Genomic DNA, 576,716 nt, shown 5'->3' with positions numbered 1-576,716 from the left:
TTCGAGATGCGCAATAAGTGTTGAAAATGCACCCAGATCTTCCGATTTAACACCGTTCTGGAGAACTGCGATGAACGTTGTGTACGGCCAATGAATGCCTTTGAGACTACCGTCTCGTACAAACCATATCCGCTGTTTGTCGAGCGTTGTGGATCATGTATTGCTGCTAATGGCAGTCATTTTGAGCACCTAGAACTTTAAGGTATGTGACACACAAAAAAGTTTATTCTTGCTGTTATTAGTGTACCTGTTATTAACGTTCAAACAGTGTAAACACTATTTTGGGACACTCTGTACTGTATGCATGGCGAAGTTAAGGCTACAATGCCATTTCTTCCACTTAACCATTTGCTTCGACATTATCTCACATCTTGTTTACTAATAAAATATAAAAGAAAACTAATGAAAAAATAATAATTTTAAAAGTATATACCCTTACACACAAAATAAAATGCAGTACAGTTCATATTACACATATACGTACATTCCCATCCTTACACACACGCGTTTATAAGCAAAAGCAGAGCCTTACACTTGAACGTACGTAGTCCAAAACGGTATAATTCGCCATAAATATTACATGTAGGGCTAATCATTATTTTTTCCTGTACCGTACTATCTTCTGTCATTCTCTGCATCTGCTAGTTTGTGAAGCCAAATCTTTAATTTTCATTATTTAATAGATGTAATTTTAATAATTTTTTGAACGTCACAATTGAAGAGACACGAATTTCAGGTTGCAACTTGTTGTTAAACAAATCATGAATTTGTTTATTCACTAAGTGCAATGCAATAAAATTGATATGTGCAGTTTTTGATCCCAGTGACGTCTGTTTTTTTTTTTTTATTTCAATTTTTGTTGAGAATTTTTAACATCGGGAAGCTCATAAACTAAAATACTCATCTGTAATCAATCCGACCTCCGTGACGAAGTGATTAGCGCAGCGCCCTACGACGCCAGAGGTTCCGGGTTCGAACCCTGACCTGGGCATTTTTGTGTGTCCCTTCATAAATTTCATCCTCATCGTCGAGATTACCTAAAAGTGGCAGAAATGGGACGCTAAATGAAGGGATCGGGTGTAAAACATGGTAAGTGACATTTTGGTCATGAGTTCATGAAGAAAAGAGGTTATTAGAAGCTATAATAACCTTTGGCTCTACAGCCCCTCGAAGGGCCTTGGCTATTGTCCCGACTGCCAGTCTCCCTTCCACAATCCTACCTAGAGGTGTGGAGTTTTTCAATCGGTAATTGGGTGACGTGGGGCCAGCACGTCGAACCCCCAGCCGTTATAGTGTATTTTTATGACCGGGTTACGCTACTCACTCGTATCTCCCCAATTTCTTCACGATGGTGGGTTGTCACTGGTCCTATACACAGGCCGAAAACCCAGGCGGACTCAAACCCATGCCGCACGACCACGGAGGAGGACTATTAGAAGCTATACTGTAGATAAATTGTTTTCGTGTTGTGTTTACCAATTTCCCAAGGCTTCACCAAGTCCAATGCAAATTGTATGACATGGCAATTTCACTTGAAGGATGGCACATTTTACTTTGCAACTCAAAAATAACCAAAATGTTACTTACCATGTTTTACACTCGAGCCCTTCAAATAACAAAAATTAAATCAAATTATCTGAAACCTTCTTGTGTTTGGAATTGTCCACTTGAACCAGACGCGTCTTCCGTGATCGTACATTAGAAATCTTTGGGTTATGTACGCGTGTTTGTAATTGTTGTTTGTTTGATATTATTATTCAATATTACTCTATTGTGGTGCAGCAGAGAGAGGTCCCTGCCTCGTTAATTTACACCCGTGTACAAACTACCTGTAGGTTGCTGAGATCAGAATTTCCTTTGACAGAGTGGAGTGAAAGGGGAAGGGTGTGAATTAACGGGGGGATACCTGCGATTCCCCACACACGAAAATGTTATCCCCGGCAAAATAAAATTATTTTCCCCCCGATAGGGATGTTTTTATCCCCCTCAAAAGAAATGAAATTGAAATCATTCGTGTTCATTAATAGTTCAGTCATCAGATTTCCCTGCCGAAAAGTAAGCAGCCTTGTGGATTAAAGAAGGACACGATTCTGAAACTGATCAACCTCACCGAGCCGAGACAACAGGAGGCTGTTTTCAGCTTTTAAAGTTTTCGAGGCGTAGTGCTCATATTTTACGTGTATTAAAGTGTTTACAAGAAACTTGTAGATAGGTTACATGGACGTTAAGTTTAGGTTAGATGAACGTTAAGTTTAGGTTAGATGGACATTAAGTTTAGGTTAGATGGACGTTAAGTTTAGGTTAGATGAAAGTTAAGTTTAGGTTAGATGGACGTTAAGTTTAGGTTAGATGAACGTTAAGTTTAGGTTAGATGGACGTTAAGTTTAGGTTAGATGGACGTTAAGTTTAGGTTAGATGAAAGTTAAGTTTAGGTTAGATGGACGTTAAGTTTAGGTTAGATGAAAGTTAAGTTTAGGTTAGATGGACGTTACGTTAAGTTAGATGGACGTTAAGTTTAGGTTAGATGGACGTTAAGTTTAGGTTAGATGAACGTTAAGTTTAGGTTAGATGAAAGTTAAGTTTAGGTTAGATGGACGTTAAGTTTAGGTTAGATGGGCGTTAAGTTTAGGTTAGATGAAAGTTAAGTTTAGGTTAGATGGACGTTAAGTTTAGGTTAGATGAAAGTTAAGTTTAGGTTAAATGGACTTTAAGTTTAGGTTAGATGGACGTTAAGTTTATGTTAGATGGACGTTAAGTTTAGTTTAGATGGACGTTAAGTTTAAGTTAGATGAAAGTTAAGTTTAGGTTAGATGGACGTTAAGTTTAGGTTAGATGAAAGTTAAGTTTAGGTTAGATGGACGTTAAGTTTAGGTTAGATGAAAGTTAAGTTTAGGTTAGATGGACTTTAAGTTTAGGTTAGATGGACGTTAAGTTTAGGTTAGATGGACGTTAAGTTTAGTTTAGATGGACGTTAAGTTTAGGTTAGATGAACGTTAAGTTTAGGTTAGATGGACGTTAAGTTTAGGTTAGATGGACTTTAAGTTTAGGTTAGATGGACTTTAAGTTTAGGTTAGATGAAAGTTAAGTTTAGGTTAGATGAACGTTAAGTTTAGGTTAGATGGACCTTAAGTTTAGGTTAGATGAACGTTAAGTTTAGGTTAGATGGACGTTAAGTTTGAACTTGGAAATAGACATTTGATCACATTTTCGGTGTTACTAGTTCGATAGCTCTTTTTGTGTACGAGTTTGGGTTTTCTTAGAATGTAAATATATAGTAAGTGTTCCTAAATTATACCCCAAGACTTAATGGTCTCACTCTAAAAAAAATTCAACTGAGTTGCCACCAAAAGTGGTGTTCACAGAACACTCCTTTTGTTGTTAATGCGGAATTTGTTTTTGTTGTTGAGTTGGTGTTTTAAGTCCACGTTATGCACAGTAAGGCTAATCGGGACTGGACCTACAGTTTAAAGTGGAATCCGAACCACTTGTGCCTCTACCGGGAATTTCCGTTGTGTAACAACATTTTTGGTGCCCTGTTGCACCATTTCACGTCACACCACACCAAGTATAGAGGCATTTAACACCCGATTAGGTGTAGTGCTACACAAATTTTGGTATTGTAATACACCAATTAGCTTACGGTGTTACACCACTTTTGGTAGCAACTCAGTTGCATATTTCTTAGAGTGTAGGTTACAACCAATATTCTAAGGTGTACTTAGAGCCGCAAGACAATAGTTTAGTTTACTAACTGGTAACATACATACAAATATGGTTACTGCATTTTACAGACAGACTAACGAAGCTCTGGCGTCTGGATTCGCAGCCAGTATTATCCTGTGTGTTGTATCCTGTACGTGTGTGTGATTGCCCTTTGACCAATTTCCTCTTACCACATTTCATCCTTATCTTCTCGATCAGACAAAAGTGGCAGAAGAGGGAAGTAAAGGAAATCAACCAACCAAACGCTTCCACAGCTTGAAGCAGTGTAATTTCTTTTCTTCATCCTGCGCCTTGAAGAAGAATACAATCCAAACCAGTGCAGCAGAAGAGAAGCCGAAATCTTGTCTCATTCGATAGACGATGCCTGGCCTTCCATTCGAAACTAACACATCTTCGTATGGGATGTCGTCGTCTGTAGACTGGCTCCAGCACAGTGCTGCCACACCGCGCTGAATCCCTCCAACAGGCTAATTATTCCCCATTTGTCCCGTTCGTTTCTAAAACCCTGTACTCAACTCATGAGCGAGCCACAAATTTTTGTGGCGGGTTGAGCAATTGTTAAAACTCGAATAGTAGAAACAATAATAATTATTATTATGCTTATGTTTATTATTATAAAATAATGACTATTATAAACTAATAAAACAGACACATTTAATTTCTAGTGTATTATTATTATTATTATTACAAATGAGAGAATACCCTGCACAACTCTTTTTTATTTGTTTATTACATTTCACACACTTAATAATAATGATAACCCGTGGCCCTTCAGCCCGTAAGGGCCTTGGCCTATCTCCCGACTGCCAGTTCCCTCCCACGTTCTTACCTAGAGGAGTGGAGATCTTCAACCAGTAATGGGGTGAAGTGGGGTCAGCACGCCGAACCCTCAGCCGTTATAGGAGTTCTTTATGACCGTGTTACGCTACTCACTCGTTGCTCCCCAATTGCCTCACTATGGCGGGTGGCCACCGGTCCTATACACAGGCCGAGAACCTGGAGACTGAACCCAGGTGGACTCGAACCCATGCCGTCCCGCAGTCGGAGCCCAAAACTTAGTGTACCGAAATGCATAGATATTCTTTATTAACTGTTACACACACCGTTTTTTTTGTTTTTTTTTAAAAAAAAAAGTTTCAAAAGTTAGGATAACATTTTAGCCGTAGTGGCTTTTTGTGCCATCTCGCATAAAAGGCTAATTTTTGTAATTTTGAAAACTGTAAAACCATTTATTTACAATTAATTAAATGGCAGAATGAGCCTCCCTGATGGTGCAGTTGTAGCGTCGTCGCCTTGTAATCAAGGGGTCCCGGGTTCGATACCCGATGTAGGCACATAGTTGTTCGGATCCCACTTTAAATTGTAGGTCCAATCCCAATTAGCCTTACTGTGCATAAAATGGACTTAAAACACTAACTCAATCATTTAAACTCAATTTAAATGGCAGAATATTGAAGAATACACTCGTTCCTGTATTATACTCTCAATTTTTTCGATTTAACACATTTTTAATTCCTTATTCTATTCGAAAAAAATAACTAACTGAACTATATTTCTCTTAACAATAACAGTAACAAGCTTTCTTTGATTCTATTTTTTTAAAATGAAATGAACGATACCAATTTCCAGGGGGTTCGTCGCCCCTCCCGACGCCCATGCCTGTACCAGAACCCTAACGTGACATAAGTTGATTTGTTAACTCATGTAACGGAAGGCAGTATATTTTTAAAAGAGAAAAAAATGATTCTTAATGAGGTTGTATTGCAATACCGTCCTCCTTCAATGCCAACATAGAAGCCAAATTCTGTGAGTTATTATACCATACATTTTTCATTTAATCAGATAGAAATAGACGGCTTGAACAGTAAATAGACTGTGATGAGTAGAGCCCGGATTTGCATGTAAAAACATATTCTATTTCTTTCTAGATACAAACCTTGAACAGGAAAATGTCAACGAATTATGCAAGTGACATGATTTTGCATAATTGCCACGATATTACATATTTTACATATTTGCTAATTTACTTTACATCTATATTTTCGATCTCTGAAACATGTAGCTCATGTGATGTCATATTTTCTAATCATTGAGATGCATAGTGCTTACGGTCACGTAAAATTGACTGCTAAGTCGAGAGACAGGCTACAGAAGACTAAAAAAAAAAAAAATACGGGAACTGTTACTTATCGAAAGATGCTTGCTGGAGTTTCTCCCCCCCCCCCCCTCCTCCTTGTGGTTATACATATTTTCATTTCGCTTTTAGATTTAGGCAAAACACCTAGAAACTTAGCATCGGTGGACAAGAAAGCTACTTTCCTGTACGTAGCGAGTTACACAATATGTTCCCTTGTACAAAAAGTACAAAAGTAGCCATGTATTTTCATTCGATTGTTCTTTCTGTAGACGCTTACAAGAACATTTTAACGGATCGACGGAAGTGTATGACAGCTGAAAACGTGGAAAAGTACCTAATGGTTGGTTCACTCTGTAACAAATCATAAGCAAGTCCTGTGCGCATTAATTCTCCTTGAATCAGCCCGTACATTTACATATTCTACACTAATTTGCGATGTAAAAAGTAATTAATAGTTGACAAAAAGGGAGGTTATTTCAGTCGTTCACCGCCAGCGTGTCGGCCGTTCAGCGGACTCTTCATGCAACAGGTCCCGGCAAATTGCGTTCAGGAAGTCCGTAACAGAAACAGCTTGTTTTGTAATGTTTCCACTTTTCACAATTACAGTTACAATTACAATTGAAATAAGCACGTACCTTGTCGCAAGGATGCTGTGTGTGTGTGGAAAAGGTGTCCTCCCAAATACAAATATTTCTGGCACCTTATTTCTGACAGAAAATCTTAGATTAGACATCGTTACTTTATCGTCAGTTGTCAGAAAGGGAAGACAGCATCCCGGCGCATAAAGCAAACCGAAAGCGTAAAATTATATTTAAAAGTAATAATAATGATGATCACTAACCTCCTGTGTTATAAGAGATGTTGAAAATGACCTCCTTTAACAGCAATACAACACGTTTCTTAGGTTCAAGAGATCCTGTCTATCGTAATTCCCTGACCACTTTTCTGCAAGAATTCGTTTTTACGTAATTATCGTACATAAAAACTCTCTGTTCAAGACTATATTTGTTTAACGACATAACTAATGAATGAATAACAATTAACACACAATAAAGCACTGGCCATGAGTAGCACATTACAATAACACAGTATAAGCAACACGTGTACTGATAAACGCAAACAGAAGTGAACATGAACGTACACTGACGTCTGGTAGCCGACAGTGTTGATAACCATTTTTCGGCAATGTCCCTACAGACGTAGTCAAAATGTCCCTACAACTGACCAAATGTCCCTACGCCAAGTAAAGCGACTAAAAAAATTATCACCTCATGAGCATGCAAAACAGAAGATAAAATATACACATTTACTTACCAAATCTTTCTGCTCGGTGCTTCCACAATTAATGAAGGAGCGAATTTACATTTGCCTATCCTAACTTAACCTAACCGTACCTGGAAGCGGCCCCGGCGCCTACCCAGCGTCGAATAACATGGGTACCTGGGGGAAACCCTGGGGGGTAAAGGCGGTCAGGGGCGTGATGCTGATCACATCACCCCCACTCACGACCGGATCAAGAAAGTGTGGGGCGTTACCCTCACACCCCCTATACGCCTTCATGGCGTGGTGCTATGCACAGGGGAACACTTTACCTTTTTTGTACCTGAATGGTTCGTGGAGCTATCCGTCAATGGTTTGTTGGGCTACCCGTTTTTCGAGCCCAAATTTTAACTATGTTTGCCTTGCCTAACCTAACTTAACCTAACCTTACCGAGAATGCTCAGTGGGGCTATTCCTGAATGGTTTTGCGGTAATTGTGATTACGAACCGATAAAAAATATTTTTTTCGTAGCACTTTAACATCATCGAAGACGCCATTTTAGTATCCTGCAATTTTATGATTGATGTAATGTTGCCAAATTTACCTGTAATCAAATCAGTTCTTCTACATCGTGATTGTCGCTGTCACATGTAAGCACGTTCTCTGGGCAATATACTGAAATGAATAAGTTTATTAATTAGCCCTCCTGCACACTCCACCTAACAATCTGTATAACATTAACAACTTTTTTACTGTTCTCTTCCGCTATTCTTACACAATCCATGCTCTCCAAGTATGAAATCAACAGTGTGGCAACACTGTAGGCAGCGTAACTAATTGTAATTTGTTCATATCAACAAATATGGCTACCATACTTGTATACGGAGAATCATTGCGAGAATTGAAATGCTTATTTTACAACTTCTACACGTTAATTAACATTTTTTTCCCCTCACCCCAACATGTTAACTTGAGATAAATCATCACGAATAATTATTTCGTGGGAACTTTTCTAACGATGGAAGCGGCCCCGGCGCCCACCCAGCGTCGAATAACATGGGTACCTGGGGGAAACCCTGGGGGGTAAAGGCGGTCAGGGGCGTCATGCTGATCACATCACCCCCAATCACGACCGGATCAAGAAAGTGTGGGGCGTTACCCCCACACCCCCTATACGCCTTCATGGCGTGGTGCTAAGCACAGGGGAGCACTTTACCTTTTTTGAGTATAAGACGTAGCATAGAAATTACAGAAGGGTCCGGTATTGTAAATTCTTGCCTTAATGAATAATAGGGGTGTGCGGGACAGAATTTTTTGGGTCGGGACGGGATCGGGACGGTAATTTTTTTAAATCCCGACATTCGGGACTGAAAAATTTGCAATTTCCCGACCAAGTCGGAAAATTTTCGGGACGGGAAATGTTCGAAATTTCCCGAAGCACTGGAAATCTCGAATTTTACAAGTCATTTTCACTTTAAGTGATTGTTTTTGCATTTCTAGAATAAAAACTTACAATTTTCGATAAGTTCCAGAAACTTACAAGGCAGAAAACGTCGAGAATTAACGACTTTTTAAAGTAAAGGATCCCGCACACCCCTAATGAATAACGTTGAGTCGTTTACTGTTGATTATGTTATTTGAAGTCATACATGCTGCTGCTGTGCAGAGATAGATGTTGGTTGGTGATATATGCTGTATTTCCTGCAGTCTTTAACGATTCTGGTCCCATTTTATTTCCCTTTTTTGTTTTTGTATCACTTAACATTGAAAATATTCTTTCCGTTTCCGCTTTAGAATGTGGCAATGTTAGCACTATTTTCGCGAGAGTGGAAATGTTTTCAAAAAGGAACTTGCCTTGAAAGTTTTTGGTAACCGATAACATGTTCCAAAATTCTGATGGAGATTTGTTAGTTAGTTCTTTTTTCTCCTCTTCGCTAAAGTATCCAGATAAACTAATTCATAAAATGTCATTTACCGAGATTGAAAAAAGTACCTACGTTTTCCCTCATTTGGCAAAATCTGTCCCTACGTTCCTACGAGGGCGAAATTTAGTGAAAAGTCCCTATGCTTAGGGACATGTCCCTACGGTTGGCATCACTGCCGACACGTGCAGTATGAAGCGCCCTCTCGCGGCTGACAACTCACCCAACCCCCGATAAGCTGCCGGCGCTGTCGCGACAACTGAGGATAAAGTAGCGATGACTAATCTAAGATTAGATGTCAGAAATATGGTGCCAGAAATATTTGTATTTGAGAGGACACCTTTTCCAGCATACTTGCGACAAGGTACGTGCTTATTTCAATTGTAATTGTAACTGTAATTGTGAAAAGTGGAAACATTAGAAAACAAGCGGTTTCTGTTACGGACTTCCTGAACGCAATTTGCCGGGACCTGTTGCATGAAGAGTCCGCCGAACGGCCGTCACTCTGGCGGTGAACGACTGAAATAACCTCCCTGTACTTGCTGGGCTTTTTGAGTTTATAAATTTGATACAAATTTTAATTTGAACAACGTATGTCCTTAAAATTATGTTGAATATGTTCAAATAAAATAGATATCTAGCAGAATTCTTGATTACTTGATAATTAATAATATTACATATTCTTTGAAAGCTACTACATATTCAGCTACCTATCCTTTTGATAGTACATATTTAGGTACATATTTTAACAAATTTTGTTACATATTTATGTACATATTTTGCACTATCATATTACATAAAATCCGGGGTCTAATGATGACTGTTGTACAAGGAGAATTTTCATCAGAATAGGGAATGCAATCCCGAGTAAATTGAATAATCCCGGGTCTAGGGGCCGGGATCATAATTGAAAAATAGGAATCTCATGTTTGTTTTTTATTGTACACGTTTCTGCATGTGTGTAGTTATTTAAAAATTATATATTTGTGCCACAACTTGTCACCTCAGCTTAAAACTTGTGGTTGTTATGGAATATGTGACGTTGTATATAATGCAGTAGGAGAAGAGTTGGAATAAAGATAAGAACGCGGAAGACAGAATTAGACGTTTTCGTTTTATCCACGATTCGAACCCAAACCCGTTAGCGGATAGGGAACCACTTGTCACAAATGCTGTCTAACATTCCACAATTTTGGTTTCATTAAAAATGAGCCATGCGATACCATTCTTCCGTTCAAAATGCGTAAATATTGTGTAAAAAACTTAATTAATTAGCATTTCCTTGTATTCTTAGATCTTTGTTAAATAATTTATTTTAGTGTTATTAAATCTATTTTACATGTCTTGTTCTGGTGTAGTCACGGTTTCAAAACGGTAGAGGCGTTTCAAGATGGCAGACGAATGTTCGATTTTTCCTGTTTTGGAGCTCTCCACATTCCTCTGATAGTTTCAAATCTATTGTCTGGATAGCAGTTGCCAGAGCTTGTCAAACGTACCTATTTAATAGAAAGTTATGCGGCCATAAACACATTGAAATATCGTGCGTGGCTAAGGTGGGGTGGAATGCCTTTCGATCTTATAATCTAGTCTTAGGGAGCTTTCAGACCGAAACGACACGGGGATTTCACGCCGAAGTGATAACTGACACGTGCCCCAGTCTGTAGAAAAACATTCACGGCGCATGCGCTACCAACAAACCAAAGCGACACGAAGCACGATATTGAGAAAACGACCCAGTCCGATTGAGGCGTGTCCCTGTTGCTTCGGTCTGAAAGCTGGCTTATAGTATAACTAGGTCTATATGTATTTTCTACTGTTACGGCGGCCGCTCTATATGCTGTCAAGGGAAGTGGGGAGCGGGGAAGCGTGATAAGAAACGTAGCAGCCTGTAGAACGAGGTGCACGTAGTAGTTCCTCCACTCCACGTCGTAACTCTCATATGCTGTTGTCTGGTTGGTCTGCTGCGTAATCCCCGCTCCCCACTTCACTTGCCAGCATATAGAGCGCCCGCCGTAAGAGTAGATAATACCTACAGGGGATGGACAAAAATATGGAAACACCACGACATCGGAACGGGTGATATCGACGCAATTTTTCCACTTGAAATCGGACGCGGTGCGACATTCTTTTGTTTTGTGCCGTGAGATAGGACCCTGTCGGACTGGTCAACAGTTGCACTGTAGATAGCGTGCAGTGCAATTGGTACTGAATCGTCGGAGCTGACAGTTTTTCAAAGAGGGCAAATTGTTGGTGCCCGCCTTGCAGGCGCCTCTGTTACCACAGTAGCCATGTTTCAGGTAACAGTGCAAGTATAGGGAAAGATTTGAAATGAAATAGTGTTTGTGAACTCCCAAGCAGTGGTGAAGGTGGAAGCAGACTAAAAAGGAGGAAGGGTGTAGGAAAAGTGCACGAAAATTTTTCACTTGTATGGTATATCCATGACAGGGAGTTGGACACACCACATAAGGGCAAGAAAAACTAAAACAACATTTGAAATAGAACAAGTCATAAGGACAATAAATAAATGCCTTTCCCGGTCATTCAAAACCTCTATTCATCAATAGTGTTAGGTACATTAAACTATGGAATAGAACTGTGGGGGTTAAGGGGGGACAACACAATAATTGGCATACAAACAGAATTTTATAAGAGAGTAATCGGCGTAAGCAGAGGCACGGCCAACTGTGGGATTCTTAAGGAATTGGGCCTGAACAGAGACGCGGTACAAGCACGGATGAGGGTTGTTAAATATTGAATGCGATTATCACAAGAGGCCCAAACTACGCTGAGGGGACAATGTTTGGAAATACAGACAAGAGAGGATAACGTTTACAGCTCGGGCCTGGAAGTGAAAAATCTCTTATATAATAGCGGAATGGGTTGGGTATGGGAAGAGGAAGGAAGGGGGGGCATCTCAACAGAAAATCAAATCAGGGACAGGTTACTCGACATAGACAGACAAGAAATAATAGCAGACTGCCAAACAAAGACCTCAATCAGGGAACAGCTAAGAGTAAGATAATGGGGGAAAGCGAAATATATCCAGGTTGTGGGGAAAAATGAAAGAGGCGCGCTGGCATGGTTCACATTAGGGGGATGGAAACAACTAAGAAAGAGAAACGAAGCAGGGGAAACGATATGTTCTTTGTGCGATGGGGAGGAGACGGACAAGCATATCCTACTGAACTGCCCTTCTACACGTGACCTAAGGGACAAATGGATGACAAACTTAACAGGCAGGGAGATGATAGAAGTGGTAGACGACAGAATAAAGATAAAGGAAAAGGGGCAGCAAGTGGGGAAATACCTGGGGGAAGTAAGAGAACGGCGGGGGAAAGCTATTAGAGAAGGCAACGAAATGAGTGATCATGCTCCAGACGAGCCATCTTTATAGTGTAAGTGTGTGTAAAGTAAAATGTATTCGTGTTTTGGGGGAGTGCAGGAAAAGAGAAGTGAGGAGAAAGACTGGAAGAAGAACTGCCGAGGGAGGGGAAGAATGTGTATGGTATGTATAGCTGTAAAGGCTCATACTGGAAATAAATTCTATTCTATTGTATTCTATTCTATTCTATTTGGCGTACCGAGAGGGGCTCGATCCAAGATCATGATGACGTAATAATGTGTCCGGAAAGACATCATCAGATAAATACCTGCGTGGACGAAAATGTACACTGCGTGACAGAGACAGGACACTGAGAAGTTTTGTGACCACGTTTTGCATGAAGAATGGTGCAAGATCCCATTATCCACATCCAGGACTTGTATTTGTCCATTCCTCGGAGACTGCAGCCGTTTGGAAGTTAAAGGCGGTCCTGCACCTCATTAGGTACAGCATTCCAGCTTTTTTTCGCAGGTGTTTCCATATTTTTGTCCATCCCCATTATAAGATGATCGGACTTTTTCATTGCATTTGAACGAAAACATTCGTACTTAAAGAAGGCGAATTCTGTCCGTACAAGACCTGAAAATGGCCCCTTGTTATTCTGCCGGAATACTAGTTATCTACTATCAAAATAATAATAATAAGCTTCGTTCTTTTCCTAATTTTAAATGAAGAAAGCCAATTTCCGAGGGGGGGGGGGCGATATGTTCAAACACCCCTTGCAATACCCATGTTTGTGGGCTCTATCTTGTGCATTAATCGAATATTGTTCTCACCATCGTGATTAAAGTAGAAGGAAAGGATTACGCCAGAAGATAACCAATGATAATAATTCAAAACTTAAATACAAATCACTTCGCTAAACAAGGGTAAATTGCGAATGATCAAATTATCTGAAATTAATAAATATTTCGTGTACACTCCTGTTCACATAAAGTGGTACATTTTACAGTGTTGCCACTTTATGTGAGCAGGAGTGTACCTTCTTCGAAAATATGGACAATGTAAAATTTCTATGAAGTAGTTATGTAACCATAAGAGAGAGGAGGACAAGGTGCCAAAACTAGATGAGCAAGGACAATTTACTTTCCCTTGATAGATATGGTTTAGCATAGTGCGGGGAGAAAAGTGGCAAAAAAATAGGGGAGGGGGGCAACTGCATCTCACGCCCCTTTAATCGCTGACACTGAGTCCTACAAACGATATAAACATAAATGGTCTGTCCTGGAAGCATAATGTATTGCATAGCTATGTAAGTACGTATTTATGTAGGAAGCTGAAATCGGTTATATCATGCATCATGGCATGTAGACTCGAAATATTCAGTTTTTATTTTCCATATTTGTACATATATGAGGTTTTGGCTCATATTTTACATATTATTTCATATTTCAGAACATTTCTTAAAATATACTCCATATTCGCGCAATAACTACATGTCCCCATGTGACCGAAAGAGTTGGGTGAATTCTTGTGAATATCTGGCAAAGTTCGAAGTGACGTTAAAGAAACAAAAGGTTACGACCAAGTTTTCTGTCGCTCCTCCAAACTGTTTCCTTTTGCTATTGTAAAACACTTTAAATTCCTCTATCATTTACAATTGTCGCCAACAATAGAGATTCAGGGCTGAAGCATCGGCTCCTGGTTGTTGCAAACGTTTATTTGTCAAAGTCCAGCAGACATTGCGAATTTGAAATACACTCCCAGTGCGATCTTTAACGCAGTTTTAAGAGACAAAAGAATGAAATTCAAGTTCAGATACAACAAAATTTTGTTTTGTTTTGGAAACATTCTGTGGTTTTACTATTACTGTCAATGTAAGCGTGCTGTATTTTATGTAGCTCAGGTATGCCCCGCGACAGGTTCACTTTGCAGCAGATGTTATGTATTAATCCACGCGAGAACGGAGCTCAGCATCTCCCGTGCCAGTCTTGCCTTATCCGCCGAGCTGTTCATATAACAGGCAGTGAGGAAATCGGCAGTATTGCAGCAGAACTATATTTTGCGCGCACGTTTGGGTCTATATATGTGAAAAGTTGCTGCAAACTTAACCTGTCGCGGGGATGAGTGTCTTATATTATTAAAAAGGTAAATTTTTACAGTTTTAAGTCTACATTTAAATCCATATTTTGGTGAAAATAACTAAATATGTATTTCCATATTTAGCCCATTTTTGCTACATATAAATCCGTTCTCAGGTAATGATCCAAAGTTTGATCAGTAGGAGATGTTTAGTGGGGCTGGTAGCTCTACTAAGGCGTTATTTGTTATTTTAATTAAGGGGTGATTTAAGACAAAAATATCCATGCAGGGAAAATCTTGTCGCAGTTGGAAAATTTACTTATGGAAACACTGCCGCTCCTGCCCCCAATGCAATTGAACGGCGGTGCCCAAAGAACCCATTTCAGTCCGAGCGGCGCATCTTTGGACCAAATGGAAATGGCCCGCGGGGACCGGCCCCCCCGCCTGCGTCGGCAATGAATAATCCATTAAGGGTTTGGAAATTATTTAATTATCGGAAGTAACCCCCGCTGCGGCGGTCGGTGCCGATAGTTGGCTCGGACGACGGACGGGAAAGTCTCCTCCCGTGGTGAACTGCAACTCGATATTCAAGAGAGTGGAGCGTTGTCAGGAGTTGCGCCGTCAAAACATCGACGTTCATTTATCTTTCGGGAGAAGTGATGAAGGGACATCTACGAGGGGTGTTGATTCTTTTCTCAGCAGATAAGACGAACAATGTCGGTCACTCATTTAGCAAGGCGTCAACAGAACTGGACTTATTGAAAAAATACTCTTCCAGCTTTTATTTTTTAAAAGAAATTTTTCTGGCAGAAAACTGCTTTTCGCGGAAAACAGTACTTTTCCCTTTCCATGATCATTTCCCCATCGTATTTTTATAAATATTTGTGTAACATTTGTATAGGCTATTCACAATGAATATACTTTCCAAAGATTTATTTAAAGTTTTTACACTACAGCCCATTTATAGTGTTGTGCATGTAATGATAATTGACACATAAACATGCATGTCTCTGTAACCCACGCATTGTGCAAGAAACCAAAAACATTAAAAAGTAAATAACAACACGTATAATTACATAATTTTGCCAACCTTTTGTAGTTTTCATCTTTATTTTTATGTAATCACCACCATCTTCATCTTCTCTTATTCACCTTTCATGTCTCAAGTGATACCTAAATTAGACGCTACACACACATTTATGTAACTGTTTATCCGAATAACATAGGAATTAGAAAAATCAAAGTGTCCAGAACATGCGAAACAAACCAACTCTCGCAACACACAAAACGGAGTAAACTGAAAGGTGGTGCGAATATTGTACGCGTAACTTTTTACTGTCATTTTTTTATCACCACACCTTAATTTAGTGCATAGTCCTATATACTGTGTCCTTCTCCGATAACGTAGTGGTAAGGTCATCGGCTTGTAATCATGGGATACCGGGTTCGATACCCGCTGGAGGTGCATGGTAAGTCGCATCACTTCTAAACTATAGAATCAGATCTAAAGTGTAAATCACCAACCCTGAGACCTTCTGTAAACAAACCGTCTCACCGATTCGATGTATCACTGAACACGGAGACCTTCCCGCACGCAAAAGTGGCACTACTTCCTTGCTGTTCACATGATTATTTTTAGAAAATAACCAATGATATGAAATATCATTATCTACACATTTCATTATGTACACAATTCCTACAAAATGTTCACACTTTATCTTGCCTTGCCATGTCACCAAATTATTTTACGAAGTGCACTATATTTGGCGGAACAAAAATAGTTATTAGGATGCTTGTCAAAGTTTCCAACCGCAATAAATTTACCAACTTTCTTTGTCTTGTTTTGATCATCATCATCAATATATTTATTGGACTTACAGCAATGCATATGGCTGTTTATGCCCAAAAAATACATAAAATCTACAAACAAATTTCAAATACACTCCTATCTATATCAAACCTTAGAAATATACATTACCATGTTATATCATTTTGTCTAAAAAAAATGCAAGTAAAAATATATTCAATTCGCATGCAAGAAAGAAGCCAAATTTATGGGAAATGATTACTGGTGCAAAGAGTTAACCATAAGGGTGAAGCAATAAGTAAAAAAGAAAGAGCATTAAGTTTAAAGTGAGACGTCATTTGCGGCAGCGTATCCCATACTACAAATTGGCCGTTGTTTTACCTTACATAATGAATCCTGTAACAACGCTGGATTTTCGTGTGGATTATTTTACTTCTATGAGTTTGCAATGCTTTCTTCATGCACGTGGTTTTGTTTACAGAAGGTCTCATGGTTGGTGATTTGAACTTTAGTCAGATCATTTGTGCCTAAAGTGGACGCAAAACTCAGAACATGCAATAATGTTTAAATTAAATGTTAAAATTATCTTTGAGGAAGAAATTGTGAATCTTTACTTGTTATTTTACGGAAGGCAAAATTATTCTTGAGCTAGTTTGCCATTTGAAACTCATAAACGAGTAATTTTATTTCAATGGAGAGAAAAATAGTTCAAACAACTGTCTAAATAACAAGAAAATTATTAAGGGAAGGTTAGGTAAATAGAAATGAAACTGGTTGTGGACCAGTAGCGTAGTGTGTGCAGGTGTCGGTGTTGTAAAAAGTGAAAAGAAAGAAGAAGTTTAGGGGTCGTCCTCTCCGCACCACCATCGAGTGGTGTCAAAAAAGATTTTCTAGTGATCATGGCTTCTAAAGTCCATTTTTTTTCCACTACGAAGTAGATGTAAACAAAAGCACGTGTTCTAGAGAAAGCCAGTGCACAAAACATCTACATTTGAAACCTTGAACAAGTGGCGATACCAAAATTGCGGTGAATCCAGAGTATTGTGTTTAATCGTTGACTTCTGAACAAGTGTCTTAAAAACAAGCATTTATGCGGTCCGCAAGGAAATTCAGCCGAACAAAAACGCGGATGGCACATTTTAGCCGATTTTGGACTTGCTGCCGTTAGCAGGAAAGTGGATTTTTTTTTCATGGATATGAGTTTGTCTACGCTGGTTAAATTATTGCATGATTCATTTGGTTTATTTTACTTCGCATTTCTGCCACACTTGGCTAATCTCGAGGATGAGGATGAAATTGATGAAATAACACTCACAAAGAACATCCATGCCCAGGCCAAGTTTCAAACTCGGGACTCCTGGCGTCGTAGCGCACAGTGATAACCACTCCGCTACAACGGCCAGCTGTGTGAATTCTTCTTACATGGCATATTACCATTGACGAGAACTGACCTCGTTGGTAAGTTTTGTATTATATTTTCCTCATCTCTCGTATTTACAACAGTGTTCATTTTAAAAACTAATATTTGCACATTTTTAAAAGTCACTCTGGTTTCGAAACGTTGTGGAAAATACTGACACTGAAGCTAACACGTGCGCTGGGAGGGAGGGGCAAGTGCTGGCGAATAGAAAGTGGGCACCGCGCGCATTAATACAAATTTCGGTAACTTATTGGCCACACCTACTTCGTTTTAAAGCTGGCTCTTACGTCGCCAGGGTTCCAGTTTTGAATCCCGGCCTGGAGATTCGAACCTGGGACTCGTTGTTCGTCCTTCATCAATTTCATCATATCATTACTCGTCCTCATCGTTGTGATTTGCCAAAAGTTGCAGAAGAAACGACGCTAATTAACACAAATTAAATCAACACTTGCGCTCTCTATCCTTCTTCCTATCTTTCCTTCTCTGTCTTTTCTAATTTTGCTTCTCTGCCTCTCTTTCCTTTTACTCACATTGTTTCTTTGTTCTTCTCTCTTTCTGTAGTATTCTTGTATCTTTCTTCCTGTTTTCGTATCTTTTTTTAGTCTTGTTTTCTTCCTCCTCTATTTTATCTTTCTTTCTTATTCTGATTCTCTTTTTCTATTTCTGTTTCTGTCCTTTATCTCTGTCTTTGTTCCTTTTCTTTAGTCATCCGTTTATCTCTCTCCCTTCTCTCTCTCTCTCTCTCTCTCTCTCTCTCTCTCTCTCTCTCTCTCTCTCTCTCTCTCTTACTTCCTCTACACTTCTATCTCCTTCTTGCATCTCCCTCTTTTTCCTTACCATTTTCTTTATTCTCCTTTTCATGTTCTTTCCTTTCTTTGTTACATTATACCTGACTTTCTCTTCTGTGTCTTTCTATTTCTTTGTGTTTTCATTCAATTTCTATTTCTTTTTATGCCTGTTTCTTCCTTTCTGCGTCTTCTTCTCCCTTCGTCTTTCATTTTTCTCTTTTTAACCCTCTACATGTGCGAGTAAATGTAGATAAATGATTTTGGAAATTTCACGTGTGGATGGGCTGGAGGGTGAGCGAAGGTGACCATACACTTATAGTGAGACTTGCCAACAAATTGTCATGCAATTTGTTGCCTTGTTGGAACCTGATGAACGTCGATGCTGGTTTCAACAAGACAGTGCAACTTGAGGGATTTCTTTGACGACAGGATTATTTCTAACGGACTATGGCCCGCCATGTCCCCAGATCTCACCAGTCTTGATTTCTTCTTGTGGGGTTACTTGAAACAAACCGTGTACATCCCTAGAAGAGATGAAGAATCACATTACAGAATGTAACTGTAGAAGTGCTCCATAAGGTTGCTAGGAACATGGTGAACCGTCTGGATATGTGCATCGGAAAGCAAGGACGTCACTTCCAGCATTTGCTGTAGTAGTTCAGATATCTGTTACACCACTCCTGTACCTCGGGGCCGGTTTTAAATTGAACGCACTGTATATGCGTCAAAATAATGCCACAGAAGAAAAGTAAAATAATGTGTGTTAGTGAAACACGACAGGCAATAGAATTCTTGCCTGTCGTGCAGCGCCGACCAAGTGGTGGTACTTCCCAGTCGCCATCCATAGCCGTGGTGAGGTCTCTGGGTATTCTTGTCTTCGATGTTGCAGAGAAAACTACGTCTTCGCGTGCGAGCAGGACTGCAACTTCCCAATCTCGGCGCCGCTACGTCACGGCCCTCATCTTGTGCGGTTAATTGGCTTTCGTCAGAACAGACAATTAATTTGTGTTCCTGCCTCGTTCCTAATAGGGAGCTTCTCTCTCCGAGGCCCTGCCAATATCCTGCGAAGGCTCTTGTAAACAGCAGCAATTAACAACGGAACATTCTGTTGTCAGGTTTTATAGCGCCGTGGCTGCTGCTTCCATTGTTGTTGTGTTGTTGGCGTCCACTCCGTGCACGGGAGTCCGGGTTTTATGGACTTCGGTTCCGCTACTGATTCTTGTTTTGACGTAAGTGATTCTGTCCTTTTGTGGCGGGTAGGACCCCCCTTGACCTCGGCACCCTGTCTTCATCGTAACATCTTGGCGCAGATGGGGAAGTTGCTAAATAAAAAGAAATAACATGTTCTCTAAGGGAGATTACAGACCGAAGCGACAGGCGACACATGTTGCTTGGGAACGAGCCAATCAACAGCAACGTTTCACACAGTAGCGTCATTCAGAGGTGCCCATCCCCCCCCCCCCAAGACCTATGACGCACTCTCCCCAAAAGGTATACTATTTTCCTAGCGCCCCCCCCCCCTCTCTCTCTAGGCCGAATTATTTACTTAAATTATTTTGATGAGACAAAATTTGCGGAACAATATAATACAGACATATTGAAGCAATATAAAACGTACAAAACTGCTGAGGCTCACTGCCATTGTTAGTGTACTGAACCTTATTCTTAACAGTTTGTCTGCTCGACTAACCTTGTATTAATGCAAACAGCCCCCCCCCCCCCCCTCACAAACCTATTACAAAAGCATAAGAGGTGGTGTTTCATTTCAAACCCATCGCAGCGATCACCCACAGGTAAGTAGAAAAACTGTACATAATGACCATAACTAAAAATCAATAACAAGTCTATCAATTTTTGTATCAAGATATATAGAATTGGTATAAAATTTTGTCTCCTCCAAAAATTTCCATGACGCAGGCGCGTCATGAATCCTCCCTGTGGGCACCCCTGGCGGCATTAACAGTTTCTCGCTCACTGGAGGACCAAAACATTCCATATAACGAGCGACTTGTTCCGAACTGCCGTGTAGAAGTGCATTGGTGTTGTCAGAAGGCAGAACCAGTCGTGTCCCACATCTGGCTATGTAATTCAATCAATGCCCAGATGAAATAAAAGAGTTTACATTTACCGTACAAAACATTAACCTACTGAACATTCATGTAAACTCTGTTTCCTGTGTCTCTGTAGCAAGCGAACTAAACAAAAAAACATCGTATCATTATATTTTGGAATAGGTCTAACAGGTGCAAAAAGAATTATGAGTAGAGCCATGTTCAACATTTATAGTACCGTCAAGTTTATTTTCTGTTTGTTAGTTCCTCATTAGAGTACCGACAATTGCATTATCGTTAGCGATATTTTGTCATTGGTTTCATCGTTATATCTTTCTTTATTGTTGGAAATATCCGAGAGAGAGAAATACGACGTGAGGAATCAAAGAGTACAGAAATGCTAAGAATAAGGAAGATTAGAGTTGGGTGTCCCCGCCCGAGCAGTCTAGCGGTCTAAAGAAGGGGAGATGGGGAGGGTACTTGAGGGGAATCAATACAATTATTTTCATTAACACGTGTTGAAGGGTGTTGTTGTTTAGTTGATAATATATCAATATCATCATGATATTGATATGAAAGCCATTTGGCAAGAAAAATTTACCTCTATTATTACTTGTATAAAAGGAAATTACATACATGTTTCTTTATGGCAATTAGAAATTAAACTCTGATATCTTCCTACATGTGGTTTATCGTCTCAATTTCAAATAAAGTTCTAAATTCTGTAAAAAAGATCAAGAAATTAACTCATTTCCATCACAGTAAAACATTCAGAAACAATAAAGAAAAATGTTAGAAAATACTCATAAGTCCAGAGCCATCTATTGTTCACCATAGCAAACCATATCCCAACATAGTAGTGATTTCTTTTTAAAACCTATTTTATTTCAAATCATTCAATAATAAGTTATTATCAGAAAATATTGTAAAAAACTATTCAAATTGGTTAATATAAAACTTTGTAGAAATTATGTCAATTTGTATTCAATTCTGGAAAGAAAAATATCAATAAAGAATGAGGTAAAAAAAGGATCATGAGCACTACGAAAAAAAAAAAGATGGTTGAAGCTGAAATCAAATAATTGTAAGTATCTTATTTCTTTATCCCAGGTTGTGTTTTACCGAAGCAAAGTGACGTGTATTATTGCTGTATTACGCCTAGAGTGCTTAAAAACGTCATAATAAGTTAGTGCTGACTTTCTGATACACGGAAAGCTACAATCTTTAGCCGCTTCCTATTGTTGTGATCTGGGCAGTTTAGAATCCGAATCAAAACTGATGCCAAACGTTATGACACGACTATGAGGCAGAAAGCGAAACTTAACATAAGGACTCTGCAGCAGCTGCTTGCAATGGTTGGAGCATTCAAAATTCCCTTTCACGAACTTTACTAGTTTGTATTGTGTGACTGAATGTGCATACCCTCATCAGTAGACCCTGGTTTATATGCAATATTAAAGTACAAAATATATACATAAATATGTATATAATTATGTATTATCAAAAGGATGAGTAATTAACTAGCTAAATATGTAGTATCAAGGAAAGTGTAATATTATTTATAATCGAGTATCCAAGCAATTTCAAGAATTCTGCTAGATATTTATTTTATTTGAACATATTCAACATAATTTTAAAAACATAAGTTGTTCAAATTTAAATTTGTATCAAATTTATAAACTCAAAAAAGCACAGCAACAAGTACGGACATTTATAATTGTCTTCATGTAAATATGAAATATATTTGTTTTAAAATATCTAGAAACATTTGCACATTATATTTCCAATATTACATCTCATATGCTTACGTACCAGAAACAAAATTCTAGATCCACACTGTAGTAATGTCCGAATTAAATCTACAAATCCGTCCACCCTGCCACTTTGATTCTATCAAGCTCACGGAAACACACTGTATATTCTCACAAGCAAGATTCCTGCACGGCTGCCATTGGAACAACCGATAAGATTTCTCAGAAATCACGTGTAATTGTTTACTAACTTCGTTCTTACCGCGGACAAAGAATAGAAAAAAACTTTTCCATTTGCAGTCTGTTATTTCTTCTTCAGGAAGATGGCGGGGGAGGTAAGCTCCCGCTCGCTGCGTTGCGCCGACCTCTTCCATGTCGTGTGTCGACCTCTCGCGAGGGAGCGCTGTTGCGAGGCACGGAACTACATCGCACGTCACACCTTCCTATTGTTGCCGAAGGAAGCGGAGAGGAGGGGGTCTTTGTTTCTTGTTATTTACGGCTCCCCGCTTCCTTCGTGGATTGTTTACAGGCCATCTCCGCGATTTGGCACCTCAGAAAGAAAACCTGAAATGCATGAATCCAGGATTTTGCATTACTCTTCCTATTTCTGGCGATTTTTTTTTCGAGAGGGGATGGAATTGCAAAGGTGAACAACGCATAACTGCTTTCTATGGGGGGGGGGGGCATACACAATAATAAAATAATTAAAAACTTTCCACTTTAATGGCAGTTGAGAGTCACGAGATTGCATTTACCACTCTGGTTTTTACTGAGCTCTTCACTGCCTTTATTTAACAATCTTGTTCTTCTCAAAATTTCGGTTTGGCTGTAGCCCTTCAGCCCCTATCTGCGTGCGCCCTTGCACCTCTTGGTTTAGTCGCCACGTTGAGGATGAATGTTGGGACAACAATGATACATTCATCCCTTATCGATGGTTTGCACCCTCGTATTGCGTTACTCTTAAGTTAGAACAACTCTTTATTATAATTGTAGATTAATCTTGTAATCTCTCTTACTACTCCACCATGGAGAAGGCAAATGTTGATTGATTGAAATTAAATTCATAGGTGCAGCAACAATTGGGTTGCACCACGGCCATCTTTAATCCGAGGGAGGCCGGAGCCTTCAATTTGGCAACCCTGTAAACCGTGACGTCAGCCGGCCGATGTCACTAGGAAAATACATTAGAGAATGAACGTCCAAAAGGTAAAAATTTTCTGTAACCTATTCATCCCGTAATCACTTCACTCGTCCAAATTGTATTCGATAGTGTATTCAATGTTATTTTTCGTAAGTACAAGCAGTATGTTATTAAATTGAATTATGAAATTTAATAAACTTTCAATATTGATGTCATTAAGATTCTTAATTATAATATGCAAAATAAATCAGCGACGTCAAAGAGCTATAACCATCACATGGAGGCAGACTAATTTAAACCTGTTTACGCAAAAAGCAAATTCCACGCTGAGAAAAGTTGTGTGAATGAGGCACCACACGCTAAGCTTTAATGTTACTCATATTAAGTACAAGGCCGAAACTACAACACCCATAGAAAACAATTCGTATAATCTCTAGGAGCATAAAACTTAACAGGCCTAACCTAACGAAAACAGTAGAACACAACACTCATTCCTTCACTGTAACATATTTCCGCAAGAGAGAAACAACGGAAATGTAATACTAATTTATAACCCACCCAAATTATCCACTTTCTCTCAGGGAGTATATTGCCACATGGCCACCGAGACCCGAAATGCCACTTGTTTGGAAAGATTTATTTTAAGATATTCAATTTCGTGGAAGGCATTATTTTAACCTTTATGCACACAAAACAAATATTTGCTCATATGCGCATCGTAATTACAATATATTCTCTGTTGAATAAAATCTTAGCCAATTATGTCGCAGACTACTAAAACGAAGAGGCTGTACAGAAATATTATGTACATAAGATAGATTTTACACTGTGTAATACCCATGCTGGTTTATCGTACCCATAACTATAACTTGACAAGTTTAAAAACAAGACGCTGCAAATAGCTGTTGCGCAGCTCACATTACATTTCCCCACTCCATTCTCCGCAGCGCCGTTGGTTCGCAGTGTTGCAACCTGGAGGGAGCGGAATGGTCTGAGGATTTTCAACGAAATTCGTATTCTCTTTTTCCTGGGCTGTTTTCTACCTGTCGGAGTACAGAACTTCAGCTCACCTTTCGCCAACGACTCTTTTCCTTCTTTTAAAACTTTTACGACTTACTTTTAAAACTTTAAAGCCAATGTGTTAGATCTTCCATCACTTAAATATATAGTTTACAGATATTATATATCCATTAGTAAACTTGCCGGTGTGGTTGGCATGCACAGAGATATTGAATTTTCATATGCCGAGAAATTTCTGTAAGTTTTAGGCTGACAGAAGGCAAAAATCACTCCTCTTCACTGGTGAAAGTGTGTATAGGAGGCAAAAATGGCGTTTTGAACCTAAAAGGGATGAGGAGGCAGGTGAGTTGAGTAAATCAACACGTGGTAAGGCGGCTGGAGCGTGATGCTGATCACGTCACCTCCACAAACGGCCGCGATCTTGATTGTGTGGGACCCAAACTCCGCACCCCCTCCCGTAAGCCTCATTGCGGCACCCTATCCCCCCTCCCTTTTAATCAACCTGTTATATTTCTACAATTTAATCTTTTTCTCCTAAACGAATAGACGCTTTAGAAAAAGGAACATTTACAGTGGTTTTGATGTGAAATCTCTCTATCCATGTAAAATAATAATTGTTCGTTTTCTTTCTTCCTAGGGAGAATCTAGCAAAGATGATAGAATCGGCGCATCCTACATTAAAACTGTACACTGCCGAATAATATGTAACATACAGTACAGTACAATAGTCATTGGTAATACGAGTAAAAGCAACAGTAATGTGTAGCGGGGTGAACTTTTAAATTATGTTATTTGTTTCTTAGTAGGACTATGGCACCTCGCACGTGAAAAGCATACGATGGGTACAAGCAATCAAGTCAGTGGAAGATCGTAAAAATACATTCGCAATTATCTCGCAAACGATTCATTTGCGACCGCATGCTTACTGGGACTACTTTCCTTCTACTATTGTGTACTTTTCACCCTTTCCGTTTGCGCCATCACTTCTGATACATATATGGGTAATATATACTGTGTAATATAATGTAGGGTTACGGGAACTTCTGGAATACCCTGTATTGTTCTCCCCGTTTTCAAGCTTTGCCGTCAACTCCGGGGTGCTGGTTCAAGAATGTTAGAATGGATCTAGTCTGAGAATTCCTCATATACAGTCATTTGACATAACGAATCCTTAATTACAATCGTTTCCATTCGTCGACTCGGAGGAGACCCCTTTTCATTTATTCGCTCGTCCTTTGCTTACTCCAAGTTGGGTGGCCTGCACAGAATCATCGCTCCACTCCGTCATCATTTCGGAGCGTTTCGTCTTCTTTTTCGGGACTCCCCACCCCCCTCCTCGCCCGGGCTGCGTCCGGTTCGCCACACGGAGCGCAATTTAACATCCAGCCGAGCTTTTTTCCACCCTCGACGCAGCAGTAAGTACCTCATATTCACCAATTTGTCACGAGTTCGGGCCAATTTGAGGTGATTAGCTCCGCATAATAGCTCGTCTTAATGACATCACAAAAGAAACGGCTGCCTGTGCAGGTGGACGATCGAGGTACGCACCCTAATGAACTCTCCGTGATATGTCTCAATTACAGAGGGCAGCACCGAGGTTGGCGAGACGAGATATCCCGTGATGGTTATTTGGCATGAAATAGATTCGCCAGTTAGCTTCGGCTATTAATATTTCACTTCCTCGGGGCTGTCGCATGTTAAATTCATTGAGTTGAGAACTTTGCAGTTAATTAGCATTATTAAAACGGGTATACCCGCGGGTAAATTGCAATAAATTGTAATCGTTGCGTCTTTTCGAAGATTTTGCTACCTTTCAAATTTCCCAGCAGATGGCAGACTGGGTTTCGAAGCATGTGTCACGTCTGTTTTGCGACGATTTCTGGATAGATTAGCTTCATCCTGGATTGCATGGCTGCTTTCTAATTGATGTACGTACAATTTGGCGGAAATTTTGAAGGAAACGTTCGTGGATACGGTGGTAGTTTCTAGCGAATCTTTCTCCCAAATTTATATTCTGAAATTACTACCATTCATGTTATTTTTTTGTTAAGTTAGGTTCCAGAGGTTTCTAAACAGATTAACTGCAACTAATACGTGGAACACGTACACCATCTAGTGGTAGGAGCTGAATTCAGGATGAGTGGAGATTAATTTACATGTTTTGTAATCAGATACTTGAACTGATTATTGCGAATATAATTGCAGTTATGATTCATATTCTATAAGTACTACTCTTACGCATCTATGGACTATCGCTTCCTTGTGTTTCCTTGCAACAATGCAAGGATATCAAATAGTATAAACAGTTTTTTTTTATTTACGTGGTAACAACAATTACCTCATTTAAGTTCCTTTCGACATCGGCTGTCTATAATTCTTTGAGATTGTAATTTTGGAGATTTAGTTCAGACTATATGTTATATTAGTTAGTTATAACATATCAAATTTATACTCCCATCCGTGCATTATTATTTGTACTTATACACTGTTTTAACATGGTTTAATTTTGAAGTATTTACGTATGTATATGTAGCCATATGTGTAATGTATATGATTGAGTACGAAAGATATGTGTGTGCCTTTAAGATTCACGTTAACAATAAGGCAATAATAATTATGATGATAATTTCAGTGTACATAGATTAAGGAAACAAAAGAAGGTGTAGATTTTTAACTTTTTGTTGTGAAAATATCGCTCGGGAAAATAAGCCATGACAATAGCAGTAATTCCATGCAATGGTTCTCAGTAAAACGTTTGTGCTAATTTTATGTTCGTTTACAACTAGCATCAGAACACTCGTTTTAGGCCAATTTTGGGGTTAGTTAATATCCACTTTTTACCTGATAATGTTTCTCTGTTACAAGGCTTGGCAACATCGAATCGGCGGCCAGAGACGAAAAGAAAAGCTATTACGACGGCTTGTCAACGCCCAAGTCACCGAGGGTGATGTATCGACGCTTTTGGATGTTGTCTGACTGAAGATGGCCCCGCTGAGCGACCTAGCAGCAACCAGCGGCCGCCCACAGCCCTATTTGCTACCAACCCTCCCCCTCGACCCTTGTAATTGACCATGTTTGTGTTCGTCTCCTATGAATTTCTCGGTCGGGGGGCCGAATGGTGGGAAATTTTCCGAATCCCCTCCGACCCATCTCGTTATGTTTGAACTTTACCTGGCTCGGTTGCCCTAACGACAGTTTCGGAAAATTTATCTCCTGACATATTCCCCCCCGGTACCGAAACCCTTCCCTCAGGTCCGATGCCTAATTGTCTTTTGTGTTTTCATCTATTTTATCAGTAATTGCTTTTCAGTATAGAATGGAGGGCATTAGAAAGCAAAACGTTTCGACGGAATGTGGCAAAAAAGGCATCTTTAACTTGAACATCAGCAATAATTGTGGTTAAGTATTATGATTGGGGAAAGAAGAACTGTGAGTTAATTGTAGATCTGGGTTGGCCTGGTTCAGACTGGGGAAATAAACACATCAAATGCAAAAGGGAGGACCTAGAATGTCCGACATGTGGGTGAGAAGAAAGGGTAAAGATGATCAGAGACTTGTAGTATACAAGAGGAGGAAGAAGGCAAATTACCGGCATCCGTGGCGGAGTGATTAGCACGGGGTCCTGGGTTCGATTCCCGCCGTGGGTGTTCTTCGTGAGTGTCCCTTCATCACTTTGATCATATCATCAATCTCTTCATCTTCGCGATTAGTCAAAAGTGTCTGAAATGTGAAGTAAAATAAACCAAATCGATGAAGAAGGCAAAGAGAGATGGAGGAGGCACTGTAAAACGCACTGTTATTGTAATACTGGGAATGAACTCTATGCTGTTCAATTTTATGGAACAGTCAGGAAATCTGAAATATTGTGGCATTACATAACGGTCATGTTCGTTCTTATACATGCACACGTCCATGGCTTTTTAACATTTGGTCGTATCACTACGCAATCCTTACGTTTCCTTGCAACAAAACAACTTTGAAGCTGATTTGACCTTTCTTAGGTTGTGTTGGATTCCCATTTGTCTGCAGCGTGTGATAATAAAAATAGACAAATCTTTTTAACACGTGTATGTAATATGGAACAGAGGCGCCAATAATACAACAGACATCTGGAAAAGCATTGCAACTTAACATTAAAACGAACAAGGCTAAATATCAGTGGCGTATACTGGGTTAAGAACCTGGGCTATCGCACCATATAATAGTGTTCGAATGGACAAAAAATTGCTGGTGGGGGTGATTTTGTTTCTTTAACTCATTTGGGGTGCGGGTTGAAGAGATGTGGCTCTGTGATTAAAAATATATACCTCATAAATAAAACATGGAAATATACACTGTCAGTAAGGAAAGGATTTCAAGAATTTCATTCTTATTTGTATTAATGTATAAATTGTGAAATATTATGCAGGCCTATATACGAGAATAAAAATAATTTCAACCTACCTATTTTCACGATTTTAAATTCGGGTACTCCTTGTTGGCGCAGTAATAACGTCGTTGCCTTGAAAATAAGGGGTCCCGGGTTCGATGCATGGTGGTTTAGATACCACTTTAACTGTAGGTCCGATCCCCTTTAGCTTATCTGTTCATAAAGTTGACATACAAGAAAAATCCACAACGATTTGGAGCTCATCGTCATTCGTAAGCCGAAAAGACAGCTTGTTAATTATGTCCCTCATTTCAGTTCACTACACAACACACAGCACATATCATTCACAAAAATACAATCCACTCACTACTGTATTCACACGCAGCCTCTAAATAAATTCCACGCACCAAGACCACTCGACGCGATCTAGACTAGAACTGCTCCTTGTCATTTCGGTAAACCATTCCCGCTCAGCCAACAATTTTTTACTCTCCACTGTATCTAGTTGTTTGAAGGTCAACGACCTCTTTTTCAACTCCTCTGCAAGCGTTCAATTATGTTCTTGTCCCTGCCACATGACACTTTCCCCTTTGGTCGCGATAATTTGGCTTCAAAATTCCCCATTCCTGGCAAGATTACATGCTGGGAAAAATTGGTTTGCAACGTTGACCCAGACAGTTGAGGAAGTTCAGAGGGTTTTTTCCCCGCCATATGCAACCCTGTTCTCTCTCCTGTAACAGTTTGACTCCACAATTCCCCGATCTTGGGGAAATTATGGTGGAAAAAATTGGTTTACAACATTGATCGGAGCCCTGTCTAGCTTACCCGTCACCCCCGTGGAGTTGCCCGCCAGTTGGGCCAGCAGTCTAGCGAATTCAAAGAAAGCGGGCAATGTTTCCAACTTCTAAGAAATCAGGTTCATCTTCTTATTGAAATGAACAATTTTATGCACACTTTCTGATAGATATTTTTTCTGTATTTTATTCCCTGAGTCTGGGCTTCGCAGATAGCCTTGATAGCCCCGAATATACGCCTCTGCTAAATATGCTATGTCAACACTTGAAGAAGTTACAAAATAACTTAGAATGAAGTGTGTCATTCTAGTCACTTGTAAATCATCAAAAGCTGCAGACAAACGAGGTTGTACATGACCATCCTGAGGCTTGAAATTCGACGAAAGACAAAGGTGCTTTCCAAACATTCGCCATTACACAAATGGCGACTGTAGCGGTCCTGCGACCTTCAGAGCAAACTAATAAACAAGTTACAAATTTCATCACTAGAGGGCAGCTGCGTATTCTTCAGATATTGAGGTGTTCCATGTTATCAGCAAGGTTCTATATTACCACCTTTCCCTCTATACGAGTTAGTTTCATTTAGCTATGCTGTAGTTAGAACATTTCTGGTTCTTCGAAATAGGTGAAGTAGTTCGCACCTGACACTCGGATTGTTCCTCTTAAATAGTTTAAACATGACCACGTAAACTACTTCCAGATATCAACGCCTTGTAGTTGAAGCTAAGCTTCCTTAACACTCAAAACCACAACTTGCTTCGGCTGTTCTTCTCACCTAGCATTTATGTCAACACCACATTGTTTAAGCAAATTAAAAGTGTGCAACTTTCAAAATACCCATTATAATTTCTTTGCCAGATTTACAAGTAGCGTGCAGCTCGGCAGTTGTCATATTTGTCACGATCACGTTAGAATGCACAGGCTATTTCGTCTCCCTTCCTCTTCTTTTAAAGAAGCACTCCCCGTTGTCCAGGAGCCATTTGTAGTCTTGTCTTCGTTTGTATATTTCTGACAGAACGGACCGAAATGGCATCGTATCTTATTAGCGTACGGACATTATCCTGTCTCGGACCATAATGTTGCCAGGACTTATGCGTGCAGTAAAAAGTAAACAAATGGGATTCGTTCAGCGTCGTCATAACCACGCAACCAACCACGGCCCTTTCGCTTAATTTATGTGCGAATTGAAAACCCAGACGACGTAGAAACGGACGAGGGAGTTGCTTGTTTTTCCTGCGCGGACAGTTATCGTAAAAGTCTGGAAAATGGGAAGCGAAGGTGATGCACAGCAGGGTAAGGTTGTCCATATCCCATCTTATTAAGCAAACGAGAACATAAAGACGGGGGAGCTTCGTGCCCTCCGGGTGCCACATCGCTGTGAATGATGTCCAGTTGGAGTTGTTATGCATGATCCGATGCTTGGATCGATGTTGCGATTCGAAATCTTGGTTTCTGTCGACGCAGGGGGTAAACTCAGTTGGACTGGCTCAACACACTTGCTGCTGGCCATTACTGGTGCGATAAACCTGATGCTCCAACATGGAACGCCAAGGTTGCCAGGTACAAGGGCATTACGTTTTCCTCACATTAATAGTAACTTACTGTAATTCCTTCCTTCAAACTGCGGAGGAGAAAATCGTTAGAAAAATTGGCAGCACACTTTTCTACGATTTATTGTGACCACTTTCAGCGACATATTGATTGAGTCCACATTTTCTCTCGGCCATAGCTGCAGTGATCAGCGTCATCAATCTTAGGAGTGTTCATTGCCCCTTTCATGTGTTCTGATTTACGTTTTATAAGATAAAACAAAACTCTACATACGCTGTTCAGCTCGCTACCGACTGGTGTGGTAGTTCATTTCTTCACGAACTCTAGAAATTCAATTTGTGTCATAAATGAGTTAGGGCGAAAATGAGGTCAGTCGCCATGTTGTAACAATATTCATTACTAGGGCTGCGATTTTCATGACCTAAAAATAACCAAAATATGCAAAACAAAAATGATCTTATGACCTAAAAGTTTTAAAAATATGCACTACAATTCGAAAACTATGCCCTTACAACTGAACCGTTTCAAGCATCAACGCTTGACATATACCGAGATAATTTTAGCGCACTATTTTTAGTTCACTTTATGAACCCTGTGTTGCAATGTACAATTAATACATTCTGTAAATTTTCAAATAAAAATGATTGCCTTTTGTCAGTCAGTAAAGCCTTGTACTGAGAAAAGCGTCTTTCTACTTCGGCTGACAGGAGAGGAGCATATTTGAAGAAAGCAAATGTCATTCGACTCAAGTTCTTTAGTAGGCTATCGAGAGAATTTTTTTTTTGCTTGTGGCGAAACAATTGAAAGTGTTTGTATTGCGTGCGCGGCATTGCAGCAGGGGAGGAAGGTAGTTCTCATAATGTTGCAGAAAGTTAACAGTGACCTACACTTCGAAAAAAATCAACAATAAGCAACATTTGCTCAGAGTTATTTTGGGCCAAAATCCATTTTAGGATTTCAATCCATTAGAAAAGAAAAGCAGTTTTCACCAATTTCAGGAAATAAACTAGGACTTATAATCGTAAAAAAATTCAACAACTTGAGTGATCATGAGAGTAAGAAGAAGTCCACTTTGAAAATATCTGTAGGCTATATTCCTTGAAAAAGCAAAAATATGCTGAATATGACCGAAAATCGATCAAAATATAATCTATCCCGCAGAAATGGCCGAATATACCTAAATATACCCTTAAAAAGTGCCTCAATATAATTAGCCTCTTCATAATATGGATTTCTATATGTTTGGGGAACACATCACCCTTACCATAAAAAAAAACTATGCTAAGTCATGAAAATTCTAGACCTACTGATTACCAGGATTGGACTGAGGTCATAATAGGGCTATTGAATGTCATTGGTATATCCCTATATAGAGAACAAACACCCGGTAAATTTATTATCTCCGGAAAACGGAGATAAGAATGGTGTGTCAATGGTTCGTGGGGGTATGCGAGAATGGTGTGTGGGGCTACGCATATTTTTTTAAAACCTATTTTTAACTATTGTAACCTAAACGTGACCCTACCTAATCTAACCTTACCGGAAATGGTTCGTGGGGTTATGTATGAATGGTTCGTGGCGCTATGCGTCAATGGTTTATGGGACTACGCAGGTATTTTTGGGTGCAGTGGGGTGGAAACACTGCATGCCGAGTACGGTAGTGAAACTGTGACCGCCATTTTGCCTATTACCGAAGGAAAAAAGAAACGAAGAAAACTTACTCGATATGTAGCAAATAGAGCTTATTTCCGTGAAATAAGCGAAATGCCACCTTCAGCAATGTTTTTCAATGCAGAATACGTAAGTACGAATATTGAAATTAAATGAACTAGCAAATTTCAGCCGTTTTCCGGAGATAAGAAATTTACCCAAACATCCTGCCTCTCCAAAATAAGGATTGCAATGGAAATTAAGGCTGAAATTGGAACAAACTGCTAGTAATAAGGTCATGGAAGACACAATTCGATTAGAGAGTTGATTCTTAATATTAACCATTATCTCTGGGCAAGCGCAAGTACATAGAAATTATTTTGAAACTTGCTGTTTAACTGATGTCGAACTTTGTTTTAGTAAATTCCTTGCCATAGAACTTTCCTTATCAACTCGTGGAGAAAATATTCATCCAGAAATTCTTATTAATACTGTCAAATTAATTAAGCATTACATTTTACAAGATGTTTTAGACATCAATTGCCGTGTATCGAAATTGTGTAAAGTAATTATACACGCTACAGTATTTTCTCATTTCTGTAACCATCAAAATTTATTATCTTATGCTGCCATCTATGAACGAACAATAGAAGCAAGCTTGGTATTTTTGGAGTGTAATTTCATTGTCAATCTAACGTGAATTAATGGACAGAGAGCATCGAAATTTGACACATGTTTAAAGTTTATGACAATATTGTCAATGTGTGCACGTAGATTCTCGTAAATTTCCAACTTTTTAAGACGAAATTCCTGCGGCTGAAATCAGGGCTGTAGTGGAGGGTATACGGCGGTATACGGTGGTTAATCTTACTCATTAGCAGTAGCGGCGATTAGAGGGGGCGAGTGGGGGCTGCTCCCCTACTTTTCGCCACTTTTGCACCTGCACTATGCTAAATCTTATATACAAAGGGAAATATACTGTCTTTGCCTCCCCAGTTTTGCCACCTTGCTTCCCCCGATTTTGGAACCCAATCGCCGCCACTGCTCATTAGGGTATACCTTCTGCTACAATGCGTACAACTTCTACTTTCGCCTCGTTTATATTTAGGCTATTTATGTAATTTGGCCATTGCTTCAGTGAGCTGATAATCCTCAAGCTACAGACACGTGTCGTTTCAGTGTGCAACCTCCCTCAATAACATTCATCTTAATATTTCCAGAAACAACTGACAACGGACTATAAAGGCAGTTATCGTCTGTTGTATTTCAGTTTTATACACCGACAGAACGAAAAGAAAGAGTTTTCTTGCTTTTTCTTCTAATTTTTTAACATAAGTATTTTCTATGATTTCACTTTTATTGTAGTTAGCACTATTATTAAAATTGTTAACAGTATGGAAACTGATAATGCACGAAAGCAATATCAACAAGAAAATAAAATACAATGATTTGTTGTGCTGTAGCCTATAAAATACTACTCTACACTTTATGCTTAAATGCAGCCAATAAAAACGCGTTTATATTTTTATTATTTTAAAAATGCCTTTTCTATTGCAATATGCCTTTTTATGTCAATTATGGGTATATCTCATCAGTATTCTACCCTGAATGATATTTTTTGTAGAAGTTAATTGACTTCATACATATATTTCATGGAAACATAATCCAAAGATAATGAAAACATGATCCAAAGTTAATCAAAACATAATCCACGTTAATGCAAACATAATCCAAAGTTAATGGAAACATGGTCCCATCAAGGTCGTATTTAGGGGAAGGGTCCAGAGGGTCAGGACCCCCCTTCCCCGAAAGACTTATCAGGTACTAAAATTAAATAATGAAAATAACTTGTTTAGCATTTGCTGCATAATCTAGGATTATTTATTTCGGCCGAACTTTGAATGACAGTACCAAGGGATATTTATGCACACTACTACTTAAATATAAAGACTTAAGGTATTAGTGTGGAACTTTACTTCTCGTCAACTGGATCTGATATCCCGAAAAATCACCAAAATATGACCTAAAATTTTACAAAATATACACTATAATTTTAAAAATATGCCCTTGTAACTGGACTGTTTCAAACATGAATATCTAACATGTGCTGAAATATTTTCATGTACTACTTTTAATTCACTTTATGGGCCCTGAATTGCAATGCACAATGAATACTTTCTCCAAATTTTCAAATAAAAATTAAAAATATTCTTCTGCAGTCCAAAGAAAGAAACCTGGAGTCAACATGGGAGTAATAACACATTCACTTCGAAAATGACTGTATATTTCTTGAAAAAGCGAAAATATACTGAATATGAACGAAAAGCCATCAAAATATTCTCTATCACGTAGAAACGGCCACATATGCCAAAATATGTCCTTAAAAAGCACATTAATTCAATTAGTTTCTTCAGAATACGAATTTATATTCTTTAGGCGCCCAAGATAGTGTGCGACCGTCAAAACGACGTTGGTGACTTTATCTCGTGTAGGGAGAGATTTTTGTTTTTGGTCAATTTCAATACATACTTTTGTTTGTCTGGGCATAGTACTATATTATTCGTACCTGATGGATGAGTAATATTTCATAGTTTTATCACATTATTGTAGACAGAAAAATGATTCCGAATAGGCTATACGTATTTCTTTTAGTTGTGAAGATGTAACGTTTGTAGAATTTTGAGGTTATTGTTATTGATGGTGTCGTTTCCTAAACCGACATACGTCAATAATTGGGTTTCCCTAAACCATTGCGCCAGATCAATATGCCATAGATGCTGAATGTATTTTTTGAGAAGGCCTTTTTTCTGAAGATGCCAACGTTGAATGTGTGTCATGTGCAATCTTTGGGCTCGATGTTCAATGTACAGATGCAGAACATGACCTGTACGTCTCTGATTACTGAAGCTGGTTTTATTTGTGTTGCCATTGGGGGGATTAAATAGTCAAAAGAAACTATATATTCTTTCATGTTTATTAAAGGAATTGCTTTATTCTTTATACAGAGTGGCTCAATAAGTCCCTTAACACCCCCGGTACAAGGCCACTGCAGCGTGCAATGTGGAAATGGTGACGACCAATCGTTGCCAGGCCAAGGGAGAACCACATTGACGCCACCCGCGTGGTCGGCGGCCATCTTGATGTCCGCCATCTTGAATTCAACTTCAGAATTTTAAATGGGAAGGGGGTGATATGATAAATCAAATCAGGCTAGAATTTAACTAGAAATGCAATGGTGAAGGTTTTTGCGACGTATCTTTAACCAGTAAAAAGTTATGACTGAATTCTTGTACCAATTTGCTCCTTTTCGAGGTGTTTGAAAAATGCCTTAAAATTTGTTTAGCGCGTCGGTAACGCATCGAGATGAAAGTGACGTCTTGGAAGAGAAGTTCGCATGCCACTGCACACGATTTTAATCGAATACATCCACGAAGAGCTGCACATTTTAAATGGTTGTCGCGAACAATTGCAATGTGACGCTTCCATTGAAGGAAATGTTATTCAGTGACAAGGCTAATGTTTATGTTCATAAGAAAGTTCATAAACAGAATATGCGACCCTTGTCATCCGATAAGTAACTTTGGAACTGCTTCACATCGTTCCGATAGTGTTCTTGTGTTCCTCCCTACTGAAAAAAAAACCTCTGTAAAAAATACATTCTTCCGTAAGCAAGGATGAGAAAACCTGTTCATTTCACAAATCCAAGCCCTAAGCCCTAAGCATTTAAGGTTCCGTCGATGGAAAATGGACTAACCAATCGTGTTCCACACAGCACGCCACACCATCTGTCCAAAATGGGTTATCAGATAAAAAGCATCTAATATTCTGTTTATGAACTTCCTTATGAACATAAACATTAGCCTTGTCACTGTCAATGGCTTTTCATTCAATGGAAGCGTCACATTGTAAATGTTCGCGACAACCATTTATAATGCTCAGCTCTTCGTGGATGTATCCGATTAAAATCGTGTGCAAAATCTCTCAAGACGTCACTTTCATCTCGATGCGTTACCGACGCGCTGGTTAAAGATACGTCGCAAAATCCTTCACCATTGCATTTCTCGTGAAATTCTAGCCTGATTTCATATATCATATTACCCCCTTCCTATTTAAAATTCTGAAGTTGAATTCAAGATGGCGGACATCAAGATGGCCGCCGACAACACGGGTGGTGTCAATTTTGTTCCCCCTTGGCCTGGCAACGATTTGTCACCATTTCCACGTTGCGCGCTGCAGTGGCCTTGTGCCGGGGGTGTTAAGGGACTTTTTGAGCCACCCATTGAAATATTATTACATATACTTGCTTCTGTTGCTTTGTAACGTAATTCCTTAAACAGGTATGTCGGTTTAGGAACCCTTCTCCACAGATGGCTAAATTGCACATTTTGTGAAGAAAATATTTAGTGAAAGAAAATGTTGCTGTAATAGACACTGTTACACAGATTATACTTGGGCATGGAATTGATGTGTATATTGATGTATTCGACTTCCGAGTATTCTTCCTCTGCTCCGAGTTAAGGGTAAAAAACAAAATGGTATGTCGTTTTTGGTAACTTTCCTCTACTTTTTAATAATATAAGACTCTACACGAGCTACATAAAATAGAGTCTGGGCATAGTAACCATTACCGTGACTGTCTTAAAGAGAAACCAGATGCGAATCCCGTACGGGTGCCACAAAATCGTTGCTTCTGTCGCTGCTGTCGGGCGCGCAACTAGTAACGCGGAAGGGGGAGTTTAGCAATGGGCTGCTCGACTTGGGACTCTCTTCCAATAATTTTTGTAACAACCAGGAGCAGATGCTTGAGCCTGAGCCCTCATTCTCTGTTGTTGACAACAATTAAAAATAAACAGGAATTTCAACTGTTTTACCTACATAGCAACAGCAAGCAGTTGGGAGTTGTAAAAAAATAATTGTTGTTTGCATGGCAGAAAACTTGCAATTAACTCTATTGGAGTGTATAAAAAAATGTCGTAAACTTTTGTTTGTTTAACGTCGCTTCGGATTTTGTCAGTTATTCGCAAAAAAATCACCCTACTCTTTGGGGACATATAGTTATTGCGCTAATATGGAGTATATGTTGAGAAATGTTCTGAAATATGGAAATAATGTTTAAAATAACTAAAATATGTAAAATATGAGCCAAAACCTAATATATGTAAAAATATGGAAAGTAAAAACTGATTTTTTTGAGTCTGCATGCAATGATGTGCAAGGACATAATACAAAATATAACTGATTTCAGCTTCATACATAAATATGCATTTACATATAAATCCGTTCCCTGATGATAAGCCAAAGATGTCAGTTGCAGTCTCTAATTATTCTGAAGCCACACAAGGCAAACAGTTTCCTGAGCCGAGGTCCTCTTAATTCCAGGAGACATGGTTCTTGCAGGAGGCGTGCCTGCCTTCGGTTCATTTTCCTACGGCGCGCAAATGAAAGCCTTCCGCCGAAAACGCGCTGTTGCCATTGGCTGTTTCTTTTTTTACGTCGCGTTTTAATCAGAGCATGATTTCCGTGTCTCGGCTGATTGTTTAATGGTTTGCAATTTGTTGCGAACAAGTCGGCAATTTATTCGCTTAGCAATTTTGTAATGTCCTCTGCGAAAAATAGCGGCTACTAATTAGCGGAAGGACTCCTCTGATTGGAGTCGCACCAGAAAAACGATCTTGCCAGTGCGTTTGCTCTGTAACATCGGTCGTTTTTACTACCGTTACGGGTTCATGTATGCAGATATAATTAACGTGAATTGAGCAGGTCAATGGGTGAAGATGGTTCCTCGTTCATTTTTCATAACCCTCCATCACCACACTATATAAATCGACACACGGTATGGACCCCAATTTTTATTTGTATTTTAACATCTAATTTTTCGTAAAATTAATTTTTACACTGTGACGGTCCTATGGGTTTTGGCAATATGATTACAGTTTATTAAAGATTTTAATTCATAAAAGACAATTCTCTTTCTATTAAAATTTGAAAATTTGTATTATAATTGCATTTATACAACTATAATTATGTTCTATATATTATTAATTTCCTCGAAGTGCTAAATAAATTGTGTAATATTTGGAATTTTGATCTTGGTGACGAAAATCAACTATCATACAATGTTAGGTGATAAAAAACGAATAATCAAGAGTGAATCGCATCTTGCATTGTTTTATTTCTTAAATCTTATATGTAAACCCACAGAAGTAATATCTTTGCCTTCCACACTAACGTTGACAGTAGGTTAATTTCATCCATTAAAGTTTATTATGGCCAAACTTTAACCGGCGGCTGCGCGAAGGTGGTTAGTGCTTTCTCATAGATTGAAGATACCAGTGTTGCTCGGCACTTTGACCTGAAACCTCGTGTCGCCTGTCGCTTCGGCCTCCCCAATAACGTAGTGGTAACATCGTCGCCTTGTAATCAAGGATCTACGAGCCGCAGTGCGAAGGGGGTACAAGTAAGCCTTTAGGGGGTCCTTAGCCATTGACATAGTAGAGGGTTTGCGATTGTAAAAATAAACTCAGTTACTCAGGGGTACAGAAACTAATACAATACATACAGGTAAAGGAAAAGTTCCCTCTGCAGGCACGTGCTATGAAGGCACATTTAGGGTGTGTGGGGGGTAAGGCCCCATATATTTTCGATGACGGACATCTTGGAGATGATGTGATCAGTACCATACTCCATCGCCTTTACCCCCACCGGGTACCATTTTATTTGTGGCTGGATGGGTCCTGAAGCCGCTTTATGCGGGGCCAAAACCGGAAAAATTCCGACCTTAGATCTCCCGCGTGGCAGCCAGACTAAAATCAAATCAGGATAGAATTTCACGACAAATGCAGTGGTCACGTTTTCTTCTTCTTTAATCAGGAAAAAGTTACGGCTGCATGATTGTAACAAATGTATCATTTACCAGGTGTAAGAAATCAACCACCCCCTCCCCATTTAAAAATATGGGTTGAATTCAATATGGCGACTACCAATATGGCGACTACCAATATGGCGGACATGGAACACAACAATGTGGTTCCTCCCTAAGCCTTACCTGTTTCTATCATGACCAATTGTACCCAGTCTAACTCCTTTAATTTTTATGTGGGACGTTAATGGCCCACATATTAATGTAGGCCCAAGTATGTGACTTTGTCAACATCAGATCCAGAATTACATACACACACACATTATATATATAACAGTTGGGCTGAAAAGTTCGTAGGCTGACTCATAGATGGCGTTACTAGAATTAAATCCATGTGATTTTTACTTAGTACTAACCTTCAAAAGATACGTGTATAAATTTCACAGCTGACGGATAATTAGTTCGTGAGATATAGCATTGTGAGTGAAGCAGCTTTTGTTATTGTGAAAAAATGGATAAAAAAGATTTTGTGTGTTAATAAAGCATTGCTTTTTGGCGAAAAAAAATACTGTTGAAGCCAAGGCTTGGCTTGATAAACATTATTCGGACTCTGCACCAGGAAAATCAACCGTTGAGAAGTGGTTTGCTAAATTTAAACGAGGCGAAATGAGCATCGAAGACGATGCACGCAGTGGACGTCCCAAAGAGGCTGTTACCGACGAAAACATAAAAAAAGTCCACAAAATAATTTTAAATGATCGTAAAGTGAAGTTGATCGAGATAGCTGAGATTATTACATACCGTTGTTGGAGCGTTTAAAGGATGAAATCACGAAAAAACGGCCCCATTTGAAGAAGAAAAAAGTGCTGTTTCATCAAGACAATGCACCGTGTCACAAATCAATGAAAACGATGGCAAAATTATATGAATTAGACTACGAATTGCTTCCCCATCCACCATATTCTCCAGATCTGGCCCCCAGTGACTTTTTCCTGTTTGCAGACCTTAAAAGAATGCTCGCTCAAAAGAAATTTAGCACTGATGAAGAGGTAATCGCCGAAACTGAGGCCTATTTTGAGGCTAAAGAGAAATCGTACTATAAAAATGGCATCGAAAAATTGTATGACCGCTATAATCGTTGTATCGCCCTCAAAGGCAACTATATTGAATAATAAAATCGAATTTTGTCCAAAAAATATTTTTTACTATGTTAGCCTACGAACTTTTCAGCCCAACTGTTATATATATATATATATATATAGATAGATAGATAGAAAGATAGATAGATAGATAGATAGATAGATAGATAGATAGATAGATAGATAATATGTGTGTGTGTGTGTGTGTGTGTGAAGGTAGGGAGGTAGAGGGGGCCTTTGGTAATATATTGCGGGGGGGGGAGCAAGATTTGTGGATCCGGCACTGGATCCCCGGTTTGATATCTGGTGAAGCCACATAGTGGTTTGGATCGCACTTTAAACTGTAGGTTCAGTCACGATTAGCCCTTTCTGTGGATGAAGTGGAGTTAAAAATAAATCAAGACTGTCGCTTCGGCCTGTAAACTCGCGTCGCTTGGAAGCGAACCCTCTGTAATCAATGCAACTTTTCGAATCGAAGTAGAACGACAAGCTGCACATGTTGCTTGTCGCTTCCGTTTCGCTCGGTCTGGGCCGTTCTTTTCGTGTATCGTGTCCCCTCGGTCTGCGGTACATTGGTTTACACTGAAGGTCTCACTCATAACACAATCAACAACCAACATTCTGTTCTGACGGTTTAGTTCTATTAGCATAAATAATATATTTTTTGGTGAAGCATAGATAAGAAGGCCATGTATTTATGCTAAGAAAACTAAACCTAAGAAGCTTAACCTAACAACGAAGGCATTCTTCGCTTACATTGGAACATTGCTTGTGTTATGAGTGAGATCCTTAGACATAGGCTGTGTCCGAAAGGTACAAAGTACAGTCTTGAAGTATGATCTTGACGGAAGTGACGTCAGTTAGTTCAGTTCGAAAGCGCCAAGTACACAAGCAATCGAGAGTCGAGACCACCGCTCGTTGCACGGTTCGTTGCAGACTTGATCACGTGATTTGTGCAATCGTTGTTCATTTGTTTGAAATCACGGAAGTATAAAGCCAGCAACAGACCCGTACCCAGGATTTTTTTGAGGGATGGGCCAGACCCGTATGCGTGCGTGTGTGTGTGTACACACACACACACACACACACACACACACACACACATATATATATAGCGAGAGAGAGAGAGAGAGAGAGAGAGAGAGAGAGAGAGAGAGAGATATTACAAAATAGTTCTGTGTTCCGCAAATTAACAATATTTTAAAATTTCCTTCAATTTTCTTATGCGAACGCCATTCAAAAGACATGTTAATTCTATGTTTAGAAAATAAAATATTCATAAAATAAATGTTGCGTACTAGCAATTATTATTACAATAAATAACATGTCTAAATGTGAGTTAACAAAAACAATTAATAAAGATACATTTTCGCATCAAAAGTCGGGACAGGGATTAAGAGTAACGCACTGTTCTGACTAAATCGATGAATGGGAAGTCTGGTAACCTTGCTTCAATGATTTTAAACTGAAACTACCAACTATTGCAAACTGGAGACTTCTACACAAGAAACACATTCATTTATGCAAGAAAAAAATTGAAATTTTTACAATTTTGAAAAATCGACAATGTTATTTTCGTAGTTTTTTATAGGTTCGCATTTAAATATTTCAGGGTTCGAGGGGGGGGGGCATGCCCCCCCAGGCTCCTCCCCTGGGTACGGGCCTGGCCAGCAACACAGGTTTTGGTCAGCAAGTTTTTGGTTGAAGTTCTTTTATGTGTGGAAATGTATATGTAAGAACATTCGAAAATGCTATGTGATTTCTATGGTGAAAAACGCGGGGAAAACAACGTGTCTTCAGTTTTATCTACTGATCGTATTTGGCGCTGCAGTCGAAGTGCAATTCCAAATGCTTTCACTCCTAGTCAGTGATGTGCCGTAGACTATAAGTTTACGTCTACATGCGTTGTCTACACGTAATCTACGCGTAGATTACATTGGGTTGTAGTTTACATAGACTACGTAGACAATCTAAAGTGCATTAAAATTAATTTTCAAGGATTTCATGAAAGGAAAGTGACATTTTCAACTATATTGGTTCCTAACGAAATAAAAATAATCCTATTTACAACAAATTTCTCTTCTCTTCTATTATCAACTATGGAAGAATATAAGTAGTATGCAAAAAACAACAACAGATGGCAGTCGTGAGGCAAAAGTGGTCTCTTCCCCATAAAACACTAGAATATTTCCCATATTAGGTTTCTTCCTAGGTGAGAAATTGTTCGAAATTGGAAGAAAGAGTATGGAAAGCTCTCTTCACACATCAGCAACTGATACGCAGTATAATTTTCTTTTAATTCCAAGGCGCCCTTTGCCCTTTCGTCAAGTTGTCTACATAGATTACGTAATCTACGTGTATAAAATAGTCTACGTGTAGAATGTAGATTGTCGTTGTTTACGCGTAGACGCACATCACTGATCCCAGTCCACGACTTGAAGACCGCACTCCAAGACCATACTCGGAGGATGCTCGCTTCAAGTACGGTCTTGCACGTTTCGAACACGTCCTGAAGGATCTCGTGTCGTTTGTTGCTTGCCGCTTCGCTGTGAATTCCCCGTGTCGCTTGGGCCTGAAAGCTCCCTAAAAACAAGATGTGCGTACAGTTTGTGGAACGAACAGATTTCCATTCGTAGCCGAACTGTTTGCCAGATACATTCACGCGAAGACCGCGCGTGAAGTTTCATCGCTGGGTGTTTGTGAATAATTACACGTTGTAACTCTCTCCCGTGGAGCTTCCTCCAGGTAACGGACAACGCTGCCCGCCATTTCATCGACCGTGTAATTGGGGAAACGTCGCTTCGGTCGCGAACGCGGATGAACGACGTAGCTTATGGCAAGTGACAGCCTAATGGTAGGTTCCGCTGATTAGATTTGCCGGCCAAAAAAGTCATTCGGTGCGAGGGGAAGGCCTCGGGAAAATGTGAAAGAGTGATAAAACTTTGCAGCAGAAGCCTGTAATTACCCAGTCAGGGTGCGAGGAGCTGGCCTCCTCTCGGGACTGACGGAGGCGTTTGCAGTGACGGTCGGCTCTCTGCATCGGCTAATTTCTCCCTTCTTTTGCATTTTCGTGCGCTAACCACCCTCGGCGCTTCGAAGATATAGGGGGAACAGATTACACACTGATTTATTTATCCGTGATTAGATTTGAAGCGACAGCTCGGTAAAATTTGAGTTATTCAATGACATGCGATCTATGTTGTGCCACCCTAAGTATATAACTTTGAATTTCTTGGCTTCACTTATACGATAGCCCGCTTTACACGAAAGCATTTTCCTTAACATTTATGCCATGACCAAAATTCTACGGTGCAAAGTGAGAACTCTTACGGCATTTCTCAAGCATAGAATAGGTCCTATTTCCGAAGCATAACCAGTCAGAAGCGACTGCTAGGTCACGAGTGCAGATGTAATGGCAGCCGAGTGAGATGCAGGCAGTGAATCACTGCACATTTTTTAAAGAGGCCTAGCAGATGGTGCAGTGGTAGCGTCGTCACCTTGTAATCAAGGGGTCCCGGATTCGATTCCCGATGGAGGGGGTTAGCATCCCACTTTAAACTGTAGGTTCAGTCCCGATTAGCCTTACTGTGCATAAAGTGGACTTAAAACAGCAATTCAATCAATCACATTTTCAAAAGCCGATAACTATTCAACCGAGAGGAATAACGTTTACTATAAAACGGTAGACTTACTGGGGGATGATGTGAATACAGTTAAGAATAATGCTAAAATATTTTTCAAAACTGCTAAAGAGATAGGTTTGGAAGTTAACAAAGAGAAAACTAAATATATGCTTACAGGCCGAAACCAAGTGTTAGGTAATAATCAAAATCTAATTATTGATAACAACTCGCCAGTTTCCAAAGTCAAATACTTTTTAGGAGTAATATTAACAAATGAAAATTATATTAAAGAGGAAATAAAAAGTAGGCTTAATTCAGGAAATGCATGTTACTTCTGTCTATAAACTTTTGTCTTCTCGTTTAATATCTAAAAAAACTAAAAGTTAAAATATACAAAACAGTAATTTTGCCTGTAGCATTATATGGATGTGAAACTTGCTCCCTTACATTATAAGAGAAACATAAATTGAGAGTATTTGAAAATAAGATCCTTAGGAAAATCTTTGGACCTAAAAGGGATGAGGAGACAGGTGAGTGGAGAAAGTTACATAATTTAGAACTACATAATTTGTATTCATGTCCAGATATTATTAGAATAATTAAATCAAGAAGACTTAGGTGGGCAGGCCATGTGGCACGAATGGGAGAGGAAAGAGGAGTTTACAGGATTCTTGTTGGGAAACCTGATGGTAAGAGACCTGTAGGAAGGCCAAGACGAAGATGGAGGGACAACGTTGAGATGGACCATAAGGGAAATCGGTAGGGATGGAAAAGAGTATATAGATCTTGCTCAAGATAGGGAAAGATGGAAGACCTGTGTTGCTGCAGCCATGAACCTTCGGGTTTAAGAAGGCTAGAGAGTTAGTTAGTTAGTTATAAAACGGTTTGAGGTACAAATCAATGGCGCTGCTTAAATGCAAACTTTATTGCGTACACAGTACACGTATGGAAGAATTAGTTAGTTGTTTCAATTGTAACACGGGGCACTGGCTCGTCTCGTATGTGATGAGTGATGAAATTGATGAAAGGACACTCACGAAGAATACCTATGTCCAGTTCGGGATTCGGGCCCGGGACCCCTGGGTAGTAGCGCGATGTGCTAACCACTGCGCCACCGAGGCTTGCTTTCAGTAGATTGAAAACAGATGTTAATTGGATATTATTCATTGTGTAGTTCCTTGAAGTATACTTATTCTAACACTACGAGAGAGAACACCTCTTCTCTCGCCTTCAAGTGAACAAATTTATTTTGGCCGTTGTTAAGCTGCTCGACAAACAGTACTACACAAAGAACCAAATTAGACACTAAGGGAAATCAAAGAGGCAGCCTTCATAGCAATGGTCCAATACCCTATAAAGTCATCCAAGTGCACTGAATTTCTAGAAAAATCTCAGTTCTATCGTATCATTCGGCCCCCACCACCGGCGAAAGAAATGTCACCTGAAGTCGAGAGAAGAGGTGCTTCAAAGAACTAGACAATGAATAATATCCTATTAACATTGCATGCTCATATACAGGGTGTTGCAAAATACCTGTTACAACGCTTGGGAGGTGGTTCGACAAGTAAAAACGAGGAAAAAATGTCATGTGAAAAAATGTCGAAATCGGCACCGTTTGCGAGTGACAGGCGTGCGAAAATCGCCTCACACCATGCGTAAAGTACAATAACTCAAGAAGGAAGAAAGATATCAATGTCGGAATAAAAGAATACAAACAAAATCGTGCCTGACGAATACAATGGTGCAGCAATTGAGGCCCAGTGTAAATTGCGCAAGGTGACTCTCAAAGAAAGTGGGGAATCCCGATGGAAAATATAGGAAATTTACTACTATTTTCTACATAATGTTGAGATCGGAATGTAGGCAGTAAAAAATGACGACGTATGTCCACATGTCCCACTACTGCTGGGACACCGTCCCACACTCGGGAAATAGGAAATTCACTCGAAAATGACGCTATGCCGTCAAATTACGCTCAGATTGATTTCAGCTAATTGGTACAGAAAGCTCCACTAGAGGCGCTGTGAGTGTAGGTCACCTGTTACGTATTAGTGTTGGTGGATACTACGTAGAGACTGTAGTCGACCGTTGTTTTTCCTGTCTTGTTCTGCGTCTCGCAGCGTGGAGTTTAGTCTGGCGCGTGTGTATGGTTGAATTGCGCTAAGGAATACTGTACGTAGAGTACGTATTCCCGTGTTCTTTCTCGGTTTGCAACAACTGCGTGGACACCTGTGTGACATTACGTGGGTGCTAATCACGGTAGTTGTGATCCGTCACTCGGAGGGAAAGTGCCCCTGTTTCTGGGCAGTTCTCGAACAAGACAATGGTGGAGTACTCTACCCACGAGCTTGCTGATATGCATCTCGTTTATGGAGAGGCAAACCGAAACAGCCGTTAAGCACGTCGTTTGTATCACGAACGTTTTCCCAATAGGCGATTACCAGCACATGCACTCTTTCAAAGACTTGATGCTCGACTGCGTGAAACTGGATCTCTACTACCCCGTAGGTGGGATTGTGGAAGACCCCGCACTGTGCGCACTGTGCAATTTGAAGAGGACGTGTTGGACGCGATACGAGACCGTCCTGACACCAGCACACGTGTCATTGCTCGTACTCAACAAACCCACCATAGCAATGTGTTCCGCGTTCTTCGAGAGGAGGGATTGCACCCATACAAATTGCATAAGGTGTACCACATACTGCCCACGGACTTTCCCCTACGCATGGATTTCTGCCAATGGTACGTGCAACAAACTCTTTCCATTCCAGAGTTCCCAACAATAGTTTTGTGGACCGATGAGGCAATGTTCACCAGGGACGGCATGTTCAATAGCCACAACAGCCACGTCTGGGATATGGACAATCCGCATGCAATCATTGTGCGCCATCATCAACATAGGTTCGCAGTGAATGTGTGGTGTGGCGTAGTATGTGACCACTTGATAGGCTAGGCCCGTACATTTTGCCATCTACTTTGTGTGGTGGGAATTATCGGGTGTTTCTACATGACGTATTACCTGAACTTTTGGAAAACGTGCCACTGGCAGGTAGACAACGTATCTGGTTTCAACACGACGGCGCCCCCGCACATTTCGACCGGGGAGCCAGAGCCTTACTCAACGATATTTTCGGCGATCGTTGGATTGGCAGGGGTGGACCTTTACCGTGGCCACCTCGTTCCCCCGACCTCACACCACTGGATTTCTTTGTGTGGGGAGAAATGAAAAGGCTCGTGTATGAAACCCCTGTGGAAAGTGCTGAGGATCTCGTTGCTCGTGTTAGTGCCGCTGCTGGGACAATTGGTGACATGCCAGAGGTATTTGCACGTACCAGACAATCAGTGCTTCGCCGATGCCATCTTTGTCTTGAAGTCAATGGCGGACATTTTCAACAACGTCTCTGAGTATACCGGTGTTCGTGTGAGCCCCTATCAGCACCACATAGTGTCCTTTAGTGAAAGGTACGAGTGAAGATGCTGGATATCGCTGTACTTCATACCGTCGATCTGCATGTGCGGAGGTTGTGCGCTTCTCAGTGGAATCCCTTCCAGATGTGCTGTGCCTGGAAATGTTACATGCCATTGTGTGCGTTTTCTCGCCATTCTCCGTCTTCATTCCTTAGAGGATTACCCACTTTCTTTGGGGAGCTCTCTTGTAGTATATGTACAGCCTAACGACATGTGGCCATTGTTTAACTTTTGTTTTTCGTACTGCAAAGTAGTGTGTCAACATTAAGGGATTGAAAACTTTTTTTTATGATTTTCCAGTATTTTTTTCCATTTGGGATGGTGTCCCAGCAGTAGTGAGACATGCGACAAATTGGTTTCTTTTCTTCGAACCGCAATGTGAACCGTGTACAACAGGAGATTTGCAGTTATTTTCCTATTTCCCGGGTGTGGGACGGTGTCCCAGCAGTAGTGGGACATGTGGACATACGTCGCCATTTTTTACTGGCTACATTCCGATCTCAACATTATGTAGAAGATAGTAGTAAATTTCTTGTATTTTCCATCAGGGGATTCCCCACTTTCTTTGAGAGTCCCCTTGCGCAATTTACACTGGGCCTCAATTGATGCACCACTGTATTCACCAGGTACGATTTTGTTTGTATTATTTTATTCCGACATTGATATATTTCTTCCTTCTTGAGTTATTGTACTTTACACATGGTGTGAGGCGATTTTCGCACGCCTGTCACTCGAAAACGGTGCCGATTTCGACATTTTTTCACATGACATTTTTTCCTTGTTTTTACTTGTAGAATCACCTCCCAAGCGTTGTAACAGGTATTTTGCAACACCCTGTATAAGCACTGTCAGTGTAACAGTCAGAGAATTATGAGTGCATTTTTTTACATATTCCCGTCACAAGCCGAGACCGGGTGCTGGAATCAAAACGAACGTTTCGATCATATATACTAAAGAATGCTACTGGTTTCAATTAGCGCAGAAAATTTCAGGTTTACCAACTGCATTTATTTTTTTTTTATGTAAAAATGTAAGAATTGCCACTATTTGGAGACTTAACTTATGGCTAAGTTGTTCAAGTTTTGCGAGAATGGGATTGTAATGTGTTCATGCATTTGCGTTTTTTGATATTTTATTGTCATTACAGGTTGAGAAATGTCTAGGCTCATGTGTTGTCCGGAAGAATACAGTATGGCACCTTCGCTTCCGATCCGGTCACGATCAAGACATCCGGAACACTTCAGCCCCCACTCCTTACTACGCCGAAAGTTCTCCTTGGAAATCAGTAGATGATATTCTGCGAACAACTTCCTCCACAACTCATTGCACGAAAGCACGCCCGCTGTCAATATTCCGGCAAATGTTTTGGAGCGTGTTGGAAACACGTTTGACAAGTATTGCGATCACAACTTTTATGGCATTAATTCAAGTTACAAATATAACGATTACATGCCAAATGTAGTCTTTCAAATTTGTTAAGACTCGTAACAATGACCAGAGTATCTAAAAAGATGCTATTTGCCTCAAAACTATGTAAAACCTACGTAATATACGAAAGAAATACAGGACTATGGAGCCTGTTTCTCATGGAATCAATCTGGCCTATCCGATAGTGGAGTGGCTAATGCTATCGCTTTGTAATCGAAAGATCCAAAATTCGATTCCCAGTGGAGGGGAACTGGATTTTTTTTCTTTTTTTAAAGAAGTGAATTAAAGTCAAACTTTGTCCCGTGAAAATAATAATTTATAGAAATGTTCCGAAGTACAAAATTGTGTACTATATTTTTTTTAAGGCCGTAACGTATCATTATCACTTTTCGTATGTAGCCTATATTCAGACAGCCATAGAAGATATGCTGAAAAGTATATACGCATGCTGCGAACGCATTCGCTGATTGATAAGCAGCATTTCGTTCTTTCGTGAACGTTTTGTTATTATAGATCAGCGGTGGCCAACCTTTTTTGGTTTGAGGGCTAATTTGCATTTCAAGAATCAATGGCGGTCTACTTATCTTATTAGACCTAACAACGAGAGCCTAAAAAAGGAAGCACATGGCCAATACCATAAAATTGACATTGATTATTTTATTTTATGTATTTGTTTATTAAATAAGTTTTGGCTTCAGTACTGTGGGTCTGGCACCTGTTTTAGGTATCTCCCCCAGTTCATCATTAGCATCTTTTCATCCTTTTAAAGAGAAGGTAATTTTTTCTTTACATAATCATAATTCTTTCATAAACACTCATTTTAACAAAAGTTTTTCACTTGTTGCTGGTCATCAGTAAAAAAAAAAAAAATACAGAACTATTTTGTACTTTTCAGCAGTCAGTTCACTTGTTTATAGACACTTGACACTGCATTCCGCCAATGAGTTTATCATGTTGCAAGTCATATGACGTTACTGCTACTCTCAAGCAGGAAATCAAGTCATCATCAGTTAATCGTTTATGGTTAATTATTATGTGATTCAACAAAGAAAGAAATTAACTGTTACAACAAAACTCTGTGGTTCTGCCAGTCGGCCCTTTTAACACACAAGATGCCTACCGGGAAAAGTAGATAAGCAAATCTTCTTTTAATCAATCGATATTCTTATTTTTTTTATGAAATTTAAAGACAAATAATAATAATAATAAATGAACTCATATGCAACGGGTGGAAAGCTAGTACTAGAGTATAAAAAAACTATGATACTTGCCTTAGAGAACATATTCACCATATCACAAAGTCAGCCAATGCCGTACCCACTCGGAAAATGTGTAGGTTGTAGAAATTGCAAAATCATCTTCATCTTCATAAGCTTACGAAAGTTCAAAAGAGAAATTGAAACTTAATACTCTCAAAGCAAAATTTATTTAGCAGTTCAGTCATTTTCTATGTACAGTACATACCTGATTTGTTCAGATGAGAGAATCAATGCTTAGGATCAGTTCTTTGCAGTTACTATCATTATTTCTATACCTCATCATTTAGCCTATATGTAATACGTGGCTCATATGTTTGTTTCTTTGGTTGTTCTGCATTTCCCTGTTACTATTCTTGTCATATCCTGTGTAAGATCTAACCTCACTTGACAGGTTGCAACTTTCTATTCCTTTTTCAAATTAATTGTTATATTACTTTATTGTACCTTATCGATTCTATTGATGCATATTCTATGTAACAAACAATGTGATAATACAAGACACTGTGAATGGGCATCTGCCTATAGTGTCATGTATAGGGCTCGGAAGTTGAGGAAAAATCCTTCTTTTTCTAGTGTCCGAAGACGAGGCCCAACATAATATATGTTCATTTTGGGTCATTTTAGGCCAGAAAAAGGTGGGTTTATTTGTCCTTTTTTGCCTTTTTCGACGTTTTTTGGTTTATTGGTCCTTTTTTTACCCTTTTTTAGGTCTTAACGGCTTTTTTTTGCAACTTCACCTTCTTTCGACTACATTTTAACTGACCATTCTCAATTCGAATCATCATCAGTTCATCACCTCTTAAACATACTTTCTGTAGTAAAGAGTAAAGAAATTATATATATATATATATATATATATATATATATATATATATATATATATATATATATTTGAACCATCCCTGAAACGAGAGAAAAACATTTTTGACTGAAAGAAGATGCATTTCATTCATAGTTTTTTCGCACTGTTTTCCATACCACCAGGATTTCGTATTTTTTTTATTAATTAAATATGTAAAAAAAACTGGTTAATAATTAAATCGGATCACATTTATAAGTCCTTTTTTCCGTTTTTAGTTCCTTTTATTCATATTTTTAGGTGTTTTTATAGATCTTTTTTTTGGCAATTTATAGGTCTTCAACTTCCGAGCCCTAGTCATGTATTTAAATAAATAAATAAATAAAGTGTAAAAAAATATTTTTTAATAAGTTATGGCAAGTGTAGCAATATTACAAATTCTGTTTCACTGATTGCTCTGTCATGGAATATGCATCTGCAATATGGACAAAAAATTGTAAGTTAAATAGAAATGACGCAGTCCGAATTATTGAGATCTCCGCCTTTTTCTTTTTGTTAATAACTTGTAGGTGAAATGTAATTGAAATATGAGAATGAAATGTAAAAAGTACAAAAATTAGTAGTTATTAGTATGCATTATTAATAAACTGTGGGTAGTTGTGTCATGCAAGAATCTGAATAGACCACGCACAGAAATCTTGCACTATTTTTGTAAACTTATCAGAATTTGGAGAAAATTTATAAGTTATAATGCATTAGATGGTAAATGGCCCGGTGGGAGATATGTAAATAGCATGCCATTATATGTATTCAAGAAAGTCATATTGGATCAGTGTAGAAAAGAGCAGGAAATTTGTCTCCATAACGTCTTCTGTAATACAAGAGAGATAGATTGATATTCATGGTAACCAAAACGTTAACGAAAAGTATTAAGCAGACGGTATTTCGCTTACCTTTTTTGGACCACCATCTATATTCCGTACCCATCCATTTCTTAATGCAACAATGTTTTGCGGCATCACTTAACCAATAAATAAATCAAAATTTTAAGACCGCCTCCCTCCAAGAATATTCTCGACCACCTCCCATCTCTGCTACTTTTTTTTAGTTCAGCATGAATATGCGAATGAGTGGATAGTTTGAAAAGTAAATAAGAATCCGTTATTAACATCTACACGCAGAAACAGTCAACTGCGTTGCGGAATAGTTTTGTGCGTGACGCACATGAAGGAGAGTCACACATGTTATTGGTTAATTTTGCGTTCAAGAGAAAGCCAGAGTAATGACAGTGAACTATGGTATAGGACGACGAAGCACTTCTCCGCGGGCAGTCAGTCACTTCTTGCATTCCAGGGATCATTGAGACGCGGGTCTTCCCACAGTCGCATCCACCTCTAAGGCATCCTCTCCCTATACTCATGATCATTTTGTTGTTTCCCGTGAAATTTACTGACGACATTTTCCTCCTGATTGCTACCGCGTTACTCTACTTCGAAGAATTCGTTTTAGCCAAAGATTCCGAAGTTCGGTATCACGTTGGACACCAACAAAGTGAACAGTGGCGGATCTAGTCCTGGGGACTGGGGTGATTTTGCTAATGCAGCCAATGTTTGAAAAAAAATATTTAAAACTTGTTTGAAGTGTTGTTTATTTTAATCAAACAATGCAGCTAGAACGTGGTGCTGATTACATCACTATCGCCATAATTTCTGGGGACACCTGTCTCACAACTCTTACTCCATTGAACATTTTGTTCCTTTTATAGAATGTCTTCATAAAGGAGCTAAAATACTCAAAACAAGGAAGAAAATGTTTACAATGTATTGACGGTTGTTAGTGAATATTTTAATAATTATATGAAACATGTTGAAAATTATACGATATGTACAGTTGTCGGCAGTGGCGGCTCGTGGTGATCCAAAGTGGAGGGGCGATAGCTCACAAATTTGCTCTATTGCTTTATTTTACTTCGCCTTTTGTGCCACTTTTGGCTAATTTGCGAAGATGGGGATGAGTGATATGATGAAATTGATGAATGGACACTCACAAAATCCATGCCCAGGCTGGGATTCGAACACGGGACCCCTGGCATTGTAGCGCGATGTGCTAACCACTCTTTTTTTTTATTATTGTCTCATTCTGATATACAAGTTATGGAATTACATTGTTTTTTACATAAGTGTATTATTGCTATTACAATTTATATTTCTATCTGGTTAACCTTTACATTTTTGTTTGACCTAAATTAAGTATAAAGCACTAATAAGAAATTTGCATACCATTTCTTCCTTGCTTGGAGAGGAATTTTTTCGTATTGTTCTTGCAAGAAGATACTGAATTGTTTCTGAAAACTGCTCCCGTCATTGTGAAATATATATAATAAGTATTCTGTAATCAACCATTGTACTGCTCGTTGTTTTGTTGGTGGAAAAAGATTGAAATCAGGAAAAACTATATCTGTATCCGTAAACTTTGTTGATGAGGTGCGGCATATACGACTGAGCATTGTTCGCAATTTGTTCCACGCCGTGGAGGAGTTGCGACACTTCGTTATCCTGTGGGCTAAAGAGTCAGGCACGTTGCATGATATACAGTTAGGAGAGTCACTGATTCCATATTGGTATGTCCTATCTCTTGTCACTATAACACGATGAACCACTTTGTACCATATTGATTGGGCAGCTTTTGAAAGGTGTTTGGCGGAGACATTTTCCCATATTTGTGGCCAATTATGTGTATTGAAATCCTTGACTATTCGTGGTACTGTGTGCTTGAAACTATTGATTTCACTATATAACTTTTTAACAGATGGTGTAATTGTCTCATGTCGTAATAACTGGTAGCATACCTGTAAAGCGATGTCCTTATAAAACAAAAACCGTTTGGGGATACTTTGGATATCGATGGGAGCTTCTAATGGAATGTTCCGTATTATCGTCTGTATACATGCTTGGGTCGTTGACTCGTGCAGTGAGAAAGCTGTTTGAAGGCCAGTCTGTACAAACAATGCTCTTGCCTGTGTGTTCACGTGTATTAGTTCCAACCCACCTGTCTTCTCTGATAACGTGACCTCATTTATTGCCACCCGGAAAATTGTATCGTGCCACAAAAAGCAGCCAACAGCTTTGTTGACCTTGGCTAAGTGCTGTGTTTTGAAGGGCAGGATTTTTGCTACATACCAAAGTTTAGAGAGAGCAGAAACGTTGATAAATCTTACTCGTGCTTTTAAACTTAAAGAGCGCATCTTGTTCACTCTGAGGACGTAGATTGCCCTCTCACACGTGAGTTGACTGTTGGTTTCGATCGTTTCATCGATATTTGCATAGAAGTTTATACCTAAAACTTTTATTTTTTTGTCTACAGGGATCTCCGTATTGTTTGTGAAAGGATTCTCCTTGCCAAGGGGCATCAGAAATGAATTTCGATTGTTTAGTTTTGCTCCTGATGTGAGCTCAAAAGTATGTATTTGGCTTTTAACACTGTACAGATCTCTTTCATCCTTGAGAAAAATCGTGACGTCGTCCATGAAACTGCCAACTTGTATTGTGGTGGAAGCCATAGAAATGCCCTGTAAATGATGCTGGATACTAAACAAAAAGGGGGCTATTGTGAGAACGTACAATGTGCTACTCAAGGGACTACCTTGTAGTACACCTCGTCGCATTTTAAAACTTGTTGTCAAGAAACCATTTATTTTGAGTTTTAGCAGCATATGATTATATAATGTTTTTATCCAATTAATAAAAGTGTCTCCGAAGCCATATGCTTTTAAGACTTTGTACAGATATTCGTGGCTCACTCTGTCATATGCTTGAGAAAAGTCTAAAGATAGAATTGCCTCTGATGCATTCTTATTTTGTTTGGTAATAATTACGTCTCTTATCGTTTGCAGCAAGTGATGGATACTTTGAGACGTATTACAAGCGAACTGTAAATTGCCAATAAGTTTAACCATATATTTTTTTAAACGCTGATTTATGCACCTACTTATAAGTTTAATGTCGCTACTCAATATGGAAATTGGCCTAAAATCTGTGACGAACTTTGGATTTGCCTTTTTGGGAACTAACACTATAACTCCCGTGCTACTGGTCTTCCCTATTGTCCCTGTTGTCAACACTTCGTTGACCCATTCCGTTAATTCGTCTCCTATTAGATCCCAGAAACATTGACATAATTCTGATGGTAATCCATCTTCGGCTGTAGTTTTATTCCTCGGAGCTTTGAATATTGCATCATGAACCTTCTTTTTACTAAACGGTTGTGAGAGCTCAGTTCTTTCATTTTCTGTCAGTGACGCAGGGAGGTAGTTCAAAAAATTGCATTGCGTTTCTGTTGGATTAAAGGCTTGACCAAGAAGATTTTTATAGTATTGCAAAAACCTGTCGTGTATACTATGAGGGCTGGTGACAACTTCACCGGAATCTAAAGTTAATTTATGAATAACGTGACTCCTGGCGTGTTTATGTTCTTGAAGAATGTGACTTAGTGTGGCTTGCTCGTCTGGGTCTATAGGAAGAATCTTGCTCTTTATTATTGCTGCAGATTTTCGTTTCCTATGTATAGCAAGTAATTGCGCTTTTATTTCATTTGCATAGGGACGATCGAAATTACCTTGCAGTGCTAAACGATGGAGATCATTCAAAAGTGCATACAAAAAATTATATTTGTTTCTTTGATCTCTACTAACCTCTGCACTGAAGAATTTACTGACCTGATGAAATTTAGGCTTAACTCGAGTTTCCCACCACTCGATTAGGGTCTTTTGCACTGGCCGAGAGGCCTTGAGTTCGTTCCACGTTTCCCTGATTAGCTGGACATAACTACCATTGCGTAATAATGTGCTATTTAAAAGCCAGTATCCGCTACCTTGTCGGGGTTTGATCAAACCTAAATTTATTTTGAGAATTGGAACACTATGGTCACTAAAGCATACTGGAAAATTCTGAACACTAATTATATATTCCTGAAATCTGGGTGCGACATAAAACCTATCGATCCTTGACTCACTATTGGAGGTGATATGTGTGTAACCTTGACTTTCGCCATTGGTGTGTATCCAAGCGTCACGCAGTTGTAACCCCTGCGTTAATTCATAGAGCGCACGTGAGAAGTTGTATCCTGGATTTTGATCTTGTGAACAAATTACGCAGTTAAAATCTCTCACTAGAATAGTGTCTATACCGCGTTTGTTACAACCTGTCCCCTTTCCCGCGCTAGGGAGCGCTCGACAGTTTCGGTGCCAATGAGAAACGAGGAAAAAATCGTCTGCTGGGCAGCGAGGAGCGAATGGAAGCCAGAAGAGAGGCGCTTACATAGACGCTCTTGCGACGTTGCGTATTTTAATTGGCTTCCTGGCTTTGACTTTCCCCAGCACCGAGAAAAGCCAGGGAGCAACTAACGCGGGAACCGGGACAGGTTGTAACAAACGCGGTATAGTGTGTGGGATGTCAACTCGGGCCCTACAACTGTTGAAAAAAATCCTTCTCTTTCCCGTCTGTTTTGGCTTCCTGACGGAGCATACACATTACAGAGAAACACTGAGCCTAATTTGGCACTTATTTGTCTGCCCGTGGGATGGGGCACTACATTACGTAAATCCAAGTGTCGTCTACATGCTATGGCAGTCCCTTGTGCAAAGGGAGTAAAATTGTTGTATACTTTAAACATGCTCAGTACAGAAAAATCGTCTATGGCTACCTCTTGTAAGAGGGCCACATCAATAGACGATTTAATGAGAAAGTCATTGAGAGCAATTAGTTTGGTCTTACTTCGTATTTGATTCAAATTTATAGATGCCAAGGTAAATGTTTGCATGATTATAACTGTCCACAAAAGAAAACTAAACTTACTTACTTTCTTCAACATTACTAAACTCTAATTTCTGCCTAGAATGCATTAACTATGCTTTCCACTAAATAAATCTGGGGTAAGTTTGTTACTCGTCGAAGGTTTCTCTTTAGTTTCATTTGCTGAATTACTTGTTAAACTAACCTTTGAAACATCTTGTTTTGGGGTACCAGGTTCTACTCTAAATTCGTTATGAACTATTGTGGAACTTACGCATTCATTATTTTTCTTCTTCTTTCTACGTAGCACCATGGACTCTTCCGCCACTGACCGTAACCTGGATACAGATCTTGACCGTGATTTCCTAGGAGAGGTAACGACGGAGAATTCTGCCTCCGCGAACAAAACACTTGGGGGTGGGGGCGGGGGTATGTGATGCATCTCCTCCGAAGTGGTCAATGTTGGCTGCTCCATCTCTTCCCTTCCTGTTGGTGCATTCTTCACACTAACTTCGTGTCTGGTACCTGTCTCCTCGTCGGTGATTCTGGGGCTATCCGTGTTCCCTCCATTGTTATCTCCTGACGCAGGGACGTCTGCAACTGGTGGAGCTGAATCTCTTGGTTTAGTCCGTACGGGTAGCACAGTTGGTTCATATACCATTGGGACATTGTCAGCGGGTATATTAACCGGCCCCCGGCGGGGCTGGTTTCCAGAGGATCGACGCTTAGGACACTGTGCGATTACGTGACCCTCTTCGGAGCACGCTATGCAGGTACGAACTTGCCCAGGGTATGTTACCCAATAGGAGTCTCCATTCATGTTTACATATGAGGGTATGGGTTTACGTAGTACCATTTTTATCAAGACACGTCCAGTTCGAGTGGGGTAAATGTGATCTGCAGAGTATGTCTCGTCTTCGATTTTCAACACTTCCCCATAAGACCTCATGACACGACTTATCACTTCTGCACTTAATTCAGTTGGGACTACATGGATTCTAACAATTACATGTCGCTGGTGGGCCCATTCTACTTCAACCTTATGGTCACCATCTACGTCACTATAAATTACCTCAGCACCAAAATCATTTAGTAACCGTTCTCCTACCACTTTTGACGCAAATTTCACGTACAAACACTTACGAAAGTAATTCATTTCATTGATCGTGAAAATTTCTAGTAAAAAAGTTACACAGAAAATGTCTCCTGTCCAAGATGACTAATTGATATGTGAAATAGGGCACCAAAATAAATATCTCACTGGAAAGGTGATATCTGCGTTACCAGAAGCTCTAAAGTAGAAACTTCAAACTTACCAGAAATCTTCAGACATGCTTGTATTCATCCTTCTGTCCTTCAACGCGAAATTTGCGAGTGAACTTACGACCTCCCTGCTTTGACACTTGTTCTAGATTCAAATTCGGACTAGATGTTTTATGTTTATTTTTTCATCCAGACTTCTGGTAGAAAAACTTGCACCAACAATTTCTCCACACTGTTCATGGCGACAAATGCACAACTACAGCACACAACTACCGAAAAAGCTTCACTTTTCCATGGAAAACGAAGAAACAACAAGTGTCAATACTATGGTCTTCCCATCCGTCGTTTATTTGCTTCGGAGTTGCCAGACAATTTTGCCAAATTTTAAGAAATTTGTAGTTCACAGGTTCCTGTAGCGGAACTTCGTGAGATTAGATGACGAGTTTCTAATTTATTTAACATCCGCTTTGAAATGAAATTGGACAACTTTGTCACATTATCAGGATTTTTTCGAACGTGCTAATCAAAACATGTAATTAAATCTACATGATGTACTCTACATCATTGTAATCCAAATGTACTTGTCACTAAACTCAGAAAAAATACAACGCATATATACGATAATTTTGCGTGTAACAAGAATCTATAGCCGACTTCCGTGGCTAGCATACTGCATAACAATGCCAGGGCTCCTGGGTTCGAATCCTGGCATGGGTATGTGTGTGTTCTTTGTGAGTGCCCCTCCATCAATTTCATTATATCATCACTCATCCTCATCGTCGTGATTACCGAAAAGTAGCAGAAAGCGACGGTAAATAACAAAAATCATGCAAGAGTCTGTACTTTTTCAGTTATCGACATTTTCATATGTCATAACCGAATAAGATTATGGAATACAGAATATTTTTTTTCAACGGTTTGTAATTTTCTTTCTTATGTTAACTTCATTGCTTCTGGCAACTCTTCATTGTTTACCGTTCTCCTGAGAGAGGTCCAGTTTCGCCTAGGGGGTGGGTTTCGGACGACAAACCCTCCGTCCTCCCAGCCAGAGATTATTCCCCCAGTTCCCTCGCCTCTAACCCCTCGCGACCGCACCTGAGAATGCTCTACGTCTCCTAAAGTGGGAGGACGGCGCCCCGCCAGATTTCTTTCGAAGTTCCGTATTCCCCGCATGGTGGCGTGCAAACTTTGCAATTGTCGCGGAAGAATGAATACAGAACCGACTAATCAACGATCTATAAGCAATGACATATTTGCAATTCAGACAATGTAAAAGCTAATATATAAATGTTAATGTAATGTTTGTTCACTTGTGGTTGGACACGTCAGTGCGGCGTTCGTATCGTCCTTATGATCGACCGCCCCTGGTTGTCGGCAATAAACACCTAGAACCTAAAACACTTGCTTCTCAGCAATGTGTTGTGTGTGTTCCCTAGCTGTACGCCGATGGCTCTTTTGATGTATGCAAAGTATAAAGTGGACTTAAAGTATTGTAGAATATTTCGCAGAATAAACTTTGCCATGGAAAATAAGATGATATAAATACCTGGTAAATAAATTTTTGAGATTAAGTTTGTATTTTTAATAATTTCAATTTTTTTCATAAATTTGAGAAAAAAGTGCATGCGATGTTGACACATTTTATATATATATTTTCTAGCCTGATGTTCAAGGCTAGTCAGAGTCTGTAGTAATGAGTTCATTGGCTCTTGAAAAGAAGTCACTTTTTATCACGCTTAGATCATTGCATTTACGCACTGTCGTACATCAGCATCTCCAACACAGTCTATGAAACGCTGTTTTGGTAAATGCAATGATATAAGCGTGATGAAAAGTAACGTATTTTCAGGAGCCAATAAACTCACTTCTACAGACTCTGACTAACCTTAAACTTCAGAGGTACAAAATCACAGATAACCAGTACAAAAATAACACGATGGAAATGCGAACTCCCCCTTCGTTTCTAGATATAAAAGTGTGCAAGGGCAAACTGTGGATGTTCAAGAAAGCTCGAACCTTAATTGTAACCGTCCACGCGGTGATTGACTGGCTTCCCCATCCAAGGACACCTGTTAGAAGGTCAAGGTTGCGACGTGGATCTCGCACACGGCTGAAATGTGTAGCCATCGGTATCTGCGTGGATGTGTTTGTGTTATTACAAGACCTTCCCTCCTAAGTATCTGATCATGACGGAGAACGAGGCGGGAGACGGGCTTGTTTCTTTCTTTTTATCTCCTTGTCTTTTTAAGCTAACCCTTTTACTTCTGCTAACAATACAACTACTAATTAGACTGATAATTGAGAGAATGATTGCCCTGTGCAAGGGCGCTTCGTTAATCAGGGTGGGTTTGACAGGAGCTTCTGTTGCCGAGGCTACGTTAGTCATTAGAAGGAGGAGCAAAAACGCCGGTCATCAATCTCCCTAACGCACAGCTTAACCCGAAAATTCCTGAACGCGGATTGGTGCGGCCGGTCTTATCTCGCTTCGCTCAGGACTGCAACCTCACCAAGAAGAAAAAGCTCCGGGCTCGGATGCACACTTTTTGTTTTTCGTTTCTTCATCAATTAATTGTACCGTTAGGAGTGAGATGATGTAGAATGGGAGGAAATGTGCAAGACCTTCCTCAAAGGTACCTTCCCAGCATACACTTGGGAAGACTGAGAAATACTGTAAGAAAGCCTCGGTAACAACGGAAACGTTTATATCAGATCCTACATACCAAGTAACTGCTGAGCTGGATTTTCAGTAGGGCCTCACACGATAATTGTTCCCATAAAACATTGCGCAGAGCAGACAATCTCTGTAAAGATGGACGAGCAATTTGAAGAATGTTGTTGGGGAATTACTGCTTTGTGCTTTTATTAAAAAAATAAAAGAGAAAAGCATGGACTATAGATAGTCTCGAAAAATAATATGGTAGTCAATGCGTACGGAAGAAGCTTTTTAATTAACTCGGGTATGCATAGCTATTCATACATGAGATTTGTATTCATTCACACATTAAAAAAAAATCAAAACATTTAATTTAATACACTTGTAATAATAAGGATTTTCATTTTCGGCTAATCATATTTGTCATGTACACATCTCATCGCTTTGCATAAATACCTAAATATTAACGAACTGAACACAAATGCACTGCACGTCATCTTTTTCCGTTTTCTTTAAATCGAGAAACTAACAAAAGCAGCCAACACTCGGAAACCACAGACAAAAACTCTCCTTTGCAAACTCACAGATTATCTTCACATGCCCAAACTTTGCTCTGATTGGCTTTCTACAGAACCCAGTCGAGGAAAGCCAGTAGCAATTAGAACATGTCCTATTCCTCCAAACCAGTCAGCCAAGCAGCTATCACATCCGGGCACGTAGCCAGTTCAGCGCCAACTAAATGGATATCCAGTTCCGTATGATTCGGCTGGCTGGCTTCTATACTGGTTTTGAGGACATCTGTTTGATTAAAAATTATAGATACTCGAGTTTGGACTCAAATTAAAAATTAACCAGTAGACCTACATTAAAAATTTACATCAAAATTTAGCTTATTCAATTCAGCGTTAACCTATGCTAACCAACTTTTTTCTCGACGATGCCTTGTATTTTTTATCGTTGTGAGAACAAAAGAGTGCTTTTTTTAGTTTTGGAAACGATCGCTTTCTTTGAAATTCTGTAAATAAGAAACGGGTGGTCAGACCATAATAACATTTTAGAACGGTGCAGTCAGAAAGGATCTAAACACAATTCTTAATTTTCAGATTTTTTAAATTTGTCAAAAAACCGTTCTTATCAATTTTGCGTAACAATTTTTTCATTGTAGTATATATAATATTCTCTCCGTTGAATTAAAATTTTCTGCCACTTTATGCTAATTGCGACGATGACGATGAGTGATGATGGTGAAATTGATGAAGGGACACTCACAAAGAGAGTGTCCAGATCGGGATTTCAACCCAGTAACCCTAGAGGCGTACTGCATACGGAGTCAGCTGTTCTTAGATGGCAACAATGCTGACCATGCTACCATGCTATATTTTATATTGTCATGTGTTTGCATGACAACGAAAATGTCAAAGTTTGCTTTATGTTCCCGTTAGGCTAATGGGACTGCAACAGCTCAAATTCTGATCTGAACCAATGCGCAGCACCAGGGATCCCATAACCTCTTAGCCCCGTCTAGTTCGCTGCACTTTTTGACTCCATTTAGATTCTCGAATCTATAGTTGGTAGCATGATGCAACACTGATTTTTCTGCTTCGTTGATTTGGTGTCCACCGTTTGCACTAAATTCTGGAGCGGTGTACAGTCACGTGGTTCGTTCTAACCAATCAAATGAACCATGAATGCAGAAAACGGTCATTTGTTGAATCTTTTGGACTTGAACCGCTTATCGTATATTTGGTTGAGTACAATGGTGCAACAACAGGGGGCAGGGGGGGCATTGCCTCCAACCAACCTTCGACGGAAGTCAATTCTAGGGGGGCAATGGGGGCAAACATTGACGGCCAAGGGCACCTGTACGGGCATACAGAGGAGCAATTACCCCTTTCGATTTAAAATTTTATGCAAATAAAAATACATTTCGTAAAATTTTCTTGCTCGCTTCGCACGCAATACCTGCTTCTCTCAGTCTTGTCATGTTCAAAGCCGTCGCCAGGGGTGCCAACAGGGGACGATTATGGCGCAGGTTGCGCCATTGAGATTTTTTGGGAGGATCTTTTATCTTAAAATAAAAAAAATCAGCATTTATATATTTTTCCAAAATATATGTAAAAATTGTACACCTTAAATGCACCATATTTAATCCATTAGATGAAGAAACGAAACTGTTCAAGGATATTATCGAATGGATGGGGGGGGGAGAAATATCGAACTCTTACATATTAGGCCTTAATTGACATGTGGGTTCTGGGGGGGGGGGTTGTAAATTAAACGTCGTTGGGGTGGGGGACAGTATCCAATTATAGGTCTTAGATTATGGCGGGTATTTTAGTTAGAGGGGATTGAGCATTAAATTGAGGTGGGGTATCCAATTCTTGTGTATTACTGTTGTCTTATATTGTTGCGAAAATTCTGGTGTGGAGACTGAGAATTAATTTTTTGGAGGAGGCAATATCCACTCTTCAATATCAACAATAAGTCTAAAATTGGCATGGAAATTTTTGTGGGAGGCAGTGGCGTCTCGTGGCCTCAAATTTGGCCGGGGCTTATTTTTTAAAGAATTTAAAATATAATGACAATTCACATGATTACAAAAGAAACAGGTATTGTTGTGAAACATACCTTTCTACGAACGTTGACTCCTGTTCTTCTGCTCAGCAAATTTTGTTATTACTTTTTCGTTGAAGCCCTGTATGTTTGAAATGTATTCTTTCTCTATTGTAAGCAAGTGCCAAGGCATTTGGTCTGTCTTGTCCCATTGCATTTCTTAAGCAGGTTTTAATACGCTTCAATGTGCTGAAACATCGTTCAGATTCAGCAGTTGCCACTGGAGTTATTAAAACTATGTTTGTCATTTTTACTGTTTCTGAAAAGGTACCCTCTAAATAATTTTAAATAAAAAATGAATGCAATCTACTGATAGAGTTTGTTTTCAACTCCTCACTACAATAAAGAACACGAATTTCCCTCTTTAGTTTTCCCTCTTCTATGAAGGGATAATAAATCTGGGAAGATGCCTCTGTTCAAAGATTGTTCTCTTTCATTATGTCCTCGTAGAGCAAGTTCTTGTCGACCACAGAATTTTAAGCAATCGATAATTCTATTTAATATATGCCTATTTTTCCGGACAAATTCATTGTGTCTTGTAATTGACAGCCTATGTCCTTCATCAATTTGTGTTCGAACATCAACCCTGCCAAACTCACTCAAACATAGCGAATGAAAGCCACCAAAACACTACAGAACAACACGCGAGATCGAACGCGACGCGAAGGAATTAGCCCCGAATCAGCACTCAGGACTCTACCCCTCTCTCTGTGCTAGAACGTGACCTTCCCTGTAACGTAGGTGGGTGTAGGCCACGCCTTCCTTTGCGATGTGCCCCGGAAAACGATAATTGACATCAATGCCGCTAGGAGCGCTGTCGTATCCATTGCTACAGACGATGAATTTAAAAATTGCCTTTTAAAAGACTGTGTGATAGTTATGCGTTATGGTGATTGATAATTACGTCAATACGTCCGTTTCTCTTTAGGGGCTAAGCCCCGGAAGCCCCAAGGGTCGAGACGCCACTAGGATTGAGTATTAAATTTAAAGGGGGAGTTAGCAAGGTCTTGATAAAGTGTTAAATATTAGATACCAGGAAATTTCTGCAACGGAGAGAGAGTGCGAATATTATATTTTAGAGACTGTATTTAGCGATAAGGTATCCACATGTTTTCGACCCGGAACGTGCCAAGAGAGAACCTGGAAAAAACTAAATATCTCGGGATCCTAAGAAAGTATTGACACCCCATTAAATTAATATTCTTGAAAGCCTGCAAAGAAATGGATGTACAAATTTTCTTGCTCGCTTCGCTCACAATTATGTCTTGCGTGAATGTGAAGCTGTCCCGGCCTGTGTACATTTGTTCTTCGTGAGTGACCCTTCATGAATTTCATCTAATCATCACTCCTCTTCATCGTCGTGATTAGCCAAAAGTGTCAGAAATGGCACACTAAATAACGAAGATTTTTTTTAAGAAAGTCGCCAAACTTGGTCAAAATTAATATCGGCTTGCAACACTGCGTTGGCTACGCTTCACGATCTCAGCGGGCCAATCCTCCGTCTCGACTTGCGTAACCAGTCCTAATGATGCGTATGACAGATGTGTTTACCGTTTGCTAATTAGCGAGTTTTGTTTCGCTACTGATTAATTATTGGCAGAAGACGTCCCACGTTGTTGGTGCGGAGTGATCTTTTTCCTTGTGATATGGAAAGAAAATATTGGACAGCTTCATGTTGTACATCGTAACAGTTCTGTAGGAAACCGAACAGTGGCAAAATCATGGATAAGTGTGCCACTTCAGAGTCAAAAGACAAGTTTGTAATATTACATACAGTACTATAATGAGATGCAAACATGAAATGTATATTGAATTATTGATTTGTTGTTTTAAGTCCACTTTATGCACAGAAAGGCTAATTGGGACTGGGCGTACAGTTTTAAGTACGATCCGAACCACTCGTTATCGAACCCGTAACCACTACGCATTTGAATGGTGATGATATATTAGTCTTCTATTAATAATAATAATAAGAGAGCTATTTTTTTTCAACCTCCGATAGGGCATGGAATCATAACCACAGTGAATAGCGAAATGTGTTTATTGAGAAGAGTTACGTACACGTATAATCTACTTTTCAACGTAATCAATAAAGAAGATTCAGACATTTACAGTAGAGGAGATGGTCTAAATATGGGCGAAGGTTTAAATATGGGTTTTGGAGTTATCAGCGCTCCCGGGTGCTGCAGCCTGGCAGAGGACATGGGAACTGGTTATCTGTCAAGGACAAAGGTTGCGACGCCAATTCGCAAGAGAAAGTGGTGGTTAGTTTCGGCTTTGGACGCTGTTATAGAAAAAGCGACCTCCGAAAACGTTTTGCAGGTATGTTTTAACTCAGCGTTTTCTGAATTCTCATCTGCTTTGTATAGCTTATGATATTAGCGGTACATAAAACAAATGTGGGCTTTTATAATGCCATGATTTGTTTGTGAAATATGTACCACAGAGAGTGAAAATAAATTGAAGAAGAAAAATAGCGTGATGTTCTAAATATGGGCTATGACATGAGGTCTAATGTTGAGATCAGATTTTCAACAAATATTTGGATGTTTTTCTTAATTTCGATTCCTCCCATTCCGTGAGATTTTCAAAACAACAGATTATTCATAAATATGAATTTTATAATGTTTTAGCGATAAATGACTGTTTTTTAAAATTTTAATTGCTTTTTGTGATATTGCCACTAGTTGTCCATATTTAGACCACAATTTTGAAATACATCATTTTACCATTTTTTTGGAAATTGCTTTTCTTCTTTAAAAAAATGGAGACCTTCTATACTTAAGCATGTTATTACATTTAAGTATATATTTCATAGATAGCCTATGCATTTTAAAGGCACGAGCTTTATATATTAATTTTTTCCTCCGAAAATGACAATATAAAAAGGGGGACCCATATTTAGAACTTTTCCTCTACCGATGCACCAGCTTTCCAATACCCTCTGTAAAGAAAGGTGCCACCTGTCTGTTGAACCACGTCTGCCGAAGCTCCGAATTGATGTGGAAGCACCGTCCTCCCAAACACTTCATCATCGCCGGGAAAAGGAGGGAAGTCACTCGGCGCCAGGTCTGGGTTGTAGGAAGGGTGATCAAACACTTCCCAGTGGATTCGTTGAAGAAGGTCTTGGGTTGATGCACCAACATGCGGTCGTGCATTCTCATGAAGCAAGACAATGCCCGAAGACAGCTCATTCGACGGTGAATTTGCGCTGCATTGTGCCCTTCTGCTTGTAGAAATCGTATCACACTACGCACCTCGCACTTGGCGGGAGAGTCGATTGTAGCAGACATCTCTACGCGCCCGTCGCTCAGCTTCAACTGAAGCGCTGGCCTTGGCAGTGGTGGTGTTATAGGCAGGGGGGACGCCAATCACGCTGCGTGACGCCCCACTTCCTAGCGCTTCATGGACCTCCTGGCAGCACCATCAGAGGTTGACAAAAATAGCCCTTGTAATAATAATAAGTGTATTGTTGCTGGTGCTGAGTACAGTAATTACCAAATACAGTACCACGTCAAATTTGTCTACAGTTACATTCTGTCCCGGGAATCTTTGTAGCAAGCGAACGAAAACAAGTCCTCTGCGCAAGTAGGCCTCGACAGGGCTCGATCGATGAACGCGTTAGAGGCGATGTGAGTGCATGTTGGGGCAACGCGGCTGCAGCTACCAGCTGTGTGCAGCAGTGTGCACTTTGCTCCGCCTACTCGCATCCTTCCCTTCACAGTTAGTCGCGCCTTTGCTCCACAGATTCCCGAGACAGAGTATAGATTACATCTAACGCCAGAGTGGCAATATGGTTATTTTGATAAACACGAGAAGAATCGTCGTTTCCCCGATGGCGCAATGGTAGCGTCGTCGCCTTGTACTCAAGGTGTAACGGGTTCGATAGCGGATGGAGGCAAATGGTGGTTCGGATCCGACTTTAAACTGTAGGTCCAGTCCTGATTAGTTTTACTGTGCATAAAGTGGACTTAAAACACCAAATCAAGCAACCAACCCACCAGAAGAGTCGGTCTTCCATAGGTAGTTTTGTCTCGAAATAGTCTGTGTAAGCAACATACACACGTGTCATCTCATGAACTTTCAGAGTCATAACAGTATAGATGTCATCAAAAGAAACACTTTTCTCGATAACGTTTTCTCTATTTGTCTCTATCATATCGTCCGTGACTATATTTTCTTGACGATATATCGCCATATCAAATTTCCGATATCGTAGATCCCAAATCGAGACTTGTCTTCGTTCCACACATAAATTGGAATATCACGCGTAGTATATGAAAGGGTAAGGGTATAAGGGCTAACTCCTTCTGAAGACACTCAAATGCCAACCTCTCTTCCACATAGTACACTTTGGACAGCATTCTTGGAGACTAACGAGGCTCTGGCGTGTGGTCTCTTAGCCAGTAAAATCCTCTGTGTGGCTGCTTGGTTTGTGTCCTGTGTTTGTGCATCATGTCTCATCTATTTCATAGGAATAACGAGTGACCTTCCACGTAGTACACCCTGTACTGCATTTTGCAGACTAACGAGGCTCTGGCGTCTGGCTCTATGGCCAGTATAATTCTGTATGTTGCCCTGTTCTCTGTCCTTACCTGTTCTGAGTGCCCCTTTGCAGCCTCAGCTTTTAACCGAAGTCAGAAAATTTTAATTCTTTAGTTATACGACATTTTCTGAGTGTACAGAGCTCTATCTGTGTGTGCCTCGATGAGAGTCAACAACCTCAGTTCCGAAGTAAAAGCTATTGGGATAACATCACTCTCCCGTTACAATGTTGCCAAGCTTATGTCAGTTGTTTTTATGAGCTTGTTTGTACAGCGTTTGGGTGTTTTGTGTGCTAATTCTCCGTGCTTTGTTGTACAACTTTTATCCAGTACAGCGCTGATCAACTCTCTTTCTCTGACCTCCCCGATGGCGCAGTGGTAGCGTCGCCGGCTTGTAATCAAGGGGTCCCGGGTTCGATACCCGGTGGAGGCAAAAGTGGTTCGGATCCCACTTTAAACTGTAGGTCCAGTCCCGATTAGCCTTACCGTGCATAAAGTGGACTTAAAACAACTCAACTCTCTCTCTCTCTCTCTCTCTCTCTCTCCCCACGTTTTACAGTACGTTTGGCAACATGCTGTGTATCCGACGCTCATTTGTTTCGTCGCGCCAGGGGCGTTCGGTGCCTTGTGACACGAAAATCCCCGATGTCAGTCGAAGAGAATTCAAACTGGAAATGCGACCAGCATAATGTCGCGAAGGCGGTACACGGTGAAACGAGAGCAGTGCCACAGCAAGCAGGTCAATTCGAAGAAGGAAAACCCTCACAAAAGCAAGTAGCAGTGACGTCACTTTGCGTGCATGAAAGGTTTCGTGCCAGGCGTGCATTACGTGTCAATGTAATGCGTATTGTACTCAATGTTTCAAATTGTTGCTAAGGGGAAAGTATATGTTAGGGAATCGCGACATATTATTTGGACTTGCAGGATTTCTGAGTGAGAACATTAGCGAATCTTTCGTTCTCTCGCCCTCTGCTCGAAACTGGGAAATGGAAGAAAGGATGAATTGAAAGGTGGTTTGTCTTGTCGAGACGAGGCCAAAAAATGAGACAGGCCTCCGTAAAATCGAGACGAGTCCGAGACTTTCAGTCTCGTTCGAGAGTCTTGCATGTATTTTAAAAGTATACCTAAACTAAATTTACTATATTTGGCTATTGTGCGCTTGTGCTGTGTGGTTGCATACATTCATAATAAAATTTTGTTATCCTATAGTTCGTTGCGTCCAAGCGAGGCGACAAACAGGAAAACGTGATGAAGAACAATTGTTTGCCTAATGGAGCTTTCAGACAATCTACACGTGTCGCTTGTCGCTTGTCGCTTGTCGCTTGTCGCTTGCGTATCACTCGGGCTGGTGTTGTTTCCTGAGTACCGTGCATCGCATCGCCTAGGTCTGTTGTCCGCGCATTCGCAATGAATGTTTTTCTTTAGAGAGATTTCAAGACCCAAGCAACAGCGGTGGTTCACGACGAAGAGACAAAGGACTCCGACATGCGCCCGTCCAGTCTACAAGCAAGCATTCACCGATGGAGCAACAGACCGAGGCAGACACCTTCAAGAAAAGAGCCGAGTTAGAGCTACGCTCAAGCGACAAACAACACGTCCAACTTGTCGTGTCGCTTCTGTTCGAAATGCATTGATTTCTGAGGGTTCGCTTACAGGAGACACATGTCGCTTGGTCGCCTGTCACGTGTCACTTTTCGCTTCGGCGTGAAAGTTTGTGCGGTGTCGCGCTGTATATCTTGTTGGTACGATACGGGGGCTATTCACCGGATGTTTACATTTCTGTGCTTCCTTCTGTGCGGGAACTTTACTTCCGGTTTTCAATAGAATAACATGTAGTTCAAAGGTGTGAAGGCAGTGTCTTAAGAAAAGGCGACAATCATTGTGTGGCTTTTGGTTACAACATGACGTTGGGAACAAATATTTTTTCTCTGGTATATATGCATAGTTTCAGTCAGATCCTATACGAAAAAATCAGTGGATTCAGGCGGTGAAGCGAAAAGACTGGACACAAACAGGAGGGAATAGGCTCTATAGTCGACACTACATCACTGGAGTAACCCAAATGAAAATATTTTACGTGTTTCGAAGATCATTATTGACTAACGCACATGTGTTTAATGGGGCTGTGTTTGAGTACACAATGTCGAAAAATATACATTGCACTGTTGTGAAATTGAAGTATTTCAATGTTTATAATTTATGTAAACTTTATTTCAACCTGCAGAAGTCTTAACACGAAACTGCTGGTGGAAGATCAACATTCTCTCGGAAAAGACTACTATTTTTCCGTAAATCTTCATCCAAAGGATCCGGGAAATTGCCAAGACGATCTGTATTCCACTAGTTTACATTGGAAAATTGACCAAACCGGAAGTTCTTTCCCCGCCATCGATAATCGAATTGTCTGATCGATTATTTCTTGTTTACTCAGGAATAACCCCCATAGAAGACTTGCGTTTTCGTTCTAAACTACTATGTGCCTCCACTGGGATTAGAACCCGCGACCCCTTCATTACTGCGCTCTGAAATTTGGTGAATCCACTATGCAGACCATGGGGAAGATGATGGCGATAAAAAAATAGTTCTATTTTCCGCCACCAGGTTGAAATGTGGCGCTGTACTTCCAGGATGTACTACATGAAAGTGAGGTTGACATTTGGGATACTTCTAATCGAGACGAGACCAGGAACGAGACATACGTTTACCGATCGAGACGAGATCAATTCTCGACCAAGACTCGACTCGACACCATTCTCGCCAGTTCGAGTATAATACCCGAGATGACAAATTGCAGGAGCACGACTTCCCTTCCTGTCCCAGAGAAGAAGATAATAGAAGGCAGTTCATTAATTAAAGCCTTGATAAAGGTCTCGTGAAACCTGAAATGATGTAGGGTAATTGCTTCGGTTTCTTATATTGTTAGACACGCATTGTTCCAGTTTAGCTGAGGGAACTGCGATGCAGAGATACAGGAATTAACTGTTAAAGTCTATGATATTCAACGCTGTTTGTAACATCAGTCGTAATTAATCCTTTCCTAACGGGTAATATCTTCGCAGTTTTAACCGTGTGAGTTGAAAGGGCCTGTGTTAGGAGTAAAACGAGGAGGGAAGAAGTTCCGACCATTATTGCAGATGGGGAATAAAGATAGCCGTTTAATAAGTGTTCTCTCCAGGCTTTTAGCTAGCTCCCCTAAGAACGTGTCCGCATGGCGTACAGTATCAAGAAGCGTCGTTGCCAGAAAGTGGATGTAATTATATGGTGAACACCTTTTTTGTGATTTTGGATTTTTGTAATTTTAGTGACTTTGTCGGTTTCCTGCCACTTTTTGGCGAATCACGTCGATTCAGTCCAATTCAATTATTCTTTATTTAAGGTCGACGTTTAGCCGGGGGTCTGTTCTGCCAGTGGGGTTCTGCCTAACCCCAATGAATACATACAAAAAGACACACACACACATAGAAAAATTCACAATCGCCTTATGCAAGCACTCGTTCTATCTACACCATACTATTGCGCTCCAGTGTACAGTAATATCTCCCAGGGCCTAAACTATAAACTTCAAAAAATTCAGAACTGTTGTATATGTTTCATATTTAACCTAAAAAGAAAAGAACATGTATCCCCCTTCTTAAAGAAACTTTCTTGGCTAAACATTAACAATAAATACTTAACACTCACCTTGATGCACAAAATACTTAAGAGTGGCCCCCCAAATACTAATTCGATAAGATATGCTCTCGTAGAACTTCGGTAGAACATAATATCCGCAAGAAACATAATCTAAAAATCCCCAAACATAAAACCGCCAGCTATAACAAGCCCTTCATTGTTACAGAGAAAAGGGAATGGAACAAATTGCCTGCACCATTGACTAATATTATTTGCCATCAAAGTTTTAAGAAACAACTAAAGAACTTACTATTGTCCCAACATTAACCTTCATATTTAAACAATTGCACCTGCACTTACACATCACACAATGCCACACACAATGAACTACTGAAGACTTATTACTTATCTTTTATACTTATCAATTCAATGTATCATTTTATTATTGTATAATATTTTTATTATCTTTATTGTATTATCATGATCAATGTGTTTTTTTTCTATGTTTTTATTAATTTATTGTATCTTTGATAAGGGTTGGTTGTAAGAACGCGCACGAGGCCGAAACACGCCTGCTTAAATAAAGACCATTCTATTCTATTCTACACACCAATAGACACGATTGTGCTTGGTATCATTTAGGTGCGTTTGTGTGTGAGTGTGTGTGTGAGGACGACAAAATATGGTCAAGGATTGGCAACGTGTGAGGGGGGTGGGGGGTAAAGAGGAAAATTAATAATAGTTGTTTCTATCAAGTTAATTCATGGGACACTCGCAAATAACATCCATGCCCATTCCAGAATTCGCACCCCGGACCCCTGAAACACATTTTATGCATAGTAAGTCGCGAAATATGATATTTTGTGTGTTTTCATCGTTTCTAGCGAATTTCGCCAATTTTTAACGCAAGAAACTCTGTAAGGTTTGCTTCAAGTTTAATTTGTCCTCGTCTAACCGTGAATACGATTGATACCAATTACCGAGTTCTTGGAAACGCACATATTAATAAGAAGAACAGCTTGAATTCTACTTATTCTTATTCATAGAAAACATTTTTCCGCTGTCGGTTGAATAATTATTAGCTTTCAATAGTGTGAATGTCTATATCGCGCGTAACAGCCATTACGTCTGCATCTATGACGAGATCTCACTTCTCATTGTTTAGGATACAGGAAATGCTAGGAGAATTATAACCGAATCTCCGAAATAATACCATTAGAATATACTATGGCGTGGTACTTAACGCGATACCATTTTGAACCAACACACCTCTCCCTGTTAGTTTCCATTTAAAATACAAGTACTGATTTAATGTTATTAGTTCGTATCGTCCGTTTGTTTAAATTTATATTTTTTAAGCACATAAATATAAAAGTTGTATGTTACGCCCTCCCTTGCCCGGGAAAACAAATGCTACCACTACCTAGATAGAGGCGGCAAAATCTCCCTCGGGCAAGCGAAATAGCGTTACGGTCCAGGTTAAGTTCGTGTGTAGGAACCGGTGACCAACAGTGCATAGTAATATGCCATATCGAATAAAAACAAAGACATATGTACTTTCAAATTACCACCTCTTTACCTATAGCCGGGAAGCGGCTAGCTGCATACCTGAAAATCACGGGTAGCGACATGTATACGAAAATGATATAGCCCAAAATTAACATGAAAATAAAAAGTATATTCTATTCATAACCAACAAAAATGGAATTATTACAGGTCCCCACACTTGCACTCTCACATTCTCTCTCAGATTCAATCCTCATGGGGTCATCGACACAAGAAATTATACATGACATGTACAGGTTTTATGACGACAAGTCCTAATTATTGCATTCTCAATTAATTTTATCTTACTTTTTGTCTAATCAGGTCATTTGTGATTTTGCTCCAGTGCTACTTAAATCCTAGCCAGCCCTTACTTAAGTTCACCTTTTGTTTTTAAAAAAGAAACTAGTCGGCGCGGTGACCATACATTACTTGACCAGTATAAACAAAGGCGTCTCAACGGCAATTACATTCACGTGGGCGGACGTTTTCCTTTTACCATACCTCACGTGGTTCCAAACATAACAAATAACCTCCGTTGAGTGGCGCAAACATATACTCTCTAGCAGGCGGGACTTAAACACTTCGCCGCGACGAGCAATTCACATTACCAGGCAAATACTTTAACAAATAATCACATATGCGACCGGACATAGCTAGCAGCGACACAGCGCTGACACATAAAAATGAACAAACCTCAAGTAGAATATGCAATTAAGCGGGCGGCGCTTTACTCTAATAGTACGCACTTTAAACAAATACAAAGGAGCACAAACAACAATGAATTTAAGATCATAAAAAAATATCACAAGGAATAAGAAAAATTGACCTGAGACGAATAGATTACAAATGACAAGCGCGACGGGAGTTTGGTATGAAGTTCGAGTTGAGTGGGCGTTTTCAAAATGTCGACGAATTTCAAGGGCGTTCTCTAAATCAATCGGGCCGTCACGTGTTAAGGTTCACACAGATGAATACTTTACCATCTCTCAGCTCCCGGGGTGCATCCTGGCGTCTTTATGGGCGATTGAAAACACATAGTATCCACGCGAAAGGTTTCCTTGGTCGTGACGATGAAGATGCAAAAAGGGTTCAAACACCTAGTTCCCCGGCTCCTCTTCCTCTCGGGATCGGTGGATCTCCGTGGTATGGCGCGGTTCGGACGTCGCATCTGAGCGGTCATTGTAGGCGTCGTCGGCGTCGTCGGGGCGTCAACATCTCTCTCTACGTCTCTCTGTCGCGGCTGGTAGGCGTCGTCGGCGTCGTCGGGGCGTCAACGTGGCGGATGGCAGGCGTCGTCGGCGTCGTCGGGGCGTCAACGTGGCGGATGGTAGGCATCGTCGGCGTATCAATAGGGCGGCGTTCGACGTTCTCTCTCTCTCCATGGCGGCGGATAGGCATCATCGGCGTAGTTTCTTCTGACATCGGGCGAATCGACGTAACGCCCTCATCTCTCTTCTCCCTCTAGCCCGCCATAGTTTCCGGTGTTCCTCGTTTCTCAAAAATTATAAATGGCGTAAGGTAATCACGGAAACGCGGTTTCGCTTCAACTTCCCCCAGCGGTTGAGGTAGGCGCACTCGTGTAGACTTACTGCCTATCACACACACTGGTGTTCGCACAACACAACAAAGTCCACTGTACACGAAAGGTAGCACGAAGGTGCTCTCGTTCCAAGAATCGCGGCAAAACTGTATATGCAGAGGTAGCACGGAGCTGCTCTCGCTACAAGGATCGCGGTAAGACTGTGTAACGAAAAACCATGTCCTTCGTTTTATTTGGATTTTGAAAAAGGACGCTAGGCGCACGTTGGAGTGACGCTTCCGGAGAGGTTATTCCACCACGCTCTATTGTCTCCAAACTAGGACGGACCGTGTCCGAAGTTTACTTGTGAGGATTAAGCTTCCGCCTGGCTGTCGCCCATAGCTCAATTGCAATCGCTGTCCACAAACTGATCAATTAGAACCGATTTGATCTGGCGTCCGTAATTGTCGCTTGATCGTGACGAAACTCCACACATCCGTCCTTGCACACATGCCGCTGCGCTGGTATAAGTTTCACATGAATCTGACCGTTGGAAACCGAGATATTTAAATGTTTGTCATTACGGTCGAATTTCCTAAGCTTTAGACGCATAGCGTGACCCTTCAGGTGCTCGCCCTTAACACACGCGAACGTCTCGTTCCTCCCGTCGGCTTGGCAAAAATCAAATATGTAATCTTACAAATTAAAACACTCAACACTTTGAATCAACACGTCTTTTTACCGCTACATACATGAATAATAATGATAATAATAATAATGACGGTAAATCTGACTGTCACAAAGTAATGGCTGATTCAAATATTAAATATGTCTTGAAACTTGAATTTCCTTTCAATGTTTATTTCGTAATAGGTAGAAAATCTTCAATTAACCATTAATAGATTTTCGATGTGGAAAGAAGCAATTATAAAGCAGAGGTGAAAATCAGTCATAACAACTATGACGTACAGTCGAATGCATAATTTTTACCAACCAAATTTTCCATGACCATGTATATTCTCTTTGTGTTACCCAAGGATAGCTTCATTAACTGAAACAAACTGCCAAACAAACAGCTGACAATCTATGTACCAGATACGCAAAACTCTGTTACCTAAAAATACGTGAGATGCAAGTTAAAAATTAATGTAAATAGTCATGGACAATTTGCAGAGCAATACTTCTACATCCCACTGTACAATTCTATTTTTCTTTCAAGATTAATCTGAAAACACTAAAGCAAAGCATTCAATAAATTACACGTTCGTAAGTTATATTTCCCAAAGGTATTAGGGATAACTGAGTTGCGAATTCAGCGCCAACTGGTGATTTAAGCTAAACTACGATCAAGAATGAGTGTCTGGTATAGCCTCATCTTGTGCTGCAGACATAGATCCAAATCATCCATCCAAACCAATCCAACCAGAGGAAACGTTCTTCAAAACGATTATGCTTTTCATGCAGATTAGGGAAGAGAACCCATCACCAGCTTCAGATTCTAGAATCTCGCGTGTTTTGATCCTGTCGACTCTCTTTTGTTTCAGATTCTCATCCGACTAAATTTATTTTTAATTAGGTCTCGTTAGCCTCACAAGATCAGACCCGCACTGGAGGCATAAGCCAATTAGCAGGCGTCGTGTGATCCACGAAGATTCTGCAGTTTTTTACCTCCTGACAAACGCAAAGCGGAAGCGAGAAATTAGCACGCAACTCTGCATACGATCTCTGCGAACAAAAGTCGCGAGGAGACTCATTCATCACGGTGGCTTTATCCCATTTGGAAATCTAGAGGAATGAAAACTGATAACCGACTCGCGATTGCAGCGCCAACTGGCGATAAGCTCCAAACCGCGATCGAGACGAATGAATGTCTCGCTGAGTGCACAATCCTTGTTTCTTTCCTTCGTCGTCAAATGTGTAACGCTTGGTAGATGCAGTGAAAAATCGCCTGGTGAATTTATGCAAAGAATGTCGACAAGACGCTAACAATTTTGCCAACCGTCACGGTGTTGTTGTCAGCTAATGAAAACAGAAACGGCTTGGTTCACGTGTGCTTATCTTGTGTACAAGGGATTAGCCTAATGGTGCACGGGATTGAATGAACAGAATGTGTTTGTTCCAAGCTTCATACAAACAACACTTAATTCTCGCCTCGCTCTAGAAAACTGGGGAAAACGTTACCCAAATCTGGTCTCAATGAAAATAAACTGTTATGCATGATCTAAGTTGCAACGGTCCAAGGGAAGGAAATACACGTTTCCTAAATCCCTCTATCTAGTTGAAGAAACTCGTCCTTTTAGGGATGAGTTTTTTTGTGACAAGTAAAATTCGTTCTAAAAGAAGAGTTTGCTATTATATTTGTCTTTTTTATTTGTTGCATTTAAGGAGATCTAATATTTCGGAATTCAAAATATTAGTATCTGTACAGTCACAGATAAAAGTAAACCAAATACTGACTAACAAAACAAATTCACATAATGAGTCAATTTGTCTTGTACAGTGGGATCCATGAGTAATACCGCGCACATTGTCCATCATCATGTTCGTGCACTTTATTTGACCCAATAAGAGCTTCAAGAATTAAAAGAACACTCAAAACAAGCTGTTGACAACTTCTGCACCAGCATACATTAAAAAAATCCATCGCTTAAAAACACATAGAATGCAAGAGAAAAATGAATGAAAATAGTCATGGACAATTTGCACGGTAATACTCATAGTAATACTCATCCCACTGTACATTATTTGACCCAATAAGAGCTTCAAGAATTAAAAGAACACTCAAAACAAGCTGTTGACAACTTCTGCACCAGCATACATTAAAAAAATCCATCGCTTAAAAACACATAGAATGCAAGAGAAAAATGAATGAAAATAGTCATGGACAATTTGCACGGTAATACTCATGGTAATACTCATTCCACTGTACAGTATGAAGTTCAGAAAGCGAAAGGAAGTTGTGTAAATAATGTTGTGATTTGAAAAACGTGAATAGAAATAGTGGACATTTTGCGTCCACATAGGCCTATCTTCTTCCACCAAATATTACCAAACACTTAACAAGTGTTAGTAAGATAAACGTTACGCCATGTTACATTATAAATTACGAATTAACCCCATTGTTTACAAGTCTAATATATTCATTAGATAGGACGAGTTGTCTAATCGTAGAGTTATTTAAAGTAGTGTTTTACTGTGAGAGTAAGTACCTCACGAAGAAAGAAGGTCTAAGGTCATATTCTCATGTGAGCTGTGTAAATGTATTCTCCAAGAACGCGACCGAATAAAACAATCAATTGTGAATCACATTTTCCGTGACGCAAGCAACCAAGAACTGACTTTCCATACTTGGAATGGACATGTAACACTTTCTCCGTGACAGTTTGCGAATACCTTTTTGACCTGCAGAACCTCCTTGTGTGGGGAAGGTAGTCCAGTCGACAAATGAACAAGTATCACTTGTATCGATATTTTAGTTCGATAATTGTGAAGCAGTATACATTTTACCCTTTAGCAGGAATTTTGAAAATAACTCGTTGAGCAAATACAAATACATGTGTAAATTATTAGGAATTATACAAGTTTGTCTGCCAGCACATACAGCTTAACCAAAATAAGAAAACCGCTGCGGCTCTCTTATTTTGGTAAGCTGTATGTGCTGGCAGACAAACTTGTACACAGCGCAAGCAGAGATGCAACATTTAACGTTGTTGTAGTTTTTAGCAACCAAGCAGGGAAAATAAACTATAGGTACATATGGCAACACGGGGGCACTCGGCCACAAGTGAAGAGGAAGCGAGAGAAAAGAAACAAATGACTATCAACTTTAGTTCACGGGTTTGCCGGTGTTGTTCTCATTCTGTTTAATCTGCAGGCTTTATATTCTGTGATCAGTTGGCAACATGCACTTAATGAATTATAATTTAAGAGTTATGTCCAAGTTTTTTTGTAAGGGTTCATTCTCTAAAGAAATATATTATGAATACAAATTATCTAACGGTTGAGTTGGTGTTTGACTGTAAGAAAAAGTAACCCACGAAGAATGTCGAAAGGTCAAATTATGCTGTACTAATGCTAAACAAAGGTTATCTCTTATTTCGTTGGCATTTGGTTTCATGTTTTGAATATCGCATTGCGTAAAACAAAGTAAATGGACATTTTGTCTAACAATTTTTATGCCTCGCAATCCACTAATGCCTTCTTATAATAAAGCCTGTGCAGAGACTTCGTATAAATGCAGCGTCATCATTGGTAGGTCATGGCAGTCGCAAGTGTTGTGTCTTAAACAGGCAGAAAATTGACATTGTCTTAACGTAGTGTTTCTTGTGTGTGTGGATAAAGAAAGATAATTGCAATATGGTGTGTTGACTGTCATGCTAATTAATATCGTATTGCAAGCAATGACCTACCAATGATAATGCTGCAAGCGAATAATTGCTCTTGCCGTTCCACTCGTTTGGCGGCGCTGCATTCGCCTCTCCCTTTCGGGCGCGCCATCTTTACGACAATGCTCTAAGAAATCATCTTCAACTCTCGTCACATCCATAAGAAAACACAATGCCTCCATTTGTGATTGTGATAACGGAAATCTAAGGGTTTTATTAATGGGCAGAAATTTCAATCCATTGCTGGGTGACAATTTTTTTCCTCTCCATTCTTTGAGGCGCCAATTTAGACCTCGGCCACCTCCGGGACGTTTGTAATCTCGCGAGGGTAATTGGCTCTCTCTGGTGTCGAGATTAAAAGGCAAAGGCCGAACACTGAAAGGCGTCTAATGCCACGCCATTGTCGGGAAATTACAGGGAATGCAATTGTCAAGGTTTCGCTTTGCAATGACTCAATGAGATATGAACGCGAGAAATGTCGATTCTCAAGATATCCAGGATCTTAACTGCCTTTCCTATGTTCGGCCGACGTGCGATTGCCAGTGGACCAAAGGGCGTTAATTGGCATTTGTGGTTAGGTCTCTTTTATTGTCGAGTTTCTATTGCTGTTTTCACTTCGCAAATCTGCATCCACAGAACAAAATATTATTTTTACGGCTGAGTAATGTGCATCGCAATTTATGAACGAGAAGGTTGGTCATTGGTTGGCGTTCGTCACCAATTCATTTCTTAAATGGACGAAAACCAAAACAATGCGAATTAAACTTGTTCGCTTAGTGGAGGGGATGGTGAGATCCATCACCGAGTATAGATGAAACCCGGAAATACATATGCTACATGTTGCATTGATTTGAACATCGCGCAGTGCACAGGGAAAAATATTTGTTTGGAATAACCAAAAAATATCTTCCGACAACCAAACATTTGTTTAAACAGGAGACAAATAAATAATAGTTTACCATAACCAAATTGTATTAGTAACGGTACACATTTATCTAGAGTTTCCAACAAATTTGATCAGTTTTAGTAAATTTAGTCAAGGCTACCAAAATTCAAAGAAATCTGTTGTTTTTTTCGTGTGATTCGGATCCCATTTTACACTAGGTTCAGTCTGACTTAAAAGAATCTTCCCCAAAACTTTCGCCTTTGCAGTGATTTTCCTGTATTTACTGTAGAAAGTCATAAAAGAGCAAAGCCGACTTTACAAGGCGCTATTCAGACACGTGACTCAGTTCAATTCAGGTGACATTGGAGGGGGAGGGCAGTAAGACTACTCAGTTGACCTCAAGGAGCATACGTACAGCCGACGGCAGAAGTATTGTTCGTCACCGTGATCATCGCTCTGTTTTCCGCGGAGTGAGGATAATGAATTGAAATTAAATGGCCAGTAAGCAGAGGACAACCTCCCCTGCGGCATCAACACAATTCCATTCCTTAAAACAATAGATGTAGAATAAAAAAATAACGGGAATAGATATGTACAATTTGCCTATTGTTATATTAGCCACTGGTTGTATGTTCCTGGTAGTTTAGAAACACCCCATTTATCAGCAAGGCGTCTTCTTGTATATTAAAACTCTCAGTCATATACCTCACACGCATCCATGCTCGCCATCTTGACAACTATCAAACGAATAGCTGACCAGGTAAATACTGGTCCTTTCCTTTCCGACATTCAAGTAGCAAGTGATCTTGCCACAAGTAGCGGATCCAGAAGTTACAGTTGGGAGGGGCGATTTTCAGTAGGGGCACCTCATCTCACCGAGAATCAATCCCAAACTACAGTTGCACTTTTTAACGTAAACAGGAACCAAGCAGACTTCCATGTTCAAGAAATGAGTGTATTATTTTGCAAAAGTAGGGCTCCAGAGCAGTTTGAGTTTTAAGTCCGCTTATTGCACAGATAGGCTAATCAGGACTGAAGCTACTGTTTAAAGTGGTAGCTCCACTGGGTATCAAACCCGGGATCCCTTGATTACAAGGCGACGGCGTTACCATTACGCTATCAGGGAAGGCTCGAATAAGGGTATATATATTATTATTGTATATCTGTTATTATTCTTGTAAGTCGTCATCATAATTCCTCCCATTTACACGGTAAACTAAACTTTAAGGTATGAGGCGTAAAGTCAATAGGCAAAGAAAACGAGCACCTAATGAGGCATATTGCGTAATTAGCTTATGAGCATGAAGTACTAGGCTTAAATCAATATTTATAAAATATTCTCCATCCTGTTAAATTGTGATAAAAGGCAAGAATATTAGGAATACATCCAATAAACCTGACAGTTGGGAGGGGCATGGATCCCTGCCCGATTGCCACTCAGTCCTGTTCCCAACGTTGAGTGTTTCTGGAAGCGTCGAGTGGCTTTGAATGTCAGTGACATCTTGTGCAGTTGTGGTAACTAGTGTCAGATTATTGTGTTGTCATCAGTCAGTTAAGGCAAGTTCACCTGGCAGGAAATATAAATTTCAATCCCTGTGGCAAAATAAATCATATTTAATACTGTATTAATAAATATTTTCCATTCCAGATTTTCAAATCTAAATTTGTCCATGCTACAATTATTGTTTAATACTTTCAAATGTCATCACTGCAATTTGTTAACACCTACTACTTTATTGCCCAGAATTTGTTAGCATAATTACGTATACCTATTAATATATCTTTCCTTCAGAATTTCATAGTATAGGAAAACATAAACCATTCCATTGCTTAGGTGTGCTTTCTTTATTTTCACAGTGAATTCATGGACAAAGAGACGGAACTGATGAACTGTTTTCGGAAGTTCACATATTTTTCCATTTATTCATCCTGCAAATCGCGAGCTGAAATCTGTTTCGTAGTGTATCAACCTCTCGGCCTATGTTATCCGTACATAATGAGTCACATTCCGAAGCGACGTATCGGGATGCCAAGTGGTGTAAATTATCAACAATAATAAAATGTTTGCACAAATCTTGTAGCTTATTCAAAATACGTCAAACTTCAATCAGCTGTCCTGGAAAGTTATTGCAGATGGACATACAACATATGACAACATACGCGAAATGTTATTGTGAGTGTTACTTCTGTCAAAATTCAATAGCGTCAACAGTGTAACGCTATATGCTGAAGGAAGATAATTATGCGAAGAAATGAGTATGTACGAGGGGCATACTGAAAGTAATGAGCAATAATTTTTCATGAATTGTGTTTTGGTTTTATTAAAGAAAGACTTGCTACATCATAATCTACAGACTTTTATTTACTTTTCAACAAAGTCTCCGTTCCTTTGCACGCATTTTCTGGAAGCTTGAAAATACCCATACGGTACAACTATCTACGTTCCAGTAGCTCGCAGACTACTGACGCAGTGCTTTCTGTATGATCTCCGTCGTCTGGTAGCGTTGGTCTCGTAAGTGTTCCTTCACAAAACCAAACAGATGATAGTCGGAGGGTGCAATGTCGGGACTGTAGGGAGGGTGAGGCAGAAGATCCCACCCCATTTCCCAATTTCCTTCCTGGTGAGGAATTGCGGGGTTGCATTATCGTGTTGAAGGATAATTTTCTTTCCATGTCGTTTATCCCGCAATGCACGACGGAGCTTATAAAGTGTTTGGATACAACGGCGAGCATTTATCGTTACCCGAAGTTCAAGATATTCAACCAAGAATGCATCCCTCTGCATCCCAGAAGACTGTGCTCATAACTTTGCCAGCAGACGTCACTCTCTTTGCTTTCTTTTTTGCAGGCGACGTGGAATGGTGCCATTCCATAATGATGGAAACTGCTTCACCGGTCACAATACTCAATAAAAAATCATCGACTTGATTGCGATATCTCTGAAGAAGTTCTTGAGTGGTGTTTTTTTGCTGCACTTTGTGGTCTGCCGTCAATAAACGTGGGACCCAGCGGCCAGCGGGAACAAATTTTTTCTGTCTTCCTTAAAGATGTTGTCAACTCTTTCCATGTTCCGTTCCGTGGAGGCAATTCGTGGGCAACCGCTCCGAGGCTGATCTTTGATGCTTGTATTTACATCTTTAAAATATTTTACCCATCATTTAACACTGCCATCACCCATGCATACATCTTCATACGCATGCTGAAGTCTATTCTGAATTTCAGCAACAGCAATTCCCTCTTTAACAAGAAATTCAATCACAGCACGTAGTCGAAACGAAACATCACTGTCAGCCACTTTGAAATAACTGCCTGCGCTCACGCGATCGAAGCTAATGACGTCACACTACCTCGACGCGTTCAGTAATTTTGCGTGTATTGCTGGTTTCTGATTTTTGAAAATTGAAGACTAAAATTGGTAAACGCTGGAAGTGCCACAATAATTCAAACACCGTTTTCCACGTTAAACTGTGAAATGTGGCATGCTTCATAATGTGGTAAACGTGAAATGTGGCTGGTAGCCCTCTAAGTAGTTCAAAGAGCGTGTAAAGAGGTCACTAGTGTCCACGTTCTTACGGGCTGATGTGCGGAAGGATGCGATTTCCCAACACTTTCAGTACGCCCCTCGTAGATCTTAGTTTTTATTAATAATAATGTGCACTGTCTACCTCCGAAAGACAGTGGAAATATATCCGGTACAGTTGAACGTTTAATTCGGCGATCGATATAATTGCACACTGAACTAAGTTTGCCGAACTATAATATATGTGACAGTCAGATTTACCGACGTCATTATTATTATTATTATTCATATCCATAGCGGTAAAAAAATGTGTTGAATCAAAGTGTTGAGTGTTTTAATTTGTAAGAATATATAGTTGATTTGCCAAGCCGACGGGAGGACGGACACGTTCGCGTGTCTTAAGGGTGAGCACCTGAAAGGTCACGGTGTGCGTCTAAAGCTTAGGAAATTCGACCGTAATGACAACTATTTAAATATCTCGGTTTCCAGCGGTCAGATTCATGTGAAACTTATACCAGCGCAGCAGCATGTGTGCAAGGACGGATGTGTGGAGTTTCGTCGCGATCAAGCAACAATTACGGACGCCAGATCAAATCGGTTGTAATTGATCAGTTTGTGGGCACCGATAGCAATTGAGCTATGGGCGACAGCGAGGCGGAGGCTTAATCCGCAGAAACTGAACTTCGAGCACGGCCCGTCCAAGTTGGGAGACAATAGAGCGAAGTGGAATGACCTTTCCGGAAGCGTCCCTTCAACGAGCGCCTAGCGTCATTTTTCAAAATCCAAATAAAACGAAGGACATGGTTTTTCGATACACAGTCTTACCGCGATCCTTGTAGCGAGAGCACCTCCGTGCTACCTCTCCGTATACAGTCTTACCGCGATTCTTGTAGCGACAGCGCCTTCGTGCTACCTCTTCGTATTCAGTGGACTTTGTTGTGTTTTGCGAACACCAGTGTGTGATCAACCGCTGGGGGAAGTTGAAGCGACACCGTGTTTCCGTGATTACCTTACGCCGTTTATAGTTTTTGTGAAACGAGGAACACCGGAAATTATGGCGGGCTAGAGGAAGAAGAGAGATGAGGGCGTTACCGTCGATTCGCCCGATGTCAGACGAGACTACGCCGATGATGCCTACCAGCCGCCACGGAGAGAGAGAGATGCGACGAACGCCGCCCTGTTGATGCCCCGACGACGCCTACCAGCCGCCACGGAGAGAGAGAGAGAGACGACGAACGCCGCCCTGTTGACGCCCCGACGACGCCTACCAGCCGCCACAGAGAGAGAGAGATGTTGAACGCCGCCCTGTCGACGCCCCGACGACGCCTACCAGCCCACGGAGATGTTCACCGATCCCGAGAGGAAGAGAAACCGAGGAACCAGACGTATGAACGCTCTTCGCATCTTCATCGTCGCGACCAAGGAAACCTTTCGTGTTAATACTATGTGTTTTCAATCGCCCATAAAGACGCCAGGACGCACCTCGGAAGCTGAGAGATGGTAATGTATTCATCTGTGTGATTGTCAGCACGTGACGGCCCGATTGATTTAGAGAACGCCCTTAAAATTCGTCAACATTTTGAAAACGCCCACACAACTCGAAACTTCATACCAAACTCCCGTCGCGCTTGTCATTTGTAATTTGTTCGTCTCAGGTCAATTTTTCTTATTCCTTGTGATATTTTTTAATGATCTTAAATTCATTGTTGTTGTGCTCCTTTGTATTTGTTTAAAGTGCGTACTATTAGAGTAAAGCGCCGCCCACTTAATTGTCTAATCTACCTGAGGTTTGTTCATTTTTATGTGTCAGTGCTGTGTCGCTGCTAGCTACGTCAGGTCGCTTATGTGATTATTTGTTAAAGTATTTGCCTGGTAATATGAATTGCTCGTCGCGGCGAAGTGTTTAAGTCCCGCCTGCTAGAGAGTATATGTTTGCGTCACTCAACAGAGGTTATTTGTTATGTTTGGAACCACGTGAGGTCTTGTAGAAGGAAAACGTCCGCCCACGTGAATGTAATTGCCGTTGAGACGCCTTTGTTTATGCCGGACACATGATGTATTGTCACCGCGCCGACCTAGTTTCTTTTTAAAAAGGTGAACTTAAGAGGGAGGTGGAGTTTGGCGAAGGTCGCCGTGGAAAGTGCTTAAATTTAACATGGGCTTTTTTGCATTTTGTTGAATATAACGTTTTAGGACAAAAATTTGCCGGAAAACACGCAGTAGATGTGAACTTACTTTATGAAACTTTGAGTACATGACACATTTATGCAATTTCAGTCCGATAAATGTGCACAAATTCCATTATTGTTTTTCAATTTCCCATAAGGAAATACGTAAATAAGCACAGAATGGTTATAGGATTTGTGGGTAGCACCAACGAAAATGGCCATTATGATGCATACTAACGTAATCCTCAATCCTTTTATGACTAAGCTAGGGAGGGCTTTTCTTTTAAAAATCACTTGCACAGCCCAAAATGATTGTTTAAAAATGTCATGTATTATCAGCCGAATTTCATTCATCATAGTTCGACACTTGGCCACTAGATGCCTCTGTTGCAAAATTGCCCCAGGCTGACGGTGAGGGCTAGTACGCGCGGGTGTTTGAATCCTCTGCACAGCTGGGTTCCGTCCCCTCGTCAGAAGGTCCCGTAGCTGTCACAGCTTGATTTATTGCCTCTTCCCAGGCAAGAAACCAAGAAAGCAGGAAGGCCATGAGTTTGTGTATGTTTGATTGTAGAGAAGCAGAGCATATTTACCATGAATTGGAACCAGTGACACAGTAACTTTATCTCGATCTTACCGCGAAGGACGTATTTAGGGGGGTCCAGGTGTCCCAACGTCCCCCCGAAAGACTTACCAAGTACAAAAAAATTAAATAATGAGATCATAAAACTTCAATTAAGTAATGAAAATAAGGTGGTTGTTTAATCGCAAATTGTTTATTTCCGCAAAAATATTGGAAAGTAATACGACTTTGAATGACAGTACCAAAGAAGATTTATGCAAGAATTATTACTACTTATAATAACATCCAAATATTACCAGGAATTTTACTTTCGTCAACTGATTCTAACATCATTTTTTCATACTCAATAAATATTATATTCTTTATCTATTTGACATTAATTTCCTTGCCAGGGCAGTTTCTATTTTTTTAAAATTTTGCCGACCTTAACTACACGTAAGCTAGATAATGAATACGTGATGTTATACTGTATCACTGTTGTTATACCGCCTTCTTACCTATTCATCTTATAAAAATATATTAATTAATTTAATATAATTATACTTATTTTAATTTAACATTATTAATATTATTATTTTGAGACATTACGTTAGGACGCCGCTCCGAAATATATATCTAGATACGTGCCTCGTGTTCGATTTGAATAAAATGTAGAAAAGGCGGGGAGGGTGGTGACGCTTCTTCTTTTTACATTTCGATAGTTTTACCTCACATGTAGTACTTTGTGAGTCAACGGTGGGACGCGCGCAGGTTCGAGTCTCGTGGATGAGCGTGACAACTTTTCTCCTGATATTTCGGCCAGTCAATCTCGCGGGCCGCATGTGAGCCCCAGCATTCGTTAATGCGGCCCGCCTTGGCCCCACTTAACACTTCATGCTTGAAATTATCTATACATTTGTAGTTATCCCGTTTTCTCTTTTCTTGTGATAGAAGACCAGACTCATCCAAACTTCAACACATTGACCAATTTTCCCTACACAGGTATACATTCCCTTATAGAGTAGGTGTTGTGTCAACTAAGCAAGCTGATTGACAGGTTACTTCTGAAGTACGAAAATATCTTGCCAGCTGGGGGAGGGCAGCGTGCATACTTTCTGTCGCCTATGAGTCTGTTTCTTGATTTTTAAGGATTTACCTGGAAGAAATGCCAGTTTCTGTAAAAGTTTCAGAGAACCATATCGCTGCCCAAACTTCGTGGGAGTAAGAAAAGGACTATAGAAGAGGAATGCAGATTTTTCAAGTGAAATGCTTACTTTTGTTGTGACGTGAATACTGAAAAGCGTAGAAATTTTGTACCCTGATAAAGTAAATTCATTCAGAAATATTTCTTTATCACGAAATAAATTTGCCATAATCTGTGGCGGAGTGGTTAGCACAACCCGTCGCGACACCAGAGGTTGCGGGTTCGAATCCTGGCCTGAGCATGGGTTTTCTTTGTATGTGTCCCTTCATCAATTTCATCATATCATTACTCATCCTCATCGTCGCCATTAGCCAAACGTTGCAGAAAAGAAACGCTAATAAAAAAATCAGAGGAGAGGATTTATTACTTAGTCAACGAACAATTGAAAGCGAAAATTGTTCGTGTTGTTGCCTTTTCGCTCACAATATGCGATATTACGGACGTCTGTGAGCTAGCTCGGTTTGCTCCCTTCACTCGTGGATGCGATTCTTATCTCGATATGACAGTAAAAGTGGAGGCCATTTTGCAAAGTTACAGTCTTCCGTTATATTAAAACTTTTTAATAAAGTTATAATTTGTCCAAAGTAAAAATACTACGTGATGAAGTTGGAAACAGGTTTCAAGACTTCATAGGGTGCGAAGGGCAATAATCTTGTTCTGCTCTGCTCCCTTTTCTTTAAGATGGTGCGTGTGAAAGTCCTGACTTCGAATGGAACTTATTTAATTGCAGTGCAACTCGTATTGAAAAATAAATATTGCGAGGTGGGCTATCCTTGATTTTTGTTATATCTCCAATAGCAGTACCCTCGAATAAGCTATTTTGCTGTAGAAATTTTATTAATTTTGGTTGCACTTGCCTTGGTGAAAAGTTGTTTTCCATAATGAAGATTAATGAAACAGCCGAATGATCAAGAATGACTGACAAAACATTTGTTGTCTGCATTAAGAGTTTCATGCTAACAAAAAACTTATTGCAGACTTATGAGAAGCTTGTTAAAAAAAAAAACAGTGAAATCTGTGCGAAACGAAACTTTAATTGCACACAAACAGTTACAATTGTAACCAATTTATACTCGAAACTAACATGTAAAATACTATAACCATGAAAAAATATGGGTGGAGGTCTATATAATTTACATATCGATGCTGCAATAATAATGACTGGAATCCCCCCTCCCCGACCCCATTGGGTCGAACCACTTAGTTCTGGATTTTAAGGTGTTGGGATTCTAGATATGTGGCCCGGATAGTTTTGACATTATCGTTATGCGGCCCTACTCACGAATTGAGTTTGACATTGCTGGTCTATAGTACCTGTTGAGGAGATATATGCGTGTGTGTGTGTGTGTCATAGAACATCACTACTTCCAAACAAACTTGATGTGGCTCTTACAGAAACATCTGTTTTGGAGTGGAACAATGACGAAAAGTTTACACTGGCCTCCCCGATGGTGCAGTGGTAGCGTCGTAGCCTTGTTATCAAGGGGTTCCAGGTTCGATACCCGGTGGAGGCACATAGTGGTTCGGATTCAACTTTAAACTGTAGGTCCAGTCCCGCTTAGCCTTACTGTGCATAAAGTGGGCTTAAAACACTAAATCAATCAACCAACAAAACGGTTTACCGTTTCTTTGCAAATCTTCAATTAATGTAAAATTTAGTATAAAAACATAATTTTTGCTGACTTTCTAACTTGAGATTTAAAGACAAATTATTACTTCGAATTCTTCATTAAAAATAACAAAAGTGATATAAAATATTGGATAAAATTCTTGCCTTCGCTGAGAATCAAATTAGAGATGTACAGGTTAGGAAAGTGGAGGGAGGATTTCCTGGCGTCTTCCCCTTCAATGTGAACGGTGCCTCCTTCGTTCTACATTGCATTCAAAATTTCTTCTTAGTTTCAGATATATTTTGCATCCCCTATAGCATAATGGTAAAGGTGACCCTTGTAATTTAAAATATCCTGAGTTTGGTATCCGGTGGACGCCTAATAGTTAGTTCAATCCCACTATAAATATAGATCCAGTCCCGATTAGTCTATCTGTATATAAAGTAGACTTAAAACAGAAACTCAAGATACTCAAACGATTATCATAGGGTTGACGGCGATTGGTGCAGTTAGAGAGACCCCTCTGCTCAATCAAAATTATGAAACATAAACTTTTCAGTCAGTAAAACCATCGTGGTACGAACATTAAAATTTTTGTTTCAATTACATATTCGACGTTGATCTTGTCCAGCAGATTACCAATTGTGATAACTTTTCTCTTCTTTAAAAACTACACAAGGAAACAAGTTGAAAACGTAAATTGGACAAGGTTTCTTCTCTAGAACTGATTTTTAAAAGACCATGTCTTAGAGAAGCTCTGAAGGATATTCTATTCTTAAAACGCCAATCAGAATAAGGGATCAGCACTTATGTATATTTTCTCCCGCAGGCACGTGACCGGGGGGGGGGGAGGGTGAAGCTGAAGACCGTTCCGAAATCCTACAAATATGTAATTAAAATAAGGTATAGCGGTGATTAATTTTACTTACATTAAACATCCTGTACAATAACTTGTAATATACTGAGAAATTCATTTTCAGGGGTTCTATTCCCCACTTTTTCGCCCTTAGATGGCAGCTGCTGATAAGGGATGAGCCTTCCCCCCGAAATAAAATTCTGGCTACGGCCCTGCTGTTCTGCATCGTGACTGTATGGTCCGATGCATCATGGTTTGAGCTCCGTCTACGGGACGCGCGCAGGTTCGAGTCTCTTAGGGGAAACGTATCAACTTTTCTCCTGAGATTTCGGCCTGCGTATAGGGCCGGTTGCCACCCACCATCGTGAGGAGATTGGGAAGCTATGAATGAGTCACGGAAACCTACAACAAAGATTAGGGGTTCGTCGTGCTGACCGCACATAACTGGTTGGACTGGAAGTGAGGCCTACAGTCGGTAGGTGGGCTCTGGCCCTCAGGGGCTCTAGCACCACGGGTTTACTTACGTATATTGGCGTAACCAAGTATGGGTCCACAGAGGCTCGGCCTCTCCTCGAAATTCTGTCACTTTATTTTTGCCAATTCACTGGGATTTTTTTAAGAGTACTTTGTAACACGTATAGTGCTGATCTTGAAGATCATACTATAATTAGTTGGACTGAAATTTCACTTGGGAAGCAATCAATTAACATTGGGAAAAATCACAATAGGAGAGAGCAACTAATGTGATGGAGGAACTGGTCATATGTTTCCACAGGGGATTCCCATCATCACCGAGAGTTTGTCCCCATCCTTGGCCTATTAGCCGGCCCCGTGGCGGAGTATTTATCTCATTTCGCTACGACGCCAGTGGTTCCGGGTTCGAACCTTCGTGCATACGTGTCCTTCGTGAGCGTCTCTTCATCGATTACATCATATCATCATTAGCCAAGAGTGGCAGAAAGGCGAAGTAAAATAAACAAAATCAATCAATGTTGGCCGATTAAAGCTGCTGTGAACTCCAACGATGAGAACTGTGCAAAGGGACTTAATTCAGATCATAACAAAGAAAACTACTTCATCAAAGTGTATGTTCAATATTATACTATTGTTTCCTGACATCTTTGTTACTACTGTCAGTGACGTGCACTGAGGAGTAGCTAGTCTAGCAGAGATAGATCAATCAATCTCACATCTCTAATTATTTTCAAATCAGAATATGTATTGTTTTGTTGAAGCCACAGTTCATATGCAACACTTTTTTTCACGCCCTTCTCGTCCCTCGGTGCGTTCAGCGGCCTAGCTCGCTCTTTCTCCGCCTTAGCAGTTCCAGGTAGAAACGGGTTTTCGAAGGGAAAGGGAAGATTTCTGCCTCTTTTCTGCCTCTACCTCCCTTGCCACCTCGCCCCCACTGCAATGGTTGAAAGCCCGTGCTTTCAGGTCCTCCAGTCTATCTCCTATAGGACAGATAGGGGATTGGTTTCTCATAGATTTTTTTGTAAATCCTGTAAAGAACTAAGGGGAAATTTTTCTGCAGTACTTCTGTCCTCTGTATTTACACTACTTTTTACACGTTGTACAATATGTATGTATAATATGGGATGTGCTTTTATCATTTATGCCATTGGAACGTCTTATGTGCAGACAAAATGTTATGCTTTTTTAAAAAATATGGAATATATAATAGTTAAATAACAAATATGTGCTCGCGCTCTCTCTTGTTCTCGTTTTAGTAGTGTTTTATTTAAATATACTAATCTCTTGGCCTCCAATAAAAAAATGGATAAGCTAAACAGTCATAAATACGGATGTACTTATTTGGGCAAGAGAACGCGCTTTCCAATTCTTGTTGCTGGTTTAGTTTATTTTACTTCGCTTTTCTGCCACATTTGGTTATCTCGAAAATGAGGATGAGTGATGATATGATGAAAGTGATGAACGGACCTCACAAAAAACAATTCAGGCCGGAATTCGTGACGAGGATGCATTCTTGTTCTTATGTGTTGTACTCTGCCTGCAGTGAATAATGACAAAATTAGAAATGAAAAAATGTATCCCAGAACTCAAAAAGCCAAATGAATATCATTGAAGAAAGTAGAAAATGGTTTGTTTAAAGTTGTGTTTTGTTACCCATCGCTTTTTCTAGCTGTATAGGTTTAATCGGAATAAGTAGCTAAGAGCTTGGAAAGTCGTGAGGGACAATCATAAACAGAGAATTCTAGGCTCCTGATTTCACAGTGCCCTGCAGATGCACTGGGAGGAAATTATTTGTATTTTCTTCTCTCTTCCACCGCTTTACCTAATTTCTGCCATGACGATGAACGTTGATTAAATTAAACGGCGAAGAGTGGTTGCAAAGAAACACTCATGCAAAGGCCAGGGCTCGAGTCCGGATCCTTCAGTAACGAGATCGTGAGATGGGGAAATTATGGAAATCAAGCAATGCAAAATTTTTGAAAAAACGAAAGATGGTATTTCAAAAATTCAACTGAAAATTACTACTCAGGAAAAATGCAGTTTGCTTTACCGATACCCACGTATCCGAACGGTTAGCGCCTTCCTCACACGTTTGTTGTCGGCCGACCTCCGTGGGGGAGTGCAAGTGGTCCCGGATCTGTACCCGATGGAGGCATATAGTGGTTCGGATCCCACATTAAACTATAGGTCTAGTCCCGATTAGCCTTTCTGTGTATAAAGTGGACTTAAAACGTCAAATCAACCAACCGTGGGGGAGTGGTTACCACAGCGCGCTACAACACCAAGAGTTCCTGGTTCGAACCCCTACCTGGACATGGGTGTTCTTTGTGTTTGTCCCTTCATTAATTTTGTCGTATCATCTTCGCGATTAAACAAATGTATAAAAAAAGCGAATCAAATCAAATCATTCATTGATTGATTGTTTGATTTGGTTTATTTTACTTCGCTTTCCGCCATATTTGGCTAATCGCGAAGACGATATGATAAAATTAATGAAGGGCAAGGGACACACAAAGATCACCCATTGCCAAGCCGAGATTGAAACCCGGCATCTCTGGCTCAGTAGTCAAATCAAAGCGTTTTTGATTTTCGAAAGTGGGTGGAAGTTATGTGTACAATTTTTTGTAGTCATTCCTAACTTTGCAATTTTTCCTGTATTTGACGTTCTTCTTTTAAAAATACTGCGCCCTACAAAAAGGGGGGGGGGATTATGACCCGTTGAGCACGCCACTCATTGCTACCCCACGTGTCGACGTCACCGCACGTCACTGACTACTGTACATTTTGTTACATTGTTTTGTCCGTCTTTCTCCTTTTCAGTTTTTCCATATGTTATTACGCATGTCCACGTTTCCCCTTTTTAAATTCCAGGTAGTTTCGCTCCTGCCCATCTCTAATAGGGACTTGATTCGTTAATAGTTGAAATAATAATTGTTACTAATTCTTGCCTTATTATTATCATTATTATTATATATCGATTTTGTATAAAAGAACACCCCCTTAAAAAAATACTTTCTTTCAACTGATATTCTCTACCTCCTTCTTTACTCTCAATTGATAATTCTAACCTCAACAAGAAAATTCAACATAATTATAGTAGCCACTGTAATCAACCAAATTTATTCAATCAAAACTTCAGCGATGAAGGTTCTGTCTCGGGAGCCTGCCACTCTTCTCGTTCCATGCAAGAGTCAGCCAGCAAGCAGTGAAATGCGAATTGCTTTGCCAGTGGAGAAATTTTAGCCTCCGAAACCAGAATGAAAAGAAACAGGTGGGTGTCCTTTTCCTGGAAACCTCGCTGCGGGAGTCACGCGGAGGGGAGGGGGTGGTGAAGGAAGGAAGGTTCTCTGGCCTCAGGCTTAGGACAGCCGAAAAGAATTCCTAGTCCTCTGATATGTCGCTAGGTGTCTCTGTATCGCATCGGGCCAGGAAACTACTTTCATGCCAACCTCCAGCCCACTCTTAAGTAAGGGCTGGCTAGGATTTGAGTAGCACTGGAGCAAAATCACAAAGGACCCGGTTAGACAAAAATTAAGGAAAAATTAATTGAGAATGCAATAATTAGGGCTTGTCGTCATAAAACCTGTACATGTCATGTATCATTTTTTGTGTTGATGACCCCGAGAGGATTGATTCTGTGAGTGAAAGTGAGAGTGAAAGAGGGGGAGATGTAGTAATTTGATTTTTGTTGGTTATGAATAGAATATACTTTTTATTTTCATGTTAATTTTGGGCTATATCATTTCATACGCATGTCGCTACCCGTGATTTTCAGGTATGCAGCTAGCCGATTCCCGGCTACAGGTAAAGGGAGTGGTAATTTGAAAGTATATATGTGTTTTTTTATTCGATATGGCTAATTACTATGCACTGTTGGTCACCGGTTCCTACACACGAACTCAACCTGGACCGTAACGCTATTTCGCTTGTCCGAAGGAGATTTTGCCGCCTCTATCTAGGTAGTGGTAGCATTTGTTTTCCCGGGCAATTGAGGGCGTTTCTTTCAGTACGCCCCTCGTAGATCTTAGTTTTTATTAATAATAATGTGCACTGTCTACCTCCGAAAGACAGTGGAAATATATCCGGTACAGTTGAACGTTTAATTCGGCAATCGATATAATTGCACACTGAACTAAGTTTGCCGAACTATAATATGTAGATGTTTCACGGAACGGAACTTTGGTGCTTCTCTGAATTATAGTATCGGATAGCCGATATGCTGTTGATTCGTTCGTACAGGCCACTGGTGGGTGGTGGAGATTCTTATCTCTTCGGAGCTGATCGTGGCCCTGGACGTCCATCGGTCTAATTGAAATCGTGACGAGCTGCTCCCAACGGTCTTGTATCAGGTGGCATCGTAAGCTGCTTCTTGTGCGTCTACTTGATAGCAGAAGCTCTCACTGTTTATCCTCATCGAAAGTGCCGGGAAAGTGGTGGATGGCGGAGACAGGTCCTCAGTGAAGCCAAGTTGTAAATTGTCTCTATACAATTTCGTACACGAAATTGTTTACATCTGAAGTCTAACGTTGTGGATACTGACTCGCACGTAAGGGTCTTTATGTAGGATCTATGAATTTTGGTATTTTGTATAACTCCGCTTAATCGGACTTACCTGATTGTATAGACGAGGTGCTGCAATAGTTCCCCTTGTATCTAATATTACCTTTTATGCAGTGGTGCAAACTTTTGAAGAACATAGGATGGGCTCAAGTTGGAGATTTGTTTTATAATTTTATGCAATATGTCATAAGTAGGCAGATAATTTGCCCTAAAATTCCTTTTTTGTTCCTTGGCCCTAAAAATGTAGGTTTTTACATTTAAAACCGTTTTAGGCCATGAGAGGAATACACGAATTTTATAGTTGCTTTTGTTGCTTCTTTTAGTCTTAGGTGCTTATTTCGCAGACACCTGCTTTTTGAGTGCTTTAATCCTCAAATATTATGAAAAAATTGTCGATTTTTATCAATTTTAGTGTTTATTTTGTATTTTTCTATGCTTTTTCCCTGCCTATTTTGAGTGTCTTTTTTAGTCCTATCGATTCTCATTCCTGTTATAATCCCATTCCCTCCCTTACTTTCTTAATGACGATGTGACCACGGATATTGTAAATAATAAAGGGCACTGATAAGTATCATATTGAAGATGTAACAATTTTTTTATGAAATACTTTGATAACAGTCAGTAGTTAAGTTGTGAGAATTATTTAAGTCTGTAATGATGAAACCTTTTATTTTCTTAAACACAGGGACTTTATTTCTAAAAGAAAACAAAATAACTGGCAAATTATTGGGTGGGCTTGAGCCCTACGGCCCCATAAGCTGGCGCCACTGCTTTCATGCGTGCAGAAAAACTATATGATTGATGTTAATATTAATGTGCTCGTGTTGAGTTCTCATGTAGTGGGATCCACGAATATTACCGTGCAAATTGTCCATGGCTATTTTCATTAATTTTTCTCTCACATCCAATGTGTTTTTAAGCGATGGATTTCTATTTATGCTGGTGCAGAAGTTGTCAACAGCTTCTTTTGAGTTTTCTTTAATTCTTGAAGCTCTTATTGGTTCAAATAAAGTGCACGAACATGGTGATGGACAATTTACACTGTGATACTCATGAATCCACTGTACACATAATGTAACAATGTAGTTCCGAAACAATATACTGGGAGCACGACGCATATTTTAATCTTCCACTTGTAAAAATAACATCAGCACATTAATCAATACAAATAACCCTAATAACTTTAAGCACAGGAAATAGGAGTAACATAAACTTACATTTTTGTTACTTACAACTTCATGTCAAAACCAAAAAAACATTTCAGATTTTTTTAGGATTCAAAATGTAGGTTAGTCGTTAACAACGAGTTCCTTAAAATACGTCATATCATTGACGTATCTCTGCTACTGTCGTTAAAATAGGAGTGGTACCGAGGCAACATCGTTCGAAAATCGGAATGATCATATGTGTGTATGTGTGTGTTCACATGCTCAAACAATGAAGTGTGTTTCAATAAAGCGGGAATTATGTCTTGCATTTTGTAAATAGAGTGATTGTGTTTTTACTTGTAAGTCTCGTCTGATTTGTTGTTTTTTATTATTTCTTGTGTGGAGCACCTGAAAGACAAGGTGTTGGGAAAGGTACGTTTTCTTGGAACTGTCGCCTGCTTTGGGCAACGGTTCTAGGGAAACGTACCTTTAGTCAGCCACAAACCATTGAGAAGCACAAAATTAATACCCATATTCCTTCAATAAGATTCCTATTGACATGATGGAACTTTTACGGTTGATCTCTTTTCCAGCCTTTTGAGAACCCGACTCCTGAAGGTTACGGACAGGTACCCATTAAAGGGGTGAGCAAGCTCCGGAGCCACTTTGTGCAAGGACATTGCCCGAAAATTTCTATGAGAGATACCCCAACCCGGGTGTCCCACGTGGCAGTCAGACGCCTACCGACTATACCAAAGTGGAGGATTTCAAACTAGATGCATTTTTTCGTAATTTAGAATTTGAGCGTATTTTTTAAAAAAACTAGCCACGTTTTCCTCAGATGCACCTACTATTGTAAATGCCACGGGTGGACACCGGTCTCCTAGCTATCGCGCAGAGACAAAGGAAGTTGATAAATCATCTGAGATGGCAACCATGCCTCCAGCGCCGTCCGCTGACGGATGCTCCGTGGCGCCCTCTCGGTAATTGCTGTGGAAATTGGCCTCCATTGATCTCGGTACCAAGCTTCCTAATTATTTCCTAATTCATTGCTCACGCGAAAAGCCATCAGCCTCCGTAAGCATCCCGAGCGCCACATTTGTCTTTGCGGACAACTTGGGAAGCTCGGGTTGCTGGCGGTCAAATCCACAGAGATAGCTCAACTAGAAGCTCATACCACCTACAACGCCCAATTTGCTGTAAACTCTATCGTATAATGAGGTTCCTTCACCATGAAAACGAACCGTTAGTAACTGCAACCAAGCTTTGGTGCGAGTTTATGTTACTGTTAGCAAAATGATGTACGTATACATCTGACTTTACTGTAGAGAAATTTTGGCTGTGAAATACATTCATTACATATTTCCAAACAATGGTCTAGATAGCTACACTTTTTGACACCAGGTGTAGTGCAGGTTGGTGCAAGAAAATGGCGTTCAACCAAGTAGGCGAATAGCGGTGTTCAAGTTCAGAAGATTCAACAAATGCCTCTCTGCTGCTAGCATGTAGTACCAAATCTGCGAAGTAGAAGACTCGGTATTGCACTTTGTAATCAACTGGACGAGAGAGTGCAAAGAGAGTCAAAAGGTGAAGCGAACTAGACGGGGCTAGTATAAAACTGAAAGTATAATAATAGTAATATTTTTAACTTGCGAAAATAACAGCAATGAATCACTTGGGCAGAGTCACGGCCTGCTTCATTACAGGCCGGAATCATTAAATTTGGCAACGCTGTCTCGCCGGCCTAAACTTCAAGCTACATAGCAAGGGCGCGAATAGCAAAATTCATGTTGACTCTTAAAGAAATAAGGGAATCTGTGTAAAATGTTTTTCTGTTCCAAATCTGGACAGAAGATTGACATTACGATGTAAGTGGAAATCATACATTAACAATAGAAATATACATTTGCCGTTAAATAACTGCAAATAAGAAGAAAGTTAGAAGGTGTTACATTTCCGTTGTTTTTCTCTTACGGAGATATGTTACATTGAAGGAATTAGTGTTTTTATGTTCTACTGTTTATGTTAGGTTAGGCAGTTTTATGCTCTAGAGGTTTGTTTGAGTTTGTAGGTTTCCCGAATTCTTATTTGAGTGTTGTTTAACCCTTGTACTTAATACAAGTAGTGTTGCCCACGGGACGAGACGGGACAGGCTTTTAAAAATTCGAGACGAGACGAGATTGACCATGTGTCATAAGACAAACGAATATTTTCGAGACGAGACAGCATTTCCACGAGACTCCACGAGACGAGACAGGCCAAAGTCTCGTCTCGTGGGCAACACTAAATACAAGTAAAAGCTTAGCGTTTGGTGCCTCATGCAATCAACTTTTCTCAGCGTGGAATTTAATTTTTGCGTAGACAAATAATTAAGAATATTAATGACATAAATATTAGATATTTATTATATTTGATGATTCACCACATGTGAAACGTACGGAATACTCCGTGAAATGCTAGTATGCGACTCAAAATATGTAATGTTATCAACTTAATAAGATACTGCTTTACTTATGAAAAATAACGTTGAATACACTAGCGAATACAATTTGAGCGAATGAAGTGATTACTGGATGAATAGACTACATAAAATTATTACTTTGTTACGTCTGTACAGTCACGGACATTTATGGATTGTAGCGATTATATTGAAAGTAAATGTTGTGGTTTCAACCCAGAAGTGTCCACGACTGTACGTACATACATAATTTATGTCAGTATAATCGAGAAAAATAAATGATTGTAAGAACAATGTTGGTTATTAAAAGGGTTGAAATCAAATGGAAGAGTTACGATAAAAAAATACTCTTTGCCGTCTTTCTTGGACACAATGTTTACGAGATATATTTTATGTCAAGTTCATACTCAGGTCATGATTAAAATATTTACATAATTGAAGTTGTATCAGTGAATTCAACTATCGCTGAACTACGGTGGTAAACATTGCTCACTTTTAGTGCATAAGTGCAGTATCTAAACTGCAACATGCACTAAGGGGAAACAAGTAAGTAGACATATCATGAATGCTGTATGTGTTTCGTACTCTGCTAATTCTATGGGTAATTGAAATATTTAAGGTGGAATGTTGCTCCCTATAACGTTTAAATTGTGTATAGTGTACTGTGCACAGCCTGCGGAAAGTCACAGCTTGCTTTCTTATCATTGGCCCATTTGTGCAACACCGTTCAGCTTGTGTGTCAATTAGTAAACAAAAGACGACAAGAAAAACAAGTTCATGAGGTGTTTGAGCCTTGTTCCTATGTGTTGCGTAACTGAGACGATAGCGCTTGAGTAAGAAATCACGAACAGTTAGCATGTTCCTTGTTACAAAAGTTTAAAAAGTTCTCGGCGAATTAGCTATCTGTAGCAATGTCGGACATACAGGTAGCTCAATCGTTGAGAGAGATCGGTAATTGGTTGATAAAGAAGCGGCATAAAGTGGAGGTGGTGCTTTGAGGAACGTTGATCCGTTGGTGCATATACTTTTTCGTGGAACAAGGAAAAGTCAGAAATAGTCAATTGCTTCGGACCAAAACGAAGAAACACGAGAGTTGCAGAACATTCACTTAAGACCTAGAACATATTTGTAATTAATTTTACATTTCAGTAATGTAAGAGAACGTGCCAGAATGTCAATGTTCTCCTCATGTCAACCTAATCATTGATTTGCTTCATTTTACCACTTTTCTGTCACTTTTGGCTAATCGCGAAGATGAGGATGAGTGATGATATGATGAAATTGATGATAAGACAGACACTCACAGAGAACACCTATGTTCAGACCAGGATTTGACCTCGCGACGCCCGGCGTTCATGTCAACATAAGCTTTTTTTTAATATAAAATACACATACGTAACTGTTTTTTATTTTCTGTAAATACCGGCGCTTCGTTTCCTGTAGATAAACGTTACTATAATAGAAACTGTAACTTTCCAATTTTCCTCTGCCGTTTGCGACATCGGTCGTAGTTGAATATGCACTGGTATATATACCTCATCGACATTCTGTTAATCTTTAATATAGTTAATAAAACACTAAAAGTAAAAGTTATCAATAGCATATATGTGTATTCTATTTTGATTTTATTATTATTATTATTATTATTATTATTTATTATTATTATTATTATTATTATTATTATTATTATTATTATTATTATTATTCCCGCAGGTAGCAAAGTGCCTCAAATAGGTGCCCAGGGGTCCCGAAGCTCAAACGTTGCAATCCCGGCAAATTTCTTTCCCAAGAACAAGATCTGTCAGAGGATTTTCAGTGGGAAAGTTTGTACATGTTGCATCATTGAGGTTCGTAAGGTTTTAACGTCGGATATTCACTCACCCTACGGTGGGGAAGAGAAACTCTCCTCAAAGAGTGAGAATTCCGAGTACTTTGTCTTGTACTGTACTTGAAAAACAAATTATCAAAGAACATACATTTTTCTCACACTAAAAATCTGGCCATTCCACAAATCTGAGTCGTTACATATTATCAAGCAAACAGAAAGTTGATGAAGTCCTTGTGCACTTGTGTTAGACAACATTTCCACATGCGAGTTTAGACATTCGTCGGTATTTGAGTAACGCGTTTCCAAACCGATGGATTAGAATAAATGGTACAACGTCTTGGCCTCCCCGTTCTCCCGATATAACACCTCTAGACTTTTTCTGTGGGGATTTACTAAGGGCAAAGCGCACAGTTCACCAATTTCAGATATTGAAACGTTGAAGGCGATGATGAAAATAGTGTTAGCGATGGGGACTTGGTAGAGTCTAACACACGGAGGGAAATTGAGAATCGTTTGGACATTCCCCATGCAACAAATTACGCACATGTTTATGAATCAAACAACAAACTTGTGAATTTGGTAACATTTCGTAACAAGACATTTTGAGTTTTGGTTTCATTTCCAATAAACCACGTAGTCTCAACCTAACGTACTTTTTGTGTAATAAATGTTTGACATCAGGGAAAGACTTTATGTACACTCTGTAGATCTTCATTAGTTTTGAAATATCGTAACAATATCGTAACAAGTTTTGTGTTGTCGGTGGTGGTGCTGTGAATGCAGCATATAATCTAGGATTCGGTTTAGGGATTGGTATAGGTCCTCATGCAGATCTAAATGTGAGCAATTCATTCGCTGTTTTTAGGCGAAAGATACCAAGAGGGACAGGGGTAATTATGCCAACGGTATACATTTACGATATAAGAAAAAGCTATTTCACTAAACACGTTCAAGTAGTTACTCTTTGTAATTGTTCTTTCTGCCAATTTACTTAATTGGTCGAAAATTTAATCTAGTTCATCCTCACACTCGACACTCGACATCTATCATTGTTTACTGTACCTACTTTCCCCCACCAATGATAATTAAGAAATATATTCGCGCACAACTCTACAGATTCTTTACTTCAAGTGCATGAAAATTTTGGTGCATCCAACGCACGATATCTAAATTCTTAATTTTCATTTACTTTGAGTTAAAATAAATGAAAATTCCGGTACTAACACTAAGTAATGACTCTTCTCATTTCCTAAAAATGAAAATAAACCTCATGTCCATCCACGTAACATTCTGCATTAGGCGTTACGAGAAATGATAACGTGCTAACACCCGCATCTATCACCACGTCACATACCCTTCGGTATATGGGGTCGAACTGGATTGATGTAGCTCACTGATCCTTCATCCTCGATTATGGAGCAAACTCGCTGTTCATGGTGAGCTTGATGGTAAGGTGCGAGAGGTACTAATTATACAACAAAAAACACAACACTTGAGTTTCAAACCCCCAAATATTGGATCAGCGTGGCAAATGGAAATGTATATAGTGGAACCACAAGGAAAGAAACCTTCGCAGAACCTCATCGCGCTGGCGGGTGGGGGAAAGGAGAGGGGGAAGGAGCCTTCAGAGCGGCACACGTCAGTGTTGCCAGACCTTTTGATTTCTCGGGAGAATTCCTTAATAAACTATTGCTATGGAATCTCCATCGGCCAGCTCAAAAACACGTTTCCTGCTCATCTAACTTGAGCATGGAGGGGAGAGGTAGAGTGGAACTCCACTCAGCCATGAAAAGTGCTGTTTGAACTGTGAAATTATGCCAAATGATACTCCATTGTGCTAGGATATTATTATTAGTTATTTTACGTCGCTTTTGCGCCTCTATGGGTAGGTACGACAATATGGATGAATGAAAAACTGATGAAATGGATGAAGTGACACAAACACAGTGTAACGTCCATGGCTTGCTAGGTAGAACCTCTGACTTCGTAGTGTGGGCAAATTTCTTTATACATGTGTGTGTGTGTGTGTGTGTGTGTGTGTGTGTGTGTGTGTGTGTGTGTGTATTTCCAGCAGATAAGGAGGATAGGTGGCACCCTAGCATAACGTTGCTATCTTGAATTATTGAGGAAGACATACTGTCTAATTCACCAAATATATTTCACATACGTAATGCACTTTCTCATTATGATGCAGGACGCGTGCCCACCCCTAACGATAGCTGTACACCGAACACCAGCAGAAGGCAAATTAATTTGTTATTGTTAGCATTCGACTTGAAAGATTATGGAAAATGAATGTTGACATAAAAGTACCTATTGTTTCAGACGTATGAGTTGATTTCAGGCACAGTAATTAATATCCATTATTATAATAGGGATGTAGGAACGTGATAATTTCAAACTCAAGTGGTGTTTTCTGAGAGAGCAACACTATTACGGGGTAATATGCCTCGTTTACCCGCCTGATAAAAATACATTGTTTCCCCCTCGCTGGAAAAAAATCCGTTGACGTCCCCTTGCCACCAGTGCGCACGCCTATTCCGCCGTCCCCCGCCCCCGAGAACGTCGTTCATCCGCTACTATTAGATCATCGGATTTTGTAGCAGATCTTCTGGTTTCCCAAGGAACAATCTCCCGATTTTTTCAAGTCTGACCTGGCAACACTGCCCCGAGCTCCGATAACGGCAGGGAAGATGCGCGAACGCTTTTTGACGGAAGGTTTTTTCCTTGTGGTCGCGCATCAGCACGTTCTTCCTCCAATCGTACTTCTCCCTCTCCCCATCTAATGCTCGTAACTCTCCTCTCAATCTTCGTTCTAAAACTGACCCCTGACTCCCGTCCCCCCAGACATTTATTACAATCGAATTTACTCAATAATGCCGATTCATTTACCTGTGGTCTCTTCCTTGATTGCGATTGTTTACACCTGTTTACAACGATGGCGATCAAGGAAGCTCGGCAATGTCTGACAAGGCATTCCTCAGATGTTTCTAACTATTTCCTGTCTGGAAAGGCGATGGCTAAATATCTGTGGTTCGGAGTTCTTTGTATACTTTACTTTTTCAAAGATTCTACAGATCATTACGATATAGCTCAAAACAGTGTGTGGCGTCTCGTATTCAGGTTTTCGTTTTGGTGGCATCTATGTTAACATTTTCAGCATTGCCAATTACGCATACATTTTGCAGTTGTACGATGTTGTAGTCAAGAGAAAATTATCGTTGTTAAGCAGTCATTAAAACACCCCATTAAATTACTATGATTTATGTTTTGGACAGGAAGTCAGATAATGGTAAAAACCAAGAGGCAATAGGTGATACAACATTTTTTTTTCAGCTATGGTTTAAATGATAGGAATTTCAACGAGTTTTTAAACAAGTCCCTAACAACGCTACTCCTGGCTATGCCTTATTAAGAACTCCATAATGAGGTGTAGTTCTGTACAGAATTTGTTAGAACAAAAAAGAAAATCAGTTATTGTCGTTTCTTGCAAATTTGTAATTATCTCCATTCGAATAACCTTCGTAGAAAATTCCAGACTCCAAAAAAAGATCTTGATGTAAGGTGATAAAGTAAAACAGTGCTGCAAATCTGAAGTTATACTTCATGACCGATAAATAATTATAAACAGATCTGTTTTTTCTTTAAAGTAGGCACACGCAGAAGATGTACTACGTAGAATTTTCAGCGAGAAATGCAAGCTCGACCAGGATTCGAACACGGGTCTCTGGCATATCGCGCAATTGCTCTAACACTTTTTTTTTTTAAGAATACCCCTAAGCGGTAGTATCAAGTTTTCTGTTTTTTCACATTTGTCAATTTTTACGAAATTCTGTCTTTTTTCATTTGGGACAAACACATACATCCATGCCTTACCCGAGATTCGAACCCGGGACCCCTGGTGTCGTACCGCGCTGCGCTGACCACTCCGCCACTGAGCTACCGAGCCGGCCTGATTTTTAGCTGCCGCTGTTGTACTTGTGTGGAATCGTATCGCTTTTCGCTGAAAATTATACGTAGATCTGGTTTAGCATAGCAAGTCCGTGCTGCTAAGAGGCATGTTCACTTTCTATTGGACAGCTATCCACCAATTGGGAAAGGAAGTGAACAGGACATGCAGGAGAATAGATAAATGCACGATACGCAATGGAGATGTAGTCTCATTCATGCACTAATTCCTTCGCATGTCGGTTCTGATAACTATTTGTGTAGGTAAGTGCACATACATTGCAGTGTACATGGCGTGCGGCACGTTTATAGAAAAGTAAAACAAGTAGAAATGAGCAGCCCGTGCTGAATTAACAGCGTGTCCGCTTGCGATTGGAAATGTAGAAACGAGATAATCAATGAGAGAGAAGTTCTAGAGTGGCTAGTGCCCGAAGCGAATGAATATGTAAAGCCTGCGCGATGAAAGAACCAACATAGAATTTTCGTCTTCAGATGTGGAAGTTTTCAAGTGCATAAACTGGTGTTGCCGCATGGTTGATGTATGTTCACTCGTAAATGACACCCTCTGCCGCCAACACGCACCCTTCGCTTAGGCTTAACCACGCCTTGGACACCGCTATGGATCATTAGTTTGGCAATGCAGTACGACAAGAATTTCCCGTCGCTATGGCAACTGGACCAACCTGATTGGTTCAAGAGTTTGTATGCCCCTCTCTGGCTCCCTCTCTGCAAAAGGCAAAAATAGAATTCCAACTTGATTTGTTCATGCTGTATCTAGTAGCACTATCGGCCGTAAAGGAACCACGTGATCTGCTCATATAACTGGAACTTGAAGTTGCCTCTCTCTCATTGGACGACGCTGAGCGATATCAGAATTAGTAAGGCAAGGCTTCGCTCTATCCGTTCTACACTTGTTGGTGGAAATAGATTTCTTCTTCGTGCTGCAGTCTACACTAAATGTAGCCAAGCTATTTGCGATGTTACACATTCCTATATGCAGATTGTCTAGTTGCTATGCAATAAATGTAATACTTTCGTTTGACCTTACTTCCACAAAGCTTTCGTCAAACTTGGATAAACATTAATCTTACCTTCTTTATTTATATATATATTACTAATCGATTCAGGAGCAGGGTTTGTATCCTTCCGCCATCAGTGGACCCGCAGTGGCGCCAATTTATGTGGCCTGTGGGGCTCTAGCCCACTCAATAATTTGTCGTGTTATAATACGAGCAATAGCATAATTATCGCAATTAGTTGTGGATTGCTTATTTAAATCAATAAATAACATATTATAAGATAAGTTAGAATGCATTGTTTGTGTGCGTGGCTATTAGTGTTGCCCACGAGACGAGACGAGACGAGATTTTGGTCTGTCCCGTCCCGTCTCGTGAAAATGCTGTCTCGTCTCGTGTCTCGTCTCGAAAATATTCGTTTGTCCCGTCTCGTGTCCCGTCTCGAAGGGTTCTGTCCCGTCTCGTCTCGTCCCGTCTCGTTTTGTCTCGTCTCGTCTCGTAAAAGTGATCCGGGATATCATGCCAACAAAAGTCAAAAGTAGCAGAAACACGAAATATTTTTCCGGAAAGTGGGATAGGGAGGGTGTCCGAGCCAAGTGTTTCAGAAAAAAATGATAATAATAACATTAACGACAACAATTAAGCAAATGTTTAAATTAATACATTAATATAATTCATAGGTCTATTCATTTGAATATGTAAATTAATCAATTCTATTATTATTATTACATGAAATATTACAAAGATTGTAGAAGAATAGTAATATAACAGAACGAATATTAGCTAATATCTAGCTTAAGTGTAGTTAAGATCGCCAAAATTTGCATAAGAACAGCTGTCCTGGCAAGAAGTTTAATGTCAAAAAAGGTGATGAACTGAATATTTGCTGAATAACAAAAAAGGATGTTACATCCAGTTGACGAAAAATAAAGTTCCTGATTAATATTTTATGCTCATTATTATAAGTAGTAGTGTACATAAATCTTCATGATACTGTCATTCAAAGCCGTATTATCGCAATAAAATCCTTGTTCGGCAGGAAAAAGTAACCCTCGATTATGCTAAACAAATATATATTTTTTGTTTAGCTAGAGCAAGGCCCCAGGAGGATGCAAGAAGCCGTTCCTGCAAAAGTTCATGTTGTACGAAGCGAAGAAACGTGACAAAACCATCACCATGGAAGGCAAACATGCATTTAGTTCATATCGCATATTTACAGAGCCGTGCCTCCTGAAGTTATAAAAATCATAACTTCAATGATTCTTTTAGACATGCTATAGTTGCAAAAAATATGTTTAGATGCACCAAAAGTGCATCATTATCAGAGTATGCATATAACGTGTTATTGGAATCAAAAAATTGTGTAAATGGATGCCTCCCCATGGCGTTGTAATAACGTCGAGGTCTTGTAATCAAGGGTCCCCGTGTTCGATATCCAATGGAGGCACAAAGTGGATCGGATCGCACTTTAAACTATAGGTAGGTTCGCGATTTAGCCTATTTGTGAATCAAGTGGACTTAAAAAACCAATATCTACCTTAAGAATATTAGAATCCACTAATTCACCAACAGCTAAGTCAAATTTCACATATCCCTTTTCATCCTCGTTCATAGACTTCCTGCAATACTATTGTGTTGCATCCCACCAGGTGCGAGAAATGTGAAGTTATTCTTTCCCTGTACTGCGTTATTTCTTTTCATAACAGTAAGGCTAAATTCTCGTTTTATCTGAACTTTTAAAAAATGTGCAAAATACGTCTCTATCTTTAAACAACCACCCTTTCTCATGTACGTGTAAAATAATCCCACTCTGTCTCAGGAAACCTCTTCCTACGATCAAATGAAGGAACCAACTCTCAAGTCTCAACAATTATAATTTTTTGCTTAAATTTCCTATAATTTATACAAACAGTAGCACACATCACGTCCTTTGGTGCAACACTGTCAACAGCTAATGTTACTTTCCTCGTCCTAATCAATTTACTTCCAACCAGTGACGGCGCCAGGGAAATGTGACGGGGGGGCGGAAGGGGGCAACAAAATATTGTAAGGGGTCAGTCACATTAAAACGCCCGAAAACACTGCACACACACACACACACACACACACACACACACACACACACACACACACACATATATATATATATATATATATATATATATATATATATATATATATATTAATACTTATAATAATAATTATTATTATAATTATAATAATAATAATTATTATTATTATTATATTCATCTATGGTGTTTTGTGTTTGTCTTTTATTTAGAGTGGACGTTTACTGCCTAAATTTACTTCTTGATTACGAGTTATCTCCACATGATTCGTTTTAATAAAGACATTAATTCCTTTTTATTGATAAGTTGCGTTGTCTCTAGTGGCCTATTTCAGTATTGAAATACATTCATAATTTTATAATTCATCGTCTTTCTTGAGATGAAACTACTGATATAAATATTTAAGTTATAAGATAATAATATAAATGATGAAAATAATGCTTCTAAGAGTTTAATTTTCTTGCAAAATAAACGTGACGTTGGAAGAAATGAATCTTCTTGAGTATTAGAAACAATGTGAGGCACTTAGTGAAGTGCAATTCTCCTGTAGGAGAATTCTGCTCTGTGTGCTTTGGAGAACACATTGCCCACCTTTGGTACGTCCAGGACTTGACATTTCTTCTCAATGGCAAGAACAGCCAAATGAGGCAGTTTGCATCCAGCATCCTGTTTCGAGCAAGCCTTTTCAAAGATTTTAAGGACAACCATCTTCGTAATGCTGAAGAGTTTTGGGCAAAATTTGTGTTTCACCTTTCAAGGAAATGTTATCACAGGATAAAAAATCAGACAAAGGTTACAGTTATCTCATAATTCAAGAAATATTCTGACCCTGGCATTGCTTACTCTTACTCTATCACTCCAACGTATGTCTGTGCCACACAATTACAGGCACCTATGGAGTTCGTGGGAAGTTGTTCTTCGATTTTGATATGTACGAGAAAGAGCGAACCTGCATCCAATGATTGAAGAGTGGCAAATCCTAATAAACATTCTTTTACCTGCCCGCGATATGTTTTGAATCGAATTTAAGTGTAATTTGCATTTTAAGGTTCACGTTCAATACATTTCCAAATAATATCCCCTCATTAGCTTCAAGAGTATCGAAGAAATTCCCTTTGTTAAGGTTTCCTCACACTCATCATCTCGAAATTCAAGTCCCTGAATAGTAAGAAACCGCGATGAATCCACAACAACTGACATGTAGTGTCGGGTTTTCTTTGATCACCTTTGGTCCTGGTTCGATACCCAGTTGAGCCACTTTAAACTATTAGTTCAATCCCGATTGGCTTTTCTGTGCATAAAGTGGACTTAAAACATCAAATCAACCAACCAACCAAATCTTGAATCAACTTTGAATGTCTTTTAATAATTAGCGTTGTCACTAACGACCACGATTAGAATAACTTGCGCGTACTACAGATGATGTCTTGTGGTCCTCAAAATATTCGTGATGTTTTAAAACCATCCACACTCAACACTTTTCCCCCGTTCTTAAGTCTGGGTAAAACTTATGTTAATCTCGGCTATTACAGGACATAAATGAATGAGAAATAACTTACGCCCGGGTCGGCGCTCGAATCTTGAACGAAAGTCACATACACATAGCTCTATATATATACACTAAACAAATTAATATTTGTTAATCAAGTTGGTATTATAAGCAGAAAAGTGATATCATGCAGAATACACCACTTTGAAAAGGTGAAAATCGTCATACTCTTATAAATGAACTCTCTTATTACTCGATATTTAATTAACTTCAGTTGGAGGGCCGGGGGGGGGGGGCGAAGTGTCCGACATGGGGCTTCACCCTGCCTCCTCTGGCGTCGTCACTGCTTCCAACCCTCTAATAACTTCGCTGCTGATAGCCTCACCTTCGAAATGGAAGCTTGTATGTCGGCGAATAATACAAAGAACTTGTGTTCACTGTCCCTCTTTCATTCAAAGTCTGCCGTTTTCCTTTTCAGCTTTTCCTGCAAAACTTCCTGTCAGCAAGCAAAGCAAATTACAGAATTTTTATTGCCCCTCCCTTGCATCAACCTTCATTCCTAGGCCTGGATTTATGGCACTTACCCGCTACTGCAGGTCAACCTCGCCCCTATGTTTGGTGTTTGCCCCCAGAAGCAACGGTGTCCATTGTTCAAAGCGAAACCTCTGTCAGTGGGGAACGGCGAAATATAGTCTCGGAATACACCCTGGTCGTAAACAGGCTCCCGCCACCCTGACATTGGTGTCAGCTTCCCTCTGAAGTTTGATAAAACTACTTTGTGAAATTTGTTTAGTTACGATTGAAAATGTAGACAGTAGATACTATATGTATTTTGCTCATAAACTTGAAGGCTAAATTCACAAAATAAGAAGAACAGCTACAACATCCCTTCATCTAATTCACAGAAAGGCTAATCGGGACTGGACCCACACTTTAAAGTGGGATTCAAATCACTATGTTCCTTCACCGGGTATCGAACCCGGCACCCCTTGATTACAAGGTGACGACGCTACCACTGTACCATCGGGGAGTCCCCATAGAACAAAGTTTCCTTCTACGACGATTATGCAGAACATAGTGCACTTCCTTCATTTGAAATCTATTCTATATCAGGCTCAGTATTTCATTATTACAATCCAAGGAATAGTATTCTCCTTAAATAAGAAATACATAAATAAAAAAAAGCATTGGAAATAATCTTCAAACGGACGTAAAAAAATCGAATCCAACCACCTGTAGAATGCCTGAGGGAAACAACAAGAATTTTCTCAACAAAGACATATCCGAAATTTCCATAACATTCTAATAATTTCGCAACCCGTGCAAATAATTATGTGGTAAAATCTTGTCGTGGTTCCCTGTAAACACTAAAATCACCAAATTACTTATTTCCACATTTCTCGTATTTTCTCCTCCTCTTTAGCTCTCAACTGTTCGGAGTGGAATAATGCAAGATTATTTGTCCCTAATTATCTCCTTCTCTTAGTCTTGCTAATATCTTGGACTCCTTAATAACTTTCCCAACAACTCCTTATCAATTTGTACTGCCATGTTTCCCACAATGTTTTTCCTACTTCCTAATAACATTCACTTCTGTACACCCTTCGAAAGAGTATTGAAAATAAGTTTAAGTATTCATTCATTCCTCTCTTTTGACTTAATACACGTTTATCAACGTTTCTAATTGAAATACTTTATTCCAAGCAAACAAGTATTTGCAACTGATTAAATATTTTGCTTTTATTTTTTCGAGACATTCGAGACGAGACGAGACTTTTCAAAAGCCGTCCCGTCCCGTCTCGTGTCTCGTCTCGAAAATGAGACGAGAAAGGCATTCCGTTCGTCCCGTCTCGAATTTCAAAAGGCTTGTCCCGTCCCGTGAGCAACACTAGTGGCTATCATGATACATGGAAGTGAAGGTTTATGAGATTTTCTTGTGAAGTTATAACTAGGGAAAGGAACATTAGGTAAATAAATGTTTTTTTTCTGCGATAAGATAGAGGCCCTCATTTTTGCCAAAATTCTGATCATAGCCTTATATGTCAACACAGCAAATTTTATTTTACATAAAAACACATATTTTCCAGTTTTCCGTATGTAAATATATATTTTGCGAATTTTCATTTTAAATACATAAAATCGCTCATTGACTTCATCTACCTCGAAATCCTCGAAGGAAAAATGTTTATTCTCCACACCTCTTTCATATCGAGAGTGCTAGGTTTGTTTTGTCTTTGAACACCCTCGCTGGCAGACTTCTGGCGCCTCGCCTATGATCCTATTGGGAGAAAATAGCTGTAAGTAGCTGGGGCTGGCTACACGTAACGATAGGAAGGCTTTTTAATGAAGCAATGCAGCTATTGTGGCTAGAAGGCATAAAATTTGACAATGTTCTTCTCTTGACAGATGCTGCAGCTTACATGCAGTGGTCTTGCCGTTAGCTACCCCAAAATGGTGCACATTACATGTGTGGCGCATGCATTGCATAGAATATGTGAAAAGATAAGAGCTCTTTATCCCGATGTTGATAAACTGGTTTCAAATGGGAAGAAAGTTTTTATCAAGTCGCCTAGAGGAATAGACATTTTTAAACAAAAATGTCCTGAGGTTCCCCTTCCCCCTACACCTGTAGTTACGCGATGCAGATGTTATACCCAGAACTTTGAAAAAAATTGTATCTGTTGTAAATGATCTCGACAAAGAAGAATTCTGCAAGAACTGTTGATGGAGCCCTCCTTAAAAGTCGAATTGGCATACATCTCAACAAACCTGTCCATTCTCTCTAATTCCATATGAAAGCTTGAATCGTCCACGAACACTTTGGAAGCTTCCATTGGTGAAGTCCGTATAGTAGAAACGAAACAGAAATAACTCACTGGATCTAAATGTCTAAATGTACAGAATTTTTGGGGAAAAACCAAGGTTTTCAAACATTGTGCCAAATTGCATATGTTTTGGAAGGAGGTGAAGTAGAGGAAGAGGAAGCTTTGTAAAGCTTCGGCGTTAGTGACATTTCGTGCTTCAAATATGCAAGAATTGTTTCTTGTGACGTGGAGCGATCTTTCTCACAATATAAGATGCTTTTCAGAGATAATCGTCACAGATTTACAATGATCCACTGCAACTCTTCCAAAAAATAGCTCGCTAAGAGGTAATCATTTAGAAACTAATTTCAGATGTTTAAAATGCATGTTATAGTTTGTTTTTGTTACCAAATTTTTTTATTTTTTGTCACATATTTTCCTGTTTTTATCACATATTTTCAACATTTATGACACATAAAAAATAAATATTTCTGAGTTTTTTAGCACATAAAGTTCCGTTCCCTAGTTATAACTCAAGTGTTCGAGCTCACCCAATGTTTTTCAAAAGTTGGCTCCCCTGCAGAACCATTTCCGTGGTATTACGTGGCTTACGAAACATTTGGTAGCTGTATTTCTGAGAACACTCACAAATATGAATACAATTATACTGTAACTATCACAAAATGATGAATCTGATTTGTTTTTCTAAACTACCCATGCTGTTTTGAATTATAAACTTCATCAGATTTAAAAAAAAGAAAAAACGTGCCTCTGGTTATTTACGTGTAAAGTATAGAGTATATCAATAGTCGCGCAACCTTCCCTTTGACGCTTTCAACATGAAAACTGTAAGATATATTTAAGCAGGTTTTGCTGATTGGTTGTTTTGGTTTAACTGCGCTTTTCTGCCACTTTTGACTAATAGATGAAGTGACATGCCCGAAGAATACCCATGCTCAGGCTGGGATAGAACCCAGGGCCACTAGCTTCGTAGCGTATGAAGTAAGTTTTACTGCCATTGGACTTGGACACATGTTGCCTCCATCTGTGAACTCGGTGATTCATCCACACGCCCCTAATATTTTCAACGAAACCCTAATTTATGGTCATTTTAGCTCTAAATTTATCCTCACATCCCCTAAATACAGCGTTATTCAAAAAGAATGGTACAAAAGTAAGGTTAATTTATTTTTAAGTGAAAAGAGATATAAAAGCAATTCTGGTGGGAAAGAAGATAGGAAGGTTGTAAATTTATAGCCTGTGGTTGTCGTTGACGTAAAATCCGCTAGAGGCGCTACTTGTTGATAGCTAAAATGGCATCAGCGAAGGTAGAGCAAGCAGTTGTTACAGTTCAGAGACACTTTCGTGTGTGTACTGTGTACGTTCCTCCATTACTACAGGACCTGAATAATTTAAAGCAGCGCATCTCTTATGCAGTGGAGCTGATAACTGAGGATATGAAACCCATTAAGTTGCCCAAATGAACTACATGTAGTTCATTTGGGAAGAGGGTGAACAAATACACGTTCTTTAATGTAACCCCAGATAGAGAAATCCCTGGGTACCAATCAGGCGAACGAGGTGGGCACGGAATCATTCCACCACGACCAATCCAAGTTGGTACTTGTGTAAGATAAACAAACGCTCAAGCCTCCAGTGGCGGCGTCTGAAACTAACAACGTGCGACAATAAACTTGAAGATATGCTGTATTCACATACACTTTCTTCACAATTAATTTATAGAAACCCTGTATATTAACCAAACACACACCAGACTAACGTGACAGCAGTCGCAAAATTTTTGAAGTTTGATCCTGTGGTACTTCTTTTCACATGTTTTTACTCAATCAGCGTTCTGGAAAAAATCACCCTGATTTGAGTGATTAACCAGTTTCGACGGGTAGTATTTCCTCTATACAGAGTGTCCCAGAAGTTCCCGTACCCATAGATTATATTTCATACACCCATGGCCGACCTCCGTGGCGGGGTGGTTAGCTTATCGCGCGACGACGCCAGGGGTTTTGGGTTTGAATCCTGACCTGACCATGGATGCTTGAGGGTGTCCATTCATCAATTTTCTCATATCATTACTCATCCCCCACCTTAGCGATTATCAAAAAGTGACAGAAAAGCGAAGTAAAATAAGCCAAATCAATAAATCAATATTACCCCTATGATATATCAATTTATAACATAATTGCAAACTTTACATTACTTTACAGTACATCGTTTGCCCCGTGCGTTGTCATTCGTGTACCCCACACACACGTCGCTAGCCGTTCCTCAGCACTGTAACTAAAGTCCGCCCGGCCAAAGAATGGACTTGAGGAAACCCAGACTTTCCGCCTCCAGTTCAAGGTGGAAAAACGGTGTTGCTACCGGTTGTCCAGTCGTACATGACACCTCTTCCTGCAAACATGCAAACTTATTCCCAACCAACCGAATCCCGGCCAATTGTCAACATGATCGCAACAGGATACATGCAAGTAGGGGCACGGAGACTTCTCGCACATACTGTAGAGTATAGTAGCAATCAAAATTATTAACGATATTTATCTCAATGCGCTTGAAAATGCAGGAACCCCAGTGCGAATATATGTTTTCATGTTTTATGTTATCAAAATTAGGATAGCAACTTTCGAGTCACTCTGTACTTGTGGGCAAATATTCATAACTGACACCCAGTAAAATTCAATTTTCAAGAAAAGAAACACCTGAGCGTGCTTCGAGGCATTTATCAATGTGTTCTTGAACAATGCTACAAGTAAAAAACACCAACCACCATGATTTTTCATACCAACTTGGGGTTTAGGACGCTATGAATAACTTTTCCCCAAGATCTAACTGTTCGATAATGCATTGAAGATCCGTTTATTGCTGCAGAAAAAAGTTACAAGTCCTTAGTCTTTGTGTTTCGCGTTTCTTTTTCGTCTTATCGCATTTCCTTAACCGGATTTCAAAAGAACACGTGTGTCCCGTCAGTGCTAATTACAGTTTGAAGAAAAACAAAGGCAAAAAGTAATGGCCGGTTAGATAACGGCTATCTCCCCCTGCTTTCATTTATCTTTCGGCCTTAAAACGTCGTTTCAAGTCCTTAATAACGCATTGCGAAGCTTAATTAAGCTTATCTGCCTTTTGTTATGGCCTGGAAAGCTTTTCACTATTCTCGTATAAAATATGTCTGTGATGGTTCGGCGCTACAGGTTCTCTAAAGATGGAAACTAGAATGAACTGGATCCTTACCTAGCATGAGACGTTGACTAGAGCCATCTAGCGAATCGTTCCTAAACTACGCTGTTACGTAAGTCGCCCGTTGGTCAAACACGTTTAATCTAATAATAACTCGTCACGCAAATTATTTTCTCATGTTATCGAGTGTAAATACGAGGGTCACTATTTATATTTTGAGCCTAACAATGAAAAAAGAGGAATTTGGCATTGAAAACTGCTTTATTGTTTTTCGAAGTATTCTCCTTTATGGTCAATACACTTTTGCATTCGTTCGAACCATTTGTCAAAGCAGTTTTTCCAATCTTCTTGAGACACCTCCATAATATGGTTTTTGAACGCATCAACGGCGTCTTCCGCCGACGAAAATCGTTGTCCACGCAATTTATTCTTGACATTCGGGAACAAGAAGTCGTCATTGGGTGCCAAATCAGGACTGTACGGCGGATGACCCATCAATTCGATTTTTTGACTGTTCATAAAGTCGGTTGTTAGACGAGATGTGTGACAGCTGGCATTGTCTTGATGAAGAATGATCCGACGGCGTTTGTTTCTTTTCCGTATTTGACCGAAGACCTCTGGCAAACAAATTGTTGTGTACCATTCAGAGTTGACCGTTCTACGTTCCTCTAAAGGCACAGTTGCCACATGACCAGTTTTCCCGAAAAAACAGACAACCATTTGTTTCGAAGTGCTTCGAGCGCGAACAACTTTTGTTGGATTGGGTTCATCTTGAAACACCCATACAGTCGACTGCTGTTTACGTTCCGGCTCATATGCATATATCCATGACTCATAAACAACACAAATGAAGCTATTGATAAAACATTTGAAGTACGTTATGGTCAATAATGCCAGACGATTCCGTGCAAACGTCAAATCGCGCCTAACTTCAATCAGTGTTGCCAAGGCTCAAAATATAAATAGTGACCCTCGTATAGGCACAGCAAATTATAATTCAATATATAGAACTGGAATCTTATAAATTATTTTTGAAGTCGTTACAAATATTAGAAGTACATAATTATTATTTGGAAGTAACTAATTATTTGTAACTCAGTTAGAAGTTAGCCTCCCCCGTGGGGCAGTGATCACCTTGTAATAAAGGGGTCCCGGGTTCGATACCCGGTGGAGGCACGTAGTGGTTCGGATTCCATTTTAAAGTGTAGAACCAGTCCCGATTAGCCTTACTGTGCATAAAGTGGACTTAAAACACTAAATCAACAACAAATCAATAACAAGTAAGTTAGTTTTGTGCATTCATTTGGAGTATTGTTGAGCTTGGGATGAAATTACCTTTAAGCATTGAATATAATATTTACTATTCTAACAAAAAAAATGTAAATTTATAAGCAGGAAACGGGTTTATATGTTTACATATTTATGTATGAAGCTGAAATCAGTTATAGTTTGTATTATGTCTTTGCGCATCATGGCATGTAAACTCAAAAAATTCAGTTTTCATTTTCAGTATTTGTACATATATTAGGTTTAGGGTCATATTTTACATATTGAAGTTATATATACATATTATATAAATATTTCAGAACATTTCTCAACATATACTCCACATTTGATCAATAACTACATGTCCCCGTGTGACCGAGAGAGTTGGGTGAAATTCTTGCGAATTACTAAGTCCGAAGTGACTTTAAACGAACGAAAGATTCACCTTCTCAATACCCTCCAATTGCGTTAATTACAAGTTTTCTGTCATCCGAACAATGACGTTTATTTTTCTTATTCCAATTTTACATTTCCCAACTGCTTGCTGTTGCTATGTAGGCAAAACACTTGAAATTCCTGTTTATTTTTAATTGTTGTCAACAATAGAGAATGAGGGCTCAGGCTCAAGCATCTGCTCCTGGTTGTTACAAAAGTTATTGGAAGAGAGTCCCAAGTCGAGCAGCCCAATGCTAGCCCCACCCGCGCCCGACAGCAGCGCCAGAAGCAACGATTTTGTGGCACACGTACGGGATTCGTTTCTGGTTTATCTTCAAGTCGGTAATAGTTACAATGTCAAGACTGTATTTTATGTAGCTGGTGTAGTGGCTTATATTATACATTTATACAATTTTAAGTCCATATTTAACTGCATATATTTTGGTAAAAATAAATATGTATTTACATATTTTGCACATTTTTACTACAAATTAAACCGTTCCCTGTTTATAACTGAATGAACTATCTTCTTTAAAAAGAGAAAGTGTTTGAGGTGCATGCATGTATAGAGGGATTAAAATATAATAATTTGTCATTCAAGAAAAGGAGACTCCTTGTTCGAAACTATATGAATATATGATGACTTATATTACGTACCCTAAACATATATAGCCTAAAACACGTGTAAGTCATAGGCTTTGTGTAATTTGTTTGCAAGAAAATCTACAGCTGAAAGTAACTTACAGTTAAGTTGTAGCGGTCAATTGCTTCCGAGTTGCAGGAACATCGCTGTAATAATTGAAGGCCATATATAAAAGAAAAACGTCATGTAGTTTTACAGAATTGCTTGCACTTTATGCCAGTATATGTCGTTGATATTTAAACTGTGCAAGAACTGAATATCGCAGCTGTCAGTGTTTCTCCATGTGGAGGAGTGGTTAGCACAGGACGCTACGATGCCACAGGTTCTGGTCCTGGGCATGTGTGTCCTTTGTGAGTGTCCCTTAATCAATTTCATACCATCACTCATCCTCATCTTCGCGATCAGTCAAAAGTGGCAGAAAAGCGAGGTACACCAAATGAATCAATCACTCTTTCTTTAACGTGCAGTTGATAGTTTGATCGCCCTCGCATCTGTTGTACAGTGGGATACATTAGTATTACCGTGCAATTGTCCATCACTATGTTCGTGCACTTTGTTTGACCCAATAAGAGCTTAAAGAATTAAAAGAAAACTCAAAACAAGCTGTTGACAACTTCTGCACCAGCATACATAAAAATCCATCGCTTAAAAACACACAGGATGGAAGAGAAAAATTAATGAAAATAGTCATGGACAATTTGCACGGTAATACTCATGGATCCCACTGTTCAGTGCGAACAAGTATTACTCTGCAAATTGTCCATGACTATTTTCATTAATTTTTCCCTTGCATCCTACGTGTTTGTAAGGAATGGATTTTAACGTATGCTGGTGCAGGGGTTATCTGCAGCATGTTTGGCGTTTGGTTTTAGTTCCTGAAGCTCTCATTGCATAAAACAAAGGAAATAAACATGGTGATGGACAATTAGCTTGGTAATACTTATGCATCCCACTCTACGCTAGGTAGCTAGAACTGTAAAAAGTCAGAAGGGTAACTTTGGTAACATATTTATAAAGAATACTGATGTAATAATTGCCGTTAAGGATTAGCCATACGGCCAATCTTTAAATATTAAGGAATTCTTCATTATTGTGTTAGTTTAGTACAAAATGAGTCTTTTGACTTCCGTTCTAATAAGCAGTTTTTGTTTCCTGTTGATAGGGGTAGGATTACAAATTTCAAATCTTAAATTTCACTTTAAATGAAAATGCAGGTATATTTGGAATGGTTTATTTTGCAAAATCAATGTAAACTCTTCATCATAAAGTACTTTTATACATCATATACTTCAGAAACATATCAAAATAACACACAAACAGAAACAAGTGTAGAAGAAAAACTTTCAATAGAATGCACAGGCATGGAGATTCAATTGTTACAGGATTATCAGTCAATTTCTTTTCTAACTGTAAGATCAGCACATACACGTTAAATGCTTAGGAACAGACGTCCACTACCAGAACGCCGAAATAAATAATACTCATCACACATATGACGTAACAGTGGCACACTTCTCAACCAACATCGTTGTCATGTCAGTGTACGTTGGTGCAGTTATTGTACAGTATCAACGACACAGTTTTATGAATACTATGCACTCACTCACTATTGTTTTGTTCACGATACAATGTCGTAGTTTTTTCTTTAGTCATAACCCGAAGTCAGTCCCAGTCCAATCGCAGCATACATTGTATAACCACATGAAGTTTTATGAAAATTCATTTTGATTAATGTTTGAAGGAAATCGTATGAGAATAAATATCTTAATTACATTTCTAGTTCACAGGCATATACGAGGCACTAGTAACTCCAATGATTTGGAAGGGAGATCTGGTTGTTTGGCAGTTAAGTGTAATGTACCTCAACAACATGACTTTGAAGGTATTTTCTTGTTTTACAAAATCACAAGTTATTTGCAATAGGTTTTATGTTTATACCTAGAATAGTTAATTAGAATAACCATAAAAATAAAGTAACAAACGACTGGTTATCACAACAATCTTTTAAAGTTATTCTCATCAAATCTAGCCTACTTTTTTAATTTTTAGAATTACCAAATAATTTAGTCAAATTTAGTAAATAAAGCTCAACCAAACTATTTTGGTAATACTTCGAAACAATAAAATCATATATGTTACATAAAGACACACTATATTTCTTGAATTTGAATCAAAAAATATTACGATTGAAATCTGAACTTTGATAATAAGAAAGGATACATGGAAGCTAATTCAATAAGCTATACATTAACTTTCTTTTACTTTCCAATTTTCAAATCCTAAAAATCAACATTTTTGTTGTTTTATTTTATTTTTATTTTAATATTGCTACTAGTATGTTTTGTTAATGTGTAAAAGTTACGAATTGTTCTTTGTAGCAAATGTTAGTAGCATGTCTTGACTAAAATACCTTGCGTGAATTGAAACGTTGGCAATTCAAGAAATATGGTGATTTTATACATAACGTATATACTGTTGTTATTTTGAGGTATAATAAGCGTAAGCACCATTAAAAAGAATCGAAGACTAAAATTGGTAAACGCAGTAAGTGCCACAATAATTCAAACACCGTTTCCACGTTAAACTGTGAAATGTGCCATGCTTTATAATGTGGTAAACGTGAAATGTGGCTGGTAGCCCTCTAAGTAGTTCAAAGAGCGAGTAAAGAGGTCACTAGTGTGAATGTTCTTACGCCCTGATGTGCGGAACGATGCGATTTCCCAACACTTTCGCTTTTGGCACTTACAACGTTTACCACTTTTAGTCCTCAATTATAGTTTTGGTGTAATTGAAAGGTTTCAGTTTTTTTCTGTGCAATCAGCCTTGTATCGAATAACGTGAATTGATTGATTGAACGTGAATTTGTTCCAGCAAGTATTACGCTCGATAGTCTAAAAAAATATGCAACTGAGCTACCATGAAAAATGGTGCAACACCCTCATTGGTGTAAAGGAATACGTAATCGAGTTTTAAGGCCTCTATAGTTGGTGTTGTCCAGCGACGTGCCCAAGGGCGGCTTGGCTGGGCTTACAATCCTCGCCTTTGGTTCAGCTGGTTGATTTGGTTAATTTTACTTCGCTTCTCTCCCACTTTTGACTAATCGCGAAGATGAGGATGAGTGATATGATGAAACTTATGAATGGGCACATAAATAATACCCATGGCCTGCCGGGATTCTCGGCGCTAACCACTCATTCACGGGATTAGGCATCACTTTTGGTGGCAAGTCAGTTGCATATTTTTTGGCGTATGATCCACTGTTAAAAACCTCAAGTCTTTTTGCACGTTTTCTTGACTTTTGCAGCGTGAGGACTGGGTACTGTTTGCCGTTACGACACACACACACTTAAAAAAGGGGGCGGCAATTGCACTTAATTGGCAGATCAACTGCCTAGGACGGTTCGTGACGAAAAGACTGATCGGTTCAGCTGATGAGGTCTCCGTTCTTCCTAAGCATTTCCAGCCTCAACTCGTGCTCCCTGGCTTTCAACCTGAGGGCCGCGATGCTCGACGTCCGCCTGTCGAACTCCGGGCTGGGGATGGCCGCGGTCGCAGGGGGGCTGATGGCTCCGGCCAGCGTGACCGCAGGGGGGGCCAGCGAGGACATGGTGGTGAGCAGCGTCTGGTAGTCGGCCGCCGACGCCTCCGTCAGCTTGGGCCTGTGCGCCGAGATGTTGGCCAGCATGGACTGGAACGAGCCAGGCGGGTACGTGGCGCCCAGCGGGGGCATGGTGGGCGGCAGCAGCGCCCCCCTGTAGTCCCTCAGCGGGGTGAGCGGGGGCGCCAGGTAGCTGGCCGCGGGGAGGAGGTTCGCCGCCGGAAGGTACGATCCGGGGAGCCTGGCGCTCAGGAAGGCACCGGAGTCGAACGGCTTCCGGACGAAGCCCAGGTGGGCGAAGGGGTTTGGCAGCGACGGCGCCACCGTGGGGGCCGCGGGGGACGAGCCCATGGCCAGGCCGGTCGAGTAGGGATTGTAGGGATGTCCCTGGGGACCCACTTTCTCCTGCTTCCTCCACTTCGCTCTCCTGTTCTGGAACCACACCTGAAAAAACACAAAAGGGATCCTGCATTAGATAAAATCATCACACAAAGCAACATTTTGTAATAATTACAGTAACAGTACATTCTTTTGTGTGTACCAAAGCATTAAGTCAGGGGTTTCCAAACTTTTTCGTTTCACGGCGCCCTTATTGTTTCAAGATTTTTCCGTGACGCCCAAGTCAGAATGTAGGCCTATCTAACACTTGCAACGCTCAGTTAGTTTGGTTAGGTTGCTTGCCTTAAGGTAAATAATAAACACATATTTCAAATTCAGAATTATTTTACGTGTAAAAACTACTAAATAAGCACATATTTGGAACAAACATATCTAAAACCATGTGAAGACTAACAAGTAAGTGTCATTTCAGTGAAAATATTGGAACATTTCGCGGTGCTTCTGTAAGCCAACCACAGGGCGCAGCGGCACACACTTTGGGAACCACTGCATTAAGTAATTAAAGTGAAGTCGTAACAATCCGTAGCGTACAACGAACTCTAAAATCCCAGACATTTAGCCATCATGTGTCCAAACATAAAATTGCTAGAACCATCTAAAGGAATGGTCTTGTCAGACATTGCCGAGCTTCCTTGATCGTCATCGTTGCAAACAGATGTAAACAGTCGCAATCAAGGAAGAGACTACAGGTCTGACTCTTCATTTGTTTAGTAAAAGCAATCTGAATAAAGATCTAGGGAGAGAAAGGTCAGTGGCCAGTTCTAAACTATCAGTCAGAGGGTGCAGAAGTACGAGCTAAAAGTCTGGGAGAAGGGAGTGAAGTCTGGGCTTCCAGACTTGCGCCACAAACGGATACCTCGTTTTAAACAGTCCGTGGTTCAACATTTCGAGGGAGCACCTCCACACAGTGAGGGACCATGCTGATCCAATCTGTAGGGGTTTAATACTCAAGTGTTGTGTTTTGCCATTAAGTGTATAATTGTTACCTCTCGCACCTTACCATCCAGCCTACCATTCGAACTTGAAATACATTAGATACCTCGAATGCCTAAGTAATGCCATTCATCATCTACCGTCACTAGTGTAATGATAGTGGCAATTTTTTATTCGGGTAGATACCTTAATTAGCATTTACGGTCGTGTATAGGGCAAAATGTTACTTTTTCTCCTCAGTTTAAGGTCGTTCTGACGATTTCAAAACATTGAGAGAAATTGGCACACGATTAAGGTTTCAGCATGTGACCGAGTAATTTTGGACAAATTTTCTGAGGTACTCCCAACTAATCTCTTAAAAACTTCTCGTCTTAGATACTTTAAGCTAATGCCTTAAGGCTCGGCTGGACTTTTGGTTTTGGTTGAGATACATACACTCAATAGTTTAGTGGACTTATGTAACCAAGAAACTATTGAGAATCTAGACAAAACGAAAGCAGACCATACGAAAATTGACGTCAATGCTCTACAAGTAATTCGATGCATTTTCAGATTTTGGAATATCAGATTTCGAAAGGAAAGGAAGATTCGGAAAAAAAACTGCACTGGCGTCGGCCAAAGGAAGGTACAGCCGAGCCTTAAATAATTGCTCCAACCATGAAGCTCCCTGTTCAAATTTCCAAAGGAGGAACTTTCATAGGCTCGACCAGGACTCGAACCCAGGCCTCTGGTATATTGTACCATTTCTCTACCAACTGAGCTACAGAGCCAGCCATGCTTGAGCCTGATTTTTTCACTTCCGCTGTTTTACTTATGTGGAAATTGTCCCAGTCAGTGATACTGAAACACTGATGACGTCGATGGTGCTACGTACCAAATCCTTCATGAGGGGCTTTCAGAGTATCCAATCCTATTTTAACTCATGTGCATGGAGTGGACTTGACATTTCATTCTGAAAAAACACTGGAAGTTTTTCCATACTGTGGCACTTGCACCAGCACATGAGGGGGAATTTGAGAATGGGCTGAAGCTGGTTCTCTCAACACGGCCCATTCTCTGTACTGGGTCAGATCATGAAATATTATCTCAGCGCGGATTTCAACAGTTCTGAGCTTGATCAGAATACACAGTTGCTTTAGAAGTTGGTTTACTGATAAAATTAAACGAACCCGATGACTTTTCTTCGTTATGGCAACCACCGTTATTTAGTAAAGCATCATGTTCATTATTTCCTCCAAGGTGATTAACTGAAATACATTTCTTTGGGTGCGTCAACACTCGGGTTATGTGCACCTGTTACGTTATATGGGCCCAGTCCCTTACCGTAAAATCAACACCTGTTTCTGAGGACTAAATCCTCCTTACCGAATTAAAAGCTGAGGCTTTAAAGAGGCACTCAGCAAACAGAAAACAAATAGGGTCCAGACGCCAGAGCTTGCAAAAAGCAGTTACCGGGATGTACTACGCGGAAGCGAGGTTGATTTGGCTGCTTAAGAAAAAATCACCCCTTACGCCCTTCCTCCAAGATGAAAGCATTAATACAATGCGAGGATCAACGTTTGTTACTCCCCCGTAATGGTAGTCGTCGCCTCGTAATTAAAGTGTTCAGAGTTCGATCCCCGGTGCAGGGACAACACAGTGGTTCGGACCATAAAGTGGACCTAAGCTTTCGTTACCCAAATTCCACTTTGGTTGGCAACCTTGCTAGCTCTTGCATGCGATAGTTGCAAGCGAGCTTCGATATGAGATCGTGACGTCATTTTTAATGCGAGTCCTTGTTTCTTGGACCTCTTCACGTGACTTTCTTTCTTTATCGTGCGACAACTCCGGTAAGAGCTTCAGGCGGGGAGGGGGGTATATTAAGGCCTGCATGTGGGTCGCCCTCGTGTGACCATTTTCATTAGTCACTAATGTAAAATGCGTGTTTCCATTTAGATCTGGGAAGAATTTGAGTGGCTGGCGATAGATGGCGGTACGTTCGATTGCCTTACGAAACTCCACGGGAAGTGTGTAAGAGGCATGCTGCCAGAGGTATCATGGCCTCCCAGTAGGCAATATATTGTGGAAAAGGGGAAACAAGGTAACATGATAGCAAACGTATACCTTTCCTCTGGTACGACTCTTTCCAGTTGCCTCCCACATCTGGTATGTAGAAAACTGACATATTTTTTTTAAAAAAAATATACAGGGTGGGACAGAAAACCCTGGTGATTTTTAAAATTATAAAACACAGTAAATAAAAAGAGTTCATCTGTATTCATGTGCTAGTCATATGTATGCCATTATCATTGAAAATGAAAAATTATGATTTACATCAACATTAAGTGTGGAAAATAATTTTGCAAACCAATATGTAGAACATTAAAACCAGCTTCTTTGCTGTTTACAGTACGATATATTGTTTATGTAAAACAGTGCAAGTGTAGGTTAGAATTGATTCTTCGTGAGGTGATATACCCGACTGAAATTCGCCCCTCCCTGAATCCGCCACTGACGAATCTGAACACTGGTTGCTGTTCGTATTACCTCGTGAATCACCGTAACTTATAAAACTCGTTTCCTATTTTATCTTATTAGGAGTTCCCGAAAATCAATGGCCTCACGAAGAATCCAGAATGTGGAAAACGTTTCTCGGAAAGTGTCGCATCACCTCCCCGTGACCATCGACCTCGGGAGCGATTCGTGACCATCCAGGCTCGCTGGCCAGAACGAGAGAAACAAAAGACAAAGCGAGAAGAAGAGAGCGCCGTGGTCATTCTCCGAAGCGCTTCGGTGTCACTGCCGAGTGTCGTAACCTTGGTTCGGGGCAAACCATAGTAATTTCATAATGCCGCAGTCTGGTACGGCCCCGCCAACATGTAATTTATTTAATTAAAGTAAATTAACGTGATGTTTCTCGTTCTCGATCGGGGGAGTGGGGGGCTAAGTGGCGGCAGACCGGAGGGTTTACTCAGGGTGGAGTAAGGTGGGGTGGGTAATTTTCGTGGAGGGAACGGGGACTTGCAGGGTTGCCAGTGGGCCAGCCAAAAATGTACCATTTGTCGATTTGGAGAAAATGCTCGGGAGACTTCAACGGGCGGATAGAACGGTTTTTAACATTTTTGGCCGCCAGGGGTCCCGGGTTCGAATCTCGGCCTGGGCATGGATGTTGGTGAGTGTCAATTCATCAATTTCATCACATCATCACTCATCTCTATCTTCGCACAAAAAGCGCAGTAAAATAAAAGAATTAAATCATTCTTGGCGCCCACAAACCACACTAAAAAATACAGTCTTCGAATTTTAAGTATTTTTTGTGTAGTGTTTTATTTTATTTTTTTTAATTATTGACAATAACTCGTTTGAATCAGTTTCGAAATTGAAGTACTTAGAATCTGGCCGTCGTACCAACCGGTGTCCATTCACAGTGCAGAACGTTTAGTTTGACAAAGTCCGGTTTCCCAATTGCTCCTTCGGGGAGAAGGGGTTTTATAGTTGACGCTTTCTTCCAAAGCAATAGGACTTCGTAGGTAAACGCGGCAACAGAGGGTTACTGCCATAAAGGCTGTCTCCGCGCCGTATCCTAGTCCGTTACGGCTATAGTAGTAATAATAAGAAATGAAAATGATTTTAAAGAGGAAATAAAAAGCAGCATTATTTCAGGAAATGCATGTTACTTTTCTCTTAACTTTTATCTTCTCGTATATTATCTACGAAACTAAAAGTTAAAATATACAAATCAGTAATTTACCTGTAGTATTATATGGATGCAGTCCCTTACATCAAAAGTGGAACATAAATTAAGAGTATTTGAAAATAAAATCCTTAGAGAAATATTTAGACCTAAAAGGGATAAGGGTACATGTGAGAGGAGAAGGTTACATAATTTAAAACTACATAATCTCCAGATATTATTAGAATGATTAAATCAAGAAGGCTTAGATGGGCAGGCCATGTGGCACGAATGGGAGAGGATGAAGAGTTTACAGGATTCTTGATGGGAAAGCTGAAGGCCAAGACCAAGATGGAGGGATAACGTTGAGATGGACCTAAAGGGAATCGGTAGGGATACGAAAGAGCGGTTAAATTTTGCCCAGGATAGGGACAGATGGTTTGTGTAGCTGCAGTCATAAACCTTCGGATTTGAGAAGGCTAGAGAGTTAGTCAGAATTTCTCAGGCTTAGCGTAATTGAACACTCTTTCTGGCATTCAACACCATCTTTGGTGCTTGTTCGACCCTTGTCTTTCAAGCAACACAAAGTTTGAGAGGGCCTGTCACACTAGAATTAGGTGCTACCTTGCTGTACTGTTACCAAACTTGGTAGTAACCTAGTAACTTGTTTTATAGACTACTTTCCCTTATTCAGAAACCTGTAATTTTATATATAATTTTACTTGAAAAAACAATACTTTATGTATGTAAATATACATAAAATATGTCCTTCTACGTGGGGGGGCAGAAACTGCCTTGATCCACCTCCCCCCCCCCCCAAAGCGCCTATGACTTGGATCATTTCGGATTTTCAAATTGTCACTATTCGATTCTCCCGTATGTTTTCATGTTATGACCTTTTTTCGTTTTATTGTCATTTTGAAAACAACAAATTCCAGAATTGTGAACAAAACCAACAAAGGTTGATTGAATTGCGGACGTTTGCTAAAAAGATATATTTATCACTGGCCTCGTCTTCAATTTAAAATTCCTGAAGTACCTCGTCCCTCACGTTTCCGTAAAGTGCAATTTATGATCACTGTCGAAAGTATACGTCAGTTACGAAGGTACAAACTCATCTCGTGCGCACGACAAATCATTAGCGCTCATGCCTTTGGTGCCAGCGGTCCCGGGTTCGAGTCTCGGTGGGAGTCCCCAAAATTTCGGTGTTCGCCCAGCATCGTGGGGACATTTGGGGAGCTGCTTGAAAACATGTAGCGGGATCCGGTCTGAAAAGCCAGAAAACAGCGGCGATGGGACTCTGTGAGTTCACTACGCGTCACCCGGGGGAAAGCCGGCTGGAGAGCCTGGCCTGGAATTATATTATTTATTGTGATGCTCTGAAGTAGCCGCATCTGTGACCCTCATGAATATTCCCTCATCGATTTCATTTAATTGCCAAAAGTAACTGAAAATCAAGAATACATGCGCTTGTCGTGAATTCACTAGGACGTCGTCCTAGATTCAAATATTTAAACAGCCCTCGTAAGACGCAACAGCGCCAAAATCTTAATATTGATTATATTAATATGGTTACAGCCGGATTGCGCACACTTTTCCGGTTTTATCAGTGGTATCTGATAAGCCGTTGACAAGCTGTCACAATTACAGGATTGCGCACAAAAAATGAGGCGATGTTGTCAGATGTAAAATGTTCTCAAGTCGTTCTCACTTCTGTTGTGTTTATTTGTGTGTGTGTGTGTGTGTGTGTGTGTGTGTGTGGATTTACACGTGTGTTTGCAGTCATTAACCTAACCTAACTTAACTATTGAGTTTGAGTAAATTGGTATGATTTACTATTTTATTTCTAATTTCTCTCTCTCTCTTCTTGTCTAAAGAAAAAAACAGTTTTGCGCACAGACTTTAAAGCTATCAAAGTGGCAACGTTGAATCAAAATTTGTGCACAAAACAGGTCAGTGAGATTTGTGCGCAATCCTGGATCTAAAATGTGCGCAATTCGGTTGCGACGATTAATAGATGCGTGGGACGTGGCTGGCTATTTATGTTATAAACCAAATATATCATTAACACGAGATGGAAAGAAAGATGTTTCGAGAAAGAAACAGAGATGGCACCACACGAGGAAATAATATAAATAAATTGTTAAAGGATAAATATCGATTTAGTGAAAGTAGACATATGACAAAAAGATGTATTAAAAATGAAAACAATATACAAATACAGATAAAAAAAAAAAAAAGTGGTTTTCATCATTCAACAAGTTAAAGTACTCTTTACTCAGTCAATTGTTTGGTACATATAAAGACGTACTCAACGAAGTGAACATTTAGGGAATTGAGAAGCACGATATAATATAGCTTTTATTCGACTTGGTTCTTCGGGAGATCAAGGTGAAGAATTAGAGAATCTACTACAATAAACGTATTAATTACCGGTAATACCTAATGTATTTAAAAATAAGACTATTATTTTCTTATTTAGAACAGTAAATATGTAAGATGATCAGGTTTTAATGGGAGTGGAAATTATGGGGAACAGGGTGGAAAGTGCGGGGGGGGGGGCAAAAATCCACCTCGCAGGATTAAAATTTTATCTTGTGCCACCTCTGCCAAGAGATCCCAGTTTCGAACCATGGGCAGTGGCGGCGATTAGGGGTGTCAGGGGCGCAGTTCCCCCAACTTTTGTCCACTTTTACCGCAGCACTATGCTAAACCTTATCTAAAAACGGAAATATACTCTGTCCCCCCCCCCCACTTTTGCACCTTGCTCCACCGGTTTTGGAACCCAATCGCAGCCACTGGCCATGCCATGGGCGTATATGAATGTTTATCCCATCATCACTTTCATTCATTATTCATTCTCGACGTTGCGATCAATCAGAGGCAAAAAAAATCTTTGAAAAATAACCAAAATAGTAAGAAACAGAGAAGGGAATGTTTCGAACAACACGACTCGCTGAGGAGAAACTAAAGATTACTGTAATTCGTGCATCGACGGCAACCCTGCGCCCTGATCGCCCGAGGGGAGGGGTTTTGTGAAATAACACACTTCCTGACTCCCACACCCGGAAAAGAAAAACAAAAGAAGCCCACGTCATCATCTGTTGCATTTTGCTCCTTCCAAATTGATCTCGCCGACGCATTACCCGAAGGTTATCATTTCCTAAACCAAGATATCACCGTCCGCCATTCCCCGAACTTCTTCAACCACCGTTATTAATATCCTTCCCGATTTTCACTTGATTATCCCTTAGTCACGACCAGGGAGGAAGTAGAAACGTCTGGGCTCTTGCGTTCGGGATGGGGGAGGAAATCGCATCTATCACAACCCTCTCAAGTAGGGATGGTGCTGAGAGCTAGACGAGACCAAAGCCAAGTCTTAGTGTCAGGAACCCTCAGTCTCTTTCGAGACTGGTATGATGTCTGAAAATGTTACATAAACGAACTTTACAATGGTGCAATATCGATATCATTATGTAGGTATTAAATAAATGCATAGCTACAATAAACTTACTTTAACAATGCTTAAAAATATTTGGTACGGTCAATAAATAACCGGATTAATACAGTGAAAAAGCGAATTAAAGTGTAAGCGATGAAACTTACGAAATATGTAGACCAGTACGCCACATGTCTGCGAGACGAGTTCCAGACCGCGTCGCTAGGTGGCAGCACTGGCAGGGAGGGATGATGTGTATGTGTAATTTGCCTCCAAGGTGCAGTGAGGTGAGTCATGGCGTGAGTGTAAGGTGAAACAAAGGAGGCTGAGCGATCCGTGATACAGTTTTCTGGAGCGCATTGTGGCAATGGACGAGATCTTGCTCAGCCGGTATACGCCAAAGAGTAAACGCGACAGCAAGGAGTGAGCAAGATCTCACTGAATGACTGACTGGCGCCTTGGAGGCAAATTACACATACACAACCTCCCTTCCCTGCCAGTGCTGCCACCTAACGACGCCGTCTGGAACTCGTCTCGCAGACATGTGGCGTACCCCAGCCTGGCCTACATATTTCGTAAGTTTCATCGCTCTGTCACTATATTTCGCTTTTTCACGGCATTAATCTGGTTATTTATTGACCGTACCAAATATTTGCAAGTAAAGCTAATATTTTTCGTATTTAAAACAGTAAATATGTAACATGGTCAAGATTTTAATTGGAGTGGAAAGTGCGAGGGCACAAAAAGGAACATTTTAAATATGCATATACAAAATAAAAAATTAACTTGTATTACAGGCTACAGCTTCAACGGTGCACTTTAGACTGAAACCCACATATTTTCCAATACATTTCCCTCTTTATATTTTTTGCACTAATAACCGAGTTGTCGCATGGGACCGGACTTTTGAATCACCCTGTGTATATGTGGAAGTAAATTTAGTGTAGTACATTTTGCCAGAAAGTGATCTGCTTCTGTGGTGATTTACATGTCCAATGTGTAATCCAGTCTCCATCTTTATTGCAAAACGAGAAATAATACGAGGGTGGGTCAAATGAAAACAATTTGCATTTATTTTTTAACTAGGTTTCTGCATGTAGGGTTGCATAAGTTTACTGCAATTTAGGATAGACCCATTGCTAATGCACATCTATTTTCAAGTCTGAATTAGTGCCTGTGTACCTCAAGAAGAAGAATATTTGGAATCTATGTGCAGTTACTTATGAGCCACCGCGAAGGTCTTTTCACCCATGCGAATGCGGACTGAGGCCATTGTCGAACTTACTCCTCTGTAAACTTGCTGGTGTCGTAAACATGCATTGAATATTTATTTGCCGTAAAATATCTGTAGGTTTCAGGCTTCCAGAGGGCAAGAAACCACTGATCTTCGCTGGTGCAAGTGTATGCAGGAGGCGCCATCTTTAAAATGATCAGTGTTGCAGCCTTGAGGTCACTTTATAAATTACAGTCGATAACTGATATAAATTTGAGGTGTTTACAGCCTGTCCTGGAATTTTTGTCTACATTTTAAGGTTTCATTTGACTTTCCTTTGAACAAAAGAAGTTGAGTCACTGTAAGTATATCAATCATGGTGTAAGGGGAAATTTATAGTTTGGAAATGTTTGGATAAATCACTTCCTTGTAGAGTTCTTGTAATCTCTGTGATTTGTGTAAAAAAAAAAAAGATGTTATGTTTAATTTATTCATACTACCATGCAAGAGACCCGGGTTCGATCCCCGGCGGGGGAGAACCGGAATTTTTCCCACCTGTTCAAGCGGTTCAGTAGCCCAGTTTGGACAGTTCTGCAACATCAAGTGAGGAGCTGAGTGAGGAGCTCGCCTTAATGGATTTCTCTCGTAAGGCATGAGCTCTATTTGATGGCGCAGTGTTGCTAGCTTCTTACTCGAAAAAATCACCAAGGTTTTTGGGGTAACCTAACCTAAAACAAGGAGCTGGCAACCTTTTTCTCGCAGTGTTGCCAGCTTCTCACTCGAAAAAATCACCAAGGTTTTTGGTTTAACCTAACCTAAAGCAAGGGGCTGGCAATTTTTTTCTCGCAGTGTTGGCAACACTACACCCGAAAGTAAAGCTCGGTGGGGCTTGCTTTGATGGTTTGCTCTTGTAAGGCATAAACCCCCCCCTCCCCCCCTCTCTTTTTTCTATTTTCGGACACAGTATTACCAACATCTTACTCGAAAAAAATCACCAAGGTTTTTTTTTCTTGACCTAACGTAACCTAAAGCAAGAAGCTGGCAACCTTGCTTGAGGCTTGTTTTACAGTGCATAAAGCAAGGTTGCCAACCTACTGGTACTTTTGCCATAGCCTTTTACAAAAAAAGAGAGAGAGGAGAGAGAGGGAAGAGTTAAACAGCCGACAGCCTACCTACAGCTTTTTTTTGTCTAACCCAACCTAAAGCAAGGGGCTGGCAACCTTACTTAAGGTTTGCTTTACAGTGCATAAAGCAATTTTTGCCAACCTACATATACTAAACAAGGAAAGCCGGCACTGCCGTAAAAGAGAGAGATGGATGGATGGGAACACTACACGGGTTCAACGTCATCAAATAGAAATCATGCCTTACAAGAAAACCATTAAGGCATGATTTCTATTTTCTCGCAGTGCTGCCAACTCCTACCTACACTTTTTTTTTTAGTTGGCAAGGGCTAGAGAGAGAGAAAAACTTATAGCTGGGAACGGTAATGAGCGAATGTGCCATATTGTAATTTTCCAACTCCCGGGGGCCAATGTTTGTATATCGCGACTTTGTAAACCTCTCTCGGGGGAACGACGTGCCGCGCACACACACACACACACACGCACACGCACACACACGCACACACGCACACGCACGCCCGCGCGCATATGTATTGTAACACAAACAAACAAACAAAATAATAATTGTTGTTTTTAGGATGCCTGGCCCCTATAACCTCGCCAGGGTGCGTGGTGCCCAACCAAAAATGTAAAAGTTTTCTAATGGCTGCGGTTATAGATTACCGCACCTCTGTAGAGTTTCACGTGTTTTTTTTTTCCCCCAAACTTCCATGAAACCCTACAGAGGACCTCCGTAATGCATGCAACGTGTACTAACGACTCTAGTGTTATTTGATGTTGTGATATTTTTGGATATAGAGTTTTATTGTGAGTTATAGATAAAAATAATTATGTTTATTATAATATTTTCTTGATGAAGATGGAGAATGTATGTGTGTGTTACAAATAAAGTTGCATGCTTTTTTCTAGTGTGTGTGTATGTGTTTTTGATGTTTCGACAGCATCTGAAACAATAAAAAAGAAATTTTATTGTTAATTTTCACGTGTAAAAAACAACAACAAATTTTTTTGTGCAAATTTTCTGATTGTCTCGTGCTATAGTGCAAAAAGATATTGTAACTGATAACTAATGAAATTGACATTTGTAACTGATCTGAACTAGTGAAATTCGTATTGTGCTATTGTAACTGATTGTGCTAGTACAAAAAATTACTTATTGTGCAAGAAAAGATGTTAAAAAACTTGTTAAAACTGCTCTGTGACCCTCTCGTTCTTCACGTCGTAGGCGAAGGACTTCTCTGCAATTAGGATGACACTGCATAGGGTATCCTCGGGCAAGGCATCGTGGAACTCGCAGACGACCTTGATGTTGGTTCGATCGTTGACCACAACCTTTTTTCTCTTAGATGTGTTGATGACGGTCATGGGTCTCCGTGCTTTGAACTCGCTGGGCGTGTAGTACATGTCAACGCTTCCCTCGGTCACGCGTTTGTAAGCTGTGTAAGCTTCGTAAAGTTTGAGGTAATCGTCTTTGGTCACGTCGAGGTTGTAATTCTCGCGCGGGAACACTTCGTTGCGTCCATTCTTGAGATAAACGTTCTTGATCTTGCAGTCGTCGAACTTGCTGGAATCTTTTTCCTGATCGTTATCGCGTCCGGTCTGAAAGAGCACTACGACGAAATCTGGCATGTCGAACTGTATGTTGTTGAACTGCGTCGTCACGTCGAATTCCATGTGACTCCCCGACGCCATCTTCTGCACGCACTGGTAACCGTGAAAGTGAATCGGCACCTGCGGACTTTTCAAGATCTCCGCTTTGTACTTGAGGGCGTAGTTGGTTTCGTATTCCACCACCGGCATTCTCAATTCCATGCTCCGGATGACGCACTTGGCTGCTTCGGGTAGAGTGTTGGCTATCGGCGTGGTGGCGTCCGGACCCAAAGTAGCGTATCGCATCAGTGCGTTGTTGTCGTTGGCCGCTCTTCGAAACGTAACGCGCAGTCCTCCCTTCCACATGATCTCCTTGTAGTCCGAGAAGAAACCAGGCAGCAGACGCATGGGAAAGAGCACTGTGTGACTTCTCGTCGATATTTTGGTCCCGGCTTCGAATCCCCCGGCCTGGTAGTATGCTGCGTCCGTTTTGGATAATTTCAACGTTCCCACTGCCGTCGACGTGATGCCTGGATAATCTATTCTGTCGATGACGGTGTTGTGTTTCCTCACCTCCACCTGCGAGAACAGGTGAGGCACGAAGTTGTCCACGAGTATCAAGTTTGCTGCTGCGGGAAACGCGTCTCCGCTTTCCTTCTTTACCACGTCGAATTGAAGGTATAGGTCCGCTCTGTGAGGATGAACAAACCCGTCGCCTACGTCCACGTCGTATTCGATCTCCCTGTTCGCTTCGTTCAGATTGGCGAACGTGCGACGGTTGGGAGGGAAAGATTGCAATTCGTAACTTTCGATTTGCTCCATTTTACATGTATGGTTATTTATTATATGTTGATCTCCACGATGGCCGTCGTAGTGGCACCTGCGAAATCCACCACGTCTCCTTTCTCGTTCGTCACCACCAACTCTATGTCGTCTATGCGGTTGCGACATACTGGAAAATAGATCGGTGAAGAGGGCGTGTAGATGATCGGTTCCATGAACTCGGAACTTGGTTTGAAAGTGGCTATGATTCCCGTCTGCTTGTGACTTCCTAACAATCCGTCCGAAGATTTCGTGATCATGCCTTCCGCCACGTTACAGTGTACGTTCAGAGTTTCTATGGCCAAGAATTTAGGAATGTTGGTTGCCACGTGCTTGATGCCAGCTTCGAGTTTGGTGTCGTTCTCGAAACCTAAAAGTTCTCCCATGGTGCCCAGGTCCACGGTCTCCGTCGCGGATAGGATTTCCACTCTGTGCGTGACCGAATTTTGAGAAAGGTATGTGCCTTTGGGTAATTGAGCTTGCAAAGTGGAAAGATTGTATTGTCCTGGCGTGACGACGATGTGTTCGCTTCCGACGCTAATTTTGTTGTTGTGATGCGTAACATTGGGTATGAGGTACATGCTGTAGAATGCACGCAGAGCCACGGATTTAGGATAGACGATGTCGTCGTGCAGCGTGAGTTTCAAGATTGAAGATTCGCTCGTGAGATGGAACACGCCCATCCTAGTGATGCTGTTTGAGGTTCCACAATACTTTCTGGAAATCTTCGACCGTAGGGTTATTTATTTTAGAGAGAAACGCGAGCACGGAGAGGCAGAGATGACCGCAGTTCACGTCTCCGAAATCTTGAATGCGTTCGTCGTTGTAGTATATGGAGGTTTTGCTCCTTTTCAGATAATGAATTAAATTTGTAGGTGGAACACCTCCGAAAGAATCGAAAACGAATGCTTTATCATCGTTTTTGTGGTAACATATCCAATGCGTGCCTGGATTTTCTTGACCGTCCAAGTTGACTACTCCGCATTCTCTTTTTTTGACGCTTGAAGGTAACGAGTCGGACATGAAAACTCCTCTGAAGTGTTTGATTTGTAACGGTTCGATCAGAGATTCAATGTCTCGGTTGGTGAGTGCTTCTGTTTCTTTTTTTTAAACTTTTTCATCACGCCCTTCCCTTTCTTCTCCATGGCCAGGTTGTGACGTTTCTGTTCTTCCAATTCCGCCTTGTTCTTCTTCGAGTCGATGACGGTTTTCGCGATGGCGGCACTTCCGCCGGCCAAACTTCCAACGGCCCCCAATGCTGCCAGGATGGCCGGGATGCTGAATATGAAACCTCCGATCTTTTGCTGTTTCCGCGAACGCTGCAATCTTTTCAATTGAGGTGTGCTGAGCAGCAATTTCATTCCGTGTCCTTTCGACAAGCAAGAACGTTTCTTCTCGCGTTGTTTCTTGGTGAGTAACCCATCGAGGGTACCTAGATTTTTTAGATTGGAGTATGGTATCTGGTACACGACACCCTTGGGCTTCATGTTGATGCTCTATGTGTTATTTTCACGGTATGTTATTTATATATATATTCTGAGATTTTTTCTTGTGTAGTTTTTTTACGGTATGTTATTTATATATTTTCAAGGCCTCGCAGTCGTTACACAAATTCTATTACGTGCTTTGTTTTCTTGCCAAGAAGTTCCTTTGTCCCCTTGTACACAATTCGAGTTTTGTTCTCGATTAAAATAGATAGCTTCTCGTCAGATAACATGTTAGCGTATCGATCTGGTAAAAATAGACTGTATTGTGCGTTGAGCAACAGGCGTACCTTGGGACCATACTGGGTAGAAACGATTGAACCAGAAGTTATCGTGTAAGGTTTGTCGACTTCCAATTCCTGAATTTTTACATACTCGACTGACAAATTTAGCATTTGTTTTAATGCTTGGAGATCACTTATTTTTTCAGTCGTCATATCAAAAAAAAATTTCAAAGTGTTAGAGAGAAATTTAATTGTTTTTTCACGATGTGTGTTATTTATATATACCGAAGATTATTTATTTATATATCAAGTTTTTTTGACACGTATATATATTATTATTTTTAACAGAGGAAGAAAGTCCGTGCTTCGGAAAACGCGATGATGTGCGTAATGATATCTTCCGTCTCCTGCATAGACTTGTACCAATCTACTGTGTACCATCTTCTTCCCTGCCTTGCCTCGTGCAATTCATCGAACCTATCGTTTAATTTCTCCCCTGCAGCCGAAAGCAGAATGTTGAGATCACCGCACCTCAGGCCGCTGATCTCCCGAAGACGGTCCTTGAGAACTATTTCACACGGAATTCGAAATGCCGGCGTCGTTCTTGCTATGATTACAAGTTTTCCTACATCTCCGTTTACTACTTTTTTGAATATTTTAGATAGTAGTTCGTGCGGCAAATCAGTTATGCGAGACATGTTGTTATTATTATTATTTTTTACTCTATGTTATTTATATACCCCACCCCAATTTTTGTTTCGTGTTCATGGCGATGGTGGTGCCTAGTGCGGCGACCCGTTCACCCAGCGATGCGTCTCTGCTCACGAACCTTTCGAAAGCTACATGTTCTAACTTTCTGTCTGCTTCGTGACGTGCATCCAGATCCGTCTGCGTGGTGTTGTAAGCGATGTCGTGATCTTTGCATGCTGCGTCCAACGGATTCACACCCTTGTCTCCTCTCTCCAATCTTTTCTCGAGTTTGGTACCCGGTCCGCAGTACTGATAGCCAGGTAGATGCATCTCGAAAGGTAACTTGTTGATGATGTCGTTCACGAGTCCCTTTCCTTCGGCCACGTTCCAAAATTTCGGAGGTAGCGTGTTGATGATTTTGATCAGGTAACCTATGCCCTTGTCGTCGTTCACGATGAAGTTGGAAAGTTTCGTGCTGATCATGTCCACGATGCCAACCTTCTCGTTGTAGAAATTACGATTGCCTGCATTCTCCTCGCCGGCTATCACCAACAATCGGTCCACGAGCTTCCTCACGTCGTCCACCCAAACGAATTCTTTGGGTAACGTGTTGTAGCGTTTGACGCCGCTGCCCGTTTTGACCTGGTTCCAAATCGGTTTGATGAGATTCCTGTACTTCTCGCCGCTGCTCGATTTCACCCTATTCTGCGAGGCGTCGTTGTTCTGGTACAAGGCATCCGTCATGATCAGAATTTCCTTGTAACTTTGGTAATCTTCGTCGGTGTAATCTTTCGGCTGCTTTTTGGCGACGAGTTCCCACAGTCCCACCGTACCCGGATACCTGTTCCAACTATCCTTGTCGCCTAAATTAATTTTAATGTCGTTGCCTTCGAAGGTCACCTTCGATTTCCCAATCTTCCACACCACACCGCCGCCTTCGCTGGTTTCCATGCTGGGATACAATCCGAACACTTCATCCTTGTCGAATTTCCCCGTGCTCAGGTAGTCTCGTGCCAAAGGTCCCAACTCGATTTTATCCGAAGACGACGTGCTACCAATGGCTCGACGTCGTGCCGGTGCATCCTTCAGTTCGAACGGCGTCGAAGGAATGCTCGAAATAGGCGTGGGTACGGCGTAACTTTTAGCTGCGAGCGGTACGAGTTCATTAATCAAATTTTTATTTTGTTCCGTGACACTTTTAATTTCTTTACCTAGACTGCTGATGGCATCGATCACAGGTTGATCCTGACGTTTCTTCTCTTCGTAGAATCCGCGATTCTCGGATTTCCAACCTTTGAAGCGTTTCGCGAGGTAATCGCGAAGCTTGAGATTTTCGTCTTCGATTTTTCGTTTCGTCATGACGTTATTTATATACGTCGTTTCTCACAACGTTGCAACGTTTAGAAAGTTGTTGATTTTGTTTCTGTATTTTCCGTCGTTGGGTTTCCTCGTCATGTCGATCGTCGCGAATCCGAAATCGTCACCGTTCCAGCAAGTAGAGCAGCAGCGTTCCGAAAATTGATTGTAGTTCATGTCTCCGCCTACGTAGTCATCGTACGCGTGCTTGAGGTTGGTGTGATCTTGACGAAACAAACATATGAAATTAGCGTTGTCGCGTACTAACTGTTTTGGAATTTTGGAAAACGTTTGAGCTAGGTAGAAACAATCCATTCCTTTGTGACGACCTTGCGTGAAAAAGTTGCGAATTTCATTTTGATTTTCCAGGATGGCGTCGTCGAACACGACAACTGAATTTTCACGACAATCGTCGAGTGGTTTTATTTCCGAAGCGAACGTTGCAATGTCCAGACCATCGTACAGTTTCATCAGTTGCTGGTATTTAGATTGCTCCAAACTTTTCGAGAACACGTACAGGTGCCTGTTCTTCCAATCTAACCAATTCGGTGCGAGGAGAAAATTGTCCACGAGCAGTGTCGTTTTCCCACACCCCGAAGGACCTACGATCAGACAGCGGATGCTGTCGGGAAGCAACTCACCGTTCTTTTTCTTCGTTTGACTTTCCGGATCCGGTAGACGCTTCACCACGTTCCACGTACTCACAAGATCACTTCGTTCGCGTCGATCCAACTCTTTTCCGGAAGTCCCAGCCATTTGACAAACAGTTTGTCACCTTTCCTACGCAATACTTTCTCGATGAGGTACGTGTCGGGGTGTTTCGTTTTAGAGAGTTCCTCTTCGTAAAATCTTCCTTTCAAAATCTCGCCGCTACTATCTTTTATTATATACGTGTGTCGGTTTCCGGGTAGAACTCGAACCACGGTAAAAAGTTCCGTGCTCCAATTTTTTGTGAATCCCTTCTCGAAGGTGCGTTTGAATTTGCTAATCCTCACCCGGTCTCCAATTTTGTATTTAGCTTTTTTTGTCGTGGGTGTGTACTTTGGACAGTAAACTGTAGAAATTAAACGCTGCTCGTCGGACTTGGTAATGTCGGCTGGCTTCATGCCTATCGTTCTGTGTACCGTGTGATTATAGGTGTCGACGAGTTCCGGCAGGATGTCGACCCATTTGTAATTTCCCCGAAGCGTGAATCGTTTCCACATGTGTGTTTTCAAGGTTCGATTGAATCTTTCCACGATGCTGGCTTTGATGTGACTGAAGGTCGAATAATGTCGAATCTTGTGTTTTTGAATAAACTTTTGGAATACGGCGTTGTAAAATTCCTTACCGTTGTCCGTTTGCAGAAACCGTGGTCGTCTGCCACCGCTTTCGCGAAAAATTAATTTGAATGCTTCCGTGACGCACGTTCCCGTTTTCGTCTTCAAAGGTAGAGCCCATGCGAATTTCGAAAACGTGTCTATGACGGTGAGAAGGTACTTGTTGCTCTTGTTCAATTTATGCACGTTTTTCAAATTGCCACTGCTCATCTCCACGAGGTCGCTTTGCCAGAGGTCGTCGATGCCCTTGGTTACCACAGCCAAACGTTCGTAGTTGCGGCGTGCAGGTTTATGCAATTCTTCGACGATGGCTTGCCTAGACATTTTTTTTAGAGATTACGTTTCAAGAGAAGCACAAGCGTGATGGGATTCAAAGAAGGTGGCACTTCGCTCGTGTTTTGTACGATCAGCTTATCGCCGGCACTCACGTCGAAAACGGTGAGATCTTCGTCTTCGTGTATTTCATATATGTTGCGCGTTTCGTTCCAACGTGCCAGAGGAATGTTTCCTGCTTTCTGGACACCACGATTCGATATCAAAGTCATGGTAGGAACGCTAGCTTTTCTGCCGTGAGACCAGTACGAAAATTCGTTTATCTGAATCGTGCCATCGAGGAGAAACTTGTAGTACGGATGATAAGGATGCAACATGTACAGTTTGTTACCTTCGACGAACGTGGAGATTCTCTGTTGATTGGGAACGCTGTTGATTTCGATGGCTTGCAGAGAATGCAGTTTAGCGAATTTAGTGTCGACGCCGAGCAGATTACTGTGAACTTGTCCGAGTTTATTTTCGATGGGCAGCAAATGCTCGATTATGGTATCCGCTACGGCAGAAAACGACGGTTTGATTTTCACTTCCACGTTCAACTGCTTGTAGTTTTCGTTGAGTTCTTGCAACTTGGCACCGAAAGAGGTCAGCGTCGATTCCTGCGTTGATTCCAGCACTCCGACTTGATCTCTGATGTTGACGACGATGTTCTGAAGGTTCTCGACTTGATTCAATTTCGAGCTCTTCTCGGTAAGATCGTTCACAATGCTTCGCATCTCTGTAAACTGCGTGTGAAGGTCGGCGACGCTCTGCGAAGTGGGCAGCGTCGACACCAGCGAACTAATTTCGTCCCGAATCTCTTCCACGTTCGCCGTTTCCGTTTCCAGTCGTTTCAGCATTCGAGATATGTTTCTTTTCAAAGCGTGCAATTCTTTGGAGGTGGGGAGATTGGCCACCCTACTCTCGAGATCGCTCAATGAACTTTTGATGTCGCTCGATTCGGATAGTGCCGTCACCGCCGTTTTCAATTTTTCCAAATCTTCGCTCGAAGGCACGCTCGTCCGTAATGATTCCAAGTCACCCTGTATGTTGTCGAGTACGTGATGAAAATGAGCGAGATTCGTTTCGACGTTCAAATTTTCTAAATATTCGATCTTCTGCTGAACCGTGCTCAACGTGTCTTGAATGCTCGTCAACGCTCTCGCTTCAGCGTGAATATTTTTAATTTCTTCGTTGATCAATTCCAAGGACGCCTGAAGCGTAGCGATGGTGGTTTGAATGTGTTCGAAATCTTGATAGGCCTCCAATTGAATTTTTATGTTCGCGACGCTTTTACCGATGACCTGCAGTTCGTCCGACGATGGTAGGTTCGTCATTGTATCTTCCAAAGTCTGCAACTTGGATTTAATTTCTTCCAACGTGCTGGTGAATTCTTCTTGTAATTTGGAAACGACGACATGCAAGCGTTCTGCGTCTATATCGCTCACGACGGTTTGAAGTTCAGAGAAATTCTTTTCTATTGCGGAAGTTCGTTCTTCGATTTCGAGTTTCAATTTTTCCAAATCTTCATTTTTCGATTGAAATTGCTGTAATTTGGCCAAATCATTTTGAAGCGAATCCACGCTCAACTGTATATTTTGAACGCTGTCGTAAGAAGGTACGTCGACATAATTTTTTATCAGCGTTTTCAGTTCGGAATCGATTTTCAGAATGGGGTCGAGACATTGCGTTTGGAGCGTAGCGATTTCCGACTCTAAACTTTTGTTTAAGGTTTCCTGCAAAGCGATCAAATCGGTCCTCAACTTCTTAACTCGAATGTCCAACATGAGAATCTCTTCTGCGTGGTCTACACGCTTGGTGTTGCCGAAAATGTCGTTAGGCATTTTTGGTTAACGGTTATTTATAATAGGATAGACGATTCGTAATTCTACGAAGAGAGGAATAAGTTTGTCGTAATCTCCGAGGAGTTCCACGTAAAAATAATCTCCTGCAGAAACATCGTACGTAATGTTAGAAAGCATCTTGTCGTGCTTGATTCGAAAAATGTTCTTGCCGGTAGAAATTTTGATTTCGCCTGCGTTTTCCGGATTCACGGTGATTTGAAGTTTCCCGTCGATCGGAATTTCGTAGAAATGTAAATTGTTATTAAAAACATAAAACATCTTGCCCACATCGTCATTCAGTTTCGTCCAAATGCTGTTGAGGTGAATGATCAACAGACCGTTGAGTTTAGGTAACACGGAAGGTAAGACTTCATGATCTGGTATGGTTTCCATAATGATCTGTTTTTTGAAACCGAACAAATTCATAGGCATGCTGGTTATTTAAGAATACAGTCAAAGTTTCTTGTAATGACAGTCAAAGTGTTTGTTTTTTTTTTGTTTTTTTTGTTTTGTTTTGTTTTTATGAATCTTCTGTTGAAGATGGACATATGTTGCAGGTTTTGCTTTCTGCTAAGCGATAGTGCCCCCACGGCAATGTGTGAATACCACACTCGAGAACGCACCTCTTATCGTCGTTGGGATCCAGGGCAATTTTTCTAACTTTGTTTGTGGTCAACACATGGTCGACGCTCTGGATGCGCTGTTCTTCTCTTAGAACCGACGACCTGGTCTTGAGGCAATCGACAAAGTCCTCGAATGCGAGATGCTCCCGAACCACCTGTCTGCCGACACCCTTGGCCTTCTTGGTAACGCTGCCCTCGGCTTTGATGGCATAGGCCTTGGCGCGAAGACCCGCAAACTCGAGAATTACATCACCGTCCTTCTCGTCTTTGAGTTTGCCAGGCACTTTTTTGTTTCGGGGCAGGATGCCGTACTGGTTCGGCTGGGGATAGCCCGAGGTGTCGAAGAGGTTGACCAAAGATGGTACCGTGACTATATCCCCGTATGCATCGGCTGAGTGGACTTGGTACACCAAGCTGTCCGTGTCCGTGTAGAGAAGCGAGATGTTGTGGCTATAATGTGGACGTAATATGCCGTAGTACGTCTCGAACATGTGCAGCTTGCTCAGGTCTAATACTGAGGCACCAACATAAATTGGCTTGTCGAGCATCACCTCACTCTTCCTCATATGCACCAGAGCAAGCTGCTCATTATAAATGGTCCTCGATTTAAATAATGGGTTTGCTACGAGCCTGCGACATTGTGCTTTCCTCGTTACCAATTTTATGTCCATGTGATTCCGTACATTCTCCATAGTTTTGCCAAACACCGCATTATTCATTAACTTGAAGAAATCGCGATCAAAATCAGAAGTGGCGACTGTGCGATGTTCGGTGTTGAGCTCGATGTATGGCTTCAACCATGGAGAATGCTCGAACTTGAGGATGTGGTGAACTGCGTGGACGGTAACCCCTTGCTTCATCAACCACCGGAGATTCTGGTAGTGCAGGACATAACGCTCTTTGGACTCGAAATCCATGACGAGCTTCTTCTGGTTGGAATCGGGTGGACACTTGAACTCGGGTGCAGGGGGAAGATCGCTGAACAAATCCTGCAGCTTCTCGGAGAACTCAAGGTCCACCTCGGCGAAGAACCCATGTTCCGAATCGTCAAAGCTTTCGACGTCGAAGTTGGAAGGGTCAGCCCACTCGAAGCCTCTAAAGGGGAGTGGCTGCATCATGGAGTGTCCGTAGAGGTTATTGACGTTAGTGTACATGATGTAGCTGGACGGTTGTGAGGGGTCGTAACCGGTGGACATGTGGTGATTGTTGGCGCGCGAGTGTCGCTGCGACACCTGGACCATTCCACCCCGCACGGCACGTTCCACAAACAGCATCATGTCCACGTCCGAAAGAAGCTCCAGCTCGATCTTCGTCACCAGAAACATGGCTGACCACGCCAGTCCGGGGAGACTATAGAAGTAGGCAGGGTCCAGCTGGTAGATAGTCTTGGCGGTCGCACGGAACGTCTGGAACACGTCGGCGAGGAGCGTCACATCAAGTCTGAGGTAGGCGTCGTGGTAGTCCCCGAGAGTTCGACAGCCCAGCTCGCGCCACATGGACTGGGCATGGTGATATTCCTCGTCGGTGATGTTCGAGCCTCGCAGCTTGCTGTAGAAGTTTGCTCGAGGAGGTAGCGACGTCTCCGCAAACTTGGTAGCGTCTGTGACGTATTCGTAGGGGTAGACCCCCTTACGCCTGAAGAGACCGGCGTCCAAGTTCGGAAAATGCGCAGAGGTGATGAGCATTTGCTCGTCGCTAAGCTTCCCCGCGAGAGCATCGAGGCTGGCCGGGAGGAACCTCAGGGAGTCGAGGAAGCGAAGCTCGACGGTAGAGCGTGATCCTGGGATTCGCACCCACTTGCTCAAGCTAATGTAACGCTCCTCGTTCTGCGCCAGGACGTTGATTCGCATGTCGTCGTACCCAAGATGCTTGACGAGGTGGTGGAAGTCGTATCCCGAGCCATTATGAAAAAACACAGGGATGAAGCGCGGGTCCCGGGCCATGAGGTTGCATCCGTTGCACCAAGGACCAACATACCTACCGTTAAAGTGATCGTGGTGTTGGACTTTACGGTTGTTGGCGGTGTACTCCTTGACGCAGACAGGGCAAGCGATGGCCTCGTCGTGTCTACGTTGATCGTCGGGGGACAGTGGGAGCATAGACTTGGGGGCCAACAGTACCTTCCCTATCTCGTTGGCCTCGACAACCATCCTCTCGAGGAAGTGTTTGGCGGCGTCGGGACGACGGTACACGTAGGGCTCGGGGGCGATGTGCTGGTCACGTCGCACCACAACGTATGCGAAACTGGATGCCTCGTGGAGTTGGTAAGGGGTGGTGGAGGAAACTTCGGGATCGGGATCGCAAGTGGACAGGGGTTTGAGGAAGGCCTCGAAATCCGCGATGATGATAGCGGGGTGCTCCACCATGGCACCGTGCATGCGGAAACGCTCCACGACGCCAGATTCGGGTAAGACTGCCACACCCGGCTCGTTGTTACTACAGTAGAACTTGTGGCGAGCGAGCTTCTCTGCAGCGATGTTGGAGCCTCGAACATGTTGGTAGTCCTGCTGTTTTCGATTATCAAAAGTTGACAAGCACCTTCGACAAACTTCTATGCTACCATCATGCTTGCTTTTTTGGCTCGACACCAACCGGGAGAGCGAACGGATGAGGGTGTAGTGGTGATGGGTCTCGTCCTTGATGAGCAGAAGGTGAATTTCCTGCGCACCATCAACATTTACGTCGCTCACGCGAATAGGGTACACCGCATTTTCGTCAGTGAGACCGTAAACGTTGATAGCCAACCGCGCACGAACCTCGAACTTTCGAATGTCCGAAAGCGCCACCGGGTAGTCGATCCCAGCCATCGCATCTTCCAGCTCTGCCTCATAGGGTAGGTAGTGGTTAACTCGGTGTGGTTGGTTTTTCCGGTCGACAGGGTGCAATGCTGCAAGCACCGACCATACGAAGCACTTGGCGTCACTGTTCTGAATGTTCAGGACGGCCTTCTTTTCCACAATGGTAGGTGGTAAGGGGACGTAGCTGGAGGCGGAGAGAGGCACGAACTTACAAAGTTTGACGCACAGTTCGTGAGGCTCGCCACACAGCGAACCCCCCGAGCCTTTAGCTTGATGTTCCTCCTGTTTTGCCACCAGCTCATCGGCAAACTGGTTGTAGATAACCTCGAGGTTGTCGACATCCGCCAGATGCAGCGTTTTCGCCTTGGTGTTGTGGCAGAAGCTGTAAATTTCATCGGACGGCTTCTTGTACTGGCAACGTAGCGATGCGTAGAATTTGGTGGAGTGCGTAGCCAGTGCATCACCGAGGATGGAAATAATTTCGGCTCGCACGTTCTCCAAAAAGCTACGCACGTCGCATGAGCCCTCCGAAGTGATGACAAAATCCTCTAACAACTGCTGGAAAGCAGACTGGTTCGCTTTCGCCACAGGCTTGACGCGTTTGGCGGATGGTGGCGAGTCGGCTTCCGCTTTCCTCTTGGTCGAGCTGGTCGACGGTTGTGGAACAGGTGCTCCGACGACAACTTTGCATGATGTTATATGCCTCTTCAAATTATTAATGGTAATATGTATACCGCACCTAGGACATGATTTTTTAGCGGTTACACGCTTACCAGGTGCGCAGGTACGACAGTGTCTTGCAAAATTTTGGCTTGATATGCTTCTTTTGCACACAGGGCAACTTTTCTCAGATTGCATTTTGTTGAAAATATTTGTGGGGTATGTTATTATATATATATAGTGGAGTGCCACAAAATAAATACTGTGCAATAATTCACAATGGTGTTGGGTTTGGTTGGAGTGTGCTATTTATGCTACTTCTTGCTTCTTAATGAATCCTGTAAATAATTGAAAAAAATAATTAAGCTTGTGTATAGAAAACACAAAAATATTATGTGTGCATAATTCTACCAAACAATCTTTTTTTTCTAGCCCTCTTGGCATATGAAGTATAAATCATAATTTCAGAAAACATGGTTATTTTCCGCTCGCCATTTTAAAAATCAAACCATAAGCATTATTTATGTTTATAGTATTCGTCGAGCGATAGCAGATAGAGCAAGAATCGTTTTCCTACAACCCATAGTTGATGAATTACAAAACATCTTAGAAATTACATCTTGAAATTTTAATCCAAAATAACTCGAAAACAGCAGGCAGTAGTCATCATCCCTCCAATAAGTTGTAGAGTACTTCTAATTTTGTATCGAATGCTATTAAAATTTTCGAATTAGGGCAAAAACTAAGCCTGCAAATCAAGTTTCTCAAAAAAAATAAAAAATTGTCTGTATTTCCGAAACTTCGAGGGGGTGGAATCGATTTTATTTGCTAGTCGAATAGTTCACGTCGAATCCTATCCAACAAACCTAAAATCATCATCCTAGCTCAATTAGGAGCCGAGAAAATCAATGTCTTGGAAAACGTCTTAAGATTTTTGTCTTAAGAAAGTTTTCTTGACAGACCGGAAGTAACATCTTGAGATACCGGAAGTCGACTTTCTTAAAGATTAAGATATTTGTCTTAAGACGTTTTCCAAGACATTGATTTTCTCGGCTCCTATGGGGCCTAGAACCATGTAACTTTGATCTATGTATATACCAGCACTTGCCCGACCCTGTGGCCGAGTGGTTAGCACATCGCGCTGCGACGCCAAGGGTCCTGGGTTCGAATCCTGGTCGGGCTTGGTTGTTTGTGAATGTCCATTTCATCACTCATCCCCAATCTTCGCAAATTAGCCAAGAGGTACAAAACGTAAAATAAAATAAACTAAATCAATCATTAAGTTCCGTGTTGCAATCATGAAATTAAATTTTAATTAACTTTTTTTTATCCATCTTTCTCTCAAATCTATATAGCCTGTTCATATTTGGCATGTCAGCCATTTTGTTTACGTAGCAAAAAAAATCTCAATGCTCGTTGTAGCCATAAGTATAATTGGATATAATTGCCGGATTTTATTTAATTTTAGGTTTAAAATCAATAAGCGTGCATAAAAAAAAACTAAATATTTTAAATAAATAAGATTCGAATAACTATGTACTTCCACTAGCCTCTGCGTTAGCACAGCGGTAGGCTTGTAATCAAGGGTTCGATACCCGTACAAGTGGTTCTTGAAACTGTAGGTCCAGTCCCGATTAGTTTTACTGTGCATAAAATAGACTTAAAACATCAAATCAATCAGTACTTCCACTAGCCTCTGCGTTAGCACAGCGATAGCCTTGTATTCAAGGGTTCGATACCCGTACAAGTGGTTCTTGAAACTGTAGGTCCAGTCCCGATTAGTTTTACTGTGCATAAAATAGACTTAAAACATCAAATCAATCAGTACTTCCACTAGCCTCTGCGATGACGTAGCGATAACCTTGTATTCAAGGGTTCGATACCCGTACAAGTGGTTCTTGAAACTGTAGGTCCAGTCCCGATTAGTTTTACTGTGCATAAAATAGACTTAAAACATCAAATCAATCAGTACTTCCACTAGCCTCTGTGATGACGTAGCGATAACGTCGTTGTCTTGTAATCAGGGGTTCGATACCCGTACAAGTGCTTCTTGAAACTGTAGGTCCAGTCCCGATTAGTTTTACTGTGCATAAAATAGACTTAAAACATCAAATTAATCAGTACTTCCACTAGCCTCTGCGATGACGTAGCGATAACGTCGTTGTCTTGTAATCAGGGGTTCGATACCCGGTGGGGGCATAAGTGGTTCTTGAAACTGTAGGTCCAGTCCAGATTAGCCTTACTGTGCATAAAATAGACTTAAAAAAACGCCAACTCAATCAATCAATCAGTACTTCCATTAGATATCAAAAACACGCAACTCTCCTCTATTTTTCCTGTCTTCCTCTAACAATTTAACACATTTATTTTTTTGAAATATGCCCCGCACACATATTTCCTACCTACCAACAACGGCACACGGAAGAAAAAAGATATTCCAGCTACCAAGATGCATGCTTCAAATATATAAAAGCAGAGAGAGACATGAAACACCTTCTATATTCTCTCTCTTTTTGCATGTTTTGTGAGTATATTTTCTTCCACAAAAAACCAACTCATGCGAGCTAAGAAACAAAGTTACTTACTTTTAGAAATTCTGCAGAAATGCTCTTCACTAACGTTGAAAATAAAACAGAACTTTATACACCAGCGCTTTAAGTTTTATACGGTTTTCTAATAACGTCAAAAATGATATGTTAGCCAACGCAACGTGGACCAATAGAGATCCAAGATTTCAGCCACATGCACTTCGCAACTATGCCTGGTGGCGGGGAGAGGGAACGAAAAATGCAAGCAACAAACAGAAAGTACATCCGCCACTGTGAATAGCCAGAAATGCCGCCCCGCCCAATCATCCATCTCTCTTACAATAGTGTGCGTGTGTTGGCAACTCTTTCTAGTTGACGGGAAATGCTTTCCGTGTAAAATACAGAGAGGGAGAGGGAACGAAATTGTCGTTTTTCTAGATATCCACAGGCAAAAGCATAATATTTTTTCAAATACAATATGACAGTCGCTTTTCGATACCGAAAAACTAAATACAATATATATATTTACAATATTAATATTTATTTAACAATATCTACCTACGAATTTGCCTCGAACGAAAACATGTCATAGAAAAACATTTTTCCAGCCGTAAATTCAAAAATTTTGGCTGCGCGTGCGTGCGTGTGCGTGTGTGTGCGTGTGCGTGTGTGTGTGTGCGCGGCACGTCGTTCCCCCGAGAGAGGTTTACAAAGGTCGCGATATACAAACATTGGCCCCCGGGAGTTGGAAAATTACAATATGGCACATTCGCTCATTACCGTTCCCAGCTATAAGTTTTTCTCTCTCTCTAGCCCTTGCCAACTAAAAAAAAAAGTGTAGGTAGGAGTTGGCAGCACTGCGAGAAAATAGAAATCATGCCTTAATGGTTTTCTTGTAAGGCATGATTTCTATTTGATGACGTTGAACCCGTGTAGTGTTCCCATCCATCCATCTCTCTCTTTTACGGCAGTGCCGGCTTTCCTTGTTTAGTATATGTAGGTTGGCAAAAATTGCTTTATGCACTGTAAAGCAAACCTTAAGTAAGGTTGCCAGCCCCTTGCTTTAGGTTGGGTTAGACAAAAAAAAGCTGTAGGTAGGCTGTCGGCTGTTTAACTCTTCCCTCTCTCTCCTCTCTCTCTTTTTTTTGTAAAAGGCTATGGCAAAAGTACCAGTAGGTTGGCAACCTTGCTTTATGCACTGTAAAACAAGCCTCAAGCAAGGTTGCCAGCTTCTTGCTTTAGGTTACGTTAGGTCAAGAAAAAAAAAACCTTGGTGATTTTTTTCGAGTAAGATGTTGGTAATACTGTGTCCGAAAATAGAAAAAAGAGAGGGGGGAGGGGGGGGTTTATGCCTTACAAGAGCAAACCATCAAAGCAAGCCCCACCGAGCTTTACTTTCGGGTGTAGTGTTGCCAACACTGCGAGAAAAAAATTGCCAGCCCCTTGCTTTAGGTTAGGTTAAACCAAAAACCTTGGTGATTTTTTCGAGTGAGAAGCTGGCAACACTGCGAGAAAAAGGTTGCCAGCTCCTTGTTTTAGGTTAGGTTACCCCAAAAACCTTGGTGATTTTTTCGAGTAAGAAGCTAGCAACACTGCGCCATCAAATAGAGCTCATGCCTTACGAGAGAAATCCATTAAGGCGAGCTCCTCACTCAGCTCCTCACTTGATGTTGCAGAACTGTCCAATCTGCACTACTCGGTTCCGGCGCCCACCCAGCGTTGTAATATAGCGGGTAGCTGGATGAAACTCTGGGTGATAAATGCAGCCAGGGGTGTGGTGCTGAACACATCACCCTCACGGCCGTGATCAAGAAAGTGTGGGGCCTTAACTCCACACCCCTATACGCCTTCATGGCGTGATTCAAAGCACAGGGGAGCACTTTACTTTTACTTTTTTTTAAATATATTCATTGCTTTTCATGATGAAGTTGTGGCAATTCTGCGAGAAACCTATACAGTACCCTGAAGTAGCCCCCTCCTCCCCGCCCCCGTCACCGAACAAGTGTGAGGACAAGAATCCCACACGGCCAAGTTTACGCCTCTTTGAATGGGGAAAAAAACAAAGCTCTCGTTATTTCGCCAGCAACTGGGGGAGGAGGCCCCCCGCCTTATTCCCTGTCCTGCGTTGTCCCAGACAAATTAAGCGCTTGTTTCTGTCTGTCTGCGGGATCAGGTGAGGTGCTTTATGATGGCCCGTCGTGGCCGGAGGGGAAAACGGCATCGCCTTATTACGGATCCTTTTGAAGGGTCGCCGCGCCGCCACCAGCCACACACGCAGCTGTCGGCAATCACACAGGCGATCGGCGGAAAACAAGGAAGACGCTGTCATTAAGTTTCGTTTGTGTTTGCTCTCTGTTGTAGTCGAGAGCCGGATGGTGGTTTGCAAGGCAACCGCAAATGCGGCGTCTGGAGTGGGCGCATCCATCAACTTCGGGCAGAAGGTAACTGAAGCAGTGTTGCTAGAACCAATCTGCACAATTTCCCTTACGTGGGAACTCCTTTCAGCATATACATTTCTCCTTCATCTTAGAAAATTGATATCGGTTTCCTATTCCTTCCCATGAGCCAACTTAACCGTAGAAATCAATTCTCACAAAATACTAGGATTAAATAATATAAAAAAATATGGATTTGATTGATTCATTGAGTTGGTGTTTTAAGTCCACTTGATGCACAGAAGTCAAATTGGGGCTTGACCTACAGTTTAAAGTGGAATCAGAACTACTATGTGCCTCCACCAGGTATCGAACGCGGGACTCCGCCAAAAGAAATATGGAAGGAAGAAGATTGTCTGATTTGCTTTATTTTACTTCGTTTTTATGCCACTTTTGGCTAATTTGCGAAGATGAGGATGAGTAATGATATGATGAGTGCACAATCACAAACATCCATGCCCAGGCCGGGATTCGAACCCGGGTCCCTGGCGTCGTAGCGCGATGTGCTAACCACTCCGTCACGGGGGTCGGCAGAAAGAAAGAAGAGAACAACGAGAATAATTATCTTATACAGTAGAACCTCGTTAGTCCGGACCCCGATAAGCGGGACTTAACTTAATTCGGACAGGTAAAAAAAAAGCAGAATGCAAGGTTTTAAATATGGCTAGAAGTCAACAAGAGAACTTCCCAAAGAAAAGGCAGTCAACCACTGATGAAATTCTGTTTCCCGCAGACTATGTACTGTACTGCATAGTGTATTAGGCCTATGCCGTTTATAATAAACGTGTCTTGTTGCTATAAACGGAGTTTTAATGCACATTCTACTGTTCTTTTACGATATTTCAGTTAATCCGGACTTTCATTAAACCGGTCAATTAAACCCCCACATTAGTCCGGATTAACGAGGTTTTACTGTAATTTGACAATATACTACAAGCGATTGATTCAGTTTATTTAACGTCGCATCTTTTCCACTTGTAGGTAATCGCGGCGATGGGCATTAATGTGATAAGATGAAGTGACAAACACCGTCGCTTTTCTTCCACTTCTGGCTAATCACGACGATGAGGATGATTGATGAAATTGATGAAGGGACACTCGAAAGGAACACCCATGCCCAGATTGAGATTCGAACCCTGGACTCCTGGTTCGTAGCGGGCTGTGCTAACCACTCCGCCGCGTAGATCGGCACAAACGCATATGGACAACGCAACTCAAGCCACACAGAGTATTATACTGGCTGTGAGTTCAGGCGCCAGAGCGTCGTCAGCCTGCAACATTGCAATTACTGGGGTGTACTGCGTGGAAGCGACAAGGGCTCGAACCCGGGTATTCCTACACCAGCTGATCTATACTGAGCCAGTACAGTAATGATTTCGCTTGGTTTTACGCTTCTGCTGGGGAGGGAAATTTCCTTGCATTTGGCAACACTGAACTGAGGAGACACTATCTCGCCTCCTGCAAGGTTACGTTTAAACAAACTGCTGAATTAAACTCACGCTGGTCGCCGACAAGCTCCACAGTTGAAATTTCGCCCGAATCGTAATGAAGCGAGATACTTATCAGTCAGTAAGTTCTAAGATGGCGGAGGTTACTTCAGGACGGCAGTAAAGAAATTGGCACCGAAGCAAATACCACAAAAATTATATCAAAGCTAGCAATTTATTCAAGGTGCGGTGATGTCACATGTGAGTCTTATTCCCCTGAATCACTGAGCGAGGTCCCGTAGAAAGGTCCAAGTTCACTTGTACGCACGGACGTCCTGGAGTCCGTGTCGCTTGCGCAGTCATTTGCGCCGAGGCTTCTTATCGGTTCATTTCCGCCGCGACATATGTCAAGACCTTCCTTGGTGGGTTTTCCCACAATCCGGAGTGTCATTACCGCCGTGCGCACCTATGTTTATGACGTTTATCTTCGATTGAAAAGGAAGGTGATTGGTAAATGAATGTAAGATGAAAGTACATATGATGGATCTATATTGGGAAATTAGTACCCATTTGTGTAAAACTGAGACTTGTAAGAGACGACAAGATGGATGAGAATATGAAAATATCAATACATGGATAATAGTTTTTCTTGTATGTACGCATTGAAAGGAGCGTGTGTTCTCCTGAAACGTAACAAAGAAAAAACTGTTTTCTTATGCTTGTAATAACCGTAAACTACAGGAAAATAATTCAATACATGGAAATGGACAAATGTGTTGAGTGTGTTATTTCGAAGTACAGAAGCTTAGGCGATCTTCGAGGATGCCTTCGAGCATTTGCATACCTACAAGAATTCAAATAACGTTTGTACTGTTCTTGTGGAAGTGTATCGAAATATTGTGTTTATACATACGTAGCTATTACTTATATAATGTTTCCCAAAAATAACATAACAAGTGTACATTTACGTAGTACTTGTAGAATGATTGCAATATTTTAACAATAATGTATTTACAATGCTTTTTTGACGATTAACGATAAATGATTAATAGTTAATAGACTGATACTGATTTATGTATTTTCTGTTGTGGAATAAAATTCATACAAGTAATCCTGTGTAACGTCTTTTGAAATAAGTAAATAAAAGTCATATTTGACTATGTGGATAGGTTTAACATTTCAGTGTAAATACAGCTGTGCAACGTCATAAACATATGTTTGATTTTATATTTTAAGTCCACTTTATGCACTATGCACCATGTGCCCATAAACACACGTGCGGGCGGCGGTGATGACACTCTGGATTGTGGGAAAACCCACCAAGGAAGGTATTTACATATGTCACAGCGGAAATGAACCGATAAGAAGCCTCGGCGCAAACGAGCCCCCCCCCCCCTCCCTCCCTGCTGGAAAATGAATGTCCACCTCAAAATTATTTCACACATAATTTAATTTCAGCCACACCAATTTATGTTAATTATTATAAATACGTTGAAGGAACATGATAATTTCAGACTGAAATAGTGTTTTTTTGAGGGGCAGCATAATTATTATGTCGAAAATTGCCCCCCCCTGAAAAAATTACCTTGCTTCCCCCTCCATGAAAAAATCCTGCGGACGTCCATGCTTGTACACCTTGTAGTCCCCACACCTCTGCAAGAGTAACAACTCGAGTGGACATAACGAAGCAGGATGAGGAAAGTGACGCGCTGTATTGCAATTAATAATAAAAAATATAAAATACATTGGACACGAGTCCTCTGGGATTTTCTTCCCTTTTTAAATTTAAACAGACTGAATTCGTGAGTAGTCAGCTCGCTCAACCGGGATATTTTAAATTCAATGTATTATCCTCAATACTTTGTCTTAAATGCTTATTAATAGAATCAATTTGTGCAAGTGAAATATATTTTCATATTGTTATTTTGCGTATGATAGAGCATTGGATTCATTCTTCAGAACGTCAACAATACAGAGTGTTTTCGTGACCTTGATTCCAACTTGCAGGGTGGATGGAGATTGACCCAAGTACCAATAAGAGATAAGGAGCCCCGGTCCGGAAACGGACATTAAAGTTATAGGTCAAAGCTTGTTGTGGCTGTGGCTGTGGTTTCATACGGCCATTACTAGAGTTCATCATAGCACTCTAGGACGAAAATGTTACAGTAGGTTCTTTTTTTATTTATTTGTATTTCCCTTGTACGAGCTGTACGCACTACCTAAATTTTTCTTTACACACACTTACTTTTTCCTTACAGTCATGTATTAATATTTTACCCTCTTTACGTTAATGTACAGATACTCTTGGTAGTTGTTCAAATATAAGAAAATTAGAAATTAAAAAAATAGAGAATAAGAAAATTAGATATAATAAGTATAGTTTAGCAATCAAATAAAGTTATGTGTCTGGTTCCTTTGGTGTCCAGTCTCTATATATGTCTATTCCAATCTTTCTCTTCCCACACAAACTTCCCCCCCCTTCCACTATTTCTCGGGCTGCCTTACGCACTTCCATTCTCCCCTCTTCTTTATGTCGTAACAGGTTCCCCTGATTAGAGAAAAGTAGCAAGCCAAAAGCAATAACCTCCTTCGTCGGCCGTTACTCTCTGAAGCATTCAAAGAATGCTAAGTCAGTACCAAATCTATCTTCCTGGTTGATTGAAAGGAAGTTGCTGATCAACGGGTATCGGAGAGCAATAACCAGGTGGTGGAAGAAAGAATAAGTTAGAGTGTAACGGGCGACTTGGGGTCTTTTGCATTGGTACGAGGAAGGAGAAAGATCGGGGAGCTTGAGCGAGTCGGGATAGAGCATTTCTAGGAGTCTTCTCCGACGATTTCTTCAGCAAAGAATAGACAGGTAATATCCTTCTCTTTAACCATGTTGATCTGAGCTGGAAGACATAAACCCAAATTCTTAGTGTTGTGCCATTTCGTGTGAAAGTAACCTCTCGCCTATTACCATCGAGTTATCTGCCAAAGGGCGAGTGCTCACCAGTGAGGATGAATGATTAAGCAAGCTACATCACCCAAGCATAATGGTTAGGATTATGTTAAGATCCCAACGAACAACAGTTCGTTACGTGGATGGAGGTGCTGGAATTTTCATTCATTTCAATCTGAAATAAATGAAAATTAAGAATCTAGTACCAGGATTTCATCCATAGAATTTTTTCAAAATTTAGTTACCCTTAATCAGGATAAGAAAGGATGCAACTCATGAAGAAAATGTTAAAATCATTAACGGTTTACGTACACATTTAAAATAGAGAATTCATAAGGCGACACGCGTTTTTTTTTATGCTAAAGGTCAGGGAAAATTATTCTTACTATGATAAATGTCGAGTTCTAGCTCAGAGGATGAACTGAATGAAACTCTTAACGAAATAATTAGATTGGACGAAAGAACCGTAAATTTTAATTTAGATCAAACCGGTCCTAGCGCAAGCTCCACGCCAATAAGTAAACGCAGCCCAATAAATACCAGACAACGCACCAAGCTTTTAGAACAGCAATTTCATAAGAACAAAGATAACTCAACCTCAATTGCGTCTCCCGGAATTAGCCCTATTCCAGGAACATTAGATCGTAATTTATCCCCAAACCCAATTAGGAACATGGCTCTTTCACACTTTGTTCACCCCATGATGCTAGAAAGTATGCAATTTCAGGGTGTAGCAGGGGAAGATGTTTCTAAATTTTTGGACAAATTTGATAGCCTAGCCATTTTAAGTGGCTGGGACAATTCAAAGAAATTAGAGATGCTACCAGCTTTGTTGGGGGGACCAGCTTTAAGATGGTATGAAGAAGTTTGGTCTCAAATACAGGAGAATCAAAATAGGACGTATGACATTGTAAAGACAAAACTTCGCGAAGAGTTCACGGGGTCGTTAGACAAGCTCCAATTAGAGGAGCAAATTAGATACAGATTGCATCGTGAGAACGAGCCAGTTTCCAATTACGTTAGAGACAAACAACTATTACTTGTAAAACTAGATCCTAATATGCCAATGCATAAGCAAATAAAACACATAAGTCAGGGTTTATTACCTGATTACATAAGGGAAACATACAATAAGGGTTATGGATCAGTGCCCGAATTGCTCACAGATTTAAAAGCGTTCGAAAAGGCTCAGTACTTAATGAGGCAACGCAAACTGCAAGAAATTGCATGCGAAGCTCAGAAGGAGAGTTTATTTTTTCCTTCCGGCGGAACATGCATGCCCCAGCAGTATCTCAACTTTCAAGGCATGAGTGCTGGAAATCGCGACTCAGCATACGCACAGGCTAATCTCGATTTGAATGCAAAAGACCCCAAGTCGCCCGTTACACTCTAACTTATTCTTTCTTCCACCAGCTGGTTATTGCTCTCCGATACCCGTTGATCAGCAACTTCCTTTCAATCAACCAGGAAGATAGATTTGGTACTGACTTAGCATTCTTTGAATGCTTCAGAGAGTAACGGCCGACGAAGGAGGTTATTGCTTTTGGCTTGCTACTTTTCTCTAATCAGGTGAACCTGTTACGATACCTCCCTCGGGAAAAAATTTCCCAAATTGAAATTTATATTTGAAATAACCATGTTGATCTAAACTTAGAAGTTGGAGTTTATGTCTAGATAAGGGGTGTTTACACTTTACGTTACAATATATAGATGGCTCGGTTTGATCATGATCAATAATTTCGCTGTCTTCTCTATAGCTTTCCCCCGCCGTTCTCTTACTTCTCCCAGGTATTTCCCCACTTGTTGTCACGCTTCTTTTGTCTATATTCTATCGTTTACCACTTCTATCACATCCCTCGCTGTTAAGTTTTTCAGAAACTTGTCCCTTAGGTCACGTGTAGAAGGGCAGTTCAGGAGGATATGCTCGTCCGTCTCCTCTCCATCGCACATAGAACAAAAATATCGTTTCTCTTCCTTAATTATTTCCATCCCCCTAGTCTGAACCATGCCAGCCAACCTCTTTCCCAAAACATTAATATATTTCGCTTTCCCCCATTTTCTTACTCTTAACTGTTCCCTGATTGAGAACTTCGTTTGGCAGTCTGCTGTTATTTCTTGTCTGTCTATGTCCAGTACAGTAGTTGCTCAAAATAGCGGCCCCCAGCGTCGATGCAGGTACGCAAGAAGCTCTTTCGTCTGTAGCATCCCTCGGGTCGTTCTGGCGATATCACGAGCAGCAAAGATTTTTGCCTGGAGGGGATGCAAGGGGTGTGTCTCGTCTCAGCGCCCAATCATCAACCGTTTAAGTGAGGACCTGCTTGTGATATCGCCAGAACGACTCTAGGGATGTTACAGACGACAGAGTTTCTTGCGTACCTGCATCGACGCTTAGGGCCGCTATTTTGAGCAACCGCTGTAACATTTTCGTCCTAGAGTGCCATGATGCACTGTAGTAATGGCCGTATGAAACCTACAAGCCGCATCTTTCAGTTGTCTCATTCAACTGTCATAGGCACAACAAGCATTGGCCTATAAAATTTTAATGTCCGTTTCCGCACCGGGGTTCCTTATCTCTTATTGGTACTTGGGTCAATCTCCATCCACCCTGCAAGTTGGAATCAAGGTCACGGAAACGCCCTGTATATCTGCTCAGATTAAGAAAAATTAGTAACCATAAAAAGTTGTGTAAAGCTCTTGAGCAGTCAAATCCACAGAACACGACAAATAATAATAATAATTAACAAATAAAAAGCACAAAAGATGAAGACAACATAGACGCCATGATACTCTCCTAAGTCCTCTCGTAGAAGGGAAGCTTATTTATAGTAAAGAATATTACCAATTTAGTTAACACCGAAAAGCAAAATGTAGTGAAATATGAAATAATAATAATAATAAAAAGAACCGGTCCGCTTCGGTCCATTTCGAGCCTTGTAACGAAGAATGCGATTTTGCGTTCTTTTTAAATGACACGTATGCTGAAGCCCCAACTTAAGATACATTTGAGTGAGGAAGGGGGCACGATCGGCATAAAGAATACTTTATATATGTAAATATACATAAAATTATTGTCATTCTACGTGAATTGGGGGGAGGAGGGCAGGAGTGCCTTGCCCCCAAAAATGTCGGTGCCTATGAGCGCATGCTTCATGGTTAGAGCAATGGCATGGTGAGTATACAGAGTCTGCCTTGTGGAGGTGTTGCACGCCAACTCGACAAACCATATAATCAGTATTACAAAAATCGGCTTTCACAGGCGGAATTTGTATGGTGGTTGAGGGGGGGGGGGATCTGTTACTGCTACTGTTTGATGAAAGATTTTCTTTGCGAAACTGATATCTCAATTTGCAGCGGCAGAACACAATCTACCTCTGATCTCTCTGCGGAAAAAACAAACAATTCGTGGCTTCAACAAAGCCCGAGTTTCTTTTCAGTTTCAGAATAGTTTGTACCATTCGTGTGCTGCATATTTTTCCCTTTGAGGAACTGATTCGCTGGAATTTCCGACGACAGCTTCTCGGAACGCTAATCCAGTGTTCCAAACCTTGCTTAAATGCCACCAATCGCTCATGAAGTCATTTTCCCATTCGTACATAGAGTTCCCGCATAGCCAAATGGTTAGACCAGTGGCTGCGGTTAGGAGGGGCATGGGGGGCAGTTGCCCCCACTTTTTGCAACTTTTGCCCCCTTACCTTATGTATAGATGGAAAGTAAACTGTCCTTCCCCCCCCCCCCACCAGTTTCGGCACCTTGCCCCCGCAGTTTTGGAACCCATTCGCCGCCACTAGGTTAGACACACACCACCCTAAAGCCACTTAGTGTCACACTTAGAGTGTATTTGGATCCCTCGAAATATATTCGATTAAAAAGAAATGTCATAGTTACTATCAAAGTGCAACACACAAAACTGCACTGTGAACCACAATAATCCCCAAATAATTACCTTAGTACGCCACTGATTGCATATACTGTATCTGTCTGCACGGGCGTGTATGTTTCTTGGTGAACCCTTACTTCCATCAATTTCAATTACACATGCTATAACAACAGTTAGTGGCATTTTATCTTTCTAGTTGGTAACACTGTTCATTAGATGCTTCATTCCTTTGCCGCACGGTACGCTTTTTGTTTGGTGTTTGAGATTGTTAAAAAAGAAGCAAGCAAGTACAAAGTGTAACTTCAACCATGTCGCCATTGTGATCTTGCCGTCAGCCGCACAGTTCCGCCACCAGACGGCTCAACGGTCGCTGGTTTTCTTGTCTTTCGGCGCGTCCACTGTTTTGTTAGGTTAACACGTGACCGACGGCGCTTCGGTCTCGAATCGGCGCCCTTCAATTGCGAGACTGTTCTCATCTCGCCCTCTACGACCCACGGTCACGTGCTGCGAAGGGACGGAAGCGGTCAGTCCGGGACCTTTTTGTTCGCGTCACGGGATAAAATCGCCAATCATCGCGAGATAATTACTAAAAGATAAATGGCCGCGGCGTTTGGCAGATTTCTTATTGTTTTTTTTTTCCTGGACACAGAAGAAATTAAGGCTCGATTCGGTTTCAAGGAATGGGAAGCAGGGGAGGGGGAGGAGGATTGTCTCAGCGGGGGGCACCTGTGCGTATCGAAGGGTCGCCCTTGGCTGGGGCAGGTACACCGAATGAAAGAGAAGTTTCCCACTGAAGGTTTGGGCCGTAGCAGTGAAATTGCTTCACGAGTATGTTACGTAGGAGTCAGTTTAGGAATTTTCCCTTTGCTTCTGGAGTCGTTAGCAAAACACCCCAGTAATCACCAGTCGTGGTAAAAAAAAAAATCCTGTTTTATTTAAAATAAAAAGATTAACTCTTTCTGAATGCACTTAACAACATTTAGAAACATAAACACACACACCGATATTGTTCTAGATATTTCCATATTACCAGCCCCGGCCCGCATCCAAGGTTACGCTGCACGTTTTTGTGTGGAATGACGTGTTAGCGGTAAAGTGAATGTATCGCTTGAGTGTGAAGCCACGTGAAGGACGGAACGATAGTGTTGCAATATGCAGATATTAAACACCGGAACAAGAACAACCTCTAGGTAAGAATGTTTACGATAGCCTGTGGAAAAGGAAATGCTGTAACCAATAGCACCCTCAAACGGTGGGACGAGAACTTGAAGTTACAAAGCCAAGCACCGCGGCTGAAGAAACTTATGGAGCGATTTACTAAACTTCATCAAAGTACATTGCAGGGCAGGGGTCTTCAAAAAAAGCTGAAAAAAGAACAAATATCTTTTTTACGTGTAGGATTTTTGCGGTAGTAACCTTTAAACAAGTTAAGGTGCTTTTCTAAAGTGCATATTTTCATATCTTGCACAGTTTATTGCATATTTGCATGCATATTTTAAGTTTTATAAGTGCATAACTATCTGGTACTCATCAGCGTTCATTTGTCTTGTTTATTGTTTTATTCTAAGTTTACAATGAGTTATTTATTGTGCATGTAGTATTATCACAAGAAATGAGGTCGCCATTTTGAAGATTGTGAAAACCTGCGAACTGAAACGATATCTATTTTTTATTGGTTAATAGTACTGTCAGACAGATAGTTTACTTTTAGGTCACCCTGTTGCGGTTTTGCTGGCTAAGCACAGGCTGATATCTTCTTGCGCTACAGATAAAAATAAATTGCATTTGTTGATTTTTTAAGTCGCAACACGTACAAGCGTGGCGTCTTTTTATCATACACTGCTTTGTCACGCTATGCTTCTTATAGTGGCAGTTCCTTTCGCCAACGGTGACCGGAAAATGTGAGGCTCTACCAAGAGAAGAAAAAACCCCGTAAACTAGCGAACTAAAGTGAACATTCATTTGTTTTCTCTCGCTTCCTCTTTGCTCGTTGTTCTGCGTTGTCATATTCATTACACTTGATTGTGTCGAGTGTGTAATAATCTTTCTTTCAGATAAAACATTGCGGTTAAAAATGAGACCCGTTTCATTAAAATCCGTTAAGTAGTTTCGGAGATATTAAACTTTAAGGAATCTGCTGGGCGGCCATATTGATGACGTCATTGCGCGTGACGTAATCATTATCTCCCGGCTGATTTACAGTCTTCGCTGCTGGTATCCGGAAGTGAAATATTGTACACTTGTTCATCGCTCTATACTGGGTTCAGCTTATTTCTGCTGATCGGAAGCAGAGTTGCCAAGTAAATAGTATTGTTAATAATTATTATTTATTATAATTTATTGTCTGTTTCGGATGATTGAAGTTTTAAGTTCAAACAGTGCATCTACTTTTTTAGTAGTTTTGAGTTTGCGTTGAATATCTCTGTAAAATTAATAACAACAGTTCCACCATTGCAATGGGGTCAGTATTCTGCTTAAAATAAACTTGAGAAGAGTGAACGACTGCGAACAGCGGTTCACTTGTATTTGTGACCCCCAACTTTCTACCGATATCCTGCCGATTTTTCTGCAGGGCTAAATTGGGAATTTAAGCTATTTGCACCCGTTACATTATACGGTACCACCCTTTACCATAACTAAAACAGAACGTGTCTATGTGGATTATATTATCCTTACCAAGATTTAAAGTTGAGGTTGTGATGTGGCGCTCAGCACACATATGGTCAAAACAAAGGACAAAACAGCCGTACAGAGAATGTTTCTGACTGTATGTCCAGACGCTGGAACCTCGTTAGCCCGCAATATTGATGTTACCAGGGTGTACTACGTGGAAGCGAGGTTAACTATTGGAAGCCTTGTCAAAGTGTCACCCCTTACACCCTCATCCCCGGCCGCGCTATCTTCCGGCCCCCATTCACAGCGCAAAACGGGTTATTTTGACAAAATTCTGTTTCCCTGCTGGCCGCTTCGTGTAGGAGGGATTCTAAGGTTGCCGCTTCTTGCCGAAGCAGTAGGCCTAATTGGTTGTTTGATCGCAAGTTTCTTCGTAGGTAAACTCGACAACTGCGGCTCACTGCCACAACCGCGCCGGTTGTCTGACTTCAGATTTTACCCAGAGCTTGAAGTGGAAATTACTAGCTGGGGGTGGTTTGGACTAGCCTTTGATCTGAGGGGATACTCCTATGTTTTAACATGGTACCAATGAGACTCCTGGCGGGGGGCGGGTAGTTTGCCTGATTGATTGATTTTGTTTGTTTTTACTTCGCTTTTCCACTTCTGACTATTCCCGAAGATGAGGATGAGTGATGATATGATGAAATTGATGAATGCACCTGACAAAGAGCACCCAGGCAGGGATTCGAATCCGGGACACCTGGCATCGTAGCACGCGCGCTGTGCTAACTATCCCATCACGGAGGCCCGCAGAGGAAGGTTTGCGAAAATTATGCTACCGTCGGGGGGTGGGGGTAAAATCCCCCGCATCCCCCTCAGCACTGATTTTACCATTAGAACTCTGTAGGAAGTGTGGTAACTGCAGTCGCTTTCCCCTCCATGCAATCCCGTTCCCTCTCACGTGTTCATTGGCGGAACCGTCTCGAGTCACTACTACTTGTTTTCGTTCGCTTTCTCCAGAGATGGGTGGGACAGAGTATACGTGCCAACGAAGTTCAAATTGTGCCAGGTTATTCCCAGTGATCACCGCTTCGATACCTGACGCTCCCCAGGGTTGCCAGCTTAGTATCATGGTTTCCAGCACACAAAAATTATCGGACACCGCAGTACCAAGCCTCCCGACCGTACTTGAGTCTCGACGAACGTCTTCCGGTGCAAATCCCGAGGCATCTCGTCACCGCCCGAGGGAGCTGCTAATTACACGCCGCCTGGGCTCCGAGGGCGGAAGGGCGAGTTTCCATCTCCGCTGCCTGACAGGCTTCCTGCGCGCGTGATGCAGGCGGCCACAGCAGGTCTTCATTACGGCTTCAGCTCCTTCTGAAGGACAGGCTCCCTAATGGAACTGATCGATTTAATTACCGTAATTACAGCGCTCGGAGAAATGGGGAATTTCTAATTAAAAGAAGGGTTGACTCCGCTTGCAAGGCGGAGCGATGAGGACTTCCCAACCGCGGCGATGGAAACTGCCAACAAGCAAGAGTAAGAAGAAAGGAAGGTGACGTAATGGTGACGTCGTCGTATTGTAATTGAGGGGTCCCGGGTTCGAATCCCGGTTGAGGCACATGGTGGTTCGGATCCTGCTTTAAACTCTAGCTCCAGTCTGATTAACCTATCTATGCATAAAGTGGACTTGAAGCAAGGACCCATTCCCGGTTAAATTGCTCAACATAATTTTTACAGTCGGCCTTCGTTAGCACAGCGAACTGCGACGCCAAGGGTCCCGGGTACTGATCTCGGTCTGGGCATATGTGTTCATTGTGTCACTTCATCATATCATCACTCATCCTCATCTTCGCTATTAGCCAAAAGTGACAGAAATGCGAAGTAAAATAAACCAAATCTATCAAATCAACAACTTTTACACAATTCAACAGTTAGGATTTTTATAAAATTTTGTGAGTGTTGTACACAGTACCATTCCAGAATTAAAATTTCCCAAATTTCAGTTGATATGTCAACTGGTCTCCAAGTTGTAGACTCTTCAAATTGCCAAATTTCAACAAAAAAAAATCCCCAAATTCTAGACCAAATTTCAAATGACACTTTGGCATTTTAACTTCCGGTGAAACTGATCAAACGTATTACGGACGGTACATTCTAACATCCGTGACACACGTTTAAACAATTTCAAATAAAACGCGCAAGTAACGTGTTACCTAAATTACACAAGTAATTGTAATTTGTAAGTGTAGGTCGTTGCTTTGCATCACCTTAGTAAATTCACAATAGGAGGATTTATTTATTTATAGTTACACAGGGAAAACTTGCAATACAAAGAACACAATGTGGTACTTCTGTAAGCAGTTCAATGTCCTAAGTGAATGACAAAGTAACGGGTTACTTCTGGAAACAAGGTAACAGTAACTATAACAGGTTACTGATTTTAGTAATCTTGTCAACTCTACCAACAGTGAATAGCTAGTGTTGCCACATCTTGTGCAGGAACAAGTCAATCTTGGTTTTGGCCAACACCTTCTTTAACTAAGGCCTGTACTGAGACTACACGTAACGTTATCAGTGGTAGGTTATGGATCAGAACACATATCACCAATACAGTTGCAAATGTGTGTACTTTCTCCACGCCCGTTAGAAATACAGAGGACTCTTTCTAATTAGAATCCAAGGGGACACGAAAAATGTTAGAATTATCCGAAATTCGACTTAACAAAAGCTTTACATAATTAAAGATGGTTTCAAAGGGAATATAGTTCTGTTCGAATTACAGATTAATTCGAATGATCCAAGTTCGAATTAAACAGACTCCGCTGTACTTTGCTCAAACTGTCAATTTTACGCTAATTTCACCTTAATGGCCTACCATCGATGACGTAAGCTAAGGATCTCTGCGCTGGCATTGTATGTGAGAAGGCGTCGCCTTGGCTCGATTTACCGTGCGTTTCTGCTCTGCCTGACCTGAACGTTGCGTTGTTACCGTGCTACGGAATCATCTTGCGTGGAGGGGGAGGAGACGAGTGGTTCCTAGAGCTGCGGAAGTGGGGTCCTCTTCCACGGGTGGTCCCGCGTCTGGAAGGATCCACCGCGCAGGACAGCTTAATTCGACTCCTTCCCACGCGTCGCATCCGCTTCCCTACGATGGCGAGGCCCGCAATTTCCAGATCAGGGCGAGCTCGTGAGGCGGAACCGTCAGCTGCGCACTGGAAGTCCCCCCCACCCCCCACCCGCTCATTAACGAGTGCGCCTCATCCCCTGCATAATGCTGCTTCGGTTATGCATGTGCGCTAAACCAGGGATTCCTAACATTTCTATCTTGCATTCACTGAAATAATAAAGTCACGTGAAGAAAATCACGTGACTTACGAAAAGTAGTTGTATGCAAACTGGCTAATTCTCAACTCATCTCTTCTATAGATACATTGCCCGCATGTTTATAATTCATACAATTAGGGATCCCAGATTCGAATCCCGGTCTGGGCATGGGAGTTCTTTGTGAATGTCCCTTCATTAATCCTTCATCCCTATTCATCCTCACCGTCGCGATTACTCAAAGTGACAGAAAGGCGACGCTAAAATCACAAACCATAAAATTAGGTCACACAATTTTGCTCTATAGTTGATTGGTGTTGCTTTATCAAGACTAAAGTCAGGAGTTACAAAATTATTATTATTATATTTCTGTTGATCCATGCTCATAAAGGTAAAATTTCAATCAAATAAAGGAATACGCATGTTTAATAGAATAAGTAAATAAGAAGGCAATATGAAAAATAGGGTTATTGATAATTTTTGTTGTCTTGTTGTACTTCGTAAATTCTTTATGATACCCGCACAGGTTGCCAACTCCTAAGAAGAAGGGTTGCCAACTCCTAAGAAGTAAGGTTGATGATCAGGCGCCATCTTTGCCGTTGACTGTACAAATTATACATGCATATATGCGACATAGGAATTTCCGAGGAGGTCAATTGTAGTTAGAGGGTCCGGATCCCCCCTCCCCACACACGTGGATGGCTGTATCAGTATTCATACATAAGTGTTTGTTTAATTAGCAAACGCACAAAAAAATCGTTTTCCAGTATCAATTTTTTCGACTGTCAAGACAAGAATAAACGGAGGTCACATAATAAGCATTTTCAAGTGATCTGCACGCGACAAAATAAACTAACATATCTGTGATCCAAGTAGACAATTTACGTAGCACTGGCAACCCTGCGTGGCGCAATGATAGCCGCCTTCCGTGACGATCCGGAGTTCTTCTGCGCCTTTGTTAGGAAGGGAGAGGAGAGGATATGTAATAAAACTTGAAATTGAGTTTCTGGGCCTGGCCGCTAGAGTGCGTGCCGCTCGAGAGGGCCGCAGATACCATCTTAATTAACGATAAGGCCAGGCCCCCCTCTCCCCTCCTCGACTTTCGCATTCAAACAATTTTATTGGCGAAGCAATTTTGGCAATAAATCACAATTATTGGGGACGCGAGCGGGAACAGAGAAATGGGAACCTCACGATTTTTTCCCCTTTTCTCTTCTACCTAAAGATCAACGTTCCACTAGTTTGTTTTTATGCACATGACGACTGTTCACGCGAAGATTGGTACAGAGTACTACGACGTCAAAGATCCGTGTTCTAATCCTGGCCTGGGTATTTTTTGATTTGATTTGATTTTTTATTTTTAGCGTCGTTTTTCTGCCATTTGTGGCTAATCGCGACGATGGGGAGGAGTAATGATATGATAATGCAACACGCAAATAACACTCATGCCTAGGTCGGGAGGGATTCGACCCCGAGACCCTTGGAGTCAAGAACGTATTTAGTGGAGGGGGTCCGGACCCCCCCCCCCAGAAAGATTTACCAAGTAATTGAATTAAGTAATCAAAACATACTTTTTTAGCATTTGTTACATAATCGGTGGGTATTTATTCCCGCTGAACTTATTGACCATTGGCAAAACTTTAATAGTAAAAATAATTACAATAATACCTCATTTGGTTAATTTACTTCGTTTTTCTGCCACTTTTGGCTAATCGTAAAAATCAATACCATGCTTATGATTATAATTATAAAATAATAACTAATATAAAGTAATAAAACAAACAAATTTATTATTATTGTATCCTTGGGGAGAATAATCTAGTCGATCCGCCAGATGAGTTAATATCCAGCACAACTGTTTATTTATTATTACTGTATTATGTTTCGTAAAGTTAGTTCACTGAAATTTTCTTTCTATCACTAAAATATATTCAGTCTTAAAGCGGTAATTAGGGTGGATAAAAAATCATGATTTTTATAGAAAAAAATATTTTTTGAGGATTTTTTTATTTAAACCGATATTTTTATTTTTTTTAACGAAACCACGCTTAAAATAGCTTGTATGGTGTTTGACATCATACACATAGATCTATGTTTTCTGTAGACAGGATTTTTCTAGTAAACGGCTCTGTAAAATTTTTGAACAGTTAGATTAAAGCACAGAAAAGCAAATGTAAATATACATTTTTCTATTCCTGATACTGCATATGAACTTACTATGGAAATGTTTGTTGAGATTGTTAATGAAACTTCAATAATTTCAGTAACTTTTCTTCCAGTGAAACTAAAACATTCTGAAGTGGATGTATAATTGTAACTTAAAATAATTTTATGGTCTTTGTAGTTGAATTTTAGCAATTTTTCTAAGATGGTTTGCAACATATCAGCTGTCATGTTTATTTACAGTTTAATGATGATGACACTATTTATGGCTTAACGTAATAGGTATTTGGTATATTTTTCTACACAAAATGTTTGCAAATTTTGCCCATAAAAATTATTGAATTATAAAGCAAGAGAAATGTAAGTGTGTTAACAGTTTACATATTACATTTAATTTCGTATGAGCTTCACCGCATCAGTACATATATTATATTTCCTTTCTTCTTCTTTGTTAGAGCGTAATAAACGCCATAAAATGATTACAAGTTTAATGTACATTCACGTAAAGTGTTTTTGACTTTATTTAAAGTGATTTTAATCAGTGATTTAAAAAAAAATTACCTGATTTTAGTCTTGATGTAAATCGCGATTTGAATCAACCTAATTTAAATCAATTCACCTTGTCTGCAATGCAATACAATGACTCGAACGACGTCAAAATTAGATATCTTGCAAACATTCAATGCGACTTTCCATCACCACATGCCTCCCCGATGGCGTAGTGGTTGCGTCGTCACCTTGTAATCAAGGGGACCCGGGTTCGATGCCCGCTGAAGGTGCATAGTGGTTCGGATCCCACTTTAAATTGTAGGTCCAGTTTCGTTTAGTCTATTTGTGCACAAGGTGGATCTAAAACACAAACTCGATTTTCATTACCACGGCCTGGGAGTGTTCAGGGTAACCCCTTATACTTACCCGTAGTAGCGATGGTAGTTCCCGAGTGACGTCACAGCATGGTTCGAAAAACGTCTTGATTTCGAGAAAAAGTTCCAGGAAATTCAGTCCCCCAACCGTGGATTCCTTGGAAAGTAACGGGTTTTAATTCTACACGCAGTTATTAAAGCTACACCTGAGTGCGTAAGCTTGCGTTATTACGTGAGGCAGAGCTAATTCCCGAGCACGGGACGTCATCAGAGGAGCCATTTTGTCAAAAGCGTATCGGTTAGTTTCCTCATTGACGTCACTTAGGACTCTCCTTAAACGGACCCTCCACTTTCCTTTCCAGCGCGGGGCAATTTTCGGACGATTACACGTGAAAATCTCCGATGGCAGTCCCTGTGGGGTCGCTCCGAAGAGACGAAAATTGAATCAAATTACCCGCGGAAGGGGTGGCGTGTAGTCTGGGGAGTCCGGCGCTTCACCTGGGGGGACGAGGGGGCGCTGTTTAATTTGATCTGTTTGACCCATTTTCCGATTCTCGCCATGGGTGGGATCACAGCAAGATCCTGGGAAACAGGCGGACAGATTCGTGGGGTAGCAGGAGAGCCAGGAAGCAGTGTTGCCAACCGCCTGATCCGCAATTATGAGAACCGGACGACTTCTCACGACACTGCCAACCCTATTTTACCCTGAAGGCCAACTTTAGGTCATGATCAGCTGATTGCGTCAATCGGTACACGAAATCTTCACAGTTACATGACTACACAGAATAAGTGCTACTACCCACCAGATGAAAACGAGCTTATACCCTGTCCCAGCTAACTGTGGAGCAAGGCCGCGCATAGCGGCAGAGAAGGGGAAGAAATCGAGTGGGCAGAGCGAAGCAGTACACGCTGCTGGGAAGGCTGGTAACTGCAGTCGCTTCCCCCTCCACGCAATCCCGTTTCTCTCACTTGCTCATTGGTGGAGCCGTCTCGCGTCACTACTTGCGCAGTGACTTGTTTTCGTTCGCCTGCTCCAGAGAGAACTGAGACAGAGTGTAGTTCCGGACATGTCATCCCAGGATAGGAGACTATATTGTACAGTCCCATGCAAAAGAGGCCGACCTTTGGCCGACGTCAGCGAAGCCGTTTCAAAATTAAAAATCCATTAGGATTTTCCAAATTCCAAAAAAATGCAAGGGCTGTTCAAAAAGAAATCGAACTTTTACAAAATTGACAAAATGGTAATATCCACCGGCTATTTCGATCTGTCTCCATCAAAGTACTCTCTTCCATTGTGCACACACCACTCCCAGTGTTTCTTCCAGTCCTGGAATGTCTGCTGGAACTCAAGTTTTGGAATGGCCTGTAGACTCTGTAGCGAATTCCTCTTGATCTCTTGTAGGGCCTCCCGGTGACGCAGTGGTAGCGTCGTCGCCTTGTAATCAAGGGGTCCCGGGTTCGATACCCGGTGGAAGCACATAGTGGTTCGGATCCCACTTTAAGCTGTAGGCCCAGTCCCGATTAGCCTTACGTTGCATACAGTGGACTTAAAACACCAAATCAATCAATCAATTAATCTCTTGTATTGTCCTCAATCTGTGACTTTTGAGGGTTGATTTCAACTTGGGGAAGAGGAAGAAGTCTGCTGGTGCTAAATCAGTGGAGTAGGCCGGTTGCGGGACAACAAGTGTCTGGTGCTTTCCCAAAAACTCCCAGGTAACGAGTGAGGAATGAGCACATCCATTATCGTGATGAACCATCCAGCACTCGTTCTACCACATCTGTGGCCTATTGCGCTGCACCTTGTCTTGTAATTGGTGCACAATGGGTTCGGGTTCATTTTGAATAGGCCTTGTACATCTGCTTAGAATTTCTTCTAGAGCATTCACGTGCATTTTCCTGTGGCTTGTTGTAGTTGTCTAGATATTATGGAAAATAGGTTTACGTAACGCCGAAACTATTGAGGATATCTTGACAACAGCGAAAGCGAACCTCGCGAAGGTTCATGTGAATGCTCTGGAAGGAATTCTTAGCAGGTGGAATTTTCAGTTTGGAATATCATTGCGGTTTTTCGGAAGGATACAAAAATTTCGAAAACTGCTTCGCTGGTGTCGGTCAATGGTACCCGAGCCCAAACTGTTCACGATATTTTCCGTCGCATTTCTGACACTTTTAACTAATCGTGACGATGATGGGTCATGATTAGATTACATTGACTAAGGGATATAAAATATGGGTGTAAGGAGTGACCTTCCACGTAGTACACCCTGGACAGCTTTTGCAGTGTGCGGGGGCTGTGTGGAGGAAGATCCGCACACGTTCTCGATCTCAGCCATAATGTAGGCGATGTGGTCAGCACCACGCTTCGTCCGCCTTTACCCCCTCATCGGTACCCACTAATCAGAAGCTGGGTAAGCTCCAGAATCGTTTTAAGTAGCGACAGCGTTCGAAAAATTTTCACCTTGGATCTCTCATGCCGGGATTCGAACCCAGCTCCCAACAAAAATGTCAAGAAATATATAGAAATAAAAATTCCCTGTACACACCTGCATTTGTTACGAGCAAGTGTTTTTCCTGACGTAAATTTTTGAAGTTGAAATATTTTCGTATTGATTGATTGAGTTGGTGTTTTTAAGTCCACTTTATGCACCGTAAGGCTAATTGGGACAGGACCTACAGTTTAAAGTGGGATCCGAACCACTAGCGTGCCTCAACTGGGTATCGAACCCAGGATTACAAGGCGACGACGGGGAGGCCTGAATTTCGTATTGAAACACAAGAGATGTGATCTAATTTAAGGTAAATTAATGTTAATTTTAAAGTAGCTTACAGTAAATTATAAAGTTACGTTAATCAAAATGATTAACTCAAAATGATTAATTTCCTTGTGGAGCTATGTAACTCGTAGCTAAGTTTCTTTTGAAAACTAATTTAACAAACATTGTGAATGCTGTTGTTGACCTGTAAAGCCAAGGAGACAGATTTTATTTTTACCTAACTCTGGAGGTATTTTTGTAGTCTTAGATTGCAACACTAGGACGAGAGATGAAAATTCGCGCTGACCCGCCCAAGAACAAGTTCATTATAGTTGATACGTGAGTGGGTGGATGCTTGCAAGACTTCTCTTGGTTTCTTTTGTTCTGGTAATGCGAGTTCTTTCGAAATCGTATGAGTCTTTTTTTTCTTGTCAGGTGGACCTATCTTGTGAACCACAAGGACGAAAATGGCGGGAATTATTGCAGACTGGCAGATTAATTTGCTCACTTTTGTGCAAAAAGTTGCTACTCTCTGTCCAGAGCAAGAACAAAGTCAGTGTAAACAAAAGCTCGTTGCTTGATTCTCAGCTCAGCTCGTCTTTAGACGATTTTCAAAGGCCCACAATAAAAATAAAAAATGAGATATTAACATCTAACGCAAGTTAGTTTAAAAGTTGAAATCAAATTGTATATGTGGGAAACGGGTGGAGGGCCTCTACATATACAGGGTGTTTCAAAAGTCGCGCTGCCCTAAGTTTCGTTGAAATAACTCGAAAATCAAACATGATATTTACACTCAGTATTCCTGTTTTTTGAAGCCTCGTCCTTTGGCATATTTTATGACAATTTATTCTATACAAGAAGCTTCAGAAATCTTCATGAATATTCATTTCAGGGGGTAAGAGAGATGAAAAGTTTCTCGCAGGCTCCTAATTTGAAGTTTCATGACTGATGCCATGAGAATCTGTGCTTTGCAATCAGTGTATGTGACATGAGTTCGGAGTTGAGTAATATGAGTGAAACAGTTCATATAATCGGACCTGTGCAGTTGTCTACTCGTTATAGATAAACTCTCCTTCCTAGGGAGACGAATGATTTTCTTGTGGTTGGTTATTAGAGTCTGTACTCTGATGTCTTGCTATACTGATCGCGTGCCCCCAACTGGCGGCTGACTTACTTTCTGCTACATAACACTGTCCGCCAATAGTCTTCGGGTGTGTGCGCCTCGATGAATTTAAAGAACCTCAGTTGCGAAGGAACAGATGTAGGGGTAACATCGCCATCCCGTTGCAACGTTGCCAAGCGTATATCTGTTTATGTCAGTTGTTTCTATGGATCGCCAGAACTACCGGAATAAGCGCGAAAGTGAAATTTTCGCGGTTGTTCCTTTCGCGCTTATTTCCTCGCGGTTATTCCGTTCGCGTTTAATCCGTTTCGCGCATAAACTTTTCGCTCTTATTCCTTTCGCGCTTAATCAGTTTCGCGGTTGTTCCTTTCGCGCTTGTTCCAGGTCTCGATTTTGGTTTCGCTTTTAATCCATTTCACGCTTAATCTTTTCGCTCTTATTCCTTCGCTCTTATTCCTTTCGCGCTTAATCCGTTTCGCGGTTGTTCCTTTCGCGCTTATTCCAGGTTTCAATTTTGGTTTCGCGTTTAATCCATTTCGCGCTTAATATTTTCGCTCTTATTCCTTTCGCGCTTAATCTATTTCGCGACTGTTCCTTTCGCGGTAATTCCGGTATTCAATTTTCGTTTCGCGATTAATCCCTTTCCCGGTTGTTCCTTTCGCGTTTATTCCATTTCGCGTTTATTCCGCTCCCGCTTATTCCGTTTCGTGGTTAAACGTTTCGCGCTTGTTCAGTTTCGATTTATTAATTTCGCGTTTAATCCTGTGTTACGTTTCGCTGTTGTGCTCTTTCGCGCTTAGACCGTTTCGCGCTTAATCCCTTTCGCGGTTATTCCACCGCTACGTTTCTATTACCTTGTTTGTGCATTGTTTGGGTGTTTTGTGTACTAATTTTACGTGCTTTGTGCACTATTGTACAACTTTTAACCAGTCACGACGCTGATCAACTCTCTCTCTCTCTCTCTCTCTCTCCCTTTTTACAGTACGTTTGGCAACATGCTGTGTATCCGACGCTCATTTGTTTTGTCCTGCCAGCAACATTCGGAGCCTTGTGACACGAAAATGCCCGATGCCAGTCGAAGAGAATTCAACTGATCGCTGATTCGTTGTTTCCCAGGCACCAGCTGGAAATGCGAGCAGTATAATGTGTATGACAATGTGTCTGGGTAGCAACCTTTCTTGCGTGCAAACAAATCTAAACAAATGTTTATATGTAACTAAACACCCGTTATCTCCTGCCTACCGTGCTCTGAAACCAGCTCATTACTTCTGATTAACTCTTAATCATCTTTCATCGTGCATTAATATTTTCGACTAAGTGCCTCAGCGTACCCTTTCCTTATCAGTCCGGGGGAACCTGCCCCCTTCTCCCCCACAGGAATCTCGCGTTAATCATACGGGAGAACGTCCCGGACTCCAGAGGCTCCATTCCCCCTCAATCTTGATGAATATGAAAATAATTGCCGCAATTAGTGAAGAAGTAATGTTGTCAGACGAGCTCCTTCGGACATGGTTTGTTGACCAATTTCCTCGGCTTCGCTGCAACGGGGTCTTGCGCCAGGCGCGCTGTGTACAGTAGGATGCATAAGTATTATTAAGGAAATTGTCCATCACCACGTTTATTCTCTTTGTTTTATGCCATGAGAGCTTCAACAATTGAAACAAAATGGCAAACAAGCTGCTGACATCTTCTGCATCAGCATACGTAAAAATCTCACTCCTTGAAAACATGTAGGATGCAAGAGAAATATAATTAAAATAGCCATGGACATTTTGACGAACAATACTTGTACATCTCACCGTACCAACTTCTTCTAGACAAACTGACCACAGTAGTACAGTGGAATCCATGAGTATTACCGTGCAAATTTGGTTTGCTTTGGTGTTTTAAGTCCACTTTTTTCACAGTAAGGCTAATCGGGACTGGACCTACAGTTTATAGTGGGATCCGAACCACTTTGTGCCTCTACCGGGTATCGAACCTTACCGTGCAAATTGTCCATGACTATTTTCATTAATCTTTCTCTTACATCTTACGTGTTTTTAAGCGATGATTTTTAATGTATACTGGTGCAGAAGTTGTCAACAGCTTGTTTTGAGTTTTCTTTTAATTCTTGAAGCTCTTATTGGGTCAAGCAAAGTGCACGAACATGGTGATGGACAATTTGCACGGTATACTTATACATTATACTTTGTTGTCCAAGTTGCTGTTCGACCGTCATTGTTCGATTTCTTTCAAGTAGAATTTTGTATGACTTATCACATTCGCGTAATTATTCTTTAATTATTCTTGGTGAAAGTGAACTATTTTCTAATTAATTTTACAAAACGTTAAATTCATTGCTTCAAAATTACACACCATTACTAAATTCTTTGTACACTCCCCTCACTTAATAATGCGGATTTTTTTTCTTTTTAACACAGTACATTTGCAGAGAATGGAATTCAATCGATATTATTCAGCTATTTTTAAGACCAATTCCCTTTCATTTCATGCAATGTGTATTTCTTCTTGTTTGTAAAAGTAAAAAGTTTTCTGACTACAGTAAAACCTCGTTAATCCCGACCCCGATAAGCCGGACTTCGCTTAATCCGGACAGGCAAAGGGCAAAAGGAAAAAAAAAAAAGAGAAACTCCGCCGAATCCAAGGTTTTAATGTGGCTAGAAGTCAACAAGAGATCTTCCCACAGAAAAGGCAGTCAACCACTGATGAAATTCTGATTCCCGCAGACTTTGTACTGTACTGTAAAGTGTACTTAGGCCTATGCCCTTTAAATACACCATAATAAACGTGTTTTGTTGCTATAAACGGAGTTTTAATGCACTTTCTATTGTTCTTTAAGTTATTTTAGTTAATCCGGACTTTCGTTAAACCAGCCAACTTATCCCCCCCCCATTAGTCCGGATTAACGAGGTTTTACTGTAGTTTACTAAGGGTGAAAATGGATGCATCAGTACTACGTTATATAAATGATAAAGTGCTATTAAATTCGTTTATGCTGTACATGTAATGTGCGGCTCTGAAAAATATGCTCAGTCGAATCGCTGTTCCAAATCTTGAGAGTAATCTGTGGAGAATATTTCATGACGTAGTTTCATCATAGACGGCCTTACAAATATTCCACTGCTATGATCATTTATTTTGTTTTTGTTCATTTGCATTATATTATATTCTAAACGCATTATAATATACATTACGACGGTGTTGGGTAACCATTTGTGTCCAATCTTCGAACAAAGCTTTGAGATCGAAGGCACTTCGCGATAGAGTGCGTACAGAGTGCTGTAAAGCAAAAGTAGTTCCCAGAGCTGCCACATGAGGGTGTGATAGGCCCTTGACATAATTAGTACCTCCTAGTGGCCGATTCGCTGTTCACCACTTTTCTCGCTTATTCACTTTCTGGCGTTACATAAAACTTCCTAAACAACTGCGAATTCAAGATATCCACTCCTTTTTGGAGCAAGTATGTAAAGGCACATTATTGTTATCATTATAATTTATAGTAGTTTTACTGTTGTTATTCCTAACGATGACAAAAGGGAAATATTAAATAATAACTTTAAAAAATAATTCACAATACTAATTTTTCCCAGTATTCACTGTATCATTGGTGTTTTAATTTTTCATCCATTATTGTATTTGAAAAACTTATTAGTCTAGAAGTCTCGTTATGCAAGAACATTACTTGTAATAATGATAAGCTGGGTAAGCTACACATTTTCAGTTGAATTAAAGTTCGACGTAATCTCAGTGATTTTACTTATAACGTTTAAAAGCACGAATTTTTGCCTAATTCACGAACAAGTATGGAAATATTTGAGTTAGAAATGTAATATATTGTTATGGGGGTCTCTGGCACCCACCCCCTCCTTTAATTCCAACTCTGCCCCACAGGACAGACTGCCACACCTCTGCAGCTTGTACATTCCATGCGTGTGGATAATTCAGTCTTCAGTTACATTTCTCTTCCGCAGGCGGCAGATTAGGGAATGTTTACGTAAAGAACTGTTGAATCAGAAGAGCCAAGTCATGTTCACTCCCGACCCCAGATGGCAGCACTGTGCGTAATCAGTTCGCTCCTCAATTTTTCCAGCATTTTACAGCCACCGACGTTTCGTGCACTCCACATTTATTGTAATTACGACGGAGCAATAAACAAACGAGTCATGGAAGAACTAATTTCTTCGGCGTCAGAAAAGTAGGCGCCGCGACATCTAATTCCCTTGTCCACCGCTTGTAGCAGCACCCACGCTCCCGGTGCTTTCGGGAGTCTAGTTAGTGGCATTGTTAGCAATACCTGATTCTTAGAAGTTACGTGCTGCGTGGTAATTTTCCACAACACCAGCTCCCTCTTTGCTGTATCTTGTTTTCTCCCAAATTGCCCTTCCGTAGCTTCCTGCTTCTGTCTTGATTTGTGCTGCGCAACACGTTACGAAGTTACTTTGTTAATCCATTGTTACTTTTCATGATTAAGGCTACTGGCTTTGCGTGCCTTTGGGGTAGCCTGAGGGCGATCTTTAACTTGTCTTCCGAGCTTTCCAAAGCAATCGTTACGCGTTATGTAAACACGTGAAAAAACAGTGACGTGCGGTGACGTCGACACTTGGGGTAGCAATGAGTGGCGTGCCCAAGGGGGGTTGATGGGGTCAACACACCCCTTTTTCCTAAAAAAAAATAACGTTAAAGGCGGGACAAGATTGCAAATTAAGGAATGACTACTAAAAAGGGTACATGTAACTCCTCCTCTTTCGAAAATAAAAAAAATAAAAAAAGAATTGATTTGACTACTAAGCCAGAAACCCCAGGTTCGAATCCCGGCCTGTCCACGAGTTTTCTTTGTCATATCATCTTCGTGATTAGCCAAACTGGCAAAAAAGCGAAGTAAAATAAACCAAATCAATGAATGAATTGATTTGATATTTCTTACTTAGCGTCGCTTTTTGCCACATTTGATTAATCGCGATGATGATAAGATAAAATTGATGAAGGGTCACACACAAAGAACCCGATGCCCAGAACCCGGAACCCGTGCTGTCGTAGCGCGCTGTGGTAACCACTCCCCCACGGACGTCTGCCAACAACAAAGACCAGACAAAAGCGCTACCCATTCGGATACGTGGGTCTCTGTAAAGCAAACTGCATTTTTCCTCAGTGGTATTTTTCAATTCGATTTTTGAAACGCCATCTCTGTACGTACATGAAAAAAGAAATGCATTGCTTGATTTCACTAATTCCTCCTCACGATTTCGTTACTGAGGGATCCGGGTTCGAGCCCTGGCCTGTGCATGAGTGTTTCTGTTGTATCCCCCCTTCACCCGTTTAATTGAATCTACGTTCATCGTCATGGTAGAAATTAGGTAAAGTGACGGAAGAGCAACGTTAGAAAAATACACACTGTATATTGCTGGCATAATTGTAAAAGATATTCCCAAGCATCGTCACGCGAGTAAAGTAGATTAATCTGTGTTTGTGAAATTCCACAGACTATATAATTCTTGTTATTCAAAGCAGATTCAACTGATTATACTTTCTATAGTCGTCTTCTAGGATGTTAGGGAAACTTGGTGCCCTTGTACACAGAAAACGCATGTCCGAAAGCCATCTACAACTGGCTTATCTCGCGCGAGGGAATTTGTGTGAGAGAATGTATTCATGATAGCTCATTAGAGTGAGCCTGCATAACTTAATTGGGGAAACAATAAACAGCGCCTGCACGAGCTAATAAAACAGAATGTGTATCGTGTAGCACGCAACGAAACAACTACCTGCCACGCATGCGCATATGTGTGTGTGTGTGTATGCCTCCGCGAGCAACAGTGTTTCCAACTCGTCTCGTTTGGAAATCTTTTGTTTCAAAAAGGTTCGTAGCAGGAAAGAAAATCAATTTAGTGCCTCTGCTGGTGGTATTTGGTATTTCACTGTTCACTGGAGCCGTAAGAAGACAGGAGCAGCCGAGGGCCTCAAAAAAACATTACTTTTCTTTCTGACGCCGTCATTGTTTTAGACACACCATTCTATTTTGTTCCTGTTTGCGTATTATTGTAGCTTTGTCTATAAAACAGGAATGGAACCTTTTCTATCATGTTTTCTAGGACACAAATACTTTACACTTATCTAATGGCATCAACTTTTATAGGCCCTGAGGCTCGAGCCAAACTATTATTTTTATTTATTTATTATTTTATTTATTTATACTGTTATAGTGGTGGACTGCTTATTGAAATCTCCGATTTATATGCTTTCTGTCCAACGCAACTACAAACGAAATAATGGCATTTCCGAAAACACTTTCACAATCATTGTGTCGTAAGTCTGAAATTTGATAATGGATGTAATTAGTACTTTTAAATGGATAATAAACCTTTTTTCGAGCAAGGCCTCATCTCCAGGAAAATATTAACTATGGCAAGCCCCGGCACCTAGCGACCTGTTGGGTGAGATTAGTCAAGGCAAAAATGGTTAATAAACCTTTTCCTGGTGCCACAAAAATAGGCAATAGTTAGGCTGGAGAGTTCAATGAACTAACCGATCTCCAACTACGCACGGGTTAATTTTAAATTGCTTATATATTTTATTATAATTGTTGTACATTCATCGCAGTATAGTAAGGCCAACCAACAATGCTGGTCTACAGCATTTCAGTTGCAAAGGGCAAATATATATTTTTAAAACCTCAAAATGTTCCTGTTCTTTTCTTGTTCAACGCAACAAAATCCTCCTGGTGTATCAGTTTCCGAGATAGAATTTATTAGCACCATCTAGTGGCCACTTGACAAAACATTTGTGTATTGCGCCCTTCACTCTGGGCCCGGGTGAAGCAGGACATAGTCTGTAGTTTGGCAATTACAGCATCATCAGCATCTAGTGTTGCAAACTGTAGCATTAAGTATCCATATACAGTTTTTTTTTAAGTATATCGTATTACCAGAGTTGTGGCGGATGAACAAAACACTTAAAAAAATACAACGAAAGCAAGAAAAAAAAAAATTGCTAGCATTATTTGCAAACCTTTCCAAACGAAATTTTGACCAATCTTTAAACACACGATATTTCTCTTCGCCTGCCAGTCTCCGTGGCGGAGGGGTTAGCACAGCGCCCTACGACGCCAGGTGTATTGGATTCGAATCCCGGCCTGGGCATTGGTGTTCTCTGTGAGTGCCCCTTGCTTCATCGTATCATCATCACATCCTCATCTTCGCGATTAGCCAAAAGTGGCAGAAAAGCGAAGTAAAATAAATCAAATGTATCAAATCAATCTTTCTCTTCGCCGTCAAGTTTCAGATTTGAACTTTCGTTTATGAGCTCTTGGTCACTTTTTCCGTAGCACTTACCACCAGAAAATGGCACCTGCAATTTCGTTTGTACAAAAACTTCAAGATTGTTCTTAGAACAAAGGACACTTCATTGTAGGTACAAACCGTCTAGAGTTCATTAAATAATACAGGCTCTCATATCTCCAAACTTTCAAAACGGCATGCATCAAGAAGCTGAATAATAATAATACTGCTTTTATTGTCGTTGTTATTGTTGTTGATAGTGTTGTTACATGTGTGCGTGAGAAAGCATTTTTAACTTTATTTTTATTATTGAAAATGCATTGTTGTGTATTAAGAATTTTTCAAATAAAAAAAAGGAGTATAATTTATGTTGAGAGTGATCGACTGGAAACGAACATTTGCCCATGCTAAAGGCAAAGGACACCTTTTATCGGGATAACTGAAGAGCTTATAAAGACACCTTCAAGTGACCACAGGCTAATTTAAATAGAGACAATAAGGTGCTTTATAATTCAGTGCAGTGGCCGCGATTAGAGGGGGCTGCTGGGGGGTTGCTCCCCACTTTTGCCACTTGTGCCCCCGCACTATGCTAAACCTTATTTACAATGGAAATGTCACTGTCCTTGCGCCCCGTCCCCCAAGATTTGGCACCTTTCAGTGTAACCTAGCATGAAGAAACTATGAATTCTTCATTTAATTTTTCTGGACATCTTTCCCCAAGGATAAGTGTTCCCACATGCCACTGACGTGTATGGGAAGGGCCCCCCACAATATCCTCCAGCAGATGCGGCGTAACGGAAGGAGAATATTTTCCATACTGACTTCTGCAGCGACTTCGAAATACCATCGCTTTCTTTTGAATAAATAGCCATTTTTCAAGCACATTATCACTGCCAGCTAAAGCTCTTTGAGTTGCCCGTTCATGATCTGCAGTGTGCTTCATTCCTTTCTTTTAGTTGGAAAGTTCTTGATTTTAGGGGGCACTGGCCCAACCAACAAAAGTTTCAGGCTTATTAATATATACAAGTTTGTTAACCTCCTGGTACCTAACGATCAACGTACTAAAGAGCGTATCAATCCATAAGATTATATTTTATTTTAAAAGCCTCTCTGGATGCTTCATGTTGACCAGGGCATTCACTTGTTTATCTCAGTTGTCTCAACCTCTGAGGCAAGTAAACAATGCACAGTGTTGTGCTATGCAAACCTCCTGATCCTGAGGTATTCAGGATAGCCTATAGGAAGTTCCATCAGCCTATGGAGTCAGCTGTTTGCAAGAGGTAGTAAAAATTACGATTCGTCATGGAGGAAGGTCTCCATGGCCTGGGCGATATAGAGGTGAGGCTGACTGAGAAGGGACTGACTTCTGATTTGGATTGAGGAGAGAGAGGAGCTTAGAGAAAGGAGTTGAGGAAAAGTGAGGCGAGTCCTGGTCAACCTGCAACGAAGCCTAGAGAGGACTTAGTTTATTTTATTCTTCGAAATTATCATCACTCTTCAGATACAGGTAATTATCCTAACCCAGCCATGATTCAGGTTCAAAGGTTCATAAAACCCAATGAGTGACCATTGTCTTTTCTAGATGTTAAGCTATTTAGTTTTAGTTGTGCCTTTCGCACTGCCAAGCAGTTGATTTGTCATGTCAATGACGAGTGCTCTCATCATTGAGGATGAATGATGAATAAGTTACATCACCCAGTGATTTATTGTGGGGGTGGTAGCTACAACACCCACCTCAATCGTTAACGTTCTTGGTAAGATCCCCCGAACCACAGGGTAAGTTACTAGAGCACTATTTGTGATTTTGCAAATATCACACTTATGTAGCAAATAATCATCGACACTATTGTTATGAGATGGAAAACTTTTCAAGTCTGCCTCCCCAGAGTAAAGCCCCAAGTTCCATTCTGCCCCATCATGAGGCCCCAAGTTACCCCAATATTGTTGGTTACGAAAATCTCCAAGAAAGTTTTGAGCACATGAAATTACCAACATCTTTAATAGCGACAAAAATATTTTGCTTTATCATGGTATGCAATCCCATGGTGATTTGTGAACATGCTACTACCAGCACTTTTCAGTATATGGGAATAGGTTGCAATGCATTCGTAAATAGTTCCTTGACAAGGGTTTTTATCTTTCCAGGTGATTTTTTTATATTATATCGGAGTTGGCAACACTGCTCACATAAGCTGCAGCTAAAGTGATTCCAGTTGGATAGAAGCCGAGCACGACATCGGAAATTTCCGTCCTTTTTTTTTCCCTCTAAACGCAAGACTGTCGCAACGCCAACAGTCCACAAAATGAAATTAACGCGTGACGCTTTCAGCCGTAATTCATAAATAACCAAACGGAATTCCGTGCAAGCCTAGTCATGTTCAGAGCCAATGGCACGCGTTATGGAGTTTCTACAGTGGTAGTGAACACATTCAATATAGAGATTGTGTTGTTTATTAAATATCAATTCTGGCTGTGTGGCCGGTTGATTGACAAACCATGCAAGGGAGGGCTGGTAAACACTGTTTCATGCATTACGTAAACATGCGTACAGTAACTCCTACAAAATTCAATATGTAAGTTTTCTTGAGCGCACGAACATTCCACAATCCATTATGATTTACGCTATTGACAAACTGAATGTTTGATTGATTAATTTGGTTATTTTACGTCCCTTTTCTGCCACTTTTGGCTAATCGCGACGATGAGTATGAGTGTTGATATGGTAAAATTGACGAAGGGACATTCACAAAGAACACACATACCCAGATCGGGATTCGAACCAGGCACCCCTCTCGTCGTAGCGCGGTGTGCTAGTGAATAAGTTATTGTTATTGCTCTTAGATAATAATGTGTATTAATTGCAATAAAAGATTTATGAGACTAATAAAAGAAAGATGAAGTTTTACGTATTATATGCATTACAGACGGTTTTATGGAGTTAATTATGAACATTCATGAAACGCATTACTTTTGGAAAGTATGAGGTGAATTGGTAACATTATACAGAGTGTCCGAAAAGTCACGCAACCCGGTGTTTACGACCGTATAACGGAATAGCAAAACGAAATGAGAAGAAACGCTTTCTGCCAAGAGAATGCCCTGTATATTGGGAAAATTTAGAGAGACAAACATATGTAAGAACATGCATGTTTTAATAACAAATAAGCTAAGTGTTGCCAAAGGCGGAAAAAAAATATTTGCAAATCGTGTGTATTGATGCACAGAACTCACCGAGGTAAATTATTGCAACATTTCACAATACCAACGAACAATTTGGATGGCCATCTATTGAATTTGACAGAAAAATAACTTTGACGAAGTTTCAAAAACATTGCAGAAGGGAATAAATGGGCTTTTCCAAAAATCGATGTTTTCACAATATTACGAGGGACACTGGCAACACTGTTGGTGTCACGTGTCACTAACAGACGTGTTTCACCTCAGGCTATCACACTAAGGCACTTTTAACGACAAAGGAGAAATTTGGTTATTCTCGAACATATGCAATAAATTACATACACCTTGCAACCCTGAAATGTGGGTATCCCTAAATGCTTCTCTTACGCAAGAATATGACGATGTTCGGATATATTCGTCAACAATAAACACTCTTTCCTGTGTAGAATATGGCATTTTAAAAACACACACACGACGTCAGCATAAGTAGACACAACCTTGAATGCCGTTCGCGGCAAACAGCAACCACCTAAGGCACAGAAAACATAACAATTGATACACGTTCTTCTGTACCCACCTTTCAGGGTTGCAAGGTGTATGTAATTTATTGCATATGTTCGAGAATAACCAACTTTCTCCTTTGTCCTTAAAAGTGCCTTAGTGTGATAGCCTGAGGTGAAACACGTCTGTTAGTGACACGTGACACCAACAGTGTTGCCAGTGTCTCTCGTAATATTGTGAAAACATCGATTTTTGGAACAGCCCATTTATTCCCTTCTGCAATGTTTTTGAAACTTCGTCAAAGTTCTTTTTCTGTCAAATTCAATAGATGGCCATCCAAATTGTTCGTTGGTATTGTGAAATGTTGCAATAATTTACCTCAGTGAGTTCTGTGCATCAATACACGCGATTTGAAAATATTTTTTTTCCGCCTTTGGCAACACTCTGCTTATTTGTTATTAAAACATGCATGTTCTTACATATGTTTGTCTCTCTAAATTTTCCCAATATAAAGGGCATTCTCTTGGCAGAAAGCGTTTCTTCTCATTCCGTTTCGCTATTCCGTTACACGGTCGTAAACACCGGGTTGCGTGACTTTTCGGACACACTGTAGTATGAGAGGGTAGTACCACAGATATGGGTATCGACATCTGCTTATGTTATTCAAGCAATGTCCAGATAGGGCCTCCCCGATGGCGTAGTGGTAACGTCATCGCCTTGTAATCAACGAGTTCCGTGTTCGATAGCCGGTGGAGGGACAATTGTTTCGAATCTCACTTTAAAAGTGTAGGTCCGGTCCCGATTAGCCTAACTGCGTATAAAGTGGACTTAAAACTAAAACTCATTGTCCAGGTGAAGGAAAATAGTTGAAATTAATCGTGGGATTCACGAGTATTATCGCGCAAATTGTCCATCACCATGTTCGTGCACTTTATTTGACCCAATAAGAGTTTTAAGAATTAAAAAAATAACTCAAAAAAGCTTTTGGCAACTTCTGCACGAGCATACATAAATATCCATCCCTTAAAAACACATAGGATGTAAGAGAAAAATTAATTAATACATCCATGGGTAATTTGCACGGTAATACTCACGGATCTCACTGTACAAGAAGACTAACTCACCTAATCTACCTAAATTGTCGACGACCCTCTATTACATGCATGGCAAGTGCCCCCTAAAGGCTCCCCCCCCCGTCCGGTTTATAGATCCGGCACTGTACATACCCCAGGGCCCGCATCAATCTAGCGCCTGGGTTCAATAAGTGATAAATCAGGATCCTGACACAATCATGTTCCTTAATGTGGGATAAAGTAAAGATAACTTGTTACAATTTGGAAGCCAAGTAACGGCAATTGTAACGCGTTCCTTTTCTTGAGTAGGTAATGTTGCATCACAAGTGTTAGCGGGAAACGGACCACGCGAAGAACTGAAAACACGAGCGCGTCATTGACACCAAAGAAGGACTTTCCATTTTGGATTCTCGGAACGCGTGGCTGGCCTACAAAGGCCCCCGGAACTCTCACGAGTATCTCCGTTAGCGGCAATTACCCGAGTGCTTCATTATCTTCATTCTCACCCCGGGTGTAATTCTTTAAGAATCCTCCCACACCTCAAGTGACGCATTCATTAGGCTATGGCCGAATTACGTCCCTTCTCAGCTAAACGCTTTAAACGTCGCTTAAGCTGCAGTTTCGTAAATAACTGCGTGATCGTGAACAGATAATTTCATATAGGGTGAGCTCAAAGGCCGACGATGCACTTTTACAATTGTCACTCTGTTTATACTTTCTTTCTCCTATTTCGTTTTTTCACTTTCTCAATCTCTATACGCTCATTTTTAACATGTGCATGTCTTATTTCTTGGTTATTTTACCATTAATATGTTTTATTTGTTTGTTTTAATTTTGCACTTTGTGCTCCTATTAAACATAGTTTTTGGCTGTGTTGATTACACGCAATACCGGAAGCTGAGAAAACTAGAACTGTCCCATCTTTTGTTAAATCCTTTGACAGGATAAGTTACCTTGATGACAACAGTGTGTGAGAAAACTGAACGTTGGTTGAGTTGCGTGTGATGATGCAAAATCTGTAAAAGACACTGTTTTAAAATAAAAGAAGCAACTTATAGTATTGTGATAGCCTAAGTGAGTATAGTGGTGTATATTGCAAAGAAACTTGAAAGTGATACGACTTTAATAAACCTTGTAGAACGGCCAGAAGTTAGTTATTCTTTCTAACTACACGTCCTGAGAATGCTCAGTGTAGCCTCAACATAAAGGAGAGTCTCATAACTCTACCGGACACGAGGATTGGGCAACTATTGTGACGTGATAATCCTGTGGCTCACAACAAAAGAAACGTCACGGTCTTTTCCTTTTCACTCTTACTCTTATCATTCTGTCTTCTTTCTCTCTTTTTTGCTTCTCTCTATCTTTCCTAGGGTTGCTATACGTCCCGGAATGTATAATTTGTCCCGAAAAGTTTCTTCGGGACGCACAAATTCCCCGGAATCAGGTGAGAAAGAAGAAACGATTAAGACTTCATTTTCATGAACATTATTCCTATTTAAATGTGTGGACGTAATTTTAAAATGCTGATTTTACAAAACAATGTAATACATTGATCCGTGCTCCCTCTCGATAATACAAGAGTTATCGAGTTACAAGAAAGTGCTGCACAGATCTTTGACTTTCAATGAGCTCAATGCACTTGCCAGCAACAATTGTTAATAATAATAATACTTTTATTTCCGTATGCTCGCTGAATTTCATTAAAGTTTCCCTTCCATTGCATAGTAAGCTGCTTACTGTAAACAGTCAGTGCTTGTGTGGCTAACAGTTCAGTCCGCAGTTTTCAAATAAAGTTTCGACATTGTGAGATAACATATTAGTTCATTCAGCACCGAAAAGGAATTACAAGTTTAAAGATAGACTTCGAAGTGGATATCTGTTTTTTTTTGTTGTTTTTTTTAAATTAAGAACTGTAAAGAATATGATAATGGGACAACACATACTATGTCGGGTCCAGTGACGTATACTGAGTCCAAAATCTGGGCTATCTCACAATGTCACGTGGTCGTAAGCTATGAATAGAAATAAATTTACCAACTCATAAAAAATCAGGTTGCAAACTCATAAGAAATCAGGTTGCCAACTCAAAAGAAATCAGGTTGCCAACTCATAAGAAATCAGGTTGCCAACTCATAAGAAATCAGGTTGCCAACTCATAAGAAATCAGGTTGCCAACTCATATTAAATTATGGTAGTTGAAATTATATTTATCATAAGAAATCAGGTTGCCAACTCATAAGAAATAAGGTTGCCAACTCATAAGAAATCAGGTTGCCAACTCATAAGAAATCAGGTTGCCAGCTCATAAGAAATCAGGTTGCCAACTCCAGAATCAGCATCATCATCTCACTGATATGAATAATATTATTTACAATTTCTGATCGATTTTTCTCCTGTATTTTATTCCCTAGACTTCAGGCTTCGCAGGTAGCCTATGTAGCCTAGAATATACGCTCCTGGTCGGGTCCACCCCCACTTCCCAACAAACTTCCGATCAGCATCGTCCCGGATTTTCACTTACCAAATATAACTACCCTGCTCTTTCCTTTACACTCTTTTCCTATTTCCTTTTCCACCCTCTTTTTCCCTTTCTGTTTCTTACCATTTTTTATTTTCCCTTTTCACCTTTACACTTTAAAATGTTTTCCCCTTCTGAAAATCTCTTCCATTATCATTATTCACTTTTACTCTTTCCATTTTTTCTATACCTTTCTCTTTTACCCTTCTTTATCTCTTTCCTTTTAACTTTCTCTCTCTTTTATACTTTCTCTCTCTCTCTCTCTCTCTCTCTCTCTCTCTCTCCCTTTCTCGCCCATTTCTCTTTCTCTGTCTCCCTTATCCTTCTCATTCTTTCTATCTCTTTTTACACGCCACGGAAACCTGGTTCGAATTCCGGCCTGAGCATTGCCGTCCTCTACTTTCATTTGTTGTTTAAGTCCACTTTATGCACAGAAAGGCTAATCAGTACAGTTTAAAATGGGATCCAAACCACCGTGCCATGTGCCTCCACCGGATATCGAACCCGGGATCCCTTAATTACAAGGCCACGACGTAACCACTATCGGCAAGGCTCTGTACCATTTGTGTACGTGGTGTAATCAGCACCATATGCCAGCCATCTTTATCCCTTGGGTATCGAGACACTCTTTTAATGTTATTATCATAACAACGCAGTGTATTTTACTTATGAGGTATTATACACTTTTAAAATGTTTTCCTCTTCTGAAAATCTATGTAGGACGATTTTGAGCACAGATAGGGTAATCGGGACTGGACCTACAGTTTACAGGAATCCGAAACACCATGCCTCCACCAATTATGGGTTATTAAAGGTCCTGGAACCCATAAATTCTATTGGGTTACGCAACAGGACCGGAATCTATTTTGTCGCAGAATTTAAATTCGGTCCAAATTGTGTATTGTTTAATTGAAAAAAGGTTCCTGGACCGAATTGAATACTTTACAGATAAAAAGGTTCTTTCTTTACAGTTCAGAACCCATTTACGCTTGTTGATTTTCTCTCCTGGACCGGAATTAAATTTATTTCATATTCCTGGACCTTTAAAAACCCTGCACCAAGATTTGACCCCTTTCATTATAAACAGTTAACAATATTGGGTGAATATACCAAACGACATATATTTTGGAAAGAAGAAAATTGTTAACTGGGCAACCTAACCTGACCAAGTCTGACCATAAAGACAGATTGACTGCCGCGAGCTGATGCGTACCTTGTTAGCGGCCCCCCCTCCCGCGCAAACCCCCTTTTGACCTCTCAATATTCGCTCTCGGAAGCCGACATGAGCAGGCCGAATCAACTGCCATTCCGGTTAATTATTCATTACATCATACCCGGCAATTTTCGTTTCACCCTCCTGACAGGCGTAGCGTGCGTGCAATCAGCGGCGCAGGCACGGCAAGACAAAGAACTTTACGACAGTGTTGCTAGATAAGCCTCGCAGAAACCACTCCGCAGCTTTGGTTTTTATCTTCGTCCAAGACGAAGAAGGAAAGAAGGCAATTAGGGGAGTTCGCGTCGTTGAAGATTCGAATTTTGGTTCCTGGATCGCCTACGAAACGTTACGTGTTCCTCCCCTCATCCTTTTCACTACAGTTGCTGCACGTGTAGCTCATGTTCTTGTGAATTTGTTATTTAGCGTCGAATTTTGACCATTTTATGGCTGATCGCCAGTGCTTTAAACCCAAAATGTTCAGGAAGTAAGTTTCGTGGAACGTTAAGTGAAGATCATGTTTCCATTACATACATAGATGAAATCAATAAACTTCTACAAAACATGTCTTTCGTGGCAGAATACTGATAATCCCATAATTGGCATAAAATATTCATTACAACGGAAAAGGCATTTTAAAAATAAAAACATGAAACGCGATCTTTTATGATTGTCTTTAAACATAAACTACAACATGGCATTTTATTTTTATTTTCTTGTTGATTTTGCTTTCGTTAATTAGGCTTATCAGTTTGCATTCTGCTAATAACTTTAATAATAAAATACTGCTAAATACACTAAAAATTAACTTGGGGAAAATATTTGTATAAGAAGAAAAAATAGAATAAGCACCAAATCTTTTTTTTTCTTCTCTCCATGTTTGTAACTGATCTCAATCGTCACAGTTAACAATAATAGTCTTTATAGTCCGCAACCAATTGTTGCGGGACTTACTGTTATCATCTCCAATAGGGTCTATGATACTTGTGAGTGTCTTTTATTATTTACACTATCTGTAGACACATCGTCATTAAGAAAGCAAGGGAAAATAAAGGCTTATGAACAGGATAAGGATTGATAAGCACAAAAAACTTCCAAAAAAGCAAGGGAAAATACGCAATAGGCAGTAAAATTGAGGAACATCGACAATTTTTTCATTTTCCCGGATTAGGCAAACAAACAGCGGTTATCTTCGAAACAGGCACTTGAGTGAAATAGGCAACAACAATCACTATACAATTGTATAGTATCCCTCTTAGAAATGATCTGAAATGGGTTTCAAACGAAATATCTACATTATATAGCTAAGGAGCAAAAAAAGGAACTCAGGCGTACTTATGGCATAAGTTATTGCATAAAATTATGCCACAAATCCAGTTGGGTCCACTCGAGTCGGCAGTTCAAGCGACATGTGCAGCTTGTGTCGCTTCGGTTCGAAAAGTTGTATTTACTTCTGAAGGTTGGTTTCCAAAACACACGTGTCGCTTTGGTCTGAAATCTCTCTTACGGAGAGAACAATTTAACTGGACCATGAAATAACCTGCACCAGGCTTCTTGGAGACAAACCAGTGCAATCACACCTTATCAGAGAAGGCACACTAGGTCATCATTTATGCATTACACCAAAATAAGTATAAAGTGAGACAAGACTAAAAAGTATCACCCTGACCTGGTTCTGTGTGAACCCTGCTTAAGTGTAAGAGAAAGGCAAATCACTTACCTGAATGCGAGCTTCCGTCAATCCTATCTTCATTGCCAGCTCCTCCCTGGAAGAAAGAAGACGAAAAGTTAAAATATGATGTTGTCAGGGCATTACTCGTATCTCACTATTTCAGATCTTCCATCTGAGCTTTCTTGTGCTACTTTTGGCTAATTTTCGAAGATGAGGATGAGTGATGATATGATGAAATTGATGAATGAATGTTTGTGACATCCATGCCCAGTCCAGGATTCGAACCTGGGGCCCCTGACGCCGTAGCGCGATGTGATCACTCTGCCACGGGGGCCGACTCTTTGTACAAATAAATTTGCATGTTTCATTACTTTTTGACCATACTTGATAAAGATACGATAAGCCTTTGTACGGTTTTGTGAGATCAAGCATTTGAGAAATGTACGTACATACATATGGTTTCCTGGTCAATATATTAACATTTATGAATGACTAGCTGATTGACCGGCGTTGCCCGGGTATTTATTTATCCCAATCTTCTATTAGACAGGAAAATAATGAATTCTAACTAGAGTGTAAAATCTAACTAATTTTATTTACAGATTCACTATAATATTAATTTAACTCAAAACTTGATTATAAACAACATTTTTAGTTTCACCTCCAGGAGCAAGAATAAATAAATTGAACGGCATTGGGAGTGTCACTGTTCATCTTAGCGACCCCGAAAACTATATATTGAACACTAATAGGCCTATCGGTAGTTTTCGATTATGTTTACATGTCACCCCCAGTCTACCACCTCTAGGGGTGCCAGGGGTGTCTTACCCCAACAGATTTATTTCCATGTTGCAAGTGATATGTGTACCAAGTTTGGGTGAAATTGCTCCAGGCGTTCGAGAGTTATGCCGGAAGAAACACACACACACACACACACACACACACACACATAGGCGTAGCTAGAACTTTTATATTTGGGTGTGCACAAAGAAAAAAATTGCGGTCTTGTACCTTTTTAATAGCATATTTTGCAATACAATCACTTGGCTATTTGACTGCACTGATGTTTCTAAAGGAATATAAATTCACTAAATGACAGTGTTGAAAATTTCTGAATATATGTAGTAGAAGAAAATCAAATTGCATAGAAATTACACACACACAAAATGTTTATAAATGTTACATACAAATACATCAAAATACACGTCATCTATAACAAGAGACGTCTGTCAAAAGGTACAATGTTCTTAAACTCATCAATAACTTCATTTACATCAATAGACTAAGCTTTTTCCTGTTCCACAAATAGCAAGAGCTGGGCTTCCAATCTATCCTGCTTCTGAGTTGCTCTTAATTTAGTTTTAACTTGGGAAAGCTTGGAGAAAGCTCTCTCTCACACGTGCAGCTTGTGACAGGTATAGAAGCAAGGCGCTGCAGTACAGAGTAGAATGCAGTAAATATCTTCTTTCTCCAATGACATCAAATAATCGAAAAACTACAGACACTCGTTTCATCAGCGATAATGCACACGTTTGTACCAAGTAATGACATTTTCAACTTCTTACAAACTGCCGCTTATTTTCTCTCTTATTGAAATATCTGTCTTTAATTCTCTTTGATATAGCAGCCCATTAGAGTGTGCCTAGGCACACCCCGTAGCTACGTCTATGCACACACATAGCTTATAGATTATGCTATTTTCACAAATTTTCTAGTATTGCTCATACGATGTGTCTCCAGTAGCCTATCGTGATAGCGAAACAGACATTCTTCTAAAAAATAAAACACAGTGTGCACACTTTCACAACAGTGCCACCAATTTTTCGTGCATAAGTTTTAAATCGTCAGCAAGTATAAAATCGTACTCTTTTTAAACAATAATCTACCATTTAGGAATGCACCCAAATATCAACGTCACTTCCTCGTAGTACAACCTTGACTGCATTATTATGCACACCAACTACTGAACCTACGGCCTGTGGGTTGTGTGCTATCCATGTGTGTTTGTGACTGTCGCTTCATCTATTTCATCTTATTACCATTCATCCTCATCTTCGCAATTAGCCAAATGTTAGCCAAATGTGACGAAAACGCGAAGTAAAATAAATCCATTCATTCAATACTTTACCAACAAATGATATTGTATTACAAAAGTGTTCAAAGGCCTATTATAAAAGTGTACTGGCTTACTTAATAAAGAAAGTGTGAAGGTATCTTTGAAAAAAGTGTACATAAGATCAAATGTGTACTGAAAGTGTATAAACTTTACTTCCAGATCACAGAAAATGTACAAACTTATATCTAGATCACACATATTTAGTTCACATTACTTTCATAATATGGAAAAAGGCTTACCAAACGTGTACTGGCTCAACGCCACCTTACAACAAGGCCTGCGCCGATTCTATTTGCTTACTTGCAACGTCATCATTGGTAGGTCATAGATTCCAACCCAAAACCAGCATCACAGTCTTGAATGTGTACAAGAAATGTGTTTCTTACAGTGTAGCTTGTGACCATGTTTCCGATATCGCCCACCCCTGAACCAAAATATCACGCGACGAGATATGGGCCGTTCTTTGTGGGAGGTTGGGGGCAAAGAAGCCTATTTGTCACTCCTCGCATCGCTCCCAGCCACATTATCACGCGAACCTGAGAAAAAAAGCACAGTTCCCTTCCACCTGTAGATAGGAACGGACCGTATTATTGATACTCACGATTTCCCCGCCAGATAGCGCTGGTGTATTACAGGCTTTCAGGAGGTGGCTACCAGGACACACTGACACGTTAACAGGTGGCAATTAGCGCGGGCGACTCATTAATAACGGAGCAGGGTGTTCATTCCGTATGGTAATGTGGCGTTGTAATTGGCCCCCACTGTGGAATTGTAAATAGCCGGCGTCCCCCCTGCGCCACCTCGCGGACGTATTTTGAATTAAATTTCATTAGGGATTGTTTACATGGGAGCCTAGAGGCTCGTTTCTACTGCCTTCTGCTGCATCTTCAATGAATTACTGCGTTACGTTCTGGGATGTGACTTTCTGAGACCACTGAGCAACAGAGCGAAGTCGTACTGGCTCACCGCCATCTTACAACAAGGCCTGCGCAGACTATGTTTACTTGCACCGTCATCATCATTGGTAGGTTATAGATTCCAACACAGTCTTAAATGTGTATCGAATAGGCGGAAAATTGATTTAGTTTGAACGTAGAATTCCTAGTGTGTGTAGATCAATACAAGAAATGCAATGTGATAATATCGTGTTGAGATACTTGACAGTGGCGCAGGAACGGGGGGTAGGGTATAGGGGTACATCGTACCCCCCAAATTTTTGAAGGGGGTAATGTAACCCGTAAGTCCGTAAATCAAGTTGTACCCCCTGTACCCCCTTCCTTTTCGTAAAGTGACAGCAGACGGAAGGTGCTACTGTTAAAAGAACCTATTTTGATTCTGCCCAATAAAAAATGCGTATATTGTTTATAACTTATAAGCATTATCTTCCTTACCACAGAAATTCAAACCATTCAATTGTAAACTTATTCTACTACACTGTGCTTGCTACTAGTTAGTTCATTGACCTATGTTCTTAGAAACATCTTTAAGGAGATAAAAATTGCTTAAAAGGTGTGTGGAACGATGGAATCAGATTTGCTCTCATAAAATCACGCCGCAGACGAATGCTCTTTTGCGTTAGGGGGGGTACACTTTTCTAAAGAAGTGGTCGCGTCGATTCGAAGATATGATACAAATATTCATCAGAAGAGTATATGACTGACCCCATTTTCTTTTGAATATTTAAAATGGAATTTTTCGAAACTAAATACTTACACGAACGAGACGCGACACGACAGACCAACTTGGGGGTACAATGTACTCCTGTACCTCACCCATGTTTTTCATAACTTTGTAAGAGGGTGTTCGGAAAACTATACTTAAACCCACATATTAAGACATTTTTTTGAAAATAGAGTCCCGATCTATTGGTAGATTTTGGATTGGATTCACAAGGTCTTTGGGATGGGAATGTTTGATTTATTTGGTTTATTTTACTTCGCATTTCTGCCACTTTTGGCTAATTGCGAAGATGAGGATGAGTGATGATATGATTAAATTGATGGATACTCACAAATAACACCCATGCGAGGTCTGGATTCGAACCCGGGACGCATCGTAGCACACTCGTGTCCTCCTGTTAGCGGACAGTCCATAAAGAGAACAGGGCATGGAGCGGACACAACTTGATTGATATGTTATGTAGTGAACTAATCAGTTAGAAAATCTAAACCTCCCGCCCCCACGCGCTGCTGGCAGGCAGCAACCAGTTCATGCAGCGGACACGTGTTGTGTGCAGCACTCGCTTTTCTGAAACCGGACGACGTAGAGGAAGGGTGGCTTCATGTCTCCGGACAGGCTCCAGCAGACGAAAAATTAACGAAATTTTTCGATTACTTCGTGGATAAGTGGCTCAAAAACGAATTTGTGCCGATAGATATGTGGAGTTGTTACCAGCGGCGCTACAGAACCAACGACTCGCTCGAGGGATGGAACTACAAAATAAACAGCCGCATGGGTACACCACATCCCAGAATAAACAAGCTTATAATTTTTTTGAAGCTGGAAGCCGAGGAATCAAATGAGAAAATTATTAGAATGGAGCTCAACTTGGAGGGAGTGAAGAGAATGAAGAAATATGAATAGTTGGACGAACGAGTTGCAAGAAACACGAGAAAATATGAAGAAGATGGTGATAGCTATGGGACATTAAAATTAGAATGAACTGAACTGAAATGGAAGTGTATATCCGGTGGCTCAGTCGGTAACGCGTCTGACTACCATGCTCAAGGTCCCGGGTTCGATCCCCGGCCGGTTCAAATTCGGGAACTTTTCTAACGGTGGAAGCGGCCCCGGCGCCTACCCAGCGTCGAATAACATGGGTACCTGGGGGAAACCCTGGGGGGGTAAAGGCGGTCAGGGGCGTGATGCTGATCACATCACCCCCACTCACGACCGGATCAAGAAAGTGTGGGGCGTTACCCCCACACCCCCTATACGCCTTCATGGTGTGGTGCTATGCACAGGGGAACACTTTACCTTTACCTTTATAAGTATGATATATTCAACAATGTGGTTTCTATATCCAGTGGGTGGGAGATGATTATTCCTGTTTGGCTCAAGGTCCTCCTCACCCCCTTTAATCTCAACCTGCATTCAAATGAATAGATGTATCTTTGTTCGCAATTTTTACATTCCGAACTCCTGATTTTCCGTTCCTTTAAATCGAAATAAACCCAGAACGAAGTCTAGAGCTTTATATGTTTCAGAATAGTTATCTGGTTTTAAAACCCGTTAAAAAAAAGACAAATTCTAAGAAAGACAAAAAAAAATATTTATTCAAATTTAGCAATAAGTAACAGGACATTCATGTGTGCTGTTCTAAAATATGTAACCTGATGGTTGCGTGCGTAACGAAGTAGACAAAATTTTGAAGGAAAGCGTAGAGGTCCGTGGAAATTCAATTACTCGCACGATAAACAAGAAAAAACAAACCAATCAGTTACAATAGTCAGGGATCTTGTTGAGGCTAATGACAGTATTTTGGACTGTCACCTCAGTCTCTACTAGTCTAGAATATTTCCTTGGCTTCACATTACACCTAGATATCAAGGACGTATTTACGGGGTCCAGGGGTCCGGACCCCCCTGAAAGACTTACCAAGTAGTAAAAGTAAATAATTAAAATATAATTCTTATATAATCGATGATTATTTCCGCTGAATTGAAATTTGACTCATACGGCTTCGAAGGGTTACAAAGATTTATGCACACTACTAATGATAACATCAATAAAATATTAATCAGGAACTTGACTTTTCGTTAATTGGATGTTACTCCTTTTTCGCTATTCAATAAATGTTCAATCCTTTTTCTATATAACATTAAATTCCTTGCCAGGGCAGTTGTTTTATGCAAATCTTGGTGATCTTAACTACACGTAGGCTAGATAATGAATACGTCCTGTTATATCTCTATTCCTTTACTAATCTTTTACCTATTCATGTAATAATAACAATACAATATTAATTAATTTACATATTTAATTAATATTTTAATTTAATTAAATATAATTATTCATTATTATTATTATTATTATTATTGATACACTTGGTTTGACCCCCACCCGAAATGTATTTCTAGATAAGTGCCTGCTAGCTATAGGTACCTGTTAATTAGTATGTGTATATATATATATATGGGAGACTGAATTTTCTACCCCCCCAAGTGACAAACGTTCCTGCGCCACAGCTCGACCTACCAATGATGGCGTTGCATGTAAACAAGGAGTCCGCACACGCCTCGTTATAAGAAGGCACTGACTAACAGACTCTTCTGTAGGGTAGAGCCGCCGTGCCATGGCACTACCCTGAGAAGAAACGCATACCTCGCCAAGTATTGTTAAATGAATACATTCATAGTTTACAGACAAGGAGATTCGAATCTTGCAATCGGTCAAGCTGACGTGATGACCGCCGCAACCTCCTCACTGCATCGCCAGATGTTTCGTTCGTACCCTCGTGAGGCAACAGTCCGTGCCGCCCAAGAGCTGGCCTACCACATTATGAGTTTCAGATGGCGCGTTTGTGGAGCGATTCTTGTGTATATTCTACGTCACTTCTCTCTGTAAAGTTAAAGCGGAAGATACTATCGCCGCCAGACGGATGGTTTGAACAAGTCAATTGCGAAGCCGAGGGAAAATTACGCACAACTACTCTGAATATGAGTCCATTAATACCCGTTCTAATGTGGCTTACATGACAGTACGAGTTCTTAGTCTAGAGTGCGCGTCAAATCTCCTGCATATGGCGATAGCCAATAGCAGCGCACTGCAGCGGTGCCATGTCGAAATCTCACACGGAGAAGAGAGCGTGGTTGAGCGAAACGCCTTGCCAGGTAACTAGGCAACGCCGCACGTCTGTGATTCGCTGGTGCTGTTCCGCCGTTCAAGGCCATATGCAGGAGATTTGACGCGCACTCTAGTGAAGATTAAGTATCTGCTTGTTACGTGTTTCTCATGCACCTCCAAAGTGATAACAACAACAAATGATAAATTCACTGCCTTGCACCTTAAGAATTTCTGTATTAGAAGCCGATCAAAATTTATAAATAGTCAAATGTAAATCTACAAGTCAAAAAAATATAATGATGCTGATGGTTACTAGAAGCAGTGGCTACACCGAATGGCTCGTTTATGGATCCGTTCGAGTGTGGCACAAATGCATCACTGTGGAGCCACCGTCGCGCATTAAGAGACCAGTATGAAGAAGCTTTAAGCCGATTTCTATTAGCTTTTCATCAATAAATTTAAAAGTTGTAGTCATTACGTATCGATTCTGTTGCCTCTTAATTTAGTGCAACATGGCGTTTGTCAGTGTACTGCTTTCTACAATGAGCATCTATCTTAACTCTCGACTCTCTGAAGGTTATGCGCATGCGTCGCTTACAGCTGAACATCCAATGTTCAAACCACTAGCGCCGCCAAGCGGAAGGTGCGAACAGGTTTACTGCGAAATTTTCCTCTGGATGTATGCTAGTGAATGCGCAGAGTGCGATTTCCGTACTCTGTACATATTGTATGATATTTAGTGCGTCGTTATGCGGATTATTTCACAGAGGAGACAAGATGAGACTGCTAAATGTCCACGATCGCCGCCGTTCACTGACTGATTGACTCACCTGAACGAATCAGCCTTGGAGCAGCGATAAATAAAGAATTGACAAAATGCAAAACCGCTGTTGTTGGACGTCATTGTCTTCTGTTAACAATCAGACAAGTAATAACATTCGTGTTTCTCTTCCTCATGCATGTCCTACAAGATTGCTGTGTAATTTAATGTGACCCTAGAATAAGTGGATAATCAAGGAGACAATGAAGACCATGAGAAGCGTCTCACACGGTTGAAAAGAAATCCCGTGCATGGGGAAGAAACGCCCACGCCGAGCTATATTACTATTCTACAATTTCGGTGAATGAAATATAAGAGTTTAAACGAAACGGTGCTGATATATATTAATTTGCTGGTTGTCTACTACAGTTCCCGTGCTGCCTCGAACAAAACAATGTCCAATTTTGCCTTAATCGCTTCCTGGATGTGCGAGAACTCCAAAGTCAGTGTTTACAAACGCGTTGAAGTTAATGAACAAAAAAGGCGGCACAGTGTCGAAGTATACCACACACTTCAATTCCATATGCTGATGCGTGGGATTGTTGAAGGAAGCAGTGTTCCAACAAGGCATGCTGTGCTTTATGAACCTTACAGAATGCTACATACTACTTCGTATTACGTTTGTCGTGTTTGGAGATACCGCAAATAAAGTTCCATGAAGAGGGTCTCACTTAAATCAATCCTTAAATCAGGATAAAAGTATAGATTCCTTACTTCAGAATTTTGTGAAAACTTATGTGTTCACAGAACAAAGTATTCATTTTTACGGACATCTGAAGCCAGTGTTCGGAGAGTTAGTTTGTAAAAGTAACCGAGTTATAGCTACAGTTATAGCTCAGCGTTACTGGTACTTGAAAACTACTGTAAGTTGCTTTACAGTTATTTTCTGCTGTAGATTATCTTGAAAACAAATTACCCAATATCAATTATCATTAATTGTAATAACTAGAGCTAGGATTTTTATTACCTAAAAATCACCAAAATATGCCAAATAAAATATGGTCTAATGACCTAAAATTTTACAAAACATGCACTAGAATTTGAAAAATATGCCCTTATAACTCGACTGTTTCAAACATCAATAGCTAACATATGCTGAAATATTTTCACATACGAACTATTTTAGTTCACTTTATGGGCCCTGAGCTGAAATGCACAATGAATACTTTCTGTATTTTAAAATAAAAATGAAAAAGTTTTGCTGCAGTCCAAAAAAAAAAAAGGAAAAAAAGAAAACACCTCGAGTGAAGATGGAAGTTAGAACAAATTCACTCCGAAAATGATTGTCCTATATTTCTTGGAAAAGCTAAAGTATGCTGAATATGACTGAAAATCCATCAAAATGTGCTCTATCACGTATAAATATGTCAAAATATGCCCTTAAAAAGCACCTTAATTCAGTTAGTTTCTTCACAATATGAATTTCATCAGCCTTACCAAAAAAAAAGAAATGCTAAGTCATGGAAATCCTAGCCCTAGTAATACGTAAGATAACCATATAAGACTTTATTTGTGTTTCTGGTACATATAATATGTATTCGAGTCATTCCATGCCAAATCAACACAGATATGTGCAATTTTTAACCTGACCATCTCCGATTTTCATGAAATTTGGGGAATTGAAACTATGCATAGAACTTAGTAACTATGAAGATTTTTAGTCTCGTGCGTCTTGTCATTGTTAAATTATTCAAGGTCAAAGTTTGCAGAAATTGCCTTTTTTGAGCCCGCTTAGCTATACTAAATGTGCTGTAACTCCGCCCCTATTTCGCCTAGTAAGCTCAAATAAAGCTTATTGTACAGGGAATTGAACAAGCTTTCCAGTGATATGTAGCAAGCCTACCTTTGCATAAAAATATAATTTTGTCACGTGACCTTGACTTTTGACCTTGAATATCTCAAAACATGTCATCACCAAAAGTCGTGAAAAAAATATATTTGGTCCCTCATACCATACTCTAAAACATATCAAAAAATCATTCTGGGACTGCAATGGGATCAGAAGATACAAAATAATATGTGTAACTATGTGACTGATAAAAGCCCCATTACATGAACTATGAAGAGTCAAATGTCCCTTAACACCCCCTACAAAATGTGAAGGAGTTATCCTGGGTATAATTGGTCATGAAAGAAATAGGTTAGGCACAGGGAGATCCCTAGCCGTGTGTGTCAAGCGCAGATCCGGCATATTGTTGACCGCCATATTGAATTCAACGCAAAAATTTCAAAGGAAAGGGGGTGATGTGATATATCAAATGAGGCTAGAATTTCACGAGAAATGAAGTGACGAAGGTTTATCCAACATATATTTAACCAGCAAAAATTTATTACTGCATGCTTGTAACCATTTTCTCCTTTTCGAGGTGTTAAAAACAAAGCAATGCTCCTAACGTGTTAGGAACTCATCGAGATCCCGCTGACATCTTGGGAGAGAAAGAAGTATACGCACCATTGCATATGATTTTAATCAGCTACATTCACCAAATAGTTGAATAGTGAAGAATATTGGGAAAAGTATCTCAAACAATTACGTGACACTTCCTTTGGAATGAAAAATTCTTCACGGACGAGGCAAATTTTATGTTCACGGTTAAATTAATAAAAATAATATGCAATACCTGTGATTTGCTCAGTCGAATGGTTGTTGCTGGTAAGCTAATTATGTGGTATAATGTATGGGCGAACGGAAATGGTTGGTCCATATTCAACAACGGAACCTTAAATGGTGAGGGCTTCTTGGATTTGTTAAGTGAACAGGTTTTTTTCACCCTTGCTTACGGGATATGGCACTTTTCGAGAGTTTTGAAACAGGACAGAGTGTGTCTACACTATGTAGACATTTTTCGCAATTTCTTCATGGTAATTTTCTAGGTAGATTGATGGGCACACGGGGATCTATTAAAAGGCCTGCACATTCCCCAGATCTAACATCTTAGGAGGACTTTTACCTTCAGAAACATTTGAAGAGAATGGTGCATGCACTAAAAGTCCCTGATATTGACCATCTGAGAGAAGGCATAGTTGCTGCTTGCGATGTTGTTGCACATGATACATTGCCAAATGTTCTATCGAGTGTGAGAGACGTCAACGAGTGTGCTCACAGGAACAGTGACAACATTACAATGTGCATATATCGTAAGTGAAAGATATGTGTATAACTTTTTGCTGGCGTAAGATACGTTGGAAAATCCTTCGTCACTTCATTTCTCGTGAAATTCTAGCCTCATTTGATATATCACATCACCCCCTTTCCTTTGAAATTTTTGCGTTGAATTCAATATGGCGGTCAACAATATGCCGGATCTGCGCTTGACACACACGGCTAGGGATCTCCCTGTGCCTAACCTATTTCTTTCATGACCAATTATACCCAGGATAACTCCTTCACATTTTGTAGGGGGTGTTAAGGGACATTTGACTCTTCATAGTTCATGTAATGGGGCTTTTATCAGTCACATAGTTACACATATTATTTTGTATCTTCTGATCCCATTGCAGTCCCAGAATGATTTTTTGATATGTTTTAGAGTATGGTATGAGGGACCAAATATATTTTTTTCACGACTTTTGGTGATGACATGTTTTGAGATATTCAAGGTCAAAAGTCAAGGTCACGTGACAAAATTATATTTTTATGCAAAGGTAGGCTTGTTATATATCACTGGAAAGCTTGTTCAATTCCCTGTACAATAAGCTTTATTTGAGCTTCCTAGGCGAAATAGGGGCGGAGTTACAGCACATTTAGTATAGCTAAGCGGGCTCAAAAAAGGCAATTTCTGCAAACTTTGACCTTGAATAATTTAACAATTACAAGACGCACGAAACTAAAAATTTCCATAGTTACTAAGTTCCATGCATAGTTTCAATTCCCCAAATTTCATGAAAATCGGAGATGGTCAGGTCAAAGGCTGTGTTGATTTCGCATGGAATGACTCATTCATATATATGTATTATTACAACAAGTATACGTAAATAATAGAACAACTAAACGCACGGCAATGAAATTAGGCGGGTGGCAGAACTTCGCACTGTTGCCACGTCGGAGCACAACCCCATGGATTTTTGGATAAAACTTGGAGGCGAAGAAACAATGAAAATCTCGTCTTATCCACAAACAGGATGGAAGTCCTATGTACTCTCAAACTCGAAATACACTTTTTTATTAATATGACATAATTATTATGTAATATAATAGCTAATATATGTATGCATGTGTCACAGGAGTAAATTATCTCAATTATCACATTTCGGGTCCTGTGTGTGAACGCTGCCCACTTTCGTATTTTTCATATTCTGCCCAAGTTTGATTTATTCGGTTAATTCGGATTCAGGAATCATTTTCAAAGCCATATGGAGGAGGGATTCATTATAAAATGTAGCATATTATAGTGTGTCCGTAAAGTGAGATTCAGCTTGAAATGTATTGTATACTCATATTCACTGCTACCAGCACACGTGCTGTATTTTCTAACAATGCCAATATTATTCTTTGTTGGTGAAAGCATTATTTCTCCCTGTCTAAAACAGCCATTAACGTCTATATTCTTGAAGCGATACATCATCGTTTTGCAGTCGACTTTATTAAGGATGCAATTTTAAGCATCGTGTGAGACCTCTCCTTCTTCCTTCCTGAACTGAGGATGCAAAAAATCTGGAAGTTTCAACAAGCAGATATTCCCTCCTGAATTAAAGCTTGAATTAACATTAAGTATGGTTTGAAACTACCCTAAGCAAGAAGCCACGCGGAGCACAGTAGACCCTAAGAGTAGACGTTCGTTATTGTATTACTATATTTACTTATTAACGATAAAAATGTCTTTGAGACTAAACGGTTTACTTTCTTAACGTTTCGACACAATTCACACGTGCCTATACATTCAATGAAATGTAATGTCAGCTTCAAACTTATAATTACTAACAATTAATTAAACAACAGATACATTTTTAAAAGCAACCAGTTAACATAATCTTTTAACAATAATCACATTTGAATTTATATGTATTAATTGTTTCTTATTTCCTTAACTCGTAATTGTACTATATCTGGAAATTGCAGAGTGAACATAAACACATTCATAAATAAGAATGGTTTGTATTAGCCAAGTACAATATATTTAAAAACTTTAGAATGTAGATTTTCGTAATCAATTATGTCCCTAGGGACATTGTGAAAAATTGGTCGGCAAACTCTGGTTCATACACCACTTTTCGCATTCCTCTTTTGTTTCAAAGTTATCAGGAACGCACGTAAATGGAGCTTTCGATACTTGTGGCGCCACCTATTGCAAAATAAACAAGGAAATTAGCATTTACACATTGTTCATCGCAAAACTAATTAATCTGTTTTATGGCGCTGTCTTGAGACAATTGGAGCAAAAATGGCGGATCTCCTTGGCCAAACGTCTTCGTCCGTGAAACAAAAGACACGAGCTCTTTTTATTATCCGTTTAGAAGCTCGTTTCGAGAGATTTACAGTCTGCTTTAAGATTCCATAGCGCTCGCAACGTATCCTCGTAGGCTTTGCTTTGCATGCTGACTTGTGATGAGAGAAAAGATTCTCTTATAGCGAGTGACGCTGTTCCAGTTCGAAATCGCTTTGAGTGGTGATCGGCGGTTTTTATATACAGGGTGAATCAGAAGTGATATCGCAAACTGAAAAGGTGAAAAGTACGCGATAATAGAAGCAAATAAGTCTCAGTAAACATGGGGTCGGAAACGAACAGTTGGCGAGATAATCGAGAATGTATGGTTACCATCCGCCACTGACTCGATTGTTTGTACACTTGCGCACTTCGAAGTTTCTTCGTTTCAAACTGAACACAGCCTAAAGAGGGAGTTGTTAATAGGACGGAAGGCATAACAGGCACGTCACTTGTTCCCGGAAAAAAGTAACATCACAGAGAAATTAAATATATTTATTGAACTTTGTAGGCAACTTTTACATCGTATCTCTACCCGACGATATAATTAGAACAATTTTTAATTCATATTTTAGGATCGCGTAAAATTAAAAATAGAATCAATGTCAAAAACGTGGTAAATCAACGAACTCGCGACATAAAATTGAATTCTCATTCAAAGCTACCGCCTTTATCCACTACACCAACTTGCCACTTCGAAATTGCCTTTACGATGTATGTCTTCGGTTCGTGTACACAAATGAAAGTCTAGCGACCATTTCCCTTGTTCTATCTGTTACTACGCACTTCATTTGAACTCTGCCAAGCATAACAAGTTTATTTTTGCACCAATGTAACTTTTTATTGAATTATTTCTTGTTCAATGTGCCAGAGAAATCGTCTGGTGGAGATAGATCTTCCGATGAGGTAGCCATGTTTTTTCGAAACTACCAGTCATCTCGCTGACCTCCGGATGAAGCACGGATCAAGTTCACAGCCAGTTAACCTCCAGTTTAGAAGTTGACCGCTGATGAAAAACCAAAAATTGCAGTAACCCCTAGTTATTTGCCCAACCAGAACTTTGATCGCACATTGAAAACCATAAATTCAAAAAATTGAAGAATAAAAATTTATGTATGTAAACTTTCCGTTTATGTACTCTTTCCTGGTAATCTCTGGAGCAAGAGAACGAAAACAAGTCTCTGCGCATGCGCAAGTAGTGACTCGAGAGTGCTCGACCAGTGAACGCCCGAGAGGGGAAATGAATGCACGAAGAGGGAAATGCGGCTGCAGTTGCCAGCTGTTAGGAGAATTCACACCAAAACTACATGCTGACATGGGGACGAGCCAATCAGCAGCAACGTTTCATACCGTGCCGTCATGACAGGCCGCACAAGCCTGCGTTCAATTGGTAAAATCCTCAAGTGACGCGTGTAGTTTGGGTGTGAATTCTCCCTGAGGATTTCACCATTCGAACGCTGGCTTGTGCAGCCTGATTGGCTTGTTTCGAAGCGACATGTGTCGCTTCGGTGTGAAAGCTTCCTTACTGTGGTGCTTATTTGAAAACTCTTTGAGATAAACTCTCAGTCCGATTCAACGTAAAAAGAGAATTGATAATAAATGCACTCCTGGCAACCCTGCCTTCCACCTCGTTCCGCACCCGCCGTCCCACCCACCCCTTACCAGAAACAGGCTCCCGCGTCTTATCTTGCAACCGAAAATGAAAATTACCGGTTCGAGAGTCTCCCAGTGACGTTCCAGCTGCAATTTCCCGTAATTACACATTGTCCCTTCGAAGGAAGCCCTGAGCTGCCCCGTCATTACCCATAGTGCATTAAATTAATAAAGTGAGAAAATGGACCCATCCGGCCCTTTTAATTGGCCCGGTAGGTAGACGGGCGAACAAGATGGATCCCCCAGATAAGCCCTCCATGTGATAGGATTTGCGTACTTTCGGTCAGCGTTGGCACAAAAAGGGCAGTTTTAATCTTTAATCTTGTAACGATTTTTTGTGTTCGGAAGTTTAATGGCGGTTCGGTAAGAGAGCGTAATAGAACTTCATTCTTGAGAAGGGTTTTCGGCAAGTGTTTTGCACGATTACAAACTGTAACAAGACTCTTCAGTATGTAAATCCTGAGTGAACTAACAAGTGAGAAATGCTCATTATCAGACGAAGAACGCCATGTTCTTACTCTGGTTTCTAAACGATTAAGCCAACAAAAAAAGCTGACTGAATTCCTGTAAAGTTTAGCAATGTCTATTAAAGCGTCTGTTACCAATTAACCAAATCTTGAGGGCGATACAAATTATCTTCCTTCACTAGTAGGGCCTCCCCGATGGCGCAGTGGTAGCGTCGTTGCCTTGTAATCAAGGGATCCCGGTTCGACGACCGGTGGAGGCACATAGTAGCCCCGTCTAGTTCGCTGGACTTTTTCACACTCGGTGTAGTGCAGGTGTATCCCCGTTAGTGTTGCCCACGGGACGAGACGGGACAGGCTTTTAAAAATTCGAGACGAGACGAGATTGACCATGTGTCATAAGACAAACGAATATTTTCGAGACGAGACAGCATTTCCAGGAGACTCCACGAGACGAGACAGGCCAAAGTCTCGTCTCGTGGGCAACACTAATCCCGGTGTCAGTCTGGTGCAAGGAAATGACGTTCAACCAATTAGACGGAAAGCGGTTTTCAAGTTCAGAAGATTCAACAAATGCCTGTCTGCTGCTTTAAATGGTCATTTGATTAGTTAGCATGCAGTGGCGAAGCGTAACATTTTTACGTAGTCATCGCAAGACTTGCCAAACGTCAGGGTCAATCTTTCAACCCGGGAAGGGTTTTTATGCTTTTGTTTACTTATATTTTATTCTATGCACCATTCCTTTCATGCATTCTGTGTAAGTTGCGTTGCGATGCTCTTCAATATTTTTTTTTCTCTTACAAAACAAGAGCGTTGCATGCTTTACAGTGTTGGACATTCTGAGAAGTTTCATCTTGATGTCACAGAAACCCTGCCGTGTTTGTAAACAAGGAGGCTGAAAAGAAGGTCTCTTATGACCAGACCTTCAAGAGCGGGGGAGAAGCGGTCGAAGGACCTTGGATTCGCAGACTTGCTGCGATGAGCTGGCCCGCCTGACACCATTGCAGTCAACAGGAAACGTACCGGGACGGTTGGACACGGGGAAAGGGGGGGGGGGGTTGAACTGGGCTCTCCTTTCGATGCGCTAAACTTAGCGAATCTCTTGCTTATTTCTAGCTGTTTCATGGTGTTACCTAACTAATTTCGTTGAAATATGTAAATATTCTGATTTATTTTTTCTTCTTCTCTAAAATATTTAAAAAGCAATATTTTTATTATTTTGCTTTGTCATCGCCGCATCTCCCGATGACCGGACGCCTCGCCTCTGTTAGCATGCACCACGTGATCATATACCACACATTGTTCTCCTTCGCCTGGTCTACAGTTAGCTGGTACGGAGTTTACTTCACACCAAATGAACGAGTAGAAGAATCGGTGTTGCACCGTGTAACCAACCAGACGGTGAGTAAAAAAGTGCAGCGAACTAGAAGGGCATAGTGCTTCGGATCCCATTTTAAACTGTAGGTCCAGTCCCCATTAACCTTACTGTGCATAAAGTGTACTTAAAACACCAACTCAATCAATCAATCAATTTCTTCACTATTTAATGACAGAGTAAAAACTAACATTTGCTTGAAGTAGCGTCAGCACGATTAAAATTTACTTCAATTCTTTTATATAAATAATAAACATTAAATCCGTGTTACAGAATTGCGAGGACTCAAATTATATTATGTACATAAAGATTGCTTACAGCTTTACAATTTAATAAGATTTAAATTGGGATACGTGAACTCAAAGAAGTTTTTATTGTGTTCGGTTAGTTTTAGATGTGCATCCATACTCTATCCATATTCTACATAATTTGGAAAGTGACTTTTTTCGCACAAACGTTAATCAGTTAATTTTACTTTATTCAACGTCTCACTTTCATTGTTTCCTCTTTTTTTTTGGTAATAAATTTCATGTACGAAAAGTCAAAGTAATCCTTATACTTAAAATATTAAGTTGCCTTAACTATTTGCTCGTAATAAATATATGTGTATTGACGATTATACATTGAAATGTAAAAAAAAGTAGACCAGCAAACAGTAAAAGTAACTATGAGTTTGTTAATCGTTACCTGAAGAATCCATTCACACGCCATTGCATTCACGTTCAAAGCAAGTAGTCACAGCTTCCGTTACTCAAGAAATGAAACTTGTGACTGTCTTCTACATTCACAATTTACTTTATTAATATTGTACGCATCTTTACATAATTAACAGGGAGCCATTGAGATTAAGAACGCTGTCTCAATGTCAGTATTTTTGAAGTTGTTGATTTCGATTCGTTTTTGTTCTGTACGAAGAGTTGTGTTAAAAAGTTGGAAATGAGTTTGTGCTCCTTTAATTCTTGCAACGTAAATTACATAATATTATGGAAACCCATTTGAGCTCTGAGGAGTGTAATGTACAATTGCAATCTTATTTGAAACAACGTTACTTCCAAGACCTGCTCTACATAGCATACCCTGTAGTATTGATTATTGTGGTATTGAAATTATCGATATATTTAATACGACTTTGATACACTTGGTCTTTGAAGAAACCGGGGGTGTAATGTCAGTGGACCTAGGAGGCCAGGCAACCTGGTCCTCTCAATGTGGTGTTGGGTCAATGGCAGAAAGAAGTTGGAATTTCCCTGCACCGGAAATAGGTAAACAGCATTGCACTTACCGCGTGAAGACGTCAGGGTAGTGAGTCCTGGCAAACGCCTTCTCCAGTTCCTCCAGCTGGAAGCTGGTGAAAGTGGTCCTGTACCTCCTCTGCTTCCTCTTTGGGGCGAAGTCGTCCAGCTCTCCCTCGGAGTTGTTCTCGGAGACGCTCACGCCGTCGCCCACGGAGCTTACGGAGCCGTCGTACTTCTTGTCGTCGACGGAGATCGTCAGGGCACCCTCCTTGTCGGAGTCCAGGGCCTCCGTCGAGAGGACATCCTTGGGGCTCATGGCGGGCGCCTCGCGGGGGACGTATATCAACCCCGGCGGGGAGTCCACCACGCTGATGGTCGCCGATTCCTCGACGCACGTCACTTCCGGTTTTTCGGAAACGCCCATGACGTCAGAGCCGGCAACCGGAAGTTGACCTGCAGAGCCTTCGGGACGATCCGTCGTCCCTTTCCGGATTCCTTCGGGACTTTTCTTTTCTTTCTCGGGACACCCTTTTACGGTATCCGAGGGGGTGCAGGGTGGCTGGGGTACTCCTGAGGCATCTGCGAAGACAGAAAGACAGGGGGATTAGAAGCAGATTCCAGCATTTCCATTATTATATTACAACTACGGCTACAATTTTCATTCCACAAAAACAATATTTTTCTTCATCTTTTTAGCTGGTTTTCTACATCCACAGCAGGCTAAATTTTACAATTTAGACTTTGAGAATAGCATGAACACAAAAGCAACAAGTTCACTACCCAGAAACAGTGGTGTGCCTAGGATTTTTGAAAGGGGGGTTGGTATGTATAGCTGTGTTTCACCTACGTCACAAACTGTTGCCTTGTGACCTCGAGCGGCCATGATTGAGGTCAGTTCTTGTAAGCATACGGAATTCAAGCGGGCGGGAAGGAGATACTAACAGAGACATTCGTGATTTAAAACAGACGTGCAGATGCAACGAGGACTACGTGGTGGATATTTCCTTGCAAACTACAAATAGAATTGGCCGCAAAAATGGCGGCCATGCGCATCCTGACGTCACATGAAACCTACCTATATCTTCTTTAATAGTGAGCCCTTATTTTGCCAACTTCTCCTGTCTGTGGCCTTCATTTTTCTTAAAGGAATAGGCTTCCCCGATGGCGCAGTGGTAGCGTCCTCGCCTTGTAATCAAGGGGTCCCGGGTTCGATACCCGGTGGAGGCACTATAGTGGTTCCCACATTAAACTGTAGGTGCAGTCCCGATTATCCTTACTGTGCATAAAGTGGACTTAAAACACCAAATCAATCCAAATCCAATCTTAAAGGAATAATTGGCCAAAATGAGCTGATGAACCCCTCCCCCTATTGGACACCCCACTGGCCAGAAGTGGCCGTGACTGTGCATAAAGATTGTTTACAGTTTTTCAATTTAATAACAGGACTTTGAATTGTATATTTCCTGGCACATACGAGAACTAATCGACATTCAAACTCTATGAATATTTGGAAAGAGACTTTTTAAAAAATGACCAAGTTACTTTCTTTGCTCAAAAGCGGATACATGTGTCCAAACTGTCCATCACCACACTCATGTATATTGTCTTGTGCAATGTGAAGTTCATAAATATACCTAAAATTAGCAGAAAATATCTTCTCTAACGAAATCAGCACAAAAACTATCCTGTGAAAGTCGATAGAATGCAAGGGAAAATGGATGGAAATTGCAATTGGAGGTGTTGAGATAGTGCCAAAAACATTCTCGATCTTAGCCATAGTGGACCGCTTTAACCCCCTCCCCGCACCCACCCACACACACACCCTTGGATTAGAGGGTGGACGAGCCTCAGGGTCGTTTAATGCAGAGATATTGTCGGGGAAAGTCCCAAATGACATCCTACCACAGCGATCGAACCAGTGTTTCATCATGTCTCTTTCAAGGAAATCGTGGCTGAAGATTTCTTACCGCGAAGCCAAACGTATTCTAACGATTCAGTTTAAGTTTGTACCTTCAGAGTTCTGTCCACGCAGCCAATATAAAACTTACTGATCTACTAAAGTAAAAATGCACCAAAATTGTAAGAGCGTGGAAATAAACAGTGAGCATGAACACTGATAAGCTGAAGAATTGTACATTCAGTTGTTTCTGCTATGAGATCCGAAAGTTAATTTATCAGCAGAAAGGTAAGGAACAATAATGTTACGAAGGGCAGGTTAATGTAACCGGGAAGAAAATTAGAACAAATGGTATAAAATTCTTAGTCAAAAACCACTTGCACCTACCTACCAACCAGACGTTTTGACTAAGTTTGTTGTAATGAGAATTAAGATTGGAACAATCAAAGTCATCTCTTAGTATCATGAAACCTAAACTGTTATATTAATATACTTAAAAGAAGAAAAAAAGGAAAATTCAAGTAACCTGCTTTCAAAATATCGCACCAATGTGAAAGTTCAGCGTTGACTGGATCATTTTTGCTGTACCAACGTGACGCAATGTTTTGAACACTAGCGCCACGAACGGTTACCGAATTAATTAAGACTCGTTAGCCAGTCCCAGTCGATAAGGACTTCTCTAGCCAGCGATTTCAAAATACGAACACGACGTCACCTTTGGAAATGGCCCATCCTTTCAATAACTATAAACAGATAAAAACCTATTCGTTAACGGAAAATTTACAACTTGCAATTCACGACTTGAACGTGTGGATTGTAATTGAAACACCGGCATGCCAATTTTATGCATTACTAACATGTAAACCGGGAAGACTGCCGTCAATTAAGAAATCAATTCGGCACGGCCGAGTTTTCGTCGCTTGTGCCTTTCTGCACGAAGGACGAAAAAAACGCTTTCACACTCAGATTTTCGACAAAGAAAGGCTTTTAGTTAGAGGATAGTACTACTTACAGTTTACCTAACTCGATTGTCCAGTCCCATAAACAAAGAACTAGAAAAGAACTTGGAGGGGAAAAAAAGAACATCAGGCGCCGTCATGTAGACGAGACGCGTGTTTTACTAATGGAAAGCTTATCACGACTCGAAGCCCCGCACATTGCACACTGCCATGCAACCATGTCTGCCCACGATAACACGTGCATTAAGGCAGAGTTAGGGAAAACTCCAGGGAAAGAATGGCCGATAAGGTGCAAGCCACAGGAACCAAAGGTCAATTAGGAATCTTTGTCAAGTGGTTCTCGGCCAGAACACGGGGTTATCGCGCGACAAGGCGACTAGAATTGCTGCGGACACTGGCGCTGCAGTCGGTCTGTGTCGTCATTCCTTCTGGGAAGGGCTCTGTCTCATCTGAACCGAGCTTTATTGCAGAGCTACGTTATTGATACATTAATCTCTTTTACGGTCCTGTTCAATGGACGACGAATGCAGCTAAATTCCAATTACAACCTTTCAACCTTGTCTTCTTGTATTGCGTGGCTTAAAGAACGTGACACTTTGTAATATTTTAACAAATTTAATAATTAATTTGCATCGTCCTACAAGTTTGCGAATTATCAATCAAGACGATATCCGTGGCGAAGTGGTTAGCACAGACTGGTCATGGGTGTTCTTTGTGAGTGCCCCTTCATCAATTTCATCGTATCATCACTCATCCTCATCTTCGCGATTATCTAAAAGTAGAAGAAAAGTGAAGTAAAATAAACCAACCCAATCAATCAATCTATAAAATCAACATTCAATAGCCTAGAACACTACTTCTATTGGTGAAAGAAAAATAGTTATGTCCTTATCAGCACTTGTTCTTTTGATCGATTGGTGGATTTATTTAATCAGCGTTGCTTGTTTGTATTATTATGTTAATTGAGACAAAGAAGTGGAAAAATTGTCTGTAGCCTTTACCAAAGTACCATCCCAACATTTATCTCTAGTAACTGACGAAAATTAAAGATAAAAGTGCACAGTCTGATATGATCCCCTGTACGTTTCAATGTACGTTAACGTAAACATTTAGTTACATTAAGGTAAAGAGTGATTAATGTTTGACCAGGGTAGGGTAAACACATTTTACCAGGCAAATTGACCACGGCCATGTTCCTTTACGTTATGAGAGGGTGAAGAACTGAGGCATAACACCATCGAAGTAGTTAACAACCTCATCAATATAGTTTCATAAAGTTGACATCCGTAGCGGAGTGGTTATCACAGTGCACTGCGACGCCAGGGGTCCCGGGTTGGAATCCCGGCCTGGGCGTGAGTGTTCCTTGTGAGTGTCCATCAATATCATCACATTATCCCCATCTTCGTGATGGGCCAAATATAGCAGGAAAGCGAAGTAAAATCAATCAAAATTAACAATTCCGTAATGACACAGAATGTATGAGGAACATTGATAACTTATTGTCTTCCAAAATTGTTGAATCCCGCTGTACAGTGGGATCTACTAGTATTACTCGGCAAATTGTCCATGACTATTTTCATTAATTTTTTCTCTTTTCTCCTATGTGTTTTTAAGCAATGGATTTTTATGTATGCTGATGCAGAAGTTGTCAACAGCTTGTTTTGAGTTTTCTTTTAATTCTTGAAGCTCTTATTTGGTAAAATAAAGTGCACGAACATGGTGATGGACAATTTGCACGGTAATACTCATGGATCCCACTGTACCAGTTGATTTTACACATTAAGGCTATTTTGTGGAAAATAACAAATGCACACCAGCACTACACGCCGCATTGTAAACATTGCACTTTTGAACTCAGTTTAGGCAGGCACGCACTCAAAACCAATTCTCGCCACCGCGAGCGCTGGAGTAGCACACTTCGTGTCAAGACCTTGAAGCAGCATATACTCCAAGTCACTGTCGCTTTCTGACAAGTCTCTCATGACAAACGCCAAAAGAAATATCTCAACATCAATTTTCTTGCTAGAACTAGGAAAGGGAAAGTCTAAGCGATCCCCTTCAACAGAATCGTGTTGCGTGCTGCATCGCCTGTAGCGTGCCGTATGCAAGTTTGAGAGGCGCGTGTCCACAGTATCAGCAAACACGAGATCGATTACTTAACAATCGATAAATGTAGTCCCAATTAATCTTTAGGCTGCTCTACGCTTCCGCTTAACAATCACGCTCGAGAAGAAATGGGGGACCTGCCAGCGTTCGAAATAGGTTTATCACACGCTGTTAAACCATGTTAAACTCTTCAATTTTGTTATTTCTCAAGTAAGAAAACCAAAAGTTGAAGAACATTGATATATTAGTTGCAGGTTACAGGGTACGATGGAAAATAGTTTTAAGATATGTTGTTGGAAATGTGCAATGGTTCACCAATGCAGGTGAATCAATAAAGAGCAGCTAACGGGCATTGGTTGGCAGAGATGACGCACGTAAAAGCATTACCTAAGAAAAAAGTGAAATCACAGTCACGTAGTTGACTTGCATGACATTTTGAGCAGATATTATTAGTAACCAATGAAAGTATTATATCAGTTCATATGAATTCAGAGGTCCAGTGTAGGTTTTTACTAGTCGTTCTACTATTTTGATAGCAAGAATATAGGGAAATCGAAACTATAGGAAGCACGAAACTGACCAAGTAAATATTGAGTGAAGCTGGATGTGGAGTCAATTTGAAGAAACTGCGCTTATCCTTACTGCGTAAATATAATTCTATTTCAACGCTATTGCATAAGTTTCATATAGTCTGAAATCCAGCAACCATAAGACCCACGAAGACTTGGCAGGGTCGCAATCAATTACAGACGAGAATACTTAATGGACTTACCTTGACGGTATGAGCAATTATCACGATAATTCAACCAGTTTCAGTAATTTCTAAATGCTTGTATTCGACACATCAAATTATACACTCCTGTTCAGATAAAGTGGCACATAGGTACATCAACTGTTCAACCTTATAAAGTGAGCTACTTTATGAGAGGAGGAGTGTACTTACACTCACAAGATCATATTGCACCATTTGTAAATAGGGAGCAACAAGTTTCAGAAATTGTATAGACCCTACGATACGGTGTAGAGAAATGCAATGTTTTTCTTTTGTTTGCACACGTTACAACTCGTGTATTTTTTTCATAACTATGTTAGCTGTGTGCTTAGACGTGCTAAACTTTTGTTTTCAAGTTTCGAGTGCCATAGTGTTTTTGAGACAGTAGCAAGACAAGTCTCGTTTTCGTGTGAAATCGAGACAAGATCGTGATTTAATCTCATGAAGTTTCGTCTTGTTCTAGACTTTATTAGATTAGAATGCAAATGACAGGACATTTCGGTTAAATCAAAACGGCTTTACCGTATGATTTATTCAAGGATATCCGATGGCGTAGTCGTAATGTTGTCGCATTGTAATCAAGAAACCCATATTAAACTATAGCTCCAGTCCCGATTAGTGTTTCTGTGCATAAAGTAGACTTAAAAGGAAATCAAACAAGTAAATATAAAGCGGACTTAAATCAACTTTGAGACAGAAAGTGTGGTTCAAATAGCTTGATGAGACCAACGGGGGGACAAGCCGTTAACAGGCTCGACTGCTTTCGATCTGGTCATCGAAGTTTCCGGGTTCGAGTCCTGCCCTGTGTGCTTTGTGAGTGCCCCTTCGTTAATACTCATCATCGTCGCGTTTAGCCAAAAAGTGGCAGAAAAGCGGCGGTAAATAACGAAAATACAGATACAGAGAGAGATAGTAGGAACTCGAGACTATGTCAAATCAACTTCCCTCTTCGTACTATACCGAGTGTGTGTGTGTGTGTGAAAATCTTCCTTTCAAAAGTATCTTCCAATCGCCCTGTGTATGAATACATTCTGTAAACTACCTTCGGGAAAATACTTAGAAACAAATCTCATTTCTCAGAAAAAAAAATCAAAAGTCTGCAACGCGTGCTGCGAAATAATGAGTGCATTATCTTCCCTGCAGGTTTATCCACTTTCGTCCGTTGCGAAAACGTCAACTCGTGGCGCCGCCCCCTTCCCTAGAGCGAGCGTAAGATCTAGTGGTTAATCCCCGGCAGTAGCGTAATGTACTATTCATGTCGTTGCTCGCCTTGATTAATTATTATGCCTTCCACCAGAGGCGCTCTTCCTCCGTGGGTGGGGGAGGAACGAGCTTCAATCGGCCGGCTTATGCATTCACCTTCTCGGTCCACAATCACTTCACACTGGATACTTCTTTCCTCCACAGAATCAGCTGTTTTACCTCGCCAAAGGGCTAAGAACTTTCATCGAGTGTTGCCAACCTCGCGCTCTGAACACTAAGGGTTCTTTTACACAAAGGCTGGACCAAACATCCCCACCCAGAATTTTCCACTTCAAGCGTCGATTCTGTCTAGCATCCCTCAACCAGAAAGATTATTGCCACAGCAACGCATCCTTACTGGTTTGATTTCCTTGAGGAAATCTCTTACCACTATGTTTCCAAATAAATAGCCTGTAAACGTTTCTCTTCTCTTGATTTGATTATTCTAATAATATCAGGGGGTGTATATAGATTATGCACTTCACTGTTACGTGTCTTTTAGGCACAAATGTCCTAAGTTCTTTTTAAAAATGATTGTAATTTAAGTTCCTCTTTTAGTGTAAAAGGACAAAATTTCACATCCATCCGTTTTTTCTTTTTTGCATATTCGACCCTAACGTTTCACATGATATGTTCTTGGATGTCTAAACTGGTGACAAAGCTGTTCCTACGTGGTACTCCCATTGCCGTCTATAAGGGGAGAGATCAACGGGCCCAAACCCCTCCTAAACATTTTGCACAAATTGTGCAGTAATAAAATAAGCAAACATCTCCAAATTGATCAAAACACTACATTGGTAGTTTATGATGGTGGCTTTGCAACGAAATGTATGGCAACACTGGAATTTCAGTTTTTGTTGCGCGTCACAATTCCTGAATCTGGCAAGTTAATGGACTAACACGTTGTTAGTCACCAGTTAACATAAGATTAAAAAGAGAATGAAACGCCTTTACTTCTTAATACGTTTAATAGGATATTCATGGAGCTTGAAGTAAGGATTATTGGCTCCTTGCTGAAATAGGGGGTCCAAAATTAGAAACTGGCCTCCCGATGGCGTAGTGGCGACGTTGTCGTCTTGTAATCAAGGTGTCTCGGGTTCCCACTTTAAGCTAGGTCCAGCCCCGATTTGCATATCTGTGCATAAAATTGACTTAAACAAACTCCAATATGAGATTATTGCACCTCTGCGATACATTACTCACGTTTAACTTGTTAAGCTATGGAAGATGAAATGCAATGCTGTTGTCCGAATAATAGCTAAAGCTGTTGTATAAATAGAAAGTAGTAGAAAGTGGTTGGAGATGGGGAAAAGAGGAAAAATAAATGTAAGCAGAGGAAAAGGTGAGAGGAAACAGGAAGAAATGAAGGTACAAAACAGAGTGAGGTGCTAAATTATGGTGGGGAAAGGGGGGAAAAGTTCTGAAAATGTTTTCAAAAAGATGCAAACAAGGTGCTGATAAAATGCCTTTATTGAATGCTCTCTTTTTCTGCGCCTTCTGTATATAATGCGCGCGGACCGCAGAGAGAACTGTGGTTCTGTCGAAAAGGTTTTATTGAAGTTTGTTGGTTTTGCTACATTATCTTGGGAACTATTGGGGCTGCAATGATTATATTATACCATTTGATAGCTCTCGTTCTGCTCTACAAAATGAGGCTATAGGATTTTATGTAGCTGCTTAAGAAGAGTGAAATACATTCATTTTTCTGTCCAATTTTTTAACAAAACATGAATGAAAAGAGGAAAAAAGGTGCTGAAGCATTAAAGAGGGGATAAATGTTCTAATCTCACGAAAGATGCAAATAGGTGCAACAAAGTGTGTTCATTTTACTTGATATCTTGTCCTAAAATACACACCTCAAACGATCGGTGTGAAAAGAGCTATATCTTTGGATAGGTGCTGCACCTTTTAATATGCATTCACTCAGCATAACCATCAAAGCAGAGCGCCTCTCCCATAAAAAAATATCTGGCTACGACTGGGCTATGATCGGTGACATTGCACAAAGTCAAAAGAGAGAGGACCTGAATGTTCGTGGGGGTCCTGAAAGGATCCTTGAGGCAAAAATACTTGCGAATCGCTGGACTGAAGATGTCTTTGTGATGTCATTTACGCACGAGCAGAACACGCATCTTCCCACGGGTGAAACCTGACTAAACGATGCTTCTGTACCTCCCGAAGGCTGAACAAAAACGACAACAAACATTAATGGTTTTTTTTAGCTTCGAGAACAACTGTTGCTCTGTGTCCGCCTTCTTTTGTTCCAGGCAACAACGATTATCACAACCAAATTAAGCTGGTGTCATGTTACATTCGCGTAGTAATTTATCGGTCAGACGAACCTTACGCAAACCGAACATGAAGTCTGATTATGTTTTCTGTTCCACGAAAAGAAACATCACCACGTCACAACGATTTCCTGCTAACTCCCGGTGTCGAAATCTTCAGGTTCCGTACGTCGACTCACGGATTCCTGAAGGATATTTTTCAGTTCGACGCTCCCCTCCTTGTTTTTCGGAGCTGCTTCGTAGAAAACACACACAGCTCTACCTCTAATTGGGTTTTCGTCTAATTATCCTCATTATCCACACCGTCCTAGCTTTCCTGGTTGCTGTACGTACACCCAAAAGGCACCATAAACCTTTGTCTTCTCTCTTTCGTAATTTTCCGCAAGCGACGAAGTGGCGCCACGTACTGTTAGTTCATCTGAAGGATAGCACGGAACCTCTTTATCTACATTAGGGGCGATTCTTGTCAATGTTGGTTTCTTTGTATGTGTCTTTGTAGAAACCCTACTTCAAAATCAGCTAGATTGCTCCGTCACACGTTTCTACTCTGAGCCGATACCACTTTGAACTGACACCCTTGACGATTACCGATAGAAATGCTTGAAAATTGTAGCAATTAAAAGTATTTCAAAATATTGATTAATATTAGTGGGTGAGAATTCCACTCCAATGATTGATTTTTCTTCTAATATCCGAAACACATCATGTTTATATCAATTATTGGATATTCCTAACTGGATATCTAGTGGATGTCCAACGGATATCCAGCATTGGATATCCCTAACTGGATATCTAGTGGATGTCCAACGGATACCCATAGATCTGATCTGGACATTGTGCATATCCAATGGATATTCCTTGGAGACTTGTGCTGTATGGGACTTCACCTCGGAGATTATAGCTATTTCACTCCAGTTATATTACATCAATTTACCAGAGTTTTGCTTTAAAATATTCAATAATTACATTAGAATTAAAAATTCCTGTTACGGAATCACGAAATACAGTTTCTTTCACATAATATTGGTACAAAATCAATGGCAACTTCTAATTGTGCGTAACATTCAGGATAATTAGATTTCGCCAAAGTGTCGCGCGGCACCTTTGCGGAAGCCGTAAAAAAGCGCAGGAAAAGTATCGGCCGGTACTGGCTAATAAAATCCAACCGATGCTTTCCGATTGATTCGAACCACTGTACTTGCACAGCCCCCGGGAAATTAACTAGAACCCCATGATTACAAAGCGACAACGTTAGCCACTACGCTATCGGGGAGGTCCAGTGCCTATATTGCAGCTTCTTCACCAGCAACTCTGTGTCTGATTAATGATGCAATATGTCAGCAAGGAACTAACCATGCGTACATACCACTAACCGAAAATAAATTACGCCATTCTTTCAAAAACGGAAAGTCCAAAGGTTTAAAAATATATTTTTATCTAATTTAACTGTCGCTTGCTATATTGACAGAATAATATGTGATGCTTACAAACTTGTTGGATTTATTATTAGAACGGGTAGAGGCTTCAGAAATATCCAAACACTGAATATTATATTATTACTTAGTGCGTACTAAATTTGAATTTGATTCTGTCTAATGGAACATCGATATTCCAAAACTGACTCTTTTATTAAAAAATGTTTGCGATATGTGAAATACCAACTGGAAGGCTTATACCCCAGATTCGATTCGAATAGTAATTTAATAGTTTCGTATGGACAGCAGTGGCGTACGCAAGGAGGGGGTTGCCGGGTTTAAACCCACCCCCCCTTGAACTTTTGAAAAATTATGGAAATTGCTGTAGATAAAAATTAAAAATGGCTAATTTATTACAGTCAAAGATCTGCGACAGTAATAATAATAATAATAATAATAATTTGAATTATTATTCCCATGCAGCATGAATAAAAACACAACATTTCAAACACAATGTAAGGGGGCGCAAAGTTCAATTTGGAATTTTCTTGCAAAAAGTCGCGCAGTGACTCTCGCGAGAATTGTGAAAATTCCTTGCTTCGTCGCAGTGTGCCGACCTTATTGTAAAACTTTCTTCCCGGTACTGATTTCACATCCCCTTGTGAACTCTCAAGTGATGCTGAGTCTACATCCACATCATTAAATACTGTTGAAGAAGTGCTTTGTGAATCACCTAGAAGTGATAAATGTGTTGGAATGTCTATAAAATTACTTTTGAACGAAAACATAGACTCAGTGGAATTTAGCAACATGTATTCTCGCGCCTCATCATCATCCTGGGCTAGATCCATAAATGTAAATTTCCCCGTGCATATAGCACCGTGCCATGAAGGCACACGTAGTGGTGTGGTGGGCCCCACACATTCTCGATCTCGGCCATTTTGCACGTGATGTGATCAGCACCATGCTCCGGCAGCCTTTATCCCCCAGGGTTGCTCTCAGGTACCTATTGATATGAGACTGGGTGCGGAGACAAGGCTGGATAAATTCTAACCAATTCCGGGAATCGAACCCGGATCTCCCGCGAGGTTGTCAGACTAGACCACCGCGGCTCCTTGGATGAGTTTCATATTTTGATTATTTCAATAAATTTAATATAACTTGCTTGTTTTATGGATTTTCTTCACACTTAAAATGTCTCGCCTATTATATACAAATAACCGTTGACTAGACAATTATTTCGTAACATAGAAACAAACAAAAAATGTAATTTTGTTCTATTGCTTTCATAAATATATTTATGTAGATCTCTACTACTTAATAATAGTAGTGATATAAGTAGTTATAACGATAAAATCTTGCTAATTAGCAGGTAAATCAATTAATCATCGTAATAAGCAATAACATGCATTGGATTGTTGCTGTTCACCGGGACTTGGACGGCAGAGTGCGAAGGACTAGCCTGTTTCCCGAGAGAAGAGGCCGAGCCTCGGGTAAAGAAATATAAAAATACAACTTTGTTACCAATGGTCAGATTCAACTGAAATTAAATACAGCCCAGCAGCAGATTATCATCGACGAAATCCCCAAAGCAGAATTTGATAGGAGATAAATTAAGCCCGATATTAAAGGTTAAACAGCTAGACTGGATAACAATAGCTACAGACTACCTGGCACTGTCTTCGGAACGAACGTGCAGGTTACAATAGGCCCGAGCTTTGGCTAACCTCTACTCGAGGTGCTGCTCGAGAGGGGTCAAAGAACTCCAAATATACGGGCGAAGATAGCAGGACAAGAGCCTACGATTTGATGACAATTTAGCAACGCTTGGACAGAGAGGGTACCGTAACAGACCTTTTGAATAACAAATAAATAGACGCGCAGAGAAGGGAAACCACCAGTTTTACTCAGATTTTCTTCGACGTGTTATCATCGTCAATCTCTCGAGAACCACCCGCGAAAGTATCCGCTTTGTGTCGCACCGTTCCGTGTTGTGTTATTTCGCACGTGTCTGTGTACTATCAATATGGAGTAGAGACAGAGAAAGGCCCTGCTGGGGGGCGTCCGACCCAGTTGCCACCTTGAAGATGCGGAGATCCTATCTTATCGCCCGGAAGCCATCTATTGACCACGCCGCAAACATCCACGACTTCACCACGAGGACTTCAGTCAGAGCCGACAAAGGTAAGCCGGAATGGACGTGAAAATGGATAAGCTTCGTTCGCCCCGTCGTGACATCCAATGAACTCGCTTTAATTACATAAAAAATCTCGAACAGACATTGCTTATTACGGTGATTAAATTGCATCAACTATAATTTTAACATGTAAAACCGTACAGCGTTCAATTATCCATTCATCCAAAGTATTTAATATTCAGATTGTACGACGCTATAAATTGTCAACATAATTATATATCAGTGATCCTCGTTAACCTCAAAATTAACAATATATAGATTAACATTCATTCAACAACAACATGTCAAATTAAGAACTGTTTAAATTAATGTAGCTAACTGTAACATGCCGCCGAACTATTATTGTATTAATTACTAATGTATTTTGGATTGCCGAGAAATGAATGCGAGAGTGAAAGTATGAGTGAAAGGGGCAATGATGTAATGTTTATGCATGTGCTCTTTTATAGAAATTACAGTATATATATAGAACTAACCCTGTAGTGTGATTCGTTCTACCCTATGTAATCTCTTGGGCTCCAACTGATGGCACTTACCCTGGGACAAAAGGTAAATAGGTTCTTAATGATTGCCTTTTGTTTATCCGTTTAATTGTTTTTTGTGGGTTTGACATTACCAATGTAATGTAGATCCAGACTGACGTCAGGCACGTTAAATAAGTAGCCGTAGCCGAGGCGTACAGTCAAAAGATGGCGCCCGAACATGCGACAAGTAGGTTCGACGAGTAATCCCGAACATGCGACATGTAGGTTCGACGAGTAATTCCGAACAATAGACATGTAGGTTCGATGAGTAATCCCGAACAAAGCGACATGTAGGTTCGATGAGTAATTCCGAACATGTGACATGTAGGTTCGACGAGTAATTCCGAACATTCGACGTGTAGGTCCGAGTAGGCCCGAATATGCGATAATTAGGCCCGAGTAGGCCCGAAGTTTAAATAAGTGTCGATAGTTGGAAGGAAGTTATTAATAGTCGCAAAAATGAGTTTATTGTGCCATAATTATTCAGTTATAGAGCTATGTGCCTACATGCCTTCGACAGGAACCAAGAGATTGATAGAGGTAGAAAATCAAATATTAATCACTTATTGCAGTTAAAAAAAATACCACGCAGGACACCTAGAGTATGAAGCGTTTAGTTCTTTGTGTTGCTATAATCAGTAATTTTCTAGTTTAGAGTATTTAAGTGTATTTACGCATAGTTAGCATGTGAATTGAGTATTTAATTGTTTGTGCAATATATATAGTGGGCGTGAAGTAACAATGGTTAAAGTAATTTACATAGCGAGAGATTTTGGATTGTTATGCGGCGATAAGGATAAAGCATCGATCGAGGATGGTAAGGGGGGAGACGCAAAACCCCGTAGGGTCTGTTTATGAAAAAGAAAAGAGAAATTTATATCTCGCTGCGAGAACGCATCGAATCCAAGGAAGAAGAGAGAGAGAATAACGACCGAGGAGAAGGGTGATGGAGAGAATAACTCGACAAAGGAAGAAGATTGAAGAAATGGACAATCCAAAGGAAGGAGAGGAAGTGACGTTACTGGAAGGCGACCAGGGAGGAGAAAGCAACCGTGCTCCGGAGAATACAGTTATCCCCGAAAGTGAGCAGCCAACGGCAGTGTTACCAACCCAAGGCACCATGGATGTTCAAGCGATAATGGCGCTCTTCACTACGATGATGAAGCAACAAGAAGAAGAGAAAGAGGAGAAGAGAAAATTGGAAGAACAAGAGAAAGAACGTCGAAAAGAGGAGAAAGAAAGGAAGAGAAAATTGGAAGAAGAGGAGAAAGAGGAGAAGAGAAAATTGGAAGAACAAGAGAAAGAACGTCGAAAAGAGGAGAAAGAAAGGAAGAGAAAATTGGAAGAAGAAGAGAAAGAGGAGAAGAGAAAATTGGAAGAACAAGAGAAAGAACGTCGAAAAGAGGAGAAAGAAAGGAAGAGAAAATTGGAAGAAGAAGAGAAAGAGGAGAAGAGAAAATTGGAAGAACAAGAGAAAGAGGAGAAGAGAAAATTGGAAGAACTAGAGAAAGAACGTCGAAAAGAGGAGAAAGAAAGGAAGAGGAAATTGGAAGAAGAAGAGAAAGAAAAGCAAAAAGAATTGCGAAGAAGAGAGAAAGAACAACAACACCGAGAGATGATGGATCAGTTTCTACAAGCATTAAAAAAGAATGATGAGAAAATAGAAAAAGCCCAAGAAGAGTGTGTTGAAAGACATCGTGATAACTCGAAAGACATTGAGAACCTGGAAAAAACGGTGGAAACTGAAGTCAGGCAGATCCATGAACACCTGGCACACCTGGGAGAGAAGATAGAAGAAAAGAAGAATGACGTAGAAAAGAGAATAGAAGAGGAATTCCGAATGGTGGATCGTCGACTTGCAGCGGATTCCAGAATGGTGGAAGAAAGATTTGGACAAATCGAAACAAAGATGACCTCGGAAGAACAGCAATGGAGGAAGATAAAAAACATGACGCAAGACTTACGCCAAGACGTCACACGAATCAAAGAAACGATGCAGAGAGAGACTTCTTCAATCGTTATTACGTCACCACGAACGAGGAACGAGGAAGACCAGCGAGAAACAACGCCCCTGGCGACATTAGCGCAGCAGCCATCTCGATCGGGGAGTCAAGCCACAGGCGATGACGTCATGGAGCAGGATAGCAGTTGCTCGCGAGTCCACTCCGTGGTACAGACCAGTGTAGCCACCTCGGAAATAGGCAGGCGTGCCATCTTCTCGAAGTTTTCACTGGACAACTTTATGATTTTCGACCAAGAGAAGACAGAAACTTTGCCATCCACGTTTCTTCAAGAATTCAAAAGAGATTGCATTTTATATGGGATTCACGAAGAGGATCACCTGAAGCTCATCCAGAAACTTCTTCGCGGTTCCGCACGCATTTGGTTAGACCACCAGGTACCAGCGTTCAAGACCTTTAGCACCTTCGAAAAAGCTTTCATTGAACAATTTCAGTGCAGATCATTGGTAGAGAGGAAGGTTACCCAGTTAAGAAACAAGCGGTACGACGTCAACGGAAAGCTCACATACAAACAGTTTTTCTGGCAGAGGGTGAATGAATTCCGTACGCTTAAGCCCGGAACCGAAGTGATAGAAATCCTCACAGCCATCAGAGCTATGTACCCGAGCTACGTACAGAGACAGCTTACAGGAGATGTGTTAGAAAATTTTGACCGAATGTCGCTTATCCTTGAAGACATGGATTTGCTGAAGGAGAACGAAAAACATCGATGGGAAGATCAATCAAGCAGAAGAGGGAATAATAATTTTTATAGGAAGAGAGGAGAAAATTTTCCACGAGTGCAAATGGCGACTACACGCAATACATACAATGGACGTCGACAACAATTCAATCGACAAGAACAATCGCAGTACAGTCCTCCAAGACAGCGAGACAGCGATGCCAAACGCTCGAATCGAGGAAACTACCGTGGAGGCGGACAGAACACAAACGCAGGTTACCGAGGGCGTGGCGACATACGATTTTCACGCGGGGAGGAAGACAATCGTATGGAAGAAGGCAGAACACAAGCTATTCATTTAGTAAGAACCGCATACAACAATGAGAAGCAAGAGACTGACGAGCAATGGCCTCAACCATCAACGAGTAGGGGACTCAATCCCAACGCGCCAGATTACCAGTCAGGTACTCGTTGGGATAACAGCCACGGCGCAAGAGCGGAAAACTAACACCCTCCGACGACAGCTCGGCTCGTGTCGGCGGAGAGAGTATTGAACATCTAAAGAGCCTTTAAACTTGTAAATTATTCCTCATACTAGTGTAAATAATTTAACACAATTATGATATTATTATTATTATTAATATTCAAAAAACTGAGAACTTATATATATATATATATATATATATATATATATATATACATATCAATATCTGAGCATATATCATGTTATGTTTATGCCAACATTAATAACGTATTATTTATATTCTTATTACCCAGAATAGATATTATTTAGTAAAGAAACATGTATTTTAAATGGTTTGAATTGATGATAAGAAATATTTTATGTATTAACTCAATAATTCTGAACTATATCTCAAAGAGTGAATTTTCATCATAACTTAGAGTGTGAATGTAGTAAGTTTACATATGTATATGCATACATAATAGTATAATTCTCATAAGTGTTAGCAAGGTGTTTGTTTAAATAATCAATGTTACAGAGTCAAGAACTGCAAATGAATGTTGAGTAATCCTGCAATTTTATGTTTGGTTAATATTAAAGGTAATGATGTAAAATTAATTGAAAAGTGCAATTTAGTCTATAGAGAAAGAGACAACTATATATTCCAGGGTTCGAGTCCCTATTCGAGCGCCTATGTGTAATAATTAGGCAAGATTTAACGTTAATTATTAATTGTGTTTTGATGAATTTCTCCTTCGCGTATAGTCTTAAGCTCAGAAAAAATTCATGTGTAAGGAGAGGGGAATGTTATAACGATAAAATCTTGCTAATTAGCAGGTAAATCAATTAATCATCGTAATAAGCAATAACATGCATTGGATTGTTGCTGTTCACCGGGACTTGGACGGCAGAGTGCGAAGGACTAGCCTGTTTCCCGAGAGAAGAGGCCGAGCCTCGGGTAAAGAAATATAAAAATACAACTTTGTTACCAATGGTCAGATTCAACTGAAATTAAATACAGCCCAGCAGCAGATTATCATCGACGAAATCCCCAAAGCAGAATTTGATAGGAGATAAATTAAGCCCGATATTAAAGGTTAAACAGCTAGACTGGATAACAATAGCTACAGACTACCTGGCACTGTCTTCGGAACGAACGTGCAGGTTACAATAGGCCCGAGCTTTGGCTAACCTCTACTCGAGGTGCTGCTCGAGAGGGGTCAAAGAACTCCAAATATACGGGCGAAGATAGCAGGACAAGAGCCTACGATTTGATGACAATTTAGCAACGCTTGGACAGAGAGGGTACCGTAACAGACCTTTTGAATAACAAATAAATAGACGCGCAGAGAAGGGAAACCACCAGTTTTACTCAGATTTTCTTCGACGTGTTATCATCGTCAATCTCTCGAGAACCACCCGCGAAAGTATCCGCTTTGTGTCGCACCGTTCCGTGTTGTGTTATTTCGCACGTGTCTGTGTACTATCAATATGGAGTAGAGACAGAGAAAGGCCCTGCTGGGGGGCGTCCGACCCAGTTGCCACCTTGAAGATGCGGAGATCCTATCTTATCGCCCGGAAGCCATCTATTGACCACGCCGCAAACATCCACGACTTCACCACGAGGACTTCAGTCAGAGCCGACAAAGGTAAGCCGGAATGGACGTGAAAATGGATAAGCTTCGTTCGCCCCGTCGTGACATCCAATGAACTCGCTTTAATTACATAAAAAATCTCGAACAGACATTGCTTATTACGGTGATTAAATTGCATCAACTATAATTTTAACATGTAAAACCGTACAGCGTTCAATTATCCATTCATCCAAAGTATTTAATATTCAGATTGTACGACGCTATAAATTGTCAACATAATTATATATCAGTGATCCTCGTTAACCTCAAAATTAACAATATATAGATTAACATTCATTCAACAACAACATGTCAAATTAAGAACTGTTTAAATTAATGTAGCTAACTGTAAACATGCCGCCGAACTATTATTGTATTAATTACTAATGTATTTTGGATTGCCGAGAAATGAATGCGAGAGTGAAAGTATGAGTGAAAGGGGCAATGATGTAATGTTTATGCATGTGCTCTTTTATAGAAATTACAGTATATATATATAGAACTAACCCTGTAGTGTGATTCGTTCTACCCTATGTAATCTCTTGGGCTCCAACTGATGGCACTTACCCTGGGACAAAAGGTAAATAGGTTCTTAATGATTGCCTTTTGTTTATCCGTTTAATTGTTTTTTGTGGGTTTGACATTACCAATGTAATGTAGATCCAGACTGACGTCAGGCACGTTAAATAAGTAGCCGTAGCCGAGGCGTACAGTCAAATAGTAACAGCAGCTGCATTAGTAGTAATTAAACTAATTAATTAATTATAAATATTATTAATTAATTAATTAAAGTATAATAAAACGATGGTAATGTGAATTTGTAGAAAGTTTTCGAAATAACACCCCCCTTGATGAAATCCTGCGTACGCTACTGATGGACAGGCTTGATTATCGACAGGCTGCTGCTTTGGAAGATATTTAATGAGAAGCTTAGATCCCTTGTGGATCAAAATAAGTGTTCGAAAATAACAAGACACGATATAAACATTTTATGTAAATATAGTGCAAAGAACTGGTGTGATTAGATCACATTTGTGAAAAATGAGTGTGGCAGAATAATGAGAAAAGCGTAATACAAACATCAATATATTATAGTCGTTTATGAAAAGTCAATAATGAAAATACTGTTGAATGACACTTATAAAAGCATGTTGCATTACATTTGTGGATTTTGTGTCACTATTTGTAACACGGATCTTTTAACTTACGTTAGTATAAACTTGTTGGGTTCATCAGTAATAAATAAATGAACTGAACGCTGATAAATTACTTAACAATTTATTTTACTTATTTGTGTGATGAAATGAATATCCACTGATATAGTAGTGCATTTTATGTTACTTGAATGTATTTATCCATATAATACATTAATGTAAATCCATAACGTCGTTCATTTATCCCCACTCTTAAAAGGAAAACAACTAAATTCATCCTCTGTTTACAAGTGATTCCAGCAGTCATTTCTAACCCGTTCTCCTTAGTAAGCACAAAGGTTAAAGGTAAAAAAAGGTAAAGTGCTCCCCTGTGCTTAGCACCACGCCCTGAAGGCGTATAGGGTGTGTGTGTGTGTGGGGTGGGGTGACGCCCCACACTTTCTTGATCCGGTCGTGAGTGGAGATGATGTGATCAGCATCACGCCCCTAACCGTCTTTACCCCCCCCCCCCCAGGGTTTCCCCCAGGTACCCATGTCATTCGACGTTGGGTGGGCACCGGGGCCGCTTCCAACGTTAGAAAAGTTCCCGGATTTGAACCGGCCGGGGATCAAACCCGGGACCTTTAGCATGGTAGTCAGACGCGTTACCGACTTTTTTTTTCTCATATCATTTAATTCATATTTCAATTTCAGGACTTTTCAGGACAGACAATCACAAACATCCATGTCCGAGCCAGGATTCGAACCCGGGACCCCCGGCGTCGCAGCGCGATGTGCTAACCACTCCGCCACGTGGGCCGACATCTGAGTCACCGCGGCCAGTAAGCACAAAGGTTCAATATGTATATTTCATTAACATGGGTTTTAGGCTTCCTACGAAAGAAAAAAAAAGTTTTATGGGATGCAGTTTGTTACAAGACTTATACATGCAGGTTAGTAGATATTAGTAGGTCAGACGGGAGATTCGGCGTGGAGGTAGGAGAGTTGTTGGTTTATGAAACTAAAAAGCATTCTTTTTCAATTTAGTTACAGAGTATTAGTAACACTGTGTTAATGTAAAATGTCACTGATTGAGAGTATTTAGACACCGTTGGGAAAGCAAATCGCAGAGTTCGTGCCGATAAAAGTTAAAGTCAAAATTAGAGGTAAACGAAAATCCCATTGATAGTGAAACAATAATCTCTTGAAAAGTACAAGGGCAACTTCCTACATACTCCTGCCTCATCAAAACCAAGCACCTCTCCCACAGTCACGAATGCTGGGCGTTTTACCACTGACATCGCATGTCTAAGCTGGTGGCTCCTAATCAATACAATGTTGCCAGGCCCTCTGAGCTTTCCTTCATCAAACCGAGTGCAAAATAACACGGTAGGGTTATGAGTGAATCATGAAAACAGGATGCTTTATAGCCAACAGTAGGAGCCTCTGAGAACTTCCCATAATTATTGATCATGTGAGGATCGCTTTTTGTTACCTGTCTCAGAGGAAGGCTGTGTAATTTATTAATTGTCTGTTAGCACCCGAGTTGCTACAATCAGTTGAAGCTCGAGTTTCCCTTGCACGCAATCTTCTGCATTGCGTAAGTTGTTATTTTTACCTCGTCTCAATGACCTCTTAAAGATTTATAATGCGAGGATAACTAATCATATGAAGGTTCTGGTTCAAGTGCAAGAAAGGTGTTCATGCACGAACATCTCTCTGAACGAATTAGCTAGTTGGAAGATTTCCTTCTCAACGAACCCGAAGTTGCATACACTGCTATTCTCTTCATGAATCTTAAACCATAGACATTAGTATTAGAATGTGCATATAAAAGGTATGATCCCAAAGTTAGTGGTGATGCGCATTTCAGAATAGTATGCAATTTGTTGACATACATGTTTGTATGTAACCATGAGAAACACAACCATAATGTCATTTGACATAAGGAATAAAGAGTAACATTTTGTATACATAATCTTCAAATTTCAACACTCTGGCTTACAAAATGAATGTGAAAAATATGACCTACGCAACGTTTTCTTTTCTTTTTCACAAAGTAACTGTCACAAGGATGAAAGTGCTGCAACATGAAGAATATTGGTTATTAAAGTCTATACATTTAAACTTCAATATTAACAATTTTCATAATTTCCCTTAGGATACAGGCCAAGAGTTTAAATTTTACACTAATTAGAACTTACGTCATAAGTATACAATACCATTTCACCGTGGGCAGCAGTTTTAGTAACTCACTGATGTAGTATTGTTTTTCATTCGAAAAACCTTTGCCTGAATGCCAATTCGTACTGTTTGTGTGTATTAAACACCACTCGAAAAACTACCATAGAAATGATTTCATTTCTATTTTCAAACTTCGATACACAAATGATTTAATGTTAATGGAGTCAAGACAAAGTTGGGAACTTTTAGATCGAGTAGATAACCTTGAGATAGAACCGATCTATACTATTTGAAGTCATTGCTATGCTCATGTTAATGTGACATTTCTGTTTTACACAACGATAAGGTTGAAACAAATTATTAACAGGTATACGATGAACGATAGTGTTCATAAATTTAAAAGGTAAAACAGATTGAAATGAGCATTACGTACATTACAGGATCTACTTACTGATCGTGGGTAACAACAAGTGATAAACTCCCGCTTACGTGATTAGGAACTCCATTCCGTGACGAAAGTATGTTACGAATATTGCGATAGAAATCTAGTTAATGTTCGTTATTTCAGTTCACTTGAAACAGTTAGTTGCTAAGCGCGCACTTTATCTGGTATTATTCATCCATTAAATGGGATCGCAATATCTAAGCACTATACGTTTCGTCAGCAAATATTGAACTTTTACATACCGACGTCACAATTCAGACTTTCTGGCTTCTGCGTGCTTTTTAAGTTTATTGTTTATTCTGAAAATAGGAGCACAATAAGCTTTGGCGTGACTCACTAATGTATTGTTCGTTCTGCATATAACGTAACAAGCTTCACCTTTGGTTAATGATTTTTGTCAAAGGAGAAGGAGAAAGCTCTTTCCTGAGGTTTTCATCGGTCGATTAGTCATTCATAGAAATGATTTAAGCTATCCCATTGGCTCAGATTCAATGTAAAATATACCTTCCACGCAACTGAGCCAAGTGTATTTTCCAAAGTTTTGTTACGATAGTTTCCAAGTTCGCCATCTTGAAACTCATTCACCGATTTCTTTGAAATGCAGTATCAGACCAGTCGTGTAACAATTTCAGGTGAAGAGCTCTAAATTTACGGAAGTTATCTTCTGCCTAGGGCACACCTAGTCTAAGTGTGCAAAAGAAATAAAAAACAATTTTGAAGTTGGTCTTCTTATGTGGTTATTGGTGATTAATTTGTCTGTGTGTGTATTGAGACCTTATACAATACAGGGTTAGTCAAAAAGAAGGAGCAGATTTCAAAATGTTATTTCAAACAAACCATACAAGACAGAAACATAATCCGCACATCCCTGAACAGATTAAGGTTCAAAGCTTTGTTGTAGGACAATTGGTTTCGTTCGTGCACTATCAATGACGTTCTGTGTGCTACAATTTGCCAAGTGTGAATCTATTGTGCAAGTGCAACGCAAAATCCGAACCTTCTGTCATGGTCGCTAGGGCGCATCCACGACACAGGCAAACCTAGAACTGTTGAAGAGTAGCAGGCATCTTGAGAATTACCCAGATTTTCTAGCGCTCTCGGATTCGCTCGACATTTCCATCGGACGTGGGCGATCAGTGATTTTCCCTTTGCATACGCAACCATCCTCGACGAAAATCTTATGCCACTCGTAACACTTGTACAATGGATTCACACTACGCAAATTGTAGCACATAAAACGACTTCTCCTGTGGTGTCGTCATTTACTTGCAACGAAAGGAATGTCATTGTTACTGCACGAATGTTGTCCTACAACAAAACTTTGAACCTTAATCTGTTCAGTGATGTACAAATTATGTTTATGTCGTGTATTGTTTGTTTGATATAATATTTTGAAATCTGCTCCTTTTTGACTAACCCTGAATTGTATAAGGTCTCAATACATACACACACACACACACACACACAAATGAATCACCAATCACCACTTGAGAAGACGAACTTAATCTTTTTTTATTAGTTTTTGCACACTTAAACTAGGTGTGCCCTTCGCATAGGCTATCAATACTGAAGAGCACTTGTAGCACAGACTATTCACTTTTATCAGGGCGGGTGGCGTTGCGAGAGTGAAAAGAAGGAGGGGGTATTTATGAGAAAGGGGGAAAAAAGTAAGAACTTGGATCGTACAGCTCTAAAAGCAAACCTCAATCCCGATAGTGGACATTCCACAGAAAGACAGCAGGGAAAAAAATCGACTGTCTACCAGAGTGAAGGTGACGTTGTGTTCAAAATCCATCTTTGTCAGATTTGTTTCTTTTTCTTCTTCTTCAGCGTAATGTGTATATTCTGTGCACTTAATGAGCTAAGAATGCACCGTCCTTTCAACGGAATTAGTGTACAAGAATTTCCAACTGCACACTACGCGGATGCGATCTTATTTTGACCGGTTTCGGAGCTTTCCGTTTCAGTCCCGGCACCAGACGTCGCCACCAGTTATCTGTTGACAGAGAAAGGATGTTAAGTGTGCCATGCGGCTTCTAAGCTTCCCGTGGGTGATGGATCTTTTTACTCACCTGCAGTAAAACTGTATAATGGACAGATTACGAGTTCACGAAACACAAACGAGAGTGCAGAACTAATGCGAATATTGCTAGTTTTCTTTAGGAAGGAACTTTGAGCCGTTCTTATTTTTTTCTACAGTCACAGAATTGATCTTCTTTCTTGTAGAGCAGTGTTAAAGCTAACGGGCTCAGTTGTGCGCAGGTTTTGAACTCCATAGTGTCAGTGAGAATGATCTATGTAAAATTATATCCAATAGTGATTATTTATCTTGGGTTTTCCCGTTTGTCTAACACAATGACTGCATAATTTTAGTTAATTTCAACTCTTGTAATTCGATACATTATGTCCAATGGTGGTTAGATTACATATACCCTGCCAAAATACCTAGTTTTGTTGTTGATGATAGGCATTTTTTTAGATATTTGCTGAAGACTTGACGGATTAGAGTTGGAGGAGAAACAATTTAATCTCTCTCTCTAAACTCCCCCTTGTTTAATTCTTCCTCCTCCGTGACGGTGCGGTCTAAGGCACTGTGTTTTGGGATCCGACTGCGGGTTTGAGTCCGCCTGAGTTCAGTCTCTGGGTGTTCGGCCTGTGTATAGGACCAGTGGCAACCCCCCATCGTGAGGAAATTGGGGAGCTACGAGTGAGTAGCGTAATCCGGTCTCGGAAATCTCCTATAACGGCTGAGGGTTCGACGTGCTGACCCCACGTCACTTTATTACTCGTTGAAGATCTCTACACCTCTAGGTAGGATTGTGGGAGGGAGACTGGCAAGGGTGTAGAGCCACGGGTTATTGTTATTTCTTTCATTCACATTCAGAAAACTCTTGAATGCTTCTGAATCGTAATAAATTGTTGGTAGTACGTACATCATATGAACTACATGCGAGGTAACTAACTACAAGTAAGGGTGGGAGACGTGGGAAAAGTACATCCCATTCAGAGGTTCGGTTATCCAATACGAAAGCATGTATACTGCAGATGTACTGCTTCTAGCTTGGCGTTTGACTGAAAAAAATATTGTGACGACTATGATCTAAGAATATAAAATTTAAATATACAAAACAGAAATTTTGCCTGTAGTATATATTATGTATTATGTATGTGAAACTTGGTCCATTACATTAAAAGAGGAACATAAATGAAAAGTATTTTTTTAAAAAAAATCCTTAAAAAATTTTAAAAAAATATTTGGGCCTGAGAGGTAGTGTTGTCCACGGGACGAGACGAGACAGGCTTTTCAAAATTCGAGACGAGACGAGATTGACCATGTGTCATGAGAGAAACGAATATTTTCGAGACGAGACAGCATTTCCACGAGACTTCCACGAGACGAGATAGGCCAAAGTCTCGTCTCGTGGGCAACACTACTGTGAGGGATGAGGAAATTGAAATTGAATTTAAAATTATGGGTGCGTCAGCACTAAGGCTATTTTGCACCCGTCATGTTATACGGGGTCCAGCCCCTTACCATCGTTGCATAACTAAAATCTGAAAACATTCTAACTTATGTTAAAAGCTGAGGCTGTAAAAGGGCACTCAACACACGTAAGGACAATACGCAGGACAACATACAGAATTATACTGGCCGTAGGGCGAGTTGAGTGAGGGATGAGGAGACAGGCGAGTGGAAAAGGTTACATAATTTAGAACTGCATAATATGTATTCATGTCCATGAAATCAAGAAGACTTAGGTGGGCAGGCCATGTGGCACGAATGGGAGAGGAAAGAAGAGTTTACAGGATTGTTGTTGGGAAACCTGATGGTAAGAGACCTGCAGGAAGGCCTCGACGAAGATGGAGGGATATTGTTGAGATGGACGTAAATGAAATCGGTAAGGATGGAAAAGATTGGATTGATCTTGCCCAGGATAGGGACAGATGGAAGGCTTGTGTTGCTGCAGCCATAAAGTTTCGGATTTAAGAATGCAACTTATGACGAGAGAACAACAAACATCCATGCCGTACTAGGGGTTCGAACCCAGGACCACTGGCGTGTTTCACTAACGTTTATACCACGGAAGCCAGGTCGTTTCGCGAGAACAAATAGGGCTTAAAGTTGCCAAGGGGTCTTATCGGACTTTTGAAAATCTATAGATTTCCCCGTCGTCCTTGTCAGTCCTTGTTGCCGGGCCAGTGGCTGCCCACATCGTGTACGACACGATTTGTGCACCGATTTTTCCTGCAATGCAGAATGGAGCTGTAGGTGGCGTGTCGCACGACACGCGGCTGGGTCTCGCTTTCCATTCCAACGCACGACAGGCCAATTGCACTTAGCGGTCTCTTTGCAGAGGGAACGGAGATGGGAGGAGGGGTCACTCGGGTCAGTAGAACATTGGGTGAACCGAAATACTAACGATGGGAGCAAATCGTTGCCATCGTAACTTCATTACTTAAACCTTTAGAGCATACAGTTACGCACATTTTAGTACAGTTGAGGTCCTGATTCGAACACCCGTTCGGTATCTTTGACGCTGCTCGAGAGGAAACCGACCGGGTACAAATTTGGTTTTGAGCCAGCAACTGTTTTTCTGAAAAGTGCTGTTTTCAAGCGTTTATTCACTGCGACGATATACTCTCAAGGTCTCCACATTGCATTTTTAAAAAAATAGGACAACAGAATAACACAACCTATCAAAGATAATCGCAACGTCACGTTAAGAAATCTCTAAAGAAACTGAGTTGGCAACATCTCATTTACTCCACATGGACTTGACAAGAGGTGTCGCTGCCTAAAACGGACGCTATTGGTGGGAAAGGTTTGGGGGGAGGATATACTGGTTGGTCTCCACGCGGACTTGACATATAGTTGTCAGAAGGGAAATTTATCTTACGCAACTTTCTTTGAAGTAAAGTGGCGTTAGAATCAGAACTTCAACTATACAACGCCGAACGCGTTGAATGATCGTCTAAAGCAGTGGTTTCCAACTTCAAAAGGTCCGAGGGCCAAAATTATATGCAGCAGTTGATAGGCGGGCCGCATTTTTTTTTTGGGGGGGGGGGATTAAAAATTACAAAATTGGTAAGTACTGAACTGAAAATGTAGTACTTTCGCATGACCTAAATTTCTAAAATGAGGCAATAAAACAATGGATATACAAATCAAAATTGTATAATTACAATTTATTTCACAAAAACCCAATACTTATTGATGAATTGAAAGAAATTAAAGACACACCATACAAATAAGAATCCTTCATAGTAAGTGTTCAATGTGAAAATTGAGCCCGATCTGCTTCTTTTATTAAAGTTGTATTTGAATTTCTGTATTTGAAAGTCTCAGAAGGTGAAGCAGTGAAGAATCTGCCAGTCTGCTTCTGTAGCGGTTTTTGATTAATTTCATTTAAGAAAAAACACTTTCACACGTGTATGTGCTGCCGAACATCGATGTCATTCTTTGCCTAAAACTACGAAGGTTTGGAAAGCGTTCTTTTGAAAGGTATTTGAAAAACTCTGGCCTAGTTTGAAGGAACACATCGCCTGCATATCACGCAATTCAAGTTGGAGAGAAGCTATTTTAATTTTCAATTTTACGTTTTTTTGGAGATATTGCTCATTTCGATATTTGCACAAACTTTAACATTAAGTCACAGTACAATCCGAGTTGGAACACTGGAAATCTCTTCGTACTTCGTGCGTAGTAAAACAGATCTCTATAGCGACTCTCTGCAGTTTGTTTCTGAACACAAAGAGTGAAGCCTTCGCTGAAGCAGGCGAGTTCATTCCACATAGCGAAGGAATGGAATGCATGGTGTGAAGAGAAAGTTACGTCACTTTAGATTCTTCTGATTATCATTATTGACTGCAAAATCAATTCTACCTGTGATATTGTCTTTCTTCACAGAGCATCCGTTCCTTCCGTAAAAAAAGAACGTATTTTAATAAAAATAAATAAAATTAATGTATTTTGCAAACTGGCTTCGCGGGCCGCAGAAAAAGGCAACGGGGGCCGCATGCGGCCCGCGGGACGCCAGTTGGAAACCCCTGGTCTAAAGGATTCGAGTCTCGGCATTGTTACCTGTTCTTGTCAAGGACGTATTTAGGGGGGGTCCAGGGGATCCGGACCCCCCCCCCCGAAAGATTTATCAAGTACTAAAATTAAATAATGAAAATTTTATTCGTTTAGCTGTTGTTATATAATTTCCTCTGAACTTATTGGAAGACAAGAATTATATTGGGATCATATAACTTTGAAGAACAGAAAGGACGTATTTAGGGGGGGGGTACAGGGGTCCGGACTCCCCGAAAGACTGACCAAGTACTAAAATTAAGTAATGAAAATATTAGCATTGTTTGCATAATCGATGGTTATTAATTTCCTCTGAACTTTTTACAAGGCAAGGATTACATTGGGATCATACGGCTTCGAATGACATTACAAAGATGATTTTTGTACACTACTACTCAAAATAATATGCATAAAGTTATAATCAGAAACTGACTTTTGTTCAACTACATTTAACATCATTTTTGTTATTCGATAAATATTCAAGTTTTTATCTATTTGACATTAATTTCATTCCCAGGGCAGTAGGGCACTTATTTTTATGCAAGGTATTCCAATCTTAACTACAGGTAAGCTACGTAATGAATATGCGATGTTGTATCCCTATTCTTATACAGTCTTTTCACCTAATCGTGCAATAATAATATAATATTAATTTATGTATTGTAATAAGTATTAATTTGATTTAATATAATTATTTTAATATAAACATTATTATTATTATTCCTGAGACACACAATTCGGACCCCCCCCCCAACATATTTCTAGATACGTGCCTGGTTCTTGTTTGTGAGTGTCCCGTCATCAATTGCAGGTGGAGTTTAAGGGTGACACCACACGGCACCCTCTCTTCCGCTTAGTACACCCTGGACTACATTTTGGAGACTAGCGAGGCTCTGGCGTCTGGACTTACAGCCAATATAATCCTCTGGAGGGCTTATGTTGTGTCCATCTTATCATCACTCATCCTCATCATTGCGATTACCCAAAGTGGCAGAAAAGCGAAGTAAAATAAACCAATTCAATCAACATAACAAGTATATTGCAAAATCATGCAGCAATTTAAGCTAAGAGATTACAGGCTACTGTTATTTTTGATGTCATTGTGTAGGTATTAACACGTTCCTACAATAAACGCGTTATTTAACAGTAACGTTTAAAGTATTTTTAAAATAAGGTGCCAAAATCCACCTCGTCCTGGTGAAAATTTTATCTTCAGCCGCCTCTGGCCTCCACTGGCAACCCTGAATTACAACTACGCTATCGAGGAGACCCAATATTCTACTTTGGCATGAGCATGTTTAATTTATTTCGGTTTTTGAAGTTCCTCAGTCTAATGCCAACCACTGGCCTTGGTTTAGAACAGGGTGGCCAACTCGCCGTACCCCCATGTGCCACTTTCGGAAATAAGCAGCAAAAAGAGAAGTTTTCCTCAAAAAAAGCAGAGGGAAGGGGTACGTCTCCCTTAAATTGAATGCAAACAGCAAATTTCTTAAGTTTAGTATAGTTTCAGTACCAACATATTTCATTCATTGCTTTAGTATTACATTTTTATATGTAACGACTTTGCATGTGCCACATGTGGCACGCGTGCCGTGGGTTCAGAACCAGACCCGTATTTTTATATGTGAAGGCCCGGGTCAACGAACATCGGAAACCCCAATTTCAGTTATAACTTTTAGGCAGATCGTTTGGTGTATATTTTTACCACATTTCAAATATCTAAAACCGTGGCGGAGTGGTTAGCAAAGCGCGTTATGACGCCAGGGATGCTGGGTTCGAATCCCGGCCTGTGTATCTGTTTCATCTCATCACTCATCCTCATTGTCGCGATTAGCCAAAGTGACAGAAAAGCGAAGTAAAATAAACTAAATCAAATAAATATCTAAACGTTTTGTGGTTCATTTCAAAACATTTTTTTTCTCCATTGCCGGCCCAGTGCTTCTTTCTCCTCTAAATCCCGGCCTGAGTGGGATCTGAATGTAAACTACGCAGCAGAATTTCATTATTTTAACCCCTCCCTTTTCTCGTTGGTTAACGAAATTGCCCTCCGGATTCACTCACTTTCCAGAAAAAGACGAAAAAATTTATTACGGCAACAAAAACTTACACTGAACAAATTGTTGTCATCCGAGCTATTCACTCCTCGGAGCTGAATACTTCACTTCCGATCCCATTCGATATGCCATTAGCAGTAATTCTAAAGTACGCGGGGCATGTCGAGTCGAACAGCGTGAAATTGGATTCCTATTCCGAGCTTTCACCATGGCCAGCAAATTGACTATTTATTGCCAGTTACTGCAATAAAAGCTTAATGTGATTACAATTCACTTTGTTGCCCAATTTGCTCGGACGCGGGTGGAGGGGCACAGAAAGGAAGCCAGGTTGGGCGCGGTGAAAGGTGCGTTTTTACTGCCTCTGCTGTTGTGGACACCATCTGACGGCCATAATCGTAACTAGGAGGTTTTTTTCATGAAGGGCCCAAGTTGATCGATTCATATGAACAAATCTGTATGTTAACTGAGAAATTCCAAAACAAGTAAATTTAAAATGTGCCCCCACCCTCCAAACCCTATATGTTATTTTCAGGCACGTATCTGTGGGGTGGGGGGGGGGGCGAAAATAATGTCTAAAAAATATACGATAATATAATTTAATTTACATGTTATAATAATATGTAAATTAATATAATATTGGATGAATAGGTAAAGATGCGATGCAAGAATAGAGATAAAACAACACGCAGGCCTATTCATTATGTCGCCAAAATTTGAAGAATAATTTTCCTGCCAAGGTTATTAATGTAAAAAAGATAAGGAAACAAAAAAAGGATATTAGATCCAGTTGACGAAATGTAAAGCTTATGATTAATATTTTATACATATTATTATAAGCAAGTGTGCATAATTCTTCTTTGGTACTGTCATTCAAAACCATATGATTCCAATTTCCTTGCCTTTCAATAAGTTCAGCGGTAAAAAATAACCCTTGATTATACAGCACATTTTCATTATTTAATTTTTGTAAGTCTTTCGGGGAGGGTCCGGGCCCCCTGGATCCCACACTAAATACGCCATTGTTTCTTTCACATAAATCTATATTAATCATGAGGACTAACCTATGTACTGTTGGAACGACTGATAAAAAATAACCTCCCCACCCTATCCAAACTCGAAGACAAGACGCTCACTAAGAGTTGATAAACTTGATTCTGGTGTAATATTCAGAACAACTTGCAAATTTGCGCTACAACTTCTAAACTGATTTTTTTTCATCCCAACGATATTAAATATTTGTTTATGATTTCTGTTATAGACCCTTCTACAAGCGCATGAACATTTTTTATTGTTCTATTGTAGTAGCAATAATTGAAGCAGTATGCCATTACAAGAATACTTACGTACGAAGAAACTTGAGTGGTGACTTCTGTTGCAATGTATTACTAAAAAATACACATTTCTTTACAAGCAACATTTACGTATTATACAAATTAACATCTTTCCAGAACCGATATGTACATTTTCTCAATGAATATAGAAACATAACACTAAAAAATGTTAGTACTGATATGTCAATTTTCAATTCGACCAAATCACAAGAAAATGCTACCTAAAGCATGAATATTAATGAGTTTGTGAACGTTCATAATATCATCCAGTGGTAGCAGATGTGTACGACGGGAATACGCATTATTATAGTGATTTTGAACGTGTTTCGCAGTTTTCTCGGCTGAAGACTTGTCAACACTGCAGGTACGGTTCATTAGGGCTGGAAGCAGCTTCGCTTGTGAAGGTAATTGCAGGGGAATAGGGAAGCCGGGGCAATTCACGAACAAATTACGCAACGATGATTTGCCTCAATAAATATAAATTAGTTTCCATCACGGCGTCTGGCAGGAAAAGATAGAATAATGATGCGGCTCCCGCCCGGTGAGGTTTCACAGCGACCTCGTCGGGAAGAACAGACACAAACCACATTTCCTGTTTCTATAAACCAATCTCAATGACTCGCTTCGTGTTTGCAGAGGTATACAATCTTTCAGTATGCTTTTACCAAACTGCAGGGTGTCGAAAAGAGAAGGTTATTTTGTCCTTCCACGTGGTACTACGGCTGGACGTCCGCTGAGGGCCTGAGAAGAAGCGTGTGGAAGCTGTGCTAACCACTACACCCCGAAGGTCGGGAAACAAACGACCAGGTTCTGTCGAATTATTGAAAAACTGATGACTCCTTCATGTGGCGTATATTAAACTCAGAACACAAAACGTGTGAATTGATAGAAATATGTTGACTCCACATTAACGTGCATAAACTGTAAGTGATGCACTTTTTGGTGTCAAAATACACACAGAAATGCATAAAAGGACAATAAAAATGCATCAATTTGGAAGATCAGACAAGATCATTTTCAAGATAACCAAATTTTAGTTCATCAATTGACACAGATAGATGTGTAATTTTCTAATTTTTGAAATTATATTGTCCGATCTTCCAAATTGATGTATGTTTTAGTGCATCACACGGAACACCAGCTGATAAAAGTGTATTTTATGCATTTCTGTGTATTTTGACACCCAAAAGTTCATCATTTGCAGTTTATGCACGTTAATGTATTATTGGGGTCAACATATACGTATGTGTGCCATTTGACACGTTTTGGGTTATTTATGTATCTAGGAGGGGGTGGGGAAATTGTTTCATATGAAATAATACTTCTCTTCATGATTCCATCCTATTTTTAAACGAATAGTGCATATTAATTATTTTTGATCGAAATATTGAAAAACTATTTTTAATGTCGCAATTATGTTCTCAAGTACAGTGCTACACCACCCCGACGTTCCATAAACTGGACACCGAAAACGGTGCGTATGCAATATCTAGATAACAAATTGACGAAAATAGTCATTAAGAATACTGTTCCATTAATTTCGAGTTGTTAACGATATCACTCCCCAGATATCTAGCAAATAACATAATTTAACCTACATCTCTAATCACAAGCCACACGGGTTCCTGTATGCGCCTTTTTTATGCCATAAAACACAAATAAACTCGTACTGTACCTTGGTTATGGTCATATACAGCTTTAGAAATCGAAAATATTCGATAAGCAGCTACTGCTTATATATTGAGGCTATAAAACAGCAATAGCTGGTGGCGATAATTTTTCTGCTGTCGTAAAATTTCTTTATCAAACGTACGGAATATCTGACCTTTTAAGTACAATAAACGAAATGAGTATACATACATGCGTGAGGTAACTGAAGTTAATGATAAAGAAAAGTTGTGTTTTAATTTTTAAGAAATTCCCTGAGTTGGCAAAACGAATATGCCAATTTGAACATCATATGAGATTAGTGAATTATAAAGAACATTTCAGACATAATTGACTTTTCTTATTAGCCCAGAGCAAGATATAGACAGTTTGTAAACTTTTTACAAGCAGCTTGTAAACTGTGTGCTACTTTTGCAATACAATTTAGCTTTTTCTTATTTTCCAAATGCGGTGAAAGGAAATAAAAACTTAAATTTAACCAATGTGTTTGTCTGTTATTACACAAATATGGTGTATTTGTTACATTCCTGCATTTTGTTTTATGAAGACTGATTATCTGCTTTGTAGATAACTGGAAGGGTGGATATGTATATGCAAAATAATAAGTGGGAAGCTACAACGAGTAGTTAATAGGGAATATGACTTAGAGCGCGGAAACTGGAAATAGGTCGTCTTTTTTTTAGTCAAATTCAGTGGGCAGTCATCCTCAAAAAGAGCGCATGCGCAGCTAGAACGAGCTGAAAATCCAACACTTTTATCACCGTCACAGTGTCGCAAGCGATGTAGGAAGTAGACTTATTTACGCCAATGCACTATTTGAAATCCTATTTACCTAAAGCATCAGCATTGAGCTCTTAACGCACAGTTGTTGAACACATCTCCTTTGTTGTTGCCAAGGATTTCTGCTATAATTTACAAGTGTTCTTATGGAGCTTTTGCCTATTTATTTCTGCAAGTTCCTTAACGCGGAAACTGCTTCGGCCACTCTAATGACATCTATATTCTTTGGAAACTTATCAGATTCGTGCGCTCGTCACAATGTCACTGTCAAGGAATGGAGTTTCCAGTCTGGTACTAGGCCCCTCCCTCTGCTTTTCACAATGAGTCTAATGGAATTATTTGACACAATTTAAAACTTCAATACACACCTGATAGATATTAACACTCAGGCACGTATCTAGAACATATCGGGAGGGGTTCGTACCAAGTGTCTTACATGTAATAATAACAAATTTTATAATTAATAATTTAATACGATTCATATGTCCAGTAATAACATCATTATAAAAAATAGGCCAATTAATAATAATTACTGTTATTAATACATGAACAGGTAAAAAGATATGAGAGTAGAGGTAGACAGTACATATTCATTATCTATAGCTTATGCCTAGTTAAGATCACTAAATTTGTATAGAAACAGCTAACACACGTCCTAACAAAAAAGTTTAAATGGATCATGTATTGCATTCCAAAAAGTTTCATGTATTGAATTCCAAAAAGTTTGTTTAAGTCCTACTGATGAGAAGGTAAAGTCTCTGATTATTATTTGTATATGTATTGTTAGTGATGGTACGTATAAATTTTACCAGGCACTGTAAACGCAAAGCTGTACAATTATAATCAAATTCTTACCTTTAGGTAGAGTGAGGACAAATCAACATGTTATGCAACAAGAAACAGGTATTTTGCTTTGTAATTACCAGTTATGAACGCTGAAGCACTTTCTAGAAACTATTTTGACCATCTCTGAACATTGTATATGTATTGACGTGCACAAAACATGAAAGTGTTCAAAAGGTGTTCAAAACGTATTCTGAGAGTAGGCAAAACCATCAGATTAGAGCTTCGGCAAGTAAACAACACTTTCGGACTCACATGCTCTAAAACGTGCACCAAAAATATTTTACACTAGATGAAGCTGCAACACTTTCTTTGCACATTATTACAAAACACATTTGGAATCTTTAAAAAAATATATGACAAGTTACAGTGAGATGCACAAGTATTACACCTCAAATTGTCCATAGCTATATCCATTTTCTAAATTTTCTCTTGCATCCTACATGTTTATAAGGAATAGATTGTTGCGTATGTTCAATGTTGGTATAGTGAGATGCATAAGTATTACCTAGCAACTTGCTCAGCACCATGCTTATTCTCTTTGTTGTATGCAATGAGATTTTCAGGAATTGAAACAAAATGCCAAACATGCTGCCGAAAACTCCTACACCAGCATATATAAAAATCTATTCCTTAAATCCACGTAGGATTCAAGAGAAAATTTTATGGAAATGATCTTGGCTAATTTGCTGAGGAATACTTGTGCAGCCCATGGTACAAAAGTGCAGCTTGTTAGGCATTTTGTTTCAATTCTTGAAACTTTGAGCCAACTAAAGTGCATGAACATGGTGATGGACAAATTGCTTGGCAATACTTGTGCACCCCACTGTACGTGCAGAGGGCCGAAGAAAAATGAAACCGAAAAAGTATTTCCACTTTAAACTTGTGCCAAAAAGCAACTAATTTTCCTGTGATAGATGGAGGAAACGCTAACCGTAGTAGACACTGGCGTACGCAGTGGGGGGCTGATAGGGAGGGCTACAGCCGCTCCCGAAATTTTGAGAAAATCAAAATTTTCAAATGAAAGCAGTAAAGAACTCGGGGAAACCAAAGTGATAACTGAAACCCAGATTTAAAATGGTCCCCGATTACATTTTTCTTCTTTGAACAACATTTAGGCCTAATACGAAGGTTAACAATGGTAATTTGAAATATTTTATGGGTTGTTCGGCCCCCTCCGATAAAAAAAAATCCTGCGTACGCCAGTGGTAGCAGATCGTAGAGCACACGATGTGACTGACACTAGGAACAGCTACCAAAAAGACCAGAGTTGAATTAATTCAGAAATAATTGTATGCGATAAACCAATTACAGCGACGCTGGAAGCTAACGGTTTGAAAGATGGTACGTTAAAATAAATTCATATAAAAAACTAATGCCCGACGCAGACTTCTTAATAACAATACAGCCGCTGCCTTGCGTCGAGTCAGACGATAATACATTTAAATTGCTTGTTGATTCTATCTGCTAAGGCCTTGGGGAGTTTTCAAGATGCAGCGTAGAGCTGCGTTCTGCTGTGGAAGTCAGATTCCTACGAAACCTATACTTAACTGTAATCTTCCATCCATAAGTTAGGTGTGGCTGTAAACGACGTGTTTTCAGGTAGCCGGTGTCTACTGGCCCCAGCAGGTTTCACTCGACAGTTAAACAGTCCCAGCTCTCCCCTGCGGGAAGATTTGCACAACACTGCGAAAGACGGTAGCTCCCGAACCACGCGTTAGTTAATGGTTAGCAAGAGGGATTTGTTTTTAGTAGTGTGTAAGGGCACACAACCTTAACTCAGTCGAGCGAGATTCATATTCCATGACTCTCCCAAATACCCCTATAAACGGCGGTCAGAAGTGGACTAAAGAGATCACACAGTTTCCTGAAGCCAAGCGCCATTCATTTGTTTCTGAGAGGCGTGCCTAATCGCCGCATAGCAGTAGCGCCTACCACCTCATTTCGTAGATTCTAGCCAGGGGCGATTTTTATGCTGCTGTAATAACTCCAGCCCTTGCACGCTACGGGTATTGACTTTACCGTAAAAGTCGATTACTGTTATTACCTTTACACTTACGGGTTTCCTATGTGCCGTAAAAGGAAGCTTCTAGTGGCATTTGACTGATGAATTGCGTACCGACAATTCGTCCACTATCACAGGATGTTATGAAACCAACCTTACAGCGATAGTGACCGACAGGTTCTAACGGCACACTGCTACTCAATTAGCAATGATTCAGAATGTGAACATTTGCGCATACTCTTGTGTATTTATGAAAGCCTCACGCTTTGCTACTATAATAAAACACTAGACTTCTTCTTTTCTTGGCTTACACCATCTTTTAGCGATTTCTAGCCAGAGGTGCCGAATACTGATTCTATTACCCGTTGTTTAAAACCCTAGACATAAATATCATCACAAACAGCAGGTGAGCTTATGTGATAGTTTTAAAACATGTTTTAAACTATAACACATATTTTGTAAACATGATGAATTTTTGGCTAGTTTACATCAAAGTGAAATTTCAATATATTTTATACTCTATCATAACCGGTTAAATTTTACTTCACTGTTTGAGCTATTCAAATTGCAATTTATGAATACAAAAATGTCAACTTGCTCTTTAGATTATTATACACGTGTATTCCGTAACAAATATTCATAAAAGAACATGCGATTTTGTGGCATTCGCTTCCTACTGCCAGTCTTAAAACGCAGAAAACTTAAGGTTACGTTTTCAACTGGGGCATCAAGTTTTCAGCTTGAATCACAAGTGGAAAGTGCTTATATATAAATATAAGACTCCGTCACCATACTCTTAATTGTAGACAAACCTGAAGTAAGAACGTTAATAAAACTCAGTTCAAATCAATCAAGGGATATTTATAGCCAAAATATTTTCTCGGGAGGGGGTTGGGGGAGACTGCAGCATGCAATTCAGAAGATTACAGAAACACAAGAGCTACAACGGTTGACTGAAGAGTTTCTCTTCTGCTTTCATAACAGGAGAGGAGAGATATTATTCAGGAAATTATCGCGGTTACGAAACCCAAGTTCCCCATACAACTAAAGACTGTAGTTAGTTTAATTAAAGGAAATTGGGTTTTCCCGAATGTTTAGGAAATTTCACGCTTGGATCAGCGCTCACATACGTGCTTCGACTGGGAATGGCCTCCATTATCTACAGCCCTAACTTCATAAGTGGTGTTATTTGGCGGCAGGGGAAGAAGCAAGCTCCTGTTTCGCCAACAGAGAAGGAAGGGAATTATATTTAAGCACTCTATCAGGGTTTCTTAAACAGGCCTTCGTGAAAATCAAGTACCTCACTAAGTTACATCGATTATTATCTGTGGTAAAAGTAACATGGAAATCTTTTATTGTTACTGATGCTACTTTCACTTTCTCCGTATGCAAAATAAACTCCACTCTGAAATCAATTGAAACTCATTTTCCTACATATGCTTTCAATTGTTAAAAAACATAAAAAAGTACGCAGTCACAAGTAACAGTTCTTTTTTCGAGGAACTTTTACATTTAAAAGTAAGTAGCTGTAATTGCAACAGAGTAACTTTCTGGCACTAGAAGTAAAGTTATTAATAGTTACTTTAAAAAGTAAAGATAAAGTTCGCTGTGCCTTGAAGGCAAATTTAGGGGATGTGGGGGTAGGATCCCTCACATTCTCGATCTCGGCCAATTTGGAGGTGATGTGATCAGCATCACGCTTCGGCCGCCTTTAGCCTACAGTATTGCACCCATTGATTTGAGGCTGGGTGAACCCCAAAGCCGCTTTATGCGTGGACAAGGTCAGAAAAATTCCGACATTAGATCACGCACCCCGGGAATCGAACCCGAGTCTCCCGCATGGCAGTCAGACGCCCTACTGACCAGACCAGTTACTTTACGACACTTAAATTGTTTACTGAAAATTTGCAGCGTGAGTGGGGACTACATTTGCCAATTCTGTTTCCAACTATGAACTATGTGTCGTCTCTGGAGCGGACCTTCGAGGCGGAGTGGTTAGCACAGCGCGCTACGATGCCAGGGGTCCCGGGATCGAATCCTGGCCTTGGCATGGGTGTCATACGATCACTCGTTCTCATCATACTTGGTAATCTTTACCAAACTTGGTAGTTTTGTATAAATTATTTGATACTCTAAATAAAATGCCCGATTTAGTCAAAATTACTAAAATAAATTGAGCTGGTGCATTTGTTTGTCGCTTAAGCAAATGTTTAAATCAGCGGCAACAATCTGTAGATTCATGGGGAAAATTTTTCCCCAGTTTAGCCAATTAATACCAGAACATCAGAGTACGATAGAGTACTGGTTAATGATTTCGCTTTGCAATTAAGGGATCCAAAGTTCGATTCCCGATGAACACACAATGCACAATTATTCTGATCTCAGCTGCAGTTCCGATTAGACCACATGAGCATAAAGTGAAATGTTGAAAGATCTTAGAAGATTAAGATTAATATCATGAAGTAATAAGAATTTAGAGATCGTAACAGTATATTATACTGATAAATTGCTCGTGTTTTCGTGCTATCCGAAATAGATTTACTGCAAGCATATCGTTCAGTAAGCTTTATTAAAACCTAATATAAATAACACATTTTTAAATAGCTGGACTATGGTGAACATAACTACATGTATTTTTTAGATTCTATTTTCCCATTTGTAATGCACTTAGTTTTAATTTTACTTCGGTTAGGAGTAACTGTGTACTTACATTATAGTGCTGTGTTTTGATTTTATTCTGTGAACAAAGTTTCCAGTACGACGCACACATATTGCTCGGCAAATTGTCCAAGACCATTTTCATTAATTTTTATCTTGCATATGCTACGTGTCTTTAAGGACTGGATTTTTGCGTAGGCTGGTTGGCAGCACTGCAGAGGTTGCCAGAAGCTTGTTTGGCCTCTTGTTCCAATTCTTGAAGCTCACATTGAGTAGAAAAAGAAGAGGATAAACACGGATATGGGCAATCTACTTGGTAATACTTATGCACCTCCACTGTACCGGGACATACGTCTGTGAAGCAGATGGAAAGAAGGTTGACCAAAGGCGACTACCCACCGGGTATTCCTTGAATTCCGGAAATTATGCGTGAATTCTGCTTGAATTTGTCTCCGTAGACGTGAAAAGTTGCAACTTTTATTAATCCAAATCCCTTTGAATCTTTCTATTTATAAATGCTCTGAGGCAAGTTTTTCACAGTTTAGTTTTCTCAATCCGTTTACTTTGTAAGCGTCCTTTGCAAACGGACGGAAGATTATGCAAGATAAGATATCTTGAAGTTGATTAGGTAAATTGGACTTTGAAATTCTCATACAATTAACAGTTTTTCGTAGATTAGTATATCCCGTAACATTTCACTTGTGTCTGTAGTTGTATTTTGAGTGAGTATATGAAATGACAAACGTAAACTCCACACCTTAAATTAAATATTTTAAATATAGCCTCGTTTAATTGAATTGAATTAGAATTTTTGGGTACATCGGAATCACACAGATCCTTAATATTATTAGTATATTTGAGCATGCAGGCCTTATGTATGTGGGTGGTGAGTGGCTGAAATAGAGAAAACATCTGCTTGTAATTTCTTAAAAACCGGGAATTATACTTGAATTTTATCATATCCTAGAGTGGCCACCCTGTTGACTCTTCTGAAATTGAGTTGGAAACACTGCTCAGGAAATTTAAATGATATCGAGCTCCCTGTACGACTCTCCGTGTTTCAGTAAAGCTCTCTGTTTCAGGTGAAGGAGAACACGTGTGAAGGTCCATTATCTGGCGGCGGATGCGGGCTAATCGAGGGGGGAGGCAGGAAGCAACCAAATATCCACGGTTACTGACGTGTAACGGTAGCGTTGCTTTGTTGGGAAAGATAGAAAGCAATTATTTATACATCGCGTTTGGCGTCAGGTGCTTCCAATGCTCCTCAGCGCGTGTAAACAACTGAATTCAGTTATCAAAGCAAACAACTGCTTTAAAAATTACAGTTCCTGCTTTATTGCTCGCTGTTACCAGTACACAATAGCGAAAGAACTACTTCACAAGTAAAGACAATGGTGTGCACAGAAAGTCAATAAAGGGAAATCTAAGAAAAACTCCTTATTTTCCCTTCGTTACCGCCGTATTATTATGGGATATACTTATGAAAGTGACTATAACTTGTAAACTGCTGCATCTTTTTCAAAGAAAAAAATCTAGAAGCAATAATGAGTAAAAGGCAACATTTTAAACAACGTCCGACAATTATGGATTCAGATGGACGCGGGTGCAAAGGCCGATTGTCGGAATTTGCCCCGACCACGTGTTAGCACACGGCAGCATTTAACGCTGCATTTCTTGCAAAATCATAGTGGAAATGTAAAGGTTATACGTGTTCTCCGTTGAATTAACAAACCACGTTTGGCTAAGCTTTCTATGTAGTAACTAAACGAAAAGTAGCACCATTTAGTAAACTTGGTAAGTTTGAACAAATTCTTTGGCAACCATGAGCAATTGTGCACGATTACTAAAGAACATTTACCTACAGGAGAATAATAGTGTAATTTGTTCATTGCCATAAACTATTTTTTTGGTTATTCAAAACTTTTTCTTTGTGACGAGTTAACAGTATTTTCGACTGAAAATAGGTTATGAAAAAGGGGTGCAGAAGGGGTGCGTAATAAAATTGAAGGGTGCAGAAGCACCCCTTCGCATCACCCTGGCGGCCCCCCTGGTTCAGGTGTTGACGGCAGCTTATTTGGCGCTTTAAAAGAATAAACATGAGGATGGACAATTTGCTTTGGAATACTTGTGCACACCAGTGTATTTACATAAATTCATATGATTCTCTTTGGAACATAAAACGAGCGTGCAAGGGGGCAGAATTTTACGCAAGTGTGCAAGGGCAATCAATTTAACTGTAAAGAAGACAAGGGATAATAATAATAATGCAACAAAGCACATGTGAAATGCAACAATGCTATCGTTAAACACTTACCGCGTGTTCACTTTCCGTATCATGCACGAAACTCGACACCACACTCTGTTAATTGGACATTACCCGTCCATACAGGTAAAGAGCCAAGGCTTTCTGTGATTGTTTCATTGCCTTTAATAACCCCATTCGACGCACTCTGGCGGGTTTCCCAACGTCGGTAGCTGTCGCATTGTTGCCTCAGTTGCAATTACGACGCGCTGCACTCTCAACGCTGCATTTATTGTGCTGCTGTCTCTAGTCTGGGACACGGAGACTCCCAAGAATTTAACCACAAATCCACACGCCTTGTCGTTCGTCTTAATTTGTATTGATGCATGTGCCATGACATTCGCACGCGGCATTTTAAGTTAATGAGCAATATGGTAGGGTTTATTAACGTAATTTGCGTTAATTTTGAACACGATATCACAACGTGACAAGCTCCAAGCACGGAATGTAGGTTGGGTTCTTAACGTTTCTTGCGCTACAGATACGTTTGGTAGCATAGTAAGGTTGTCGAGTGATATCGCAGTAGGTTTGAAGCTGAGTGTGAACGACGTTAATCGAGGCAAGGAGGACGAGTGGCGATTAGATGAAAAGTCAAAGCAAGCACAAATGATTTTTTTTTTTAAATTTTAGGGTAGGCCTACTGAAAAAAAACGACGTCCGTGCAACTCAGTGCCTTAGAAACAGCCTGTGCTATTATAACCCGAGTCCATTGTTCCTCTAGGGCTTGCGACTGGTCACCCGGGGTTACCCCAAATCGGACTAACAGGGTAACAGATGACCAGGCCCTATGACTGGTCACTGGTGTCGGATTTATACCTTTCGTTAGTTGGAAATGAAAGGTCATGGAAATTTCTGTCAATAAAATCGTATTCATTACCCTCTGGCACAATTACAATAACACTTAATCACTGGCAATCCTGAATCGACTTGACTGATGCAGATGTGCTTGAAAATCTGTAACAGGCAACCCTTCCAAGATTAATCAACTATTTGTTGGTATTCCAGGGACAGTAGCTCGAAAGCGTAGATTTGTAAGCAACTACCTCAAGGAAAAAGTCAAATCTGCCCGAAGGGAAAGGTAGTTCTCCCTAGAGAGTTAACCTGCATACCAGCCTTACGGCAACCGAATAAAGATGGCCGAAAAGTAAATAATTTGGTCACTTTTTATACAGAACGATTGTTTACAAAATATGAGGGTTATTTTTCTCTTCAACCTCCGATAGGGCATGAAATCAAAACCACAGTGAATAGCAAAATGGGTTTATTGACAAAAGTTACGTACAGGTATAATCTACATTTCAATGTAATCACCGAGAAGATTCAGACATTTATCGTACCGATGCACCAGCTTTCTAATACCCTCTGAAAAGAAAAGGTGCCGCCTGTCTGTTGAGTCAGGTCTGCACGGTGTTCCGAAGCTCCTCATTGGTGTGGAAGGGCCGTCCTCCCAACACTTCTTCATCGCCGGGAAAAGATGGAAGTCACTCGGCGTCAGGTCTGGGTTGTAGGGAAAGTCTTCGGACAGTTCCGAAATCGTGAACCGACGCCTCGTCCGAACCACTTGATCCACACACTGCACGAGTTCATCTGAGCTCGCCACAGGCTTCATCATGAACGTCCGTTCGGCCATTTTGAAATTTCCTGCACCATTCGCGAAAGCTTTCACCGCACACACGGCTCATTCGACGGCGAGTCCCCGCTGCATTGTGTCCCTCTGCCTGTAGAAATCGTATCACACTCCGCACCTCGCACTTGGCGGGAGAGTCGATTGTAGCAGACATCTCTACGTGCCCGTCGTTCAGTGGCAGTGGCAGGGGGAACTCCAATCACGCTGCTTGACGCCCCGCTTCCTAGCGCTTCACGGGCCACCTGGCGGCGCCATCGGAGGTTGAAAAAAAAATAGCACTTGTAGCAAGGTATCTTGGTCGATATTTACAGGTATCCATGGACTTGCATAATTACATCAAGTAATTTAGGCTTTTACAAGATTTACATAAAAAAAATTAAAGTTGGAAATTACGTACATACTTTTTTAACAAATATTTTTCAAATGTCAAGAGAGTTTACAAAATCATTAATTTTGAAATCAATTGCAGATTCATTCCAGAATGTTTGAATTTCGTACATGGCACAGATTAATGCATGCCCAGATGCTGCAGTGCAGGGGTGCCCATCCCCCCAAATCACATCATGCGTCCCCCTCCCGAAATCATATCATTAGCGCCCTCAAACTATATCGTAATCCATACACAGTATTTAATTACGACAGCGTGTCTACCGAAAGTAACTCTTTTTCTTAGCATTACTGAACTGAACACTATACTTGATCTGCCCATCCTCCCTAAACAGGGGTGCCGATCACTCAAGACCGCCCCTAAAATCGTTCATCAGTCCTCCCAAAATAGTTTGGATGAATACGTAATAATTTATGTATAATAGAATGAAGTACCATGTTAAACTGTCCATATTTTATAATTGTTCGATTTTCGAGAAACCTTAGGCTATAGCTAGCACATTGATTGGTTAAATGTAGTAAATTAAATTAGGTAAATATGCATATAAATAATGTTTGTGAGTGTGTTTAACATAAATTGTTACACAACTTAAGATGAAGATAGAAAATTCCACCTTGGCAAACCAAATAAAATTTTCCAGCCGTATGACCGATTCAATTATTGTTTCACAAGACATTGCAGAACCCTATCTAGAAATTCTTAAGCCCAGGACGATAATATAATACGGCGATGAATAAAATAGAAATGCTGCAGTCTAAATTCGTAAGGTACGCCACTTATAAAGAAACAGGCATATATCCCCGATATGAATCATACACTTCCCTCTGTAAACACCACAACCTGCCTTCTCTCAGCAAAAGAAGGAAGATGCAATTGCTCTGTTTCTTATACAAAATCATGAACAATAATATTGAGGTGCATCATCTACTAGAACAAATACACATACGTGTTCCTATCTCCAAGACACAATCCAAAGGGGGCCTCTTTTACTGTAGTAACAGAAGATCGAACATTATAAATAAATCACCTATCAGGAGAATGTGTGAACTGTACAACAGATGTTCCGAAAGGGAACCAAAATTAGACATATTTCACATGCCTATTGGGACATTCAAAAATGTTATTCAAGGAATGGAAGAATAAATGTCAACAATGTAAACATAAACGCAATATTTGTAAATATATATTTCTTTCGTAGTTTATACTCAATTACATATATGTACGTACTTTCTAGTGTGTCAATTACTTACAGGTAATTTATTACACACATAATTAATATATTTCTTTAATGTAAATAACTTCTATCCTTGATTTATCCTTGTTTATTTTATTTCCATATTTTATGTAATTTATAATATATTATATCTGTATCTTATATATATTGTACATGGTGGTAAAGATCTGATATACTGAGTGTAAAGATAAGTAAGAAATGTAGAACACTGTAATTGGGCATTCGCCTGTTGTGTTTAGTAATAAATAAATAAATAAATAAATAAATAGAATATCGCTTATATCTTGCACTGCAGGTATAGCATAAAACTTCACATTCACCTCAGGAAGGCCCCAAACACGCATTCTCGCAAGACATTATTGCGAGCAAAGCGAGCAAAAAATTTTTACATCCATTTGTTTGCAGGCTTTCAAGAATATTAATTTAATGGGGTGCCCATACTTTCTTAGAATCCCGAAACATTTAGTCTTTTCCAGCTTCTCTTTTGGCACGTTCGGGGTTGAAACGTGTGGATACCGTATTGCTAAATACAATCTCCAAAATTTAATGTTCGAGCTCTCTCTCCACTACAGAAATCCCTTCACAATCTAAGATTTAACATTTAATCAAGAGCTTCAAATCTCACACCTTAAATTTAATCCTCAATCTTACCACCAAAATTTCCATGCCAATTTTATATTTACTGTTGATATTGAAGAGTGGATATTGCCTCCTCCAAAAAATTAATTCTCAGTCTCCACACCAGAATTTCCGCAACAGTATAAGAACAATAGTAATACACAAGAATTGGATACCTCCTAAATTTAATGCTGAATCCCCCTCTAACTAAAATACTCCCATAATCAAAGACCTAGAGTTGGATACAGCCCCCCCAAAAACGTTTAATTCAGAATTCCCCCAAAAAACCACGTGTCAATCAAGGCCTAATATGTAAGAGTTGGATATTTCTCCCACCCCCTTTTGGTAATACCCTGAAACACTTTCTTTTCTTCATCTAACGGATTAATTATGGTGTATACAATGTTTACATATATATTAGAAAAATATATAAATGTTGAATTTTATATTATTTGAAGGTAACCCCCCCCCCAAATCTCAACGGCGCAACCTGCGCCATAATCCCCCCCTGTGGGCACCCCTGTGCTGTTTTACAATGTGAGAAAGACCAGATTCGACTCGGGCGACACAGCAAAACGGTTATTTCGACAAAATCCTGTTTCCGTGCTGGCCGCTTCGGAAAGGAAGGATTCTAAGGTTGCCGCTTGTTGTCCAAACAAGTAGGCAGCGGTAGGCCTAATTGACTGTTTGACTGCAAGTTTCGTCGTAGGTAATTGCGGCAAACAGTGAGTCTCGCGGCGAGAGTTAGCTTGGCTCAACTCGAAAAAAATGTTGTGGAATGGTAGACATCAATATTTCATCGCAACATATCATCTCTGATACTCATCTTCGCGATTAGCTAAAAGTGGTAGAAAAGCGAAGTAAAATAAACCAAATCGTTCAAAATTGACTATCGATATATCGCAAATTGCCGACGTCCGTGATAGAGTTGTTAGCACAGTTCAGTTCGACGCTAGGTGTCCCGGGTTCGAATCCCGTTTTGGGTATGGGTGTTATTTGTGAGTGTCGCTTCATCAATTTAATCATATCATCACTCATCATCATCGTCGCGATTAGCCAAAAGTGGAAGCAAAGCGACAGTAAATATCAAAAATCAAATCTACCAATCAAAACAGTGGATTGTTTTCAAACTATTTCAAATATATAAATCACTGTACTGAAATAAATCGATGATGCTAGTGCAGTGTATAATGTATTTAATATCTCGTTCGACATGTTCGCCTGTCTGTCAATGAGAATAAAAAAAAATTATGGCGATCTATCCGTAGCAAATAAAAGTATAAATGTATTTTGTGGGTAACACGGAGATAATGTAGTAATTTTGATAAATTATTCGTTATCGCAGTTTGGTTATTTAGGAAACTACAAACTGTGTGTAACGAAATCTGATTGAAATGTTAATTAATTATGATATAAATCATTATCATCAGCAGTTCATTAAAAAAGTTATATTGAATTAACCGAGATATCCCAATGTTCTGATGAATACACGTGGAGCATATTTTGGTCACACAGCAAATGTAACTACAACTTGTTTTTTAAATAATACATTTGAGGCGCTCAGTTGGCTTATTAACTAAATGAAAAACAGGATTCTCACGTCACAGTACGACATGCACTCGTCACCACCAAATGTACAAAAGTTAATAACACCCATTCCATGACGAAGCAGAACAGGGTTAATATGCATTAATCACAGACTTCAAAAATGAAGCTCTGAAGAAAGAAAAAAAAGCTCGTTGTCTTGTTTATTCCCACGTCCTAAATGTTTCAACATCACACCAACCGAACAACCAGCATGACTTTACAATTTTTTATCGAACCTTTGTAATTAGGGACACTTCTCTGCCCAAGGAAGTGTAAAGCAAAAGCAGCTCCAAACAATTAATACAATTACTGGTTTTAATTAGCAGCCTGCATTTACATCGCAGGCTTAATTAAATTCTGTTAAGCAACGCAGGATATTTGCAATTAACAGTTCAAGAGACACGACAGAAGTCAGCGTGCACTTCAACTACACGGCTGTAGGGGAAGTAACCCCCTCTGCCCCTTCCGACAGCTGCAGTAACGACGACTTAGAATATAAACAAACACAGGCTGAAGCGCCATTCAGCTGACGGAACTTTCATCTGCCATGTTTTCAATGGTCAGAAGAAAACAGCCAGTGCTGCTATGGCGGGAGTTCTCAGAAATAACCATCAGAATTTGGTAAGCGGCTAGCGATAGCTTTAGCTAGCAACTTGGGAGATAATATGCTAACAGCACCAAACCTGACCTGCCTAACTCATCCACGTAGGCATATAATAGCAGAAATAAGTATGTAAATTGGTTAGCCAGGTCAAGTTTTCTTTTTTTAAGCTATTATATGCATACATGGATAGGTTAGGTAGGTCACGGTCGTGCTGTTAGCATGTATTTCAAAGTTGCTAGCCGTTCGTCCAAATTTACTGATGGCACAGACGATCTAAGACGAATAAAGTTTGTTCTTTATGTATTCCAACGTACCGAGGGCCTACCCGATGGTACAGTAGTAGCGTCGTCGCCTTGTAAACAAGGGGTCCAGGGTTCGATACGCGGTGGAGGCACATTAGTGGTTCGGATCCCACTTTAAACTCTAGGTCCAGTCCCGATTAACCTTACTGTGCATAAAGTGGACTTAGAACACCAACAACCAATCCATTGTACTGACGAAATCATTATTAGCCATTACCAGAAGCACCGCATTGAGCATTAAAATGAGAAGCAGCAATGAAGTACATTTATAAAACTCTTTCTCTTCAAAACATTGTTTCGAAGGATTTGGCAAGGTTTTTGAATTGCGATAAAAAGTGAAATTTAACATAACATACAAAAGATTGTCTTAACGACAATAAAATATTTCTTGTGGAGATTAGAGCAAAACTTCAACTTTATAATGTCCCGGCATCTCTACATATTTATATTCTAACTTGGCCATAACTCTTGTGGTGCCTACAGTCAAGTTCAAAACTGCCAAACTCGATTTGAGTTGAGAAATATAACAAAAATGATGGTTAGATTCTTATTTTAAATAGAAGAACTGGAGTGTGACAACGTAAGGCCATTCTTTGTCTAGGTTGTTGTGTATTGAAAGATAAAAGAAAACAACCCTATGGAGAGGGATTTTTATACGGGTGCTTAGCTTTGTATTTAATTTGGACATTGTTCTGAATTTAACAACACTGCTTGTACTTTAGAAATATGTAAACGTTAATTTGCAAAACTAAAGAGCTTGGTAATCATACTTCACTCTTAATTAACCTTAATATGAAGTAATGGAGGATACACAACAGATACAATGTATGCATTCAAAAACAATTGTGCACATGAGCTTTTGACAACACCATGAACGTCACCGCATCTATTTGATGGTTAACGGCATTTGTATAATGCACCTAAAATATGATAATAGAACCCCAATTTACAGTCTCAGCCAATTGGAGGTGGCTACTGAAGCACTTTTTTAGAATAAAAAGAAGTTTCTTTCCACTTGCCTTTTTGCATATGTTTGTACGGACACGCCCAACATGAAACAAAAAATGTTCATGTAATTGCAATATTGGCAGGAAGTGTCTCGTTACGTCAACTGCAGCTTCTTAACTTGACACCTGCTTTCCTAATTAGATCATTTATTATACCTTCAACCTAATAAGTTTCTTTCTCAAACTGACATAATTATTATTTTTCAGGTGCGGTACAGAGACAAGCCACGTTCTTGTCTCGAAATTCGAGAGGGCCTTTTAGAAATCGAGATGAAAACAAGACCAGACAATTTCGAGACTTATCGAGGCGAGGCAGAAACCTTTGTGAAATCGATATAGGACCGAGACTTTGGTAAGTTTAATGTGGATTTTTTTTTTTCAGAATTCATATTATGCAAAAAAAAATCAGCACGTAATATTTATCAAGTTAAAAATGAATGTATTTTATCGTATTTTGGAATCAACATACCAGTCTTCTTTCACGTTTTCATAGAGTTTCACAAGACTGATCCTCAATGTTATCTACCGTAATAGCAGTTTTCACGAAGGAAGCAGGAGCAAAGAATGTGTCGCGAAATATATCAGTGGAAAGTTGTTTAATTATCTGTAACTATTCGTCAAAAATAAATAAATAAATAGATAAACCAATTAAATACGTATCTGTAAGGCTTCCACGTTCTGGCGATGTTACTTTTTCGTACGTGAGGTTTGCTGCCCCGCCTTGTTGTCACATCGTGCAGATTTGGAAATTGAAATTTTCGAGGGTGGGCGGTTTTTTCGCTCACGGTGTACTATTTCAAGACTCGATACGAGCATCATCCATAATTATGCAAATAATTTGAACAAAAGTGTGAAATATCACTTCAGAAAGCCAAAAAATATGCTTTAGCTACGCATAAGTATTGCAAGCCTCAGGAGTGTGTTTTGTAGCCAAGCATTCATGCTTTATCACCTTGCTTGGAAGGAACAGCAATTGTTTCCGCTGTGCTATCGTCGAACTTGTGCAGCGGCTCAGCAAGCACAATAAACCTAACCTTGTGTTATCTTGCATTTTCCATACGACTGAGATCAGTGCGGTTGAGTGCTGGGCGCTGAAAAATATGAATACAAGCAGATCCAAGTTTTCCCTTCAACGCAAACATATATTTCAATTTCTTTGTGGCTAGATACAGGAAACATAAAAAGGTTCAAACAAAAGTACACAAAATAATAAAATAAGACACAATTTAATGAAAAGCTCAAACTCGGTGGTGCAATAGTCTTTGAGGGCCAAGTCTGTAAACGTATCGCCGCTGTTTTGTGGCTTTCGTGACCATATTCGGTTATTATGCTTTCGAGTGGCTTTCCAACTGTGTTCATAACACCGCGTCAACACCGAAAGTACACACTCAAAACTAAATGCACCGTCTCGATGTGATGCACTAAAACGTGTTTAATGGTTTCTGCAAAGAATCAAATTCACATTTGATGCATTTGGGTGAATTTTTGTGTCTTGAAACAAACACCAAAGTGCATCATTTGATTCAATGAGGATTTCTTTCAGTCTAGATGCACTTCAATGCATCAGTTGATGTTCCTTGATGCACCTTCCTGCATCATCAAAAAATATGCATGCTGGTGCATCAAAACGCATCAAGGTGCATAAAAACGCATCAACTGATGCATTGTGATAGAAATCCTCACTTGAATCAAATGATGCACTTTGGTGTTTCTTTCAAGACATACAAAAATGCACCCAAATGCATCAAATGTGAATCTGATTCTTTGAAGAAGCCTTTTTACACTTTAGTGCATCAATCGATGCATTATGGTGCATCAATCGATATGATGCATTTAGTTCTCTGAGTGATGGACCTCCCATCGAGGATCGAACCTGGAACCGTTCAAACCGAAGGTGAGCCCGCAAACCATTCGGCTTCACGGGAGCTCTTGTTGAGAAACAAGACGCTAATATGCATATTTTGTACTTTTATTTTACGTCGCTTTTCTGCCACTTTTGGCTAATCGCGACGATGAGGATGAGTGATGATTAAATGAAATTGAGAACACACACGCTCAGGCCAAGATAACACAACGTGCCTGGAGAACGAGCCGATCAAAATTCCATTTGCAGATGACTTAAGCATTGCTTATAAAATGATGCACATGCAAGACTCGTTCGGTGTCACCGACATATGGAGGCAGTTGGATGAATAACGAAGATCGTTGATTAAACACGTCAGAACATTTACAAAAGTGAAATATCCATGTTTCCCTCAGTTTTCATCAGGGATTGTTGTATTTGATCGTTGAGGTTGTCACAGCAGTTACAACAATTAACAAATGCACAATAATCTTAGCTAAATTTTGTAATGATTCAATAATATGGCATTCAAAGTTAATCGACCCGAATTGGTTAGACCTACAAATCAAAACAGGTCGCTTACACTTACGAAAAGAAAGTAATTTGTTAGTCACCCATTGAAACAAATCTTTGCTACTTTCATTTTTTCAAGCATTTCTTTTGTGATAAATAATAAAGTTACCACACACGTCATTATTCATTGAAATCTTAACAAATCGATGTCTTAGGCTGGTGAAGAGAATTTTCTCTTCAAAACTGTAAAAATCAATGTTATCAAGTGACTTATGGCCTTCCCGTCCAATCTGTCGGTTATGGGCTCTTGCGCAGGATTGGGGGACAAGCGAAGGGTGTCACGGAAATTCACGAATATCTCCGAAGTAAGTTTTATCGTTTCCTAAGAGACATTTCGCTATAGCCACTTTTTTTAATGTTCCGATTAAACGTTTCATATTTTTTTACGTAGAATTTGATTCTGCAATAAAAAAAGGAGGGGGTCCCATTTGAAAAATGAAGTTCGTATCCGTTTCATCTACAGTAACGCCATCTACGACGTAGCCGATTGCGGCAGCATTTATGTATTCATATAGAACATTTTTGTACGATCTGTATTTTTCAATGATGACATTGTTTTATCCAATGTTTTTAAATTTTTGAGAAGAGCAGATCTCTTCCATTGTTTCTGAGGTGTGTTCTAAAAAAATATTTTATCTTTTTTAATGTGTTGTGTTTGTCCCATGCAGGTATATTTACAACCTGCATTTTTAACCATTTTTCAATGGGCTTTTTACACCCCTCGAATATTTTTTTTTTAATTTTGAGGTAAGGGTTTAAGATAAGGGAATCTTCTCCGCATACATTGAAGGGTGCAATATGGCCTAATGTGCCGACACACCCAATAAAAAATAATTCAATCAATCGATCATTATAAATGGATGACCCTGTATAATACAGTGTATCCTATCACTCAATTCGCTATAATTATGTCTCACCTTTAATTTTAGAATAAAGTTTCGTTTTTCGAAATGAAACAAATATTTTTTTACATGTAGCAAAACCTATTTAAGTGCCTGTAATTTTCAACACACTGTTTGAGAAAATATTTTACAGAACTTCTGCAAGAAATTAACAAGAGTAAAAATACATGCTTTATCAGTTTGGTTTTCCAAAAATTTCGAGTGAGGGAAAATTCCAGTAACTAATCTTGAAGCATAGGGATATTATATAAATTGTACATAGAGCTTCTTCCTCCCTTCCCCAAACAGTTAAAACTTAGAAACTAGAGGGGATAATTCCCCATCATCCCCCTTCAAATACCACTCTGATTAATATTAAAGTAAACGAGTAAGTTAATGATCCAATCAAATGCAAATGCAAGAAAATACATTAACATTTTGATTGAAACACATTTATTAAAGTATGACCACCGTAACAAAACTGGTCCCCATTCACAGCGCAAAACGGTTATTTTGACAAAATCCTGTTCCCCTGCTGGTTGCGGAGGACGGATTCTAAGGTTGCCGATTGTTGCCCAAACAGGGGGGCAGCGGTAGGCCTAATTGGCTGTTTGACCGCAAGTTTTTTCGTAAGTAAACGCGGCAACAGAGGGTCACTGCCATACAGGCGGTCCCCACGCCGGAATTTAACGTGGCGGCAGTATAGTGCGTCTATTTCTCTGGATGCAATAAAAATGCACCAGCTAACAAATTCCGAAGTGGGGGAACGTGGGGGATGCTAACCCCCATAGGAAAATTTTCATAAAGCAGCCCCCTGCAGCTGCATAATCATCCACCCCAAACTTGACCAAGCACCACCCTAGGAATTTCCACTTCGAGCCGTGAACAAAATAATAATTACCCAAACAATCCTAGCAATTGTTACATAAATTTGATTGAGTTACATTTTGTTTTCTGCGGGTGTAATAGTCGGTTTGAATCTTTGAGGATTGAGATATCGAAAATCCTAATACATTCGGATAAAGAAGATTTAGATGTCGCATCGGAATCCATAAACAAAGCAAAAAATGGAATTGAATTGTATTTTTGCTGCCTTAATAGAAAAAAAAGTGTTCTGCTAAAAAATTGTCTTTTCAACCTGGTTCTTTCCTCTCCCTTGCTATGTTCCGCCTCTACTAATATTAGGATACTTTTAACAGAGTTTGAGTATTATTCTCAATTGCATTTAGGCAAAGATAACGGTAGGTAAATTCTCCACAACTATTTTCATTACTTTTATATTCTACATCCTGTGTTGTTTTAAGAAATGAAACTATGTTGGTTCGAAGCAGGCATTGTTCTCTGCTTATTGACGTCATTATTTCAATTCATTGTCATCACATTGTGCAATACAAACCGAATGAAAATGGTGATGGACAATTAGCCTACTGTTTCTTTCGCCGTTGGGTGTACTTGATTCCACAGTAAGTCTACATCATCTGCATATAGGCTATTAACAATTGTCTTCTACAGCTAAGATTCAAAAAGCAAAAGGAACAAATCTTTTATTTCTCATTAATTGTACGTTAATCGACATCTAGCACAGATTCTATCTTCCATTTTTAATCAATGCTCTTACCACTGAGGGAGGGGGGATGGATTTCCCTCCAACAATCGTGTCCTAAAAAATTAGCGGGAAAGAGTTTTTGTTGTAACAACGAAGATAAGCAATTAAGTTTGACCTCATATACTTTACAAGGATAATATCGAGAACACACAAAGAATGAACTATAATTAATGTCTATCCCCGTGTGTGTGTGAGTGTTGCACGCTTTCTTTCTCTCTCTCTCTCTCTCTCTCTCGTTTTCTTTCAAGAGACCATTAACAGATCAACACCAATAACAATATAGAGATAATAATGGTAAAACAACAATGCAAGACTAATATGAGTATGAAATCTAATCGATTTATATTAAGAGAAAATAAATATTTATACATAATAAAACCATATTATCTATTTTGTAATTTATTGACATTTTTAATCAGTTGGTAAATGAATTGGTTTGCTACTTTATACATATTTGTACATTCCTTTGTATAATTAAATAATTCTATGTATTTAGTGATTCACTTTTATATGTAATAACATAGTAAATATGTACACCAGAAAATAATTCATATACAAGCAGGGCTTTTTTTTTCATATAACAGGTGGCGCAAAAGTCATCATCCTATTGAACTAACTTTTATTTTGACATCTTGTTGTTTATATCAGTAGTGTTTTGTCAGTTAAATAGAAGATACTGACGAAATTTATTGTGTGCGAGAATGAATACGTATGCGACATACAGCCCGCGAAACATTAGCTCTCTTGCGTGACACTTTTCCGGGCAGAGTAATATCCCGTTCTGCTGATTTGCCATGGCCGGCCAGGTCCCCCGATTTGAACGCTCCAAAATTTTACCTTTGGGGATATTTGAAGTCATTGGTTTATGTGAACAAGCCAGAGACGTTACAGCAACTAAAGGACAATATTCAGCATGAAATTGAAAACATTTCCCCGCAGATTCCTTTCAACATCACCAACGCAATAAAAAGAGCCCAAATTTGCATCAATTCAAATGGTGGTCATTTATTGGATGTTATCTTTAAAAATTGAGGACATAAAACTTACAAGTATCAATAAGAGTTTAACACAAAAAAACCTACTTTGCTTAATTTAATTTAATTTGCTTAAACCCAAGCTATAGGCTAAGAAAATCAGGGGATGACATTTGCGCCACCTTGTATAGCTAAGCAGTGTAACGGTGCACCGTTCCGGCACCTTTCTATTGGTGATCATTAATGGACATGATACAATATTTCGGGTCCCGGGTTCGATACTTAGTGGAGGCACATTGCACAGTGGTTCGGATCCCACTTTAAACTGTAGGTCCAGTTCCGATTAGCCTATCTGTGCATAAAGTGGAGTTAAAACATCAATTCAAACTACCATGTTTTGAGTAGATCTTATGATGATCAGAATAACGAACCAACTTAAGAGTACCGGAACCTTTCATCCCAGGAAAATATATATATATATATATATATATATATATATATATATATATATATATATATATATATATATATATATATATATATATATATCTGTGTGTAAATGTAGATCTCCCCCACCCCACCAGTTTTCAATGATTTCGCACCCTTGCTCTGAGGTAACACTTAGCTGGAGGTCGGAGCGTCCTGTTGCGATGCATATCTAACCGTCGATCTCTCGACACGAGATTGCCCTCAGATGCTTTCAATTCCCGCCAAACGCCGCTGTTCCGTTTCGCCTTCCTGCTCGGAACTTTTCCCGGAGATTTTAACAATATTCTCTGCTTCACACTTTTTGCCAGTGAGTACGTGACGATTGATTCCACGATTACTGGAGAATGAACTACAGTACTGCGTCGGTTGACTCAATTTAGTGCGTGCATTTGCACCTCAACGTCGAACCAATAACAATGCAATCGCCACCAAAATTGGGCTACACATATGTTTATATCATTGTCGGCCACGAAGCCGTATTTGTGAGAGAGATAAGAACTACAGGCATTCTTCTTTTGTATGAAATGAGAGAATCAAAATGACAAATTTTGAATTTGTCTAAGCAGTTTGAATGAAGTATCTGCATTGCTTTTAATGTTACATCTCTTTTCTACCACTTTTGCAAATCGCTATGGCGGAGAATGGTGATCAGAAAAAAATGGTGACGGGACAAACACACTTGGACAGAGGATTTGTGAATCAGCGCTACAGCCTCATTATCCCTTTTCTTGAGTCTGTCCCGAATTTTGTTTAACCCTTATCCGGGCAACCAGTGTCTATCAGACACTGTTGATTATATTTTTTGTCACATACTTCAAACGATACTTCCTACGAACTTGATATTTTTTGTCTTTGGTTGTTCCTCTCTTTTTTTTCCTTTAACAATACTTGACTTTGTTTGATAGAGTAGGTCAGGCGTAAAAAAATATTTTCCATTTCACTTACGTAAACGGGCAAGCAGTGTCTGTCGGACACAGTGTACAAACAAAAGTTGTAATATTACTTGAATATGTATTAACAAATGTTTAATCAAAAATAAAGTATTTAATAAGACATCACATAAAAATATTATTAGCGATAAAATAGAAAAAATGAAAAATATATGAGCAAATAAAACAATTTCCTCACACTACCTTCCGGCCTAACATGTTTCATATACTATGCTGCAAAAATTACAACAACATGCAATTACGATGATGATGATGATGATGAATACAAGAATTATGGACATAGCAATGATGATTAGGTTAAATATCATATTACTCGGTTGTTTCCACATCGATGAAACATAAAAATCTCGCATTACAAGGGCAAGAGTTAACTTAAACCGGTACGCCATAATGTTTCTGTTTTGTTACAGTGACATATCGACATAGAATTACTGCAACAATACACTTTCTCTACTATAAATATGACTATGGCATTGTTGGGTACACATTTCAATGTCAAGAATGTGCCATATTCCAATTCTCCTAATAGATTGGAGTTTCCTCTCTGTTTACCAAGAACTAATGCCCCACTGAACGAGTGTGGTTTGTGGACAAGTGACGAACGCTCTTTCAGTACAAACTTTGAAAGCTATGTTGAATAATAAAGTGAACTTCAATCACACGTGTCTAAACTTTTACAAAATGTTATTTGAAAAGAAGGAAGTACTGGAGAAGATCCAATCATCGGCAAAATATCAATCAATGTCAACTAATTCTAAAGGACTGTAGTTGAATGTATATCACAATATCGTATTATATAAGTTATTTACACAGTATTTACACAATTAATTATAGTTTTCAAACATTAGTATTTATGACGAATAAGTTTTCGTGTTAAAATGCTTTGCCGTTCTAATTTGTCCAGTTTTCCTTCAGGAAAATATGAAAAATGTCCCATTTTGTTGTTTAAAAAAATGCTCACCTTGGCACCACATTTGGTCAATGGTGTTAAGGTACATCACATAGAGCAATGGTTGTACAGTCACGGACAATTCTACACTTTAACGATACCACTGAAAATCAATGGTGTCGTTACAAGCCAGAACTGTTCGTGACTGTACTTGTAATCATACTGCATTTTAAGACCACCGAGGTTAAATGTTGGCCAAAATATAGTGTGGACCTCCTGGAAGTACCGTCATTGTTGCTATAACTTCAGTATTGTTTCAGTGTGGTCCAGAGGTTGAGTGCCTTTTGAAAAACCTAATCTCCCTACCGTTACATTTAAACAGTTATGTAGCTTCAGCAAAGCGATAGTTGTTTTATGTTACTTCGATTTTCTGACACTTTTGACTAATCGCGAGGACGTGATGAAGTTGACGAAGGGACCCTCACAAAGAATACCCATGCCGGGATTCGAACTTGGGACCTCTGGAGTCGTAGCGCGTTGTGCGGTGAAGCGGTAGTAACGCAACATGAAAAACTAACGCATTACTTGCGGTGTTACTTCGTTCTGTAGGCTAATCCCATAAAAATTCACAGGGTATGCGCTAAGTTTCGTGAAAGTTAAGTGAGAGCATATTTCCATTGACATTCGATTTTGTTGCCATTAAATATATGGATGAAATCATTTAACTTAAACAAAAATGTCACTGTGATGATAAAATTTTATACCCGTATATTACAATAGTACTTTTAAAATAAAAAGGAGTATGGAACGGGCATTTAAGGCTAAGTTGTATTTTATATACGATAAAGTACTCACAGAACCCGAGATGTGTCAATTGACACATATACTATGTTGACTCCTAACACATTAACGTGCATAAACCATGCAAATGATGCATTTTTTGGTGAGTCAAAATACAAACAGACATGCATAAAAGAGCACTTCTAACAGCTGATATTTTTGTGATGCACTAAAATGCATCAATTGGGAAGATCAGACAAGATCATTTCAAAGATAACTAAACTACACATTTAGCTGTCAATTGACAGAGTGACATTTTCTTATTTATGAAATGATATTCTCTGATCTTCCCAATTGATGCTTTTTGAGTGCATCAAACGGAACACCAGCTGATAAAAGTGCCCTCTTATGCATTTCCGTGTCTATTTTGACACAATAAAAAGTGCATCATTTGCAGTTTATGCACGTTAATGTGTTACTGGAGTCAACATAGTATATGTGTCAATTGACACGTTTCGGGATCTTTGTGTATACACATGTTATTGCATTTTGTTTTCTTGTTGATATTGCCATTGTGAATTGTCACTGATGGCTTATGGGTAATATATAACAGAAACGAAAGTGGAAGGTTTAAGCAAGTAGTCAACCTCCGTGGTGGAGTGGTTAACACAGCGAGCCACGACACCAGAGATCTCGGGTTCGATCCCGGACATGGGTATTCTTTGTGAGTGTCCCTTCATCGATATTCGCGATTAGCCAAAAGTGGCGTAAAAGCGACGCGAAATAAATTTTAGCAGAAAGGTATACTGCAATGAGTAAGGTTAACCAAATGATATACGTCTCATTTTCTCGATTATACCCTTGTTTACTTCCCAACTTTATTTTATGCATGTCTTATTTCCTCGGTGCAGTCAGCTCAGAGGGAAATTAACGTTGTTGGCGAGTCTTTGAAAACAGGCTGAAATTTCTGCAACTTAACATATCCCGATAAACAATTGTTAATTGTTTCTTGATATTTAACCATTGTTTGGCTTTAGGGTAGATTTTGAGGATTCTGTAAGGACGAGCTGTACAAGCAATGTGCATTTAGGGGGGGGGGGGGGCACAAAGAAAATTATGTTTATCCCTGCCAGGGATGGTCTTATCTCTCTCAAAGACAATAGAATTGAAAGCTATTTAAACTATTTAACAAATACAATTGAAAAATCATTCTTATTCATCAAAGATTTAGCTATCGACAAGTTGCTGCCTTGTACAATAAGGAAAAATAAAGCCATTCTGCAACTGGCCAACAGCCGAGATAACAGTGGGCTGTTTTCCAGAAGTTCTCATGGCATATTGATGATATTTTACATGTATGAAAGTGTCCACAAGAAACTTGTTGGCAAGTTAGATGATACGCCATCCCTCCCCCCTCCCCTCAAATGCAAAAGGCTTAATCCGCACAGTGTGTACAAGGAAATTTAACTTCAATAACGCGTCTGTCAGTTCAGCGGAGCCGCTACGCAAACTTACGCCGGCGTAGCACTCGGTATCAACGGCACACGGGGAAAGCACGTTAGGCCTAAAAAGACATGCCGAGAAATCCAAGAAGCAGTCGTGAAGTCTCTCGTTTCTTCACCAAATCTCTCGAACCAGCACGGAATAATTCCTCGGCGGATAAGAATACGAACAAAACAGAACGAGTACTCACCCAAACAATCAGCTGGCAAAAACGGGTAGTCGAAAACTTTGCCGTCAACTCAAGCACAGACCGCGAATCATAACCAACTTCCTTCTCGCACCTGAATGCGACGTTTTCCCCTGCACCTCACGCGTAGTTCGACACCTGCACGACAGATGGCGGGGATGTCTACCAATCACGCTCGCCTTCCCGCCCTTGCGTGCGCTCGGCGGCCAATCGGCGCCCTCGGCGGTGGAGGCCACGCCCTTTTATGGCGTTGACGTGAAGTCCTTGAAGGCTCCACTGCCATCGCGGCTTCTCGGAAACGTGGTAGTACCTTTTTTTCTCGGAAGAGCGCGCGTAGGTCGAATTTCTACGTTTGGAATCGAGTAAAATGGGTGATTGCTTTGTAATTGTCGTAACTAATTGCAAAGGCATCCACAAATTGTTCACAGCGACGTGATAACCAACTTACCCGATGGTTTTTATGTATATTTATTGCACTTAATTCGCCTTATTTTTAATTTTGTTACTGCTGTGTCTTTTTGCACCACTTAATCGTGATTATGCTTTCGACGCATGTATCAAAGATGACAAACGATCACAGAAACATAAATACAAGGAAATTTCATACAATACTGAAATAAAGTCTATGCTGTAGGGGTGAGTCTCTCTCCCAACATAGGCTACAAATATAAGTTCATTTAAAAAATAAAAATGATAATAAACTTTAAAAATAATAAATCCCGACAAAGGATTGGGTCTTCCCCACACATGTTAACACCCATTATCTGATTTTGTATTCAGCATATTAGCCTATCGCAGAAGTAAGTGCTTGTTTGAAGTGCCTGCCACCACAAAAAAAAAAAAAAAATCATCACAATTTTTGTTTATAGTAATTCTGCCCAAATTGGACCAATTGGTTTAGTCCAAATTGCCAAATATAGTAAAAGCTACCATAATTATATTTTTGATTACACTTACATAAAATGATTTTGGTTAATTGAAATAAATCAGTTATGTTCCGATGTTTCCGGTTTGGAACAACAACAACAAAGTTTCTGGCAACCAAACATTTGTTGAACTGGGTGAGAAACAAATGATTTTTCATCAGAACAAATACAATTTTCTTGTTTGTAGCTACTAATAGGTACGTGTTTAGAAATTTATTTCGGGGGGGTGAATCAAGTGTCTGAGAAATAAAAATAATAAAAATATATAAACATTCAAATTGAAATAAGTATATTCAATTAAAATAATAACATAACCCACAGCTCTACAGCACCTTGGAGGGCCTACCGACTGCTGGTTTCCCTCCCACACTGTTCCGCCGTCACCTGTTATAGCGTGGAGGTCTCAGACCAGTGTTGGGGTGACGGGTGATCAGCCCGACGAACCCCCAGCCGTTATTGTAGGTCTTCTCGACCAGGTTACGCTCACTCACTCGGAGCTCCCCAATTTTCTCACGATGGTGGGTTGCCACCGGCCCTATACGTAGGCCGAATAAATTCCGACCAGAGCCGGATTCGAACCTACGCCGTCCCGCAGCGAACGATCTCAAGACGAGTGAACGCCTTAACCCGCTCGACTACGGAGGAGGACCAATTAAAATAATACTAATTAAAATATATAAATTGATATTGCACAGCTATTGTTATATGATTAGGTAAAAGGACTGTATACGAATAGAGATTAGAGATGTAAAAGCATGTGTTCATTATCTAGCGTACGTGTAGTTAAGATCGATAAAATTTGTATAAAAGCAATTGTCCTGACAAGGAAATCAGTGCCAAATAGATAAGTTGAATATTTATTATAAGTATAACAAGAAATAATGTTAGATCTGGTTGACGAAAATTAAAGATTCAGATTAATATCTTTGGCACTGTCATTCAAAGTTCGGTCGAAAGAAATAACCTTGCTTATGCAACAAATGCTAAACAAGAATGTTTTCATTATTTAATATTAGTACTTGGTAAGCCTTCGGGATGGGGGGGGGGTCCGGGCCCTTGAGCCTCGCCCTTAAATATGTCCTTGCCAGTCCGGTAGAATAGTTTTGTCTCGAATCTCCCAATAAAATAATTATGCAACAAAGGAGTCATTGTGCTACGTTAGCTTTTGTTTAGACAGACACACATCAATTTAATGTTTAATAAAGCAATTACAAAAACTAAATATTTACTGCCTTCAAATAAGTTCGGTGGAAATAAATATCTCTCGGTTATAGAACAAATGTTAAAACAATGTTTATTATTAATTCTTTTGGTATGTCTTTCGGGGGCGGGGGTCCTTGGCTACAAAGAAGCTTAATGAAATGTGTTTTAATTCCACTAGTCCACAGTATCCCTGGACATTTTCATTTCTGCTACGGAGGATTTTATCCCCCCCCCAAATGCAATAGCAGAATTTGCAACACAAATATTTAACAAATGTAATTACCCATGTCCCTAAAAAAAGGACATTGGTAGTGAATTATTGGCTCCGGGAAATATGCGTGTATTCTGCCTCAATTTTCTCCGTAGATGTGAAAAATTGCAACTTTTATTAATACAAATTCCGTTGAATTTATACATATTTGTGAATGCCCTGACGCAAGTTTTTCACAGTTTAGCTTTTATTTTATCAAGGAGGGAAAATAAAACAGAATTCTCTCAATCCTTGTTACGTCTGGCTGTACCCTTCAATTTTTGGAAAGTTCGCCTTGAAAATCGGGAATTATTACTTGAATTTTATCAATGGTCACCCAAAAAATGTATTAAGTTTATTCGTTATTCACACATTAAACGCTTGCACAAAAAGTGTTTTCGGAAAAACTCTCGTACCCAGTCTTGGCACGTGACCAAAATATGTAGACAAATGCACTATACCTCGCCGATGACGTCGTGGTAGCATCATCACCCACCGGGTGAAGGCACATAGTGATTTAAGTGAAAGGGCTTCCCGATTTGCGTTTTGCCCATAAAGTGGACTTAAGCCAAACATTGACAAGTGTTCTCATTTCTGTTGCACTTGAGTTTAAGGTCCAATTTATGCACAGAAAGGCTAATGGGGCCTGGACCTACAGTTTAAAATGGGATCCGAACTACTAGTATGTGCCTCCACCAGGTAACGAATACGGGACCCTTTCATTACAAGACAACGACGTCACCACTACGCCATCGGGGAGGTCCTTGTAATCGTGATACGGAAGACGTACGTAAGTCGAACCTCTTCCGTTCCTGAATCGTCCCTGAAACGTGTGACTCAACCACAACTCATCACTTTTGGTTAGGTCGGAAAGAAACAGCATGAAAAAATATAAAAAATAAAAAAATAAAAATTGAAAAAATAAATAAATAAATAAAAAAGTAAAACTGAGACTTTGGACAATGCTGGTCTACTTTTGTCACACAGAACTTGTACTACCTTTGCAATATTCTTTCTCAAGTGAAACTTCTTCACCACTCCAAAAAGTAGAGCGTAAAGGAATTTTCTTTCTTCCCAAAGTATTTTGCATTGACAGCAAAGTAGTGTACACTAACTTCATTTTTTCATTAATATCATAGGCACACTGATATTCGCTGTAGAGCTTCGCGCACCTTTATTTCCGTTGAAACCGGCGCCTTTTCAAACACGCGCATTTCAAACTTGCCGCGAAATAGAACAAAATCGTAGCTCAGGAACTAATTGTCGTAAAGAGATGAAATCGGTTATCTTTTCTTTCTTAAAGACAGGACTTTTAGGGAAGGTAAAATTTATACATTCCCAATAATTAGTGCTAAAAGAAGAAGAAGAAAATTTTGACTTTTTAAAAATTTGGCACGCCTCTGTGTCCTCAAAAAAAACTGGGTGGCCGCGGTGGCTCAGTCGGTAACGCGTCTGACTACCATGCTCAAGGTCCCGGGTTCGATCCCCGGCCGGTTCAAATCCGGGAACTTTTCTAACGTTGGAAGCGGCCCCGGCGCCCACCCAGCGTCGAATAACATGGGTACCTGGGGGGAAACCATGGGGGGTAAAGGCGGTCAGGGGCGTGATGCTGATCACATCTCCCCCACTCACGACCGGATGAAGAAAGTGTAGGGCGTTACCCCCACACCCCCTATACGCCTTCACGGCGTGGTGCTAAGCACAGGGGAGCACTTTACCTTTTTATCTGTGTCCCTCTCCGAAGTGAATGAAAAAATGTAGTATGTAGCGGTGGTACATTCCTACAATAATGCAAAGTTTCGTCGAAATCAGAGTGATACTTCTTGAGAGAGAAAAATAATAACATTATATAAAACGGCAGAGTTGCCAGCTTCCGGAACTTCGCTGGCTCTATGGACGCTGGATGGACCAAACATGGAGGGAAGCACGACAAAAGAACACTCTGTGAGGATATGTAATGCTCGTGGCATGACTATAAAAAAAACACGGAAATTACGGTGTTCGGAAATTTTGCGTAACTACGGAAAATTTCGAACTTTGGACCTTTGCCCCCGCTTCTCCTCTGGAGCCTTAAATGTCCGATGTTACTTAAAATGTTTCTATTTACTCATTCTTACATTTAGAATTTAAATTTCTCAAAAAAGATGAAGTGGTTGACCAGTTATAGCCTTTATCTTCAGTTTAGTTATCCCATAGTAACAAAAGGCTTTTTCAAACGGCGCTTGTTAATAACAATAGACATTTGTTTGTAATTCTAGTAAATAAGCCAATTTGAACGTGAAGCGTTAGTGACTGGCTTAAAGAAATTTCATAAATATCTTTATGGAAAACATTTCACAGTTTGTAGTGATTCATTACCTGTGATATATATTTTTGGCGAGACAGCGGCTATTCCATATTTAGCATGTTCACGTTTACAGAGATGGGCTTTGCTGTTATCTCAATACTCAAACACAATTGTTTATACGAAATGTGTAGACGTTGCAGATTTCTTATCGAGATTGACGGTGAAGCAATACACAGAATATGCTGATGAATCTTTAAATTACATTGAGACCTTCTTTACATATTCTTTATCTTCATCTCAACCTCTGTCAACTCTCCCCCTCTTACCAAAAAAATCATTGATACGTCTTCTTACCAAAAGTCACTTTCAGTATCAGGTTCTTCTTTGGATCGACAATTGGGCCCTTGCCCCCGTGTCTCCCCATAATCCTTAATTGTCGGACGTTGCTTAAAAGGTTGCTTTTTACTCATTCTTGCTTGTAGATTTTTTTTCTTCAAAAAGATGCAGTAGTTTAGAAGTTGAGCCATTTATATAAATCTATCCCATAATAATAAGGGGTAACGAAGGGAAAATAAAGGCTTTTTCAAGCTTCGTTTGTTAATAATAACAATGGATATATTGTTTTCTATTGGGTTGGTGCGAATGAAATGTCCGCTTTGACGTCTGGTGAGAAACTCACCTAAACAACACAACACAGGGATTGACTGAGGTCACAGGTCTAACGTCATAAACTCTGTATACGTCCAGCAAACAGGCTGGAGCACATAGACAGTCAGGAGGCAGTGTGTTGCTGAACAGGGTCATCTGAAAGTGCACCCTGGAGAACACACAATTGCGAGTGATTTGTCTTTACGAATTCAAACTGGGACATTCTGCTCAGCAAGCCGCCAAAAACACTAACAGTGCATTTGGGCCAGGAATGGTAAATGAACGCACCATTCGCCGCTGGTTTGTAAAATTTCGTTCCGGTGACACAGCATTGCAAAATGAACCCAGTGGCCATCGACCAACATCATGTTCGGATGAGCTCCTCAGGAACCCCGTGGAAGCGGACCCTCGGAAAAGTGTTCGTGCCATTGCAGACGAGTTAGGCATACACCATACCACTGTCGTTTGGCGGCTCCGTGAGATCAGTAAAGTGAAAAAGTTGGACTCATGGGTACCACATGATTTGACACCGGTCAAGAAGACTCGCCGTCTGGAGGTGTGCAGTTCTCTGAGTGTCAGGAATAACTGGGATGGTTTTCTGCATCGGATTGTCACTTCAGATGAAAAATGGATCTGCTATGACAATCATAAACGATCAGGACAATGGTTGGATCGTGATCAACGTCCAGGGCGGTTTCTGAAACCACCTCTCCACCCACGGAAGGTGTTGTTGCTGTGGTCTATGGTGGGTGTGATCCATCATGTCTTTCTCAGGCGAGGTGAAACCATCAGTGCAAATTGTTACAGTGCTGAACTCCATGAAATGCACCACAAACTTCTCCACAAGCATCCAGCAATGGTCCACAGACATGGTGTCCTCGTGTTGCACGACAATGCTCGCCCACATGTTGCACAAAGGACGGTGCAGGCTCTCCATGAGTTGCAATATGAAGCCCTTCCTCATCCAGCATATTCTCCCGACCTCTCTTCCATTGACTACCATCACTTCCGGCATCTCGAGCACTTCCTGACAGGGAAGACCTTCGCTGATGATCGGGCGGTGCAACATGCCGTTCAGGAGATCTTTGCGTCGCAGACTCCAGACTTCTTTCGCCATGGAATCCAATTGTTGGCTGAGCGATGACAAAAGTGTGTGGCTGCAGACGGCGACTATTTTGATTAACCAGGTATTGTAGTTTTGATTTTTTTGGCCTTTGGCAATGACGCACCTGGGCCGGACATTTCATTCGCACCAACCCAATAATTCGAGCATGTCATACCTTCATATGTAGGTATACTGAAGATAAAAAAAGACAACTGGAATATCATGTGTAGTTTTCAGGAAATGGCGCTTCAGTTGCTGCCGTGCGTTGCTGGTGGAAATATCGAGCATCCGTCCTCAACAGGCGTCGTTCCAAATTCTACCATCCGGACGCTAAAGGTGTATTAATGTCTGCTTATTCTTGTCACTCCTGTCTCCACTCAGGGTCGGACTGAAAATGTTGCATCAGTGTAAAATGTCCCCCTTAGCCCGCCACACAAATCTTACATCACAATTTCTATAAACTTTAGAATTTAATATGGCATAAAGTTCAAATGAAGTATGAAAAATCAAGGGCTTCTCTGCAATTTTATACATCACATCCACTTCCACCACCTGATTCTACAATTTTCTATTTCGTTTCTATGATGTTACTTTTAAGAAAACCGCATTTATTTTATGTTTGTGCTTAATTTACGAATTTCTTTTATTTTTCATACAAATTTCGATTCAATTGACTTTATTGCCTCACGAGGTTGCTGCTCTGGACCCCAAAAGTACAAATTAATAACAGTAATTAGTTGATTTGATTTAGTTTATTTAACGTCGCATTTCTGCAACTTTTTGGTTAATCGCGACAAAATAATAAAATTTAAAATCACAAAAAATAGAGAAGAAGATAATACTATAAAAGGATAGGACGAAAACAATAAGTGCAGAAAATTTTGAAACTGAATAAAGTTGAAACTGATGTGAAAGTAATTCTGGCAGCTCAGAAAATTTTGATTAGCAATTCATATACGTGAATTCACTTTGCTTCTGTTCGTTGGCCAGTGATACACAGAGCATGTCGTGAAAATATTTGAAGTTTTGTTGTTTTTTAATTTTGGGAGTGCATTCCAGACTTTGTATTGCGTAACTGATGTCAAGGTTCTGCAAGGAAGCCGAGTGAGTCTGACAAAGTTTCTTGTTGAATGTGAGCGAGTTTTACTTCTGACGTTTAATTTCGAAACCCAGATAGTTTGGGTATTAATGATGTTGCAGAGTGTACATACCATGGTGAGAAATACGTGCTCATTAAGCAAAGAAACACGTATTCGTAATTTCTGAATCTACACACCTGATACGTGCATATTGAACATTTTGTATTTTTATTGCAAGATTTTCTGTTGTCCGCTCAATTGCACATGAATCACATCAAGAGAGGACAATTTTGTCTTATATAATTCGTGCGCTTCTTTGCCCGGACCTAGACCTAAATGTGACCCTTCTGTCTCCACTGATTACATTTGACATGTTTCAGGAATTCTCCAACGGAGGGCGTAAGAGTCGCATTTTCACTCGCTTCAAAGACCTTTAATGAATCCCTTGTTCGCCAATACAGGTATTTTATTTTTTCAAATAGCGTCGTAAATTGTGGAGCCTTGTCGCCGGGCAAAGATCGGACCTTGTAATTTTGTTATTGAATGCAAAGCAGAGAAACCAACGCGGCCTAATAGCATCTGTCACGCAGGTAAGAGTTTCTTTTCCCAGCCGCTAATGTCGCCACTGGTGGGACACGGCAAAAAAAAGTGAACAAAACACTGTCGTCGTGGTGTAATGTGGCGTCGCGTTGCGTGCGGCTTGAAGCTGGGTAATATTCACGGATAGAGAGGTGACGATATAACAAAGAACTTCTGGTAGATTTTTTCGTAATGGCCTTACACACCAAACGCGAAAAAGAAAGTTGTTCGTGGCAAAAGTAAACAAGGTATACATCACAATTCAATTTCCTTCTTCTCTCGCCTGCTTCGTGTCATTTTCCCCCCAACGAGGTGGTTATTAAACGAGGCGGACTAAGTAGCTCTAACCATGCAAAATTGTCATCTGCGGGAGATGGACTAAACTGGCGAAAGTGCTGCATTATCCTTCTTAAATTGTTCCAGAAAAGAAGAAACGCGAAGCATTAGCCCTTAACAAGGTTTTGAGAAATGCGATTGTTGACTTATTACTAAAAGCTCTCTCTCCGTTGTCATTTCCTGGACATAGCTATTTAGAACAAAAGGAAAAAATAACAACGATATTCGCGGAAACCTGTTGAGAGTTTAGCCTCGTGCCCAGCGATGATTGCTTGGGGACCGTTCTCTTTAAAAAAGAAAAAGAAAAAACAGCTTGCTTGCATGAGAAAGTATATTTCTTAATGACTTGTACTCGGTGTTGAATTTGGACTGGACAACAAAGACTACGTCTAGTCATTAGGTGTTTAATGTACATTGCCACAGTAAACTCCTATGGCCTCCCCGATGGCGCAGTGGTATCATCGTCGCCTTGTAATGAAGGGGTCCTGGGTTCGATACCCGGTGGAGACACATAGTGGTTCGGATCCTACTTTAAACTGTAGGTCCAGTCCCGATTAGCCTTACTGTGCATAAAGTGGACTTAAAACACCAAATCAATCAAAGTAAACTCCAGTGACGTGTTTCACGTTGTTGGTTTTAATTGTCTTTATAGACTGTGAAGGTTACCGTTCTGTTCTTCAACACTAACACAAAGTCAATGTTTTATACGTAATAATAATAATGAAAATAGTGTAAATCAAACACAAGTAACTTCATCACACATCACAATTAAGTGGAATGTGAGATTATAAAATCACCCACCTGCCTCACAGCTTTCATTTTTGATCATGATCACACAGTTTCAACTATGAGCCCATAGACTACTGTATTTTCCAATCTGGAACTAGATGTCTGTGAAATTGCAAAGTCTGTCTAGTATGTAGTAGAATTCAAGGTTTTTAGAATTATATGGTAAAATTAATATTTGGTTTTCATCTGTATGGGATATTTTTGCTTCTACATGCCTCTGCCTTCATTTTTTTTGACGAACTAACTAGAGGCAGTCTACGTCCGGCTCTGTAGTGTAGCTCGCTACGAAACAGGTTCGTTTCCCGGGTGAAGCATGGGTACATTGTGTTTGTTCCAGGGTTCGAAAATTAGGCACAATTTAGAGACTAACGCGGACAAAACTGACACTTAGTCGCTAAAATGTGATTCAACAACAAAAGTCAAATATCGAATTCGAAACGTACAATTCTACGATTTTTAAGGCCGCACAGAAAGAAAGAAATGAACATAATCATAATTTATTTCTTTTTTATCTCACTGAAACTACAGTATCTTGCAAGCATAACGTTTCGAAATTTGTAATTACAGGGAGGCTTTAAAAAAAATCTTTGCATGCGGAGATTTCATTTCCAGATGACGTGCTTATCGTAGTCCCAGAGGTGAATAAATGTGATAATGCTAAAACAAATTGTTCTTAACCCACGCTGGCATAGATAATAACATGTCTGGACACGAGACACTCGGAACAAATTTCTCTTCCAAACATGCAAACAACCTTTCGAATCCGCCGAAATGTGGCGCTGGTGTAGCGTGGCCTGACATCATGAACAATGCGACAGCAATGGAGCTAAAAACACGACCCTCTGTGGCCAACACAATTAGGACGTGATTCAGGCATCAGACTGTAGCAGACCCTTGACAATTGAAAAGCGTGTTCTTTTCTTGGTTCTCAAAAGACAGGGTCTGCAATCGCTTAAGGCTGTACAAATAGCGTCTAATTGACTTTGTATTATTGGGTCTTGGAAGAATCTCAGAGTTGTTCTTTTTCTTTTTGTCTGTGTAGGTGCACAGGATAGCACCAGATAGCATCAGAGCGCGGGACAATAAATGCAAAGCTACAGCACGACGGGACATAGGGGAATCAAACAAATGAAAGGATAATTAAAGAGAGCATCAACCATTATTTTTTCAAGATGATGTTTAAAAACATTTTAATGGCTACACTTTTGTTTTGTAAGCTTACAGTAAGTAATGTTCTGTTGGATAGTGTACTACGTGTCTTTATCATACAAAATGAAAAACTTATGAGTTCATTCTTTTATGTTTGTCTCATATAATCTCCATTATTATGATGATCATCATCAAGTTAACTTGTAGTGGTTACATGAGACACACAGAGACACTCCGTGGCGGAGTGGTTAGCACGCGCATTACGACCCAAGTTCGAATTTCGGCTTGGGCATGGGTGTTCTTTGTGTGTCCCTTCACCAATTTCATCATTTCATCCTCATCCTTATCTTTGCGATTAGCCAAAAGTGGCAGAACAGCGAAGTGAAATAAATCAATCAATGAGAGTGAGATACACAGAACTTGAATGCATCAAGTCAAAATTTGAGGGAGGCAGAGTATGATATCGTATCTTGCAGTTCAGTCATAGAAACTTACATTTTACTTTCATTTTCGTCGTTGCTATTCGTATTATTTCAAAGATGATAAAATTGTAATTGACTTGAAAACGTTTTGGCATTGACAAGTTCAGGCTCGAGTCCACTATTTAAATAGAAACTGGATTCGGCTTGCTTCCTTTCCATAAACACGTTTCATATTTTACTTGTACACATTCAATGTTTATTATCGATCGCTTTTTTGTGTTCGATCTGCTATCACTATTGGAACCTGGTCTTCCATTTGAGTTCCACTTTGAGTCATCATCCCTATTTGGTCGGTGCACTCGTTCAGTTAGCGCATGCGCAGTTGTGTCGATAGTCGCGATAAACGTAGACGAACTGTATTATGCAGCGTAATATTTTTAAAAAACGCATTTCCACTCTGAATAAAATTGATTAAAGTTTAGTAATGTAATTATAAAGAGACTAATTCGTACGAGTATTATCATATAATTTATATCCTGTGAAATATGCATAGCTACATCCTATAATTTCCTTTACAGTTGGTTTTACGTCATAATATAGTCTCGAAGAAGCTTGTGTAAGTTCCAAGTTTTATGACACAATAAAAATTAAACGCAAGTTGCCATGTCGAATTTTTACACGTATACGTTTATTTATTTATTTTAAAATCCGTATTTACATGATAATATCTTTGAGAAAACTTGTTTTCATTTTAGAGCTCGTGAGAGCACTCTTGGAACTGTAAAGTTAGTTAGAAATGCTTATTTACATACATTAATATTTCAGTTCCACTCTTATAAACAACTTTACCAGTATACACTAAAGATCCGATGTGTTTGCAATGAGTACGTACAGACAACGAAGTTAGTAATACGATGTTTACAGCGTATATTGATACACTTGCAGGTTTAATTGTATCTTCTGCAAATATGCTGTACAAAGAAACAAACTGCCGGAGTGTTAAGTGAGGTGAGTGTACATACAGAGACTAATTCGTTTCGATAAAATGTAATATTGACCAAATATTTGTATTAATAAACGGCAAGCAAATAATTGCTCACTAGTACATTTTCAGTAATTTCGACAAACCAAACCAATAATTGAGGTAAAATTAACACGTTCCGTAGTCATTAATTTCTGTTCTTGGTTTTAAAGTCCATTTTATGCACAGATTGGCTAATCGGGAATTGATTTACAGTTTAAAGTGGGATCCGAACCACTATGTGCCTCCACCGGGTTTCTATTATAAGGCGACGACGAGTTCATGACAAACTATTGTCGAATTAGAATTTAGGGTTAATTACTAAAATTAGTTTTCTGTGTGTGATTTTTCAGTTATCCTGACCTGACAATAGCTATCAATTGATCAAACAGAAATTTTTGGAGAAAATGAAGGTGTTTAGATTCTAAATTATAAACATTATAGCTATATTTGCCCTCGCTGAGAGCATAGTGGTGACTAACCCTGTCACTTTGTAATCAAGGGATGGCGGGATAGATTTCCAGAAAGGTTTGGTTTGTTTAAGTACCTGGATGTATGACTTTGACGTCATCCAGAGACTCTAGCGACATCGTTACAACAACGCCATCATGAAGCCCAAATTGCAATCCCGGTGGAGGTATTGCACATTGGTCTGGATTCCATTTTGATTAGCCTAACTGAGCATAACGTGGACAAATATAAGTTTTGACCATCTATGGCATTGGTAAAAGGTTATATATATATATCTGCCACTAAATTATTTTGTAACAATGATACTAACGCTGGCTACTCCTACAACCCATTCATAAGTTTTGTATATTCACGTATCGTATTTATTTTAACCGTAATAATTGTTTATAATTTATGAATATTTTAAAAGTATTTTCCGCTGAATTGAAAGATATTTAATATTTTCATGTTTCTAATGGCAAAAAAAGTGACGAAGTTGTTTTTCACAATTTTGCCTTCAATAAAATAACCAAACGGCATCATATGCTTTATTTTGTTAAAAGATAATTTAACATCAAACACAGGCTGCCTTCCATTTCCTTGATACTTGATTGGTTCTCGTTGGTGTGATTAGCCTCGCAGTATGAAGAAAAGCGACGTTCAACTTAACAGTAATAACACCTACCTACACAGACACATCTACGGCTTGCAAACAAACAGCGATTCTTCTTCAAACGAACCAGACGTCTAGGGCACGACCCAAAACGTCCCTTACCGTGGACACCATCTAAATGGCCCGTCTCGATTTTTCATTACGGTCAAGATCTTCCTTTGAAGGTAATTAATATCACGCGAAATGTCCACCACTGTGGCTATTACTTAAGTAATGGATAGCATGTCGCATGCGAAAGCTCCTATCTCCCCTCACGATCTATCCCGGACACAAATTACCCAATAATTTGCCCTCTTAATCACAGACATTACAGAGTGGAGGTTAAACAAATAAATTGTTATGGTTTGCATTGACCAGATGCACACAGGCTACTTAATCATGATCGTATGACTTTCTAGGACTCTAATTAAAGCGAATTCCGTACAGAACGAAATAACACGCTCGCACCGTGAACGGAACATTAATTCGTGCTTTCAGAAATGTCGATTCTGCTTTTATGGCTAGTTTCATCGATCGATGATAACTACTGGTTGAAGCGTCTGAGCTATTTGGACGAATTACTCAGACGAGTGAATTCAGGTGCAATGACTGATAATGTTGTTTGTACAACGTTCAAATTGATCCGTTAGAGTTCTGTTAAATAATAAAAATGACACTATGAGTAATGTCCGTTTAATCTCTTATTTAAAAGTAGGGAAAACAGAAAGAATCGCATAGCTACATGATACGGCAACACTGTGTGACCTTAACAGTAACGTTGAGTTCTTCACGCCGATAAAGATTGCCTTGTTCATTGGTGTGAGGTGAATCTGTTTTTCTGTACGGGCTTTTTTTTACTGAATTGTGACTCAAATACTTTCGTACACCCAGAGGTAAAAGTAATAGTAGACGAATTGTCCATCACCATTTTCATTCAGTCTGTTTTTCGCAACGTGATGATCATGAAATGGTAAAAATATCAATATGTAAATATTGGGGGAACAAGGTTGGCATAAATAATATTTCATATATCCTACTTGTCCTCTACGTGAATTTCGGGGGGGGAGGGGAGGGGGGCATGAAGTGTTTTGCAAAAGCAACTTTTCAATGGCAAGTTCTGCTATAGCCACAGAGTTAGGTAACACACATAAAGGACCGCAGGGAAGCCACTTCAGGACCTATGTGTGCCATTTTTATTGGTGGTGAGTGTACGTGGAAATTCATAGACGTTTATAGTGTTTTTCATTCATTTAAGTGCCTTTGAACTTATTATTTTTTTAGTAAAGAGAAATTATTATTTCCGAGTTTTAAGGTAAGTTTCAGATCGAAGTGGCGGGCGATAAGCGACACTGTCTTTTGGGAACCAACCTTCAGAAAAAAATGGTCCATATCGAACCGAAGTGAAAAGACAAACTGCACGTGTCGCTCGGACTGGGCCGTTTTGTAAATGATATGCATTGTGTTGCTTCGCTCTGTTGGTAGCGCACGCACAGTGAATGGTTTCCTACAGACTGGATTGGGCCTGTTTCGTTTGTTGCTTGTGAAGGAGCTTTCAGACCGAAGGAACACTGGTTCCTTCAGTCTATAAGCAAGCATTCACCTTGCATGCACGAACAACAGACCAAGGCGACACCATGCAAACGATTGAGAAGACGGCCTTGTCGGTTCGAAATGTTGCATGTGCCACTTGTCTCTTCGGTCTGAAAGCTCCTACATTTTAATGATATTTACAATTGAAAATGAGTATGATAATTAATTTAACTAATTCTATTTTCCACCAACAAAACTACTGATATCATGTACAGTGGGTTCCATGAGTATTACCGTGCATTGTCCTTGTATTTTCGTTAATTTCTCTCTTACATCCTATTTGTTTTTAAGCTATGGATTTTTATGTACGCTGGTATAGAAGTTGTCAACAGCTTGTTTTGAGTTATCTTTTAATTCGTGAAGCTCTTATTGGTGCACGAACGTAGTGATGGACAATTTTCACGACAACACTCATGGATCCCACTGTACGATATGAAAAATCAAATGAAACTGATTAAAACGTGAGTGTTTCATCTTCTTCTTCTTATAAGGCGCTACAGCTCTTTATGGGCTTTGGCCTGCTCAATTACATCCTTCCACTCTTCTCTACTCAACACACATTTCTTCCAGTTCTGTATCTTCAGTTTTCTTATGTCATTTCTGACATTGTCTATCCATCTGGTTTTGGGCCTTCCTTGTGATCTTGTAGAAATAGGTTTCCAATTGTAAATTTGTTTCACAATTCTTTCTTCGGGCATTCTTTCAATATGGCCCAATCAGCTCAATCTTTGTGTTTTGATAAATCTTCTTGTATCCTTACTCTTTATTAATGTTTCAAGCTCTTCGTTTGTTTTTATTCGCCATATATTATTAGATTGTCTCGTTGGGCCATATATTTTCCTTAATATCTTTCTTTCAAATATCATTAGTTTGCATCATTGGTGCACGAACGTAGTGATGGAGAATTTTCACGACAACACTCATGGATCCCACTGTACGATATGAAAAATCAAATGAAACTGATTAAAACGTGAGTGTTTCATAGTGGAATCAAACACACGGAACCTGTTCTTCTCTTTATTAATTCATTCTGTTGGACGAAAGCTTAGAGACAGAGGTGTTATTCACATTCCTAGATTGTGCACTTCCAAGATCGTGGAGCACAAACGCGCAATTATTGCCATCTGGTGGAGGGAGAGAAAATACAGCCAAAGCGACGTCAATCTAGGTAGCAATGGCCGGGTAATTATACGCCGAAAATTCCGAGGATTTTGTGAGGAAATTATTCGAGGTAGGAGGCAATGCAGAAATTAAGTCTTCTCTTGTGCCGTTTCTTCCTATAACGACCGGAGAATTTAATTGTTGCCAATTAAGAGATTTTCTCAGAAAAGGTTTTAACCTGGGAACGCGGAAACGTGTGACAGTGGATTGTTCGTGAAATCGTTTGTTCACTGTTTAACCCCAGTTGAATGTACACAGGTAGCTTATATTTTGGACTCTTCGTAATACTTTGTGTGGGATGCGTAAGTATTACGAAGCAAATTGTCCATAAGCATGTTATTCTCTTCAAGAAGTGAAACAAAACGCCATAAAATCTGCTGATAACCTGTGCACCAGGCAAGAGAAACATTAATGAAAATGGAAGTTGACAGAAAAATCTTCTGCAGCCCACTTACTATTAGCGCCATAGTTAGACATTTTGGCGCCCTAGGCAGGTTTGTTGACCCCCTCCCCCACCAACGCTGCGATCCCACTGACATCTTCTGTGCGTCTTTCGATATTTTCTTCTTATGACATGGTTTGTGATATTTACTCGTACATCCTACAAATTCTGAAATGAATGAAAAATAATATAGGTATTTTTAAAGATTCGTAGTTGGAAAGTTTAGCATATTTTAGGATATTTCAGTTATGTCTTAGTGTCTGAAGAAAATCTTTCAAAACGTTCTTTACTTCTACTTTGGGAAACAGAAAATTCCAGCAATGTTACTATTTTGATGGAATACACCTCTGCCAAAGACAAGTTTGTTGTCTCTTTTGTTTAAAAAAATAAACAACAGGTGTGAATGTCGCCATAGACTTCAGTCCCCTAGCCTACCCCTAACTGCTACTATTCTTATATAGAAGCTACTTCCATGGAAAAAGAAAAATGAGCATGGCGAGATGTGATTCCATTGATTTATTGATTTACTTTATTTTACTTCGAATTTTGTGCCACTTTTGGCTAATTTCCGAAGATGAGGATGAGTGATGATATGATGAAATTGATGAATGAACACTCGCAAACATGCATGCCCAGGCCGGGATTCGAACCCTGGACCCCTGGAGATGTGATTGCATAAATGATTTTGTGGTCAAGAATATTCTATGTTGTCGCGTCCGTATTTAAAGAGGTGGGGTTTGGGAGCTCCCCTTCCCCCCTAAAACATCTGGCATGTTATAATAATCCAAGTTGAGAAACCAAAATCGGTAACTCATTTGAAATACTTAATCAAAGCTTTGCAAAAACACAATGGGGAAACAATGTCAACGGAATTCAGTCAGAATATTCAAACGTTTCGAATTCCCGAAACCTGTGCCCCTCCCCCACCCCCGCCTCAATCGACGAGTACTTATATACGGTCCCATAGAACACATGCTTGTGTAGTGCAGTGACTATTATAAGCTGTTAAATATAGAATCAATTATGGGTGACAACTCCCCAGAAAGTCGTTTATGTACCTACATGGTAATATGTGTTGAGAGTTTCAATTTAAGACTTTATAGTTGATGTGTGATCCTATATTATCTGTTCGGTGATGTGAGTATTATATGATGAGAAAATCTAAAGGCCACAATGACAAAATAGCTGTTACAAAACTAGCTAAATCCAACGTGGACGCGGACATTAATTACCATGTAATCCTTATCTGTGATGGAACTTTGCAGTAATGTGGAAATTATAACTTCAATAGAAGTTAACAACTTTAGTTATGCGAGTGCAAGAAAAGAGATAGTGCTCAACAAATAAGTGAATCGAATTCAAGATCTGGTAATGAACAGGCGGTATTAAAATACAGAAGCAATCGCATAGGCACACGTGAAATATTTGTGAAATCTTGCCATTAGAATTCCTCAGGTGGAAGAAAAGGCAAAGGAAACATAGGCCAATTGCACATCTTAAAATTAGGCCAATGTAAGGGGTTTAAAAGAGATAGATAGTCTTGGTAAAAATGTATCTAGATTTACATTTACGACAGCAAATTCTGCAAATGACTTTCTTTCGAATCCCATACTATCTCAGAATCTTTGGAAAGCTTTTATTCCATCGCACCGAGTAAGAAGTGTTGATTTTTTCAACAACTGATGTAGAAATTCTTGAAAATTAAATTAAATCGTCACCAGCTAAACTAATTTAATTTCGATGCATTGTGAAGTTCAAATAAGAGGAACGTACTCATGTTGATGTTCCAACTCTAACAGTAATTGTGGCATTCGACTCACAAACATAAAAACACAAAATGTCATGTTGTTTTTTACCTAAAGTTTGACATTGAACGATACATGCCCTTGATATAACAATGCACAGGGTCAACGAAGTTTGTAATATATAGTGTGTGTTTTATACAGCGTATATTGATACACCTGTAGATTGAATTATATCTTCTGCAAATATGCTGTACAAAGAAACAATCTGCCGGAGTACTAATTGAGATGAGTGTACTAATTGTTTTTACAGGGCTAACTACGCGTAGTATAAAAGTAAAGTAAAATTCAAACGGTGGGGTTGTAATCAAGGGGTTCCGGGTTCGATACCCGGTGGAGGCACATAGTGGACTTAAAACATCAACTCAATCAATCAAGCAAGCAAGCAAACGGAGTGGCGAGAATTATGATTCGTCCTCTTCCACAAATAAGATCAAGTGTTTTCATTAAAATCAAGAGCACACGGTAAATGACAAAAAATTAATAATAAAATTAATGGCAGTACAAAATCTGACGTTAAATGAAGCTTTATGGAAGTTGAAATACCAATAATAAACATGGATCTGGAAGAGACATATTTGGTCATGTTCAGCAATAGAGAAAACAGTAATATCCTTTTCATATGCTTCGATATTGAACAATTCGGGTAGTAAATCATATCATAATAAAGTAATACAACATATTCACAAAAGGACCAAAATAGTGTACCTCATAAAATACCTTTGAACAGCTCTAAGAAAGTTAGCTGCTCAAAAAAAATAAAGAACTGGTGTAACAGAACACCTAATCGAGTGTTAACGGCTTCCGTACTTTGAGGAAATGGTGTAAGAGTACACCAAAGATGGTGCTAAACAACGCCAATTCCTCATTAACACCAAAAGGCGTGTCCTGGTACCACCACTTTTGGTGGCAACTCAAATACATATTTTTTAGGGTGGAGAACATGTGGAAGAGATTGAGTCTATATTCAAGTGAAGCCCTCTGAAATTTTCCCAAGCTTTCAAATCAGTTGGAAAAAATGAATACAAAAAAACAACACATAACCTAATTACTCTGTGTCAGGATCTCGAAAGGACAATGCTCCGGATTTATCAATAACGAGCCAACAAAATGAATTATTTGTTTTTGCAGAGGAGGCTCAAAAAACTTCCACAAACTTCCTAAATACTTTTTTCAGAATTCATAGAACTTCGACAGTGAACATTAAGCAGAACTGGATATGCATTGCATTGCAATACTTACATCAATAACCAGTATGCCAGATATAGCCTTGAAAATATTGCAATGGAATAAGAAACTTATTTCCTCATAGATACAATTTTGTACTACTTATCTGCGGACGTCCTCCTTTTACAAGAAAAGTGGTTGAAAACTGACTCAGCACTGAAGTTTAAAGGTTACAGTTGGATAAGATGATTCATTAGATGGCTATGGTGCGTCAAGGTGTTAAAATAAATATTATACAGAATGACAATATTTCGTTTGAAAATATTCACAGTCCAATTCAAATTACAGGTATTCAGATTGCCAATGCGTCTTGTGTGTCTTATTATTATTGCCCTCCAACAGTGCATATCCCTCCTGTTACAGCATGGCAAAATATTGTCGAACAACATCCATGCCCATGCCGGGACCTCTGACGTCATAGCGTGCTTTGCTAGCACTCGGCCAAGGAGATCGGTTAGTACATAGAAGCATGAGGATTAGTTCTATTCCCCACACTCTTATGGTTACGATTCCTATTAAAACAAGACCTATATGTGCCACAGAGGAATATGCAACCAAGGCCCTTAAATCAATTTGACGTATACCAACAACTCTGATCCCAAATCAAGAAAATATTATACTTAATAGCTAACCCCTCAATGCAAGAAATAATCCGCAAAATACCATACCCCCAAGCTTTAATAGAATTCCAGCCAAAATTATAGAGCCACTCACTGGAGCCTCAACATGGGCCCTAGGTAATCACAAATGAACCAAAAATATCGGTATTTTTACCAAAAAAGCAAGCACCATACTAATATAAAGGTAAAGGTAAAGTGTTCCCCTGTGCATAGCACCACGCCATGAAGGCGTATAGGGGGTGTGGGGGTAACGCCCCACACTTTCTTGATCCGGTCGTGAGTGGGGATGATGTGATCAGCATCACGCCCCTGACCGCCTTTACCCCCCAGGGTTTCCCCCAGGTACCCATGTTATTCGACGCTGGGTGTGCGCCGGGGCCGCTTCCACCGTTAGAAAAGTTCCCGGATTTGAACCGGCCGGGGATCGAACCCGGGACCTTGAGCATGGTAGTCAGACGCGTTACCGACTGAGCCACCGCGGCGACATACTAATATATCAAATAAAATAATTTATACTAACATTAATATAGTTAATATATATATATATATATATATATATATATATATATATATATATATATACATACAAACCTCCCACCTTACAATTTAGTATAAAAATACCAACCAAAAGAGATAAAGAAGCAAGTAATGTATAAAAAAGCAAATATACCCCTGCCTGTACTCGCTCTGGTTGATACCCTCACCCTAACTAACTAACTAACTAACTCTCTAGCCTTCTTAAACCCGAAGGTTCATGGCTGCAGTAACACAGGCCTTCCATCTGTCCCTATCTTGAGCAAGATCTATATACTCTTTTCCATCCCTACCGATTTCCCTTAGGTCCATCTCGACGTTGTCCCTCCATCTTCGTCTTGGCCTTCCTACTGGTCTCTTACCATCAGGTTTCCCAACAAGAATCCTGAAAACTCCTCTTTCCTCTCCCATTCGTGCCACATGGCCTGCCCACCTAAGTCTTCTTGATTTAATTATTCTAATAATGTCTGGACATGAATACAAATTATGTAGTTCTAAATTATGTAACCTTCTCCACTCACCTGTCTCCTCATCCCTTTTAGGTCCAAAGATTTTCCTAAGGATCCTATTTTCAAATACTCTCAATTTATGTTCCTCTTTCAATGTAAGGGACCAAGTTTCACACCCATATAATACTACAGGCAAAATTACTGTTTTGTATATTTTAACTTTTAGATTCTTAGATATTAAACGAGAAGACAAAAGTTTATGAAGAGAGAAGTAACATGCATTTGCTGAATTAAGCCTACTTTTTATTTCCTCTTTAATATAATTTTCATTTGTTAATATTACTCCTAAGTATTTGAATTTGGAAACTGGTTCAAACGAGTTGTTATCAATAATTAGATTTTGATTATTACCTAACACTTGGTTTCGGCCTGTAAGCATATATTTAGTTTTCTCTTTGTTAACTTCCAAACCTATCTCTTTAGCAGTTTTGAAAAATATTTTAGCATTATTCTTAATTGTATTCACATCATCCCCCAGTAAGTCTACATCATCTGCATATGCTAACAACTGAGTCACACCATTTAATTTTAGTCCTTCTTTAGTTTCGTTTACCTTCCTAACAGCATATTCTAAGGCAAAATTAAAGAGCAATGGAGATAATGCATCTCCTTGTTTTAACCCATCATGAATTGTAAATTTGTCAGACATATTAATACCCACACGAATTTTACTTTCTGTTTCACTGGTGCATATTTTTATCATACTAACAAGCTTCTTAGGTATTCCAAACTCTAATAATATATTATATAATTTATCTCTTTTGACCGAATCATATGCTTTTTTGAAATCAATGAATAGCTGATGGACATTTTGATTATATTCCCACTTTTTTTCAAGTGTCTGTCTGATGTGAAAAATTTGATCTGTAGTTGATCTGTTGCGTTTAAATCCACATTGATAATCACCTATAATTTCATTAGCATATGGGGTTAGTCTTGTTAAAAGAATGTTAGATAATATTTTATATGTTGTTGAGAGTAGAGAAATTCCACGGTAATTATTGCAGTTCATTTTATCACCTTTTTTAAACACAGGAACAATTATGGATTCTTTCCACTGTTGAGGGATTTCTTCTTTATTCCATATTAAACAAATTAATTTATGAATTTGACAAATTAATGAATTTCCACCATATTTAATTAACTCAGCTGGTATTAAATCAATGCCAGGTGCTTTGTTATTCTTTAGCCTTTTAATAGCATCTTTAACTTCAGTCAAGTTAGGTTCTGGGACTAAAGGTTCTGCTGTGTGTACTTCATTCACTTCTGATTTATCTCCTACATGGACATTTAAAAGGTCATTAAAGTAGTTCTTCCATCTATTTAGAATATCGCTTGGGTCAGCTAGAATATCACCGTCTTTATCTTTTATCAAGTTTACTTTAGGTTGCCACCCCTTTCTAAACTCATTTACACCTTTATATAAATCTCTGATATTTTTATTTTTGCTGTTTGTTTCAATTTCGTTAATTTTGCTTTTCAAGTAATCTCTTTTTTTACTTCTAAACGTGCGGTTAACTTCTCGCTTTATTCTATTATAATTGTTTAGATTTGTATCATCAGAGTTATTTAACCACCTAAGTCTAGCCTGATTTCTTATTTCTATTAGATTATGACATTCATTATCAAACCATGGCTTACTTTTTCTCGGTTTATGGTATCCTATACTTTCTTTAGCTGCTGATTCTATTGCATTACGTATGTGCTCCCAATTCTTATTTACGTCTGTTTCATTTATATTTTCATCATCATTTAAATCCTGCAAAACATCAAATCTATTTGACAGTTTAATTTGGTAATCTTTCTTAATTCTTTCATCAGTAAACTTTCCTGTATCAAATTTTAGAACTTTTAGATTTTGTTGCTTATGATTTATCACTGAGAGTCTTTCTCTTAATTTAGCAATTACTAAATAATGGTCACTGGAACAGTCAGCACCTCTATGTGTACGAACGTCAATTATACTAGTATGCCTTCTCTTATCAATGAGAATATGATCTATCTGATTATGAGTTTTACCATCTGGAGAAGACCAGGTATATTTATGGATATCTTTATGTTTAAAAGTGGTACTTTTCACAATTAAATTCTTTGAGGTTGCAAAAGTAATCAATCTTATACCATTATCATTACTTAATTCATGAAGACTTTCTTTACCAATCGTGGGTTTAAATGTCTCTTCTTTCCCAATCTGTGCATTACAGTCACCTAACAGAATTTTCATATCATACTGAGAAAATTTATCAAAGACCTGTTCTAACTCTGTATAAAAATCATCTTTAGTATTATCATCTTTATCTTCCGTTGGTGCATATATGTTTATTAAAATAATTTTACACCACCTACCCTGTAAAACTGCATATGATATCCTATCATTAATAAATTCTATTGTTTTAAGAGCCGAGATAATTCTATTATTTATGAAAAAGCCTGTTCCAAAATTATGATTTTCAGTACCACCATAGAAAAAAGTATAATTTTTAGTTTTACAATTCCCTTCTCCTGGCCACCTAACTTCCTGGACAGCTACTACATCTAATTTATACTTGACTATCTCATTAACTGTACACTGAAATGCCCCAGGCCGGTAAAGGCTCAGAACATTCCAGGTGCCTAATTTAATATTTTTCTTATTCCTAACGTAGATCTTATCCTTAGTCCAGGGACCTCCCAAAGTAGTCCCCACCCGGAGATCCGAACGGGGGACTATTTTACCTCCGGAATATTTTACCTTGGGAACATCCATGGCCTTATATTGCTGATTCTTGACATGGCTTTTTACAGTGCAGAGTTGTCAGTTCTACGCCTAACCCCCAATATGAATGGAGGAACTACTACACAAGACAAACACAAACACATTAGACAGCACAACTACTATACAAGACACACACAAACATTTCACAACTATAACACAATATAAACACAAACACACCACAACTACTACACAAGACAAACACAAACAAATTAGACAGCACAACTACTATGCAAAACAAACCTACTAGACAGCACAACTACTACACAAACATACTAGACAGCACAACTACAACACAAGACACATACATACACACCACCGATACTACACAAGACAAATACAGGGTGGGAAATAACCCCTTGCCAGGGGTCCACAGTAAAAAGCAACAACAATCAAAAAATCACGGAAACACCAAATGCTCCCCACGACAACTGCGGCCACAAAAACAAAATTAAAAAACCAAATAGCATCCGATCTACAGTCATTTTTATAAAACTCTGCATTTTGCTGAAAATCTGCTTCGGCGGCAAGGGGGTTATATGATATTTATCAATTTTATCTTCTTAACAGCGTTTACAACCTCACATACAAATATGAAGGTCCTAAAAGCACGTGAATGTTGTAATCGTCACCATGGGTCATATATGACCCATTGGCTGTTTTCGCCTATACTTAGGTAATATATGACCCATTGGCTGTTAGGTTAATGGTGAGCACTCTTGCCTTATATGCAACTGGTTCAAAGTTCAATCCAATGCAAGCCTCAAAATTTCAGTATTCACTCAATCGGTGAGTTGCTTGAAAAGAAGTAGCAACTCACGCACAGACCAGAAAACATCTGTGATGGGACTTACTTCACTGTGCGCTTTCCAGATTTGGTGGCCACCAAAGGTTTCATCAGGTTAAACTATGACATCATCATTTTTCATCGGCCTCTAGAACTGGTGCGGCTGGTAATCAAAATGGCATTGTCTGCTTTGAAGCTTGTTCTTATTCATCATATCTGTTCTGTAGGGAATGGTATGAAATGTCATGCTGATTTTGTAGTACTGAGGGTGTATAAACTGAATGCAGTCATAAACTGTCAACATTTTTAATAGTACTGCTCCTTCACTTGCATAAAATGTGAAATAAAATATATTGATGCATCTAAGCATGTACCCGTGCATAACATGCATCAATGTTGGGATAGATCTCTTTAGCATCATCTAGAAATCCACCTCACAGAAAACAGATTGACACTAATATCAAAGAAGCATGCACAATAATCCACATGAATTTAACATTAGTAATGGACAAGCATGCCATATTTCGATACAGTTACTGCACTACCGAACAGTCCAGCAGGCAACTCAACCAGCACCAGAAGTCAGCAAAGTAGTGGAGTAACAAGTTTTTAGGTGGCAGAGGAGTTAACATTGTCCTCTCATAGTCTGGGACTAAAGGTTCTGCTGTGTGTACTTCATTCACTTCTGATTTATCTCCTAAGAACTCCTTTTTACCCTCACCCTAAAATCAAAAATAAAGTAGGAACCAATGACCCCTCAAAAAACAAACAAAACAAAATAAAATTTATTCTCATAAAAGTTAATATCAGGTTCAAATAGTAGGAAGAGCTGTCACACGCACACATGAACACACATGAATCATACGTGAATAATTGCGCGATAATGACCCAGCTTTGGACAGGGATGTGGTTGATAAAATATAGGTATTGACGTCTGTTTCAGAATACGATAAGGGAGATCTTATATTGACTTACACCCTTCCCCTCTCAATCCCCTCTCCTTCATAGCCTGATTTGTCTCTCGAGTACTGCAGAAAATAATAATAATAATTAGAATTATATTAATAAAAGGGAGCTGCAGCAGAAGTTTATCAAGAATTTTCCACATGAGGGGACGTAAGTTCTTATTTAGAGCATGTAAGGGTAAATTTAGTGCCAAAATTACTATAAGTTGTGCCCCTGTGAAAATATTTTGGAGGTTTTGAGGAAATTTTGGATGTTCGTAGGGGGTGTTGGGGCCTGTGGATCAATCGCCAGGGAAGTAAGTATGTGTTGGCCATGTGCATATTGGAGGTTGTATAGGGATACTATTCCTACACCCTGCAATCGCATACGGCTTTCCCGGTGTCCCGAATGGTGCACTCAGATATGAAACAATGGCGTACAAATTACTTTGCATGCTTGTAACTATATTACCTCCCGCGTAACCTTCTGGTAAGCGCTCTTGCCTCTGGTACGAGCGTTTTCACTTCGATCCCCGATGGGAGTTAGAGAAATTCAGTCTTGGTCCAGCATCATGAACATAATCAGGGAGTCAGTCATTTGAAAAGAAGTAGCGCTTTCCGGTCTAGAATATTCGATTCCCCAATCCTGGGAACGATATCCAAATCGTGAATCCTGGAAACGATGTCCGAATCCAGAATCCCTGAAATGTTGTCTGAGTCATGAGACCGAGGTCCGAATCGTGGAAACGATGTCCGAATTCAGATACCCCAAAACGATGCCCGAATCCTGGGAACTACGCCCGAATCCAGAATCTTTGAAACCATGTACAGTCAACGGCAAAGATAATGGTAGGCAAATTGTCCACCACTATTTTAATTACTCTTTTATTCTACATCCTGTGTTGTTTTAAGGAATGACACTATGTTGGTTCGAAGCAGGCATTGTTCTCTGCTTATTGACGTCATTATTTCAATTCATTGTCATCACATTGTGTAATACAGGCCGAATTAAAATGGTGGTGGACAATTCGTCTATTGTTTCTTTCGCCGTTGGGTGTACGAATCATAGAACAGAACCGATGTCCGACACCAGTATCTCCAACACGATGTCCGAATCCTGGAAAGTATGTCCGAATCCAGAACCCCTGAAACGATGTCCGAATCGTGAGACCGAGGTCCGAATTAGGAAAAAGATGCCTGAATCGCGAATCCTGGAAACGATGTCCAAATCATTACCCTAGCCTAACTAAGCATGATGTGGACTTGGAAACAAACTTTCGAAATCCGATTCTCCAATCCTGGATCAGAATCTCCACTTACGAGTAAAAGAAAAAAGATCAGCTCGGTTCGGGTTCGAGAAGAGCTAAGATGGCAACATCGCCACACGAGCAAAGAGACCGGTGCTGCCTCTAGCAGCCGGACAGCCTCACGAAATGGCGGCAATGGCGACAGGTAGCGCGACCATTAAACAAACGCAGGAGGATAAATTATCGAGCCTTCCCCAGACTGGGCGTGGGCTGACAACTGCAGAAACCTCATTGATATTCTATCTGCGAGTTCGGGGGGGGGGGGGGGACACACTCCGAACACAGAGTGGATACATTTGCCTCCATTTATTTACACAACATATCCACCTCAGAAACAACAGAATTAGGCCTAATCTATCTTTACTTAACCTTTTGCTCTGCGGAATATAAATAATGGGAAGTGAACAGTTGAGTAACGTGTTTATGCATCTGAGAGCTCTCGAGGGTTTTTCGAACGCGCCTAATCAACTCGCAACCTCAAGGCACGAGCAGGGCAATAAACAAAAAAGAAAAGGGTGTGCTTAGTCTTCGTTTCTTCAGGGTGATGTCCCTCTCCTTTCCACATTCGAGGATTAACAACTAACGGAACAAGAATTCCGTATTCTCTTTTTTTGCCCCCGAAAAGCAAAGAATGGCCTGCCGAACACATAAACCATTTGTTATAGGAAGCAGATAGAATATACGATTCTTTTGTGCCTTTACCTTTTTTCTTGTTTGTTAAAAAAGAAAAGAAATGATAATTCTACTCAGAATGTGGCCACAGTCTACAAATTTCCATAAACCGAGAGCCTAAGAGATCTTTTGTTTTTCCACCGAATAAAAACTCCTATATTTCGGTCAGTTTTACCAATGCAATGAATGTATGCATATCAATCACTGCGTGGCAGTCAGCGTTGCCAACCCTACGGTAAATACATGCCCAAATTCTGCACTGGAATATTTAAGTTTTGATTATTGCACGCTGTTGATGTTTGGCAGCACTTGATTGATTGATTGATTGATTTAGTTTACTTTACTTCGCGTTTTGTGCCTCTTGGCTAATTTGCGAAGATGAGGATGAGTGATGAAAGGATGAAATTGATGGATGAATATTCACAAACAACCAAGCCCGACCGGGATTCGAACCCGGGACCCTTGGCGTCGCAGCGCGATGTGCTAACCGCTCGGCCACAGGGTCGGGCGGCAGCACTTGAGAATAGCACAGTGAGAATAAAGTTAGTGAAATCAAACCCACGTGAATTGTTGCCAACCATACTTGTTAATTCTGGTGGCAACTGTTTAAAAAGAGCATAAAGCGGCTCAAGGACTCATCCAGCCTCAAATCAATGTATACCTAGGGCAACCCTGAGGAGTAGAGGCGACCGGAGCGTGGTGCTGATCACATCACCTCCAAAATGACCGCGATCGAGAATATGTGGGGCCCTACCTCTGCATCCCGTAAATGTGCCTTATGCAATTATGCATGGGGAACTTTATCTTTTCCGATAACCACTTAACTTAGTTGCTGAAGTAAAGTAGCGGAACCTTATTTTATGTACGACGAACCGAGATAAGAATTCGTATCAATCCCTAAGATTATATGTTTATTTTATAAAGTCTCTCTGAATGAGTCACGTTGACCAGGGCATTCACTTGATTTTCTCAGTTGTCTCAGCCTCTGAGGCATGTAAACAATGCACAGTGTTGTGCTATGCAAACCTCCTGAGCTATTCAGGAAACAGGTAGTTTCTTCTGCCTATGGAGTCAGCGGTTTGCATAGTGGCAATTAAAAACACGATTCGGCATGGAGGAAGAGCTCCATGGCCTAGGGAATATAGAGGTGAGACAAGCTGAGAGGGGACTGACTTTTGGATTGGAGTTGAGAAGAGAGAAGTGGTTAGGAGAGCAGTAGGGCAGAAGTGAGACGACGCTCTGGTCAACAAATTGAGAAGCCAACCGAGGACTTCGTATTTTCTATTCATCCTAATTCATCAGATAGACAGGTAATTATCCTAACACCCAGCCATGATTCAGGTTCAAAGGTCCACAAAACCCAACGAGTGACCATTGTCTTTTCTGCAGTTTAGTTCCTTAATTTTATTTGTACCTTTCGTATTGCCAAGCGTTAACTCGTCATGCCAATGACGAGTGCTCTCATCAGAGGATGAATGATGAGTAACTTACATCACCCAGCAATTAATTGCACAATGACTGGTTCAGATACCATCATTCTTTAGAATGACACGAATTAATCACATTGAAACTTCAAGCCATGTGCATTTGTTTACTCTAACTTCATAATTTTGGTGGACAGAGTAGAAATCTCCACTGCATCGGAAAATATGACACCATGGCGTTCTCCACTTAAACAGCAAACATAAAAACGTTTGCACGAGAACATTCCTAGATTTTGAAATAATTATTGACTCTTACATAAAGAAAATATTCCCAACCCTACGGTAAATACATGCCCAAATTCTGCACTGGAATATTTAAGTTTTGATTTTTGCACTCTGTTGATGTTTGGCAGCACTTGATTGATTGATTGATTGATTTAGTTTATTTTACTTCGCGTTTTGTGCCTCTTGGCTAATTTGCGAAGATGAGGATGAGTGATGAAAGGATGAAAGGTGGTGGACATCCCTTTAGCAGGGAACAAAAATTTGTTTTAAAAAATTGGAAATACAGCCTGATTTTAAAAGTTGTTTTTCTTCTAATTTTGATTTCATTTGATTTGGTGTTATAAGTCCACTTTATGCACAGTAAGACTAATCGGGACTGGACCTACAGTTTAAAGTGGGATCCGAACCACTTGTGCCTCAACCGGGTATCGAACCCGGGGCGTCTTGATTACAAGGCGACGACGCTACCACTGCGCCATGGGAGAAACCTGTTTTTCTTCTGACAAGAGTAATTGAATAATGAAAGAAGTAGCTTGACCAGAACATGTTAGATAATGTACACAAAGTTTTCGAAGAAATCTCGCAATTAAATCGGATATAGGACTTATATTGGTTGACATTATCATGAAATCAGATAAATATAATCAATTACATAAACATAGAACCCAAAATGTGTCAAATGATACAAGTAGATTGACTCCAGTCCGTGAGTAACTGGGGCCTATTTATTTATTTATTTATTTATTGAGAACACAACAGGTAGATGCCCAATTACAGCGCACTATAAATCTGGCATTGTACTCATTGATAATAATTATAATAAACTTAACTGACACAATTATACAATTCAATACATTCAATAAAGATACACAATACAATATAATATAAAATAATGAAGATATAAAAAAAGTACAAGGATATAAATTGATTATTAACTTATTACGTCTACTGTCTTAAATCTTGAAATGTATTCATGATATTTAATCGAAATTCTTTAAGGTTTATAGAACATATGTCGATGTTTTTGTTCCTAGCTACTAGACTGTTAGGCCTATAACTTTTGCACATTCTAAATATTGGTGATTTTTTTAGGATGTCAGTTCTAGCCCGCTTCGTTAAAAATATATCATTTTTGTGTCTTGTTCTCAGTGAGTGAACTCGATGTCTGACTTTTGACTCGTTGCGTCAGTGTCGTTATTTATTAATTTCCACAGGAGTATATTTTCATGACGTGTTCTTCGTTGTTGTATCTTTGTAAAGTGAAACTCTAAAACAAGATTGTCATAGTGCTCAAATGTAGGATATACTTTCTCTATTTTGAATTTTATGTACCGAAGACATTTCTTCTGAACTCTCTTGATCCCCTTTACATGCTTTATTGTGTCTGTATTCCATATCACGAATGCATACTCGAACGTTGGTCTTACATACGAAAAATACAGTGCCTCGAGTGCTTCGAAATTCCCTTCCCTGTCTATAAACCCTAGGTCCCTCAGCGAGTTGCTAATTATATGATTTATTGAAACTAAGATTAAATTCTAAAATGACCCCCAGATCCTTTACTGCGTCATGTTTAGTAAGAGTATGGTCATGTTGATTGATTGGTTGAAATAAAACTCGGCCATTTTGCACCATTCTATGGATACGGGGAAATATCCCCTTGTCTAAAATTCTGACTTCAAAAATTAAAATAAGGGGTGTAAAAAGCCCCCTTGGGATTATTAAAAGTGCAAGGTTGTAAAATGACCTGCACAAAACAAACTCAACACATTAAAAAGTCAGAATGTTTTAAAAGCTTCCACACAGACGGTGGAGGAGACCAGCTCGTCGCAAAAATCTGAAAACGGTGGATAAAAATATTGTAGTCATCGGCCAACAAGGATGATAAACAGCCTGGAAGATTAAAAGTCTGTCTGAGGATAGCAAAGTCGGCACATTTAATAAGAATATGCCGAACACTTAAAACAACACGACACAACGGAGGTTCCAGCCCTTGCGACAAGTAACCATGCGTTAGACGGCTGTGTCCTATACGCATCCGTGTTAGAAGAACTTCTTCTCGACGAGAGGGACGGGACGAGGAACGCCATACACATGTGGTGGGCTTTATAGCGTGAAGTTTGTTCCCCGCTTCCGCATCCCACTCGGACTGCCAAGTGTCAAAAAGGCAAGAACGAAACGCATTCTGCAGGTCGCTAGCTGGTGGACGAGAACGTCGCCGTCAGCATCAGCAGACTTGGCGTCAGCATCGGCTGCTTCGTTCCCCTTTATGCCCACGTGGCTAAGGACCCAAGAGAAGCGGACATCGGCACTAGATACGCTGCACTACAGGATGTCTGGAATTCGATAATTCCAGACTCTGCAGCACACTGGTGGACTCTGTGCATGAAAGGACTTTCTTTAGAACTTGAATATCTGCGAATTTGTACATATTCTACAGGGTGCTTCTTACGTGTGTATGTTATGTAATGACATTTATTTATATTTAGTGCTAAGTCATTGTCGTTTGTCCACCTTTCTATTTTTTTAATGTCATTCTGTAGTTGGATGCTGTCATCTGTCGTATTTGTTGCCTTGTAAAATTTTAGTTCGTGCAGCAAAGAGTAATTTGTTACTGTTTTCTAGTCAGGTAAGACATAGCAGTGGGCTAAACAAAATTGTTTATTATATTTTTGTTATTATGTTTAATAAGTAGCAGAACATGAACCTCGGGTCACAGGATACTAACAAAATACTCGTAACTTGTAAATTTTGATGGACCTGAAAATTGTGTACGGTGAGTGACCTCCTTGCTCCCTATATTACGCCTGTGACACTTTAAAGTGCTTGAATTGCTAAAGAGGCACTTTTGGTACATCAAAATACTTTTATCAGCTTGTTTGATGCATTTTCAGTTCTGTGTGTACATGAATCCATCATACTTACAAGCATGCGGTCAGTAAAAAAATATGTTGTTCTTTCACATACCTGTGCAGTTTTAGCGTGTTGAGGAGTTGGCAACTCTGGTGGCAGTCTAGTGGTGTAAGTTACAAGTTCGTCATGTGAGGGTGTTGATCTCATTAAATATAAGATACTTCGATAGGCAAAAATGCAATTTCTATCCGGTATCTAGGCAACCACGCTGCACAGATTTAGTTGTTCAATAACGTACTGAAACGGTTTGGGTTTGATTTTTTTTTTAAGTCCACTTTATGCACAGGATGCCTGGGACTGGACTTACCGTTTAAAGTGGGATCCGAACAACTTGTGCCTCCACCGGGTGAAACATTTTTAAATACCCACATAAGGACAAACACCGACAGACTGAAATGGCTGCGTCTACTGCATTCTGTCAACATACACATATTCCTACATGTCCCTTATCCAAATGTTGTTCGTCGCATTGGATGCCTTTGCATTAGAGATATGCTTTGTAAGTTTTCTGAGGTAAGACAGTATGTCCATCCGTCACTAAAACGTTTGTCACTCTCTGACAGAAAAAAATGTGTGCGTGGCAACCGTGAACTTATGTCACATGGCTGCATACATTCAGGATAGAAAATACTGTTTTTCGAGGGCTCGTGATGTGGAAACGGAGTCTCAGCAAGTAAAACATTACAGAAAAGTTTGATATCCTCTACGTACTGTTAAAACTGTTGGATGTGTGGCAACACCCTTCCTACATGCCATACATGGTATGGAAGGCGAAAGAAAAAACTACCCATTAAGTGTAATTATTACTAAGATTAAGTTTGTTATTTTCAAGTCCACTACCTGGGCAGAAATAGCAGTCGGTACTGCATCTGCATCTACAGTTTAAAGTGGAATCCGAATCACTATGTGCCTCCACCGCAGGGTGGGAAATCATTGAAAACTGGTGGGGGGGAAGTTCTTAATCTACAAACCCCCTCCCCCACATATGTGTATTATTTAAAGTAGAAATAAATTACTCAATTAAAATATATTATTATTATTATTACTACTATTATTACTACTATTATTAATAATTACATAAAGGAAGTTAATTTGTTACTTTTATACATATCAGATATTGCAAAGCAGCTAATTATTCCCTTTACTAACCGGTTAAACATGTTAATAAATTATGAAATAGTTCAAGTGGTTTCATTATGTTTAAGTTCTTGTTTAGTTTGTGTTTATGTTAATATAAATCAATTAGATTTCATAGTTGTTATTGTTTTGCATTCTTGTTTTACTTTAATTGTGCGTATTGATGTAGATTTGTTAATGATCTCTTGAGAGAGAATGAATTCAATACTCACAACTACACTAATTTGTGTGTGTGTTTTCGATATTATTCTTAGTAAAGTATATTTCAAATTAAAAGTAATTGCTTATCTTTTGTTTGTTACAACAAAAACTTCCCGCCCCCCGGAAATTTTTGGTGGAGGGGATTTTTGAGGACAAGATTGTTGGTGGTGGTGGGGAAATTCTCCCTGTTCCCCCAGGATTTCGCACTCTGCTCCACCGGGATCGACCCCGGAACTGCTTGATTACAAGGCGGCGACTTCATCGGGCCATTAAGTGTTTACTTAAGCTAAGAAATCTGACGCAGTGTGAATAAAGTGTAATAGTGGAAAGTATAGTAGAAATGGAAGAAATTCCTCAAGGGAATACATAATAATAACAATAATAAAGTCAGCCTTTTAATCGCAAATCTCTCGAACATCATACTCTCAGATTCACGAAAGGCGTGAACTTTCGACAGGAAATAGCGATTACAGTCAGTTTGTTATAAAAAATCAAAGTTGGAAACACTTAGTGTACCGACAGGTTTCGCCAAGAGAACCAAAATCGACCAGTCCTTCCAACAGCAAGTTGTTTTGACTTTCATAAACGCATGTAGCTGAAAGAGATTTGCCCCATGATAATAATCCAGCTGTCTTTCTTCAACATCTTTATTATATCATTCTTTCCACGTTGACGGAAAACATGTCTACATCTTCTCCATTATTCCTGTTCGGATTCCCCATTCTGTAGCAGTGTTGCCTCCGGCCACCAACAGGTGGCTCTGTATTTCAATTTAGCCAAACTGACGCGGCTTTTTAGCCGTCTGCACACAACCCAATTGCCATTGAAACAACAATTTACGACCCACAAAATCTACAATTGAAATCCATTGAATAACGTTGATAATGGAATCTACAATTGAAATCCATTGAATAACGTTGATAATGGAATGGATAATGGAATGGAATGGATAATGGTAAGTGTGAACTTACAGCAGCAAAATGTTCTGGTTATTTTTGTTTTTATCAAAGAAAAGAGGTGTGATGTATTTTCTCGACCGCATAGCCTGTGGTCTAGCTAAGTGAAGTCTCATACACTAGAGAAATTGTGTGATCATAATGGCTTAAAGTAATTTAGTAAAACATTTCCACAGTTCTCTTCATTTTGTTTATCTAAACCAGTGGTTTCCAACTTCAAGAGGTCCGAGGGCCAAAATTATATCCAGCAGTTTTTTTTTTTTTTTTTTGGGGGGGGGGGAATTAAAAATTACAAAAATTATAAGTGCTGAACAGAAAATTGAGGCCGATCTGCTTCTTTTATTAAAGTTGGAATGTCCATTTCAATTTCTGTATTTGAAAGTCTCAGAAGGTGAAGCAGTGAAGAATCTGCCAGTCGGCTTCTGTAGCGGTTCTTGATGAACTTCCTTGAAGAAAAAACACTTTCACACGTGTATGTGCTGCCGAACATCGATGTCATTCTTTGTCCAAAACTACGAAGGTTTGGAAAGCGTTCCTTTGAAAGGTATTTGAAAAACTCTGGCCCCTTTTCTTGCCTAGTTTGAAGGAACACATCGTCTTGCAAATCACATAATTGAAGTTGGAGAGAAAAGATTCTTGTTCTTCGATGTTAACGCCAAGAGGATTGCTAAATAGCTGGATGCTGCTTTTAAGTTCTTCAAAATCTTTAAATCTGGAGTCAAACACATCCATTATTTATTTAATATTTGCACTGAATTCAGAAAAGTCCAGTGTTTCTTCATCTTCTGCTAGCCGCCAACAGCTTGGAAAATGGACCAGGTTATTCCTCTCCAAAGTAACGTTGAAAATCTTCAGTTTATTACGAAACCCATTTGTGTTTCCCATTAAATCTGACACCAGCTGGTTTCTTACCTGCAATCATAGCGAAGAGGTGGGAAGCGGGCAAGTTCATTCCGCATAGCGAAGGGATGGAATGCATGGTATGAAGAGAACGTTACGTCACTTTAGATTCTTCTGATGATCATTATTGACTGCAAAATCAATTCTACCTGTGGTATTGTCTTTCCTCAAAAAGTTTCCTTCCCTTCAGTAAAAATAGAACTTATTTTAATAAAAATACATAAAATTAATGTATTTTGCAAACTGGCTTCGCGGGCAACAAAAAAAAGGCATCGCAGGCCGCATACGGCCCGCGGGCCGCCAGTTGGAAACCCCTGATCTAAACCATAATTTAATATCAACACAAAAATATTATATCTTACGTTTGACTTACGTTTTTTCTAACGGTGGAAGCGGCCCCGGCGCCCACCCAGCGTCGAATAACATGGGTACCTGGGGAAACCCTGGGGGGGTAAAGGCGGTCAGGGGCTTGATGCTGATCACATCACCCCCACTCACGACCGGATCAAGAAAGTGTGGGGCGTTACCCCCACACCCCCTATACGCCTTCATGGCGTGGTGCTATGCACAGGGGAACACTTTACCTTTTTTACCTTTTAAGTTTGACTGTTGAATGTAGGACATTCTCTCATAATGTATTACCACATCACTTACGTTTTTAGAAATATAAATTGTTCTTTGTTGTGTTCTCACAACCAAGTATTTACGGTGTCTCTTCACCACAGAATAGAAATAAATAGCCTTCTGTACCTTGATGCTTTGATTTCGATAATCGATTTCAAGAGCATGTGCTCTGATTGGTCAACATTCTCCCACGAAAGGCTCTATTTAGAAAAGTTCATAATTAGAAATTATTGGTCGTTAACCACGAATTTGAGAAGAAACATGACGTGTGCTGTGACGTCACTTCCTTTACGAGTGGAATTCAATCGTTTATTGACTTGCTTTATTTTACTTCGCTTTTTGTGCTAATTTGAGAAGATACGGAAGCTTTAGATCCGAAGGTGTTTCTACCGTCTAACAATCAGCTTGCAGAGATGAGAGGGGAATTTAAGCTTTAAAAGTATTATTTCACCTTATGAAGTCCAATATTCTGGCTTCAAATTCTCTTTTAGACGTTAAAAGAAAATTTTATATTATACTTAGATTTGATTCATATGCACAGAGTAGGAACACTAAGAATATACTACGGGGGAGTGAAAGTGGCTGGTAAGGACCAGTGGCGAGGGTGGAGTGCACAGTTGTGATAGGGGCAATCTTTAGGACACATGTGCAGGGGTAGAAAAATACAGGGTTATGGCGGATGTTACTGGGATTTCTATTAGAATGATGTCACAGCCCATGAAAAATGTTCAGCTATTTAATTGTGAGTAGGCGTAGTGCTTAGCACAGTGAGCTTAGATGCCAGGAGTCGCGGGTTCGAATCTCGGCCTGGGCATGGATGTTCTTTTTGAGTGACCCTTTATCAACTTCATGTTACACACAGAACCCAAAACGTGTCAATTGACACATAATGTTGGCTTCAATAACACATTAACGTGCATAAACTTCAAATCATACACTTTTTGGTGCGTCAAAATACACGCAGAAATGCATGAAAGAGCACTTTTATCAGCCGGTGTTCCGTTTGAAGCACTAAAAATGCATCAATTGACACAGCTAAATGTGTAATTTTGTTATCTTTGAAATTGATAATTCCAAATTGATGCATTTATAATGCAACACACGGAACACCAGCTGATAAAATTGTTCTTTCATGCATTTCAGTGTGTACTTTGATGCACCAAAAAGTGCATCACTTGCAGTTTGTGCACGTTACAGTCAACACATATGTCAATTTACACGTTTTGGGTTCTGTGTGTATCATCCTCATCCTCGCCTTCGCGATTAGACAAACGTGGCAGAATTTAGACGTAAAGAATGCCAAATTAATTAATCAAACATATATTCTACACTCAGTATAACATGTTCTTAATTACTCGTAATATGAAACTACAAGAGTTAATAATGTTTTCGTTGAAAATAGCTTTGAAAAAGGGGTAAAAAAAAAAGTAAAGTGCTCCCCTGTGCATAGTAGGGATGGCCAAACGGATCCGGATCCGGATCCGAAAGTTCTGGATCCGAAAATTCCGGATCCGGATCCGGGTCCGAAAGTTTTGGATCTGGATCCGGATCCGGATCCGGATCCGAAAGTGTCGTACCTCAATCCCATTATAATATTACCACACATTAAAAGGTATTATGATCTTCGATTACAAAGAAATTTTTCATTAGTTAGTCCTACAAGAATTTTTTCAAGTGTTGTTCCTAAAATACTTTGCTACGCATCGGCTAACACACTCGTGGACAAAAGTAATCTTACTTGTTTAACATAAAATGTCAGAGCTGATTTTGTATATGCCATTGAAACGAATATGTATTCATTCGAATGTATTGGAAATGGAAACACACATAAATGTGAGACATTCCATTCCAGGATGAAACCTTTAACACATATAACAAGATAGAAATGTTATACAAAAATTATACAATTTTTCTACAGTTACAGATTTACAAATTAAAATAAAACATTATAATATATGCAGTGTTATATAATTACAAAGTGTAAGACTAACAGGGGAGGTTATCTAAGTGTCCCCCTCCGATTTCCATGAAACTTGGCAGATTTATAGAGGGGCCCAAAGGAAGAAATACGTATTTTTTTTTGTTTCGGTTAAAAAACTGTTTTAGGGGGCAACCCCCCTCAAATGTCAAGATGAGGACAAATTTAAGTGGGCATTTGACCCCTGTGTCCCCCTCCGATTTCAATGAAACTTGGCAGATTTATAGAGGGGCCCAAAGGAAGAAATACGTGTTTTTTTGTTTCGGCTAAAAAACTTAGACCTCCCTTGTAAGTGTATTAATTAATTACAAATCGCGCACGCGCGCACACACACTATATTCATATATATATATTCATTCATTCATTCATTCATTGTTTTCTGCCTAATTAGCAGGTTTTTCACTGCAATCTCCAGCTTTCCCTGTTCTCTGCCTTACGCTTCGTAATAGCATACGACCCAGTTAATTTAATATCATCCATAAGCTGATATCTCTTTCTTCCACGGACTTTTCTTCCTTCAACCATTCCCTCCAAGGCATCTCTTAGCAGGCAGTTTCTTCTTAGACAGTGTCCTAACCAGTTTCTTTTCCTCTTCTTGATGGTCTCCAGTATTGATCTTTTTTCACCAACTCTTTTCAGTACGGCTTCGTTTCTTACCTTGTCCGTCCATTTTACACGCTCCATTTTTCGCCATGTCCACATTTCAAAAGCTTCGAGTCGTTTCTCTTCATTTCTTCTCAATGTCCAGGTTTCTGCACCATATAGTGCTACACTCCACACAAAATATTTCACTAATCTCTTCCTTAGACCTATGTCCATGGGTCCACAAAAAACATTTTTTCTTCTATTGAAAGCTTCTTTTGCTATTGCGATTCTCATTTTCACTTCTTGGTTGCAGCTCATGTCACTGCTTATAGTGCATCCGAGGTACTTGAAGCTATCCACTTGCTGGATTATTTCACTGTTTGCTCTCACATTAATATTCCTTGGTTTCCGTCCTATAACCATTGCCTTTGTCTTCTTTACATTAATCTTCATTCCATACTGCTCACAGCTGCTGTTTAACTCTTCTAACATACTATTTATGGTTATTTCATCCTCAGCGAATAATGCCATGTCATCAGCAAATCTTATGCAGTTTATTCTTCTTCCTCCCAATTTGACACCTTCTGTACCCTGGAAGCAAGTTTTCACTATATCTTCTAAATAGATATTAAACAAAGTAGGCGATAGGCAGCATCCTTGTCGTACTCCTCTTCCAATTTCACAGCCTTCTGTCATTTCGTCTCCTGTTCTCACTTTAACTCGTTGATTCATGTATAAGTTGCTTAGAAGTCTTCTCTCTTTCCAATCTACACCAATTTTCTTCAGAATTTCTAAAAGTTTAACCCAATTCACTCTATCAAAGGCTTTCTCCAGGTCTACAAATACTACAAACACATCCTTTCCTTTCTCTAAATATCTTTCCCCAATGGTCCTCAGTAAACCAATTGCATCCCTTGTACCTCTTCCTTTCCTGAAACCAAACTGTTCTTCCTCTAACTCGCCACTGACCTTCGAGTATAGGCGTCTGTTCAGAATTCTTAGAAGAATTTTTGCCGAGTGAGATATCAAGCTGATTGTCCTGTACTCAGAACATTTTCTGGCATTGCTTTTCTTCTGCAGAGGTATCAAAACAGTCTCCGTGAAATCTTGTGGCCAATCCCCTTTCTCATAGATTTCATTGCATAAGTGCAGTATTTCTCTTTTTCCATCTCCCAGGCATTTGATAAGTTCAACAGGAATTTCATCAGTGCCCGTTGCTTTCCCATTCCTCATTTCTTTGAGTGCTTGCTCAAATTCTTCATTCAGGATATAGTATCCTTTCTCATCATCAGGCACGTCGTCTTCATTTTCTACATTCAGACTGTCTGGGCGATTCTCTTTCTGGTAGAGCTCTTCAACGTACTTTCCCCACACACTCGATATTCCTTTTTTGTCTGTGATTTCACATCCTTCCTCGTCTTCTATCATCCACATTGTTTTCCATTTCTTCTTTTGGAAGCCCAAGCAGTTTACTTCACGATACATCAAGTCATACCTTCCTCTTTTTTCCAGTTCTTCAATTTCTTCACATTTTTGTTTCATCCATTGTTCTTTTGCCCTGTCAGTTTCTCTTCTTAGCTGGTTATTCAGTATCTTGTAATTATGTCTTCCCTCTTCTGTATTTACATTCTTCCATTTTCTCCGTTCCTCCATTTTTTCCAGCATACTTTCAGTAATCCATGGTTTCTTTGCACTTTTCCTTTCCCTGTAGCCTATTGTTTCATCCACTGCCTTCTGTAAGCAGCTTTTTATTCCATCCCACATCTCATCCTTATTGTTACAACTAGCTTTAAACTTATTATAGTTTCCTTGGAAATGTTCTGCAAATTTTTGTCTTTCGTCTTCTTCCCTTAGCTTCTCTAAGTGGGGTTTCTTGCTCACCTGGTTTTGGGTTATCTTCTTCAATGTAAGATTGAAGAATAACATGGGTACCTGGGGGAAACCCTGGGGGGTAAAGGCGGTCAGGGGCGTGATGCTGATCACATCACCCCCACTCACGACCGGATCAAGGAAGTGTGGGGCGTTACCCTCACACCCCCTTTACGCCTTCATGGCGTGGTGCTAAGCACAGGGGAACACTTTACCTTTTACTTTTTTTTTATGTAAGATTGATTTCTCCTATTAGCAAGATGTGGTCTGAATTAATGTCAGCTCCTGGCAATGTCTTCGCATTTTTCAAACAATTTCGAAATCTTTCTTGTACCAGTATGTAATCTATCTGGTATCTTTTACAATCTCTTGGACATATCCAGGTGTACCTCCTTCTCTTATGTTGCTGGAACAGTGTGTTTCCAACAATTAGGGAGTTTCTTTTACAGAAATTTACCAGGTTTTCCCTTCTCTCATTTCTCTCGCCTAATCCATATCTTCCTACTGTACTTCCATCCTGCCTTTCTCCTACTACAGCATTCCAATCACCCATTACGATAATGCACGATCCCTTTCTCTCTTTTTCCATCAATTCCTCTATCTTCTCATAGTTTTCCTCCACTTCTTCTTCTGACAACCCACTATGTGGCATATACACTTGAATTAACACTAAGTCTTTCTTCTTTCCTTGAAGTTTCACCATTATAATCCTGTCATCCACATAACGCACTGCTATAACTTTATGTTTCACACGTGGTCCTAGCACTATTCCCACACCACGGTTTCCTTGTTGATCACCTCCAGAATAAAACATCTTGAACTCATCACTCACTATTTCACCATTCTGTTCCCACCTCACTTCTGATATTCCGTGTGTATATATATATATATATATATATATATATATATATATATATATTACATATATATGTATATTAGCATGTAACAATATGTTATAAACACATTCTTACTTTCCAAAGAAGCGCATGTGGGATGGTAAACCGGATCCGGATCCGAAAGTACCGGATCCGAAAAATTTTAGGATCCGGAACCAACCTAGTGCATAGCACCACGCCATGAAGGCGTATAGGGGTTGTGGGGGTAACGCCCCACACTTTCTTGATCCGGTCGTGAGTGAGGGTGATGTGATCAGCATCACGGCCCTGACCACCTTTACCCCCCAGGGTTTCCCCCAGGTACCCATGTTATTCGACGCTGGGTGGGCGCCGGGGCTGCTTCCAACGTTAGAAAGGTTCCCGGATTTGAACCGGCCGGGGATCGAACCCGGGACCTTTAGCATGGTGTGCGAAAGATAAATAAGGGGTGCGAAAGTACAGTAAAACCTCGTTAATCCGAACTAATGGGGGATAAGTCGACCGGTTTAACGAAAGTCTGGATTAACTTAAATAACCTAAAAAGAACAGTAAAAAGTGCATTAAAACTCCGTTTTTAGCAATAAAATACGTTTATTATGGTGTATTGAAAAGGCATAGGCCTAAATACACTATACAGTACAGTACAAAGTCTGCGGGAATCAGAATTTCATCAGGGGTTGACTACCTTTTCTGTGGGAAGTTCTCTTGTTGACTTCGAGGCACATTTAAAACCTTGGATTCGGCGGGTTTTTTTTTTTTTTTTTTTTTTGCCTGTCCGGATTAAGCAAAGTCCGAGTTATCGGGGTTCGGATTAACGAGGTTTTACTGTACCTCTTCGTACCCCTGGCGCCGCCCTGCATTTCTTGCACCATAGCTAAACGTTACGCATGGAAAAGCAACCACGCAGCCATTGTCCCCGTTCTTGGCGCTAACAACTGGCAACATGGCTGCTTTTTGCCACCCGAGGACAGTGGTTACAGAGCTCGAATGGCCAAAAGTTGCTGATTCACTTTGGCACAATGCATCCGAAGATCGGATCCCTTCATGATACCGACCTTTGTGCTGAGCTCTAAATTAACATTCCTCTCAACAATGGACAGCGATTGTGGTGCAACAATAACCGAATCTCTTCCTTTCTTTCGTCGGCTGAAATTTCTCTTCGTTCTCCGTATCTTTGGACACAGATCGCTGCGAAAGCTTAGTGAAAGGAGAGATGTAAAAATGTTATAGGTTTATTTCAATGACGGTAGCACACTTTAATTTATTAACTTAGCGACCGGCCATTGAAGTAAACAAAACCTCCATTGAAAGAACAAATTGAGGTATTGTCCGGGCCATTGTGAGCTTCCATGATTAATAGCTCGGATGACAAATGACTCTCAATCGCTTTCAAGCTGTTAACAATACGCTTTCCTCGCTTCTTCTTTGTCTAGTCTGGTTCATTTTCTTTTCCTTTTAACCGTTTTGTTTATAGCAGGCGAAAAGTATTTCGTCATGATCTTGTAAAAGCAAGGCCAACGTGTATCGTCTGCGCATGCGCGGGATAAATTACGTAATAATTCTTTATCTTTCTTTTATGTCCATCGCTCTCTTGTTACTGTTATACAACGTAATAGGCCCGCTGTTCCATGCGCCCGGAGGTGTATTTACAAAACCCACATGAGAATCGCAACTGTGGGCGTGGCTAATGGCGGCGGCCAATAGTAACACGTTTCTTACATGGCATAACGGCAGATAAGCTACGTCGGCTGACACATGAGCGCCATCTGAATGCTGGGAAATCATTTACCCTCAGGAAAGTCGAAACTACACGAAGAGAGCCGGAATGACGCGAGGTGGAAGTAAACTTTTCGTTGTCTCCTTCTCCTGAAAGTAAACGGAGACTACACAATGGAAGAATAAATTAAAGAGACAATTATTTTGTGCAATAGAATATTTTTCGCTAATTTATCTTTATTCAATGTTAATTTAATGTTTTATTTTTTTAATATAATTTTAATTCTTAACACCGTAATTGCCGTGTGTATCAGATTAATACACAACTTGCAGGCAGCATATGTACAGTTCTTATATACAACTCCTTTGATAACAAGTGTGTAATTACTTCAGGGGTATATAATTTTTATACACATGGCGTAGGAAAGAAAAAAAAATACACAGTGTATTACACACGCCACGTGCATAATAATTGCACACACTATTCCAACCTCTCACAAGAAAATGTAAAATTCGGCCTGGAAGTTAAAGTGTTAAAATATTATGAAGGGATTTTCCGAGAGACCCCGACTGCCTCTCGGACAGGGGGGAGCCTATAGTGAAGAGACCGCTGTTGGAGGGAGAGCCTTGTAGCGGAAATCTGAAAGAGCTTTACGTTGCGGGTTGGCCGTGCTGTTACTCGTAGATGAAATTGGTTGACAAGGAATTCGGTTTCAATTTTGTCATTAATGATTTTATGCAAATATTTCATGTCAGCTAGTTCGTCATGTGTGTGTGGTGACTGGATGTTCAAAATAGACATAATATCTGTTTTATGGAGGTGTCTGAGGTATTCTATGGCGAGCAATGGCGAGGAAAAAGCTGAGGACAGAATCAAGCCTGGAAAGATGAGTTTTAGAAGCCATAGTTCAGATGGGAGAGCAGTATTGTTTTCTCGGGAATATCAGACCTCTGATGGTGTAGAAAAACACATGAACGGATAGAGGACTGGTTGAAGATTTTGTTTGCGGTGTGAAAAGTAGAAACTTACATTTTATTAGACCTAACTTGAAGTTGCTTCTCCATAAAGAATACGTGGGATTCTGTAAATAATTTCATCGTAGTATTTACAGTTTGAACTTTAAAAACCGCTTCTACTTGCAGTATGGGGAGAAATTCATACTCCCTTTACATTTCTTTTTTCAGTAACATTACACATTCCGACGACGACGATAATGAAATAAATGCCCACCTGGTACTAAACTGTCACTCTTCACCTTAAGGGAGAATGGACCTAGAAACTTGCAATGTGTGTCGGCAGGCGTGTCCCTATTTAGTCTCAGAAATATTTTCGTTTTTGAATCCGCCCTCTGGGGCAATTCGCACATTACGGTGAAATGAGATTGATCGCAAACGCTTGGCAACATTGTTAATATTTAGTTGCCACGGAGCGCTTTACGGGGCAGCAACGTGCTTTTTGTTTTCGTGCGTTTTATAAAAATAATGATTCTTATGTTGTGCGTCGTTTGTACCGGCATCATTATAACCTGGCAGGAATGAGAGACGTCCCAAGCGCAAATTTAATTAAATATTGGGTGAGAAAGTTTGAAAACACTGGAAGCACTATGACGAGTAAACCATCAAGATCGAACAGGAACGTTGACCGTGTGCGCCAGTCTGTGAGGATCCTCGTCAATCGTTAATAATTGAATGGGAAAACATGAACGGTCACCATTTATACAATACTCATTTCCACAAATAAGAATTTAATGTTTAAGCTTTCTTTTGGTAATAAATCTTTATACAAAAAGTTAAATACTTATTTTAATAGTTTTATAAAGGAAAATATTTCTGAGACACCCTTTACAACATAAAATACATAAATGTACATTTCTCAATAATGTGCATATATTGTATAACATGTCTGTGATTTTCCTAGAAATTAAAGCGCGGGAATTATTCTGCAAAAGGGATATTTTTAGTGTAAGACGGAAATTATACGAAAGCCAGATATCATCTTGTGGAAAATCCAAGCAGTGTTGCAAACTGTTATTTTCATTTCTTAGAATTGAAATGAACAGAGAGGCACATGCAGATAACTGTTGTGATCGGTGTAACTTGCAAACACTTTACGAGTAAACAATGTATGGGGAAAATCATTTTATCTCAGGCTTCGTCATTGTCCCAGACTTTGCTAGGGCATTGTTACACACAAGTTATTTTCTTGGTTACACTCCCTCCCCCCGCGCGCACCTGATTTTTACTTTACACCACCTTTCCCCTTGATCACAAAGAACAACACTGACCTGTGATTTACCCGACTCCTGAACACGGAGGAGCTCTTTTCGAAACCGGGCCCGAAAATTGTAAGTAGCCCTGATGAGGCAAGATTAGCCACTTTTCGCCCGTCCTCTCGAAAACGTGGCGGTTGCAAAGCGGGAGGTAATTCCCCCCCTCCCCCCTTCGGCAGGGCAATTTCTGAGTTTCGGTAAACGCGTCGTATCTCAAGCACCTTGTTATTTAATGCGGTGTTTATCCACCGTTTTGCACGACGTCTCAACTCTCAATCGCCACGACACGTAATTGCGTAACGCGTACGTGAGCGACGGGGGCAGTAATAGCGTTTTTATCCTCTTTCTTTTCTTCGCCTTCTTGTGAGCTCTCCTTCTCTCTCGGCTTGCCATCGATAGATTTCAGTCTGAGGCGATCTCGCTGATCAAGATTTCCGCTCGTTGAGCAGAAAGCTGCGTGCTCATTGATCAAAATACCAGTGCCTTTGAATCAAAGCATTTTAAGGTGCAAAATTATGCCTTTATTCAATGCTCTCTTTTTCTGTATATAACGAGCGCGGACCGCATAGAGAACTGTAGTCCTGTCTAATAGGTTTTGTTAAGTTTGTGTTTTCTCTCGCAGGTTTTGCTACATTATTTTGGGAACTCTTGTGGCTGCAATGATCATATTACACCATTATAACTCTTGTTCTGCTCTACAAAGTGAGACTATAGGATTTTATGTAGCTGCTCAAGAAGGATGAAAATCATTTATATTTCTGTCTAATTTTTTTAACAAAACATGAAAGAAAAGGAAGAGAAAAGGTGCTGAGTATCAAAGAGGAGGTAAAAAGGGGATAAATGTGCTAATCTCACGAAAAGGTGTATAAGAAACAGCTTTATTTTTGAAAGGTATTACACCTTAAAATCCGTTCCGTAGTGATCAGCATAGGCTAAGCCGAATAGACAAGAATTCAGTGATTTTGAAAAGCTATTAATTCACTGGGGAACACAGTGTTCTAATGAAAATTTATTTAAAAGCGTTGTATATAACTGTTACAGTCATACAAAGATATGGAGTGTAATATGTCCCTCATAATACATTTCTTGGACTCTCACCTGGATTTCTTCCCTGACAATCTCGGTGCTGTCAAGTGACGAACACAGGGAGGGTTTCCGCCAAGACATCTCTCTCATGGAATAGAGGTACTGATTACTGTTGGATGCTGAAGAGGGATATTCCAGGTGTACTCAGAATTTTTTCTATCATCCACAGTTTTTGTACAATGTTATTTTTTTAAGTATTGATTTTTCGGAATTTTAGCTATTTTTAAGGCGATGGAAAAAATGGTGCTGGGTTTCATCATACGAAGGAAAAATTTCCTCGTGCTAGGATGCTAAAATCAAGGAAAGAATTTTTGTGTGATACCAAATTAGAGTTTTTAATAACGAATAAAAAATTTGAAGGCCTGTCAATTAAGTTAGAAGGGAGAATGTATTTAACAGATTGTACGTTTATTTTAACTTTTTGATTTGCTTGTGTTTCTTGTTGTGTCCCACCTGTTACACAAAAAGACAATTAATTTCTCCTTTAACTGTTACATTACCTCCCTGAACTCCACTCCCTTTATCTTAAATAATTTATTTGTCATTATTTGACAATTCACAGAAATTAAAATAAATTTCTTATTAACTGAAGAGGCAGTGTTTTGTCTCTCATCGTGACACGAAATTGTTCACTTTTAGCTACAAATCTGGGAAAGTGCTTTAAGTGTAGTTATGTTTAATCAACAGTGTTATGTTTCGTATTTCATTACACAGAAACTGTAAAATAATTGTTGCTTAATTATGAGTAGAATAGTTACATTAATATCAAAAATGTAGTCCGTTTGTCCCACCCGTGACAATGGAATGCGCCTCACACAGAAAACTAAATGCATGACATCGATTGATGTACCAGAATGCATAGATTGATGCACTAAAGTGTGTTTTATGGCTTCTTCAAAGAATTAGATTCACATTTGATGCATTTGGGTGCATTGTTGTATGTAGTGAAAGAAACACCAAAGTGCATCATTTGATTCAAGTGAGGATTTATTTCAGTCGAGATGCACTTCAATGCATCAGACCAAACGTTTAAGTGCATCATCCAAAGAGACACAGGAAGGTGCATCAAGGAACATAAACTGATGCATTAAAGTGCATCTCGACTGAAATAAATCCTCACTTGAATGAAATGATGCACTTTGGTGTTTCCTTCACGACATACAAAAATGTACCCAAATGCATCAAATGTGAATCTGATTCTTTGAAGAAGCCATAAAACGCACTTTAGTGCATCAATCGATGCATTCTGGTGCATCAATGCATATGACGCATTTAGTTCTCTGAGTGCTTGAATATAAGATGTATAATTTTTAATGAGTTTTTCTTGGTTTCCTCATTTAAAAGTTTGTAGGATGTAAATATCACAAACTATGGCAAACGAAGAAGGTAATATGGAAGGACGCATGTAAAATATCATGTGGGCGCGCACGGGGGAATCACAATTCTTCTCTACCTCAGAAGCGCCACAGCGGACAGCACATGAACCAACGCCTCCGTGATTCATGACACATACAAGAAGTGTAACAAGAGGGAAAAGAGTGATCGAATTATTTTGTACACTTTTTACATTATCCTCGAAGGCAATTTCCAACTTTGTAATTAAACTCAACACAAAGAGAGTAAGAAGGAGAAGCTGACAATCGCTACCCCCTTTCATTTTCTTCGGGAAAAGAAGACATGACTGCAATAATCGGGCCACTCGATAATACCTTCGAATTAACGGTGCGAGAAGCTTTCCCGAAAGGCCACATGTGAACATGCAGCCAGTACACAGCATGTAATTTCCGCTCATTCGCACGGTGCAGTGCAACGTGAGGATAAACACCGGCCGAAGACGTATCATTAGATCTTATTAACTGCGTGGTTATTTCGGAGGGGCATCGCCCAGCCAGCCTTATTAGAATAGGTTTCGGAGATGCTGCTAATAGGCGCCCCATTAAGATACGCTTCTGCTGAGCGTAATTTAGGGCGCTACTTAACTGAGGCGGAATCGCTGAACGTCTTAATAAGCGAGTTCCCTCCGAGCAAAACGAAAACTGAGTACATGCTGCGTTATCCGTATAAGATAATACAAGCCCTGGCTTTATCCAACTTTGATGATAAAGTAAATGGTATTTGCACAGTCATGGACACTTGGACACTTTTGCCTTGTAGTAAACCCTCTAACTTTCAATGGGATCATACAACCCAGAAGTGTCCGTGACTGTACACACAACTCCAAATGCATAAGGGGCCTCCCCGATGGCGCAGTGGTAGCGTCGTCGTCTTATAATCAAGGGGTTCCGGGTTCGATACTCGGTGGAGGCACATAGTGGTTCGAATCCACCTTTAAGCTGTAGGTCCAGTCCCGATTAGCCTTACTGTCCATAAAGTGGACTTAAAACACTAACTCAATCAATCAAAACCAAATGCATAAGATCAAGATTGATGCATTTTCAGTGATCATTGAGTTTGAGCTTATTTTCTTTTGCCATAGTCAGTCAAGTCTATGTCAGGTGTTCGTTTGTTTTTATGTTTTGTTTTTTGTGCCTCTGACTTGTTAATACGCTTCTCTCTGTTGAGTTGTTGTTGTTGTTGAGTTTAAGTCAACCATTATGCACAGATAGGCTAATTGGGACTGGAGCTACAGTTTAAAGTGGAATCCGAACCACTACGTGCTTCCACCGGGTGTCGAACCCGGGAGCTCTTGATTACAAGGAGATGACGTTACCACTACGCCATCGGGGAAGCCCGGCGCATTAATTGTCACAGTTTCTATCAAATGGGCTTCCGTGACGCAGTGGTTAGCACAGTGCGCTACGACGCGAGAAGTCACGGGTTCGAATCCTGACCTGGACATGGACGTTCTTTCTGAGTGTTCCTTCCTCAATGTCATCATATCATCACTCATCCTCATGTTGCGATGAGCCGAAAGTGGCAGAAAAGCGGCGATAAATAACAGGCAGTCTTCCATGTAGTACACCCAAAACTACATTTTGCAGACTAACGAAGCTCTGGCGCCTAGACCTGCAGTCAGGATAATCCATTGTACGAATTGTGTTGTTCTCATGTGTTCGTGATTGTCCCTTCACCCATCTCATCATATCATCATGCATCCCCATCGTCGCGATTAACAGAAAACGAATAAAGTAACCTGATTCAATCAATCAATCAAAATGCACCAAACAAGGTTGGTGCACGATTTTGGTGCATCAATTGACACAGTTAAATGTTCATTCTAATCTTCTCAACTGATAGCTATATTTTAGTGCATCACGCAGAACAGTGGCTAATATAAGTACCCTTTGATACATTTCACTGTTGTTTTTGATGCATTAAAATGCATCACTTGCAGTTTAATATGATACTGGGGTCAGCATATTTGTGTTAGTTGGCATACCCTGGGTTCTGTGCGTATCCTTCTTATTAAAAGCCGTATTCTGTCTCTTAAGACAACCGTGAAGATAAACCATGGTTAGATGAAAATGATGAAGGGATGCTCACAAATGGAAGCCGGGCAATTGCGATGGCGGACAATTGCGATGAACACAGAAGTGAAATGGCGGGTGGACAATTGCGATGACATTTTAAATCTTCTATCAAATTGAAGGTTGACTTAACACCCCGTGCAATACATCTTACAAGAGAATTATGTGAAATATTGATATTTTCGGCTGGGAATTTGGTTCAATCAAGATTTTGAACATGGGCTAAAACCAACAGACACCTTTTGAAGTCACCCTTTCCTCTAAATTAAGTTCCATCCACGTGCACTTGATGTTGGTGCCTTCTGCTTGGCTCTTAAGGCAGGCCCGAACGTCATGAATTTTTGGATGCGGTCTTCAAAGCCACCTATTTATTTTGTTGTTCCAACCTTCTACAGCATTATTAGTTCTGTGACTCCTTGGTTAGGTTAAGTTGGGTCCTGATCGTCGCAATTGTTCTACCATTAATTTGTAAAATGACCTTCACCGTCAAAATAAGTTGTCCGTGATTTTGTCTTAATCGCAATTGTCCAAGATTCCTCACAAATAAACCCACGGCAGGACTCGAACCTTGAATCGTCGGAGGCGATATCCTGAGTCCAGCAATCAACGCGCTCAGCCACCCACCGTGTCATATATGTGATGACGTTCTTACTTGATTCTTTTAAAAGGCTTAAAATACTTTAAAATGTATTTGATTACACACTGGTGTGCATGGATGCAAATGTCGAACTATTTTGAACGGAAGTTGCCACAAAATGTCCTTAAATATTTGTTCATCTTTCCCATAAATTTGTAAAAAGATTCTTAAGTGATCGGACAAGACATTAATGTATTTTAAGTTGAAATGTCTTTGTTAATAAAATTCACCTATCGAATCAAAAATAAATTGAAGTCGGTGCTAATACGTGGACCAGTGTTTTTTATTATCGGTCTGACATTTGCAAAAGTCACCGACAAATGTGCATGTAAAAGAATGTTTATTATAATCTATACTATCTTGTTAGAAACTCATAGGAGAATGATCTAAAAAAAATCTACCAAGTTAATTTATATAATGAAACGTGAAGATGATTTTTTCAAAAATGATAAAAGAGTAATGGATACTGGCGGATTTAGAGGGATGTCCCTTGTTCCCACCAAAATGGAAGACTAAGTATTTTTAATAAGTTGATAGAATTGTATTACAACGAACAATGTTCGAGACAGTAAATAATGGTTTCGCACAATAAAAGAGTAAAGATAAGTTTAGCACAAATGCATTAATCGGGACTATATTTACTAGCCACTTAGGTAAGTTGACACAGGATATCAAATCCGGGGTTACAAAGAGAGTAAGTATTCTATTCAGAGGCACCAACTTAAGATATTTGGGGGGGAAGGTAAATTTTCTGGGAGCAAGATCAGCATAAACAATACTTTATATATGTAAATATACATAAAATGTGTCATTCTACGTGAATTTTGGGGACAGAAAGTGCCTTGCCCCCCCCCCAAAAGTCGGCTCCTATGATTCTATTCAAATGCTTGCCCATGTTTTTTTACCAGTTTCGCTTGAGGAAATTAATTCTTTATGTGATCATTGTTACTAAAATAGTAGAGTACTTTTATTACCTACTATTGTTATAATCAAGGGTCTTGGATGTATTTCCTGGTGGAAGTTTCCACTTTGAAGATGAAGTCCCGATTATACAAATTGGGCCTAAAACAAGCCCTTGTAATATTTGAGACTGTGTTTCACTCTGCGAATTAAGCTTTTTGCTTGGACGGGGATGCCCACTCATGGCGTATTTGTGACTTCATTTCTGGAGGCAGGTTTTTCTTGAGTATACGAATTTGTATGTAAAGTCAGTAAACTAATCTACTGCCTTGCGGTTCTATGTACTATACAATATGCTTTAGAGTTCTAACCTAGTTTACTAAATCTTAAAATACAGTATTTACACATAATTTACAAACACTTACTATATTTTCATTCTAAGAAAACCTAAATTAATACACAAAAATAGCTATTGAACTAATAACACCGAAAACTTGACCAAATTTCTATTCCAAGTTCAAATTTAATGTCCATCAAACCTACTTACAAGTTTCATGTGAACATATTAATACATGTAAAATATCAGCACTATGGCATGAAAACTATAGTGCAAACCGTCTGCTGTTTCTTGGCTCGGTTGCAGAATGGTCTCCTTTAATTCACAAGGCTGCATACTTTTCGGCAGGGAAATATTGGATGACTGGACCATTAATGGACACGAATGATATCTCAGTTGTGTTCGCTTCAGTTAAAAAATGGTTTACTATATGATTTCAATTCAATTTTCTTCTAGGGGGATAAGGACATCCCTGGCAGGGATCAAAATAATTTTCTTTGGCCGAGGATAAAACTTTTTGTGGAGGGGGAATCCCCGACCCCCCCCCATCCCCCGTTAATTCGCACACTGGACTGTTAATGTGTTAGAAAACTTGCAAATTACACGTATATATTCCAGTGTTACGAAATGTATCATGTGCTTACAGCATAACCTGTGCCCCTCGTAGAAAAAGATTCTACAACCGCCTATGAGCAGACGAAATTGGGCCTGATACTTGAAATCTTCGGTGAACAATAAACACAACGACGTTAGTTACGTCACAGCGCAAAGAATAATAGTAACTGTATAATATGTAACGCTGTGTCTAGGCGTCCGAAATTGGGGCTCGAAATTTCATTCTAAGATTTATTTTCAGGTTAATATAGCAAAAGAAAACTGTTCAGCTTTCGGAAAATTCTCGTCTGTTTAAATCTGTACCTATTTCTGGAATGGGCATAATGCTGCAGCATCAATAGCACCCACCTTAATCGGTCCTGCCTATGAGGGCACCTCTCAAAGAATTTCAATAATTCGATTCAATCGGATGCGTAGTGGTTAAACTTTTGTGTTCTCTCTCTCTCTAACATTTCTTTCTTCACCCAGATTACTATTCTTCTGCCTCTCCCCCTCCCTTACCTCTTCAAATTCCTTACACTAGGATGTTCAATTATTCCTTCAGTAGCCGGGTTCCTTTTTCGCGCTAGATGTTCGCTCATTCACTCGTTCGTTCATCCAGCATACATTAGCGACCCCTGTTGACAAGGACGCTCACAGGGAGGGGCCAGGGGGGAACTTGCTTCCCTTCGGAGATTTCTGGAAAGATTTAATGTAATTCGAATGGGGAAATTGTAGCGATATTTTATAACCAAAAATGTTGTTTTCTGTGCCGTAAGTTACAGCAGCAACTATTATTATTATTATTTAAAGTAGGTATACATTTAAGCAAATTGTATATAGATACACAGAATATAGAAATAATGAATGTATGTAATTTTAAAAAGAACATTAGTAGTAGTGGTAGTAGTAGTAATAATAATAACAAAAATAATAGTAACAATAAAAGCAGTAATAATTGCAATAATAATAATAATAAAAAATATCTATGACCCTGCCCCCACCCCCTGAGAAAAAATCCTGCGGACGCACTTGCCTATTTATCCAGTGTTTAAGTTATTTGCCCGAGACTCAGATCCATGGAGGTACAAGATGTAACATTGTCTTCCACCACCCGATTGCGAAGACAAGTGACTTCACAGTCCCAGAAGGACCAGAATCAACCGAGTTGTTTTTCCGACTCAGTTTTGGCCTAATTTCGTCGGGGGCTGAAGACCACGAGCTGTCACGGCATAGCCTCATTTTGTTTACTGCTAACACTTCGGTTGCGTGTCGTTTCCACCGCAGTTTGGTTTTTGTCGTCCAGATGAGACAATACGAAAGAAAAGAAACTGACACTTATGTTCGCTCCCGTCCCCCTGTTCCGGACCACCCTTAAACAATGAACTCTGTCCATACCTTCCGCTTGCAATTAGTAAACCACAAACAGTGTTGCCAAGTGGGTTGTAATGATTGTGAAAAATGCATGAAAAGTCGTTGTCTGATAATTCTGAGTGCTCAAATCTCTATCTCTTCACAGAACGTTTCTAGTTCGAGTCGTGCTCTAGGCATGGTTGAATCTTAACGAATGTTCCTTTATCAATTTCGTAATCATCATTCGTCTACATCGTCAGTAAACAAACAAAAAAAAACAGCTGATAATCTCAGCAATGTCCAATTGTATTCCTTAAAAACACGTAGGTGGGTGTGAAAGAAAAAAAAACGAAGATAATGAGGAAGTGAGAAGCAAAATATAACTCACGTCTTTAGAGAACGAATCAATCAAATGCAGATATTCAACTCAACTCAACTAAGATTTTTTGGACTTAGAGCTTTACAGGTGGCTGTTTATGCCCAGCATACATTAAAAGTACATAAGATAAATTTTTAATATAAATTTTACACACAAAGTTCATAAACGCTCTTAAATACAATTTTATATAACTACATTAACTCATTCAGTAACAAAAATATATTATAATTTTATATCAGCTTTTCTCAAAAAAGCAAGTATAACATATCCAATTCTAACATCTGGAGCATACAACATTGAAGTCATATTAATGGGAAAAGGAACATTAATTTTTGACAAAGTTTTGTATAAGGTCTTTCTTTTCTCTGAGTGAATTGGACATTCCAAAATAATATGATGAGCATCACCCCTTAAATCACCACAGTCACAATTCGGAGATTTTAAAATGTGTATTTTAAATAAATGATGATATGTTCTCGCGTGACCACTTCTTAGTCTATTTATTAAAACAATTGCATTTCTTGAACCTTTACAATTATAAAACCAAGGTTTTTTCCTAGTGTAATGAACATAAAGACGATAACTTTCACCAACACTTTCTAATGAATTACTACACCATAAGTTCCATTCTTCAAAAATTTTCTTCTTAACTCTGGGCAAAAGATCTGTGTAATGCAATGGTAACTGGATTGTTTCATTCATCTGCGCAGCTTGTTTTGCATATCTGTCTGCTTGTTCATTTACGTAAATATTAAGGTGTGATTTTACCCACACATAATGAACTATTTTTCCATTGCTAATTAAGCTATTAGTTGCACGAATACAATTGATGACATATGGTGATATTTTATAAATTTTTATAATTAGATTGTATTGCTTGTAAAACACTGTGAATCAACTAGTATAAGAAATTTCTGTTCAGGAACTGTACCAATATAAATCAAAGCTTGATATACCACATATATTTGCAGATATTCAAGATATTCTTATAGGTGGAATGTAGGTGCGTACAGGCAAGTCAATTAAAGGCAGGGCACTGTCATTGGTTGATGAAATAACCTCATTTTGGATGTGCGTGAGAAAAACAAACACAAACTTACTGCAATGCAACCAAATAGCATTAAACGTACATTAATGCAAATTTTGGACTCGTTTTTGGAGTTAATCCGTTACATTATCCCACGGCTTGACGGCTGACTTGTTCAAACCAAACGCTTGGCGGCGCTAGCATCTTCCGTACTAAGCTTTCAGAGGTAAGCGGCGCATCCTCTTTCAGAATTTTGCTTGCACATTAAACTCACCACTCGATGACCCCGTTTCAAGGGAACTTTATAACAACTTAATTTCAGACACAAGTATTGAAAAGTAGCAAAAAATATTTCATGCCGTTCTTTTTAAGAAAACTTAGGTAGAATTTAAATCATGATGGCAAAAATTGCATGCTAAAATACAGTATAAAGAAACTTGCCAGTGAATATCGTGAATGGACAAGGAATTTTTACAGCAAGTTCTCGGTAACACTGCTGCGCTTAATACGCCTTTCTCTTGTTCTATTTACTGCCTCCCCCCTAATTGATCGTCCAAGCTTCTTCTATTCCCTTCCCTACGCGAAGAGAACTCGGAGGTCCTGACCCCAAAGAAGCGAAACCCATTATCACCCTCCACGACTAATGACTTCCGAAGGGACATAATTCCTCGGCTGATTTGGGAAATAACAGATGACGGAGCACACCACACACGAGAAGAAGAGACAAATGACTGTCATTGACTTCACATAGTGCTTGGGTGTTACGTATCTCAGGTGCTTTACAAATTTGCCTGGGTGCACTGCAACGCCGGAAAAACCAACGGAGTCCAGCCATGTTGTCGGCAGTGCTTTTCACCCGTGGCAAATATGAACGAATGCAACAAGTATGGCTTCCGATCTATCTCGAAATGTCTTAGATAACTTTGGTGCAAGCGATTATCGATATTTCTAACATCGATATGTATTCTCGACTCCCATTTTCTAACGAAACTCCTGAAAGAGAATTTTCACCAAACTATGGTCTGTTCACAGATTACTAAGGGTGGTCCGTTTTAAAATTTCAGGCAGAGATCCAGATGACCCTTTAAAAATTAAGAGAAGAGACCACACACTTCGGGACTTGTCGAAGTAGAACGGGACAGACAGGCACAAGAACTAGAGGCCCGAGCCAAGTGTCTCACGTGTAATAATAATGATAACGTTTATAATAATAGGTTCATAAGATTTATATGTCTACTAATGATAATATTAAAATAGAACGGTTAATAATAATAATTGATGTTGTTATAAGTGAAAAGCTAGAAAGATTAGTTTTAATAAGGGATATATAACCGATTGCATATATTCGTTTAGAGGGAGCTGTCCTACCAGGGAAATTAGTGTCAATTTTTATATGGATTATTTATTGAATATCAAAAAAGTAGTTAGATCCAGCTCGCGAAAATTCAATTACATGATCATTATTTTTAAGCGTATAATTAGGTACGCATAAATTTTCACAGGCACTGTCAACACAAAGCTAATCCACACCATTCTGTGAGTTCTATATTTTGCTGAGTTAATTTTGGAACTGGCAAGTCTTTCGGAGGATTCGGACCCCCCGAACTACCTCTAAATAAGCCCTTGCATTTGACATCATACTAAACTAATTTGCTTTTCAATGGAACTTATTCAGTGAGCAAACTGCATATCTTCCTGATTACATGTAGCTAAGTCATATACATACACATATGTATTTTGTTTATCGTAATTGTAGAACTACTTCTTTAGGAGGAGCTGTGAACCTGTGCACCGTGCTTGCATACATACATTACATGCAAGATTATTTTAATGCTTTCTGTACACTGTGACCTTATACAGTATGATAGAGCACTTCACGTGTTGTAATCGGCTGACTTAAAACCGTATTGCGCGACATTGAATGACATGCTCGGAAAGTGTACTCATCCACATTTTCCTTCTGTTCTGTTTTGATTGAGAGGAGTGTTGGAGAAGTCGAGACAAGACCGATATAGAGAGAGGCTTCGTTCATAAGACGAGACGAGACTGTACCAAAATTTATCTTGTCATATCTTCCCGAAACAATATCTGCAACCAAGCTTGTGTTCATTTATGAAAAAATGTGAATTCGAGATTCTAAGGAGTATAAAAAGTCCGAATCTAAAAATTCATGAGTTCACTTAACGAATGTATTACATTAAGTTTTTAACCACGAGAGATGCGATAGTACGTAGTAAAAGATTGATTGATTGAATTAAATTTTTTGGGTGCGTCGGCACATGAGGTCATTTTGCACTCTTCAGTGCAGCGAGGAAGGTCCCCTTATCTAAAACCCTTACCTCAAATTTAAGAAGATAGGAAAGGGGTGTAAAAAGCCCCTCAAGAAATGTAAAAAAATGCAAGTTGTAAAGGATCATGCATGGGACAAACACGACACATTAAAAAAAAGAAAAGGATAGTTTCAAAATTACCTTAGTTTAAGAACTACCTTAAAATCTAAAAACGTTGGCAAAGTTAGAACTCTGTCTGAGGGGATTGAAATAGGCACATTCGAGGAGAAAGTGTCGAACACTTAAAACAACATTGCAGGTACACACAGAAAACTAAATGCATCATATCGATTGATGCACCAGAATACACTAAAGTGTGTTTTATGGCTTCTTCAGAGAAGCCATAAAATTTATGCGTATTGATGCACCTTGATGTGTTTTGATGCACCAGAATGCATCTTTTTTGATGATGCACTTAAATGTTTTGTCTGAGTTACATAAACTCTGTAGCTCAGACGAAACGTTTAAGTGCATCATCCAAAAAGGTGCAGGAAGATGCATTAAGGAACATCAACTGATGCATTGAAGTGCATCTCGACTGAAAGAAATCCTCACTTGAATCAAATGATGCATTTTGGTGTTTGTTTCACGACATACAAAAATGCACCCAAATGCATCAAATGTGAATCTGATTCTTTGAAGAAGCCATAAAACACACTTTAGTGCATCAATCGATGCATTCCGGTGCATCAATGCATATGATGCATTTAGTTTTCCATGTGTACGACACAACGGAGGGTCAAGTCCTTTCAGAAAATGACGATATGTGAGACGGCTGCGTGCGATTAAGACGCGATGGTTTAGCAACAATAATAAGTCAGTGACTGCAACACTTACGTCGAGATTCAGAGAACCATCATCGTTGAAAATCCGATCTTCACGGCTTCTAAAAAGGTCATTCAGAGCTCTTACCTGAAAAGAGAAAAAGAAAAACTTTTAAAATTTCGCTAACGAGCAAAATTGAAAACAGTTCACACAGATGCATACAGAAGCTATCTAAAGCACTGGTTCTATCAGGCCAATCTCCAGGATATATTTGTTAGCATATCACACTGTGAGAGCAGGAGTCCAAAACATATCTGTTATTTTAACTACACGCAAAAAAGCCTGCCAAGTACACTGTTAGAAGTTACCGTTAAAATTTAACACTCTGCCTTGTGTCGCCCTAGTCGGCTACGCGTTTTTCAAGCACTAACTATTCCATCTGTGTAAGAATTATCTGCGGTCACTCCGTTTTCTTTAAAACAGTATAATTTCCTCTTTTCCCCCAGCTTTTGCTGTATTAATGTTTGTAACAGAAGTATATTGCCAATGGTCTGAAAATTTTTCCTGAATTCTGCATGCAGGGGTGAAAGAACATAAAAAATTTCACACCAGAATTTGGCAGCATACTTTGCTCATTACCGACACCAATGATGCCCCCCTGTAGCTGTTTGGATTCTCTTCATCCCCTTTTCCTTTGTAATTTGGGCAGACTATTGTCTTCGCCCATTTGTCCGGGAAGAGTCCCTTCTGGAATAGCCCGTTCGTTATTTCCCTGCCTATTTTTGCCATTTGTGGGTTCTTGTTCACGTCCTTTATGATCTCCGGGCTTAAACCGCCCCCTCCCGCAGCTTTTTCGTTTCTTAGTGTGCTTACTGTCGATGCGTATTCATTCTGTTATATCCCCGTCTAAAACTGGGACAAATGTGCCCAGATAATTGCCACTTCCCTCGAGTAAGTTCCTCGTTCCGTTTTCCCCTCTCATAATTTCCTTCAAAATGTTCGCACGCTCTAGGCGAGATTCTTGCATCGTCATATTCTCTACCCTGCAGGTTACGAATTATTTCCTATAGTAGTCCTGTTTTGTTCCTGTACGGCCTCTTCTATCACATTCACCCTTTCTTGCCCCATGTTTCCCTCTCTCTTTGTAGTGTTGCAGCGTATAGCTTGCGTTCTGCCACGTACGCTAGTCTATTTGCTAAGTTGCTGCTTGCTTTCAATTTTTTCAGCGCTTGAGCCATTTTCTTCTTCTGCAGTTTACATGCTTCGTTGTACCACTCTTTGGTTTTTGTTCTCCCCCCTCCCTTCCCGTCAACTATCATGCGTCGAGCCTCCCTCTCCGTATAGTGATAGTATAATTTTACAGCCCCGTGTAATAGTTCAAGCATTTCACTTTTCATCAAATCCGATATTCCGTCTGATAAAATCTCGGAAAATTGTTGCGAGCATTCATCCTTCCATCTGTACCTGCGGAATGATTGCGAGGGCAGTTGTCCCCCCCCCCCCTCCTCCGTTACTCCACTAAGATTCATTCTAGCCACCAGAGGAAGGTGTTTACTCTCCGCCCTAATATCTACCTGAAAATCCGTTATACCTATTTTGGGTAATATCCCTGGATACTAGAAAGTAATCTATAATACTTAGGCCATTTTCAGCAACGTAAGTGAAATTTCCCTCTCTGTCCCCCGTACATTTCCCATTTAGGAGAACCAGGTTAAATGCCTCCCCAAAATCCAGCAATTTCCTCCCCTCGGCGTTTACAAAAGAGTCTTTACTTTGCCTGGTGTTATGCAACCACTCATTGCTGAAGATTCCCCCCTCCTCCTCCCCCCTATCCTCGTTTCCTGCAACTATGTCGTCTGCCCCTGTTCTTGCGTTGAAACCGCTTATCAACAATGCAAAAAAGATAAATAAATAAATAATTAAATAAATGAAATAATTCACACTGAGCTATGGGCAATTATCGAAAACCCCAAACAGACCACTTGAAGAAACAATTCTTAACATAACAATATTGCAGTGGCGGGGAATGTGCCCCCTCCACTTTTTTCCACTTTTTGCCACTTTTGCCCCGGCACCGTGCTAACCTTATGTACCAAGGGAAATTAAACTGTCCTTGCCCCCCCACACTTTTTTCACCTTGCCCCCTCCTAGTTTTGGTACCCAATCGCCGCCACTGCCGACTATAGAAAGACAACGGCCGCTGATTTTGTAGAGACTGCCGCTGGGAAGTAAATGTGGCTTCTCTTTCAGAGTATAGGATCAATGCTTGCTTGCCTGTTGTACACAATAACATTGGTCTCACTTCAATACCTAACATTCTACTCTCAATATGACGACATGACATAATATGAGACTGTAAGAGTTAGTGTTATGTGTTATATATAAGTTTTGAAGATGGGACCCAAAATAAAATCAACACCCCTTCGGCCTTCGCACCCCTATGGTGCCGCCCCTGCTATAAACCAAAACAAAAAACGATGAACACGAAACGTAAACAGTTCCGGTGGGGACAACCAATAAGAATGGTTCTGCAACACTGTAGGATTTGTAAATAAGCTACGGAAAGTAGCGCAGTCAAAAAGGAAGCAAGAAAACATGTTTACCAAGCCCATTTTGCCAGGTAAGCTCCTTGTCTACCGGGCCAATTTTAAGCAAAATGCAGAGCTTCATTTAGATTACTGTAGATCGGAGGCTAATTGCCCTCGACAGACGAATGATATATCGTTATACTCGGAATGAACCATACATTAGGACTACATACAATTTATGTACATTGAGTGTATATATGGATTCGGGGGGAGGGGAGGAACCGGAAAATTCCAAAAATTATGAAGAAAAATTCGCCTTCCCCCCTCCGCCCCTGGACAACCAAGTACAGGACATTGTCAAAATACACATGGAAATGATCGCAGGCATGTTTGGAACAAGAAAAAAATTGCACTATTATCATATGAGCAAGAGAACACGACTTGTAGCCCCCCCCCACGACGTCTGTGCGCCACTGACTCAAGCCTCGGATTGCAGAGATACCTTTAAACGACTGTATATTGTAGGCTAATTACCCTAGACGGATGATTCTAGTACCGTTATACGCGGAATGACCCACACATTCGGACTACATACAATTTATGCACATTGAGTTCCTGATCTCCAACCGGGCGCCTCCTCAGGTGGCGGATAGAGGAAAGCTCACTAGATATAGTGGGTACTGGGCAATTAAAATACCCAGGGCGGACCAAAACCAGGACTACTGCCTTGTAGTTTGTAGAGGGATCTACAAAGGCTAGGGGAAGAAAACCCTGAAAACAAATTACCTGGCCCTCCAGGTTGGGGGTTGAGCGTAAGGCCGACACCCTTACCTTGTAAAAGAACAACCCGTTGAGAAGCCAATAGACGAGCCTCGGAAGGATGGATTTTTAAGAAGACGACCAGGGCAGACCAGGAATATGAGAACGGTCAATAAAGAAAGGACAATTAGTATCGCAACATGGAATGTACGCACCTTAAAGAAACCAGGGGCACTGAGAGTAGTTAAAGAAATTGCTGAGAAATATGGGATCAATATAATGGCAGTGCAAGAGACAAGATGGAAAGGACAGTCTACTTTCAAGTCAGAAAACCACATAGTGTTCAACAGTGGTGGAAACGGAAAGAAATATGGAACAGGGTTTATCGTAGATAAGAAAACGAAGAATGCTATAATAGACTTCACACCAATAAATGAGAGAATATGCAACATGAGGGTCAAGAGAAGACTGTTTAACATCACAGCAATCTGTGTTTATGCACCAACTGAAGAGACTGATGATGAGATCAAAGATGAGTTTTATGATAAATTGGAGTACGTATACGATACAGCACCACAACATGATGTAAAATTAATAATTGGAGATGTAAATGCCAAAATAGGAAAAGGAGACATTTTCAGAAAAACAATTGGCAAAGAAAGTTTACATAATGAAAATAACGATAATGGACTACGTATAATAGACTTTGCCGTAAGTAAAAGAATGGTGGTTAAAAGTACTCAGCTACAAAGAAAGAACATAAAGAAGGAAACCTGGATTTCACCAGATGGGGAGACAAAAAACCAGATAGATCATGTGATAATAGATGACAGACACGCATCAGATATAACAGATATCAGCAGCTGCAGAGGAGCAGACTGTGGATCTGACCACTTTCTAGTCAGAATCAAATATAGACAAAGAATTGCCTGTTATAGAAATAGTAAAGGAAAGAAACAAGAAAAATATGATACAACGAAGGTAATAAAAGACAAAAGGTACAGAGTAAGATATAAAGAGACATTAAAGAAGGGATTGGAAGAGAAGGAAGAGGAATGGCAAGATTCTGATATAGAGGGAAAATGGAAAGCAATATGAGACAGCATTCAACAAGCTGCAGAAAAGGTACTGGGTAAGAAGAAACCAACGAGAAGAAACGAATGGTGGGATGAGGAGTGTGATAAAGCTATAAAAGAAAGAAATGACGCAAGGTTAAAGACTATAAAGAGAAATACAAAAGGAAATAGAGAAGTGTTCAAGGAGAAGAGAAGAGTGGCCGATAAATTGTGCAGAAGAAAGAAAAGAGAGTACGACAAGCAAAAATTAATAGAGATAGAAACGACATGGAAAGTTAAGGAAAAGAGAGATTACTTCTTGAAACTGAAAGAAGAGAAGAAAGGATTCCAACCCAGAGTCGCATTTTGCAAAGATAAGGAGGGTAATCTGATAGGAGATAAGGAAGGTATTTTGAACAGATGGGCAAAATACTTTAGTGAACTTTTGAATGGAGATAAGAATGAACAAGAGAAGGATATGGGAGACAGAGTGGAAGAAAGACCCTTGAGAATGGAAGAGGAAGATGAAACTGACATGGAAATGGAAGAGACTAACAAAGATTTGATTAAGCCCCCTTCAAGGCAAGAGGTTAAAGAAGCAATTAGAGAACTAGCAAACAATAAAGCCCCAGGTGACGATAATATAAATGCAGAATTATTGAAGGTAGGAGGGAACATTATAGTGGATAAATTGGAAGAGCTATACAAACAAATATGGGAAGAAGAAAGAATGCCAGAACAATGGGGAAGAGGAATAATATGTCCAATACATAAAAGTAAAGACAAAACCGAATGTGAAAACTTTAGAGGTATCACACTCCTCAATATGGCATATAAAGCATTTGCTAAGATACTAGTCAGGAGACTTACACCACTAGCTGAAAAGATGATTGGAGAATACCAATGTGGTTTTAGGAGAAGTAGGTCAACTACAGATCAAATTTACTCAATCAGAATGATAATGGAAAAATGCTATGAATACAATATAGACCTGCATCATCTTTTCATAGACTTCAGACAGGCATATGATAGCGTCAAGAGAAACAGACTCCTAAAAATCATGAAAGAAATGAAAATACCAACGAAATTAGTTAAATTAACAGGAATGACATTAAGCAATACAACAAGTAAAGTAAAGATTGAAGGAGAACTTTCAAGAGAATTTCAAATAGAGAGAGGAGTAAGACAAGGAGATGTCATGTCAACCCTGTTATTCAATATAGCATTGGAAAAGGCAATTAGGCATTTAAGTATAAATCCAGGAGGTACAATCTTTAACAGGATGAGTCAGTGCCTAGCTTATGCAGATGATATTGATCTTATATCACGAAACAAAACAGAACTAAATAACGAATTTAAAAAAATAGAAGAGAGTGCAGAGAATATAGGATTACAAATCAATGTACAAAAGACTAAATACATGCTCGCATCAAGAAAAGAGTCCACAGCTAATGAAAGAACGAAAAAGGTAGGAGACAAAGAATTTGAAAAATGTGATAATTTTAAATACCTAGGATCGATAATAAATAAAACAAACAATGTATCTGAGGAAATTAAGGCAAGAATAGTTGCAGTAATAGATGTTCACTGGGGCTCAAGAAAGTTTTCTCTTTCAAAGACATAAGCAGAAAAACAAGATTAATATATACAAAACAATTGTACGCCCAGTAGTGACATATGGGTCAGAAACTTGGACGTTGGTGGAAAAGGACGAAGAGTTACTAAGAAGATGGGAGCTGAAGATTTTGAGAAGAATTTTTGGGCCAGTGAGAGAGGAGGAGTTTTGGAGGATGAGAACAAACGTCGAAATACAAGAACTATATAATAATTCAGATATTGTAACAGAGATCAAGTGTGGACGAATTAGATGGCTGGGACATGTATGGCGAATGGAAGATGGTAGAGTGCCAAAGAAGGTGTTAACAGGAGGACCAGGTGGAAGAAGAAGAATAGGAAGACCTAGAAAAGATGGCTCGATTATGTAGAGGGAGACCTGAGAAGACTGGGAGTCCGGAGATGGAGGAGGAAGGCGATGGATCGAGACGACTGGAGGCTCGTCGTGAAGGAGGCCAAGGCCCTGCAAGGGCTGTAGCGCCAAGGAGTAAGTAAGTAAGAGTGTATATATGGATGTGGGGGGAGGGGAGGAACCGGAAAATTCCAAAATTTCTGAAGAAAAATGACTTTTCCCCCCTCCGCCCTTGGACAACAAAGTACAGGACATTGTCAAAATACACATGTAAATGATCGCAGCCATATTTTGAACAAGAAAATAATTGCATTATTATCATACGAGTAATAGAACATAATTTGTTCCCCTCGAAAGACATGTCTATGCGCCACTGACTCAGTTTCAAAGGAAGCCGCCATTTTCCCGACATTTTCCTCCCCTTTTTAAGGGGGGAAGAGTCTTTACGGTGCAGTATATGTGTTAACAATAATATAAAAGAAGAAAATCGCAATTCCAGCGAAAAATAGGGACATTATGACGTAAAAACTACGACCTTGTCGAGGTATCTATAGGCTATATAGTTGGTAAACAAGGGGTATACCTAGAGGTATCTATTTATAGATAGCTGGTAAACAAAAGTTAAGTGAGGCGGAATTGTGGCTTCAGATTTGAAAACAGTGCCTTTCTTAGAACATGTAGCTATGAAGTAGCAAATACTCTTTGACAACTTCTGAAAATCTATGCAAATCTATGGCGCTTACCCCGCCCCTCCTTAGCGCACGCTCCTGCGAAATGTGTTGTCTTTTCATTCAAGATGGCAAGCTAAACAAAATATATGCATCTTGAATACATTCCCTTTCAAACTCTTGAACTGAAGAATAGTCGTTAAAAGTTAAATTGAGTAACTTGAATGTAAGCTGCGAAATGAATTTGTTTCCCGCTCTTTTAACGAGACAGAAAGGTGTGTGTTTGAGCAAACACAAAATAAAACAAAAGAACAGGAAGTTGTGTGAGCAAATTGCCTTTCGCCAAATGACACGCCGTCCTTATTGTCTTTGAAGGGCTTTAACCACCTTCAAAACCGTTCTTTATTTGAGGTAATCGAAGACTTAATGAGATTTCTCTGAAAAATAAACAGCAATTTCATTCGTTCTGTGGCGAGGAGTTACTTTACTCAGCTAACAAACCAACGTAAATTGAAGATCTCGCTTCCTTCCTTGTGTTTCAATGCAGCTGTCATGGTAAACTGTTCAAAGCAACATGGAACAATCACGTTCGTTCTGCTTCACTTTTCAATTCTTTCACGACAATCAAACCAAAGAGGTTTACAGTTCAAATTATAGCCAGGGTGGTATTTGTAAGGGGGATGGGGGGATTTCCCCCCTCTGGGTACTTGTGCCCCCCCTCTGCTTGCTAAATTTTATCCATGGGGGATATGTTATATGGTATGAAGTCATAATCTCATGTTGTCCCTGGACAGTCAGGAGAATTTCCTCCCCACTGGAAATTTCTTAAATACCACACTCATTTTCTTCTTGCGTTAGGTTCTCTTCAGTGTTACGAAATGGCTAGTGACCAGTAGAAGGTGTTGTGTGTTGGAGCTATCAAGAACTGATTCACTCACAATGATGCAAAGACATTTCCACATACGTTTTCGTACTAATTCACATTTTTCACCCTTCCGAAAGATTTGTCAAGATTACAACTGTGACTTGTTAGTGTCTTCGAAACCATGGACAATGACTTCCTGTCTCGTGCATAGCAAATACTTGATTATCGTTTGGACGTTTACCGCATTACACGTGGTTCCAATGTTGAATCTTTGTAATGCGCGTCATGTGAGTAAAACTTCCACAATTTTTCTTCATGTTGATGCCTTGTGTGATTTTCTATCATACATAGTAACGTCATAATAACTGTGTAAAGTTGCACTATTCATTTTCATTTACCCTGTAGTTTAATTTCCCTTACATGTAGGGTACAATGACAAAACTTATATGGGAGTGAACAACAACTCAACAAGTATACATAATAATATATAATGACCCGTGGCTCTACAGCTCTGGAACGACCTTGGCCGATCTCCCGACTGCCAGTCTCCCTCCCACAATCCTACCTAGAGGTGTGGAGTTCTTCAACCGGTAATGGAGTGATGTGGGGTCAGCACGTCGAACCCCCAGCCGTTATAGGAAATTTACGAGACCGGGTTACGCCACTCACTCGTAGCTTCCCAATTTCCTCACGATGGTGGGTTGCCACCGGTCCTATACACAGGCCGAGAACCCAGAGACTGAACTCAGGCGGACTCGAACCCATGCCGTCCCGCAGTCGGAGGCCAAAGCACAACGCCTTACACCGCACGGACACGGAGGAGGACACACGTTTACATAGTGTACTTTATAAATGTTCAATGTGAGCACTTTTCGTGACACGGCACGAGCCGGTAGTTCAATTCTTCCTAAACTCGGGTCAGCATGTCTGGCTGGAGTCATAGATTTAACAGCTGCAACAATCCTGTTTCTCAAGTGTGGCAAGTTTTCAGGTAGCGGTGGTACGTACACTTTACTTCCAAATCGCTGTCGAGAAGCTCGCTGAACTGAAACAACAGAACCACACCTTGCAAATTCAATGACACAGAAGGACTTCTGCACGGGAGTCGCCATCTTGTAATACACCTACGCCGCTAGGACTGATGGGGAAACAAATGATAAGCGCTCAGAGTAGCAAACTTCCACATCCGTTCTTATCGAACACGATATAAACATTCCGTCTGTTACAATATACCAACTACTTGAAACCCCGATAATCATTTTGGGACACGTTGTATTTAACGATGTTGATTTTTTTAGCCAAGGAAGTACATTTATTGCAACGTGGGGAAAGAAGCGAAGTTTAGTTTGAGAGTTTGTCGCGGTCTTACTATTCTTGGTACAACTGTAACTCGATTTCAAGAGTGTTAAGAAGGTCTGGAGTTGTAATTGGTTGCGAAGTACTCATTCAGTGTACATTCACCTCAATCAGTACTCCGGCACTTTGTTTCTTTATACAGCATATTTGCAGAAGAAACAATTCAATCTACAGGTGTATCAATATACGCCGTATAAAACACACTGACCCAGTACTAGATTCTTACATGATCTTTGCCACCACTAAGAAGAAAACAAAGCAGAGGAGACCGGAACCATTGTTGCATTTTAAAAACATTTGATTTGTAACTTCTGTCTTGAAACTGATCAGGGGGAGGCTGGTGGCTGGCTACCTGCGGGGTCGAACGATACCCGTGTCGAAATAAGACTAACACAGCAAGGGTCTTCTCCCCACCCATCCAAGTGTGAAGGTGACATGAAGCGGAGAGCTCTTAATGCTGTGGTCTGGACTCGATGCACCGAGGGGGTTTTCCACAGTTGCCAGGTTACGCCATCAGAGCCTGCAATCATAACGGACGTGTGGGTTGGTCTGCGCAGAGGTACGTGAGCCTTGCCGCAGCCAGAAATTGTCATCAGGCTGTTTGCAGAGCCTGTTATTGTTTCACGATGCATTACTAAAGCTTCGACTTGTGTGGAATCAGGGTTCCCAACCCTTACCGAGATTGGAAAGGAGCTCAATTCGCTTTTGGACATCACTTCAGCAACTGGCGGGAAAACAAACTGCTGGTAAGCTCGTTCAAGGTATTTGGTAACCTAGGTTACGGGAGGGTTGCCAGAACATATACACCGAAGAGAATGTGAACATCGGCTTTATACAGAATGGTCACAAAGTGGGCGTAGTACCACCCTTTATTACCGACACACTATGGTTATTGTTGAATGCTTGTTGTGAACACATGCCTGCTGTGCATAACTGCCCCAGCTGCTTCTGCCTCCTTAGAGTCTTCTATATACACGCCATTCTCTCCAAGAATAATCGGCGTGGGACACAGATTGGTTAAAATAAAAGAAGACATATCCATGTGATGTGCACATGGGCGGCCCGCAGACACTTTCTAAGGGGCGGGGGGCGAATGTGTTCTGAAGTTAGCCTATGCGTAGATATAAGGTGGCGCATATTGTATCTAATACTTCAAATGACAACGGAAAGACGGTGAGTACTTAGAGTAAATTTATATGGTTATTAAATAAAAATATACACATACGCATTTAATACAGTGTATAATATGAACAATATAGACATCAGTGCATCTTGAAAATAACGTCATCTAACTGTCCTCCTTCTGCTTGGTTGCACTGTTCGAGGCGATGCGGGAAAACTTTCATGACGCACGTCTCAACATGTTCTGCAGAATAGCGCGTATTTCACGGCGACTGACGGTTCACAACATTACCCGTGGATCTCCACTGTCTAACCCACCTCAGAATGCTGTGTGTCTCTGGAACAGGTGCATGGCAATCTTCATTGTTCCCCCGCAGTGCCTGTTTGGATGAAGGCTTCCACCGCCACAATCCGCGTCTCCACCGGCCAAAGCTCCACCACGGTAACGGTGGACTCCCACCCAACTGTCCACGGATGTAGGTATGCCACACATGCGCAAGCGTATTCTGGCAGGGTTGCCAACTCAAATTGGTAGATACAATATGAGCCACCCTGTATGTACACTGCTGTTGTAAAAATTGCAACACCAAGAAGGATACATATGATTGAAATGAACTTTATACCGCAGATTAGGTACATGCCAATACACAAATGATTAGGATTACAGAACTGTACATAATCTCTGACCTTGAGAATTAAGTATGGTGTGAAGCCCCCACGTGCTGCACACAGAGCCTCTACACGTTGTGGCATGGAATCAAAGAGGGCCTGGATATGTTCCTGGGGAATCTCCCTCCACACGGTTTGGATGCGAGTCCACAAATCATCAACAGTGGTTGCTAGAGGACCGTGACAAACAAGTACCGACCAACCACATCCCAGACATGTTCGATGGGTGACATGTCAGGCGAACGTGCAGGCCAGGGAAGCAGTAGTACCCGTCGTTCTTCGAAGAACATTGCACATTCTTCGCCACATGTGGCAGGCATTGTCCTGCTGAAATATGGCATGTGGAGTTGCTTGAAGAAGGGGCAGTGCCTCGGGCTCTAAAACCTCCCTGACGTAGCGGTTGCTGTTCAGATTGCCTTCAATACGTAGGAGGCGAGATCGCATGTTGTATCCAATGGCGCCCCAAACCATCACACTTGGCGTTCGTCCGCTATGCTGCTCAACAATGCAGGCTACCAGATTGCGTTCACCACGGTAGCGTCTAACACGTATGCGGCCATCACTGTAGGAAAAGTTGAAGCGGGACTCATCCGAAAACACTACATTTTGCCAATCAGCACGCCAGCGACGGCTTTCACGTGCCCATTGCAGTCTGAGGCGTTTGTGGTTTCTTGACAATGGAAGCCGACGCACTGGCATGCATACCACCAGCCCAGCCTGCAGCAGACGGCGTCGAACCGTTGACGCAGACAGGTCCACAACCGTTGCAGTGGTCCAGCGTCGAGCCAAGACTGTGGACGAAGCTGCACGGTCCACTTCAGCCATGCGAACAAGATGGTGGTCATCCGGTGATGTGTTCACATTGCGTGGTCCAGTACTTGCCCGTCGCTGCGTACGACCCTCTTCAATCCACTGTTTACACACACGCATCACTGTCGTAGCAGCATGCCCTGTACGAGCCGAAATGTCGCGGTATGAGAAACTCGCTTCCTGGAGATCATTCTGCCCCGTTCGAACACACTCACATGCTGATATTGCACCTTTTTACGTTGACGAGGCATACCGGCACTTGCTTTCACGTTTCCACTTCGTTTGACGGCTCTTCACTGACTGAGCTTGGCGTAACACTGACTTTTCTGGTCACACAAGAGAGGGCGCTGCTAGGCCTACATGCACGCCATCTCTCTGCAATCCTAATCACTTATTGCTGGTACACTGTTCTACACATCCTCCGAGTTTGGGGCCATTATTTGTGGGTGTTGCAATTTTCACAAACAGCAGTGTATGTATGTACTATATATATATATATATATATATATATATATATATATATATATATATATATATATATATATATATATATATATATATAGATATATACATACACACACACACACACACACACACACATACCAGGTGGCCACAATGAAAGTTGCAAATATGTGGTGCTGCAATCTGGTGCACAGTGAACAACATACAGGGAAACTTGGTGCACCCATTGATCACACTGTCTGCTTCCAAAGGGTCGGACGCGTTGACAGGGCGCATATTGAACACTGCTCCACCGACATAAACTCAAATACAACTCAAATAACAGGTTCGTGTTACTTCAGCGCCACATTTGCATCTGGTGGTGAAAATTTGAACTACTTTTTTTCATCAGCATTCGCTTTCCATGGTCTCCACAGTCTCTATACCAAGTTTCACCAAAATCTATTGCTTCCAAAGGGCTCTAGAGGGCTCTGAGTACGGTAACTTTAATTTTGGGCACCCGGTACATGTTAAAAATTGTGTGATGTCATATTTACGGGCAACAATAAAACAGAAATCTTTCCAGGGAAGCAAGGTGAGAGGAAGAGAAATAAGAGAATGAAACAAAGAAAAATAGAGAGAAAATAACAAAAAATGTCAATGAGAGAGAGAGAGAGAGAGAGAGAGAGAGAAGTAAAAAGCTAAAGAAATAAGACAAACGAGAAAAATAGAAATATAAGAAAGTCGAGAGAAATATAGAGCGTCATTTATTTGTCCTTTTTACTTAGTCTTACTCTAATAATATCGCCTTTCGTTCTTCTTTTTACGATATAATAGATCTAATATTATATTTTTCGTTACGTATTTTCGAGCTTTCGTAAAAATAAATTCAATGTGGTTCAATCATTTAACTCAAAGCTTTATTAATTCATTCTCAGTACAAGTACTAGACAATTATGTTCATGTAATTAACTATCTTCGTGGAGCAACAGCCCCTCGAAAGCCAAGGGACTTTCTCTACGGGCGACGCAATTGGTTCTATTGGGTTGAGTAACAGGACCGGAACTTTTTTTCTCACACAATTTGAATTTAGTCCAAGTTCTGTATTGTTTCATTTCATTAAGGAACTTGGACTCTATTTAAACTGATCCGCAAAAAAGGTTCCTGGACCGAATTGGCATACTTTACAGATAAAAAGGTTCTTTACGGTCCATAAACCTACGATTCCTGATTTTCTCTCCTGGACCGGAATACAATTAATTAAAAATTCCTGGACCTTTAACAACCCTGATTAAAAGTAAAAATATGAAATTCGTTGAACTGAAAACGTTGTAAAGTAGAAAGCTGATGTGATGTAGTCTCTATTGGCTCGCTATTTCCTCAGTATAGTCATTCAATGGGACAATATTCGTACAAATATATGTGTAAAAATTCGTCCTGGTAGTTTCAGCCCATAATCATCTATTCATTTTCATATATTGCTATGTATTGGTAAGATAGACTAAATTACATGTTATCAGAATAACATTTAGTGTACTGAAAGGCTTGTTTGGTACTATCTAATTACACCAGAAATCATTCTAATTTGTGCGTCTATGGGAAGACAAGTCATAAAAAGTAAAAAAAAATTATAACATAGATGCAATTAAAAGTGCAAATAGATGTAACCTATAAAATTTGGCGCAACAAAAGATTTATAAATTACCAACTATAATTGTTAAACATATTACTGATTGACTCGTAATTCTCTGTTGCTTACTCAGCAACCACTAGAGATGCAAATATAAAATTTTGTGTGCTGGTTTAATACAATAAATTCACACGATCTGTCCTTATTTGGATCCATTGGAATATCGATTTACAGTTTATGATTAGTAAATATGGAGGATATTGCGGTTACACTATGTAAACTCACCTCTAACGTTTTTTTGTTAAACCGCAATTGTGGATAATCATTCCTACATAACGCAGTGAACGGAACTTTTCATTTTTGCGTCCGCTAGCGCCATATTTGATTATCATCTTCCTGTTCACGTCGAAGCCATTTCCTCCACAGCTTCCAGCGGGGGAGGAGGAGAAATCGACGCTTGGCAAGTGTTTTTTTGGAAGTCAACAGCACCGTGATTATATCAACGAGTGTGATCAATATAGGTTCACATTCAATGTTGCCAGGCGACGTTGGCAGAAAATTGCCATCTCGGAAAGTTTCGCACTGAGCGACAAATCGTCAATTTTGCTGTTCTTTTTCTTTCAAGACGTTTCACATGTTTAGTAAAATGGGTGAGATAGCAAAATTTCACCTCTACGAGGGGCAGTAATAAGTAATAACAAAGAAAATAACAATAATATATGTACATAACAGTCAGTGGCGTATACTGGTTTAAGAACTTTTGCTATCGCACCATATCATAGTGTTCGAATGGACAAAAATTTGCTGGTGGGAGTGTTTTTGTTTCTTTAACTCATTTGGAGTGGCGGGTTGAAGTCATGTGACTCTGTGATTAAAAATATATATACCTCATAAATAAAACATGGAAATGTACACTGTCACTAAGGAAAGGATTTAAAGAATTTCATTCTTATTTGCATAAATAAGAGGCCCATATTGTGAAATATTATGTAGGCCTACGAGAATAAAATTAAATTTCAACCTACCTATTTTCACGATTTTAAGTTCGGGTACTCCTTGTTGGCGCAGTGGTAACGTCGTTGCCTTGAAACTAAGGAGTCCCGGGTTCGATACATGGTGGTTTAGAATTCACTTTAACTGTAGGTCCGATCCCCATTAGCTTATCTGTTCATAAAGTGGACATAAAAGAAAAATCCACAACGATTTGGAGCTTATCGTCATTCGTAAGCCGAATAGACAGCTTGTTAATTATGTCCCTCATTTTAGTTCACTACACAACACACAGCACATATCATTCACAAAAATACTATCCACTCACTACTGTATTCACACGCCGCCTCTAAATAAATTCCACGCACCAAGACCACTCGACGCGATCTAGACTAGAACTGCTCCTTGTCATTTCGGTAATTTTTAGATGCACTCATATACCATTCTCGCTCAGCCAACAATTTTCTACTCCTCACTGTATCTCTAGTTGCTTGAAGGTCAACGACCTCTTTTTCAACTCTTCTGCACGCGTTCAATGATGTTCTTGTGCCTGCCATGTGACACACTTTCCGCTTGCCTGCGATATTTTGGCTTCAAAATTCCCTATTCCTTGGAAAATTACATGCAGGGAAAAATTGGTTCCAACATTGACCCAGACTGTTGAGGAAGTTCAGAGGGTTTTCCCCCGCCATATGCAACCCTGTTCTCTCTCCTGTAACAGTTTCGCTCCACAATTCCCCGATTCCGGGGAAATAACATGCTGGGAAAAATTGGTTTGCAACATTGATCGGGTGCTCTTTGTGGTAGCCCTGTCCATTACCCCCGTGTAGTTGCCCGCTCGCGAATTCAAAGAAAGCCGGCAATGTTTCCAACTCCTCTAAGAAATCAGGTTCATTTTCTTATTGAAATGAACAATTTTATGCACATTTTCTGATAGATATTTTTTCTGTATTTTATTCACTGAGGCTGGGCTTCGCAGATAGCCTAGGTAGCCCCTAATATACGCCTCTGATAGCAGTATAGAAAAGTAAACTTGTAAATAGCAGAAATGAATCACTACGAAATCTCAAGCACAAGTAATATTATAATAAAGACTTGTTTCTTTAATGGCTATTTTTTATTTGCTCAACATTTCGATCATTTCATTTTATATCCTTAACTCCTCAAAAGGATGCATGCTTCATCGGATGTTAAAGAATTGTGGCCACTAAACAAACGAAAGTTCTTATTTATATTACTTGTTAGACGACTGGTTCCACGCATAATTTGTAAAAATGTGAAGCACAGTTTGTTTATTCCTGCAATCGTTTCAGCTCTTACACATACAATCATGCGAAATGGAATGAGTAATACAAGACAGAACAGTGTAGTGTTTTTTATCTAATAATAATTACAACACGACTGCACAGAAACCTTATAGCCAGGGCTCGAAAAATCCCGGTCGCCAGGTCGCCATGGTGACTAAAAATTTCAACCTGGCGACTGTGATCTTATGTTGTATATGTACGAAATTTTGAAGATTATAAGTTCAAATTGCAGTACAGCGTAACTTAGCAATTTTTTTTTATCAAGGTTGTGAACATTCCATAGAATCAGTAACAATTTCTTACTCTTTGTCCCCCATTTCCTGCTTTCTCAAATGATTTAGCGATGTTTTGAATACCGTGATGCTCAGCTTCTTATACATAATGTTTCAAAAGTCTTACAACCCAAATTTTGAAAATGTATATCATGAAAACCGTAAGAGATATTTACACCGGGTTTTCTGCATTATATAGCCTCATCCATTGAGATATTTTTCAATGTTTAAAATTCAGTTCACTCCGTACAAAAAATTATATAAATTAATAACTGCCAGAAGGCAGCGTTATCATTTTTCCAGAAATGCACTTCTGAGTGACAAAAATATGTAAGAAATTATCGAAGGGTCATAATTAGATGTCTGATGCCATGTCAATCTGTCATTTACGACCAATATTGCTCATGTGCAACATTTGATGGATTTTTGACTGACGAATATATGTGAAAAAGTTACATTTTTTGGGACATATGTCCGTAGATGGCAACACTAGCAGATCGAAATATTGTCAACAGACGCACGCAACATTGGCCATACATTTACATGAAAAATCATAAATCAAGATTTTGTGTCGAAATTGAAGCATATACTACTTCATACAGGAACGATTTCCAAAATAATGCTGGTTCCAACATATTCGACTCTTCCGGAGTTTCCTCACAACTATCTTGAGCTGCTGCAGGTTAAATCACGCTCCTGTTCACCTTTACAAGAACTTAGTGCCTTCTCCAGTTTGTACGTGTGGTGAATGAATATACTATAGCACCGAGCCATATATTCCAATGCAAAAATTATGAACTTTACATAGAATAACTTATCAATCAATCACCGCTGACATTGCTTTCTCTACTGACTTCTCCTTCGTCCTGAGTTGTCAAAATTCCTACAAAAATATATCACTAAGTGAAAATTAATGTTTATGAAATAACTTAATAGTTGATTGAGAAAGTAATGGACAAAACATATTGTAACTTGATAAATTTGTAAAACTTATTCATAGATAATATCTATACAACCAATAAGCTAAAACAAATTACCAGTAATAAACAATCTGTGCTTGGGATTTCGTAGTGATTCAGTGAATACAGTAGTTGTTATTTCTTTTGATATTTTGGTGAATATTATTAAAGAACTAGCGAGTGAATTACCAAATAATGCGGAAGATTAAGAAACAATATAGAAATGTACGTATTTCCCTAATATCGGGCGATTCCCTCGCTAGAGGCCCCAAACTTTTGTGTATAAAACTGCCATTTACTTAAAGTTTGTCTTGAAATTTTCTATGCACATACCTTCAACAATGTAAAACAGGATCTAACCCCTCGGAATAGTTTTGGACTCTTCCAGTGATCTTCATTTGTTTTGTTCCGCGACAATGTATCTCGGTTGGCTCGAATGTATAGGGATTACAATATACACAATCGAAGAGCGTGTGTTCCTCGTTCGTAAATACTGGCAAACTGGTATAATGCTATGTTTATGATCGGAAAATTGTGTTTTGTTTATCGATCATAAATATCGCATTGCACACTTAAAAAAATGTTGTGCAAAGTAACACAAAGTGGTCTTACAAATACTGAGAGTAACAGAACATTCTTCCTTATCTTAATTCGGAATTGGTGTTGTTCAGATCCAACTTTCTTTCTTTTTGCACCATTGGCTGTCAAACAACATCAAGAAGAAGGACCATTAACACTCGATTAGTTGTTGTGTGATGTCGATTGTTCATTGATTGAATTAAAATTGTTGAGGGTCGGCACATATCGCCATTTTCAATTTTTCACCCTTTAATGTACACCGTGAAATATGTAGAAATGGTATAAGTGCGAGGTTGTAAAGGGGCAAAAACAACACATTAAAAAGTAAGAATGAACTAAAAACTTCCTCACAGACAATGGAAGAGGAGAGCTCTTCGTAAAAAGCTAAATACATTTATTGAAACACTGTCAAACAGTTGGGAAGATGAAAAGTCTGCATGAGGAATGCAAAATTGGCACCTCTAAGAAGAATATGCCGAATACTTAAAAGAACATCACAGACATAAATTGCCATCACTTTTGGAGGCAAAGCTGCAGCATTTATATACAAAAAAGAATAAGAGAATTTTGGTCCGTTCAAAGCCAGTTTCCTAATAAATATTTTTTTCAGAAGACAGTTTCGGGTTAGAAGATAAACAAATTATCAACATGGGAGTGGAAAGTAAATTCCTCTAAAAAATAAAAATTTTAATCTGTGAAAATGAAAAGTGCAAATAAAGTGTTCAAAGACTTGCTTCATATTGATTAATACTTCATATTAATGTGTGTGATGAACACATATCCAAAACAAAAATATTTGATCATTTCTCACAGAGGTTAGCCTAAAATGTATTTCGTTGTAAAATTTGGAAACATTACAGTAACAATAACAAGCGATTCTACGTTAATTATACCGATGTTGCACCAATCGCGTAATGTGACATCAATTTGCTCTACAATTTTGAAAGGGAATGACAATAAATTCACGTCGAAATAAGGAACGTAAAATACAGAAAAATAGCAAACGTAAGTTTATTTGTACCTGGCAACAGTGCCATAATATTCTACAGAACTCTGAACTGCTCTGCTTCCAAATCGACACAATAAAAAGTTTCGCTGGAAAAAAACATCTACTGCTGAGGTGATATAAGAATTGGTGTATTCTGTGCTCAGTGCGGTTTCTCGGTGCTAACCCTAATCGTATCCGGATGGGCATTCACGTCAAACAACGGCTGAAGCGAGGAAAAACAAAACGAAAACGTATTAGACTCAGGGCAAAGAAAAGAGACATGGAGTTTGTAGACGGTGCTAAACGGCGTAATGTATCGCCGCGTGCATCAATCGTGTTTTTTGCTTAGCGAGTCCACAATTTGGGCGGGTAAAAACGGGTTCGAAAACTGTGAGGCCATTAGCCACAATTTCTTGCGCTCCATTTCTGACTGTATTGTCTGCAGCCACAGCGACCGAATCTGAACGTGATGGCCGAGAAGAATATCATTTCTCAAACGCACCAAACTGTTGTCACTGCCACCTGGTGGTGGGATCGAAAAAAAGAAGTGACAATTAGGTTTATAAGCGTTCGACCGAACGATTCGTCTGGTTTGTTCTGGATTTTTTTTTCTGTTTGAACACGGAAAACTTTAGCTACGCCCAATGACACAGACTATTGTCTTTTTTCTTTCTTTCTTCCCCTGCATTTCGTGTGGCTTCCGTGATTTAGATTTTCCAACCGTAGCTTGCACTGGAGATTCGCCTTCAGTTTGTTTTATGCATTTCAAGGTTCAGGAAATAAATTAAAACAACGATGAATTAGTTCACAATCTTTGGAACGGAATCAGTACAATTGAAATCCTTGCTGCTTGGGTATCTGGCCACATTGAATGACAGATTCACAATCTCACTACCGAGGTTCCGGTTTGGAGCTCTGGCTTGGAGATGGGTGTTTCTTCGTGAGTGACTCCTTCCTCAATTTTAGTTAAGCATCCTCATAGTCACGATTAGCCTCAAAGGCAGAAGGTCATGTAAAATAAAAAAAATTCAAAAATAAATACACAGAGAAAGTAATTTGTTCCTATTGACGAAACACATTTCGTTAAGCTTTTGATACGCACAAACACACACATTTGTAGCCTGTACTAAATTTGATGATTTGATCAAATTATCTGATGACTGCAAACAAATGAGGTTGATTACTAAAGAAATTTGTTACTGGAAAGCAATCATTTGTTTGTCGCATATTTTTATAAAAAATGTTTGCTCACCGGAAACTTTCTTTGTTTATCGAAACGAACTTTTTTTTGGATTACCTTCAGAAGGCGTGGCTTTCGTACACGGATCGATTTTATTGATTTGCTTTATTTTACTTCGCTTATTGTGCCACTTTTGGCTAATTGCGAAGATGGGGATGGGTGATGATGTGATCAAATTGATGAATGGACACTCACAAATATCCATGCCCAGGCCGGGATTCGAACCCGGGACCCCTGGCCTCGTGGCGCGATGTGCTAACCACCGGCACACATAGAACTCGAAATCAAAATGTCTCAAATCAATGTTGATGTGGGGCAGCAATTGACACAGTCAGGTGTCTATTTTTGGTTTCTTTAAACGAACCTAATGCTATGCACTTTTAATGCATAACCTGAGGTGGGGGGGTGTGATTTGCCACTAAGCTATCATATGCTATAGCGTAGAGACCGCGACTGCGGGGGGGGGCACAAAAATGAGGGGCAAAAGTGACAAACACCATCGACTATTAAAATTCCTTGATATCGTAATAATAGCAAAATAAAACAACATATCAGGTCCTTTAAATTGCTTTCTTCATGATAGAAGGCAGAAGGAAGGGGTTTGTAGAGTTTAAATAGCTTATTACATCAGAACCCTATTTTCAGAGGCAACCCTCGAATATAAACAACTGTTCCTCGAAGAAACGAATGTAAACATTTTTGATGCCAATAATTGAAAGTCAAGTGGAGGATGTTGCTTTTTAATCAGATGTGTTTATATATTAAAGTTATCAAGCGTTATTAATACAGAGCATGCAATTAGTGGAAGTCAAGTACCATGATAACAAAATTAATAATAATAATAATAATGTCGACAGGGCCCCAAAACAATGGATAGCATAGGAGCCCAAATTTTTGACTGGAGTCAAAAAATTATGCAATTTGTGTCAATTGACATATTTTGGTATCTCTGTGAAGATATGGAAAGAGATAGCGGGGGTGTTCAACTTTGAAATCGAAGACTGCGCGTGTGTCACTGCAGTCATTTATTCACGAGAACCAATAGAAAGTCGCTGCGTTCTTATTGTGAGAACTTTCTTCACGGGCAGTACCCAAAAGCACGATCCCTTTTGTTGCTTGCGTGCCAAATCTCACACATATTCAATAAAGAACTACCACGCTCTCCCCAGAAAACGCTGTACTGTAAATACCCTGCTCCTTTTTTCCAGCCCTATCCCTCCCCTAATCTTGTGTTGTGTGTCATGAATATGCACGCCCCTTCTCTCCAACGGATTAAGCAAGATATATGGCCAGCACGCGTGGACAAGCGATAAGGGAGGACAGGGCAACAGAAAAAGAGAATTTCCCACTGATTATTTACTCTGAAGGGCCCCCTGGTAGCGAATCAACATGCAACGCCTTTACCGCTTCTTCCCCTGCCCCTGCTAGCAAAGGGTTTCAGCGGCTTTCTTCTAATTTACAAAGCTCGAATAATTCGACTGCAGTTTAAAAACCTCTGGACAATCTATCTGGATAATTGGCCCCTTCTGATAAACAGCACGTCCTCATTGGCTGGCAAGAGCGGGCGGTAATTGGACGCCATGAAATATGGGCCCTTCTCATTGGTTGACGACTTTATATAGTTTCTCCTTCCTTTTCCCTGCTATCGGTTTCGAAAAATTAGATGTTTGAAGATTAATGAACCGTGTCAAAAATATACTAAGTCAGTGTATAACGACAAAGAGTTCCTCGATGCCCCCCCCCTTTTCCCTCTTTGGTAGCAGAGCTTATTAATGAGGGTTCGCGTGTATCTATGACAACGCTTTCCTGCAGCAATGAGCCGCTGGGCATGACGCAATATCTTCCAGCATTAGCGCTTGTCGACTGCTACGCCATCTGACGGAGCAATATACAATCCTCCTGTTGGGCGATGTAATAAGAGGCATAAAAACCACTCAACGTGAAGTCTGAGTTTGTGTAATTTGAGCTAAAGCAGTTCTAGCACGCATTCTTAATAAATAAAACACGTAAAATTTGCTGCTAATTCCAAGATTTTATATCAGGATACGTCGCTTAACTCTAAAAGCTTAATACGGTACATACTAGCGCCGCCAAGCGGATGGTTTGAACAAGCCACTTCCGAAACATGGAATAATGGTGAGCAGCAACTCGAGAATGAGCGCATATTTTCCATTAATGTACGTTTTAATGCTATTTGACTTACATTAAAGGATGGTGCTCATTACACGTGTGCCACAGATAAACTTATCATAGGCCTAATACGTTCACTTGTCCTTTTCCAAAGTCATGTAAAGAATGAAATGTCAATTGCGGCAAATAAACAGACATAATTATTAATAGTTACATTTACAAGTTGACAATTTAACAATAAATATTCAAAAAATGTTACGTTGTTATATTTGAATTTACTATTACTGAGAACTAAAATCACATTCCATTTCATTCTTCGAATAACTCTTGATGAATAATAAAAAAATATAGTTACTTCAAGGAAAAAGTATAATCTCAATTAGTGATATATAGACCGTCTTAAAAATGTAAACATAGACATTGGTTCCCCCGGAACTTCCGGTTTATGTCAATCCTGTTGTTTGCAGTACAGTTCACAAGTATACGAAGTAAGAAATGAGCATTTGTTTTCATCAGTTGTGCGACGATAGCGCCACAGTCAAGAAAAGTATTTGTTCAAGTTTCAAAAACAACTTTTCTTCTTTAAAAATAACAAAAGTGCTGTGATACGTTTGCAGTGTTCAAAGATAGTTCGACTTGCATTGTACATTTTCAAAGCCGAGGGTAGATGGCAGCACTGATTAGTCTAATTAGACGCCTATCTTTTCCACAACCTTACATAATCTCATACGCTTCATCATACGGAAGTAGGCTATACAAACGAAATATAATATCGTTGTTCTGATTGCTTCACAATAATACCACATATATTGGTTTTGTGAAGAGAAGGTTTTCATCAATTAATATTTAAAGGTATGTTGTATGAGTTATTTGTTCAGGTATATTCAGACATACTAGTTCTCGCGTATTTATTCTCTCTATGTCCTTCGGAAACCTATGAAGTGATATACTTGACTCAATAAATGTATTCCTTATCGCACTGTGCAACTATATGCTGCACAGCTGGCACACTTTTTCCTTGTAAAAAAATCTTCACTTCGCCGTTTCATATTAACGTCCATAGAACCGTCAGCGTAACCGGATGTTCGAGGGGAACCAGATGAGTGCGCATGCTCAGCAGTAGCTCCGCCTTTAACACCGTCTATAATGCACGGCACAACTTGTGAATCTGTCTCTGAATTGTTTGTTTAAACCTTTATGTATAGTGGCAATTCATAGGCGTGCGCAGACCCTCTGATTAGGAGGGGCAAAAGCCTTGATGAAATTTCAGTCGGGAAAGAAAAACCAGTTTTAGTTTAATTCACCAACATAGAGGCAGCATAACGAATAAATAAATTGTACAGCGTTCCTTTTCCTCCAAACAATTGTGTTCATAGAATTAAGACAAGACTGTTTGACAGCAAGAGTCTGAGGTGCTTAGCAGTAATAACTTCTCTCTTTGGTAATTTACAATGCTTTACAGAAAACAATAAAATTGAGGGGCGAAGCGAGCAAGAAAATTTTTAGATCCAAATTTTTGCAAACTGAAAACAATATTGATTTAATACGGCACCAAAAAATTAATGGAGTGCCATAGCATTGTCTTCTATAATTTTTTTTTCATTTAGATCGTTCGGCGCCCAGGGCCAACTCCCGCCGCCTCCTAACTACGGCTCTGAACTTGACAAAAGCAGAAATTGCGAGCGAAGCGAGCAAGAAAATTTTACGGAATGTATTTTCATTTGTATAAAATTTGATATCGAGGGGGCAATTGCCACTCTGTGCCCCCCAGCAGGTGTTCTTGGCCGTCTGGAAGAAATAATGCAAGAAAGATGTGAAAACTAATTTCATCTTAAGAATCCTTTTGTCCTGATACTCCTAGATTCTTCTAGTCTTGCTTTCTTTTACCTCAATGTTTTTCCCCATTGCCCCTGGTGATTGCACCCCGTAGTCTTTGAACTTCAATCGGCTTAAAAATATTTAATCGTTTAATAAAGGCGACAAGATTCCTCTCCACTAAATTTCTAGGTAAAAGTACAATAATGTAGAACGTCTGGAAGGGGTGGCAAGGATGCCCCCCCCCCCTTAGAAATCGAATGTCAACCTAAAAGTATATATTTCACACGTATAATTTGATTTATATTTATGCGATAATTTCAAATTCAAGTGGTGTTTTTTGAGGGGGCAACACTATTATCGGGGTAATATGTCCCATGGAAAAATACTCTGCTTGTCCCTCCTTGGAAAAATATGCGAACGCCCATGATTAGGGGGCGGCATGCCTATGAGTGGCATCCATGAGTATTACTGTGCAAATTGTCCATCACTATGTTCGTGCACTTTGTTTGACCCAAGAAGAGCTTAAAGAATTAAAAGAAAACTCAAAACAAGCTGTTAACAACTTCAGCACCAGTATACATAAAAATCCATCGCTTAAAAACACATAGGATGTAAGAGAAAAATTAATGAAAATAGTCATGGACAATTTGCACGATAATACTCATGTATCCCACTGTACAATGACATCACTAGCAATAAAATTGCTCCGTTCCTTGTGACGTAATTACGTTAAAATTTTGTAAAGTCGAAATTCTAAAAGTAGGTCGACCTGTTTGAAATACCACATTTTACTTCATTGTAATATTTCCCGTACTTTTTTGTTTTAAGTAACACATTTAAAAAAAATGAGGCAGTATTTCAATTGACAAAGAGATATGAACGCGAGTTATGATACGTTTAATACCTCTATAGACTAAATCTGCCAGATCATTTTCTTCCGACATTAAAGCTACGTTAAGGCCTAATCGCTGCGCAAACTCGTCACGTGAGTTAAAACAATTAGTTGTATGAAAGAGCAGGCCTTAATTCTCCTCAGAGTAAATTAAACCTGTTATTCGTGTGTGTGTGAGTGGCCGTAATTAGAAATTGTCAAGCAGGAGAAGGTATGAGTGTAATGAGGGCTCGTTCGAGGATGTATCGTATTAGAGCTCATTAACATACTCGGGAAACGATGCCACAAAAAATGATCGTTTCGTGTGTAATTTGGGTAAATTAGCGAGGAAGTTAACGAAAGGAAATTAGAACTTGCTTCTCATAGCGGAAGTTGATATATTAGTCTACTTATAAGAAAAGAAGAAGAGAAAGAAAGAGTATCACAGATGAAGATGCAAAGAAACTGACTTTACGCTCGTTGTTACGCAAAACACGCATCGTGAAAAAGCGATGCGTTCGGGAGCTTTCACATCGAAGCGACACGCGACACATGTCGCTTGAGGATTTCATAAATTGAACGCAGGCTTGTGCGGCCTGTCATGCCGCTAGGGTATGGAAAGTTACTGTTGGCTGGCTTGTTGCTAAGCGAATGTGTCGCGTGTCGCTTCTGTTTGAAAGCTCTCTCAGGGAGATTTCAGACCGAATGAACCCGAGACAGACGACAAGCAACAAGCGACGTGTATCGCTTGGAAGCGAACCCATGCTAATCATTGCAACCTTTCGGCAAGGAGAGACACGACAAGCTTCACGAGTCGCTTGTCGTTTGCGTGTCGCTCGGACTAGGCCGTTTGCGACAAGCGGCACGCGTCGTTTGGGAACGGGATGTGCTTCCTCACGGAAATTTCCGAAAGACACCAATGGTTGATTGACTGCAGAACACAAATAATGTTGACTCCAGAAACACGTGTACATTAGAGCCCATAAAGTGGATTCACTTTTGGTGTATCAAAATATACAGAGAAATACATCAAAGGCTATTTTCACCAGCTGCTGTTTTGTGTGGTGCACAAAAAATGCATCAACTGGGGAAACACAGGGAGGATGTCGAAGCTAACATGAGATGCTTTCAGTTCTGGGTGAAGCTGGAACAAGGGACTGGAGACTCACTGAAAGAAGAGTATCTACGAGTTCAGATTGAGGGAGGGTTCGCAGGGGCGTGGGTGGAATGGGGGAGAAAACTATACATTGATACGTGTACATACCAGCAAAGAAGTGGATTTGCCTGGTTCCTGCTAGGGGGTGGAAGCAACACAAACACAAGGGGTCGGACGGTCGTGCCATCTGCACGTTATGCGGCGAAGAGGAGACGAGGGCTCACATCCTACATGAGTGTGTTGGGTCGGCACCCCTCAGACAACGCAAATGGGGGGACAGTGCAAGGGACAGACCATCCAGGCTATATGTAGGGAGGAGAGGAATGGTATAACGAATGTAAATATCAAAGCCCTGGGCTCCTATTTACATGCAGTTTGGAGGGAGCGCAGGAAAATGCTGCAAGGAGTCGGTGAAAGTGAAGGGTACGGAACAGCAGTGGCTCAGGCATAGATGGAGCGTGTAGTGCAGTGTTGTGAAGGTAGGGATAATGAACAATCTCAAATGTTAGAAGAGGGACAGGTTGCCATTTACACATGTACATAATGTATCTTAGGGCCTCCCCGATGGCCCAGTGGTAGCGTCGTCGCCTTGTAATCAAGGGATCCCGGGTTCGATACCCGGTGGAGTCACATAGTGGTTCGGATTCCACTTTAAACTGTAGGTCCAGTCCCGATTAGCCTTACTGTGCACAAAGTGGACTTAAAACATCAACTCAAACCAAACATAATGTATCTTTTTCTAAATGTATCTGTTTCTACGACAATTCTTGACAAAAAATGGTATGACCCCTGTTCCTCACCCCCCATACTCACCCCCCATATTCACCCGACCTTGCCCCGTGCGACTTTTTTTTGTTTCCTAGAATGAAATGAGACATGAAATGAAAGCGTTTTGCTGATGTTGCTGAGGTGAAGAGAAAAACGATGGAGACGCTGTCCCGCATCACATAAGATGACTTTAAAATATGTTTTGAAAAATGAAATCAAAGATTGGACAAGTGTTTTAATGCAAGTGGAGAGTATACTTTGAAGGGGATTGAAGGTTTGTACTTAAATTGTGAATAAATAAGTTCACAAAAAAATGAGTTCGGTTTCTTTTGGGTATGCCCACGTATTTTACCTCTGTACGTTTGGATAATGATCAAGGATGAGAATTTTCCCATTATAAAATTGTGGAAAGAAGTAATTTTCTGAATAAGGTGATGGCCCAAGGTGAGGGGGGAGCTGGCCCCCATAACCACCTTCCCTTCGCCAACGTTGCGTACCCTAGTCTAAATGACACCGCACGCCACTGCATTCCGGGACGTATAGCATCCTTAACCAAAGCTGATCTACCTAACCTACTTGCATAAGAAGGAAATGGGATACAAAAATTGTTCTGTGCAAAAGATAAACTGAGAGCCTGTTTGGTATGTTAAAGAGCTCTCCGATCAACAATCGGCAGAAGTGGGGTATGGTTGGTGGACTACAATGTGATCCTCCCAGCTAGATCCGAGGGATCCGCTGACCAACGACAGGTGCGGTCCTCCATTCATATTGGGGGTTAGGCGTAGAGCTGACAACTCTGCACTGTCAAAAAAAATGTCAAGAAACAGCAATACAGAAGGTCGTTTCACGTCCATGGTAACAAAGTTAAAACCCACCTCACCTTAAGAAAAACCGTGACGCCACGAGCGGTGGTGCTCCAAGTGTTACCCCTGTCTTGCAGCAATAGCCCTGCAGTGGAGTTTCCATTGGAGGAGACTGCGTTAAAGAACACATTGGTCCAAATGATCATATTCCTCCTGACAAGCTTTCCAAATACCCTCAATTGTGCGGGGCCGTCTGCTTCCCAAAGCTCGTTTCAACAACGGAAACCACAAAAATCCATGGAAGAGGCATCGGGGGATTTCACAGGGATGTCTGTAAAGGGGATTGCATGAATGCCCATTTCACGTGCCATCCGATCCATGTATGCCTGCGTGGGCTTTGCCGTATGACTGGATGCCTTGTCCTGGTGGATGACAAAGTTAGATGTGTCGCTGCCATAGAGAGAAGGAATATCATGTCTGTAAAGTGGCTCCAAAATATTCGTCTGGTAATAGGCTGCATTTATTTTAGCCTTTTTTTCCACTCTGTGCAGTGGAAGTTTGCCGTTATAGCAGTAACCAGCAACAAACATGAACCCATGTGGAAAACTTTCAGCACATTCACGTACCCACTCAGATCGACCTCTTGCGTCACGTGGACGATAGTAGATGGACCTTTTTTTTTTATCACATCCCGACAGATACACCCATGCTTCATCCAGGGACACCACATACTTCCAGCGGTCCCCTGCCAGATGGCGTTCGTAGAGCTTCCGACTGTTGGTCTTCCTCTCCTGGACATATGAGGCACGCAACTTATGAACTTGAGCCTTGTGCTTCCGCACAAGTTGTAACTCTTGGGCTATGATGCGATTTACAGTTGCAGGGAAACATTGCACTGCCTGTGCAATCACTCTTTGCGTTGCAGGGTTTTCACATCGCACCAAGAATCTCACTTTCCGCACAACATCGGAGGAACGCTTGGGCTTCCAATATGTCGGAGGCCCACTTTGACTGGTTCCAGCAACAGGTACGGTGCAAGCTTTATGGCGATTCAACACTGCATTGATGACCTTCTTTGACACATGGAATGCTTTCATGTGGCACTGTTTAATTATCTGGCTGTAACTATAACCAACGTCGGAAAGGGCACAGATGTACCCCTCCCAAAAGACTGGAATTTTTGGTGCCATATAAACACTCACTCACACACCAACCATCGTCTTTGCAAGTCAACACACAGTACTTTCGTTCTACTGTCTCTGGCTGCTCTGTGCTGTGCCTACGTGCTGCTCCCTGGTGATCGAAATCGTTACCATCAACGTGAAACAACCTTCTGTATAAGGCCATGGATGTTTCCAAGGTAAAATATTCCGGAGGTAAAATAGTCTTCCGTTCTGATCTCCGGGTGGGGACTACTTTGGGAGGTCCCTGGACTAAGGATAAGATCTACGTTAGGAATAAGGATATTAAATTAGGCACCTGGAATATTCTGAGCCTTTACCAGGCTGGGGCATTTCAGTGTACAGTTAATGAGATAGTTAAGTGTAAATTAGATGTAGTAGCTGTCCAGGAAGTTAGGTGGCCAGGAGAAGGGAATTGTAAAACTAAAAATTATACTTTTCTCTATGGTGGTACTGAAAATCATAATTTTGGAACAGGCTTTTTCATAAATAATAGAATTATCTCGGCTCTTAAAACAGTAGAATTTATTAATGATAGGATATCATATGCAGTTTTACAGGGTAGGTGGTGTAAAATTATTTTAATAAACATACATGCACTAACGGAAGATGAAGAAGATAATACTAAAGATGATTTTTATACAGTTAGAACAGGTCTTTGATAAATTTTCTCAGTATGATATGAAAATTCTGTTAGGTGACTGTAATGCACAGATTGGCAAAGAAGGGAAGTTTAAACCCACGATTGGTAAAGAAAGTCTTCATGAATTAAGTAATGATAATGGTATAAGATTGATTACTTTTGCAACCTCAAAGAATTTAATTGTGAAAAGTACCACTTTTAAACATAAAGAAATCCATAAATATACCTGGTCTTCTCCAGATGGTAAAACTCATAATCAGATAGATCATATTCTCATTGATAAGAGAAGGCATACTACTAGTATAATTGACGTTCGTACACATAGAGGTGCTGACTGTGCCAGTGACCATTATTTAGTAATTGCTAAATTAAGAGAAAGACTCTCAGTGATAAATCATAAGCAACAAAATCTAAAAGTTCTAAAATTTCATACAGAAAAATTTGCTGATGAAAGAATTAAGAAAGATTACCAAATTAAACTGTCAAATAGATTCGATGTTTTGCAGGATTTTAAATGATGATGAAAATATAAATGAAACAGACGTAAATAAGAATTAGGAGCACATACGTAATGCAATAGAATCAGCAGCTAAAGAAAGTATAGGATACCATAAACCAAGAAAAATTGAGCCATGGTTTGATAATGAATGTCATAATCTAATAGAAATAAGAAATCAGGCTAGACTTAGGTGGTTAAATAACTCTGATGATACAAATCTAAGCAATTATAATAGAATAAAGCAAGAAGTTAACCGCACGTTTAGAAGTAAAAAAAGAGATTACTTGAAAAGCAAAATTAACGAAATTGAAACAAACAGCAAAAACAAAAATATCAGAGATTTATATAAAGGTGTAAATGAATTTAGAAAGGGGTGGCAACCTAAAGTAAACTTGATAAAAGATAAAGACGGTGATTTTCTAGCTGACCCAAGCGATATTCTAAATAGATGGAAGAACTACTTTAATGACCTTTTAAATGTTCATGTAGGAGATAAATCAGAAGTAAATGAAGTGCACACAGCAGAACCTTTAGTTCCAGAACCTAACTTGACTGAAGTTAAAGATGCTATTAAAAGGCTAAAAATAACAAAGCACCTGGGATAGATTTAATACCAGCTGAGTTAATTAAATATTACCGTGGAATTTCTCTACTCTCAACAACATATAAAATATTATCTTACATTCTTTTAACAAGACTGACGGCATATGCTAATAAAATTATAGGTGATTATCAATGTGGATTTAAACGTAACAGATCAACTACAGATCATTTTTTTCACATCAGACAGACACTTGAAAAAAAGTGGGAATGTAATTAAAATGTCCATCAGCTATTCATTGATTTAAAAAAAGCATATGATTCGGTCAAAAGAGATAAATTATATAATATATTTGTAGAGTTTGGAATACCTAAGAAGCTTGTTAGTATGATAAAAATATGCACCAGTGAAACAGAAAGTAAAATTCGTGTGGGTATTAATATGTCTGACAAATTTACAATTCATGATGGGTTAAAACAAGGAGATGCATTATCTCCATTGTTCTTTAATTTTGCCTTAGAATATGTTGTTAGGAAGGTAAAAGAAACTAAAGAAGGACTAAAATCAAATGGTGTGACTCAGTTGTTAGCATATGCAGATGATGTAGACTTACTGGGGGATGATGTGAATACAATTAAGAATAATGCTAAAATATTTTTCAAAGCTGCTAAAGAGATAGGTTTTGAAGTTAACAAAGAGAAAACTAAATATATGCTTACAGGCCGAAACCAAGTGTTAAGTTATAATCAAAATCTAAATATTGATAACAACTCGTTTGAACGAGTTTCCAAATTCAAATACTTAGGAGTAATATTAACAAATGGAAATTATATTAAAGAGGAAATAAAAAGTAGTCTTAATTCAGGAAATGCGTGTTACTTCTCTCTTCATAAACTATTGTCTTCTCGCTTATTATCTAAGAAACTAAAAGTTAAAATATACAAAACAGTAATATTGCCTGTACTATTATATGGATGCAAAACTTGGTCCCTTACTTTGAAAGAGGAACATAAATTGAGAGTATTTGAAAATAAGATCCTTAGGAAAATCTTTGGACCTAAAAGGGATGAGGAGACAGGTGATTGGAGAAGGTTACATAATTTAGAACTACATAATGTGTTTTCATGTCGAAATAATATTAGAATAATTAAATCAAGAAGTCTTAGGTGGGCAGGCCATGTGGCACGAATGGGAGAGGAAAGAGTAGTTTACAGGATTCTTGTTGGGAAACCTGATGGTAAGAGACCCGTAGGAAGGCCAAGACGAAGATGGAGGGACAACGTTGAGATTGACCTAAAGGAAATCGATAGGGATGGAAAAGAGTATATAGAACTTGCTCAAGATAGGGAAAGATGGAAGGCCTGTGTTGCTGCAGCCATGAACCTTCGGGATTAAGAAGGCTAGAGAGTTAGTTAGTTAGTTATCTGTTTCTAAATGCATGATCAATGGGGTGTATGTTTAAGGCGGGGTGTTTATATAACAATATTGTAAGATACACACAGAACCCAAATCGTGTCAATTGACACATATATTTTGATTTCAATAACACGTTAACGTGCTAAACTGAAAATGATCACCTTTTAGTGTGTCAAAATACACATAGGAATGTATGAAAGGGTATTTTTATGAGATGCAGTTCCGTATGATGCACTAAAATGCATCAATTTGGAAGATCAGACAAGATCATTTCGAAGATAACAAACTTTCACTTTAATGCATCAACTGACACAGGTAAATGTGTAATTTTGTTATATTTTAAATTATCTTGTCTGATCTTCCCAATTGATGCATTTTAGTGCATCACATGGAACTTCATCTCATAAATACATTTCTATGTGTATTTTGACACACTAAAAGGTGCATCATTTGCAGTTTACTCACGTTAACGTGTTATTGAAATTAATATATATATATATATATATATATATATATATATATATATATATATATATATATATATATATATATATATATATATATATATATATATGTATCAGTTCACACGATTTGGGTTCTGTGTGTAAGCAAAGCCCAAGGGCTTGTATCAATATCAATATCATAAAGTGGACTTAAAAACTCAAAGCCTTGCGCTGATTCTCTATATCCCTCTTGAGAAATCTACCTCTAGTGTAAAAATTCTGAAAGATTATCAGGTAGTCAGTCAATTTGGTGTATGAGGGTGGGTTGGAGACCATTTTTATCCCGGTATGGCGACGCCCCATTTCTCTCTTGACACAATATGCGTAGTGATAAAGCTGCCATTTTGTAATCAAGACTGGCCTGGCTATTCTGCGAGGGCATTGGATTAATTTAAAAGATTTGGGCATATCTTTTAAAAAAAATGTTGATATTCATATTGTTATTATGTGATCCAAACCAGGAGTTATTATGTAATAATAGGAAGTTTCAATAGTGGAGTAAAAATTATACACATTCATGCAACATGGATTATTACAGAGCGCTTCGAAACCAGAAGTCGTAGGTTTGAGTCTTCTAAGGTTCTTCCATTATATTCATCGTTATCTTTACACTTTCATTATTGTCACGCCGGCATCCGTGACGGAGTGGTTAGCACAGCGTCCCCCGCTGTTTAATGCATCAATTGACACAACTAAATGTGTAATTTCACTTTATTATCTTTGAAATGATGTTGTCTGATCTTCCCAATTGATGCATTTCAGTGCATCACACGAAACACCGGATGATAAAAGTGGCCTTTTATGCATTTCTGTGAATTTTGACACACCAAACAGTGCATCAGGGGCTCCCGCGTAGCCAAGTGGTTAGCGCTCTTGCCTTTGGTGCGAGCGGTTCAGAGTTCGATTCGGAGTTTAGATTAAACAATGCATCATTTGCAGTTTATGCACGTTAATGTGTTATTGGAGTCAACATAGCTATAGGGTAAAAGGGATGCTCGCCATGCTGGGAATTTCGCCGTACTTGTGGTTTTTGTAATCGTAGATAGAAACTATAGGTTGGAAATACTCACTGATGCCTGTAAAAATAAAGTAACATGTTCCTTGTTTCCACTGAAAACTACAGTGTGGTGAGCGAACTATCAAGCAAGCAGTACAGTTTGGAATGCGCAGTTGCATCTACATGGAAGACAAAGAAAGGTGCCGAATTTCAATACTACGTTGGAAATTGTCATTTCGTGGCAGATAAGAATTATTTTTCTTCCTTTTAATTATTGATATCGTAACCTCAAACTGTAAGAATGTCGTGAAAAGGTTTGCTTTGGAAAGCGTGCATGTACAGGTAAACATAAGTTGTTTTCTTTCGACCATGCATTTGCTGGTAAATTCGCCAGAGTAACAGAAAATGTGTCGAATTCCCCTTCTTACAGGCGATCTTTCACACACAACTTGTTCACAATGCATATGAACATTTAGGCCTATGTTTCTTAAACATGTTTGTATTGTATCTTTTTAAGCAGTTTTGTATTGTCATTTGTAGGTCTTTTACACTTTGTTGTCCGACTTATTGGCAACAACTTCGTATTTTATACACTTAAACTGACGATAAAATTAAAAAATAAGTTATATAGCGAATTTCCCAGCATGTGGCGGGAATTTCGCCACTTTTTCTCATTTTAGATTTTTTAATATTACGTCATAAGTATAAGTAACACAGTATTTATGTTATATTCCTCATAATCCACAATGACTACTTTTTCTATCGTATAAATGTTGTCCTTCTGCCCCAATTCGTTTTGAAGAAAAAAAATGAAAAGCATTTTGGTTGCGAACTTCCCCTCCTTTACCCTCTGTGTCAATTGACACGATTTGGGTTCTGTGTGTGGTCCATGGCCACAGGTTCTATTCCCGGAAGAGGCGGATGCCGCTCTCGCAGATACAATAACGTTCTGTGAGGTCGAAGCTTTAGGAAATAGCGATCGGTTCACATGTCGACCTAAAATGCCCAATCTTCCTTACCCGCAGGGTCCAACGATGGATGCCCGGAAAGCATCATAAACTGAGCTCCAACAAGATTGTAAAAAAGGAAAATGTCGATGCGTGGCGTAGCGGCAATACAAGGGACAATAACTGACTTCGGAGAAAAATCGCGTGCTTTGATTGTAAAACCCTTATCAACCAACATGGCTTCTCGTTACACACTTATCACGCGAGCGAACTTTGCATTCGTGCATTTGGGATCTTTGGCAACTCTTCACTTCCGGACTCTTTGTTGCCTACACGTTGCGTGTACCGCATTTTCGCGAATAGCTTGCAATGATAATTGGTAATTTTCTTTCCCTCTCCAGGGATAATTGAGGTATCATTTCTGCTTGACGGGTGTAACAAGATGAAGTCGCCTTCGGGATTGGCCCAAGAGGCAGGTAAACACGTTGGGGCAATTGTTTTATTGGTCGAGTGGCCCTGAAAAGTTTTGTTCGTTCTTCTGAACCGAACGGGAACATTAGGGAAAAAGAAGTTTTGTGTATTTGTATGAATCGTTACTTACGTACACAATTGGAAAATGTGACGTACATTAGATTACTCTCAAGTTGTCAAATTGCCCGACAAATTTCTAAGAAGGACAGACTGTCACTTCTATCTCATTCAACCTGTGCTGTTATCGTCGATGATTAATTATGCGTGAATTGTTATTACACTATAGAATATTTTCCAGGATTTGCGAAGGTGAAGCTAAACCTCAGTGGGCTGATTATATACCAAAATTTACAGTTTCCTTCTGATATGAGAAACTTTTATCGCAATCTTCCACAACTGTTATTTTGGTTACTATAGGACAATGTTGCCAAGCACATAAACGTTATACAATTTAACATAGATAGGAAACAAACGTTATTGAACAGCAACTTGAACATTAACATTTGAAGTTTAAAATAGGTACATAGTAATTATAATTGTACATTTAAACATGAATATGAGGGGAAAATGAACTTTGTAATATAGAACAGTCACAAATCTTTCATCTATCAAGAAGACAAAAACCAGAGCGCGCTACGACGCTAGAGGTCCCGGGTTCGAATCCCGAACTGGGCAGTGTCCCTTCATCAATTTCAGCATTTCATCACTCATGCTAATCGTCGCGATTAGCCAAAAGTGATATAAAAGCGACACCAAGTAACAAAAATCAAATCAAAATAACCCCCATCCTGCACAGTCGTCAAATTTTCAACCCTAAGGGTATGGTCACCTTTGGCCCGGTTTCAGGTGAACGTTTACGCTGGTGCACATCACAGAAAACTACAAAAAAGAAGCAAGGTAAATGAGTGTGGGCGATCACATGGGAACTGGAAGTACATCGTGCACATCGAATGGAAAGAAGTCATTTTGTTCTTTTCGGTCGAAATCGCCAGAAGTGCAATGCCGTGCGCTATTTAAACATGACTTCTTTCGGTGTTTGGGTGACAATAGTGAACGATGAGAGTTGGTTTACGAATGTAAACTGGACACTATATGTCAGGGGTCCCAGATTCTAGTTCGTTTCGGATATGAATGTTTGTGTTTGTTCCAATGAGAATACAGAAAACATGAAAATTGACATTCGTAAAAATTGAGAAGATGTGAATAACGGGGAATACTACCGCATAGGGTATTTCTTAAAAAAAAGAAGAAGAAGTCGTTTGGGTGCCTGACTACCATGCGAAAGACCCCGGGTTCGATCCTTGGTGGGGGAGAATCAAGATTTTTTTCCACCTGTAGAAGCGGCTCCAGCGCCCACCCAGAGTCGTATAAAGTACGTATCTGGAGGAAATTCTGGAGGGTGAAAGATGCCAGGGACGTGGTGCTGATCACATCATCCCCACCTTCGACCATGATCAAAAAAGTGTGGGGCTCTAACTCCACACCCCCTATACGCCATCATGGTGTCGCGCAAATCACAGGAGAGCACTTTATTTTGTAATAAATATAAATATATGAAGACTTATATTATGTACCAGTAACATAAGTAAAAGACATGTTAGTCTTCACAAAATATGTTATTACAATTAATGATCGGTTTGTCTAATTTGGTCGCAAGAAAATTTTCGACAGAAAGTAACTGTAGAAGTAACTTGCAGTTACTTTTGAAGTACAGGTAACTGTAACTGAGTTACTTTTTAAAATGAGTAACTGTAACTGTTACTTTTTTAAGCAAGTAACTGTAACTGAAACTAGTTAACTTTTTAAAAATAACTTTCCGAACACTGCAAATTTACTACAACTACTTTCTCTTTTCCTCTTCATCTAGGTATTGTTTGCAAGAATTAATGTATCAAAGATGGGCTTTTATATCACAGCAGAAACTGAATTCCAGCTCACTTTGAGTCCTAAATCGCCAATAATTTATGACACTTATATAGCAATTTAAGTGTTGCAAAGTCACTGTAAAAGTAACTGTACAAGTATAAATGTTGAAACGTTACTTCTATCGTAAAAAAGTAACTCAGTTACAGTTACATTTTCTCAAAAAAGTAGTAACTGTTACTTGTAACTTAGTTACTTGTACCTAGTTACTTCCAAACACTGTCTGATTCTCATATATATATGGCATGGATGAAATTTGCTTTAGATGAATAGAAATACCCTACCGTAACGCAACTCCCATGCTGCGTTTGGGATCGAACCAAGAACCTCTAGATTGAATTGGGTGATGTAGCTATTCCTCATTCATCACTCGCTTGGCCTAAATGTGATAAATGCAAGAGGTTACCTTTTAAAGGAATGGCGATAGAAATTAGCTTAGATTAGATATGGGTTTCATACTCTCCATGACTGAATCGATATGGATTGGTTAAGGAAAGGATATTACTTGCCTTACAAATATATGGAGATTGTTCCTAGCTTGTCCTCTCAACTATCACTTGTCTCTTGTCACACACCATCGTCCAATAGTCGTTCCCCACTTTTCTCCTCTCTCACAATCCGTAGTCCTTACTCTCTCTCCTATTCTCGCCAACTGATCACACCTCCTGACAATTCCAACACTCATGCCACATACGACTTCCAAGTCAATCACCCGACCTTTGCCTGATTACTTATTCAGCATTCCTTTCTCTGATACCTGCTATGCTAAGACTTTATACATCCTACCCAATACCTTGGGTACGATACGCTCCTCTACCCCCTAAAGAAAATCTTTTGATTTTCACTTAAATATGAAAGATTTAAAGTTGCATTCCATATCGATCCTTTCTATGGAGAGATTTTTTTTTATTATAAAATATAGTCCCAAAATTATTGGATTAACATACCATAACCAAAAATATGTAATTTGATTAATATAGTTCTTTAAAAAGAAAAAAAAAGGAATGGAGAAAAATAACCAATAAACAAACAAAATAAATAAACAAAACTTGTCAGCATATGAAAGGTAAACACTGACATGTGAGTTTGTTATGCTAACTTGACAATCTGCTCGTGCGCGTATTCATTGAGAGGCTTACGCTACACATCTGAGTTCCAATACTACATGATGACGTAGCGAAGTCCGTGCATAAGCATGCAACACTCTGACACCACGTGAGAAAATTATAAAAGCATTGTTCCACAAGAATGGATCTTGTCAAAATTTATATCTCAATGACACACTAGCGAAGTAGTGTAATCGATCCTGCAAGCACTGACACTGTACAACACTGTTGTGTATTTGGAAGTTAATAGTTACAAAATCAGCAACGTTTGTGATACTCATCCTAGTTGCACTTGCACACATATGTCATTATCGATGTAAATTTCACCGTCTCTTATTTTATTGTATCATTTAAATATCGCTGTCGTTTTTATTTATAATATATGTCAACTATCACAATAAATATTTAGTTAGAAAATTTGAAGTTAATCAAAATATATACACTATATCAATAACTGTCCTTGAATAATAATATATGTACATGAATTTATGTATTTGAAAATAAGAATATAATAGTGTTCGATAGATAAAATCACAGCACTAACATTTGTCCATAAAATAATCCTTGAGTTATCCTGATTCTCATAAAGAGTTCAAGTAAAATACCATAATTTTACTCGTGTTAACATCACTTAATAGTCTCTGCGTATAGCAATGAAGTTTCTTCTTGAACCAAACCACGTATATATGTATATAGTAGTTCCTTGAGGCCGTGAAAAATGTTTTTCACTTTGATGCATTAACTTTGCAGCTACAAATATTGTCATTGAAGAAAAACGTACAGTAGAGAACTACATATCGTCGAATTGTGAATGTGAAGTATTTAGTTGTATGTAAATATTCCTTCAAATCGATGTATGTATTATCAGCGTTGAATATCAGGTCTCACTACTACTTGACTTTAGTAGGAGTTAATTAGAATAGAATGAAGGAGATCCATGTTAAACGATTTGGTGCTTATCAACTGATTTTGCTGAACTGCGTAATTAAAATGGATGAAAGGTCTAATTGTAATTCATGTTTCCACGTGTCGAAAAATTAAAAGAAAAATCTCGGAAATAAAAATCTTGAGAAATTCTTAAGAAAGTTCGTAGATCAAAATAATTTATCTGCGTCCTTCAGGTGTAAATCGTGTTCATTTCTTATTTCTCCAAGGTTTTAGCTGGTGACCATCTCTAGACGTTGACATCTGTGAAAAAGTTGAACTGAGGACTGTTAACATGGTTTCATAATATTGTTAAAATGTTCATTTCACCGTTAAAATTTGAATTATCTGTGAGGCAATTCAGGTAGGTTTTGGAAAGGAAATTTGCATCATATACCGAACAGGCATTTCCTCCTGATCGTTAGTGTAATGTTGTTCGTGAGAGAACTTAATATGTCGGTATGTGTAGAGGTTTTGTTGAGACAAGGGCGCCTCTAAGTCACCCTTATTTTTAAAAAAATAGTGCTTGTAAATATTACAAGTATGAAAAATCTTGTAGTTGAGGGTTGTTACATTTTAGGAAATGGAATTTGAAAAGGAGTACCGATTCAGTCATAACATTTACTCTTACTATAAATTACCCAAATTCTAATTAATGCCATCCTTTACACACCAAATATAATTAGAATCTTGAAAAGAGAAAAATAAATAAATAAATATAACTACTAATAATTACTAAAAGCAATTGAACTTTATATATGAAGTGAACGTAATATTGTAAATACTCTTGAGAGTGTTATGAGTGTATACTGTAGACTACTGCAAAATTTAAATTACGTATAATTGATTTCTGAAAATATATGAATACTTAAATTAACTGAAAATATTTATAAATAACAATTGAATTGAATGAAGTACTTTAAATATTACTCAAAAATAATGTGTTGATCAATCGTCCTTCTGTTTGTATAATATTAATAAAATATCGTCATTAATAAAGATTAATTGTAAAATATCCTGTGCACTTGCTAATATTGTCCACATAAATTGAAATACGTAAAATAATATTCTGAGAATTCGAAATCTCGTTGTCCATTATTGACTCTTTCTCCCTTAATGATATTGCAATTAGCCTAAGAATATTCAAGGAAAATAATATACAATTGTGTATACAAAAAAATATGGAGAGAAAAAAAAATGAAAGTTGACAATTGGTAGTGTGTAACTATATGTATATGCACCTAACATTAAATGATATAAAAATGAAAAGTTAATTCCAATATAGATTCCAAATGTTGTCTCACAAAGAAATAGCGTTCTGAACAGACATAAAATTCCATGTTCCCTCGTATCTTTCGAGCTGATAACCTGAGTTGAAAGAATGCTCTGCCGGCAGTTTATTCAGTTCCCCGGCTAATGTGGAATGTGAGATATCTGCGGTTTAATTTGCAACGTGTTGGTTACTTCATGTCAAGAGAGAATGTTGCTCCTGCCGATGTAGGTAGATATCGTTGCCGCAAGAAACGAATAGAATGCCTAACTTGCATATTTCGTTAGTTGTTCTGTCTTTCTGAATGTAACTCAAGTTTCCCCATTGCTTAAAGAGGAAGGACATTTCCGTTGCACCCTGGTTGAACTTTATCCTTTTGCTGACGACAGATAATTTACCATGAAGACGTTCGAAGCTGATTTTCGATATCGTTTTCAGAATGTGAAATACATGTGAGGGAAATTTTAAGTGGGAATTTTACAAGATGGGAAATTTCTACCATGCGGAAAAAAATTAGGAAGTACTCTAAGTAACTTGATTATAACATTCAATAAATTAATTGAGTCATATTTGGAATGAAGTGTTCCAAATTAGATGGATCAATGTAATGTATATGTTTAATGAAAGATATTTTACTTCTTCAAGACTGTCTTAATTCATCTCATGACTGTGTCGTGAAATTGTTAATAAAATCTGACAAGTGGCTGCTGATAACTCATGATCGTAACTGTATTTGTAAAATACTACTTATTTCTTCTATGCTCTTAATTGACTTATTACTCTTCATATTAGATTTGAAATCTAGCTTTTATGTAAAGTTATGTAAGAAAAATATACAAAATAATTAAATCTCAATGTAAAATGCGTATAATTATAAAGGTAATCTTAATATTTATATTATTTCCATGTGATACATTTTATTTAAGCTTTATAAATATCAAAGAACTCAATATGTTCACTATTCTCTTCGTTATTATTATTATCTATATTAGAATTCTTATTATCGCAATACTTATTTAGTTATTATTGATCTGTAGCTCATTTAATTGAATAATTTACTGGCTGTATGCCTAGTCAGCTCTTATTATAACTGTTCTCTTTATTTAACGTTATTTAAAACTTATAAAACTGATAATCTCATATTTCTGTCATTTATTTAGTTATTAAAATTATAAATGTAATTAACTTAAATTTAACAATTGAAATATTAAAATGTATACTTGTTTAAACCCTATTTTGACTAACCACGCTAAATCATAGAGAATTTTAATTCTCATTTTCCTTACCGAATGTGTTTAACACATTTTATTCATAAAAAATACTAAAGTCTATTATTGACTTACACTATTTATCTTTTGTAGTTCACAAAAGATTATTTCCATCAGTTCTCTGCAGGCCTACAAAAATCTGAGGAAAATTCCTTGCGCGCAATTTATATTCATCACCATTCCCTTTGTTCACTATCCGTGAATACAATAATATTAATTATTATTATTTTTGCGCGTTACTGTACTTGTTGTTCATTATTATGAAACCTCGAAGTCTACGTGTTATAACTAATGATTTTAGTGTGGTAATAACTAGTTTTACACTTCCGTGCAATTATTAAGGGCTAAACAATAATATTTCACATAATTTTAGTGTTTGTTAGTTTAAAAAAAAATTGCAAAATGTAAAATTTATTTAGTGCATCAGAGTACTGAAAAGGAAGTTACGTACAGGGTAAAAGGTATGTTCTCACTCATTCACTCCTGACTGTTCCTGTTCTTCAGTCTCATCATCACCATTTACATTCTCATCGCCGCTACCGTGTTCCGAAGCGTAGTACTTCTTCAATCTCTGGACCGAAATTGAGTCGACGACTGTCTGTCCCCGTTTTGTCTTATATTCCACTTTGTAAACATTGGGATTTTCTTTTGCTATAATTTTACAAGGTCCTTTATATACTCCCGAAAAGCATTTAGCGGTGTGTACACGATGACTGCCATCGTATACTAGAACCAATTCTCCTGGCGTAAATTCAATGGACTGATGACGTTTATCGTAGTACTTTTTTGCTTGTCGGTGGCGTTTCTGTAGACTCTCATAAGCTGCTGCTCGTGCTTTTTCGAGAATCTTGAATCTCATCTCGTTGTTTACATTCACACTGGGCGTTAAATGTAGTCCGCTCTCCCAGACTAATCTAGGCGTAAATCCATGAAGAAGAAAAAATGGACTGTTCTTCAAATTCTCCTGGTAATTAACATTGTATGACCACACGGCCGATTGCAAGTATAAAAGCCAGTCTGTGTGTTTTGAGTTCACGAAGTTTTTCATAAGTCCCTGTAAAATAGCATGTGATCGTTCCAATAATCCAATTAAATTGTGATTAGCTGCTGGAGCGAATTTAAGATGGATTCCACATTTCTCCGATAGTTCTTTAAATAAACTTGCTGTGAATGAAGTACCTCTGTCCGTATCTATACGAGAAGGACAACCAAAGCGTAGAATTACATTTTCAAAAAGGAAGTTAGCTGCTGTCTCACTTGAAGTATCTGCTACTGATTGAGCAATTAAAAATCGAGTACCATGATCGATTGCACTTAGTATATATTTATGGCGGAGCAAACCACTTGGTGGATACGGTCCGCTAAAATCTAAAGCGATTCTATCGAATGGTTTCTGTGAGTTGAACGTTAAAAGTTCTCCATATGGCGCTCCTTTTATGCGCTTATTCTGCTGACAAATTACACACTCCTTGACCATTTTCTGAATATGGTTCTTCATAAATGGAAAGTAAATCCTATCTAGTGCATTTTTGTATGTTTTAGTGAAGCCGTAATGCGCTCCTCCAGCTGGTAAACTATGCAATGTCTCAATGACAGTGTTGCGAAGTGACTTCGGTATGCATAATAATTTCTTAGTCGTAGCTCCCAGTTTATGTTGTCTATAAAGAAGTCCATTTTCCATAACATAATAGCAAGCTTGCCTCTGCAGGGAGGGGTTGGATGGGTTGTTGCCCCCCTCGTCTTCTTTTCCTTCCAAAATATTAATTATATTTCCAAAAAAAGAATCCTCTCGTTGGTGTATAGCAACATCAATTGTCTCATCTAACAATAACAATGTACGTGGCTCTGGAAGCTCCTCGTCTTCTCCCTGTGGATCATGTTCTGTTTCTCTGCTGATAGCATCCGCCATATTTTGTGTAGTCTTACAGTGAATTGGCGTAAAATCGAACTCGGCCATCAACGTGTACCATCTAAATAATTTGTTTGAAAGTTGCGTTGAGGAGCGAATGAATGTGATTGCTTGATTGTCGGTAAATAATTCGAAATGTCTCCCAAGTAAAAAGAATCTGAATGACTTAAATGCGTATACGATTGCCAACAATTCTTGCTCGATGGTTGAAAGTCGAGTTTCATGGTCTTTTAAAACTCTACTGCAATAGGAAATAGGCTGAAAATCACCGTTCGCATTCGGTTGTAAAATCACTGCGCCAATAGCCTTACTGCTTGCATCCGTGTATACCCTTACTTCTTTTGATGGATCATATGCCATTAATACAGGAGCTGTAAGTAAAGCCTCTTTCAACCTCTCAAACGCAGTTTGCTGTTCTTCCCCCCAGAGAAATTTCTTCTTTTTTCCTATCAATTTTTGCAAGGGAAGTGCCATCTCGGAATATGATTTTAAAAACTTCCTGACATAAGATGTTAATCCGAGAAATGTGCGAACTTGTTTCACAGTTGTCGGTGTCTTATATTTCTTGATAGAATCAATGATTTTGTCATTGATCCGATAGCCAAATTTTGAAATTTTATGTCCTAAAGCAATAATCTCAGTATAGCCGAAGTGACATTTTTCTATTGCAAGTTTCAATCCCGCGACCTGTAAACATTGTAACATTTTCTCCAGAGTTACGAGCATTTCTTCAAAGGTATTTCCGAAGCAAAATAAATCGTCCACATAATGCGCAAAGTGATTGGGATCTAAATTTGAGCAAGCAAGGTGAATGCAACGGGTCATCGCACTTGATGAACTGACGTGGCCCTGTGGCACGACGTTCATTTGATACTGTGACATTCCTGGTATTGTAAATGCTGTATATTTCTTACTGTCCTCGGTGAGAGGAATATTAAAGAATCCGCTCTTCAAGTCCGCCGTACAGTAGTATTTCTTGCCCCCCATATTGTATAATATTTCATTGATGTTATTCACACCCAGAGCGTCAAATACAGACGATACATTCAATCTGCGATAATCCTGGCATAATCTATAACCCCCCTTTGCCTTCTTTACAAGGATAACTGGAGAGTTAAAGGGTGATTTTGTAGGAGAAATAACACCTTGCTTTAATAAAGTCTCAATCTGATCTTTAATTTCATCACGAAGGTGAACTGGAATCGGGTAGGATTTTAAGTGAAATTCTGTGTCATCTTTTAGTTGAATTCTATGTTTATAATTCGTGGCTCTACCTATATCATCCTTTGACCACGCAAAAACATGTGGATATTTCATTAAAACAGCCAAAAGTTGCTCCTTTTGCTGGGGTTCTAAATTCGGATTCACATCAAACCGACTAGGGTCCGCCCGTGCGTCACTGACGTTCCCTGACTCTTCCGTCGCAAAAACCTGTGCCTGTTCACCAATTTCATCCTTATCCTCATCATTATTGTTACTCATGATTGGCCTATCCCATGTTTCAGCTTTCCCGATAATAGTGCCTTTCTTAATTGTAACATTATAATTTAAAGGATTTGTGATCCAAATGAGATTCGAATCCGGATTAATAATTGCTCTGGCAACCATCAATCCCGTTTTCTCTTGAAACTGTAGGTCCGGTTCCAAGAGGGTTCTATCCTTGTCATATGAATTAGCCAATTTCAATGGAATGCACAAATGCGTCCTGGGTTTCACTTTTATCTTTTTAGCAGCTACAAATTCTGGTTGCAAAACATGCTGTAATAAATGGGAAACTTTGATTGACACGTCAAAAGCTTTCTTATTCTCATTTTTAATTTGGTTTCTTGGAGGTGTGCCGAATCTATGCAATGTAAGCTTATTTTCCTCAAAATCTAACTTAGCCTTTTGTCCCTTCAAGAAATCATTTCCTAATATAGTAATTTGATTAAAATCCTTAACGATTCTAAATGGATGAACAAATGTTTGGTTATGTATAGAAAATGGTAGCAACACAATTTCCTTAACTGTCAGTTGACTATTAGTGACCCCTCTAATCGCAGTATTTATATTAAATCGCTTGGCATTGACTGGTATGTTCTTATCTCCAGTTACCGAAATTTGACTTCCACTATCCAGGATGAACTGTCGAATTTCCCCATCTACTTTCACATTGATGTAAATAAGATCTTCAGAAGGAAAAGTAGAGACCGTTAGAGTTTTTCCAGAAGGCCTTGCACCTAGGTCCCCGTCATATGCAGGTCTTACTCGTTTAAAATTGCTTCTGTTCTGACGAAAATGAGAATGATTTGTATTTACAACCTGATTAGTATGGTTATTTGGATCTTCGCGTCCCTGTTGTTGCTCCAAAAATGTTCGCGGCGATGAAGATGAAAAATGCAAACGCTGAAATCGAGGGTTACCGCCATTGCGCCATCGCCCCCTATGCGAGCTTTGCGACTGTGTGTCGAGATTATTATTGTGGTTGTTATGCCAAGTATTTCTATTCTGAGCTCTATGATTACTATTATTATAATAGGTTCTCCTATTGTTTCTATCCCTATGTTCATATTCTGTAACTGGATATGAGAATGATGACTCAGTGAATGAATGTTTTTTCCGATGTTCTGCAAGTGCATTTACTTTAGCCTCAAGATTCTGAAATTGCGAAACTAAATCTGATTCATGAGACTGGAGTCCCGCGTTCGACTGTAATTGATCAAGGTCTTGTTGCAGTGCATTTAATCTTTCCTCGATCTCCCGATTAGCCTGAGAATAACTTATGTCAACATGACCATTGACCGTGCGCTGCAACGTGATAGCTTGCTGAGTCGGCATGTAGGCTCGACTCGATTCAGAAAATGACAGAGCTTTCATTGTCTCGCATTCAGTTTCTAGAATTTTACGTTTTTGCACGAGATATTTGAATTGTTCAACATGTTTCAGGTCTCTTAACATTTCATGCACTGAATCATATTCCCTGTTATAAACTTCTTTCATAAAGTTAGGTTGTAAACCCCCGCTTATTTGCTTAATTTGTTCACTAATGTCCATGGCAGGATCTAATTTTAATAACAATAACTGTTTTTCTCTCACATATTTTGAAACAGGTTCATTTTCCTGATGGAAGCGTAATCTGATTTGTTCTTCTAATTGAAAAGTATCCCCCGGTTCCGTAAATTCTTCCACAATTTTAGTTTTTAAAGTTACAAAATCTATATCCTGTGCTTCCTGAGTTCGACTCCAAGTATTGAACCATTCCAATGCTGAATCAGCCAAAAATGCCGGTAGCAATTGCCTTTTCTTTAAGTCATTCCACTCATTAAGAATAGCTAAACTTTCAAATTTGTCAATGAATTTTAATACATCCTCATGAATGTTACCTTGAAACTGGATAGTTTCGAGAATGTTGGGGTGGATAAATCTAGATTGCGCCATGATTCTATGATTAGCCTATGCGCAGGAAAAATGCTTGATTAGCTTAAAATTAGCACTAAGTTGCTTGTTTTCTTTTCTCATCCCCCCGTGGCTTTGACAGGACATTATCAGCAATTCAATTGTTTACTCTCCCAAAAATTTGATAAGTTAGGTTCAACAATCGCGTAACAGAGTGACGACAGTACCGAACACATCTTTAAAATATTTAACCAACCTTTATGCAACATCCTAATGTTAATTCTCATCTTTTCACAAGCCAATCGCCGAATAACCAAGTTAAAACTCTACTCTTATTTATTTGCGCCTTACCGCGTAGCATATTGCTAGGCCTACCTTTTGCTTTCTTTTCTTGATCTTTGGTAACAATTGATAATTAACACAACGTGAAGCGCTAACAAGTGAAAATTCCGGCGCCATATCGCACGTACGTAATTTGAAAAGCTAGAAGGCTCTATTATTTTCATCATATTTCGGGATGAAATAGATGAAAATCGCAGTATTTCACGTACTGCAGTGTTTTCTCATCGCATTTGCAAAAAATGGATGAGAAGCCCTAAGCAGCCTCCACCACGTAACGCAACTCCCATGCTGCGTTTGGGATCGAACCAAGAACCTCTAGATTGAATTGGGTGATGTAGCTATTCCTCATTCATCACTCGCTTGGCCTAAATGTGATAAATGCAAGAGGTTACCTTTTAAAGGAATGGCGATAGAAATTAGCTTAGATTAGATATGGGTTTCATACTCTCCATGACTGAATCGATATGGATTGGTTAAGGAAAGGATATTACTTGCCTTACAAATATATGGAGATTGTTCCTAGCTTGTCCTCTCAACTATCACTTGTCTCTTGTCACACACCATCGTCCAATAGTCGTTCCCCACTTTTCTCCTCTCTCACAATCCGTAGTCCTTACTCTCTCTCCTATTCTCGCCAACTGATCACACCTCCTGACAATTCCAACACTCATGCCACATACGACTTCCAAGTCAATCACCCGACCTTTGCCTGATTACTTATTCAGCATTCCTTTCTCTGATACCTGCTATGCTAAGACTTTATACATCCTACCCAATACCTTGGGTACGATACGCTACCAACAACAGTGTCTCAAATCGTTAAATAAATACGACTGACTTCAGGACTACTAGTTATTTTTTTTAAATAAAAAAATATGAATTGCATATCTATTCTAAAACAGAAACATCATTAGATCAGAAATATTTAATTGAATATGGCATTTCATACAGTTCTTCAATGTGAAAATTGTAAAGCAACGTACCGTGAAGAGTGAGATGCGGTAACGGGGAACAAGCTTCACGCTATGAAGCCCATCATAGGTGCATGGCGTTCCTCGTCCTGTCCCTCTCGTCGAGAAGTTCTTACTCGCCTGCGTATTGGACACAGCCGTCTAACTCATGGTCACTTGCTGCAAGGACTGAAACCTCCGATGTGTTGTGTTTGTAATGTCGATTTAAGTGTTCGGTAGACTTTTAATCTTCCGAACTGTTTGTCATCCCTGTTGGGCGATGACAACGGTGTTTTATTAAATGTTTTTTTTTTTTTATCTTCTTGAAAAGATCTGGTCTCTTCCAGTGTCTGTGAGGAAACTTTTAGTATGTTCTTACTTTTAATGTGTTGTGTTTGTCTTGTGTAGGTCCCTTTACAATGATGCTGTTTTAATTTCTCCCAAGGGGCTTTTTACACTCCTTGTTTTAAGTTTTTGAAGTCAGAATTTTAGGTAAGGTGATATTTCCCCGCATACATTGAACGGTGCAAAATGACCCAAAAGTGCTGACGCACCCAAAACTTTTAATTCAATCAATCAAACATACCGTGAAGTCATGTGGTGAGTGAACGCGTTTCCTTCCTAGGTTCGTATATAGAGATTAATTTGCAGGTAATTATTAGAACAAGACAAAAGCAGACGAAGAGAACATTTCATTAAAGTTTAACGTAAGCCCGAAACATTGACATCCATTGTAACAGGTGTAACGAACCTGAGAGTTTAAGGTTTTATATTCGTAAGAAGTTAAGATTTATAAAATGTTCGTTACTTCAAATAATGTGCAAGCTGTCACAGACAACTATAGTTAGATTGATACAGTTCTGTTTGGAACTTGTATATATGTTTATAAATACGTCATAATCTGTTCTTATATAAGTGATTATAAAACTGCGTTTAACTTGGAATACTGTGATGTGTTTCTTTTCTACCCAGCAAGCCCTGATGATTTGCAAACATTCTCATGTTCCCGACTAGAGGAGTAGCGGACTAACTTTCTGAGGACTGGTGTACAACCGGGGGGACGTTGCACACGACACAGAAAGACATTAACAGAATATATCTGTCTATGGTTTCTCTTCTGCTAGCCAAGAAAGCCAAACCCAGCAGACATACACTAATACCTGGGCAGTATCAAGGATGTAGATAGGTAGAACAGACACATTCCCAGTCGCAGTCATTTGTGGATGTAATGTGATCAGCGCAACGGTCCAGTCGCCTATACTCCCCGCCTCCCCCCTCCAAATCCCAACGGTTGTCCCCGGTTATTCATTGTAACCACTGTCCTACCCACATCGGGAATCGAACCTGGGTCTATCTAATTTAAATCTGAAAAAAAAAACTTGCTGTGATTCACAAGTCTGGGTTTTTGATTGATGCTTAAAACTTCTTGTTGATTTTTCTCAGTACTTGAAAACATTTATCACCCACAGGTTAGACAATACTACGCGGTAAGAAATTGCATTGCACTTATTACAAAGCAGGACTTGTCGTCATCCCATTAGCACTCTTGATGAAGCGTTTCGTCCGCAACATGAACGTACAGCAGTTAGTTATTATCGGGAATATCAGGCGACGGTGCTGCCATCTCTCCCCCAACTTACTGAACAAAAGACTACCGGTGACAAAAAACAGGTTGTTACACGCTATCCCCCATTTCATCGTCCTCCTTCAAATGTCAATTAGGGACAGGGATAAGAAAACTAAATGTTTTCCTTAGGTGTTGCTCTGAAGGGTTTGTTCAGACGCCGCACGGACAATCAACGTTCGGCTTGTTACATTCGAGACGCTCGGTGCCATATTAGAAGCTGCTTTCCTTCCCGTCCGTTCGACCGGAACAGTTTGCTTTTTGCCGTTGTTTGTTCCCGATGGAAAAATTTTCCCTCAAAGTTCAAAACCAACCGTGAACATTTCTCTTTCTTCGACTTTTTTCTTTTTACATGAATTCGCTTTTGTCCGTGCACTTCCCTCTTTGTCCCCTTGGAATGGGATTTTTCCATAACGACTCCTCCGATAAATCTATTGTGTCCTTGCTCCCACGGTAGTCGCCATTTTGTCATCATCATTTCATCATTCTTTTGTCGGCGACGGGATGTGATTTCACAATTGGCTACACGCCAGTCTCACTTGTGGCAACAGACTACACGGCAAAGCTAATAAACACAATTCACCAAGCCTTTCGATCCAGAAACTCTTTTTAATAAGGTATCTAACTTGCTTTTCTGCCTCCTTATGATAATCGCGATGATGAGAATTTGATGAAATTGATGAAGGAACACTCACAAAGCTACCCCCAAGCCCAGACGTTCATGGATATAGGAATAGCTTATGCACAATCCATCATTTACTGCAGTCAATAGCACAATGGAAGATACTTATTCAATTTGTAACGTCCACCACAATTCATTGCGCGAAATCACGTCCTCCGCCATGTTTCCGGCAAAGGTTTCGGAGCGTGTTGTAAACTCAGATGATAAGCATTGCGCTTACAGCATTCGTCGTGGTGATTTAAGGTACAAATACGATAATGATTAACTACAGGGTGTCCCACTCGTAAAGGGCCCCGGAAAAGTGTTATAAAAATCTTAATAAAAGAGGATATGAAACCAAATTTGTACATGACACACCTTTATGGTTGAGAAATGAAGGTACATTACAAGAAGTGCTGGAAGTGACCTCCCCCCACCTGTATACACAGTTCAACACGGCGCTGCATGTTCGTGAATGTTGCTGCCAGAGTATTCGGCGTGACTGGCTGGATTTCATGGCAGATGTTCTCACGTAACTCGTCGATGGTGCGTGGTTTGTTCTTGTACACACTATCTTTAAGGTGTGTGTGTACAAGAGTTACGAGTTACGTGAGAACATCCGCCGTGAAATCCAGGCAGTCACACGACTTTTCCGGGGCTCCTTACGAGTAGGACACCCTGTATTATATACTAAATGTAGTCCTTCTGTATACTGCCTACTCCCTTCACACTGACTAGAGTATCTAAAAGGATGCTATTTGTCACAAAGCAACGTTGTATAATTAAGGTAACCAGCAGTGGCGGCGTTTAGGGGGCGAGGAGGGGGGCAGTTGCCCCCACATTTTGACACTTTTGCCCCTGCACTATGCTAAACCTTATGTACCAAGGGAAGTAAATTGTCCTTGACCCCCAACATTTTGCACCTTGCTCCCCTAGTTTTGGAACACAATCGCCGCCACTGGTGACCAGACGTCCCGTATTATCCGGGACAATCCCTTTTTTTGAGTCTCTGTCCCGATTTTTGTTAGGGCTTCACAGTGGTATCGTCGTCGCCTTGCAATCAAGGGGTCCCGGGTTCGATAACCGGTGGAGGCACATGGTGGTTCGGATCTCACTTTAAACTGTAGGTCCAGTTCCGATTAGCCTTACTGTGCATAAAGTGGTAATTATAGGTGATTATCAATGTGGATTTAAACGTAACAGATCAACTACAGATCAAAAGTTATGTTAGATTGGGGTGACCTTACGTCCCATTTCAGAGGCATGTCCCAATCATCAAGATGATATTATTTAAAAACCATCCCGTTTTATGAAAATGTAGGATTTAGCTTGGAAACCAAGTCTAAATGTGAGAGACACTGCATGCATAAAAAAAATGTTGATGGAATTTTTAAACTAGCATCATGGCAACACCGTGGTAAAACAACTGGACTGCATTTCAAGCACTTCATAAAAATCAAAATGTTCCATTGTCGTTGAGAACATTCAATCAGACAGCAGTATACTTTTTTAGTTAGCTTGCATCCTGAGTTGTATTGTTTTGTGTGTGTTTCATTATTGCATCTGGAAAACCTGGAAAACAAGGAAATGTCAGGGAATTTGGCTTATCAGGGAAAAATGAGGGAAATGTCAGAGACTTTTGCAGATCGTCTGGAATTGACGTGCATTTTGAGTCTGCAAGAGAAAAAGTTGCAAAATGAACAAGCAGTTCACTTCCACTTCTGGATTCGGTTCTTCTGATTCCACTCCCCAAAAAGATTCAGTTTAGAAACTTGTTTCTTTTGTTCTTGTGCAAAATTATGTTTGTCTTGTGTAGTATCGGTGGTATGTATGTATGTGTCTTGTGTTGTATGTTTTTGTAGTAGTTCTGCTGTCTAGTATGTTTGTTTTGTCTTGCGTAGTAATTGTGCTGTCTAATTTGTTTGTGTTTGTCCTGTGTAGTACTAGTGGTGTGTAGTTTATTTATGTTTATATTGTGTAGTAGTTGTGGTGTGTTTGTGTTTATATTGTGTTATAGTTGTGATGTGTTTGTGTGTGTCTTGTGTAGTAGTTGTGCTGTCTAATGTGTTTATGTTCGTCTTGTGTAGTAGTTCCTCCATTCGTATTGGGGGTTAGGCGTAGAGCTGACAACTCTGCACTGTAAAAAAAAATGTCAAGAAACAGCAACATAAGGCCATGGATGTTCCCAAGGTAAAATATTCCGGAGGTAAAATAGTCCCCCATTCGGATCTCGGGGTGGGGACTACTTTGGGAGGTCCCTGGACTAAGGATAAGATCAACATTAGGAATAAGGATATTAAATTAGGCACCTGGAATGTTCTGAGCCTTTACCGGCCTGGGGCATTTCAGTGTACAGTTAATGAGATAGTTAAGTATAAATTAGATGTTGTAGCTGTCCGGGAAGCTAGGTGGCCAGGAGAAGGGAATTGTAAAACTAAAAATTATACTTTTTTCTATGGTGGTACTGAAAATCATAATTTTGGAACAGGCTTTTTCATAAATAATAGAATTATCTTGGCTCTTAAAACAGTAGAATTTATTAATGATAGGATATCATATGCAGTTTTACAGGGTAGGTGGTGTAAAATTATTTTAATAAACATACATGCACCAACGGAAGATAAAGATGATAACACTAAAGATGATTTTTATACAGAGTTAGAACAGGTCTTTGATAAGTTTTCTCAGCATGATATGAAAATTCTGTTAAGTGACTGTAATGGACAGATTGGCAAAGACGAGACATTTAAACCCACGATTGGTAAAGAAAGTCTTCATGAATTAAGTAATGATAATGGTATAAGATTGATTACTTTTGCAACCTCAAAGAATTTAATTGTGAAAAGTACCACTTTTAAACATAAAGATATCCATAAATATACCTGGTCTTCTCTAGATGGTAAAACTCATAATCAGATAGATCAAATTCTCATTGATAAGAGAAGGCATACTAGTATAATTGACGATCGTACACATAGAGGTGCTGACTGTGCCAGTGACCATTATTTAGTAATTGCTAAATTAAGAGAAAGACTCTCAGTGATAAATCATAAGCAACAAAATCTAAAAGTTATAAAATTTGACACAGGAAAGTTCCATGTAGGAGATAAATCAGAAATAAATGAAGTACACACAGCAGAACCTTTAGTTCCAGAACCTAACTTGACTGAAGTTAAAGATGATATTAAAAGGCTAAAGAATAACAAAGCTCCTGGCATTGATTTAATACCAGCTGAGTTAATTAAAAAAAGGTAAAGGTAAAGGTAAAGTGCTCCCCTGTGCATAGCACCACGCCATGAAGGCGTATAGGGGGTGTGGGGGTAACGCCCCACACTTTCTTGATCCGGTCGTGAGTGGGGGTGATGTGATCAGCACCACGCCCCTGACCGCCTTTACCCCCCAGGGTTTCCCCCAGGTACCCATGTTATTCGACGCTGGGTGGGCGCCGGGGCCGCTTCCAACGTTAGAAAAGTTCCCGGATTTGAACCGGCCGGGGATCGAACCCGGGACCTTGAGCATGGTAGTCAGACGCGTTACCGACTGAGCCACCGCGGCCACATTAAATATGGTGGAAATTCATTAATATGTCAAATTCATAAATTAATTTGTTTAATATGGAATAAAGAAGAAATCCCTCAACAGTGGAAAGAATCCATAATTGTTCCTGTGTTTAAGAAAGGTGATAAAATGAACTGCAATAATTACCGTGGAATTTCTATACTCTCAACAACATACAAAATATTGTCTAACATTCTTTTAACAAGACTAACACCATATGCTAATGAAATTATAGATGATTATCAATGTTGATTTAAACGTAACAGATCAACTACAGATCAAATTTTTCACATCAGACAGACACTTGAAAAAAAGTGGGAATATAATCAAAATGTCTATCAGCTATTCATTGATTTCAAAAAAGCATATGATTCGGTGAAAAGAGATAAATTATATAATATATTAGTAGAGTTTGGAATACCTAAGAAGCTTGTTAGTATGATAAAAATATGCACCAGTGAAACAGAAAGTAAAGTGCGTGTGGGTATTAATATGTCTGACAAATTTACAATTCATGATGGGTTAAAACAAGGAGATGCATTATCTCCATTGCTCTTTAATTTTGCCTTAGAATATGCTGTTAGGAAGGTGAAAGAAACTAAAGAAGGACTAAAATTAAATGGTGTGACTCAGTTGTTAGCATATGCAGATGATGTAGACTTACTGGGGGATGTTGTGAATACAATTAAGAATAATGCTAAAATATTTTTCAAAACTGCTAAAGAGATAGGTTTGGAAGTTAACAAAGAGAAAACTAAATATATGCTTACAGGCCGAAACCAAGTGTTAGGTAATAATCAAAATCTAATTATTGATAACAACTCGTTTGAACCAGTTTCCAAATTCAAATACTTAGGAGTAATATTAACAAATGAAAATTATATTAAAGAGAAAATAAAAAGTAGACTTAATTCAGGAAATGCATGTTACTTCTCTCTTCATAAACTTTTGTCTTCTCGATTAATATCTAAGAAACTAAAAGTTAAAATATACAAAACAGTAATTTTGCCTGTGAAACTTGGTCCCTTACATTGAAAGAGGAAGAGAAATTGAGAGTATTTGAAAATAAGATCCTTAGGAAAATCTTTGGACCTAAAAGTGATGAGGAGACAGGTGAGTGGAGAAGGTTACATAATTTAGAACTACATAATTTGTATTCATGTCCAGATATTATTAGAATAATTAAATCAAGAAGACTTAGGTGGGCAGGTCATGTGGCACGAATGGGAGAGGAAAGAGGAGTTTACAGGATTCTTGTTGGGAAACCTGATGGTAAGAAACCTGTAGGAAGGCCAAGACGTAGATGGAGGGACAACGTTGAGATGGACGTAAGGGAAATCGTTAGGGATGGAAAAGAGTATATAGAACTTGCTCAAGATAGGGAAAGATGGAAGGCCTGTGTTGCTGCAGCAATGAACCTTCGGGTTTAAGAAGGCTAGAGAGCTAGTTAGTTAGTTAGTGCATAAAGTTTTGATTTGATTTTGAATTTAAAATTTTGGGAGCGTCAGCACTTAGGCTATTTTGCTCCCGTCACATTATACGGGGGCCAGCCCCTTATCATTACAAATAACAACTCTAGCGTTGCATAAATAAAAATGTTAAAATGTTCTGACTTCTGTTAAAAGCTGAGGCCGTAAACGGGCACTCAGCACACACAAGGACAACAAACAGGACAACACACACAAAATTATACTGGCCATAGTGCCAGTCGCCAGAGCCTCGTTAGTCATTAGTCCAGGGTGCACTACGTGGAAGTGAGGTTGACTTTTGGGCGCCTACGTGGAAGGTCACCCCTTACACCCCAGTTAGTGCATAAAGTGGACTTAAAACACCAAGTCAATCAATCAAAACAAACGATTTTTATTAACGTAAAACGGAACGCCATAATGTCCCTTTGCGACAATCACTTATCGGCATAGAATTACTGCATTAATACACCTTCTCTACTATTACTATGAACTATGACATTGTTGGGTAGAAATTATTTCATATTGAATATCAACAATGTGCCATATTCGAATTTTCTTAAAATATTGGGAGTTTCCTCTCTGTTTACCTAAACTAATTCCCCCCAGTGAACGAGCGTTTTCGCACGTACATTAATGGTTTGTGGATGAGTGACAAGAACGCTCTCAGTACAATTTTTGAAAGCTATGTTGATTAACAAGGTGAACTTTTATCACACGTGTGTAAACCTTTACTGAAGAAGATCCATTCCTCTGCAAAATATCAATCAATGGCTTCTAATTCTAAAGGACTGCTTGATTGGAGTGCAGTACATATATCACCATATTATGCAAGTTATTTGAACAGTATTTATTTATTTATATATTTAATTGGTTTTCAAATATAAGTATTTATAAGGAACAAGTTTTATATTAAAATGTGTGCATATTTTGCAGCCCCGTTTTGTTCCCTTTTCCTCCATGAATGTATGAAAAATGTTTTGTTGTTTTATAAATCTTGTCACCTTAATAATGGTTGATTGCATCCGCAAGAAACTCAGTTTTAACTTAACTAACTTAACTAAGCATAAAGTGAATATAAAACAAGCGTTGTCGCTAATATTATGTAGTTTTTGAAAAGGCAGTAACATATCATTGTCACTTTTTGTGTGTGCACGTGAACGAGCTCCAGGACCTAAGAAAGCTGGATAAAGCCGTGGTTTACCTGACGCGCATGCCCTTTTCTTGTCAAAGCATCAATGCAATTGTCTTCGACTATTAGCAGCTCTTAGAGATAACATAAAAAGCCACTTAACGTCCACAAAAGTTAGAAATTGAATATCTATAGGTTCACGACTTGTCTTCAATTTTCTCCTTTCATTGCTACACCGTTATTTATTTCTTCATTCTCTGGCCTCTTGCGCATTACAGCCACAAATGTCATGGCGTCTTATCTGCAGAAAGAAACCACGTTTGTGTATTCACTTGGACGCTTTTAATGCCTCTGCCATTTACCAGTTTCGAAACGGCTTTCAATGTATCTCCAGCTATCCATTAGCCACATTTAAGAAACAGCAGAAGCGATATGACCTGAGCGCGCTTATTAGGGGTCATGTAGAGACTGTCTTTTGTCTTTACGACAGTGTGGCCAGAAATGTCCAAGGTGGAGTCATATAGGTGGAATCTCGGGGGTAGTGAACGGTCATTGGGTTGCACGAAATGACGTCAACGTGGCAATGGCTTACCAACTTTTCCGATAGAGGCGCCAAGGTAGTTGTCCGATCGTCATTTGTTTGCTGTATGTTTTACTTTGTGGTACGATGTTGCGTGTTTTTGAGGTGTTGTTTTCATTCAAAATGAAAAGATTTGCAGGGAAATCGTTAATCAAGATGTGCTTTGCGATAATGCAACAAGTCTTAAATCTATGGAAATGCCATTTAGGAAGCTACAGAACAAAATATTTGAAATGTAACGGCAGGTAAAAATCACAACGGGCAATGTAGTGTGTGGTTCTGTGAAAATAGCATAAAACTTGGTGTCGCTTGGGTCGTCCCCAGCTTCGCAGACGGACGGTACATACATTCTGCTTCTGTTCTCTATATTCGCAATTCAACCACAGACGTTGGTATCGGGTGCACGCATCAAACAATCCATAAATATATTGTGCATTTACGTATACAATGCACATGATATTGACTATTACGGAGAATGTCCTCCTTTTCAAACTCTATGTTACAAGACCATCTTTGTCTCCTCCCTATTAAGAACTGCCCAGACGACAGAGTTGTTTCAGACTAACCTGTGCTAACGGTGAAGTAATTGATGTATAGCGTTGAAAAAAGCAATACGATACGGCGACTAATCAAAGGAAAGACCTGAGAACTTTTTTGCTTTCCTCTAAAATGCTGTGTCATAGCGTTCTAACGGGCAGCTCCCCTATAAACCCACAGAAGAAAAGTTCAATAATAGATTGATTTTGTTGTTCTAATTAAACTTTTCTTGTTCTTGTTTTTTTTCGGTTGGCCGGCGTGCGATTCCTGGTATTAAAAACAAAGGTGTACACGTGACAAAGGCTTGTTCATTATTTTATTGGATGTAGGCCTTCAACACTCAGGCAGTGTAGCCAACCGTAGTAATATGTTACTGACGCATTTACAAACGCGTCTGACAAGTGGATAGACTAGCCTGTAGATGTAAATCGGGCAACGACATTTGCAAATAAATGACACAGGCTACAGAACGAAATCCGACATAATCACTTATTTTAAAATACTTTGTTTTCCCACCGCTTCACTAGTTTACTTTCCGTTGGGTTACTGAACGAGCTCCTCGCTTTGTTTTACAGAACAGGTTGTAGCTACGTCATTTTTCACAGAATATGAGTGTTCCTTGCAACCCTAGCACGTATCGCTTCACGACAGGAAACTGCGTCACAGATGCGAACAAATATTGTGTTGGGTTGCAAGCATACAGGCTGCAAAAGAGGCTTTTTTCGAATGTCTGTACCGTCGAAACTATAGGAACCAACGACAAAAATGTTACTGAGAAAAAAGTAGTTTGTTTTGATGTCCTCTATGCGTTTCTGTGGTCCGTGGGCGCCATTAAATAGTAATAAAGATTATGTTACGTAACAGACAATAAATACAGTAATTCCTATTTTCAAAACAGCAAACATAAATTTTACTGGTCTAATTCACCACTTTCTAGAATGCAATTGCGGATAAAGTTTAATGTAAAAAAGAGAACATATTTCTGTACGAATCTGTACAGTAAACTTATCATTTAGTATTTACAACTTTCTTTATCTACAGACACTCTTATGTAACACACGCATTCCACAACAAGTTACATTAATTAGGTGCAATTTACGTGGGCGCTGAAAGGTGTGCTTTGTGTAAAATCACTTTTTTTTTCGGTGTCGAAATGACGAGACATTTTGTTGCCATCTCAACTTCCACTGATCTTCGACAAACAGTTTACATCATTTCCAACAGATGCCACTCTTTACCCTAGCCAGAATCGTACTGTTCCATATTACCCAACCTATTCCACAATACCCGCACGTCCTTAAGAAATTACGCTACCAGCTGTTCCACAAGAACTTTACGTCTTCAAATACAGTCCGTGTCTTCATTCCTAATTGTCTTCATTCCTGCTGGCGGATCTAGAGGTTGGGCAAGATAATAGGTTTACACACACATAACCCAAAAAGGGTGAATTGACATATAGGCTATATGGTGACTCCAATAACACCTTAACGTGCACAAACTGCAAAGGATGCACTGTTTGGTGTGTCAAAATACGCACAGAAATGCATAAATGAGCACTTCCATGAGCTGATGTTTGTGTGGTGCACTAAATGTGTTATTTGAGTCAATATTGTGTCAATTATCTTGTTGTAGCATATCTATAGTATTTACTATTATTCAAGAATCTGATTTCAGTAAGTGCATAATTTATGTGATTCAAAAAGCTCATGAGAGAGAGAAAGACAGTTTCTCAGCTGCACATGCATGGTGTTTCGTCAACCAATTAAAATCTTCTTGTGACGTAGTGTTGTAGATTACTCTTGTATTTTCACAAAAGAGAAAAAAATATTTACCAATATGATCGAAAGGTTATAAGAAACGATGTCGCAACTCACAACGTCAAAATTCAGGAATTATGACGAAAATTCCAAACTGATATTGAAGTGGAATGTTCTCAATTCGCCTCGGGAGGGAAAGAGGAGAGGCAAGGACTGGTTTTGAGAAGTTGTTCTTATCATTACTGCACGTTACCCTGAATTACTATACGTACATATACAGAAGGTGTCGTCCTAATTGCGAACAGTCCTGGTTGCGAACAGTCCTAATTGCGAACACTTTCTGCCTGAAGAGGAATATACTCGAAGGACTATGTCCTAATTGCGAACACATTTTTCTGCCTGGGACCTGCAACTTCCTCTCACACTTCGCGAGTCTATTTAACGATTTTCTTTTAAAGGGACTCAGTTCCAGACTTGAGGCTGGTCAGTGTTTTGTTGGATCATAGAAAATTCGACATGATTAAAGTAGTAGCCAAAATATAATTTATTAATAGAAGTGTGACCTATTGTTTATACGTACTACACACTTTTTAACTGAAAAGAGCTTCGTCATATTAACTTTACCTAAGTTTCAAATTCAAATTTCAAAACATATGACACTGTTCTTAAAAATTTAGGAATACCACCAATCTCCTTATACTTGTTAGTGTTCCTCGCCAAAAAACAAAAACACATTTTTTTCTTCCGTTTTACATCTTCCAGGCTCATTTCCATCCTAAGAATTATGCCATTAGACTTTTCTGCCTCAGCCCTTTAAGCTTTATATAAGGTATTCCACTATCGGATGTGGACTACCTAGCTCACCGTTGATTTTGCTGTTCCATTCCTCCTCTGCATTATTTAAGGTACGAAGGGGTTTTCGAGTCATTAACCCAGGAATGAAAGTCAGATTACGTTGACAGACTGAAAGGATGAAATAACCTTGGAGGGATTTACAAAGCAGAAGACCATGATAAGTCAATCAGGTTGGCAATTGTTGTAAGTCCAACCAGCTGTCTCTCTGTGTCACTATCTTATCTGTTTTTGAAAACACGTTTTTCAGTTTCATGTGTTCGCAATTACGACATGAAATTATTTCTCACTTTTATGTGTTCCCAATTAGGACGCTGTTGGCAATTAGGACTGTTCTCAATTAGGACACAACCATACAGAAGTACTGTATATTTATCAGCAGAAAAAGTAATGTGTTTTACGGGGAGTTTCTTCATTCCTGTAATATATTTTTAGTATATTGCAGATCTTTCGCTTGTAGGTTAGGTAAGGTTAGGTTAGCAGTTATACACAGGTGAGTGAAATGCCAACTCTTTCAAATACCAATTCATCCTCCCCCGAGGCAATTAGTAGGACGTCCTGAGTTGGGAAGACATCCAACTGATATAGACCAGTTCCTGAAATGGCGCTGCTTTCATTGGATTTTCCATAGTTCCTGAGTTGGAAAGTGCTGAATCGGGAATAAATCTAAGGGACGCTCACGCAGAGCACACATCGCGACCTTACAGTAAAAAGGTTCTATCTGCCAAGTCGTAATATTCTCAGGAGAGCTAGTTAAAGATTTGCACAGGGAAAACTAATTATTCCAACACGTTGTGCCTCTGGCATTTGTATAGTGATCCCTCCCTCTCTAATATATACAGGAAAATTAATGAAAAAATAGTAGTAATGTTCAGGTATTGCAACGACGAATTTGCATTTAGAACCTTTTTACTCCAAAAGTAACGTTTCAGATGAGAGTAAAAAGTTTATCCCTTAAATATTCAAACTTTTTGCAAAAAAATAAAGGTGAGAAATTAATTATATTCCAGTTATTCTATATTCTGCATGAACTATGTACATGTTAAATTAAATAAGATGTAAAAGGTGCTCCAGAGTACAAATTGCTTCATCCAATACTATAAACCAATTACGTACAAGTCTGAAGATTGGATTTTGAAATAATGTTTAATAGAAAGTATTGACATGTGAGTCAGTTGAAAATGTAACCATGTTGTAAATAGTGTTGCAGTATATAATCCAAGTAGAAAAACAAAACGTTAATTTTAACATAACATGCTACTGCATATCCTTCTGATAAGAAAATGAAAAGTATTTGTACTTATTGAGAGTAGATATCGCTTATTGACAACAAGATTGTAAACAAATGGAAAGAAAGTATCTTATATGTTTCTCTTCAGCACCGTAGCAAAGTAACGTTGGTCCACTTCATCATATAAGTGAGATCTGACACTTTTTCTTCACTTAATTGCTTCCTCTCTACGTTGGAGGTTCCAATAGATGGATACATAGGAGATGAACGTTGTGCCATTTGTCTGGTAGTCACAAAGACAGGAAACAAAGCAGATAAAACTTTTTTACCCCAACTTAAAACTTCATTTGCAGACAGTACTTTTTTACACCGTTGATTTCTTTGAAACTAATATACTTCGAAGCATGATCTTTACGGAGTACAAAGAATGTAAACCAATGGTGTGCTTAAGCTCACAAACTCATTTTCGCACAAAAGTGCAGATAGAACCTTTTCACTTTAAGGTCGCGACATGTTAAGGCCGGGATTCGAATCTTGAAATTTCGATGGTGAGATCGAAATGAACATTTAAACCAACATTACAGTAAAGTTGTGAGACCTTATTTTGATCCTTACATACGTAAAATCAACATAACCTCCAATTAGGAGGCAGCTTGTAAGTCACGTGCTATTCTTGACATTCACTTCATCCTTACCGTGGATGGAGAACAGTTCGTGGTGACATTGCCCCTAAATAATTGGAAACACTTGACGCGTCGAGGCTCCGGATTAGAGTCACGGGCGAGAGGCGATGCGGGGGAATCTAATTTCAGAGTCCGCTGCCTAGATGGCACCGCTTGATCAGTCGAGGAAACAGACTTTCAATCCGAAAGAACTCGTCACCCGAATAAAGGCAAAAGTAGTCGAGCGTGCAAATTCTGTTTACGTGCCGTCCGAAGCACAAAAGATTTCAAATTAGTGTGGGTGGGGTTCGCTTGAGACTCCAACATTTTTTCTCTCGTTCTGTTCTTTTAAACATTCAAGCCTTGGGTCATGATCGCCATTGTTGGGGAATTAGTTTCGTGTATTTTTGGTATTCAAAAGCAGGAAACATTTTGGAATATCTACAGAGCTTTCTTCATGAACATTCCTGCTATTATTGATAGCAAAGTTGTCGAACATTGTACGACTGCTGTATTAATACAATATTTATAACACTAAAGCAGAACAGATAAAGTAAAGTGCTCCCCTGTGTTTTTGCACCATGACATTAATGCGTATAGGGGGTGTGCACTTACACTCAGAGAACTAAATGCATCATATCGATTGATACACCAGAATGCATCGATTGATGCACTAAAGTGTGTTTTGTAGCTTGTTCAAAGAATCAGATTCACATTTGATGCATTTTGGTGCATTTTTGTATGTCGTGAAAGAAATAAGAAAGTCGAGATGCACTTCAATACATCATCTGATGCGTTTTAATGCACCAGAATGCATCTTCTTTGATGATGCACTTAAACGTTTCTTCTAAGGTACATAAAGTGTGTAAGATGCAGGAAGGTGCATCACGGTGCATCAACTGATGCATTAAAGTGTATCTCGACTGAAATAAATCCTCACTTGAATCAAATGATGCACTTTGCTGTTTCTTTCACGACATACAAAAAAGCACCAAAATGCATCAAATGTGAATCTGATTCTTTGAAGAAGCTACAAAATACACTTTAGTGCATCAATCGATATGATGCATTTAGATTTCTGTGTGTAGGGCTGCACACTTTCTTGATCACGCCCGAAGGTGGGAGTGATGTGATCTGCACCATACCCCCAAAGTTTCCTCCAGGTACCCACTTTATATGGCGCTGGGTGGGCGCCGAAGCAGCTTGAACAGGTGGAAAAAAATCCGGTTCTCCCCCGCCGGGGATCGAACCCGGGTCTCTCATTTTGTTTCACATTTTCGGATCTGCCCAACCCCCTAAAAAATTCTAGGTACGGACCTGCTGTAGGAAGAAGTTATCGTGAATTTTTGCGTAAATGTTTCACATCAGAAATGGACGATAATTTTTACGTTTTCTGGCTTAGATGCTCCCTACCCGTGTGTTACGCTTCTTCGGCACATTTTTCTTGAATGTACCGATTTTGCATTCCTCGGACAGCCTTTTAATCTTCCCAGCTTCTTGTCATCCATGTTTGGCGATGAGAACATAGTTTTATTTAAATGTTCTTAGCTTCTTGTGAAGATCTGGTCTCTTCCACTGTCTGTGAGGAAGCTTTTAGTAAATTCTTACTTTTGAATGTGTTGTTTTGGTCTTGTGTAGGCCCCTTTACAGCCTTGCACTTTTAAATTTTCCAAAGGAGCTTTTTACATCTTTTGTTTTAACTTTCTTTTTTTCAAATTTTAGGTAAGGGGATATTTCCCCGCATACAATTTAGGGTGTAAAATGACCTAAAGTGCTGACGCAGCCAAAACTTTAACTTCAATCAATCCGTCAATCATTCAAATTATAACGTTTAACTATATTGCCAACAAAAATTAGTCTTTTCCATAATTTTTCTCACTTCTATTTATTACATTATTCGTATCAATTCCTTTAGGCGCGAGGCCCCTGGCGGTGGCCCACCCCTTGCTACGCCACTGTCTCTTAACATAAGTAATGGCCTTTTTGCAGTGAATTTACACTACTATAACAGCAACGAAGGCATTGGTTGACAAAGGAGCTCAATCGGGTGTGCGACTGATTCATTGTTGCGTCCGTACAGTAAACATGTTGTAGTATAGTTTTCCACCCCTCAGCTTGCTTCATGGATATTTACATTTGACTAAACCATTGAATAGTGTTTCGTTAAAGAGCTCCAATTTTCTGGAAAATATATTAAAAAAATACAAATCTCGTAGTGGATCCACTTCCTTAGTAAAAATATTTCAATTTTTGAATGTTACATTGGTTTGAACAAAGGCAATGAACACGATAAGGGTAAATTTTGATACCCACAACTAACTGTATAAAGCCGTCCGTACACGAACAAATCAATATCGAACAAGACGTTGAACTGAAAATGTGACGGAAATGAGGCTAGAGCATACGTTATTATCCTCCTTGAATTCAAGATTGACATTCAAGACTTCTTAAAAGAGTACTAAAGAGAGCCTTTCAAGACAAACTGTCGCCAAATCAGAGCAGATGGCAATGAAATCAATCGGAGAAAGAAACATCGAGCAGAGAATGCTATTGATTTCCATTAGAAAGCGACGTGGTAAGCGTCAGCACGTGTGTTTGTGAAAAACGAGGCAAAGACGAAAGAGCAACATTCTTGCCTGTATTCCTGTATTTTTTTAATCACTAATATGCAACATAGAATAGTTTATATTTCTGTAGAAGTAATATGATTATAAATTAGATTCGACACAAAACGCAAAACAAAATATTGTGTGTGTGTGTCGTTGTGCATTTTGGATGAACAAAATGAAAAAAAAACCTACCTGTGTGGAAATATTCATTATGATCACATAGTTTCTCTTCTGCACCCAGCACTTTTGATGCATTAGTTGGCACAGTTCATATATATATATATATATTTAGTAGCATCGTGTGTAATCTTAATTGGTGAATTTTTAGTGCATCGCCCAGGACGCATGACCAGAAAGACTTGATTATATACCTTTGTGCATATTGATGCTAGTAGTACATCTACTTTAATGTGTTACGGAAGTAAACATATATGTATCAGTTAGCATAATTTTGGTTCTGTGTGTTGTGTATAAGATCACATTTATAATTCCGAGAAACTACAAAAACACATCTTTCAAGTTTATAATAAATTGACCCACTTGGTAAGAAAATTATCTTTGCTGCAGACAATCCATTTATTTCTTTTTCTCGTCGTACACACTGCCATCTTTTGGCAAAATTTGAAATCGTCACAATCAGAATTTCAAGATTTCCAAGACGTTATTCAACGATTTTTAGTTTCTGATTTTGTTGTGTCTTGAACACTGTTTCGGTGAGAATTAAATCATTTATGGGCTACTTAACACTGTTGTGAAAAGAAAATTCCTGATCCCTTGTTCAACCTTCAATCTAGTGACCTATCAACTGCTGGATACATATTTTTTTCATCTTTGGAGACTCACGTTTACAAGATGCATAGGAGGCACAGGCCCAGTGTCCAATTAAGAAGCTGCCGAGGGCTGAAATTGCCAGAGCCACATAAAAAAGAAGAAGAAAAAGAAAGCCATGTTTTCCCCTCATTCGTTTCAAAACACGAGACCATAATTTTCATTAAGGTGATTCGTATTAAGAAAATAAAAAGCCTTTTCTTTCCCGAGGAGAGTTTCGCATCAGAAACAGGGGAGGGGATCTTTGTAATTAAGACGTCAATTTGTTCTTCGCTTTCTTTTTCTTCTTCTCAGTAAAGGAAGCGGAAGTGGTCGTTATGAGAACGAGCATGCTGATTCTTCGAAATTGTGACATCACTTAACTTACACTCAGAGAGAGATGGCGATCCCTTGTTTATAGTATTTGCAAAAAGGCATGTCTTCTTTATTCAGTACTCTCCTTGTTGTTCAAATTATATTAAACTCCAAACACCCACAAATATTTTCACAGAATAACTCATTTATTCTAAAAATAAATATGAGATGAATAAATATTGATGCACAACAAAATTAGTCCGCCCTCCCTCATTCAGCTAGCAACGCCTATCTACAGAAATCATTCCTTTGGCTTTCGCTGTTAGAGTCTTCCGCACGGTGGTATTTCTTCTTCATAAATTAGCTCTTTTATTCTAATGGTGTTGGCAACACTGCGCACGAAGTATATTTTCCTTCCAGCGCGGGATGGCAACACTGTACATGAAGTAGATTTTTCTTCCAATGCGAGTTGGCAACACTGAACATGAAATGATTTTTATTTCAATGCGGGTTGGCAACGCTGCACATGAATTAGATTTTACGCGAAGAATACTGGATTAATTTTGGACGTTGTTGATCATGTTTAGAACAAGGCAAAAAGCCTGCAAATAAGTGCTAGATCAATGGCTGGTGGGCCAGCCCTACCACTGCTATTGGTGGCGACTCTGAAAACTCGAATGTTTGTTTGTTGGGCAAGAATTACGTAACTTTGATAACAGTCGAAAGGCTATTCCACTTTTCTGAAATGAAAGGCACAGATAAAACGTGAGAGATGATAATATACTGCATTACTTTTATTTTCATTCTTCGACATGATCAGTAACAATTTGGGCAAGAAAATAGAACCCTCTTATCTGGTGGCCCTGTCGTCGAATTTTCAACCATAACCGAGCGCAGGGAATGTGGCTGGTGCAATCAGCTGCTTGCCATGTACAGTGGGATCCTTGCGTATTATCGTGCAAATTGTCCATGACTATTTTCATTAATTTTCCTCTTACATCATATGTGTTTTTAAACGATGGGTTTGTATGTATATTGATGCAGAAGTTGTCAACAGCTTGTTTTGAGTTTTCTTTTAATTCTTGAAGCTCTTATTGGGTTAAATAAAGTGCACGAACATGGGGATGGACAATTTGCACGGTACTCCTGCCCCTATGTTACGTTGCCAAAATGTGTGTGACGTTCAACATAACCTGGTCAACTTTATTCAATCTCAAGTGTCTGCCTCGCCAAGAAGGGGTAAACGATACACAGCGATAGTACAGATGAAATATTTAATATTGTTGAAGTTTTTACAAACGAAGCAAGTGAAAGGGGAGGAGGGGAGGATAAAGCAAATAACTATTCACTTTAGTTCACTAATTTGCCGGGATTTTCTCATCTTGAAGCCTCTTAACTCTTAAAAGAAGTTCCATTTAGGTTACCTTACGTACAAAATCGTTCATTGTAAATTTTCTTAATTCTTGCGTGCAGATAATAAGTATATTATTAGGTTTTAATAATTATTAGTACTGCTAAATATATGAGTTTTATAATATTATTGCGTAATTAATTTTATACCAACATGCTGACCCCTACAGAAAATCATGGCGACGCCTATTAAATGGAAGACTTTTGGAGAAAACGCTTCCTGGCAATGCTTTATGGGAAATGAATCCAGAGTAACGTAACGAAGTGATGCGTTAGTGATTATGTATTCGCCTTGTATTCAAGGGGTCCCGGGTTGGATACCATGGAGGCACATAATGGTTCGGTTTCCATACTGTAGTTCCAGTCTCGATTAGGCTATCTGTGCATAAAGTGGACTTAAAACAAAAACTGAAATACATGAGAAAGTGATGGTGACGTTAACGCGTTACTTATGAGTAGGGAACGGATTTTAAGGTTCAGCACCTTTCGAAAAATATAGCTGTTTTCACGCCGATCGTTTGAGATATGTAGGATAAGAAATGAAGTAAATGAACACACTTTGTTGCACCTTTTCGTGAGATTAGCACATTTATCTCCTTTTTACTCCCTCTCTGATGCTTCAGCACATTTTTCCTTCGTTTTCTTTCATGTCTTGTTAAAAAAATTCGATAGAGAAATAAAATATTTTCACTCTTCTTGAGCAGCTACATAAAATCCTATAGTCTCATTTTGTAGACCTGAACAAGAGCTATAAAATGGTATAATATAATCATTGCATCCCCAATAATTCCCAAGATAATGTAGCAAAACCCGCGAGAGAAAACACAAACTTCAACAAAACCTATTCGGCAGAAACTCAGTTCTCTACGCGGTCCGCGCGCAACCACAGTTCTCTCTGCGGTCCGCGCGCATTATATACAGAGTGCGCAGAAAAAGAGAGCATTGAATAAAGGAATTTTATCAGCACCTTTTCTTCCACCATTTTCAGAACCATTTTTTTTTATTTCCGGACCATAATTTTGCACCTTAAAATCCTTTCTCTACTTATGAGTAACTTACTCAACTCTAAGTGAATCACATATCCTATCATCAATACTGATTATTTAAAGCGTAAGTTAACTTCAAAGATTCGTTATTTTCAACTTTGAAAGAAAAGTTTAAGAGAGAAGTCTTTTCACAGTAAACCGTCAGAAAGATTCCTCGATGCATATCAGGCGCACAGACCAATTTGTATCCCTAACGAGTGACACGCCATCTTGTCGCCACGAGACGAATAACGAACCTCGTCGTGCGCGGAGCCAACAGTCAAACCAAAAACGTGCAAGGGCAATAAATGTCATAGAGGATTGCAAATGGATATGCAATTGCATTTCATGTCACTGTCTGAAACTGTGCACATTGTTTACAAAAGACTTTGTGGTCCGTCGTGTTATTTTCTTATTTGCGTTTCTCTTTAAAATTTTCACGTAGAGACATTCTAAGAAATGAGAGATCACTTCTTTCAACGGAACAGGTCCAAGCTGTCTACATGCAGGTTAATCAATCAGGCATTTAGGTGGAATTCATTATGACGTCAGTTTCAACCTTTTTCTTTTCCAATCGCAGCATGCAAGGAATAGGCTTAATTAAATTTACGTTTACTCATATGTAGGAAATTTATTGCGCAATGTATTGAAATTCTGTTACAAGAGCGTACCGTAAAGGTTTCATTGGAGGGAGCGTTCAATTCTCATTTTCTTTTATTTACTTTGTGAAATCGTACAACGCTTGAGCAAGTGTTGCTAACTGCAATTTCATGAGGATCTATTGTTCGATAAAAATGTAATTACATGATTCTTCAGAGAAGGGATGTTCATGGTTCAACGCAATGTGGTAACCGATATACGAATTTCTCCTACAGCTGTGTTTGATCTGCAGTGTGAAATGGATATGGCAACTGTTCAATGGTAACGTTACTAAATTTGGTAATTTCGACAATGTTATTTGGTATTTATGAAGCCAGATTTGATCCAAGGCTGTAGTGTCGATTCTAGAAAAAGTTGAATCACTGCTGGTTGGAAGGAACTGAGTTGCCAACCGTGGTTGGCTTTGGAATTTGTGTTGCCAACTGTATTGCATTATGCAACATGTAGGGATTTCTTATTGTATGTTCTCGTACACACAGGAAAAAAACTGATTTGTTTGAATTATAGACAAAAAGTTTGGTTACGCCTCTTGATAACTACAAACAAAAATATTTGGTAGCCGTTTCTAAATTTGGTAACTTGGAGCAAAATTTTGGTTACTCTAAACACACGTGCACCATTATTAAAGGAATTTGGTGAACAAACATTTGTGTCTCCCATATATAAACAAAAATTTGGTTACTAGTAACAATTTTTTGAGTATTCAAAATTAACTTTGTGCATAGGGATTGTTTGTAAAACGTAAAGGTTTAGCGTTTGCATAATCATATGCACGAACGTCCCGAGTTCGAGTCCTGGCTTGAGCAGAAGTGCTCTTTGCGAGTGTCCCATCATCAATTTCATCTAACCTAATCATCACTCATCATCGTCGTGACCCTATCAGCCAAAGGTGGCAGAAAAATGACGCAACATAACAAAAAAACATTCATTTTGGGAGAAGTTGAGAGAGCCCCCCCCCCCCACCTTTTCTCGCGACACGATGGTGAAATCTTTCTGTAATATTATCATTTGCAAAGCCAAATACAAAAATATTCCTAGCATCGGCATATTCTGTGCATAAGTGCGACTTGTCTTGTCCCAATCTATATGACGGTACATCGTCCTCATACCGTGGAACTATTCTAGGAACAAATTTAATGACGCCATTAATAGCAAACAATGCATGTTTCTTCTCTCTTAAATGTATTTCAACATGAGTTGCAACTTCAGCTGTTAGAACCATTATATATATCCTTTTGAAATTTTTATGGTTTGTACTTACCTTCAATGAGGATCTCCTTAATTTATGTTTAAAGCATGATAGTGGGACATTTTGCAACTTCATAAATCAGTCCGTGCCAATGTTACCATTGGGGGGTTATTTTTAGCACGATTGTAAGGAATGCGAAAGGTATTAGATATTTGCTTGTTAATGAAAGAATCCTAGAAATTGATTTACGCGTCTCGCACGACACCAATAGCGATTCGTGCAAGTAATAAAAAGGATTCAGTTTTTCTTCTTTCCACAGCGTGTTTGCTTTGCAATCATCTCCACATCAGGTTACGTCAGTGTGCCATGCGAAAGAAAATTTCCCTCGCTGTGGGAAAATTCAGGCAAAATTTTAATAAAAGGGGAAAATTATAAAAATAGAAGGAAATTTTTGTAGATATTAGCCTCATAGTATAGGTTCAAGTTATTTTGAAGTATGAAAGCTATTTTTAATTTATTTAGTAGTGTAATTCATTCCCTGAAAATGAAATATGATTAGAATTCCGCTTGCGAGCAACCAGTACCGTAGCATGAAATGTTAATTTGACATTATTTGTTGTCTATTTTACATATTCTAACACGATGCGCTAGTCAACTACTCCTCTGGGGTACTTCACAGGCCTATCTTAGGTTCGATCCACATCACGACAAAAAAGACATGTGTTCGCCTGAATTCGACACGTAGTATTAAAATAAGTACTATAAAAAGTGTAGCATTTGAAAAAATTTCCAGCATGGGAGGGATTCTTGTGACTACCCTCGAAAAACCGGGATAGAATAATCATTGTATTAATACATTCCATGCAGCCAAGAGTCAGAAAATGGCAAGCAGAGGGGGTGATACAGAAACTACAAGGGGGAATTTCCCTTCATCTTCCCTTCAAATACCGCCCGCCCTGGCTATAAATAGGTAGCAGAAGCACTAAGCAGTGGATAATGTCCAATGACCATTGCATGGTAATGACGAACAATTGCCATTAACATTCAGAGAATCAAATACCTTCTTATCATCATTTTAAATCACTGCAAAAACACAGCTATTGTTATCTAATATATATAAAACCCCAATCCCACCACTCACTAACAGACATAAATGTTCTCCACGAAGGAAGCCCCGGAGGCAAAAAACGACCGATTATGACCCCCCCCCCCCCATTAAATTGTTCCCAACGACCGAGAAAATTAAAAAATCGTTCACTTGACCCTTTTTTAAGTTTCCACAGGCATTTTTTCCCCCACATTGTTTGATTTATTCTTCACTGTCTAGCTACATTATTTCTCACAGATCACACACAGATGAATCAACTCCTGGTTAGAAAAGGTGCCTCAAACAAGGGTGACATCTACATAAGGAGTTTCAGTCCAGATACAATTAGATATTGCTATACTCAATTTGAAAATATCTACATCGTGGTTGATTTAATTAAATTTTTAGAACGTATAATAACAAACAATTCTTTAGAGTTTGCCGTGCTTGTAGTTGATCATGCAAAAGGACGTTGCTAGGGAACTTAAAGGAAGTTTATTTTCAGTTTCACCCCGAAAAGTACTGTACATAAGTGAATTATGCTAGACTTTTCGAATTTCAAAATATGAGCGTCAGAATTTATTACAGAGGAGAGGTAGGAATTTGAGGGGAATGACGGAAAACAATTATTTTTCAATTACGTTTAAAAATGTGAAAATGACAAAAGACGTAAATATTACTTTTCCAATTTAGAGTCACTATTGAATTTGTTTATGCAAAAAATCCAATTTATTATTTTGAAACTGATATTACTTACCCAATTTATTATTAAGAAAACGGACAATTGTGAATATTTTGCATATTTGTATAATATTAAAGCCCATACACACATAATGTTAGCTACGTTCAAAACTTTCCAAACAAGGGAACCACGTCGGCGAGCGCACGAAACGTGACCAAAAGCCACGTCATAAGTGCACGAGTCTTAAAGTTTACAGTTGTCATGTATTTTTCCAAAAAAAGTGTACAATAAGATATAATTAACGTTATTTGTTTTTATTATTCGTTCAATATTTTCATATTGTTAAACAATACTAGCGTATTTTAAAATTATGTTTTGTAGGGCTCAATTAACCTGGTGTGTCTAGCAGCCAAATTTGTATATGTCCAGATTAGCCTATATGTGCATAAAGTTCACATATATAGTAATTACATAACATATTAAACTTACATATAATTTATATATCATATGAAGTTTCCAAAAGAGTATTGTAAAATGCATTACAGCTTAATACATACTATATTACCTAATAATAGCGTATGTCAATGATTACGAGTGCAATAGAGAAATTGAAATTAAAATAGTTAAAAAGAAGATGAAACGAACTGTGATCAACAGGCATCGTTTTCTACAAAAAAAAATAATTGAGGCATTTGTAAAAATATTAATGCAAATTTTCCTCTAAGGTATGGACAATTTGAATGGGCATGTGCCCCCGTCCCCTCCAACCTGATAATTGATGAAGATTTGTGATCATGAAATCTACTTTTCTTACCCGAAAGGAAAATTTTTATCGAAGGGAAATTTTGTACCTACGAAAGGGACATCGTGCTTGCTGGTTGCGGCAACACTGGGCTAGGTAAAGTCTGTCCATTACCCAGTAGGACCAGAGCTAAACCTCACAACACCGCCATTTTACGTCCAATGTTGTGAACACTGTGTATAACAACAATTAAACCTCTGTTTGAATTCTACGTGAAGCGATGTGGCTCGACGGGACAAAAAGCTCGCTCTGTCTACAGTCATCCATTGCGTCGAACATAAAATTCGAGTAATGGCGGTCCTGTCCTGCCCGACCAGCGTCTGGAGGTAGCTTACATCAACACGAACACAATGCCTTTTACCCTCCCGCTGGGCCTGTCTCGACGTGTTGTTTGTATTTTGCTTTAATGTTCCTCAGAATTTGAAACAATTTTTTTCCAGGAATGGTTTACGAAGCAACCTGCTGCGAATGCACTCGCGTAAGAGCTCCGGGCGCCATTTTGCAAGAACACGAGTTGCAGTAACTGCAGCGTACATAGTTATAAAATGTTGTCCGTCTTTTGTGCCTCAACCACAGTGCGAATTAAGCTTTTTGCTATGGGGGTGGGGGGGGATGCCTACTCACTGGCGTATTTGTGATTTCATTTTGGGAGGTAGTTTTTTTGAGGGGAGTATGCAAATTTCTGTAGCGATATATAGGCTTTCTACGGTCCTCGTAGCGCTGTACTTGTCACCAACGACGTGGGAACACTGGTGCATGATAATAGGTATCTCAAGGTTCGGGCAGAGATACTTGGTTTCTTCCCTTTTTCTCTATCTTTGAAGTCCGTTGAGGTCCACGTGTCTGTTGGTAGCCCAACTCGTATTTCAGTTTTAAATGAAACACCAGGATACATCCTGATTATAATTTATTAGAATAACGCACGCGCGTATGTAGCTTAAGATAAAATAAAAATAAAACATAGTTTAGACCGGTTACACCGAGAGATGCGTAAGCCTAATTTTCTGCTACGCGAAACACATCTCTCTCCCGAACGTCTTACTGAAAAACTGCCAATACCAAAGGCTGTCAGGAAACCGTCACTTCTAATCACTCACTCAGTGGTACCAGCTACTATAATTTCTTAATACCAGAAAGTTGATACAAATAATGTATATATCCGAACAGTAACATAATGAAAAGTACATTCATCTGGCACAGTGAATTTTGATAAGTGATGGCAACAATGCAAACGGCAACGCGTGATCTTCTCACTCCACAAAACTTTAAACAAATAAACAATGGCTTTCGAAATAACGACGGAAGGAATTGCGTCTGCCGAAACCATGAAACTAATAATAAATATAAGAAATTTAAATTAGAAATTAATAACTTCGGCTTCACTAAACTGATTGAAATGAAACTTACGCCAATCTTTACGTTTAAAAGCGAATCAAACTATTGCTGTTGTATATATAAAAATTGCTTAAACTTGCCGCTATTTATACTTCTAGAAATATCGGTATATAAAGTTAACGATGATAAAGGCGACCATATTGGAAATTCTGCTGAGGACATAAATATAATATTTATGAACTTATAAGAATTAATAACTGTGAAATAAGTGAAACTACAATAAACATGAGATAATATACTAGCCATTATATACTAATATTCGTTAAATAATAATATAACACAACGAAGAAAAGGCCGACTCTGGGTCATTGCAAGGTCTAACCTAAGTCATTAAATCTTATGATATCATTTACATGTAATCTAGAAACAGTATGTTTACATTCTAAGTGGCAAATTTGTTCTTTTTCTCCCTTATGCACCTTCACCTCTAAACCAACAAGAACTGTTCAAATTGAACAAGAGAAAAGGTGAGTTCAGGAGGTTTCCCCTTTTGATACCGTGATACTTTCTCACTTTGGTGCACATAGATTCATACACCCAGAGCCCATCCTAGGGAGGGGCACTCGAGCACTCGCTGGAAGCCCCGCACTTCAGGGGGCTCCGTGTCAGAGAAAAGAATGGTTTCTGTACGGATTCATATGAGTTTATAGATGGGTTTCATGTGACGTCAGGATGCGCACAGCCGCCATGTTTGCAAGGAAATATCCACCAAGTAGAATTTGTTACATTTTCACCAACTGCACGTTTGTTTTAAATAACGAATGTCTGTGTTAGTATCTCCTGCCCGCCTATTTGAATTCCGTGTGCTTACATGAACTGGCCTCAATCATGGCTGCTCGAAGACACAATGCAACCGTTTGTGACATAGGTGAAACACGCCTATTATCTCGTAGTCAACGCATCAGTTGCTTCAAACGTAATTGTATTATTCTTACTTGCTCTGTTTGGTGTACGAACTAACCACACGATTGTTTTTATTTTTGTCAATATTTTGGATTTTTACTACTTTCCATTGCTGATAACACTCGTTCTTTTTTCTGATAAGAGTATCTAACTGATCTCATAAAAATCAATAACATTGCTGTACACCTACGAATTTTGTCTAAATTCCACTAATGAATATGACGTCATCTTTCATCAGTAAATACCCAGATCGAGCAACCTGTATGTACTAACTTGATTATGCTCATAGATCTGACATGGCACTCTGTTGCCATGAAAAACGGTGCTGCCATCTGTTATCGAAAAATTACCGCAAAATCATCTTTAGTACGGCCTTAATCAACTCCTCGGATTTTTCCTGATTTTTGTCATATTTAAAGACATTAATGTTAATGCAAAATACAAATACAAAATATGCTTAATTTTTTGTACCAAAATGATGGAACTAACTCTTTAAAGTACTGAAACGTGAATATCATCCTGTTATCCTCAAAGACGGATTTGTATTGTCTGAAACTGCGTTCAATATCGCATAAAATAATAGGAGTATACACTTTCAAATAATCAATGAATTTCACCGCGATAGATTCGGCTTGCATTTTGCATATATTTACAAGAATGTTAGATTTACAGGTACGCTATATATTGTCAAGATTTAAAATAAACAAGAATAGCAAAAAAACAGAATACAGATAACGGAAAACCTTTGGTGGTATTTAATACAAAATGGAAAAATGTAGTAACGGTATGAATATAGAATATGTAGGAACATGTTTGAAAAAATATGGATTTATATGTGTAATAAAAACTAAAATATGTAAAACTACAAGCTAATAGGCTATGTAAAATGTGGAAAAATAACAAACATTTTTCGAGCTTACACACCACGATTAACAAAGAAAATACAAAATAACATTAATTTTTAGTATCATATGAACTATTTACATCTAAATCCGTTCTCTGATTATTATTATTATTATTATTATTATTATATCACACTGACAATTCTTGTAATGCAAATCATGCGGAAATGATGTTGAAATGAGAAATGCCATAAGAAATCAAACAATAGGGTACATAGAACTTCCTAATAAAACTTAACTGCAAGTAGATATTGTCGGGTGATGAATGCATTAGGAAATTTCGGCTGTTCATTACACTTTAGCCTCGTCCCCAGGCGCCTCTCGCCATGCTTCGTTTGTCAATTGTTCCACAGTGGCTGTGTGAAAAATCGCGATGCCCCTGGAACCGGCAATCAAGCGTCATCTTGCGGCTTTCGGCTGAACAATCATCCCTCGGGACGTGTTCGATCCCTCGCAATTACCCGAGACATAGCCACGTACTCCCACCCATTAGCCGCCATTTTATTTCCGGCGGAAGCAGCACGTGACCGATTACTTAGAGGCTCGATGTCGCGGTGCATGACGGTAAGGCAACACTTGTTTCGCAGATTATCCACCTTCCCATGATTTTTTTGGATGCAATTTGTTATGGAGAATTGGCTTCTCGTGGGTTCGCAGTTGAACAAGAGGTGCTGGGAGGTTTTAGAATATTTTACATTCCCCATTTAAGTCCACTTTATGCACAGATAGGCCAATCGGCACTGGACCTACAGTTTAAAGTGGGATCCAAATCAGGGACCCCTATAGATACCCGATGGAGGCACATTTTTAGCATAATCCAACAGCACCTGTAAACTATTCCAAACATATAAAAATAGAATAGATGTTTTTACAATAACAGTGGAGTTTTCTGTAACCTCCCCCTCCCCCATCTCTTTACCCTCTTCACCTTTTCAGGGCCTCCCTAACGGCGTAGTGGTAACACCGTCTCCTGTTTTAATCAAGGGATCCCGGTGGAGGTACATAATGGTTCGTATCCAGTGGCTTGCCCAAAGGGGAGTTTGTTGGGATCATATCCCCCCCCTACCCTTTGGCCCAGTATTTCTAAAAAAGGAACGTCAAAGGCAGGAAAAGTGGCAAAATGAGGGTTGAATACTAAAAAAAGTACACGTAACCCCCCTTCCGAAACTCCTGGGAACGCCACTGTTCCTATCCCACTTTAAACTGTAGGTACGTTCCCGATTAGTCTATCTGTCCATAAAGGGGGCTTGAAAGAAAACTGAAACTCAAAATTAACCCTTCAGACAGCATTTTCTCCTAAATGTATGCAACCACGGAGCACAAGTTCATAGTCGCCACTAATTGATTGACCTTGCGCTTACCATAAACAAAGTGTATATGACTTATCTACAAATAATCCGGTAGATATTTGCTAGGTATGACTGAAGAAGTTCCATAGTAAATACATTTGATTTAGGTAGCTAAATTTCTCACATCGAGATCAGATCTCGTACACTCTCAGTCTCGTCTCGATTTTACAAAGGCGTGTCTCGTTCTCTATCTCGGGATTGTGATGCATTAGCATCTTTTTTGGTTTCGAAATTCCAATGCATTGCTTAGTTAGATGTTCTCAAGTTTCGTAACAAAAGGAGACCACATACCATCGTCGTTTGCAATTTTTTTGCAGGATATTGCATTTTTATGGGGTTTCATGGAATTCTTGTGAATTTTAAACTTTTTTTTAAAAAATTTGGTCTTGCTTTTTATGTTTTCACAAGAGAAGAAACATTATCTTAAAAAGCAACCCACTTGTTTCTTGCCAGTATACGAAAGTTTCACAACAACTTTAGTTCCAGAAAATTTGGTAGATTCTACCTTCTGGAACAAAGAAATCTAGTGAAAAAAAAATGACAAGAGACTTGGTACAACTTCATGGTAAAGTGGAAAAAATTATTCTGGTTTTGAACAAAAATGAAGGATTGAGAACGCTATGCTATGTTCAATTGCTGATGTTTTGCCTGGGGGAAATTTTTCTACTGGAGAAATACCAAGGGATTTGCAAGCTGGTGATACAGTTTACTTCCAGTATGCTCCTCTATTATGGGAAAAGGTGGAAAGGAGCTTTTTTCAATGTTCAAGTCTTTGTTAAGAGACAATCAGAAATCACTTTGCTTTGACAACTACGTATAGTGTCAGTAGTGCATTGCAGTGCAGGTGAAATAAGTTGTGAAAGAGCATTTTGAAAATTTTATAGAACATGTTTTTGTGCATTTTAGGGTGTAGAGCATAGGCTAATTCATTTGGGGTGCTCTAAGGGGAGTTTAAATTGCCTATAAGGACAATATTAGCCTATTTCTCATAACTTCATGTTCCTTTCTCATAGAAACTATTGGATAGGTGAAGATAACATTTTAACATAATTTCTGAGCAATCGTTAACACTTTAGCACAGTATTTCCTATTGTTGTGACGGCATTTATATTATTTAAATAAAGTAAACAATTGAACATGTGTTTTTAAGGGCAGTATTTTTATGTATGCAGGTGCAGAGATTGTCAATTTCCTGAAGCTCTTTACAAATCAAGGAGAATAAACATGATTGTAGACAATTTTTGGTAATAATTATGCATCCCACTGTACTACAAGTAATATCAGCTGAATTCATTAAAAAAATCTACAGGTTCAGTTTTTCCATGTTTCCATCATAAATTATAATATTGTACCTGGTCACTTGTGTGATTTATAAAGTGAAAAATATCTTCTTTGCTACGTTATTACGGATTAGTGTACTAAACAATATCACAATGCTTTGGAGAGAGAGAGAGAGACAGAGAGAGAACGGGTCATCTCAAATGAGACAAAATAGCTTACTTTTCCAAAAATGATGAAATAGATTAATATGAAGACTTCAACATCAACCACTCAGCTTATAGTTATGGTTTTAACATGGAAGTCAAAGAATTTAGTAACTTTCACACACATTACAAAACAAAAAGTAATAACTTCCATAGGAATCCATTGCCATCCCATTATGAGATCTTGCACACAAATTGATGTCATTAGAACATATATTTTTTCCAAAAAATTATAAGAGGTATTTTTAAGATATTCAGTTTTTTGTTTTTGTTTTTTTGTTTTTTAAAAAATACAAAATTCAAGTTTTTCAAATTAAAGCTCTATAAAAGCAGAAGAGAATGACACCAATTTGAGCTCTCTAGGTCAAGTACTTTCTGGTCTATAGACGTTTAAAGATTACAAAATGTCGTCAAATTTTGAGATTTTTGCTTTTTTGAAAGTCAATAACTCAAAAACTAAGAGCACTCTGGAATTTGGCAGTTTTCGTCATCCTTAATGTTACTACCACTGTACCAATAAAATTATCAATTTCTGAGATGTCAAGTATCAGACCATTGGTTGATTCTGCATTAAAATCCTAGTCCTGCTGGTGATAAATGCTTCTATTCTTGCACATTCGTCAACAATGCGAAAGGAGCAATTGTTGCCTTCCCTGCAGCAAGTACTTGTGTTTTCCTTCCACGGAACCGCGCCAGATGCTACCTCGTCAGTTGAAGGGCCGGAAGTGAGCGTTGTAAAGGAGCCATGTTTTACTAGATCATTGGTATTAATAAAAGCCAACACGCTACGCAATAAATTGAGAAGGGAACAAAAAAACTCTTTTCATTATTTTTGATGTCTGTATTTCGAGGAGAATTCTTTTGCGTGATGGATTCTTGTCCGGTGGCCATCTTTGATGCAATCGCAGGAAGTTTTTCTGCTTCGGGGTCACCTAATACCGAGGCAACTTTGTGAACAAAAGCAAAATCTAGGATCCACAACTAACCTCCGTACAAATGTGCGAGTGCAAGGGAGTTTCTTTGCATGTGTTGGCGAGCAATGTTATTCCAATATGTGGAAGTTATCCCTCCAGTCGCCATTTTCCAAAATGGCAGACACGATTGTTTCTACTTAAAAATTAACGTACAGTGCTCATCTTTGTGTAGAAATATGTTTTTGAGGTGGATAAATTCAAATGCACATTGCATTTGATACTGAGATAGCAGATTTTGCACCATTTTGTAATATGAAATTTTTTGTACCAATGCCAAAACGGATCTTGGTGTCGAAATATGTATTTCCAAGATCGATGACTTGAAATGTGTTATTATATTTGTTGTAGATACTGGTATACGGAGGTTTTTTTTCGGAGGAGGCTGGAATTGTAAAGGTGGGAATTTCATAACTGCTTTTTGAAGGGGGATACAGTATAAAATATTTTATAATTACCATTTTTTAACATTCGTCTTAAAAGTTGTTTGAAGACAAAAATGATAATCGGGGTCATATAAAATCGAGTTTGCATTTACCACACAGTTTTCTTCGAATTCTTTACTGATTTCATTACAAAGTTTCTGGAAGGGACGGTAGCCCCCATCAACTCTCTCCCTTGGGTACGCCAGTGGTTGTAGATATATTGAATTTACCTGCAGACTACATGTTTCAAAATGACAACTGCAAGAAGCTAATCATGGTCACAAAGTATGTCTCTTTCATTCTGAGGTTGACGACAAGACCAAACAAATTGTTACTTTATTGTTTGTAATATTTCTGGTAAGACTGAAACAAGAGAAAGACATTATTAGAAATAAGAATAATAGAATAAAATGTTGCAGATAATTTGAGGGTCAATGCTCTAAAAGCTGACATTTATTTACTTTGAACGCCAACATGTACAAATAAACTCTATGCACATGTAAATTTTACAGAAAGGAAAGAAGGTGTTTGTAGTATTTGTAGACCTGGAGAAATCCCTTGATAGAGTGAATTAGGTTAAACTTTCAGAAATTCTGAAGAGAATTGGAGTAGATTGGAAAGAGAAGAGACTTCTAAGCAACTTATACATGCATCAACGAGTTAAAGTGAGAACAGGAGGCGAAATGACAGAAGGCTGTGAAATTGGAAGAGGAGTACGACAAGGATGCTTCCTACCGCCTACTTTGTTTAATATGTATTTAGAAGATATAGTGAAAAACTGTTTCCAGGGCACAGGAGGTGTCAAATTGGGAGGAAGAAGAATAAACTGCATAAGATTTGCTGATGTCATGGCATTATTCGCTGAGGATGAAATAACCATAAATAGTATGTTAGAAGAGTTAAACAGCAGCTGTGAGCAGTATGGGATGAAGATTAATGTAAACAAGACAAAGGCAATGGTTATAGGACGGAAACCAAGGAATATTAATGTGAGACCAAACAGTGAAAGAATCCAGCAAGTGGATAGCTTCAAGTACCTCGGATGCACTATAAGCAGTGACATGAGCTGCAAACAAGAAGTGAAAATGAGAATCGCAATAGCAAAAGAAGCTTTCAATAGAAGAAAATATGTTTTTTTGTGGACCCATGGACATAGGTCTAAGAACGAGATTAGTGAAATGTTTTGTGTGGCGTGTAGCACGTATGGTGCAGAAACCTGGACGTTGAGAAGAAATGAAGAGAAACGACTCGAAGCTTTTGAAATGTGGACATGGCGAAAAATGGAGCGTGTAAAATGGACGGAAAAGGTAAGAAACGAAGTCGTACTAAAAAGAGTTGGTGAAAAAATATCTATACTGGAGACCATCAAGAAGAGGAAAAGCAACTGGTTAGGACACTGTCTAAGAAGGAACTGCCTGCTAAGAGATGCCTTGGAGGGAATGGTTGAAGGAGGAAAAGTCCGTGGAAGAAAGAGATATCAGCTTATGGATGATATTAAATTAACTGGGTCGTATGCTATTACGAAGCGTAATGCAGAGAATAGGGAAAGCTGGAGATTGCATCGAAAAACATGCGAATTAGGCAGAAAACAATGAATGAATGAATATATTGTGGATCCACGACAATCGACAGGATAATTTACGGTTAGTTTCTAACCACTGAAATATCACTCAAAATTGAAATCGAATCATTTGCCTGGCGGCTAGTCACATTACCTCCAAAAACAAACAAAATTGCCTATTTCAGCCACAATAGTCTTTATTTATCTAATTTTATTTGTCGAGCGGAGGGAAGCATCCTCTTCCCATGCCACACTGTAAAGGTTGATTAGAGAAATGACCGACAATTTCCGCTACCATCTAACAGCCTTAAAAAGATGATCATGATCGTTTGTAAAGTATTAAGGGTCATTAGGGCAACATTAATCCAATTAACGTAATTTTAATGATTCAGTTTCTAAAAAAAACATTTTTGGTTCACGCAACTGTATATTATAACCATTTTCTATCCTTAGATATGAAAAAATATTAAAATTTAACTAAAAACCGGTTGCTTTCAGTTTTGTACATTAGCAGACAGACTTCAATTTTAACGTCAGAATATTGTAAATTGTACGGTTTCTTCTAGCAGTGCTTATGGCATCAATGAGTAAAATAGGAGACCCGTGAACAAATTCAAATGGACAAACTAATGTAGGGGGTCTATATAATATGCAACTGGACAGTCTCGTGCACGCATAACTTATCCTTATTAAGAATTAAGTTAAGGATTAAGATTAAGTGAAGCACATCTGAAATCTTTAGTGCCATAGTCTGCACATAATAATAATATAATTTACATATATTCGTCTTCTTCCGCTGTTAATGGTACTTTATAGCATTTAATTATGATTTTGATCGTATGTAACTTGTATTTCCCTGGACGTTACATTGTAATTCTTTGTTATTTAGTTAAGATCTTGTGTTTGTTCGTTTTTTAATTTTGCAAATATTTATGATGTCATAGACAACTAGTGTCAGATGGACAAATAGACTAACCTTGATGTCCCAGGACCTGGCAACATGTAACAAACTGAGAGATTTATCAACAAGCTAAAAATGCGATAGCAACAGGATAAGAGTGGTAGAAAAATGTCGAGAATAATTGTAATATGTGGTTTAAAGTTTATAAATTGCTGTTAAGTGCATAAGTAAAAAAAAAAAAACTTTTATTAGGTGAAATAGTACATTCTGTTTACCAAGCCTTGTGATTGCTGGAGTCTTTTGTCATCGATATGAGGAGCGAATGGCACGTAACAAATTTAACTGATTGATTTTGAGAATAAGGGCACATCAGCACATAGGTTATTTTTGTCCGTCACACAATATGGCAAGCCCTTAACTAAAACAAAATTGAGGATAGGGCCCTAACGAGAATATAAAATATGTCTATTAAAAGCTTGACAACTCAATTTTTAAAACTAATTCATTCATTTATTACTTAACAAGAACTACACGGTCTCCGCGGATAAAATCTCCTTACCTATAAAAGCTGAGACTGTAATGGGACACTCAGCACGCACAAGAAGAAATACAGGACAACACGAATCCACAGAGTGATCCTGGCTTTGGATCCAGGCCCCAGAACATCGTTAGCCTGCAAGAAGCAGTGTACTACGGGGAAGTGAGGTTGACTTTTGGGTGCCTCTCCAGAAAGTCACCCCTTGCAGCCCTAAAACGTAATTATACTATGACTACAATAATAATAATAATAATACGTAATAATAATTGTGTATGTATGTAAGTATCTGCATATATAGTGTATAGATTATGTTTTTCATATTTATATGTAACTTTCCATTTCAATTGTACTGCCACTGTAATTGCAGATTTTTTCGCTCTTGATGGCAAATAATAAATAATTAAATGAAACGTTTCAGTCGCATATGCATTTGCTTGTCCATTCGTTTTCTTATTTTTAAATTTTATTCGGTGATGTCAGAAGATTCACTGCTAGAAGTAGTTCCATTCATAACATTTGAGAATTCGCTCGTTTAGAACAGTTAAATGTAAACTGTAATTCATAATTACTAAATAACAATCTACATTTTTCGAATCTCCTGTGCAAAACTCAAATCAAAGTGAACATTAAAGCATGTATAATACTTTACAACTTTGTAATTATACATGATTTCTGTGATCAATAAATTAATTCGATCTTGTCTGCCATCTACACAAAAATATATTAGCTACAGATTTTAGAACGTTAAGACATTTTAGAACGTTAAATCATAGTTGGGGAGTAAATGAGGTATTTGCGATTTTACTGTTCACAAAAACCACAAGCACCATTACCGAAGAAGATGTGTACACACACACGTGATGTTGGGTAGCTGGGTGTCTATACTGTATAATAAAGTAAACATACAGTGTAGTGGCCTCACCGATGGCGCTGTGGTAGCGTCGTCGCCTTGTTATCAAGGCGTCACGGGTTCGATACCCGGTGGAGGCACATAGTTGTTCGGATTCCACTTTAAACTGTAGGTCCAGTCCTGATTAGCCTTAATGTGCATAAAGTGGACTTAAAACACTAACCAAATCAACATACAGTGTAGAGTGGGATGCATAGGTAAGTATCGCCAAGCAAATTGAACATCACCATATTTATTCTGTTTTGTTTCATGCAACGAGAGCTTCAAGAATTTAACAAAACCCCCCCCACAGGAGCTGCTAACATTATCTGCTCCAGCGTAAGTAGAAATCCATTCGTCAAAAACACATAGGGTGCAAGAGAAAAAATATTGAAAATGGTCACGGAAATTACTTGTGCATCCCACTGTACATAGCACACTGAAATGGTAGACTTAAAACTCGTACACAGACTTGCTTGGTTGGTGTCCTTCTCGTTACACCATTAGCTGTCAAACAACTCAGTTGTACACTGACTGTATAGTATAACTTCCCAAACTCGTGACTAAAAGTAATGCCTAAGAAGAAAAACAAGCGTGTGGAAATAGGATTTACGGCACAATAATCTAATTTTTAATAATTTATTGCATTTGTGTAGTCCCGTGCTTCGTTTTTACCCCTGAATCGAGCTAGCAGGCACGAAGAAAAATGTACAAGAGCAACACCCTGGCGATTCTAACTTAACCAGTGCGTGCCGTAACTGCCGACATATTCACGTATATAAGACTCGCCGGCAGAGGAAATCGAGGGAAAGAATTTTATACAAGTCCACACACACACACACACAAAACTCACCTCCTCCTCGCTAATTTTATAGCCACGTTCACGACAGGCCCTCTCCAGCTGAATAAGTTTGTAACTGGTTGGGTTTTATACCCCCGCCTCGATCAAAAACGTTTATCAGCACGAAATTTGTTTGCATGACCTGCACAGCAAGATTATTATCCCCATTGCCGGTAGCAAGGGACCAATCCTTCGTAATGAACCACACACACATGCAGATCATTCGGACTGGCTGGAATCCTTTTCTTCTTTTCTCTTCTTCCTTTTTATTGTTACTGTTATATTCTGTGCTTCGAGCAATCTGGAGGGAAGGATCGAGTTTTTAATTCAGCGCGCACGATCATTCAACGCAATAAAAGAAATTGTAATCGCCAAGGAAGTTTTCCTTAATTTCATTATAAAGGGCAGCGAGTTCTTTTTTTTTATTCATTCTTTCCAAACGAAACTTCACTGACCAATAGACGCCAAGTAGGAATACACGCTCCACCTCCAAATGTTTCAGATACCTTTCTCAACCACAAACACCATTGCCGGATCCTCATAACTGTCACAGTTCATTTTATCTCGATTCTTTAAAAGGCCCTGCAATAGATAATGTATTTCCTTATCGTATTACATGTACGAATTGAATGTTTACATGAATTTATATGAATTATACAAAACATCACAAAGTGAGCGACTGCTTTGTCACACATGAACGCAAGATTGAGAAGCAAGTTAAGATTTTCAAAGGTAACTTTCAATCTTTAATACTAACGGAAAAAAAAATTGCTTGATGATTCCTGGAAAAAATCCTACGGTCGACCATGCAAACAATGTTAAGCTGTACACAAATATTTTTTTAAAAATTTGCAAAACTGACAACATTTTGATTTGAATTATTTTAAAACGGACATATACTAGCACGGTCTTACATAAAACAAATGCGTGGCGTACAAACACGATACTAAAATTTAGGGGTTGATATGATTATTTTTCCTAGATAGAGATAGGACTAAGTGACGATATATTACTTAATAAACCTTCATTGTAAATATAGGTTTAATGTGCGCCAATTCTAGTATCTAGTATTCTCTTCAGAGATTCACAATTTTATGTTACAATTTGTTTTTAGTTTCTAAACTTTACAAAATATTAATCACATTTCAAATTTTATGTTTTTTGTTTTACTTTTTAAAACTCTGTATATTTATTATATGGATTACGTTTATGTATAATTCATAGTATATTCTTCCATGATTTGTTGCGTGAATAAAAGTAATTGATTAGAGAAGAAAAGCTAACAAACGCATTGCAATAGTTTAGATAAGATATTGTAAAAAAATATTACATAATACCATCACATTGCTAGTTATATTTTCTACAGCTCAACCACATTTGTAATATGTATTATTTCATTCTATAACCCCTTTCAAAGAAATTTTCTACATGCTAATTCTGACTCAGGAGGATATATTTAATTAAGAATGTAAAAACAGTTTTATTGTGTTTAGTCTTCGAATCTGTACGTGAATGCAAGCACAAACTGACACAGGTGAAAGTACACGATAATAGAAGCAAGAAAGTCTCAGTGAACATGGGTCTGGAAACGAGCCGTTTTCGAGATAATCGCGAATGTGTGACTACAAGCCGCCACTCACTTCATTGTTTGTAAACATCGTCCTAGTTGGTAAAATGCTAGTAATGTGTGCGAATGTGTGGGTACAAGCCGTAACACCTCTCGGAAATGTTCAGTTTGATTGCAACGCCACCTCCCGGAAATGTTCTGTTTTGTAAACAAAGAGCAAACCTCGGACCGCGCAAGGAGTAAAGCACTCGGTGTTTACAAAATGCAATCAGTGACGGCTTCTAACCACACATTCGCACACATTATTAGCATTTTATCAACTAGGATGACGTTTACAAACAATGAAGTCAGTGGCGGCTTGTAATCACACATTCGCGATTATCTCGAAAACGGCTCGTTTGCAGACCCATGTTCACTGAGACTTTCTTGCTTCTATTATCGTGTACTTTCACCTGTGTCAGTTTGCGTTATTACTTTTGAGACACCCTGTGTGTGTGTGTGTGTGTGTGTGTGTGTGTGTGTATATATATATATATGTGTGTGTGTGTGTGTGTATGTATGTATGTATGTATATATATATATATATATATATATATATATATATATATATATATATATATATTTATGTGACCCCAAAAGGAGTTGAGTTGAACATTGTTGAGAATACCATATAGCTGCTTCTTTGGTCATCTACAAAGCATCGTGCACTAAAGACATTCGTTTAAGTGGTAAAGATTACCTGAAAAGTCAATTGCGATAATATTCCAAATCCTGCTGATAACTGCAATCTAAGGCTGTTATTACAACGGAATGTTGAACGGAGAATTCCGCCTTGTACCACCATTGTTTACAAGCGCCACCTTCCACTCCATTGTGTTCCTGATTCACTCATTACCTCTCTAAGTGCTGCTGCGTCGTTAACCGCTTTCTCATCGCCATTAATAGCTGCTGGAGACCTGGATGGAGGGGCACAAAAGGCCTGAGATAAGGGTCTCAATGAAGATGAATTTCCGTTAATGGAGGTAATTAAAAGTGGTTCTCGCTTGAGGTGACGGAGAAATGAGTTTTGCGGGAGGATTGGTTGCAATCTGAACACCTCATTAAAGAGCCGAGCTCTTCATTTTTCGGTCGCACTTGTGTGTTTGGGATCCCAGGTTCATGGGCGTAGATAACTGGTGCGCGGGGGGAGACCCACCGTGAAATCGTCTTACCCCAAAAAGAGCCAGGAATTTATAATATACTTACCACCTACAACAGAGCTTTTGCTCCAATTACAATAGGTGTACATAGAATAATGAAATTCATACCAATTGGTTAATTGGGTTTATATTACTTCGCTGTTCTGACACTTTTGGTTGATAGCGAAGCTGAGGATGAGCAATGATGTGAAATTGATGAATAGATGAAGGTACACTCATCAAGAACACCCATGTCCAGGCATGGATTCGAACCCGGGACCCCTGACGCCGTAGCGGACCGTGATAGCAACCTGTGCCACGGAGGTCGGTAATATCAGATAGATTTCCTCTTGATTCTGAAGAAATTCGCATAGGAAAGAGTTCACGAATTGACATTGCTTTTTGCAACACGTTCCTTGGCCACCTTCTCGTTCAACAAGTTTAATGATTTCTTTTAGGACCAATTATAATATTACTCATTGGATCATTATAAATGAATTACCGAGAAAAGCCCCTCTTTCTTGAGCACGTAGATAAATTCCCTGTCTTATAAATTCCTTAGATTCATTTACATGTTACTATGTTTGATGTTAATAATAACAAATGCCAAGAACATTGTTGAGAATATCGGATATATAGGAGGGACCTAAACCGTATCGAAATAGAATGAAGACTATTACACAAGATTTGGTGCACATCTTGACTATTATTTAGAACTAGCTGATTGACCGGAGTTGCCCGGGTATTTATTTATCCCAATCTTCTATTAGACAGGAAAATAATGAATTCTAACTATAGTGTTGCTTTTTGAAGGGTGGGTTCACCAAAGAATTTAGCGACTCCTAAAACTATGGATTCGATACTAATGTAGGTCATTTTGGACATTTTATTTTTCACCCCCTCTCACCCCTTCCTCCCATGCCGATAGGTGATGAACTTGGAGTTGAACGGCATTCGCAGTGTCACTATTCATCTTAGCGACCACGAAAACTATGGATTCCACACTAATATAGGTTGTTTTCGATTACTTCTACATGTCACCACCTTCCCACCCCCACCCCTAGGAGTGTCTTACCCCCACAGTATTTCTTTCCAGATTGCAAGTGATGTGTGTTCCAAGTTTGGTTGAAATTGCTACAGGCATTCTAGAGTTATGCTGGAACAAACAGACATACATCCATTTTTATATCTACGACTACAGATTGGTTTGGAAATGTTAAGTCTGAAATGTAACACACAGTACAGTCAAAGATAGGATGATGCAAATGATCATTTTGCACCGGGTGTACGAGGAAATGTGATCCCCTGTTTCTCAGCTATGTTACAACAATGTAAATGTCTTGTCAAAAAGTAGGAAACTAAAAATTAACAGCTGTAGCACTTTAGACATTTAACTGCTTTGGACTAGGCGTAAATTTCCATGTATTATTTGCAGAGATCACAAATGAAGTCAATGCCATCATCCACTCCAACACATTGATCCTGAGGCTATTGTTTACACATCTGACACATAATCCAACCTTCGTCATGAACAGAACGTATCACTGTAGTAAATACACAGTAAATTATCATTATCACTGGCAAGACTGTCGCTGCTTTCAAGGGTAAATATGCTCAAATTGCTGTTGCCCCAAACAACACAATGCCACGACAAAACGGCATCTTGAATAAACAGGGCAAAGCATATGCAAGTAAACCTATTATGTAATTATTTTAAGCGTTGCTATTCTTAACTCACAAAATGGAAAAACTATCACCTCCCTTACATGATGAGGTCTTGCAATAACATTTCTTGCTGTAAATTTTAAACAAAAGATTGTGTTAACTAACTCTTACTGACAGTCTTCACCTCAACTGCAGACGTAGTACATACATGAAATGCTCACATGTTAGTACCACTAACTAAGCAGAAATTACGCATGATCGTTTTTCCCCGGTCACCCTTATTAGAGCGCTGCACATCTGTAAGATTCGCTTACTAGGCCCGCCTGGCTCGCGAGCGAGCGAGTAAAAATATATGCCTGAGTTTTGAACTGTCAAGCATCGAAAGCCCACGGATAACTGGCCGACTTTGCAAGACCCATCTCGCTTATCTGCAGCGAACGCTCATTCCGGTTTTGCACGGTCTCCAGATCCAGATACATGAGTCATACAGTCACTGTTGCCAACTTTAAGATTCTACACTGTTCAAGGTGCATTTGAAATGTTCATCACGTTTATCAATTTGAAATTGCAGAGATTTATTCCGTGGTAGAAAACATTTGTATCACTCACACCCAGTGACGACGATTGGGTTCCAAAACTAGGTGGCAAGGCGCAAAAAAGTAGGAGGGGGCAAGGACAGTTTAATTTCCCTTGGTACATAAGGTTAGCATGGTATGGGGGCAAAAGTGGCAAAATGGGGGAAGTGACCACCTCGTCCCCCCTAATCGCCACCACTGCTGACGCCTGTAAAGAAGTACGAACCAAGTTTCGCAAAAGTGCCACGTAAATATTTTGGAACATTGTGTGACTGGTGATTGTTCCAAATAAAACTTCTTTTATTTTGGGGGCTCCCTGATGACGTAGTGATAGAGTCGTCGTTATATTCAAGGGTCCCTGGTTCGATACCCGGTGGAGGCACATGGTGGTTCAGATCCCACTTTAAACTGTAGATCCAGTCCCGATTAGCTTTGCGGTGCACAAAGTAGACTTAAAACACCAAATCAATTAATCAATTAAACTATTTTTCGAAGAACTTTGAAAACTGCTACAGATTTCCTCTTTGGTGTAATTTTGAAAAGTTATACTGCTCGTAATTTGCTTAGTGTTATTATCCCCTCTACAGCGCAAAGATAGCTTCTTTTGTTTTCGTAAGGGAATTTTAGTACTTTATCAACCATTACATTTCTGATATAACGTGATGCTGAACCCTAAAGCACGGGGGTCCATAAAATGGAACATGAGTTCATAATTTACATTGCAAAAGGTTCTTACATATTGCCATCTATTTCAACAAATAGTCGTTCTCTCACGTTGTCGCGAGTTATCTAGTTCTACAGAACACGCTGATAGTAAAACGATGCAAAATATAACTGTTTACCTTGTATCTTCAGACGGGCGCAAATAGCCGGCAATGCTATTTACGCATTTCACAAACAAACGACGTAAAAATGAAACCGAGAGAAGATTTACGATTTCAAGACCAGAAATGTGACATAAAATGAACAAAACGCATAAACCCATTTCAATATCTTCAAAACAAATTTGGAAAATATGGGGTGGTCCATTTGACATAATAATGAAACTAATTTGAGATGTTACAAAATCTAACAACCTCAAGGCACCTGCGACTAGAATAAATTCGAATATATCCATTCGTAGTGAAATTTAACGCCCGTTGGAAACACTGACAGTGGTGCTCGCGTCTAACTGCAGGAACTACATCGGGTCTCACGTGACTTTCATACCCGGTTGAAGAGAAAAACCTGGAAGGCATGGAGGCCTGTGAAAGGGAGGCTCACTCGCTTGCGCAATGTCGAGCACCTGACTTGAGGTGCGTGTTGCATATTATTGTAGGCGCGACTCCTTGTGGACGGGTTTCTTCCAGGTCTCGTGCATGTCTCTGTCCCTTCCCTTCAATCAGGGTGATGCAAAAATTTTTGTAGGTGGAGGGTCAGACCGTTGACATGAAATTCAGTAGTAGAAATATTATTAGTAATAATAATGTATTTATTTAAGTGATGAGCACAATTTGACAACCAGGTACATCACAATTTTAAAATAGAACTAATTAACTAGCTCACTAGCCTTCTTAAACCAGAAGGTTTATTGCTGAAGCAACATATGCCTTCCATCTGTCCCTATCCTCAGCAAGATCTATTCACTCCTTTCCATCCTACCGATTTCTTTTAGGTCCTTCTCAACGTTATTTCTCCATATTCGTATTGGCCTTCCTACAGGTCTCTTACCATCAGGTCTCCCAACAAGAATCCTGTGCCAGGCCTGTGCCACATGGCCTGCCCACCTAAGTCTTCTTGATTTAATCATTCTAATAATATCTGGACATGAATACAAATTATGTAGTTCTAAATTATGTAAGCTTCTCCACTTACCTGTCTTCTCATCCCTTTTAGGTCCAAATATCTTTCTAAGGATTTTTATTTTCAAATACTCTTAATAATTTATGTTCCTGTTTCAATGTAAGGGACCAAGTTTCGCATCCATATAATACTAGAAGCAAAATTACTGTCTTGTATATTTTAACTTTTAGTTTCTTAGATATTATACGAGAAGATAAAAGTTTACGAAGATAAACGTAACACGCATTTCCTGAATTAAGCCTGCTTTTATTCTCTCTTTAATATAATTTTCATTTGTTAGTACTATTACTCCTAAGTACTTGAATTTGGAAACTGGTTCAAATAAGTTGTTATCAATAATTAGATTTTTATTATTACCTAACACTTGGTTTCGGCCTGTAAGCATATATTTAGTTTTCTCTTTGCTAACTTCCAAGCCTATCTTTTTAGCTGCTTTGAAAAATACTTTAGCATTATTCTTATTTGTATTTATATCATCCCCTACTATGATCACATCATCTGAATGGTCCTCCCCGATGGCGCAGTGGTAACGTCGTCGCCTTGTAATCAAGGGGTCCCGGGTTCGCTTCCCGGTGGAGGCGTATAGTGGTTCGGATCCCACTTTAAACTGTAGGTCCAGTCCCGATTAGCCTTACTGTGCTGTAAAGTGGACTTAAAACACCAACTCAATCAATCAAAATCATCATCTGCATTTGCTAACAACTGAGTCACACCGTTAAATTTTAGTCCTTCGTTAGTTTCTTTTACCTTCCTAACAGCATATTCTAAGGCAAAATTAAAGAGCAATGGATATAATGCATCTCCTTGTTTTAACCCATCATGAATTGTAAATTTGTCAGACACATTAATACCCACACGAATTTTACTTTCTGTTTCACTGTTGGATACTTTTATCATATTAAGGAGCTTCTTAGGTATTCCAAACTCGACTAATATATTATATAATTTATCTCTTTTAACCGAATCATATGCTTTTTTAAAAATCAATGAATAGCTGATGGACATTTTGATTATATTCCCACTTCTTCTCAAGTGTTTGTCTCATATGAAAAATTTGATCTACAGTTGATCTGTTATGAGTTTAAATCCACATTGATTACCTACAGGTGATTACCTATAATTTCATTAGCATATGGAGTTAGTCTTGTAAAAAGAATGTTAGATAATATTTTATATGGTGTTGAGAGTAGAGAAATTTCACGGTAATTATTTCAGTTCATTTAATCATCTTTTTTAAACACAGGAACAATGATTGATTCTTTCAAATGTCAAAATAATTGACACAAAATTACAAAATTGAACATAAAATTATAAAATAATGCAATGGATCCTAGAATCTTATTCATCATCATAAGTTCATATTGTAGCTTTCCACAAGTTCAGCTATTAAATCTCTGCCCTTTTTGAGACATGTTAGAATATTATGAGTGATGTAATAATAATAATGATCTATTCATTTAAAAATAACAAATATATTTTCTTGCAATAAAAACTAATATATTTATTGTTATTATTATTATTATTATTATTATTATTATTATTATTATTATTATTATTATTATTATTATTATTATTATTATTATATGTGTGTTGATTCACACACTGCTGAAAAGAGCAGACACTCTGAAGTGAGCTGTCACATCAAGTGTTCCCGAAACTATTAAAAGAGCATGTCACTCTTAAACGCCGTGCTAATTGGTGGAATGTTGATTGTTTATCCAATTAACTTGCTCTTCCATGAAATCATTCCAGGAAACACGAGTAAATGGCTCTTACAAGCACAAGCTTGCCGACCAATTGGGGGAGCCCGGGAGAGCCACGTGACCGCAGGCGAAATCTTATCGCCTCTTCGCAAGATAGCAGCGTAAAAAGTGTGAATATTATAATATGGTAATGACTTTTTATAGGCTGCTTTATAATTCAGTGTGGGCAGATTACATGCAGGCATGGCATATCCTGGCAGCGACCGCATGACGCACTGCGCCGTATATTCACTTATCTTGCTTGGGTGACCAACCACTTTACATGTGGTCTCTGTTATTCATATGCTTATGCGTTTTTATGGCGCTCTATCGCGTTCGGATTTCATTCGGTTGCTTCTTCGTGATTTCCAAATCCAGGAAATCTGATTCTTTAATGAACCGGCAGAGCTGGAGGAGAGCAACTTGAGAGATGGTCCCTGATCATGCATGCATGCGCATGTCTACAGTGGCTTGCCCAAAGGGGTGTTGGTGGGGGTCATACCCCCCTTTAACCTAGTATTCTTTAAGAAGAAAATAACATCAAAGGCAGGAAAAGATGACAAAATAAGGGCTGACTACTAAAAGAAGTATTGCACAGATCCCATGTACAGTACACAGAGAAAAATGTTTGTTTGGATTAACCAAAAAAATGGTAGTGGTGAACAAATCGTTTGTTTAAATAGGCATCAACCAAACAATTGTTCACCAGTACCAAAAGATTTGGTCAAGTTCTATTTGGTTGTCGTAAACATTTTTTTGGTTACCAAAACCAAATATTATTTTGGCAAATCTAACAAAATGTAGCCCATTTGTTTAGGACAACCAAATAATTTAGTCAAAATTATCTAACGCCAACGATTTGTTAAATTATTTATAATCTGCCTAATTTTAGCTAGGGTGGTTAGTTTGTATGAACTAACTGATCTCAAAATACACATTCAGAATAGGAAGTTCACATGGAGTGTATTTGTTATTTTTTCGCATAACTTACCTTCTAATTATATATCTGGAATCGAAAAGTTTGCTCATGGGAGACTCACTTTTATTTACTGCAGTACATTTTCTTCCTTAATTTGTAGCTTCAATGTTAACACATCTTTCGAAGAGTGTTAAAGTACAATTTTTCAGTATGATTACAATCAAACGTACCATTATTTGTTGTACAAAAACTTATGTTTCTTCTACACATTTTAGCAGAACCATCTAGCGGCCGGTGTAGGAAGTTCAGTATAAAGTATGTATATTCTGAGTTTTTTTTTCAGAATATTAGGTTACACAACAACATAAAGACTCGCTTCGAGTAATTATCTATCTACACGAGTTTCAATTTTCGACAAAGGACTTTCATACTACACTCGACGAAACTAGAAAATCGTTATTTCAAATTCGAAAGTACGCTGACGCGCATATAGTAAATTTAACCGAACGTTTTGTTTCTCTTTACTTACATATGTATAATTTTGTTTACGAATACCATATTTCGCCTGACCAAATTTTTTGGTATTCTTAAACAAAATGCTTTAGTAATTTCAAGCAACATTTGGTTATCGGAAACAAAAAGCATATGCAAACAGCTCAACCAAACTTTTTTGGTAATTCCAAACAAACCAGTTTTTTCTGTGTATATTTAACCCGACACCCTTTCAAAAATCCTGCCCACGGCACTGCATATCTAGCAATATATTTCTCGGGGGTCCGAACAAAGGATTCTAGAATTAATAATAATAACAATACAAATGTCTAAATTAATACGTTAACATAATTCATACGTCTATTCATAATATTATATAAATTAGTTACTACTGTCTAGTTATTATCACATGAATAGGTAAGAAGACTGTATAAGTATGGAGATATGAGAACACATATTCTTAACTAGTTTACGTGTAGTTAGGATCGCTAAATTTGTATAAAAACAACTGTCCTGGCAAGGAAATTAATGCCAAAAAGACAAAGAATTTAATATTTATTGAATAACAAAAAAGTAAGGTAGGTGTGCTCAATTTCGCCACGTTAAGCTTTGAACGACCGTTACAAATTCCTGATAAGTATGATGATAACGTCTGTACTGGAAATTGATAGTATATATGTTACGGTATGTGTGGAAAAAAAATCATGTTCATGCGCTATTAATCAGGTACTTCAAAAGACAAAAGAAAAAACCTTGCAACTGGCGAAATTGCATACACCCTGTACACAATTTTGCCACCCACTGTAAACAGAGGGGACAGGACAAACCGCGCTACAAAACAAACATATTTTCACCCCATGAATATAATGAAAAAAGTATAGATAGTAATGACATACATAATATACAGGGTGGACCAAAAGTCCCTTACCACCCCTTGTAAAAATCGTTTTAGTGGAAATTGATGAATAACAACCATGTGTGACCACATTAGGCCTAGGGGGAAGTCATAAGGGGGTGTGTGCCCTTGACGGCGGCCATCTTGAAAGCCGCCATCTTGGATACAAGTCCAGTTTTGTAAATAGGAAGGTAGGCATGCGATACATGGCGAAATTGCAAGCACTTCCAATGACTACACAAATGGGGTGAAAATATGACTCTCAATGTATACGACACAACACTACACATATCATTGTAGGCAGAAAGCGTTCGTCTTCACAATGCAATACTTGCTACATAGCTTCGAACCCTCCTTCCTGGACAAAAGGGCCGCACTTTGTTGCTCTCGATCTTATACCAACGCTACGTCTCGCACACACAATGGCTGCCTGTCTTTTCCGTCTAGCTCCTCCCCATCAAAATGAGACAAAACACGATCAGCGTGCGCTACCTACCTATACACTAGCACCATCTGCCGACTTAGGCCGACGTGTTGGGAAATACAGGTATCTGGCAGAATTGAAAACATGGCGAAATTGCGCACACCCACCTTATGTTAGATCCAGTTGACGAAAAGTGAAGATCCTGATTAATATTAGTTTTAATGTATTTATTGACAGAGCTAAATGTGTAATTTTGTTATCTTTGAAATGATCTTGTCTGATCTTCCCCATTGATGCATTTTTAGTGCATCACACGCAACACCAGCTGATAAAAGTGCCCTTTTATGCATTTCTGTGTGTATTTTGACACACCAAAAACTGCATCATTTGCAGTTTATGAACGTTAATTTGTTATTGGGGTCAACATATATGTGTCAATTGACATGTTCTGGGTTATGTGAGTAGCTTCATAGACATTTCTGAATCTCTCTATTATATCTTGTATATCTCTGAACCAATATGGAATACAGATAGGTTGACATACACACACACACACACACACACACACACACAACCCACACACCATCACACACCCACACACCCACCCACACACACAAACACACACACACACACACACACACACACACACACACACACATATATATATATATATATATAACTTTTCTGCGTTTGAGAATTTTCCATGTAGAGTAGATTTGTAGGCTCTAACAAATTTGAACAAAACAATCTCCGCGGATATCCCAACAGAAATTGACAGGCATGTCAGAAATTAAGTAATTACTTCAAAACCGCTAATATTGTATTAATTCTTAAGAAATTAATGTTATCGAACCGTGTTAAATATCCAGGACAGTCAAATCTGAAGGAATCTCACCTTGTTTCTTAGCACACCATAGTTAAAGAATGTGTACAAAGGCGCAACAGTTTTCTGTTCAATTCAGTTGTGCTGGTTTAAAAAGTCGCCACGAGGTGAATCTGTGAGTCACACGCACAGCCAAGGGCTTGCAATATGTCTAAATTGACAAGTGAATTTTAGACTAGCCACAACTAACAATATGAAATCTTAGTCCTTTTGTTAACACTAAAACCAAAGTTGCTCAAATATTGCAAAATGAAAGACAAACTACTTTTCTTATTCTATCGTTGCATGTTACTTGTTAACACTATCCTTGAAGTCAAAGGGAATTTTTTAAGGACATAGAGAGGGTGAACTTAGTGCACGTAGACAGGTAGAAACAAAAGAACGCTGGAGGCGGGGGAGAAATGTGAAGATTGATCTGCAACCGAACACAAAGGTTGCCGATGTCAGACGAAAATGTGGCCTCACTGGCAAGTAAAAAAGAAAAATCTAATGAGCGTCTGCAATCACGTGTTTATAACGCTGGCTTCCACCATTCCGCCTAAAGATATAGTCCCCCAAGCTCCTAATTGCATATCCGAATTCGTTAGCGTTAATTTGAGTTTATGGGAGCCATTTTATGACTCACTTCTTGGAGAATGAAATAAAAACAAGGAAGAAGGGGGGGAAATTCTCGTAATTGTATAAAAGAAAACTGAATTATGAACTCCGAATGCGGGGTTGAAAGCTTTAATATGGCAACATCCGCGGAAAAGAGAGCGTTGTTATTCGGTTTAGCGCCTCTCAACAGGCCAAATTGACGTAGAAACTAAGAATGTATCCTTCCGCGGCCGGCGTTTTGTCGTATCGTGCTTTCCCAGACGGTGGGACAGGCCCATAAATTCTAATCAAGAAATAATCTTCGCTTCAGTTACACAGCGCGATAATTTTTGTTGCTGCACAAACAAAAGGTTGCGCGAGACGCACTAACTGGACGTAGACAGATCCAACCGGTCCAGTCCACTTTTTTTACGCAGGGGCGGGGTATGACGTGGGGAGGAGTTGTGGAATTGCTTATTAATGACGTAGCTATCGCTGTGCAGTCGGTTAGTTGTACAACGGTTTTGCGCTGCTGATTTAAATCATAAGGCAGGGGAAATAATTATACCAGCATTAGTGAGATTATCAATGCTAATTCCTAATAGACTTGCAAGAGTTTCAATACGAGAAATTTTCAAAAATATTTAATTAAAGGTCCATGTAAACATTCAAGAGTGAGACTATCTACTAAAAATAATGTTTTGACAAGTATTGTTTTACTGAGGCAAAGAACACGGACCTTCAATTGGATAACAACGATTTATGTCTTCGCTCAGTCAACAGATTTGGCAATGTATTTTACGTTAGGCATAAAGTGAGTCGGTATATGTTTTCATTACTTGATAACGAGACACGACCAGAGTATGCTCCTGCGAATAAGTTCTGGTAATAAGCTAAACAAGGAGTACCAGCAATTACAATACAAAAGGGGGGAGGCGGTAATACTTGAAGTTGATTTGTTTCTAAACTCGTTTGGGACGTCGTCCGCTAGGGAGGAGCCGAGTATATTCGGAAAATTCAATGAATACCACCTTGATTTCAAAGCCTTATTTATCGAATATGTACAGATGTTACTGAACAACAGTCTCGCTGACCGAGCGCCTTGAGTAGGACCGTAGCCAGAATTTTATTTCGGGGTGCGGGGGGTTATCTCTTATCAACAGCCTCTATCTAAAGACAAAAAAAGTGGAGGGTGAAAGCCCTGGAGATGAATTTCTCAGTATTACAAATAACATAACGTTTGTACGATTTCGAAAAAGGCTTCACACCCCCCCAAAACCCCCCATGGCTACGTGCGTGGTGTTGTACCCAGAAAACCGGATTTATTTGATTCAACTTTTTAGTAACTGTTATCAAAAATGTAGGTAGCTTTCACTAAATTTGAAAACTTCAACTAAATTATTTGCTAACTCTAAAGAAACGCATACAATAACTAATATAATATAGGACAAATTAAACAAATTTGTGATTAACAAAAACAATTCTTTGGTTATTCCAAACATGTTTTTCCGTGTAGTGAAGATCTCGGCACAAAATTGCCTATAAGAATGTAATGGAGAAAAATCGAATTGCGGGTCAGAGTATTGTACACTTCCCCTATTTCTTATAACCATTAACACAAGTCAGATTACTTATCAACAGTGACTGTGCAAGATTGAAATATGTAGGGGGAGACTACACATTTCGGTTTCAAATTCTCCGGGGGCTAACTAATACAGGCTAAAAGGCATTTACTTAATACTTTACTGCGGCATAGGTACAATTTTACCAATGATAATAATTTACAGTCACATCGAAAGGTAAATTCATTCTTCACACCTTTCAGACCAAGTATAGTGATACGATTCATAGAGGATAATGATTCTATATTATGTGGCTGTATGTGAATATATTCGTCACCGTTTGAACATCCAATAACCAAAGAAGTCTCTCACAGCCGCTGAATACATCCACCAGGCAGCAGAGTATCATGCCAATGTCACACCAAGTTTGGCGACTAATGATTGTTCAATTATTTACAGTACCGCCGGGCTAGGAACCGGCGCGGAGACCGCCTTTAAGCAGTGACCCTGTGTTGCCGCGTTTACCTGCGAAGGGACTCTCGGTCAAACAGTCAATTACGCCCACCGCTTGGGCAAGAAGTGACAACGTTAAAATTCCCCCTCTCGAAGGTAGCTATTAGGGATACAGGATGTCAAAATAACCGTTCTGCGCTGTGATTGCGCACCGGTTAGTACGGCGACTTCACTGTAGTATAAAGTAACATTGCGATCTAACTGAAGTAGGAAATGTACTTGAACACTGTAATGGTCTTGCCCAAATGGCAGTTTTATTATGGAGAACATTATGTACTTAAACTTCTTTTTCTTATTTTCAGTCCAAATGTGTTTACCGTACTACAAAATTCTAGGGTGCTATAGGAGTGCTAAGACTTGTTTTGGGAGCTTCAGGCCCCGTAGTCACCCCGTAGTGCCGTCCCTGCTTAATCTGACAATCCAAATAACTTACACGGAGCCTGTTAAACCAACTCACTCCATCGAATTTGTTTTTTTCACAAATCGTAAGTTCTAATTTACAGTGGACAGATAGTGAGTAGATTCAGTTTTCACTTCATGTCAGCATTAATTAAAAGAGCGGGAAAATACAGTTTCGTTAGTTTATGTATAGGAAGCTATAAACTGTTCCTTATCTCTCTCTATTTTTTTTTTTACTAGAGTCTACCCAAGGTGCTTCTTATGTTAGATTTACATGCAAAAGCCCCACAGTTAGATTTCTTGTCTGTGAGATAACGCCTGTTCTATTTCCGGTGCAGACATAACGAGTCAAGAAAAAATAACGCGCGAATTTCACTTTTATACAGCGTCTTTTCCCCCCTTTTCTCATTCAGATATCGCATGTTGAAGCACGTCGTTATAAAATGCAAATTTATGAGTTATAAAATTCACATTTATAGTCAGATATAATAGACACGTTATTGAAGCTAATTACTCTGCACTTGGAATTCCTCGTTGCCCTCTTGGGAAGGGGGAGATGATAATGTCTTCACATGTTCCTTAACGAAGTTTCAATGAAGTTTAGATTTCGAGATAAAATCTTCAGGCGAGCATGTTATAAGAACGCAGTCCACATTATAAAATTTAAATTAAAAGAAGATTGCACAGATTATAAAAGAATATAGGCTGCTTCTTCGTTTTCTTCTTTGTGTTCTGAAAATAACCGGGAGGGCGTCGATATAACAATCAAGGTTATTAGAAATGTAGAGGTTGGGCAGATGGACTGTTTTCTTGTGATGACGTAGAAGGTGAATTTATCCACGAAACGAATACGAAATCTATGTGCCAGTGTTGCACTATGTAGGTAGGAAAAAATCACAGCTGAACTCTTAATCGAGTACTAAAATGAACTTTCCTGATGCTAGTTGCTTTCCTCTTTCACAAGCAATAAACCCATTTAAAGATTCTGGCTTCAGATAAATTGAATATACTGACAGGTTCTACTTATTACAGATTACATGAAATAAAAAAAATGTCCGATGTTTAAAGTTAGCATTGAGAAACTTTTGTTTCAATATGAATATGAACATAAAATGTAATAAAAGCAATGTACTCTAAAACGTAATTGTATGAAATTTAGTAAATCACTTTGTGAGTTTCATATTAGTTGCGGACTAATTGCAAAAGCCTGTTGCTTGTCCGTGGTTTTGTAATTTAAAGTTGCCAACCGTTTCATTGTGCTGGTGCCTTTCACAGCTTTCCACAGGCTATGGTAAACATTACCTAGAAATTCTTAGGTGTTCCTAGTGGCCGCGGTGGCTCAGTCGGGCGGCCCCTGTGGCGGAGTGGTTAGCACATCGCGCTACGACGCCAGGGGTCTCGGGTTCGATTCCCGGCTCGGCCATGGATGTTTGTGATTGTCTGTCCTGAAAAGTCTTGAAATTGAAATATGAATGAAATGATATGAGTGAATGAAGTGTGATGGGGGAAGCTTCCGCATAGGGGCTTTCCTTAAAAAAAAAAAAAAAAAAAAAAAAAAAAAAAGTCGGTAACGCGTCTGACTACCATGCTAAAGGTTCCGGGTTCGATCCCCGGCCGGTTCAAATCCCGGAACTTTTCTAACGGTGGAAGCGGCCCCGGCGCCCACCCAGCGTCGAATAACATAGGTACCTGGGGGAAACCCTGGGGGGTAAAGGCGGTCAGGGGCGTGATGCTGATCACATCACCCCCACTCACGACCGGATCAAGAAAGTGTGGGGCGTTACCCCCACACCCCCTATACGCCTTCATGGCGTGATGCTATGCACAGGGGAACACTTTACCTTTTTTACCTTTTTTTGTTCCTAGGTGTTTAATATATGTATATTGCGACACTGTCGTTTCATTTTTTCACATCCTAGTGATATATTAACCTTAGCATGTATTGCTAATTTGACATTATCCATTGTCTAGTGCTTTAAACTACTACTTATGCTAACACTACGTTCGAGAAAGTTACTCTTCTTTTGCGGGTGGTTGCAATCGAACCAACGACTGATCTTGTCCCTGCCATTGAGAATACTGGACGTTCTAATCTCCAAGTGACACCTAAGGAATTGGAAGAACAGTTTAAGATTTCACATAATATACTCGGCTCAATTAGTACTCCGGCAATTTGTTTCTTTATACAGCATATTTGCAGAAGATACAATTCAACATTGTATCAATATACGCTGTATAAAACACAACTTATTACTAACTTCTTTGACCCTGTACAATGTGGAACAGTGTTCACCAACATTTAGAGTACAGAAAGGTGTGCAACTTGCGAGTTCCTAGACAACTTTCTTAAAATCGGAAAAATTGACGAAACTTCTATTTATGTCCACTCACCTAAGCGCACGGCCATGACATTAGGCGGGTGGCAGAAGTTCGCGCTGTTGCCACGTCGGAGCCCAACCCCGTGTGTTCGAAGGTTTAAGAGCAGTCCGATGTGTACTTCATTTCTGGGGCTTGTAACCACCTTTAATTCACACGATCATGAGTTTTGCGGCGAATGGGACTCAAAAGTGTTCCGGAGAGAGGTCAGGTTGGCGCTCGAACTAGGCAACGCAGCCCGGTTGACGTTGCCACACAGTGCGCGGGAACCAGCGACTTTTGTTCCGCTCTCGCTTTGCTTTTCCCACACGTGGCAACAGCGCAATTCTACCCAGCCGCCTATTTTCATGGCCGTGGAGATGTAGTTTTGAATACGCACTCTTCAGGAATCACGTGGAACTGACAGTGAAAACTGCTGCCATCTACCAGTGAAGGTCTGAACTTCATCTCGGACAAGAAGCAGCTCAACATCTGGAACGTAACAGTAGGATATTAATTAGGGAACCTTACTTTCTGACTTCCCCTCGTAGATCCTGAGTTAATAACGTTTGAATATATTAACACTTTCCGCGTCACACTTTCAATCTGATGAACACTCATAATTAGACGATATTCGAACCTCAAAACTCAACTCCTTGTTGGGGGTTAGGTTCACACTAGCTCGTGCGTAGGAGCATTAAAGTGACACCCCAACTGGTTTCCTCGAAAAACCAATACTCGGAATACAATTCTGGATAATAGGAACACATGTAGAAAAAACCGTGAGTAATTAAATAAATCCGTAATTGCCTCCACAGCAGCAACAGGCTGTGAAGAATCCACGAACCTTTCTCTCGAGGGCAAAAAGCTGTTTGACTGACGTTTGTTGAAGCCTTTTAATTGGCTCAACTCTTTTGGTAGCATTGTTACTTGATAGGAAGTCTGATTTGAAAATAAACATTTTTCTTTTCTGCCTTTTTTTGGTCAAGAGGAATCAATTAACACTTTCTGAGAAAACACAGGTTAGTTGTTAAAGCTGTCACTTCAGAAGCATTCTCTTGAAAGCGAATGACGTCATGTACTCTTATCTCCTTTCACAAATTCCTCCAACCGAACGCTATCACATGCACACAATTTATATAAACTTAAAAATAAGGTGCCGGCAATTGTTGTGTAGTAAGAATTTGCGCAAATACACCATTCAGTTGTTGCTTTTCCCTAATCTAGACTTTTCAACAAAAGGTTTACGGTATTAGTGTTAAATTAATTGCACAAAAACTGAAAATTACGAATTAAATCCTTCTTCTATACAAGCAAGTTTACATTACTTACTTCTAGCAGAGCGTATAGAAGAAATAGTGTGCGCACTCCCTGAGTTGCCGTGGTCCACCGCCTAGATGGCAGTGGTGACGTTTGAGAGGGTGCGGAAGATGCTCGCGTTGCTTACATAACTAACTACATAAGAAACAAAAATGCATGTTACTTACGTTTGGAGAAAAGCTCAGCAGCTGGATAGTTTGGAGAATTTCCGAGATGATTTTGCTATCTTCGAGGCACTTAATTCCTTTCTTATCTCCTTGGTGCGGAAGAAAAATCGACATTTCAGATAGTGAAATACGAGTTTAGGTAGCGTACGCAGCACATGATCTTCACAGCATCCTAATTGCGAAGTTTTTACAGCAATTATATTTAAATTGTCCAAACACTCAAAAAATATATCACCCCATAAACTATTAGCACATGATATTTTTTCTGCAACAAATTCTTCCACTCGTAACATCACATCATAAACACTTTTCGATGCATAGGTAAGGTATTTACAGCCGTCGCCCGAAGCATAGTCTTGGATTAACGTAAGTGAGGCAGGTACATTAGTTGGTTCCCCGTGCAGAAAAGTTGTACACAGTTGACAATCCGTCACTTTTGAAATATGCCGCACTATGTATCCTGCCAAATGATACACCAAGTATTCTTGACCAACACTTTGTTCATTTAAGTTCGGTATGTTGTTTTCCCAGTCCGGTATTTGAATATCATCTTCAACAATGGAAATTTTTTCCCTTATTTTATTTTCAGCTTGCTTCTTCACAGAAATATTTTTATTTTCGGTTGATCTTGCCAGAGTTCGCATTTGATTAACAAAAGACGTCAGAGGAGATTCAGTCCTGTATTCACAGTTTCCGCCCGAAAATAAAGCAAGTTTTGCTGGTACGTAAATTGATTGCAACATATGTAAGTGCAGAAAATCCACAGTGGAGGGATGATCATCACAAGTGAACGACCACAATTTACCAAAATGGCGTTCTAGGGGATCTTGATTAAATTTTCCTGTCAAAACGTACTTGTAATTGTTCTTCCACAAATATTCGGACACTTCTAAAGTACTTTCTAAAGTCACTCTTAAGGACTCTAGCGTTTTTTTCTGAAGCGAAGGAATTTCGATTATCTCTAAGGACAGCATTCCATTGGATTAACTCTTTCGCTGCGGTCGTCGCATTTATGCACAGCTCGCCAGGTGCCTTGCTCTGCGGAAGTCGCATTATTGCGAGTTCATACTTTCACTTGCTGCGGGTGTCGCATTTCCAAAGTACGTCGCTTTTAGTAGCCTTATGACATCTGTTGATAGTATTTGGAACTATTTGAACTTGTAGTTTTGTCTTTATCCATATGATGTCGCTAATTACGCCTCCGTTTAGAATTCTTTGACATACGAGCGTTGAGTGCTCTGACATGTCAGTTTCAAATTCATGTTCAAATGTAAACAACATGGCTTCGTCAAGTCGTCAACACTTGTCTGATAATGATGTTACTCAACTGTTATTTGCCGACTCAGAATCAGAAGGTGAATTAAGTTGTGACGATAATAGCGACAGTTTTTATGAGGCTTCAAGTAGTGACAGTGATTGTGTAGTGTCTGATGAAGAATTTGTACAGCCATCCGTAACATCATGGGAAAAAGTAAAGTAAAAAACAGCATTGATCTAGGTGCGGGAATTTCAAAATTTTTCAAAATATCATACCATCAGGGATTACAGAATGGTTTGCCAGTGCAGGGAATGACTTTTGTAAGTTCTCTATAACATATTTTGCAATCTAATTTTGTAAAATTATTCTTTATAAAAAAATGTTTTTTTTCTTTCAAAATTTCAAAATTTTTCAAAATATCATACCACCAGGGACTACAGAATGGTTTTCCAGTGCAAGGAATGACTTTTGTAAGTTCTCTATAACATATTTTGCAATGTAATTGTGTTAAATTATTGTTTCTAAGAAAATGTTTGTAAAATTATTGTTTCTAAAAAAATGTTTTTTTTCAAAATTTCAAAATTTTCAAAATTTTTCAAAATATCATACCACCAGGGACTACAGAATGGTTTTCCAGTGCAAGGAATGACTTTTGTAAGTTCTCTCTCATATATAATGCAATGTACTTGTGAAAACTATTTGTTTATAAAAAAATATATTTTCAAATTTAATTACGCAGCCAAGGGATTTTGTGTGCCAGAGAATTCCGCAGCGAAAGAGTTAAAGTTGTATGTGCTTCTGATCCTTTATATAGTGCCTGTGCAGGAGTGAATGAATTTAATGTGTCAAACAGGCAGTTTAGGTCTCTTGTGAAAGTTTCCGTTGTTTCACTGCCTTATAACCCCTCTGCATTAATACTGCGATAAAATTTTATTCCATTAGCCACAGATCTGCTGAACAGATGCATTGCGAGTCTTACATGAATTAGGATCCAAATGAGCAGAGGTCATTTGTAGCATGCTTTCATACCGGAAAGTTCAGTAGATAAATCATGTTCATACACTTTTCTGTAAAATGAATAATCAACAATATCACCATTATAGTACACCTGCACTTTATCATGGAAGTTATTCCTTATGCATTTAAATATATGTGGTGCGTCTGAAAATGCCCAAAGCTTTCTACTAGAGTCAGCTGGATTGGATATAGAGCACTTAAGATTGTTTCTGTTTCCGGAAATTCCTAAGCATTTCCATAACTTTTTGTTAGATTGGCTACCGTCAGATGTAAAACCAATAATTCTGACCCCTGCTTTTCCCAAATGTATGATAACCTGGATAAGTATTTGTGTGAGAATGTCCCCAGGGGTGGCATTCCTGCTAGCATATACTGCTATGGGTTGAATCCAATTAAACAGAAAAGGAACAAACATAAAAACTAGAGCATGATTTGCTAATTGATTCTTGCTTTCGTCTGGAGTAAGATTTCCCAAATCAACAAAGCCGTCTATTTTTAAGGAATTCGAGTTAAACTGAATTGCTTCCCTAAGTTTAACTTCATCAAAAATCAGCATTCCGCTACGCTCATTCTCATTCTTTTCACTAAAAAAAATGTGTTATAGCGTCGATGGCATGGGAATTTACGCCGTAAGGACATTTAAGACCCTTCACCAATTTTCTCAAGTGAGCTTCAGAAGGCAAAGGTAGCAAATCGTGATGCAAACAGTGTCTATAACCTTTGGGGGACTTAATTTTTAAAAGAAGAGAATCCAGTATAAACTCAGAACTGTATCTCATTCCTGTCTTACTTTTCAGTTGGCATTTCTTTAAGATTGTATCAATTACATTTTTTTTTTTTGCTAAGAGACGCAAACTGTTTTGACTGTGTGACCGTTGTCTTTAATTTAGCATCTTTAACGCCTTTTTCAAGCAAATTTATTTTAGCCTGTGCGACCTTTAGTTTATTCTGCGTTCTAATTAAATTGCGTTTCTGATTCTTAAGTTTTTTCTTTAGCAATGCTATTGTATTGCTAGCATCCGCAGTGTGAAGCTTAATGATACATTGCGACGAGTACTTACTTCATTATCATCTGTCCGCAAGGATTGTCTTTTCATGGGAGATTTTCGCTTCTTAACTGTCTTAGAGAGGTATTTGGGCAGATTAGGAAATATATGAGGAACTGCTTCTGGTTTTAATTTCCACCTTTGTCGTGGAATTTCTACTGTTTCGCCATCCACTATGAACGAATCCACTTTCACTAAAAGGTCAGTGGAAAAATGAATATCACACACATAGCAATTATGACTTAGTATTTTATCTTTTCTAGGGATGGCACTCTCCCATTTTGAGAGACCATTACTGTCTTTAGGTGGCCTAAAAAAATGTCTACTGCCTGAAGAACAGCGGTCATATCCAGAGCTACAGCCGGGTACGAAACACGTAGGTATCTTGTAGTTTTCGCTCGCTGCTGTCTCAAACACAATAATATTGCGTTGAACACAACACAAACTAGTCACAACGTATCAATCACAAATCTAACGACACTAAACTCAATAACGTAACAACGTTGTCATTAATAAAAGTACACAATGTTATTCTAGCACAACAAAACACAACGCTCTACGTAAAGCGCGGCCGCACTGCACAGAAGACGCTCGCAAGCGAAGGTGCTGCCAGTGTTTCGGTGGGGCACCGCTCTATTCACTTGGCTTACGGGAAGAAAACGAAGTGCACACACTTTCTCTTCTATACGCTCTGCTTCTAGTGTGTAAGCGGGTCCTCCCCGATAGCGTAGTGTTAACGTGGGCGCCTTGTAATCAAAGAGTGCCTGGTTATGATCCTACTTTAAACTGTAGATCCAGTACAGAGTAACCTCTCTGTGCATAAGTGCACTTACAACCCCCCCCCTTTCAAATACTCTGTTTAAGCACTACTTTATGAATTTACTACTCCATAAGGCTTGAACGGTCCACTACACAACATTGTACCGTTAGAATTTAACAGTGAGCCTACTAATTTATAAAAACGGTATAATACCGTATTTTTAAATTTAAACTTTGATTTTTTTATCAATGCATAGAGATATTATACATTCAATACATTCGGAGGTATACGCTTTAGCCCAGGTACCTTATAATAAATCTTGGACGTCTTTTCCGCAAACATTTATTTACAGATTCCTCCGTTTTTTCTTTTCCCTTATTGTATAATCACAACTGTTCTGGTGAGCCAGAACAGATTTGGTTAACAGAATGTATATTAATAGTACTAATAATAATGATAATAATAAAACAAATAGTGAAAAGTAAAAATGATAAGTTAAGAGTTTATGGAGATGTAGAGACATTGTAGATGTTAGAAACTGTGAATATAAAATAAATGACTACAGGATTAGTAGTTAGGTAATAAGTAAATAAGAAATTTGGGAAAAGAAAAAAAAAGAAAAATAATAATATAATAATAAGAGAAAGGATACAAATAAATACAAGTGAAAAAGAAAGAGCAAGAAATATGAGCTTAAGTACGGATATTAAAGAGAACAAGAAGAGCAATGGTTAATGTAGCAAGAGAAGAGAAAAAGAAAACAAGGGGGGTAGGTTGAGGAAGGATGCTGGAGTCCAGGAATTGGAAGAGGTACTGGGAGAGGCATCAGTACTAATGAGAACTCCTGGGAGTCTCAGGATGAAATCCAGGTATACGTCAGGAATGGAGAGTGAGATGAAGGTTATAGAAGTAGTAAGGAAGAAAGGTGTACAGAAGATAGTTCTTCATCTCTAAGTTGCCTCCTTTTTGTCGGTTGAAGTGAAGTAGTGTTATTCCCCGGTAGCATTTCCTGGGGACGAGGTTCCCTCCTGTGTTTGTTCCTGTAGCGTTTGTGGGGATGGCGGCTGGAGATGTCCGAGTCTCGTGCTGCTTCTTACTGGGATCGGCTGTTCAACTGGTTGCGGGGTGACGAAGTTGATGGAGATTTGCTTTGTATGCAGACAGTTCGACATTAGATACCAAGTCTGCGAGGACGTTCAGTTTGTCGAAATGAGCGGAACGGATTAATTGGTAGAGTAAGGTGGGGTAAGACTGCGCACCGGTTTTTAGAGGTGAAAATCACACACAGTTGGCACCACTGCGCCACCGTTACTTCTTCCAAGATGGTAGTTAGCTGTGGACAGTGGTGAAGATACGTTTGAAATTCGTTGTGCTGAGAGAGGTAAGTGAAAAGATTTTGAGGGTGTTTGCTATTTATTTTGGTACTTCGTGTTTTGAGTACTACGTCACTGTGAATGTATACAATATTACGATTTCATGGATAGAAGAAGCTGTGTTAATGCCAAGCCCACCCGTGTATTAGTTTCCATTGCTTTGTTCAATGGCTGGGCAGCATCACGTGATTTGTTCAGGAAAGCAGCACGGGGCACGACTGCGCACGTGAACAATTTTACCCCACAACTGTGTGGCTTGCAGGTGCAAGTGTGTGGCTTCCAAGGCCCAGCCATTAGATCATTTTTTGGTCCACTGAAGTCGTTTCATTCATCTGAGTGTGATAAGTGGATGAGTAACCATCCGGGTCGCCCAATCACAGTTTTCCAAGTGGCATCCATTTTTACAAAGGAATATGGGAAGGCAGCTACAGTTGGGAATGCCATGAAGGGCTTTGAAGTGACTGGATTATGCCCATTCAATCAAGACATCTTCACTGAGGACGAGTTTCTTCCCTCTACTGTGACAAATGTATCAGCTCCAACTCCATTTGAGCAGCCTTCAACAAGTGGGGTTAACAATACTTTATCATACGGGCACATTTCCGTTAACCAGATATCACCACTTCCACGTGCAGAGCATATTCAGCACCGTCGACGAAAGGGAAGGCAGTCTCAGGCGTTAACTGGATCTCCATTCAAAGTCAACTTGGAAACCTCGTTGGCTGAGAAGAGTAAGAAGAAAGTTCAGGGGAAACAGAAACGGAACATCGTTGTTGAAGAAGATGTAGCAAGCAGAAAACTCCAGAAGAAAGAGTACAATTGCCCAGGTTGTAATGAGAAGTACAGCGATCCTCCAGTAGAGGATTGGATCCAGTGTTCCACATGTGACGAGTGGTGGCATGAAAATTGCACGTCGTATGAAACAGGAACCTTTATTTGTGATTTGTGTTAGAGATTCCTAACCCAAGTGAAGGACGGGATTCACTGTGCCTACTGTGAGAATGCCACGAGAAATGTATCCCATATGATAGAAGAACTTTTTTAGGTGATTTGTGTTTCTTTTTATACCAATGTGACTCTGTGTAGAAAGTGCGCATTCTTACCCCAACTTGATCGCAGTCTTACCCCGCGGTGCGGATAAGACTGCGCATTTGCATGGTCACGGTTTTGTAATTGTTTCATGCATAAATATTGTTCATTCAGCTTTTGGAAATTTACTGTGAGTCAGCAAAGAATAGTGCAATGTGTATTGCATTTTTCATGTGTGTCTGTAGTTTCATAGCTTGAATATAAAATTATGAACTCAAACTGCGCAGTCTTGCCCCACCTTACTCTATGTGTTAAAATTTGGAAGGGAATCTCTGATATTAGTTATACGGTCATCCGTGTAGGGACATAGGTAAAGTTTATGTTCGGGAGTGTCACGGGTGTCTGGACAAGTGGGGCAGAACCCATGCAACCAGAGGTTGAATCTTGCAAGGTTTTCACCGTAAGGACCATGCCCTGTTAAAAAATGAATAAGTCCTCGCGTTGGTTGAAAGTGTCGCATGGAGAGGCGCTCCTCGATATTTGGCAGAAAGGTGTAAAGTCTCCTTCCTACTGTTCCGACATTCCATTCTGCTTGCCAGTCCTGAATGATAAATGTGTGCCCCCCTGATGGTGGGGGCAAATCTCTCGAGTATCTCTGCGACTTTCTGTTCGTCTCCTTTTTTGAACCAGTACTTCACCGCCCTTAAAGTGCATAAAGATATATAACGATTATAAATTACAGTCGGGTCCACCATAAATATTTTGAAACTTGTACCATTAAATTAAATTGGGGTAACTATGTGATGGCCGTTAATACTAAGAAACGGTCATGATCATTTTTCAGAGAATCTGGATGGCAGCGGCAATTGACGATTTTAGACCGTTATTTCTTAACTCAACTTTTTGGTAAACAGTTCCGTTCATTCAAAAGAACCAGTCATTAATTATGAAAGTATATACAGATTTTATTCTACACTGTAAAAAAGTTGGCTCGAGAAATGACCGTCAGTTTTAAAAGTTACCGTAACTTTTACAATAATTTACCGTTAAATTTAAGTCTGTAGATTTACAGAAACAAGACGCAACCGTTTACATTACATATTCCTCGTTGATGAAGAACTTTCACAATTTGTTTTTAGAACATTCACTTTTCTGCTTCCATGCAATTCGGCAGATAGTTGAATATTTTAATTGTAATATGTTGTAGTACTTCTTGCAGACCGATAATAATACAATACAATCTACAATAGCAATATTTTACAAATCACCACGGTAGCCTTAATTGAATTGTGATTGGAAAGTCTTAATTATATTAGGTGTTTATATCAGGAGTTATATTTGTGTGTTCTTTGAGCTTTGCATAAAGTGCAGATTCATAAGTGTATAATGACAACAAAATTAATATATTGTAATTTGTAAATAAATTTCTACAGGATGTCCATTGTTTAAACCAGCTAAAATTCTGATTGGTTGTCTTTTTGTTTCTTAAGTTTCTAAACTCGCGGGAGAGCACCCCTCCCGCCATGTATAATTCCATAATTATTATACTCGTAATATACATAATATTAATTATAATAATATACACAATATGTTAGTCAATAAATAACCCGTGGAGCAATGCCCCCTGCCCGTCCTGTGGTTGCGCCACTGCTGCAAAACCTTCAGCGATATGTAGTTGTTAATTGGCTGTAATCCGGAAGTTAATGTGTTGCATTATCCTGGATTAGACGCCAGATGGTAGGGTTCAAGTTTACAGTGAAGATTTCAGAAATCAATCGCAACGTGACAAGAATCCCCTTTATAGTCAGTTTAATTTGTTAGCACATTTTTAAATTAATGTTTTGAAAGGCAGAAAACGGAAAGTTTGGCAAGAAGTGCATTGTATTCTCTCTGCTCCAGGAGAATCACACAATGCATATGTGTCTGACACAGGTATATCACTTTGCTGTCTTTCAGATGATTAGGTTTATAATTGTTCAAATACTCAACTGAAGATCGCAACTAATGTGACCAAATTTTTTATCGCCATAAATTTTTCATTCTTGACTGATTATAATTTGTAACTGATCATTATAACCCAAGCCCAGTTGTAAGTATTTTATCGGAAATAAATGACATAGCAAGAAGCAGGGATGCCCACAGGGGGAATTATGGCGCAGGTTGCGCCATCGAGATTTTTGGGGGGATTTTTCCCCTTCAAATAATATAAAATTCATCATTTACATATTTTTCCAAAAATACAATATGTAAAAATTGTACACCCTAAATGCACCATATTTAATCCATTAGATAAAGAAAAGAAAGTATTTAAGGGTATTATTGAATGGGGCAGAAATATCCAACTCTTAAATATTAGGCCTTACTTGGCACGTGGGTTCTGGGTATCCAGTCGTTTTCACGTTCAGAAGACACAATGGGCTCTTATGGGCAATGCTTTTCTTATGGGAAATACGAGCGCGCTGTTGTCAAATTTCTGGATTTACAAATTTAGGTTAAGTAAAATCGGTACCTGCAGTTTTGCAGGAAATTTTGTAGAGAATACGATGGTGAACACAAAAAACTGGTAACTTGCATACATAATTTTAGATAAATTAAAAACGAAAATTTTCTGTGAAAACACAATTTTTACATTGTTTTCATTCCTAACGTTGAAACATGCCGTAAAATTGAAGCTTTCATTATGAAAAAAATTGACACTGTTTTTTAATTGTCATAGGTGACGGTGGTACTCAGAATTTATCAATACTTTAAAGCATATTTGCATTAAAAAATATTCAAATGAAGTATGTGGAGATTTTTTATATTCGTGCAGTAGAAAATTCGTCGCTGGCCATTTTTGTTCTGTAATTCCAAGTAAAAACTTCCAGCGACAAAGTTGTGGAGAAAATAATGAAATTATTTTTTATAACCACTCAAAGGTTCCCAGAAATATTACTTCCATGCATTTGGAGTTTCTTTTTAACCCGAACCGCGCGCGAAGTAAGGAGACGTTGTCTGGCCATCTTGAGCTGACTCACCGCAGCATTCCGGCTAATCACCACCAAGTTTTCGAGTTGTTATTTTATTTCCATTCAGTAAAAATATGAACTTCATGCAGTTTGTTATAATAGAATTGAAATTACTTAAATTTAATAATTGACAATTATTTCCAATGCTGCTGTTGTGAGCAACATTAGTGCTGTCGCAAATACACGTTATTTTCGTTTACATTACTGTCGACATTAATACTGAAATGAAGATCACCTTTCAGTTTCCAACGTACACATAAATTCATAGACACCATATTAACCTTTGAAAGGCTTTCCAACACGTGACAAAATATCGGGCTTCAAGATAGAAATATGACATGCCTTGCTTGAGTCATTCACGTCTTATCAGTTCACGTGGGCCATAACTCATTTGTTTGTTTGGGTTGCAACTTGAATCTAACCCATGTGCCAGGTTCCCCTTACTTGAGTGAGAGATCTGCTTTGGTCTGTTTAGACTTTTTCCCTCTCCCGAAAAAATGTTTTCAGGTGTGTGAGCTCTCAGTGATTTTTACTTTTTTAAGTGATTTCTGAAGTGCCATATTCGTGCATTACACTCGCGTGTGTAGTGATCGCAATGGATCATAGTAAAAAGGGTAACTGTAACGTTCACAGTATAATATTAATATTAATAATTACATATAATTATCATTATATATACAAAATATGTAACACCTTCATTGTGAAGGAAGGTCATCTTCCCGGCGACATGAGCTAGCGCTGTATTGGCAACACTGTGCGGTTTCTCCATGGAAATTCTGGTGGTAGGATTGAATATTAAATTTAAAGGGAGATTTAAGAAGCTCTTGCTAAAGTGTTAAATCTTAGATTATCAAGGGATTTCTGTAGTGGAGAGAGAGAGTTCGAACATTAAATTTTGGAGATTGTATTTAGGGATATGGTATCCACACGTTTTCGACCTCCAACGTGCCAAAAGAGAAGCTGGACAAGTCTAAATATCTCGGGATCCTAAGAAAGTATTGACACTCCATTAAATTAATATTCTTGAAAGCCTGCGAATAAATGGATGTAAAAATGTTCTTGCTCGCTTCGCTTGTAATGATGTGTTGCGAGGTTGCATTTTTGGTGTTTTACTGAGGTGAATGTGAAGTTTTATACTATAGGTTCATTGCGACACACAAGCGATATATTCGGTTATAATTAATAACATCGCTTCTTAAAATATAATGCTTAGTGTTGGTATACTGCTTAATTTAAAGCAGGTGCATCATTTGGAACAAAAATATATCAAATCCGCATTTCTAACTAATTTTCACTGGAAAATGTTACTTTAACAAGTTAAATTTGCACTGAGGATAAAATCCACGTAAATATTGTTATGGGTTACTAAAATAATTATATTTACCCCAAGAAAACGGGGGGGGGGGAGGGGTTCTTTGCGTATTATATTATCGCCCTGAGCTTAAGAATTTCTAGCCAGGGTTCTGTAATGTCTCGTGAAAGAATAATTGAATCAATCATACAGCTGTAGCATGTTATTTGGTTTGCCAAATGTAATATAATTAAGCCTTGTTTCCATATTAAAAACACTAAGATTGCTGACCAAGGCACCTAATACAGGGTTGAAACGTTACATGTTAAGTGTTTTTATATCTTAATAAACTGCCTTGGTCAGCAATCTTAGTGGTTTGCCAAAGTTGAATATTTTATCTTTATCTTAAGTTGTGTAACAATTTGTGGTAAATACTCAAATTGTCAGTTTCATAAACCCACTCACAAACACTATTTATATGCATATTTACATAATTTTATTTACTATATTTAACAAATCAATGTGCTAGCTTTAAGTCTTTTCGAAAATCGAACAATTAAGAAATATGGACATTTTAACATGGTATTTCATTCAAGTAGACATCAATTATTACGTATTCGTCCAAACTATTTTGGGGGATTACGATGAAAGATTTTAGGGTCGGTCTTGAGTGATCGGCACCCCTGTTTAGGGAGGAGGGGCAGATCAAGTATAGTGTTCAGTTCAGTAATGCTAAGAAAAAGAGTTACTTTCGGTAGACACCCTGTCGTAATTTAACACTTTGTGGGGATTACAATATGGTTTGAGGGCGCGAATGATATGATTTGGCGGGACGCATGACATGATTTTGGGAGGGATGCGCCATTGGCCTTGGAGGTGATGGGCACCCCTGGCAAGAAATACTTATTAGTTCAAAGTTGCTTGTGAATTATCTGCAGCGGCCACACGCTTAAATTTTTACATAATTTCACACACAAATTTCAGTATCACTTGATAAAGCATATTATGGAAAATTAACGATGTGAGTTGTTTCAAGATACTATTTTCTGTATTTCAAAATTTTCAGCATTATTCAGCATTTTGTGATATATGTTCTTTAATTTGCTCAATTTTACATATGTTTTGGTTCGTTCAACATATTTTCTGTTACATATTTCTTGCATTATAAAATCCTACTGACCCATTTAAGAAATCGGAATGTAAAATTTCAGAAATATAATCTTCACATAGAAAAAAGTAAACATTATATTATTTCAAACCACCCGCCGTAATTACCCCCCCCCCCCCAATTGTATATTTACTATGTTGCGTCCATGGTTGATTATACAGAAATGGCACTTTAGCATATTTCAAAATATGAAATTTTCCTGTAATGCACTAATCACTTCACATGTTTCAAGCTCTTTCTGAGATATTTAACATTATTATTTTCGATAGTTTCATAAGACTTTTATCAACAGAAAACGATTCAATAGTATTTTTAAAAAACGTTTTTCTATGGAAAATCTATTTCTTCAAAATTCGACAATTTGATTTCAAACCTCATTAATAAATAGCAGTTCTGATCTCTTTATCCTTTTTAAACAAACGAACAAGGGTTGTGCCCGAAACCTCAGAAAAGTTGTTACTCTTCCCCCAGGAAACTCGAACCAGAAAAAGTTCCATAGACGGAGCCCAAAGCATGACTCCTTAGACCGCACACTCAAGGTGGAGGCCATAATATATTATACATAATATATTGTACATAACAATCATAATGCATATTATAAGCAATGTATACACACAGAACCCAAAACGTGTCAATTCACACATAGGCTATTTGTTGACTCCAATAACAAATAAACTTGTACAAACTACAAATGATGCAGTGTTTGGTGTGTCAAAATACACACAGAAATGCATAAGAGGGCACTTTTATCAGCTGGTGTTGTGTGATGCACTAAAATGCATCAGTTGGGAAGATCAGACAAGATCATTTCAAGGATAACAAAATTACACATTTACCTGTGTCAATCGATGCATTTTTAGTGCATCACACGGTACACCAGCTGATAAAAGTGCCCTCTTATGCATTTCTGTATGTATTTTGACACACCAAACAGTGCATCATTTGTAGTTTGTACAAGTTTATTTGTTATTGGAGTCAACATAATATATGTGTCAATTGACACGTTTTGGGTTCTGTGTGATGTAATACACCTTAATTAGTATTTATTGTTCATTGTAAGATCAGCGTTTATTACGGAATGCATTTTTTTGCGCAGTAGTATTTATACATGATGTGACCAATTGAAATTTAATTTATAGTGCGGTACACCGAAATGTCGGTAAAAAGATCGGAAAAAAATTCCCGTCCCGATCTGACTTCTGAAAATTTCTTCCCGGTTTTCTTAATCCCCAACGGTGGGGAAATTGTGAATGGTCACCTATTAAAATGGTCAAATCTCGATATTTTCTGCACTGAAACTTAATTATGGTTGCCACCTGCCTTGCAAAAATGCATGAAGTCTGTAGCCAGGGTGCGAAATCATTGAAAATACACGCACGCACGCACACAAATATATCTTATAAATTAATTAGTATATACATATTTATATTGTAATTGAATATAAGATTAAATTACTGAACATTGAAAAATGTAATGTGATATTATTACTATTGATTGATTGTTTTTTTTGTTTTAAGTGCACTTTGTGCACAGAAAGGCTAATCGGGGCTGGACCTACAGTTTAAAGTGGGGGATCCGAACCATTATGTGCCTCCACCGGTATCGAACCCGGGACACCTTATTATTACTATTATTAAATACATAGAAAGGAATTAATTTGTTATACTGTACAACAGATATTTATAAAGTAAAAAAGTAATTCCTTTACTACTGGTTAAAGATGTCAATACTAAATTACAAAAGAGCTGGAATAGTATTTTTATGCATACGTTTATGTTTTCTGTTAACTTAAATGACCTAGATTTCATAGTTTAATTTATCTTGGATTCTTGTTTTACTTTTATTGAGCGTATCTTGTTATTGGTGTAGATCTGTTAATGATTTCTTGAAAGAGAAATTTCAACCATACTACCATGTGTGTTTAGCATATTACTATTCTTAGAAGTGAAGTCAAAACTACGGTAATTGCTTATCTTGTGTATTATAACAAGAATTCTCCCCACTGAAATTCTTAGTGGAGGGGGGTTGAGGGGGAAATCCCCATCCCCAGGATTTCGCACCCTGTCTGTAGCTCATCATCATCGAGGAAGATGCATCAAAGAACATCTCGACATGGAAACAAATGCTCACTTGCATTATATGATGCACTTTGGCGTTACCCTTACGAACAAAACACAAGAATGCATCAAACTCTAAACATGCTTCTTCACAAAGGCCAAGAAACACACTTTATTGCATGAATCGACGCCTTTCTGGTGCATCAAATAGATAGGGTTGCCAATTTCATGCTCTTTACACCAGATCTGGTGTTTTGACACCTTGAGCTGTGAAACTGCGCCAATGCGAAATTCTGGTGGTTTCTTTTTTTCAGATTTTCTGGCGTAAATTCTGGTGCGAGGAATTTCTTTGTTATATTCAATTTGTAATAAGTTCTAATAGCTTCACCGGCGAATTAAAAATCGGCGACTACAAACACCCCCCCCCCCCCTTTTCGTTACCCGTAGCTACGGCTTATATTGCAATTTCACTTCATCACGGGAAGTTGTGAATACTATCGGAACAATGCATACCTTTCGGAATTGATGAACGAACGGCCCAAGGTTCTTATTAAAAAGAAGTTTCCTTTGTCAGATGATGATGATGCTATATGAAGGAAATATGCTAGAATTCACTTTTTTCTAATGTACCGCTTTTTTCTGGTAATTTTTCACTTTTCCTAGTGCTTTTCTGGTAATTTTAACCTGGAATCTAGCTCGTTTGTCCGCTGGCATTTGGCAACCCTGCAGATTTGGTGTATTTAGTTATTTGTGTGTAGTTCCAAAGCTCTCACTCCCGGCGCCTGATACAGAAAACGTAGGATGCTGGTGCAGGTGTCCGCAGGGCCGCGTAGCAATCGGCAACTGACAGCGGTGTTTTCCTCAGCGTTTTATCGCTGACAACCAAAGAAAATATTGAGTTTGTCTCCGAGGCGGATCCAGTCCTTCGCGGTCGGGGGCCAATGTCGGTCTCCGAGGGGGGCCTCCCTCGGCTCTGGTCTCTGAATCCGAAGCGCCGGAAAGCCAGGCCTCGCTCACCGCAAGGTTCGCCGATAGGGGGCAGCGCTTCTGCTACCGTCAACGCTGCTGGACGGAAAGCGCCGTCTTCCGTTGGAAATAGGGAGCGAACATATGCGTCGCAACACATTTTTGTACGAGGTGGGTGTCAGACCATGGACAAAATTTGATTAGTAGAAATAATAACAGAAATAAATGTTATTATCACTACTAGTTTGTAATTTTACAATAATAACTATTGTTAACTAATAAAAATAGAGTAATGTTCTACAAATTTATTATTATTATCATCATTTTGATTTGGTTTGATTTCGTTTATTTTACTTTGCTGTTTGTGCCACTTTTGTCTAATTGCGAAGATGCAGATGAGTGATGACATGATGAAATTGATGAATGGGCACTCACAAACATCCATGCCCAGGTCAGGATTCGAACCCGGGACCCCGGCGTCGTAGCGCGATGTGCTAACCATTCCGCCACGTGGGTCGGCTATTATTATTATCACTACTAATATCTCCTCTCCATGTTGACTTACACACAGAACCCAAATCGTGTCAATTGACACATACGGGTTGACTCCAGTAACACATTAACGTGCATAAGCTGCAAATGATGCACTGTTTGGTGTGTCAAAATACACATAGGAATGTGTAAAAGGGTATTTTTATCAGCTGGTGTTAGGTGTGATGCACTAAAATGCATCAATTGGGAAGATCAGACAGCATCATTTCAAATATAACAAAAACCACTTTAAATGCATCAAACGACACAGCTAAATGTGTAGTTTAGTTATCTCTGAAATGATATTGCCTGATCTTCCTAATTCATGCATTTTAGTGCCTGATAAAAGTACCCTTTTATGCATTTCTGTGTGTATTTTGACTCACCAAAAAGTGCATCATTTGCAGCTTATGCACGTTAGTGTGTTATTGGAGTCAAAATATATGTCGACTGACACGTTTTGAGTTCTGTATGTAGTAATCTACTATTTAATATTATAATTATTGCTACACTACTACTACTACTAAGTGCGGAGACTTCGCTACTCGACCCAACACATGAGTGAATATCGAGTACAACTGTTTTCCATTATTTTATCACATTTCAATACAGTTAGTGTACTGAAATTCATAGTTATTGTATTTTCTCATTAACTCATGCACCTCGTTCAAGAAATTTTACTCACATCGTTTATGTTGTGTAACCTCATAATGTGGAACAATTTATTTTTTGAATTAAATAGTAGAATCTGGCCTGCTCCCTGTATTTTACACTATTTTTTCAATCTAATACAGTTTTATGTTTGGTTATTCTGTTCGAACATTAATTAAATTAACTTTATTTCTGTTATTAACAATAAAGATAATAAGCTTTCTGCTTTTTTGTAACTTGAATGATACCAATTTCCAGGGGTTGTTGACGGACCCGTTCGACCCCCCTAGTGTTGCCCACGAGACGAGACTTTGGCCTGTCTCGTCTCGTGGAGTCTCGTGGAAATGCTGTCTCGTCTCGAAAATATTCGTTTGTCTTATGACACATGGTCAATCTCGTCTCGTCTCGAATTTTTAAAAGCCTGTCCCGTCTCGTCCCGTGGGCAACACTAGACCCCCCTTGGCGGCACCCATGGGAGCGAATTACCTGAGGGAGAGAGCAGCGATTTATAAACATCCCCCCCCCCCCAACACTCACCAAAAATTTTTCAACAGCCCCTGAAGTTTTTCACGAAGGCCAAATTTTGATTGAGAAAAGTACTCTTTTATACAAAAACTCAATACGCTGACCAAGGCAGAAATTTATTTTATTATAAAACATGCATTAAACGTAACGTTTCAACCTTCTAGCAAGGTCTTCTTCAGACTCTGCACCAAGTACAAATGTTCATTTATTTTATGTTTTATAATAAAATAAATTTCTGCCTTGGTCAGCATATTGAGTTTTTCATATCATGGAAACAAGGCTTAATGGAGTTATACTCTTTTATACAGTTCTCTGTGTATCTTGATTCATTATATCATTAACAGTTTATGTACTTTAATGTGCTACTCGATGGAGTCAACGTCTGTGTTAATTGACACGGGCGCCGCCCTAGGGGGAGTGCCAAACTTGCGTGTCCTCCTTCAGTAATATCAAAACCTTAATTTTGAATACATTATGAAAAGAAGGGAGTTTCGGATAGGAAACACAGATGGCAGCACAAGGTGAAAGAATATAAATAAATTGTTGTAGGATAAGTATCGATTTAGTGAAAGTAAAAATAGGATAGGAACATGTAAAAATGATGAGAACAATGTATAAAAAATATATATGTATAATAGATGGAAAGGAAAATAGAAGTAGTTTTCATTCAACAAGTTCGGAGCGATTTTACAATACCGGACAATTCCCCGATTTCGTTCATATTTCGCATACTCAATAATTTAGGGTTCCTAATCACGAACCTGCAGTTAATATTTGTCGCTCACGTGTGGAATTTCCAAAGGAAGGGGGTCCGTGATCGCAACCGACAATGCACGATTGCTCATTATGTACCGCAAGATTTTGTGTTTCTAATACTGAAAAAATCTACGAACACAAATTTTAACTGTTTGCCTAACCTAACCTTACCGTGAAGTGTTTGGGGCTATGCGGAATGGTTTGTGGGGCTATGCGTGAATGGTGTGTAGGGCACCGTAAGATAATGTAAGTTTCGTAGAAACACAAAATCTTCCTGTACATAATGAGCAATTGTTCATTGTCAGTTGCGATCACGGACCCCCTTTCTTTGGAAATTCCACACGTGAGCGACAAATATTAACTGCAGGTTCGTGATTAGGAACCCTAAATTATTGAGTATGCGAAATATGAACGAAATCGGGGAATTGTCCGGTATTGTAAAATCTTACCATAAGTTCAAGCCTATAGTTAATTGTTAGGCACGCATAAAGAATTGCTCTTATTTAAAACCGAAAATATATAGCATGGTTAATGTTTTTGATTTTGGCTGTGGTTATTGTTGCGATTGTTTACCGAACACTTACATACGACTGACGGAGGACCATGTTTCTTATTTCACCTAAAACTCTGGTATTTGGACTGATAAGCCGGTTCAATAGCTCGAATGCGCGACACGTTTGACAGTTGTCGTTTAGTGATTGCAAATAAAATAACACACTTGACCTTTCACTTAATATATTGTTTTAGATCACAAACAACACTAACATGTACATAATATGATCACACATATTGCATGATTGCAACAAGAATGAATTGTTTTGGGGATTATTAACGAACATCCAAAATGCACACCGATGATCAACATGGCACCTTCACTCCGAGTCTGTTCCCTCAAGCTGACGTTCCCTCAGCTGGCGTGCACAATGTTGCCAACCGCTAGAATTAGTGTATAATCTTAGTCACAACAGTTTTTATTGGGAGTGGAAAGTATAGGTGGCAGCAAAAATCCACCTCGCCCTGTCAATTGACACGTTTCGGTTCCGTGCGTATATATTTTTTGTGTATTATTTTATATTTTTATTATGCATTCTATTTCAACTTGTATGTTTTTGGTGTCTCGTTCGCTTATTGTATAATCATCGAATTTAGTAGTAGCTGTAATTAATACAACATACTACAGGGTGGCGCAAAAGTCAGTTTACTCAGAAAGCACATTGATATAGTGTATGTGCTTCTTGTTCTAAGTAATTATTTTTTTTAGGTATACGGTCGGTAACATTGTCGTGAGAGACGGCAACAGTGCACTCGTTATTCTTTTCTCGACAGTTGAGTCCCTGGCTTGTTGTAGTGTGGTTGTTTGTTGTCTGCAGGCAAGTTCTGGCCTGTGGCGTGTTGAGAACTGCAATGGCACATAAGTACACAACAGAACAGCGTGTGTGCAGGCTTCAATTGTGGTGGAAACATAATAAAGATACATCCGAAATGCTGGCAGGTTTTCGTGCCAAGTTTCCTGATGCGCCTTCACCAACACGGCAACGAGTGTGGAAACTGAACAAAAAAAAATGAAAAAAGTGTTGCAGATCACTGTTTTGTATTGCAGCAAGATGGAGCTCCTCCACATTATGGACGTGATGTTCGATTTTCTTTAGATGACACATTTGAAGAGTGGACGCCGTGATACCATTGCGCATTCTTGTGATTTGACGCCATGCGACTTTGCTTTGTGGGGAATTGTTAAGGATATGGTATACTCATCATCACCAGCAGATTTGCATGCACTGAAAGACTCAATTATCAATTCGTTTCATGTCATCAACAATGATACAATTTACTGCATCGTATTTGCAATTCTGTTGTTGATCGTTGCACACAATGTATTGCAAACAATGGAGGACACTTTGAACAAAACCACTGAAACTGGAATTTTGTGTATCTACTTGTATTTTGTATGTATACTTGAATTTTGCGTATGGGTAAACCGACTTTTGCGGCACCTTGTATTTTTTATGCACGGTTTTAACGTTTTGTACAATTAATTAGACATGTTGTCACTTTCACTGAGAAGACTAATTCTATTTGAAACATTCTAATAATGTTGGACGAACCGCGCCTTGGACAAACATTCTGTATAAAGAAGAGAAGTTCATCGAGTGTTCATACGTACAGTCACCGGCAATAAAGATGGGGCACGTAGATCCTGAAATACTCGCTTCCCTGCAAAGCGTGTTGCCTAACTCTACGGCGTTAAATTTTCAATGGCAACTTCTACCACCGCCGCAGTGTTAGGCAACACGCTTTGCAGGGAAGCGGGCATTTCAGGATCTAGGTGTCCCATTATTGCCTGAGACTACACTTTTCATAGCAAAATGTATTTATGATTGACTACAATTAGGCATTGTATGTATGATAAGCACAGCGTTTGAGCTCGCATCTGGAAGGAAATAAATATCGTATTTCATTCGTACACGGGAATAACTAGCTGATTGCCCGGTGTTGCCCGGGTATTTTTTAATCCCAATCTTCCATTAGACAGGAAAATAATGATATAGTGTAACATGAACTTGGAGTTGAACGGCATTGGGAGTGTCGCTATTCATCTTAGCGACCCCGAAAACTATGGATTGCACACTAATATCGGTCGTTTTCGGTCGCACATCGCGCTGCGACGCCAAGGGTCCCGGTTCGAATCCCGCTCGGGCTTGGTTGTTTGTGAATGTCCATTAATCAATTTCATCACTCATCCCCATCTTCGCAAATTAGCCAAGAGGCACAAAACGCGAAGCAAAATAAACTAAATCAATCAATCTATCAGGGAATTCGACAACTTTGATGATGTTCGACTGTTTCATCTTTTGATTTCAGTTGGTACTACTACATCCCGAAAACAAACTATATTTTTGTATCTGCAGTGCAAGATACATTTTCTTCATATCTATCCGAGAAATTAGTAGCGGATTTCACTGTATCTAAAATACGGTGGATAAGCGTATTTTCTTGTCTGTCGTCTATCCTTCTGCAACGTAATCAATGACTTAAACTAATCAGCAATGTTTTCTTCTAATCTGAAAATTCACTTTCTACTTTTCTAGGGATAAAAATTTTCTGTTTGCAGTTGTAAAAATAAAATATGTTTGGTTGAAAATATATTTCAACATCGAAAGGAAAACTTTTGTTAACTATCGGTCTTTCTTAATTTATCATTCTTACTGCGCCCCCAAACCCCGTGCGCCTCCCCCTCCCCACGGCGGGGTTTTTCAGTTCCACAATTACTACCTGAATCGTGCTAAGTATACACACACAACCCTAAATGTGTGAACCTAATATGTTTACTCCAGTAACATATTAAAGTGCTAATGATGCATTTTTCGCCCATCTGAATACACACAGAAATGCATGAATTAAGATGATTAGAAAGTTCATTTGAAATAAACCACACTTAATTGCGTCAATTGAAGCACCATAAATGCACGAACGTCGATATTTTGCATTTCAAGCGTTCGAAATAGACGTTCAATCAGATTTAGAAACATTAATAGTGATGAAAAAGCATTATTATAATTGTTTGTATTTTGATTGAGAAAAATTGTTTCGTACTGAAGTCACGTAGCTTAGCCACCATAAGGCTCTGTAGTTCATTACTAAATATCTCAACAAATGATCATAGTTTAAACGATTAAAATTATTAGGCCTATAGAATGGTAAATTTTTAATATATTTTTTTTAATTTTTAATTATTTTTTTTTTTAAATGAAAGATAATCTGAAAATAATTTGTGCTCTTAAAATGAAAGATTGATATTTTCGTATACAAGAGAGTAGCTGAATAATTCCTTGTTTGGGAATTTAAACTACCGAAGCTAAGGGGGCGGGGGAGAAAAGCAGTAGTACAAGCTAATGTAGTTTTCCTTATTTTTACTTCAAGGTTACAGAAAATACACCTCAAGGTTTTTCTGAAATGGACCTTGCACGATACAGTATTGGTCAGCATATCAAAATACAGTTGTGTTACATAGGATTATTATTATTTTTTCTTGTGTAGTGACTAATTTGACGAAATAATATTGTGCTTTTCAATTGACCATATTTTCAATTATAGGTCTCTTCAGTTCTTACGGCGGGCGCTCTACAAGCTGGCAAGGGAAGTGGGGAGCGGGGAATTCGCAGCAGACCAACCAGACAACAGCGGTGGCGCCGAGAGTTATGACGTGGAGGGAAGTACTACGTGCACCTCGTCCTACACGCTGCTGCATTTCTTATCGCGCTGGATTGATTGCTTCCCCACTTCCCTTGCCAGCTTCTGGAGCGCCCGCCGTAAGAACTGAAAAGACCTATGATGGCGTAGTTAGCAAATTTAAATATGTGAGCAATTGCATTTAAATTTCGCGAGAGAATAGAGAAGAAGCCAGAAGAAACACGAAAACTGATAAAAATGGAACAATATCGACCAAAAATACCGAAAAATGACTTAAAAGCAAGAAAAGAGGAGCGTAAAGTGAAGAAGAACGTGTAGTAAAGACAGTGTTTTTCTGGTTCTAACTGAAGGGAAATGGAGTGCTACCAGGATTAACATTGTTTTCCAGTCCAGGCCCAGAAAAAAACAACATGATTTTCCAACTTCCTAACCCTACATTATAACCAACGAACATAAAATGCACGACAGAGTAGGATTATATCAATTTCTTTAATAACAACATGTAGCAATATAAGTGGCAATATTGGTGGCTCACTCTGTCAAATTGTAATAGGTAAATTTCGTGATAAAATTATATTAAAGCGTATATACCTACTGGTATACGTAGATACTTGTGAATATATTCCAGTGTGCGAAATCTTTGAACATTGGTGGTGGAGGAATGTCTTAACTTACAAAAATTCATATGTATAAATTAAATATGAATGATGATATGATATAACGTTACATATTCATTACATTATTAAATATTGAAAATACATATTATTAATTTAAATATATATATAAACAAATAAATGAATTCATTTCTTACTTTTATATCAAGGACGTATTTATGGGGGTCCAGGGAGTCCGGACCCCCCCCCCCCGAAAGATTTATCAAGTATTAAAATTAAATAATAAAACATTTATTCGTTTAGGCTTTGTTGTATAATTTCCTCTGAACTTATTGGAAAACAAGGATTATATTGGGATCTTACGGCTTTGAAGGACAGGAAGGACGTATTTAGGGGGGTTCAAGGGTCACCTCCCGAAAGACTTACCAAGTACTAAAATTAAGTAATTAAAATATTAGCATTTGTTGCATAATCGATGGTATTAATTAATTCCCTCTGAACTTTTTACAAGGCAAGGATTATATTGGGATCATACAGCTTTGAATGACATTACAATGAAGATTTATGTACACTACTACTCAAAATAATATGCATAAGATATTAAGCAGAAACTTACTTTTCTCCAACTACATGAAACATCATTTCTGTTATCGATAAATATTCAATTATTCATCTATTTGACATTAATTCATTGCCAGGGCACTTGTTTTTATGTAAATTATTCCGATCATAACTACAGGTAAGCTACGTAATGAATATGCGCTGTTATATCTATATTCTTATACAGTCTTTTACCTATTCGTGTGATAATATAATATTAATTTATGTATTGTAATTAGTATTAATTTGACTTAATATAATTATTTTAATTTAAACATTATTATTGTTATTATTATTATTATCATTATAATAATAATTATTATTATTTCTGAGACACTTGGTTCGGGGGCCCCCAAAAACATAGTTCTAGATACGTGCCTGCTTTATATCTATCAGATATTTATACAGATTAAACTAATTTGTTTTCCAAGTGACTAAAAATGTCAATAAAATACAAAATAGTTGAAATTGTTTTATTATGTGTACGCTTGTTTTTAGTTTTTGCTTTTCCTCAATGTCAGCCAAACAGAATTTATACTTGTATTGAGGCCCGTAGCCAGAATTTTATTTCGGGGGCTCATTCCTTAGCTATCAGCACGGGCGTCATCATAAGTATTTATAGAGGGGGGTCAGGCCATACATACAACTTGATTAGTACAAATAATAATGACAATATAGCTATTATAAGTTATTAAATTATACCAATTTCAATCCAAATTTATTGATTTTACAAATGTACTCTTTAAAAACTTATACGCTAATTTCTGCAGCAAAAGTGATAATCACAGCAACATTATATCTGTGGGGCCTAACCCAACTCATCCTTTTAAAAGATGCCGCTAGATGTCACCCAATGTTCCTTCCAGATTTCGTCAATAAAAATTGTAATTGTTACAAAAATACAAACAATACCCACAGAAAAATTCTAAAATAATGAGAGGTACAAATTTATTTGAGGGAGATTAATTATGATGGGGTATGCCGAGATGAATGGAGTATAATCTGGAAAGCACTTGACAGATGCTATATAAAAGTGAAATTTAATATCGGCAGCAGTAGTACCATTACGAGTTCTGATTTCAAACCCGTATTAAAAAAGTTTGACTAAAAAAAAAGCATGTGTTCAGCTCAAACGATTGAACTAAAATGGAAGATCAGCTTCAGGACTCAATATTTAACATAGCACAATAGTTTCACACTAAATTTCGTTGTTACTGTCATCTAAAGTTGCAAAAACTACAAGTCTTAGGCGTGAATTCAATGTTTCTTTGGTTTTGTTATCTGCCTATTCCATAATCTATTTTTGCAATTGAGGACAACCCCAGTGTCGTGAAGCATATACATGATTTCACTTGACACCCGCTATTGTAATAAAAAAAATTGCCTTCTCATCCTCTCCCACTTTTCTTTTGTGTATTTCTTTTCTTGTATATTCTCCTTTCCAGTTTCGGATCATCTTTTCTCATTCTAGAACCTCTTCCTTCTTGTTTACTTCCTCTCTTCTCGATAATTTCTTCATATATATTTTTCCTCATATTTTCGGTCTGTTTCTTCTTTATTCTTTCTCTCCATTAATATTTTACTATTCCTCTTCCTTCTGTCTCTCTTTCGTCTGCATTACTTTCATATATCTCTTCCTCCCTCGCTGCTCTATTTATTTCTCTGTTTTTCTATTTCTGTTTGTTCTTTTTCACTTCTTCCTCTCTAACTTGCTTTTCTATCTCTATTCTCTCCCTTTCTTGCTTCTCTATTTCGTTCGTTTCTCTATTCCTTTCTCATTCTCTTGTTCCTCTATTTTTCTTCGCTTCCCTATTTATTTTATTTACATCTCTTGCTTCTCTATTTGCACAGTGGTTAGGATCCCACCGTAAACTGTAGGCCCAGTTCCGATTAGGCTATATGTACAGTCACGGACACTGCTGGGTTGTAATGATTCCATTGAAAGTCAATGCATTCATTACAACCCAAAACTGTCCGTGACTACATAAAGTGGATTAAAAAAAAACAATTCCCTTCCCCTCCTGGCTTTCCCTCCCAGTGTGCGTGTGTGCGCGCGCGCCTCGCTTCTCTCTTTCTTTATCTGTCTCTCACTTGTGATTCTCTTCTCTTTCCTTCACTCTGCCTGCCTTTTCAATTATCTCCCTTTCTCACATTTTCTGCCGCTTCTTTCATCTCTCTTTTATCTCCCTTAAGGCACTTATTTCTTATGAGTGTGATGGCATGTAGACATATTGACATCATGTTCGCATGACGTCATAAGAAGAGAATCACAAGTGCAAGATAAAGCGACACTCAGACATACACCGAAGAAGTAGGGGGGATACAAAACGGGGCAGAGAGGAGAGGAGAAATATAAGACATGGGAGAGAGAGAAAGAGGGAAGCGAGAGAGCGGGGGGGGGGGGTGGTATAAATAGAGAAACGAGCGAGAGGAGAGAAAGATATAGAAAAGCAACATGGTCGCCTGCACCAATCACCAACGACATCGAATTTACACAAACTGAATTTTGTTGTTTCTTCTATACATACAGTAAAAATCTAGAATATCTTAACCTTATTTACGAAAGTTCAGAAATATTATTTTAATATCCCTGAATGTTAGAGATATTGGTTCTACCAGTGGTGTGTCCAGGATTTTCAAAATGGGAAAGGGGCTTACGTATACTTTCTTTAGTAGTTAGCCCTCACTTTGCCATCTTTTCGTGCCTCTGACTTTATTTTTTAAGAGTACTGGAGCAAAGGGGGCTTATGATCCCCACAAACTAACTTTGTCCTTGGGCACGCCACTGGGTTCTACTGTACATTAGCATTCAATGTTAACTGGATATTATCCATTGTCTAATGCTTTAATAAGTGTAGTTTTAAGAACTAGACAATGGATAATGTCGAATTAACATTACATACTAACATTATTTCAAACAATAACAAAAATTAAAATCTGATTTTTCACTCATCTTTGTAATTAGGATTGAAATTTCATTTTTGAATGCTACTTGTTTGTTGTTCATTAATCTTAACTGTGCCATTAAAATGATACTCAACTAGTATTTTGTTTTTCTGCTTATCCCGAGTAAATGTCTCATGCAAAGTTTTCTTTATTTTTTATTTAAGGCACTTGTTCTTGTCATGAAGGCAAGAGAGAAATATTCAGAAGCTATTGTGCAGAGGAATGTGAAGCATATGAACGGACCGAAGAGGAATTATTCTGTGGTTGTTGTTGATATCCACCAACAAAGTAAGCAAAAGGTAGGTGTGTGTGACATATTGTTATCCGAAACATGAAAAATTACATTTCGAAACCAATCAGTGCTAAGAAAATCTCACTTTCCACAGAAAATTTACCATGGTGCAAGTGTCGCTCATGTTTTAAATTAGGACTTGCAAGTTAACAAATATAAATAGTATATTTCAATATTGAATAAATTTAAAAATGTCTTCAGATTATTTTTTCCTTCGCTTCAACATTAGATAGATTATAGGCTTATTAATTAAACTGCTTGACATAACATCCAGTGGCATGCCCAAGAGGGGTTGGTGGGGATCATAACCACCTCTTTGGCCCGGTTTTCCTAACAAAAGAACATCAAAGGCAGAAAAGATGGCCAATTGAGCTTATTAATAAAAATACGTATATCTACCCCATTTTCGAAAATCATGATAATTGATAACTAGAGCCCGGAAGTTCAGGCATGTATTTTCGTTAAAATAGGCAGGCAAAAAGGCATTTATAATGTGGTAAATAGGCACTAAAAATGAAAAAAAAGGCAAAATAAACCGAAAAAAGGCACATTTAGAAGTCGCTTACTTTTATCTATAATTTCTGGCAAAATGTTAAAATCTAAATTGGGAAGAACATTTCAATTTTCTCCGTCTTGATTGCACATAACTACAAGGTGCTTTTTAAGTTCTCAACATTCATTGATAGTCGTCTGTCAAAGAGAATGTTTTTCATAATAGAAAATGATCTTTCTACTTCGACAGAAATTATTGGAGCATACATAAAACAAGCTAATGTAGCTGGACTCATTTTGGTAACAGCATTTTCACCTTTTAGAATATCACAAATTGTTTTCAATTGTTTCAAGGCCTCATTTGCACTCACTACCCGTTATCACTTTTCCGCAACAGCTCACCCCTTTTCTCCTGGCACTTCCATCATCTGCTGCATAGATTCCTCGAAGATTTTCATGGATGCTATAATTGTAATTGTCTCTGGCAATGCACCATAATGTGCAAAAGTAAACTTGAATAGCACAGGAGTTTTTTCACTTCACGAATTGAAGCCGCTTCATTTTCTGGAAGAGCATCGATCACCTCACTGATTTTTTGAAGGTTGTTAGTATAATATATAGCTGCTGATATCCAGGTTCCCTATCTCGTCAAGGCTGGTTGCGGAGGTAAACTAAGCTCAGATGCAACTTCCTGAAATTTTCGAGTTCGAGAGGGAGATTTCAGAAATATTTTCTTTGTGTTCGAAATCAACCTGTCCACTTCAGCAGTCAATCATGCACAAGAAATGTCAACCGAAAGGCAATATCCTGAATCAGCATGAAATACTTTTTTCTCACACTTTTCTCCTTCAGCAATGTTGAAACATGCGTGAGTTCAATATTACTTAAATAAGGCGAAAATTATTCATATAATAAACGGAAGAAAAATAAATGCCAACAACGTTTTTTGGGAGAAAAATAATTTATATACACATATTTTTTTAAAAAAATGTCAAATTTCATTGAAAAAGGCAAAAAAAGGCATTATAATTAAAAATAGGCAGTGGGGTCCCAAATAGGCAAAATGAAAAGGCTTCCAAAACATTCGAAACAACATAAGAAATGTATATCCGGAAAAATTTTATCAATATATGCAGTAGATAAAAAGAGGCATTTTGCCAAACTTCCGGGCTCTATTGATAACATACATGTAGTCTCTCTTTCGCTCTCAATGTGTATGTGTAACTTATACTACATGTGTTCTTTATTTGTATATAAAATCCAAAGAGTTGAGCTTAAATTTGTTTCAGTGGTGGAGTTCTTTTGTGGAAAATGATTTCTGTAGTTATGGGCGTTATAAATAAGGATATCATGCCAATTTCCTGTTTAATTTTGCTTCTTGACTGCTTAATGGCTCTTTTATTTTATATATTTTATTACTCGCTTTTAAGCTTCCTTTCAAATGTGTCTCAAGCACAATGTCTATTATCTTAATGACATGTGGAATATGCATTTCGAAGTCAAAAGGTCATTTTAGCTATAAATTTACCCTACCATCTGTAAATACAAACTTACACCAACATATGGAAAATTCAGGATACACTCCTGAAAATATTTTCTTTCTTTAAATGAAAATGACAAATAATTTTAAGTAACTATATATACATCATGGCCAACACAAGATTCAGTCATGAATTTTCTCTTTCATTTTTTTAATTGCTTCAGATACGCAATGAATGGCTTTTAATATTTTTTTTCCTCTATTAACATACAAGTTTTTAGCACATCAAGCTACCTATCAAAGACTTGGAAATTTAATTATTACAATGACATTTGGTCATGGAAAGTGGTACAGGAGGAGAGGTATCTGTTCTCCCTTCATTTGTTTTTCTTCTTCATTCATTCTTTCTTATTTCTCTCCATTTTCTATTTTTCAACCTGTTGTCTCAATTCCCCCTCTCACTCTTTGTCAGAGAGAGAGAGAGAGAGAGAGAGAGAGAGAGACTCCTTCCCTCTTTCATTTCTTTCCTTCCCTCTTCTCCTATCTCTCTCTCTCTCTCTCTCACTGCATTTCTGTCATTTTTCTTCTCTTCAAGATGCACATACCTAGGTATGAGAGAGTTGTCTTTCAGAAAGATAAAGAAATAAATATATGTGTGTGTGTGTGTGTAACCTCTATCTTTCATCTTCTCTTTCTCTCTCTCTACCAGCCTCTCCCTTTTTCTCTCACTGCATTTCTTTCTCTCCAAGAGAGAGAGAGAGAGAGAGAGAGATTGCGAGAGAGGAGGGAGAAATGTGTGTATTTGAGAGAGGAAGTTATCTCTCATTATTTCACTATCTTTAAAGGTTTAAGTGGGTGTCTCTATTTCTATCTCTCTCTCCCTCTCTCTCTCTCTCTCTCTCTCTCCTTTCTTATCCTTCTTATGTGGAGGCAAGAGAGAGATGAGTTTTAAAGGGTTCCTGATTGTAATTCGTATACAAATTACACCATTCAAAACTATGTAATCTTTTCAGTTCTGCTTGTTTTAATCTGTTTTCGTCCCACATAAGTCCCTAATTATTTTATTTTCAAAGCTCCACGTCATGTTCCTCTGTGATAAAGTGTCCACTGTTTCACATTCATATTATATGATAGAACAGAAAAAAATACTGTTTTGTATTTTTTAAATCAAATTTTTATATATTAAAGAAGATAAACGTTTATGAAGAGAATTGAATGTTCTATTTGTTTCCTGTTTGTACTTTTCAATTGCTAATATCGTTCGTAACTGGCTGGATTTGGAAATTGATTTGAACAGGTTATCTATAAGAAAAATTTTGTTTAACCTATGTGTGTTGTGTAAAGTATTATGTCACTTCGTTTTGGCCTATAAGCATATAATAAGCATATAACAGAATCTGTCTCCTTTACAGTATAAAATTATTAATGCTATTATATTTACACCAGCAACATCTGGTAATGTTTTCCCAGTGTCAATTGAAATGTGATGTTTTGTAATAAAATTCAAGAAAAAATATCATATTTATGAGTACTTCATTCATTTATTTTCAGGAAGTATCTCCATTTGCTAACAGAAGATTTAGAAAATGAAGCACCTTATCTGGTTGGCGCTATTAGTGGGAGGAAAGTTGTCCTGGTAGCTGTATGGTAGAAAGTGCAATGTGTCACTTTACAAACATTTATCTGTGCACTTGTTGGCATGTATTATATTTTTAATTAGGCTACCCCGAAATCTGCGCTACATGTATGGCAGTTGACGAGTACATACTATTAGGCCACAAATACAGACTGTCGCCTCAAGTCATCTATCTTATGTGAGAAGTTCAAGGATTTAAAGCAGAATGTGCATTAAACACCAGTGTATCTGTGTCAAACAATAAATGTTCTGTCTCAGGATCTTCTATATCATTTGTTAGTATGAATTGCACCTAAGTTTCTCGACAATGCTTTTTACTCCTGCATCACTTAATTTTTATTCATAATTGAAATGTTTCGATTTTTCTGTGATTGTTAATCTGCATGTATACGGTAAGACATAAAGATGTAGATTAAATGGAAAGGAAAATCAATTTACTTATTTCTTATGATTATGATATCTCATTTTGTGCACAAGTTATTTTCAGAATGTTCTGAAAGTGTTATTTTTATGTATTCAATTTAATATTTGCACATATAACCATAAACTCACAAAGATACCACTTTGAAACAGAAAAGTGTGTGTATATGTGAACAAGAGAAGCCTTTTATTTATTTAAGTGCAGCTTTAAATCAGTACTCTTAAGTAGGAGGATACTAACACCCACATTCCCCTGCAGTAGAGAAATTTACACTAGGCCTAAGAATCCCTCCACCTAAAAATTCCCAGTAAAAAGGAATTCTGTCATTGTGCACTAAGAAGTATTCTCAGCATGTTCTAAATGTGTGAATGAAATGTACCATAAATGATAAAAAATAATTTCCAGAATGTACTTTACACACTTGTAGAATATTTAATATTGACAATACTCTTTTCAGCAATTCCAAACTTCTAAAGCACATTAAATGTGAAGTGCTTCAAGAAATTGTACGAAAAGTGAAATATTTTTTACAGTGGAGAAATGTATTGGAACTTTTCCCTTGTAGGTATGCAACCCCCATGAGCAAGAAAAGGAAAACAAATTGACGCACTTAAACGTGTCACTCTACACACTAAAAGTGCTCCAAATTGTTTGACTCCAAAGACACGTTTTGGTGCATCAAACAAAATATCCTCTTAAATGTGTCATTTGACATATTTATTTTGATGCCTTTAGGTGCATCATCCAGTTTTATGCATTTTTGTGAATCATATTTGACACATTTATTTTGATGCATTTAGGTGGATCTTTCGGTTTGATGCATTTTCAATGTGTCGGAGTAAAGAAAATTATGCACTTTTGTGTGTCAATTGACACACTTTCAGTTCTCTGAGCCTTTGTCAAAAATCCGGTTTAAAGTTTCATGCATTTTTGTATATCGTTTATAAAGGTAACGCCAAACTGCATCATCATCTTATGCATTTTATGCACCTTCCTGCACTAAGGTTGCACTAAAAATTTGGTCTGACCTACAGACTTTATGCATTTTTTGTTTCAACTGATGGATTTACTTTTGTTTGTGTGTCTGGCGCCTCCACTAAGGAAATTTCAAATATGTTTATTTACTTTTCTTCTTAATACATTATAATCTTTACTTCAACCAATTTGGGAAATAATGAATTCAAAATTCCTTTCATATTATCATAAGAAATATCTTTTCCATAACTATATTTGTCAAAGAATTGCTTCGTGAGAATCATTCATATAATTTGATGGATGCATAATAAAACTCCATCCGACAATGAATCAAGACACTAAAATACATTTAAAAACACGCACCATAATCTATATACCATGGGATGCGACAAAAACGTCTCAGCCACCCAATTTGACAGAAAACAAGATTATACATTTGGACATTTAGTTGTGTCATTTTGATGCCTTTAATATATTTTCGATTTTGCGTGTTCCTCGTAACGTTAAATAGAATAAATTAATTAACACTAAAGAATTGTACTTACGATACATCCTATACGCTCGAATAATTAACAAATTAATAATACTTCTGCCGCAATAGTCACTATGGATGAAACGAAGTTTAGTATTGAAAAGTTTGTAAGTACGTGTTGCAGAGATAGGAGAACGGAGGAAGAAATCATACGAATCTTGATGTAATTACTTCAAACATTCAGTTAGATTTATTAGGTGTTGACAAAAAATAGATTCCTGGAATGTGAATGACATCTGGTGCAAGCTGTGGAGTCGGGGGCGACCCTAGATAAAAAAGTTTCTATATTTTAAATTTTAAAAAAATAATTCCTTTATTTATAAATACTTTAAATATTACTGTTACATAATACGTTTACTGTAAGTATGCATTTATCGTAATACTTACTTGATGATATCAAAATAATACTAATATCTTAGCTTAAAATGCTACATGATTATGAAATGTATGTTTTACGTTACGCGGCAGTGAAAAACTGTAAGTTTTGGAGTCCCTTAATTTATTTTGTCATGCCTAATAATTGACTATACGTTTTAATATGTTGAATTATATAAACCACTTCCAATTATATTTTCATCTCTCATTTATTTTTTATACATTGTCTTCATCTTTCTACATCCTTTTGTCGTGCATGTACTTACACCAAATCGATATTTATCCTCCAATAATTTATTTATATTATTTTATCTTGTGCTGCCATCTATGTTCCTTTCCTGAAACTCACATCTTGTTATCTCTTGTATCTCGTGTTAATGAAATATCTGGTTCACAACAACTGTTTTTGAAACAAATAGCTATACGCTTATATAATCAAAATTGAGAACAACACCCCGATTTGCCCCTCTCGAGGTTGGCGACCTGGGCCCTAACTATAAAAGTTGTAGTGCGACATAAAACTGACGAAAAAATATATACAATAATCATGGATTTCTCTTTTCGATGAGCCAAAACTAGCAACCCATTTAATTCATCCAAATCTTGCGGTTTATTTTTTTTGTTTTTATGTAGCCTACATTTCAACCGTCTTCACTAGAATTGTTACTTTTGGAGTTTTGCTGCATGTGTGGAATTGGTGTGACCGTTTTCGAATTTTATTTCTAGCAACGTGCCAGGTTCTTCGTGTTTTTGAGAATATTTTTCATTGGATCCCAAAGGTACAGTGGGTTGCATCAGCAGTCATGCTGCCAAGATTCTCTTTCTTGTTTCCTTCCTTTCCTATCTTTCGCTCCTTTGCCCTATTGCTTCCTCTCTGATGTTTTTCTTTCCCTGATACTCCCCATCTACTTCATTTCTTTCTCTTTTCCAATGTAACTTTCTTTAGGCAGAATTCACACCGAAGCGGCAAGTGTCACTTGAGGATTCCACCAATCGAACGCAGGCTTGTGCGGCCTGTCATGTCCCTACCTTGTGAAACATTGCTGCTGATTGGCTCGTTCTCAAGCGCACACAGAACCCAAAACGTGTCAATTGACACATACGGGTTGACTCCAATAACACATTAACGTGCATAAACTACAAATGATGCAGTTTTTGGTCTGTCAAAATACACACAGAAATGTATAAAAGGACAATAAAAATGCATCAATTTGGAAAATCAGACAAGATAATTTATAAGATAACAAAATTTCACTTTTAATGCATCAATTACGCAGCTAAATGTGTAATTTTGTTATGTTTCAAATTATCTTGTCCAATTGATCCATTTTTAATGCATCACACGGAACACCAGTTGATAAAAGTGCCCTTTTATGCATTTCTGTGTGTATTTTGACACACCAAACAGAGCATCGTTTGCAGTTTATGCACGTTATGTGTTATTGGAGTCATTATGTGTCAATGGACACGTTTTGGGTTCTGTGTGCGACATGTGCCGCTTTGGTCTGAAATCTAACTCAGTCTCTGTCGCTCTCTGTGTAAATGAGTGTGTGTGTTTCCTTTTCTCCTTGTTCCTTTGTTGATTTGATTCGATTTTCTACCAAATTTGGCTAAAATCGCGAAGATGAGGAAGACTCTTGACAAGATGAAATGGATCAAGCGACAAACCCAATAGGACAGAACAAAACACAAGCGCCACGGAGGATTATACTGGCCGTCAGTACAGCCGTAGCGGAGAGGTTAACATATCGCGCTACACACAGAAAACTAAATGCTTCATATCGATTGATGCACTAGAATGCATCGATTGATGCACTAAAGTGCGTTTTATGGCTTCTTCAAAAATTCAGATTCACATTTGATTCATTTCGGTGCATTTTTGTATGTCGTGAAAGAAACACCATCATTTGATTCAAGTGAGGAATTCTTTCAGCCGAGATGCACTTTAATGCATCATCTGATGCGTTCTGATGCACCATAATGCATCTTTTTTGATGATGTACTTAAACGTTTCGTCTGAGCTACATAGAGTCATTAGCTCAGACCAAACGTTTAAGTGCATCAACAAAAAAGATTCAGGAAGGTGCATCAAGGAACATCAACTAATGCATCTCGACTTAAACAAAATCCTCACTTGAATCAAATGATTCACTTTCGTGTTTCTTTCATGACATACAAAAATGCACCAAAATGCATCAAATGTGAATCTGATTCTTTGAAGAAGCTACAAAACACATTTTAGTGCATCAATCGATGCATTCTGGTGCATCAATCGATATGATGCATTTAGTTTTCTGTGTGTAGAACCACTGTCAGTACGGACAGCTGTGGAGCTGTGTGGTGAGGGGCCCTTTGCAGTCTCAGCTGTCAGCATTATAGATGTTAAAATTTTAATCTTCAGATATTTTTATTTCTTTGGAGTTTGTCACTGAAGAAATGGCGGTCTAAAACCGTCAATTTTCGCTGCTATCCATCGACCGTTAAAAAAAATGATCGTGACCGTTTTTAAAGTAGACACGGTCATGACGTAGCTGCTCTAATTAATGTATACTTTGAATGATTTACTTTCAAACAATATATTTATGGTATAAGCAAATGTAATTTATAATCATTATTTATCTTTATGGATGATAACATATTTAAGTTGAAATTTATAAAATGGTTGTGTACTGATTTTAGAAATTAATAGGCAGGCTGTTAAATTTTTAACGGTAGAATATTGTCAGTTTTACGGTAACTTCTAACAGTTCACATAACGTTTTCATGAAGATTTATTTTAATTATGACCTGCCCTTCGTGTAGTTATTAATTAGGGGCTTGTCCTTACAACTCATACACCAAGAATGTCAATTTCAATTTCCCAAATTTTCTGCTTCCTGTGCCCGTTTTTATTTTAGCTGAAATGCTGCTACAATTGAATCAATCGCAGTTACACACAGAGCTCAAAATGTATCACATCAAGGTTGATGTACTTCTACTGCATCCATTGGCTTTATTTTTCTGTTTTTATTTGGTGTTGTAAGTCCACTTTATGCACAGTAATCGGGACTGGACTTACAGTTTAAAGTGGGATCCGAACCATGCTATTATGGTTTCTCAGAAATGATCTACGTTGGTGAATATTACATATTACGCAGAACAGTAGCTAATAAAAGTATCCTTTGATGCATTAGTGTGTGTATTTTGATGCACGAAAGATGCGTATTACGTGTTTGTATTATTTAGCGTCACTTTCGTGTAACTTTTGGCTTAATCGCGACGATGAGGATGAGTTATGATATCAGCAGAGGAGATTTATAAAATTCGGGCATCTATCCTTTGTTTTGGGTCCTGCTTATGGCCATTTCGGTTATTACTTAGTTAACCCAATTAATTTAATTTTAATGAGACGTTTTTAAAAGATACTTGTGGTTCACTGAACGGCAAGTTTGTAAGAATTCACAGCCCTGGCTTTTGGGGGGAAAAATTCAGATGATTTAAAATCAATTATCAAAACATGCAAAATAAAATATGCTCTTATGACCTAAAATTTTACAAAATATGCTCTATAATTTGAAAAATATGGCCTTATAACTAGACTGTTTCAAACATGCTAAAATGTTTTCATATACATACTATTTTTAGTTCACTTTATGGGCCCTGACGAGTTGAAATACACAATGAATACTTTCTGTAAATTTTTAATTAAAAATGAAAAAGATTTTGCTGCAGTCCAAAAAAACAAAAAAAAAACCTCGAGTAAACATGGGAGTAAGAACGAATCCACTTGGAAAATGACCGTATATTTATTGAAAAAAGCGAAAATATGCTGAATATGACCGAAAATACATCAAAATATGCTTTATCACGTGCCAAATATGCCAAAATATGTCCTTAAAAAGCACCTTAATTCAATTAGTTTCTATATATTTAGGGAACACATAACGCTTATCAAAAATAATATGTAAAATCATAAAAATCCTAGCCAACGGATATGACATTAATTTCTTGCCATCACATCAGGATTTATCCTTAGATCAGGATTTTTTTCCACGTTATTAAGTTCAACCCTCACTACATTATAACATTGAATTTTAGACATTTTGTGAAGGAAATTTTTGTGAGTGATTTTGAAAATGGAATTCACGTAAACAAAGTTTACAATTTTCATGTCAATGTGCTTCCAAAGATAGAAAGTGGATTAAATGCTTACTGTTCTATGTGCATTCATAGTTCCAAATTGAAGGATTTGTATTCTAGAAAACCAATACTTTAGCATTATCTAGACAGAGCCATCTATTGAGAAAATGATGAAACTACACATTTTATTCTGAAATTAAGGTAGTTAAGAAACATATTGCTATTTTATGAAAAACCTAGACGTGATGGGCAAAAATGGATTTCATTTTTGAAATCAACATGCAGCAGGAACAACAGTCATCTGTGAGTCATCCAAACCCATGCAGGCCGGTGTTATCTATGCATGATAAAACCTTACAATTTAAATAACAAACGGTCGCGACCCGTTTTTTTGTAAATTAACAGCCAGGCTGTTAATTTTTTTTACAGTACAACATTGCAAATAATTTTACGATAACTCTCAACAGTATATGTATTGAAAGAAAATCAGCAGATGAAACGCAACTGTTGTGGGTAAATATGTAAGCATGCGTAAGTTATTTTTTTAAATGTTGCCACATTACTTTTCGATTTTTAGTACATATTTTTAGAACACGGAAATAGTTTTCTCTGTATTTATGTACCTAAAAATTAGTATTCTAGTGTTGCCAGACGCTAATAAAAATTTCAGTTACTGGAATACACCCTTTTCAAAGGGGGTAGCATAGGCAAAAACAATTTCAATCTTGGGTCATTCCATGCCAAATCAACCAATAAAGAAATATTTTTGTACCTTTAGGATTCTCGATTTTTTTTATTCGTTACAAAATTTAGAATCTTTTGGACTCTAAATTTGTGAACTATTCGCTTTCAAAAACTCAAGAATCGCAATATTTTGACATTTTGAAGTCTAGTAAGAAATGAAATAGTAAATCCACTATTTAACCTATCTCAAATTTGTATCAATCTCTTCTGCTTCTAATGAGCTTTAATTTGCAATACAACATGATTGCCTAATTCGAATACCACAGTCAATGTTGCATTTCAAATTACACACAAAACCCAAAACGTGTCAATTGACACATGTTGACTCCAATAACACATTAAAGTGCCCTAAACTGCAAATGATGTACTTTTGGTGTGTCAAAATACACACAGAAATGCACAAAATGGTACTTTATCAGCTGATGTCCCGTGTGATGCACTAAAAATGCATCAATTGGGAAGATCAGAAAATATCATTTCAAAGCGTAACTAAACTACACATTTAGTTGTGCCTTTTGATGCATTTAAGGTGAAATTTTTGTTTTCTTTGAAATTTGCTTTTTTGCTGAGAAGATACCAGTTAGAACCGATACTTGAAAATTGCAATAATTAAGATTTGTTCAAAATATTGCTCAATGTTGGTGCGTAAATTTTCTTCTTCAATTTTATGCATCAATTTACCATGAAAAATGCTTTCGAATGTTCAAAAATTACATCAGAATATTGAAATAGATGTTGAATAATCAAAAAATACAGTTTTTCGTGCTACATTTGTGCAAAATAAAAATAAAGTTTGAATTTTGCACAATATCCACGATAGTTAGATTACGCGAAAATATCACGCGGCATTTTCGCGAACCCAGTGAAACACCAAAATGCAGGAAAATTATCGGCTGACCGATACTTTCAGATACCGATGCATCGGTTCAGCCTTGATTTTTAATGCATGACACAAAACACCAGCTCATAAAAGTGGCCTTTTATGCATTTCTGTGTATTTTGACACACCAAAAAGTGCAGAATTTGCAGCTTATGCACCTTAATGTGTTATTGGAATCAACGTGTGTGTGCCAATTGACACGTTTTGGGTTCTGTGTGTAAAGGACATTAAAAACAGAAGATAATTTTGTTTGATTGATTTTTTTAGTCCACTTTATGGACATAATGGCTAACCGGGAATGGGTCTACAGTATAAAGTGGAATCCGAACCACTATGTGCCTCCACCGGGTATCGAACCCGTGACTCCTTGATTACAAGGTGACGACGCAACCACTGCGCCATCAGGAAGACACTGGAATTTCCATAATGGGACGGTTATGGGTTCTTATGGATTTTTTCATTGTATTATAATGTGCGTGAAATTCGCTAAATGTTGTTGTCTTTCATGTAAAAACTATACAGGGCTATAAAAACACAATGACACTGGTTATTTCCGTGAGAACTTAGCGGTGTTGTTGTCAGCAGAGGGCTCCACGTGACTGCCACGGAGGCGTGTCCGAGCGTTAACCATGCAAATAGAGGTACTTACCGATATCTGCAGCGTCGCAACCCCCTACGATGCTCCTGATTGAAAACACCGACTTTGCCGCCCTCTGCGCTTTGTCCCTCGGCGGACTCACCGCCTCCCGTGGCTTAGTGGTTAAGTCCATCTCTCCCACGCACTTCAGCCCGAAAACCTTTCTCACACGCGCTCACGACCGAGTCACATTTCACTCAGCGCACACCTGTTACACTTTGTTGACAACGTTCGGCCATGGAGAGCCAGAGTGGCGCGTTCCCCACCTACCCGGTAGATGGCAGGACGTGCTTTGTCTCGTCTGCACCGTTCGCTCGCCCTAGCTGCTGCCGACGCTAGAGGCGAAAGTTCCGTCTACCAGCGCGCGATTCTCGACCTTATCGACAACGCTGCTACTGCGCTTCGGAAGTGAGGCCTGCTCAGAAGCGTGCCGGCTGCTCGTAAATCTGCAAGAACCGACTTCCTTTTGGGTCGTGGCCAAAAATACAATGTAAAGGGGCAGCCAATAAGAGTTCTCTGCCTCCAGTAATATGAGCGGCATCTCCGCCCCACATACATGCAGCAAACGCCCCTCGGTAGGACAAAATGGCGTTGGTAATTAAATCAATCCAACATCATTAGTGAAGGAGCGAGAGGTCTGACGTCATGGGCGTTCATTGCCTCACAACTTCATAATCTCTAATAGGGTTCGTAAAATGGTTGCCAGCAGAAAAATTCAGGGAGGCGAATCGAAAAACTGAAGTCAGATAAATATATTGACACCATGTTTACATCTCATTGCAAGAGAGAGTAAAAAAAGATATTAAAATACCTATATACAGGGTGTTGCTGTAAAACGTCGACAAACTTTGACAGCACTACAAGGTACAACTTTTCGTGATAACGTCTTGCTTGTTAGGCCTTGTTCCCGACCCCACGAGCCCTCGAAAATGGCATTTTCTATCATAGCCATGCAGCCATGCGACGAAAATTCATGGTTGTCAGTGGTGATATTATTAAATTTTTGTCCGATAATACTCTAATGGAGTTTTCAGACCGCGAAACGATACGGGAATCTCTCACTTTGTGACAAGCGACATGCAACACGTGTCCCATCGATTGAGTGATTGATTTGTTGTTTTAAGTCCACTTTAAGCACAGATAAGTTAATTGGGACTGGACCTTCAGTTTAAAGTGTAATCCGAAGCACTTGTGGCTCCACCGGGTATCGAACCCGGGACTCCTTGATTACAAGGCGGAGAGGCTCAAGTGCCCCATCGAGTCTCCAGAAAAGCATTCACTGCGCATGCGCTAGGAACAGACCTCACACGGTCTCTCTCTCGCTCGCTTGCTTAGAAAGGAAAAAGCAGAAAAGACAAAGGAAGAAAAAAGAAGGCAGAAGAAAAATGATAGAGCTCTCTCTAATTCTTCTTCTTATTTAATTTCTGTCTCTCTCTCTCCTGCAATTTCTTCATTTCCATTTATGTCTCCCTCATCTCTCTATTTCTTCTTTTCGATTTCTTTCTTTCCCTCTCTCTCTATTTCTTCTTTTAGATTTCTCTCTCTTCTTTTCGATTTTTCTCTCTCTTTCTCCCTCTCCCTATTTATTATTTTTGATTTCTCCCTCTCTTTCTCTCTCTATTTCTTCTTTTTGATTTATATCTCTTTCTTTCTATCTCTCTCTCTATTTCTTCTTTTCGATTTTTCTCTCTCTTTCTCTCTCTCTCTCTATTTATTCTTTTCGATTTCTCCCTCTCTTTTTCTCTCTCTCTATTTCTTCTTTTCGATTTCTCTCTCTCTCTATTTCTTCCTTTCCATTTCTGTCTCTACCCCCTCTCTTTATTTCTTTTCGATTTCTGTCTCTCTCTCTCTATCTTCTTCTTTATTTCTGTCTCTCTCTCTACTGCTGGCTGTTCCACTCAGAGTATTTGAAAAATAACGCCCTCAATTGCATCCCCAAACACATTTTGCAACTCCCGGTACTCTAAGGTTGGAAATGCTACAGGCCATTCTAGTAATTAGCATATCCCAAGCTTATGAAATGTTAAGCCATCATCTGGCAACACTGAGGAAGAAAGGCAGAATTTTTAAAATCCCAAGAAATTAATCTCTGACCCAGGATGGGGCTACATGAGTTTCCATCGGTGTTTCTCATCTTTGAGGAATTCTATAAGGTAGCGGGTCCGATCTGAAGATGCTATTTTAGCAGTCTCCCCTTGATAAGTGATGTGCCTTGCCAAAAAAACAGAGAAAATAGCAATTAGTAATCTCCACTAAGCCACGATACTGTTCACGTAATTAATACTAAATATAAAACTATTAGAAATCGAAGCAGCATACAGTAAGTGAGCAGAGTTTCACCTGTCGCTTTTATAATCTTGTAAACTAGACTTTTCCCCTGCAGTTTTATGACTGATATAATGCCCACCATTTATTTATATTGTATTCTAATAAAACAGGTTTTTTTGTTACCGTGCATTGACATTTGATGGTCCACGCCCGCCAATAAACTCTTAGCGGAACTTCTGAGGTTCCTTGATTAGAATTTATTTTTTCTTTTTCTTTTTCTTCCTCTTGCAGGTATGGTCTTCCTAAATTTATTTTTTCTTTTGGTCTACAATTTAATAATTTTCGAGGGCGACGGCAATCTTGCACCTTCAGAACATGCTGATTCCACTTTAACTGTTCGATACCAGTTGGAGGCACATGGCACAATGGTTCGAATTCCACTTTAAACTGTATAGGTGCAGTCCCGATTAGCCTTACTGTGCATAAAGTGGACTTAAAACAACTATTCAATCAATCAATTCAATTGACTTTAACTAATAATTTTAAATTTCTTCCACCGCTGCTTCGAACTTACCTTTATCTCTCTCCTTTTAATTCTAAAAAATACATTTTCTCAAGAATATTGTACATATCACAATTCGTATGGAAGAAAAGTAATATTTGCTTCAGCATAATAATATTTTCCTGCAAAAAGCTCACAATTTTGAAGCAAATTATTCCCATATAATTGGAGTAAAGTCCTATTGCATGTTTGTTTCAAAATTTAATGAGCACTTATTGTTAAAATGCAGTCATAGACGGACGCTATTATAGGTACTACATCTACGTCGGAGCGTCAGTTCTTTTTCGTTTGTCGCTAGATGGCAGTGAATTACTTTTAATTAAAGTACAAATTTAATACGCTATACTACATAAATTTATAATTCTTGTAACAAATAGTCATACCTTTATAATAGTAAAAACATTATCTTGTAAATCTTTATTGAATGTTTTAGAATTATCAGTGCGAAACGTATTTTTGCCTACTTCTCATAGTAAGTTACTGTAGAAATCTGTTGAAGGATAACTTTAGGTAACTACCGTCCGGATCTTGACCATAAAGGCATAACCTATTGCCATTCTCACCTTATACCCCAAAGACTCGGAAAGTGCGTTTATATTTGTGCAAGATCTACATATACATACAGGGTGAACAGAAATTATAGGGACAAACTTCAGGAGATGATTCCTGCCAGGTAAAAGAACGAAAAAGTTCACATCAACATATGTCCAGAAACGCATATTTGCCAAGGTATATGGCACTGAAGAACGACATCATCCTCTCATAACAAAACTCACAGTGTGCTTTTTTGTGTTGGAGATTGTGTGATTGGAGCTACGTGGAAACACCATGGTCCGTTATTCTTACCAGGAACAAGCCGAGATGGTCTTCGTATACGGTCAAGCAGATGGAAACGGTCGAGAGGCCGCACGGATTTATCGAGCCACGTACCTGGACAGACAGTACCACCCAAACCACAAAGTCTTTGCAGCCATTTATGGGTGTTTGTGTGAGCATGGGTCCTTTCACATGAAGAGTGGCCGCGGCATGTGCAGGTGATTCTCTCTCCCAGATCTGGAGGAACATGTGCTACACGATAATGAGAACAACCCCAGTACAAGCTCCAGGCAAGTAACCCGCCAGCATGGTGTAAGCCAAACTACGGTGTTGTGTATATCCTGCATGAAAACCGCTACTATCCCTTTCACCTGCAACGTCTGCAGGGATTATCACCAGCTGATTTTCCTCCAAGGGAATGGTTTTGTCGCTGGTTTTTGCAACAGGCCACCACCATATTGGGATTTCTGTCGTCAGTCCTCTTCACCGATGAAGCGACCTTTGGTAATAATCGTCATCTGTGAGCTACAGCCAATCCTCGGGGAATGATTTAATCGTCTCATCAGCAACGGTTCAGCATCAATGTTTGGGCAGGGATTATTGGCGCCCACCTACTTGGACCATTTGTTCTTCCACAACGCCCTAACGGACAGACGTATCTGGAATTCCTGCAGAACACTCTGCCTCTTCAGCTTCAGAATGTGCCTTTGGCAATACGACAGGTAATGTGGCTGATTGATGCAGCCCACTTTTGCATTATTCTTCGTCAACACCTCAACAACATCTTCCCCAGAAAATGGATCGGACGAGGAGGCCCTGTGGCATGGCCCACTCGATCACCGGACTTAAACCCCCTTGATTTTTACTTGTGGGAGCATCTGAAAAGGGTTGTGTATGCTGAGCCAGTTCCAGATGTGCAGAACCTTGAACAGCGTGTCCGTGTAGCCTGTTACGCTATTCGGGTACAGACTGGAACATTCGAACGAGTGCGGCAATCCATGATGCGACGTGTGGACTCTTGCATTGCATCCCATGGAGGCCACTTTGAACACCTATTGTGATATGGATGAAAGTCATGCCATGTAATGTGTACCGGTACTAATTGCTTTATTGCAGATTCACCGTCCATTTCCAGACATATGTTGATATGAACTTTTTTGTTCCTTTACCTGTCAGGAATTAACGCCTGAAGTTTGTCCTTACAGTTTCTGTTCATGTATATGAATGTATATATTGTCATTAACTATACCACTTATTAAATGGCAACATAATTAATCCTTGCTTCCATATTAAAAATGGGGCATTCCATGTGAAATCAACAAGTGAAGAGGCATTTTTCTACCTCAAATATTTTGATTCATTTGAAATTTGGTGTACTGAAAGGGCAACTTGAGTTAGGAAAATATTCAAAGTTGCAGATCCATAATTGACGTTCGTTCACATAGAGGTGCTGACTGTGCCAGTGACCATTATTTAGTAATTGCTAAATTAAGAGAAAAACTCACAGTGATAAATCATAAGCAATAAAATTTAAAAGTTCTAAAATTTAATACAGGAAATTTTTCTGATGAAAGAATTAAGAAAGATTACCAAATTAAACTGTCAAATAGATTCGATGTTTTGCAGGATTTAAATGATGATGAAAATATAAATGAAACAGACGTAAATAAGAATTGGGAGCTCATACGTAATGCAATAGAATCAGCAGCTAAGAAAGTATAGGATACCATAAACCAAGAAAAATTAAGCCATGGTTTGATAATGAATGTCATAATCTAATAGAAATAAGAAATCAGGCTAGACTTAGGTGGTTAAATAACTCTGATGATACAAATCTAAGCAATTATAATAGAATAAAGCCAAATTTCGAAGCAAAAGAGGCAGAGTGTTCTGCAGGAATTCCAGATACGTCTGTCCGTTAGGGCGTTGTGGAAGAACAAATGGTCCAAGTAGGTGGGCGCCAGTAATCCCTGCCCAAACATTCATGCTGGACCGTTGCTGATGAGACGATTCAATCATTAACGAAATTGAAACATACAGCAAAATCAAAGATTTATATAAATATGTAAATGAATTTAGAGACGGGTGGCAACCTAAAGTAAACTTGATAAAAGATAAAAACTGTGATTTTTTGGCCGATACAAGCGATATTTTAAATAAATGGCAGCTCGGGCGCCAGTGGCGTCACCGTAAAATTACAGTGGTTTCACCGTAATTATGAACAACATTGCACCGTAAATTATTTTTACTCGTACCTTCATATTTTTAGAAGTTTACCTACAAAGCATGCTTACATGTTTTTTTTTTCGCTCAACAAACGTGCATAGAGAGGTACAAAGCATGCAGTCAAATGTACAATATTTACATATTAATAGTGTTTATATCAACAGACAGGTATTATCAATGTTTCGACTTTCGAGTTCTTCACGCTTCTTCTACAAAAAAGTATCTGCGCTTGCGCCTCATAACCGCATTTCCCCCACGTGGAATTGACCTTTATAGAAGAAAGATAAATCTGTCGTGCTGGCTTTCTTTAATTTATTCCGTAAGCATACAGAATGGATACGCAGCCATTGATCCAATAGTTTCCAATGCAATCACGTGCTTTCCAAGAAGTATTATTTTTGGTGCTTTCGAGAAAGGCGCGCTTGTAGTTCTAAATTTAAACGCCAGGCTGTGTGCCAGTCGACGTGGTTTGAAATTATACTAACAGATGGCGCGCAGATCGATTTTCTGTGTATTCCGTGCTTCAGAATTGCTAACACACTGTTTTGGAGAACGAACTATGGTTTAGTTAACTGGCAGTTACTTCCACATTGAAAAACCGGTGCTGGTTAAGACTGACTGTTATCTCCAACTGGCAGTTAGTTAACAGAAAGATTAACAGGACATTGGAAAACTGGCCCTAAATATATGGTTACAGGCCGGAACCAAGTGTTAGGTAATACTCAAAATATAATTTTTGATAACAACTCGTTTGAACCAGTTTCCAAATTCAAGTACTTAGGGAGCCACCTCGATGGTGCAGTGGTAGCGTCGTCGCCTTGTAATCAAGAGGTCCCGGGTTCAATACCCGGTGGAGGTACAAGTGGTTCAGATCCCTTTTTAAACTATAGGTCCAGTCCCGATTAGTCTTACTGTGCATAAAGTGGACATAAAACACAAAATCAATACAATCCAAATCCAGTACTTAGGAGTAATACTAACAAATTAAAATGATATTAAAGACGAAATGAAAAGCAGGCTAAATTCTGGAAATGCATGTTACTTTTCTCTTCATAAACTTTTGTCTTCTCGTTTAATATCTAAGAAACTAAAAGTTAAAATATACGAAACAGTAATTTTGCCTGTATTATTATATGGATGCGAAACTTGGTCCATTACGTTGAAAAAGGAACGTAAATTGAGATTATTTGAAAATAAGATCCTTAGGAAAACATTTGGACCTAAACAGGATGAGGAGATAGCTGAGTGGGGAAGGTTACTTAATTTAGAACTACATAATTTGTATTCATTTCCAGATATTATTAGAATGATTAAATCAAGAAGACTTAGGTGGGCAGGCCATGTGATACGAATGGGAAAGGAAAGAAGAGTTTGCAGGATTCTTGTTGGGAAACCTGATGGTAAGACACCTGTAGGAAGGCCAAGACGAAGATGGAGGGATAACGTTGAGATGGATCTAAAGGAAATCGGTAGGGATGGAAAAGAGTATATAGATCTTGCTCAGGATAGGGACAGATGGAAGGCCTGTGTTGCTGCAGCCATGAACCTTCGGGTTTAAGAAGGTTGGAGAGTTAGTTAGTTAGTTTACACATTTATATTAAAGTACACCTATTTGCGTTTTAGGATCGAATCCCGAGTGATCCTTTGTAAGCGGGCATCTAACCATCATTCACCATTATTGCTAGGGCTAAATATAAAAGTAAAGTAAATGCGAGACTAAATCAGCGAGATACACTAAACATTAATGCCTTGTTCAGTAGATGGATGAGATAGACATGTTTAGAAGGGTTTTCCTGAAAAGGCAGAAAACTATATTTTGGCAAATTATTGCGACCATGATATTTTCGCGATCTCGATCTTAAATGTTTTCTTATTGCACGGTACAGCAGGGGGTCAATTAGCGTTGTTAAAAACTTGTTGAGATTCACTTTAACCTAAGAAAGTACCTAGTTTCGCGTGCTGACCCTTGATTGGTTTTCCTTATTTTACTTTTCTTTCCTGCCACTTTTGGCTAATCGCGAAATTGAGGATGATGAAGTGATGAACCAATTTGCCGAGATTCGAACAAATTTGAACCACCCCAAATTGGGGTGGTTACGTATGCAAGAAAGACGAACGCTGCACACACTGATTTTACATTACCAAGTTCTCAATCTCAAGTCACCTTCCTATCTCCTCCTGCGCTTCCAATTTCTTCACGAATTTCACGATCGCGACACCAGATCACGCAGCTCCTCAGTTCTCTCTATCCCCGTCCACAGATCAAACCTCTTCTCCAACTCTTTCTCCGTATCCGCTGTAAGACTATGGAATCAGTTGCCAGAAAGCACTAGAACAGTAAGCTCCGTCTCTTCCTTTAGCAGACGTGTTCGCCACTCTCTTCAGAGTAGTCGTTAGATTTTCCCCTGTCAAGCAGACTGAAAAGCATATGCAAGTAATGTAAATTAATTATTAGAATACCTTGTTACTTGAATACAGTATTTTTTTTAATATAATAGAGGATTTCTTTAATTTTGAGGAATTATCCACCTGTGTGCGTGTTTTATGCACACATCAAGATAGAAGAGATACAAATGCAAAGTCCGGTATGGGACTTGGACGCGGGAAGTGTAATAAATATGGCACTTCTCTATTTAAGTATCGTAACTTTTCTTGCAACCTATTCTCCAGAGCTTCAGTGTTCTGAAGTAACCTATTCTCCAGGGTTTCGGTAGCAACTTGTTCTCATGCTGGGCCAAACTCAAGTGAAAAGCTGATAAAATTTAGTCAATATTGGGATTTACTGTATCCAAGTATGATTTTAGAGGGAATGGATTGAATTCTGGCTTGCATGCCTAACAGTAATAATCTTCTTTCATGGAGCTGAAGATTACGCAGTGAATAACTGTAAGGCCTCTACAATTTACATGTTCCCATTTCTTGCATGATGTGCATTCAATAATGCGAGTGTCAGAAAATTTGTCCTTACAACAGAGTAAATCCTCCATTTGCTTACCAGAATTGTCCTCTTCGTTGTTTACTTCAGCAACATCACTGAGATCCGGTTGAAGGCACACACTACTTCGCAGCACGTAAGGCACTTCTCTTTTCTTCATTCTAGCATTTTCAGTTTACTTCTAATCAACTTACAATTTTCGAATCCTAGGTCGCCAATTTATTGCAACTGTCCCCTGTCCTCAGTGTGGTGCAGTTTCTTGCAATAATTAAATCAAATAACTTTTCAAAATGTCACTTAACACATGAGTATATTAATCAATCTTTTAGTCACCATAGTAACGAACAATAAAACAAAATAACATCAACATTGAATAAAGTAGTATAACATAATTTTCTTCGTTCTTTTCAGATTAAAACAAAACCAAATAACAAAATATAATTACAAAATTGTCTTTGAATTAAAGAACTGTTGCAAGGAACAGTGGTGTTTATGAATACAGTATATGTACAGTGGGATTAATTTTGTTACACTTTCATGTTCAAATACTATTAAAAAATATGCACTGAGATTTGCCCAATGAGTAACATAGTTTCCCTGGTGACACTAACATTGCAGTAGCCAACATGCTAGAGTGCTCACCACACAATTAAGAGTACACTTTACATAAAATCAAGTCGACCGAAGCTATGACAAACAAAAATAATGTACTTAATGTACTCACTTTAAGAAATGCATGTCTTCATTATCAACTTTTTCTGCATTATCCTAAGAACATACGAGCACCATTACAAAAATGAAACATTCATATTGGACCTTGCTACTCCATACCTCCTTTCTGTAGTTATTACGCGTAGTTTATAACATGAGCAACTAGTACTTAATGAAGCACAGCATAAACAGTGTGCAGCATAGACAACTTACTGGAATGATTAATCTGTTATATCAGTAACTACTGTACTGTGTGTAGCATGATACATGTACGTTACTGAACACAAAAATGTTCATTTTGAAATAGATAAATAATTGTGGAAATGATCACACTCTTAAGTGTTTTTTTTTTCCACAGAAAGGTTTCTCCGAACTGCAAATTTATTCTCACAGTTGTTTGCAGTACTGTAAGCACTTTTTCATTCTCTTGTATAACTTCTAAAAATAATCACACAATGGGAACCATGATTTTCAGTAATTATTCTCAACATTAATAAAAAATAAAAAAAATGTGCAACTAGAGGTAAAGGTGGTATTATGAGCCAATCATGTATTATGAGCCCCCCCCCCCCTTTCCAATATCTGTTCATGGAGCGCGCTCAACCTGGCGGCGACGATTTGAACTGCTAGTTTAGTAACGTCTTCTGCCGGCAGAGAGTTCTCGTTCAGTTGCAATTGATAGTTTATGAGTAAACGTGTTCTTTTTCTTTTCTCGATCTGAAAAACTTTGAAAGGTAAGTGTCGTGATTTTAATTGCAGTAATTATTCATATAAACTCATCCTAGTGCATTATTGCATTGGATAAAGCATGTTTAAAAGATTGTTTTTGTGTAGATACTATGTAATTTGCAAGTAACAAAGATTCGTTATGCGTGTTCCAATTCCAATATGGCAAGGGTTGTAAAATGAGCCCCCATCGTGCTTGGTATATGAGTGGTTTCAACTTTGTCTTTTCAGATGCCACGAAAAGGGCTAGGTAAAAAAAAAAAGACCAAAAGAAAAAACTGGAATACTGAAGATATGGTTAAGGCGATCAAGGCTGTAAGAAACGAAGATATGGGATTGAAAAAGACATCAAAAATGTTTCTTGATCCAAGACCTACCCTTCAAAGACATGTTCGAGTTGACAAACCACCGGAAGAAGCCGCTTTAACAAAATTAGGGAGAACACCTTGGGCGAGAAGCTGGAAACAGAGTTTGTCGAGTTATCATGGAAAGTAAATTCTATGGTCTTACCAGACAAGATGTTCGCAGAGTAGCTTACCAACTGTGTGAAAGAAATGGAATTAATCACCCATTCACAGAAAATGGGTTAGCTGGTAGAGCTTGGTTCGACCACTTCATGTTTCGACCACACAATGTTTTATCTCTTTTGAAACCTGATGCGACATCGTTCTCAAGAGCAAATGGCTTTAACAAAGAGGCAGTCTACAATTTCTTTGATATCCTGGAAGCCGAGTACGCCAAACACAACTACCCGGCAGATAGAGTATTTAATGTCTACGAGACAGGAATATCAGTCGTTCAAAGCAGAATCCCTCGAATCAATGGGTTGAGAGGAAAAAGACAAGTGGGAGCTCTAAGTTCTGCTGAACGGGGCTCTCTCGTGACAGTAGTCTGCTGCATGAGTGCAGGGGGAACATTCGTACCTCCTATCTTCATTTTTCCCAGGAAAAATATGTCTAAGCTTCTCGTGAAAGGCGCTTCACCGGGGGCAATGGGTAGATGTCACCCGTCCGGATGGATACAAGCAAACATTTTCACAGACTGGCTAACGCACTTTATTGATAAAACTCAAAAAATGACCTTGTGCTCCTTATTCTAGATGGCCACAACTCCCACACCAAAAGCATTGACATTATGAATCTTGCACGAGAGAATGGCATATCCATTGTAAGTTTACCCCGATACACATCGCATAAACTGCAGCCTCTTGACAAAAAAACACATTTCTTGGCGCTTTGAAACATCACTACAGTGAAAATATACCCAAGTGGATGCTTCACAGTGAGAGACCTGTTGGACCCTTTGATATTGCCGAACTATTGGGAAAGGCTTATTTGACTTGCCAGACCGGATCCATTGCTGTCAATGGGTTTCAGGTTACAGGATTATATCCATGTAAGCGGAATGTTTTTTTCTGCTGTGGACTTTGCACCTTCCTCTCAAGAGGTACTGGATTTGGAAACCCTGCAAAAATGTGTAATGATGCGATCATTACTGGATCCTTTTTTATGTTATAAATTGTGTATGGCTATGTATTCCTGTACTTTTGGGTTCTTGGTTCTTGGGGAGCGGTAAGTTTCCAGTAACGGTTTAGGTCATTAGCGGGGCCTATAAATAGGAAGGGCAGGGGGCAGCGAGAACACCGAGATTCCAGGATGGGAGGCAGCAGTCGGCGGAAATCGGCGGCAGTCAAGCATCGTGGAACTTCGGCGGCCCCATTGTCTAACTTTTTGGCGGGAAGGGGGGGGGGGCGCGTGCGTGGATCCTAACGGTGACAACTAAGCGCACAGCCCAAATTCAAAATTACACGTACCCCGGACGTACGTTCTCGTTCGCCTGCCGGACGAGAGGGCTCTGAAGCTCCAATCTCCCTCGGGGAAAGTGCCGGTCGCCGGCTTCCCAGTTGCAACAAGCTTGGTACCCGAAAAATCTCCGACTCTCTGATACCGAGGTATTTCCTTTTCAGGATTGCCAAAGTAAAGAGAAACTTAGCGAAAGAACGATTTGTCCATCGAAATTGTCTGAAAGTGCAGGATGTCCTTCTTAGGGCTGAAAGCACTCGTCGCTCAACGGCAAAAACGGCCCTTCTAAGGACCAAAAAGCCGAAATCTCCGATGTTCCTTAGGGAAAAAGAAAAACGGGACCAAGTGCAACTGACGATAGAGTTTTTCCCCCTCCTTCTCAGGAGGGGGGGATATCTCGAAAAACCGGTAGCCGAAAACTCAACCGGGGGAGAAAGGAGTGCGTGGACCTGGGCAAAGAAGCGGATGCGGAGGAAAAGGACAGCGGACAGCAAAGGCAGATCAAAACCGACCGGGTTGGTGGCCCTCAGAAGGGCCTTTCCACCCAAAGTCTGTCGGGGAGTAGTGACCCCCGGCAGCACCCCCCGACTGCTGTGCGCTTTCGGGCGTAGGGGACCATGTGTTCTGTCGCGTCATCGGTTTTAGGGCTAGGCCGGTGATAATTACCCCGACTCGGAAATGGACCTAAGGGGTATAGGCAGGCACATGGGCACAAAGGTGGTTCCCCCGTAGCAGCAGTCACCCACACTGCAATGACGTTAAGCTCTGGGTGTGGTTATTACCGATACCCCGCAAGGGGACAGATTTCAGACCGGCCTCGGCCGTCGGACTGGTCCTACGAGAAGTCACTCGCCCCTAAGGCAATGAAAAGCCAATGCTGTCTTAAATCCCGATCTGAAGCAAAAGTAACAATGCCCGGAGAAACAGACGAGTTCTCTCTAACGGACAGACACCCCAAGCAACGACTTCTCCTCTCTTTCACGCAGACGTCTTTGGCAGTTAACTTCCGATGCGGCTTTTTTCGGCTTTAATTCAAAATTCATTTTCGATGTTTGTTTCAATAAGGTTGTAAGTCGGAATGAGTAGGTCCAACTAACACACAGATTTGCAGAGAGCCTTCGGGCTTTACCTACCTGCCCTTCCAAATTCCCGACTCCATCCTCCCCGTAAGGATAGGAACCAATAGGGTGTGTGTTTTTTTGCCCCACTTCAACGTGGGTTTTTTTCACACACCAGTATCTAGATGAAGCTGTTATTCCAAGACATCCGAGGTTTTGTCTGCTTGCAGAATTTTATCCTCGGGAGCTTCCCTTCTATTTCTCTTTTTTGCCTCTTGTAGTTTTTTCTGTCTGTCTAATTTTCGCCGTCTGGTAAAAATCCTCTTTCCATAGGGTTGAAACCAGATTTAGTTAAAGTATTCGATGTCCCACGTAGGTAGATTTGCATACTAGTGCATGCCTGCATGGAATGGAGGTTTCCCCGAGGGAGAAATCCGGCTGGACTGGATCTATCCCGAAGGGAAGATTATACCTAGGCAAAAGACCGAACATGAGGCTATAATGTGCTTGGAGAGTGCATTAGTGTTTCAGGCGAGGTCTGCGCCTTTCGGTATGGATGCCGGTTGACTTAGGTCGGGCACCACTCACCCCCGCGAGCTCCTTTGGGGGCGGGGTTTTTTTTTCTTTCTTTCTTTTTTTTTCTTTTTTTTTTTTTTTTGCAGTCGGTCTAAGATGTTTGGCGGAGTACAGCAATGTAAGAGGTATCTTTTTCTCTGAGGGGAACGGCTGGGCGAGCTTTCTTTCCTTATGATGTGAACCGACGGCGGGGATGTTAACTTTCTTTCTTTTAATACACACACTTGCTCTTTTCACATTATTCCAATAGTTTATTTCATGTGGGAAACCGGGTACACAACACACATACCTTCAGCCACCTTTTTTGGTACTAAAGGTTATATATTTTTTTTACTCGTGGAGCCAGTGGCTACGCGAGTCTACACACTCTCTTCGGGAAGGGGGGACAGGGTACACCGGAATGTAATTTTGTGAATAACGGCCAAGAATTGACTTCTGTAAATATATTATGAATAAACCTATATATCTAAAAGGAAATGGGCGTTAAGCTATAATTTGAAGAAGTACGTGTCTATTGCCTAAACTAGCATCCACAGAACTTCAGGTACTGCAAGTTTTGAACCTCGGGACATGGATTCAAAAATGTATGGTAATGTATATTGTGTATGTTGCTGAGAATCAGCTTAAAAGCACAAACTATACCGTTACAAATGCAAAGGGAAAATACCTAAATCCTCCAACAATGCAGTAAGAGGACAAAACACAGGTACCGAAACTCCACAAGAAGATGGTCAAAACGCATCTGTGACGGCAAGTGTAGAATCAAATCGCGCTGGAACTGTAAGTTCACTAGTTTTGGAGAATGTGCAAGTAACAAGATGCCAAGCAGCTGCTGAAGATTTGGCATGGGCAGGGCCTTCCGGTCTGTGTAAAGATAAGGAGAAGAAGATTCCCGGACACACTGTGTCTCCAAAAGATACGTGGCCTGTTCCCGAACCAAAGAGGAAAGTGATTAACAAAGGTCCTAAACCATCCAAGGCAGCTAAATTACATCGTCTCCGTACAAAGATGCTCTGTTGGGTACTGGAGAAAAAAGAAAGAAGTCATACTCAGCTGAAGGGAAAGAAAACTGAAGGATAAAAAGAAAGAAGATGATCAACAACCTACTGAAAAAACACAAACTAAAACAAAGCATGCAGTGAAATCGAAGCTTCATCAAGATTCAAATGAGGAATCCTGTGATATCGATTCTGGGGAATCTGTCTTAGAAACACCAATCGGAGTGGAAAATCCCGGTGATGAAGAAGCAGTTTGTCTGTTCTGCGAGGGTCTATTTTCGGCAGATAACCGAAAAGAACTGTGGGTGCAATGTCTCATCTGTGAAATGTGGGCACACAACGACTGCGCTGGATGAGAGAAGGATCTTCGGTGAATAACGCCAGGCGGGAAATAACGCCATTTCAAAGTTTCAACTCTGAAAACATGGACGCATGTAATGTTAAGGTGTGACTCACCGTTGTGCGATAAACAATGGTGCCTGGTAGCATTGCTGATAAGAACGGTTGCCATTGTCGAGCCTTCATTTAAGAGAAGCACTTTGAACAGTGTAGACGTTTGAGTTGAGTTTCGGGGAAAAAGGGTCCATATTTTCATCGCGCCGACAAAGGTGAGTGTTTTTCTATTGTAGGATTAGATTTTAAATGTTAACAATGCTGTACGTACACAATACGTTTATTACGTAAGTGAATGATGTGTGTACAGTTTTCATGGTCGGTGTCGTAAGTTTAGAACAGTTGGTTAAACTACAGTCTGTTGTTTCTGGAAATAACGCCATCATCGTGTCGGGGTATAACGCCACTCAATTTAAACTCAAATTTAAGGAAATGTTGATTTCGAAAATAGGTTTATCCTTGCTCAGTTACTTTCGAGGCGTACAGATATTTATTCTCGGCTAATTTCCTCTTTCAGATGGCGAAGAAATGTAGAAATATACGGGCCAAATGGTCAGTGGATGACTTGAGGCAAGCTATGGCGGCCATCAAACAAGGGATAGAAGATAGCATGTGCTGCACGTTCCTCGCAGAACTTTGAGGGACTGGGTATCGCGAAAAGACAAAAAAAGACTTTTTTTTTCTAATAACTTACTACAGTAATTATTTTTTCTAGTACAGTTTAGTAAATAAAATGTGAATGTTTTACTTGTAATTAGGATAATGTGAATGTTTTACTTGTAATTATGAACATGGCGTTATTACCCGACAGGTCTGGAAATAACGCCATTTTGCATTAACACAGAATTTAGTATTTTATTGCTTTCATTATAAGAGTGCAATCAATATTTTATTATTACACAATAGAGGAAAGTTCATTCTCCTATACATGTAAGTTTCATGTTCCTAACAATAAAAATATATGAGTTCTAGAACGAAATGACCAATTGGTGGCGTTAATCACTAAGTTACCCTATTTACATTTGCGACTTTTGTAAATAGACATTACAAAGAAACAAAATAAAACTTTTTAAATGGTTTCAATTCATTTTAATGACCCTTTCCATTGGTTTTGTAATGATCTTGTTATAAACTCTTTTATGGTATTTCACATCATAATATCTTTTTTAAGGTTTTGTAATGAATAAAATGTTGTTTGTATGATTTAATTTGTCATACACTTTTCTAAACCAGTTATTCTATTATTTTTCCTAGGAGCTCATATTACCAGCACAAAACGTTTCTTCCACAAAATGACTTGTCTTGTATTTTATTCTTTTTCATATCCTTAAAGTTGCTCAAATTGGTTTATATTTTAACAGTAGTTTTATGAAATGTTGTAGTTAAAGTTATCATAAGAATCTGAACAAAAAAGTTACAAATCAAATTTTAAAAAATACAAAACAAAAAGGGGCTTATAATACCACTTTTACCTCTACATTCATGAGGTGCTGAGACTAGCAGAACAAGTTATTTTCATCAGTTTTTTATTAAGTACAGATGCACTAACACAAATTAAAAACGATTATTATAACCACTTTGAGAGAGAGAAGTTACATCACATGGTATAGAAATGTATAGATGATTATTTTTTGAGACAGACATGGAACCTAACAAAATCTTACAAGAGAACGTTGTAAGCGACCAAGTCGGGACGCCACGCAAATTGTTGCCGTCTCGCCTTTGGAAGCCACAATGTAGCCAGACCACGCCGAGTGAGAAGATTGCTGACATACAATAATTCTCACCAACGCGGCCGACTCAGTTTGCAGGGACCAAAACACAACAAAATCCCGCAGATCTCGGTGAAAGAATCAAGGGGCTCTTATGGAGAGACGTCGTATACACTATATACATTTTATTTACATTTATTTACACTGCTCGCTGCTCCTCTTTGGGTACGGCGCACATTTAGTTCTGCTCCGCTTACCTGCGGTGCCCGCTGGCGGGACTCTAACCTGGTATACCGGAAAAGTTCCCCGCACACTTCCGTACGGTAGCCGGGACGCGAACCCGTCACACTGGCTCGTCCCACAGTCGCAACTTGTAGTTCAGAGCACTGCTGCTTCCGCGTCTGGCCTAATCGCAGGATGAGTCATTTGCGTAACACTTCAAATGCACATTGAGTCCCTCCGGGCAACTCGAATATCACTCAGCCGACGTAACAATATTCCAAACACATTGTCTCTTGCGGGAAACTTAGATCACACTCAGCATCCCTTAGCGTACGAGTACTGCTGCACTGAACTAATGCACTGCGAACTGTTATGCACGAAGTCTTGTAAAGCGCATCCAATGAACTTTCGCCCCCGAACTCTTCCACTGAACTTTTCTCTACCAACACTTGTCCAGAACTGTCCTGTTCTTTATTGTCCCCAAAACTGTTGTTCTCTCCTCTCGCGGGTTTCCATTCTTCCTCAAACTTCCACATAAAGGGGCAAGTTCTGATTGGCCCTTTCCTTTTGAACCACGGGGTCATGTAGGCCAAAGTTCAAGAAACTGTCGGCTACCGACATACCCAACCTGATGAACGTTATCTCAGAAGAGGGATCTATTTTGGCTGAAAAGCAGCAAGCGGCTGTCGCCAAGCATGGTAGGTGGTGGTGAAAGTTTGGGCCGGAATAGCCACTACTATTGTTCTGAAAAGGTGGGAGATGACGGGCAGAAGATTCACCCTTTTGGAAGGAAGATGTGGAATTTAGGTCAGAGCTGGGAGACAAGAATCTGCTTAGTTCCCACGAGAAGTAGTTTCCTTAAACGGGGATATGAGCAATATGCATCTTAAATAAATAATATGAAGATGCATATACCTATACTTAACATAATTAGTAATAATATATATTAATGGTAATATGTACGGTTACACTGCCCCTCCTGGGAAGTTACGAGGAGTTTAATCGACGAAATAATTTCCCAAACAAATCAATATTACATTAAAATATAAAATATTATCAAACGGACATATTAAAAGTGGTTATTTTATAATTATTCACAAATCTTACGACTGAGTACATGTAAAGATCACAAATGGACATATGACAAACACTACATTATTAGACTATCTAAACGATGGACAATATATATATATATATATATATAAATGACAATTGTAAATTCTGAAATTAAATTATAACTACAACATTACACAAACTGAGAAACATCTTTGCAATATAAATATAAACAAAAGGTCATTCACTTTCTTGTGTTTATTTACATTTCTTGAGGAAGTCCCTTTAAACTTTCTCCTGTCGGGTGTCCTCGTCAGACGACTTTAGCGACCTACGGTACCCTTTCAGATTCGCGACATTCCAAGTACCTGCTTCAAGACCCTCAGGCACCGTTTTCAGCCGATAGGCGTTTTCAGCGACCTTGCGCTCGATTTCATAGGGTCCCTTGAAAATAAGGAAAAGCTTTGCTGTTGTGCGGTCAAGCTCACTGCTCTTAGACTTGACTCTAACTAACACGAGATCTCCTTCCTTGAAAGTCACTTCATGCGCCCTTTTATCAGCCTGCGCTTTGCGTTTCTTCGCACTCTTTTGCATGTTTTCCTTAGCCATAGAGATCATGTACTCTCTATCACGACAAGTGTCTGGAGTAGATAGCCCAAGCATTCGCGCTATTTCGCGATGAGGGGATCTGCCTGTATGGATCTCATATGGACTGAATTTCAAGCTTGAATGTGTCGTCATGTTCCAGCACCACGCTGCTGTAGGCACGACTTGTGGCCATAACGTGTGCTTTTCGTGGCAAAAAGTGCGCAGAATCCTTTTGATTTCTCGGTGCACACGTTCAACTGGGTTTCCTGCTGGATAATACAGAGAGCTATGCTTCACGTGAACACCGTATTCTTCCATTGCTCCCACGAATCTTCTATTGGTGAAAGTGGTGGCATTATCGCACAGAATATTCTCGAAGTGTTGCACTTTCACTTGATAGTCGGTCAGCAGCTTGTCCAAGATGGCTGCTGTGGTCGCACGCCGTAAGCAGTACAGCACAAGAAACTTCGAAAAGCAGTCAAGAACTGTCAACATGTAGCACACGCCTCCTCTACCTCTCGGTAATGGTCCAACTATATCAATAGCCACCAATTGACCCTTGTTTTCCGGGAGAATAGGGTGTAGTGGTCCTTGCGCGCGCCGTGTAGGAACTTTCGCTTTCTGGCATATGTCGCATGTGGCAAGTGTCTGTCGAACATTCCTGGCTATGTTCCTCCATGTAAATAACTCAGATATTCCAGCATACGTTTTATCGTAACCGAAGTGGCCAAATCTGGTGTGATAGTACCAAATAAGTTTTTCCCTCGTTCCTTTCGGAACAACTATTCGCCATTCCTCTGTGTTTTGTCTTATCCTTTTGTAAAGAACGCCTTTCTCAATTTTGTAATTATCTTGAGTCTTCGGATCATCCTCTTGCAACTTTTTCATGATATTCGCAAGCTCTTCATCTTGCTTTTGCAGCTTCTCGAGATCCTTTATGTCCTTGAAAACGCGTTCATCCACTTCAAGTGATAAAGCAGCCAGCATCTCCGCTGAATCATTAACATCATACTCGTCACATATCTCATTATCTTCATTGAGAGGCTGGCGGGACAGCAAATCGGCCATGACATTATCCTTTCCTGGCTTGTAGCCGATTTCGAAGTCAAATCCCTGCAGAAATAACATCCAGGACTCTAATCGACGATTGGTTATTCTGCATCGCAAGAGAAAAGATAATGCACGGTGATCAGTCCATATGTAAAAGTGGTTACCTTCTAGTAAATATCTGAACTTCTTTATCATGTACACTACACACAACATTTCTCTCTCACACACTGCGTACGAGCGTTCAGTAGGCGTCAACGTGCGTGACGCAAAAGCAATGACTCGAGGCTCATTGTCATCTGTTAACTGATAAATGGCCCCTCCTAGTCCAATCCCGCTACTATCACAATCGACATGGACAGGTCTCTCTGGTAAGGGATGATATAACACTACATCTTTCAAGAATGCAGATTTCACACGCTGAAGGCTTCCTCTTCAACCGACGTCCATTTCCACTTTGTGTTCTTGCGCAAGAGATCGTACAGCGGTCCAGCCAGTGTTGCAAACTTCGGTGCGTGAGCACGGTAGAACGAGCACATTCCCAAGAAGCGTTTCACTTGACGCACGTTACGTGGCGCAGGCAGTTTCTCCAAGGCGGCCAGTTTATCTGGATCAGGTTTGATGCCGTCTTGTGACAAAATGAAGCCAAGAAAGTTTATTTCCTCTTTCCCAAATGAACATTTGCGCAATTTCACTGTGAATCCAGCTTGCAGTAACCTCTGACACACTCTTTCCATTCTTAATAACATTCCTTCGAATGTACCGTCTCCAAAAAGAATATCGTCACAGTAATAGGCTGTAAATGAAAGTACTTCTTCCCCGAGCGTCTTTTCAATACAACGTTGGCACGCTGCAGGCGAATTTTTCAGACCAAAAGGAACCCTTGTGAACACATACGTTTTTCCATTGTACAAAAAAGCTACATACTTTTGACTATCAGGGTGAAGATTGATACTCCAGAAGCACTAACTCAAATCCAGTGACGTAAGATATTTTACACCTTCAAATCTACGTAATACCTCTTCTATATTAAGCACTCTCTCGCTGTCTTTCTCAGTCAACAGGTTCAGTTTTCTCAGATCCGCACAAATGCGTAATTTCAAGTCTTTCTTCTTTACAACAAGGAGTGGACTAATATATTTGCTACATCCTCTTTTTATCACTCCGAGTTCAAGCATCCTCGTGATCTCTTCATCAACGACCCTCCTGTACTGAAAAGGAATGTAATTCATTCTTGACGAAAAAGGCTTATCCTGTTTCATTTTTATTTTATGTACGTAATTATTTACGTTTCCTGGTGCATCCGAAAATAATATTTGGTATTTTATCAAAAGCTCAAACAACTTTCCTCGTTGCTCCGCATTCAAGTGCGTTTGTTTCCCTACGCATTCGCGGATATCGGCAACACTGTATCCACCCTCCAGATTTGCCGTTACTTTCTCCAAAGGGCTGTTCGAGATAGCGAAGATCTGATTCACTTTCTCTTTCTCGGTGCTCGACCCCTGGGGGGACACAACCCTCACGACTTCTGTGTCGGAGTTATCAAGCGTGGTCAGAAATGACAGACTGTGCGATTCTGTTTCAACCCTGGAGTGAAAGTTAACGGTAACAGCGTCTTCTTCTGTTTGACACGTCATGGTTTGCGACGAGAAATCCAATTGCGCCTGATATTGAAATAGAAAATCACAACCCAAAAGTAGTTGGTGACGTAACCCGTTCACGACGAGAGCTGGACACAAAACAGTTCTTTCTTGGATCTTTATTGTCAGAAGTGCCTGATGTTTCACTTTTGAATCTTTCGACGGGGTGGCAGAACGTACAACAACGTTGGAGACTTTCACGAACGGCAATTCGGGATCTCTTTGCAAGAGATATTCGAAGAATTCTTGGCTGAGAACGTTAGCGGTGCTTCCCGAGTCTATGAGAACTTTATAAGGAGAACCATGGATGTTCACAACAATCTCGGGCAAGATTTTCTTCTGCTTCTTTGCAGGCGTGCCGTCCACTTCAGGTTCACTGACCTCAACGCTGAGTGCCTTTTCGCACTGCTCGGGACGAGAAATCGCGTTATTTTGCTCCGGAGGGGGCTCGATCACTTCCTTTACGATCGTCTCCGCACTCTCCTCCTCTTCTGGCAAAACTTCGTTCTCTTGCTCTTGCCTATCACTTACTTCGTTCTCTTCGTTCTCTTGTAGCCTTGAGCCGTCCTTCTGTCCATCTGTGTTGCGTTCATCTTCCACACGCCGGTCACAAGAAAAGGATGTTCTCTTTTGTCCATTTCCGCTCGCTTCTGCGGGTGTGCAACTGGGGATGTCCGTCACTTCCGGTGGCCCTCTATACGTCACTTCCGGTATATTCTCTGAATATGTTGCTTCATGGGTGTTGTCACTCAAGTTACTGGGGCCTTGTAGCCTGAGTAAATTTAGTTTTCCGGCTCTTCATTTTGATGTGAGTCGCCTCTTACAGGGCGATTGTAGGGGCGTCGGCCATCTTGATTTGGTGCGCCTCTGTTGCTGTGGTTATATCTGTTCGCCAATCTGCTAAAATTTCCCTCGTGGGTCCCTCTTTCAGCGGCCCCTCCAGCTTCGACGAGCTCCGACGGGGAATTCGGGCGTGACGAAAAATGATCTCTCCTGTTTCTCCGTCCTCTGGCTGGTCCACGGAAAGGTGCAGGATAGCGTAGTGGTCGCTCCTCCGTCGCAGTGGCCATGTTCGTGACGTGTCTCCCGCCTTGTCTTGCGTCCGTCTGCGATATTCTAGATCGATCTATTTCGGTGAGGTTCCTCAGGACTGAAAGCAGTTCTTGGATGGAAGCTGGCTTCGCCGCTATTAACGTCCGCTGGACAAAAGAATTGTATTGTTTCGATATCACAGCAACCAACTCCTCGTCCGAATAGGTTCCTTTAGGATACTGTTCTTCCGAATCTGGTCCAGCGCATGCTCACTGTACGAAAGCTTTGTCGTTGAGTCGTACCGAGATGTGTAGATCGACCGCTTTAGCTCCACCATCTTCTGGTTATCAGAATATTCATTCATGAGCGCAGTTTTAAAGTCACTGAAATTACGAATGTTCGCCTCAATTCTTTCAAACCACCACAAGGCTCTTGCTTTTAGTGTAGTACGCGCCACTTGCACTTGTAGATGTGCCGGAACGCCTAGCAGAAGAAGGTAATCGTCAAGGGCTTTGAGGTAGCCGTGTACCGCCAGAACACCTTGGCTTCCGTCGAAGGATGGAGCCGTCAAGCCTGGGAGATTCCTGCATGCTTGAGGCTGCGTTGCCATATTTACGGTGGAACTTTCTTGCTCGTTGGAGGGGGCGTGGTCGGACGATCGGTCAGCGGTTACCACTTCTGACGTCGTTGCTCCTTGCGAAAGGCACTGTATTGATGAATTTACGTCTCCTCTCCAAGACATCATGTCAGTTTCCAGGCGTCTCATCTTCATATTCAGGCGATTTTCTGTCGCCTCACACTGTTCTGCCATTTGTTCATGGATACGAGGGGTAATATCGTCAACAACGGTGCTCGAGATGGTGCGAACTTCCTCCGTCAGGGCCTACAATTGTGTTTCGGATGTAGTCGTACGCTGTTCTACGTCTTCCATTTTCTTCTGTAGATCGGTGACATCTTTCTCTGAATCCTTTGATCTGGATAGCAGCATGTCGAATCCCTCCGCCTGCTTCTGTTGTTCGGCAGTGCACCTGTCTATCCGCTCACACATGTCGGCGCGATTGACTTCCATGCTGGTTCGAAGCTCCGTTATTTGCTGTTGCACATGCTGGGACTGTGCTGCTATTTGCTCCATGATGTTATTATTCTGCGTTGCTATTAGTTGCGTTAATTGTGCGAAGTACTGTTGAAATCCGTCCGGATTTCCATTTAACTTGCCCCTCCAACATGGCGGAAAGCTCCTGGCTGTCCGTGGATGTGGACACGCTTCGTAGCACTCCGTTCTCTGGCGATGACACAGCTTCACTCGACACGTCTGGGTTAAAAGCATTTTCCATCACGCCTTCGTTATCCATAGTTGCAATAATCGATGAAGAATTTGCTTGAAAACGGGTTAAAACCATTTAAAATTCACTGGACACACGCGTCAGCACAAATAAACACACAACATATATGCACAACCAAGACAATAAACATGCACTAATAATAACATATGTCATAATAAAAACTGAAAACGAAACCTGAAACAAAGTGAATTAATTACACACATATAACACAACAGCGAACAAATAGTGCATAAACTAAGAAACTTTGGGGGGGGGGGAGAATGTGATCCCTCTTAAAACCTGCTGAAAATTACATAAACATGTCATAACCATTTCCCTTGAAGGAGCAGTAACCGTTTCGACGCACCTACGTATACTAAATTTCTGATTTGACATGAAAGCCGTGAGCCGCAAATACAGAGCATAACAAAGTGAAAAGTTTTGAATTGAGCAAAATTGTGGGAAGTGAGCAGATAAATGCCTCCTTTACCGTTCCTATGAAGTGTATACTGAACAGTCATTAATGAGATTTATCGAAAAGATAGAAATTAAATTGGATTTTTTTTTTGAGCATGAGAAATTGATCTTCAGGGCGTAAAGAATAACGAGCCCCACGTTGGGCGCCAATTTGTAAGCGACCAAGTCGAGACGCCACGCAAATTGTTGCCGTCTCGCCTTTGGAAGCCACAATGTAGCCAGACCACGCCGAGTGAGAAGATTGCTGACATACAATAATTCTCACCAACGCGGCCGACTCAGTTTGCAGGGACCAAAACACAACAAAATCCCGCAGATCTCGGTGAAAGAATCAAGGGGCTCTTATGGAGAGACGTTGTATACACTATATACATTTTATTTACATTTATTTACACTGCTCGCTGCTCCTCTTTGGGTACGGCGCACATTTAGTTCTGCTCCGCTTACCTGCGGTGCCCGCTGGCGGGACTCTAACCTGGTATACCGGAAAAGTTCCCCGCACACTTCCGTACGGTAGCCGGGACGCGAACCCGTCGCACTGGCTCGTCCCACAGTCGCAACTTGTAGTTCAGAGCACTGCTGCTTCCGCGTCTGGCCTAATCGCAGGATGAGTCATTTGCGTAACACTTCAAATGCACATTGAGTCCCTCCGGGCAACTCGAATATCACTCAGCCGACGTAACAATATTCCAAACACATTGTCTCTTGCGGGAAACTTAGATCACACTCAGCATCCCTTAGCGTACGAGTACTGCTGCACTGAACTAATGCACTGCGAACTGTTATGCACGAAGTCTTGTAAAGCGCATCCAATGAACTTTCGCCCCCGAACTCTTCCACTGAACTTTTCTCTACCAACACTTGTCCAGAACTGTCCTGTTCTTTATTGTCCCCAAAACTGTTGTTCTCTCCTCTCGCGGGTTTCCATTCTTCCTCAAACTTCCACATAAAGGGGCAAGTTCTGATTGGCCCTTTCCTTTTGAACCACGGGGTCATGTAGGCCAAAGTTCAAGAAACTGTCGGCTACCGACATACCCAACCTGATGAACGTTATCTCAGAAGAGGGATCTATTTTGGCTGAAAAGCAGCAAGCGGCTGTCGCCAAGCATGGTAGGTGGTGGTGAAAGTTTGGGCCGGAATAGCCACTACTATTGTTCTGAAAAGGTGGGAGATGACGGGCAGAAGATTCACCCTTTTGGAAGGAAGATGTGGAATTTAGGTCAGAGCTGGGAGACAAGAATCTGCTTAGTTCCCACGAGAAGTAGTTTCCTTAAACGGGGATATGAGCAATATGCATCTTAAATAAATAATATGAAGATGCATATACCTATACTTAACATAATTAGTAATAATATATATTAATGGTAATATGTACGGTTACAACGTGAATGTTATATTTAAAAAAATCCCACATTGTGATGAATCATGAAATTAGGTGAAAATAGCACAAAAACGAGGTTGACCACTTGCGGAAAACTGAAAATATGCTGTTTTCAACACAAAGTTGCATTTACCTCAAGTGATCCTCAAGCATTATATGTACATAAAAACCATTGAAAGTGCCCCTTAAGCATACACTGTTAATTTTTATACGTTTTAAGTAGTTTAGGATCATTAGGTTTAATTATCTGATTATTTCCTCGCGTTTGTATAATTTTAAAAGTAAGAGAACCAAACCTGACCCACCTAATATACTCAAGCAAGCAAATACGAGAGGGAATGAAAATTAATTGCTTGTAGAAAACATAACATCGCATTTAACTTATACACATGGAACTTGGGCCTTACAAAACAACGACATTGAACTGTTCATAATATTATTATCTTTAAACAACAAATGGTTCACAATTAATTAGAGAGTTCGTTTTCGATACTGAAAACAAGTGTGTACTGATATACGAAATGAATGGAATTTGGTTAGCGGTATTTTTTCTTTTGAAAAATACTGTGATTTTACGCAGTGATTTCATACAATGTAACTACACTCATGCTCATAAATTAAGGATAATAGAGGTTTTGGTGCCCCACGATACAGCACTGAAACAAACTAGTTGTAGGAGCACAGACACATGTTGAACGCACAAGAAAGACATCCACATACCCTGTTTAACCCTGTTTATTGCAGAAAACTTGAGAAAAACCAAAGAGCGCACATATGATACAAAGCAAGGGAGATTGTAAAATGTTGTTCCACAGTTCTTTTAGCATGTGCACAGGTTTCAGTATTGAATGTGATGCCCATGCACATTGACACATGCAGTACAACGGCTTGGTATACTCTGGAGGGGGTTGTCGAGCAGCTGTTGGGGTATGGCCTCCCAGTCTTGCACCAGTGCCTGTCGGAGCTCCTCAAGAGTCCGAGGAAGTGGAAGACGTGCGGCGACACGTCGGCCTAGAGCATCCCAAGCATGTTCGATTGGGTTGAGGTCAGGGGAATAGGCAGGCCACTCCATTCGTATGATGTCTTCTGTTTGAAGGTGATACTCCACAATAGCAGCTCGGTGTGGCCTGTCATTGTCATTCATCAGGAGGAACTTAGGACCGACTGCACCTCTGAAAAGAAGAACGTAGTCTTGCAGAATAACATCCAGGTACACCTGACCTGTTACAGTACCTCTATCGAAGATATGCAAGGGTGTACGTGAACCCAGGATAATGCCACCCCACACCATGACACCACCAGCTCCATACTGGTCCCTTTTGACGATGGTACCGGGTAGGTATCTGGTTCCTGGTTCACGCCAGATGGTTACACGACGAGAATCATTGTTGAGACTATACCCGGACTCGTCAGTGAAGAGTACCTGAGATCATTCTTCCATTGTCCATGTCCTGTATTCTCTACACCAGTTGTTACGGGCTACTCTGTAACCATGTGACAGTGGAATGCAAATTGCAGGCCTCCGGGCGAATAAACCGTGCCTGTTGAGTCGTCTGTACACAGTGTGTCTCGAAACAACTGTTCCAGTGGCAGCTGCAATGTTTCGAGCAAGGCCGCCGACAGTACTCCGTCAGTGTCTCCGGGCACTTACGGTGAGATACCTGTCTTCTCGTGGTGTTGTACACTGTGGACGTCCACTGCTGTAGCGCCGAGACACGTTTCCAGTCTGTTGGAATCGTTGCCATAATCGTGAGATGACACTTTGTGGCACATGGAGCACCTGTGACACGACCTGCTGTCTTCGGCCCGGCTCTAGCCGCCAAAGTATCCTTTCCCTCATTACATCGTCAATATGTGTTTGTTGAGCCATTTCACACACACACTCACCATTCGCACAACCGAACACAACTGCACACTTCCTATAGGCGCTGTACTCTGGTCAGCAGTTTCGCTCCTGTGAGTCATTTGTCTGCTTACAGCGCCACCACACACTGGATCAAGGTAATAGTCAACACAGGTTCTTTGGTACAGTACCCAGACATCATTTCAAGCTGCAACGTGCACATCAAATATTTATTTGTACAGTATTCAGCATTATCCTTAATTTATGAGCATGAGTGTACATTAGGCAAAACTTACCGTATCTCCAAAAACATATTGACAAGTATCAGACGACAGAAATTCAGAATTTACGGAAACAGATCGGCCGGATACAGCTACTTATCCGAATCAGAAACTAAACACTGTGTGATTGAAAAAGTTATAGTATACTTACATTCCTGTTACTATTATTAAATATTATATGTATTCTACTCACATTCTCGAAATACATTTTACTAAAAGAGAAGATTCATGAGTATCGACACGAATTTGACTTCAGCCGGTTCGCGAGGCACCGTCGAAAAACAGACTACTAACTACGGTCAACCAATTCCATTAGACTGAAACAGCCCTGCTTCAAACACTCACTGGAAATGTTCAAATGGTCATTTACACTTTCAGCGGCAAAAACATGGAATGAACTCCCCCCTCCCTTACCCTTGTTAGGTGTGAAATATCGTTAGGCTTTTGTTCATGTTTTGTTGAAATATGGTGGCGTCCATTGTGGGTGTTGTATGTTAAGCTGTCTGTTAGTAAATCTATTGTTAAATGTTAATTAGTGGTCTGTTTATATCTCAAGTTTAAGTATGTACTAAACGCGTGCGTATTAGCCTGTGTGCATACACGACAACCTTCCTTCCCCAATTCTAACAATTTTAAGAATGAGCTAAAGAATCTACCGCCGCAACCGAAATGCACACACTTTAGTTCCACGATTGCGCGCAAATCTCACTGACCTGTTTTGCGCACAGATTTTGATCGAACGTTGTCACTTTGATAGCTTTAAAGTCTGTGCGCAAAACTGTTTTTTCTTTAGACAAGAGGAGAGAGAGAAATTAGAAATAAAATAGTAAATCATATCAATTTACTCAAACTCAAAACTTAGGTTAGGTTAATGACTGCAAAAACACGTGTAAGTCCTCACACACACACAAACACAACAGAAGTGAGAACGGCTTGAGAACATTTTACATCTGACAACATCGCCTCATTTTTTTGTGCGCAATCCTGTACATTGTGACAGCTTGTCAACGGCTTATCAGATAACACTAATAAAACCGGAAAAGTGTGCGCAATCCGGCTGTAGCCGAATCTACTCTTAGATGAGCAATATCTCTGTTCAAGCTCCCACGAGTAGCACTACACAATACAGGTAAAACTGAATACGAGCCTCGCCAGTCTTTGAGAAATCTTCAACTACTCTCATATTTACCTATGCATTGTCTATCTTACCTCATTAACTAGCATTAACATGTACAGGGTGGTCACAAAGTGGGCGTACCCCCCTGTGTTTTCGACACTACGATGGTTATGGTTGAATGCATGATATGAACACAAACTTGATGGTTGAAGTGTCCGGAACATCGGTATGGAGACCATCTTTTTCCTAACACGGCCGAACTCTGCGCCATATTGTGGCACACGTCGCGATGCAAGTGAGAATGAGACCTTTTTCTGGGCGGTGACGTTCCCTCAATACGTTCTGAAGGGCCTCCAAGAAGTCCCAGAGGTGGTTAATCAATGACACAGGTATGTGTTCGTATCAAGAAATCCAACTATTACCATCGTAGTGTTGAAAATAAAGGGGGTTCGCCCACTTTGTGATCACCCTGTACATCATCTCAATATCCTTGCGTGAATCTCCTGCTCAGATATGTTTAATATATGTACGTATTTGTGCGTGTGTGTGTATATGTGTGTACTTTTCTTTCTTTCTTTTATGTCACCTCTTCATTTTTTTAAATTTTGTCTTTGTTCTTTTCTTTGTAACCATTTTCTTTATTTCCTTTTTTTATTATTATTTTGTTTATGTACACCAGGTAAATGTATAAACTGCGTTAGGTTGGAGGCCAGCCAAAGACTGAACCTCGCCTTTCTATGAGAAAAATTGAATTGAATTTAAATTTGATTCCACCGTAAATTCTCAAAATAAGGAAACCATGAAACACGCATGCAACCTTTCAAAACTGGGAGAGCAAGGTGTCAAAACTGAGGGGGGGGGGAGCAAGGACAGTTTCCTGGATAGATAAGGTTTATCATAGTGCGGGGTCAAAAATAACCGAAAACGGGGGGCAACTGCATCCCTAATCGCCGCCACTGATTAGCATAAATTACTGACTGAAATTAAAATGTATGTGTGAAATATTTAACTTTAGATTGGCATCCATTTTCCAGGGTTGCTGCCCCCCCCCCTTGCCCTCCCCATGGACGTCCTTGATGATATGTATTAAGTCTTCTACACCAAGAAAGTGGTCATACAGTGTAAACATTCAGATCGCGCTGCAGTCTTATTTAACTATGTAGTGAAATACAAAATAAAATCATCCTGCCCTTAAAACCACAATTTTTGAACCTTTTCAATGTAACCAAAGAAGGCACCGTCTGCCAAAAGACAAAACGCGAAGAGCACAGCAACTGTGTCATCTTTAAAATCCCTTCTGCTGCACTCTCCCCAACAACGAACTGAAGAATTTCTTCGTGAACATTGGGCCTCTTCATAACGGTTTCTGAAAAAGCCTGAAATGGTACGTTTGCTAGACACGTTACGTGGAACAAATACATAACGTATTAACAAGACAACTACCCTTCATGTTACAACTCGCAATAAATAATTTCCCGAGCACGACTTGGCCAGACCTTGAAAGCAGCTGAAATTCTTGCTCCAGTGCGAGGAAGAACAAGCAGGCGGAAAATAAACCGTTTTTCAACAATGCAGAAATGAAAAAAATGAAGAAAAAAAACAACATAACTCACATTAAGCTATACATTATCAAAAACCACGAACAGACCACTTGAAGAAACAAGAGTAGAAAAAATTCATAACAACAATGCTGACGAAAGAAAGAAAATGTGATTTTTATAGAGGTTGCCGCCAGTGCAGAAAAGTATGTATATCGGTACCGCTTTCAGTGCTTGCCTGTTGCGTACAATAATAACGGTCTTACTTCAGTACCTATCATTCGGCACTCCATATGACGACATGTCATAATATTACATACTAATTGTTGTTGCTGAGTTGGTGTTTTAAGTCCACTTTATGCACAGTATGGCTAATCGGGACTGGACCTACAGTTTAAAGTGGGATCCGAACCACTTGTGCCTCCACCGGGTATCGAACCCGGGACACCTTGATTACAAGGCAACGACGCTACCACTGCGCCATGTGGGAGGCCCTATATTACATACTAATGTTAGTGTTTTCAGTTGAACGTGGGGTGCTGAAAGGGGGGGGCGGAAGATAATTTAGGGGCGTGCAAGCACCCCCTTGCACCCCACTGGCACCGCCCCTGGTTCGTTATATGATCATTATCTATCTTTGTGCATGACAAGCATAAAATAATAATTATGTCTCATGTTATGTAAATGAACAGGCAAATCGTTAAATTTTAACGATAGAAAACGGTTGAAAATTTTGCGGTAACTTTTAACGTGCAGAATTATATATAGGGATAATGGGAGAATAGAGAGAGGGGGTTTGTTTTTTGTAATTTAGCGTCGCTTTTCTACCAGTTTTGGCTAATCGCAATGATGATTACGATGAAATTTATGAAGCGACACTCACAAAAACACCCTGCCTAGGACCGGGTTCGAACCCGGAACCCCTGCAGTCGGGGCGCTCTCTCCTAACATCACCGCTACGCAGGTTCGAATCCCGCAACTGCTTATCTGGACACATGTTCGTATTGGTTTCTTATCGGCGGCTCAGCCCTACTTTCTTCATTAGCAAGAAGGAAAAGATTTTGTGATTATTGAATAACACACAGGAGTCAACCTGCGAGTTTTCGTGTATGTAATTCGAGACTTGAGACCGAGACATGCCTTCGAGAACGAGTCGAAGCCAAAAGAATACACACAAAACCCAAATTGTGAGCCCAGAAACACATTAGTGCAATAACTAATGCAGATGCACTTTTGGTACGTCCAAATGCACACAGAAATGGATCTGTTTTGTTCCGTGTGAATACATACGTTTAGGTGATGAGACGCCCATTTCAAACAAACCAAAGTTACACATTAACTGTTTCAATTGATGAGCCAAGAGTTCATCAACCTGGATTTGATAAATTTCACACACACACACACACACACACACACACACGACGAGACGAGATCATCCACGTCTCGTCTAGTCTGTTCTCCATTAAGAAGTAGTGAAGTGGCTTAGGTAATTGTGATTTATCTTGTGCACGTCTGTGAAATGTTTCTTTTTCTTCCTTCTCGTTAGGCGAAGTGCTGTAGATATAACAAAAGATGACACGAAAAATGAGTGTAAGTAACTTCTCAGTTCTCTCATCCGCTAATTTATTTCCAACAACCACGAAGCGATACGGCCAATTTCATCATTCTCCTCGACTCTAGGAAGAGAAGAAGATTACAAAGAATTGTTCTCGATCTGGGAAACCATCGTGTACCTGTTCCGGAAAGAAGAAATTAAAGTTGAATCCCATTACTCGTTTTTATAACAGCAATTTTCCAAGTCCCGTTATCTCCCCCCCCCCCCCGCCCGCCACCTCCTCAAGCAACGCTCGAGCAACACACATTCCAAAGATCAATATCAGAAAATCCAATTTGTAGAATGCTGATTGTATTTGGGGCGACCATAATACCACGCAATGATCGTAGTTTGCGACGGCATGTGGTGTCCCTCTGTCGGCGAAATAAGGAACTAGAAAGGCTACATGGATTGTGGAGTGTTAATTGGACCCACAAGGCTTGCACGAGAGGAACGACACGGAATAACAATGGGAGAAACCCTTAACAAAGAGTTATATACAAACACACACACACATAAGAGTTAATAGAACTGGATCCGAAATCAAGATAGCGGCGTGTTGGGTTACCTTAGGGAAAATGGCACTGTATAATAGTTATTCATTTGGGATCTGACTGAGATGGCGCTGCAAGCTGCATCAGGCTGCTGTACAAATGAATACGTATTTAGTAGGCCTAGCTATTGGCTAAAGTGGAAAACTTCGGCGAAGCCAAACGCTCGATTCTCTCGGGCAGAGTTGTTTTAACGGGCGAAAATTCGACGTAATATCTTGCCCTTGTGCCTACAGCAATGACTGGAAACGTTTTATTACACCTTAACGAAACGTACACAATTGACGTGGGGAGTTTCACTGCCGACCCTCAAGCGAATTCAACCGTTAATAAGTTTATCTTGCTTCGTTGTAAGTTGATTCCCTGTTTCCTCTGTATACTCCAAGGCGAGAAATGATTGTTCCTCAATGTTTCGGACTTACCTCGATTATGCGGCTCGTAAAATTTCAAATTGATTTAACACCTCGGTGTAAGATTTCCTTTTACGTTCCAGTGACGACGCCAGAGGGGGGACAGAGGGTGGATGAACCCTAGTCGACCTTTCTATTCTCTCTACACATAATACACTTTATGCATGTCATTTAGGCTTAAGAGTGAAAGAATATTAATACCATGCGTTATCTTCAGTCTCAGTGGCGTACGCAAGCGGGGAGCTGATGGGGCTACAGCCGAATCCCGATATTTTGAGAATATCAACATTTTGAAATGAAAGCAATAAAAGAACTCCGAACAAACAAAGTGGTAAATGCAAACTCCCCTTAAAATGTCCCGGATTACCATTTTCTTGTCTTTGAACAACTTTCAAAAGCGAATGTTAAAATGGTTATTACGATAATTTTATAGTGTCTCCCTCCCCTCCTCAGAAACAAAATAGTGCTCAGACTTGATATAACAGAACACTACTTTCAGCATCATCTTTCGGTGTCTTGTAACACCTGACTGCTAAACAATACAAAGATTACAGATTTTTAACATTCAATTAGGTGCTGTGTTGCATCAGTTGAGGTGACACTTTTGGGAGCAAATCGGAAACATTTCTTTCACAGTACATGACTTTTACTTGGAAAGTTTATTTTTCCAAAAGTGAGGAGATAACTTGTATGTCCTGGGCAACAATGTTACGTACCCAATAGGCATAATAGGTACATGTAAATAGTTACGGATATTAAGCAGAGATGGCAGCACAAGGTCTGCAAAAAAGAAGATTGCTGTATTATAAACAAATTATAGGTAATTAGGTGTCAAAGTAAATAAAAAAATAAACAATAATAGAATAGAGTGTAAAATAAAAAAGAAGAGATACAACGATGAAAAATTAATAAAAATACATGTAAAATTAACAACATGCTCATATGCATTTTTTGTACGAAATCTAAAGAAGTAAAAGGACTGATACAAATTTGGGTCTACGAACAGATTCCTATATTCTCTTCGCAGTTAATAACTTATTACGTTACAATCCCCATTGTGAAAGTTTTGACACATCAGTGGCGGCGCGTTTTCAACCCTGGCACCGAGTCAACAGTTTTGGTCGCAATTTCTAGTAGTGGCGCGTTCTAATCGACGCCCCAAGGTGGGTTACTAGATTGGACTTCATATTTTAGTTATTGGAAGAATTAAAGGCAAAACCTTCTGGGACTTAGTGAAAAGTCAACACGCATATCCGAGGAGAGGATAATCAGTAAAGCTAAGAATCCGCGATCTATGGACATATGATACGACCAGATCCAGAAGGAAGTCCTAATCCTGATCCAGGAAGGACGTGCATATCCTGATCCAGAAGGAAGTCCAGATTCCGATCCAGAAAGTAGTCCAGATCCCGATTCAGAAGGACGTCCAGATCCTGATCCAGAAGGAAACCCTCAACCGTTGATGAAGGGAATAAAGTTATAAAATACGAGGAAGGAAGAAGAGATATATCCATCAAGACAGAGAAGTTTGTGGACGTGAATCGATGAAGTAATAAGAATTTTGAAATAAGATGAAAGTAATTATGTAGATGTTCAAACTTGTGCGAAATTCCGATCATCTTTATACTCGTATGAATATATTCTCATGTGCCCTCAACTATATATATTTTAATGTAAAAAGAAATATATAATACAGATTATTAACTGTCTCCATTGGAAGGCTCACTGTCTGGTTTACTTTCTAAAAAGAAACCAACCCTGTATATATTAGCCGTGGTATAAAGAATTAGCACCCTAAGGAGGTAGCAACAGGTCATCAAACACATATTTGGGATAGAAATGGAAAGTGAGAACGTTAAATGGATGATACATATAGGTGGGTCAATCTCTGGTGTAAGTGAACGGACATTGGTCTACGAGAATTGACGTCAAGTGGGGGTTGACGTGACGTGAAGTACACATTAGTTCTGATCTCATTTTAAAATGAAGCTCCAGTCCTGATTAGCCAAATAAGTTCTTCTGCAACATTTTATTTTGCCAAACACGCTCCTGCGGGGTATAATACATCTAACTGCTCTTCATCATATTTTCACCCTTTCCACTTCTGCAATCTTTAGTGTTACGTTCATGATAACAGCCACATACACTGATGTAGCCTCTGGAATATCACAGGAAGCATTTGATCTTCAAATATCAATTTTACATAAACAAGATGTACGTATTGAGGCTTACACATAGTAATGGATAACCGATGATGGTGATCATGAGCATTCTGAATCGTTGGAAGCATTTTTCACTTTTTGAATCATACTATTTGTTAAGAATATAAAGATGGCTAAATGGTCTAGGCAGGACCTAACAGTTTATATTCTGTGGCTTTGTTCTAATAATGCAGCAAAGCAATGGTGTAGTACATGTTGTACAGTTGTATGAAATGATTATTTTATAAATGGTTTATTTAACATTTAGTTTAAATTTAACACTATTAATAATATATGACTTCATATTGTGACACGTTATTTGAAATTCCGAATAACAGCAAAATAATAAATACTTTTAATGATATATATTTCAGATCAATTTAATGTAACAATAAATGAGTTGAGTTGAGTTGGTGTTTTAAGTTCACTTTATTCACAGTAAGGCTAATCGGGACTGGACCGACAGTGTAAAATGGGATCCGAATCACTATGTGCCTCCACTGGGTATCGAACCCTAACAATAAATGAATATGAACATCTGAATTAAAAAAGTGTAAACAGATTCACAAAAAGATGAAGTTCTTATAAAATTTAGAACTTGAATTTCTGGGACATTTAGCGGATCAATCAGACATGTAAATTTGTATATATATTTTGACCGCTAATTTTTTTTTAGATTCCAAGGTGCAATTGAAATTTGAAATTCATATAAACGAAGTTCTATATAGTTTATCACTTTAGTATTTTGAATTCCACAACTTAAAATCTTCATTTCCTCTTTGGAAATGATAATTCGAACTCTGTATCCAAATTCATGCAAGTCGATCCCGTGGTTAAGCTTCTTGTTACCTTAACCTTCGCTTGAAGTGACGTCATTTCTCGTAGACCAATGTCCGTTCACTTACACCTGTGATTGACTCACCTGCGTGCATCATCCTTGGCAACATTCTCACTTTCAATTTCTGGAAAACGTCACAAGAGTCGAGCGAACATAAAGAAAGAGAAATTAACATAATGTTTTCCACGAATCCCACAGTTACAAGAAACAGTAAAAAAATAAATGCCGGCATCTTGTAAGTGCTTATTTCTTCTTTTTTTCACAGGCTAATAATTGGTTGCCGCAACACACACAGAGAAAGAAAAGACGAAAAAAATGTCACGCAGTGGAACCGCCTGGCGGTGAAGGTAGAAATTAAATTAAAGAAACGCCACAGGTGGTCAATTATACCAATTAGCGTTGTAAAACACGGCATTTCGAAGTCGAAATAAAAGCTCAACGATGCTGACAGCAGTCAAATTACGCATGCGCGGGCCTTTCATCACGCATGTAACATGAATCGGATGTTTTTAAGTCGGTGAGACGAATGTCCATCCACATTTCAGCAAATAATAACTCTGGTTTTTATTATGTGATCTCCCTAGCTTTTTCATGCGTCATCCTAACCCCCCTCCCCTCCTCCCAGTGGTTCTTATGACTTTTGAGCTCAAAGCAAATGTCTTTTTGTTGTCATTAATGATATTGCATGTGTTTGTTTAAGGTCCACTCTTTGCTCCAACACGTTCCATTTTTCCTGTTGGTATAATACCAAAACGAGACGAGACATATTTCGGTTGGATTTGATTGGTTCGGTTTAGTTTACTTCTCTTTTCTGCCACTTTTGGCTAATTGCGAAGATGAGGATTGGTGATATGATGAACTGACGATGGGACACAAAGAGCGCCTATGCCCAGACCGGGATTCATATCTGAGACCCCTGGCATCGTAGCGCGCAGTGCTAACCACTCCGTCACGCAGGTTGGCAGACAGGCCTTCTTAAAATAAAGACGAGAAAGAGTTTGTGTCTGAGACTTTGGCCCGCTTTAGATGAAAGCCCTTTCCTTACCTTTTTTCTTAACATATATAAAGAATATTATAGACATAGACTTTAAATTATCAGAATATAATCAGATGAAATGTGCTGAATTGCGCAGGAAATCAAAATGTATGATAACCAAGGCTTACAAGATTGATTGATTGATTGATTTAGTTTATTTTACTTCGCGTTTTGTGCCTCTTGGCTAATTTGCGAAGATGGGGATGAGTGATGAAATGATGAAATGGATGAAAATGGACATTCACAAACAACCATACCCGACCGGGATTCGAACCCGGGACCCTTGGCGTCGTAGCGCGATGTGCTAACCACTCGGCCACAGGGTCGGGCCCAAGGCTTACAAGAGTTATACAGTATAAGGAATTCTGAAGAAGCCATCACAAATAATCCTAGGTCTTCTTGGAGTTATATTAAAGGTAAAAAATAATAATAATAATAATCAGTGTAGTTTAACCAATTAGGAGTAACTAACTAACTAACTCTCTAGCCTTCTTAAACCCGAAGGTTCATGGCTGCAGCAACACAGGCCTTCCATCTGTCCCTATCTTGAGCAAGATCTATATACTCTTTTCCATCCCTACCGATTTCCCTTAGGTCCATCTCGACGTTGCCCCTCCATCTTCGTCTTGGCCTTCCTACTGGTCTCTTACCATCAGGTTTCCCAACAAGAATCCTGTAAACTCCTCTTTCCTCTCCCATTCGTGCCACATGGCCTGCCCACCTAAGTCTTCTTGATTTAATTATTCTAATAATGTCTGGACATGAATACAAATTATGTAATTATGTAGTTCTAAATTATGTAACCTTCTCCACTCACCTGTCTCCTCATCCCTTTTAGGTCCAAAGATTTTCCTAAGGATCCTATTTTCAAATACTCTTAATTTATGTTCCTCTTTCAACGTAAGGGACCAAGTTTCACACCCATATAATACTACAGGCAAAATTACTGCTTTGTATATTTTAGCTTTTAGTTTCTTAGATATTAAACGAGAAGACAAAAGTTTATGAAGAGAGACGTAACATGCATTTCCTGAATTAAGCCTACTTTTTATTTCCTCTTTAATATAATTTTAATTTGTTAATATTACTCCTAAGTATTTGAATTTGGAAACTGTTTCAAACGATTTGTTATCAATAATTAGATTTTGATTATTACCTAACACTTGGTTTCGGCCTGTAAGCATATATTTAGTTTTCTCTTTGTTAACTTCCAAACCTATCTCTTTAGCAGTTTTGAAAAATATTTTAGCATTATTCTTAATTGTATTCACATCATCCCCCAGTAAGTCTACATCATCTGCATATGCTAACAACTGAGTCACACCATTTAATTTTAGTCCTTCTTTAGTTTCTTTTACCTTCCTAACAGCATATTCTAAGGCAAAATTAAAGAGAAATGGAGATAATGCATCTCCTTGTTTTAACCCATCATGAATTGTAAATTTGTCAGACATATTAATACCCACACGAATTTTACTTTCTGTTTCACTGGTGCATATTTTTATCATACTAACAAGCTTCTTAGGTATTCCAAACTCTACTAATATATTATATAATTTATCTCTTTTGACCGAATCATATGCTTTTTTGAAATCAATGAATAGCTGATGGACATTTTGATTATATTCCCACTTTTTTTCAAGTGTCTGTCTGATGTGAAAAATTTGATCTGTAGTTGATCTGTTGCGTTTAAATCCACATTGATAATCACCTATAATTTCATTAGCATATGGGGTTAGTCTTGTTAAAAGAATGTTAGATAATATTTTATATGTTGTTGAGAGTAGAGAAATTCCACGGTAATTATTGCAGTTCATTTTATCACCTTTTTTAAACACAGGAACAATTATGGATTCTTTCCACTGTTGAGGGATTTCTTCTTTATTCCATATTAAACAAATTAATTTATGAATTTGACATATTAATGAATTTCCACCATATTTAATTAACTCAGCTGGTATTAAATCAATGCCAGGTGCTTTGTTATTCTTTAGCCTTTTAATAGCATCTTTAACTTCAGTCAAGTTAGGTTCTGGAACTAAAGGTTCTGCTGTGTGTACTTCATTCACTTCTAATTTATCTCCTACATGGACATTTAAAAGGTCATTAAAGTAGTTCTTCCATCTATTTAGAATATCGCTTGGGTCAGCTAGAAAATCACCGTCTTTATCTTTTATCAAGTTTACTTTAGGTTGCCACCCCTTTCTAAACTCATTTACACCTTTATATAAATCTCTGATATTTTTATTTTTGCTGTTTGTTTCAAGTTCGTTAATTTTGTTTTTCAAGTAATCTCTTTTTTTTACTTCTAAACGTGCGGTTAACTTCTCGCTTTATTCTATTATAATTGTTTAGATTTGTATCATCAGAGTTATTTAACCACCTAAGTCTAGCCTGATTTCTTATTTCTATTAGATCATGACATTCATTATCAAACCATGGCTTACTTTTTCTCGGTTTATGGTATCCTATATAATTAGGAGTATTACTTGATAACAATAAAGGTATAGCTAATGGTTTTGCGCAGTACTTTAAGATTGTTTTTAATGATTCTACTCCAACTTACTCAATTTCCAGTGAAGTACCTATGATAGTAAATCAACCATTAGTATTAAATAGTATTACTGAATCTGAATGTAAAACTTCTATTAGAAAACTAAAATCGAGGAAAATTAGTGGTCCAGATAACTATACCCGTCTACACATTTAAAGGATGTACGCTTATTGTTTCCTTTATGTACCATATTTAATTTGATTTTATCCACCCAAATTTTCCCCGATAGGTGGAAAATAAGTAAAATAACTCCTATACCAAACTCTGGTAACGCCAATGAAATCATCAATTATAGGCATGTATCTTTAATTTCAACACCAGCAAAAATATTTGAACATATTTTATATAAGAGAATTTTTTACCATGTTAAACCGTATATAACTCATCATCAGCACGGTTTTATCTCTAAGAGATAAACCTTAACTAATCTTATCTCATTTACCCAATTTTTGGCAGACTCATTTAACAATGGTTACTCTGTTGATACTGTATGCAGATTTTGCTAAAGCTTTTGATAAGTTAGATCATTATATATTAATATATAAGTTAGCAAATTTCGGTTATTCGTTTCCACTGTTAAAATTAATAGCATAAAAAAAAAAAAAAAAAAAAAAAAAAAAAAATTCTGTCACCTACAATTTTGAATCATCTCCTTTATTTACGAAATTGAGTTATTAGCATCGTTGTGATCATACCGGTGCCCTTCATCACCTGACAAATCGGCGTAACTCAAATCCAATTAATAAGGAAGTTATGAATATTTTTTGACTTTGCGTATCTCAATTTGTTAAAAAAATTGGTATGACATAGCGGCGTATCTTGACTTCCGTCGTTATGTCGGATAAAGTAAATCCTAAACTGTTTCGCAAGTTGGCGTATCTCTTTTTGCTTACAGCTGAAAAATGCAACAATCGGGACCAATACACTCACAAAGAGGAAAATATAGCAATGCAGAAATGTATATTTCAGTGTTTACAAATCAGAGGTCACAATCTTAACAATAGCGAAACGGTCTAACAAAGGATAAGGAAAGAAAGAGATAAAATGAATTGTTAGATACCTTTTGTTGATGTCGGAAATAGCACAATTTAACATTAGCGGCACGGTTTTTCGAAGAAGGATCAAAGCTGTATATTAAGTATTGTTTGTAAGCTCTGTTAGGCAATATGCAACGTGTCAAAATACTCTCAAAGCTTTCAACTTGTCCCGATCATTTTGAGATCAGCAACCTTAGGAATAAGATGGACGTCTTAGTGCTCTGGGAAGATGGCTCAAGAAATATTGTTCCATCAAGAGAACTACACGTGATCGGAAAGAGGAAAAATAACATCAAAGCCGGGATATCTGTAAAATTTTACTGGCCTCCAGAAAGGAAGTGGTACAAAGGGACTGTCATAGAAACATTGGATGAAGAATCTGCCGTATCATCTGACGAAGATGTACCTCTGTCTCATCTGCTGAGGAAGAAGGACGATGCATCATCCCCTAGAGACGAACAGGACGAGAGTGACTTTGATGCCGAAAGTGAATTTCTTGAAGATGTCAGTGACCCGGATGATCCAGATTATTTGCCAGGAAATTCGCAACATTGTAAAGCAAGAGGATGCAAGGATGAGGTCTTCTCTTCGTGTTCCAGATGTCACATCCTGCTTTGATGGGATCATTTCGTTCAAGATAATGACTGGTCATTACACAAGAAACGGGGCGTTATTGAGAATTCGAAATGTGTGGTAAACAAAGTGCAGGATAACAATTCTTTAATATGTGATAGCAATGCCATCACTAGAGACCACATTGCAACAAATCTTGAAAGTTATGATGTCGACGGATCACCAAAAGAAGGCTCTACTACAGCTTCTAGAAAAGGAGGGAAGAAAAATCTGAGTAAGAAGTTACGTAATGAAGGCTATGAATACTTCAGTGTCACGGTATCTAGTGACATGTGAAACGCAGTTCGATATAAATTATTTCTTGTTTATTGATTCATTTTATGCACAAACATGAAAGTGTGAGGTTTGATTTATTTTGTGAATAAACTTGTATCCGAGCCAGACGTCGGGAGTTGGGGACGAGTTTTTCTTGAGTGACAGCCGCCGCTTAGAACATGACATATTTGCACCAACACGAAGATAAGGAAAGATTATTTTCGTCGCTACCAGGCTTGAGTCGCAGCGGGCGGGCTAACCCATGTTCACGGATGACCAGAAAAACCAGCTGGAGCCCAAGCCTGTAAGGATCCAGGACGCGTCGCCGACCGCGCCTTTCAAGACAATGGACAGAGGTCATTTCCATCCCCTGAGAAAGCGAAGCGAAGCCACCTTAGCGTGGGTTTCAACGGACGAATTTGAATCTCTTATATATAGGCAGTACTATGATTCCAGACACAGTTTTTACCCGGATTTCACCGAGAGAGCATCTCCGCGCTACACTCTCGCGTGATTATTGTTTTGTGTCCGTGGACTTTGTTTCCTTACGTACCGCGAGCGAGTTGCAGATAGGGAGTTACCAGTGTGCGCCTTATTTTGGTGAAGATTACGCGGTGATTTGTTTTTGCCAAGCGTTAACTACATAATCATGGGCGGCTAAAGGAGATTGAGAAGGGAGTCTGTCGACTTCCCTGACCCCGCAACGAGGCATCGCCATCTTCCGATGAAGCCAGTCAGCCAACGCCAAAGACGACATCAAAGCCAAACACTGCCCAAAGCCCGAAGGACGTCTTCAGAACGACGCCGATCGAAGCCCGTCACCAGAGAGAGAGATTGAAGGACGACTCCAGAACGACGCCGATCGAAGCCAGAGGGAGAGATTGAAGGACGACTCCAGAACGACGCTTCCAGAACGACGCCGAATCGAAGCCCGTCACCAGAGAGATTCCGAACCGACGCGTGACCACGTACACCCGATGCTAGTGACAAGAGGAACGCCAGAAGTACTAAGGAGGTGCAAGTACACCAGATCGTCGCAATTATTCTTCGTCGCGATCGACCTCGGAGGACAATTTCGCCACAAAGGAACCGTGTTCAAGTCCCGCGTCCAGGAGAGATGAATGACCACGCCATGTAGCAGAGTCTGGTACAGTCAGAGTGCTGCAAAGTGTAGCTTTTGCCTACCCGTGCTTCTTGCCCCGTGAGAACAGGTTTACCTGCTCGCCTGCCCACGGCAACGAGTCGACTTGCGTCTTTACCCGGGTTCTTCGTCTTCCAGGCGCTCTGCGCTTACAAGGTACCTGGGCATTCAACAAGACCCGGGCGCATGCAAAACCTGCTGGAAGGAAACAGCCCTCCGGCAGCGTGTCGCTCCAGGCGTTTCTTCACCACGTGGACAGCTACAGCCAGTGTTGCCTACTTATGTAGCTCCTAAATCCTACGAAGTCCTAGGAGGAGCTCTCTGATTTAAGGAGAATTTACAGTAAATACTTAACGATTTCAGTTCATTGTAAGCAGTTTTTATCTTATTGCCAGGAAATGCACGCAATATTACAGCTTCATTTATTTAAATGAATGATCGGGCAAACAAAAAACTCCTCATCGAAAACTAATTGTTTTTCATTACATGGTGTCTTAACCAGGCACGCAATGGCGCAACCACAGGGGGCAGGGGGCATTGCTCATTAACTTTCGACGAAAATTAAGTCTAGCGGGGTTGGGCAAGGGGGGCAAACATTAAAGTACAAGAAAAACTAGGATAAAGGCTACTCAAGATGGAATTAGTTTTCATATATTTGTTGTATTATTCCTTCCAGACGACAAAGGGCACCTGCAGAGGGGAACAGAGGGGCAATTGCTCCCCTGATTTCAAATTTTATGACAGTAGAAATATATTAAAGTATATTATACAGTCAAATCAAGTTCAATGCCGTAGCTAGGGGGTAGCTGAGGTCGGCCCTGGGAGCCGAACGATCTAAATGAAAAACTTTTTTAAAACAGAGAATGCCATGGCGGCCCAATGCCAACATTGCTATCAATGTTGGTTTGTTATTAGATTGATTATTTGATTATGTAATGTATTTAAATATGCATTAAAGAAACTTTGAATACGTACACAATTTAGTGTTAACATGTTGCATATTTTCTTATTTTACGTCGCTCCATGTTTCATATGTCTTCCACGTAGTACACCCTGGACTGCAGAATAACGAGGCTCTGGCGACTGGCCCCATGGCCAGTATAATTTTTTTTGTGTTGTCCTGTGTTTTGTCCTTATCCGTGCGAGTGCTCCTTTACAGCCTCAGCTTTTAACGAAAGTCAGAAGATTTTAATATTTTATGATTTTAGTTCTGCAACGTTAGAGTTATGTGTAACGATAAGGGGCTGGACCCCGTATAATGTGACGGGTCCAAAATAGCCTTAGTGTTGACGCACCCAAAATTTTAAATTCAAATTCAAATTCATGTTTCATACGTGAAAAGAAAATATTTTACATGAAAATTTTACATGCCATATGAACATTCGGAAAGCATTTTTCATGCACTTCCTTTCTTTCAAAAACAGTTTGTGTGCTTGTTTTCCATTATTAGCTAATGTGAAATTAAGGTGTTGAAAAAAAATGTTTCAAATTCTTTGTTTCAACACAAATGCGTTAGAACCGACTTCTACCCACCCCCTTTTTGCATGATTTATGAGAATAATAATGCCTTTGATGTTACTTTATTACTATTATTGTTATTGTTGGCATGTTTATCCAGGTACTTGCCCCTCCAAAAGAAAATTCGTGGTCGCGCCTCTGCAGGCCCGTAGTCAGAATTGGTTGGCGGGGGGGGGGGTCTCATGGGTTATCAGGGAGGGCTTCATAAACCAAGTCCATTTTCAAAGGTTTAATAGTATTATATGAAAGTAAATTATATATGTGTGTAGTCTAATCATTAAGTTAATATAGGACACAGAAAATCTAGAAATATTGTTCAAATACTTACAATATATTTTCAATATCTTCCCATTCATAGCTGAAGCCGAGAGAAAATATTCTAATTACTAGTAGGGGTGGCCAGATCCGGATCCGGTTGGTTCCGGATCCTAAGGATCCGGATCCTAAAATTTTTCGGATCCGGATCTGCGGATCCGGAATTTTCAGATCCGGATCCGGATCCAGAACTTTCGGATCCGGATTCAGAACTTTCGGATCCGGATCCAGAATTTTCGGATCCGGATCCAAAACTTTCGGATCCGGATCCAAAACTTTCGGATCCGGTACTTTCAGATCCGGATCAGGTACTTTCGCATCCGGATCCGGTACTTTTGGATCCGGATCCGTTTTGCCTTCCCACATGCGCTTCTTTGGAAAGTAAGAATGGGCTTATAACATATTGTTACGTGCTAATATACATATATATATAATATTTATTTATTTATTTATTTATACATACTCCCCATAACAGAGCTATTGCTCCACTTACAACGGGGGCTTACAAGTAAATAAACTATGGTACATAATATCCATATACATAAACATAATATTAACATATACATAAACACAAATATTAACATATACAAACACATAAACCAATTGCATATACACAAATAATTAAATGATATTAATGCCTATTTTCAGTTTGTGTTATATTATAATGTATTATAAAATTATATTTAGCATTGATAAAATAACTAAAAATATAAAATTACAATTTTTTAGACAAAATACTAATTATGAATAAATTGTTTAATAACAGATAAATATCTCTCGTAGGACATAGCAAAATCAATATTAACATTATTTTGTATTAGTACATTATGAGCTTTACATATTTGAACCATTACTGAATTCTGATGTACAATATTTTTAGAATTAACCAAAGAAAATGGCAAATAAGAACGCAACGTTCTAGGTTTAATTGTGAATCCTATCAACTGAAGACAATCTTGAGCATCAATTAAGTTATTTATAAATTTATAAAGTAAAATATGTTTGGCTAGTTCTCTTCTTGATTGTAATGAAGAGAACCCAAATTCAGATAAAATAGTATTATAGGATATTCTTTCTAAATATGAAGATCTTTTAAATTTTTTGTAATATAAATATCTTACGAACTTATTCTGAACATTTTCAATTAAATCACGGTAGCATTGAAAATAAGGATCCCAGATGACACTAACATACTCTAACTTACTTCTTAATATCGAATTGTATATTGAAGCAATAGCTTGAATATTATTAATTTCTCTGGTAGTTCTAAATATAAAGCCTAAAATTCTAAATGCATCCGATACTAATGTTTGTACGTGCTCTCTGTAAGTAAGCCTTGAGTCGAGTAAAAGTCCCAAATATACATACATGTGCTCGCGTGCGCGATTTGTAATTAATTAATACACTTACAAGGGAGGTCTAAGTCTCCCCCTCCGATTTCCATGAAACTTGGCAGGTGTATAGAGGCCCTCCCCCCTCAAATGTCAAGATGAGGAGAAATTGAAGTGGGGATCTGTCCCCGAAACCACGTAAATATGGCATAGGAAGAAACAGGGGTCATACGGCCTCTCTATACACCTGTCAAATTTCATGGGAATCGGAGGGGGACTCAGGGGTCAGATGATTCCCACGGCAATTTGTCCTAATCTTGATATTTGAGGCGGGTTTTGCCCCCTAAAACAGTATTTTAGCCGAAACAAAAAAACACGTATTTCTTCCTTTGGGCCCCTCTATCCACCTGCGAAGTTTCATGAAAATCGGAGGGGAACACAGGGGTCAGATCCTTACTTCAATTTGTCCTCATCTTGACATTTGAGGGGATTTTGCCCCCTGAAACAGTTTTTAGCTCAAACAAAAAAACACGTAATTCTTCCTTCGGGCCCCTCTATACACCTGCCACGTTTCATGGAAATCGGAGGGCAACTCAGGGGTCAGATCCCTACTTCAATTTGTCCTCATCTTGACATTTGAGAGGAGGTTGCCCCCTAGAACAAATTTTTTTCCGAAACAAAAAAGCACGTATTTCTTAATTTGGGCCCGTTTATACACACACCTGCCAAGTTTCATGGAAATCTGAGGGGGACACAGGGGTCAGATCCCCACTTCAATTTGTCCTCATCTTGACAATTCAGTGGGTTTCGCACTGTAAAACCGTTTTTTAGCTGAAACAAAAAAAAACAACATGTATTTCTTCCTTTGGGCCCCACTATACACCTGCCAAGTTTCATGGAAATCGGAGGGGGACACACAAATCAAATGCCCACTTAAATTTGTCCTCATATTGACATTTGAGGGGGGGTTGCCCCCTAAAATCGTTTTTTAGCCGAAACAAAAAAAAACACGTATTTCTTCATTTGGGCCCGTTTATACGCACACCTACCAAGTATCATGGAAATCGGAGGGGGACACAGGGGTCCGATCCTCACTTCAGTTTGTCCTCATCTTGACATTTGAGGGGGTTTTGCCCCCTAAAACCGTTTTTTAGCTGAAACAAAAAAAAACACTTATTTCTTCCATTGGGCCCCACTATACACCTGCCAAGTTTTATGGAAATGGGAGGGACACAGGGGTCAGATCCTCACTTCAATTTGTCCTCATCTTGACATTTGAGGGGGTTTTGCCCCCTAAAACCGTTTTTTATCTGAAACAAAAAACACGTATTTCTTCCATTGGGCCCCACTATACACCTGCCAAGTTTCATGGAAATCGGAAAGACACAGGGGTCAGATCCTCACTTCAATTTGTCCTCATCTTGACATTTGAGGGGGTTTTGCCCCCTAAAACCGTTTTTTAGCTGAAACAAAAAAACACGTAATTCTTCCTTTGGGCCCCACTATACTGCCAAGTTTCATGGAAATCGGAGGGGGACCTTTAGATAACCTCCCTTGTTAGTCTTACACTTTGTAATTATTTAACACTGCATATATTATAATGTTTTATTTTAATTTGTAAAACTGTAACTGTAGAACAATTGTATAATTTTTGTATAACATTTCTATCTTGTTATATGTGTTAAAGGTTTCATCCTGGAATGGAATGTCTCACATTTATGTGTGTTTTCATTTCCAATACATTCGAATGAATACATATTCGTTTCAATGGCATTTACAAAATCACTTCGGACATTTGTGCACGAGTGTGTTAGCCGATGCGTAGCAAAGTATTTTAGGAACAACACTTGAAAAAAATTCTTGTAGGACTAAGGTGTGGTAATATTATAATGGGATTGAGATACGAAACTCTCGGATCCGGATCCGGATTTTCGGATCCGGATCCAGATCCGAAACTTTCGGACCCGGATCCGAAATTTTTGGATCCGGATCCGAAACTTTCAGACCCGGATCCGGATCCGCGGATCCGGAACTCTCGGATCCGGATCCAGATCCGAAACTTTCAGATCCGGATCCGGAATTTTCGGATCCGGATCCAGATCCGTAACTTTTGGATCCGGATTTTTCGGATCCGGATCCGTTTGGCCATCCCTAATTACTACCTGCTACTTTTACTTCGGCTCGTAAATCAAATGAAATCATTTTACGCCTATCTGTTCTTTGTATTCTGTGAATTTAACCTTTATCAAGTTTTGAGTAAAATAATTTCTACAGTCTACATTTTCACTCGTCGCTGCAAACAAATTTTACAAAGTAGTTTACCAAATTTCAGAAAGGGGGGGGGGAGGATAACGGCAATGCCCCTGGACCCTGTCTGGCTACGGGTCTGGTGTTCGCAGTAGAACAGTGTGTTGCTATACTCGCGACCTCGGCGTCGAACGTGACATGTTCCAGCAGTGCCCTGGATTATTGGTTGTTTACGACATATTCTTATGGAGCCTATACCACGGAAAACCTATTTCAATGTGTAGGGGGGGGGGGCAAAACTAGCAACATTCTGAAATCTCATTTCATTGGCGATGTGGCATTCAGTTCCCTTCCTAAGTAGTGGAAATCTATTGCAGTTGGCAACACTTGCAGACAGGTGTGCGACCGGTGGAGTTCCTACTCGAAGCAACTACGTCATGCAGAAAGAGGGGTCTGCAGTTGATGGAAAGAACGAACTGAGACCTACTAGGTATCGTAAGATTGCGGGTACCCGCCGGGTCTACAATGCCTGCCAGGAACGATCTGTGCAGGTGGGCATACAAGCTGCTCAAGCGAGGGTGTTGCGCAGGTTGCATGGTATTTTAGGAGCGATGTCTCGCGAACGGGTCTGCTCCAGGTCTTGTGCAGGCCTCTGGGTACAGTATACTTCAGAGGGTCTCATGTCCATGTAAACGTGCGTCGTCAGTATCAACACCGTACAGTTAACGCCGAAGTCTCACTTATTCGCAAAGTTACTCAGGAAACCCCGAACCTAACCCCCGCGTCTGATAATTTTTGGTATTGTTATAAAAAAGAGTCATTTCATGTTCAGATGTGCTAATTTAATTGTCTGCATTCAGGGTTAGAAGCTCCATTTCATTTCTTTAATATTTAGTATAAATTGTCAAAGTGTGCTCCATTTTTTGTGTAACCGACCGCCCCGTCGCGCCATTTGATTTGTCAATACTTGACTGATGAGTCCTTTTTAATGGTGGAAAGTGTAAATTTTATTGCAAGGTCGTGCGCATGAAGTAGTATTATTTGTTGCATAGTGGTTTTTAAGGTAATTTTTGCTCGCGCCGACGATTGATTAGTGTATTCCGGCAGCTGGAGCCAATTAAGTTTTTGCATCACTATGTAATTGAGTAGTTGTTCTCATTGGACGAGAGAGGCTTGTGTGTAATACCCCCGTCCGAGAAACTTGTATAATGTCGTGCTTACGACTCGATGCACACGTTCATTCGAACGAAAGATTTAACCACGCCGACCCATTGTCTTAGTTAACCGCTTTCCGAGGGCTGGCACTTAAGTTACCGGTAATTTAAAAGAGCACAGGAGCTGGCAGACAAATGCCCTAAATTCACATAAAGGTTTAGAAATTAAAAGGAATGATATGTTAATGAGATCCATGATTTGTATCCATACTTCACATGTAAAAATACCTCATGTGTGTGAAAGAGAGATAGAGTGAATGTTGTGAGAGTGAGGAGGCTTTGTAAAGAGTTGTTGATTGCAATATTTTTTTGTTGTTACAATATATATTCACTTTTTTACCGTTCGTCAGTGTTGTTATTTGACGTTTTTCAGGTACCAGATATTATGCTATTAGTGTTTTATGATTGTTCGAATCTACATATCAAAGGTAAACAAAACAGTGTAACTTTTCAAGGTATTAATCTCCGCCTCGCAATAGTATGACAATAAACGACCGTCTCAGTACCGAACTTGATAACTGGACCGTGAGTCACGACCGGTTTCCCGTACGCATAACGACGTTTGGCCCCGTGCCGGGGTATGATTGACACGTCATTTCGGGGAACGTGAGTGCACTCGTTACATCAGTTCAACTACGGGGAAGGTTGTTAAGAAAAGAAGATTGCTGAAACCCCCCTGCACAGGCTGCACCCACAAAGGAAGAAACTTTTATGTACTGAAGAACTATTTTAAATGGATTTTTCGATCTTGGAAACTTGCAACGTCAAAGGGAGTACGTAGCACGACACGTTGATGTAGAAGATACGAGACAAAAACCACAAAACAAGCATCGAGACGTACAAAAACACAATTTTACTATCTTTCCCTGGATGGAACAAGGCTGAAGGTTTGCAAGAAGATGTTTTTGAATATTCTTGGAATTAGCGAACGATTTATACGTACGACAGTGAACAACATTCCAGAAACAGGCATAGCCTATTACTAACTGAAAAACGAGGTGGAAGATACAAACATTTGAAAGGAAATGACGAGAGGAAACGGAGTATAGTAGAAGATCTCATAAATCGCTTTCCACGAATGGAGTCTCACTATTGTAGAAATTATTCAACAAAGTAGTATCTGCATTCTGATTTAACTGTAAAGAAGATGTATGAGATGTACAAGGAAGAGATTGACACAACATGTCAAGCATCTTTGCAAACATACATAAATGTTTTCAAGGGTATGAATCTTGCATTTCATCAACCCAAAACAGATCAGTGTGGATTATGCATTACGTACAATGCGGGATCTGATGAAGATAAAATGAAGCTAGAAGATAAATTTAAGCAGCACGTTTCAGAGAAAAGTAAAGTGAGAGAATTGAAAGCAATAAGTAAGACTACAGCGACAAGTTCTGCTGTTTTTGATCTGCAACAAGTTATTCACTTGCCTATGTCGAACCACTCATTCGTGTTCTACAACAGACGTCTGGTTAACTACAACTTCACTGTCTATGAACTGAACACGAAAAATTGTCAATGTTTCTTGTGGCATGAAGGAATCAGCAAGCGTGGATCATGTGAAATAGCAACATGTCTTTACCAGTATCTAATGAAAGTGGACCAAGAAAAAAAGAATACAATTCACTTATATGCTGACAGTTGTGTTGGCCAAAACGAGAATAGGATTGTGGTGGCTGCGCTTATGCATGTAATACTAAAAGCAGAGAATATAAAAGAAATTGTGCTCAAATTTTTTGAGCCTCATCATGGGCAAAACGAGGGAGACTCTGCGCACAGTGCAATCTCCAGATCGTTACGGAAAGTTGGAGAGATATTTGTCCTCTCAGCTTGTACCCATCATAAAACTAGCCAAAGAAATCATCCTTACATCTTCCACACAATGCAGATGGAATATTTTCTTAATTTTAAGGCAATTGCTGAAGATCTGAGGCTTTTCCAGCTTAAGAAGACCGATGATGGTATTAAGTTCAGTTGGAAAGATATTCGTGAACTACGATTGCAGAGCAACAAGCCAGATACTATCTACATAAAAACAAGTTTACTGCAAGAGAATCCCGCAAAAATCGTAGTAAAGAGATGTAATACTAAAGATATAGCTACGAGAATGCCACCTCCATTGAACAAAGAATCTGTGAAAATAGTGCAAGAGAAATATGCAGATTTATTGTCAATGTGTGAAGGTCCTTTTCCCGTTGTTCTAGACAGTGACTGCAAAAACTTTTACGCAAATTTGAATCACTGAATCTGTTCTCCACTCTATTCCACAAAAATGTTTTATTGATCTTTGTAATGTAGCCAAATTATTTCCTAATATTGTACTCTTGTTATGTAGTAATTTTGCATGTATAGCTTTTTAATTGTATTTGTAGTGAAGAGTTTTGTAATTTGTACACGTACTTAAAGCATGTAAATCTAAAGAACTTCAAAATAAAAATAACCATTCACTTTGAAAAAAAAAGCGTCATGAACAATAAAATCATAAATATTATATAGTTTTGCTCACATTTTGACTAAAAAAGAAGATTTCTCAAATCATGAAGCTGTAACTTGATAGTAATTTGCATGGCGTATATCAAAGATATTTCTGTGTGAGTAATTATTCTGATCTGACATACCGACGTATGTCAATAAATTATGAAATTTCAAGCACGTAACGCAACACATTTAACATTCAACCACACTATTTTACAGCAGAAACATAATACAATTTAATGACAAAACAAAATTTGTTATGGGGTAAATAGTTTTCTCACAAACGTCTACGAAAGTGTGTGCGAAAACGTTTTTTGCTTCTCCTGAAAAGTTGGAAAAAATGAGATAGGTCATTATGTCATTGGACCGACGTAATGTTACATCCGGTGTTCCGCAAGGCTCAAATCTGGGTCCTTTACTTTTTATAATATTTATTAATGATTTATCCTCTGTTATAAAAAAATCTAATTATCTGCTTTATGCTGATGATCTAAAAATATTTAAATCCATTACAAATATAAATCATTTAACGCAATTGCAGCTTTTTATAAACAATTGCTTTCAGTGGAGTGTCACCTTTAAGATTTCAATATAAGCAAATGTAGAACTATTACGTTTAGCAGACATGACTTATCTTATACTCATAACTATACTATGAATGGGATAGTTTTAAAGAGTTAAACTTATAAAATATTTGGGACTGTTACTAGACTCAAGGCTTACTTATAGAGCACTTAAAAACATTAGTATTGGATGCATTTAGAATTTTGGGTTGTATATTCAGAACTACCAGAGAAATAAATAACATTCAAGCTATTACTTCAGTATACAATTCGATATTAAGAAGTAAGTTAGAGTATGTTAGTGTCATCTGGGATCCTCATTTTCAATGCTACAGTGATTTTATTAAGAATGTTCACAATAAGTTTATAAGATATTTATATTATAAAAAATTTAAAAAGTCTTCATATATAGAAAGAATATACTATAATACTACCTTATCTGAATTTGGGTTCTCTTCATTAAAATCAAGAGAACTAGCCAAACATATCTTACTTTATAAATTTATAAATAACTTAATTGATGCTCAATATTTTCTTCAGTTGATAAGACTCACAATTAAACCTAGAACGCTTCGCTCTTATTTGGCATTTTCTTTGGTTAATTCTAAAAATATTGTACATCAAAATTCAGTAATGGTTAAAATATGTAAAGCAATAATGTTAACATCGATTTTGCTGTGTCTGAAAAAAATATGTATCTGTTATTAAACAATTTATTTTTACTTAGTATTTTGTCTAAAAATTTATAATGCGTTAATGCATTGCGTTGTGTATATGTAATTGGTTTATGTGCTTGTATATGTTAATATTTATTTTATGTTTATGTATATGTATATGAATATTATATACTATGTAAATTTATTTACTTGTAAACCACCGTTGTAAGTGGAACAATAGCTCTGTTATGGGGAGTATGTATAAATAAATAAATAAATAAACAAACATTCACGCCATGGCCAAAATGCTAACTTGTAAAGTGATAAATCTTATGGCAATTCAGATGCCATGGCATATTTCATGGCATTTCTCAAGGGTAGCACCCGTATCATTTTTTGTAGCATAACCTCTAGGTCACAAGTGCAGTTGTAATGGCGGCCGCGTGAGATGCAAACAATGTATCACTTCACATTTTTAAAAGCCGATAACTATTCAACCGAGAGGAATAACGCTTCGTGTAAAACGTTATTAGTTACAAAACAACGGCGCTGCTTAAGTACATACTTTACAACGTTTACTGTTAACGTATGAAAGAATATTTTAGTTGTTCCAAATGTAAACACCGTGCACTCATCATATATGGTGTAATTCGACGTGCCTCTCATGCTGTATATGTTATACATTCTAATCGCAAAAGCTCGCCGAAAAGTTACATGAAATGCTTGCGTGCAAAGTACTATAAGATTTTTGGAAGCTTTACATAGCAATTATGCTAGCAAAAACGTTAAAGGAAATGCTTTCGTCTAAAGGCGGCCTGAGGTAATGTATTGATTAAAATTCAATAAGAACCAAATTTACGTTAATTTGCTGCTTCTTCAGAGATATCAACAGGCCCGGCTTTCCCAATAGGGCTCATAGGTCCGGGCCTAGAGCGGCACTTCGGTAGGTGCGGCACGATTGTTTGTTTTAAATTTATAAGGATTACCTAATTCTCGGATTGCCTCTTTTTCTCTCCGGACACACGAATGGAATGTCTTAATGTAGTTGTATTGTAAATATAAGTTAACGAAGAATATTTCTTAAGAGAGATAGGCTAGCCTGGCTCGGAACTAGTTTTCTAATTTGTTGTTTTAATTACCGACGTTGTTGTTTAGAATGTACAGCATTGTGCTGAGCCGGGTCGGCGATTGCGGCAAGAACGTGGAGCCTGCCGCTTGCTTTTGAAAGACAACACCGGCTTGACTGCGTTCCAGGAACGCCGTTCCTTGTTACTGCAGCAGCATATCAAAAGCACGTGATTCGCGTTGAATTGTTGAGAATTATACTGTCGGCGCAAGCATTATTAAAGGGGTTTCGCATTGTACTATTCCACTGTTAGTTGCTCGAGAATATTATTCAAGAAGTAGGTGGTGTGTCGCGTCTCGCGTGTGTCAGTGTCCGACGTGCGTTTGTTGGGGGTAAGTTTAAAACGCTCATTATGAGTGATCAAAGAGTAAGACTCAGTGAGTCACAATACAAAAAGAGAAAAGCAGGAAACATTTCTGAAGAAGGTTCCGAAAATCAGATATTTTTTTTATAGAGAAATATAATCAGGAAAGAAGTGAGGAAAGTGCCGTTGATGAGCCCAGTGTGTTCTGTCAACAATGTACAATGTTAAAATGTAATTTATATAATTTGTCATATCGCATTGTTACACTTTTGTATGTAACTATCATCTAATTAATTACTGCATTCCGTTAATAGTAAATATAGTAATACAGAAAATAATGATTTTTTTTTTTATTCTTGATAAACGGTATAGGTATAATTTAGGGATGTGCCGAAGCCGATAACAGATGTATGAAAATCGGCCGAAATTGTCATATCGGCATCGGTATCAGAATCAGCAAAAATTCGATATTTAAACCGGTACAGATTATACTAGAGTTTTACCTTCTAATAAGTTTTATACGTAAGTTTTGTAAGATTTATTGAAAATTAGGTTATGATTCATCATTATTGTAGAGTTTTTGTAATAACATTATTGCAAACTCTCATTCAGAGTATCAAAATAACTCAAAATCGGAAATAAAACAGTACATTGCTGATCCAGGATCTGCTGTTGTATTGGAAATTCAGAAGTGAGTATTCAAACCTGAAGCAAGTGCTGAGAAAATACTTGGGCATACCTGCTGTATTCAGTGATTGAGTGTTCAGTGTTGCTGAACAGATTTGCGATAAGAGAGGAAGTAGGTTATATATATATACAGGGTGTCATTTTAATGGCGCCCACGGACCACGGAAACGTATAGAGGACATCAAAACAAACAACTTTTCTCAGTAACATTTATCTCGTTGGTGCATCGTTTCGGCGATACAGTCGTTCAAAAAAGCCCGTTTTGCCGCCTGAATGCTGGCAACCACACACAACATTTTATTGCATTTGTGACGTCATATCCCGTCGTGAAGCGATGCGTTCCAGGGTTGCCAGGAACACACATACTCTGTGAAAAATGACATAGCTACAATCAGCCACATTATGTACCGTAACACAAAACGAGAAAACACGTTCTGTAACCTAACAGGAAGTAAACAAACGATACGAAAAATGGTAGAAAGAAAATATAATTTAAGTGGAAGTGGTCATATCGAATTTTGTCTCAACTTACATGTCAAATATTTGCAAATCTAGTTACCAAGTTGGCATCTACAATTTTGTCTATCCACTTCGTCCTTCTGATACTAGTTGTCTGTGACACACTGAACAGATGACAAAATAGAAATGAAAGAACTCAAAATTCCAAAGGTAAGCAACACATAATATAATGTATATTCAGAGCATTATGAGGCAAGTGTCAAAATGATTGAAAATACAGGGATATAAGTAGTAGTAATACAAGCTGTAAGACGACTATGTGTTTATCTATGCACCGGATACACATGTAATAATTTGCAAATGTGAACAGGGTAGTATATTCGGTACTGATTCATCATTAGATTGTTACTGTGGTTGTACTTAGCCGTAATGTAGCAACGTGAACCTCGGATACTTCCGTTATCAGCACAAAAGTACCACATGGCATCTGGACACAAACGTGTATATCAACCTTGCAACGAGATTTGCAAATATTTGACATGTAGTTGGGCGTAAACAGCCACGTGTAAGCTGTAAGTCCAATACAATTTATTGTTGTTGATATTTTAGATGTAGGCTGAGACAAAATCTGACATTGACATTAGTAGGAGAGATCCGAGATAACTCCTAACAATAGACCCTTTAATTGACATTAATGGCTTTTTTATTCATTTTCGAGGGGTGACGCTATTGTTATTTAATCTAGCGCCACGTGTCGTGGGTGGAGGAGGAGATGAGTCATCGATGACTCATGCACACGTGTGAGTTTGAAATTAATGGTTTTCCATTAGTGCACAAAAGACACTATTATGTATTCCGTTTTTGACCTAAGCTAACACTATTGTTGTATATTATATATGCGTTTCTGCCGGATATGAGTCACAGATGATTTATACAGACGTTGGAGTTTGGAATTAATGGTTTTTTCCATTAAGGTACAAAAGACACTATTATGGAGTTCGTTTTCGGACTATTCTAACACTATTGTTGTATATTATATATGCGTTTCTGCCGGATATGAGTCATGGGTGCTTTATACAGACGTGGGAACTTGGAATTAATGGTTTTTCCATTAATGTACAAACGCCATTTTGGCGTCGGTGGTGAGTCATATTTGGTATAATTGAGGAGCTCGAACGGTCCTGGGTAGAGGCTAGAAAATATTAACCAATGAGAGAAGGTTTTTAATAAATGATTCAACCAATCAGAGAAGAGTAATGAAAATAATATTTATATTGACTGGCCTTTTGTCTAAGAATCTATAAATATCGAGCGGAAGACGAAGCGGTCCAAGAGAGTTCTCAAGTGTTTGGCTTGAAAGTCGTACAGATTTTTTAGCGTGACTGAGTTGTTGCAGTGCAACTAAAGGCTTTTTAATTTGGTAAGTATCTTTTTTTGTATACTATTCTTTATTTCAAGTTGTTTTTTAACTGCCATGCAAACAAAGTTTAAGCGTTTTACATTATTTTTGAAAATATTATACTAAGAATACTCGAAAATAACACTAACAATATGTATTGTTATTGTTCCAGGTTCTGTCACTTTCTCTCTTTCTGAATTCCACCCATTCTTTTGTCACTGCGATGTTTTTTAAAAAATATTATACAAAAATATTAGAAAATATCACTAACAATGTGTATTGTTATTGTTGCAGGTTCTTTCTGAGAAGCAGATGTGAAGTACTCTGCAAAGAACTGAAAGCCCGATTGGAAGAAACGAATTGTGAAAACGGACGTTGCTGAGCAGAACCCCAGGGAGATGAGTGATTTGGTGCTTATATGTCCATGTTTCTTCGATTATATCGATAAGGATTGTGTGCTGGAGGCTTTGAAAAAGTATACCCCTTACAAGTACATTACATGCTGGAGCTGTTATTCAAATGAAGGCAACCAACTAGCCCACGATTGCGTTATTAAACATTTTTACGAGTGCGAGGATGTGCGCGGTAAAGACGAAGTTCAACTCTCCGATTGTTTTATCATTTGCCAAGAGGAATGCGGAGAGAATGAATGCCAGAATTGTGTAGAGTGGATGTGCGAGAGAATCCAGCGTTATCTGCAGGATCCGGACAATACAAGTCATATTTTTTATTTTTATCTTGCTAATCATGAAGATGTAGGTGATGGTTTGAAGGCACAGGAGGAATCGACAGGATACAGAGACTTTTACAGTGTGTTGTGTGAAATTTCAAATGATTTTGAACTAGTAAAAACTCTTATAGCGCCTATACGAGAAGCGGAGCTTGCTCGTGGTTAAGAAACAATATTTGTTAATATCTAAAGTGAAAATGGCGCAATATATTATTGATGCGCAAGGTTTTATGTACAATAATAAATTTATATTGCGTGAGATGTGTGTTAGTTCTACAAATTTGGATACTGTGTATTATGCTCTTGTAAAAGTGCCAGAATATTTTAAAGACAATAATGAATCCCAATGGGTGAAAGAAAATATTCATGCTTTATCGTACGATACTCCTCTGGGATGTGAAGTGTACTATGTTCGTAGTGTATTTAGAAATTTGAACTGTCAAGGTTCAACTTTCTATTGCAAGGGAGAAGAAAAATCCAAACTTCTCAAAGATTTGTTCAATATTTATAATATTGTAGATTTGCAAAGTGCAAACTGTCCTTCGCTTAGAAATTTGTACATGTTTCAAGGAGGATTGTGCAAGTATCATTCTGATACTTCGCCTCCATCAGAACAAGGTTGTGCATTCAGAAATGTACAAAGACTTGTATCTTGGTACAATACTAAAATTACCAATATGTAATGTATTTTAGAGCAAATAATAAAAGATTTGTGAAAAATTAATTGTTTTCTATGTTGTTATTTAGCCTTATAGGCCTTTTTTCAAGAACTATTGACTTTTTGAGTGTTTAGTAATACCAGGGATTATTTGTGGACGTTATATCATGTGAGTTTTATTTTTACTACAGTCAGGACTAAATTCCGCTGACTGAAGCTTAAAGCTTAGGCTCTATAGCATGTTGATTGGTTAATCACAAGGCAATATGAACTTTACAGAGGGTTGTAACAGAGGCATAGGAACGCATGGCAGAGCATTATTAGTGTGCACATCGAGAAATAATGCTGCCTTGTATCTGTTTTTTAGTTTACATATTCATTTAGGATTCAAATGAAACAATTGCAGTATTTTTTAAAAGTTTATTTTTATTCAAGAATATATCAGATTTATATACACGAAAAGTAGACTACCAATAAGCGAAAATCACATAGTCATTACAATTTAGCCGCCGCTGGAATTCCTCCATGAGGGTGTCATAGTAAGAGAGAAATTTTCGCCATTGTTCAAAATTTAGTGTGACTTCTCCGGTGGCGTTGCTGATTTCCACTTTTATGTTTTCTCCACTGCCCTCGAAGGTGAAGTAAAGTTCTCCCATAATGTTTATAGATCTGAATCTGTCTTCTCGTGTGGGGAATCTGTTCTTGTAAGTGTCGAAGATCGCATCTGATTTGTACACGCATGCTGGGTACTCATCGCTATTTAGGACAATGTAATTTTTTTCATGTTTCAAAATCAATTCAGTGTCGGTGAAAGTACCTCGAATAATGACATCCATGTTGTTATCAATGTTGTAGCGGGTTTCTTCAGCAATACATGGTTTCTACCAAAGAAAAAGAATCAGTTTGAGTTTTATATAACCAATTTTGACTATTTCAAGCAACTTGTTAAAGGAGAAATTGAAAAGAGAGTGGTTGAAAACCCTCGAAAAATTAAACGTAAAGCTAATTTCGAGATAGTCTCGGAAAAGGAACAAAAAACTCACCAGGCAGTTCACACGAAACGCCGAAAATTGGAGTACTATGTATCTTTACCGTACGGGATGTAAACAAAATATAAATGACATTTTTCAAAAAATATATTGTAAAAATAAATACTTACATAATTAGCCACAGACACACACACACACACGCACACACACACACACACGTATTTGTATATTGTTTTTTTCACGCACTATTATATGGTTTTTTATATATGTGGATAAATGTTATTCCCGAGTGCGACCTCCGCGAGTGCTGTCTTCTTTTTTTTCCAATATAGGGGGGGTGATGGAAATATAAATGGTCTATTAAGTCCTTCTTCCCCCTAAACCCTTGAAGGTCGCAGAAGGGGCACTCCTGCTTTATGTCTTCCTGAAAACAAAAAATGTACCATGTAACAAATATTATACTCTGACAGAAGGTTGGGGGTTATTTGACATCAATTTTTCAGCTCATGCATAAAGTGGCTCTAGGACCCACCAAGCCTCAATAAAATATAAATTATAAATAACAAAGAAACTCTAAAATAATCTGTTCTGTATATCTTTATTCTTTCTCCTACTATTGAAACTGATTTCACGGGGGTCTTATTGTGACGTATATTTTGATTATAGCAAATATCCCTTCAGTTGAGTGAGTGTCAGCCACAAAGTTGGATCACAATATGAGAGCCGTTATTGATTTTATAGGATTTCGGAATAATCATGGAAAATATATTCCGAAAGAAATAGCTGTTGTGGATCCAGATTCTAATTGTTTGCAATCATGGGTATTTAAACCTCCGTGCGCATGGGATGATCTCGATATCAGAATACAAAATGAAAATTTATGGGAAACTCAAAATGTGCACGGCCTCTCTTGGCAAGCTGGAGAAGTGAATTTTACCAATATGTCCAGTATTTTATCCTGCTGTACCGAAAATGCCGCAGGCATTTATTCCTTTGGCGCAGAAAAGTGCCATTTCCTTTCTACCTTACTTCAACGCACTGTGATTAACTTGGAGCAGCTTGGATTCCCTAAATCAGCTCTACTAAGTTTCCCTGTCTATACCTGCTGTGAGAAGAACCACCGTCTGAGAAAAATAGCTTGTGCTCTGAGAAACGCGCACCTGTACGGTCAGTTTCTACACCACTACAGTTTCATTCAGCACGTTGTACCTGCATGTGCCTCAACCCAAGACGAGAACAACTCGTCATCAGACTGCAAAGAAGGCTGCATCTCGTCGTCAGACGAGAACTTATATTCATTGAATTCGGGTGCAAAATGGTTACCATAAGCATAGCCATGTCAGTGTTCTATGTGAAAATTTTGTTGGAGTGTTTGCAGACAATACGTTACCGAAAAATACCAAGTTTCAATACAGACAGAGATTCGGGGCCTGGAATACATTGGACTGCCCTGTACATTGATTCGAATTGCCACGGAACATACTTTGACAGTTTTGGTGAAAACCCCAGTGCTTCTGTGACAGCGTTTTTTTTAAACTGAACTGTATAAACAGAATAATTATTCCTTGACCAATGTGTAGCATAAACTGATACACAATATCTTTGCGAAAGATTTGAAAAAAATAATAATTTACAAATGCATTTTCTTGACTTTATCAACAGTGTGGATGCTGTGAGAGCCTAATCAATGAGCAGTGCCTCGTAGAAGCTGTGGCCCAGTCAATAGTGTTTTACTATCCTCATCCTACTTGTGTGGAATGCGAGCTTGGAGAAAAAGAAGAAAGCAATCATAGATGCCTTAATCTTGAGTGCATAAAGAAAGAAAAAATGAAGCAGTTGATCAACAAATACAAAGGACGCGTGTGGGGCCTATTTCAATCCAGTCACAACAGAATAGTAGTGAGAAATAAACAAGCCTTTGAAACAAAAATAGACAGTCTGGATATTACTCTTGTTATGCAATTATATACCAAAATGCTATCTGATCTTCAGGTCAGCTTTGCATATACATGCAATGATCTGTGGCAAGGAAACAAATCAAGGACTGAGCAAAAAGGAGTAAGCCACATAAATAAATTTATCACCAATGATGATAAAGTGTATTTTTATGGTACCCCCATACAGACATTACGAACAAGGGAGTTGTACGGTAATCCCGTACGCCACTGTTTGTTTAGATATAATGAAGTCCCGTCAAAAAAGTTTCACTTTTGTGGCCAGGGACCAATATATGTACCTGAGTCTACGTGTGCATTACATACGCACCCTGCTCACATTCATGATCGTTCTTTAGAGGATGAGTTCTGGGAGGCAATTTGCAACAATCAATCCAAAAACTAGCTAAAAAAAAAAAGAGGAGCTCTTTCTCACACAATAATGTAATGTTTACAAATGTATATTTGAGATAAAAAAAGCGTTAGTATAACGCTACTTTGTAGTAGAATAGTATTCTCTGATATGTAACAATTGAAAAAGCTTGATGTATTACATACTTTGTAGTAGACTAGTTTGTGAAAATAAAAATTTCGAGTGTAGAAACCATTTGTTTCATTTATAAAAAGTGGAATTGAGTTACTAAAAAAGGTACTTGAAAATATGCTTACAATACTTACAATACTGATAGGTAAAGATGACATCTTTGGCTACAATCTGTCCGTTCTTAGCACTTCACTCCAAAGTAACAATTTGGTATCAGATTACAAGAGGGAGCGTCTATATACCCCCAAGCATCATAAAGTACCTTATAAAAAATCCAGCTTTCATTTTACCCGCTAACTTTGCTATTCAGTCTTGCAGTCGCTTCGTAGCCCTCCCGGATACATAACTTATTTCTTCCTATTTATAGAATGTGAGATATGTGGCATGTCTCTTTCCAGTAAAACTATCTATATTCGGTAAACAATTATAGATGTTTTTTCACTGAAGTCTCGACTATCCCGGGGCGCGTGCAACTTTCCAAAATAAAATATTGGCGACACGTGCTAACCACTACAAATTTAAGCACCATTCAAAAATCATAATAGAGGCAGGGCGTAATGCCCTTTAGATGAGAGGAAAAAAACCTTTTAGCAAAGACCGCGAGAACTAACAATGGAGGCTCACCCCCGTGTGAACGAGTGGTGGGAAAATTTTCCCCCTGGGTTAGGGTCTGGCAGTCTTTCTTTGCTCCCCGCAAAACGTTTGTTCCACACTTGTGCAGGGGATTTTGTGAACCGTGTCTTCTAATGAATAGTAATGTCAACCTTATATTTTCCTTTCATACACATAACACTTGTATGCTATTGATCCCTTGGATATTTCTTAACATAACCAACTTTTCACGTGTAGAGTGCGTGCCCGGATAGCTTAGTTGGTATAGCATTAGGCTTTTAACCTGTTGGTCCAGGGTTCGAGTCCCTGTCTGGGCTGTTACAATTTTTAAACTTTTGTCAACGGACTTTTGCAAAAGGCTATTTACATAGCAGAATCTGCTTATGTAATTCTCAATTTATACTATATTATGAGCTAAATGTAGCATGTAGTTACTTGAATTAGGAAAAATTGGTTATATAAAACTCAAACTGATTCTTTTTCTTTGGTAGAAACCATGTATTGCTGAAGAAACCCGCTACAACATTGATAACAACATGGATGTCATTATTCGAGGTACTTTCACCGACACTGAATTGATTTTGAAACATGAAAAAAATTACATTGTCCTAAATAGCGATGAGTACCCAGCATGCGTGTACAAATCAGATGCGATCTTCGACACTTACAAGAACAGATTCCCCACACGAGAAGACAGATTCAGATCTATAAACATTATGGGAGAACTTTACTTCACCTTCGAGGGCAGTGGAGAAAACATAAAAGTGGAAATCAGCAACGCCACCGGAGAAGTCACACTAAATTTTGAACAATGGCGAAAATTTCTCTCTTACTATGACACCCTCATGGAGGAATTCCAGCGGCGGCTAAATTGTAATGACTATGTGATTTTCGCTTATTGGTAGTCTACTTTTCGTGTATATAAATCTGATATATTCTTGAATAAAAATAAACTTTTAAAAAATACTGCAATTGTTTCATTTGAATCCTAAATGAATATGTAAACTAAAAAACAGATACAAGGCAGCATTATTTCTCGATGTGCACACTAATAATGCTCTGCCATGCGTTCCTATGCCTCTGTTACAACCCTCTGTAAAGTTCATATTGCCTTGTGATTAACCAATCAACATGCTATAGAGCCTAAGCTTTAAGCTTCAGTCAGCGGAATTTAGTCCTGACTGTAGTAAAAATAAAACTCACATGATATAACGTCCACAAATAATCCCTGGTATTACTAAACACTCAAAAAGTCAATAGTTCTTGAAAAAAGGCCTATAAGGCTAAATAACAACATAGAAAACAATTAATTTTTCACAAATCTTTTATTATTTGCTCTAAAATACATTACATATTGGTAATTTTAGTATTGTACCAAGATACAAGTCTTTGTACATTTCTGAATGCACAACCTTGTTCTGATGGAGGCGAAGTATCAGAATGATACTTGCACAATCCTCCTTGAAACATGTACAAATTTCTAAGCGAAGGACAGTTTGCACTTTGCAAATCTACAATATTATAAATATTGAACAAATCTTTGAGAAGTTTGGATTTTTCTTCTCCCTTGCAATAGAAAGTTGAACCTTGACAGTTCAAATTTCTAAATACACTACGAACATAGTACACTTCACATCCCAGAGGAGTATCGTACGATAAAGCATGAATATTTTCTTTCACCCATTGGGATTCATTATTGTCTTTAAAATATTCTGGCACTTTTACAAGAGCATAATACACAGTATCCAAATTTGTAGAACTAACACACATCTCACGCAATATAAATTTATTATTGTACATAAAACCTTGCGCATCAATAATATATTGCGCCATTTTCACTTTAGATATTAACAAATATTGTTTCTTAACCACGAGCAAGCTCCGCTTCTCGTATAGGCGCTATAAGAGTTTTTACTAGTTCAAAATCATTTGAAATTTCACACAACACACTGTAAAAGTCTCTGTATCCTGTCGATTCCTCCTGTGCCTTCAAACCATCACCTACATCTTCATGATTAGCAAGATAAAAATAAAAAATATGACTTGTATTGTCCGGATCCTGCAGATAACGCTGGATTCTCTCGCACATCCACTCTACACAATTCTGGCATTCATTCTCTCCGCATTCCTCTTGGCAAATGATAAAACAATCGGAGAGTTGAACTTCGTCTTTACCGCGCACATCCTCGCACTCGTAAAAATGTTTAATAACGCAATCGTGGGCTAGTTGGTTGCCTTCATTTGAATAACAGCTCCAGCATGTAATGTACTTGTAAGGGGTATACTTTTTCAAAGCCTCCAGCACACAATCCTTATCGATATAATCGAAGAAACATGGACATATAAGCACCAAATCACTCATCTCCCTGGGGTTCTGCTCAGCAACGTCCGTTTTCACAATTCGTTTCTTCCAATCGGGCTTTCAGTTCTTTGCAGAGTACTTCACATCTGCTTCTCAGAAAGAACCTGCAACAATAACAATACACATTGTTAGTGATATTTTCTAATATTTTTGTATAATATTTTTTAAAAAACATCGCAGTGACAAAAGAATGGGTGGAATTCAGAAAGAGAGAAAGTGACAGAACCTGGAACAATAACAATACATATTGTTAGTGTTATTTTCGAGTATTCTTAGTATAATATTTTCAAAAATAATGTAAAACGCTTAAACTTTGTTTGCATGGCAGTTAAAAAACAACTTGAAATAAAGAATAGTATACAAAAAAAGATACTTACCAAATTAAAAAGCCTTTAGTTGCACTGCAACAACTCAGTCACGCTAAAAAATCTGTACGACTTTCAAGCCAAACACTTGAGAACTCTCTTGGACCGCTTCGTCTTCCGCTCGATATTTATAGATTCTTAGACAAAAGGCCAGTCAATATAAATATTATTTTCATTACTCTTCTCTGATTGGTTGAATCATTTATTAAAAACCTTCTCTCATTGGTTAATATTTTCTAGCCTCTACCCAGGACCGTTCGAGCTCCTCAATTATACCAAATATGACTCACCACCGACGCCAAAATGGCGTTTGTACATTAATGGAAAAACCATTAATTCCAAGTTCCCACGTCTGTATAAAGCACCCATGACTCATATCCGGCAGAAACGCATATATAATATACAACAATAGTGTTAGAATAGTCCGAAAACGAACTCCATAATAGTGTCTTTTGTACCTTAATGGAAAAAACCATTAATTCCAAACTCCAACGTCTGTATAAATCATCTGTGACTCATATCCGGCAGAAACGCATATATAATATACAACAATAGTGTTAGCTTAGGTCAAAAACGGAATACATAATAGTGTCTTTTGTGCACTAATGGAAAACCATTAATTTCAAACTCACACGTGTGCATGAGTCATCGATGACTCATCTCCTCCTCCACCCACGACACGTGGCGCTAGATTAAATAACAATAGCGTCACCCCTCGAAAATGAATAAAAAAGCCATTAATGTCAATTAAAGGGTCTATTGTTAGGAGTTATCTCGGATCTCTCCTACTGACATTTCATTTTGAATACGTTTTTTACCATTTCTCATATCGTTGGTTCACTTTCCCCTTCCCCTGAGATGACTGCTGATCTTTTGGCTGGTAGGCTATGATGTTCGGTCTGCTGGACGCGTTTCTAGCTTCGTTTTACAGCTAATAATGTGGTTGGAAGTTTGTCATTTTTCACAAAATTTGTGTGTTCCTTGCAACCCTGCCGTGCGCTGTTTCGCCGCAGGATATGACGTCACAGGTACGATCAAATGTTGTGTTGGGTTGCCAGCATCCAGGCGGCAAAATGGTCTTTTTTGAACGGCTGTAGTGTCGAATCGACGCACCAACGAGGAAAATGTTACTGGGAAAAGTTGTTTGTTTTGATGTCCTCTATACGAATCTGTGGCCCGTGGGCGCCATTAAAATGACATCCTGTATATATATATATATATATATATATATATATATATATATATATATATATATATATATATATATATATATATATATATATATATATACTTCCTGAAGTGCTTCCAAAACTCGTGTTTCTGAAGTTGAATCTGGCAGCAGTAAATTTCCAACATTTAGAACAGGAATTCATTTTGCATTTCAAAGAGCTGCTTGTGTACTAATGTTAAATCTCTTGAGAATCCATGTTCTTCTTAAAGGTTCACATAACCACCTTTTGTAGATGCAAATGTACATTCGCATCTCCTGAGACTATATATGTAAATACATATGATATGCAATAGAAATGTACATAGCAAATTTATTTTTGTCATGCTGAAAATAACATCCCATTTCTGTTTAATAATCTTATGTATCGGAATCGGTTAAATATCGGCATCGGTATCGGTTCCAAAAATTATCGGTGAGTACATCGGCATCGGTAAATTTTCAGCTTCGTCACATCCCTAGTATAATTGTTATCTAATTTGCAAATTTGTGTTAATTAAAGCAGCGGTGGTCAAGTCTATCCAACAGGATATCTGGGTTCTGGCTCTGAAAGTGTTCTTCGTAAAATTTCAGGACAAAATTATGATTTACGATTTTACATTGCAAATTGTATGGTAAGTGATTGGGCATATGATACGACTAATACCGGTAGTGTTGCTAACCACGATTATGTGCGACTAAAATATCACTTTTATACTTCATCAATAAAATCGCTATTGTTAAATTCAATAAATGCTGGACCTGTTTCCACTGTTTCTCTCTCATTTCGGTAAAGACAAGCTGAACACTCTTCCACTGTTTTTCTCTCATTGTGGTAAAGAAAAGTTCAACACTTGTTCGCAAGTCATGGAATAGCCTAGCAAAACGTCGAATTGTGATCCTACTATTCACCAAACCCTTACGAAATTTCCATTCTGGGAGAAAAGGTACTCCGATTTGGGGCATTTTAAAACACCATTATGGACGAGGCTATATAATGAAGAAAACATCAGTGTTTCCATGTTAATTATCACTCTGTTTTACAATAGGCCTAAGCTATTATTCGAGAATTAACTTGGAAAAGAAGAAGAAAGAGTTATCCTTTATCGCACAACGCGAGATTAACTTCGTGTTTTGACGTGAGGCCCGGAATGCGTACGTTGTTAGGTTAGGTTCTCTTATCATAAATACACCGTAAATGTATTATTTATGCTAAGAGAACTTAATATAACAAGCCTTATCTAACAATGAATGCAAGGTTGTTCTCGCGTTGTGCGAAAATATAGACTCACTGAAATAAAAATCACACAAAACTCGTGTTATTACTGATGCCGATATTAAATTTCATTTCTATGTAGCATCTGTCAAACGCTTTCCAGGTCTTACTCCATTTATCTCGCTATACCCCATCATAATTAATCTCCCTGAAACTAATTTGTAGCTCTCATTATTCTAGAATTTTTCTTTGGGTATTGTTAGTATTTTTGTAATAATTACAATTTTTGTTGAAGGGAATCTAGAAGGAACATTGCGTGACATCTCGCGACATCTTTCAAAAGCATAAGTTGGGTTAGGTCCCACAGATATAATGTTGCTGTGATTACCACTTTTGCTACAGAAATTAGCGTATAAGTTTTTATTAAAGAGTGCATTTGTCCTTGCTATTAGATCAGTGACGTCCTTTATCTCTTGTAATTGTGGCAAAGCGCGCTCTCTTGACCCTTATTGACTCCACAAGAAAGAGTGTTGAAAATGTTTTTCTCTCGTCCCGCCTCCTCTCAATCCACAGCTAGCAAGTAATTCCGAGGATCGCCGGCAGATGGTGCGCAATTGAAGACGGCCTCAACAATGGCTGTGGCGACGCCCTGCGCGAGAATGCACTTTATTGGCGGTTGCGGAACAGTAAGGGCGGCGACAGAAAGGGCGTGGTGCCAGTAACCTGGTCCAGACTGACGCCACGATGTGGTCGGCATGGCAACGAAGAGTGGAAGGCGCTTCTGTGCGAGATCTCGTGGAGGACAGCAACGTCGAAACTAATTGAGGACTAAAAGTGGTAAACGTTGTAAGTGCCAAAAGCGAAAGTGTTGGGAAATCGCATCGTTCCGCACATCAGCCCGTAAGAACGTTCACACTAGTGACCTCTTTACACGCCCTTTGAACTACTTAGAGGGCTACCAGCCACTTTTCACGTTTACCACATTATAAAGCATGGCACAATGCACACTTTAACGTGGATATAACGTGTTTGAATTATTTTGGATCTTGCAGCGTTTACCAATTTTAGTCTTCAATTATTCTACATCGCTGTGACGTATTTACAATTTTAATGTGGCGGAAGTGTGTTACCAGGTAGGACGAAATATGATCACTACGTCTCTCCCCCACACATAACCTCTCTCTCTGCCTCTCTCACCCTCCTCTCTCTCCTTTCTCAACCTCTCTCATTTTCTCTCTATCACTATCTATCTTCCTCTCTCTGTCTTTCTCTTCCCCACTCTTTTCTCAGTCTCTCTCCCTCTCTATCACTCACTCCCTCCCTCCCTCTCTTTCTGTTCTCTCTCCTTTCTAAGCCCTCTCACTCTCTGTCACTCTCTCGCTCTCTGTCTGTCTATCACACTCTTCCTCTCTTTTTCTATATGTCACCCTCTCTCTTTTATGTCTCACTCGTTTCCTCGTCTCTCTCTCTCTCTCTTTTTAATCACTAGGCAGGCATTCATAGCTTTGCACATTTCTTGATAGGGGTGACATATTCATATATTCATGTCATGAGAAAATTAATTTTGTTAACATTCAATTTATTTTCCCTTTTCTTTAAGGTGAAAAGAACTTCATTTTACAATTAGCGATTTCCAAAGAGGAAACAATCTTTTGTAGGTACAGACACTGTCAATAAAAATGGGCTTACCTACATCCTAAAATATACACTTCACTGCAATGCGCTATGCGTGTTACCTAACTCAACGGCGATGGCCGAACTGGCTATTGAAAAGTAGGTGTTGAAATTCTCTCATCGCCATTCAGATAGGCAACACACACAACATCGGTTCCTCGGTGTTATTTTCTTACAAAACAGGCGTCATTTATCACAAAATTCGCGTTTTGACTTTAGTACACTTTTCTTCCAAATATATCTTAAATTATAGTCTACCTTCAATATGCTTTTAGAAGTAGTATTTTAAACTTGTAGGTCTCGACGCCTGTTGGTGACAGTTTCATGCCTTGGAAATAATTTTGGAGGAAGCTATTTTCCACTAGTAGCTATTTCTTGCGCGACAGATACCGATGTTGCGGCTCCCGTATGACGGTGGGTGCGCACTCGATCTCCCGTCAGATTCTCACCCCTCTCCTCGGTTCCGTTCCGATAGAAGGTAAAAAAGTTGGGAACGTCCATGTGTATGTGCTTCCACGTAGATGTTGGAATTGTTTAATACATAACACGTACCAGAGCTTCTTTTAAATATAATTTTGTAAAACATGCGCGTTATACAGAGTGCGCAGAAATAACTCCCTGATTTCATATGTAAATAAAGCGAAGATAGATGTTATGTAAAACTTTATTTCACAGTTGAAAAGAACAAGATTTACCATTTTGTTTCCCATATGTACCGGGAAATAACTCTGAATTTACCGCTACCGATTATCTCTCGTTTCGCCGAATGCCCCAGAGACAAAATTTTAGGAGAAATGGGAATTCCCGTTTTGCCGAATCCCCTTTCGCCGAATATTCTAAGGTGAGGGAATTTTCCCTCTGCCGGGAAATTTCAGGAACTGAAGGGAAAAAATATTTCATTGACGATGAAAGTGAATGTACATCGGATATCAGAATTCAAAGTCTAAATTATTTTGAAAAATATTTTCTGCTGCTGGTGTTATTTGAATATGAAATTGCGTTAGCTTACTACAAGTGAAAACAATATTTAAAAAAAAAAGCAGTTCTCAGCATATTCGCACCCTTCTTTTAATGCAGAGATTTCAATCCATTACCAAACACATACTATTTGAAAAATGATCAAATATTTTGGGGGTGAACTCGTTATGAACAACAAACTGAAAACTGATCAGTATTTCCCTGATAGAAACTATGATACCTGTGGAAAACAATAAGAAATCAAAGATACTACCCCACTGTGGAGGGAAATTTTCCTTCATTCAAAACGTTCGGCGAAAGGGGATTCGGCAAAACAGGAATTCCTCTTTCGCAGAAAATTTTACTTAACCTAACGAACTCTCTAGCCTTCTTAAACCCGAAGGTTCATGGCTGCAGCAACACAGGCCTTCCATCTGTCCCTATCTTGAGCAAGTTCTATATACTCTTTTCCATCCCTACCGATTTCCCTTAGGTCCATCTCAACGTTGTCCCTCCATCTTCGTCTTGGCCTTCCTACAGGTCTCTTACCATCAGGTTTCCCAACAAGAATCCTGTAAACTTCTCTTTCCTCTCCCATTCGTGCCACATGACCTGCCCACCTAAGTCTTCTTGATTTATTCATTCTAATAATATCTGGACATGAATACAAATAATGTAGTTCTAAATTATGTAACCTTCTCCACTCACCTGTCTCCTCATCACTTTTAGGTCCAAAGATTTTCCTAAGGATCTTATTTTCAAATACTCTCAATTTATGTTCCTCTTTCAATGTAAGGGACCAAGTTTCACATCCATATAATACTACAGGCAAAATTACGGTTTTGTATATTTTCACTTTTAGTTTCTTAGATATTAAACGAGAAGACAAAAGTTTATGAAGAGAGAAGTAACATGCATTTCCTGAATTAAGCCTACTTTTTATTTCCTCTTTAATATAATTTTCATTTGTTAATATTACTCCTAAATATTTGAATTTGGAAACTGTTTCAAACGAGTTGTTATCAATAATTAGATTTTGATTATTACCTAACACTTGGTTTCGGCCTGTAAGCATATATTTAGTTTTCTCTTTGTTAACTTCCAAACCTATCTCTTTAGCAGTTTTGAAAAATATTTTAGCATTATTCTTAATTGTATTCACATCATCCTCCAGTAAGTCTACATCATCTGCATATGCTACCATTAATTTTAGTCCTTCTTTAGTTTCTTTTACCTTCCTAACAGCATATTCTAAGGCAAAATTAAAGAGCAATGGAGATAATGCATCTCCTTGTTTTAAACCAACATGAATTGTAAATTTGTCAGACATATTAATACCCACACGAATTTTACTTTCTGTTTCACTGGTGCATATTTTTATCATACTAACAACACTCTACTAATATATTACATAATTTATAACTAAAAGGGCCGGACGGTCGTGCCATCTGCACGTTATGCGGCGAAGAGGAGACGAGGGCTCACATCCTACACGAGTGTGTTTGGTCGGCACCCCTGAGACAACGCAAATGGGGGGACAGTGCAAGGGACAGCATTGAACAGACCATCCAGGCTATATGTAGTAAGGAGAGGAGTGGTATAACGAATGTAAATATCAAAGCCCTGGGCTCCTATTTGCATGCAGTTTGGAGGGAGCGCAGGAAAATGCTGCAAGGAGTCAGAGAAAGTGAAGGGTACGGAACAGCAGGGGCTCAAGCATAAGTAGAGAGTGTAATGTAGTGAACAATCTCAAATGTAAGAAGAGGACCACATTGCTATTTATATATGTACATAGTATGTAATTATTTTCCAAATGTTTCTGTTTATAAATGTTTCTGAATGTATGATAAATGTGGTGCATGTTTAAGGTCGGGGTGTTTATGTAACAATATTGTAAGATACGCACAGCCGAAGGGCTCGTTCCAATATCAATAAATATCATATCATATCATATCATATAATTTATCTCTTTTGACCGAATCATATGCTTTCTTGAAATCAATGAATAGCTGATGGACATTTTGATTATATTCCCAATTTTTTCAAGTGTCTGTCTGATGTGAAAAATTTGATCTGTAGTTGAACTGTTACGTTTAAATCCACATTGATAATCATCTATAATTTCATTACCATATGGGGTTAGTCTTGTTAAAAGAATGTTAGATAATATTTTATATGTTGTTGAGAGTAGAGAAATTCCACGGTAATTATTGCAGTTCATTTTATCATTTTACTTAGCTGTGAAATCTGATATAATGCGTCTATGGGCCATTCAGCGAAATGGGAAGACACGGCGCTATCTGATCCGGCGCTAATGATGCGGGTGTATCGTGTCATGGCCTTGGGTAGTACGTGCATGACCAGTTCAGTCCCGTTCCTGGTGTGGAGCAGTGAGTATCGTGAGTTCGCAATAGAGGCATAATTCAAGAATGGGGAGTTGGTTATCACCAGTGGCGCAACCACAGGGGGGTATTAACCCACCAACCTTGAACCGAAATGAGTTTCTAGGAGGGCAAACAATGACGGCCAAGTGTACCTGCAGGGGGCAATTACCGCCCACAACTTCAAATTTTATACAAATAAAAATACTTTTCGTAAAATTTTGTTGCTCGCTTCTCTCGCAATACTTGCTTTCCTCAGTCTTATCGAGTTCAGAACCGTAGTTAGGGGGGAGGGAGGGAGTCGGGCCTGGCCGTCGAATAATCTAAATGAAAATAATTTGTAAAATTGATTCATTTGTGGTTTTAAGCCCACGTTACGCACAGAAAGACTAATCTGGACTGGACCTAGAGTTTAAAGTGGGATCCGAACCATTGTGCCATGTGCCTCCACCGGATATCGAACCCGGGACCCCTTGATTGCAAGGCAACAACGCTACCACTGTCCTATCGGGTTGGAGAGTATAGAACTCTTGAATATCAATGTTGCCTTAGATTATCACAGGAATTCTAGTATGAGAGGTACTGAGCATTAAATTGGGTGGAATCTTGAGGGGTGTTATGCAGATATTGGATACCAATGTTATGTCTTAGATTGGCACAGCATTTCTGTAACAAAATAAATTTTTCAATTTGGGCGGACAATATATAACGCTTTGGTATGAAATTCCTAAGCTGATCATTAGGCTGTCAGTTTTCTATATCTTTTTGAAGTTGTATAGTATCAAGTGGATTTTAGTCGGGATTATTCGCAAAGCCAGGTGGCGGTGGGTGTCATAACCACACGCCTTTGTTCCTTCTCTCCCAAAAGTAGCATAGGATATTTGACAAGGTACAAGGTACTAAAAAATAAGAAGTGCACGGGTATTTGTAGTTTTGTTATTTTTCGTCTCATTCTGCCACTTTTGGCTAATGAGGAATGAGAATGAATGAAGGTTAGTCACAATAGTAGCTACAGGGAAAGGCAAGGAGGCACCACAAGCGCCGAGGCAAAGTTGAGTTTGTGTTTTAAGTTCACTTTATGCAGAGTAAGGCTAATCGGGACTGGACCTACAGTTTAAAGTGGGATCCGAACTAGTATGTGCCTCCACCGGGTATCGGACCCTTGACCCCTTGATTAGAAGGCGACCACGCTACCACTGCGCAATCGGGGAGGCCCTCCGAGGCAAAGTGTGTGCTGACCGAGCAAAAGAGGAAAAAGTTGGAAGAGGGTTTTGATGAATTTGCTTTATTTTACTTCTCTTTTTGTGACACTTTTGGCTAATTTGCGAAAATGGGGATGAGTGATGATACGATGAAATCGATGAATGGACAGTTGAGACTCACAATCATCCATGTCCAGGCCAGGATTCGAACCCGGGACCCCTGGCGTCGTACGCGATGTGCTAACCACTCCCCCCCATTTTAAATCAGACAATTACAGTAAATCTTTACAATGCTTACATGTATGTTATTCAAGTATTACATTTAAAAAGTTGGCATAATGTAATTTTCTATAATCTAAAGACATTTATTCATATTCTTGTATTAGAGTTAGTCCAAAATCCAGGTAATTAGAATTTTTCCCCACAGGAAATAGAAACATTAGGTATTGTGCTATTAACCACTGAACTGATTTTTGCTTTGTACTTGGGAACAAATGAAACTCTGGTAAGATAATGTCTTTTGCTGATACTTGGTTTGGTGAAGTACGACAGATTCTACTGATCATTGTTCTTAATTTTGACCAAGCTGTGGCTGCTTTCTTACATTATGTTATCTTATGGGTAATCGAATCTGGTACTTGGCAATTATAACAATTTGGGGAATTACTAAAACCATATTTATGACATCTATCTGCCGTTACAATTACTTGTTGAGTTACTTTATACCAAATAGATAATGCCTTGTTCGTTAGATGTTTCGCCGTTACATTGTTCCATATTTGTTTCCAATTACATTTTGTATTTTCTCTTTCAATTCGAACGGTTATTATGTTTGCGTTAAGTTGCTCACTGTAAATCTGTTTGACAGAAGGACTGTATGTTGCAGAGTTTTATAAAATGTATGAATGGCGATCTCAGTATAAAACATTAATTCTCTGGGAATAATATTTATATCCATTGGTGAAGTTAATGGTACCTCTTTTAACAGTGCAATTATTATTTGTTGCGTGGTGGAGTCAATTGGAGAATATGTCGCTGAAAGACCGCTGTGAATGAATAAAGCTCTTGATTGTATCGCCACACTCTTTAAGTTCATACCTCCCCTCTTTTCCGGGAGATATAGCTCGCTCATAGGCACGCGGAACACCGAGTCATGCCAGAGAAATTTGCCAACCTGTTGCTTTACCCTAGATATTTGCTTCGCTGTCAAGGTCAATGTCTTGGATAGGTACCAAAGCTTCGATAAAGCGTAGATGTTTCGTATCTCACTCGCGATTTCAAACAAAGAAACCTGAGTTGATTTGCACGTAAAGTATATATCACTTTTTCGGTCACTAACCGACTATTATGTTCAATGGTGTCTCTGATATTTGTATAAAAATGTATACCTAGTATTTTCACTTTCTGTGCTACACGTACACTAGTGTTATTACTAAACAAATTGTTTACTCCCAAGGGTAACAAAAACGTTTTGTTTAAATTTAGCTTTGCACCCGAGACATTTTCAAAATATTTCAAGTACCTTTGTGCATTCTCCAAATCCCTTTCACTATTTAAGAATATTGTAATATCGTCCATATAACTACTTACTTGAATCGTTTTTGACATGACAGAAATGCCTTCATTTATTTCTTGTAATCTTTTAAGTAAGGGAGCCAGTGTTAATACATATAATGCACTACTCAGTGGACTTCCTTGTAAAACACCTCGTTTCATTTGAAATGTTTCCGTAAGACACCCATTAATTTTTAGTTTTAACTTAGTGTCACCATACAAAATTTGTATCCATTTTATAAAGGTATCTCCGTAACCAAAAGCCTTTAGAACACTGTACATATATTTATGACTAACTCTATCATAAGCCTGTGAGAAATGCACTGATAAAATTGCTTTGTTGGCTTGCTGATTTTGTGTTGTAATAATTACATCACGTATAGTTTGTAATAAATGATGAATTGTTCTTTGAGGATTACATGCATATTGTGTGTCCCCTATTAGTTTATGCATGTAAGGAATTAAGCGGATGTTTATGCATCTACTGATAATCTTAATATCACTACTTAGAATTGTAATCGGGCGATAGTCAGTAACCACTTTAGGTTTCTGTTTTTTTGGAACAAAAACCACTATTCCTGTTCGACTTGAGGATCCTAATTTCCCACTCTGTAATACATCATTGACCCATCGCGTGAAAACGTCCCCAAAGAGATTGCAAAAGGTTTGATAAAAGTGTGAGGGCAGACCATCCTCTGCCGTTGATTTATTTCTGGCCGCTTTGAAAACTGCATTTCTAACTTCGGTGTTCGTAAAGGGCTTACTAATTTCCTTTCGCTCTTCTTCAGTTACTCTTTCTGTTACTTGGTTCGTAAAATCCCAATCGGATTCTACGGGATTATGAGCCTGACCCATTAATTTTAAATAATATTGTAAAAATGTTCTCTGAATTACTCTGGGATTAGTTGTAGACTCTCCTGTCTCATCTGTTATCACTGTTATTAAGTGACTTTTAACTTGTCTATGCTCTTGTAAAATATGATATAAATTTGCCTCTTCATCATTATCCAAAGGTAACTTTTTGCTTTTAATTTTTACGATGCTTCTCTTTTTTCGGTGTAGAGAGAGTAATTTTGATTTCATCTCGTTAATGTAAGGCATATTTACATTACCTTGTAATGCTAGACTTTGTAAATCGTGTAACACGACATAATAGAAATTATACATGTTGTTAAAATCTCTACTTTTTTCTATACTATACATTTTACTAATATAACGGAAATTTTGGTTTTACAATGAATTCCCACCAGTCTGTTAGGGTCTTACTGGGTGATCTACGCCTAACTAGCTCTAGCCAAGTGTCTTTTATTAGCAGTTCATAATTTTTATCCGCCAATACTGAACAATTTAGCATCCGGTATCCTCTTCCCATACATGATTTGTTTTGTTCCAATTTTATTTTTAATATTAAGGCACTATTATCACTGAAGCAAACGGGAAACACACTTACACTATGTACATTTTCTTTATAACCCTTCGCTATATAAAATCGGTCAATGCGTTGAGTTGAGTTGTAAAATGTGTAAATCCTGGTTGGTCTCTATGTTTACAACTCCATGCATTTTGTAACTGTAAACCTTTTGTTAATTCATAGAGTGACCGGGAAAAATTATAACCGGGTTGTTGATCTTGCCTATCTAGGACGGAATTGAAGTCAGCTGCCACTAACGCATTTAATGTATGCGATGTTAATTCTGGACTTAGGATTGTAGAAAAAAAATGTTCTCGTTCATGCTTATTATGACTTCCTGAAGGCGCGTATACATTGCATGAAAACAAAGGACCTAATTCCGCACTTATTAGTCTTCCTGATGGGTGGAGGGTAACATTATGTAAATCAATTCCTTGATGCACCGCTATTGCTGTGCCTTGATATGTGGCAGTAAAATTATTATGAACATTGTACCTGGCCAAAGATGAAAAATTGTCAATGCCTACCTCTTGTAGGAAGGCTATATCAATATCCGACAGTGTCAAAAAAAATCATTTAACGCCATTAGTTTATTCTGACTTTGTAATTTGTTAAGGTTAATCGTTGCTAATGTAAATATGTACATTAGGGATGTAAGGGTCTGATTTAAGCAATGCATTAATAATTGTTAGTACTTTACGCTTTGCATTTGTTCCACTTTTGACGCTGGGTAGAATCACTCATATCTCATCGTCGCTACCGGATCAAGAACTGTACGCATTACTGTATCACTTTGTTTATCTATCCCTGCCACATTTAGGGACGCTTTAGCCCCCTTACTGGCAAGAGGCTTATTATATATATTATACCCAACCTTAGCACAAAAAAAAAACGTAACACTTTCACACGCGTCATTAATTTTCGTGAAGTTTTTTGCTTTCGTTAGCACTGACACTAGAACCTAGATTGTTACCACTTTGGGACCTGGTAATTCGCACTGGGGAGGGAGAGATCATCACTCTTCTTGGTCGGTGGGTTGATTTCCGCATCCCGTTGAGAACTTTTCTTGCGCCGCTTCTGCTTCTTCTGCTGCTTCTGCTGTCCTTCCATGGGTAGCTTCCTTCTGGTAGCATCCTTCGGTGGGGCCCGTGAACCCGAAACAGGCTTCATCTGGAGTCAGCTGGATGTCAGAATTGTCAGGCACATTCATCTGGTCTTCACACTTAATTTGGTTGGCACCCTCTGGTTGATCTTCATGAATTCCCATTTGGACAGTTTCTTCCCGTTCCACTTCATCAGCCCATAACAGTGATGTTTCCATGGTTTCGTCAGTCGCGTTGTTCCCCGAAACGGGTACCACTGCAGGATCGTCTTTCGGTGCTTGCTCAGTTGACGCTGTTGGTGCGTCTCCCTTTGTCTTCTGACTCAATTTCATTTTGGTGGGTAGTGTCATCACCGTGGGTCGCGAGTCCACTTGCGTTTCTTTGACGGTGAGTTGCGTTGGTGGTCGAATGACACTTTGGGCGTAGGTGCTGGGTTCCTGGTTGTTCATAGATGTGCCAGCTTGGACCGAGGTTGAACTTGCTACATTCTGCCTAGTGCGTCGTCTTCTTTGGGGACACGTGGCCGCTGCGTGTGTCAATTCGTCACAGATCTTGCAAGAAGGCTGCTGCCCATAGTATGTGACCCAATATCTCGCACCTTGGATCGTGACGTAAGACGGTATTGACTGCTTCGATACCATCATCAACACTTTTATGCTCGTACGGGTACGATAGATATGTTCGTGCGAGTAAGTCTCGTCGTCGATAGACTCTATTTCGCCATATTTGCCGAGTACCGCAGATATTACCGTGACTTCCATCGGGATGACATGTAGTCGCACCATCGTTGATATTTTGTCAGCCCATTCCAGTCGTACATCATGATCACCCTCCTCATCATGAAACACCAACATTCGTCCTAACTTCCGTATTATTTGCTCACCTAACAGGTGTGATACCAGTTAAATGTAAACACACTTACGAAAATGGTCAATTCAATACTTAAAATCTGGTCTTCGGCGAGAGCCAACGTTTCACTAATCCATCGGTGTAACTGCACTGACGTGGGTCTCTTTTGTTCACTCGAAAACGACAATGTTAACGTATTTATACGACGTGTTTCCATTTTAGAACAGTCAGAATTACTCTATTTAACTCTTAACTAGTACTCCCTCCTACTCACCAGGACACGGCCGTGTACGTCCCAAGCTGCAAGCGCTACGCGAGACGATGTTGCTCGTACGGCTGCTAACGCGAGACTGAGTCCGCCACGAGGGCCGGCTTGGAAGGGAGTAAACGTCGCGGTCCCTGTGAAAATATTGACTGTTGACTCCGTATTAAATTAGTAGTATTGCCAGTTTCGAAATAAATACCTTCAAAATTTTCTTACTCGAATTACTACTTATTATGTACAGGAGGGATTGAATGGGGCGGGAGGGGCATTGGAAGTGACCTCTCTTGAAGATTTGCATTGCTTTTTTGCAAGCAACGATAGATAATTTGCACATTTCGCATTGCACACACATATATACACATATTCTTTCTGCCGACATTTTGCCAATTGATATGAGGCTGGTTGAGCTCCAGAGCCGCTCACCTAACTGGGTCTCCCGCATGTCAGTCAGACGCTCTATCGACTAAACCACGGCACGACAGACTCAGCTTCGAAACGAAGTTTCAGCCAGAAGCGACGCGTAAATGACGTTTGATAGTTAACTGAATAGATCACCTTCGACACAGCACCAAAGGGGTTATCAAGAGGAAAACGCGCCGTCCGACAAATCAAGCGTCGCAATGGTAAAATTGCACAAATTTTAGTAGGAAATTATTCCCCATCCAGCCTAATCACTAGACTTGGCCCGCATAATTTCTTCCTGCAGTTGCAGCATTTTCACGATGTTGTTACGTTAAAAATACTACTGTATTGTCTATTCCCTGTGCTGGAATAATTTTACTAAATGTGCTATATTTATGGTAACGCATTGTAAATTATTACCTGATACAGCATAAAAATAAGTAATGTAAAACGTGCATTTCTAACTTGTCGCAGAAAGTTGCACTTGAGATAAAATCCAGAGAATTTTGATAATGAATTGCTATTTTAGCATGGGAGTGGAATTTCACTGGAGGAGACACCAAATTATGTTTGCACTATCTATGGCTCTACATATGAAACAATAATTATAATTGAATCAGTCACATAAGCAAGACAATTTGGGTTAAGACATCTGCAGAATGAATATTTGGTGTGCCCAGTTAGATATTTCTGACATATCATTAAGCTGTCGACTTTTAAAAATTTGTTCCACACCCACAAACACTGTTCATACATAATTTATTTTCTGACATTTCAAATTAAGTATCTTAACAATCAATGTGCTAGCTTTGTCGAAAATGTAAAACATTTTTTACAGATATAACTGTCGACCAATTGACAGGCTATTGCATTCAAATTCAAATCAATTACTATATATTTACGAAAATACTTTGGGGGGGGGGATTATGATGAACAAATTTGGGGGGATTGCGTCCATGGTCTTGGGGGGATCGGTACCCCTGGGTTATATTGCACACATTTCCGCCTTGCTCTAAATGCTAATGTTCCTGACAGGAAGACTATTTTGTTGTGGGTGTAAACGTTCCGAAGAATAGGCTCGGCTTCAAAAGCCTTCTGACAGACCTCGAGGCATGCGGACACCACAAGCAGTGTGACAGGCCATTACGAGATCTCCACAACGGTCGGCCCGTAGTCATGCTGCTGCTACTGAAATTTCTGATCGCCGTCTAGGAGAATTTTACATTTGGGCCTACAGTTTCATCTTTACAAACTGACGGTTGTGCAGAAATTTACTGAACGTGACTGAACTAATTGATGTGAATCTGCTGAGGCTATCCTGCAAAATATTCCACATGACGTTATTGTGTTCTCCAGTGATGAAGCGTACTTTCATGGAAACGGATTTTACTGTAACGTCTGACCTTAATGTAGGGATGCTTCGCAACTTCCTGCAGCCGCAATTGAACGAACGTGGCAATTTAGCTGTGTGGTTACAACAGGATGCACCATCACGCGTATCGATGAATGTGAAATGTTTCCAGGACATCTGATCTCACTTCGAGGTGACATTCCATGGCCAACTCATTCGCCCGATCTCTCACCCTGTGACTTCTTCCTGGGGGGAGGGGGGATACCTGAAGGTTAAAGTTTAGCAAGGAAGACCGAGGACAACCAATGAGCTGAAAGATGCTTTCCGACAGGAAATCGCGGCAATACCACCAGACAAGACTAGGAGGGTAATGCAGAACTTCAGAGCGAGTCTTCCGAAATGCGTAGACTGTGAAGGTCGGCATTTGGACGATATCATTTTCAAAACAAAGCAGATGGTGTTGATAGAAAGGAATCAAATCGACTGATATTCTTTCAAATTTCATACGTTTTTCTTGCTTCTCTTCTGTTTTTCTATCGTAGGTTCACTAAATGAACGAACGTATATTAGAAAACATAATTTATTAAAATACATTGTTGGCACATATTTGTGCGCTTATTAAAATTTGGTGTATTTTGAATTTTTTTTTGGCAATGAATGTCCTAGCTCTGATAATTATCCTAGCTATGATTCCGCGCGCCAGAGCTGTAGTAGCCTACTGTAATGCTTTTTTAACGCTGTACAGTGGGATCCATGAGTATCACCGCGCAAAATGTCCATCACCATGTTCGTGCACTTTATTTGACCGAGTAAGAGCTTCAAGAATTAAAAGAAAACTCAAAACAAGCTGTTTGTCGTATACCGATTGAACATATACGCCGGACTTGATCTGCATCAGCAGTGAACGCCAGACCTGGTTATTAAGTGTTGTTTCTCATCAGTCTGTGTTAAAGTTTCTGTCATGTATGTCTCAAAGTCATAGCCGTTCTTCGTGACGAGACTTCTTTCATTTATACCGATATGTAAGTTGTTATACTTATTCTGTTATTAAAAAAAGTAAAGTGTTCCCCGGGGCCGCTTCCACCGTTAGAAAAGTTCCCGGATTTGAACCGGCCGGGGATCGAACCCGGGACCTTGAGCATGGTAGTCAGACGCGTTACCGACTGAGCCACCGCGGCCACTTATTCTGTTATTGTGTTGGTGAATTATACACTCTTGTTCGCGTTGGAACTTCAGTCTTATTCTTAACTACATTTCCTGGATCACCGTAGAACAGAACGAACCCGAAATTCAACACTGTTGACAACTTCTGCACCAGCATACATAAAAATCCATCGCTTAAAAACACATAGGATGGAAGAGAAAAATTTGTGAGAATAGTCATGGACAATTTGCACGGTAATACTCGTGGATCCCACAGTACTACTGCGAGAAAAGTTCGGTATTTGAGTAATTTCCTAAAATGTAACTTCTTAAGGGCAACTAGTTGTATAGAAGAGATCTCTCGTACACGTGTGGACTGTAGAGCGAGCGAAGGTACTGTAAGAGGGGTGGAAAGCAGGGAGTTAGCGAGGTAAGGGACTTTGTCGGTGGCGTCGTCATCCGATCCGTGAGCAACAGCGCACTGTGGTAGTGTAATCATGTCAGAAGAAACATGAGGTAATTCCGTGAGAAGGATTCCCCACGTCTGCCCTGCTGCTTACTGGCCTTGAGATGAATTGTGCAGGCGAGAAGCTCACACCGCACGGAGCGTTCGTAGGCCACCACAAGTGGAAGCGAGATACTCAAGTCTGTTCGTTGCTTCCATCTCTCTCTTTCTATATTTTCTTCCCTCCCATTGTCAGCTTATACGTTCTCGCTCTCTCTTTTTCAATTCACCTATCTTTCTATCTATTTTCTTTCTCCCTTTATCAACCTCTCTCTTTCTCTCTCTCTTTATCAATCTATCCCTCTACCTCCCTATCTATTTTATTTATCACGTCCACTACGTTCACTCTTTCTCTATTGTCTTCAAGCCTTTCCTATTTATCAGCCTCTACTCTCTCTCTCTCTCTCTTTCTCTCTCTCTCTCTCTCTCTCTCTCTCTCTGTGTCTGTTTCCTTTTGTCTTTGTTTGTCTCCCTCTCTTTGTTTCTTTTTGTCTTTGTTTTGGTTTTCTCACTTTCTCTCAGTTTCCTCTTGTCTTTATTTTCTCTCTCTTTCTCTTTGTTTTCTCTCTTTCTCTCTGTTTCCCCTTGTCTTTGTTTTTCTCTCTATCTCTCTGTTTCCTCTTGTCTTGGTTTTTCTCTCTTTCTCTCTGCTGTTCCTCTTATCTTTATTTTCTCACTCCTTCTTTCTGTTTCTTCTTGTCTTTGTTTTTCTCTCTTTCTCTCTGTTTCCTCTTATCTTTTGTTTTTCTTTCTTTCTCTCTGTTTCCTCTTATCTTTGTTTTTCTTTCTTTCTCTCTGTTTGCTCTTGTCTTTGTTTTTTCTCTCTCCGTTTCCTCGTGTCTTTGGTCTTTTGGTTTTCTCTCTTTCTTTGTTTCCTATTATCTTTTACTCTATCTTTATATTCCCTTTTGTCTTTGATTTCTCTCTCTTCCTCCCTGTTTTCTTTGACGTTGTCTGCTTCCTTATGTCTTTGTTTTCTCTCTGTTTCCTTTTGACTTCTCTCTCTCTCTTTCTGTCTGCCCCTCCTTCCCTCCCCCTCTCTCTGCTCTGCGTGCTAGAGAGACACGGGGGGTGGGCTTGAGAGAAGAAAGAGAGTGAAATTGTGAGTAATAAGGTCAGTGCATAATATTACGAACGACACACATGGACATATTGCAATTTGTCAATGCAAGTGCAATAAAGCCAGCTACACGCAACCCAAATTGATATCATCATTCAATATTTAACATTTCCACGGGTTCACGAAAGCGACTAAATGTATGTCAACCTAATGCAGCGTTTCACATGTCCGTTACTTGCAACAAATATAAAGTTAATGGAGAAGACCTTGCACTACACAGGGGAAACACGAAAGTGCATAGGGACAACCAAGGACGATGCAATTATGAAATCAATTCTTGTTGAAGCTGCCAGCATATTTATGCACGCAAGCATTAGCACACAGACAGTAGCGCAACTAACGACTTCACCCACGCAGAGAACCTCACTCTTAAATTTATACTAGTTAACTTTTGTTCACTTCGTCCTTCAGCTCACCAATTTCTGAAATAATTATAAACAGATAGAACAGCGTCGTAATAGTGTAAAAGCATAATACTGCGAAGCCTGAGGTCTTAGGCAGGGTTGTTAAAGGTCCAGGAATTTTAAATAAATTCAATTCCGGTCCAGCAGAGAAAATCAGCAGGTGTAAATGGGTTCTGGACCGTAAAGATCCTTCTTATCTGTAAAGTATTTAAATTCGGAACTATTTTTCTAGATCAATTTAAATACGGTCCAGTAACCGTTTTCCGTATGAATTTAAATTCGGTCCAGAAACCTTATTTCCGGATCAAATTTAAAAGCGGTACAGGAACTTTTCCTCTGGATGAATTTAAATGCGGTACAATAACCTTTTCTCCGGATCGTTTTAAATAGGGTTCATGTAACGCACTGAAATGAAACAAAACACAACTTGGAGCGAATGTAAATTGCGCGAGAGAAAAAGGTTCCGGTCCTGTAACGGAACCCAATAGAACCCATTAGAATGTATGTGGTCCTCCATCTTTAACATACTGGGTTGTTAAGGGTCTATAGGAATTGCAAATATATTGAATTCCCGACGGGGAGAGAAAATCAACATGTGTGAATGTGTCACAGACCGTAAAGAACCTTTTTAAGTTTAAAGCATTTCAATTTGGTCCCGGAACCTTTTTCCGGATCAATTTAAATACAGTCCAGGAACCTTTTTTCGGATCAATTTAAATACAGTCGAGGAACCTTTTTTCGGATCAATTTAAATACAGTCCAGGAACCTTTTTTCGGATCAATTTAAATACAGTCCAGGAACCTTTTTTCGGATCAATTTAAATACAGTCCAGGAACCTTTTCTCGGATCAATTTAAATACAGTCCAGGAACCTTTTTTCGGATCAATTTAAATACAGTCCAGGAACCTTTTTTCGGATCAATTTAAATACAGTCCAGGAACCTTTTTCCGGATCAATTTAAATACAGTCCAGGAACCTTTTTTCGGATCAATTTAAATACAGTCCAGGAACCTTTTTCCGGATCAATTTAAAGACGGTCTAAGTTCCATATTGAAATGAAACGATACGCAACTTGGACCGAATGTAAATTGTGCGAGAAAAAAGGTTCCGGTCCTGCAGCGGATCCCAATAGAACCCTCTAGAATTTATGGGTTGCTGGTTCTTTAACAACCCTGGTCTTAGGTTCGAATTCCAGGTAGATTATATCGTTCCCTCATCCTTTCTATCACATTCATCTTCATCGCTGCGATTATCACGCGTACAATATCCTGAACACAATAAAACCATAACTGCTGTTACAACCCATCTAGAATAGATAGAGAATTACCTCCCTCCGTTCCCAATCATTTTCTGTCTTTCTTCCTCACTCTGAATCCCCAACCGAGGAAAGGCCGAATACGTTGAGTGTTCGATGCAAGATTTCCCCAATAAAGGTTTCAAGGTTCAATCCTGACCAGTGCATTGTATTTGTATGTTGTTTTGCCTTCATCAATTTCGGGAATGCGATTCGCCAAAAGTGGCAGAAAAGAAGAGAACGAGAGAGAGGTTTGCAAATCGGGACGAGACCGAGACACTTACGAGTATTGTCTCGAGTGTCTGATTCTCGTTCTCTGTCTTGAAGGACAAGTCTCACAGCGTATAACATTTTTCTGGGTAAATTTCTTATCTCCGGAAAACGGATTTCTTCAAATTTACAGGAGAAATTACTTACCAAATGCAGTTTCTTTCGAATTGTGGAAGTTCGGGGAAGTGTTTTCTCGCATCGTTCATTCAATTTTGCAGGTAAATCATCTATTTTTCGATATAAATGTGTAACCGATGCACGAAAGCTTTTGCATCCATTTACTTCCAGGTGGATGTAGCCTGTGTGGGATGACGTAATCCCGGTCAGTGTTTCCAAACAAGTGTTTTTGTAACTGAAGAAGGTACGTTTCCGAAAATGGGTTGTGGGGTTATGTGTCAATGGTTCGTGGGGTTATGTGTCAATGGTTCGTGAGGCTATGTGTCAATGGTTCATTGGGCTATGCGAGAATGGTGTGTGGGGCTACGCATATTTCTATCTAAACCTATTTTTAACTATTGTAACCTAAACGTGACCTACCTAACCTAACCTTACCGGAAATGGTTCGTGGGGCTATGCGTCAATGGTTTGTGGGGCTACGTAGGTATTTTTGGGTGCAGTGGGGTGGAAACGGTAATGAAACTGTGACCGCCATTTTGCGTGTTACCGAAGGCAAAATGAAACGAAGAAAGCTTACTCGATATGTCGCAAATAGAGCTTATTTCCGTGAATTAAGCGAAATGCCACCTTCAGCAATGTTTGTCAATGCAGAATACGTAAGTACAAATATTGAAATTAAATGAACCAGCAAATTTCAGCCGTTTTCCGGAGATAAGAAATTTACCTTTTACTGTTTGATACCACTTTTCGAAGCTGCGAGCTCTTCAAAAAACAATTTATTCTCTAATATGTATGCAACCACGCAGCACAGGCTCACGATTGTCACTAATTGATTGACTTTGTAATTACTATAACAGGGTGGCTTGTCAACGGGAATTCCTTGAATTCCTGGAATTCTCCGTGATTTTTTCTCCGTAGACGTGAAAAATTGCAACTTTTATTAACCGAAATCTAATTGAATTTATATTATAAATGGCCTGAGGCAAGTTTTTAACAGTTTAGCCTACATTTTTATGGAGGCAGAAAAAGAAAGATGCGTGGTAAATAAAACCGAATTCCTTCAATTCGTTCGCAGTGCCCTTTGCAGAACAATCTATCTGACAGACTGAACATTATTTCAAGATAAGATATCTTGAAATTGATTAGTGAAAATTTGAGTTTGAAATTCTTATACAATTAACAATTTCTCGTAGATTAGTATATCCCGTAACATGTGTGATTACTCGAGTCTGAGTAAATGTGAAATGGCAAACGTAAACTCCTCACCTTAAACTAAATATTTTAAATACATGTACCGTTTAATTGAATTGAATTAGAATTTTTGGTCACACTGATATCACACAGATGTTTTATATTGGTAATGAGTATGTGTGTCTATGTGTGTGGGTGGTGAGAGGTGGTAATATTATTATTTATTATCTTAATATTGTTAATTTAAGCCATACAATATTTCATTCAGTTAATTATTAATACAAGTAATGGTTTGATGCCCTATTCATGCAATTATGTAAGATTGAAATAGAGACAGCATCTGATTGTACAGTGGGATCCATGATTATTAACGTGCAAAATGTCCATCTCCATGTTCGTGCACTTTATTTGACCCAATAAGAGCTTCAAGAATTAATAGAAAACTCAAAACAAGCTGTTGACAATTTCTACAGAAGCATACATAAAAATTCATCGCTTAAAACACACACAGGATGTAATAGAAAAATTAATGAAAATAGTCATGGACAATTTGCACGGTAATACTCATGGATCCCACTGTACCCTTGAATTTTTGGGAATTTCGCCTTGAAGACCGGGAGTTACACTTGAATTTTGTCATGGTCCTAGAGCGGCCACCCTGTGTAAACGAAATGGGATGACTAACCTAAAAAATATGAGGTAGGTATCCACTTGAAACGTCTGAACAAGCCACATAGTATGTAATGTAAATTTGCTTTTGGAAAATGTTCATCACACCAACGTTTCAAACGAAGCCTAGTGTATGAAACTCATCTCGATCTTTTCTCGACAAACCATGAAGGGTGTGGTCTCATTCTCGTCTAACAGTGGCGTACCCAAGGGGGTGGTGAGGGTCATAACCCCCTCCCCTTTCATCAAGTATTCCTAAAAAAGTCAAATGCAGGAAAGGATGGTCTACTAAAAAATGTATACGTAACTCCCCGTTTCGAAAATACTGGCCACGCCATTAGACTGCTCGGTCTCGGTACCATCCATATAACTACACTACAGAACTGTAATCTTCTAATATATGAAAATGGATGTATGTGTGTGTGTGTGTGTGTGTGTGTGTGTGTGTGTGTGTGTGTGTGTGTGCGTGCGTGTGTGTGTTTGTTCCGGTATAACTCTCGAACGCCTGGAGCGATTTCAACCAAACTTGGAACACATACGAAATACTGTGGGGGTAAGACACCCCTAGCACCCCCGGGGCTGGGGGTAAGATACCCCTAGCACCCCCGGAGGTGGGGGTGGGAGAGGGGTGACATGTAAAACTAATCAAACTAATCGACAACGACCGATATTAGTGTGGAATCCATAGTTTTCGGGGTCGCTAAGGTGAATAGTGACACTCCTAATCCCGTTCAACTCCAAGGAACCTCTGGCACCCTAGGGGTTACGTTGGTAAGGGATGACATGTAAAACGACCGATATTAGTGTGGAATTCATTGTTTTCGGGGTCGCTAAGATGAATAGCGACACTCCCAATGCCGTTCAACTCCAAGTTCATTTTACACTACAGGTAGAATTCATTATTTTCCTGTCTAATAGAAGATTGGAACACCTGGCAATCAGCTAGTTTTTTTTTATAAATATGTTTTAAAATGTATCAGTTTTTCGCTATTGTAATAATGATACAATGGTCTTGTATTAAATATATCGTTAAAACTCTACAAATATAATACTATTTCTACAGTGATTCTCACGGTCAAGTTGTCCGAGTATAACACTGGCTATACCGCTCGCATTTCCAACTGGCGGTTGGGAAATAACCAATCAGCGATCAGTTGAATTCTCTTCGACTGACATCGGGCATTTTCGAGTCACAAGCGACACCGAAAGTTGCTGGCGGGACGAGGCAAATGAGCGTCGGATACACAGCATGTTGCCAAATGTACTGTAAAACGGGGAAGATAGAGAGATTTGTTCAGCGCCATTACTGGATAAAAGTTGTACAATAGTTCACGAAGCACGGACAATTAGTACACAAAATACCTAAACACTATACAAAGAAGCAAATAAAAACAACTGCAAAAAACAGACGAACGCTTGGCAACGTTGTAAGGGGAGAGCAATGTTGCCCCTACTTCCCAACAAGGACCCCCCCCCCCCGAAAACGATTGGTGAACACATGGAGCTATGTAGGTCAGCCTCCAGTTGAGCCCGCGATCACTATAGTAAGAAGAAAGATTGTCAAAGATTTTCCTTTCAAATGTGCACAATAATAATTCCTCCAGAAGATCTACACAAGAATATACAAGGAGTGACGAAGATTCAAAATGATCACTACACACAGCAGCATTATCCATAGAGTCTGAATGCTACTTACAAATGGCCACGTCGAAAGAGCTTCGTAAATTATGTACATATACCCGTAAATGTGTAAGGGGAAATGGACTTCCATTTCGTTTCGGATAATTTATATTTACAGAACCGCCAGCAACTTGAAACATGTTAGATAGGATCTGATTTGTTAATTTCAATTCCCCCTTGCACTCGAAGAGAAACCCAGACGTTAATGTCCTTAGTGCAAACATGTGGAATTTATGAGAGCTGGCCCCTCATGCATACGCAAGGTCTTGCCTCCGCTAATGGAATTCTAAACCCGCAATTGTAATGTATCTTCGCCTTCAACCTAATTGATTTCGAATGAACTGTTTGACGTGCAAGGGCTTAACGCTTATTCCTCCTGCCCTTTTGTTAAATGAGAGGTCACGAAGCGCAGTCCATCAAGCGTACCTTCTTCCGAGCACCAGTCTCCCCAAACATGGCTAACTGGTCTAAAGGAGACCTTCCATGTTACCATCAAACAGTTCTTTAGCACACTGAAACAACGAGAACAGTTTATATAGTTGGTTGAATTATCAAATTGATGAATAAAACTTAATTACACGCTAACATTTGGATGGAAACATCCTTTTCAGTACAGTATCACCTATTGTACAGTGTCTCTCAAAAGTTTTAGGACGACATTTTAAACTAGGCAACCCAATTTACGCAGGGCGTTAGTGGGTTGCGTGTAGAGTTAGGCTGAATTTCAGGGTTGCCACATGCACAATAGATATTTATAATTTATAAATATAATAATAATTTATATTTATAATATATAATATAAAGGAATAAAAACAAGTAATGTTGTATAAAATTATTAAAAATATCACTATTATATCGCAAGTGACAAAATTCTTTCTGAAAAAAAAACAGGTTTTCTAGTATTTCATCACTGATGAGTCTACAGAAAGGAAACACTCTGACACGGAGGTGGGTGGATGATCCAACTATCGTACACTCTACTGACGTAACAGTGCCGATTAGTAATTCAGATCACTGTTTATTGCATCTTGAAATGGTGATAAACATTTTAAAATAATTTTGTCCACAGACCATTCGATGTTAAGAGTTTTCAAATGAATGTTAAATATTTCCATTGACACAATATTAAGCAGTTAGATACTAACGAAAAAATAATAATAATAAAAAAAGAATAGTTTTACTGGTTATGTTGTAGAGCAGGCACAGGGTGAACTTCTACCACGAGGATTTCACCAACTTATTTGACAAAAACTGTGTTGATCTTTTAGTTTCTAATGCACATCGCTGTTCGTGCGTTAAATTATACAATGCAATAGTCATTAAGAAATGGTATATTTGAGTTTGGTAAAGTTACATCAGTCAATATTGCGTATTGTAGCATCACATAGCAGGAGTGGCACGAGCTCGAAGAACCGGGTAGGAATTCCACCGCAGTCATCTGCTTCAGAAGGCAGGAAGGGTCACATGAACCAATCACGTAGCCCTCTGCTCCATACGCTGGCGTACGAGAGAGCATTTGCTCGCGTGCTGTAGAGATCGAAGCCTGTCCAAGCTCTCCCTCCAGAAAGACAGCAAGGAATATAGAGTTCTTTACGCCGAACCTGCCCAGCTTCCAGGCAGGAAAGACATTGAAAACAAATGATAGAACGAATGTTGTTAGTGGAGCATTGCAAGAGGATCGCGAAAAATAGCTATTATAATGCCATGAAGGTCAAATATATATGAAATTAGTCAAGATTTACTTTATATTTACAGCATTTACGTATTTTTGAAATTTTAAATCATGGAACGCTAGGCGTATGGGCGTACTATAACGCTACGCCACTGCTTCAGATTCTCTTTCAAATTCGACTCTTGTCACTTGTAACTTGCTGGGTGCAGACACTGTGCATCAACGCACAGTGTTTTGCGATAAGAAGCGGCCTTGAATGGCGTGAGTGAGAACGCGAGCAAACTACGCTACCAAGCTTGTCTGCCTTTGAAAACCAAGTCATTTTTTTCACCGTTTCCGAACGCGATTTCTATTGTAGAAGTATATATTCTCTCAAAACAGCACGAAAGGAAATTTGACCAATATTCTCCCGTCGTTTAAAACCAAATATTATATATTAAACGAGAAGTTCACGATTGTCAATAAACCTATCTGAGCATAAGGTGGATGTAAATAATAAATTTCATAGAAAGATTCTCCAAAATTTCTCTCCCACTGTCTACGCCAGGCCAGTTACCCAGGGGGAGCATGGAAGCCATGTCCCCCTCGAACCCTGAAAAAATATTTAAATGTGAACCTATCAATAACTACGAAAATAACATCGTCGATTTTAGAAATGTGTAAAAATTTCAATTTTGTTCTTACATAAATGAATCTGTTTCTTGCGCAAAAGTCTTCAGGCTGCAATATTGGGTAGTTTTAGTTTTATAATCATTGATGCAAGGCTACCAGACGTCCGATTCAGCGATTTAGTCAGGACAGTGCGTTACTTTCAATCCCTGTCCCGACTTTTTTGAACTGCAATCGTGATGCGAGAATGTCTCTTTATTATTGCTTTTACTTAACTCACAATTATACATGTTCTTTATTGTAATAATAATTCCTAGTACGCAACATTTAATTATAAATATATTATTTTCTAAATATAGAATTATCATGACTTTTCAATGGCGCTCGCACTATTTGAACTATTTTGTAATATCTGTCTCTCTTTTTTTTTTTTTATATATATATATATATATATATATATATTATAAATTTGGGTCTGGCCCCTCCCTCAAAGAAATCCTGCGTATGGACCTGGTCTACGTCAATGACAGAAATGCAAGCAATATTTGTATTTATTTTTAACACAATTAAAGGAATGTGGAAGAATTTTTAAAAAATAAGAAAGAGCAGAACGACTTTTACTCTACTTTAAAAATTGTTGTTCTTCGAGAAAGAAAAATAACAAGGATTTACTCCAGCACTATAACACAGTGTCAAACGAGTCTCTCTTGACTAATACTGTCAAATGTGAAGTGATTTTATGAATAAAATTTTCCGCCTGTTTACGTCTAACGTTGCGCAGATTTGGTAGTTCGCAAACGGTGTAATTATTTCGTGTTACCTTACCCAACAGCAAATACATTTCATAAGATTGTTCTGAACACTATACTTGCGTCAGTAAACAAGCATTTCGTCTGTTGCAGTATCACAGGAAAAGAATATCGTTCTGCAATGTTCAAGCCTCTAGATATTTTCCATTAATAATGTCTAACCACAATAATAAGTTAGAAGAAATAACTCGAATTTTCGAAACTACCAATATTCTCGTTTTTCTTCATCACTTCGAAAATTATTTCTCGAAGATATCTGCTATACTACAAGAAAGCAATCCAAAATTAAAGTAAAAGTTCAACTACATGTACCCAACGACATTTACAATATTGGAGGGACAGAATACTTAAAAATTGTTGTTTCAATCGAAGGTAAGGGCTTGGTGTAGTGGTTAGAGTTTTCGATTTGGCTGCTAGCGGTCCGAGGTTCGATCCTCCATACTAGGTGTGGTGAGCATGGTAACATTATTTGTAATAGAAGTGTATAGTGGCTACATTGTTCTGCATATGGAATTTATAAAAAAATAAACAAATAAATGAATTGACACACATTCAAAGTGATATTTTCATGTATAATATCGTGAATTATGATACTCTAACGATAATTGTGTACTGCTTCAAAGACAATGACCAATACCGTATTAATGAAATAACTACTTATATTTGTGGCAATTCAGGACATACTAATTTTACCCCTTTTCCCACTCGAGTTCAATGCAAGGATACCTCCGCAAATATCGAATGAAAAGTTTTCATCATGTGTAATTCTCCATTAAATGTTTTCGCCGAGTCGTACTACCTTCGTTTTCTTTGTTACAAACAAGTATTCTTTGGACATTATATGTAGGAGGAGAGTTGCATCTACATTTCACATTGGTCAGCGCCTTCTACTTACTTTCAGGAGCGAAAGCTTGTAGGGTAGTGTTTACCGTTCAGGACTGTCAATCTGATGGTCGTAGGTTCAAACCCTTCCGGTGGCAGAAAATTTTCGTACGTTTTAGAAATATCCCATTGTGTTCATTGTCCACGCCGTGTGAAACGGAATGATTCAGTTTGGAATTAACGATGGGGGAGAGGAAATATTAAATTAAAAAATCTTCATTTCAACGAACCGAGAAGTTGACGAAAATTGGATAATTCTTATAAATATTCAAATTACATTCATGTTTTTAGTGGTATAATCGCAGGTAAAATCAAAGATCTTACATGGAAGATTTTACCTTGCTCTGAACAAAGCCAAAAGGCATTTCGAACCGATCTAATACATTCTCCAATACATTTCAAAATGTTATTGAATGTTTCATGTCGATAATTTGACCAATGCATCAATTCTTGACGCTGAGACGATATTTTCTACATCTACCTCTTCTCTTCAGTCCCTTCTGTTCTTCTCTTCTCCTTCTCCTCTCCCTTCCTTCTGCTCGCTCTACTTTTATTTCATATCGCCTTCCCTACTTTTCTCGCATCTTATCTCCATCCCACTCATCTCCACTCCTCGTATCTCCTCTCCTGTCTTAGATTTCCGACTCCACTGCACTCTTCTCCTCTTCTTTTCGTTCTTCTCTTTTTCTCTCCTTTACTTTATTCTCCACTCCCCTCTTCTCGTCTCCTCTTCTCTCTTCTTTGCTCCAGTTTCCTCATCTCTCCTAGAATCTTTTTCCATTCTCCTCACTACATCTCCTCTCCTCGTCTATCCTCTCTTTTTTCTCTCCTCTACTTTTCCTCTTCTCCTTTCGCTTTCTCTTTCTCCTCTTCTTGTCACCTTTCGTTTTCTCTCACCTCTTTTCCTTTCTGTAGATTCATCAGTGATGAAATACTAGAAAACCTATTTTTTTCTTTCAGAAAGAATTTTGACACTTGCGATATAATAGTGATATTTTTAATAATTTTATACAATATTACTTGTTTTTATTCCTTTCGTGTATTTTATAAATATCTATTGTGCATGTGGAAACCCTGAAATTGAGCCTAACTCTACACATAACCCACCAACGCCTTGCGTAAATTGGGTTGCCTAGTTTAAAATGTCGTTGTCCTAAAACTTTTGAGAGACACTGTACATCACCTTAGTAAGAAGTCACAGAAAGCTAGTAACAGATCGGAAAAGATAGAATTTTATGTGAATTGTGAATGTTAACATACATTATCTAGTACCCTTTTGTATCACTACCATTTATCCCACCGAAGTTTCCAAGCTTCCCGGTGGTCGTGGGTGTTTATTTCTGAACGTCCAATCGTATATATATATTTCATTAACCATCATTCATCATATAGTCGCAACCAGCCAAAAGCGGAGGAGAAAATACGTTCAGAATTAGTTCATATTTGAAGTCGTGTTTCCATTTTTGTTATTTTACGTAATATTTCATGATGGCTGATACATACACACACACATTTATTTATTTATTTATTGAACAAAAACAGGCGAATGCCCAATTACAGTGTTCTACATTTTCTGCTTTGAGTTTGTAAGTTTACATGATTTCACAATAAGAAATATTCTTGAAGTTGCAGAAATGTAAATAAAACATAAAACATTTCAACGCTAAATTAAATGTGTATAAACAGAAAGTATAGTTACCAAAGAGAGTTATAATAATAATACATGTTCATTGAAGAGAGTGGAATAAAATAACAGACTATTATATACAAAAATAGCCTGCATGAATGCAATATTTCAAATATTACAATGCAGAACGTATTATCTTTACACTCAGTATTTCAGATCTTTACCACTATATACAAAAAAATATGAGATACTAATATAATACATTATAAATTACATAAAATATGGAGATATAATAAACACAGTAAAATCAAATATAGAAGTTACAACTTCAGCATGTAATCTAGGGCCATGTCTTATTTACCTTCTAAACTGCAGTGAATTGAAACTTTTGAGACTGAAGCCCACATTCTTCCTGAGTATTATTTAAAAGAAAACCCTTAGGAAAATTATTAATTAACATTAGGATAATTTTACATTGACTCATTTGTATATCCAACATAATGCAACAAGTGTGAGCCCATTTACAGAATTTAATACATATGAGGAAATACATTATATGTAATAAAGTAACTGCAAATGATTGATACTCTAGAAAGTACGTTCTCTATATGTAATTGAGTGTAAACTACAAAAGAAAAATGCATGTTTACAAGTATTGCGTTCATGTTTACAATGTTGACATTTATTCTTCCATTCTTTGAATAGCTTTTTGAAGGTCTCAATAGGCATATGAAATGTATCTAATTTTGGTTCCCTTTCGGAACATCTGCTGAACAGTTCACACATTCTCCTGATAGGTGATTTATTTATAATGTTCGATCTTCTATTACTACAGTAAAAGAGGCCCCCCCTTTGGATCGTGTCTTGCAGATAGGAACACGTATGTGTATTTGTTCTAGTAGATGTTCTACCTGAATATTATTGTTCATGATTTTGTATAAGAAACAGAGGAATTGGATCTTCCTTCTTTTGCTGAGAGAAGGCAGGTTGTGGTGTTTACAGAGGGAAGTGTATGATTCATATCGAGGATATATGCCTGTTTCTTTGTAAGTGGCGTACCTTACGAATTTATACTGTAAAATGTATATTTTATGTGTGTACTTTTTGTCCTGGGGAGCCCATATTTCTGCTGCATATTCTACTTTGCTTCGAACTAAAGAGTTAAATATTACTTTCATCATTTCCGGCTTCATAAACTCTTTCTTCATTCTAATTGCGTACCCTAGGTTTCTGTGTGCCTCATTTACGGCCCTTTCAATATGTGTTGCAAATGTAAGTTTCGAATCAAATGTAACTCGTAGATCTTTCATCTCGCTAACCCTTTTAATTTCTGTGTTATTTATTTTGAAATTGAATTCAATTTGCTTTCTATTGCGCGAGTATGTCATTGCACAGCAATTTCGTATATTCAGGTTAAGATTATTTATTCAGCACCATTTTATTACTGTATTGATTTCATTTTGTAACGATTTGCAATCATCAATAGTAGGGGCAAATAGAGAGTACTGAATCTTCTTTTGAGGCTCGTGAGGCTCGATTGCCTTAATGGATTTCTCTCGTAAGGCATGTGTTGCCAACTCCTTACCCGAAAAAATCACCAAGGTTGTGGCGCTCGTCGTAGCCTTTTATGATGTATATTTTGAGGGGTAGAGTTGGCAACACTGTGGGTTTACTGTAGCTTTTTATGAGGGGGGGGGTTTATTGCCCCCTGTTTACATCTGGCAACACTACCGTAGATTTTTTGACAGTGTTGTTAACCTACTGGGTTTTTTCACTGTAAATTTTCATCAAAGGGTCTGAGGGGTCCATGTATTTTTTATGTCTGGCAATACTGTTGGGGGCCTAGTGTTGGCGACACTGTAGGTTTACTGTAGCCTTTTATGAGGGGGGTCTATTGTCTTCTGTTTACATCTGGCAATTTTATTGGATGTTTTGTTTGAGGCTTGTGTTTTGCCAACCCATCCGAAGAAAATTCCACTATATGATCTTTCACTGGCTAAGCTAACCTACAAATAGGAATTGGCAACACTGACGAGTCTTGAATTATTATTTGAGGCTCGTCGGTGTTGCCTACCCACTCTACAAAAATTCTACTATATGATATTTTGAAACTTTTGAATGCAACTTATCGTAATTTTCCAACTGTGGGACCAAATGTTTATATATCGTGACCTTTGTAAACCTTTTTCGGGGACAATGTGTCGCACACACACACGTGCGCGCGCGTGCCTGTATTGTGACGCAAGCAAACAAAAAAAAAATTTTGCGTGTCATTACAAAAAAAAACTTTGACCGTATTCTTAAATAACTAACAAAGACAATGAATCTTTTTGGCTTCCGCAAACAGATCAACATGGAGACTGCACCGCCAAATTCCAATAACCTCTTACCTTCCGTATTATCTAAACTCAATGGTTTACTGATTGTTCATCTCAACAGCATTTGGACGAAACTGAATGACGATGTGGGCAAGATGTTTTATGTTTTTAATAACAATTTACATTTTTACGAAATTCCGATCGACGGGAAACTTCAAATCACCGTGAATCCGGAAAACGCAGGCGAAATCAAAATTTCTACCGGCAAGAATATTTTTCGAATCAAGCACGACAAGATGCTTTCTAACATTACGTACGATGTTTCTGCAGGAGATTATCTTTACATGGAACTTCTCGGAGATTACGACAAACTCATTCCTCTTTTTGTAGAATTACGAATCGTCTATCCTATTATAAATAACCGTTAACCAAAAATGCCTAACGACATTTTCGGCAACACCAAGCGTGTAGACCACGCAGAAGAGATTCTCATGTTGGACATTCGAGTTAAGAAGTTGAGGACCGATTTGATCGCTTTGCAGGAGACCTTAAACAAAAGTTTAGAGTCGGAAATCGCCACGCTCCAAACGCAATGTCTCGACCCCATTCTGAAAATCGATTCCGAACTGAAGACGCTGATAAAAAATTATGTCGACGTACCTTCTTACGACAGCGTTCAAAATATACAATTGAGCGTGGATTCGCTTCAAAATGATTTGGCCAAATTACAGCAATTTCAATCGAAAAATGAAGATTTGGAAAAATTGAAACTCGAAATCGAAGAACGAACTTCCGCAATAGAAAAGAATTTCTCCGAACTTCAAACCGTCGTGAACGATATAGACGCAGAACGCTTGCATGTCGTCGTTTCCAAATTACAAGAAGAATTCACCAGCACGTTGGAAGAAATTAAATCCAAGTTGCAGACTTTGGAAGATACCATGACGAACCTACCATCGTCAGACGAACTGCAGGTCATCGGTAAAAGCGTCGCGAACATAAAAATTCAATTGGAGGCGTATCGAGATTTCGAACACATTCAAACCACCATCGCTACGCTTCAGGCGTCTCTGGAATTGATCAACGAAGAAATTAAAAATATTCACGCTGAAGCGAGAGCGTTGACGAGCATTCAAGACACGTTGAGCGCGGTTCAGCAGAAGATCGAATATTTAGAAAATTTGAACGTCGAAACAAATCTCGCTCATTTTCATCACGTACTCGACAACATACAGGGTGACTTGGAATCGTTACGGACGAGCGTACCTTCGAGCGAAGATTTGGAAAAATTGAAAACGGCGGTGACGGCACTATCCGATTCGAGCGACATCAAAAGTTCGTTGAGCGAACTCGAGAGTAGGGTGGCCAATCTCCCCACCTCCAAAGAATTGCACGCTTTGAAAAGAAACATATCTCGAATGCTGAAACGACTAGAAACGGAAACGGCGAACGTGGAACAGATTCGAGACGAAATTAGTTCGCTGGTGTCGACGCTGCCCACTTCCCAGAGCGTCGCCGACCTTCACACGCAGTTTACAGAGATGCGAAGGATCGTGAACGATCTTACCGAGAAGAGCTCGAAATTGAATCAAGTCGAGAACCTTCAGAACATTGTCGTCAACGTCAGAGATCAAGTCGGAGTGCTGGAATCCACGCAGGAATCGACGCTGGCCTCTTTCGGTGCCAAGTTGCAAGAACTCAACGAAAACTACAAGCAGTTGAACGTGGAAGTGAAAATCAAACCGTCGTTTTCTGCCGTAACGGATGCCATAATCGAGCATTTGCTGCCCATCGAAAATAAACTCGGACAAGTTCACAGTAATCTGCTCGGCGTCGACACTAAATTCGCCAAATTGTTCACCTTGCAAGCCATCGAAATCAACAGCGTACCCAATCAACAAAGAATCTCCACGTTCGTCGAAGGTAACAAACTGTACATGTTGCATCCTTATCATCCGTACTACAAGTTTCTCCTCGATGGCACGATTCAGATAAACGAATTTTCGTACTGGTCTCACGGTAGAAAAGCTAGCGTTCCCACCATGACTTTGATATCGAATCGTGGTGTCCAGAAAGCAGGAAACATTCCTCTGGCACGTTGGAACGAAACGCGCAACATATATGAAATACACGAAGACGAAGATCTCACCGTTTTCGACGTGAGTGCCGGCGATAAGCTGATCATTCAAAACACGAGCGAAGTGCCACCCTCTTTGAATCCCATCACGCTTGTGCTTCTCTTGAAACGTAATCTCTAAGAAAAAATGTCTAGGCAAGCCATCGTCAAAGAATTGCATAAACCTGCACGCCGCAACTACGAACGTTTGGCCGTGGTAACCAAGGGCATCGACGACCTCTGGCAAAGCGACCTCGTGGAGATGAGTAGCGGCAATTTAAAAAACGTGCATAAATTGAACAAGGGCAACAAGTACCTTCTCACCGTCATAGACACGTTTTCGAAATTCGCATGGGCTCTACCTTTGAAGGCGAAAACGGGAACATGCGTCACGGAAGCATTCAAGACAATTTTTCGCGATAGCGGCGGCAGACGACCACGGTTTCTGCAAACGGACAAGGGGAAGGAATTTTACAACGCCGTATTCCAAAAATTTATTCAAAAACACAAGATTCGACATTATTCGAGCTTCAGTCACATCAAAGCCAGCATCGTGGAAAGATTCAATCGAACCTTGAAAACACACATGTGGAAACGATTCACGCTTCGGGGAAATTACAAATGGGTCGACATCCTGCCGGAACTCGTCGACACCTATAATGAAACGGTACACAGAACGATAGGCATGAAGCCAGTTGACGTTACCAAGTCCGACGAGCAGCGTTTAATTTCTACCGTTTACTGTCCAAAGTACACACCCACGACAAGAAAAGCTAAATACAAAATTGGAGACCGGGTGAGGATCAGCAAATTCAAACGCACCTTCGAGAAGGGATTCACAAAAAATTGGAGCACGGAACTCTTTACGGTGGTTCGAGTTTTACCTGGAAACCGACACACGTATATAATAAAAGATAGTAGCGGCGAGATTTTGAAAGGGAGATTTTACGAAGAGGAACTCTCTAAAACGAAACACCCCGACACGTACCTCATCGAGAAAGTATTGCGTAGGAAAGGTGACAAACTGTTTGTCAAATGGCTGGGACTTCCGGAAAAGAGTTGGATCGACGCGGACGAAGTGATCTTGTGAGTACGTGGAACGTGGTGAAGCGTCTACCGGATCCGGAAAGTCAAACGAAGAAAAAGAACGGCGAGTTGCTTCCCGACAGCATCCGCTGTCTGATCGTAGGTCCATCGGGGTGTGGGAAAACGACACTGCTCGTGGACAATTTTCTCCTCGCACCGAATTGGTTAGATTGGAAGAACAGGCACCTGTACGTGTTCTCGAAAAGTTTGGAGCAATCCAAATACCAGCAACTGATGAAACTGTACGATGGTCTGGACATTGCAACGTTCGCTTCGGAAATAAAACCACTCGACGATTGTCGTGAAAATTCAGTCGTCGTGTTCGACGACGCCATCCTGGAAAATCAAAATGAAATTCGCAACTTTTTCACGCAAGGTCGTCACAAAGGAATGGATTGTTTTTACCTAGCTCAAACGTTTTCCAAAATTCCAAAACAGTTAGTACGCGACAACGCTAATTTCATATGTTTGTTTCGTCAAGATCACACCAACCTCAAGCACGCGTACGATGACTACGTAGGCGGAGACATGAACTACAATCAATTTTCGGAACGCTGCTGCTCTACTTGCTGGAACGGTGACGATTTCGGATTCGCGACGATCGACATGACGAGGAAACCCAACGACGGAAAATACAGAAACAAAATCAACGACTTTCTAAACGTTGCAACGTTGTGAGAAACGACGTGTATAAATAACGTCATGACGAAACGAAAAATCGAAGACGAAAATCTCAAGCTTCGCGATTACCTCGCGAAACGCTTCAAAGGTTGGAAATCCGAGAATCGCGGATTCTACGAAGAGAAGAAACGTCAGGATCAACCTGTGATCGATGCCATCAGCGGTCTAGGTAAAGAAATTAAAAGTGTCACGGAACAAAATAAAAATTTGATCAATGAACTCGTACCGCTCGCAGCTAAAAGTTACGCCGTACCCACACCCATTTCGAGCATTCCTTCGACGCCGTTCGAACTGAAGGATGCACCGGCACGACGTCGAGCCATAGGCAGCACGTCGTCTTCGGATAAAATCGAGTTGGGACCTTTGGCACGAGACTACCTGAGCACGGGGAAATTCGACAAGGATGAAGTGTTCGGATTGTATCCCAGCATGGAAACCAGCGAAGGCGGCGGTGTGGTGTGGAAGATTGGGAAATCGAAGGTGACCTTCGAAGGCAACGACATTAAAGTCAATTTAGGCGACAAGGATAGTTGGAACAGGTATCCGGGTACGGTGGGACTGTGGGAACTCGTCGCCAAAAAGCAGCCGAAAGATTACACCGACGAAGATTACCAAAGTTACAAGGAAATTCTGATCATGACGGATGCCTTGTACCAGAACAACGACGCCTCGCAGAATAGGGTGAAATCGAGCAGCGGCGAGAAGTACAGGAATCTCATCAAACCGATTTGGAACCAGGTCAAAACAGGCAGCGGCGTCAAACGCTGCAACACGTTACCCAAAGAATTCGTTTGGGTGGACGACGTTAGGAAACTCGTGGACCGATTGTTGGTGATAGCCGGCGAAGAGAATGCAGGTAACCGTAATTTCTACAACGAGAAGGTTGGCATCGTGGACATGATCAGCACGAAACTTTCCAACTTCATCGTGAACGACGACAAGGGCATAGGTTACCTGATCAAAATCATCAACACGCTGCCTCCGAAATTTTGGAACGTGGCCGAAGGAAAGGGACTCGTGAACGACATCATCAACAAGTTACCTTTCGAGATGCATCTACCTGGCTACCAGTACTGCGGACCGGGCACCAAACTCGAGAAAAGATTGGGGAGAGGAGACAAGGGTGTGAATCCGTTGGACGCGGCATGCAAAGATCACGACATAGCCTACAACACCACGCAGACGGATCTGGACGCACGTCACGAAGCAGACAAAAAATTGGAACATGCAGCTTTCGAAAGGTTCGTGAGCAGAGACGCATCGCTGGGTGAACGGGTCGCCGCACTGGGTACCACCATCGCCATGAACACGAAACAAAAATTGGGGTGGGGTATATAAATAACATATCGTAAAAAAAAACTTGATATATAAATAACACACATCGTAAAAAAAATAATCTTCGGTATATATAAATAACACACATCGTGAAAAAAAAAAGCAATTAAATTTCTCTCTAACACTCTGACACCTGAAAAAATGAGCGATCTCCAAGCATTAAAACAAATGCTAAATTTGTCAGTCGAGTATGTAAAAATTCAGGAATTGGAAGTCGACAAACCTTACACGATAACTTCCGGTTCAATCGTTTCTACCCAGTATGGTCCCAAGGTACGCCTGTTGCTCAACGCACAATACAGTCTATTTTTACCAGATCGATACGCTAACATGTTATCCGACGAGAAGCTATCTATTTTAATCGAGAACAAAACTCGAATCGTGTACAAGGGGACAAAGGAACTTCTTGGCAAGAAAACGAAGCACGTAATAGAATTTGTGTAACGACTGCGAGGCCTTGAAAATATATAAATAACATACCGTAAAAAAACTACACAAGAAAAAATCTCAGAATATATATATAAATAACATACCGTGAAAATAACACATAGAGCATCAACATGAAGCCCAAGGGTGTCGTGTACCAGATACCATACTCCAATCTTAAAAATCTAGGTGCCCTCGATGGGTTACTCACCAAGAAACAACGCGAGAAGAAACGTTCTTGCTTGTCGAAAGGACACGGAATGAAATTACTGCTCAGCACACCTCAATTGAAAAGATTGCAGCGTTCGCGGAAACAGCAAAAGATCGGAGGTTTCATATTCAGCATCCCCGCCATCCTGGCAGCATTGGGGGCCGTGGGAAGTTTGGCCGGTGGAAGTGCCGCCATCGCGAAAACCGTCATTGACTCGAAGAAGAACAAAGCGGAATTGGAAGAACAGAAACGTCACAACCTGGCCATGGAGAAGAAAGGGGGGAAGGGCGTGATGAGAAAGTTTAAAAAAAAGAAACAGAAGCACTCACCAACCGAGACATTGAATCTCTGATCGAACCGTTACAAATCAAACACTTCAGAGGAGTTTTCATGTCCGACTCGTTACCTTCAAGCGTTAAAAGAAGAGAATGCGGAGTAGTCAACTTGGACGGTCAAGAAAATCCAGGCACGCATTGGATATGTTACCACAAAAACGATGATAAAGCATTCGTTTTCGATTCTTTCGGAGGTGTTCCACCTACAAATTTAATTCATTATCTGAAAACGAACAAAACCTCTATATACTACAACGACGAACGCATTCAAAATTTCGGAGACGTGAACTGCGGTCATCTCTGCCTCTCCGTGCTCGCGTTTCTCTCTAAAATAAATAAGCCTACGATCGAGGATTTCCAGAAAGCATTGTGGAACCTCAAACAGCATCACTAGGATGGGCGTGTTCCATCTCACGAGCGAATCTTCAATCTTGAAACTCACGCTGCACGACGACATCGTCTATCCTAAATCCGTGGCTCTGCGTGCATTCTACAGCATGTACCTCATACCTAATGTTACGCAGCACAACAACAAAATTAGCGTCGGAAGCGAACACATCGTCGTCACGCCAGGACAATACAATCTTTCCACTTTGCAAGCTCAATTACCCAAAGGCACGTACTTTTCTCAAAATTCGGTCACGCACAGAGTGGAAATCGTATCGGCGACGGAGACCGTGGACCTGGGCACCATGGGAGAACTTTTAGGTTTCGAGAATGACACCAAACTCGAAGCTGGCATCAAGCACGTAGCAACCAACATTCCTAAATTCTTGGCCATAGAGACTCTGAACGTACACTGCAACGTGGCCGAAGGTATGATCACGAAATCTTCGGACGGATTGTTAGGAAGTCACAAGCAGACGGGAATCATAGCCACTTTCAAACCAAGTTCCGAGTTCATGGAACCGATCATCTACACGCCCTCTTCGCCGATCTATTTTCCAGTATGTCGCAACCGCATAGACGACATAGAGTTGGTGGTGACGAACGAGAAAGGAGACGTGGTGGATTTCGCAGGTGCCACTACGACGGCCATCGTGGAGATCAACGTATAATAAATAACCATACATGTAAAATGGAGCAAATCGAAAGTTACGAATTGCAATCTTTCCCTCCCAACCGTCGCACGTTCGCCAATCTGAACGAAGCGAACAGGGAGATCGAATACGACGTGGACGTAGGCGACGGGTTCATTCATCCTCACAGAGCGGACCTCTACCTTCAATTCGACGTGGTGAAGAAGGAAAGCGGAGACGCGTTTCCCGCAGCAGCAAACTTGATACTCGTGGACAACTTCGTGCCTCACCTGTTCTCGCAGGTGGAGGTGAGGAAACACAACACCGTCATCGACAGAATAGATTATCCAGGCATCACGTCGACGGCAGTGGGAACGTTGAAATTATCCAAAACGGACGCAGCGTACTACCAGGCCGGGGGATTCGAAGCCGGGACCAAAATATCGACGAAAAGTCACACGGTGCTCTTTCCCATGCGTCTGCTGCCTGGTTTCTTCTCGGAGCGAAGAGCGGCCAACGACAACGACGCACTGATGCGATACGCTACTTTGGGTCCGGACGGCACCACGCCGATAGCCAACACTTTACCCGAAGCAGCGAAATGCGTCATCCGGAGCATGGAATTGAGAATGCCGGTGGTGGAATACGAAACGAACTACGCCCTCAAGTACAAAGCGGAGATCTTGAAAAGTCCGCAGGTGCCGATTCACTTTCACGGTTACCAGTGCGTGCAGAAGATGGCGTCGGGAAGTCACATGGAATTCGACGTGACGACGCAGTTCAACAACATACAGTTCGACATGCCAGATTTTGTCGTAGTGCTCTTTCAGACCGGACGCGATAACGATCAGGAAAAAGATTCCAGCAAGTTCGACGACTGCAAGATCAAGAACGTTTATCTGAAGAATGGACGCAACGAAGTGTTCCCGCGCGAGAATTACAACCTCGACGTGACCAAAGACGATTATCTCAAACTTTACGAAGCGTTTTCGGCTTACAAACGCGTGACCGAGGGAAGCGTGGACATGTACTACACGCCCAGCGAATTCAAAGCACGGAGACCCATGACCGTCATCAACACCACGAAAAGAAAGAAGGTTGTGGTCAACGATCGTACCAACATCAAGATTGTATGCGAGTTCCACGATGCCTTGCCTGCAGATACTCTGTGCAGTGTCATTCTTATTGCAGAGAAAACATTTGTGTATGACGTCAAGAATGAAAGAGTAACTGAACAGTTTTAAATAAATAAAAAAAAAATAGCACACAATAAGAAATGTGGAATTTTATATATATAAGTACAAATTGCAATTAGCAGTTTCCAGAAGTTTAATTTTGCTGTGCCATGCATGCATGTAATCGAGGAAGTGGAAGTAAATTAAAATTGTTTTTTTTCGCATTGCCTATTACTTTTTGTTGCACTCTGGGCAGGCCTTACTAGTTTGGAGGCGATAGTGGCCCCACGGAAGTGTATGGACCCCACATTCAAGAATACACCTCTTGTCGTCGTGTGCATCCAGAGCAACTTTCCTGACAATATTAGTTGTAAGCACATGATCGACGCTTTGGATACGATGCTCTTTTTGTAGAATGGGCGATTTTGTTCTGAGGCACTCGAGGTAATCCTCAAACTTGAGGTGCTCCCGAACCACTTGCCTGCTTACACCCTTTGCCTTTTTTGTTACTGAACCCTCAGCCCGGATCGCATAGGCTTTGGCACGAAGTCCAGCAAACTCCACAATCACATCCCCGTCTTTCTCGTCCTTGAGTTTGCCGGGTATTTTTTTGTTCCGGGGCAGAATTCCATACCGGTTTAGCTGGGGATAGCCCGATGTGTCGAAGAGCTTGACAAGAGCTGGAACTTTGGCCATATCACCATACGCATCGGCCGTGCGAACATGGTACACCAAGCTGTCTGTGTCTGTGTAGAGGAGCGAGATATTGTGGTTGTAGTGTGCACGTAGTATGCCGTAATATGTCTCGAACATGCACAACTTGCTCAGATCCAAAACTGCAGCTCCCACATAGATGGGCTTGTTGAGTAGCACCTTGCCCCGGTTCATGTGAATCAGAGACATCTGTTCGTTGTAAATTGTTCGAGACCTAAACAGCGGGCTTGCAACAAGTCGACGACACTGTGTTTTCTTCGTCACCAACCTCACATCAACGCGATTTCGCACATTCTCCATGGTCTTCCCAAATACCGCATTGTTCATTAATTTGAAAAAATCGCGATCAAGTTCCGAAGTGGCTTCAGTGCGATGTTTGGTGTTCAGTTCGATGTACGGCTTCAACCATGGAGACTGCCTGAACAAGAGCACGTGGTAAACTGCTTTGACCGAGACCCCTTGCTGCATTAACCACTGGAGGTTCCGGTAGTGTAGCACATAACGCTTTTTGGGCTCCAAGTCCATGACGAGCTTCGGTTGATCCGAACCAGGTGGACACTTGAATTCCGGAGCAGGCGAAAGGTCACAGAATGTATCCTGCAGCTTCTCGGGGAAGTCAAGGTCCACCTCGGCAAAAAACCCAAACTCGTCGCACTCTTTTTCGATGTCGTGGTATAAAGGATCAGCCCACTCAAACTGTCCTGTTGGGAGTGGCTGCATCATGGAGTGCCCGTAAAGATTATTCACGTCAGTGTACATGATGTAGCTTGATGGTTGGGAGGGGTCGTAACCAGTGGCCATGTGGTGATTGTTGGCGTGTGCGAAGCGTTGCGACACTTGGACCATGCCGCCCCGGATAGCTCTCTCGATGAAAAGCATCATATCATTATCGGAGATAAGTGAAAGTTTAACTTTAGTCAGCAGGAGCATGGCCGACCATGCCAGTCCAGGAAGGCTGTAAAAATATACAGGGTCCAGGTTGTAAATGTTTATCGCAGTCGCCCGAAACGCCTGGAACACATCGGCAAGAAGCGTCACATCAAGCTTCAGGTATGCATCGTGGTAATCACCGAAAGTTCGGCAACCCAACTCGACCCACATAGACTGAGCATGCTTGTACTCCTCGTCGGTAATACCTGAACCTCTCAGCTGGCTGTAGAACTTATCCTGGGGAGGCAGCAACTCTTCTTCGAACTTGGAAGGGTCGGTGACGTATTCGTAGGGGTAGACCCCTTTACGTCTGATGAGTGCGACATCTAAGTTCGGGAAACTTGATGTGGTAATGGCTAGTTGGTCGTCTCTGAGCTTCCCAGCAAGAGCATCGAGGCTTGCCTGGAGGAACCTCAGAGAGTCGAGGAACCGAAGCTCGATGCTGCTGCTTGAGTCGGGGATCGGCACCCACTTGCTGATGCTAATATAACGCTCCTCGTTCTGTGCCAGGACATTGATTCTCGCATTGTCGTACCCTAGATGTGTAACCAAGTGATGGAAATCATATCCCGAGCCATTGTGAAAAAAGACCGGTATGAAGCGCGGGTCCCTGGCTCTCAAGTTACATCTGTTGCACCACGGGCCAATGTAGCTTCCGCTCCCATAATGGTCATGGTGGTGGACCTTTTTGTTATCGTCAGTGAAGACCGACTTGCAAACAGGACAATTTAGAGCCATTTCGTGCTGATGCTTGTCTTCCGGAGACAGAGGCAGCATGGGCTTGGGGGCCAACAGCACCTTCCCTATCTTGATGGCTTCCTGTTGCATTCTCTCCAGGAAGTGTTTGACCGGGTCGGGACCGCGATACACATAGGGCTCGGAGGCAATATGTTGGTCTCGCCACACCACAACATAGGAGTAACTCGAGGCCTCGTGGATTTGGAAAGGAATGGTAAAGGATGTTTCGGGGTTGGGCTCGCAGTTAGACAGAGGTTGAAGAAAGGCCTCGAAGTCTGCTACAATATAGGCAGGATGCTTCACCATAGCACTGTGCATGCGAAAGCACTCTACTGCACCAGGTTCGGGCAGGATAATTCGTGCAGGCTTGTTGGTACCACAATAGAGCATGTGGCGAGCTAGCTTCTCAGCAGCAATGTTGGGTCCTCTGATGTACCGGTAATCCTGCTGTTCTCGATTATAAAATATAGCCAAGCACCTGCGACACACCTCGACGTGGGTTTTGTCTTTGCTCCGTTGGCTCGAAACAAGCCGAGAGAGGGAACGGATAAGGGTGTAATGGTGATGGGTTTCGTCCTTGATGAGCAGGAGGTTGATTTCTCGTACCTCGTTGTTGTTGCTCACGTTGCTCACCCGGATGGGGTGGACCTCATTTTCGTTCTCGGTGAGACCGTAAACATTGATGGCTAATTGCAGGCCCAACAAGTCACGAGCACTAACCTCAAACTTGCGAATATGCGAGACTTCTACAGGGTAGGCAATCCCGGCCATTGCAACCTCCAGTTCCGACTCATACTGCTTGTAGTGTGCAACACGGTACGAGTGGTTTTTCCAGTGAACAGGGTGCAATGCTGCCAGCACCGACCAGAGGAAACATTTGGTGTCTTTGTTCTGAATATTGAGAACAGCTTTCCTTGCTTCAACCTCGGGTGGCAGGGCAATATAGCTAGACCCTGCCAGTGGCAGGAACTTGCTAAGTGTCAGACAAAGTTCGTGGGGGTCGCCACACAGCGAACCGCCCGAGCCTTCAGCCTGATGCTCCTCGTGCTTTGCCACAAACTCCTCGACAAACTTGTTGTAGATGCTGTCGAGGTCAGTGATATCTGCCTGATGCAGTGTTTTTGCTTTTGTGGCATGGAAGAATTTATATATTTCATCAGATGGTTTCTTATACTTGCAGCATAGCACAGCATAGAATTTAGTGGAGTATGTAGCCAATGCATCGTTGAGGATGGATATTATCTTAGCTCGCTCGCTCTCCAGAAAACTACGCACATCGCAGAAGCTGTCTGATGTTATGTTAAAGTCTTCTAATAAATGCTCAAACGCAATTCGGTCTGCTTTCTTCGCCAGCTTGACGCGTTTGGCAGGTGGCGATGCATCGAGGGAGGTTACTTCTACCTTTCGCTTGGAAGGTTGTGGTAGAGATGTTCCAGTGCTCTTGCAAGTAAGCTGGTGTCGCTTGAACTTATCAATAGTAAAATTTATTCCACACTTAGAGCACAATTTGGTCGCACATATTCGCTTTCCCGGCACACAAGTACGACAGTGCCTTTGAAAATGTTTACTTGACACAGTAATTTGGCACGTAGGGCAATTTTTTTCAGAACACATAATGCAGAGATTTTTTGGGGGTATGTTATTTAATACCTAATGCTGTGCAATGCAAAATATAATTGCTCACTTTTTTTTTAACTATTTTCTATGACCTTACCCGGTTTTTTTTTTTTTTCGCCAAATTATATGCTTCTAGTCTCCTATACAATACAATATACGTACAATATTGTCAACAGTATTATATTTGAGCAGGTCGCTTGTCACCTAAACATTACAGCTTACAGGTTGGGAAAATCTGACATGAAAGTAGATAATACGCTTATGCCTTATTTATATATAATTTTCACGGGGCGTTCAATATTGTCAACAGTATTATATTTGAGCAGGTCGCTTGTCACCTAAACACTACAGCTCACAGGTTGGGAAAATCTGACATGAAAGTAGATAATACGCTTATGCCTTATTTATATATAATTTTCACGGGGCGTTCAATATTGTCAACAGTATTATATTTGAGCAGGTCGGTTGTCACCTAAACACTACAGCTCACAGGTTGGGAAAATCTGACATGAAAGCAGATAATACGCTTATGCCTTATTTATATATAATTTTCACGGGGCGTACAATATTGTCAACAGTATTATATTTGAGCAGGTCGCTTGTCACCTAAACACTACAGCTCACAGGTTGGGAAAATCTGACATGAAAGTAGATAATACGCTTATGCCTTATTTATATATAATTTTCACGGGGCGTTCAATATTGTCAACAGTATTATATT

General features: G+C 39.4%; 2 protein-coding genes across 3 annotated transcripts; both read right to left on the bottom strand.

Annotated features, from left to right (window-relative positions):
* Positions 1-118,646: 118,646 nt before the first annotated feature.
* Positions 118,647-466,878, bottom strand: al (aristaless related homeobox). 2 transcript variants are annotated; one of them, XM_083118330.1, is made up of 4 exons: positions 466,677-466,878; positions 206,900-207,431; positions 189,030-189,075; positions 118,647-121,462 (listed from the first exon to the last, which is right to left on the bottom strand). In XM_083118330.1, the coding sequence occupies exons 1-4, from the start codon at positions 466,795-466,797 to the stop codon at positions 120,845-120,847; spliced, it is 1,317 nt and encodes a 438-aa protein (XP_082974456.1). In that variant the 5' UTR covers positions 466,798-466,878; the 3' UTR covers positions 118,647-120,844. The 2 variants fall into 2 exon arrangements, with proteins under 2 accessions (XP_082974456.1, XP_082974457.1); XM_083118331.1 differs by lacking the exon at positions 466,677-466,878 and adding an exon at positions 266,553-266,649.
* Positions 466,879-486,770: 19,892 nt separating this feature from the next.
* On the bottom strand, positions 486,771-487,094 carry LOC145985472 (uncharacterized). The gene has a single exon (XM_083119546.1). It carries the CDS (start codon positions 487,092-487,094, stop codon positions 486,771-486,773), a length of 324 nt encoding a protein of 107 aa, XP_082975672.1.
* Positions 487,095-576,716: the final 89,622 nt, after the last annotated feature.

Source organism: Lepisma saccharinum, chromosome 3 (genome assembly GCF_977018435.1).
Source record: "Lepisma saccharinum chromosome 3, izLepSacc3.1, whole genome shotgun sequence".
NCBI lineage: Eukaryota > Metazoa > Arthropoda > Insecta > Zygentoma > Lepismatidae > Lepisma > Lepisma saccharinum.
The sequence above is the reverse complement of the archived record's forward strand: the minus strand, read 5'-3'. Positions and strand labels throughout refer to the sequence as shown.

What these genes read in the sequence shown, in the direction of transcription:
- al (XM_083118330.1), bottom strand. Translation starts at nt 466,797, where the DNA reads ATGGACTTAACCACTAAGCCACGGGAGGCGGTGAGTCCGCCGAGGGAC. An exon ending in TTGCGACGCTGCAGATATCG is followed by an intron (nt 207,432 to 466,676) that starts GTAAGTACCTCT and finishes CTGTCTTCGCAG; the next exon opens with ATGCCTCAGGAGTACCCCAG. An exon ending in TACCCTGACGTCTTCACGCG is followed by an intron (nt 189,076 to 206,899) that starts GTAAGTGCAATG and finishes TCTTTCTTCCAG; the next exon opens with GGAGGAGCTGGCAATGAAGA.
- LOC145985472 (XM_083119546.1), bottom strand. Translation starts at nt 487,094, where the DNA reads ATGGAAAGAGTGTGTCAGAGGTTACTGCAAGCTGGATTCACAGTGAAA.